Here is a 576716-nt window from a genome sequence, read left to right as displayed (position 1 = left end):
GAGTGCAGTGGCAAGATCTCAGCTCACTGCAACCTCTGCCTCCCAGGTTCAAGCAGTTCTCCTGCCTCAGCCTGTAGAGTATCTGGGACCACAGGCATGCGCCACTACGCCTGGCTACTTTTTGTATTTTTAGTAGAGACAGGGTTTCACCATGTTGGTCAGGCTGGTCTCGAACTCCTGAACTCAAATGATCCACCCACCTCGGCCTCCCAAAATGTTGGGATTACAGGCGTGAGCCACTGTGCCTGGCCCACTTCAACTTCTTGAGGCATCTTCCTCCCTCAGTTTCCCTGATCTAATAGGTTTCCCCAACAATAGTTCCAGGGAGACAATGGAAACGATTCTACCATGAGTCTGGATGAAAATCTTTCTCATGACAGGAAAACAAAATTGTCAGCTAGTGCTTCACAAAATATTGAGTTACAAATAATCTTAGATGAGTTGGTGGCTCCATCCTTGTCACTTACCTCTCATTTATAAGTGAGAACATACAATATTTGGTTTTCCATTTTGGAGTTACTTCCCTTAGAATAATGGCCTCTGGCTCCATCCAAATTACATGATTTCATTCTTTTGTATGGGTGCTTAGTATTCCATGGTGTAGGTATACCACATTTTCTTTACCTGCTCATTGGTCAATGGGCACTTAGGTTGGTTCCATATCTTTGAAATTGTAAATGTGTTGCTATAAACATGCATGTGCGTGTTGACAGACACATTTTATTTATCTCATTTTATTTTTTTGTAGATGATCCTGCCTTCATTTTTCCCTGCAGTTTTACACAATAATCCTGGAACAATTATCCACCCAAAAATCTTTCTGATTTTCCTTGGGATACTTACCTAACAAGAGGATTCATTCACTTAGCCGAGGTCAGCAAATGCCCTGTTAGCTGCTCTTAGTAATTTAAGGGGATGCCATATCTTCCTCATCTTAGGGTTCAACAAATGTTGAATAAATAAGGTATCCCTTTGAATATTGCTTCTCTCATGGGTTACCTTAAATGCTATTGAACTCTGAATCTAGATTTAAATGCTATGATGGAATCACATAGGATATTTGTAGTTTTCTTCCTTGTTTAATGGATCATTACAGAAAGCAGTATTTTATAATTAATGTAAAACTTTTATGTTTTTATCGTTAGTAGGGTATTATTTTAGGTTCTGGATTAATTCCATAGAATTGGGGAAGGCTTAATTGGTGAGTCAGAGATATATAAGTATATTGAGAACATGATTTATCATAGAAGAAATGGAAGAGAATAATAAGGTAATGAGGCAGACACTGTTGTAATTATAAGGAATTTTTTTATGTAAACAAGGAGAACTTTAATTATAGATCATTAGTAGCATGAAAAATATGACTCTACGTTTTCCAAGACTCTAATTTCATAATAAACAGGCTTAGTTAATTTCCCATGGGATTGTTTTCAGTGGAGTCACAAAGCATGCACAAAACAGATGATTTAGAATTGGTGTTTAAAAAACAGGGGAGTTGGGCACCTTAAAAATTATTTTTCATACCTAATTGCCATCCAATTTGATTTCTAAATTATGTATTGAGTTCTACTATAGCCTCAGTACTCTTTGATGTCTTATGGAGTAAACAATAACATTTTGGTCTGCCATTAAAAGGAGTAAAAACTGAGCAGAAACATTACTTAAATAACTGAGCAACACAATGTATGTTTATGTGATAAATGAATGCTGCAAATATATGTATTTGCATGAGGAAGAGATGATCTGGCCTAATGTTTTCAGCAAAGGCCTGAGAATAACACAAGAAAATACATGTGAGCACCAAGTTGAGTTAAAAAGTGAACACAGTGCAGGAAACACTGTGGAAAATAAAGCCTGAAAGTGTCCACGATTAGCTTCTACTGAAGGTTTATGCCCGGGTGAACCTGGGCACATGAAGAAGGATTTTAGGAGAAGTTCTGTGGTGGTCATGGCTTCAATTTAGGAAGGCTGTCCATGTAAGGTTTATGAGTATGAGATGGACATAATTTATATTAGTAAGCTTATATACATGGGTGGAAGAAAGAGAGCGTGGCGAGAGAAAGAGAGGGAGAAAGAAAGAGGGAAGATAGGAGGGTGGGAGGAAGAAAGAGGGAGGAAGATAGGAGAGGGAGAGAGAACAGAGAGGAGAGGAGGGCCGGGGGGAGAGGGAGTGACAGAGGGAAGGAGATGACGACAATGAGAGAGGGAAGAAAGAAAAAAAGAGAGAAGAATGAAGGGAGGGTGGGAGGAAGAGAGGGAGGGAGGGACAAAGGGATAGAGGGAGAGAGAGAAATATATCCACTTGAGAAAGTAAAGGTAGAGAATGGTGTTGATGAGTTATTAAACATGTTAAGGATCAAAGTAATGCAAAGGTAGAAAAACAGCAGCAATACTGCGATTTCTAAGGCAGGGTTTGCTGAGTACCTAGACAATAGAACAGCAGCAAGAGGATGCCCCCAAAATATTATAGCTTTAGAACCATAGGTTCCTGGGATGTTAGACTCAATGTTAGCACTTCTCAATTTAAGAACAGATAAAACAAAGAGACAAAATCAATGGCAAAGAAAAATTAGCATTTACAAAAAATGATTTTATTAAGTGATGGTTGGTTGGGATTCTGTTGAAGGTTTTAAACTTTGCCAGAGCTGACTGCTAAGGCATGGACACATCTCGTTATATGAGCTTTGGTAGATCTATTTAATGCTATAGAAATTCTCAGTTATGATGACAGTGATGAGGATGATGATGGAAATAAAGTGAAGAAATCAAACCTCAACTGTGAGTGTGGTTTCCAAAACAATGAGTCAATACTTATGGATTGGGATCAAGAAGTTTTTTTTTTCCCCAAATTCCTCAGGTAACTAATCCACCTTGCTAGGATGACATAGCTCCCTGTTTTCTTTTTTTTTTTTTTGCAATTGTCTTTTTTTTATTATTATACTTTAAGTTCTAGGGTACATGTGCACAATGTGCAGGTTTGTTACATATATATACATGTGCCATGTTGGTGTGCTGCACCCATTAACTCATCATTTACATTAGGTATATCTCCTAATGCTATCCTTCCCCCCTGCCCCCTCCCCACAATAGGACCCGGCGTGTGATGCTCCCCTTCCATCCCTGTTTTCTTAAAAGTTGTGCTGGTAAGGATAAAATTAATGTAAAGAAGGAAAATATATTTATTACTTTTATTTGCAGTTGCACCAACACCTTTGACTCCTAAATGCCAATGAATTACTTCTATTTTCTTTTACAAGTTGAAGGAGTCAGATTGTTAAATATGGGAGCATGAATGAGCAGTTCTTGCATACTTTCTGGGTTAATAAGAAGTTGTGGGCTTCTACTATTAGGTTTACAAGCCAATGTTTTGGTTAAATTATATCTACATTATATGAACCCCAAAATAATTTTGGGGTTTAGTGACAGGAAAAGGAGGGGTCACTTACCACTTATCCATCTATCCATATGTAGATGATAGATAATGTATAGATATATAAATTATAGATAGATAGGTGATAGATTGATACATAGTAGATTGATGATACTAAAGAAAGATAGATTACTTAGGGTGCCACAAATTTGTGACTGTTGATTCATTCATACCTGACGGTTCAGTCATTTTCTATATCCTCATCATAATATATACTTCTTATTCTTGTCTTTGTTGCAACCCATAATTATGGGAGCCGCCTCCCAAACCATCTGGGCTGCAGCACGCATATGTGTGCTATGTTCAATGAGATTTCTTTCCTGTTCAGAAAAGCCTGGGAGAAAGCACATGAGTGGGAATGGCATAATGAGGGAGAAAACCTGAAGCCCACTTGAATTTATTGAAACAAATTTTTTCACAGATTTTGACATTTTCTGATTAGTAACAAGCTATTTGCAGCCAACCTCAGAAGTGGTCATATCACTTCTCTGCATCTTGACATTCATTTATAATCAGCCAAGTGATGATGTCTGTGACTTGGTGGAACTCATGATGAGAGAATCATTCCCCTTCTCTGAACTACCCTCAAAACTCCTTGATTTACTGACTCATTGAATCCTTGCATTATCTACTGTTAAAATATCACTTACACATACGAGTAAAAAAGGAAAAGTCTACACAAAGTTAAGATAGTATTATGAATGTTGCATTAGTCAGAGTTTTTCAGAGAAACAGAGCCAATAGGAGATGGATAGATAGATAGGTGATAGATAAATAGATAGATGATGAATAAATTCAAAAGATGAATGGATAGGATATGTAATAAATAGAAAAATAATATTCTTTGAAAACCATACTCATGAATGAGGTTTAATTTCTTCAATCCAATTCCATCATCGTCCTCATCACTGTCATCATAACTGACAATATCTATAGCATTAAGTAGGTCTATCAAGGCTCATGTAACTAGGAGATGTGTCCATGCCTAGGAGATAATAGATGATAGATAGATAGATGATAGATGTTAAATAGATAAAAAATGGGTTGTTGACTGGATAGATATGGATAAAAAATGGCTGTTGGCTGGATAGATAGAAAATAGACAATAGATAATAGATGGATACATAATAGATAGATGATAGATACATACATAATGGTTAGATAATAGATAATAGATAGATTGATAGACAACACATGGATGATAGATATTAGATGATAGACAGGGTGAGTGGATGATAGATGGATAGATATCTTCTTTATATATCAAGGAATATCTCTATCTCTGTTATATCCATCTATGTCTCTATTATCTATCTATCTATCTATCTATCTATCTATCTATCTATCTATCTATCATCTGTCTAGTTATCTATCTATTTCTCTACCATGTGTCTGTCTATCTATTTATCTATTGAGGAATAGTATGAGGAATGAGCTCAAGAGATTGTGAAGGCTGGGTAGTTCCATGATCTTTGTCTGAAAGCTGAAGACCCAGAGATAAGATGAACTATCCCAGTTCCAACAGTAAGACCAGAAAAAATGGGGGTAAATTTCTCTTTCTGCTGCCTTTTTGTTCTATTCAGGCACTCGGTGGGTTTAATAATGCCTGCCCACTTTGGGGAGGACAATCAGCTTTGCCAAGCTCACAAATTCAGATGCGTATCACATCTGAAAACACTCTCACAAACACATCCAGAAAAAAATGTTTCATCTCAAAACCACCTAGCCCAGTCAAGTAAACAGATAAAATTCACCAAAACCAATGTGAAGATGTATATATGTATACATGTAGACAGTACAAATATGTGAAGACAATACATTGCTTTATAAAGAAATTCTGCCTTGTTCCTTAGAACATTCCTATAATGAACATAGGAGAGTTGGTTTCATTGCATAGATGGGTAAGCTGAAACAAGAGTCTCATACCTAAAGTCAATGAGTAAGTAGACTTCTAATTCGACATTTGTTGTTGATTAATTTATCTTTCCAGAAATTTGGTGTTTGTTTTAAATGATGATGCATCTGTGTTGATGAATGTTCAGACTTCTACAGTTGCACATCTAAATAAGTGTGGTATATACATGCATCTATCACTGAGTTAAGTATATAATAAATCACTGCCAATGACCACTGCTTATATGGCAGCTCTAGTTATAAAGATTCTGCAAAGGCAATGTGGAAACAGAAAAAAACTAAACTTTGGAACTGGAAAGAACCGTTGTCATTGGTTGGCCCAAGTCTTCCATTTTATAGAGGAAAATGAGGCTTGGATAGATGAAAGGATAGAATATATAATAGATGGATAGATAATATGGCCATGTGGCCATGGTGAAACCAAGCTCACGCTCACAGGGGAGGTTAAGGGGAGAGAAAGTTCTAGTAATCTGGCCTTGATTTTTTCCTTCTTTTTTTTTTTTTGGACACAAGGTCTCACTCTATCACCCAGGCTGGAATGCAGTGGTATGTTCATAGCTCACTGCAGCCTCTATCTCCTGGGCTCAAGCAATCCTCCCACCTCAGCCTCCCAGGTAGCTGGGACCACAGGCCTGCGTGACCATGCCCGGCTAACTTTTTATAGAGATGATATCTCACTATGTTATCCAGGCTGGCCTCAAACTCCTGGACTCAAGTGATTCTCCCACCATGGCCTTCCAAGTTGTTGGGATTGCAGGCATGCACCACTGTGCCCAAGTGGCCTTGATCTTGGTCCACGTAGTTGGTTGAACGATGGCTCCCCAGAATACATCCACATCCTGGAACTTGTAAACAGGACCTTATATTTGGAAAAAGGGTCTTTGTAGATATAATTAAGATAAGGATCTCAAGATGAGATCATCCTGGAGGAGGAGGGCCCTAAATGCAATGACAGGTATCCTTCTAAGAGACAGAAAAGGAGACACAGACACAGAGGAGAAGGCCATGTGGAGACAGTGACAGAGACTGAAATGATACAGCCACAAGCCCAGGGATGCCTGGAGCCACCAGGAGCTGGGAAAGGCAGGAAGGATTCCTCCCTAGAGCCTCCAGAGAGAGCTGGTACAGTCGTAAGAGATTGAATGGTGACCTCCAAAAGATGGGTTCACATCTAAACCTCAGAACCTGTGAGTGGGACCTTATTTGGAAATAGAGTCTTTGCAGATATAATTAGTTAAGGATCTTGAGATGAGATTATCTTGGAGGAAGGAAGGCCCTAAATGCAAGAAGTGTCCTTCTCAAAGACAGAAGAAGATAGGCAGACACAGAGGAGAAGACCAGGTGGAGACAGAGACAGAGACTGGAGTGTTACAGCTACAAGGCCAGGGGTGCCTGGAGCCACCAGGAGCTGGGAGAGGCAGGAAGGATCCTCCCCTAGAGTCACAAGAAGGAAGTGGACACAACTGTAATGGATTGAACTATGGTTCCCAAAGGAACTGTTCATGTCCTCATCCCCAGAACCTGTGAGTTCCGGGATCTTATTTGAAAACAGCATGTTTGCAGATGTAGCTAAGGGAAGGATCTTGAGATGAGATCATCCTGAATTATTCATGTTGGTTGTAAATCCAGTGAAAAATATTCTTATAAGGGACAGAAGAGGAGACACAGATGCAGAGGAGAAGGCCATCTCCATGGAGATGGAGGCAGAGACTGGAGTGATGTGGCCACAAGCCCAGGGATTCCTGGAGCCATCAGGAGCTGGGAGAGGCAAGAAAGGTCCTCCCCTGGAATCCCCAGAGGGAGTGTGGTCCTGCCGACATCTTCATTTCAGACTTCTGGCCTCCAGAATTGGTAGAAAATCCATCTCTTTTGTTATAAGTCCCCTACTTATTTTCAGCAAACCCAGGAAACCAATGCAGGCTATGTTAGATTCTTTTATGTGGTTCCCAGAGTGGTATACAATGCGTCTGCCCAGGTGACTTTCTCCCACCATGTGCCAGGCACCTGTGACACCTGTGACGATGTCTCTGAGTAACAGATTCTTGAGGAAGGACTATGCCCCAAAGCGGTGCCTAACTGTAATCTGTGATTTCTCCACTGTGCCCTTTGCTCATTGGTTGTGTGGTCTTGAGTTCAGACCATGGAACTTCCTGCAGAAGAGAGATGTTTATTTAAACAAGTAAATTCAGGTTGATGTTTCTACATTTTCAGCCATAAGTTTGGCAGTTTGGAATCATCAATGTGATGTTGTGTTTTCTTAAAATGATAACGGAAATGCTACAAGCACTTAGCTTTTGAGATATGATAATGTGCTTTTCGGACCTTTCCAGTAGAGCCTGTTGCACTGCGGCTGGGGCCTTTCATTTATTGCAAACTTGAGATTAAGGCATTAAAAAAAAACTTCTTGGAGGTCGGATATTACAGGGAATCCCCTGTTTGCTGCAAACTGCCTCTTTGAAATATGTTAATGCAATCAAAATATAACTGCTTGAAAAGGTCAGTAAGTCATCATTTTTCATAGGATATAGAAGACATCAAAATTGTGATTTTTTTCTTTTATTATGGAGGTGTCTAAACCATGACAAAGTTGGATAAATTAATTGTATCTTTTTAAATGATGGTTTAAAAATGCTAACTTTAAAATATAGAGGTTCAAGTCTTAACATCTCTACTAGCTTGGATCAGTTAAAAAACAAAGGTATCAAAGACACTTATAGGTATCTCATCGATAAATTTCTGATGTCAGTGTTTTTGAGACTTAAGTAATATAAAGATTCCTTTCCTTAGTCGATAATTTTGGGGCAACTCTAGCAATAGATATTAAATAAGTACGAAAGATAAAACAGGAAAATAAGTTTAGGAATGTTAGATATGGGGACAAAAACCACAAAATGCATGCCTTAAAATGCCACGCATTTGATAATCTGGTCCATACTCCAAAATATGAACTTTTACAAGACACCCAACAAAGGAAATAAGAGGCTATAAATAAGCAATACTTGTTCATGGCCTCCCTTGACCCTGAGGTATTTGAGGGACACTCCTCCTTGGATGTCATGCATCTAAACCTGACTCTAAGGACAGCTAAGCATCATATAGATTAAGAGAAAGGTATAAAAGGGATGTGGGATAGATATTTATTGGGCTTCCATAATGTGTCAAGCATGTTGCACATATTAAGACCTTTTCTCATCCATATGTTATGGCATAAAGCTATTCTTCTGATCTTACAGAACAAGTCTTAGAGGCTAGACCACTGGTCCACAGGTTTTACATATCAAAGTTTAACAGATAATGTCAAGTTTTCATTAAAAATAGTTTAAACTGGTGTTCGAATCACCATTTCTCTAACTCCTGACCAAAACAGACTGTTAGTCTCTTTTCATTTGTTTTCGTCAGATAGGACAAAACAGCAAGTCATTGCTTTGATATAATTTCCTTTCACTATTAAAAAAGGTTGCATATTACCATGGAATACTACACAGCCATAAAAAAGAACGAGATCATGTCCTTTGCATCAACGTGGATGCAGCTGGAGGTCATTATCCTAAGTGAATTAGTGCAGGAACAAAAAACCAAATACTGCACATTCTCATTTATAAGTGGGAGCTAAACATTGAGTACACATGGAAACAAAGATGGGAATATTAGACACCAGGGATTGCAAGAAATGGGACAGAGGGAGAGGGATGAGGGCTGAAAAACCACCTATTTGGTACTATGCTCACTACCTTGGTGACGGGATTAATTGTACTCCACACATTAGTGTCATGCAATATACCTGTATGAAAAACCTGCACTTCTCCCTCCCTGAATCTAAAATAAAAGTTGAAATTATAAAAAGAAGCTGTATATTTCTCAGAAACCTATTTATTAGCAATTTCTTTGCTTATTGCTTTTATCTTTGTGCCTCTGACAAACTGTGACTCCAATCTGCCTTGTCCCTTGCTTCTGAAAGGCAGAGGTACTGAAAGGTTTTCATCTCAGTGTGTTTGTCATTCTACACTGCCACAGGTTCCCAGGAGAGCCTCCTCAGAGTATGTGGGACAGTGTTAAACATGACGGTTGCAGTTCATTCTTGCCCACTGCAGACACCTGCCTCCTTTTGCAGAATGACAGTCAGGTTTTGGACATGTCTGGACTCAATCACACGGCCTTGAGGATGCAGAAATCTTTCAAGCTGATCTAGTTCCACTCAGAGGATAAATGCTTGAAGCTAGACCTGCTGATGGCTTTCTAAAAAGAGATTCTGACCTCTAACTATTAGGTTGATGCAAAAGTAAGCACGACTTTTGTCATTACTTTTGCACCAACCTAATAGACAATTGTGTATGCTTTCTTCTTCATTTCCTTTGAACATCTTAGGAGCCTGCCACGCTATTTTTGCAACTTGATTAAAACTTGCTGAAGACAGGTGTTATCTTTTCAGTCAGAAGAAATCTCCCTCCTTAGTGCCTAGAACGGCAGATGATTTTTCTTTCTTTCCCGTTTGAAGCTGTGTGTCAGGTGGCTGAAATGTGACCAGGTTTATTACCCAGTGCGAATGGGAGGCCTGTTTTTGGAGGGGAGAAAAACAGATCTTTCTACTGGCTTAATTATTTTTGTTTTACAAAAGGTTGTTTGAGTCTGGTTTCAAAAAATGGAGATTAGTGTGTTGCCTTTCATCTTACACTCCCTCAGGATTTGAAATGAACTCCACTTTTATATGTACTTAATTTTTTCTGTCAGCCTTGACTGGCATCAGATGCCCTAAACTATTATTTATGAGGAGGCGTTTGACGTTCTGGTTCATTCATCCATACTTTCTGTCATACTTTACAACGGAAAAATTCTCTCCTGTGTTCCAACTCCCTGAGATCTCCCAAAGCTAAGCATAGACGCAGAAACAACATTCAAGAGGGCATGGCCATAAACCTCTCCTACCCTTGGTAATGGTACAGCGAATCCTAATACCATGTCCGTCTAACAGATGTGAAAACCAAGTCATGACGTGATTTAAAGTCTTTTCAAAACTAATGCAGGATCAGAAACCAAATACTGCCTTGTTCTCACTTATCTGTGGGAGCTAAAAATTGAGTACACATGGACACAAAGAAGGGAACAATAGACACAAGGGACTACTTGAGGGTGGAGGGTGGGAGGAGGCAGAGAATCAAAAAACTGCCTATTGGGTACTATGCTTACTACCTGGGTGATAACATAATTTGTACACCGAACCCTCATGACATGCAAATTACCTATACAACAAACGTGCACTTGTACCCCCGAACCTATAATGAAAGTTTAAAAAACAAAAACTTTCTCAAGTTTGTACACTTGGGATGTATAGAACACATCACTATATACATAGACAGTGAAAAATTACTGGAAATATATAACAGACTAAAATATTAGCAGAAGTTATCTTTGGATAGTCTTTCTCCTTCCTTCCTTCCTTCCTTCCTTCCTTCCTTCCTTCCTTCCTTCCTTCCTTCCTTCCTTCCTTCTTTCCACCTTCCTTCCTTCCTTTCTCTTTTCTTTTCTTTCCTTCCTTCCTTCCTTCCTTCCTTCCTTCCTTCCTTCCTTCCTTCCTTCCTTCCTTCCTTTCTTTCTTTCTTTCTTTCTTTCTTTCTTTCTTTCTTTCTTTCTTTCTTTCTTTCTTCTTTCTTTCTTTCTTTCTCCTTCCTTCCTTCCTTCCTTCCTTCCTTCCTTCCTTCCTTCCTTCCTTCCTTCCTTCTTCCTTCTTTCTCTGTTTTGATTATTTCTTTCCTTCCTTCCTTCTATAATTATTTTTTAATTTTCTCAAGCTGCTTTAAGGCATTTATTAAAAAGCCACAGCTGACATCATAGCTGATGTTGAGACAAAATGCTTTCTGCCTCAGATTAGACAAAACATCATTGCAAAGGATGTGATTCTGAGTGCCAGAGAACATAGCCTATGTTATTTGGCTGTCTGGTTGCAGTTTGTTTCATTTTTTTTCTCAGGACTCTCAGACTGCTGTAGCTCTGAATTGGTTTGATTTGGCTCTGGGCTAGTTTTCTTCTCCTGAGGATAATTGAAGGCAAGGTCAAGACAGCATTCATCTGGCCCCATGAAGGAATGGGAGTGAGTTTAGTCCAGCTGCTACAGGTAATCCAGCAGGAGGGACTTTGGTGTTTGCAGGCTGGGAAGAGGGGCTGGGCATGTGGGGATATGAGAGAAGAATCAGGGATTGTCATTCAGGAAGTGAAATGCATGTTATTATGTATCAATACTGGAAGTGATATCTTTCCTTGGAAGTGTGGATGCATTGGTTTATCTCCACACCCTACTAACTTCTTTCTTGAGTCTAAGTTGAAACAGGTTGTGAACTCCAGTGATGGTCAATTTAGTGTTAATCTTGAGGACTTCATAGCTTTCCCACTTGGGTTTATTCTTTGCTTTGGAATTTATCTCCTTAATTGATCCCTCTCTTTGTAATTCCAGTATCAGTTGCATAATCAAGTCTTGTACTACAAGTTCCTCTCAGGAATCCAAAACTCCCCCTAGGTTCATAGGAATATTCTGCTTTCTTATGGCATAGCTCAAAGCATGCCTAAGATACTCGTGTGCTTCTAAAATTATCCTAAGTGGACTCTCCAGGTTGTTGGGGTGTACACTATTAGGAAATCTTATATAAATGAAAGAAAAACATTTCCAGAAGTGATATGGCTATGGTCTGTGTCTCCACCCAGATCTCATCCTGAATTGTAATCCTCATAATCCCCATGTGTCAAGGGTGGGACCTGGTAGGAGGTAATTGAATCATGAGAGTGGTTTTCCCCATGTTGTCCTCATGATAGTGAGTAAGTTCTCATATGGTCTGATGGTTTTATAAGTGTTTGACAGTTCCTCCTATGCGTGCATTCTCTGTCTCATCTGCTGCCATGTAAGACAAGCCTGTTCATCTTCAGCAATGATTGTAAGCTTCCTGAGGCCTTCCCAGCTATGCAGAACTGTGAACCAATTAAACCTCTTTCCTTTATAAATTATTCAGTCTCGGGTATTTCTTCATAGCAGCGTGAGAACAGACTAATACAAGAAGCCTCTTTTAAAATTATCTATCAGCTAGCACACAACTTATTAATAAAAATAGGCTACAATATGGAATACTATGTAGCCATGAAAAAGAGCAAGATTATGTTTTTTTTGCGGAAACATGGATGGAGATGGAGGCCATTATCCTTAGCAAACTAATACAGGAAAAGAAAACCAAATACCTCATGTTCTCACTTACAAGTGGGAGCTAAGTGATGAGAACTCATGAACAAAAAGAAGGGAACAACAGACAGTGGTATCTACTGGTATCTACTTGAAGGTGGAGGGTGGGAGGACAGAGAGGACCAGAAAAGGTAACTATTGGGTATACCTGGGTGATATAATAATAATCTGTACATTAACCGACCATGACATGAGTTCAGCTATGTAACAAACTTTCACATGTACTCCTGAACCTAAAATAAAAGTTTGAAAAGATAAAAAAAATCTGATGTTTGTCAGGCAGAAAATAGGCTTATCACGGTGACTTTAAACCAGTAGAGAATAAGATGATTTTGAAGGGAAGAAAATACTTCCTGGATACTTTTTCTTTTGATTTTTCTCTTCCAGCTATGTTGAAGTCAAATTCATTTGCAATAAGATTCACCCATTTTAAGTGTGTTGTATAGTGATTTTGGTAATTGCCTGTAATCATTTCAAGACCACCACAGTTAAGATGCTAAGTGGTCTTTATTCCCTAAAATATCTGTTTACTCAAATCCTCTTTGCAGCCAATCCCTACCCCCAATCACCAGTCCCAGGAAACTACATCTGTGATTTCTTTTTTCCTTTTTTTTTTTTTTTTTTTTAAATCAGAACTACATCCTTGCTCTGGTAATACCTTTAACATGAGTGTGCTGGCACTATCCATTTGGCAACAGAGTGAACTCAGACTTGGATCTCATGTCTTCACTTTGGTGTGAAGAATATTGACTCTCAGCCGGGTGTGGTGGCTCATACATGTAACCCCAGCACTTTGGGAGGCCAAGGCGGGTGGATCACCTGAGGTCAGGAGTTCGAGACCAACCCAACCAACATGGTGAAACCCCGTCCTTACTGAAAATACAAAAAAATTAGCCTGGCGTGGTGGCAGGCACCTGTAATTGCAGCTACTCAGGAGACTGAGCCACGAGAACAGCTTGAACCTGGGAGGTGGAGGTTGCAGTGAGCCAACATCGTGCCACTGTACTCCAGCCTGGGCAACAGAATGAGACTCTGTCTCAAAAACAAAACAAAAAACAAACAAAAAAAGAATATTAACTCTCATCATTTCTTACCTCTGTGATTTTTGCCTGTTTGATTTCTTCATTACCAGAATTTTATATAAGTGGAATCTAGATAGCGTACATTCTTTAGTGTTTTATTTCTCTCACTAAGCTTAGTGGATTTGCGGTTTATATTTTTGTGTTTATTTATGTTTTTGTTTCTTTTTTATTGCTGAGTGGTTTATTTTTGTATGGAGATGACACAATTTTCTTATCCACTCACGTGTTGATGGAAGTTTGGCTTGTTTCCAGTTTTTGGCAATTGTGATTAATGCTGGTATCCATATTTGTGTACATGTTTTTGTAGGACTGCAGATTTTCATTTTGCTTGGGTAACCCCGTAGGAGTGGGATTGTTAGGTTGTATGACAAATCTATATTTCACTTTATAAGAAACTGACAAACTGTCTTTCCAAGTGGTTGCACCGTTTTGCAGTGCAAGAGTATTGCAGCTGTTCTATGTGGTGGCAAACACTTTTTAATGAGGAAGGAAGAACGCTATGGGGCCAAAATACAGGCTGCATGCTTTGATAAAAGTGACAACCATGTTAAAAAGAATCATAAGACTATGTGACAAGACCTGCAGCAGCGCACAGGAAGGAGAAGCCTTGGCAATGGGGTAAATGTGGTTGCAGCAGAAGTAATATTTGAACTGATTTTTGTACTCTCTCTGAGTCAATTGTCTAGAAAGAGAGAACGATAAAGGCAAAAGGGTAAAGACATCTGTATTTCCTCCCTAGGGTTGCTGTAATAAGTTATCACAAACTGATCACAAGAGAGACAGGAAAAGGTTTTATGGGAAACCCAAAGCCTTGCCTTCCCTAGAGAAGTGAAAACAACACAAATCAAGATGCAAATAGCTATGCTTTTCGCTCTGTCATCAGTAAAGGAGGGTGGCATCCCCCTGTTCAATGTGATTTTTTAAAAATTTCCTTAAACTTAGCTCACAATGCACTACCCTGCCTGGTGTCATGTGGAATGGTAGTTCCTAGACCACATTCGTTATATGAAGAAACTTCAGACAGAGATAAACTTCAGTAGAGACTCAAGGAAGGTTGGATATGAAATCTTCTATGAGGAGAGTTGGAGTATATTCTTTTCTTTAAAAAGAGACGAGTATAGGATATAGGCTTCCTGAGACTGTGCCCTCTGTTTCTCTTCTTTGTATATAAGGCAGGGAGGAAAGAGATATCCCTGCTCAGTCCAGTGGAACAATATTACATGAAGGTTTTATTCAACTGGTTCCAAAACCTATATCAATGACTGTTCTCAGAGGTATGTGTCTTAGGTCCACATACAAGAAAGGGTTCTTCTAATGTGAAACCAAATACACAGAAAAAATGAGCCAACACAAACACAAACACAAAATGCAAACTCCTAAACACAAGATTCATGCTTCCAAGAAAATATGACAACATTCCGAAATGCAAGAATGCTTTAGAAAATATCGACTTTATGGCCTCAATATCTGAATGGGGACTTGGCTCTATGAGGCTATTACTGGAATAGACAAACCTGAGATGCCATGTGAAACAGGTTGTTCTGATGTCAGAGGGTGCATTCTTACCATGAGGTAACTGCTTCTTACCTAGAGCTCAGCAGAAATAGTGCATGACTAAGGAATTCTATACCCAGCTAGAGTGTCATATGTATGTCAAGGCAACAGGAAGATATTTTAACTTATGCAATGCTGGCATCTCTTTCAAAAGAAGTTTACTCATGAACCCGGCATGGTGACTCACACCTGTAATCTCAGCACTTTTGGAGGCCGAGGAAAGAGAATCACTTGAGGTCAGGAATTTGAGACCAGCATGGTCAACATGTTGAAACTCTGTGTCTACTAAAATTACAAATATTAGCCAGGCATGGTGCACGCAACTGTAAACACAGCTACTCGGGGGGCTGAGGCACAAGAATCACTTGAACCTGGGGGGCAGAGGTTGCACTGAGTTGAGATCACACCACTGCACTCCAGCCTGGGTGACAGAGCAAGACTCTGCCTCAAAAAAAAGAGAAAAGTTTACTCACGGATGGTATTTGGCTCATAGAAAAATTGTTCAAAATGTGACATTCTAAGTATTGAAATCAGTTCATCATGAAAATATGTTGAAATTGTTATATAGGATGAAATTCTAAGTACCAGGAAGGGACAATCATTAATCAAAAATGAAAACGTGAATATGAGATTTTTTAAAAGTACATTTTGAAAACATTTTTTTAACATGAAATATACAGAAGACGTAAGCACATTCTTGTAAACACTTACAAATTACAAATGCTCATAGCCATGTTTATTGATGAGGAAATTGAAGCTAATTAAGTCAAATACTGGTTTATAGCTAGTTACACAGATGGCTGAGCCACAGTCCATTTTCTACTTGGAGTTTTATATTTATGTTTTTGAAAATCTGCAGACATCTTTACCATTGAAAACTTGATATTATCTGCAACAAACTTACGAACTGCAGCTTCACAGCCTATTGATCAGGCAGGAAAAAAAAAAAAAAAAAGGGTACCAGGTGCAGAAATGCTCAGTTTACTGGTCACTGGTCCAAAAAGATTTCAGATGATTAAGGCACTTGGGATGGTGATTAAGATCTTGTGAAGAATGACGCAGCTGTTTGCTAGGAAGAAGTGATACAATTGCAACCATTGCTGGTGCAAAATGTACATGCCACCATGCATGTACTAAAACTGTGGCTTTTACTTGCGTGCTGGAAAATTACTATAAAAATTTAACATTGTAAGTGTTTTGCAACATCTTTAATTGCAACTTCCTGTAGGAATAATTAGATGATTGATAGAGTTGGTAATTATAGCTTCAGGTACAATTGCGACTTTTCAGATGAAGCTCTGAGCACGATCGATTGACCTCTTCTGCATCAAGTGATTTCATTAACTTCCATTATTTCTGTCTCATTTTTATTAGACTGGATTTCTTCTCAATTAGAAAAGAAAAATTTATCATAAGCGCAGTATAAAAATGTAAAGTATGTGATACCATCAAACATAAAACATATATAGACACTGAATGATTGTATAGATTATCTGCAAATTACAATGAGACTGTGGAAATATTTATATGAAATAAGTGGTTCTGCATAATACTCTTTTGGCAACATTTGCAAAAATAAAAATTTCAGTGAGAAGGTAATGGAATGGTTACAAAAGAAACATCATTTTGGACCATACCATGTTATTTAGGGATCATCTTTTTAAACTAAAAACATGTTAGTACCTTCTGAAAAAGTTATAAAACATCATAATTTCATTCATTACTTTTGAAAATATTTTTCAAAATATTTTTTATTTTGGGCGTCTTCCCATCTGGAAAAGAAAATGACTTTATAAATATTGTTTCAAGAAACTTCTCATAACTTATTAGGTTGAAACATAAACTATTTCCTCCTTTTATTTAAAATAAGCCACAACAAAATACCCATGCTGACATTAATAACCTATCTCTCATTCTATGAGATTCGCTTCTCTTTAAAACATTCGGTGAAAATATTGAAGATATCTGGAGCATTCTTCCTCAAAGAGATATACTAACAAAATTAAAACAACCACCATGAACACTGGGATGTGCAACACTGATATTTAACAACTAATATTTTCTCTGTTTCCCCTGTGTGTGTGTGTGTGTGTGTCTGTGTCTGTGTGTGTTGGTGTGAGTGTACGTGTCACTCTTGCTGAACGTTTTGAAATTAAGTTGCATTCAACACAATTTTCCCACATATTAAAATTCAGCATACTTCAGAAATAAGATCTTTCTTCTACGTAGCCACAACCAGGTTAGACACTCAAGTAAATTTGCAATAGCTAATGTGTTTTCTTAATCGGTTATTGAATTGAGTAGAGGGCTGAGTTAGTGGAGAAATAATCATTCTAAACTCTCCAGCTTTGAGGTTCTAGGATTCTACCATATTGTACAGAAAATGGTGCAAGGTTCATGTTTTGATTATTTGTTCTTTTACATAAAATGCTCTTGAGTTTGAGTATGTCAGTGGTATTGAACAGAGAACAGATGGACTTCATTGTCAGGTAGATCTGTGTTCCAGTTCTCCTATGCCAGTTGTAAGTGGCATTAGGCATGATTTTAATTTTGTTAACCTGAGTCTTCTTATAAAATAAGGATCACAGAATAATACCTACACATTCTTATATAATTAGAGAGGATGTGAAAGCATTTAAGGAGATGGCGTTGCATAGCAGAAAGAAAAATACAATTGTGGAACCAAATTGATCTGACTTTAAAATACAGACACATCATATATTGGATTGTGGGCCAGCCCCTTAAAACTCTGTGATTTTTGCTTTTACTCCAATAATAAACATATTATTGGAGTCTAAAGCACTTTTAAAATTTGACCATCTTTAGTGTGCCTGTATGGAGTATACATTCCTTTCTGGAAAAATGTAGTGCATTAGTGCACTTAACGCAGGCATCTGATTCACATACTGTTAAAAATTATTACCAATGTAAGTTTCATCTCCAAGTCAATTTCTTAGTCAATATTATGTATTTTGCTGTTGTTTCTCCTAGTGAGTGAATTGGTAGACTATATATATATATATAAATGAATACATATATATAGAATATACACATATGTGTGTATACACACACATACATACATACACATATATACACACACACACATTAATTGTTTTGCCTGTAAAACTCTGTCTTGAGGTCCATGCAAACAGGATCCTAAGATTTTTCCCAGATATGACCTCTTACTATCTCCTCTCTTTGAGTGTGAATAAAACCTGTGATCATAATGCAATGTCACTTCCATGATTATGTTACTAATAGGTTGACTTTAAGAGGTTATTGGAGCGCGGCTTAGTGGCTTGTACCTATAATCCCAACATATTGGGAGGCTGAGGTGGGAGGATTACTTGAGCCCAGGAGTTTGAGACCAGCCTGAACAACATAGCAAGACCTTGTCTTAAAAAAAAAAATCAACCAGGTGTGATGGTGTGTGCCTGTAGTCCCAGCTAGTTGGGAGGCCAAGGCAGGAGGATTACTTGAGTCCAGGAGGTCAAGGCTGCAGTGAGCTGTGATAATGCCTGTGCATTCCAGCCTGGGCAACAGGGAGAGATCCTGTCTCAAAAAATATATATAAAATACATTTAAAAAAACTAAAAAATATAAAAAGAAGTGATTAGATCATGAGGGCTGTGTCATCATAAATGGATTAATACCATTATTGCAGGAGGGGGTGGTTATTGAGAAAGTGAGTTCCTGATGAATTCAGTTCATTTTTTCTCCCTCTCTTGTGTGTTCACTTCCACCCTTTGCCTTCTGTTTTGAGGTAACCCTTGCCAGATGCTGGCACTATGCTCTTGGACTTCCCAGAATCCAGAATCATGAGCCAAATAACCTCTTTTTAATACATTCCCCAGTCTGTAGTATTCCGTTATAGCAGCAGAAAGTAGACCAAGACACCACCCAAACACAATATGGATTTTGTGATCCCTAACTGCTACACTTCCTTTCTACTCTCTCAGCCTTTGTGCAATAGTTTCCACCTGTCCTTAGAATGAAGGTCAGAGGTATCATGGGAGACTCCACGTCACACAGCCGGAGTGTCTTGAGGGAGTCAATTCTCTCACCTCCCAACTATAAAAGGCACTGTGTTTTATTGGAGCAGATGGTATGTTGTGGTCACGGAGCTTTAAGGGCTGGACGTGTGAAGAAGTAAGGGAGATGCTCTGATATTACAAAGTATGAAGACTTGTTAAAAAACAAAAGATCATCAGAGATCAACAACTTTATCAAGGTTGTGCTTCTTCTTTGCTCACTACAGCAAGAATGACAGACAGCAACAAATGGAGACTTTTAATATTATCATCCTGGGAAGCCTATTAAGTTCTAATGGTATTAAAATAGTAGAAATTGGTTGAATTCCTGTAAGGTGCATCTTTTCGTAAATTAGTTGACTCATTGAGACTCCAAACTTTTAAAATAACTGCAGCACTTTCTAAACTTGGGCTGAAGGAATTGTAAGAGAGGGATTTGGTATTCCTACAATGTCATTTATTATTCACTTTCGACTTGGTGCTTCCATATCTCATTGCTTTTGTTTTTCTTTCTCTTAACTCAACACAATGAAAGCCTTACAAATTTTAAAGGAAGCAAAGGGAATACCAGTGATTAAGAGAAAGCATATCCTTAAATTTGCAAAGCAGTAATACTATTGGCATTTGAGCCAAGGCTGTAAAAATCTGCTTTAAAATGCTTCCTGGTTCAGTATTTGCTCTATCCATCAGTGGTTTTTAAATTGAATTACTGTGATTCAAATAAACACATTTCCTAGAGGAGAAAGAACATAAAGTTTTAAGTAAAAAATAGTTCAATGTAGGGCCTGGTTTTATCTCTTACTGTCTGTGAATTTGGACATGTGTTTAACTGCTCTTGGCTTCCATTCCATCATCTCTGAAATAGCAACACCTGCCCAACAGGATTACAGCAAAGATTCAATGAGATGAGGGAAATAAGATACATTTGTACTCTGCAGAGTGCTTTAAAAGCAGAAGGTTTTGTCTTTATTATAGCACTTGTATGTCTGAAATACAAGTTTTTCAGCATACACTTTTATTTAATGCGTGTTTAATAAACTTCTAACACCAGTCCAATATTTTTAGCATATGTGGTATCATAATGAAAAAAAATCAAAGATATCCAGTTTTTCTAATACTTTGGCAAAACTTTAGACTTGCGGTAAATCTTTGTATATTTATGGACTGGGATATTTATAGCAACCAAATGTCAGCTGTGTAAGTAAGAAAAAGCAAATGTAGCCGCCCACGACAAAGAAACTTCAAGCCTCAAATGTCACTATGACCAAAGGTGAGAATCCCTGCTTTAAATTAGATAATTGGTATATAATATTGAGGGGTTGATTAATTACGCATAGAATAACTACTAATTATCTTTATTGCATAAGTGCTAGAGTGAGGTGTATGGCGCGTCATTAGTTCCAAATAATGTAAGAAATTCAACATGCCTTCAAGGAGCATATGATTCATCAAAAGATCATTTTGTGGGATCAACAGGAGTTTTGTTTTGCTTCTGAGTATGACAGAGGAAGGCAGAAAGAAGATTCAGGGCTGGACTGAGATAGGATCTCCCCATTCACGCATCCGTTTAACAAGCATTCAAAGAGTTTATATTGTACAGAAGTAATAACAGATTAACAAAATCTGGAAAGTCCCACAGTATACAGAAAACCTGAGATGATTTAGTTATTTCTCTACTGTCAGTATCAAAAGCTACTGATCTGAAATATGGCAATGTAAAGCACTTACCATGTGTGTCACAAAATAAAGTGAGGAGTAAAAAGTAAAAAGCTTTTAATCTAGGAAGCACCAACCAATATGGAAAGTTTTCATGCTGATAGTTCATCCCGCAATGCTAGAAGAAGACCAAGATTCTCCTGGCCGTTCTACAGAGTCCAAATTGTTTCTGTCACTCCACATGGATTGTTTTGGGTGGCTGTTTTGCTTTTAACATCCAAACATTGGGTCTATTGCCTTAATAGAATGACTCTGAAATAGCTATTGGACTAATTCATTGAACTCGTGTGTCATACACCATTACCATTAAGGAAGTCTCTCTTCTACTGCTTGATATCCAGGGCCTAAACTCTCTCCCGTTTGGACTTAGAAAGTTATATATTTTCCCAGAGTATGTGACCCTAAGTGTCATCATATTTTCTTGAAAAGTCAATCAGTGAGAATCACAAGGCCATGTTAATACATGTACATATATTAAATCAGGGGTAATGACATTTGGGATTAGAGATTTAAAAGTATGTATATATCATTACAACATAGGTTTAACTCAACACTGTGAGCTCAATGTTTACACTTCTCAATGATTTTTAGTGCTATTTATTTTTTGGCTGCTTTTAATTCTTTCTCCTGCGGTGACACAGAGCAAAATCGTGCTCGATTTAAGAATTCTTTCAAATGTTTGGAAATAGTGACTTGTATCCATGTTTTCTTTTTGAACTAAAAAGCCTAGGCAACCTAGGCTTTTTCCGATGCAATAATCACATGATTATATTTCCTTTCATCGGTTTTTTATTTTTGTTTTTAAGAGTTTTGCCAGAGATGAGTCAAATACCATTTAGCATTCAACTTAGGGAAAGCTCATTACTCCCCATTTGTTAGGACCCCTCACCAAACCACAGACTGTGCCACTGAGCTATCAGTTCTGGTGTATATTAGCCAAGAGAATAAGGGTGCATACAGATAATTGATTTTTTTTGGCATATTGATGGAAGGACTGTTGTGTTACACTCCTCAATCCCCGAGGACCAGGATGAAGTATGTGTTAGGTGCAGGCTGATTTCTGATTCATTGGTTTTTTCTTCTCACGTACTCAGCACTTCGCTTTACCTCTGAATCTGACACCCCACTCTCGCCCATTTGTCCATCTGTCTGTAGAAGGTCTGTGTGGGAGAGGAAGCAAGCCAGCCATCTCATGGCAAGATACATGGTTTTATTGCAGGAAGAAGCGTCTGGCCATGTCTGATAGGTTTTAGACACAGATGGTGGGAGATTCCTTTCCAATAACATAACTGACTTCCAGTGGGAAGAAATAAAGTCGGTTCCAGGTGAGAAAGAAAAGAATTTTTATCTGAGGAATACAAGTCCTTTTAAATGATCAGCCATTAAAATGAGACAGCAGTTGCGTCTTGCTTCTCCCATGAGCAATGTATTTATCTCTTGAAACTACTGTCTATTGCCATGGGAGCTATAAATTAACCTGATAATGCTACACCACACTCTATAACCCACACCCTATAACTTGAAAATGTATAGTCAATCACAAATCCATGTTATTTCTGTAAACAAAGGAGAATTTCTGACAGAAAAACTTTGTATCAGCTCACTCTCTGTTCATCTTTTTGGCCTTTCAAATCCAGTCATAACTGCTAACCATGAGAGAGTGTACATTCAGAGCAATTTGAATTTTTTCTCCTAGGTTGCAATCTTCAAGCTTGGCCCACATACACTCTCTACTTACATTAATTTTACCTACACTTTTTCCTTTTAGGTCAATGCATGGTACCCTTTATCCATAGGGTCTCATTAAGAAATGAACGATAAAAATGCAGCTCAAGTATATTATAATTAATTGTTTCTATATATTATGATGTTTTGATATCTTCAATTGCTTCTCCGGCTAGGGAAGGATGGCCCCTCCTGGGGTGAGCCAACTCTTAGAGATAACAGAGAGACCAGTCAAGGGCATGCCTTTGATGTGCAGAGCAACCAGTCCAGAACCATGCCTCCCCTAGGGAACCCATACACCCCAGAACGCAATATTCCTCTGCCTTAATCATCCTGGGGCCAGGGGCCACACAACTAGAGGCCATCCCTACAGTCCACAGTCTGCAGAATTATCCAAGCAAGTCACTCCTAAACGGTTCACCCTGTCCTGTCCTGCCTTTCCCACAGGAACCCTAAGAAAGGCAGTGCCTTAAACATTCCCTTGGCTTCTATCTTCTGCCTCCTGCTCCATTCTGGTGTCTTTCCCAGGTGGTGCTGTGTAGCACGAATATATTTTATATATAAATGCATATAAAAATATATATTCTTTATAGATAATATATATTCTTTATATTCTTTCTTAATGTTAATATATATTATATATTTGTATATTGTGTATTTTAATATATGTTATAAATTGTATATTTAATATATATGTATATAATATATTTTCATATATATTTATATATTATATATTAATATATATGACATATTTATATACTATATATTAATAGATATATTTGTATATTATATATTTTAATGGCCATTATATATTTATATATTATATATTTTAATAAATATTATATATTTGTACATTGTATATTTTAATATATTGATATATATTTTAATAGCTATTACATATTTGTATTTGGTATATTTTAATAGGTATTATACATTTATAATATATATTTTAATATGTAGTATATATTCTTCCTTAACTTTTAAAGAATATATACCTTAATATATAATATATGTATTCTGTCCTAATTTTTGAAGAAAATATATAATAGACTTCGATACAATATATATTGTTTCTTAATTTTTAAAGAATACATATTATATATTTTAATATATAATTATATTCTTTCTTAATTTTTTAAAAGAAAATATAACCTTGAAAGTTAGAGAAAAATTGCAACAAAAATATTCATGCGTGTGTGCGTGTATGCATATATATATGCATGTATTACATATATGCATATATATGTATGTATTTATTTTGCAGTGTATGCTGATAGCAAAGAATTAAAAAGAACTTGAGGACATTATTCGACTTAGTGTATGAGATAAGTGATATTCAGGGAGTTGCCTGCAAATGGAAATCTAATATGCTTTTACAAATCCCATTATGAAGTCTCCTAGCACATCATCAAATCAAATCTTCTTAACAGCATTTAACGCTCCCAATCAACCCTCTCAACAAAGGGGAACAAGGTGCAGGCTGCATCTGGTACAAGCCTGCACTTCTCCTCCTTAATGCCCTATTGCAATTTTGTTTTGTTGTTTAAAATAATCCCATTGTTCTCATTAATTTAATTACTAGTATATACGTAATATCAGTTTAACTTTACATAGCCATATAAGCCTTTGTTTGAAGTTAAAAAATTTTTTTGGCTGCTAAACTTCGGATAGTGTTGGTGATAGTTGCTCCCTGATTTGTGCAGCTCTCTGTCCTGAGCTTTAAGAGGAGTTGGAAAGCGTTGCAAGTGCCATGGAAACCAGGTTCACATCTTATTCTCCATTGCACACAACACCCTATGCTGAGCCACCCCAAATAAGTTCACCAGGAGAGACCACTGACTTTTTCAAGGTGCACCTTGGAAAAGGTGAGTGGTGCACCACTCAGCATTTCAGTGGTCATTTCTCTGTGCACACATCCTCCCTTTCTGTTTTCCACCTTTCTTCTTTCTTTTTTTCCTCTTTTTTTCCTTTCCTCCTTTATTTATTTTCCCCCATTCTTTCAAGTTAGCCACTTTTTTCACTTTTTTTTTGAGGCAGGGTCTTGCTCTGTTGCTTAGGCTGGAGTGCAATGGTGCGATCATAGCTCACTGCAGCCTCGACTTCCTGGGCTCAAGTGATCCTCCCCTGTCAGCCTCCTGAGTAGCTAGGACTATAGATGAGTGCTACCATGACTGGCTAATTTAATTAAATTATTATTATTATTGAGACAAGATCTCGTTGTTTTGCACAGGCTGTTCTACAGTAAAAGAAAACCAAATCCTGCATGTTCTCTCTTATAAATGGAGCCAAATGATGAGAACACATGGACATATAGAGGGGAACGACACACACTGGGGCCTACTCGATGGTGAGGGGTGGTTACTCGAACTCCTGGGCTCAAGTGATACTCCTGCCTTGCCCTCCCAAAGCACTGGGACTGTAGGCTTGAGCCACCATGCCTGGCCCAAGCTAGTCATATGACATCCAACATTTTATTCATTTATTTATTCACTTACTTACTTATTTTAAATTTTCTTTTAAATTCGGAGGTACACGTGCAGGTTTGTTATATAGGTAAACTCGTGTCATGGGGGTTTGTTGTACAGATTATTTCATCCCCCAGATATCAAGCCTTGTGCCCATTAATTATTTTTCCTGATTCTCTCCCTTCTCCCACCCTCCACCCTCGAGTAGGCCCCAGTGTGTGTTGTTCCCCTCTATATGTCCGTGTGTTCTCATCATTTGACTTCCACTTATAAGAGAGAACATGCGGCATTTGGTTTTCTGTTTCTGCGTTAGTTTGCTAAGGATAATGGCCTCCGGCTCCATCCATGTCCCTGCAAATAACATCATCTTGTTCTTTTTTATGGCTGAGTGGTGATCCATAGTTTATATGTGCCACATTTTCGTTATCAAGTGTACCATTGATAGGCATTCAGGTTCAATCCGTGTCTTTGTTATTGTGAACAGTGCTGCAGTGAACATACGTGTAGACGTGTCTTTATGATGAAATGATTTATATTTCTTTGGATGTATACCCACTAATGAGATTGCTGTGTTGAATGGTAGCTCTGTTTTTAGATCGTTGAGGAATCAGTACGTTGCTTTCCACAATGGCTGGACTAATTCACACTCCCACCAACAGCAAATAAGCATTTCTTTTTCTCTGCAACCTCACCAGCATCTGTTATGTTTTGACTTTTTAGTAATAGCCATTCTGACTGGTGTGAGATGGTGTCTCATTGTGGTTTTGATTTGCATTTCTCTAATGATCAGTGGTATTGAGCTTTTAAAAATACTCTTGTTGGCCCCATATATGTCTTCTTTAAAAAAGTGTCTATTGCTCAGGCGTGGTGGCTCACACCTGTAATCCCAGCTACTTGGGAGGCTGAGGCAGGAGAATTGCTTGAACCCAGGAGGCGGAGGTTGCAGTGAGCTGAGAGCACGCCACTGCACTCTAGCCTGGGCGACAGAGCAAGACTGTGTCTCAAAAAAATAAAAAAAGTGTCTGTTATGTCCTTTGCCCACTTTTTAATGGGGTTGTTGGTTTTTTTTTTTTTTCCAGATAAATTTGTTGAAGTTCCTTATAGATACTGGATATGAGACCATGATCAGATGCATAGTTTGCAAAAATTTTCTCCCTGTCTCTAGGTTGTCTGTTTACTCTGCTGAGTTTCTTTTGCTGTGCAGAAGCTCTTTATTTAATTAGAGTCCATTAAATCCAATGTTTTAAATCACCATTTCCCATGAAAGTTAGTGAGTGTGGGCTCTAACTCCAATGCATTTTTTACACTTTCTACTCTTGTTTTTCCTGGAGTTTTTAGAGTGTTATTTCACAGTTCATGGACTATAACCTTTCCATCTCTTTTTGCATAACTTTCTGTTTCGCTCAAAAGATTAAAAGACCAGTTTACCATTAAGAAAGGAAGCCCTAACACCCTTCTTGGAAAGTTACTTGACATGTTGTGTAATTAAAAAGGACAAACAAACATTGGCTTTCTCACTCTAATTTATTGAGTTGCAAGAAATAGAAATTGGACTCAACAGATTGGTAATAGAAACTACAGTGAGACAAAGTGGGTGAGTCTTTGAATGAATAAGTTTGGAAAACAATGGGCCTGACAAAGTTACAACATTTTCTTTGAAGCCTTTTTTTTTTTTTAATGCTCTAGTCTTAGAATGTTGAATAAATAAAGATATATTGAAAATCCACAAGAAGGGTTATCGTGTTCAAATTAAATTTCAAATTAAACATATTTCAAGTTAAAATGAACATATTTCAAATTAAAATTAAGCAAAAAAATGACATGATAATGGGATAACCTTACAAGTGTCATGTCTGGTTACCAGGGGAAGGGGGAAGAGAAATGGGAAGCGACTGCTGAATGGGTACAGGCTTTTCTTTTGTGGTGGCGAAAATGTTCAAGAACTACGTGGTGTTGGCTGCACAACATTATGAATATCCTGACTTGTCACAATAACCTGACTTGCTGCCTGTATTACTCAGGGCTCCCAAGAGGGACAGAACTCATAGGATAGATGTCTACATGAAAGGGGGTTTATTAAGGAGAATTGACTCACATGATCACAAGGTGAACTCCTGCGATAGGCTGTCTGCAAACTGGGGAGGTAGGAAGCCAGCAGTGGCTCAGTTCAAGTCCAAAAGCCTCAAAAGCAGGGAAGCCAACAGTGCAGGCTTTAGTCTGTGGCTGAAGGCCTGAGAGCCCCCGGGAAACCACTGGTGTGAGTCCAAGAGTCCAAAGGTTGAAGAACTTTGAGTCTGATGTCCAAGGACAGGGAGCATCCAGCACGGGAGAAAGATGAAAGGCAGAAGACTCAGCAAGCCAGCTTATCCCATCTTCTTCCGTCTGCTTTGTTCCAGCTGTGCTGGCAGCCAGTTGGATGATGCACACCCACCCTGAAGGTGGATCTTCCTTCTCCAGTCCACCGACTCCTATGTCAGTCTCCTCTGGCAACACCCTCTCAGACACACCCAGAAGCAATACCAGCTATCTAGGTATCCTTCAATCCAATCAACTTGACACCTAATATTAACCATCACGCTGCCTTAACCTGTTTTTGGCCATTCTTTCTGTAACCACACGATGATATAAAAGAATTGGCTGTTAGGTATTTTTTTTTTTTTTTTTTTGAGTTTTAAAGTATTTTGTATGACTCCTGCGCATATGTGTGCACATAATACATTTTGTAAGGCTTCTTTTTCCTGTTAATCTGTGTACTATCAGGTTGTTTATAGACTGATTATTGAATTCTAGGGACTAAGCAAATCTTCCCTTTGGCCCTCTGAAGGTTTGTTGTAAATCAGCTCACAAAAGGCAGGTTAATCAGAGAAAAGGCACACACATTTATTAACAAGCTTGGGGGAGAATTACAGAGGGATATTTGTACCACGCAAGAGGGTGCAGATGTTTATATGCCCTTCTTCTTAGGGTAAAGGGAGATGGGGAGGTAGGGATGATTTTAGGAGGGTAGTAAATTATTTTTCAGGAAATTCAATGGGCTTGAAGAACATACAGTGGCCTGGGACAAAGTCTGTTGAGCCCACAAAGCAGACAATGGTTTATAAGTCTGTTCGGGCATGTTGACTGACTTCAGTCTTTCTTCCTGAGATATGAGTTCAGTTAATGGAAATTCAGAGAAAGGACAGAGGTCATTGCTTTCTTCTTTGGTGCATCTAGACTCTGAGAACAACTTCATCCTGTGCATCGAGAGAGAGGATTGAAAGACAGGGGCGATGGAACATCACAGAGACCTTGAGGCTTCTTCTGCAGTTCAACATATCAAAGCACCATATTTTGGGGTATTGGATTCATGAGTCCCAAAATAACCTTCAAGAGAAAAATTTAAACTTCTTTACATGGTCATGAGGAGTTGCAGCTTCTGTGATTTAACATGGCATGGGATCCAGGAAGACTCGGGGATGAAATTCTCCATCCACCTCTTCTTCTAGACTTCAATACATCCATTTATTAATCTTTCCAATGAGAACTCAGAGGGAGGCTCACCCCAGAGATGCCATAAACAGTGCCCAGACCTCTGAGGTCACCAATGGATGTCCAGAGCAAATAGCTAATATACGTATAGAGGGAGATGGATATTAATAAACAATTGCACTAATTAGTGTTGGCTTGCAGTTATGGTCAGTGCAATGCATGAAATAATATGTTGGAATTTTAGACAGTGCAGATGGCTTTAGGTAGTATTGTAAATTTTAAACGCAATTGTAGTTGAGATATTATCGTAGGTTAAGACTGTGGTTCAAAGTGAAAGTTGTTCTCTGCATCCAGTCTACTCCCCTAATTAGAGGTCTGAAAATTATTATTATTTTAAATAAACAAACTTTAATGTTTAGAGTAGTTTCAGATTTATAGAAACAGAGAATGAAGAGTATGGAGAGTTCCCATATACTCCCATAGAAGGGAAAGTACACAGTTCCCATATGACATTTTCTTTTTAAAATTATTTTATTTTAAATTTTGATTCTAAGTTTTCTGGATACGTAGTAGGTCATTCATCTGCTTCCCCAGATTCCTCTCTTATTAAATATTTTTTATGTGATAGTCATATTTCATCCAATTTTTAAATCATATTTTACATATACTTTGTTTAGATTGCTTTTTGTTTTGGTTTATTTTTAATCAACTTTTAATTTTTAATTTACTTTTATTTTTATGGGATGCATGTGATATTTTGCTACACACATAGAAAGTATAATGATCAGATCAGCATAACTGGAATAACCATAATGTAGAACAATTTTTACTCATGTGTGCATGTGTTATGATCATTTCAAAGCTTCTTTTCTAGCTATTTTGAAATCTACGATAAGTTACTGTTAACTATAGTTGCCTTACTGTACTATCAAACGATAGAACTTATTCCTTCTGTTTTACTCTGTGTTCGTACCTCTTAGCAAACCTCTTTTGATTTCTCCTCACTTGCCCCTTCCCAGCTCTGGTAAGCACCAGTCAACTCTCTACCTCCACGATATTTATCCCTTTCTTTTTTTTTTTAGCTCCACATATGAGTGAGAACAAGAGTTATTTATTTTTCTGTGCCTGGTTTATTTCTCTTAACATAGTGATCTCCAGTTTCATCAATGTTCCTGCAAAAACCAAGATTTTGTTCTATTTTTATGACTGAATAATATTCCATCATGTATATATGGCAGTTTCTTTTTAAAAATTATTTATTTTATTTTATTTTTAATTTTTTAAACATTTTCATTTTAATTATTTGTGGGTACATAGTAGGTCGTGTACCCCACAAATACACCACATTTTCTTTATCCAGTCATCTGTTGATGGACACTTAGGTTGAAGCCATAGCTTGGCTACTGTGGATAGCGCCGCAATAAACACAGGAGTGCCGCTGTCTCTTTAATATACTGATATTTCTTTTCTTCTGGACGTACATATTTATATTTTTGTATATTTATATGTCTATTTATTTATTATATATATTTTATATATTTATTTCTATTTATATATTTATATATTCACTGGATATATATGTTACATATATATATATGTATTTCTTTTCTTTTGGATATACACCCAGCAGTGGCATTGCTGATCACATGGAAGTTTTACTTTTCATTTTTGTATGAAGCCCCATACTGTTTTTATAGTGCCTGTTTTTTTTTTTTCTTTTTTCATTTTCCATAGTCAGATACTGGGCTTTAAATATTTTAAAATTTAGCCATCAGACATCATGTTTGAAACCCAACTTCAAAATCTGCACTGACATCATTATTTTTTGGCTTCAATTTTACTCATTGCTGTTTCAAACAACATTGATCAAAAACATTGATTTTTTTTCCCTCAAGGAAGATCAAATATGATAATTTTAAGTGCAGAAAGATTCTACAGTGCAAAGGATTTAAGCTTGTATATGGAACATAAGTACAGTCTTTTTTATTTTGGTGACCTTTCCGAAGTTTCTTATGAGTTTTGCAATTTTTTGTGAACATTAACTAAATGTTATTCATTGATAGGAAAACTCGTCGTTTCTCAGTTCATAACTCACCTATGAGAGTTAGTGCCCTTTCTATAAAAGGAATATCCTTTTTTCTAAAGTGGCAACTTTAGCTGAATGTATGCGGTGTATTCTAACATGCTATGGTTTAAATGTCTTCCGCAAAGTTCCTGTGTTGAAACCTTGATCCCCATTGTAGCAGTATTGGGAGGTGGGGCCTAATGGGAATTGCAGGAGTGGGTTTCTTAGAAAAGAAAGAGTTTGGCTCCCACTTGCGCTCTCTCTTGCCATGTGATGCCTTCTGTCATGTCATGGTATAGGAAGAAGATTCTTGCAAGATGCCAATATTTTGATCTAGGTCTTTCCAACCTCTAGAATCACAAGCCAATGAATTTCTACTCATTATAAATTACCCAGTCTGTGGTATTTTGATAGCAGCACAAAATAGACTAAGATATACCGCTAGGCAGATAAAAATCTTAGCCTTCAGAAAACATTCTCTTTTAAGATATTATCATAATAAAACCTTCTGCGGCAAAAATTCCATCAATACTCATTGTCTTTTTCCTTCCCTATCTGGAATTCACAACAAAAGGATACATAAATAAAAGGATATTTTGCTGAGGTTTTGTTTTATTGTCCATATTCTATTTTATTTATTTATTTTTATTTTTTATTTTTTTGAGATGGAGTCTCGCTTTATCGCCCAGGCTGGAGTGCAGTGGCATGATCTCGGCTCACTGTAAACCCCGCCTCCAGGGATCAAGTGATTCTCCTGCCTCAGGCTCTGGAGTAGCTGGGGCTACAGGCCCGTGCCAGCATGCCTGGATAATTTTTGTATTTTTGTAGAGACAGAGTTTGTACAAACTATGTCGGCCAGGCTGGTCTCGAACTTCTGACCTCAGGCGATCTGCCTGCCTCGGCCTCCCAAAGTGCTGGGATTACAGGCATGAGCCACTGTACTCGGCCATATTCTATTTTAAAAGTGTGTATTTGTATAGCTAAACTACTATACTGTTTACACATTCTGTATATGGCAGTTTGGATTTGAGGTGCAGTTCTTAACATTTGAATACTGTGACAGGCACCCTGCAAATCGTTATTTCTAGGTGTCAGTCTCAGTACTGAAGGGGATTCTCAGTAAATAAATCTTTGGAAATTGATGCATGGTAATTAAGTGTGTGAGGGACTAATTATCAGAATGGGCTGGGTCTGGCCAAGGTCATGGGTACATGCAAGAGCGTTTGTAGTTGCAGTGGCATAAAATGGTCTGCTCATTCTCTTCCATGTGTTTTCTTTCCTTACTTTTTTTTTTGTCCAAGGCAGAGTCTCACTTTATCGTCCAGGCTGGAGTGCAGTGGCGCGATCTCGGCTCACTGTAACCTCCGCCTCCCAGGTTCAAGCGATTCTCCCACCTCAGCCTCCCGAGTAGCTGGGACTACAGGTATGCGCCACTATGCCCGGGGAATTTTTGCATGGTTAGTAGAGATGAAGTTTCACCATGTTGGCCAGGCTGGTCTTGAACTTCTGACCCCAACTTGGCCTCCCACAGTGTCTTTCATATATTTTCCTCCTCCTATAAATGAGAATACTTTCTTAAGAATTAGGTTCTTGAATTATATTTTCTGAAGTAGAACTTTGTATTCTTACCCTGATTCTGTGTTTTCAAAGACCCCGGAGAGACCTGTTGAGAATGCATGTGTGTTTCAAGAGTTTGGAAACAGTTCTAGATCCTAAGTGTGAACTCCCGAGAGTGCTTTATTGAAAACAAGTGAGCATATGTTTTTCTGCAAGAAGAGGTTAAACTGAGAAGTTGTTTTGATATAAAATTATGGAACCAAAGTTACGGAAAGATGAGGACACACATTATGTGTTGAAAGCCAGCTGGTGTTTTACCCACTGCCATTGAAAGTCAGGAAACTCCCTGTGACTCAGCAAAAATTCTGCTTTGGCAGAGGAAAGAAAACTTAAGGACAAAGCAAAGGAGAGGCTAAAACGCTGAATCTGTGTTTCTTTACTTCAGAACTGTACTGGGTCAGCATCAGAGACATTAGTAGGTGATTAATGTGATTAATTGATGAAAAAGATTTATTTTAAAAGGTCTTAGCAATTAGTGATGGCCATTATCTAGTTACTTCTCTTTTCTGTCCTTCTTTCCTAGCTTAGACCTTTTTGCCTTTAGGACATAAACACCTTATGTTGGCACTGGAAAATAGACAGGTGTGTGTGTTCATAAAATTGCATCCTTGCTGCCTCTGGTTCTGAATATCTTTTAATTATTTAGTTTTTATAGGACTGAGGGCTCTTGCAAGCTTAATTAAAGCTCTAATTTCTTCTGGGAAATGTAGATGTACTTGTTGGGCAAGGACAGAAAAACTCTGGTGAATATATTTAGGAAAAAAGTATAATGACTCTTCCCAGAGTTGTGGGGATCAGAGTTTAAAACAAATGTGCACAACAGCAGAAGAAAAAGGATGTTTCTCTCCAGGAGTTTAGAGAGAATTTAGATTAATTCCACTTTTATTAATTCTTATAAGTTACATTTGACATCTGCTATTTTCTACTATTATAATACCTAGTTAATTTCATCTTTTTTTCCTACTCCTGCTTCTCCTCTTCTTTCTCTTCCTCCTGTTCTCTTTCTCCTCATCTTCCTTCTTCTCTTTCTCCTCATCTTCCTTCTTCTCTTTCTCCTTTACTTTTCTCTTCTTTTCTGGCTATAAAAAACACAGAATCGTGAAAATACAAGGAAAGCGAGGCAAATTCTAACAGGTAATCCAGGAAGCTTTTAGTATTGGCAATAAAGAACCATATTTGCAGAAACTTTCTCTTCCTAAAACCAGATGGAAACAAAACAAAAATAGAGAAATGCAGTAAAACCTGATGAAGCATTTTGTCTGAAGTATTCGAATACCCACTAGTTTTGTGATTTGCTGGAAGGACTTACACAATTCAACATAAGATTATATATGTAGCTACAACTTACTAAGTGAAGAATACTGTGCAGAAACAGCAGGGGGAAGATTTACATAGGCGGAGCCTAGAGAGGTCAAAGCCATACTTTCTTGTTTTTCCTCTGCAAAGATGACATGGATTTGTGTTTTTTTTTCTGTCTGTGAACTGCAGAGATGTTTCCTTATGCGGGAAAGCCGTCTTGAGACTTAGAGACCAAAGTTCTTAAAGGGAGCTTGCCACATATGCATATACCTGCCCTGTGGCCAACCATGGTTCAGACCCAAAGCAGGTAGCAGGTGCACATGTCATGAATCTCTGTGTCTCATTTCAGCACGCTGGCGGCTGGTTTATCTTATCCACGTCTTCAGGTGTATGGAGTAACATCTTACCCAGTAACCCAGTGAACATTTCATTAGATTCATTTTTAGAATTTCATCAAGAGTCATCACCATGGCTAAAGACATAAGAACTGGGAAAAACTGAACTTCCTCTGTGGTGTTTGTCATGCGCGTCCGTGTGAAGAGACCACCAAACAGGCTTTGTGTGAGCAATAAAACTTTTTAATCACCTGGGTGCAGGTGGGCTGAGTCCGAAAAGAGAGTCAGCAAAGGGAGATAAGGGTGGGGCCATTTTATAGGATTTGGGTAGGTAAAGGAAAATTACAGTCAAAGGGGGGTTGTTCTCTGGCGGGCAGGAGTGGGAGTCACAAGGTGCTCAGTGGGGGAGTTTTTTGAGCCAGGATGAGTCAGGAAAAGGAATTTCACAAGGTAATGTCATCGCTTAAGGCAAGGACCGGCCATTTTCACTTCTTTTGTGGTGGAATGTCATCAGTTAAGGCGGGGCAGGGCATTTTCACTTCTTTAGTGATTCTTCTGTTACTTCAGGCCATCTGGGCGTATACGTGCAAGTCACAGGGAATGCGATGGCTTGGCTTGGGCTCAGAGGCCTGACAGTGTTGTCTCACAAGCAACCATGAAACTTAAGGAAAAGTGTTCTTGTAATAGCTCGATCTGAAGTGGGTTGACCAGAGCCTTAACATGTAGGACTAAACCAAAAAAATATCTGTACTACCTACAATGTGCTGAATGTGTGTGTCTCCCCAAAATTCATATGTTGAAGTCCTGATTCTCAGTGGGGTGGTATCAGGAGGTGGAATTTCTGAGAGGCTATTAGATTATGAGGGTAGAACCCTCCAGATGGAATTAGTACCCTTATAAAGAAAAAGCTTATCACCTGAGGCCAGGAGGTTGAGACAAGCCTGGGCAACGTAGTGAGATCCCATGTTTTAAAAAAATTTTGAAAAATTAACTGGTTATGTTCTTGTATGCTTGTAGTCCTATCTAATTGGGTGGCTAAGGCCAAAGGACTGCTTGAGTCCAGAAGTTCGAGGCTGCAGTGAGCTATGATTGTGCCACTGTGCTCCAGGTTGGGTGACAGAGCAAGACCTTGTCTCTAAAAACAACAACAACAACAACAACAACAACAAAGCTGTGAGGGAGTCTGATTCTTTTTCTCTTCATTGTGTGGAGAAACAACCAGAAGACAGCTGTCTGCAAACCAGGAAGAGAGCCCTAACCAGATGTTGGATCTACTGGTAACTTGATCTCGAACTTGCCAGCCTCAAGAAATGAGAGACATACATTGTTTAAGTCATGCAGTTTATGGTACATTTGTTATGGCAGCCTAAGATGGCTAAGACATTGCTAGAAACAATACTATTAGGAAGAACGTTCTTTAAAAAAAGCAGATGAAGGTGACTATAGACTTTCAAAGAAACACTGAAATATTCCACTACTGCATACCATGGTAGTGGCTTAATTAGTACATATTAAATGGCTCTAGGGACAGTGAAACTCACTATACTAAGGATCTCTAAGGTTTAAGCCATGAAAGAGAGACTTAAAAAATTTTTTTTTCTTTTGGCTTAATGTATTTCTCACAGCTGGAGGAATCATGGAAATTAAGGCGATGGTCTCTGGAAGAATCATGGAAATTAAGGCGATGGTCTCTGCAGTCAGACACAGTCAGATTTGAAACCATGTTCCACCATTATAGCTGTGTGATCCAGACAAGTTAAAGATCCTCATCAAAACTGTTTTCTCCCATGACAAATCACAGTGTGGATCACGCTTCTCTTGCCATGCTGATGGGATGATCCCCTTCTTTACAGCACAAAGGGCAGTCAGTCAGCACATGGTGTGTGTCAACAAAAACAAATGCCAAACCGATGAGTCTTATTCTGCAGTTTTTATCTAAAGCTGCAGAATAAGTAATCTATTCTGGGGAAACGTTATCCCTAAATAAGAAAAGCTGATGGAAAACAAATTTTATAAAGTGTTATTTCCGTAAAAGTGAATGCGAACAAAAGAAAAGAGAGAAGAAATAAAGGACAAGAGGATATAGCCAGAAACTGTGATAAAAACCAAGTTGGAGAAAGTGATGAGGAAGTGGGGATGCCTCAGGCTGGAGGACACTACAGCAGACGTGTCCAAGGGCAGAATCATTCCATGATCAAAGACAGCTGGAGTTAAGCATGTGGAATGCAGTGGCCAACCACAATTACATCACCAATGAAAGATGACAGAAATGCCTTTGTAAAGCAAATGTCATTGGGGAGTTACAGCACAAACAAATGTAATGAAACATATGTAAAAGCACCATAAAAGAAAACCTTCTTAAGATGAAGGAAACTTTGAGTATATATCACAATGCTTTTCTATTTTATATTAAGTGTAAACACATATTCTTATGGTGCTGTTGAATATTAGACAAAAGCCTACAGAGATTCAGACAGAAACAGAAATTCTCCTTCAAGTTAAAAAAAAAAAAAACAACCAAAAACAAAACACTCCTCAAACTTCTGAGTTATGTAATGTGTCAGAAAACAGTGGAGCTGGGATAAGAGGTAAAATACACGTGTTTTATATTTAATCAACAGGCCACTCAAGTATAAAATTGACAAAAATTTCTGAATTGTGCAAATGCTGAGGATACATTGTTCCCATGAACTGTGGCTTAAAAAAAAAATCTAAAATCTATTTAGTAACTTGTTTTGACTAAATTAAAGGTCAATTGAAATGATCATCTCTAGAAGTTATATTTTGGAAGTAGTTTGTCTCGTGATGTTACTCTAAATTTACTCTCTCAATTAATCTTTTCTAACATATTAGTATTACTATTGTTTGAACAATAGTCACTTACTTTTGCAGATTAATTTTCTAATCCGCCTCTTCTTGATTTCTCTGATGTTTAAGTCATAATTTCATTTTTCCTTTTTTTTTTTTTTTTTTTTTTAGACAGGGTCTCACTCTGTCACCGAGGTTAAAGTGCAGTGACCTCTGCCTCCTAAGTTCAAGCTATTCTAGTGCCTCAGCCTCCCTAGCAGGTGGGATTATAGGCATGTACCAACTACACCTAGCTCATTTTTGTATTTTTTAGTAGAGATTGGCTTTTGCTATATTGGCCAGGCTGGTCTTGAACTGCTGGTCTCAAGTGATCCGTCTGCCTCAGCCTCCCTAAGTGCTGGGATTACAGACGTGAGCCACTGCACTTGACCCCTTTTTACTTCTGAATTTTTTAGGCTGACAGCGAGAACATCTTCTAATAATGGTGTCTTCACCCTTTTTCTTTTTTATCACTATTATTTTATTTTCATATGCAAAAAAATTAAACTTGAAATAGTTCTAGATTTTTTTTTTCTTCTGCTGTTGGGATGTGGCTGCTTCATCACACAAGGGGACAAAACTACATTCACATCAGTGAGGACCCAGTGCAGAGTTCAAGTGGCACAGCCCCAGCCTCGCAGATTTAATTTCAAACTTGGCACTCATTTCTAAAATTACCACAGAAAGGAAGAACAAAGAGTCACTGCAAATAAATGAACTATGAAACAATGTTCTTTCGGAAGCTTTCATTTTGCACTGAAACACTTTGCAACTGTAATTATATGACTGCCTGCTTTAGGCCATTTTAGATGTGTGTGTGTGTGTGTGTGTGTGTGTGTGTGTATAATATATACTCAGCACATTTTTCAAATCCAGACAAGGTAACAGCAACAAGGTTGACTCTGTGTGTGTGTGCGCGCGCGCGTGTGTGTGTATATATATAAAGAATACACTAAGTATATATATGTAATATATATACTTTAGTATAACTTATGTTAATACAGTAGTGCAGGCTATTTCTGTTCTACAAATTTTATATTTTATAGCTACAAGGGTGAAAAGTAACCTACATTTTGACGTCACATATCCTTGTATACAAATAGTATTTATTGAATTTGAGCCAAAAACTAGAAGTCTTTAGTTTTAGCACTTGAATGAGCTTCCTTGCTTCTATAGCCTTATATGATACACTACTCACATCTCCAGAGTTTGCCGTTACTCATTACTTTAAACTTGGAGAAACGAGTGAACCCAAACTTTTGATTACAATTTTTATATACAAGTTAGATAACACAGCTCAATAAGACAGAGCTATCTATCCTAAGCCCAACACACACCTTCTATACTATGTTAGACAAGCTTTGAGATTTCTGTTTTTCCTTACAAAATAATGTACAAATTTCAAAGTAACTGGTAAAACTGATATACAGAATGTCAAAGGAAAAGTGACATTTTTCTATTGGTTCCAAAAAGGTTCCAGCAAATTTTGTACTCTGCTTTCTTCTCTAACTATATGTCTGTTACATGCAGAAAGCTCTTTCACAGGAATTGAACTACTTAAATTGTATTTTATATTTTATTTTACAACCAATTGTGTGGTTATGATTGCCAGAATAATGTCAGTAAAAAGCACACATGGTCGGGCCTTGTGTCTCACACCTGTAATCCCAGCACTTTGGGAGGCTGAGGCAGGCAGATCATGAGGTCAGGAGTTCGAGACCAGCCTGACCAACATGGCGAAACCCCCCCTCTCTACTAGAGATAGAAAAGAAATTAGCTGGGCATGGTGGCACCTGCCTGTAATCCCAGCTACTCGTGAGGCTGAGGCAGAAGAATCGCTTGAACCCGGGAGGCAGAGGTTGCAGGGAGCTGAGATGGCGCCGTTGCACTCCGACACGGCGAGATCCCATTTCAAAAAAAAAAAAAAAAAAAAAAAAAAAGCGCACATTTCTTGGAACCATTCTCAATAGTATTACCTTTTCTGTTTTCTTTAATTTGGAAAGTAATACTCTCAAGTTATATTTAATTGTTTTCGCTGTGCATTTTGTAGACAATTCACATAATTGAATGTTTTGAATATATATATTCCCCATTTTTCTTTTATATAATTCATCAGTTTTTACCCTTACATACTTATATCTTTCTGATTAAAAGGACAATTAAAATTCGTAGGCATAATTTGTCAAATCTAGCATTTATACCACTCATCAAAAATAATTTAAATACTAGTTACCACCAAGTAGCAAGAGGAGGCAGTTCCTTATTTTCTCACACTGTAATTGTAAAGGACTCCTAAACAAGTTCTAGAAAAAAAAAAAGACCCTGGAAACTTCTCATTTCATCCTTGGGAAAGTCTTGGATGTGTAGGGAGCAGCACAAATTTGTTGAACCAATAAAATAAGAGCAAATATCAATGAGGCAAGGCAGAATTAAATGTCCATGACCCTTAAATTCAAATTCTATAAACAGTAAATATGGAAGAGAATAAATAAATAAACCGGTAATGGAGTCCAACCGCAGAAAGAATCAATTATGATTAAGTTAGACTCCGAAAATACACATAGAATTTAAAATCGGTGGTTTTTAAGTAAGGATTTCCGGCTTTGGGCTGTTTCTTTTGTGCCCTGAAAATGTGAGTTACCTGCTTTATTGATCATTTATATTTCAACAGATAATGGCCAAATTGTGAAATCTGACCTGTAGAACACTCTAAAATTTCTTTTCTCATTGTTAATCATCCACATAGACACAAATTTCCAAGAAATAAAATACTTTAAAAATATTAAAATAGCTGCGTATACCATGGGAACTCTAGTATGTAAAGTAGAAACCGGTAAAAGTTAAAAACAGCACGTGAAGAGTTAAATGTGCAATGTGGCTAATTACCAAATGTATCCAATTTCTCACAGACTGCAGTGCTGCCCTGTCTACTGCAACAACAACAAAAAATCATGTTTGCATGTCATGAATTGGCACAGGTTATTCAAGGAAATTACGTATGCACCCAGGGAGCTATTCAGGAGAAAGGACAGGGAAAATGTCATGCAAAACAGTTTTGCTGTGTGTAGCAAATTCTCCAAAATGTGAAACTCGGTGCTGAGAGAGTCATCTGGAAGCAGAGTTTCTGCCACCTAGTTAAAAAACAAAAAGAAAACTCCAAACAACACAAGCGCAAAGCAAATGCTAGTATTTTCCTCATGAATACTGCAATTTAGATATCTGCTTACCACCCTTCTCTTTTCATGTGTTTTGTGTGATGGCTGACAGGTGTCCTGATAAACACAGTGTGATAAGACAGACCAGAAACTAGTGCCTATGCTACCTATTTTCAAGTCAGAGGAAAAACTCTAAAAGGAAATAAAAGGAAAAAGGAAAAGAAGTAAAGCAAGAACCTCAGCTAAATCTTTCTTACTTTTTAAAAAAGAAAAAATTAATAGCTTACACACATTTTGTTTTCAAGACTATCTTTTACATGTATACGTTGTTAGGGATGTCTTTTGAAAACGTTATTTAAATAGACTGGATTTTGCTTTTCATGGCTTAATTATTGAGTTTTTAATCCATAATTGCAAAGTTGTGATTTGTTCCCATATCCAGGGGAAGACCCACTCTGGAGTATTGCTGATTCTTGGCATAGAAGGAAAGGATAACATGGGGAACTGGCTTCTAGAAGTTCTGGCAAGATGTGATGCGTAATTTTCATCTGCATGACATTGAACAAAAGATGATACCAATGGGGACCAGAGGTGCCATCTAATCCCAGGGAAGGATGACGATTATACAAAGGTGGACATGAGATATGCACTGATGGCACCTACATAATGCTGAAACTTCTTCTTTAATCTATTTAAAATTTTATTTTGGTTCAGTGTTTGCTGTGGCATCATAAATAAATGCTTATCTTTCTTTGTAAGAACTCGAGCCCATGTGGGATGCAGTGGTTCATAAACCAGTTCTGTCTGCACAGAGAGATTGTAAATTATGGAAAAGTGAATTCACGATGACTTTGCTTGATATAGTTTGGATATTTGTCCCCTCCAATCTCACGTTGAAATTTGATCCCCAATATTGGATATGGCGCCTAAAAAGAAATGTTTGAGCCACGAAGATGGATCACTTATGAAAGGTTTGGTGCCATCCTTGTGATAATGAGTGAATTATTGCTCTATTAGTTCCTGTGAGATCTGATTGTTAAAAAGGGCCTGGTGGCCAGGTGCAGTGGCTCATGCTTGTAATCCTAGCACTTTGGGAGGTCAAGGCAAGTAGATTACTTGGGCCCAGCAGTTTGAGACCAGCCTGGGCAACATGACAAAAACCTGCCTCTACAAAAAATGCAAAACATTAGCTGGGTGTGGTGGTACACATCTGTGGTCCCAGGTACCTGATCACCTGAGCCTGGGAGGTTGAGGCTGCAGTGAACAATGATTGCACCACTGCACTCCAGCACTCCAGGCTGGGTGATGGAGTAAGACTCCGCAAAAAAAAAGAAAAAAAAAAAAAGAAAGAAAGAAAAGAGAGAGAGAGAGAGAGAGAGACAGAGAGAGAGAGAAGGAAAGAAAAAGAAAGAAAGAAAGAGAGAAAGAAAGAAAGAAAAAGAGAAAGAGAGAGAGCCCAGCACCTTTTCACCTCTTTCCTCCTCCCTTGCCAGGTGATGTGATGCCAGTCCCCTCTTCACCTTCCACCATGAGTGAAAGCTTCCTGAGGTCCTTACTGGAAGCAGGTGCTGGTACCATGCTTCTTGTGTAGTCGGCAGGACCATGAGTCAAATAAACCTCTTTTCCTTATACATTACCCAGTGTTAGATACTACTTTATAGCAACATGAAAAGGACTAAGACACCGACTTTCAAAGAAAAGATCGAACTAAATGAGGATTAATTTGGAAGATGCAAGAAAAGGATTTTGAGTCTCTTAAGGTGCAGGAATACCAAAATTGGGGCAGGGGGAACAAGTTCAGAATAAGAAAAGAATCCTCATGACATGTAACTGTGACGTATCTGAGTGGCCATGGTTCAACCTGGCCTTATTGTCCTAGGAGGTGACCAGAGCAGACCTCTTCACTGACTGCATGCAACAGCACCTGGATCCTCTTTCACTGTGCAAAGTCCTGTTTTTTCCCCTAGTGGAGTGTCCAGAAAAATTAGAGAAAAACACATGTGCAATCCTCTGTTTTCACACTCAAAAGTCCAGTTTGTTTTAAGTTCTATACAAATCAAACTTTTCACAGGCTGTACTTCAACTGCTTTAAATTGGGAATTACTGATGCTACTCCACCCAGCATGACATGCTCCATTGACAAACACTGTCTTGAGTCATTCATGCACCAGAATTTCTTGCTTGATTATTTTTTTAATGCATTCATGTTTTATCTATCCAACAATTAATTCTAGAACAAGTACCTTATAGTGCCTTTACATTCCACAAATAAACTTGCAATCACAGCTCAGTGATTGCCAAGAGAGCAACATCTTTATCTTGAAGTGTATGAGTTTCTTATGGTTAGTGTAAAAAATGACTGCAAACTTAGCAGCTTAAAGCAACACTTAATGATCTTGTTATTTAAGAGGTGAGAAGTCCAACATGGATCTCTCTAGGCTAAGAAGGAAAGGTTAATGGGGCTGGTTCTCTTCTGGAAGCTCTAGGGAAACATTCATTTCCTTGCTCTATTTTACCTCCTAGAGGCCACTTCCATTTCTTGGCTCCATGACCTCTTCCTCCACTGTCAAAGCTAGTGATGTTGAACTGTGTTGTCACATCTTTGGAAGTTGGAGGAACATTATCCTGACTACCATATGAAGTGATGAATCAAAATTCCCATGAGGCCCTGGTCTTGATTTCTTCACATTTCTGCCTCGATTTTTTTTTTTTTCTGTGAAGGAAAGTTATTTGGAAGAATTTTTCATAGCATGTACTCTAACTCCCATTCTAGGAGTGGGTTACTGAATTTCTTTACTTGTATCCCAGACATGTTTCCACCAAGGTTTTTTAATCTTGAAACTATTGATATTTGGGGAAAGTTGGCATTTTGGACAGGATCAGTCTTTGCTCTCTCTCTCTCTCTCTGTCTCTCTCTCTGTGTTTGTGTGTGTGTGTATGTGTGTGTGTTTTGGGGGCAGGGTTTGTGCTGCCCTGTGCACTGTAGGGTGTTAAGCAGCATCACTGACTTCTACCAAATGGATGACATTAGCACCTGCCCACCAAGTCATGGTGACAAAAAATGTGTGAAGACATTTGGTGTCTGCTAAGGGGAGAGGTCACCTCAGTTGAGAAACACTGGTTTACACTGACTGAAACAAAGAGACGTGCATCAACCTCTGACCATTGTGAATGAGACTGTCCAAGCTATAGTTATGTGATGGTTAATTTTATGTGTCAACTTGGGATGTCAAGAAAACTAGTGAAACATTATTTCTGGGTGTTTTGTGAGTGTGTTTCCAGAAGACATTAGCATTTGAATCAATAAACCCAGTAAACGAGATTGCCCTCATCAATGTGAGTGAGCAGTATCCAATTAATCAAAGGCCTGGATAGAACAAAAAGGCTGAAGAATGGAGAATCCCTTCTCTCTTCTGGAGCTGGGACATCCATCTTCTCCTGCCCTCAGACATCAGAGCCCCTTTTTCTTAGGCCTTTGGACTCAAACTGGGTCTTACATGATTAGCTCTTCAGGTCCTCAGGGCTTGGGTTTCCATTAAAATAGACTGCTGACTTTTTCTGGATCTCCCTTTTGAAGACAGCAGATTGTGGGACTTCTCAGCCTTCATAATCATGTGAGCCAATTCTCCATAATAAATCTGTATCTATCTATCTATCTATCTATCTATCTATCTATCTATCTATCTATCTTTCTAATCTATTATCTATCCATCTTTTCTATGTATCTATCTGTTATTCTATCTATCTATCTATCTATCTATCTATCTATCTATCTATCTATCTATCTATCTATCCATCCTATCCATTCTATGTATCTATGTATGTATGTATCTATCTATCATATTTCATCTATCTATTTATCGATTATCTATCTACCTACCCATCTATCTCCTCTTGGTTCTGTTTCTCTGAAGAGTACTGACTAATAAAAGATAGTTTACTATGAAGTTGAAAAGCCATTGGTTTAGACATAAACAAAGTTTTCTACACATACTTGGAGAGAGAAAAGAAGAACAGGTCAACAAGAAAGAGGTGTTTGGGAGCTGTATGGATGTCTGTTCTCTGTTGGTGTTCGATGAAAACTTCATTGGGCAATCTCTATCATTGGGAGGTTGTCATGGGTGTTCTGAATCTTTGCTTATCTCATAATTGACATACCTTATGGGCACAAACACTGTCTAAGAGCTGAAAACAATTGATGGGTCACTCATTCCTCAGCTGGCGAAAAGGTAGTAACCAGAGAAATTTCATACCATGCTAGACTGTGTGGAGCAGTCCAACTCTATTTTTTAGATTTTAATTTTTTTAGACTGTACATGTGCAGGCTTGTTATATAGGTAAATTGTATCATAAGGGTTTGGTATACAGATTATTTCATCACCTGAGCAATAAGCATAGCATCTGATAGGTAGTTTTTTGATACTCACCCTCCTCCCACCTTTCATCCTCAAGTAGGCCCTGATGTCTATTGTTTCCTCCTTTGTGGCCATGTGTACCCAATGTTTAGCTCCCACTTATAAATGAAAACATGCAGTATTTGGTTTTCTGTTCCTGCATTAGTTCGCTTAGGATAATAACTTCCATCATCTCCTTCGTGTTGCTGCAAAGGCCATGATCCCATTCTTTTTTATGGCTGTGTAGTGTTCCATGGTGTATATGTACCACATTTCCCTTATCAGTCTAACATCGATGGGCATTTAGGTTGATTCCATGTCTTTGCTATTCTGAATAGTGCTGCAATAAACATATATATGTGCATGTATCTTTATGGTAGAACAATTTATATTCCTTTGGGTATATACCCAGTAATGGCATTGCTGGGTCAAATGGTAGTTTCGTTTTGAGTTCTTTGCAAAATTACCAAATAAACAATTCAACTCCTGATTGCATGAAAGGAGTCCTTTAATACGGGGATATCACCCAGGACAATTTCTCAGGGCCCTTTTCTGTTTTACTATAGCGTTGACCTTTGGACAATGCAGGGGTTAGGGGTACTGACTCCCTGCACAGTCAAAAATATGTATAAACTTTTCGTGTCCTCCATGACTCAACTACTAATAGCCTATTGTTGTCTGGAAGCCTTATCACTAAACACTTGATTAACAAGTATTTTATATATTACGTGTATTATATACTGTATTGTTACAATAAAGCAAGCTGTGGAAAAGAAAATGCTATTAAGAAAATTATAAGGGAGAGAAAATGCATTCACTGTTCGTTAAGTGGAAGTGGACCATCATAAAGATCTTCACTTCATTGTCTTCAGGATGAGTAGGTTAAGGAGGAGGAGAAAAAAGAGGAGTTGGTCTTTCTGTCTCAGGGGTTGCAGAGGTGGAAGAATATCTGTGTGTGAGTACACCTGCATCGTTCATACCCATGTTGTTCAAAGGTCAACTGTGCTAGATAGAGAGCTGGTGATGGGTACCAACCAATTATAGTAGTTTAGATATGTGATGTCTCTCTGAAATGGAGTGAGAAACTCAGAACTTTTTATGAGCTTCAAAAACATGTTGTAGAATATTTGAAATAAGGGGTTTATACCTCATTCCCATTGGCATAATTAGCAGAAAAATCTTGCAACTGGCGAATGGGTTTCTTTGTTATGCATGGGCACTCAGTGACTGGTAAACAGTCAATCTAAAGTGAATGATGAAAAAAGATGAAAAAGAGTTATAAATGCTTAACTGTTTCAGTGATTTTAATTAAAACATTTGTCATGCCTGAAACTAATTAGTAATTACTTAAGCTCTTTATTATGTCGTGCTGAGGAAACATTACTTTGAGTTTCAGAGCAAATTTGAGTTTCAAGTAAATAATTGTTTAAGTCAGAATTAATTAGCTCATAAATTATGTAGCCACAAGATCATTTTAATGAACTTATGTTTGTTAATAAATGCGTCAAGGTCTTCTTTTCTCCAGTACTAAAATGCGTATTGTTTGATGATATTGAATATAAAAATAAAATACACAATGATTTTAGATACATTAAAATGTTTTCTATGCATGGTATCTATGGTGTCTAAGAATGAAGTATATTACTTAAAAGATATTTTAGTATGATGATAGGCACATTAAAAAATTCAAAAATTAAAATAAGCTTACTCTTTTGTATGCTTATATGAGGAGATGAAATTGTAAAATGTTTTGGAAGTTTAGTATGTGATACAGTGTTTCAAAATTGTAAGACTGCAGATACAAAACCTTCTTGGAGTACTTGTTTGTTTGGCCATCTTTCAAAGGAAGCAATACTGAGGAACTGATAAATCGATGATATGAATCCTAGTTGGTTCATAATCCCTACCTGTGAAGCAGGTTGACAGTGTACTGGTTACTTGCTTGGGTTTGGTAAGAAAGAATGCACCCCCTCCTTGCCCAGCACACACAAAATTACATAAAGTGAATTTGTTACTTACAGATAGGTAGAATAAGACAACAGAAACCTAGATTTATAATGAACCAGTTCCCGAAAGCTTGGGAAAGCTGCCTGGGGTGAATGGAATCTCAATGGCATGTACTCCATTTGCATAACGGCTGAGAGATCCCTGAAAATAGCTTACTCTGTGTTTTATACCCCAGGGGAACATGATTTGCTGGGATAAAGTGTTTCAAGACATCCTGTTCTAGGAGGAAGTGGAACAGAGTTCTGGTTGTCTTGGCCAGTTTCTTCCCATCTCAGGATGTTGAATTCTCCACACATTCTACAATTATTTTTAGAACTACAAGTGAGAAAGAGGAGGAGGGGTGAACAGTTGGGTAGCTGAAGCCATCTGGGGACTTGTGCTGCACCACACTTATGTAAAACCCAAATTACTATCATCATAATTTCTCTTTGAGGTTCAAGAGTGTAAATGATTGAATTTTATACATGTCGGAGTATCCATGTCAAAGTATACATTATCAATAGGTCTTTAAACAGATGACTAGTTTGTAGAAAATCTGTACAACATAGTTAAAAATAGAAGCAAGATAAAATTCAAGGAATAAAAGCTACTGAATCATTTGAGAGAAAGCGAGAAGAGTGTATTCTGACATCTATTAATTATACATTTATAGCAGAATAGGATATTCACGGAGACTGCATGCAGGTGCAAAGAGAATGTAACTTCTTTATGATTCCAAAACTATTTTGTCCTCTTCTGTATGACCTCAGCTTATTTAGTTCCAATTAATAAAACAACATTTTAGTGCAGTGCTGTCATCTTGGTCTGATTAAAAAAAAACAACCCATCTGTTCTGCAGGTAAAGACATCCTTTGTTCCAAGTTTTGTGTTTAAAACTCTTTGTATTCTTTTTCATGGTGCTTTTTGTGTGAACGTTAGAGGGCTGGGGCTTAAATAGGGGGAGGACACAAAGGTGTCAGGTGCTCCCTGGTGTTTGCTCTATAGGGAGCTTGTCTGAGCTTTCATTAGTCTGGAGACCTCTGAGGACCTGCTGGTTCCACCCATATGGTCCACATTTCCTTCTGAAGACTATTTTCTCATTCTAGTAGGTGCTCCAAAAAGCCATGGCCATCTCCTCTTGCTGTTTGGGCTCCTTCTTTGCCCTTTCTGGGTCTACACAATCTGTAAGATCTGGCTGGAACGACCTTCGCACACTGAGTTCATTGAGTTTGCCATGCAACCCCCATCTACAGAGCTAAAGATTTAAACTGTGCACTTGTTTATTTTCTATTTTTCTTTTTAAAATCTAGGCCCTTTACAATGAATCATCCATACTAAAAATATGTGTGTTTTTCAATGTCTTTTTTTATCTTTCTTATGGGTTGAATGGTGTTTCTGCAAAAGCTATGTTGAACTTCTAGTATGTGCTACTTCTGAATGTGACCTATTTGGAAATAAGGTCTTTGCAGATGTAGTCAAGTAAAGATGAAGTCGGTAGGGTGGACCCTAATCCAAGAAGACTGATTTCCTTATAAGAAGAGGAGATTAGGACACAGACACACACAGAGGAGAAGGCTATGTGAAGACAGAGGCAGAAGTTGAAGTGATGTGGCCATAAGCTAAGAAAAACATGGAGCCACTACAAGATGGTTACTTTTAGGTGTCAACTTGATGAGGTTAAGAGATGTCTAGATAGCTGACCAAGCATTATATCTGGGGATGTGCTGTTTCTGGAAGAGATTAGCATTTAAATCAGTAGATTGAAGAAGCAGATTGCCATCTTTAATGGGAGTAGACATCATCCAATCAGTTGAAGGCCCAGAGAGAACAAAATTGCAGAGGAAAGGTGACTTTACTCTCTCTGCTGTAGAGGAAAGCTGAGACATCCATCTTCTCCTGCCCTTGGACATCAGAACTCTAGATTCTTGGTCGTTCAGAGTCTAAGACTACACCAGTGGCTTCCTCCAGTTCTTAGGCATTTGGCCTTGGGGTGAAGATTGACATTATTGACTTCCCTGGTTCTCCACATTGCAGAGAGCCTATGGGAGACTTCTTGGTTTCCATAATCATGGGTGCCAATTCTTCCAACAAATCCCCTCTTCTATTTCTATATCGTGTATTGGTTCTGTTATTCTGGAGAACTTGACCATATACACCAGGAGCTGCAGGAGCAAGGAAAGATTCTTCCCCACAGCCTTCAGGGGGAGGACAGCCCTGCAAACACCTTAATTGTGAACTTTTAGACTAAGGAACATTGAGAGAATACATTTTTTGCTGTTATAAGTCACTCAATTTGTGACACTTTGCCGTGTCAGCCCCAGAAAACTAATCCTGTTCTATATAAAAATGAAAAAGAATGAAGGAAGAAGACCGGGATGGTCCCACACTATTTATAGAAGGATTCAGGATGACTGATTTTTCTCTGTCTACTGTGGCTTCCTTTTCTTTCTTTATTTTTCTTTTTTGCTACTTCCCCAGAGCAGGGTGATTTTATAAATAAGAGGGTTATCTTATATCACTCGCCATTGGGATCCCATAGATAGTTTACTTTCCTTTCAGATGGTATTTAGTTCATGGGCAGCAAATTAAGCATTTAAAATACACATCATGAATATAAGCTGAGTTACTGCCTAATGCAAGGGCTTAAAATCTGGGAACATTCACCTTTGGATGCATGCATGAATAAGTGAGTTGGTTTAGTGGCTTTCACACGGTCTTGCTAATAGATACTTGGTAAAACCACTTGATGAGAAGAATAGGTGTCAGTCCTCACCGTACACTTTTTAGTTCTATGGTGTCAATGAAGTTTCTTCATTTCTCTAGACCCCGATTCTGCACCAGGTAGCAGGGGAGAAAGCATCATTTATCTGTCTCCAGTGGAAAGTTGAAAGAGATAAATTTAGAAGGCCACCTTCACAATGGTTATTAAAAAAAAATTAGATACATATAGATGATCATCTAATACCAATGCATATGTGTGAGGAGGAGGAAAATAGGAGAGAGAGGAGGAGATGGGAAGGAGAGGAAAATGGAAGAAGAGAGGAGGGGGGAAATGAATGCAGGAAAAAACATGAGAGAAAGAACAAGAAGGATATGAATATTTTGTTTTACTAAACGAACGGGGGAATGTTTAGAATTTGAAGAGAGCAAAAATATATTTAAAGGACTTTGGTATCTGTTGTTTGGATTTTCACTTCTGAATGTAAAATCTTGTGTAAGAAACCTGAGGAATAAGTCAAATGGAATTGAAAGAGTAACTATAGGAGGAAAGACTAAAGGCAGAGATGTACAGCTTGTTTTCAGCCTCTCTCAGTACACGACCTAGGGAACGTTCCCTATCCTGAGTAATCTTGTTTCCCTGTTTTGTTACTGGTTTGTCTTGTCTATGTAACATGTTCTTTTTTTTACACATTTGTTTGTAAGTCACTTTCCCAACACTCACACACTGACGCTCATAGTACAAACTAAGTTTCTTGAAGCCATGAGCTTGATTAATTCCAGATTTCTTCCCCCAAAAGGGCTTGGAACAAAGTAAATTCTCCGTAATCATTAGTTTGTATTTCAATCAACAAATTAATGTGCGTATCCTTTTTTGGCATTTTAAAGGTTTTCAGACTCAAAGTACCTATTATCCCCTATGGCTTTTGCCAGAAGAGTGAGAATAAATTGTTCTCAATGAGTAGCTTTTCAGCACAAAGAAGGAATAAAAAACTTGTATTTTTCTGTAGTTATTATCTGAACAATCGCTATAATTCAAGATGGGATAGAATCATTTTCACTCAGCCATTTTTTTTTTCTTAACCACAGCCATCAAACAAGAAACAATGTTTCTATTACCTAAGGGTATATTAGAATGTGTAGACTGAAACTATGAAAGCATGTTAGAAATTTATTACTCCTCTTGCTGCTTTTTTTTTTCTTTATAAATACTTATTTATGGCTTTGACAAATTTTCCCCAAAGTTCCCTTCATCTTTTGGTAGTGAGGGAAAAGCATTATCACATTAGGTTTGAGTTGACTTGATTTAGGAGTCCAAGTGTTTGATCTGGCTGAAGGCATTATTGATGCGTCTGAAAGTGTATATTGTAAAACAAATTAAAGTAATTAAATGGAAGTAAAAACCCTTTTAATGGGAAAAACAAAATTATTAAATGACTAGACAGTAATCGAGTGGTGCATCTTAATTAAATGAAGTGAAATGTTTTACTTTCTTTGGAAGGTCTTTAGCTGGAAACCTCTGGTATGGGCAAACCTGCTTTTCAAAAAACAAGTGTAAAATCAATGCTACGATAATGTATTTGGTAGCTATTTTTAAAAAATTAATAAAAATTTTGTGTATTTAAGGTGTACAGCGTGATGTTTTGAAACATATTTCCATAGTAAAATGATTACTATAATCTAGCAAATTAACATATCCATCACCTTACATAATTACCTCTGTGTGTGTCATAAGAGCACACAAATCTACTCTTTTAGCAAATTTCTAGTTTACTATACAGTATAATTAGTTATAGTCACCATGCTGTGCCTTGGATCTCTAGGTTTATTCATTCTACATAATTGCAACTTTGTGTCTTAACCAACACTTCTCCATTTTCCCCACCTCCCCATCCCTGATTACCACCATTCTACTCTCTGTTTCTGTGGATTCAGCTTTTTAAGATTGTACATATGAGTGAGATCATGCAGTATTTTTTCTTTGTGTGCCTGGCAATATCCTCCAGTTTCATCCATGTTACTGCAAATGGAAGAACCTCCTGTTTTAAGGCTGATTAATGCTTTATCATTGGTATAGACCACATTTTACTGAAGTATTCATCCATTAGCGAGTACTTGGGTTGCTTCTACCTTTTGGCTATTGTGTATAATGCTGCTATACACATGGGTGCACAAAGATCATTTCAAGTAGCTGCTTTCAAAGATTTTGGGTATATACCCACAGTGGAATTGCTACGTTGTATGGTAGTTCCATTTTTATTTTTTTGAGAAACTTCCATGCTATTTTTCGTAATGACTGTACCAATTTATATTTCCACCAAGGGCTCACCTTTCTCTACACCCTCACAAACACTTGTTGTGCTTTAACTTTTGATAATCGCTGTCCTAACAGATGTGAGGTGATATCATGTTGTGGTTGTGATTTGCATTTCCTTGATGATTAGTGATGTTAAGCAACATTTTTTATATCGCTTGGCCATTTACATGTCTTCTTTTGAGAATTGTCTATTCAGATTTTTTAGAAAACCTTGATCATGAGCTCCTTCCGGGCTCTGACTGATCACGCAGGTCTGATAAACTCTCAGCATATAATTTTGTGGGAGGTGAGATGGAACAAAAACTCCCTGGGAAGACTTTGTATCAATGAAAAAACCTCTTGAAACTCGACATCTGTAAATGAGAGGGATGGCAGCTGAGTAGCTCAGACCACCTTCTTTTTGAATAAACAGACCAGAGTGAAGTTTGGGTCTGTCTTGCACTTGCTTGTGAACTTGGGGAACTTGATCTAGCCTCGAACTCCTCCTATGACTATCAGAAGATTAGATGAAATGATATATGTCCCAGCACAGCATATAATATGTGGTAAACATTGAATAAATGGCAATTGTACCTGTGATGACTATTTGATCTTGGGGTTGACTATTTGATGTGACAACCATTTGATCTGGTGCTGTAGCGCAGAAAATAATGCCCCCCAGAGATGCCCATGTCCTAATCCCTATGTGGCAGACCAAATAATGGCCCCAAAGATGTCCATGTACTAATTACCGTGTAGTAGACAGAATGGTGTCCCCAAAGATGTCTATATTCTAATCACGTGGTATATAGAATAATGGCCTTCAAAGATGGCCACTTCCTAATCCCCATGTGGTAGAATAATGACCCCAAAGATGCCCACATCTTAATCCCCATGTGGTAGACAAAATAATTGCCCCCCAAAGATGTCCACACCTTAGTATTTATGTCTTAGGCAGAATAAAGGCCCCCTTACATGTCTACATCATAATCCCCAGAACCTGTGAATATGTGACCTTATGTAACAAAGGGGGCTTTGCAGATGTGATTAAATCCCTAAGATGACAAGATGATCCTGAATTTTCTGGTTAATTCCTAATCATAATTTCAAGGGTCCTTACAAATGGAGGTAGAAAAAATCAGGGTGATGCCATATGAGAAGGTCTCAACTAGACATTCCTGACTTTGAAGGTGGGAGAATGTGCTTAGAGCCAGGAATGTGACTGCTTATAGAAGCTGGAAAAGGCAAGAGAATAGATTTTCTGCTGGAGCCTCCAGAAGGAAGCAGCCCTGCTGACACCTTCATTTCAGTCCAACAAGATACATTTATGACTTCTGACCTCCAGAACTAAAAGGCAATAAATGAGTGTTATTTGAAGCCACCAAGTTTATGGTAATTTGTTGTATTAGGTAGGTGCAATTTTTATTTTTGTTAATTTCAATGGCAAAAACTGCAACTGCTTTTGCACCAACCTAATAGCAGCTATAGAAAACTAATACTCATACCATGAAAGAACAAAGAGTTGTATTATTCCAAATAGTAACCTGCACGGCCCCTGTGTCTACCCACAGCTGTAGTGACTCACTTGTTTTTCTCTGCCACACACCTCCATTCTAAGTAATTGTAGTGAGCAATTCAGCAAAGTGTGGCAAAATAATTACATTCAACAATGACTGGCACACATGGAACGCTCAAGAACATTGCTTACTTCAATAATTCTTGAGTGTTTAATATGTGCTGATCCTTGCTCTAAGCACTTTTCATACAGCAGTTAATTTTATCTTCATAAGAACTTTTTAGGTCAATGATATTATCACTTCCATTTTACAGATTGGAAAACTGATGTACAGGGAAGTTAAATAATGAGGCTCCAGAGCCAGCAATGGGCAAAGCCAGAATGTGACCGTACAAAGCCTCATTCCAGAATAGGAATAATAAACTCCTTATTATACTACCCACTCTCAAAATCTGAAGGTGGCATTGACTATGATGTTGACATTGGTCATAAGTATAATTTAATCGACATCTACTATCCCCTTCCTAAAAGTTGTGACAACTTTTATTAGTGCCCCAAAGCAGTGGAAGTGTCTTGCTGGGCTAATAGTTAAAACCAGCATGAGAGGATGTGGATGCAGAGTTGAATGGAGCACCTAAGATGACTTAGTGAGAAAAGGGTGGACTTAGATACAAATCAGTTTTCGGTTTATATGTTCAGTTTTCTTCCCACTCCAATGCTGCTGAATCTGTAAGAAGATTCAGGGGAACATTTTTCTACAACTGTCAATTCATTCATGCAACAAGGATTCCTGGAGGGCTGACTCCTTGGTGTAGAGCAGCTGATTGGAATTCCGTGACACCTGTATAGACTGTTCACACCATTGCAAAAAACTATAATATTTGGATAAATGCTTCGATTGTTTGAATCAGCAGGTGACAAGAGATTCTTACATAAAAAGATGTTTAGACTGCCTCCCAGTTAAGGGAAACTTCTTGCAATGCTCAGGGCTGGACACATTTTCCAAAGCCCAGTGTGAGAATTCTCCCTGAGAATTATAAACAATTCAGATTGTCTTATACAATTTGCAATAAAATTTGGTTGCTTTGCCAGACCGAAGTATTACTGTGTGTGTGTGTGTGTGTGTGTGTGTGTGTGTGAACATTATGTTACTGGAAGTTCCTTGTTTTAAGAGCTTTGTACACATTATCTAACTTGCTGGCACAACTCTGTCAAGTTGGTATTATTTTTTCCACTTTATAACTAAGAAAACCAAAGCCCAGAGAACTCAAGCAAGTAATACAAAGTCACCTACCTATTAAGTGCCTGAATAGGAAAGGAAGCTCAAAATTAAATAATTCCAAACCCTGTATCTCAATTACTATATGAAGAAAAGTACAGAATTCGTGTTGAACTTTGTTTTGCATCAAAATTCAGTATTTAGCATTTCTTTTGCTAATAAAGCCAAAAAGTAATGCTTCATTTTAAAATTTATACAGCAAATGAATGTGTGTGTAATCACTTCAAATAGAATTGATTTTTAAACTCAATGTGCCATGTAGTGTTTTTGCTTTTATTTATAGCGTTTGTGGGGCATACTTCATTTTTCTTGTCTTGTTATTTTGATACATGATTGAATTAAGAGAAAGAAGGTAGTAAATATCTGCTGACCATTCATGTTCTTTTATGTACAGCTAGTAAAATGTAGTGGGGAATTTCAGGCTCTGTAAAAAGAAATTACTGGTGGTTTGGTCTTACCTCTCTTATATAATTTTTTCATTTTATCCACTTCCAATAGACAGCAGTCAACCACATGGCACAATTAGATTTTGAGGTGGTATATTCATCTCATACAAACCTTATGCCTAGATCAACTCAATGTTTCAGTATTGTTCCACTGGAGTGACTTTTGAACCAATTATCTTAATGAAGTTGCATGCTTAGAATATCTTATTTTACACTACACTTTCTAAATCACTTTTCTCTCTGTCTCTGTTTGTTTTTTTGGTCTGTATTTGTCAGTTGTCTTTTTGTTAAAAGTGACAAAAAGCAAACTTAAACCAGCTTGAGCAAAAATGGAAGCAAATTGACTTCAGCTTCTTTAGGTTTGTCCCAGACATATCTAGATATAAGACTTCAAACACCATGGCCAGTACTGACTCTCTCTTCATCCCTCAGCTCTGTGTACTTTCCTAGTTTATTTCATTATGCACAAGGAGTTTCTCATTGTAGTGGCCACATGGAGGCATTGTTCACATCACTGATGGGAAGAAGAAATAAAACATCTTCCATTTTTTCCTCTCCATAACATCCACGGAAGAATTCCAGCCCTAATTTGATTTAGCACAGTGGTTTTCAAAGTGTGGTCCCTGAACCAGCAGCAACAAGATCACCTGGGAACGTGTTTGCAGTATCGCGATTTATAATGTACCCAATCATTCTCTATACTTTTCCCAAGTATTTGACACCATGTTTAAGATTTAGTGGCCATTTTCTGTATAAGACTTGGTGTGGACAACGATTCATTTGACAGTTGTGCAGGAGTCCAGCTCCAGTGGGGAGAATGCATCCTAATTAAAATGTTTGGTAAAAGATGGATTTATGTATGGTGTAAAAAAAAGAAAATTTGGACACTTCAATTCAGAAATGGTTTAGTTTTGTTCTTGCACATTCCTGAATTAATTTCTTTGCTAATTAAATGAGAGATTATGGTTTTCTATCCATGTCACTGTGCAGCAATTTTTAAAGCTATGAACACATCTGCTCTGTTAATATACTTTTAAAGATGGAAATGAAGACAAATGGGCAATTTTGCATAAAAGTTGTTATCTTGGTAGGAGTGGACTTGATGTATGTTAGACAGATAGTCGTCTGCTGCCAATTTTTCTTGACTACATGGGGAAAAGGAAAAGGCAGACGTTTCAGGCCAAATCTGTCCTGAGTAACTGCCTTAGTCCATTTTGTGTTGCTACAAAGGAATACTTGAGGCTGGGTAATCTTATTAAAAAACAAGGTTGTAATTGGCTTGTGATTCTGATGGCTAGAAAGTTCAAGGCTGAGCATCTGCTTAGAGATCACATAGGAGAGAGAGAGAGAGACAGACAGACACACACACACACACACAGATTGAGAGAGAGAGAGAGAGAGAGAGAGAGAGAGAGAGAGAGAGAGAGAGAGATGGGGCACTACCAGGTCCTTTTTAACAACCAGCACTTGCAGGAACTAATAAAGAATTTACTTACCGCCTTGGAGGTATTAATCTATTCACCAGGGATCCACCTCCATGACTCCAACACTTCCCATTCCACCCTACCTCTGACACTAGGGATTACATTTCAACATATTTGGAGAGGACAGACATGCAAACCCCAGCAGCAACCTCATCAAGTAAGTGAGTTTGTTTTGGTATCTTTCCATCTCTTTCACACCTCTTCAGATTCCACAGGTGCAGCCTCTTCCTCATTCTTCCCTTACTATTGTTAGATTCTCAACAATTTCTGGTCATTGGCAGCTGGGGAAAGATTATGGAGCAATAAAAAGGAACAGACTTTGAAGTTATATACATACAGAGGCCAACCCCTGAGTCTAATAGTCCTTAGCTATGTGACCTTGGGCAATGTACTTCAACTGGTGTTTTTAACGTGACTGAGGACAGAAGCAAAGGGAGATGGAGTTGTCTTAATGTGGTTTTAAGGTTCTCCATGTTTAAAATTAGCTGTAGAAAGAGATAGTATTCAGTGCCTCCTCAGGGTGCTCAATTTCTCTTCTCTAATCACTGAGCTTAGATTGTCTCACCCAGGTCTCTCCCAGAGAACTTCATGGATCCCACCTTTGTTTCCCTAATATAAAGAATCATCTCCCTTATTCTGAGCAGTATAGCATCATAGGAGGAAGATGGAGATATGGGGAAATTTGACTGGTTGCTGGCCATGTCCTGAGTTTCACCTTAACCTTTGGGTTTCATTTTCTTTATGCAAACTGCGTGTCCCTCAAGGCTAATAGTGGCATCTTCTTGAAAATACGACTCCATCAGTACTTTGAGAGACCAAGTCAGAAGGTTCACTTGAGGCCAGGAGTTCAAGACCAGCCTGGGCAAAATAGCAAGATGCAATCTCTGCAAAAAGTTAAAAAACTATCAGGTGCAGTAGCACATGCCTGTAGTCCCAGCTACTCAGGAGGCTGAGGTGGGAGGATTGCTTGAGCCCAGGAGTTTAAGGCTTCAGTGTGCTATGATTGCACCATTGCACTCTAGCCTGGGCAACATAGTGAGACCTCGTCTCAAAAAAACCTAAAAAGAAATAAAAAAAGAAAACACTACTCCAAGTGGAGGACAAATCTATTTTCCTTGATTCTTCTTAGTCCAGTTGGAAACGGCAGAAATTTCCCCAAAGGATTTTGACTTTCTAAGGGAACATCAAATGTAAATTTAAATTCTGCAATGTGAAAACATATAAATTTAAATTCTGCAATGTGAAAACTTTTTTTTGCCTTTTTTCTCACCCACTTCTCATACAGTGTGCTGTTAAGTGACATTCAGTTTGACTCAAGGAAGAGCATTAATAATGCTACCTTAAGGAAATAAAAACTTACAAGGAGTTAACGTATTTAAAACATCTTCATGAACAGATTTGGATATTCACCTGCTAAAGAATAATCTTAAATCATTTTGGAAAGAGATGGAGTGCAGAAGATAAATAGATTCTCTAAAAATAAATCAGGTATTTAGTTCCACTTAATTTTAGCTGAAGTATTATTGTAAAGAGGGTTGCTCTGTGATACATGTATATATATTCTAGAACATGTTTATTCAGAATTAAGCCCCATTAAGCCCTAAAAATAATTGTACAGTGGCTGAAAGCCAGATTGTTAAATTATCTCAGATGCAGGTTTATTAAGAACAATTCATCTTCATGCTTCAGTATGTAGGTTGTAACTGTTAAGCAAAGCTTCCTGGAGCTCAAGGAATATGTAAAGGAGTACATCAACTTTGATGAAATCCTTCCTATTCTGCTGAATAAAGAGGAAAGAGAAAAACCTGCCATTGGAGTGAGCTAATCCTACCTTGTTATTTGAACTGCTCTCCAAGGCCTATCCACATCTTCCCTCTTGCATGCCTGCTGACTTGGCCCTACCATTCATTGCCTTGCTTTTAATTTCCAACAGCAGACCATCTTCCAGGTTGGATGTTATTCCTGAGGATGACTCAGGAGGAGAAGATGAGTGCAGGAAAGTTCTCTCAGTGGCCTTGGGTCAACCTGGTTCTTCCCACTTTCTCTCTTGCACTTTTCAACAAGAATAACTGTAAGATGTGTTAGGAATGCAATGGGAACTGGCTAGAACAGCCTGGACTCTGTTCCATTTCCCTGTAGAAACAGGATCTCCTTGACCACTTTAGCCTAGTGGTTCCTGTTACCCCAGGGTATGAAACCCAGGGTGGGCTGCATTCTTGGGTCCCTCACCTGTAGTGCAAATTAGGGCACATGCAGAAGAGACTGCGTCCACCCTGAGCAACCTTCCTGAGCCATGGGGGACCAACCACTCCTGAGCCCTAGGCTTCTGTTGTCCTTTGCTATCTGCAAGTAACAAGCCTGATCCATGTGACTTAGGTGTGTGGGAGTTCTGTCTTCCCGGACTTAAATACCTAAGTTAGTAACCAGTGCACAGTGAGCCTGTGCTTTTGGGTGACTTGGGGAGGCAGACACTCTCAACAGCCTCTTATTCCTTCTCCTCACTGCTCACTCCTGTTCATGAGACTGGCTCTTCTTCATCACCTGAGGAAATTTTACCTTCAGAGAATGACAGAAGAAAAGCTGTCTTATTCCATTTGTGCTGCTATAACGAAATACCAGAGACTAGGTAACTTAGGAAGAATAGACATTTATTTCTCTCAGTTCTGGAGGCTGGAACTCCAAGATCAAGGTGTCAGCAGGTTTGATGTCAGGCAAGGGCTGTTCTAGTTTCTGAGATGGAGACTTGTTGGCACATCTTCTTGGGTGGTGAGTGCTGTGTCTTCATCAGGTGGGAAGTAGCAGGTTAAAAGGGGTGATCTCTCTGAAGCCTCTGTTAGAAGGGAATGATCCCATTTATGAGAGCAGAGTCATCATGACTTAATTGCTTCTCCAAAGACTGTACCTCTTCATACCACCACTATGGGGATTGAGTTTCAACACATACACCCAGGCTCACTGCAACCTCTGCCTCTCAGGTTCCAGCAATTCTTCTGCCTCAGTCTCCCGGGTAACTGGAATTACAGGCACGCACCACCACACCCGGCTAATTTTTGTATTTTTAGTAGAGATGGGGTTTCACCATGTTGGCCAGACTGGTCTGGAACTCCTGACCTCAAGTGAACCACCCACCTTGGCCTCTCAAAGTGCTGGGATTACAGACGTGAGCCACCATACCTGGCCACATTATGCATTTTTGTTGTTCTTTGATTTTCCTTTTTATACAATGAACTTTGAAAAATAATCAAAATGAAATATGTTGAATCCAGAACTGCCAGTATTGCAGGATTAATCAACACAAGAAGCATCTGCATGGTGAGGATAAATGTGGAAAATTCTTGGAGCTTCCATAATTTATTGCAAAATAGTCCTGTACCTGTCTTAGGGGAGACACATTTTCTTTCTTTTTTTTTTTATGAACAATATTTTATTTTATTTTATTTTTTTTTGGCTCAGACTACAGAACTTTATTTTTTCACAGTTCGGGAATCTGAAAGTCCAAAATCAAGGTGTTGGCTGGGTTGATTTCTCCCTCCCTCCCTCCCTTCCTCCCTTTCTCGCTTCCTTTCTCTCTTCCTTTCAGGGAGACACATTTTCAAATGGAAATAAGGATTGTTGGATATCCTGTTTATCTATGGACTTTCAGAAATGGTACTGAGACAGTTTCTCTCTAAGAATACAAGATTTGAGAATTTTAATTTTTTTCCCCTTTAGGACTTTAAATATTGCCTCTTCCCCAGGGACTTCTACCTTTTATTTGAGATATGCCTCCAGTTCAATCGCACATTGTAAAAGAGGCATTTTAACTGTGGCTGTAAAGATAAAGGTCTTTAGTCAGCTGAAATACTGACTTGCAAAGTTATAGAAGATAATTTTGCTAAATCAGCTACAACTTTAATGGTCATTTAAAATATCATTTCACTAGTCCCAAAGAAATCTTTCAGGTTATCTTGTAGCCAACTGACTTTGATATTGGCATAAAATACTCATTAGTCAAGGTTTTATCTCAAATAGGATCTGTTTGCAACCACAGTAGCTTTTATAGGAGGGGGAATTAAGAAAATTACCATAAAGGTCTGTTTGCAAAGCCAGTTATTTTTCCCTCCCTCCCTCCCTTCCTTCCTTCTTTCCTTCCTTCCTTCCTTCCTTCCTTCCTTCCTTCCTTCCTTCCTTCCTTCCTCCCTCCCTCCCTTCCTCCCTCCCTTCCTCCCTCCCTCCCTTCTTTCCTCCCTTTCCCCCTCCCTCCCTCCTTTCCTCCCTTTCTCCCTCCCTTCCTTTCTTTCTCTCTCCTTTCTTCCTTTCTCCCTCCCTCTCTTCCTCCATTCCTTTGTTCCTTCCTTTCTTCCTCCCTCCCCCCTTTCTTCCTCTCTCCTCCCTCCCTCCTTCCCTCCCTCCTTCCCTCCTTCCCTCCTTCCTTCCTTCGTTCTTTCCTTCCTTCCTTCCTTCCTTCCTTCCTTCCTTCCTTCCTCCCTCCCTCCCTCCCTCCCTTCCTTCCTCCCTCCCTCCCTTCTTTCCTTCCTTCCCCCTCCCTCCTTCCCTTCCTCCCTTTCTCCCTCCCTTCCTTTCTTTCTCTCTCCTTTCTTCCTTTCTCCCTCCCTCTCTTCCTCCATTCCTTTGTTCCTTCCTTTCTTCCTCCCTCCCCCCTTTCTTCCTCTCTCCTCCCTCCCTCCTTCCCTCCCTCCTTCCCTCCTTCCTTCCTTCCTTCCTTTGTTCTTTCCTTCCTTCCTTCCTTCCTTCCTTCCTTCCTTCCTCCCTCCCTCCCTCCCTCCCTTCCTCCCTCCCTCCCTTCTTTCCTTCCTTTCCCCCTCCCTCCTTCCCTTCCTCCCTTTCTCCCTCCCTTCCTTTCTTTCTCTCTCCTTTCTTCCTTTCTCCCTCCCTCTCTTCCTCCATTCCTTTGTTCCTTCCTTTCTTCCTCCCTCCCCCCTTTCTTCCTCTCTCCTCCCTCCCTCCTTCCCTCCCTCCTTCCCTCCTTCCCTCATTCCTTCCTTCCTTCCTTCCTTCCTTCCTTCCTTCCTTCCTTCCTTCCATTTTTTACATAAAGTTTTTTTTTTTTTTCTACGTTCAGTCTCTATGGTCTCATGTCCTGCCATGGCTTTCAACAGCATGTTCAATTGATGATTCTCAAATTTACACAGCCAGCTCAGACCTGTTCTCCGAGCTCCTGCCAAATTTACCACCCTGCCTAGCCATGCCACCAAAATTCCTAATATACCATGTTCATGATAATGCTTCAGATTTTCATGTATCATCCCTTCCTGATTAGGACGAATAATACAAGCAGATATATGGGATATATTGATTTTTCCCTATGATATGATATGCTTGTTTTCTATTTCAGTAATTTTTGTTCTGACATTTATTATTTTCTTTAAACTTATTAAAGGATTCCTCTATTATACTTTCACTAATTTCTATAATAGAATATTTTAATTACTTAAAATTTTCGTTTATAGCTACATATTTATATATCCTTTGGGATATCTATCTACCTTTCTATCTATTTATCGACCGATGTATCTATCTCATCTATGTATCTATCTATGTATCTATCTATCATCCATCTCATGTATCTATCTATTCATCTATCTACCATCTATCTACCTGTTTGTGTCATCTATGTATCCATGTACACATGTATGTATGTATGTTTGTTTGTATCTATCACCTATTTTGTCTATCTATTCATCTATCTATCTATCTATCTATCTATCTATCTATCTATCTATCATCTATCTATATAATCTATCTATGCATCTGTCTCTATCTAGTTATCTATGTTTCTATCTGTCTACCTGCCTGCCTGCCTATCTACTCATCTATCTATGTGTCTATCTATCTATCATCTATCATCTCTATCTGTCCATCATCTATGTATCTACCTACCAATCATCATCGTCTATTACCTATTATCTCTCTTTCTTTCTTACTATCTATCTCTACTTATCTATATCTAAGTCTACTCCAAAACTCCATTGTTAGTTGAGCATCTTTGATGTACAAATATGTGATAATTAAACTGTCATTCGATGGAGTAAATTACAAAAAAACTGGCCACAAACTCTTCCCATCCCTGTAGGTCCCCTCCATCTCAGTGGGATTTTGCTGCCCATTCATAGGTACACCCCATCTCAGTGGGATTAAGGGATGTATTCTACTTTTTCATCTTTGAATCTGGGCTTGTCCTGTCATTTCCTTTAACCAAGGGACTATTAGTCACACAGCAAGGTGAGATCCCTGAAGGTGAGATCCCTGGGTTGATGCCTTAGGGGGCTTTGTAGCTCCCTCTCTTGCCTCCTTTGTACATGATACTGATTGGGAAAGAGCCTGATCCAAGCTCCTGGAGGGTGAAAATTATCCTGTTCCTGTGGGACTGCCAGATGATTGCAGGCTCTTGAGAACCCCGGTGGGTGAGACAGCAGAAGAACCATCCCCCGAACCCAATTCAAGCTGCTTATCACTAGAATGATTAACAAAATAATTTTTTTGTTTTCTTGAGACAGGGTCTTGCTCTGTCACTCAGACCAGAGTACAGTTGTGTGATCACAGCTCACTGCAGCCTCAAACTTCTGTGCTCAAGCAATCCTCTCACCTTAGCCCTGAGTAGCTAGAATTACAGGTGTGCACCACCACATCCAGGTAATTTTTGTAGAGAGGGAGGTCTTGCTATGTTGCCCAGGTTGATCTCAAACTCCTGGTTCAAGCGATCCTTCTGCCTTGCCCTCCCAAAGTGCTGGACTTACAGGTGTAAGCTGCCACATCCAGCCTGAACATTGTTTTGAGTAACTTAATTTTTAGGACATTGAACAAAAATATATGACTGATTTCTTTTTAAACTATGAATTAATCAAAATTACATATTTCATTGTTCCAAATATATATTTTAATCTGCTTTTTGAAAAGCTATATTTTTGTTGCTGATGTCTCAGTTGCACTGTGATCAGAGAGAAACTATATATGCTATTGATTCATTCATTGAAATTTCTCCTGTGATCTGGAATAAGGCTGAATTTTATCAACACATTCAAAGAGACTAGTCTGTTTGTTGGGTGTCCTAAAATTCTATACTCACTCACTCTTTTTTTTTTAATTTGGCTTTGTTAGACATTTACAAACCCAATATAGTTTTTCTGGTTTTCTTTTCTGTGAACAGCCTGCTCAAATATTTTGTCCATTTCCTACAGGATTGCTTTTTGGTTCATGGAAGTTGTTCATGGGATCTGAGTGTTGATCCTTTATTAATTATACATGTTGGACAAAACTACTTCCCAGTTAGGATTTTTGCACTCTCTTCATGGTTAGTTCTAAAAGCATATATGAAAGGGCTCTGCGTATTATTCCAATTGTTCATTACTTAATGCTTTCCCAGTATTCTAGTAAAACATATTCCTCCTCTTCTTCTTTTCTTTCTTTCCTTTCCTTTTTTTTTTTTTTTTTTTGGGAGGGTCTTTCTCTGTCGTCCAGGCTAGAGTGTAGTGGTGTAATCATAGCTCACTGCAGCCTCCACCTCCTGGGCTCAAGTGATCCTCCTGCCTCAGTCTCCCAAGTAACTGGTACTACAGGCCCATGCCAGCATGCCCAGCTAATTTTTGTATTTGTTTTTTGTAGAGACGGGTTTTTGCTGTGTTGCCCAGGCTGGTCTTGAACTCCTGGGCTCAAGCAATCCTTCTGCCTCTGCCTCCCAAAGTGCTGGGATTACAGGTGTAAGCTACCACAATCAGTCATAAAACATATTCTTAAGCATTAAAGTTCGAATCAGTTTCTAGTTTTCTTGTCTTTATGTATTTTGGTGCAAGGAAATTTAAAGTTTATTCATTGCTTTTATTCTCAAGTGAATACTAAAGCCCTTTATTTTTTCAGAACTTAGAAGATAAACAAACAACACAAAATTAATTATTTCAGGAACTATGTCAATCTAAACTCAATTATTTTTTTGGGTTGAAAATATGGCTTTTAATTATCTGAAGATGAGGTGAAGATGAATCAACATAGGATAAAACAGACTTATTCTGAACATGAGAATACAGTTTATCTGTGCACCCACCTACCTTAAGGGAAATACGCACTTTATAAGACAGTTTTTTAGTATCACTGTTTTAAATGGAATATGCATTTATCATGAAACTAGTGACTCTTGTTGACTGTGCATCAGTGGTAGTCAGGGTCTTTACGTATTTAAATAATAACCACGAGTCTTCAGTGAGAGCTCATTTACAACTAGAGAAATGATAAAACAGTGATAGAAGGAGGCATTGAGGAAATTAAATTAGAACACAAAATAATTACAAAATGGTGAATTAACTATATACATGAGTGGATTTCTTATGAAACCTTATCAGAGCTTAGAAAACTAAATATGCTTAGGTCAGCACTTGTCAGACTTTAAAGTGTGCACATTGTCTTGAAGGATCGTGTTGAAATGTAGACTCGGATTCATTAGATCTTGAGGGGAGCTTGAGATTTCTGCATTTCTCACCTGTTCCCAGGTGATTTCACTTTGTATAGTAAGGCACTAAGCTTGCATCTCGGTGGGGGAGTCTTATTTTTGTCAGTTTCTTACATAAAAATTTTCAAAATATTATGTTTATTAAAATCTATTTTTGAGGTGGGAGAAGAAAGTAAATTTAATGACTTGGCTGTGGTCACAGTATACCTTCAAGTAACATCTTTGCAGGCATTTAGAGTTGAAATAAATTTCGCCATAGGTTTCTTTTTTCTTTTCTTTCTTTCTTTTTTTTTTTTCTTGCAGAATCTTTTTTTTTTGTTTGCTTTGATTTCTTTTGAGGTAAATCTTATATAACATATAATTAACCATTTGAGAGATGCATTTGTTGGTATTTAGTACATTTGCAATGTTGTGTAACCATCACCTTCGCCTAGTTCCAAAACTTTTCCTTCAACCCCAAAAGAAAATCCTTACCTGTTAAGTAATCACTTCCTCACCCTCCCTTACCTCCTAAATGCTAGCAATCACTGAGTTGCTTGTTGTCTCTATGGATTTGCCTATTCTGGACATTTCACACAGGTAGAATCATGCAATATATGCTCTTGTATGACTGGCTTATTTCACTTAGTATAATGATTTCAAGGTCCATTCATGTTGTATTCTGTAGCAGAATTTCACTTCTCTCTGGCCAATTACGGTGGCTCACACCTGTAATCCCAACATTTTGGAAGGCCGAGGTGGGAAGATCAGTTGAGCCCAGGAGTTTGAGAGTGGCCTGGGCAAGACAGCAAGACCTCACCTCTACTAAAATTAAAAAAAATAATTAGCCAGGTGGAGTGGTGCACACCTGTGGTCCCAGCTACTTGGGAGACTGAGGTGGGAGGATCACTTGAGCCCTGGAGCTGCAGCGAGCTATGATGGCATCAGTGCACTCCAGCCTGGGTGACAGAGTATGACCCTGTAAGAAAAAAAAGAAAAAAAAAAAGAATTTCATCCCTTCCTATTGGTGCAATTTTTCTATTATATGGATAGACCACGTATTGTTTACCCATTTATCCATTGATAGTTAATGGATATTTGGGTGGCTTTCATCTTTTTGTTATTGTGAAAGATGCTGCTATAAACATGCATGTACAGTTATTTGCTTGATGTGGCTATAGACCAATCCATTTCATTTTAAATGAAACCCAATGTGGCACCCTTATATTAGAGGAGAGATATTCAAGGCTTGCATGATAAAATCAACACAGGGTAGGCACCTTCCTTCCTTATGTTTAGTGTCTCCCATTCCATGCAGACATTACACCTAGACAGACACAAAGACACCCTGGTAAACAACCCTACAAGATTGACTCTGGTTCCATCAACCACCCTCCTTACTTTTGCAGAGAACTAGTGAGCTTCCAAAACTTTCCCAACATGCTATTTGGTGCATTTTGCTGGGAAGGATGGAAATCTCCATTTTCCATCTTGCTTTTCTGTGATCTCTTGGGCAGTATTTAAGCCGTTAAGAAATAGAGTAAATATCAACATGCCTTTTTATATTTCATGTACAAAGATTCCTGTAAACCGAGTTGGAAGGATTTGGAAGTCACTTTTTTCTCTATTTTTTTGAAAAATCTGACATTTAAAATTTACAACTGTTTAGTTCACTTATATTTGGTTCCTCTATCCCTTAACTTTCTATTTACTTTAAAGCATTCCAATAGCTATGAGCATCACCCAACATGACATAAAATAGGCAGATCTCTTCTATTTTACATAGGACAGAGGAAGAGGTCAACGCTGAAAGAGGCACCTTGAGGGTTTCTTGAGGAAGAATCAAGAGAACCGGTTGGGGTCTAGCAGAGGTGCCCTGTTTTTATGACAACAGCTCTCGGTGAGTGGGGGCATTTCTGCACCCATTACTCATCCCCCTGTCGCTCTGTACTTTGCTGTGATGTTTGACGTCTACTCATTGCAAGTCCAATTTCTTTGGCTCCATTTCTATTATTTCCTGGATTTCCACTTAACTCTCCCTACAGAAGGGTGCAGGTATTTGTATTTTTAAAACAATTTCTAGGGGATTCTGATGAACAAACATATTTGGAGTCAATTGCCTCTGAAGGCATAACCTCACAAGGTGGCTAAGTCTACTCTTTGCTCTAATGTTCTTTTGCCTACTGGATTGCTATGAAGTATAAATCACATTATTGAATAAATTTTATCTGTCATGGATTAAACACTGTCAACCCCCCAAAATTCACATCCACATAGAACTTGTGAAAGGGACCTAATTTAGAATGAGGGTCTTTGCAGATGTAACTAATGTAAGGGTTGAAATGAGATGGTCCTGCATTAGGGTAGACCCTAAATGTCATGGCAAGTGTTCTCATAAGAGAGAGAGAGTGCAGAGACACGCAGAGAAAAGAGGAGAAAACCACATGGAGATGGAGGCAGAGACTGCAGTGATGTAGCCACAAGCCAAGGAAGGCCTGGAGCCACCAAGAGTTGGAAGAGCCAGGAAGGATCCTCCTTTAGAGACATCAGAGGAAGCATGGCTCTGTGGATACCTTGATTTTAGACTTCCAGTCTCTAGCACTGTAAAAGAACACATTTCTTTTTTTGGTAATTGTTATGGCAGGTGAATGAAACTAATATGCTATGTAATGTGCCAATCCACATATGACCCCTTATGCAACACATGAGCAGCTTCCCCTACTATCAACATCACCCACCAAAATGGTCTATTTGTTACTATCCATGGACCTACATTAACACATCATTGCCTTAAGTCTAGAGCTCACATTAAGGTTCAGTCTTGGTGTTGTACATTTTATGGGTTTGGACAAATGCATAATGTCATTGACTCATCATTATGGCATCATACAGAGTGATTTTACTGCCCTAAAAAGCCTCTGTTATACATTTATTTAATAGTCTCCTTCTGTCCCTAGAGCCTGGCAACCATGATCTATTTACTATCTCCATGTTTTGCCTTTTCTAAAATGTCCAGTGGTTGAAGTCGCATAGTATGTAGCCTTTTCAGATTGGTTTCTTTCACTTAGAAACATGCATTTAAGTGTCGTTGATGTCTTTTCGTGCCTTGACTGTTCATTTCTTTTCATAGCCTGGATATAGCAATGTTTATTTATCTGCTCACCTATGGAAGACTTTGATTACTTTCAAATTTTGGCAATTGTACATAAACCTAGTATACATATTTGCATGTAGGTTTTTGTTGGGATATAAGTTGTCAACTCCTTTGGTTAACTACCAAGCAGTGTGATTGTTTAACTGTATGGTAAAAGTGTGTTTAGTTTTGTAAGAAACCACCAACTGTCTTCCAAAGTGGCTGTACCATTTTGCATTTCCATCATCCAGGAGTGAGAGTTCCTGTTGCTTCACATCCTCACCAGCATGTGGTGTTGTCAGTGCTCTGAATTTTGGCCCTTCTATCTAATAGGTGTATAGTGGTATCTCATTATTTTGATTTCTAAGTTCCTAATGACATATAATGTGGAACGTCTCTTCATATACTTGTTTGCCATCTATACATCTTCTTTGGTGCTGTATCTTAAAGTTTTTGGCCCATTTAAAATTGCTAATTTTCTTACCGTTGAGTCCTGAGTTCTTTGTATATTTTGAATAACAGTCTTTTATCTGCTATGCCTTTTGAAAATATTTTCTCCCAGTCTGTGGCTTGTCTTCTCATTCTCTTGACAGTGTCTTTTGCAGAGTATAAAATTTTTAATTTTCATGAAGTCCAGCTTGCCAATTCTTCCTTTGCTGGATCATGCTTTGGTGATGCAACTAAAAAATCATTGCTAAATTAAAAAGGCATCTAGATTTTCCCCCTGTGTTATTTTCGAGGTGTTTTATAGTTTTGCATCCTGCATTAAGGTCTGCAACTCATTTTGAGTTCACTTTTGTGAAGGATGTAAAGTCTATGTCAAGGTTCTTTTTTTTAAAGATGTAAATGTTCAGTTTTTCCAGCATTATTTGTGGAAAAGTCTTTTTAAAAAATATATTTGTCACATTCCAGTTCAATCAGTTTTTAAAAATTGTTTTAATTTTAAATTCAGAATAATGTTTAAAGTTTTATGTTGGACAAAAGGCATAGCTATTCATATTAGTTTCCTGGGGTTGTCATAACTAATTGTCACAAGCCAGCGTGGCTTAAACAACAGAAATTTATCCTCTTATCATTGTAGAGAATGGAAGTCCAAGATGGAGCTCTTGGCAGGGCCACACTCTCTCAGAAAATCAAGGTGTCACGCTCACTTGGAGAGCTCTAGGGGAGGATCCTTCCTGCCCCTATCAACTCCTGGGGACTCCAGGCATCACTGGGCTTGTGGCCACATCACTCCAGTCTCTGCCTCCATCTCCACGTGGCCTTCTCCTCTTTGTCTGTGACTCCTTTTCTGCCTCTTAGAAGGATGCCTGTCACTGCATTTAGGGCCCACCCAAATCCTAGATGATCTCATCTTCAGATTCTTAACTAAGGACATCTGCGAAGACCCTACTTTCAAATAAGGTTCCATTCATAGTTTCTGGGGGATAGGACATAGACATATTTAGGGGGTCACCATTTAACCTATTATAATTGTATCCAGTTCCTTCTGGAGGCTCTAGGGGAGGATCTTCCCTGCCTCTCCTAGCTCCTGGTGGCTCCAGGTGTCCCTGGGCTTGTGGCCTCATCATTCCACTCTCTGACACCATCTCCACGTGGATTTTCCCACTTTTCTCTCTATATCTCTTGTAAGAACATTTGTCATCAGATTCGGGGCTTGCTACCCCTAATCCAGCATAATCTCATCTTGATTCTCACCTTAAAATTGCCTTTGCAAAGATTATTTTTCCAAATTCACAAGTTCCGGAGGTTAGGACTTAGAGCTGTATTTTTCAGAGACACAAGTCAGTGCATTATATTAATATTTAATGAGTTATCTAGATTCACTAAGAGTGGAGTTTTGAAGAGATTGAGCAATGTTATGAATTGTAAAGCCAGGACGGAGGTGAGTTCTGTTTCCACATATTGGAATGAGAGATACGTTACTGACTGTGAAAGCTGTATACTCTGTGAAATACTACTATTGCACTACTTGGAGCAGAAATACCAACACCATCCTTTACACTTTCCCTGATAGGGCATAACTTAATATATTAGCTAACGTCGTTGTCAAATAGTTGGTCTTGGCTTTAAAAAAAAAAAAAAGAGAGAGACATGGAAGTGCATTATTCTGTTCTCACGCTGCTAATAAAGACATATCCAAGACTGAGAAACTTGTAAAGGAAGGAGGTTTAATGGACTCACAGTTCCACATGGCTGGGGAGGTCCCACATTCATGGCAGAAGGCGAAGGGGAAGCAAAAGGCATGTCTTACGTGGCAGCAGTCAAGAGAGTGTGTGTAGGGAGACTGCCCTTTATAAAACCATCAGATCTCCTGAGACTTATTCACTGTCATGAAAACAGCATAGGAAAATCTGCCCCCTCCCATGATTCAGTTACCTCCCATCAGGCTCCTCCCATGACATGTGGGGATTACGGGAGCTATAATTCAAGGTGATATTTGGGTTGGGACAGAGAAAAACCATGTCATATATAAACATAAAAGGCTGCCAAAATGTTTTGTCTTCCTCTTCCATCCATTATGATTCATTCTCCAAACTACAACTGGAGTCTTCTGCCTAAAACACACAAGTCTATTTGTCATCCTTCTGTTCCCAGCCCTTGTATGGCAGCTCTGTATGGTGATCAGAACAATGTGCATTCCTTTTGGATTTTGCCTCAAAGAGAAGACTCTGTTTACCAGTCTGGTTGCTTTTTGGTTTTGTTTGTGTTTGTTTTTGCTATTTCTGCTTGCTACAGGGACACCAAGTTTACCTCTGGGTCCGTGACCATGTGGCTGTCTCTGCCCAGAAAATGCCTCCCTTCTTCTAGAATGTGCATTTAAAGGTTTCACCAAGCTCCCTCCTGGTTGTCCCCTTTAGTTCCAGCGTAGGCACCACTTCCTTTGGGGAACCTTTGATTCTCCAAGTCCCAGTGAGGTGTGTCTTCTGTGTGCTGCTGTTGCACTTCAAAGGTAACGCTCTTTTTCAATTTTTAATGTGAAAGAAGTACATCGTGGAGAACAGGGTGTATCCATCCCCTCAAACATTTATCGTTTGTGTTACAAATAATCCAATTACTTTCATTAAGTTATTTTATTATAAACTGTACAGTTGAGTTACGACTGACTTAGGTCACCCTGCTGTGCTATCAAAAAGTAGGTCTTATTCATTCTTTTTGTTTGTTTTTTACCCATTAAACATCCCCACCTCCTCTACCAACTTTCAACTATCCTTCCCAGCCTCTGGTAACCATCTAGGCAACCATCTTTAATACCATAATGTCTTCAGTTCTGATTAATCTTCTGTCTTTTCTGATGCATGGCAACTCTCCCAAATAGTGTGTATGGCCTGAGTAATTACGGTGTAATTTGGGGAACACTGGAGTATCATATTTTCTTTGAATTAGTAAGAAATATTTTGGAATTACTTGAAATCATGAGCAAACGTGATCACATTTACAACAATTTTTTCCCTCACCCCAACATATCTTAATATCAGTAACTGAGTACAAAGGCATCATTGTGTAAGTTATTTTGATGCATGGCTGTTATTTTCCAGGTTGGATTCTGGAGTATTGTACTGGACCGTGAGAAAGACTCTTTCCTTGAAAGGTATCAGCGAGACGGCATTGTGTCGGTCTGATATCAGAGACTCCGAACTGGAGTCCCATCGGATGAAAGTAAAAGTCACTTAACTGATGATGCTCTTCAGTGAATAAAAGCTTCCATCTGCTCCTTTCAGATTCACTGTTCAGGATTCTCACTAGAAAACGGCCGTTGGAAATATGATCTTAGAGAAATATTAAATAATAGAGCATTCTTCAGCCTGGAAAGGCCCCTTGCTCCCTGAGGTCTGAATGGCATTTGGACAAAACAGCCCACTGCAAATAGACAAAGGGAGAAGGTGGGAGGAAACATTAACACTTCGCTTCCGGGTTTTGGTGGGAGAGAATTATGGCGTGTTTTCCTCTCTCAGGTTCTTACAGAATGCAATTTTACAATGCCTCAAATTCATCAGAGAATGAATGAATGGGATCAAGAGAGAATAAACTGACAGAAACGATTTGTGATTAGACAGAGGTGATGGTTGTACAACATTGTGAGTGTACTAAGGACACTGAAATGCACACTTCAAAAATGGTTCTTTTTTTAATGAGACTTTAATAAAAACAGAGAATCATTTAGCTTTTGATCCTCAGAAAATAAAAATAGAAGATGTCTTCTCTTAGGTAACGAAAGTGAGCATTTTGAGAGAAATAGTTTCGGCGAGAGTGATTATTAAACACCACTGGAAATGTTTGGAATTCTTTTGAAGTGAGCAAAGAAGAGACAGCTCATTCGGACAATGTTTCCTTTTGTCCTGTGCCTCTTACTTAAAAGCATTTACAGTTTGAACCATCGTAGTCTGTGGAAGAATCCGATGACTACACAGCCTGCATTTCTTCTGAAGCATCTTTTAATGCCTATAAAATATACACATCTTCACACCTTGCCCAGAGGTCAAACCAGAAATGCTGACTTCAGGTCTTTGCAATTCAGAGCTCCTTAAAGGATTCCAAAAGGACAAATCCAATCTTTTAGAAGCAGCTACCGTGGACTTTATCTTCCTCCCTCTTCCATCTCAGTGAGTAAGAAGATTAGGAGTAATGGATCCAGTAATAAACATGTGTGTGTCTGTGTCCTCATCTACTCTTTTTTTTTTTTTTTTTTTGAGATGGAGTCTCGTTCTTGTTGCCCAGGCTGGAGTGCAACGGTGCGATCTCGGCTCGCCGCAGCCTCTGCCTCCTGGGTTCAAGCGATTCTCCTGCCTCAGCCTTCGATGTAGCTGTGATTACAGGCACACGCCACCACATCCAGCTAATTTTGTATTTTTAGTAGAGAGGGGGTTTCTCCATGTTGGTAAGGCTGGTCTTAAACTCCTGACCTCGGGTGATCCACCTGCCTCAGCCTCCCAAAGTGCTGGGATTACAGGCGTGAGCTACCGCGCCTGGCCCTCATCTCTTCTCTCTCTCTCTCTCTCTCTCTTTTTTTTTTTTGAGACAGAGTTTCACTCTGTCGCCCAGCGTGGAGTGCAGGGGTGCGATCTTGGCTCACTGCAAGCTCCGCCTCCCGGGTTCACGCCATTCTCCTGTCTCTGCCTCCCGAGTAGCTGGGAGTACAGGCGCCCACCGCCTCGCCCGGCTAGTTTTTTGTATTTTTAGTAAAGACGGGGTTTCACCATGTTAGCCAGGATGGTCTTGATCTCCTGACCTCGTGATCTGCCCGCCTCGGCCTCCCAAAGTGCTGGGATTACAGGTGTGAGCCACTGTGCCTGGCCCCTCATCTCCTCTTCTTATAATGACCACAGTCCTGTTACATTAGGGCCCACTCTAGTTACCTCATTTTACCTTGATGACCTCTTTAAAGACCCCGTCTCCACATACAGTCCCATACTGAGGTCCTGGGGCTAAGGGCTTTGACATCTGCATATTGGGGGCCACAGTTCAGCCCATAACCTATGGTGAAAATCATAGTAGCCAGTACTATAGTGGAATCGCCTATAAAAAAAATCAGCGGTGGAATTAGTTGCTTGTTAAGCTTCACATTGAAAGATGTGTTTGGCTCTTTTTACAAAACGAGGAAAGACCAGAGGAAAACAAGATAGCAAGAACATTTGCCCTACTACAGTGAGATTTGGATTCCAACAGCCGAGTTGCCTCTGAGGTTGTCTACTTCACCAGTTTTCCAAGGACAGCTCCCATTTCCCTGTTCATGACTCTTATCGTGTTTAGCAGCTTTCAAGTGACCTTCAGGGTAAAGTCCAGACTCCCATTAAGTGACCCTCCAGGAGCTTCACGCACAAATCATAGTTAACTATTTATTTCCTAGAACACGGCAGGTTCTTTGAATTTCCACGATTTGATCATGCTTAATTTTCTGTGTTAACACAGGGGAGGTGCACGCTAATTTCTTAACTGATGATGGATGGATGAAAGAATGAATGAAGCTTAGCATACTGGAATCTCTGGTTCCCTGGAGAGTCTGATGAAAGACATAGACCCTCTTCCAAGGAAAAGGCACTTAAACATATGTTACCAAGCATTGCAAATTACTTCAAGGAATTTATGGATCTCCCAACTTTCAAACATTAATTTCTTAGAGAGAGCCAGTGGACACCAGAATAGCAAAACAGAACTTCATTAGTTCATTCTTTCTTCTCTTGTCTCCTCTTGTTTTATTTATTTTTTAATCATGCAGCCCTTTAACAGGTTAGTTCCATGCTTTATGTCACTGCTCCAGAAATGACTCAACATGAATTGCATTTTGCACTGACCCAGTCAAAATATTGATTAGCAGTAAAGGGGAAAAATCTGGGAATGAGTTAATGAGGCCATGAGGATAACTTACTCTGTTTAGAAAAAAAAAGTAATTGGGATATATACAGACTTGTTTCTTTTTCTGCTTCTTGCAAGGAAGGGAATATTCTGAAAATTAGAGTCAGTAGTAAAGCAAAAATGGATAAGCAAACCAGATGTAGATTGGAAATATTCTTGCTGCCATTCTTTGATTTTCCCTAAATTGCTACGTGACTGTGGCATGTCGGAATCTTCATCTCCATCTTAGTTTCTTCATCTACAAATTGGATGTGCAAAAACCTTTCCTTACCTCTGCCTGGGAGTTTTGCAATGTGCAAATGCAGATAACAAAAGTGATACAGAGACTGCAAAGTGCTGTCCATGGGAAATAGTTATTGAGATTAATATTATTACTATACTATTGATTAATTGTGACTAGGCAGGTGGATAGAGTTCAATTAGAAATAAAATAATGAAAGCAAGAAGTTTTGGACCCAAGTGATCTCAAACCCCAATGTCTTAAAATTGAAAGCATTCTGTAGGAGGTTGAAAGATTCAACATGTTTCCTACTCAGGTTGGTGAGAAATAAAATATCACCTGTTGGGTACAATTTACACTATTTGGGTGAAAGATCTACTAAAAGCCCAGACTTCACCACCATACAATTCATTTATACACCCCAATCTGCTTGTACCATGAAGCTACTGAAATAAATTTACAAAAATAGTCATACTGAATAAACTGTATTATATCTTCTCTTAAGAACTCCCAGAAGCAGTATTATGTAGCTAGATATCTTGATTTAAAATTATAGCCAAATGGAAACAGAATTAGTTTTCCAATCAGCATGTTACCATGTAATACTATCTGATATTAGATCTAACAAAAGTTCACTGTATAATAAATTTTTACTGTATATCATCGAAGTATAAGATGCCAAGGACTTTTTTTTGGGTGGGAATACATTGATGAATTATGTCCATAACTCATAAACCTAGTGTTTTGCTGTTCTCTGAATGACAGTAGGGCTGCTGATGGGTACCAGTGCACACATAGTATTTGGGAAGTTTGACATTTTCTGTGTTTGGGCTATGATCTACCAACTTCCTTGGATATTGATCTGAGAGTGATATAAACTTGAGATCTTCGGATGCATGCCTTTCTTGACTTTCACTGAGCTGTGCTTTCTAAGGCAGATAATTCATGTCCATTCTGGTCATTGCATGAATGTTGTGTTTCTCCCCGTGAAAATTATGCTAGATTTCAGGTGAAATACTTTTCAAACGTTTAAACTGCACTTAAGCATAAACACCCTTAGCATTTAAGCTAAACCTTATTATAAAGTACTGAAATATTGCAACAGATGCTAAAAGGTACGTTTTTTTTTTTTTTTTTGACAGAGTCTTGCTCCGTTGCCCAGGCTGGAGTGCAGTGGCACGATCTTGGCTCACTGCAAGCTCTGCCTCCCGGGTTCACGCCATTCTCCTGCCTCAGCCTCCCGAGTAGCTGGGACTACAGGCGCCCGCCACCTCGCCCGGCTAGTTTTTTGTATTTTTTAGTAGAGACGGGGTTTCACCGTGTTAGCCAGGATGGTCTCAATCTCCTGACCTCATGATCTGCCCGTCTCAGCTTCCCAAAGTGCTGGGATTACAGGCATGAGCCACCGCGCCTGGCCAAAAGTATGATGTTTTGAATCTCCAAGGGTTCCGAGATGTTTAAATCACAATGACCCAATCTTCTCATCTTTTACCTCTATAAATCACTTCAGGGAACTGCAGAAGACTACATAGGAAATCTCATTCTCTGCTTGAAGTCTAGTAAATGTTTATCATGAATAGACATTAGGTGGTAAAATATATTTAATATAACAAAGCTAAAAATTGGGATGTTAGCATTGTCTTTCTGGAGACTTTGGTGGGCTGGAGTCTTTGCTTAGTGATGGCTGCTGAGGTTGCTTCGTTAGGGTTGGGTTAACTTGGTAATGAGCATTCAAAGACCCCAAAATGGCACCCCACTCCCCTGTCAGAGCATGCAGGAACCAAGAGGACTGCAAACTTAATGACATGGGCATGACCTGGCAGAGATTCGAATCCGGGTGGGGAGGGTGACGCAGATGTGAAAACTTGTATACAACTGGGATTGGTCAGAACAGGTTTCTCAATGTCAGCACTATTGACATTTGGGGTGGATGAGGCTTTGTCAAGGTGGGGGCCATCCTGTGCACTGTAGGATGTTGAGCAACATCCTCTGGTTCCACCCACCAGAGGCCGGTAACATTTCCTTCTCCAACTGGTGACACCAAAACTGTCTCCAGACTTTGCCAGATATCCTCCCCTCATTTGGGGATCACTGAGCCAGAATTAAGCCAAGCTGTTATTGGAGTCCAGGGAGTTGCTATGTAGATAACGCAGAGTCATATTGGAGCTGAAAGCAACAGAAAAAAAGTTAATAATACCAATGCTGCTTTTCTTCAAAATTCTGGTCCTGTTTCTATCCTGGAATTTTATATTATTATTTCCATCCATGTTTATTTTTTTAAATGTTGCATTAAATATTATTTATCTTGGATACAAAATTTACTGGTGATCCTTTAAATTTTGGGTCTGAGACCAGTGCTTCTGCCTCCTCCCTAGTTGCTACCCTCATACGCTCCTTGGGGAGCATGACAGGTCTACAGAAAGGGGCATTCCAGATTTTTTGGTGCTGTTCATCTATTTCTCTTGCCCTATTATTTGCTCTTTTTGCTGAATGATACTAGAACTCTGCACACTCTCATTTCTTTATTGAGTTTGCTTCTGCTGTTACACAATGGCAAAGTTGCTGTGCTTTCTGGGACAGAAACTTTATTTTTCAGAAGCGTACAAAGTTAGGAAGAAATGCCGTGGCAAAGAGAAGTGTGTCAGGTCAAGAGAGTGAAGTGGTAACTTTCTTTTGTTTGTTTGTTTTTGTTTTTTCTTTTATTTAATCTTTTACAATCCTTTACATTTCTATGTGTGGTAAAACAAACAAACATGGAACATAAAATTTACCATCTCAATCATTCTTAGGCACTGAGTTCAGTGGAATTAAATACATTCACATTATTGTACAACCACCACCAGTATTCATCTCCAGAAATTTTTATCTTCCCAAACTGAAACTCTGTCCTCATTAAGCAACAACTCCCCATTCTCCCCTCCAATGCACTGTAAGCACTATTCTACTTTCTGTCTCTATAAATTTGGTGACTTTGAGTGTCTCATGTAAGTGGAAGAACAAACTATGGTCCTTTTGTGACTGGTTAATTTCACTGAGCATAATGTTCTCGAGGTTCATCCACATAGTAGCATGTGTCAAAATTTCCTTCCTTTTTAAGGCTGAATAACATTCTATTGTATAGATAAACCATATTCAATTTACCTATTCGTCTGCCAGTGGACACTTGGATTGCTTCTACCTTTTGGTTATTGTGATTAATACTGCAATATACTTTGGGTGTGAAAATATCTCTTAAGACTCTACTTTCAATTCCCTTGGGTATATGCCCAGAAGTAGGATTGCAGGATCATATGCTAATTCTCTTTGTAATTTTTTAAAGGATCACTATACTGATTTCTGTGGTGACTGCTCCACATAATTCCCCCAAAGCAATTAACATGAACTGCAATTTATCCACAAGAAATGGTGCTTTAAAATTAAAAAAAATTTTAAATGGACACATAGTCATGATACTTATTTATGGAGTGCATAGTGATATTGCAATGCATATATTGTAGAGTGATCATATCGGGGTAATTAGCACATCCATCATCTCAAACATTGATCATTACTTTGTGTTGCAAACATTCAATATCCTCTGTTCTAGTTATTTGAAACCATATAAATATATTATTGTTAACTGTAATCATCCTACAGAGCCACAGAACACTATAATTTATTCCTCCTATCTGACTGTAATTTTGTATCCTTTATCAAATTTCTCCTTGTCCCTGCCTTCCCCTTCCCCTACTCAGCCTCTAGTATTCTGAAATCCCCTTTTTGGTTTCCACCTGTGGGTGAGAACACATAATGTTTAACTTTTTATTTCTGACTTATTTCACCTAACACAACGTCGTGAAGTTCTGTCTATGTTGTTGCAAATGGCAAAATTTCATTCCTTTTATGGCTAAATAGTATTCTGTTGTGTATATGTACCACACTTTCTTTATCTATCCATCTGTCATTGGATAACCAGATTGATTCCATATCTTGACTATTGTGAAAAGGTCTATTCTACATTTTTATTTACTCCTAACAAGACATAAACAGTCAGAATAGTGACCATATAGTCACAGTGTAACCAAACAGTGTAGCCTGAAAGTGCACTTTAGAACTATTTTTTGCTTTCCCCCCAGTCTCAAGATGTAACCTTAAAGTGTTCTGCCAAAACCTTTTTGCGCTCCTTAGTTTTTGTTTGTTTGTGTTTTGAGACAGAGTCTTGCTCTGTCACCCAGGCTGGAGTGAAGTGGCACAATCTCAGCTCACTGCAATCTCCGCCTTCCGGGTTCAAGCCGTTCTCCTGCCTCAGCCTCCAGAGTAGCTGGGATGACAGGCACACACCACCACGTCCGGGTAATTTTTGTATTTTAATTGAGATGGCGTTTCACCATGTTGGCCAGGCTGGTCTCAAACTCCCGGCCTCAAGTAATACGGCAGCCTCGGTCTCCCAAAGTGCTAGGATTACAGGCAGGAGCCACCGCACCCGGCCCCTCCTTAGTCTTAAAATATATCATTGAAATGAATTTTCTTTGAAATACAACATCCCTCTTTTTCTCACCATTCACTCCCTTACACCATGCATATTTATTTAACTGTACTCTTGTATGTAATTATGTGCTTATTGGAAGGTCTGGGGGCTAATCTTGAGATCAATCAGACGTGGAGACCCAGATGCGAAATCCTAGCGATTACCTCACTGGGGTTAGTCTACACTCTGGCAATTGTTGAGATGACACCAGCCTGAGCTCCAGGTGGACCACAGCTTGAGATGGCCTTCGGAACAACACTTGCAGACCTCCTATCTGGCACCTCTCCCGCGTGCTTCCCATTCCAAGCTCCCCTTTTAAAGTCCCCTCGTCCAGTTGAAATTTTGAGGTGGTTTCTTTAGGTGTGAACCTGGCCACTTCCCCACTGCATCTCATTCTTCTTCTTGCCTTTGCAAGTGGCAAACAGCCAAGCCGAGCCTGGCTTCAGCGACGACACTAGGTTCCAAATTTTACGACAGGCCATGTTACCAGATATCTGGTGCGCATTGATTGTCTCATTCTAATCTTGTTTTAAAAATAATTCCTTTCCTATGCAAATCAAAACCACAGTGAGATATAATCTCACACCAGTCAGGGTGACTATTCTTAAAAACTCAAAAATAACAGATGCTAGTGAGGATGCGGAGAAAAGGGAACACTTACATGCTGCTGGTGGGAATGTAAGTTAGTTCAGCCACCGGGGAACGTAGTCTGGAGATTTCTCAAAGAATTTACAACAGAGCTACCAATCAACCCAGCAACCTCATTACTGGGTATATATCCAAAGGAAACTAAATCATTCTACCCCAAAACACACTGCACTTGTATGTTCATTGCCATGCTATTCACAATAGCAAATACCGGGAATCAACCCAAGTGCCCATCCATAGATTGGATAAAGAAAATGTGGTGCACATACACCATGAAATACTATGCAGCCATAAAAAAGAATGAAATATTGTCCTTTTCAGTAACACGAATGGAGCTGGTGGCTCTCATCCCAAGTGAATTAATACAGGAACAGAAAAGCAAATACCACATGTTCTCACTTGTAAGTGGGAGACAAACATTGAGTACACATGAATATAAATGTAGGAACAAAAGACACTGTTCTCAATAGACAATAGACACTGGCAGGGAGAAAGGTGGGAAAGAGTGTATCACGGCTTGAAAAACTACCTCTTGAGTACTGTGCTCACTACCTGGGTACAGTGTATCCACATGGCAAACCTGTACATGTACCCTCTTTATGTAAAATTAAACTTGAGAAAAAAACTGATTGCTTTCCTTTAAATTCATACCAAGGGAATTTTCTTTTGTATAGCCTCTCTGAAATGTTTTGTAAAATGCCCACAAATACTTTTTTAATGGAAATGTAGAATAACCATGAAACAAGACTCATAAACCAGTCTTTGAAAAGAATGTCAATTAGTCATAAGGTACAGGAAGTTGTGGAGAAAAAAAAAAAAGAATAAAAGAAAACCTAAATTTCCCTTCAGGACACATTTATGCCTGAGCCTAAACTCCAAGACCAACTGAAAGAAGAAGCAGTTGTACCCCACTCTCTACTTTTCCCCCCACCTTTGTACTCAGGAATCTGTGTTTTCCAGAAACTCAACAACTACCTTGACTCGATGATTCCTGACTCAGCTGTCTGCAATATCTATTTTATGATCATTCAGGAATGATAAATACCGGAAAGTGACTGCTCGTTAAATGGGTGTGTGTGTGCCTCTGCGTACATTTGTGGGAATCTGTGTGTTGTGTGCATGTGTGTGTTTGTGAGTACTTGTATATTTATGTGTATATAGTATGCTTGTGTGTGTGTGTGCATGTGCTTCTGTGTGTACACTTGAGTTTGTGTACATATGTCTGACTCTGTGTCTTCGTGTTTATGTGTGTGGTGTGTGTGTTTCTGTAGATATGTGTGCTGTGTTTGCGCGTGTGTGTGTGAGAGAGAGAAAAAAGAGTAAAAGAGACAGAGAGAACATCATTGTGGGTGTTTGTGCTAGGATAAACATGGAAAAGTAGGGGAATTGCTCAGACAGTGCTTAATTTATCTGTTACTAACTTTCCTTCAATTAAGCCCTTCTTCTTGATTTGTGTGGAGGTTTCAACTCCATACTTGTACAAGTTAGTATTCATCACTGGCATTTCAGAAAATAACATCCAAAATAAGATCATGCCTAGACATATCCTGAAAAATGAAAAAATGAAAGCAATACCCTATAAACATCCAGGTAGAAAACAAAGGAAACCAATCCCAAAAAACCAAAACACAAACTTTAGGGCTAAGAAAACAAAGCTCCTCTCAGATATCCCTGCAACATTAAAACACCAAATGAGAGTGCCACAACACCTACAGGCTTTTAACAGTAGAAAACCATTCGACCCCCAAGACATTCATAACCTTGAAATCTATTAGCTCAAAAAGCATATTCAATGTATATTTTGAAAAAAAAAAAGGTAATGGAAAACTCAAGTGCTTTGCTCATGAGATAAAACAGATAAAAAAGCATCAACATGCGTTTTAAAAATGGATTGGCAGCTTTCTTTCTAGTCACGTTGGTTTCCATTCCCAAGAATCCAGCGAAGCAGTGGGTTGCCAGTTGGTGATTTCTGCCATCCATATAAATGTGTTCTGCACCTTCTCCTGGGTTAATTCTCTTCTGACTGTCCTCCTTTCTGAGAACTAGAGGATGTATGGTTTTTTTTTTTTTAATGCTATATTCATGAGGAATCTCTTTCCAAGTTGTGGATGAGTGTTGGTGCTACCATTTATGAACAATGGCTAAGATATTTTTATGGTAGAGAGACTAACAAGCCATTGCTTCCTTCTTAAATATAGAACTACAAGGAGTAACACAAAATATAGTTCATAGTTAGATGGGTAGAGGGATAGATAGATAGATAGATAGATAGATAGATAGATAAGATGGATGGATGCATGGGTGGATGGATGTATGGATGAATGGATGGATGGATGATGAATGGATGCATGGATGGGTGGATGAAGAGATAGATACATAAATGGATAGATAATCTATACAGTTATGAGCCACACAATGATATTTCAGTCAATGACAGACTACATAGATGCAGGTGATCTTCTAAGACTGTAATACCATATTTTTACTCTGCTTTTTCTATGCTTAGATGTTCAGATACACAGATACTTACAATTGCATTAAATTGTCTGCAGTATTCAGTACAGTAAACCATTATTCAGGTGTGTAGTGAAAGAGCAGTAGGCTATACATCTAGCCCAGGTGTGTAGCAGGCTCTCCCATCTTGGTTTGTGTAAGTCCACTCGATAATGTTCACACAATGATAAAATTGCCTAATGATACACTTCTCAAAATTTATCCCTGTTATTAAGCAACAGGACAGTATATATAACTCATGTTTATAGTTTATATATGTGCATACACATGTATATACATAATGCATATATTACATATATACATACAAAATGTATACAAATATACATGTACCAGGCATAGGACAAACACGGAAGAAAAATACTGCTATCATAAAGCAATGTTTTATTTCTCCTATTCCTTTTGTTGTGTTTTTAAAAGATTTTTTGATGAAAATTAATAAAGTTTGAAGAGCATTTAATAAGACCATACATTTTCTATTAAAATAAGTTTTTGCATGCTTCCTTAATTAGAGAGAAAATGATGAGAATTTACATAGCTGTTGGAAATATTAAATGCAATGTGTATAATTTCCTTTCATCTAAGAGTCGAGACTTTATTAAAAGATTACCTTGTCCTAGAAAATAATTGTATATGTTAATCAACAAGAAGTAATTATTGTGTCTAATTATAGCTGGCAGAGTACCTAAAAACAAAACAAAACAAGTAGGCAGTGGATCAATAAATGTGACATATAAAAGAAAATTGCCTTCTATAAATATCAAAAAATGATACAGTAGAACAGACAAAGAAAAATTAAATAAATTAAACAATTTCACATATTTTTAAATGATGGCTAAGGAAACTCATTTCCTCCATAAAAAAATAAAATTTTAGGTAAGACAAGAAGAATTCAGTATAACTCCTTTCCCCTCAATTATTGTTTTTGTTGCCTTGTTGTGGCTCATTAAATCTTTATGTGTTGTTTGTACAAGTGTAAGGGGTAGAATACAACTACAGTTTCGTTACATGGATAGATTGCACAGTGGTGAAATCTGAGGGTTTAGCGTACCCATCGCCTGAATAGTGTACATTTTACCTGTTAAGTAATTTCTCATGCCTCACCCCCCAGCCCCGCCCACCCTTCTGAGTCTCCAATGTCCATTATTGCATTCTCAGTGTTCGTGTGTACACATTATTTAGCTCCCACTTATAAATGAGAACATAGGACATTCAACTATTTCTGAGTTGTTTCACATATTAAATCCTTATGATGGTTTTCTCTCCTCTCCTCTTCTCTCCTTTTCTGTCTCCTCTTCTTTTACTTCTTCTCTTTTTTCCTCTTCTCTTCTTCTCTTTTCTTCTCTTCCCTTCTTTTGTCTTCCGTGCATTGAAACATCGAGGGTTCATTAAAGTTTTCTGGTTGAAACAAGACATCACAAACTATTTCTTTTTTAACATGAACTAATCGATCCCATGGCATTCATGTAGACCACCAGGCCGTAGGGAAAGGAAAATTTGGAGCTTACATTGGAAGGAGAAAAGTCTGCGGGCACAGTGGGGTATGCTGCCCAGCACTGAATTGAAATAGGAAGTTCAAACTGCTATACAATGTGACCTGGACATGGCACTTTAGAGAAAGAACAGCGACCAAAAGTGGAATTTGGGACGCTGTAGAGACACCAAGACAAAATCCTACTGTTGTCTCTCCATAAAACCTACTCTATAGAACAGATCACTAAGAGTCTCTAAGAGTATAGATAGGCTGGGAATTTTAGATATGACAATATACTATCCTCATAAAACTTTGCATCCAATTAGTTCTTATCTCATCACAAGAGTTTCTGATAAGGATTTTCAGCACTGGCAGTAGTGCCTATTGCTATAATTGTTATAGTACTATGCTTTCAATAAAAATGTTCAACATCCCTGTGCAGCGGAAGACACAGACTGAAATTCTTTCAAAGGATCGGATCTGTTGCAAAACACACAAAAACCTGAAAGAGGAAGAGACAACAATGCAATCTTCATGCAGTGCATGTATAATAGTTTGCCTCATTTTATTCCTAGTATCCAAATAATAGAAAAATACTGTAACTTGCATTTATACTCTTTTTAATCCCTGTGAATCCAGTGCTTATGAATATGTGTGCATGAGTGAGTGTGTGTAGTAGACAAATCAATACTACTTAAGTCTGTAAATGAAAGAAAATGTCCCAATGACTATTTTACTCCTGAATATATTAAATCAAATATACAGATCAGATTAACTCAATTTTTTGACATTAAAGTGTTTTTTTGGCTATTTAGATAAATTACTATGATGTTGTAATTTTGAATCTATTAAGCCTCAAATTATCTTATATCAGTGAGAAAAGATAGTTGGATCAGCTGTTTAGCTTGCATTTTACTGACGTTTTACTATTTTCTAGTAATCCACTATTATATTGGTTCCAAAGCTTTCTCTAGGAAATGTCAGTTTTCATTGTATAGGAAATAATAATTTTTTTCATTCATCTATGTGAACATTCTAGTTGTTAATATTTTCCATTTCGATCAGTAAATATAATTAAATAATTTAATTTATATTGTATTTAACATGCATAGGTTGATTTTACTTATAAAAATTTTTAAATATTTCAGAGATGGGGTCTTACTCTGTTGCCCAGGCTGGGCAACAAGCGGTGCTCCCACCTCAGCCTCCCAAAATGCTGGGATTACAGGTGTGAGCCATCACACTCTCCTCGTTTGATTTTAATCAGGCAGAAATTGGTCTAAAACTGGGAGACATCATATGTTAAGTCGAATTTTGCTTATGGTGCACCCAAGAGGAGTCCATTTAAATCCTTGAAGGACTAGTTATTGCCATCAGTGTGAATATAATGCCCTTTTTAACCCAAATAATTACTTTTATGGGTAAAATCTACTTTAGACTGCTTTTAGCTTCTCTGAATACTCTGAGTTTGCATTTATAATTTTAATGAAAGGATCATGATACCTGCTCAACATGGAGATCTTAAACTTTCAATAAGGTGTGATCTATTCATTCATTTCTTTAGATACCTCGGGAAACTGTCGCTTGATTTGTTTTCTCTTTCAAATGAAGAGTGTGCTCCACAGACTGCTTTCTAGGTGTGAACACGTGTGGTGAGGCGTGTGCTCACAGGAGCCATTGTGGCTAAGGCTTTGCATTTCCAGAAGCTCAGGATAATCTGTAATCTCATTCAAAAAGGACACCTTTTGCTCCTTTCACCTCTTGCTTTCTGGAGCCTCAGACCTGTCCTGGACATAAAATAGTCCCTTGATACGGTTAACAGAAGACCCTGAGATCTGTAGAGGAAAAAGGGAGAGCTTGGTTTTCCATGAAAGACAGTCTGCATTTTGGGAGATGCAGACTCTAGTGTAAAACAAAATGAGCTCCGGAGGACAAAGAGGGGGTCTGGCTTAAATCAGGAAAGTTCCTGTCCCAGTCCTCAATTAGACCTGTATGTCATTACACACACACACACACACACACACACACACACACACACACACAGAGAGAGAGAGAGATGGATAGATAGATAGAATATGTTTACACACACACACACACACACACACACACAGATGGATAGATAGATAGAATATGTATACACACACACACACATATGCTTTTATTTTAAGTTTTTAAGTTCAGGGGTACATGCGCAGGATGTGCAGTTATGTTACATAGGTAAATGTGTGTCATGTGGGTTTGTTGTACAAATTATTTCATCACCCAGGTATTAGCCTGGTATCCATTAGCTATTTTTCCTGATCCTCTCCCTCCTCCCACCCTCTGCCCTCTGGTAGGCCCCAGTCTGTGTTGTTCCCCTCTATGCGTCATGTGTTCTCATCATTTGTAAGTGAGAACACGCAGTATTTGGTTTTCTCTTCCTGCGCTAGTTGGCTAAGGATAATGGCCTCCAGCTCCATCCATGTTCCTGCAAAGGACATGAGCTCATTCTTTTTTTATGGCTGCATAGTATTCCATGGTTTATATGTGCCAACAATCATATGAACAAAAGCTCAACATCACTGATCATTAGAGAAGTGCAAATCAAAACCACAGTGAGATACCATCTCACTCTAGTCAGAATGGTTATTATTAAAAAGTCAAAAAACAACAGATGCTGGTGAGGTGGTGGAGAAAAAGGAACAGTTTTACACTGTTGATGGGAGTGCAAATTAGTTCAACCATTGTGGAAGATTGTGTGGCAATTCCTCAAAGACCTAGAGACAGAAATTCCTTTTGATCCAGCAATCCTATTACTGGATGTATATCCAAAGGAATATAAATCGTTCTATTATAAAGATACATGCATGTGTATGTTCATTGCAGCACTATTCACAATAGCAAAGACATGGAATCAACGTAAATGCCCATTAACAATAGACTAGATAAAGAAAATATGGTACAAATCTGTGTGTTTAAATGATGTATTTAAATTTGTTTGGTCTTTGAGGTTGAAAATAATGAGTACTGATTGGGTAGTTTCTAAGCTCAAACCCAGAGGTCGCTGTTGGGAGGAATTTTCCAGCCAGGGTTTCTCAGCTTCAGTGAGTTAAGAACCATCTCAGCCCAGCACAAGCAGGATATTCAGAACTGCCGTCTCCAGGAACAGAGGACTTTGTGACTCCCTTCTCTCACTCCCCCGGCCACTGGATTCCTTTTGTCTTAATTTGAGGGTCACTCTCAGCCACAGAGAGCCCATTTTGTCTGGATAATTAGGGTTTTATTAACAGTTTCATTTCAGAACAGCAGTAGATAGCTCTGCAGACATTGTCCCCATGGGTTGACTGGAAGTTTCTCGTGGAAACTGTGTCCTGTCCAGAGTGAGATCAATTGTCAGGTAAACAATATCTCTCCGGCATTAGGGCCAGATGGGGTTTCTCTGCCCTTTCTTGGCTGTGGACAGGCCCAAGCCCGGAAGGCCACAGTCTCTGGGCAAGGGGCTCCAAGGCTCTGCAAACATTAAGGAAAGAATGGTTGGCTATATCTCCACTGAACCCTTTCTCTTCTAGAGATTCCCCCATTTTATGTGAATCTCTTGTGCCCTGGTTGTCCTGCTGGAGTCCATGGGTGTCCTGCTGGAGTCCAACGCAGGAACAAGGGAGAAAATTCAGGGGCTCCAATGACTCTGAAATTAGAAGAGAAATTGTGTGCACGCGATGAGCTTTTGTGCATTTTACAGCAGAGGTCTTTCAATACTTCCTCTGAATCTCTTAAAGTTCATGATCAAAACTGGAAATGAGAGATTCCAATAAGCCACATCTGTTGTACATTTGTTTTATTTTATTTTATTTTGATTTTTTATTTCCATAGGTTTTTGGGGAACTGGTGGTAATTGGTTACATGAGTAAGTTCTTTAGAGGTGATTTGTGAGATTTTAGTATTTGTTTTATTTTAAACTCAGGGTCTTGCTGTGTTGCCCAGGCTGGTATTGAACTCCTGGGCTCAAGCGATCCTCCCCACTCAGCCTCCTGAGTAGCTGAGACTACAAGCAAGTGCCACCATGCCTGGCTTCAATCAATTTTAGAATTTGTATGTGCAAGTCTGATGTATCATAGTTTAAGACCTTTTGTAAAAGACGGACATTTTTGTTTCATTTGTGACCACATGGATGACACAAGAGAACATTATGTGAAATGAAACAAACCAGGTTTAGAAAGGCAAATAAGCACGTTCTCACTTATATGTAGAATCTGAAAAAAACAGAACTAATAAAAACAGAGAGTAGAATGATAGTTGCCAGAGGCTGAGTGGAAGGGGTCGTGGATGAGAAGATGTTAGTCAAAGGATAAAGAGGAGGAATAAGTTCAAGAGATCTGTTGTACAACATGGTGACTATATTTAATAATACCATATAGTAAACTTAAAAATTGCTAACAGAGTAGATTTTAAATATTCTCATCACAAAATGATAAGTATGTGAGGTGGTGGATATATTATTTGTAACTTTTTAAAAGAAAATATTTTCAAGACATAGCATCACAAATAATTTAGTGCATTTCTTACTGTGAACATTTCTTTTTGTTTGTTTGTTTGTTTGTTTTTGAGATGGAGTCTCACTCTGTCGTCCAGGCTGGAGTGCAGTGATGAGATCTCAGCTCACTGCAACTTCCACCTCTCGGGTTCAAGTGATTCTTGTGCCTCAGGTTCCCAAGTGGCTGGGATTATAGGCACGTGCCACCAAGCCTGGCTAATTTTTGTATTTTTAGTAAAGATGGGGGTTCACCATATTGGCCAGGCTGGTCTTGATATCCTGACCTCAAGTGACCTGCCTGCCTCAGCCTTCCAAAATGCTGGGATTACAGGCGTGAAACATCACACCCGACCCTTATTGTGAACATTTCTTGACACAACTTGTAACTACTTGCCACGTTCTGAGCACACATTTATTGGTTAATTATGGGAGGTAAATCATTAGCACATTATTTGTTCTTTGTTTTTGCAGCCGGTTCCTGGCATAAAACATTATATTGGCATGCTGCTGTGTTAGCGCTCAAAGCTGATGGTCTGAAGGCATCACCTAGACCTGGCAGAAATATTTGAAAAAGGGAAAAGTATTTCAGTATGTACACATATTTTAAAATATATTCAGAGAAGTATTTGTTAAATATTTTTATTTTAATAGATTTTGGGCTACAAGTGATTTTTGGTTACATGGATTAATCGTAGAGTGGTGAAGTCTGAGATTTTAGTGTGCCTGTCACCCAAGTAGTGTGCATTGTATGCAATATATAGTTTTTTATCCTTTGTCCTGTACCCTCCCCCTTCTGAGTCTCCAATGTCCATTCTACCACTCTGTATGTATTTGCATACCCATAGCTCCCACTTATAAGTGAGAAATACGGTATTTGATTTTCCATTCGTGAGTTATTTCACTTAGAATAATGTCCTCTAGCTCTATCCAAGGTGCTGCAAAAGACATTATCTTTTATATATATAATATATGTAATATTATAAGATATATATTATATTACATATATTATATATATATTGCTGAGTAATATTTCATGGTGCATATATCCTGCATCTTATGGATTCACTCATTGGTCCATGGGCACTTAGGTCGGTTCCATATCTTTGCAATTGTGAATTGTGCTGTGACAAACATATGTGTTGTGGGTGTCTTTTTGATATAATGACTTTTTTCCTTTGGGTAGATACCAAGTAGTGGGATTACTGGATCGAATGGTAGATCTACTTTTAGTTCTTTAAGAAGTCCTTTAAGTTCTTTTAGTTTCAGTTATTTAAGAAGTCTCCAAACTATTTCCATAGAGGTTGTACTAATTTACACTACCACCAGCAGGGCATAAGCGTTCCCCTTTCACCACATCTACATGAACATCTATTATTTTTGACTTTTTGATAATAGTCACACAGAGGAGTCTTAATGAAACAAAGAAGCTTGATGTATTATAGAAGGCAGAATGATATCCTCACATAGACATCCACACTCTAAACTCCAGGACCTGTATTATGTTCATTACATGGTACAGGGACTTTGCAGGTGTAATTGATGTCATTGACCTTACAAGAGAAAAATTATCCTACTTAACCAGGCGGGTCCAACCTAATCACAGGTGCCCTTGAAAGCAGAGAATTTTCTCTTTCTGGAGAAAGAGAGATGGGGAGGCAAAAGGAAAAAGCAGAAAGACTCCAAGGGTGAGAAGAATTTGACCCACCATTGCTGCAATGTTCTGAGATGGAGGAGATATCTGTGAGGACCAGCAAAAGGACTCTAACAACTGAGGGTTGCTCCTTCTTCTCTCCATGGCAGACAGTAAAGAAATGAAGACTTCAGTCCTCCAATAGCAAGATTCTGCCAACAATTCAAGTGGGCTTAGAAACTGACATCCCTGAATCTCCTTATAAAAACTCAGGACAGCTGACACCTTGATTTTAGCTTACGGAGACTCAGAGCACAGTGGCAAGGTGAGCACACAGGACTTTTGATCCACCCAATGGTGAGATAATAAATAGGTGTTTTTAAGAGGCTCTTGACTTTGTGGTGAAATTACCAATTTACAGATGTATACAGAAAATTACCAAAATTAAATCACCAAATTTACAAATGTACACAGCAGCTACAGGGAATCAAGCCACTTAAATATGTGAGTCCATCAACTCCGTGTAAGTTTACTTATGAATTCAATGCCAGTTCAATAAAAATACTAACCAAGAGTCGAGCATGGTGGTTTTTACCTGTAGTCCCAAATACTTCTGAGGCTGAGGCAGGAGGATCACTTGAACCCATGAGTTTGAAGCTGCAGTGACCTGTGGTCATGCCACTGTGCTCCAGTCTGGGTGACAGAGCAGGACCCTATTCCTAAAATTTTATGCACTTAGAAAACATGATTGTAAAGGTGACATCAAGAAATATACATGCAGGAAGGATTAGGACACTAGGATGAAAATAAACAGTACCATGCTGTTTTGGTTATTGCAGGATTTTAGTATAGTTTGAAGTCAGGTAGCATGATGCCTCCAGATTTGTTCTTTTTGCTTAGGATTCTCTTTGCTATATGGGCTCTTTTTTGGTTCCATATGAAATTTAAAGTAGTTTTTTCTAATTCTGTGAAGAAAGTCAATGGTAGCTTGATGGGGATAGCATTGAATCTATAAATTACTTTGGGCAGTATGGCCACTTTCAAGATATTGATTCTTCCTATCCATGAGCATGGAATGTTTTTCCATTTGTTTGTGTCCTCTCTTATTTCCTTGAGCAGTGGTTTGTAGTTCTCTTGAAGAGGTCCTTCACATCCCTTGTAAGTTGGATTCCTAGGTATTTTATTCTCTTTGTAGCAATTGTGAATGGGGGTTCACTCATGATTTGGCTCTCTGTTTGTCTATTATTGGTGTATAGGAATGTTTGTGATTTTTGCACATTGATTTTGTGTGCTGAGACTTTGCTGAAGTTGCTTATCCGCTCAAGGAGATTTTGGGCTGAGATGATGGGTTTTTCTAAATATACAATCATGTCATCTACAAACAGAGACAATTTGACTTCCTCTTTTCCTATGTGAATACCCTTTATCTCTTTCTCTTTCCTGATTGCCCTGGCCAGAACTTCCAATACTATGTTGAATAGGAGTGGTGAGAGAGGGCATCCCTGTCTTGTGCTGGTTTTCAAAGGGAATGCTTTCAGCTTTTGTGCATTCAGTATGATACTGGATGTGGGTTTGTCATAAATAGCTCTTACTATTCTGAGGTACGTTCCATCAATACCTAGTTTATTGAGAGTTTTTTTTTTTTTTTTAGCATGAAGGGGTGTTGAATTTTATTGAAGGCCTTTTCTGCATCTATTGAGATAATCATGTGGTTTTTGTCATTGGTTCTGTTTATGTGATGGATTATGTTTATCGATTTGCATATGTTGAACCAGCTTTGCATCCCAGGGATGAAGCTGACTTGATCGTGGTGGATAAGCTTTTTGACGTGCTGCTGGATTTGGTTTGCCAGTTCTATTGAGAATTTTTGCATCAATGTTCATCAGGGATATTGGCCTGAAATTTTCTTCTTTTGTTGTGTCTCTGCCAGGTTTTGGCATCAGGATGATGGAGGCCTCAGAAATAACACCACACATCTGCAACCATCTGATCTTTGGCAAACCTGATAAAAACAAGCAATGGGGATAGGATTCCCTACCTAATAAATGGTGTTGGGAAAACTGGCTAGCTATAGGTAGAAAACTGAAACTGGACCCCTTCCTTATGCCTTATACAAAAATTAACTGAAGATGAATTAAAGACTTAAACGTAAAACCTAAAACCATAAAAACCCTGGAAGAAAACCTAGGCAATACCATTCAGGACATAGGTGTGGGCAAAGACTTCATGACTAAAACACCAAAAGCCATGGTAACAAAATCCAAACTTGACAAATGGGATCTAATTAAACTAAAGAGCTTCTGCACAGCAAAAGAAACTATTATCGGCATGAACAGGCAACCTACAGAATAGCAGAAAATTTTTGTAATCTATCCATCTGACAAAGAGCTAATATCCAAAATCTACAAGGAACTTAAACAAATTTACAAGAAAAAAGCAAACAACCCCATCAAAAAGTGGGCTAAGCATATGAACAGACAGTTCTCAAAAGAAGGCATTTATGCAGCCAACAAACATATGAGAAAAGCTCATCGTCATTGGTCATTAGAGAAACGCAAATGAAAACCACAATGAGATACCATCTCACACCAGTTAGAATGGCAATCATTAAAAAGTCAGGAAACAACAGATGCTGGAGAGGATGTGGAGAGATAGGAACACTTCTACACTGTTGGAGGTAGTGTAAATTAGTTCAATCATTATGGAAGACAGTGTGGCAATTCTTTAAAGATATAGAACCAGAAATACCATTTGACGCAACCATCCCATTACTGGGTATATACCCAAAGAATTATAAATCACTCTAGTGTAAAGACACATGCACATATGTGTTTATTCCAGCACTGTTCACAATAGCAAAGACTTGGAACCAACCCAAATGCCCATCAATGACAGAATGGATAAAGAAAATGTGGCACATATACACCATGGAATACTATGCAGCCATAGAAATGAATGAGTTCATGTCCTTTGCAGAGACATGGATGAAGCTGGAAACCATCACCACATGTTCTCACTTATAAGTGGGAGTTGAACAATGAGAACACATGGACACAGGGAGGGGAACATCACACACTGGGGCCTATTGGGGGTGGGGAACTAGGGGAGGGAGAGCATTAGGAGAAATACCTAATGTAGATGACGGGTTAATGGGTGCAGCAAACCACCATGGTGCATGTATACCTATGTAACAAACCTGCACGTTCTGCACATGTATCTCAGAACTTAAAGTATAATTTTAAAAAAAAGAATATAAACAATGTCAATGGAAATTCAAACCCATTAGATATTAAAACGTTGTATTGCATCTATAATTAAAATTGCCACATTGGTTCATGAGGGACCCATAGAACACAATAGAAATCCCCAAATCAGATGGAGGATTACATAGCAATACAATATTTGGTAAATGCAGCATTACACATCAACAGGGACAAGTGAATGTTTTAGTAGATTGTATTTGGACAACTGGGCAGACATTTGGAAGTTAAAATAAAAGTTAAAATAAGATGCCTAACAAATGTATACCACAATAACTAAAAAGTCTCAAAAGATAAACATGCGAAAATATGCAACCAGTTATGTCCCAGAAATAAAGAAACTTCCCATTGCTTGAATTTTTAAAGCAATAAATTCACTGCATATAAATTTAATGAATCCACTGCATATAAAACTTTCACATCATAAGACCTTTCAAAAGTAGAGTTTAAAGAAAAATGGCAAGCTGGAAAATATATTTGCAGTGTAAACCACAGACAAAGGACTCTCTCTAACACAATCAAGACAAAAAAACTTCCCAAAACCAAAACCTACTTAAGAAATGTGCAAGATAAATGAACAGATGGCTTTCAACAGAAGACATTGAAAAGGACCTAATATATGAAAATATGTTCAACCATGCACTGTCAATGGCTGAATTGCAAATTGACATCATAAATAGACACCACTTCTCAACAAGCAGATTAGAAAAATGCAGAAGTTTGGTCACAAAATCTGTTGGCCAGGATGTGGGAAAATAGGAACCATGTGTTTCTGGTGGAAATGCAAAATGGTACCACACTGATAGGAGGGAAATTTGGCAAAATGCATATCCAGTTACCCTTTGATCTATGTCTAGAAACCAAAGCCGAAGATAAATAGAGCAAAACAGAGCATCTCTTTTGTACAGTGTTACTCAGTTGATATGGTTTGGCTTTGTGTCCCCTCCCAAATCTCATCTCTAGTTGTAATTCCCACATGTCAAGAGAGGGACCTGGTCGGGGGTGATTGGATGGGGGGGCGGTTTCCCCCAGTTTGCTCTTATGACAGCAAGAGAGTTCTCATGAGATCTGTTGGTTTTAAACGTGGCAGTTTCCCCTGCACTCTCTTTCTTCCTTGCCACCATGTAAGATGTGCCTTGCTTCCCCTTCACCTTGCGCCATGATTGTAAATTTCCTGAGGCCTCCCCAGTCATGGGGAACTATGAGTCAATGAAACCTCTTTTGTTTATAAACTACCCAGTTTCAGGTAGTACCTTTATAGCAGTGTGAGAATGGACTAACAGATCACTCCAGTGTGATCTGTAATCTCAAAGACTGGAAACATTCCAAATGTCCCTCTATAGAAAACTGATTCAACAAACTATGGTATAGAGACAGAAGAAATGTAATAGAGACAAAGTAGAAATCTAGGCATTGGTATAAGTGAGCTACAGATTATATTATTGAGTGAAACAAACAAGCACATGAAAAACAACAACAACAACAACAACAACAACAAAAAGGCAGTCCATAGAATAACTGCAAATTTATGGCAACTGTTTTGGGAGAAAGGGAACTAACTCCAGTTACAACCCATATACTTACATGCATATGCATATTTACTCGTAACAGTAAAATTTTTGGAAGGATAAATCAGCGAATGGCATCAGAAGCACTGGTCTGGGCCATTGACCTGTACCATTCTGCAAAAATTGCAACAGACATCAGAGATTTAGTATTTGAATCTTCCATGATTTTGATATAGTGATTCTTCAAACTATATGGTATAGATGTGTGGATGTAGATCAAGTGTTGCCATATGAGCAAAACAGCTTATATGACTGTTAATCGTTCTTTGTAAATCATATTCAATTGTCAACACACACATTTGTGGAATGGATAACTCCACTGAAGATCAACATGATCCCATCTCACTTCTAGTTTTTTTTGAAAGAGTTATGAACATTGGAAAGGGAGATAGCATAGTCCCTCAAAAACCATCCTCAAGTCTGACACCAATCGCAACTTCAAGGGGTCCTTAAGATCACTCTCAGTTTTGATAATTTGCTAGAACCCATCGAACTCCCTGAAATCTATTCTACTTAGGATTACGTTTATTACAGGGAAAGGACGGATGAAAATTAGCCAAGAGAAACAGCAGGGGACTAAATATGGAGCTTCCAGTATTCTCTTCATTCTGCAGTTATGGATGGTGTTGCTTCCCCTAGACATGACACATGACCTTAGGCACAGTGTATTGCCAAACAGAGAAGCTCACATGAGCTTTTCTGTCCAAAGTCTTTAATGGAGTTCAATCACAAACTTACACGTTGCTGAGCTTTGGTCTCAAGTTCCTCCTGGAGGCAGAGCTCATCTCCAGTCTTCAGCTCTTCTGGAAATGGCATGGCCCAAGGACCCAGCCTCAACCACCTTGTTAGACTGTTGGGTAGCCAAAGATTATAGGCAAAGACACGTCTATTGAACAGGGTATTCCAATGGCCAGGAGATCACCTTTCAGGATGTGAGGGCTAAGGTGAGACCTCTCTCCTTAGGTAAGAAGAAAGCTTCATTACAAATGCAATTATATACTCGGCTAAATACATGAATTCTGAAGCATATTTTGAGATATAGTTGGAGTAATATCTCTTGAGAAAAAGTGTAACAGTTAAAACCATGACGGAACCTAAAACTTGCAAAATACAGATGGTAGCTAAATGACAGTAATGCTTTTAAAAAAAAATGTTAAATACATATGTATTTTTTGAGACAGGGTCTCACTCTGTTGCCTAGGCTGGAGTGCAGTGGTGTGATCACATCCCACTGCAGCCTAAATTTTTAAATATTTAGTTGACAAAAATGTATTCAAGGTCAAGCATGTAATGGTCTAATATATGTACACATCTTATAATGATCACCACAATCAAATTAATGAACATACTCATTGCCACCCATAGTTACCATTTGTGTGCATGTGTGTGTGTGTGTGTGTGCATGTGTGTATGTCTGTGTATGCTGGGAACACTTAAAATCACCTCGTTTATGAAAATTTAAGAAACATTTGTCCCCATGCTGTACATCAGGTCCTCAGAACTTATCCATCTTATAATTTCATTTGTATCCTTTGACCAATATGTCCAGATACCTGCATTCCCATGTACACTCACAAAAGCCAAGAAATGAAAACAACCTAAGTGTCCATCAGCAAATGGATGAATCATAAAAAAGAAGGAAACCTTGTCATTTACAACAACATGGATGAACCTGTAGGACACTATGCTTCATAAAATAAGCCAGGCACAGAAAGATAGATAACACATGATGTCACTCATGTGTGGACTCTGAAAAATTTGAACTCATAAAAGCAGAGCGTAATACTTTTGCAAGTACAAAGCTGTCTCTTAATTTCTTGAGCAATCCTTAGCAGGACATTGGTTAATCCTCTTTCAAATCTAAGTGCTTTGGGTAACAAAGAAAATTGTGCTATTTATATATTAGTAGAATTAATGGGATGTTTGCATGAAAACCAAAGTTTTTGGTTTTTCAGTTACACCCCATATACTTTCACGCATATGCATAATTGCTTCTAATAGTAAAATTATTGGAAGGGTAAATTAGCAAACAGTATCAGAAGCACTGGTTTGGACAGTTGACCTGTACCATTCTGCAAAAATTGCAACAGGCATCAGAGATCTCGTATTTGAATTTTCCATGGGTTTGAAATAGTAGTACTTCAAATTAGATGGTGTAGACCTGTGAATATAGATCAAGTATTGCCCTATGAACAAAACCGCTCCCCTGACTGTTAAAAGCAAAGCTACGTGTCATTGTGAAGAATGTCACTATTCCTTCAAAACTCATTGAAAGTCTGCTTTTGAATCTGCTTGCCTGAGTCTCCATTGATCGTCATCAGATGATACATTTCCAATTGTAAAAGAAACGGGACGGGTTAGATATTTCTGCCTCCCAGCATCACTGCTATGCACCCGGACTCCTGAGCGCATCAGGGCGTGGTTTCAGAAATGTACAAAATGCTCCGTGGAGCGGGACATGCGTCTCAGGTTGGATGCATTTGTTTTCTTCTAATCCAGACATGCATGACTGAGACCTGTATCCCAGTGAAAGCAAAACTCCCAGCGTAACTCTGAGCTTGTTCTTCCCTGCACAGCAATCATGCCACTCACGAATTCGCTGTGTCTTTGTCTTCTGACCTTCAGTATCCTGCGCTTTTTTTTTCCTTAGCACTATTATGTATTTCGCAGATGCAATTTTCTCTCAAATTGCACTTCGAATAAGGTCACTCAGTTCTTAATCCAAAACTTTTGACGCCTCACTCGATGTTGTCGCCGGGGACCTACTTGCTATTCTGAGATGGCTGTGCTTCTGATGGCTGAGAATTAACCTGAAGTGTGGGTTTCTGAATGCTCCATGCTTCTTGGGAGACTGGAGTCGATAGTGCTTTTGGTGGTGCTTCATGCCAAATGCTGATGCAGTCTGAGGCTTGGGGGAGGCAGGTGGTGAGGGAGGGAGGTTTGGAATATAAACAAAGCCTTTTCCGAGACAAAACTGGGGACTCTTTAATCTCAGATTGGTTCACACACTTTTGTGATGTGCTTCTTCTTAAGAGAAGTGTGCTTTATGTATGTAGCACAATGAAGGGATGCTATTATCCTTCCTTGGAATTTGGAATCAAGATAGCAAGTTCCATATTGATTTTGAACACTGTTTCCCATTCATACCTAGAGTCAGAGAAGGGGGGAGAATTTTTTAGCGATACCTAAAGTGGAACTGGCAGAGGTGGCGTTTAATCCAGTGTGAAGAGAAAGGGGGAACAGGTGAGCAAAGTTTTTTGGAGGGTGGGGGGAAGATGTGGTGAGGATCAGAGGGTCAGGGCACCAAGCTCCAATTCAAAGATTTGTTTGCCCTGAATTTTGAGTTCCATGCACATCTCAGGGTGTGCTATGGCACCATTACTGGGCAATGACTCTGTTTCTATTCTCTGTGAGCTGCTGTGTGTGTCCTCCCCTACCAAGTTTGGTCTGCAGTTAAACTTTTGTTGTTCCTTTGAATAACTTCCAGTTATACTATAGAGTGAACTGGAGGAGTTCAGCAAGAGAAAAAACATGCAAATCTTTTTTTCTTTTTTTTTTTTAGAGACGTGGTCTTGCTCTGTTGCGCAGGCTGGAGTGCAGTGGTGCAATCAAAGCTCACTATAGTCTTGACCTCCTGGGCTCAAGCACTCTTCTCACCTCAACCTTCCGAGTAGCTGGGACTACAGTTGTGCACCACCACACCCATCCATCTTTCTTTTCTTTTCTTTTCTTTTTTTCTTTTCTTCTCTTCTCTTCTCTTCTCTTCTCTTCTCTTCTCTTCTCTTCTCTTTTCTTTCTTTCTTTCTTTCTTTCTTTCTTTCTTTCTTTCTTTCTTTCTTTCTTTCTTTCTTTCTTTCTTTCTTTCTTTCTCCTTCCTTCCTCCCTCCCTCCCTCCCTCCCTCCCTCCCTCCCTTCCTTCCTTCCTTCCTTCCTTCCTTCCTTCCTTCCTTCCTTCCTTCCTTCCTTCCTTCCCTTTTTTCAGACAAGGTCTCCCTATGTTTTCTAGACTGGTCTCAAACTCCTGAGCTCAAGCAATCCTCCTACCTCAGGCTCCCAAGGTGCTGGGATTACGAGAGTAAGCCACCGTGCCTGGCCAAAACAAGCAACTTTGTGAGTTAGTTGAGGCAGTAGATGGCTCTGGATAGACTCCGACAAGTATAGTGGATTAAATTGTATCTCCCTCCAAAAAATTATATGTCTGCATCCTAACACCAGCACCTGTGAATGTGATCTTATTTGAAAATAGAGTTTTTGAAAATGTAATCAGGTTACAATGAGATAGGTCATTCTGGGTTAGAGTGAGCTCTAGTGCAACAACTGGTATTCTTATAAGAAGATGGAAATTTCTGGCCAGTCATGGTGGCTTACACCTGTAATCCAAGCACTTTGAAAGGCCAAGATGGGAGGATCTTTTGAAGTCAGGAATTCGAGACCATACTGGGCAACATAGTGAGATCCCATCTCTACAAAAAATTAGAAGAGCTTAACCAGGTGTGGTGGGCACGCCTGTACTCCCAGCTACTTGGGAGGCTGAGATGGGAGGATCACTTGAGCCCATGAGTTGGAGGCTGCAGTGAGCTATGATTGCACCACTGCAGTCCAGTCTGAGTAACAGAGAGGCCCTGTGGTTTTTTGTTTTATTTTGCTTTTTGTTTTTGTTTTGTTTTGTTTTTTAAGACGGAAATTTGGACACAGACACACAGAAAAGAAGGTCACATGATGACAGAGTCAGAGATTAGAGTGACGAATTGATAAGTCAAGAAACACCGGCAAGCTCTAGTACTGGGGCAGAGGCGTGGGACAGATTCTGTCTCAGAGCCTCCAGGAGGAACCAAAACTGCCCACACTGTGGTTTCAGATTTCTGGTCCCAGTAAATTTCTGTGCTTTTAAGCCACCCAGTGTGTGGTACTTTGTTATGGCAGCCTTAAGAAACTAAGCCAAGGAAGGAACCTGAAAAAATGACTTTTTAAGCTTCCTGCTTCTCAGATATCAAACGGTAGAGGGAAGTATTCTCTGTGACCAGGACCAAGAGATATGATATCTGTGCCATTTGGCACCAGAGAGGCTCTCATGGGTTGGAAAAGTGGTGGAGAGGATGCTCAGATGCTGAGAAATAGGGGTGTGCACTACACGACACTAGAGGAAGAGCAGCAATGACCAGCTGATTTGGTGAAGGTAGTTCTTCCTGGTGGATGCAATGATAGCGAAATTGCAAGTGAAGGCAGAAGGTGCTCACTGAGACTTGAAGGCTTGAGCAGATGCCCCTTGATATTAAGAATCCTGTGGGAAAAGCACACTAGGGATTCAGCATATAAGAGCAAAGATATTTCCACATTTAAACCCTTAAATACTGTAAAGAAGACACTAAACACTATCTGTTTTCATAAACAGTGGAGGCAGAGAGTGAGGCTATTTTAGGATGCCAAGGTCTTTGTCAACCTCAAAATCCCTACATTGTCAGTTACATTTTTAAAATGTCAATTTCTACCTATATCTTCTTTATTAAGTTACTGCCTCAAAATTCTGTTGTTTTTCTCATACCTGCCTATCCTTTTTTATACAGTGCTATTCATTAATAATTCTAGGCCTTGCACTGTGGAGAACAGTTTGGGGATTTCTCGGAGGACTTAAAATAGAACTACCATTTGACCTAGCAATCACATTACTGGGTGTCTACCCAAAAGAAAACAAATCATTCTACCAGAAAGTCATATGCACTCATATGTTCATTGCACAATAGCAAAGACATGTAATCAACCTAAGTACCCACCAACAGTGGACTGGATAAAGAAAATGTGGAACATATACACCATGGAATAGCATGCAGCTATAAAAAAGAACAAGATCATGTCATTTGCAGCAACATAGATGGAGCTGAAGGCCATTATTCTAAGAAAATTAATGCAGGAAATGAAAACCAAATACCAAATATTCTCACTTATAAGTAGGAGTTAAATACTGAGTACACATGGACATAAAGATGGGAACAATAGACACTGGGGACTACCAGAGGCAGAAGGGTGGGGAGAGGGGCCAGGGTTGAAAAACTAACTCTTGAGTACTGTGCTCAATACCTGGGTGATGGGTTCCTTCATACCCCAAACCTCAGCATCACACAATTTGCCCAGGTAACAAACCTGCACATGTACACTCTGAGTCTAAAATATAAGTTGAAATTGTTTTTTTAAAAAAGAACCCAGGCTTCGATCACACAAGCCAGCAATTGAATCTCTGCTTTCATGCTTCCTTACTGACTGGTTTTGGAGTTATTACAGTTTTATTGTTCTCTGAGCCTTAATTGATAATATTGATAACATAAGGCTGGTAGTACCTACTTCTTTGTGTTATGAAAATTAAAATTCATAGTTTGTGAAATGCACTGGATATATCCTTGTAATGTGGTGCAGGTTAGATTAATGATTAGGACTGGCTTTAAAAGTCAGTCTATTATTGACAACTCTTGTGTTAAACTGTACGGTCCCTTCTCTTGCTGACTAGAGAGATAAGGGAGGGTATTTTACCAGGTAAATGGGAGTTTGTGGAGAGCTTTCTTCTAAGGCATTGCTAGTGTCTGAATCACCCCTCCTATGACTGAGAGTGATATGGACTCAGGAGGGAGCAACTGGTAGACTAAGCTTCTACCTGCGGCAAATCTAGGTGTGTAAAGACACTTCAACAGGCTTGGGGTAGAAGATAGGGTTATCTCTATGCTGTCCAGCTCCTAAATAAGCATAGACACAATCTTGGGACTGTGAAGGGATTTCGGACTGTGTGCAGGCAATACGCCAGGGGCTTTGTAATACAACAATGTATGTGTGTGTGTGTCTACATGGGTGTGTGTCCGTGTGTGTGTATACAGGCTCTCATGCACACTAACTCTGTGGTCCTAAGTGGGCTGTATACTTTCATGAAGCTCCAGGCTTCTCATACACCAATTCTGTGTAAGAAGTATGGGTGAAAATTGCAAGGTGCTCTTCAAACAGTTTAGACAGAAGAAGAGAAGAAAGATTGCTTCTGACTTATAAAGTATAACACAAGACTTATTGGGTCAGATCAACCATGTACAAATTCACTTAAAAGAGGTTTGTTTTAAGGAAAATATAAATTTAGCTTACATTGTGTTATGTCACTAAAGTCAGAGGAAAATGACCTACCATTGAAGTGTCGTCAATCATGGAATTACAGATACAGGAGAGTCTTGGGAGAAAACTCATAAATATCCATCCAAAATGTTTATCAGGAGAGAAGAATCATTCTAAGAGTGCTAGACACTAAGAATAATGATATATATATATTCCATAAATATCACAGCTTTAAGATGTTAATACCCAGGCTGGGCGCGGTGGCTCAGGCCTGTAATCCCAGCACTTTGGGAGGCCGAGGAGGATGGATCACGAGGTCAGGAGTTCGAGACCAGCCTGACCAGCATGGTGAAACCCCGTCTCTACTAAAAATACAAAAATTAGCTGGGCATGGTGGCGCATGCCTGTAATCCTAGCTACTTGGGAGGTTGAGGCAGGAGAATTGCTTGAACCCGGGAGGCGGAGGTTGCAGTGAGCCGAGATCGCGCCAATGCACTCAAGCCTGGGCTACGGAGAAAGACTCTGTCTCAAAAAAAAAAAAAAAAAAAAAAAAAAAAGAAAAGGTGGTAATACCCTGATGTTGGTAGAAATTGGGATGGACATCATAGATCATAGCTTGGTCTGATTCTATGTTCAGAAAGCAACCTTTATTACTTTTTAGAGACAGAGTCTTGATATGTTGCCCAGGTTGGAGTGTAGTGGCACAACCATAGCTCACTGTAGCCTTGACCTCCTGAGCTCCTGTGATCCTCCTGTCTCAGCTTCCAAGTAGCTATAGGTGCGTGCCACTACATTTGGCTAAATTTTTAGGTTTTATTTTATTTTTTTAAATTTTTCTGTAGAGATGGGGGTCTCACTGTGTTGCCGAGGCTGGTCTCAAACTCCTAGGCTCAAGCAATCTTCCTACCTTAGCCTCTCAAAGTTCTGGGATTACAGGCATTGAGTCACCGTGCCTGGCCAGAATGCAACTTTTAAATTATACTTTAGTTTCCCACATAAATTTGCTTAGATGCATTTTCTGGTCTAATTGTTAAATTTCCCACTTGGAAAAAAAAGAGAGAGAGAGAGAGAGAGAGAGGCTCATGCCTGTAATCCCAGCACTTTGGGAGGCTGAGGCAAATGCATCACTTGAGGTCAGGAATTCGAGACCAGTCTGGCCAACATGGTAAAACCCCATCTCTACTAAAAATAAAAAAATTAGCCAGGCGTGGTGGCGTGCACCTGTAGTCCCAGCTACTTGGGAGGCTGAGGCACAAGAATCACTTGAACCGGGAGGCGGAGGTTGCAGTGAGCCCAGATCACACCACTGCACTCCAGTCTGAATGACAGAGGGAGAATTTGTCTCAAAATAAAAATACAAAACAAAAAAGGAAGCGACACACAAATAAGCATATTTGTGTTGTACAGCAATCCCACTGGTTAATGCTGTTTCATTGCTGAACAGTACATTCAGTTTTAATTTTTGAGGTTTCAGACTGAAGACCAGACCTTGCACCAGGATCCTATTCATCCAGATGAGACATTTGGGGCTCTTTGGTCATCTTTTGATAACCTCCTTCTTAATGTCTCTGCATTAGTTAGCTATGCTGTGCAACAAAATACCACTAACTTAGCAACTTAAAGTAGCATGCATTTATTAGCTCATGATATGAGGCTGAGATATCTCGCATGGCTTACTGGGTTCTGTGTTCTAGGTCTTCCCATGGTACAGTTGAGGAGTTACCCAGACTGTGTTGTTTTCTGGAACTCAGGGTGTTCCTCCAAGCTCGCGCAGTTGTTGCTTGAATTCAGTTGAAGTTGCAGAACTTGAAGCCATATTCACTGGGTGTCTTCCAGGTTCCTGCCACTCAATGAATCTCCTTTTTTTGGGGAAACAGGTTCTTACTGTGTCATTGCTTAGGCTGGAGTGCAGTGGTACGATCATGGCTCACTGCAGCCTTGACCTCTTGAGCTTGAGTGAGCACCCCCGCCTCAGCCTCCCAAGTAGCTGGTACCACAGGTGTGTGCCACTGCATCCAGCTATTTTTTTTTATTTTTTGTAGAGACAGGGGTCTCCCTATGTTGCCCAGGCTGGAGTACAGTGGCATGATCATAGCTCACTGCAGCCTCAAACTCCTAGGCTTATGCGATCATCTCGCCTTGGCCTCCCAAGTTGCTAGGATTATAGGCACATGCCACCATGCCCAGTTAATTTTTGTATCTTTTGTGGGTACAGTCTCTCGCTCTATTGACATGAGTCTGTAATATAGGTAGTTCACAACATAGTAACTTACTTCTTCAAGGTCATTGGGATAATCTCTCACACAGGCTGTTAAGACATAGTCTTTGACGAACATAATCTAATTATGAATACACCATCACTTGTGTCATATTCTTTTGGTTAGAAGCAAGTTACAGGTCTGCTGGCACAAAAAATAAAGGAGAGTATTCAATGGTGGAAGTCATTGGGGTTCATCTTGGTGTGTTCATCACAGACTCCTGATGTATTATTTTTCTCAATGGATTCATGGTCAAATGTCAATTTTTAACCACAAAAAGGTTGTTAAGAGGACAAAATTATATGACATACGCAAAACCACAGGTACATCATAGACTGTTAGTGGGGTTATTGCCCTCAATTTCCATGTGAGTTTCTGCTAAGGATCCTGTATCACCCAGCGAGGGAGAATAGACCACATATTGGTAGGAAATGGCAAACCAATTGGTCACATTCCATTCCCCACATCTGACAAAACTTAGAAGAAGTCCACTCAAGGGAATGTGAATTGCAGTTAAAAAAAATTAAAGTAGTGACACTTTTCTGCTGCTTTTAATATGTAGTCATTGTTAATGAAATGCTAGTCCCTTTTTTTGTGTAAACTATCAAATCTCACGTCCTCATCTCTGATGCGTTAGCATATTGTTTGTGTGATTACACGTGGTGTCACACATCATGAACGAAACCTATTTTTAATGTACTGCTTAAAGAACATGCAGGGATTATAAAGTGAGTTTGTTACTTTTTTTAAAAAAAAATTTTTAGACAGTGTCTCACTCTGTAACCTAGACTGGAGTGCAGTGGTGCAATCATAGCTTACTGCAGCCTCAACCTCCTGAGCTCACATGATCCTCACACTTCAGCCACCCGAGTAGCTGGGACTACAGGCACACACCACAATGCCCAGCTAATTTTTGCGTTTTTTTTTTTTTTTTTTTTTTTTTTTTTTTTTTTTTTGTAGAGAGGGGATTTTGCTATGTTGCCTAGGCTGGTCTTCAACTACTGAGCTCAAGTGATCCACCTACCTCGGCTTCTCAAAGTGCTGGGATTACAGGAGTGCACCACTGCACCTGGCCAGATTGTCACTTTAATTGTACCAATAAATTAATACAGATCACGGAGAGGTTGACATTCATCTATTAATGTATTGCCATGCTTAAAAGACTAGCTGTATTTATTTTGCCTCAAATGCATCTTCTCTAGCCAGTGCATAGGTTTTATTTTCTAAATAGAGCATCTTCTATTAAGAATATTGCAACGATCATTTAAATCTTCACCAGTAGTGACCTTGCTCTCACTCCATGAATTGAGTTATCAGATTTATTCTGTAGTTCAGGCACAAATGGATTACGACTGAGGGCAAATCTTATTATATTGTTAGATAAGGGCAGTGGGACCTGCAGATGCAATTGATGGAATTATAGGAGCATCACATATGCAGACCAGGTTATTTATTAAAGTTGAGATCACTTTGGTTTTCAAGTCTCTCCCACTGTTAGTTTTCCCAAAAGTTTATTCTTAAGGATTTTCTTGATATCAGTGGGTGCAGCATGAATTACGAACACTACCAAAATTATGCAAATGTTTGTGTCTACTGCCTGTTAGCTATGATGTGGTTGAGATGGAAGCTTCAATTTTAACCTGTCTTAAGACCGAGCCATGTCTTTAATTAAAGTAGAACCATTGGAATCCTATGCATGCACAATTACTCAGCATATACTCCAAAACCCTTATTTTATTTTAAAAATATTTTTATTTGTATACATGTAAGAGGTACAAGTGCAGTTTTGTTACACAGATACATTGCATAGTTGTGAAATCTGGGCTTTTAGTGTAACCATCACTTGAATGGTGAACACTGCATCTGATAGGTAATTTTTCATCCCTCACTTCTCCTCCCCACCCCATCCTTCTCAGTCTCTAATGCCCATGATTCTACACTCTGTGTCTTCCTGTACACATTATTTAGGTCCCACTTATAAGTGAGAGTTTATGGTATTTGACTTTCTGTTTTTGTGTTATTTCACTTACAAGAATGGCTTTCAGTTCAAGCCACGTTGCATCAAAAGACATGATTTATTTTGTGTGGGTTTTTTTTTTGTCCCAGAATTTATTCTTGAGGATTTTCTTGATATCAGTGGGTGGAGCCTGAATACTACCAAAATTACGTGTAATAGAACACTACCAAAATTACGTGTAATTTTCTTTATCCAATCATTTTCTTTATCCAATCGCATTTTCTTTCTCCAGTCATCTGTTGGACACTTCGGTTGATTCCATATCTTTGCTATTGTGAATAGTGTTACAATAAACATGAGTGCAGATGTCTTTTTGACAGGGTGGTTTTTTGTCCTTTTAATGCACTCTTTTTGTGTAGGACCAAGAATCAAGCTGTTCCTGTAAGTCAAGAGCATGTTTTCGTGTTCCCCTTCAGTCACCAAGTGAGCTGTGTTGCTCAGGGAAAAAGTACTTCCAATTATTTGCACCGGGGTTTGATCTAAAAATGAGCTAAAAATGGATTTTCATTACCAGGGATAAACTACATTGTTTGCTTACTTTCTACTGCTTGTTTGCAGGAGTTCTATTTGTGCCCAAACTTTCCTTCCTCAGAAGTTTAAAGGCAGTGTCTCAAGATGACTCATGCACGAATCCTATGTGAATAGCCAAGGGCTCCACTACATGCAAGATTGCTCGTGGGTGCTATTGATTTTGGAATCTGCATCCAAGCTGGGTCTTTTGGCGCCCGCCACAATGCAGGGGCACCTCAGCACATGCAGCCTCGGATGAGACCAAATTCTCTCAAGCTCTCAGAAGACCCAATTTGCTAAAGCAATGCTATAGTCTATGCAGAATTGATAAGAAAGGGTCACCCTCCCTTCTAAGCTCTGCTTGTTGATATGAGCAGCTTAGAGGCAAATCTGAGTCTAACGTCTTGCCCAAGTGCACATCAATCGTTTCATTGTAGATAAATAATAATTAGTGACCCCAAAATATGACGCTTGATGGATCATGAGATAGAAACTTAAAGAAAGGAAAAATAGAACAGACATTCTGCTCCATTTATCTAATGAACCTAGTACTATTTCTTAAGAGTAAGTTTAAAATCAGACACTAATAATATGTGAGAAAATGTTACTTTTGTTTGGGGGTAATGCCAGTGGTGACTTGTGAAATCATAGAATTTATCATTAAACTTTCCATTTTCCATTGGTCCTAATGGAAGGGCCTATGCTCCTAATGTGAATTGAAGGTCTCTTTTGCCATGCACACGACATATGGGTAATAGTGGATTAGAGTGAATAAATTAGAAGAATGATATCCACATTCAAGTCCCAGAGGGTTCTGGCTTTTCTTCTATGGACTGACTTCATGGCTCACTTAATTATCTCCTTGGCCTTGGTTAGTTAACTGGGTTAAGAAGTCAGAAGATCTTAAAACCAAGACAGTATTCCTAACTTGATTTTTCTCATCCTCATTAATTTTTAGAAGCATGCTTTAAAGTAGGAATATTACCTTTTTCCTATTTTTGAAATATGGATCAAGAGACTTGCATTTGGACCATACTTCTTGGAAATGGACGGGGCTCCCCAGAGCAGTCCCTTGTATTTCTGCACATTTAATAAATGAGTGTATTCACTGGGCATTTTCTTTACTGGGCATGGCAGATCGGTCTTGACCGTACTCTATTTTTCTTTAGAGTGAAGCCATTTTTCTTGAGTTGCAGAGCAGTTGCTGCAGCATTAAATCAGAGTTGTTGTGGCAGAACCAGGCACATATGGGCAATAAAATGCCCAGATTGGAGCTGATTGGTACATCAAATTATGGGAGGATTACCCATGCTGACAACATGATGGGTTTACCTTGCCTCAAAAATGGAAATGTTGCTTCCTTCCACTGCAGGATGGCTTCTTAATGAGAACATCAGAGGATGAGTGGGCTTGCTGGGGAGGAGGAAGGAGGAAGGAGTTTACCTTCAAGGACAAGTCAGATTTCCTTCTCCTTAAAAAAGGAAGGCAGGTCTGGTACAGTGGCTTATGCCTGTAATCTTAGTACTTTGGGAAGCCGAGGCAGGGGGATTGCTTAAGCCAAGGAGAGGGAGAGCAGCCTGGGCAACATAGTGAGATCCTATCCCTACAAAAAAAATTAAAAGCTGGGTGTGTTGGTGAGCGACTGTGGTCCTAGCTACTTGGGAGGCTGAGGTGGGAGAATCACTTGAGCCCAGGAGTTGGAGGTTGCAGTGAGCTGGGACTGTGCCACTGCACTCCACCCTGAGTGACAGAGTGCAAAAAATTTTAAAAAGTGAGAATTAAAAAAGGAAAGCAGGTAAATTATATGTATACCAGGTAATATGGTGATTTGCTGGACATTTGGTTACAAAGTAAAAGGGAGAGTAAAAGTTAGGGAATAATAGAGAACATTATTAAAAATCAAACTCACCAATCCTCTAGAAATTGCAATAGAGAAAGAAAGGACTGAACTAGGTGTATTAGTCTGTTTTCATGCTGCTGATAAAGACATACCCAAGACTGGGCAATTTACAAAAGAAAGAGGTGTAATGGACTTACAGTTCCATGTGGCTGGGGAAGCCTCACAATTATGGTAGAAGGCAAGGAGGAACAAGTCATGTCTTACATGGATGGCAGCAGGCAAAGAGAAAGAGCTTGTGCAGGGAAACTCCAGTTTTTAAAACCAATCAGATCTCGTGAGACTTATTCACTATCACACGAGCAGTATGGGAAAGATCGGCCCTCATGATTCAATTACCTCCCACTGGGTCCCTCCCACAACACGTGGGAATTCAAGATGAGATTTGGGTGGGGACACAGCCAAACCATATCACTAGGTGATTGTTTTTCTTCTCTTGTTTCACTGGTCTTAGTCTCCTTGGTCTCAGTTGGACCATAAGCAAGAACAAACATGTGTACTTTGTTGTTATTTATTATTATCTGATCCAATCATGATATTTTAGAGCCGGTTTTCTTCTCCTGAAAACCTGGGGCAGTTTACATTATAAAGCACAGCAAGAGAGATCAACAGTGATTAAGTGGCAAGCAGTGCTACTGAGAGCAAGTTTTTCACTACACGCTAAAGTCATATAGTGCAGAGCTTCCCTAAGCACCCAAGAAACACATTCAACACCCTCAGAGCCAAGAGACAAGAGGCTTGGAGTCCTATTGGTTTCATGAATATTCTAGGAGTATGAAGGACCCAGCAGTGGCCTGAGATGGGAAAATAATTATGTAAACTCAGATGGCCAGGGATCTTGTTTGAAGAAATCATAGCTCCACAAATCCCCTCTAAAACTGCAGTCTGGCATGAAAAGCCCTATTAGAATTTCAAAACAAGGTAGTCTCCAATCTTTACAAAGCTGCACCTTGGGGATCAGAGCAGGGATTCCCAGGAGAACACCACAGAACCAGAATCTCTCTACTCTGCTAGAGTAAACGTTTTTTTTTTTTTGGACATTCAGGTTGCTCTCAAGAGCATTTCACAAACTCCTGGGTCATGGTGGTGGGCAGATTTTCAGGTGGCCCTCAGGACCTTCACCTCCCAGAGTTCATGCTCTTGAACAACCCACTCCTCTTGAATGTGGGCAGGAGGTGTGACCAATGAAAAATGGCAATGGTGATGAGTTGTCTGTCACTCCTATGGTTATATGATATCATATAAGACTACATCTTCCTAGGTGACTCTCTATGGTCTTGTTCTCCTTGCTGAATTTGTAGATATGAGCTTCCGTTTGTCCTGAATACAATAGGAAATGAATTCTGCCAATAACCCAAGATAGCTAGGAAGAGAACCCTTTTCCAGTTATGAAGACACAGCTATGGCTGACCTCTGATTGCAGTATTACTTAGCATTACTAAGGCCTTTCAAGGCTGAATAATATTCCATTGTGTATGTATACCCCATTTTATTTATCCATTCATCCATTGATGGACAATTAGCTTGATTCCATATCTTGGTTATTGTGAATAGCGCTGCAGTGCACGTGGAAGTGCAGACATCTCTACAACATACTGATTTCCGTTCTTTTGGGTACATACCCAGAAGTGCGATTGCTGGATCATCTGATAGTTCTATTTTTAATTTTTTTTTTTTGAGGAACCTCCATGCTGTTTTGTATAATGGCTTTTTTACCTAATTTACCTTTCTGGCAACCGTGTGATAGGGTTCCCTTTCTCCACATTCTCAACAACACTTGTTGTATTTTGTCTTTTCTTTTTCTTTTTTTAGCATGAATGTTTACAGTGGCTTTATTTGTAAAGACGAAATCTGGAAAAACATCAGATGTCCTTCATCAGGTTAATGAATAAACTAAAGCAGAGGTCCCCAAGGCCATGGAGGGTCCAGACCATGGAGCAGTAACAAGCCATGGCCTGTTAGGAACTGGGTCATATAGCAAGAGGTGGGTGGTGAGGGAGTGAAGCTTCATCTGTATTTACAGCCACTCCCCATTGCCCACATTACAACCTGAACTTTGCCTCCTGTCAGATCAGCAGCAGCATTAGATTCTCATAGGAGTGTGAACCCTATTATGAAATGTGTGTGAGAAGGATCTAGGTTGTGCATTCCTTATGAGAATCTAATGCCTGATGATCTGTCATGTCTCCCATCACCACCAGGTGGGACTGTTCAGTTGGAGGAAAACAAACTCAGGGCTTCCACTGATTCTACATTATAGCGAGTTGTATAATTATTTCATTATATATTATGATGTAGCAATGATAGAAATAAAGTGCACTATAAATGTAATGCACTTAAATCACCCCAAAACTATACTGGCCCCAGCCCCTCAACCTCCACTCAGTCCATGGAAAAATTGTCTTCCACGAAAACAGTCCCTGGTGCCAAAAAGGTTGGGGATCGCTGAACTAAAGGTAGCAAATCCATCCATAAAATGTATTGCTATTCATTAAAAAAAAGTAATGAACTGCTAATACATGCTACAATGTGGAAGAATCTCAAAATAATTTTGCTAACACAGAAACTAGAGAAAAAGACTACATAGCTTTTATTCCAATTATACAAAATTTCAGAAAATCTAAACTAATTTTTCAGTTTGGCCGGAAGCTTTTTCTCACGAGTCAGCCTAGGGTTACATTTGGCTTTCTTGTCAATCACCATCTTACAAGAATAGAAATAGACTCACTATTCTTGGCATTGCCAATGTGTTCAAGACCTTTAAGACTTATCTAACCACAAAAGTAACTGGCAAGCTGTAATCCATGCCTTTTTGATAATAGCCATCTTAACAGGTGTGGACTGATGTCTCCTTATTGTTTAAATTTGCATTTCCCTGATGATTAACGATGTTGAGCCTTTTTTTTTTTTCCATATGCTTGTTGGCCCTTTGCATGTCTCTTGAGACAAGTGTCTTTTAAAAGTGATTATACCCTTCTGTTTAACAGGTAATTCCAGCACTCTGAGATGCTGCTACTTTCAATATTGTTCTTTTCATGGATTAAATAATGCATAACAATTTCTCTACTGAAATATTCACTCCATATATGTTTAGTTTATAGTATAAATTTTCCAAATTGTACAATCTGGAGTCCCATGTACATGATGGTCTTTTCTCATCCACATCTTCTAAAGAACCCTCTTCAAGAAGGCTTCCACAAATACTGGGGCCATGTCATTCTGCATAAAATTTCTTGCCAACTCCAGCCTTGGCTAAACCCAGCATTATTTTTTCCATTCATCACTGTAGGGAAAATAGGAAAGAAATGTAAATTACAACACTGGGTAGAATGTTTTGCTTTTTATTTCATTAATTTCACCTGGACACTCAAGGATGCTTGGCAACATGTTAATTTGTCTCTAACTGAAACACTTTGTCGGCCGGGCGCAGTGGCTCAAGCCTTTAATCCCAGCACTTTGGGAGGCCGAGGAGGGTGGATCACGAGGTCAGGAGATCGAGACCATCCCGGCTAACATGGTGATACCTGGTCTCTACTGAAAACACAAATAAATTAGCCGGGCGCAGTGGTGGGCGCCTGTAGTCCCAGCTACTCGGGAGGCTGAGGCAGGAGAATGGCGTGAACCCGGGAGGCGGAGCTTGCAGTGAGCCGAGATGGTGCCACTGCACTCCAGCCTGGGCGACAGAGCGAGACTCCATCTCAAAAAAAGAAAAAAAAGAAACACTTTGTCCAATCAGCTTTCATAAGTATTATTTATTCTCATCAAGCCCTCAAGCCTATTTTAACTCTTTCCTTTAAAAAAGCAGCTTCATTATGGTATAATTCGCATACCACAAATTATACCCTTTTAAAATTTGGTGAGTTTTGACAAATGTTTACTCATGGTTAGTCAGTAAAACCACCAAAATATATGATGTTTCCATCAACTTAAATATTCTTTTCAGTATTTTTGCAGTTGGCATCTCTTCCACTCCCCTCGTTCTCTGGAAGCTGCTAATCTGCTTTGGCTATCTAGTTCTGTATGCAGTTTGTCTTTTCTAGATTTAAATAGGAACAAAATTATACGGCTTTCATTTTGTTGTTTCTTAGATTTTTTTTAAACTTAGAGTTATGTTTTGAGATGTATCTTGCGGTTTCCATGCAGACAGCACAATCAACAACTCCCTCCAATGTCAAGTTTGGTTAGGATGTATAGACTGATGACACCACATGCCCCAAGAGATTATGACATTCACGTAGTGAGACTTTATGGGGACTGTGGAGTCGGGGGATGACACGAATTTGTCCAGAATGATTTGAGCAAGGCAGCAAATGCTGACTTTGGTTTTTATTATTGTTAGGCGGCACTAGCTGGGATTTGCATGGTTTGAACTACTCACTGTCACTAGGAGAGGTTGCATGCAGATATTGTCATCAGTTTGCCCAGATGTGGAGGCCAAAGGAGAAGATGTAGATCGGGCTTGAAAACTCTCATTTATCAAATGTGAAGTCAGAAAATACAAAAAACTAAAACAATTCAACAGTAAATAAAACAAATAATCCCATTTAAAAACGGGCAAAGGAAATAAAGAGACGTTTCTCCCAAGAAGATATATAAATGGCCAACAGATGTATGAAAAAATACTCATCATAACTATCATCAAGGAAATGCAAATCAAAACCACTATGAGATATCATCTCAACCAAGGTAGAATGGCTATTACTAAAAAGACAAAAAGTAACAGATAATGTCGAGGATGTGGAGAAAAAGGAATTCTTATACACTGCTGGTGGGAATGTAAATTAGTACAGCCCCTGTAGAGAACAGCATGCAGATTTATCAGAAGACTAAAAATAGAATTACGATAAGATCCAGCATTCCCACTCTTGGGTATTTATTCAAAGGAAAAGAAATCAATATATCACAAAGACACCTACACCTCCATGTTTATTGCAGCACTATTTACAACAGCAAAGATATGGAATCAACCTAAGTGTTCATCAGTGGATGATTGGATAAAGAAAACATGGTACATAAACACAATGGAATCCTATTCAGTCATAAAAAGAGTAAAATCATAAACCAGGCACAGAAAGACAAATATCTCATATTTTCACTTACACATGGGAGATAAAAAAGTGGATCTCATGGAGTTAGAGACAGGTTATATTATGGGAATGGGGGATGAGGGAGGTTAGTTAACCCTTTTCTCATTTGCCAGGACAACTTGCCAGGGGCACTTGGAGCTGCAGTGTTTACCCCGAAACAACTTTGCCATATAATATCTCACTTTCATTATTATTTTCACATTGCTCTAGTATATTGACTTTGGGAACAAAACACAGCATTGTATTTTTAGTAGTGGTAATTCCATTTACAAAATATAGCAATTCTTGATTGCTGAAAATGTTAAATCCTAGAAAACATAGCTTTCCTATGCATGATGTTAACATCGATCTCTAACAGTTGTTGGCTGAAGATTCATTTCATGAATCCAGTTTTTCTGAAATAGACAACTCTGATGACTCAGATGATTCTCATGCTAGTTCTGTTTAGAAATAACACCAATAACAGTTTTTATATCTTATGTTCACATTGAAAATTAGTCAGACTTGCTTTGGCCTCAAAGAGTGTATTTCTGTAAAATTAAATAGGCACTGGCAGCAAGTTGCGCTTTTATTTTCTAAATGGTAAAAGTAGCAGGTACTAACATACATTTAGGTAGAAAAAAGTAGTTATTATGTTCAACAGCAGAGTAGGGTGACTATAGTTAACAACAATGTAGAATTGATAAACTTTTAGCTAGACTTCTCAAGGAAAAAAATAAAATTAAAATTAATTTTTAAAACAGAAGCATCCAAGTTGTATGTGAGCAGTTTCTTCCTACTTATTGCTGAGTAGTAGATGATATTGGAAACAGACCATGAATTATTTATCCAGTCAACTGATAATGAATATTTAGCTTATTTCTAGTTCGAGGCTATTAGAAATAATGCTACCATGAATGTTAGCATCAAAGTCTTTCTGTGGACATGTTCTTATTTCTCTTAGGATTTTCTGTCCTAGGTATTTCACTAGGTCATATGGTAAAGGTAAAGGTAATTTTTATAAGAAATTGGCAAACTGTTTTCGCACGTGGTTGTAACATTTCTACACTCTCACAAGAAAAATCTGACAGTTCCACTTTCTCCCCTTCATCACCTACATATGGTATTTTTAGATCTGTTTGTTTTTTGCTTTCAGACTTTCTAATGATTTAATGATAATCTCATTGTAGTTTTAATTTGCATTTGTACTGATGTGTGTCTTTTCATGTGCTATTGATTATTAATATGACTTCATTTGTGAAATGTCTATTCCAATATTTGCCCATTAAAAATTATATTATTGGACTTGAGTTGTGAGAGTTAATTATATTTAGAATACATAAACTTTGTGAGACATATAATTTCATTTGATTAATTATTCTCTTAATGTCTTTTAACAATGTTTTGTAGTTTTCTGTGCGTAGGTTTTGCACATAATTTGTTAAATATATATCTAAGTATTTCATTTTTGATGTGATTGTAAATGCTTCACAATTGAATTTCCATTAGGGTTTTGCTTGTATAAATCATACACTTGGTTTCATATATTTCCCTTATTTTCAGTTCCTTGGTTAATGCGCTCATTATTTTCATGGACTTTTTTGAAGAGTCTTTAAGGTTTGCTACATCCACAATAATTACATCTTCAAATAAAGACAGGTTCACTACTTTCTTGCTAGAGTATATAAAATTTCTTTTTCTTTATTTAGTTCATGGCTTGAACACCCAGTGCCATGTTAAAAAAAAAATGGGTCTTAGAGGAAGAGCATTCAGTTTTTCATCAATAATTATGAAGTTCGCTTTTTTCTTTGTAGATGCCTTTTTGAGGTTAATTAATTTTCTATTCCTAGTTTGCTGAAGTCTGTTTTTATAACTGTGTTTGTCAAATTTTTTTCTGCATCCTTTGAATTCTTTTTATTCTGTAAATATGGTGACTTGCATTAATTAATTTTTTTAGTACTGAATCATCTTTCCATTCCTGGGATAAAGCTCAATTGGTCCTTAATTATTGTCTATTTTATATACATTACCTGGTTTAATTTTCTAATATTTTTGTCAAGAATTTCTGCATTTATGTTTTTGAGAGATATTGGTAATGTCTTTTCTGGTTTTAACAACAGAATAATGTGTGTTTCATAAGATGAATTGGAAGAGGTTCCTTCCTTCCTTCCTTTTCAATTTTTGGAAGAGTTTATGCAGTATTGGTTTTATTTATTTATTACAAATTTGGTAGAATTTACCAGTGAACCTGACTGGTTTCAGAGTTTTTCTTGTGGTGAGCTATTAATAATTAATTCCATTTTCTTAATAGATTTGGCCTATTCATATTTTCCATTTCATACAGTGTCTGTTTCAGTTATATATTTCAAGAATTTGCCATTTTTCTTCAAGATTTTATATTTGTTTACTCAAAGTCCTTCATAGTATTTCCTTATTATGTTTTTAAAGTTTGTAGAATCTATAATAATTTATATTGCAAAATCCCTGATAGTGTTAAATTCTGTCTTTTTTTTCCTTGAGAAGTCTAGCTAAAAGTTTATCAATTTTACTAATCTTTACAAAAGAATCATCTTTTGGTTTCATTGATTTTCTTGTTTCCTTCTTTTTCTATTTCGATTATTTCTCTTTATATTGTTACCTTCACTGTTTTACTTAGCCTTGTTTAACTTTTAGGTTTTTTTTCTAGCTTATTCAGTGGGAAACTTAGGTCATTGACTTTTATACCTTTCTTATTTTATAGGATCATTTAAAGCTTTAAGTTTCCCTGTAAGCATTAAGCTTCAGCTGAAAACTACCACTTTTATACTGTGTTTTAATTTTCATTCAGTCAACATATTTTTCTACTTCCCATGTGATTTTTTTTTTCTTTTACCTATGGACTATTTAGAAATGTGCTTTAAATTCCAAATAGGGGATTACTAGTTGTGTGTATCTGTGTGTGTGTGCATGTGTGTTTTAATTTTACTCCACCATGCTCAGACTTCAATCATTTTAAATTTATCGAGACTTGTTTCTCAGCTCAGCATGTGGTGAATCTTAATGAATGCCTTCTGGGCACTTAAAAATAATGCATTTTATCATTGTGGAATACAGTGTTCTATAAATGTCAACTATGTTAATATTGCTGTTCACAGATGCTATATTCTTCTTGATTTTCTGCCTACTTGTTCTAGCATTTACTGACTGTGGAGTCTTGGAATCTCTAAATATAATTGTGTGTTTGTCTATTTCTCCTTGCAGTTCTATCAGTGTTTCTTTTTTTTTTTTTTTTAAATGTGTGTGTGCTGAAGTTCTTGTATTATCAAGTGCATACACATTCACAATTGTTATAATAGATTGACTCTTGTTTCCTTTTGAAATTCCCCTCTTTATCTTTGCTAATAGTTCTTGGCCTGAAGTGTACTTTGTCTGAGATTAATATTGTTTCTTTGCTTTCCTACAATTAACACTTAAATCATATGCTTTTTTTCTGTTGTTTTCTTTTAACCCCTTGTGAGATTTTATTTTTAAATTGTATTTCTTGTAGAAAGAATGCAATTAGTAACAAGTCTGCACATGTACCCCTGAAACTAAAATACAAATTTTAAAACAGAATGTAATTACATCTTTCGTGTGTGTGTGTCCTGTCTGATCATCTGTGGTTTTATTGGCATGCTTATTTTCAGTAATAAAATCATGAATATGGTTGGGTGCAACTCTACCGTCTTGCTATTTTTTTAAAAAATTCGTCTTATTTGTTCTCCGTTTCTCCGCAGCTTTTCTGCCTTCTTTTAGATTATTTCGGTGTTTAAATTTACCATTTTATCTCCCTATTGCCTTATGAGTGATTCTTACTGCTTCACTTATTTTTGGGGACTTCTCTGGGGCTGCACTATCCAATTTGGTAGCCTCTGGCCACATATCACTTGGAGCTCTTGCAGTGTGGCTAATGTAACTGAGGAATTCATTTTTAATTTTATTTCATTTTAATTATTTTAAATTTAAATTTAAAAAATGAAAGCAGTATAAAATAGTTTTCTATTAAGCACAATTGTATTGTTTTGTTAGGACTATATTTTATTTTAATTGTTGCCTTGTGTTAAGTGAGAAGACCACCCCTCATATCGTCTTATGCCCAATTTCTGCCTCCAAAGAAAGAAGAAGTAAAAACTAAAAGGCAGAAATGAAATCCACAGGCAGATAGCCCGGCGCCACACCTTGCGCCTGGTAGTTAAAGATCGACCCCTGACCTAATAGGTTATGTTATGTATAGATTACAGACATTGTATAGAAATGTACTGTGAAAATCCCTATCCTGTTTTGTTCTGATCTAATTACCAGTGCATGCAGCCTCCAGTCACGTGCCCCCTGCTTGCTCAATCAATCACGACCCTGTCACGCACCCCCTTAGAGTTGTGAGCCCTTAACAGGAACAGGAATTGCTCACTTGGGGAGCTCGGCTCTTGAGACAGGAGTCTCGCCGATGCCCCTGGCCGAATAAACTCCTTCCTTCTGTAACTCGGTGTCTGAAGAGTTTTGTCTGACGCTTGTCCTGCTACAGTGTAAGATCTTTTAGATATATTGTCCTACTCGTGTTGAATGAGTGCATAGTTTTTAGCATTACACATACGCTAGTCACAGATGTCATCAGTATCAACAGATTGATTCAGTTTGAATAATCTTTTATGGACTGATATAACATTGTCATTAGTTGATTTTTGTGTTTTTTTGGAGTCAGCAACATTTGTGGTGATACCTGTGTAAATAGTAACAAGTAATTACATAAAAATATTTATTATTCTAATCATAACATAATTAAATAATTTTGTAATTTATAAAGTGTCTGCATATCTTAAAATGTACAATGAAGGGGCAGAATTGTGTGGAAATGCTAAAGCAGGAATGAAGACCCGAATTGCAAGGAACAAAGAGATCTGAAGAAGGCACATTGCAAATATCCTGAATGTCACTTGAAATTTTCTGTGACAGCAAAAAGCCGTAAAGTTGTCTGTTTGTTGTAAAACAAAAATTAAATGACAGTAAATAGGACAATATTAAGAGACGCTTTTAGTAAATCCAAAATGAATTTAATTGAAAGTGGATGCTTTCTTCAAAAGTCAAAAAAGATCAATAAAGTTAGTCATCTGAAATCTGAAACAAATGCTTAAACAATGGGTAATGATTTTTCACAAAGTCTGAATAGGTGACAACAGCCAGTTACATAATGGCTTGAATTTATGCACACATCTCGCTCTCTCTTTCTCTCACAGAAGTAGAAAGATGGCAAAATAAATCATTAATTTGGCTGTGAAGATACTTGGTTGGAAAAGTATGAGAAAGAGACTAAAAATTATCTTACAAAATGCAAAAGACAGAGATTTTCAACAAAGTCCCCAGACAACTTTCCATGAGATGCAACACCTTTCTAATGATATTGCAGATCAATTAATTCAAAATTAGAACCATTAAAAGTGTATTTCTCTCCCTGGCATGGTGGCTTATGCCTGTAATCCCAGCACTTTGGGAGGCCCAGGCAGGCGAATCATTTGAGGTCAGGAGTTTGAGACCAGCCTGACCAACATGGTGAAACCCTGTCTCTGCTAAAAATACAAAAATTGTCTGGGCATGATAGTGCATGCTTGTAATCCCAGCTACTTGGGAGGCAGAGGCAGGAGGATCACTTGAACCCAGGAGGCAGAGGCTGCGGTGAGCCAAGATCAGCCACTGCACTCCAGCCTGGGCGACAGAGCGAGACTCCATCTCAAAAAACAAACAAACAAACAAACAAAAAGGAAACAAACATGTATTTCTTTAGCCTTTGGTGATTTGTGTACAGTAATATAAAGGACACTGATTCAGAGTTTGGGAATGTTTTGTTTGAAAAGACTGAAGTTTATGAAAAAAAATGTCACCTGGCAGTCTAATGTCAAATTCATGGTATTACTGGAAAGGGGTCCTGATCTAGACCCCAAGAGAGGGTTCTTGAATCTCACACAAGAAAGAATTCATACGAATCCATAGAGTAAAGTGAAAATAAGTTTATTAAGAAAGTAAAGGAATGAAAAGAATGGCTACTCCACAGGCAGAGCAGTGGCATGGGCTGCTTGACTGAATACACTTACAGTTATGTCTTGATTATAGGCTATACAAGGGGTGAATTATTCATGAGTTTTCCAGGAAAGGGGTGGGCAATTCCTGGAACTGAGAGTTCCTCCCCTTTTAGACCACGTAGAGTAACTTCCGGACATTGCCATGGCATTTGTAAACTCTGCTGATGGAAGTGTCTTTCAGCAGCTAATGCATTATAATTAGCGCATAATGAGCAGTGAGTACGACCAAAGGTCACTTTCCTACCATCTTGGTTTTGGTGGGTTCTGGCCAGCTTCCTTACTGCAACCTGTTTTATCAGCAAGGTCTTTGTGCCCTGTAGCTTGTGCTGACCTCCTATCTCATCCTGTGACTAACAATGCCTAACCTCCTGGGAATGCAGTCCAGCAGTTCTCAGCCTCATTTTACCCAGTCCCCTGTTCAAGATGGAGTCGCTCTGTTTAAAGGCCTCTGACAATGGGGGCAGAGATCAAGGAGAGATCACACCCAGGCAGGGTTGGGTCTACAGCTCTTTGGTATTTTTCCAGTGTCCCAATTGGAGCTCTGGACAAAGAAGGTTTCAAAACACAGATATTGCATCGGGTTTCCTGACATTTTTGGGAATCCTCAGTCACTCGGATGTATGAAACCAACTTAGTATAATATTAAAGCAAAAGCAAACAACAACAGAAACTGAATGAAAACCTTGCAATCTGTCAATGTTCTCTAAGTTTTTACTCCTTAACAGGACACAGAACCTGGAGTCCTCTGGTCATTACTCCCCCTACACCCCCCACAATTAACCCGTGAATGTTGAGCACATTCTCACCTGGTTACTCTGTTTCATTAATTTCCTCCATTGTTTTGTTAAACACTCCTGCAAACAAACAAACAAACTCTCCCTTTCTCTTAAAAATGCCAGAGACATCTACCTGATTTATCATTGGAATTACTTTCTCTGTGAAAATAACAGTTTTCCAGCTCCCTACCTCCACCCCCCCCCCCCAGTTATTCTCTCTGGTCCAGGAACTTGAGTCTGTATTTTCTTTGTAATGGCGTTTGCCAGACCATGACTCTTGTAGCCTCTTCTAAAATCTCCACTATTCTAAAATTGAACATTTGGCCACATAACCATCTACACATCCTTTCCACCATTTTATCCACCAATACTCTTTCAATGGTGTTAATTTTGAATTGGTTAATCTCCAATACCATTAGAAAAGTGTTGCATCTCATGGAAAATTGTCTGGGGATTTCACTGAAAATCTCTCTTTTGCATTTTGTAAAATAATTGTTTAGTTTCTTTCTCATACTTTTCTAACCAAATATTTTCATAGCCAAAATAATGATTTATTTCTTCCATCTGTCTATCTCTGTGTATGTGTGTGACAGAGAAATGTGGACACAAAGTCAAGCCATTATATAAGTGGCTGTTGTCATATGCTCAGATCCTGTGAAAAATCATTACATATTGTTTAAGCATTTGTTTCAGATTTCAGATAACTAATTCTGTTGATCTTCCTTGACTATTGAGAAAAAAAACCAAAAACACTTCTAATTAAATTCATTTTGGATTTACTAAAATCATCTTTTAAGAGATACCATCTAACACCATTCAGAATGGCTATTGATAAAAAGTCAAAAAATAACAGATGCTGGCAAGGTTGTGGAGAAAAAGGAACACTTGTACACTGTTGGTGGGAGTGTAAATTAGTTCAACCATTGTGGAAGACAGTGTGGCAATTCCTCAAAGACCTAAAGCCAGAAATACCATTCAACCCAGATATTCCATTACTGGGTATATACCCAAAGGAATATAAATTATTCTATTATAAAGACACATGCACATGGGTGTTCACTGCAGCACTATTCACAATAACAGAGACATGAAATCAGGCCAAATGTCCATCAGTGACAGACTGGATAAAGAAAACATGGTACATATGCACCATGGAATACTGTGCAGCCATAAAAAAGAATGAGATCAAGTCCTTTGTGGCGACATGGATGGAGCTGGAGGCTATTATCCTAAGCAAACTAACACAGGAACAGAAAGCCAAATACTGCATGTTCTCACTTATAAGTGGAAGCTAAATGATGAGAACACATGGACACATAGAGGGGACCAACATACACTGGGGCCTTTTGGAGGGTAGAGGGTGGGAGGAGGAATAGGATCTGGAAAATAATTAATGAGTATTAGGCTTAATACCTGAGTGATGAAATAATTGTTTCAACAAACTCCCATGACACAAGTTTACCTAGGTAAAAAACCTGCACTTGTACCCTGGAATGCAAAGGTTTAAAAAAAAATTCCAGTTTACAGTAATTTAATTTTTTTACAGCAAAAAAACAACGATTGTTTTTTCCTGTCACAGAAAATTTCAAGTGACATTCAGGAAATTTACAATGTGCTTTCTTTAGCTCTCTTTGTCCCTTGCCATTTTGGTCTTCATTCCAGCTTTTGCTAAACCCTAGCTCCAGGTTTCATGAACAACCATCACAGTAGGTCTTCCATGTTTCTTTCCTGGTGAGCTCACCTTTGTGTCCCTCTGAAGCCACCTAGAAACCTGCAATGACTAAGTCTAGACTTCCTGTTCTTCATAGTACAGAAATTTGACATTTGCAATCCACAAACCCAAGCATTCACATTGTCTAGGAAACTGATGCATATGTCAGAAATAAAGCATGTCAGACTCCACCTCCAAACCTGCTTCTCTGGGATAGCCCCCTAATAGGGGTTGATTTAGTTGGTTGTCAATGATCTCTGGCATTGTTTCTCCTTCCACAACTTTGCACATCATTCCAGTGTGCATCCATAATTGAGAAACCAGAGCCCAAACCACCAAACATACTTGTCCTAGATTCAATTGCTTCTCAGGTAGTCTCCCTACTGGAAAGGCATCTTAGATATATCTTCTCATGAGGTTAAATGTCAGTCCTGAAGTTGGTATAAATGAATCACTAACTTTAAAGTGTCTGGAACTGTTGCAGATCACTGAAGTTTTGTTCAAGCAATCCTGTAACTACCTCTACTAGGCAGATGCCAATTCTCTTCATAAACATAACCAACCTTCACCTTGAATTCAGGCTTGATGAGGGATTTGCACTGAACTCCTCTTCAGTCAGTGGAGTAGTTCTTTGCTGAATACAGTATACCTGTCGACACTGAAAATGTTCTACAAAGAAGGAAACAACAGACACTGGGGTCTACTTGTGGGGGAAGGATGGGAGGAGGGAGAGGAGCAGGAAAGCTAATTATTGGGTACTGGGCTTAATACCAGGGAGATGAAATAATCTGTAAGACAAACCCCTGTGACACGTGTTTACTGATGTAACAAACCTTCCCATGTACCCCCAAACCTAAAATAAAAGTCGAAAAACAGGAAAATGTTCTATTACTTTAAGAAAAAACTCTGATTTCAACTTATGGTTACATTTTAATAGTACTATTAAATTTATTTATAAACAAATCATATTAAAATAATACTATTAAATATTCTCGTACTCACACTCTATTTATTTGTGAGAAAATGTCTTTGTTTAAAGTACTTGGTATTCAAATGCTTACACATAACTAAGCTTTCAATCAGCAGCCCCCAACCTTTTTGGCACCAGGGACTGGTTTAGTGGAAGACAATTTTTCCACAGTGGTGGCGGGGTTGTGGGGGTGGTTTGGGGATGATTCAAGTGCATTACATTTATTGGGCACTGTATTTCTATTATTATTCCATTGCTATATATAATTAAATAATTATACAGCTCACCATCATGTAGAATCAGTGGGAGTCCTGAGCTTGTTTTCATGCAACTAGACAGTGCCATCTGGATGTGATGGGAGACAGTGACAGATCATCAGGCATTAGATTCTCATATGGAGCATGCAATCTAGATCTCTCGCATGCACAGTTCACAATAGAGTTCTCACTCCTACGAGAATCATGCTGCTGCTGATCTGATGGAGGCAGAGCTCAGGCAGTGATGAGAGAGATGGCGAGCGGCTGTAAATACAGATGAAGCTTTGCTTGCTCAACCACGGCTCACAGGCCATGGACGAGTAGTGGTCCATGGCCCAGGGGCAGGGGACACCTGATTTGAAGCATCCCTGTATCTTAAATATTGTGCAAATAGCACAAGTCTAAGGTTTGTTTCTCAAGCAACAGGATCTGGGTTGAGTATTCTTGTTTGGTAAGGTACTGAGCAAATGCTCTCAGGAGAAACCCATAAAAAGCAAAGACAAGCAAGTGGAGAAGACCAGGAGTCCTCAGTTTGATCCTACACGGAGTTGTACAGCCTAAATGGTCCCAGAGGGTATCCCTCACCCAGAGCAAATGAAGCAGAGCTGCACTGGTCAGGCATTGACTAGTAGTAGTTGACTTAGGGTGTGTGCAGGAATATCAACTCCCAGGCATCTCCAGGTGAGGTAGAAGCAAATAAATGGTTCTCTGAAAAAGAGTGCAGGTATGAATTTGTAGCAGCAACAGCACAGCATCTCTATAAAGAGGTTTTGCATGGAGAACCCAGCATGTAATAGCATGAAAACAGTCTATTTTCAGATTCACTTTTCTATGGTCTGTAAAACTCTACCTGTACACAGGCTCTTGACTTACTCTGGAATAAAATGCCATTGACTCCCCGCAGTTTCTCTTCCTCCAGGCTACTCTACTGCCTTCTTCCTATGCCTTCACTTGTTACTTCGAGTTTGTCACAAGCAATTAATTTCTGTGTCTGAAAGTAACCCTGTTTAATTCACCAAGGAACCATGGCTCTTCACAGCATTTTAGCCTTACAATTAACACATCGTTTTTTAATGGGTTTATAATCTGCTTCCTCTCAAGAAGAAGAAAAATCAGGTTGAAAAACTCCTGCAACTATTCATGGTATTTTTAACAGGCTTGGGGAAAGAAAACTACCATAGAAATACAAATTGGCCAATGTGTATCTTTAATTATATATAACACATAATATATATAAATATATAAACATACATATATAATTTACATCCAAAACCTCCAGTGTCCATTTATATCTTCTTTTATCCCCCAAAAAAGAATATAGAAGAAAAGGTTTTGACAATTGATATTTGATTTCGAGATTTTATTTGACCAGGTGTGGTGACTCACGCCTGTAATCCCAGCACTTTGGGAGGCCCAGTCAGGTGGAAGACTTGAGGTCAGGAGTTCAAGACCAGCCTGGCCAACATGGTGAAACCCTATCTCTACTAAAAATACAAAAATTAACCAGGGTGTGGTGGCACACACCTGTAGTCCCAGATAATCAGGAGGCTGAAGCAGGAGAATTGCTTGAACCCAAGAGGTGGAGGTTGCAGTGAACCGAGATGGCATCACTACACTCCAGTCTGGGCGACAGAGCAAGACTCCATCTGAAAAAGAAAAAACAAAAATTTAAATTAATTTATTCACCTTCACTCTGGGCTTTTCTTCCCGTAAGTAATGTCTCTTCATTTTTTTAATTTAAAATCTGCTCTGTCTTCATGTTTAGGAAACCCTCCAATGACATATATTCCTCGTTTTATTTTTATACTCACTTTCCACATAGAGCAACAGATTTGATTTGCAATTCTACCTATTTAAATTGCAGGTTACTATGAAAGTGAGACCAGACTAGAGATTCTCAGACTTCGCAGCATGTAAGAATAAACTGGGTAACAATTTTGCTTGCAGATTCTGTGACCTCATGTTGAGGAAAACTGGTTCTATCAGTTTGGGTAGGAACCAGGATGGGTCTATTTAACTGATAGTCCCAGGTGATTGTGCAGTGAGTTGCCCATGGTGCAAATACTAAGACTTGCTGTGAGGTGATCAGTCCTAGGAAGACAAAGGATCGTCTAACTTGTTTGCATTTTCTTGGTTGCATCAATGGGTGCTAAAATAACATTTATTTTCCCATAAACTGACCATGGATAATCAGTGGTTCCCTCATTCTTATGAAATCATGCAGAGCAAAACAGTAAAAGCCTTTCATTTCCCATTTGAGAATAAAGGTCTGGGTCAGGTTCTCCTGCCCTGATAAATGTGTGGCCTGCCTACCTTTACTACTTTCCACATTTTCTGAATTTTAGGGGATTTGTGCTTTGCATAGTGTTACACTACATGATAATGTGTCCTGTTGCTTTCCAAAGTTTTCATGTTTCAGCCTTATTATCTTCAGTACTGTATTTTGTTTTACTGACAGCCCCCTCATGGATAACTTGCTTGTACACCCCCATCCTGCCCATGTGACCAGGTGAACTCCTATTCATCCCTCAAAAACCTGAATAGCTAGTACCATCTCTGAAAAGTTTTTTTCTTATACATATCTCTTCATCCATCTCTGTGTACCTCTTTTTTTTTTCTTTTTGCCTCTGTACTGTGTCTATACTTTCAGTACTTCCGTGTCTGCACACACTTGTTGAACATGCATATGTTCATCCTCCCTCTCAGACTGCAAGAGATGTTGGAGGGGACATTATTTATTTATTTTTTGTTTATTCATTCATTCATTTATTTATTCCTCTTATTTTCAGTGCTTAGAATATTGCCTGGAACATAGTAGGGACATATATTTTTAGTTGAATTTATCTAAATCATCATGCAGTAAATTGTTTTCAGACATTGCCAAATGTCCCCCCCCCCCACCCAGCGGTAAAATCACTCCCAGTGGGGGACTTTTGACAATGTCTGAAAACAGTTTTGGCTGTCACTATTGGGAGAGTGGACACTACTGGTGTCCAGTGTGCAGAGACCAGGGGGTGATGTTAAAAATCCTACAATGCACAGGACAGTCCCCACAGCAAATATTCACTGGGTCCAAAATGTCACCTGGGCCAAAGGTGAGAAACCCTAATTGTATTGTGTGCTTCCTGATGGAAAGCTCTACACAACTTATAAGTTACATTACAAATCATATAATTTAAGATTTTTGCAAAGTAGTTAATTATACACCCAGAGCAGTGACCAGACAACATGGCAAAGTCAATCTTATCAAATGGGTTGATGCTTGGTGATAGATTGATCAATTGCATAATTGAAGAGTTAATCTTTTTGTAAAAATTTTATGTGAGGTTTTGAAGGCATATGTGGGCTACGTGCTAGAAAAATCTCATCCACTGCGTTCATTCCAAAATAAAAATATGGTGAATTTTGTCTGATATAGTTCATTCCTCCCTCATAGTCTTATGTCATTTTAGAAACAAATCCAAGGATATTTCTTCCATATGCCATATTCTCACCCACTTGAGTGAGAAGAATAGTACAAAATTTTTCCTTGTGTATTTTTTGCTGTTTTTTTGTTTTGTTTTGCTTTTGTTTTTTTGTTTGTTTGTTTGTTTTTTGTTTTTTTTTTGTTTTTTGCTTTGGTTGATTCTAGATCCTTTCTGTCAAAATGAAGAATGGACCAAAAGGGAAAATACAGCAAGTATTTCTGTGGAACAATCTCAGAACTGTATTGGAAATAGGAAAAGTCTGCCATTATGGTCATATAGTTCTACATTCCCCACAGAACAACACGGGCAAAAGTAATTTGTGTTTATTTATCCTGTCATTATTCACAAAATTTGAAACACTTGCAACATGTAAAACTTGAGGCATAACAATTGCCGAGAGATGTATACATCTAGACTTCTAATATGCTTGAAGGTAAGCAGGTGATGTGTGTGACTAAGAGAGGAACCATCTCAGTTCTCACAAATCATACAGATCAGAGAAAGAATGAAAGACTCAATCTTTATATTAAATTCAGTGTACTGATGAGAGAGGATACCTAATCTAGTCTGGTGGGTCAAAGAAGTTTTGCAGAAATGAGGGATGCAGAAACAGCATGCAGAAAAGGTGGGGTGTAGCCTTGAGTAGAAGTTGAATGGTGAGAAAAGAGCCAACTTGTTATTAAACAATAAGAAATGTTCTTCTATGACAGAAAGCTCAACATGTTTTAAGGGCAAAATCAGGCAAAATCATGACCCATATGGCTGGTGCTTAGCATGAGAGAGAGGTGGGAGAGAGCAAGAGGGATAATTATGAGATGGGAGCAGCAGGCAGAGGACTTTGTTGTGGCCCAGCAGATCCAATAAGGTATTTAGAATTCACATGAAAAGCAATGTGGACATTTTTAGCCTGGAGGTGATGAGATTTGTGTTCTTTTTTGGAAGGATAACTCTGGATATATAGCGTTGTCTGGTTTGGAAGGGAAGCAAGATGGCGCCAATGAGAAAAGAGTGGATGCTCTTTTTAGCATCAACCAGGCTTCCTCTGATCTTTGCAGCCTTCTTGCAGTAGTAATGGAGACATGGTAGTGGTTTGGGTGCATGTGTATCATGAGTGGGCATGGTTTGAAATGGATGCATTCAAGTGGTATTTACCAAGTGGAATTGACAGGACATGCTGACACACAGCATCTCAGAGGAGGGAAGAGAGCAGAGTTCAGGATTAATCTTGTGTGCCTGTTGCTTGGAAAGGGATAGTGAAGATATGAATTGAGACAATGGACACTGGAGTGACAATGATCACTAGTGATATGCTGGCAAAGAGATGATGCACTTGGTCATGATGAGTTAAAGGTGATGAAGGCATCCAAGTTAGGATGTCCTCCAGGTGGTGGAAAAGGAGATTTTTAAAATGTTGTGTGGATACAAATGAGATTCTACTCAGCCTTAAAACAGAAGGAAATTTTGTCATTTGCAACAGCATGAATGAAACTGGAGGACAGAATGTTAAGTGAAATAAACCAGACGTAGAGAAACAACTACCACACAATCTTAGTTATATGTGAAATCCAAAAAAGTAAAACTCATAGAAGTAGAGAATGGAATGGCACTTACCAGGAGCTGGGTGGGAGGCTTGGGGAGATGCTGGTCAAAGCATACAAAGTTCCAATTAGATGAGAAGAACAAGTTTGAAAGATCTATTGTACAGCATGCTGACTATAGTCAATCATAACATAATGCATCTGTCAACATTGCTTAACAGTAGATTTGAAATGTTTTTGCCACAAATGATAGGTTTTTACAGTGGTGAATATGTTAATTAGCTTCATTTAATCATGTAATATGTTTTATATATATGTGTGTATATCTATATCTATCTATAGACATTAAGGCCTCAAATTGCACCCTATAAATATATATAATTATTATTTGTCAATTAAAACAAAATAATACCTTAAAAGGCTCTGAAATTGTAACTTGAGGTTTGGGAATGATATCAACTTTCCTTTTCTTCATGTAATTTTAAAAATGTTTTCTCTAGAGATTGTCATTATCTTGGGGGAAGAGACCTGGATTTGCCAGTTTCTCATAAAAGTACTTGAACTTGAGGAAGACAACTGAAAAATTACCTGTTATTTCCTATCACGAAAATAGACTTGAAACAGAACCCTGTCATTCTTGGCCGGGCGTGGCAGTTCATGCCTGTAATCACAGCACTTTAGGAGGCCAAGGAGGGCAAATCGCTTGAGCTCACAAGTTCAAGACCAGCTTGGGCAACATGGTGAAACCCTGTTTCTTACAAAAAATACAAAAAATTAGCTGAGAGTGATGGTGCTCACCTGTAGTCCCAGCTACTTGGAAGGCTGAGGTGGGAGGATGGCTTGAGCCTGGGAAGTGGAGGTTGCAGTGAACTGAGATTGTGCCACTGTACTCCAGCCTGGGTGACAGAGTGAGACCTTGTCTCAAAAACAAAACAAAACAAAACAAAACAAAACAAAACAAAACATCCTACCATTCTTTACATCCTTCTAGAGCAATCAATTGCCCAGCACTAGGATTAGACAAGATTACTTTGTGGTCATACTTGATCAAGATGAGCACTGTTTCTTCAATGTAAGGCATTTCTGCATTATCTGATTGGCCCTAACTATTTAGCAATTATGTCTTTCATCTAGCCTGTATTCATTGCACTGTATGTTCTCAGGAAAATGTGTGTTGTTTGCATATTCTTTCCAAACAAAGTTTGAATATTTTAAGACGGGGCGTTTTCCTTCTATTACTGTTTTAATTCTTACATGAGTAGGCTAATTTTCCAAAAACTGGATACTGTACACAGTTGGACTACAAATAATAATAATCGTTATTGTTATTATTATTATGTTTCTGGAAAGATATTTTGAGTGCTTAGGGGAAAAAATTATGTTGGCATGCAGCTGCATTAGTCTTAGTACCTAAAAAGGAAAAAAGATGCTTCAATTACTCATTTCAAATACTCTTACGGGATGAAGAAGACAGGAGATCTGGGTTCAAACAGCAGCAAGCCTGATGATTTGGGCTTGGATTATTTTTCGTGTGGCATGAGACTGTCCCATGCACTGTGAGATGTTTATCAGCCTTTGGGCCCTCCACCCACTAGAAGCCAATAGCACCCCTCACTCTGAGCCTTGCCAAGAAAAAACGTCTCAACATTAAAAAAGATGATGAAGGCATCCAAATTAGGATGTGCTCTAGGTGGTAGAAAAGGAGATTAGAATGACATATACATACACAATAGGATTTTGTTCAGCCTTAAAATAGAAGGAAATTATGTCGTTTGTAACAGTATGGATAAAGCTGGAGGAGATTATGCTAAGTGAAACAACCCAGGAGTAGAGTGACAAATACTACATAATCTCACTTACACGTGGAATCTAAAAAAGTTGAGCTCATAGAAGTAGAGAGTAGTGACCAGGGGGGATTGGGTTGCCAGATTTAGCAAATAGGGCAAGTTAATTTTGATTTGCAGAAAAAAAATGAGTAATTATTTAGTGTAAGTATGTCCCTTGCAATATTTTGTCTGGAAAGCCCGCCTGGTGTATAAATATCACCTTCAGTGTGCTCTTCTTATTTCTGTCTTCTTACATTTACAAATACCTCAGGGTCTCAGGCCTTGCAGGGAGACATGGCATTTTGCATTAGGAGAGTACTCAATGCTGTTCTGCCTGTATATTTTTAGGTAGAATCACAAATTCCAAACAATCTATCTCAGGGACCCACATTGTCCCCATTTATTGTTAATTGCATGTTTTCCACCTTCCTCCATCTACGAAACTCAGACAGTGTTAAACACTGACATTTGCTAAACGAATCTATTACTTGAGTAGGATGCTGTACTGCAAATTTCTCAATGCCCCTTTAGAATTCCTCTTGTGGGAAAGAACTGAAAGTTCTAATTATACATCATGGGCTTGACGATTCTCTTGTCTGTAGCAGTTTTTCCCCCAGGTTATTTCTGCTCGGAAATCTTCAGTTGGTTAAAAAAAAATAAAGTGTACTCTTCTGCCTGAGGAACTGAGTGGGCTTTATCTTCTGGCCTGCTGGTCCTAATCTAATTACCTAGTGTGAAGAGTCATTTTTGGCAGTGAGACTAGACTGCACTGGCAATGGGTAATGCCTCCTAACGCAACAGCCAGTAGACCCACAAAATTAAAAGGAGGCATTTCACAGGTTATTTCTGGGAAGTTTTAGACCTGATGAAAACCTCAAGCAGCTTTTACTCAGAGATTAATGCATAAAATAGATGCATACAAGTTGCAATGGGTTTATAAACTAAGTACATGGATCTGTGTGTTCCTTTTTTAAAAAATTGGGTCTACCTCTATTCCCTCAGACTCTGAACATGGAAAGAACTCAATAAATGCCAATCACTAAAGGGAGGTTAAAATAGAGTGTCTCCACCTTAACCAGAAGCTTACACTTTTCTACTTGTGAATCACATCACTCTTAGCCTTTTTCCTGTTTTCTTTCTATAAAATAAATTGTCCTAATCTGTGGTAGTGATAATGGTAATGATGGTGATGGTGGGGATGCTGATGATGGTGATGATGATGGTGATGGTGATGATGACAATGATGGTTATGGTAATGATGGTAATAATGATAGCAATGATGGTGATAACAGTGATGATAATGGTGATGATGGTAATGATGTTGATGGTGGTGATGATGGTAATGATGTTGATGATAGTGGTGATGCTGATGATGTTGATGATGGTGGTGATGCTGATGATGGTGATGACGGGTATGGTGATGATGGTGATGGTGGTGATGATGATAATGGTGGTGATGGTGATGGTGATGATGGTGATGATAATGATGGTGTTGGTGATGATGATGGTAATGATGATAAAGATGATGATGATGATTTTATCTCTGTTCTACTTATTTATTTTAAATTTTAACAAGCTTTAAGTAAGTGTTCTTCACTACGATTGTGATCAGCTTAAATCACCCCATGAACAAGTCTAAAATCTTTTTAAGAAAACAAGATGTCACATACACAAAAAGATGAGCAACACTGTGAGTAATGAGTAATTGAGAAGCAGCCTTGAGGCTAAGGGAAATGTACTGTAAGTTTCCTCTATCTGGGCTCTCCCGTATGTATCTGTACTAACTCACGTTATACTCTAGTACTCTAGTTTCAGTATTTTATTTCTCATTTGTAACACATTCTTTTCTTTTTTTTTTCCAGAGGGAATTTTGCTCTATTACCCAGGCAGTGGTATGATCTTGGCTCACTGCAACCTCCACCCAACTCCTGGGTTCAAGTTATTCTCCTGCCTCAGTATCCCAAGTAGCTGGGATTACAGGTGTGCACCACCACACCAAGCTAATTTTTTTTTTTTTTTGTATTTTTGTTAGAGATGGGGTTTCACCCTGTTGGCCAAGCTGTTCTCAAACTTCTGACCTCAAGTGATCCAACAGCCTTGGCCTCTCAAATTGTTGGGATAACAGACGTGAGCCACCATGCCCAGCCTGTAACACGTTCTTTAATGAGGCTTATTCATCCCTGATGGGAAAGCACTCTCCTTTCTCTATCAAATAATGACTACTTGTAATGACTACCCTCTAGCTGTAATGACTTCGCCCCTTCCTCACCTTTATTTAAATCCTGTCTGTCTTTCAAAAATGACTCTTCAACATCTGCGTCCTCTGATTTCTCCAACCCACATTGATCTCCTTTCCCTTAGGACACACTATTATTGGGGTCTAGTTTGTGATGGAATTACAAACTAATTTACCTTGCTACTCAGCAATTCCATGAACATACACATTGCTTTAACCATCTAATATAACACGCACAAATGGGCAACTGGTTTGATTGACCAGAAAAATCAGAAAGAGACAAGACCTATGTGTTTATACTTGTAACTTTTAATCAATAGGTGTAAACAATTTTTAAAAAGTCAGCCTCATAAAGAAATTTAGGGCATAATACAGCAGAATTGAATGAAAAGCAACAACGAAGCAATTCCTCCCCTGCTCCCACCAAATCTGCACCCACCAAATCAAAGCTATTACCAACATATTGATAAATGTCAACACTTTGATCACTCTATATGATCAATTGCCTTTTACAAGGCTTACTTTTCCTTTACTATATTAAAAAATTATTTTTCAGGCTTCAAAAAATTCAATTATACTTAAAAATTCTAATAACCCTTCTAGTGGTAGTGTATTCATATTTTAATTTTTAAAAATATTGTTCTAAGTAAATAATGTAAAAAGAGGAGAAAACAAAAGAAAGGGGAGTGTAATAGCACTAAGTCATCAATCTTTACCTCTCAGTGTTGACTGGGGCACAATTATCTTCATTTTTATTCAGCTAAAAAAAGAAAAAATTGTTAACTATTTTTCTTTTCACTTTTATTGTGTGGTCCACAGCACATAGTCAACACTCATTGGACACCTGCCCACTCTGTTTCCAGCGTTGGGCAAACACTTGAGCCACTAACTTGGAACAGAGGACACCTCTGCCCTGGAATGCAGCAGGCAACCGGATCCCTGCATGGAGAGATGGGCACTGTTTGAAAGTTACTTGGTTTAATAAGTGATTCAGTAGTAAATGCCAGTCAAGTTTTGAAGTTTTGACACCAAGTTTTGAAGAAGAGAGTGAAGTTGCCCCAGTGGACATGAGGCAAAGATATATTCTATTTCTGGGAGGGAGGAGTGAAAGGAGACAGTAGAGAAGGAAACTCGATAAAAGAAGAATCAAAGAAAGATGAACATTGGGTGCTGTTGTGTGTGTGTGTGTGTGGTTTGTATGGAAGAAAACCCCACATGGATGAGATATTGGGATTTTGAGAGGAGACATTTGTAAAATGCAGTGCTATTTACTTATTTAATATTTTCTACTTTTATTTTGGATTCAGGGGAGTACATGTTCAGATTTGTTACATGGGTATATTGCATGATGCTGAGGTTTGAGGTACAATTTATCCTGTCACTCAGCTAGTAAGCATAGTACCCAATAGTTAGTTTGTAACCCTTGTCACCCTTCCTTCTTCCCCTTTCGAGTAGTCACCAGTGTCTATTGTTGCCATCTTTATGTCCGTGAGTATGCAATGTTTAGCTCCTACTTAAAAGTGAGAACATACAGTATTTGGTTTTCTATTCCTGTGTTAATGCTCTTAAGATAGTGGCCTCCAACTGCATTCATTTTGCTGCAAATACTCTGTCTGCATCTCCATCCTTGCCATCGAAAATTACCGAAATGTATTATTTACAAATACCATTTTCTAGGAGGTTTGGACCCATTGATACCAATGAGTAGCAGAGTCCTTTTCAAGGAAAGGAAAGGAAAGGAAAGGAAAGGAAAGGAAAGGAAAGGAAAGGAAAGGAAAGGAAAGGAAAGGAAAGGAAAGGAAAGGAAAGAGAAAAGGAAAATGGCCTGGCAATAGAGTGAAACTTTGTCTCTTAAAAAAAAAAAAAGAAAAGAAAAACAGCAAAACAAAAACAAAACCACTGGGGACTCCAAAAGAGGGAGAGGGTGGGAGAAAGTTAAGCACTGAAAAATCATCTATTGGGTACAATGTTCATTATTTGGGTGATGGGTTCACCAGAAGCCCAAACCCAAGCATTATGCCATATACCCATGTAACAAACCTGCCCATGTACCCCCGAATCTAAAGTAAAAATAATTTTGTTTTAAAAGCATGCCTGCATCTATATCCTGAGATCTCAGGAATGCTCCTTTAATGACGCATTTTAGCTGTCACTTTGGGCCATAGAATGCCAAGATCCCTGATTAGACATTATTTTTTAGTGTGTCTGTAAGGGTGTTTCCAGAAGAGATTAGCATTTGAATCCATAGATTAAAGCAGATGAACCCTCCACAATGTGGGCAGGCATCATTCAATCCCCTGAAAGCCAGGAGAGATAAAAAAGACGGAGGAAAGCTGACTCTCCCTCTTTCTTCCTCACTGCTGAGCTGGGACATTTATCTTCTGCCCTGGGTGCTCCCGGTTCTCAGGTGTTCAGACTTGGACTGGAATCTACACCATTGTCTCTCCAGCTCTCAGACCTTCTTCAACGACACCACTGGTTTTTCTGGGTCTCCAGCTTGCAGACAGCACATTGCGGGACTTCTCAGCTTCCATAATTGCATGAGCCAATACCTAAGCTGAATCTCTTTCTATCCATCTATTGTTCTACTATTCTATTATTATGTCATTCAATCTGTCCATTGTTCTAGCCATCCACAGTTCTATTCATCTGTCCATCTACCTCTCCATTCCTGCACCCCATTGAAGCATTCAGGTCCCTTTTCCTGCAGAATTATATCCCCTTCTGGATGTCTGATAATTTCCTTGTGCCGTTGTTTAGTTTGACTGTTGACTTTTTCAAATTTCTTTTTATTATTATTATTATTATTATTATACTTTAAGTTCTAGGGTACATGTGCACAACGTGCAGGTTTGTTACATATATATATATGTGTCATGTTGGTGTGCTGCACCCATTAACTAGTCATTTACTTTAGGTATATCTCCTAATGCTATCCCTCCCCCCTCCCTCCACCCCATGACAGGCCCCGGTGTGTCATGTTCCCCTTCCTGTGTTCAAGTGTTCTCATTCTTCAATTCCCACCTATGAGTGAGAACGTGCAGTGTTTGGTTTTCTGTCCTTGCAATAGTTTGCTGAGAATGATGGTTTCCAGCTTCATCCATGTCCCTACAAAGGACATGAGCTCATCCTTTTTTATGGCTACATAGTATTCTATGGTGTATATGTGCCACATTTTCTTAATCCAGTCTATCACTGATGGACATTTGGGTTGGTTCCAAGTCTTTGCTACTGTGAATAGTGCCACAATAAACATACTTGTGCATGTATCTTTATAGCAGCATGATTTTTAATCCTTTGGATATATAACCAGTAATGGGATGGCTGGGTCAAATGGTATTTCTAGTTCTAGATCCTTGAGGAATCACCACACTGTCTTCCACAATGGTTGAAATAGTTTACAGTCCCACCAACAGTGTAAAAGTGTTCCTATTTCTCCACATCCTCTCCAGCACCTGTTGTTTCCTAACTTTTTAATGATCGCCGTTCTAACTGGTGTAAGATGGTATCTCATTGTGGTTTTGATTTGTATTTTTCTGATGATCATTGATGATGAGCACTTTTTCATGTGTTTGTTGGCTGCATAAATGTCTTCTTTTAAGAAGTGTCTGTTCATATCCTTTGCCCACTTTTGGTGGGGTTATTTGATTTTTTCTTGTAAATTTGTTTGAGTTCTTTATAGATTCTGGATATTAGCCCTTTGTCAGATGAGTAGATTGCAAAAACTTTCTCCCATTCTGTAGGTTGCCTGTTGACTCTGATGGTAGTTTCTTTTGCTGTGCAGAAGCTCTTTAGTTTAATTAGATCCCATGTGTCAATTTTGGTTTTTGTTGTCATTGCTTTTGGTGTTTTAGACATGAGGTCCTTGCCTGTGCCTATGTCCTGAATGGTATTGCCTAGGTTTTCTTCTAGGGTTTTTATGGTTTTAGGTCTAACATTTAAGTTTTTAATCCATCTTGAATTAATTTTTGTATGTAGTGTAAGGAAGGTATCCAGTTTCAGCTTTCTACATATGGCTAGCCAGTTTTCCCAGCACCATTTATTAAATAGGGAATCCTTTCCCCATTTCTTGTTTTTGTCAGGTTTGTCAAAGATCAGATTATTGTAGATGTGTGGTATTATTTCTGAGGGCTCTGTTCTTTTCCACCGGTCTGTATCTCTGTTTTGGTACCAGTACCATGCTATTTTGGTTAATGTAGCCTTGTTGTATAGTTTGAAGTCAGATAGGGTGATGCCTCCAGCTTTGTTCTTTTGGCTTAGGACTGTCTTGGCAATGTGGGCTCTTTTTTGGTTCCATATGAACTTTAAAGTACTTTTTTCCAAATCTGTGAAGAAAGTCATTGGTAGCTTAATGGGGATGGCATTGAATCTATAAATTACCTTGGGCAGTATGGCCATTTTCACGGTATTGACTCTTCCTATCCAGTGAGCATGGAATGTTCTTCCATTTGTTTGTGCCCTCTTTTATTTCATTGAGCAGTAGTTTGTAGTTCTCCTTGGAGAGGTCCTTCACATCCCTTGCAAGTTGGATTCCTAGGTATTTTATTCTCTTTGAAGCAATTGTGGATGGGAGTTCACTCATGATTTGGCTCTCTGTGTTATTGGTGTATAAGAATGCTTGTGATTTTTGTACATTGATTTTGTATCCTGGGACTTTGCTGAAGTTGCTTACCAGCTTAAGGAGATTTGGGGCTGAGACGATGGGGTTTTCTAAATATACAATCATGTCATCTGCAAACAGGGACAATTTGACTTCCTCTTTTCCTAATTGAATACCCTTGATTTCTTTCTCTTGCCTGATTGCCCTGGTCAGAACTTACAACACTATGTTGAATAGGAGTGGTGAGAGAGGGCGTCCCTGTCTTGTGCCAGTTTTCAAGGGGAATGTTTCCAGTTTTTGTCCATTCAGTATGATATTGGCTGTGGGTTTGTCATAAATAGCTCTTATTATTTTGAGATATGTTCCATCAATACTAAATTTACTGAGAGTTTTTATCATGAAGGGCTGCTGAATTTTGTCAAAGGCCCTGCTTGCAGATGACATGATTGCATACAAACAGCACACCAGGATATTATATCTCACGCCTGGCTGGGAGAGTCCTATGCCCAAGGAGCCCTGCTCTTTGCTAGCACAGCAGTCTGAGATCCAATTGCAAGGCAGCAGCGAGGCTGGGGGAGGGGCGCCCGCCATTGTTGAGGCTTGAGTAGGTAAAGTGGCCAGGAAGCTCGAACTGGGTGGAGCCCACCACAGCTCACGGAGGCCTGCCTGCCTCTGTAGACTCCACCTCTGGGGGCAGGGCATAACCGAACAAAAGGCAGCAGAAACCTCTGCAGATTTAAATGTCCCTGTCTGATTATTCAAGGTCACCGTATTGTCCTCTGATTATATGAAGACTTATTGGCTACAAATGTAATGAAGACCAATGCCACCTGTCTATTGACCCTGTAATTTCTCCTTTCATTGAATTACTGAAATTTATTTATCAATCAATTTGCCTCTTATAGGCTTTTATAATTATAAAGAGCCTTGAAGAGTAAATGGTGTGGTGTCCAAATCACATTAGCTGGTCACTAAGGGAAATACTAATATAAACACAAATTTTTCTTCACAATCCATATCAGTTTGATTAATTGGTAATTCCCCTCAGCTCTATCATGCACTAAGGTCTCTGCATAGCAGAATAATGAGGAAAAAACCTGAATTGCTACATTAGAGATTATGCTTCAGAATTTTTAAAAAATCATTTGTAATTTTACATTATTACATGAGGAGATTAATGGCTTAAGTAGGATAAATTAGTTACCATGTTTGTAGCTGTTTCAGACCTAGATCTTTTTTTCATAAGAATACTTTGCCTTATAATTGATTTACTGAGTTTTAGTGAGATATAGCTCACATATCCTAAAGTTCCCTCTTTTAATGTGTCCAATTCAGTGGTTGTTTGTTCACAAAGTTGTGCAACCATCACCTCTAATTCCAGAACATTTTTATCACCCCAAAAGGGAAATCTTATATTTGTTAAACATTTACTTCCCATTACCTCTGTCTCCAATCCCTGGCAACCACTAATCTATATTCTGTCTATATATTTGCCTAGTCTTGGCATGTCATATAAATGGAATCATACAACATGTGGCTTTGCCTGTCTGGTTTCTTTCATTGAGTATGATGTTTTCAACATATAACTGTGTTGTAGTCTATGTCAGAATTTCATTTCTTTTTATGGCCAAATAATACTCCTCTGTATTGACTGGCCACTCCTTTGAATAGGCAAACACATGAATGTTTATGTATTCATCCATTGATGGACATGTGTGTGGTTTCCAATTGTTTGGCGATTATGAATACTGCTGCTATGCACATTTGTATACCAGTTATTGTGTGGCCCTATATGTTCATTTATTTTGGGTGTGTACATAGGAGTGGAATAGGTGGGGTCAAAGGGTCCCTCTATATTTAACATTTTGAGGAACTGCCAGACTGTTTTCCAAAATGGCTGTGTCTTTTTATAGTAGTGTGGGAAAGTTCCATCAGTAGTGTAGGAAGGCTTCCATAGTAGTGTGGGAAGGTTCCATCAGTAGTGTGGGAAAGTTCTATCAGTAGTATAGGAAGGTTCGCATAATAGTGTAGGAAGGTTCCATCGGTTGTTTAGGAAGGCTCCCATCAGCAGTGCAGGAAGGTTCCATCTTTTTCTGTACCCTTTCCAATACTTGTTATTAAGTCTCTTTTTCATTTTTAATTTTAGCTACATCACACACATTGACCCTGTAAAAATGCTAATGTCAAAAAACAAATTGAAGTTTCTACTTTTAATTGCAAAAGATTATTTCTGCTCAACCTCAATAATCATCAGGGAAATCCAAATTAAAACCACAATGAGATTTTATCTTACCCAATCAGAATGGCTATTATTAAAAAGACCAAAAATAACAGATGTTGATTAGGATACAGAGAAAAGGGAATGCTTAAATACTGTTGGTTAATACATCCTTTATGGAAATCAGTATGAAGATTTCTCAGATAGCTAAAATTAGAGCTACCATTTGATCCAGCAATGTCACTACTGGATATGTACTCAAGGGAAAATAAGTCATCATATTAAAAAGAAACCTATACTCACATGTTTATGGCAATCTTATTCACAATAGCAAAGATAGAGAATCAACCTAAGTGTCCATCAACAGTAGGCTGGAAAAAGAAAATGTGGTACATATACACCACAGAATACTATTAGCCATAAAAAGAATGAAATTATGTCTTTTGCAGCAACATGGATGAAACTGGAGGTAACTGTCTTAAGAAAAACAAACCAGGCACAGAAAGTCAAATACTACATATTCTCACTCACAGTGGGTGCTAAATAATGTGTGCACGTGGATGTAGAGAGTAGAATGACAAACAATAGAGACGCAAATGGGTGAGTGGGTGGGAGGGAGGAGTGAGTGATGAGACATTAGTTAATGGGTACAATGTATGCTGATTAGATGATAAATAACCTAAAAGTCGTGTTTTGACCACTATGCAATCTATGCATGTAACAAAAAGCACCTCTACCTCATAAATTTGTACAAGAAAAGATTGTTTCATTGACAGAAGAATGTACTACCATATTTTTTTAAATTAGATTCTTCTCATACATTTTGAAATGCTGCTTGTTATACTTAGTTTTTAAAAAAATGATCACCTTACATGCAAGCTAGACTCATAACTCAATACACAATATTGTGGGTATGCTGATTTACAAAAGTGAAAACAATTCCAGCAATAACTAACCTTTTTGCAGGTGAGAACATACATCTGGCAGGGTCTCTGGTATCACCACATCTCTGAGCTGCTTCCATTACAACAACACTCACAGAGGGCTTCAGTCATGTCTCAAATACATGCTAGAGTTTCCCTATCAGGATGGCCAACCCTCTGCTGTGGTCATGACCTTGATCATCCTCTATGATCTCAGAATCTTCTATCATAAAGTTGACTCCACCTCAATGATGAAGTATCTCTCCTCTTTCTCGGTTTGTCCCACCACATCTTCATCCCTATTACATTTTTCCTATACTTAAATTGGTGTATTGTTCCCTTCTCATTGGTCTTATGCTATTTTAGTAGTCTGTTAATTAAGTATTCTTTACCCAAAAGGCTGGAGGAAGGAATCATCTCCAGGTTAGGTCAAAGGATATTTAAATTGCAACAGAGGGTCAAATGTAGATTTGCCTTCCCACAGAAAACCAAACGGTGCATGCGATGGAAGTCAGGGACCTTTAATATCTGTTAACCATAGACATGTGGGCGCCTTTGTGAGTGACAGGCTTCCCCATGGATGCAAACAGCCCTGTTTCTGCTTGACTCATAGGTTCTCTCCCCTCATTCAGTATCATTATACTGACTATTATTTGGAGTCTGCTCTCTGGGTCAGGCATCTAACTGCCCACTGGGGAAAGAATGAGAATAAACAGTCTTTCTTCTCCAAATGTTTTAGTTTGTGAAAAGGCAATCCACTGTAATAAAGGTGAGATGTTCTGCAATTCTTCTCGCACAATGCACCTTTCTATGATACAGTGAGCTCCAATGCAATTGAATGCACAGCGACACTCCTAACTCAAACTGGGGTCACAGATATCCTTCCGGGAGATGAGAAGGCTAAGAGGTCCTACGAATATCTAGCAGGAGCCACCTGGGGGAAGAAGTTCACAGGTGACTTCCAAACAGAATACAGCTTGTTGAGAGGAGGGGAAAACCTTGCTGTAGGAAGCAGCATTCAACTTTCAACATATGGTGACCAGTTAAGTCGGTTGGAGCACAATGGTCACCACACTTTCATATCTGCCCCTTTGTAATTTGTGGTGCAAATCTGCTTTCCTTCCGGGAGTCTGGTATTTAGAAAGTTGGTAAGCAGAGGGTGCCTATATGACCAGCCCCTAATAAAATCTCTGGTTGTGGAGTCCCTGATGGGTAGAAACACTCTTTGTGCATGACCGTTTTTGTTACTGTTACTCCTAAAAAGCCTATGCTTGGATTTCTTCAAACTATGCCAGTGTCTTTTTCCCTTAATGATGTGTCTGAGTATCATTACTGTGTTGCTGTAATGAGTCTTAACTCTAACAACTTCTTACAAATTTTTGAGCATGGATTGGTCTTCGGCACACCCCAAGCAGATAGAACACAACTTTCCACAAATAGAATACAACTTTCCACAAATTGAATACAACTTTCCACAAATTGAACACAACTTTCCACAAATTGAATACAACTTTCCACAAATTGAATACAACTTTTGCTTTTCACAACACCCTGTGTTGTGAAACAAGATGCAAAGAGTTTTCTGCATGCACTCACCTGCAATGGAGTGATTTTCGTGTTTGCCCATCCTCCCCAAATAAATATAAAATGTTGTAACGTCTTTATAGGCAGGAAGTATTTCTCACTCATCTTTGTTTTTTATTTTATTTTATTTTTTAACTGACATAATAATTGAATATATTTATGGGATACATAGTGGTGTTGCAACACATATAATGTAAAGTTATCAGATTGGGGTAATTAACATATTCATCATCTTGAATATTTATCATTTCTTGGTGTTGGAAACATTCAATATTCTCCTTCTAGCTGTATAAAAGCATATATTATTGTTAACTGTAGACATCCTACAGTGGTATAGACCACCAGAACGTGTTCCTCCTATCTAGCTATAATTTTGTATCCGTTAACTAATTGGTCCCTATCTCCTCCTTCCCATCACCCTTCCCAGGCTGTAGTATCCTCTGGTCTAGTTTTTAATTATATGAGATCAACATTTCTTTTAGATTTACATTAAATTCAAGAGTACAAGTGCAGGTGATATGGTTAGGCTTTGTGTCCCCACCCAAATCTCATCTTGAATTAAAATTCCCATAATCCCTATGTGTCAAGGGAGAGACCAGGTGGAGGTGATTTGATCATGGGAGTGGTTTCCCCCATGCTGTTCTCATGATAGTGAGTGAGTTCTCATGGGATCTGACGGTTTTATAAGGTGCTTTTCCCTCTTCACTCCTCACACTCTCTCACCTGCCACCAGGTAAGACATGCCTCTTCCTCTTCTGCCATGAGTGTAACTTTTCTGAGGCCTCCCCAGCCATGCAGAACTGTGAGTCAATTAAACATCTTTTCTTTATAAATTACCAAGTCTCGGGTTGTATCTTTATAGCAGTGTGAAAGCAGACTAATACAACACATTTATTACATAGGTAAAATTGTGTCATGGGGATTTGTTGTACAGATTATTTCATTACCCAAGTGTTAACCCTAGTACCCAATTCATATATTTTCTGCTCCTCTCCCTCTTCCCACCCTCCGCCCTTTTGTGGGTCCCAGTGTCTGATGTTTACTTCTTTGGGTCCATGTGTTCTTATAATTTAGCTCCCACTTATAAGTGAGGACATGTGGTATTTGGCTTATTTGGTTTTCTGTTCCTGCATTAGTTCAGCAAAGACAATGGCCTCCAGCTCCATCCATGTCCCTGCAAAGGACATGATCTCCTTTTTTATGGCTGTGTAGTATTCCATGGTCTCACTCAGCTTCGTTTCCTTACTTCCTAGTACAGGATGCAGTGCTTGGCTTATGGAAGGCCCTCCATGAATATTTACCAAACAAATGCAGAATGAAGGGATAGGCAATCATTCAGCAGTTTTCCTTCATCCTTTTAAAATAACTATTATTATTACTATTTTATATATTTAAGGGGTACAAGTGCAGATTTCTGACACGCATATATTGCAGACTGGTGAAGTCTGGGCTGTAAGTGAATCCATCTCCTAAACAGTGAATATTGTACCCACTAGGTAATGTTTCAACCAACCCTCACTCCTCTTCCACTCTTCTCATCTTTGGATTCACCAGTTGTCTATTATTCCATTCTCTATGTCCATGTGGACTCATTGTTTAGCTCCATATATGTGAGAATATGTGGTATTTAACTTTCTGTTTCTGAGTTATTTTACCAAGAAAAGTGGCCTCTAGTTCCATTTGTGTTGCAAAAGACATGATTTCATTCTTTTGTGTGGCCAAGTAGTTTTCCACAGTGTATATGTACTACATTTTCTTTATGCAGCCCTCTGTTGATGGGCACTTAGGTTGATTCCATATCTTTGCATTTGTGAATAGTACTGCGATAAACATGCAAGTGTAGTTGTCTTTTTGATATAGTGATTTATTTTCCTTTGGATACACACCAAGAATTTCACCACTTTGGTTATTGAAGACAGAATTTCTAAGGACAGATCATTAATCTATTGTCATCAATCAGGGGAGACTGTGTCCTATATAATTGCAACTTCAAAGTTAGTAAGGGCCAATTTTTATTTGAGGGAAAAAAATCATCCTTCCAGGAATGTGTTATAAAGTGCCAAGCAGGTTTATCGCAGCTGGGATCACTGCCACTACAGAACTGTCTGGGGAGTTCATGTTCTCTTATAAATCAGCCTGGCTCTTCATATCTGTTTGGGCTGACTTGTCATTTACCTTTCTTGGAAAGAAGCCAGAAAAAGATGAGCCTCATCCCAACTTACTTGTGTCCTCCAATAAATATAGTCCTGGTGAGATTTTGTGGAAAGTTTTCACACAGAAAATGTGAAAATAGTAGATAAGTCAGATATTTTATGATGAAAGAAGGCACATATACTGGTTGACTGGCCAGGGAGTGTGGCTTTTACTACTGAGGAAGTAACAAGGAAAGCCTATGAAATTAAAAAACAAAACACTTTTCTGTCACTGTTTTATTTATAAGAGATCAATTTTATACTGTCTTTTAATATATCTGTTCTTTTTCTCCTTCCTTCCTTCCTTTCTTTCTTTTTTCTTCCTCCCTCCCTCCCTCCCTCCCTCCTTCCTTCCTTCCTTCCTTCCTTCCTTCCTTCCTTCCTTCCTTCCTTCCTTCCTTCCTTCCTTTCTTTCTTTCTTTCTTTCTTTCTTTCTTTCTTTCTTTCTTTCTTTCTTTCTTTCTTTCTTTCTTTCTTTCTTTCTTTCTTTCTTTCTTTCCTTCTTTCTTTCTTTCTTTCTTTCTCTCTCTTTCCCTTTTTTTTTCTTGAGACAGAGTATTGCTTTGTCATCCAGGCTGGAGTGCAATGATGTGATCATAGCTCTCTGCAGCCTCAACTTCCTGGGCTCAAGGGATCTTCCCATCTCAGCCTCCTAAGTAGTTGGAACCAGAGGCACATGCTACCACACCAGGCTATTTTTTGCTATGTTGCCCAGGCTGGTCTCAAACTCCCAGGCTCAAGTAATCCTTCCACCTCAGCCTCCCAAGTTCTTGGAATCACAGGCACACACCACTGTGCCCAGCTATTTTAAAAAATTATTTGTAGGGACAGGGTCTTGCTATATTGCCCAGGCTAGTCTCAAACCCCTTGGCTCAAGCAATCCTCCCACCTCAGCCTCCCAAAGACCTGGGATTAGAGGCATGAGCCACAGCAGCCAACATTTCTAATTTTTCTAATAAAATGCTCTTTGTGCAAAATGTTTTTAGCAATGACAGCTCATATCCTCCAAGAACAGAGCATACAAAGTCTACAGATAAGATCTGAAATATGCCATGTTTTTTGATACCTCCTAGCTCCTGTGTTCACAAACTTCATGAGGCTTTTTAAGACAGTTTTATGAGCCCAACTTATGGGAAGGTTGGTGTGCTAACATATCTCCAAATCCACCTCCAGATTTGATGATCTACTATAACAACTCAAAAGACTGAGCAGATAATCATACTTTAAGCTATGATTTATGTTAGCAAAATATAGCACGAAAACTTAGCCAAAGGAAAAAGCAAATGAGGTGAACTCCATGGGAAACCAGGTGCAAGCTTCCAAGGAAATTCTCTTTCACTGGAGTCACAGAGGATGTGATTCATTCCTCCAGTGATGAATTTTGACATGTTTGAAATGCTCTCTACCAGGGAAGCTCCTTGGAGACTCAGTAACCGGGATTTTTATGGGGGTATCTTCACAAAGACATCTACCAAAATTTCAGTCATCTGTAAGGAAGGCAAGTGTTCCCCCCAAATTACATTTTTGGGGTGTAATTTAGACATCACAAACCATGCTTATCAGTTAGGGTAGCGGGAAGTTCCCTAAGTCCAAGTTCTTAAATGGCAGTCTTGGGCCGATGTGGGGAGACCCCCTGAAACTATTCTTACGGAATAAAAGATGAAATGCCCCTGATTTTTGTAAATACAAAATTGCATGCAGGATTGTGTAAAGACAATGCCAGGTTGGGCTGCCATAACAAGCCAACAGCGCGTGATGTGCTTCCCCCTGCAGAGAGCCTATGAACGGACATGCAGTCAGGGAGGCTTCACGTCACCAAGATTCCTATCCCAGAAAAGCAGATGTTCATAGCTCTGGGAATGGAATGTGACCCTTGTGGAGAGCCTATAAACGGACACATGGCGCCTGTCCATATGGATAAGATAGGGCTATAAACGTCCTCATCTTGCCATGGCTCTTCTAGGCCTCTTTAGGGTTAAGGCATACTCCCTTCTGAGAATTTCTGGTCTAACCGGTTGTGTAGCTTCAAGTCCTGTTTCTATGGATTGTTTGTAACCAGCTTTTGTTGTAACTGTTACTGCTGATTAATATCTTGCTAATCATAGGTTATGGAAACACCGTGTTTCTGTTTTAAGGCTCTGTTAGAAATTACTGATGCACACACTATATTGTAAATTCTTATCTCTGTATACTGTACTTCTGCATACAGATGTTATGTTAACGAATTACTTCATCCCCATGTGACCATCTCACCTCATAATCAAATGACCCTAAATCCCTCACTAACCTACCCCGCCTTCACTAAACTTAATAATAAATGCTGGCATATCCAGTGCATTGTTGGCACTGTGGGACCAGAAGGCAGTGACCCCCCTGGACCCAGCTTTCACTATCTTGTGCGTGTCTATTATTTCTTGACCTGCCAATCCGCCTGGAAACAGAGAGAGCCCTGTTGCATTGTGGGCTGCTGGCCAGATCCCACAATAGGCCAACCTAGTAAGTATGACTTTCTCAGGATAGAATCTCAGGTCTTTAGTTCGACTCTTTTTAGTAGGCTATTTATTTTTTATTTTTTTTTATAGCACAGTATGAAGGAATATCCAGGTTCATAGGAAGTTTTCAACCAATGTCTGCAATGGTGTCTCTATGACAAAAGATGGTTTTCAGAGAAAATCCCTCATATATTGCTAAATAGAACTAATTTCCCCCACTATTGGTTATATTAACCATGGCAGCATATTCTTCTTATTTTTAAGCTGGATATATAAACTTGTTTTTCTTTTGTATTTGTATAAATTTAAGGGGTCCAAGTGCAATTTTTGTTACATCTGTGTATTGCCTAATGGTGAAGTCTTGGCTTTTAGTGTACCCATCATCTGAATAATGTACATCATACCCAATAAGTAATTTCTCATTGCTTTTCCCTCCTTGATCCTCCCACCCTTCTGAGTCTCCAGTGTCTATTATTCCACTCTCTATGTCCATGTGTACACATTATTTACCTCCCACTTAGGAGTAAGAACATGCGGTATTTGACTTTCTGTTTCTGAGCTGTATTCAGGTAATGTCCTTCAGCTCCATCCATGTTGCTGTGTATAGTAGAAAATTCTAATGGCAACCACACCTGATGTGGAATTATCTTTGTGTGTGTGAAATAAAATTATATACCATAATAGTCACACTTTTAAAGAGCACAACTCTGTGGCTTTTAGTATATTCATAATTGTGCAATGTCACCACTATCCAGTTGCAAAATACTTTTATAACTGCACAAAGAAGCCTCATTTCTACTAAAAGTTGCTGAACTGGTTGCAATGGTTTGTGCCTATAATCCTGGCACTTTGAGAGGCCAAGGTGGGCGGATGGTTTGAGTCCAGGAGTTTGAGACCAGCCTGGGTAACATAGTGAGACCCTGTCTCTATAAAAAATATAAAAATTAGCTGCGCGTGGTGGTGTGCACCTGTCTTCCCAGCTACTCAGAAGGCTTAGGTGGGAAGATCACCTGAGCCCAAGGAGGTGGAGGCTGCAATGAGGTGTGATCACGCCACTGCACTCCAGCCTGGGTGATAGAGCAAGTCTCTGTCTCACAACAAAGAAAAAAAAATTCCCTCCTGTTTCTCTCGCCCACCCAAGTCCCTGAAAACCTCGAGTCTACTTTTTGACTCCATGAATTTGCCTCTTCTGGACATTTCTTTAAGTAGAATCATACACCATGTGTCCTTCTTTCATTCAGCATAACTTCTTCAAGGTTTATCCACATATTAGTGTGTGCCGATACTTCATTTTTTTTTTCAAATGAGGGATTGGGTTTTCAAGTAGTGAGTTCAGAGGTCTAACACTGGATAAAATGTTATCAGTAGGCAAGACAAGGACAGGTTTTTTTGTTTGTTTTTGCTTGATCCAATTATTTTTATTCTCTATTATTAATGGGGAAACATTTAACATTTAAGATTATAAATTTGCCTTCTGAGTAAGGCATTGGCTACATCCCACAACTTTAGTAATACCATGTTTTCTAGTAGTTCAGTAATGTACTATTTTCTAACTAATGCTTATTAGAATTCTGATTTCCTCTTACATCCAATATTTATACCAGACAGAGTTTCTTATTAGTTGCAGTTGTCTCATACATTTTTTATTTTGATGTCATTATGAATTGATGCATCAACTATAAATTAGTGATAAAATGCTGCCTGGACCACATTAGCTTTTATGAATTTATTAAGATTCTCTTCCTGGTGTGGTATATTAACAGTACTTGGGAGGATCCTGTGAACAAATGAAAAGGGGATATGGAATCTGTTTGAAAAGGTATGTTCTGAAGCTTAGGGTTGATCTCTGCCACAGGGCTGTTCTTTGTTTAGTGCGAAGTGATTTCTCAAAGAACTTAAAACAGAACTATCATTTGACCCAGCAATCCCATTATTGGGTACATACCCAGAGGAATATAAATTGTTCTACCATAAAAGCACATGCATGCATATGTTTATCTCAGCACTATTCACAATAGCAAAGACATGGAATCAACCTAGGTGTTCATTTGTGGTAGACTGGATAAAGAAAATGTGATACATAGACAACATGGAATACTGTGCAGGCATGAAACAGAACGAGATCATGTTCTTTGCAGTAACGTGGATGGAATTGGAGGCCATTAGCCTAAGTGAACTAACACAGGAGCAGAAAACCAAATACTATATGTTCTCACTGATAAGTGGGAGCTAAACATTAGTACACATGGACACAAAGAGGGGAACAATAGTCACTGGGGACTACTTGAAGGTGGAGGTTGGGATGAGGGTCAAGATAAGAATGCTATCTGTCGGGTACTATGCTTATTACCTGGGTGATGAAATAATCTGTACACCAACCTAAAATAAATTTTTTTTTTTAAAAAAACAAGAAAACAACAACAACAACAGCTGTAGGCAGGTGACCTCTTAGATCTCTGCAGGTGACTGTCCTAGACTTCAGATGAATCCTTTTATGTTTTGTTAATGATTGTTTCAAAGAGATAATTTGTCTTTCATTATGGGTGTGTGATGTGGAGCCTTATGGTGATGAAAAGAATTGTTTGTGGAACATTGTCAAAGTCCAGGTGCCATTGTGAGGGGTTGATTCTCAGCATCCACATGGCCTTCATCAGTGTGTACTGGCTGAAGGTGGCACTTCCTGTATTATAGATATAGTGATGGAGAGCCTCTTCCCAGTGGCATGGGGCCTTGCAAACTGGCAAGTCATCTTATTTCCACTGTGCTTATGGAGTTCCCTGCAACAGCGCCCTGTGATAGACAGCCCAGAGAATCTGAGCTATGTTCCTGCTGTGAACATAGTTGATCATTCTCTACCACTGAGTACTGGGGCTCCTAGCTCCTGGCACTCCATCAGTCAGCATTTGCTAAGCTCTCATGGTGCAGGGAAAAAAAGTGTGTTGCATACACATGAACAGTATCAAGAGAAGAGGAAGATGTGGTATGTGCTCTTTAATTTAATTTGATTACATATATTTTCTGCTGTTACAAAGAAAGCCTGTGGCTGGAATAAAAGTGTGGAGAGTTGCTAAGAACCACCAACAGATGGCATTTAATTGCCCTGGATTTCAATCTTCTCACTTGTAAAATGGGGACTAGATGAGATTATCTGTGTGAAAGACCTCTTTGCTTAATTATTTTTTAATTGGACATGCGATTTCCCTCTGTCACGCAGGCTGGAGGGCAGTGGTGCAATCAAAGATCACTGCAGCCTCCATCTCCTAGCTCAAGTGATCCTCCCACCCCAGCCTCCCAAGTTGCTGGAAGTACAGGTGGGCACCACCACATCCAGCTAATTTATTTTATATTTTTTTGCAGAGAAGGGGTCTACTATGTTGCCCCAGCTGGTCTTGTGCTCCTGGGTTCAAGTGGTCCTCCTGCCTTGGCTTCCCAAAGTACTGGGATTACAGGTGTGAGCCAGCTCACTGGGCCTGCACTTTTAAAATAATACGAGATTTTGAAGGGCTGTAACCTTCTTCTATTCTTCCTCTTCACTGCCTAGTACAGGAATAAGTGTGTATGGTTACGAAATCCTAAGCTGTTTGCCAAGTAAGATACCATAAGAGAAGAGAGAGAAAAAGAGTCAGAGAAAGACAGAGACAGAGAGAGAGAGAGAGGGAGGGAGAATTATTTCTCTACTACTGTTGTCTTTAAAATGTTAAGATATTAGTAGAGAAGGTGACACAAAGAACTAGATGAAATTAAGTATAATGGGCACTAAACATCTATTTGGGGAAAAGGCCAATTCACAGCATCTTACTCATGGTGGTATTTTGGAACATTAACAGCTGAATCACCTTAGTTACCATTCAACCTATACTATGAAGTAGGACTTAAAAAATTAACTGGAATTTACATTTTTTATGAGTATTATGCATGATTCTAAATACAACCATTCTAAACAACAGAAAACATATGATTTTATTTTTTTCAGTCTTGAGGAACTTACCATACAAGTAAATTTATGGCACTTGCTTCTGCAATATCTTCTGGCCATGTGAGCTGAAGTTGTTTTTCAAAATGCATGTATACGATTGTTTTATTAAGGGAGAACATTCTTTTTTTTTTTTTTTTTTTGAGACAGAGTCTCACTTTGTCGCCCAGGCTGGAGTGCAGTGGCGCAATCTCTGCTCACTGCAACCTCCGCCTCCTGGATTCACGCCTTTCTCCTGCCTCAGCCTCCCGAGTAGCTGGGACTACAGGCACCTGCCACCATGCCCGGCTAATTTTTTTGTATTTTCAGTAGAGACAGCGTTTCACCGCGTTAGCCAGGATGGTCTCGATCTCCTAACCTCGTGATCCACCCACCTTGGCCTCCCAAAGTGCTGGGATTACAGGCGTGAGCCACCGCGCCTGGCCCGAGGATATTCTTATTCTTAGATCCAGGCTCAAGATTTGCCAACTTCAAATTTCTATTTGGATTTTCTTTTAGGGGAAGATTTACTGTCAAAATTAACATCTCTGGAGAATGTTCCAGCCTTCCAAATGTGATTCCTTAATCAAATACTCCCATCCCTGAAAAATCTTTTGATATCAAAATTTTTAAAGAATAAAATGTTCACTAAACAATTAAATTTTAATTTAAAAATTATAAGATTGTTGGTTTCTATAATTTAACCACATCATTTTCAGCATCATGTATTTTAACAATTTAATACATTAGAATAACAGATTTAAATTTAAATGTTTAAAGTTTAGAGGCTTTTTAAAGAGTATAACTCATAGACCATAACATTCAACTTTTCAAAGCATACAGTTCAATGACTTTTTCTAGGTTCAGAGTTGTACAACCATCACCACTATCTAACTTCAGAATATTCTCATCATCACACAAAAACTCAGTACCCATTAAGTAGTTACTTCCCATACACTCTCCCTCCTGCCCTGACAACCACCAATCTGTTTTCTAACTCAACAGTCTTTTAGTTACTGTGATAGTCACTGACAAAAATATTTGAGTTCAAAGAAGATATAATCAAAGACTGGTGGCTTGCTCGGAGAACTGTCTTACTGCTCTGCAGGTTTTTTGCCATAAGTATGTCCACTTGATCTTCAATTCATTCCTGTTATGGTTTGGCTCTGTGTCCCCACCCGAATCTCATGTCAAATTGTAATTCCCAGTGTTGAGGGAGGGATCTGGTGGGAGGTGATTGGATCATGGGGGTGCGCTTTCCCTTTGCTCTTCTCATGATAATGGGTGAGTTCTCACGGAAACTGATTGTTTTAAAGTGTGTAGCACTTCCCCCTTTGCGCTCTCTCTCTCCTACCGCCATGTGAAGAGGGTGCTTGCTTCCCCTTAGCTTTCTGCCATGATTGTAAGTTTCCTGAGGTCTTTCAGTCATGCTTTTTGTTAAGCCTGTGGAACTGTGAGTCAATTAAAGTTCTTTTGTTTATAAATTACCCAGTCTCAGGTAGTTCTTTATAGCACTGTGAGAACGAACTAATACAATTCCCTTTGCTGTGCATGCATCCAACATAAAGAACCTCATTCCCCACACTCAGTTGGGGCTTAAAAGCAATTGAATCACTTTTTTCCATAGACATTGTCATTCTTCTCTTGTAAATTCAGAGATTGAGGTCTTGGTTTATGACTACTGTCATCCGTGTATGAGCTGGACACAAGGTTGAAGGAAGTGACTGAAGGTAAATTACAGCCTTACTCACCAACTTAAAAATCCCAGCCTTCCATTGTGGAGCTTGAGGGTCCTGATACAGCATTATTAGTGCCCTGGACATATAACGTGAGTGACCAGGAGCCAGGATGGATGAAAAAATGCCCAGTTGCCCTGTTAATTGCTCAAAATCTATTATTCACACTACACAAAAACACACAGCATATGAGGTCATAAATAAGTTAATTAGCTTGATTTAGCCACCCCACAATGTATACAAATATCAAAACATCATGCTGTACACAATTAATATATACATCTTTGTCAAATGGTAAATACAGTTAAATTTTTAAAATCTATTTATTTTAATTTATTTTTAAAATAGTATATATATATAAAAAATAGTATATATATATATTTAGACAGAGTCTCACACTGTTGCCCAGGCTGGAATGCAATGGTGTGAACTTGGCTCACTGCAACCTCCGCCTCCTGGGTTCAAGCAATTCTCCCGCCTCAGCCTCCCAATATAGGCACCTGCCATCATGCCCGGGTAATTTTTATATTTTTGTAGAGATGGGGTTTCACCATGTTGGCCAGGCTGGTCTTGAAACCCTGACCTCATATGATCCACCCACCTCAGCCTCCCAAAGTGATGGGATTAGAGGCGTGAGCCACCACACTTGGCCATCTGTTTTTATTTTTAAGAGGTGGTGTTTCACTATGTTTCCCAGGCTGGACTTGAATTCTTGGCCTCAAGTGATCTTCCCACCTTGGCCTAAATGCAAGTGTGGTGGTACATGCCTATAGTCTCAGGTGTGATTTATCTCAGATCACTCACTATCTTCATTATCCTGAAGTATGAATCTACAAGGCGTGCTTTTATGATTCTATGGATTAGGATCAAGAGTGTGTTTTTGAATATTTACGTAGAGGGGCTGGAAAATGAATCCCTGTAGAATGTTTTATTGTGAAATTGCATTTGAAATGTGAAGCAAATTGAATATGTGAAGCATATTGAATACCAACAAATACATATAATTATGGTCCATATTGAAATCTCAAAGACCAGTACAATTTAGGGCAAAAATAGAGACACTAAACTTAATAACAAAGAGAGGCTATTTTATCCTTCTAAAATAAGAAGACATCACTGATTAAAGAAGAGCCCTGTGAAGAGAACTCCATTAACCATTGTTCCGCTCATTTATTTAGTGCAGGCAAAGACATTGTTCTCAATGTCCCTGGAGTGGCCTTAGAAAGCCACAGAACACAAAAATATAAGTATTAATAACAACAGATCATTAATGAATACTTGTCAACTTTTACAATACATTTATTATACATAAAATTAATAGTTTGTTACCAATTACATTAATAATATATGAACACATGGATAATTTAACATTAATAACTCAGGTTTGAGTCAACCAGGAAAATAAAAGTGGAATTCTGCAGTCACACATCTTAGTAGAATAAAAGAATCTCTATGACCTACCCACCTTTGCCTCTTTGCTAGCACAATATCTCCTCACTTATCTTGCCTGAAACAGTGCAAACAACAAAGATACTTTTTTAATGGCCCAAAACATTACTTTATCCACCCGGCAATTTTGTTTTCCTGTTGGAATTACTTTTTTAAACGAAATCATGAGGAGCTCCGGTTAAGAAACAAAGTGTGTTATTTTTCTTCCTAGATGGAATGTTTTGTTGTAATTTCACAGGAACATATATGGGCAGTACGATCTTTCTCAAGGTGGCTTCCGAAATGCATCACATCTAAGCAGACACTATATTGTCTCTCCTCTACATAAACAAGCCTTTATCAGCCATGATGCAAAAAATCAGTATTTTGATTATGTGAGTTTTTTATACTATTAAAATAATAATAAAAAAACTTTAGAAGAATTTAGCAGAGTTTATTTGAGCAAAGAGTGATTCACAAGTCGGGCAGCACTTGGAAGCAGAGGAGGTTTGGAAAGCTGTGCCAACCAGTGTGACGAGAGAGGTTTTTCATAGACCAAACACAGAAGCAAAGTAGAAAAGTCATCTGATTGGCCACAGCTGGCCATCTTCTTTATTTGGACATAATATGATGAGGCATTCACCTTATTTGAGAACAATCTGATTGGTTGGATAGCTGTGATTAATTGAAGCTCAACTGTTTGTAATGAGGTGAAACCCAAACTTTTTTTTTTCTACATATTACATTAGATCTCTGTTATGTAGAGACTCCAGGTATGGAAGCCTGACCACTTCATTTAATTTAACAAGACTTATAGTCCACCACTGAAGTCAGAATAGTACCCTTGTAAAAGAAATGTGTGTGAATCTTTCAAGAGCTGTGGCTTCCTTCAGCATCAAAGTTATTTTACACTGACATGTGCTCCATCTTCTGGATTTTTGTTTTTGTTTTTCTGAGACAGGGTCTTGCCCAGTCACCCAGGCTGGAGTGCAGCAGTGTGATCTCAGCTCACTGCAACCTCCACTTCCCAGGTTCAAACGATTATCATGCCTCAGTTTCCCGAGCAGCTGGGTCTACAGGTATGCGCCACCATGCCCAGCTAATTTTTGTATTTTTCATAGAGACAGGGTTTCGCCATGTTGGCCGGGCTGGTCTTGAACTCCTGACCTCAAGTGATCCACCCACCTCGGCCTCCCATAGTGTTGGGATTACAGGCATGAGCCACTGCACCTGGCCTGGATTATTTTGATGAGGTCCTACGAGGGAAGGGGGAAAGCTTTCAAATGCTATGGAAACAGCACTGCAACTCCTGTTAATTGCTAATCCTGCATCCCTGAGAAGCCCAGTGAACTGTGTGGTTGTTACAAGTATGAGCAGTTAGGGTTATTTTGAATATACGACCAAATCTTTTCTAAGTGTGTGACTTCTGTTTTGTGCGTGTGTGTGTGCGTGTGTGTCTGTGTGTGTGTGTCCCAATAACGGACTCTATTAGCTTTTCTCATCATCTAGACAGATGTTAGCTGTGTAGACATGTTAGCCTAATCGGGGGGAAACATGAGACACACGTGTTATAAGTAGAGAGTTTATTTGGTCGAAGTTTGAAGACTGTAACCCAGGACCATAGGTTCAAGTTGTCCTGAATGTATGCTCTGATTAACAGCAGGAGCAAGTGAGTTTTTAAAGGAAAAGAAGAGGCAGTTCCTAAATTGTTTACCAAGAATTTACATGAAAGTAACATAAAATATTGATTGGCTATACATTGTTCTTTGTATCACAAATACCAGGGACATGAAGCTACTAAGTGAGGCAGTTAGTCAGAAATAAAATGCTTTCAAACAATTGCCCCAAGGCATGGGTACGAGGGTGAGTGAGTGTGGCTGAAGTCTCACACACTCTTGTCTCCTTGGGCCTCATAAGTTTTGCATACTTCACATAACTCAGAGTACTCTGAGCTATTTTTTTTCTATCATGTGAGAGAAAAAGATCTATAAATATTATGTTGTTAACATTCTCCTGGAATTTGAGTAAGACTGGCAAAATCTTACAAAAAAATCATAAACTTCTATCTCAGATTTCTTTCAAAATGTCTAAATGACATCTATGCAAATCCAATTTGGAAAATAAATTGTGAACAAAAAAATCACTTTAGAACTTATCAATTTTAATGGAATTTCAAGAAAACCCCCAAACAAACAAAAACATATGGAGAAGAATCTCTCTTGCAGAAATCACTCAACTGTAATATCCCTGAAGTTTAATTTCTTTGCATGGAAAAGAAACTGATTATAACACTTGTTTAAAATGAGTTGAACGAGATAGTTTAAGAGTAACGTTCAATACATTTTGATTTAAATAATAGATTGCTCACAGAATAAGTGCATGTTGATTTAAGCCTTCATTTTCTCATAATAGGAAATTTTACTGCTTTCCACACGGTATGACAGCTTGAGTTATAGCATAGCGGGTCGGAGCAAGATCAACAATTGACAACCATGTGCATACAATTATGCAAATCCCTTATCATCCCCCCCCTCCCCTCCCCTGGGTCTCATTTAATTGTCTTCTTCTATATATGCAGTACTAATATTTCTAGAATCAGGGGAAAAAAGAAATAAAAATGAATAAAGCCTTTTTCAAAGCCACAAGTGAATAAACACAATCATTAAATAGGACAATATGCAGAATAAAAATAGAAGGAAACTCCCATAAGGAACTAAAACACCAAAGAGAGAGAAAATATTTTAAGACTTTGTCTCTTTCTGTTGTAAACAGTATGGATGTTCCAAACCAAAGCAAAAACTTTGGTAAAGTTGGAAGGCAATTCATTTACAAGGAATAAACTTTTTTCTACCTCTGATTTAAATTTTTCACCATTTTAATCCTTTATTCTTTTCCTGATTTAATGCAATTTATTTTTCTTTTGGAGATTTGAGAATCGGGCATATGCTGAACCCTATAAGCAAATGTCATAACTACTTGTTTGAGATTTATATTCTTTAAATTGTATGTGGTATTTTAATGGGGATTGTGTTGAATTTGTAGATTTCTTTTGGCAGCATGGTCATTTTCACAATATTGATTCTACCCATCCACGAGCATGGGATGTGTTTCCATTTGTTTGTGTCGTCTATGATTTCTTTCAGCAGTGATTTGTAGTTTTTCTTCTAGAGGTCTTTTGAATCCTTGGTTAGGTATATTCCTAAATTTTTCTTTTTTTTTTTTACAGCTACTGTAAAAGGGGTCAAGTTCTTGATCTGATTCTCTGCTTCGTTGCCATTGGTGTATATAGAAGAGGTACTGATTTGTGTACATTAATCTTGTATCCGGAAGCTCTACTGAATTCTTTTATCAGTTCTAGGAGCTTTCTGGAGGAGTCCTAAGGATTTTCTAGATAAATGATCATATACTCAGCAAACAGTGGCAGTTTGACTTCCTCTTTACCGATTTGGATGCCCTTTATTTCTTTCTATTGTCTAATTGCTTTGGCTAGGATTTCCAGTACTATGTTGAAGAGGAGTGGCGAGAGTGGGCTACCATTTCATCCAGAAATCCCACTACTTGGTATCTACCCAGAGGAAAACAAGTCATTATTCAAAAAAGATACTTGCACACATATGTTTATCGTGGCAGGATTCACAATAGCAAAATCATGGAACCAACCCAAATGCCCATCAATCAATGAGTGGATAAAGAAACTGTGATTTTATATATATATAGTTTTGCAGTACAGTAAACTAGAGATATTTGTTTTCCTCCATCAAGACTCCTCAAGTTTCCTCTTCTCTCATTGCATGTTTCTAGCCCAGGTTGACGGATGAGGTTTCTAACAAAGACCCATGACCACTTTACCATCAAAAAGGAAATATCTGGGGTCATGGAATATCTTTTTTTTTCCCCTCAGTTTCACAGCTTAGGTGAAGGTTTCCAGGGAGCTATGTCACATAAATCCATAGATGTCATGTTTCCTTGCCATAAAACAATCCTAAACAACTAGGTACATCATGCTAAAACATTCCATAGATAAGGATTTGTCTTGCTAGCAAGAACCACTTGGTTGGCTCACTATGAGGTCTGCTAGGAGGATAATTAGAATGAAATGAGACTGAATCTCTTGTGTTAACGTGGACAGTAAAGGAACTGGATGGGTAGAGAGCCTATTACTTTAATTGTGGGTTTCCCAGTGAAGAAACCTAAAGATTTTTATTGTTATTAACATGCACAGGCACTATCCCAACACAACACATTCTCTCTTTCTCTCTCTACTTAGTTAGCTTTAAGCCTTCTAAGTCTGTGAAAGTATACTTTACCATGTCAGAAAAGAAGTTTGTAATCAATTTTAACATTATTAGAATAGTGATATTTAATATCTAGTATTTAATTGTGCTATATTAATTTTTCAAGCAAGTAGAAAACTAATAAGGTTTTCTAAAAGAGATCTAAAGCTGTCATTAAAGGAAAAATGGACATATTTGTATTATTAATAAAAATTGCTTAGCAACCTATTCCAATAAATAATAGTAATATCAACAATAAGTAATAAAACACCCCCCAGCAATTTTTTATTATTGATTACAAATGAAACTAATGTGTCATTTGTTGGTGAAAATAATTAATATTAAAGTGAGCAATAAGCCATTTTTAAGCAATAATTTTAAAATGTGATTTTTTTATTAGCTTTGTTTTGCTTTCATTTCTTCTGCTACTGAATTATTTGATATTTTATGAATTGGTTGATGTTTGCCATTGGTAGATGTTCAAAAGGAAATAAAAATAGAAGATTATTCGATTTCATAATGTTTGCATTAGCAATGTTGCCTCTATTAAAATAATCTGTAAATCCTACAATATATGAAATTCTCGCTGTGTTAACCAATCTTTGCTTCTTTGGGTTTACTCTGTCAGCAGCCACCCTCCATTTTTGCATGACAGAAGGTGGATTGGACTTCAGTCCATTCTTAATCTTTATGTACAGAAGTGGAAAAACCATTTTAGCTAACTGGGCCCTTCTGGTTTTAGAGCTTTGACTTAACAATTCATTAGTGACCTCTATAGTAGGTTGAGGGTCTAGTTTGTAAGACATTGAAGAGCACCCTATCAACTGCCTATTTGGTAATTTAGTCTAAGCTTTGGATTTCCCACTGGTTGAGATATAATTTTGAGTGGACTTTTAGATGAGAATTTAAAGGATTGATAAAGACATCTCTAAAGATGACCAGGGACTGGGCGCGGTGGCTCACGCCTGTAATCCCAATACTTTGGGAGGCCAAGGCAAGTGGATCACCTGAGGTCAGGAGTTCGAGACCAGCCTGGCCAACATTGTGAACCACCATCTCTACTAAAAATACAAAAATTAACTGGGCATGGTGGTGGGCACCTGTAATCTCAGCTACTCTGGAGGCTAAGGCAGGAGATTCACCTGAACCTGGGAGGCAGAAGTTGCAGTGAGCAGAGATGGCACCATTGCACTCCAGCTTGGGCAACAAGAGTGAAACTCCTTCTCAAAAAAAAAAAAAAAAAAAAAGATGACCAGGAGCAAATTAATCATGTGAATTCCATCTTGCTCAAAAGATACTACAATCAGGAAAAACATGAAAAAAAATCTGAGCAAAAAGACAAAAAAGATAATTACACAGCTTTGCTATTTAGTTCTACTCCTCTTTTCCTTATATCTTTTTGTATATCCACCTCTGCAATCTACTGGTATCTCTATGTTCAGATCCAAAATTATGACCTGCCCTTGGGATTCTCTCACTCTTGATCTTGGTTCCACCTCTATGTTCCAATGTCTAACATAGCTTTACCAAAAACAAGCAAAAAATCCTTAGAGATCCTTGATTTTTTTCTTCGTATTCATGGTTCAGTAAAAGTCTGTAGAATCAAACTCTTCTGCTATATTGATTCAATCATTTATTTTCTCTCATTGATTTGTTCTATAAGAGTCACAGACTTCACCTTCCTGAGTCCTAAGAATTTGAGGATACACGATGGAATGTTTCCCAGTGGTAATTTGTTAGGAGCTGCTACACGTTACATTTATTGTTGTAATTTGAGTGGAACCTTCTGTCAGAGAAGCTCTGTCTAATGCATGAAGGAAGGACTATCTGGGTTGCTATGTTTTATGTGCAATTACAGATGAATTCTCTTGAATTTCCATCTGGGATGTTTTCTGTAGATCCCATGACAAATCATGTTTTCACAGATTTTATTAATTAAGGAAATTCAAGACCATCTCATCCCATGAGGTCTGTAGATTCCCTTATCTGACACAAATTCCCTTATCTCCCAAAGTTCTCAATTTCTGGAAGCTTCCACTTGCCTTGTGGTACTCACAAATTTTTTTAACAAAATTCTTCTTACCTTAAACACTTTTTGAACATTTCCTTTACTTTCTTTTTCTCATTGAAAGCTTGGCCCTTCCCTTGGGGGGAGGGTAACAATTTCTTGGCAGCATCCTTCAATAGAGACAGTCTGGTTTTCAATTTTCTCATCCTCAGGGCTAGAGGTGGCATGGTCTCTTTTTGCCTGCTGACAGCCTCCTCCAGAATCTCCTCTTTTAAAAAGACCAGCTTTGGAGCTCATGACATTGGCTATGTGGCCATGTCACTTTCCCTCTCCCTCCAAGGGACAGCCATTGAAGGAATCTATTGTTCGTTGAAAATTTTAGCATGGGATTCACAAACACTACTTTTGTTTTAGTAATTGAGGATTTTAAAATTCATGGGGTTTCAACCTCAGGTACATATTGACATCTTGGGGGAGATTTACAAAATAATAAAGCCTGATCTCTGTCCCCAGAGAGATTCAGATTCTGTGACTTGGGCTCTGCTTTCAGAAGTTTCCCAACTGAACTACACACATAAATGGTCTTTTCAATATCTTGGTATTTCCATTTCTTGATCTCTTGCATAGATTTCCTTGTTCCTAACTTTGACGTGCATTCCTATATTCTCAACCTTCTCATTACTCACAACCAAAAACATAGACAATCTTTCCAATGCCTTTGTATTTCCATTTCCTTATGTTTTCTCTTGCATGTTTTTCCTTGTTCCTGACTCTGGCATGCATGCCCATACTCTCCACCTTCTCATCACTCGTCACTCTGACACCAGTTTTAATGATTAACATCCTCTAATTACCATTTATCACTTTTTCATTTCTGTTCCTCACACTGACAGTCTTCAGCTCTGCTAAGACTGAAACTTACTGTTTTTTGTTTGATTTTTACCATTGCATTACTATCTGTTGCCCTGTTCCTGTTCTTATGGCCACTCTTACCTATCTTCAGTGACGTGTGCCATCATGATATTCCTTGCTTGCCTTCACCTATGACTCCCTTTACCCTCTGGAAAGAAACCTCACTTGAAAAAAAGAAAAAAAAATACATACAGTGACAGATTGAGATTTTATTATACAAGGTAGACTAGGCGATGTTGCAGTAATGAAAATCATATACTAATTCTCAGTCCCTTAAGCTAGCAGGGTTTATTTCTAACTCTTGACAAATGTTCAGAGAAGCTATTTCCCTGCAGATGGCAGCGCTCCTAATCTGTAGCTCAACAATCTGAAACAGGTGGCCTCCTTAGTGTATACAGGAAAGGAATTAGTGAGAAATAGGTGAATAATCTCACTCAATAGCCAGGAGCCTGAGATATGTGGTCTCTATATGGCTGGAGGGGATGACAATCCTTTATTGATGGATACTAGTAATTGTCAGGGATTTTGGGGGGTTTACAGATCATATTACTAATTTTTTCAATTATCCTACTTTATTCTAGATTTGGGGTAACAGGTAATAACAAAATATTATTAGGTAACACAATGAATTTACTTCTCTACTAATCCGTTACTTTTTTTTTTTTAATTTCAATAGTTTTGAGGGAAAAGGTGGTGTTTTGTTGCGTGGAAAAGTTCTTTAGTAGTGATTTCTGAGGTTTTACTGCACCCATCAACTGAGCAGTGTACACTGTACCCAATATGTGGTCTTTTACCCTCACGCCGCTTCCATCCTTCTCTTCAAGTCCCCAAAGTTTATTATAGCATTCTTATGCCTTTGCATCCTCATCGCTTAGCTCCCACTTATAAGTGAGAACATATAATATTAGGTTTTCCATTCCTCAGTTACTTTACTTAGAATAATGGTCTCCAACCCCTTCTAGGTTGCTGCGAATACCATTATTTTGTTCCTTCTCATGACTGAGTAGTATTCCATTATGTGTGTGTGTGTGTGTGTGTGTGTGTGTGTGTGTGTGTGGTGTGTATATATGTATATCTCATTTTCTTTATCCACTTGTTGGTTGATGGGCATTTAGGCTGGTTCCATATTTCTGCAATTGCAAATTTTGCTACTGTAAATATGCATGCCCAAGTGTCTTTTTTATATAGACACTGACTTATTTTCCTCTGGGTAGATACCCGGTAGTGGGATTGGTGAATGAAATGGTAATTGTGATGATTAATATTGAATTCAACTTGATTGGATTGAAGAATGCGAGGTATTTTTCCTGGGTGTGGCTGTGAGGGTGTTGCCAAAGGAGATTAACATTTGAGTTGGTGGACTGGGAGAGGCAGACCCACCTCATTCTGGGTGGGCACCATCTAGTCAGCTGCCAGTGCAGCTAGGATAGAAGCAGGCAGAGGAACGTGAAAGAACTAGACTGGCTGAGTTTTCTGGCCTCCATCTTTATCCTGTGCTGGATACTTCCTGCCCTTGAACATTGGTTTACAACTTTTTGGACTTTTGGACTTATGCCAGTGGTTTGCCAGGGGTTCTCGGGCCCTCAGTCACAGACTGAAGGCTGCACTGTTGGCTTCCCTACTTTTGAGCTTTTGGGACTCGGACTGGCTTCCTTGCTCCTCAGCTTGCAGATGGCCTATTGTGGGATTTCAGCTTGTGATTGTGTGATTCAATACTTCTTAATAAACTCCCTTTCATATTTGCATCTATCCTATTAGTCGTGTCCCTCTAGGGAACCCTGGCTAATACAGTAGTTCTTTTAGTTTTTTAGGAATCTCAATACTGTTTTCCACAGTGGTTGTACTTGATTACATTCCTGCCAGCAGAGTACAAGTGTCCCCTTTTCACCACTTCCATGCCAAAATCTGTTATTGTTTTATTTTGACCACAGTATAATTGAGCCCATTTTCTTGATCAGCAATTGAAGGTCAGAGTAGTTATCGAATTTATTCATACTTCACTACCATTGAGAATGATGAGATGTGAATAAAGGTTTGCCTTATAACCACCACGAGTTCTACTCCTATAGCAGAGGAATAATTCATCCCACAACAGAATGCCACACCTGGTTTAGAGGTGTGATTTGAAGACCAGTTTTGTGTTCCCTCTTCGTGCATTCATTGGTGATAAGCACTTTAATTTTTAACATCTTCAGAACTGGCTTCGTTTTGGTTCCCAAAGCTCCTGGTTGTTCCATTCTGAACAAATTTGTATATTTGAGTTGTCTTGCTGACCAAGGAATCCATCTGAGTTTGTGGTTCTGCCCTTTAACCTCTATAAAGCACAATCACCTAAGATGCAATAACCCAAGGCAAGCTTATTTTGGTGGAGTATCAGTCCTGTCTGCTAGCTAGCTTTAAAACAAAGACTTCTACAATTAACTTTGTTTAATCTTTTGCCAACCAGCTGAAAAAGTACAATCAAAACTGATGACTTATTTTATTTCTTAATACCTTAATCCTGCAAATATTAGACCAGCCATGGCACACAAGCCTTGAATAAATCAGCTGAAAAAAAATTTTTCGTTTAACTGACCAACGTCCTCTTTGCTTGATCTCCTGATCTTAGTGAACTGATGTTACCCTTTCCGATAAATAATGTTTCAGGATTATGAGTGCTTCATTCTGTTGATCTCTTCCCTCCAAGGAGCAGAGTGGGTGTCAGGGAGCATCTACTTAATGCCTGAACTTCGCTCTATCTGGATTTAGCTTCCGGCTTCAGATACATCTTAGTTTTAATTGTGTTTAGCTTTTAATGACTACAAACAAAGCCAAGCGAAATAAAATTCATCTACCATTGCATCTGAGGGAGAGGTCCTCCAAAAATCAATTGCAGTTAGTTAAAACATTATCAGTCGCATTAAATAGATCACTAACTATGGATGCAATTCTCCTCCTTGTAGTCTTGTCTCAGGAAATTGTTTGGAAATGCATTTTCAGACCTTCAAGGTCATGGTCTGGGACATTCTATAACCCTGGATTGAATGAGTATTTCAAACGTCCATTCTTAGTATCCAAAATATTCTGTTTCATGAAACATTGGCAAAGAACTGAGGTAAGGAAGAGTTTGGGGGGTTAATGCATATTGATTAGGAAACAACAGGCCATCAGACTTCTGTTTCCAGCATTTTGAACATGGTTTTGAATTTTTCTTCCCCTGTTTTTCCCAGAATAAGGAATTCCATGACTTTCCTGATGGGTGGATTATTTTTACCAGCTACATGATCACAGTAAATTCATAATCCCAATTCCTCCCTTTTCTTATCTGTTAATAAGATCACAGTGCATCCATCATAAGGCTACAATTAGGTGATGCAAGCAGAGAGGGTGGCAGAAAGCCTGTGTAGAGAAATCCCCCAAAGACATTGGCTGCTATGATTATTCCATCCTGCCTGCAGCACCATTCTAAGAAGTCGTGTAACAAAATCAGCTACCAGGTTTACAAGTAATTCAATCTGATCATGCACATCCAGTCATTTCAAAAGCATAGAAACGAAAGCTTACCAGTTGATGGAATGTGCTGAATACAGGAAAACATAGTGTTTCACCTGCTGATGTACTGATCTTCCAGGTGAGCAGCAATGGTGAATCCCTGTATAGGATTAAGATACTTTTCACGTAGAAACTTCCATCCATTAAGTGTGGTTGAACCTCAAACAACATGTTGGATATTAATTCCTGAATAGAAACTCTAAATATAATGCTTGATGCTTGTGGGACTTACTGTGAATGTATTTATGTGTCTCATGGGAGTTAAATGTCAGGATTTGAAGGTTTATGCCAATGAGTTGTCTACATGGATTCTAAAATTGATTCTTACTAATCTCTTTCTTCATTTTCCAGTCAGAAAATAAGAATTTAATTCACAAGTATGGCATTGTAATTAAGAACACGTTCTAATCCCAGGTCTAGCTCTTACCCTGTTTGTCACCATGGGCAAACCAAAGATCTCCAAGATCCCTCACCTGAAAGGTGAAAATAAAAAATGTGTTCCACGTAGCTCTTTAGGTTATTATGAATATAAAATGACTGATTGTATATGAGATGGTTTTATAAATTATAAAGTGCTATGAAGTAAGGATCTTGAATTCACTCCAAAAGATATGAGTAGAACATGTCTTCGCTTTTCTCCTAATATATTTGGATTTCCTGATCCATTATCCTTGGACTATTTTGCCCCTCTACTTTTTAGCCTACCAACCAGAAAGTCCTAAAGTTGGAAGAACCAGCTCTTCCTAACTTGCCTCTGAAGGTGCTGGAGAAAAGCAACATACCAGATGGTCTAACTTTAAATTATGACAATGACCAATAAGGTAGACTGTAGTACTGCCCAGAAGTCCTACTATATTATGCCTCTTAATTTGTTCTCCCAATCCCATGCGAGACAACTTTGCATTTTATGCTTTCTCCTTAAACTTCTAAAGCCTGTTTGTGATCTTCAAACTTGGCTAACTACCTTGCTTTGTGTTTCTCTAAGAAAGAAAAAAAAAAGAGGCATATTGGAGGGAAGTTGCTCATTGTATTAGTCAATTCTCACACTGCCATAAAGACATACCTGAGACGGGGTAATTTATAAAGAAAATAGGTTTAATCAGCTTGTCATTCTGTGGACTGTATAGGCTTTGGCTTCTGAGGAGGCCTCAGGAAACCTACAGTCGTGGTGGAAGACAAAGGAGAAGCAAGCATATCTTCACATTGCTGGCAGGAGAGAGAGTGAGAGCGCGAAAAGGAGGCACTACACATTTCAAACAAGCAGATCTTGTGATAACTCACTCATGAGACAACACTAGGAGGATGATTCTAAACTATTAGAAATTACCCCCATAACCAATCACCTCCCACCAGGCCCCACCTCCAACATTGGGAACTACAATTCAACATGAGACTTGGATGGGGACATAGAGACAAACCATATCAACTATGGTATCAAATCTATAGGTATTCACCTTGATGAGATAGTTAATGTGGTGGGTCTGTTTTACTTAATTCTTGCTTATCTCTGCAGCTTTGACAATGACCCTAGATCAAACTGTGAGAACAACACTAGTGGAATGTTCAGATACGTATTTGGTGTATTAGTCAGGGTTCTCCAGAGAAACAAAAACAAATAAGATATATACGGAGATATATAGAAATATATTTATTATGGGGCATTGACTTACTTTGCTATGGAGGCTGAGACATTCCATCGTCTGCCTTCTGCAAGTTGGAAGTCCAAGAAAGCGCACAGTGTAGTTTCAGTCTAAATGAAATGACTGAGAGCAGAAGACAGATGTCCCAGATACAGAAGAGAGAGTAAATTTACCTTGCCTTCACCTTTTATTTTTATTTTTTTTATTCAGGCCTTCAATGGATTGGATGATGCCAACCTACATTGGTGGGAGCAATCTTCTTTATTCAGTCTACTGACTCAAATGTTAATCTCCTCTGGAAACATCCTCACAAACACATCCAGAAATAATGTGTTTCTAGGTATTTGGCATCCCTTAGCTCAGTCAGATTGACTATGATACTAAGAAAAGATGCTATTCTATATGCCCAAGCAGTGGGTCAAGATGAACTGGGCTGTCAACATTATTTGCTGTAAATATGAAGATTTGTGACATGAACCTTGTGTGGGTTTTGGGCTCAGCACCACGGCTAGTCATCTAAGATCATGCACCTATGTGAGTAGCCTTCTTTTATAATTCTGAACCCTGGGACTCGAGTTAGAGTCCCTGGGTGGAGATCCTGCACACATCTCTAAGGTTTACACTGGAGAGTGTGACCATCACAGAAAAGAAGCAGGAAGTGTCAAAAAATTATGTGACTCTCCCAACCTTTGTCTAGAAATGTATTTTTCCTGTTGTTCCTTTCTAAAATACTCACCCTAGTTGGACACTCAGGCTTATCTCCTCTCATCTATGCAAGGATGATGCATCTTTTATATCCTCTCTCTTTTCTCCATGGATAACCTTTTCCATCATCAATATTTGTTTTGTTTTAGAGGCAAAGTCTCACCATGTCACCTAAGCTGGAGTGCAGTGGTGCAATCACAGCTCACTGCAGCCTCAACTTGTAGGCTCAAGCCATTCTCCTGCCTCAGCCTCCTGAGTAGCTGAGACTATCGGTGTGCACCACCATGCCCAGCTAATTTGTTTATTTTTATTTTTGTAGAAATGGGATCTCACTATGTTGTCCAGGCTGGTTTTTGAACTCCTGGCCTTAGGCAATCTTCCTGTCTCAGCTTCTGAAAGTGTTAGGAATACAGGCATGAGCCGTTGTGCCTGGCCATTCCATCATTAATCTTTAAGTTGATTATTCAATCAATTTAAAACACACTGAAATATAAGCTACCTTAAAACACACACACACACACACACACACACACACACACACACACAAACCGTCTAGACCCTGCAAAACTCATAGCCTCACTTCAGTAATGCCAAGTGTCTATCTTCAACTATACTCACCATCTTTAATTTCCTGCTTTTTTTCTGGGAATCTACTCCAATAAGATTTTCCTTCTTTTTATTGTGCAGAGACTGCTATCACCTAGGCCACTAGTGCCTCTTTGGTGATAGATCCAATAGTCATTTGTATAATTTTAACATACTTGTTCTACCAGCTCCAGTTGAAGTAGGTGACGATTTCCTTACTTGTTCCCTGAAATGATGCCATTTCTTGGACTTCCTTTTAGTTCAATGGCAACTCCTTTCTCTGTATTTTGATATTTCTATATTTCCCTTAAACTCTAAAATTTGGAGAGTTTCAGAGCTCAGTTTTAGGGTGAACTCATCTTTTTGTATATTCACTCTATGTTTGATATCATCCTGTTTTACAGGATTAAATAGCTTTTATTCCTTGTGAATGCCTACATTTATATCTAGACCAATGTCTTTTTTGCTTCTCCCAGAATCTTGGCAGAAAACTCCAAAGTTTTATATCCCACCACCAATTTGCCACTCACACTGAGATGCATTGACATCTCCAGATATTTTAAAAATCTGTCTGTCCGTTTATTTATTTATTTATCTATCTATTTATTTATTTATTTACTGATACCTAATAGCTGTGTATATTTTGGGAGTGCATGTGATATTTTGATACAGATATACAATATGTAATGATCTGATCAGGGTAATTGAGGTAACCATTTCCTCAAACATTTATTATTTTGTTTTGTTTAGTACATTTCAAATCTTCTCTTCCAGCTATTTGGAAATATACTGTAAATTCTTTATAACTGTTGTCCCCCTACTGTGCTACTGAACACTAGGACTTCTTATTTTTTTCTAGTAAATTGCATTTTTATTTTTTTTTTAGGCAAGTGGTTTTGCCCTGTTGTCCAGGCTGGAGTGCAGTGGTATGATTGTAGCTCACTGCAACCTCAGACTCCAGGGCTCGAGTAATCCTCTCGCCACATTCATCCTTCAAAGTAGCTGAGACCACACCATGCTCAGCCAAACTTAATTTTTTTTTTTTTTTTTTTTTTTGTAGAGACAGAGTCTTGCTGTGTTGCTTAGTCTGACCTCAAACTCTTGGCCTCAAGGAATCGCCCTGTTTCAGCCTCCTAAAGTGCTGGGTCTATAGGCACAAGCCACCTTACCTGGCTTCTAACCGTATTTTTGTGCTTATTATCTCAAGGTAATGTAAAATTTCTCTAAATGATATAGTTTTGTGGAGAAGATCCTTCATATCTGTCATTATATTAGTTCCTAGGTACACGGTGTTTTTAAGATGTTGGAAGCATCCCCTGATAAAATTTATTTTGCTATTTGTTCCTGACTGTTAATATCAGCAGATGTGCAATGGGCTGAGCTGCTTTGCTGGAGTAGGAGACGTAGTTGCATGATACTGATCCTGATTGAACATCTCTGGATGAACTTGTTAAAAATACACTCTTGAGTCCTACCTCCCTCCTGAATTTGGTCCTCAAATATTTCCCACCTACACAAAAAAGTTACACTATTACTCTAACAGTTGCATAGACTAAAAATCTTTCTTCTTCCCTTTTATGAATAACCCACACTCAAATCTATCAACTTACACTATCTGCTCCCCTTTCAAAATATATCCAGAACAAATACTTTCCAGTGCCATAATGCTGTTTTTCATACCCCATCCTCTTTTCTACTGCCAGTTATGATAGCCTCATATCAGTCTTCTTTCTGTTATCCTTGTCCTCCTTCAGTCTGTAGTTGGAGTGATCTTTTTAAAAACTGAATAAGGGAACACCTCTACTTTTCTCAAAATCCTCCAAGGATTCCCATCTCACCAGAGTAGAATCAAGTCCTTAGAAGGCCTACAGGACCCTCATCCACCTCTCTTCCCATTCTCTCCCATTTCTTTTTGTTAACTCCATTTTCTGTGTTCCAACCACACTTCTGCCCACGTTTCCTCAAACGTCACAATCCCACTGCTATATTAGGAGTTTTGTCTTTGCTATTTCTGTTCCTTTGTTCTTGCATGCTCTTCCCAGCAGCTATCAACATTGTGTGCTGTCTCACTTCCTTCAAAATATAACATTTTCAGAGAGGTATTCCCAAACTACTTTCTACAAAAGTTCTCCTTCACTTGCCACTCTCAGCATTGTGGTTTATCTTTCCAATTATTACCGTTACCTGACTAAAGACATATTCATTTGTTCATTACCATTCTTCCCCTACCACAACGTGAATTTCATAAAAGATGAGCATTATTTGCTTTGTATGGTGTAGTATCTCAAATGCTTAGGAGAGTGCTCCACCTATAGAATAGTATTGTGTTTGGTGCAAAAGTAATTGCGGTTTTTATTGCAAAAATATGGAACCAGCCCAAATGCCCATTGATCAATGAGTGTATAAAGAAACTGTGGTGTATGTTTATACAATGAAATACTACTCAGCCATAAAAAGCAATGAGTTAATGGCATTTTCAGCAACCTGGATGAAATTGGAAACTATTATTCTAAGTAACGCAGTAATGGAAAACCAAACATCATATGTTCTCACTCATAAGCGGGATCTAAGCTATGAGGAGGCAAAGGCGTAAGAATGATAGAATGGACTTTGGGGGCTCGACAGAAAGAGTGGGAGGGGGTGAGGGATTAAAAAACTACAAATTTGGTTCAGCACAGGAGAGAAACAGGAAGTGTTTCCTGCCTAGGGAAGACAGGCGGTGTGTCTCAACACAACGGAGGAACAGGTGTGTGCTGCACAGGGGATAAACAGGAAGTGTGTCATGTACAGGGGAGGAATAGAAAGTGTGTCCTGCACAGAGGAGAAACAGGAAGTATCTTTGTCTCAGGAGAGTAACAGGAAGAGTGTCCTGCACAAGGAAGACACAGGAAGTGTGTCAAGAAGAGGGGCAACAAAGGAAGTGTGTCCTGCAAAGAGGAGGAACAGAAAGTGTGGCCTGCACAAGATAGGAGCAGAAAGTGCATCCTGCACAGGGGGGACACAGGAAATGTATGCTGCACAGAAGAGGAACAGAAAGTGTGTATGTCTCAGGAGGGTAACAAGAAGTGTTTCCTGCATAGGGAAGAAACAGAAAGTGTGTCATGCACATGGCAGTAACAGAAAATGTGTCATGCACAGAGGAGGAATGGAAAGTGTGTGCTACACAGGAAATAAGCAGGAAGTGTGTCCTATACAGGGAAGAACAGGAAGTGTGTCATGAACGGAAGAGACATGGAAAGTGTGTCCTGCACAGCAGAGAAACAGGAAATGTGTCATGTACAGAGGAGAAACAGAAAGCTTGTGCTACAGTGAGAAAAAACAGAAGGAGTGCCATTCACAGAGGAGGCACAGGACATGTGTCTTGCACAGGGGAGAAACAGAAAATGTATCACGTACAGAGGTGGAATGGAAAGTGTGTGCTACACAGGGGAGAAACAGGAAGGATGTCACGCACAGGAGAGACAAAGGAAGTGTGTCCTGCACAGCAGAGAAACAGGAAGTGTGTCATGCACAGAGGAGGAACAGAAAGTGTGTCTTGCACTGGGAAAAAACAGGAAGTGTGTCCTTCACAGGGGAGACACAGGAAATGTGTCCTGCATACCGGGAGAACAGAAAGTGTGTACTGCACAGGGAAGAAACAGGAAGTATGTCCTCCACATGGAAAAAACAGGAAGTGTGTCATGCACATTGGAGTAACAGAAAATGTGTCATGTACAGAAGAGGAATGGAAAATGTGTGCTACACAGAAAAGAAAGAAAAAGTGAGTCACCCACAGGGAAGAAACTGGAAGTGTGTCATGCACAGGAGAGACACAGGAAGTATGTCATGCACAGAGGAGTAACAAAAAGTGCGTGCTACACTGAGAAGAAGAAGGAAGGGTGTCATTCACAGGGGAGGCACAGGAAGTGTGTCTTGCATAGGGGAGGAATAGGTAGTGTGCCCTGCATAGAGGAGAAACCATGCACATGGGAGTAACAGAAAATGAGTCATGAATAGAGGAGGAATGGAAAGTGTCTGCTCTACAGGGAAGAAACTGGAAGTGTGTTATTTACAATAGAAACATGAATAGTGTGTCCTGCACAGTAGAGAAATAAAAATGTGTCTTGCATAGAGGAGAAACAGAAAGTGTGTCCTGAACAGGGAAAAAACATGAAGTCTGTCCTACATGGGGGAGGAACAGAAAATGTGTCCTGTGCAGGGAAGAAAGAAGAAGTGGATCTTCCACAGGGAAAAACAGGAAGTGTGTCATGCACACGGGAGTAACTGAAAATGCGTCATACTCAGAGGAGGAAAGAAAAGTGTGTTCTATATAGGAAAGAAAGAGAAAGTGGATCTCCCACAGGGGAGACATAGGAACTGTGTCCTGCACAGTGAAGAAACAGGAAGGGTGTCATGCACAGAAGAGAAACAGAAAGTGTGTGAAAGTGTGTGCTACATGGAGGAGAAACAGGAAGGGTGTCATTCACAGGGGAGGCACAAGAAGTATGTCTTGCACAGAGAAGAAACAGGAAGTGTGTCATGCACAGAAGTGAAACAGGAAGTGTGTCATGCACAGAGGAGGAAGAGAAAGTGTGTACTAAACAGGGGAGAAAAACTAAGGGTATAATTCACAGGGGAGGCACAGGAAGTGTGTTTTGTCCAGGAAAGAAAAAGGAAGTGTGTCATGCACAGAGGAGAAACAGGAAGTGTGTGTCTTGTACAGGAGGAGCAGGAGGTGTGTCCTTCACAGGAAAGAAACAGGAAGTGTGTCCTGCACAGTGGAGAAACAGGAAGTGTGTCATGCACAAAAGAGAAACAGGAAGTGCATCCTGCTCAGAGAAGAAACAGGAAGTTTTTCCTCCACAGGGAAGAAACAGGAAGTTTGTCATGCACAGGAGAGATCCAGGAATTGTCAAAAGAATGCAACCATTTGTCTCTCACCTACCCAGAAGCCCCCTTCTGTTTTGAGCTGTCCCCACCTTTCTGGACAGAACTAATGTACTTCTTACATTCATTGATTGATGTCTCATGTCTCCCTAAAATGTATAAAACCAAGCTGTACCCTGATCACCTTGCACACATGTTGTCAGGACTTCCTGAGGCTGTGTCACAGGCACGCTTCCTCAACCATGGCAAAATAAACTTTCTAAATTAACTGAGACCTGTCTTAGATTTTCAGGGTTCACATGACCATCTGATTGTTGGGTACAAGTCCAATCTGTGCTATAACCAGAACTGGCAGAAACATCCCCATTGCTAGGGCATGCACTTGGTGTCCAACATTTTAGTTAAGCTTTCAAATATCACTGATTCTGAGCCCTACCACCTCACTAAGTGTCTTTCCCTCCCTGATGTACGTTGGACTTGGTGAGGACATTGCCCTGGCAATCATGGTCATCTAAGACCATTGAGAGGGATTTCCTCAAAGGCAAGAATAAGGTTCCTGAGTCAGCTGAGTCAGACCCATCTTCATAAAGGCAACTCTATTTTCCATCTTCTCTCTTCTCGCCACTCATGCCTTCTTGCTCTCTGCTTTATCCACTGGAGGGTGATCTCTTTTGCTGTTTCTCACTACCAACACTGTTCTTTATCACTTTTTTAGTTACTCTGGCTAAGTCTATTTTTAATAGTCTATGTAAGACCATACATAGTGGCTCATGCCTGTAATATCAGCACGTTGGGAGGCTGAGGTGGGAGGATCGCTTGAACTCAGGTGTTTGATACCAGCTGGAGCAATACAATGAGACCTCATCTCTACAACAAATAAACAAAAGTTGGCCAGGCATTGTGGCACAAGACTGTAGTTCTAGCTTCTCGGGGGGCTAAGGCGCAAGGATCACTTGAGCCTGGGAGGTTGAAACTGCAGTGAGCTGTGATTGCACCACTGCAATCCAGCCTGGGTGACAGAGCAAGACTTTGTCTCTTAAAAAAAGTCTGCATAGATTCCTGATATTATTGCAGTGGCCAAATTGATTGCTTAAGCCAGAAAATTGAACTAGTCACTGAAATTATTGTAAAGTTTGTTTCATATATGAGCACAACAATCTTTAACAGAAAACCAGCAAAATGAAAAGTGTGGGTGTCTTTGTTTAACCTCTTTACTTTCATTGTTAAAATCACCTTTATACATGAAAGAGTCTGATCTTATACTGCAGGGCATTGTTTGTGTGAGTGACAGTGACTAAAAGCTGCTTTATTTTAAAAAGGAAAAACAAAACCTTTATTTACATACACGTTGGAATAAGCTGGCCAAGTATGGTACTATTGATAACATAAATCTTTACCTTCTTCCTTGTTTTGGATAATAGGTTTTACATTATTTTAAGAGCAAAATATGTTTGTTTTGTCTTTACTACAAAACCAATTTGCTTTACAACATTTGATAAATAGTCTGAAGCAAGTACAACTTGCTATGTTAGCTCATTTACTGAGATTGAGCGTTCTTGTGGCATTAGCCAATATTTTGTGCCCATTTTATACCTGACAGGTGATGTGAATTTCAAAATGCTCCTAAGTGGTTCATAATGCAGGGTTTAATAAAAGTAGTATACTGAAATCATTGCTAATTCAAAACTTGCCTAAAATTAAACCATAAAATTTGAATTAACAAGTATCTCGATGAAAGCAATAAAATATATGGATATTTCTTTGAATGTTTATAGCATATTATAAATCATTTCTCTTCACCTTAAGAATATGAAGACAATAAAATAGGAAAAGAATTTGAATGATGTTATCACATCAAAGACGAAGAAGCCAGCAGAGTGTATTTTCAGGGAGTTATTAATACAATGTGTTGCTGTATAGGCTTCCTTTCAAAGAACAATATTCTTTATATGATTTATATGTGTTTGATTATTGTATATTTATCTAGATCAATAGATTATTTTTTCTTGACCAATGTTGACATGAAATGTTAGTGACTGTTATGGGGTGCTAACTGTGAACCAGGTTTTGAAAAATGAGTACTTGTGTGAATGTCACATGTCAGCTTACCAAGGAGCTACTGAGAGCTTCCATTCATGGGAAAACCCAAGATGGGTTTCCAGAAAGTACTACAAGATATTGGGAAGCAAAAAAACACTTCTGCCATTAGGATGTTTGACAAATCCTGCTAAATGTGGCTATCTTAATTTGTATGCCTGTGAATTTTGTGGATTTCTTTCTCGATATCTTATAGACCACTGAACCTTCGAAAACATCACTCAAGTTCGCTGAATCTGTACCACTCTTATCTTATTTTCTTTTATATAGTCTTGCTTTGAGTTTTTGTATGTGCTTGTTTGAGGCAGAGGGGAAAAGAAAATAAAGAAATAATGATTTCTAACCGTTAATATTAATTATTGTACCTATTTCTTAGAAAAAAATCTATCAATCAATCATCTCTTACCTATATGTCATCTATCTATCTATCATCTATGTATCTATGTATCTATCTATCTATCTATCTATGTATATCTAATACAGGCAAAATTTGTATCCTAAATAAAAGAAAATTATAAATAACAAAATTCATTAAAAAGGGTGGCAATAATGCTTACACAAGATAATATATATTTCCCATTTTCTTGAATATTTATAGACGTTTGGTGAATAAAGATTATCACTAGTTTATGTGGAACTTTATTTTACATACATTAAGATGCAAAATAAGAAAAATCCCAAATAGCTTGTCCAAGAAAATCTCTAGTTTATTATTATATCTGATAATCTTTCTTTCCATACCTTTCCAGATACTATGAATAGGAGACCATGGAAAGATAATATCTTAATAGCTCCTGGTGCCATTCCTCAAACAGAAGAAAACAAATATAAAATAAAAATTGGGATGTGGACTTCCACTTTTTCCATGAAAGAGTAATGAGATGAATTTATTCCACCACCACCACCACCTCAAGGTACAACTACATAACTAAACAGATAGGACGGCAACAGTTGCACAAAGACCAGAAGGGAATAACTGGAAACAGTGTTTTGAGCTTCTGATACTAAAAGTGAAGTAGTATGATATCATTTGAAACTAGACTGTGATAAGAAAAAAACAGTGTACCCCTAAACTCTAAAGCAGTCACAATAGTAATACAGCAAATAATTAAAACTAATAAACCAACACAATTAACCGGAATGGAATCATAAAAACACCCAGTCCAAAAGAAGGCAGAAAAAGAGAGAGGAAATAAAACGTGAACAGATGGGACAAATAAAAAATAAATAACAAGATGGCAGTTTTAAACACAACCATATCAATAGTCACATTAAATGTAATGAACCAAATGCCCGAACTGAAATTCAGAGATGGTCATGTCGAATAAAATATACAAGATCCAACTCTATGCTGCCTCCAAGAAACTCACTTGCAAGTAGACATTTGTAGCAAATTTTGCATCTAGCAAAATTGATCCTTAGATTTTAACAAAGAGAAAAACGTCTGCTTTTTCTGTAAGACACTGTTAAGACAATGAAAGCACATGTTACAGGTTGAAAGAAAATACAGGAAAATCACATGTGATGAAAGATTTTTGTACAGAACACATAAATAACTCTAGAAAAATAATAACAAAATAAGCAGCTCAATTAAAAAGTTGGTTAAAGCATTTGAGCAGACACAGGAAAGTTATGCTAATGGAAAATAAGCACAAGAAAAGACTCTGAACATCATACTCATTAGGGAAATTCTGTTGAAACCACATGAAATACTACTATACATATATTTTACTTTTTGAGAAAAACATCTGATTATAGCAAGTTTGTGAAGATGTGGAGGAACTTGAACACTCACACATCCTTGATAAGAATGTAAAACAGTGAAATATCTTTGGAAAACAATTTTAGTTTCTTTAAAAAAGGGTTCCTCAATCCCCCAGCCAGTACCAGTCCTTGGCCTGTTAGAAACTCAGCCACACAGCGGGTGAGCGACCAGTGAATGAGCAAAGCTTCATCTGTATTTACAGCCGCTCCCCATTGCTCACATTACTGCCTGAGCTCCACCTCCTGTCAGATCAGCAGCAGCATTAGATTCTCATAGGAGCATGAGCCCTATTGTGAACTGCACCTGTGAAGGATCTAGGTTGTGCACTCCTTATGAGAATCTAATTCCTGATGATCTGTCACTGTCTCCAATCACCCGCAGATGGGACCATCTAGTTGCAGGAAAACAAGCTTGGGGCTCCCACTGATTCTACGTTATAGTGAGTTGTAGAATTATTTTGTTCTATATTACAACGTAATAATCATAGAACTAAAGTGCACAATCAATGTAATGTGCTTGAATCTTCCTGAAACCATCCCCCTCCTCTCCCCACCCTGGTCCATGGAAAAATTGTCTTCCATAAAACCAGTCCCTGGTGCCAAAAAGGTTGGGGACTGCTACTTTAAAAGTTAATAATATACCTGATTTATAACTCAGACATTCTAATCATGCATATTTATCCAAAATATATAGAAGCACTTACCCAAACAAAGGCACATATACAGATGTAAATAACAGCTTTAATTTTATTAGCAAAAATCTGGAGACAACCTGAACCTCCATCAAGAGTTGAATGGATAAACAAATTTTCATGTATACATACAGTGAAATACAGTCCAGAAATTAAAAAGAATAAACTATTGATACATAAAACACCACCAATGAACTTTGAAATAATTTTATTGAGTAATGCAAGAAAATAAAAAAGATTTCATAACACATCATGGCATTTATGTAAGATTCTAGAAAGTAAAATCTGTAGTGACAGGAAGCACATCAGTGTTGCCTGTGTTTGAAGAAGGAAAAGGGAGAGGGAAAAATTTCAAGGGAACATGAGAAAACTTGGGGAGTTAATGGATATGTTTATTTTATTGATAGTGGTGAAGTGTTAAAATCTATTGAAGTGCAGACTTTAAACACCCATGCAGTCGATTGTGCATCAGTTATATAACTGAAAAATATAGTGGGCTCAGTGTGATTACTTAGATGGTGCTTGGAAAAAAGACATTTACACCCAACCCAACAAGCATAATTACTGTTTGGGACGATAATTGGGATGCATTATCCCTTCTTCATTAGGGAATTTATGTTACCACAAATAAAAATACTTCATCATAAATTATTTAATTAGATACTATAAAGAGACACCATTGGTTTAACAATTCAATTCAACATTAGCTGATGTTCTAGAAATCTTATTTCCTTTCTCCTAGCCAAGGTTACCCCAGTTATAATTCCTGAGGCTGAACTTAAGTGACCATGCAAACATTCAGAAAAATGTCAGGTTGGAGTTTGGGTTTTAATTAACTAAGAACCCTGAATGGAGATGGGAAACTTACTATGAGTATCTGAGAATAGAAACTGAAGGCAGGAATGGAGAAAGCTTTCTTCAGAGTTTAGAAATCTTCTTCCCTGTGTGATTCAGGAAAATGCTACGTTGGTTTGACCCTCAACATGTGTCATCCCACATTGAGTGAAAACTCCATCTAAAAGGTGTCTGAAGTTTCTGGAGTCCAGGATTCCTGACAGAACTTGAAACCTGCGAATCCAACCATCTGGGGCTTTTGGGGAAATCTCATGAAGGTGGAAGGGGTTGCTGACTTTCCGGTGTTGTTGGCAATGGAATCATATGGGCCACCAATATGGATTTCAAGGGCAAAGATCAAAGGGATTTAAATCTTGTGATTGGCTTTTATTTTGGCAAAACATTAGGTTATAAATGTGCTCAGAGAACAAACCTCAGTATATTTGTACACTGAAGATGGATACAGGGAACAAAAGCTACACACTTTTAAACAACATATTTGGTGAGTTTTTAGTTATGTAATTACTATACAAATAAACAGGAGGTGATATATAATTGAAGAGAAGGCTTAATACAATTTTGACAGGTGACTGCATAAGTAACTTGTTTATGGAAGAATATGTTAATAACCAAACTCTCTGAATCTGTTTTTCCATTTTTTTTTCAACTTTTGTTTTAGATTCAGGGGGTACATGTATTACCCCAAGTTTGTTACATAAATATGTTACACGATGCTGAGGTTTTGGGTACAATTGACCCCATCGCCGAGGTTCTGAGCATAGTGGTCAATAGTTAGTTTTTAAGCCCTTGGCCCCCACCCTGCAGTTTCTACTGTCTCCATCTTTATGCCCATGAGTACTTAATGTTTAGCTCTCACTTATAAGTGAGAACATGCAGTATTTGATTTTCCGTTTCTGCATTAATTTGCTTAGGATAATGGCCTCTAGCTCCATCTGTGTTGCTGCAAAGGACACAATTTTATTCTTTTTATGGCTGCATAGTATTCCACGGTGTATATGTGCCACATTTTCTTTATCCAATCCACTGTTGATGGGCACCTAGGTTGATTCCATGTCTTTACTACTGTGAATCAGTTTCTCTAATTTTAAAATAATGCTGGTTGATTAGCTTTCAGTTATATAAAAAACAAGACTGTGCAGCATGCCTTAATCTCTCAGAATCAATGACTTGTTTTACTTGAAGTTGTATTTATTTTCCTAACTCCTAGAGAATTTACAAAGGCTTTTATATTTCTCTTTTTTCTTTCTTTCTTTTCTTCTTCTTCTTCTTCTTCTTCTTCTTCTTCTTCTTCTTCTTCTTCTTCTTCTTCTTCTTCTTCTTCTTCTTCTTCTTCTTCTTCTTCTTCTTCTTCTTTTGTTGTTGTTGAGATGGAGTCTCTTTCTGTCTCCCAGGCTGTAGTGCAGTGGCACGATCTCGGCAACCTCCGCCTCCCAGGTTCAAGAGATTCTCCTGCCTCAGCCTCCTGAGTAGCTGGGGCTACAGGTGTGTGTCACCACGCCCAGGTAATTTTTGTATTTTTAATAGAGACAGGATTTCACCATGTTGGCCAGGATGGTCTTGATCTCTCGACCTTATGAACCGCCTGCTTTGGCCTCCCAAAGTGCTAGGTTTACAGGCATGAGCCACTGCACCTGGCCTTTTATCCTTCTTTGACCAATCATTTTCAGGTCTGTGAGGTCATAGTCAACAGTGAAATATCACAAGGTAAGTGAGCAACTTCCAGCTTCAAGAAACATATGGTTTCCAAATTTAGATGAATAGTGAAAATTTTCTAGAGTGAGCATTCTAGCAAATGAAGCTTTCTAATATAAACATGTATTAAAACAATTTATAGGTAAATAGGCCTTGAAGGATAATGATTTAAACAAACATCTAAGTATTATGGGAAGTTTTTGATCTGTTTTAGTAACACACTTCGAATCTCAACTTTACCATAACAACACATGGCATAAGAGTAATGGCTACTTTTTATGACAACTGCTCTATTGATACCCTCTGGCTGCTTCCTTTTCTTTCTAAGCAAATAAAAAAGAACTAATTCATTTGTTTGCATTTTCAAATCTCTTACTTCAGCCACTTTATGCAAAGTCTCTCAATGAGTACCATTGAATTTTAGGTGCTAAAATATTTTCAAGAGAAAAGAAATCAAGAAAACACGGAGGTAATTAACACAGAAAGAGAAAACCAAATACTGCATGTTCTCACTTATGAGGGAGATGAACATTGGGTACATGGGAACATAAATACAGAAATAACACACACTGGGGCCTGAAAAATTTCCTATTGGAAAGGGGGCAAGGACTGAAAAATTTTCTATGTGGTACCACGTTCATTATTTGTGTGACGGGATCAACAGAAGGTTAAACCTCGGCATTATGCAGTATACTCTTGTGACACACCTGCACAGGTATCCTCTGAATCTAAAATAAAAAAATACATCAATAATAAATAAATAAATAAATAAGAACACGTCAGAAATAACAAAATTAACTATATAATTTTTGTTGAAGATAATGAATTTATGGTGAAGCCATGTAGTTAGTTTTACTTTATAATAAAATGATACTTTTTCTTCCTAAGAGTGGTAGAGATTTCAGTTGCACTAGAGGGCTTATACCATTTGGGAATACTGACTTCCTTTGAAAAGCAGCCTTATGTGTTACTATACGAAATGGATATTTACAGATTCCTTGAGGGACTTCATCTAAGATTTTCCCCTAGGTATACAACAGTGACTAGACTTTTCTGCCTGTATACCACTTCACTTACATGGAATAAGTGGACTATTCGGATTAGTAAAGGTTTTAAATATTCATGGACTGATGAACGTGCCTGGCCACATACCTAAGAAAGGAAGAAGAAAAAGAAAACACAGAAGTTTCTTAATTGAAGACAGTTGGATTGGATTTTCTTTTACTGAGATGAAGGAGGTGATGTTTGGAAGGCATGACATTTCTTCGGAGGGCAAGTGGCAACTGGGTTTTGTAAATGAAATGGCTTATCTGTCAGCTTTGTTGTTTCTCTCTGTATCTACTGTCTAGAGAGCACAAATCCAGGACCTGCTAAAACAGCCTGCAGAGCACAGATGTCTCTGAGCCTAAGTTTTCAGGGGGTCCTCAGAGAGAGCTCATTGAACGGCATTCTTTTTGATGGAAGGTGAGTGCTGGGGTAATACGTGGGCAGGACATTTTGAGATGGAAGGAGAGGAAGAAAAAGTCTCTACCTCCCATGCCTGCATCCACATCTCTAGAGGTGGAGAGGAGTCTGTTTCTTGATTACAAGCAGGTCTGGGTGGGAGGTCAAAAGAAAGTTGAAATTTTGAACAATTTCCAAAGGTAAAAGGAAACAAAGTGAATTAAAGCTCAAGCTAAGGTCTCCAGTGCCAAGGACTTACAGAAGGTGTTATATCTAGAGTACAATGACTTCGGAAGGTGGCTGAGAATGGAATGTAAAGAAATGGTTTCTGCAAACAGTTACCAGCAAGACGGAAGAATAAATGTTTACACAGAGCAAGACACAAAGACTATGAGAACAAAATATTTGACCTAGCTATTATATGTTTTAAAAAAGAAAAAAAGCAACAGCCTCAGGGAAAGCGTCAATCTTTTTCGTGCAACTTTCAGTTGCACTTTTGTTCTTATATCTAGAAGAGTATCGAATATGAAAGATGGTACTTTGTTGTGTTTTGCTTACCTCAAAAATCAACATAAAGGTGTTTGAGAATTCCTTGTATAGCCTCACAACCTTTCTTTGCTTACTCGAGTTTTGCATCTTTGCAGGTGATCAAAGTGCTTGCTCACATGTGGGTGCTCTGTTCCATAGAAAGGTTCATCTCCTGTAATGCTACCCTGGCAACATCAATGTCCAGCCCATAGACACCTGTCACAGAAACTTGAGTCTTGCCTCTGGCCAGTCCTGAGGCATAAACAGCTTTATGAGCAATGACACTCCACAGAGAACTCACCCTTTGACATGACAAAGCGGGATATTTACTACCGCTTGGTAGACACATGTTTCCGCAAGGAAGGTCTATCATTTAAAAAATATCTTGCCACCTTTTCGTTTCCCTCCACCTGCTTTTAGAGTTTAAATCAAGTCCAGGAGCAATATAGTCTCAATACCTGAGGTTAAAAAGGGGCAGGATTTAATCATTGAAAACAATGCCTATTGGCTCATTCCTGGGGTTCACTTCATGGTGTGTCTCCTGCAGCTGGGCATTGTTTTCTGAAACAATCTAAGCTGGAATGCTTCCAGCTTAAACTTTATCCTAAGAAAGAGACCCCCCAGCCTGAATAGAACACAAGAAGCCCCATGATGACTACAAGGATCTTTGTTTCTCTGCAGCTACTTTCCTTTTGCACCTGCTTTCTTTTGGGTTCTCTAATATTCCTTGCATACCCCCTAGGCCTTTGCTACACCCAGTGACTCCCATTCATCCTTTCGGTGACTGCTCAGCCAACCTAGACCAATTCACTCTGTTTGCCCACTCCCTCTTCTTCATCTACAGCATCCTGCATTTCAGATGCCTCTTGCGAATTTTCTTTTAATTCCATCTGCTTGCTCCATTTCAAATCCCTGTCTGCTCCGTCAGCCTCAAAGCTCCTTGAGTCTCATTTTGTTTAGTTATTTGTCATTTTTTGGAGTCAGACTGCCTAGAAGCATCTCTCCCACCATGGACTGTCCATGTGGCTCTGAGCCGTTACTTAATCTTTTGTGCCTCAGTCTTCCATCTGTAAAATGGGGAGAGTATGCCAATTGATTTATTAACTGAGAATTCACTGGAATGATTCTGGAAAATTGCTCAACACCGTGGCCTACCGTGGATATCAACCAATGCAATCCCAGTTCTACAACCTGATATTGAGGGGTAGAGTGAAGAAATTAGTACGTAATTTTCATGGCTGTAATTAATAAACCACAAAAACATAAAAATGGTCTCTTAATTTCATAGGGCTGATATACATCAATAGAACTGATCGAATTCTGAGGCCACCACAGTTCCAAAATAATGTAAGTCCATTTTATGTGTTATATTTATTATGTGATAGTAAATATATTATGTATAATATATTAATAATCTTAATACTTGCTATAAATTATACACATTATATTAAAATGTTAATGAAGAATTAAATTAATAATTTATATTATAAACTATAATGAATTAATGTCCCTCTTTTTCCTTTTTTTCTTTTTATCTTTAAAGAGACAGTGTCTTGCTCTGTTGTCCAGGCTGGAGTGCAGTGGTGCAATCAGCTCACTTGCACCACTGTCTCTCTTTTCAATAGTGAATAAAAATTCAATGAATAATGATAAAACCATTTCATGATTGGCCACATTTCCAATCAGTTGTTTCTATTATCAGCACTATTGCTCCATCTTCCAAACACAGCTCTTGCAAGAAATATTTTCTTTAAGCTTTAATGCTTGATGTGGTTTTTTTAAACAGGTTTTTTGAAAAGTGTGAAACAAAAGGATTATATCTAATGATCATTTTCTACATATCGGGACACAGAGTACATAGGTCATTTCCAGGCGCAGCCTGGAATCACAAACAAAATGATGACTTTCATAATTCAACTTATGAATGTATGAAACTGACCCTGAACTGAATGTTAAAAGGGTGTATAAAGAAGTGATAGCAATCTAGCAGGTTTAGCTGCCAGTAGTAGATCATAGATTTCAAAAAAAGGACATCTTCCCTAAAATAGGGTAAGTGGATACTTAAGTTGTACTTTACAATGTATTTAGATTTTTGGAGTGTTAAATTCACATTGTTCACTTGCATATAATTTCATTGCAACCATTCAGTCAAGAATATTCTGAATATCCATTCAAAAACCCCCTAAATTATTTACTCATATGTGGCTGGACTGTTTTCCTCCACTAAAGAGTATCAAAAAACTATGAGGTTCTCAATACTCTGACAATAAAGATAAATCTATAAGGACCCTGACTTTTAAGGTATGCTGAAATTTACTTTCATCCTCTTGTGAATCAATACCATAAAGATGTAGGTATACAGAAAAAAAAATTCCTACATGGAAACAGGTCCAAAGAATGACTGCATATCTCTTCAGTGATATATAGGAACATTGATTTAATAGGTCCACCAATTTTGTTTTTAATTATTGAAATGAAGGTAATTTTCTTTGACTCACTAATTATGAATTAAGGCTTAGACTATGAGAAGTCACACATTAACTTGTAGAAGTCTAATAAGTTGCAAATGGTTAGTGACAGGTAGGAAAATAAAATGACCTCAAAGTTATAGTTGTATTGCTCCTTGAAGCTTTAACTACTTTTGGATATAATTTACCCAAATGATTTCTGCATGTTTTCCCTCATTTTATGTAAATATCTGTATCTCAAAGGCTCATTTAAGTCAACTGTGTCATTTTGGTATGTGCCTGGTGTGATGGTCAATATTAAGTGTCAACTTGATTGGATCGAAGGATGCAAAATACTGTTCCTGGGTGTGTCTGCAAAGGTGTTGCCAGAGGAGATTAACATTTGAGTCAGTGGACTGGGAGAGGAAAACCCACCCTCAGTGTGAGTGTGCACCATCCAATCGGCTGCCAGTGTAGCTAGAGGAAAGTAGGCAAAAGAAGCTGAGAGAAGCTGGCTTGCTGGGTCTTCTGGCTTTCATCTTTCTCCCATGCTGGATGCTTCCTGCCCTAAAACATCTGACTCCCTACTTTTGAGGCTTTTGGACCTGAACTGAGCCACTACCGGCTTGTCTCTTCCCCAGCTTGCAGACAGCCTATTGTGGAACTTCACCTTGTGATCATATGAGCCAATTCTTCCTAATACATTCCTTTTCATATAGACATAGATCCTATTGGTTCTGTTTCCCTGGAGAACCCTGACTCATACCCCTTGTTAATGTGTTGGGTAAATATCTGGTATAAATTATTCATGTATTTCCACGATAGGTTTTCCTCTGTTTGAACTTGCTTTGGTAGTGGTGCAATGATCTCTAAAAATGAGATGGTACCATATGGTTAAGCATGTTTGTATTGTTCTTCTTACCTGTAGTTGTTGAGTGAACTTGGGTGTGTTGTTTAATTTTTCTAAACCACTCAGCTTCTTAGTTTCCAAAATGAAATTTTGATGGCACATTGCAATCCTGATCACCACTTCTATCAATGCAAGGAGACCAAGATTATAAGTCTAATCCAGTGGGAACATGAAGTCCTTAGGTTCGATATATTGCATGCGAGTATTTTGTCCAACACCTAACATTTGTAATCTGAAAAAGGTCATTTGGCATCTCTCATTGTTTTAGAAATTATAAATATTCTCATAGTGCAAATAAAAGCACTTTGAAAATGATGTGGTGCAATCTGAAGTAAATGAACATAGAAATTACTACCAGTACCTGGCACTGCCGGGAGGAAACCCTCCCATAGAGGGGAATGGTCTAGGACAGCTTGGTTTCATTGGTAAAATGCATAGTGTGGAGTGACATGAAATTTACTGTAGCTTTCTACAAACATGCAAGCTCTCTTCTTTCCTAGATGTCTCGTTCTCCTCTTTTCCTGCAGTCTGAACAACTAAGCAAAGTTTCCCTTTTTTGTTAAACGTTGTTGTGATTTTTGGATAAAACTTCATGAATCATCATTTACCTCTCTTATAGGAAAAGACTTGTACATGATTGTGTATGGATGCTCATGTATATATTATATGTAAAGTTTAAATATGGATATAAATATAAATATGCATATAAATATGTATGTCCGCATCCAGAACAGTACAGCAGATTGAATGATGAAAAACCTTGTCTTTAAATTAATATAAATTAAAAAGTTGTTTGAATCATTTAAAATATTACATGGTTAAGCATTGCTTTTTGTTTTTTTTTAAATGTACTCTTTGCATTTTTAAAATTAATATGCCGTCTGCATTTGAATTATTTTTAACATCATTTAGTAAGGTGAGTGCTTCATAGGGAGTGGACCAGTTGCACATGTTGTAAGAAGCACAAAAATGAAAAAGATAAATCCCTGGCTCAGTAAGCTTACATCATAGAGCCTAAGATTTTACAAGTTTTTGTTCTTCAATTACATTACGCATTACAGTTTTCTTAAAACGTCTAAAGCATTGAAACCGCAACATTTACTTTTAAAAATCAAGTAAGGCTGGGTGTGGTGGCTCACGTCTGTAATCCCAGCACTTTGGGAGGCCAAGGTGAGTGGATCACCTGAGGTCAGGAGTTCAAGACCAGCCTGGCCAAGATGGAGAAACGCCATCTCTACTAAAAATACAAAACAATTAGCCAGGCGTGGTGGTGGACACCTATAATACCAGCTACTCAGGAGGCTGAGGCAGAGAATTGCTTGAACCCAGGAGGTGGAGATTGCAGTGAGCCAAGATCGTGCTACTGCACTCCAGCCTGGGCAACAGAGCGAGATTCCATCTCAAAATAAGTAAGTAAGTAAGTAAGTAAGTAAGTAAATAAATAAATAAATAAATAAATACATACATACATACATACATACATAAAATATAATAAATATTTGCTTTCAGTTTATTCTAAGGGGTCAATAATATAGATTTCTTTGATGTGTTTTTTTCCCTAAGAAGAACAAAATAAAGGCTGTACTTACTAGATTTTAAGGGTCATTCTGTTTAGATGCATTTTACAATTACAGTTTCCATGGACCAAGAAAGATAAGAATATTTTCTATTTTTAATTTTTCTTTTACTATCCTGCAATCAATTTATCTTATAGAATTACTGACTTGTCTATAGTAAAATACAGAAGCAGTGATTACTTTTGGACTTTATTGTTCAGTATTTTATGGTGAGTTTACCGAGTGAATGTAGTTAAATGCTGTTATGGAGACATTATACTTTAACCAAAGTGGTTTAGTTGGTTTCATATATCATGTAGTGCTATTGCTCTAAATTCTGTTTGAATTTGGAGTTTGCTTATGAAGCCAAAAGAAATTCATACTTTATGGAACTCACCCAAGGACATGATAAAAATGAAGAATCGGTCAAGAAAGCAGTATAGCTTTGATGTACTTCATCTCTGAGTCATTCTAATTGGCTTCTGGTTTCTATCAGTGACCAACCGGTGCTTAAATAAGTGGTGAAAACATTGCCTTCACCTCTGAGGCTGGCGAAATGATGGCTCATTGGTTCCATGATAATCTGTTATAGACCTTCTGCCTGAAAGTTTATTACCCTTGTGTTGGCCTTCAGCAGAAACATGATTAGTTTTCAAACCCTTGTTTACTAAACTCAGTCACTCTATGCAGCTTTCTCTAGTGGAGTCGGTAATATACTTTATAAATGGATTTCAGATATCTAAATAGAAATAGCCATTTAACTCCTTGAGAACAAATTCAAAGTAAGAAAAAAGAATAGTCCTTAATTTACTAGTGAATGATCACACATAAGTGTTATTAGAGAAACCACTTAACTGATCTTTATTGAATAAGGCTAGGGTGTGTCCTGCAGAGGGGAGAAACAGGAAGTGTGTCAGGCACATGGGAGAAACAGGAAGTATGTTCATAACAGTGGAAAAACAGGAAGTGTGGCCTCTTCAGGGAAGAAAGAGGAAGTGTTTCCTGCACAACAGACACACAAGAAGTGTGTCCTGCACAGGGGATAAACAGGAAGTGTGTCCAGCACAGGGGAGGAAGAGAAAGTGTGTGCTGCATAGGGGAGAAACCACAAGTGTGTTACCCACAGGGGCTACAAAGAAAGTGTGTTCTGCCTAGGGGAGAAACAAGAAGTATGTCCTTAAAAGGGAAGAAACCCGAAGTGTGTCCTGCGTATAGGAGGAACAAAAATTGTATTCCTCTTAGGGCTCAGGGAAGACAGAGGAAATGAGTTCTTACCAGGGGAGAAACAGGAACTATTCAAAGAATATTTCTATATATTTAATTTATATATCTTTGGGTTTGTTTACATATAGCTGTATATGTGTGTGTTTGTATACACATATATTTATTTAAAATAGGCTTGTCTACAAAGAAAATGAACATGTTATCAATATATTATAAAATCACACATACACACATATACACATCTTTCTGAGAAAAATTGAAGACAGTAATTTCACCACTTTTTAGTAGAACTTACAATAAACTTTCAATGGAGATGCTTTTTTAAGAAAAACATTTAACAATTTTTTAAAAACTTTTTTCCAAGAAGTTTTTTTAAAAAACGTTTTTTTTAACTTTAAAGCATTCGATCCATAAATGTGAAGTTCAAAGGGCTGTCATCACCAGTGTTATTATTGTAAAAATGTGGCCCCCTTTTCTTTTTTTCTCATTTTTCTACCTTTGTTATTGGATTTGAGGTAGGAAACACACTTTTTAATGGGGGTGGACAGAGAATAACATTTGAAGTGTCATACGTGACTTAACACATACAGATTGGTTTCAGGAATATTGATGGCTGTTTGTCCCAACATATGTCTTCAAATGCCTTTTCTCTCCATGCAAATGACAGAGTTTTCCAGTTCTTGTAGTTGAAGCCCATCTGTTGCTGGCTGTGGAATCTAATGTGTCTTGAGTTTCCTAGGGTTTGTCTTATTTAGCTGTGTTAGGACAATGGAGACAAGTCTCCAGGTTGCCCATGAGTCCCTTTATACATTATTCGAAAAGGTTTGATGATAGAATAAATAGCTGTAGTACTAATTCAGGGCTCTCTACAAATCCACTGTAAATCTTTTTCTATTCAAGAAACCAACCGTTTATCGCAATAATTAAGTAAATAAATTCTCCTTTTCTGAGAACTCCCATATATACATGTTGAATAAATTTGCATGCCTTTACTCCTATTAAAAATAAAAATAAATAAAAAATAAATTCTCCTTTTAAGGCGTGTGTGTGTGTGTGAGTCTTTTCTGAAGGAACCTACATTTTTGCCTTCTCAAATGTGTCTGAGTCTTCATTTTCCCCCTTTATTATACACGTATCAATAAAACTTTTTTCTTTCTCGTATGTGAACCATTTTGAAAAGTCGAACCCTCCTTTCCTACAGTATTTCATTAGCCATTTGCAAACTGAGCAGCTGAAAGAATAATGGACACTTAGATGAGGTTCAACATGGCTTCCCCAAGGAGCTCTGACCCTAGACCAAGTGAAGTAGACCTATTTTACCGTTAAGTTAAAAGAGTTAGACACCTAATCAGAACAAATGAAACTACAAAAAAGAAATCTTCTTCTTCTTCTTATTTGTTACCAGAATTGTACATTCCATTTTGTTTTAGTTAGATAGTTCATTGCATCAATGCCTGCTGTGTTGGTTAATTTTCAGATCTGTGTTGATGTGAGCTCTGTGTTACCATGAACCCAAATATCAGAAATCCAAAGGTGTTCTTATGTTAACATTTACTGTTAGACACATGATGAAAGCACTTTTTAAATTACTTACTTATGCCTTACAAAGATCTTTAAGTTTTCTCATGCTAATTTTAAAGACTTGAAAGGGCTTTTTATAAACTGCTTCTAGAAATAACTGAAATAATTCCAAAAGGGCTAGTGGGCTAGCTAACTTTTGAGGATTTTGGGGGAAAGAAGTTATGAAAGGAAGAAATGTAAACACCAGAAGTCTAGAGTGGTAATTTCAAGGAGAGACATACCTAAAGTTGTATATATCACAATCTTCAGAATGTACTAAAACAAGACCTTGTATTTATGTTTGTGTTTTCTGTTTATTCTTAGTAACACTCAGGTTAGGCAGGAGTGTTAGGCTGTCTGTCATTGTATCTATGGAGCCCATATTTATAACTTCTTACCTGCAAGACATTTCAATCCATTTCATTGCTATACTCTGCACCTGAGAAAAAAGGGTTCCATGATTTTCTCTTTAGAATGTTTCATATTTTAAACACACATACATACATCATTGTTTTATTTGTTTCTTTGTTTTGTTTTCTGTGAACAGTGATTTTGAAATAAGAACACTTTATTTTCAGCCATATAAATCTACATTATTAAATATTTGTTTACAGTGTTTCCAGTTAACAGCTATTCATAGCTCACCATCCATGGATGTGAAGGGCATTTACAAACACTAGATGATTTGCTGACTTTGGGAGAACACACTACTAACCAACTTGAATAATTGTTTTAGAACCAGACTGTCCTATATGGCATCCAACAGTCACAGGTGACTATCTACCATGAAATAAAATTAAATCAAATTTAAAACTCTAGTTTCTCAGTCACACTATCTGTATTTCAAGGGATCAGTAGTCACATTTGGACAACGGCTACTATTTTGTAAAGCTAATCCCTGCTCTATTAGTTTCCTGAACCTGTCATAACAAATGACCTCAGTGTGGTTTAAACAAGATTCTTTCTTTCTCTCTCACAGTTCTGTAGGCCAGAAATTAAAGATCAAGGTCACAGCATGATTGGTTCCTTTTGAAAGCTTGAAGGGAGAAACTGTTCTGTGCCTCCCTCTCAATTTATGGTGATGGCTAGTGGTTCTTGGCATTCCTTGGCTTGTGGCCGGATCTCTCCTATATCTGCCTCCTATATACTCGCATGGTGTATAGAGTGTCTCTATATCCAATTTCTTCTTTTCTCATAAAGACACCAGTCATTCAATGCCAGCCCACTTTAATCCAGTATGAACTCACTTTAACTTGACTACATCTGCAAAGCTGCTATGTATTAGTCCATTCTCACATTGCTGTAAAGAAATACTTGAGACTGGGTAATTTAAACAGAAGAGGTGGAATTGTCTCAGGGTTCTGCAGGCTGTACAGGAAGCATGGCATTATCTCCTTCCGGCGAGGCCTCAGGGAGCTTTTATTTATGGAGGAAGGCAAAAGTGAGAGCAGGCGTCTCGCACGGCATGAGCAGGACAAAGAGAGAGAGATAAGGGAGGTGCCACACGCTTCTAAATAACCAGGTCTCATGAGAACTCACTCACTATAGAGTACCGGTGTTGGGGGGATTGGTGCTAAGCCATTCATGAGAAATCTGCCCCCATGATCCAATCACTTCCCACCAGGCCCTATTTCCAACACTGGGGATTACAATTCAACATGAGATATGGGCAGGGACACAGAGTGAAACCATATCACTCTAATTTCAGATAAGGTCACTTTCTGAATTATTGCATGTTAGTGATGGCAGCAGTGGCCCACCTGGAGCGGCCGCTATAAAGATGCTGACTGTAGCAGGGGTGGCACCGCCAGGGCTGTATGCTCCACTGAGCTGGTAGAAGCCAGGAACAAGTGGGAGCCCTGCCTCCCTCCGAGTTGGTGGGGTGGGAGAGCCACCCTCCTGGGCGCAGCTGCAGCCACCTCGTTGCAGCTGTGGACCTGATCATCCTTGCACTCTCAGAGGCCCAGGAAGTCTCCTGTACCCTCGCAGGCTCAGAAGTGCCTGCTCCCACTGCTCGGCCTCTCCCCACTCCTGGAATCCACTCTGATTTTGGAGCAAAGTTGAGGCTGAGCCTGGGCACTGTCACAACCCGGCCAGGTGTGTGCATGCTCAGGGCACTGCTGACATGCCAGCCCCTTGCTGCTTCAGCCACTTCTGAACTTTGGGCACAGATGAGCATGAGAGGGAGGCCAAGGAAGGGGCTGAGGGTGGCTCAGTGTGGGCCTGCAGGTGCCCCTCGGCATGAACTACCTGGGCACCAGGGACAACATGATTGGTAGTGGCCGGACACAGACAGGCTCCTGGGTCGAAAGGGGCGGGTCCTCAGTGAAGCCCCTCCTTCAAGCCAGAGACAACCTGAAGCATGGGGTCCAGGCTGTCAGTTCCAGGTAGAGTCTGTGGACTGGAGCGAGTTCCAGGTGCAGTGCTTTTTCTGGGCCCACCCATGGCCATCCATTGACCAATCAGTATGCACTTTCTCCCTTCTGAGCTCACAAAAACCCCAGACTCAGCCAGACTTGAAGAGACACGGAGACTAGCAGCTGTGGGAAGGAGCTGCCCACCGTTAGTCTCCTCTCCACTGAGAGCTGGACACTCATCAGGACAACGTGCCTGTGGAAAGGAGCTACTCGCTCGGGTCACCTGAGAGCCGTTCTGTCACTCAGTGAGGTTCCTCTCTGCCTTGCTCATGTTCATGTACCTCATTCCTCCTGGATGCAGCACAGGAACTCAGGATGTGCCAAACGGTGGGACTGAAAGAGCTGTAACACAAACAGGGCTCAAACACGCCCCACTGCTTGCCACATTGTGGGTGACGAGAAAGAGAGAACTGCAGCTCTTCAGGGAGCCCAGACCTAGGGGTTCCCCGATCCAGGGCTGTGACACTTTCTTTGGGGCTCTGTGGTTCCTGGCACCTCCAAGCTTCTGGGAACTACCACGTTCCCCATATCCTCATCTAGATGTGGGTGCCCACAGTGGAAGCCTCGTACAGTACATCTGGTCTAGCTGCAGCCTCGCATGGAGCCAGCACCTGTACTGGCACCTGGAACTTCCCACGCTGGCGTGGCTAGCTGTGTGCAGTGGCTGGAACCCGTGCTTGCTCACCCACACACCCCTTGCCACTCTGCTCCTGGCTTGTTCTTGGCAGGTGTGGGATCCAGGCTGGTAGCGCCAACTGAGCACAGCCTGCTGGGCCGAGTGGGCGGAATGAGGCCAGTGGGTGTGAGTATCTCAGGCAGAAGGCATCATTGGCCACAGAGATTTCCGGCTGGTGAAGCAACACCCCAAAGATCCCGTGACATTAGAACTGGAGCATAGATTTCTGGGAAACCCAGTTCAACCCCTAACAACATTTCTGAGTCTTTTCTTTCCTGACTGCTTCTGGGGAATATACAGCTTCATTTGGCCCTATGCTTTCACCCTAGGAAATGAGTCCAACACCCATTGCTTAGCATATGGAGAAAAAAAAGTGTTTTTAAATTGGAGAGTGAGCATAAATTTGTGATGATTGTGGAATTCTAGGAATTGGGACAAGGTGAAGCAGATACTCAGCTTCTCCCTTCAGCTCTCCTTCTCTACATGAAAGCTAGAAGCATTTCACACCTATGCTTATGCCACGAAATAAATATCTGGCCATGTCCTCCGGAGATGCAAGTATTATTGGGTTTTCCATTCAGCAACGTAATTGTGGGCATTAAGGTGACTTTTCCCCCAGCCAAGCCTATGCCTGATTACAATTTGAAAGAGGATGGATTCAGTTGAAACAGACATAAAATTCAAGTAACTGTTCTGAAGTACCATTTGATAGCTTTAGATGGCGATGGGATGCTTTAATCAAAGATGCCACTTTGAATTGTGAGGCTAAGATGCAGGGAATAACTTTTACAACAGTAATTGCAGGCTCTCTAGAGTCTGATTGAGATACCAAAGAGAAAAGTCATGGAAAAGTGGCATTTTTATCAGCATCAACGAAATGCTAAAGAATCTATGGCTGTTTATCAGAGTTCCTGACTTATTTGGTGGAATGCAAGTGGGAAAAAGACACCTTGCTGGACACGTAAGATTTATACAGCGAAGCAAGTCCAGGCTTGACCAAGAAGAAAGATGTTATTCCTAGACTACAGGATGCAGAAAGTCTGGGTGGCCAAATAGGGACCAGATAACAACTTAGGCTTCTGAAATTCAAATTCACAGTCAACTGAATCTGTTGACACAATATCCTTTTCATGTTCATCCTCTGTGTTAGCTTTCTACAGCTGCTATAACACAGTACCATAGACTGGGTGTCTATAAAAAATTATTATTGTATAATAAATTAGACAGTTGATTGCATCAATATCTGCTGTCTTATAATAATTTATTATATGTTTATCATAATTTATTATAATAACATAATAAATGTTATAATAAATATTACATTTATTATATATGTATATAATAAATGTTATGTGTATATAAGAAATGTTATATGTGTATATAATAAATGTTATAATAAGTATTAAAGTAATTATATAATAATAATTACTTATTACTTTAAGTAATTATTTAATAATAATTACTTTAAGTAATTATTAAAGTAATTCTATAAAAATAATTAAGTCTTTAAGTCTTAAAATAATTATATAATAATAAATCAGTTCATTGCATTAATGCCTGCTCTTATAATAATAATTTATTTGTTACTATATGTCCATAGTAATAATTTATTATTAATATAATGTTTATTATAACATTTGTCATAAAATAAATTATTATATAATAATAAGTTATATGATAAATTCATATATTTATGATAGTAAATTATTATATAATAAATTAGTTCATTGCATCAATGGCTGCTTCTTATATTAATAATTTACTTAGTAATATCTGTCTATAATAATCACTTAGTATTAATATAATACATTATTATAATAATAAATATTATATTATAGGTGTCTTAAAATAAATTATTATATAAGTTATTATATATAAATTAGATATTAATAGTTCATTGCATCGAAGCCTGCTGTCCTATAATAATAATAATTACTTATTTATTATTATGTCTATAATAATAATTTATTATTAATATGACATTTATTATATTTGTCTTTAAATAATATATAATAAAACTATCATATAATAAAGATATAAATTTATAATAAATTATATAATAAATCAGTTCATTGCATCAATGCTTGCTTTCTCATAATAATTTCCTTAGTATTATCTGTCTATAATAATAGCTTATTAATGTAATAAATTATTATAATCAATATTATATTTATTATATTTGTCTTAAAATAAATTATTATTATTTAATAATACATTATTACATAATAAATTAGTTCATTCCATCCATGCTTGCTGTCTTATAATATTTATTATCAGGCATATAATAATTTATTAATTTGATAAATTATTAGATGTATTATAAATGTATTATATTTGTGTTAAGTTCTGGTTATGTAATAATAAATTGTTATATAATAAATTAGATAGTTCATTGTATCAGTGCCTGTTAATAATGGACACTTCTATTAATGGAGTGTCTTATAATAATAATATTGTTTGTTTACTATATTTATGACAACAATTTATTAGAAGATACCCAGTCTGTCCCACACTTCTGGACACTAGACATCTGAAATCAGCGTGTCAACCGGGCATATCCTCTCTGTTCAAAACTTTGCAGAGAATCCTTTCTTGCCTCTTCTGGGCAGATACTGGTGGTCATTAGTCTTTGGCATTGCTTGGCTTGTGGCTGTCTCAGTCCCATCTCTGCCTCCATCTTTATATGGACTTCCCCTGGGTCTCTTCTTATAAGGACATCAGGAATAGTGAATTAGAGGCCCACCTGACTCTAGTGTGACCAAATCTGAACTAATTACATTTGCAAAGACCCTATTTCCAAAGGAGGTCACATTCTGAGGTGCTAGGGGATAGGACTTCAACATATCATTTTTGGGACAATAATTTGACACGTAACATTCTCTATATAAAACAGTCTGACACCATTTTTATTAACTGTGAAGCTGTGAACTCCAATGTGACTATTCTGGCATTCCCAAATACTGAAGCCCATGTTTACTACTCTGTTCTCAGACAAGCCCGTATAACTTAATATCCAATTTGTTTGTTCTTTGATATCAAATTCAGATTTCTTTTTTTTTCTTTTTTCTTTTTTTTTTGAGACAGAGTTTCGCTCTTGTTGCCCTGGCTGGAGTGCAATGGCTTGATCTCAGCTCACCACAACCTCCGCCTCCTGCGTTCAAGCGATTCTCCTGCGTCAGCCTCCCAAGTAGTTGGGAATACAGGCATGCGCCACCATGCCCGGCCAATTTTGTATTTTTAGTAGAGATGGGGTTTCTCCATGTTGGTCAGGCTGGTCTCGAACTCCCGACATCAGGTGATCTGCCCACCTCGGCCTCCCAAAGTGCTGGGATTACAGGCGTGAGCCACTGGGCCCAGACCGGATTTCTTTTTTGTTAACTTTTGTTTTAGATTCATGGGTACTTGTGCAGGTTTGATGCATATTTCTTTTAAAACAAAGAAATATTTTATAAGGGTTCTTACTTCCCTAAATTCTGCAAAATTCTTAGTCTTTAACCATATTTTAACAACCACTCATATAAGCCACTCTTCTCTCTGTTGCAGGAAATGCAATAAAATACCCTTTGCTTAGTGATTCGTTGCTCCCTGGAAAGTTTGGGTATTTGCTTTCTCTTTTAATTCACATGCAGTTTTATTTATTAAGGACCAGAGCTGTGCTTTTGAAGTGCAGTGGAAACTCTGCTATGGCCTGAACTTTTCTTTTCCCCCAAGATGCATGTGTGATACCTAATCCCCAATGTATTAGTATTAGGAGGTGGGGTCTTTGGGAGGTGATGGGATCATGAAGGTGGAGCCCTCATTAATGAGATTAGTTCCCGTGAGTGGAAACCGCCCCCGCCCCACCACACAAACACAGATTGTTTTTCCTCTGCTCTCACACCACAACAATCAACACAGAAGATGTCTGTGACCAAATGTGTGGGAGCTTCTCCCCACACCCCAAGCCAGCAACCCAGCAAGCCGTTGTGCAGCACATGCCAGCTGGGGTCTCCCAATTCAGTTCTGATGCTCTCTACATGGCGACAGCGTCAGATCCCACAGACTGAGGGCTCAGGCCCACAAGACTGCACCCTCTTTCCAGGAGTCACAAGTCTAGGCCATCAGAACTTCTGATGGTCAGCTTCAAGTTGGGTTCCCATGACTCCCTATGTAGATTGGTTTGATTTGCTGGAGTATCTCACAGAACTCTAAAAAACAAGTATACCAGTTTATTATAAAGGATATTACCAGCGACACAGGTGAAGAGATGCATAGAGGAAGATATGGGGGAATGAGCACGGAGCTTCCATGCCCTCCTGGGTTGCACCGCCCTCCTGGAAACTCCATGTGTTCAGCCATCCAGAAGCTCTCCAAACTCAGTCTTTTTGGGTTTTTATGGGGACTTCATTGGTTAGGCATGATTGACAACCATGTAGGAATGTGATTGGCCAAAAGGGTTATGATTTGACACTAATAGACTGAGTAGGGGAACCCAGCAACGTCTGTCTGTTCCGGTTCTTCTTGCTGTGTCTCTACAGCATTCCCTCCTCTTGGGTGCGCAGCAGGACCCCTTCTGAAATGAGGGTCTTTTGACCCACAGTCAGAAATCCAGAGAAGGGCCTCATGCTGTGGCTCATGCCCTTCATCCCAGCATTTTGGGAGATGGAAGTGAGCAGATCACTGTAGCCTTGAGTTTGAGACCAGCCTGAGCAAGACGGCAAAACCCTGTCTCTACGAAAATTACAAAAATTAGCTGGGAATGGTGGTGTATGCCTGTAGTCCCAACTACTTGGGAGGCTGAGGTAGGAGGATCGCTTGAGTCCAGGAGGTGGAGGCTGCAGTGAGCCATGATTGTGCCAATGCACTCCAGCCTGGGCTACAGAATGAGACTGTGTCTCAAAAGGAAAAAAAAAAAAAAGAAGAAAGAAAGAAAAGTCAAGAAAAGAAACCCAAGGTAAAAAGAGTGTCCTGCCTTGGGTTGGTGAAAGTAAGGCAGGAGAAGGTCAGGGAGAGAGATTCTGTCTTCTGAGACTTAAAGTGCCCCAACATTATAACATAGGCTATGGGAGCTATGAGTCAAGAACCATAAACAAAAACCTACTGTATATATGAGAGCACAGTGCTCCTTGAGGAGGAAAAGAGAACACAGTTCTTTGTTTTCAGCGTGTGAGGACACAGCCAGAAAATGTCATCTAAATCAAGAAGCAAATCCTCCCCAGACACTGAATGTGCCACGCCTTGATCTTGAACTTCCAGCTTCCAGAACTGCAAGCAATAAATGTCTGTTGTTTAGAAGCAGCTCAATCTGTGCTGTTTTGTGATAGCAGCTGGAATGGACTAAGACATTCTTGGTGGGAAAATTCTCAAATGCAGAAGATGCTAATATCTCTTCCTGCTGCTGTTCTGTTCTGAGTGATGAGTCCAGCTCAACCTGGCTTCTTCAGCAGGCGTGCCGCCTAGACACTGGGTTGCCTTTAGTTGCTTCCTCAAAGCATCTGGTCATAGATCTGTGTAAAGACAAGAATCCTGGTCTTGAATCGGTGCATGATGCAGTCAGCACGAGAGTGAATACATTGCCCCTCTGCAGAACTGCAGAACGTCTGAAGCTGACTCTTACCCTTGATTCTAGTCTGACAAGTATTTATTGTGCAGCTGACAAATACCTAATTCTGTGGTAACTACAATGAAATACACCTACATTTATGTTCTGAACTGTGTTATCAAGGAGTTTACATCTTCGGAGACAGGAGTGGAGAAGAAAGAGCATTGTGTTCCAATAGAATCAGAAGATTTCACATCCAGACGCTGTTATTACCTGGGGAGGGATTGCGGGCAGGTTCTTTAACCCAGAATACTCTTCTATGTATATTATGATTCTGAGGGCTTTCCTAAGCAAAACAATCTATGAATTCACAATGAAATCCATGAATAGTGAGGCCGGGATGTATAAATTGGTCTTCCGTGGAGTATAATCAAGTGTAAAAATATGTCTGCAACAGACAATAGGGATCCCTGCCTGTGCTTGAAGTACCCCCTGCTGATTGGAGGTAGCCGCGTGCTGCCTGTGTTGCAATCTACATTTTCAGGAGAGAATATATCTGCTTTGATATGATGGGTTAGTAAGAACCGTGGGTGAGGCACTGCAAACTGACGATTCTTCTGCCTATGGTTTTGTATATCATCCTGGATTTTTGAGCTCAGTCTATAAAGGAAGTTTGCTACTGATCTCGTCTGAGCCAAGGTAGGGATGGATTTTCCCAGTAGCTCAGTTATGAATTCCTTCTACGTATTTCAGGACATGTCTGTCCTGTGTCAACATGATAAGGCCTTAATTCAAAAGAGCTGCTTATCAAAAGATGAGCCGCAGAGGTGGGCGCATTCCCTTCATCCCATATTTCAGAGTGTATTTGTAGACTGCGGGTGAAAATTGGCTACCAGCATGTGAGTTTATTATTTAGTTCTTGGACCCCAGTGAATTTAAACTTGGCGGGAACACCAGCAGTGTTGAAAGGAGGAACAGTGACAGCCTTCAAACAGCAATTCTTGTGTTCCTTTGATCTCGTCTGCTTCATACCTGCATATTTATTCCAGCTTGATGATTCAAGAAATATAAGTATCTACATTCCAGGAATAGATTTCTTCATAAACTCTGTTGTGTGGGACCCGCAGCCAAGTCGTGGGAGTTTGAACTGGAGCAGTCAGCAAAAAAACACAATGATGTTGGAAATTAAAGGTGAGGAAATTTCTTTACATGAAATGTGAAGACCATGAAAGGTGTTACAAATATGGATTTGATGAGCTTCAAACCTACAAATATAAGAAGAAAGATCAAGGATGATACAGGAAACATATAAAGTGGTAGCTATATGCAATCCAAAACAATCAAAATAATATGAAGGAAAGTAGAATTAAGCATTAGGAATATAAACTAGAGGGTGGATATCGACATGAGATGGCTATAAACCTATCATTAATTAATTATGGAGAAAATGAAGTTGTTCCTTTGATATCTTGTATGCAAAGCTAGTGAACTGCTTCCCGGGAACATTTACATCAGGTTTTCTCGACCTTGGCACTATTGAATTTTGGGAGCCATACTGCTTCGCTGTAGGGGCCGTCCTGTGAAGAGTGTTTTTCAGCATCTCTGGCACTTATCCACTAGATGCCAGTAGCAGCCTCCAAGTTGTAACAACCAAAAGTGTCTTTAAACATTGCCCTGTTCCCCTGTGGCATAATCTCCAATATGAAGGAGAATCACTGCTTTAGCTGTTTTCTGAGGTTCGGCATGTTTGAATATACGGAAAGAAAGTGAATTCAGTGCCCCCAGTGATGAAGTGACCACAGTCAGGGAGACCATGGGGGCAGGAAGTAATTCATCAACTAATTTTTCAGTGTAGACAAAATGGGTTGATTTGGGGAAAAGGGATGCCTGCTTAAAAAACATGCATCCACAATAAAGAGAAAAATATAGTCTATAACTTTTAAAACACTGATTTATACTCCACTTGGGTATCAGAACACTGTAGGGTTAAACCTCTCTTATTCATTTTGGATTTAAAAGCACTTTATTTGTAAACAGACTTCCAGAATTTAATCTGATTTCTATCCACTTCTGCCTACAAATCTGAGGAGTGAGAAGACTTTTTCTGGGGATGATGTTTATTAGACCATGATAAGGAGAGCAAATGGCTGTGATTAACGTAGGGCCAACAGTTAGCTCTGGGAAGAATGGTCTTGGACGTAAATATTCCAAACACAAATAATACTTGCTTCATTGTCATAATATTGGGATATTAATTTTCTCTTCTTTGAGCATGCTTTTTTTTTTTTTTTTTTTTTTTTTTTTTTTTTTTTAAGCAGGCATCCCTTTCCCCCAAATTGACTCATTTTGTCTACACTGGAACATACATTGATGAATTACTTCCTGCCCCCATGAGCTCACAATTCAAATTTCTGCGCTTTGGCTTATGATGAGAAGTAAGAGTTTTCACTTGTCCATCTGAGAAGTCATGTCTCTTCTTGCCATTCTGATTTATGAAAATCCCCAACATGAAGAAGACTAAACTGGCTGGGAGACTTCTTACTATGTGCTGTGTGTAAACTGAGGCTGCAGGCATTTGAGCATAAGGCCACTCTGTTCATTTTATTGTATTTATCAGCCTTCCCGAGCTCCTAATTGTCACGGTGGAAGCCCAGTGGTCATTTCGCAGGAGGAAGGAAAGCATTTTATGGACAGGAATAATGATTTTTAAGATCTGAACCCAGTGACCTGCTCAACTCGAGACTGGAGGAAGGTCAGACACACTTTCTTCTTATTTAGCTTCTCTGATCAGTGAGGCCGACAGGTCACTTGTGAACTGTGGCTCTTACCTGGTTGCTGTGGCCTGGCCATGTCAGCAGGTTATGGGGGCAGTTAAGTATAATCAGCATCACTTGTCTTCCATAACCACTTAAGAGACTTTGAGTTTTACTTTCTGGTACACAGCCAGAAACTTAATTAATCTTTTAACTGAAAGCATTATACTAAAATTAAGCAATAAATATGTCACAAATGACTTTGTAAGTTAAAAACTAAGAGGTTCTTGAAAACTTTATGAAAAGGAAGATGGACAAAAGTGGGAGATGCAGATACATATCTGAACCCTTAAATGTGGGTGATGACGGCAGAGTGATGAAAAATAGGTAGGTTTGAGTAAAATATAAGAGACTGTAATAATATAAGTATATTATAGTCAAATGTAATACAGCGCAATAGCATAATATGACATAATACCATATATAATAATATAGTATAATATAATATAATGTAAATTCAACTATATTATTAAAAGCTGATATCTTGACAGGCAATTATCTACATACTAAAGCTAAAAGAATAAACTAGAAAGACAAAAATCTCATCACACATCATTAGTATAATGCATACTATATACTATATTATTATAATACAGTATATAGTATGTATTTTATAATATATAACATATTATATATTGTAATATATAATAATATAATAATATATAGTATAATATAACATAATATATAGTATATATAACATATACTGTACTATGTTATTATAGCATATGCTATATGTGCCATACTATGGCAAAATCCTGTCTTTACAAAAATGATATGCTATATTATAATATATAGTATTACATATTATGCTATATATGCCATACAGTATATATAGCGTATACTATATAATATATTATTATTTAGTAATAATATGATCATGCTTGTAATCCCAGCACTTTGGGAGGCAGAGGCTAGAGATATATATACACACTATATAATATATATACTATATGTTATGTAGTATATATATAATATGATAGTATATGTAATATATATTATATATACTATACAATATATTATTATTTAGTATATGCTATGTATACCACATTATAATAATATAGTATAATATAGTATAAATTTGACTATATTGTTAAATGTTAATATTTTGACAGGCAATTATACAGGCACTAAAGATAAAAGAATAAAGTAAAAAGACAAAAATCTCATCACTCAACATTAACTTCTGAATTTCATAAGAAAGAATAAAAGTAGATATATTAAATGATTGACTGCCATATGCTAGAAGGTGATAAATGCACAAAAGAGAAAAAACGAAGAAGGATAAAAGGATTTTGGAGTGCAGAAGAGCATAGAATTTTGTAACATGAAATAATGTCCTCTGCAATTATTTATGTCTCTAGGAGATTTTTTGAATTGTTTGCTTGAAATGCGTTTGTTTGTGAGCAGTTCTTGTTGATCTTGTTGATGTTTGCATGTACTAGATCTGCACTATATACAAGAGATGCAGAGATGAATGGACATCCATACTTTTGGCTTTTACAGATAAACAGTGTATTTTAGCTGTTCTATTAGGTGACATCTTGCTACTTTTTCTTTTTTTTTTTTTGAGTCAGGGTCTCTCTCTGTGGCTCAGGCTGGAGTGCAGTGTCATGATAGCTCACTGTACCCTCAAACTTCCAGGCTCAAGCAATCCTCCCACTTCAGCCTCCCAAGTAGCTAGGACTATAGTTTCACACAACCATGCCAGTTAATTTTTTAAATATATATATAATAATTATTATTTTTGTAGCGATGGGATCTCATTTTGTAGTCCAGGCTGGTCTCGAACTCCTGGCTTCAAGCAATTCTCTAGCCTCTGCCTCCTAAAGTGCTGGGATTACAAGCGTGAGCCTCTGCACCTGGCCCTCTGGCTGCTTTTAATGCTAATAATGATATACAAGAGAGTATTCTGGACAAGATGGCACAGCAGTATAAACACTGACTTACTCCCCACCACCACACAAGACACAAAGCAAGACTAATAAAATGTAGAAGATTCCATTAAGAAGACTTAACCAGAATAGAAAAAATATACTCAAAAAAAAAAAAAAAAAAGAAAAGAAAAGAAAAGAAAGGAAGAAAGGCATATTAGAGAGTTGGTTGGATGCCCTGGGCTTTCTTGACTTTGGATCAGAAGACAGGTAGAGGGGGCTGGAGGTCTGTTGATGTTGTGGCTAAGTTCTAAATGTCTTTCAGGACAAATAGGGAAAAAAGCCAGGATGCAGTGTAAAACCAATATCCATGGTGAAAACGGTTCTCACAACCTTGAGAAAGGCGGCAAAAAATCAAAAAAGAGTTTGATGTGAAAATAGCTTGAAAACATTGTTTCATTGTAAGTGAAAGAAGCTAGACAGAAAGGTCAGATATTACGTGATTCCTCTTATAAAAACTCTCCAGAATAGGTCAATTCATACAGTCAGAAAGAGGTTTGGTGGTTGCCTGGATAATTGCCTGTCAAAATATCAGCATTAAACAATATAGTCAAATTTATATTATATTATATTATATTATATTATACTATATTATTATAATATAGTATACAGGGGCTGAGGGAGGGGTTGTTGGGAAGTGGCTACTTAACGGGCTCAGGGTTTTCTTTTGGGGTGACAAAAATATTTTGGAACTAGACAGAGGTGATTGTGCAACATTGTGAATGTTCTAAATGTCACTGAACTATACACTTTAAAATATTTAATTTTATGACAGTGAGTTTCACCTGAAAAACAATAATTTTGAAAAAGGAGGCAAACCCTTTTTTTTTGAGCTGCACAGGTGCTACAGTTTTAAGCATGACGTGATGCTACAGAGAGAGGAAAATAAAAGACCAGCTTCATAATGAGGACTCAAAGAAAAGTGTGCTGTGTGGAAGGCTGAAAGTGAGACATTGCAACTGTGATGTTATTACAAGATGTGGTTTTCACTCTTTTTTATGGCTGTGTAGTATTCCACGGTGTATGTGCACCACATTTTCTTTATCCAATCCACCTTTGATGGGCATCTAGGTTGATTCCATGTCTTTGCTCTCGTGTCCTTTGCAGCACCATGGATGGAGCTGGAAGCCATTATCCTAAGAGAACTAATGCAGGAACAGAAAACCAAATACTATATGTTCCCACTTATAAGTGGGAGCTAAACATTGAGTACATATGGAAAAAAAGAGGGGAACAACAGATGCTGGGGACTACTTGAGGGTGGAGGGAGGGAGGAGGGTAAGGATAAAAAACTGCCTATTGAGTACTATACTTATTACCTGGGTCATGAAATAATCTACACCAAGCCCCTATGACACGCAATTTACCTATCTCAGAAACCTGCACATGAACCCCTGAAACGAAAAGAAAAATTACAAAAAAAGACCTGTTTTTCGACCTGGAGTGGGTGGGCAGGGGCAACCACATTAGGCAAGCATGGAGATGGGGAACACAAAGTCTCAGAGAGACAGAGAGCAAGTCAACCAATTTAAAAAAAGCAATCTCAAACCGCATCCAAACTGTTTGGAGACGCACCTTGGCTCATTCATATTTTAAAACGTTTATTTGAGTTTTTTACGGGGATTCATCACTCTGGCAACTTCACATGGGAAGTAGTTTGGGGCTCAGCTGAAGGAGGATGAAAGAGGCTTTTATAGGATGAAGGCAGGAGCGGAGCATTAACAAAAATGTGATTGGTTAAAGCTGAAGCAGTGACCTTATTTGGACTATCTCTGTAGAAAGTTCGAGACAATATAACCAGTGCTCAGTTGGCCATTTATGACTGACTGAGCTAAAGTTTTGTTTTCCTATAAATTAGCCACTTAGAGGAAATGAACAATTATAACAAATATATAAATCTACATCTGACAAATTATGAAAAGAAATGTCTACATCCACATCTGACCTAGAAAATTTCCAAATGAAGGATGAAAGCTTTTGGTTTGCTTCCAGAGAACTCAGTGCATCAGAACCATTTCAGTTTAATAATCTCTCATTTAGCTGTTTTTATACTCCCCATCAACATAAAACAGTGAATAAAAAATGCAAAATCTATAAATAAATATAATTCTAGGAATGACAGCATCAAAAATCAGTGTTAAGACCTAAAATAACTCAAGGCAAAGGTATCTTCTTATTAAAAATATTGAAGAAGTCCTTAAGTATATTTATGATAGTCAAAATAACAAAGACCAGCACTTTGGGAGGCCGAAGGCAGATCACCTGAGGTCAGGAGTTCGAGGCCAGCCTGGCCAACACAGTGAAACCCCGTCTCTACTAAAAGTACAAAAATTAGTTGGGTGTGGTGGCAGATGCCTGTAATCCCAGGTACTCGGGAGGCTGAGGCACAATAATTGCTTGAACCTGGGAGGTGGAGGTTGCAGTGAGCCGAGATTGCACCACTGCACTCCAGCCTGGGTGACAGAGCGAGACTCCATCTCAAAAAAATAAAGACAAAATAATAATAGTAGAGAAATGATATCCATTAAAAAAATATATATGAAATCAAAACTTGATTAAATTAAGCAGAACTGATGGTTATGGAAACTCTTGTGAAGTAAAAATGCAGTCATTTATGTAAAACCATATATATATTCAAAACAAATTCTACATCAGATATAACTGAAGCAAAAAATAGTGAATTAGAAGATATTCCTAAGAAAGAGAATCAAAGGATACCACAAAAAAGACCCAGAAGTTAAAATATGAAACAGTGATTCAAGAAATGGTGAAGAGATTGAGTTTCCATGATCTATATAAATATTTGAAACTTCCAAAACAATGAAATGAATGTGACAAGGCAATGTTTAGAAAGAGAATTACTGATAATCTTCTAGAATTGAAGAAAGGTCCAAAATCAGATTAAAAGTGAAATGAGTCAGAAACAAAAGTTTAAACACTGCATGTTCGCACTCATATGTGGAAGCTAAAAAGAGTTACTCTCATAGAAGTGGAAAGTAGAAGAGAGGATAGTGAGGCCGGGAAGGTTAGGGGGGCGAAGGGAATTGGGAAAGATTTGTTGAAGAATACAAAACTACAGCCAGATAGGAGGAATAAGGTCTTGTGTTCTATGCCACGGCAGGGTGACTATAGTTAAAAATCATATATTATGTAATTCCAAATAGTTAGAACAATGTTTGCAACACAAAGAACGATCAGTTAAGTTTGAAGTGATGGATTTGCTAATTATCCTAGACTAAGACTCAAAACATCACCGTGTGCCCCAGAAACATGTACAATTATTATATGTCAATTTTTAAAAGTATTCAGCAGTTTTCGAATAGGTAAATTTACATGTAGAGATTATGTGGTGAAACTGTAGATTAAGACAAAATAAAGACCCATTTATGTATATATATAATATATGTATATACAGGAACCTAACATGACCTTCATTAAAAGACTAAATTATTTGAATACATAACTTACAGGAAAGATAAATTTCTGTAATTTCATATAATTGTGGAATTCTCCATATGGAGAGAAGAATAGGAGAAACAACGACAAGTCTGTAAGTTTATAAAATATACTTTAGAATTTAATAAAGTTTCAAATACACAATAGGCCACCTCTCGAGTTGTAAGAACATTTTTTAGTTATCATAAGAGATCCGTAATAGTCAAGAGTATTCTAGAAACAATTTATTTACATGATATTAAAACAATATCCATTCAATATTTACAATAAAATGTGATGGTAACTGCCAAAAGAATAAAAATAAAACACATAGATTCCAAAGAAGCAAGCAAGAAAAAAAGCAACAACAACAAAATTAATCCAAAAGAAAGAAGAGTAGTAGGAAGAAAAGGAGAAGCAAAAAGAGAGTAAAAAACACAAAATAAAAATAATTGTTAGAAATTATTCAAAGTGGCCAGGCGCGGTGGCTCAAGCCTGTAATCCCAGCACTTTGGGAGGCTGAGACGGGCGGATCACGAGGTCAGGAGATTGAGACCATTCTGGCTAACACGGTGAAACCCCGTCTCTACTAAAAAATACAAAAAACTAGCTGGGCGAGGTGGCGGGCGCCTGTAGTCCCAGCTACTTGGGAGGCTGAGGCAGGAGAATGACATAAACCTGGGAAGCGGAGTTTGCAGTGAGCCGAGATCCGGCCACTGCACTCCAGCCTGGGCGACACAGCGAGACTCCGTCTCAAAAAAAAAACAAAAAACAAAAAACAAAAAACAAAAACTAAAAAAAAAAGAAATTATTCAAATAATGAATAATTAGCACATGGCTGTATGTGTGTGTGTCTGTCTGTGTGTTTGCATGTGGTATGTGTTTGCGTGTATGTGTGTGTTCATATGTATTGTATTCACCTATTCAAAAGCAAAGGTTGACAAGTTGAATTCAAATTCCTCAGAAATATGTTGTACGCAGGAGGAGCACACACACAAATGCCACCTAGAAAATATCCAAATGAAGGATGAAAAACCTCTGTGCTGCATGAACTATAAAGTGCTGGTTAAGATTTGAAGAAAATTCTCTCTCTTACATTGCTGAGAGAAGCAAAAATTCGCATGACCCATTGGGGAATAATTGAGCAATATCTAGTGAATTTTCTATGCCTATACCTTAAGGCTTTTGAATGTTTACATAAAGTGCTATATATAAAAGGAAAGTCAGTGTAATCCAAGTGCGGGGTGGCACAACAAAATTCTACCAGTTATATTTACTTTAAAATCTGCTAAATAGTGCTATTGATTACTACCAGATACATGTATAAGTAACAGTATTTTAAAAAAATTCTGTGTTCAAGATGAACAACAAGATTACAGTAAGCTGTACTTTTAAAAATAAAAACAAAGCAGAATTGGATCAGATGATTGTTTACAGAGAACTTTACCTTTTTCCACACACACACACACACACAAATCAACAAGAGGAAAATAAAAAGGATTGAGAAGGAAAGAAAAGCAATACAGTCAGACTAAGAAATGAATAAATATAATCTTGGGTGATGGTCATATGCCTTGGCTGGTTTCCTATGCCTGGTTTGAAAGCAAAGCCAATTCAGAGTGCATGACTCTACTCTAATACAGTCCAATGTAGAACAGAGGTAAGCTCTTTTGGACATTTCTTGGATCTCTGTAAGCCTGGGCATGCACCTTGCTAAGGCAAGCCAGGAATGTGGAATTTTTGGATGAGTTTCCCTTTTCAGTCGTTAAAATCCTAAGGAAACAGAATTAACTGTGAAGTGTAGCTGATTGGTTTTTGTTTGAAGATATTGATTCTAAATATCTTCCTTCATGACCGTAATAAGCCCTGATCTAATTTAATTGGTGAAAGAGAAGAGATTTCTTAAGCTTGTTAGGTAATTATGGCCATAATGTACCTAAAATATACAAAGAAAATAAAATTCAAGAGGAAATTGGTTTGGAAAGGCTATTGGAAAAAATGTGACTGGTAGATATGGGTAATACCTTTATTACAGGAAGACCATCTGGAAAAAACACAAACAAACAAAAATGCAATATGGGCCAGGTGTGGTGACTTATGCCTGTAATCTCAGCATTTTTGGAGGCCGAGGCAGGCAGATCACCTGAAGTCAGGAGTTCGAGACCAGCCTGACCAACATGGTGAAACCCCATCTCTACTAAAAAATACAAAAATTAGCCAGGCATAGTGGTGGGCACCTGTAATCCCAGCTACTCAGGAGGCTGAGGTAGAAGAATCGTTTGAACCTGGGAGGCAGAGGTTGCAGTGAGACAAGATCACACCACCACATTCCAGCCTGAGTGACAAGAGTGAAACTCCATCTCCAAAAAAAAAAAAAAAAAAAAACCCAAGAAAAACCCAGCTCAATGTGACAAGGGAGAAAAAATATTTTACAGTAAAGGAAATAAAATTATTTAAGACTGGAAACACAGCAACTCTATAGAGATCACAAAAACGAAAAGAAAACTTGCCCTCTATGAGCTGGTGAGTAAAGTGAGACATTCCAATCATTGCTGGTAGGAGGGGTAAAATGCTATTATTATTTTTGAAAAAACCGGTGTGGCAAGGAATAAGCATTAATTGCTGTAAAAAGTGTTATAAAATATAGCCTAAAGGAAGCACACAAAATGCAAAATAAATTTCATTATTCACAAATATATTTATTTCCGATTAAAATAATAATAATAATAACCCATATTGGAAATAGTATGAGTGAGAGAACTGTGATCCGTCATTACTGAATGTGATTTTTTTCCAGCTTTATTCAGAGTTTCTGGCCAGGTTGGCTGGAGTGTTTTTTCTGCAAGAAAGAGATAATTTAAATTCTTATTTTTTTTAAATGATAGACTATTGTATATACATGAAATTAGAGATAATAATATGATGAGATCCCATGAATCACCCAGTTTTAGTGATTAGCCATTTCTTGGACATCTTATCATTATCATTGTTTTTACCCTAGACTCTCTCACTTCTGACAATTTCCAGCATTGTAGTATTTGAAACAAAGCCCAGGCATAATATCATTTCATCTGTAAACAGTTCATCTGCTAATATGTCAGTATAGTTTTTTTTCTCTTTTTTTCATTTCAATCATTGTTGGGGTACAGGTGGTGTTTGGTTACATGGATACATTCTTTAGTGGTGACTTCTGGGATTTTCAGTGCACCTGTCACCTGAGCAGTGTACACTGTACCCAACATGTAGTCTTTTATCCCTCACGCCACCCCCACTTTTCCCCGGAGTCCCTGAAGTTCATTTTATCATTCTTATGCCCTTACATCTTCATAGCTTAGCTCCCACTTATAAGTGAGAATGTATCAATATTTGGTTTTCCTATTCCTGAGCTACTTTACTTAGAATAATGGCTTCTAGCTCCATTCAAGTTGCTGCAAAAGACATTATTTCATTCCTTTTTATGGCTGAGTAGTATTCCATGGTGTATAAGTACCACATTTTGTCTATCCACTCATTGGTTGATGGGCACTTAGGTTGGTTCCCTATTGCAAATTTTGCTGCTATAAACACATGTGTCCATGTGTCTTTTGCATATAATGACCTATTTTCCATTGGGTAAATACCCAGGAGTAGGACTGCTGCATCTAATGGTAGATCTACTTTTAGTTCTTTAAGGAATGTTCATCCTATTTTCCATAGTGGTTGTACTAGTTTACGTTCCCATCTGCAGTGTAGAAGTGTTCCCTTTTCCCATCAGTGTTATTTCTAATGAATAGGAGCTCTGTATATAACACAACCTCTGTACCATGGTCCCAGCTGAAATAACTCCTACCCCTCCATAGTTATACTTTTCAGAGAGGATAGAGACTTAGAAGGTGATGAATCTGCTATGAAGACTTGGTCACTCAGGATCTGGGGCCAATGACTCTCCTGGCTTCTTTGCTAAGCTCTATCTGGGATGGAAGCAGCTCTGTTCATTCCCTGTTCCTCTCTCTAAGACCTTAGACTTTCTCAAAGACAATTCCTTTCCAAAGTCTGCTGCCAGAGGTAAAACCATTTGGCAAAGACTGCCCTTCTGGAAATTGCCCTCCTTGAAGCTGGGCATGGTGGTGCACACCTGTGATCCCAGCTACTCAGGAGGCTGAGGTGGGAGAATCACCTGAACCCAGGAGGTCAAGGCTGCAGTGAGCCGTGATCACACCACCACACTCAAGCCTGGGTGACAAAGTGAGATCCTGTCTCAAAAAAAAAAAAAAAAAAAAAAAAAAATGCTTTCCTTGTATTATTGTTCAACACATACCAGTTTAAAAACTTAAATCAAAACACAATGGAATGAGAATAATGTAAGAATGGTGCACATAGCTTAAGAAAGCCATAAATTCCTAGACACGCTGTCCAGGGTTTGGGTTTAATTTGTTAAAACAACAACAACAACAACAACAACAACAACAACCGAAACAAAAAAACCCTCAAGAATGTCTTGTTCTTGATGTTCAGGCTGGCAGAAGACATTCTGCTTGAGGTTTTAAAGAAAATGGGCATCAGTGATGTTGGCCCAAAGCAGCTACCTAAAGAAATATAGAGAGAGATTGGATAAAGGATACAAAACTACAGTTAGATACGATGAAAAAGTTCCAGTGTTCTGTACCAGGAGTCAGGAACAGGCCACACAGTAGCCAGTAAAGCTTTATCTGTCTTTACAGCCACTCCCCATTGCTCACATTACTGCCTGAGATCCGCCTCCTGTCAGATCAGTGACTACATTAGAGTCTCATAGGAATGGGAACCATATTGTGAACTGCACATGCGAGGGATCTAGGTTGCACACTCCTCATGAGAATCTAATGCCTGATGATCTGTCACTGTCTCCCATCACCTCCAGATGGGACCATCTAGTTGCTGGAAAACAAGCTCAGGCTCCCACTGATTCCACATGATGCTGAGTTGTACAATTATTTTATTATATATAGTAGTAATAATAGTAATAATATATATTACTATTACTAATAAAATATATATTATTACTAATACATATTATATAATATATAATAATATATATTATAATAATAGTAGTAATAGTAAAAATAAAGAGCACCACAAATGTAATGTGCTTGAATCCCCAAACTATCAATCCCCAAACTATCTCTCCCATCCCCGCTGTCCACCCCAACCCCTCAACCCCTTGGTCTGTGGAAAAATTGTCTTCCATGAAACCAGTCCCTGTGCCAGAAAGGTTTTGAACTGCTGTTCTATACCACTGTGGGATGACTATGGTTCACAATAATATGTTAAGTAGTTTGAAATAACTAGAAGGAATATTCCCAATACAAAGAAATGATAAATGAGATGATAGATATACCAATTACTTGATATGATCACTGTACAACATAGGAATCAAAACATCACTATTACCCCATAAACAGATCCGATTTTTATATGTCAATTTTAGAAATTTAAAAATTTAAAAAAAGAGAAAAAGATACTACTTTGTTTTTCTTGCAGTTTCATATTTAATTCCCATTTTATTCCAACCAGTTTGGCAGTCTTCTTCTGTCATAGTTTATATAGGGATGTCAGCAGATTATTAGAATACCTACATAAAATTGTTTAATCCTCCCTTTACAATCCAAGCAATTCAATTGCTATTTTTATTTAGATCTGTAATTGCTACAAGGCATTTAGAGTTCTGATGTGTAGATGTAGAGTTATATGTTTTGCCTTCTCCAGCTAGAACACTAGAGGGCATAAGACCAGAAAGATTGACTGGCTCCAGCATGTGAGGGAAATGGCTACTTGGCCTTGGCTGAGAGCTATGAAAGGGAGAGAGACAGAGAAAGTAGGTAAGAAGAAATTATCTGAGGCTTTGAGCTGGGAGGTGATATTGTCAAAGTAGTATTTTAGAATCATACAGGGCAAAGGTCTGCCTGTTTCCTAGTCTCAGGAAAAGTTTATATTCATCAAAGAAAGAAATAGACCATTAACACAATTGCCCTTGGTTTTGTATTTAAAATCTTAGCCTTCTTATTTTAGACTAAAGCAATGATCAGATTTAAACAAATAAATAATGACCATTGTATTGAAAGAGGATCTTCCTTCCTTCCTTCTTCCCTCCCTCCCTCCCTCTCTCCCTGTCTGTGCCTTCCTTCCTTCTTTTCTCTTTCTTTTTTTTCTTTCTTTCTTTCTTTCTTTCTTTCTTTCTTTCTTTCTTTCTTTCTTTCTTTCTTTCTTTCTTTCTTTCTCTTTCTTTCTTTCTTTCTTTCTCTTTCTCTTTCTTTCTTTCTTTCTTTCCTTCCTTCCTTCCTTCCTTCTTTCCTTCCTTTCTTTCCTCTTCCTTTCTTCTTTTTCTTTCTCTCTTTCTTCCTTCCTTCCCTCCTTTTTCCTTCTTTCCTTCCTTCCTTCCCTCCTTTTTCCTTCCTTCCTTCCTTCCTTCCTTCCTTCCTTCCTTCCTTCCTTCCTTCCTTCTTTCCTTCCTTCCTTCCTCCCTTTCCTCCTTTTATCCTCCTTCCTTTCTTTCTCTCTCTCTCTTTCTCTCTTTCTGTTTATTAACAGAGGATAAGGGTTAAAGAGAATAGAGAATTCAAGTAAATCTAAAAATTGCACTGTGAAGAGGTTGAAAGCCCCTTGATACAAAGTTCTCATTACCACCACAGGTACTTCAAAGTTAAAGATAAAAGAAAAGAAATCCAGACCCAATGCCTCCCAGAAGATTCAATTTAGGTGCATTAATATTTCAAGGTATGTCTTTTAAGGAGTAAGATGTGAGCATGAGTATGGTCATGTTGCCTGCTGTTTATTAATACACAATGGATTGCTTATCTTGCATCTTTGAAAAATGCTGACTGTTTTTTCGAAACTCACTGCCCCGTATGGGATTTTAAAATCTTCCTGTAGAATAGCAAAGCATTCATGATCTCATTTCTTTTGTAAAAGTATCATAATGACGAACATTCATATAATACTCTGCATGGCATACTACTTTATTGTAACCATTTTGTGAAATAAGTTGTAAAATGTGAGAATTTTAGATTAGGAAATAAATGTATCTGAAATTTATTCTACTCACTTAAATTTTTACAAATATTAATTGGCCATGTAGAGATCAACAAGCAGGGGTTTTTCATCATACCAGGGAGGGTATTGATAATCCCTTCAAATAAAGGAATTCTTAGTGCTTTTTTGTGGTTTTCTTTTGAATTGTATGAAATTACCCTTCTCAACCCGGAGAAGTGTTGAAAATAACCATCTGGTCTTTGTTTTTCCTCCTCTATCTGTAAAACTCTAATTTAAAAGAACTTAGTTAAAGACTTTCTGCTATTGTGGACAAATTGCAAATTAATTAGCCAAAAGGAGACTTCTAGTATCAAGTGAGATGAGAACACAACAGTTTTTATTACTTGGGAGAGCATTTAGAATGGCTGATAGCAGCCGACATTGGAGGGACCACCATCCCTGGGATGTCCTTGACTTATCGGCAACTGCCAAAACACAGCAGATATTGCATGGACATTGTCCTCACCAAGCTGGGAGTCTCCACTTAATTTTACAGCGTTTGCAGAGAACCATCTGAGTTTACACTCTAAGAAAATTGGAGTTCATTCAGTCCACAGAGTCTTTAACTTGAATGTGCACAAAGCTCACATAGTGGTTTTGTTAAAATGCATATTCTGACTCAGCAGAGGTTGTGAGTTTCTCACAAGGTCTTTGGGCTGCTGATGTTGACTTGTCTGGTGACCACACATGAAGTCACGAGATTCCATGTTAGAGCCTTCTCATTGTACACTGGAAGGATCTCATCTGCAGAGCAGAAGGTCCATGGAAGGCAGTGTTCAGTGCTTGCTTCACTGGGCAGCAGTCGTCCCCATGTCTGACAATTGTCCCTATGTCTCTGACCATTGAACTTGCTACTCTGACTTTCAGATAGGAATGAGCCTACTCACTGTGATCATGGTGAAGATATAGATGGTGAAGACTATACAGGGTAAAGATACACATATACCTATATGCACATATATATGTGCATAAATATCACAATATATTATAAGAAATATATGTATTACTGTTGATCCTTGAACACAACATGGGTTAGAACTGTGTGTATCAACTTAAACTGATTGATTGTCTTCAGCCTCTACCAGCCCTGAAGACAGCAAAACAAACCCCTCCTCTTCTACCTTCTCAATTTGGAGATGATGAAAATGAAGACCTTTATGATAATCCAGTTCCACTTAATGAACAGTAAAGATATTTTCTCTTCCTCATGATTTTCTTAATGACATTTTCTTTTCTCTGGCTTACTTTGGTGTAAGAACACAGTAGACTATACATGTAACACATAAAATATGTGTGAATCCACTGTTTATGTTACTGGTAAGGCTTCCAGTCAACAAAAGACTATCAGTATTTTAGTTTTTTGGAAGTTAAAAGTTATATTCAGGGTCAGGCACAGTAGCTCACACTTGTAATCCCAGCACTTTGGGAGGCCAAAGTGGGTGGATAACCTGAGGCCAGGAGGTCAGTACCAGCCTGGCCAACATGGTGAATCCCTGTCTCTACTAAAAATACAAAGTTAGTCAGGTGTGGTGGCATGCACCTGTAATCCCAGCTACTTGGGAGGCTGAGGCAGGAGAATCGCATGAACCCGGGAGGTGGATGTTGCAGTGAGCTGAGATTGTGCCACTGTACTCCAGCCTGGGCAACAGTAAGACTCAGTCTCAAAAAAAGTTTATTCAGATTTTTGACTACATGAGGGGTTGGTGCCCCTAGCCTACATGTTGAAAGGTCAGCGGTATATCTATTATATGTTATATGCACACATATAAACATGCATTCATATATGTACATATAAATATATCACAATATATTAATAGAAATGGGTATGTAGTATATTGATTATATGTATTATGTATACTCTCTCTCTATCATGCATCTACCTATGCAACAAGAATAGGTGATTACAGCTGCTATCGGAGTTAGTTTTTAACTTCTCTCTTGTCTGCATGGCTTGAGGAATTTTCTTATAAGCTACTTTTCATTCTCCAATTACACTAATTCCCTTTACGGCCCAAAAGAACAAAAAGAAAATAGTTTTTTAAACCCTTTGTTTCATTTTGCTAAAGGTTGTGGCTGCCTTTTATTTTTATAGTGGGATTATCAGTAGTCATTTTCAGTAAACTTCAGCGTAGTCAGTAAGTGAGAAAATAGTAGTTTCCAAACATGTCATTTCATATAATCATACAGAACATGGATATAGAATAATTTTATTTTGGAGAAAGATGCTTCCGGCAAGGTCTGTCTCTTTCAGGTAGCTTCTCTACTGCATGAGAATTGTTACCTTTTTCTTTGTTTTGTTTGTTCATTTGTTTGTTTTTGACATGGAGTCTTGCTCTGTCACCCAGGCTGGAGTGCAGTGGTGTGATCTTGGCTGTCTGCAGCATCCACCTCCCAACTTCAAGTGATTCTCCTGCCTCAGCCTCCTGAGTATCTGGGATTACAGGCGCCTGCCACCACACCCAACTAAATTTTGTATTTTTAGTAGAGACAGGGTTTCACTATGTTGGCCAGGCTGTTCTTGAATTCTTGAACTCAAGTAATCTGCCTGCCTCGGCCTCCCAAAGTGCTGAGATTACAGGTGTGAGCTGCCACGCCCAGCCTATCTTTTTCATATGTCTGTGAACACACTTGGAATACAGATGCCAAACCAACCCTTTTGCATCAAGAAAATGCAGTTTAACCTCGATTGTTTTGAAAACTGGGAAGCTACTGTTAATATCTTTGCTAACCTTATATCCTAGCTTCTTGTTTTGAGAAATTATAAAGATCTATTTTTCTTAAGTATTAAATGTTAGAAATCTAGGAACTGTGCTTTGAAATAAAGTTTACTATAGTGATGGTGATTTTCTCCCCATCTAATGTTTGATCCTACAGGTTGACTTCATGTTACTAATCACTTTCCTCTTAGGTGTTGCTAGTCACACTCTGACACCACTGTCCCCATAAAAGGGGAAAGTGATTTTAATTATGAACAAACTTCCTTACAAGTGGGAAAGATGTGTATTGTCCCCAAACAGACACCAATCTGGTCATCTGAATCATGTGGATCTAACCAGCACATCTGTTCTTAAAAGGATGATGGTATGATTTGATATTCTTTTTTTTCTCCTCATTTTGATCTATGGCCTTGCAGAGCAATTCTGTCCAGGGGAACCTTCCACCACACTGTGGATGCTTTTCACCTGTGCCATCCAATATGGCATTGCCAGCTGTCTGTGGTTATTAAGCATTTAAATGTGACTACTGCAAATGCATAGGTTTTAACTTAATCATTTAATTGTGATTCAATATTCATAACAAAATATACCCTCATAACCATTTAAAAAATTTTACATAAATTTAAAGGTACACGGGGTTGGTCAATTTTCATATTGCTGTGAAGAAATACCCGAAGACTGGGTAATTTATTTAAAAAAAAAAGAGGTTTAATGGACTCACAGTTCCACATTGCAGGGGAGGCCTCACAATCACGGTGAAAAGCAAAGGAGGAGCAAAGGCATGTCCTACATGGTGGCAGGCAAGAGAGCTTGTGCAGGGGAACTCCCCTTTATAAAACCATCAGGTCTTGTGAGACTTATTCACTATCATGCGAACAGCATGAGAAAACCCGTCCACCCAACCAGGTCCCTCCCATGACTCATGGGGGGGAGAATTATTGGAGCTACAGTTCATGAGATTTGGGTGGGGACACAGCCAAACCATGTCAGTACAAGTGCAGCTTTTTTACATGGATATATTGTGTAGGGGTAAAGTTGGGGCTTTTAGTGAATTCATCACCTGAATAGTGTACCTTGTACCCAATAGGTAATTTCTCATCCCTCACCCTTCTCCACCCTCCCACCCTTCCAAGTCTCCAATGTCTACTATTCCACTCTCCACGTCCACATGGATACATTATTTGGCTCCCACTTATAAGGGTATATACAGTATTGGTATATGGCTTTCTGTTTCTGAGTTATTTTCCTTAAGATAATGGCCTCCAGTTCCATCCATGTTGCTGCAAAAGACATGATTTCATTCTTTTTTATGGTTGCATAGTATTCCATGGTGTACATGTACCACAGTTTCTTTATACAGTCATCCACTGATGGACACTTAGGTAGATTACATGTCTTTGCTATTGTGAATAGAGCTGTGATGCACATAAAACTGCAAACATTAAGTGCATTCACATTGTTATGCAACTATCACCACCCTTCATCTCCAGAACTTGTTTTTGTCTTCTCAAACTCAAACTCTGTCCCCATTAAACACTAACTCCCCAAACTTTTCTTTCTTCTGCCCTTGGCAACCACCTTTCTACTTTCTGTCTCTATGAATTTGACTGCTTTATGTGCCTCATATAAGTGAAATCATATGGTACAGTCATCCATTTAACAATGAGAATACCTCCTGAGAGATGTACCATTAGGCAATTTTGTCTTTGTGGGAACATCAGAGAGTGCACTTACACAAACCTAGATGGTGCAGCCTGCTACACACCTACATTATATGGTAAAGCCTATTGCTCCTGGTCTACAAACTTGTATGGAACCTTACTGAACTAGATACAGTAGGCAATGGTAACACAATGGTAAAGTGATTATGTATCAACACATACCTGAGCATAGAAAAGGTACAGTAAAAGTATGACATAATCTTATGAGACCACCATTGTATATGCAATCTGTCATTGACTGAAATGTCTTTATGTGGTGCGTAGTGGTGTCTTTCTTTCATTGTGACTGGTTTCTTGAGCACAATGTTTTCTTTTCTTTTAGACAGGGTCTCACTCTGCTATGCACACTGGAGTGCAGTGGTGCCATCATGGGCCACTGCAGCCTCGATCTCCCAGGCTCAATCAATCCTTTCACCTTAGCCTCCCAAGTAGCTGAGACCACAGGCATGCACCCACATGCCCAGCTAATTTTCATATTTCTTATAGAGACAGAGTTTTGCCATGTTGCTCAGGCTGGTCTAGAACTCCTGAGCTCAAGCAATCCTCCTGCCTTGGCCTTCCAAATTGCTGGGATTATAGGCATGAGCCATCATGCTAGAATGAGCACAATATTTTCAAGGTTAATCCGTGTTGTAACATGTGTTAGAATTTCTTTTTTTTTTTTAAGGCTGAATAATATTCCATTGAATGGATATACCACATTTTGTTTATCCATTCATCTGTCAATGGTTGTTTCTACCCTTTGACTATTATGAACAATGTTACCATGAACATGTTTGAATCCCTGCTTTCAATTCTTTTGGGTATACATCCAGAAGTGAAATTGCTGGGTCATACACTAATTCTATGTTTAATTTTTTGAGGAAAAAATTAATTTTTTCTATTTTACTATTTTCCATAGCAACTGCAAAATTTTATATTCTCAGGAGGAACTGAGTTGTTCATTGCAATTTAAATTTAAATAGCTATGTTGGCTGATGGCCTTGGTATTGGACACCATTGTCATAGATGACCAAAGTAAAACTTAAAAACGTATTTGCCTTGGCCGGGCATGGTGGCTCATGCCTGTAATCCCAGCACTTTGGGAGGCTGAAGTGGGTGGATCACGAGGTCGGGAGATTGAGACCATCCTGGCTAACATGCTGAAACCCCATCTCTACTAAAGATACAAAAAATTAGCCAGGTGTGGTGGTGGGTGCCTGTAATCCCAGCTACTCGGGAGGCTGAGGCAGGAGAATGGCGTGAACCTGGGAGGTGGAGCTTGCAGTGAGCCGAGATCGTGCCACTGTACTCCAGCCTGGGCAACACAGCGAGACTCCGTCTCAAAATAAATAAACAAATAAAAAAATAAAAAAGTATTTGCCCTGATGATTGGTAGATGAAAGGGATTGGAATCTTCAGCAATAGCAGTCATAATCATGGGATATTTTGCTCCAAAAATATTAGAATTCATTGATCAATCTTCTATTTTGCATCTACCAAATATAAAAGCCTTTCTTGAAGTTTAAGGTGTCTAGGCAGAAAAACATTTTAATTTGAGTAAGCTAATACTGAGTGCTTGTCTAAAATTTGCACTCGCATCATATCAAATTGAATGCAGGAATAAATAAGTGTGTTATAAGTCTTTGTGATACCACTATATGTGGGGACTTCATGCAGGGGTACATTTGAAAATTTAAAGGATGCATGTTGTATCAATGACTCAAAGTTCCATAGGCCCTGGGGAAGGTAGGGAGATAACTCCACTGTGTCTTTTGTTTCTGTTTTGTGCTAGGTTGAGCCCATGCTGGTTTCCCTCCCTCTCAGACATTTGAATAAACTCAACATACACAATTATTTCTCTCCATATCAATGAGAAGAAAACACCAGCTATGATTGTAATGAGCTTTAGAGGAACATCCTCCTCAGAACACTAGAGCATTTGAGTTTGATAAACTGAAGAATAACCAACATGGATTAAAGTGTATAGAACTCCAGAGCACAAAAAACTTGCTCATATAGCCAGCACTTGGATCAAGACATGGGCATTTTAATGACTCTAGAACACTCCCTCTTACCCACCCATTTTTGTTCAATAATCCATGCCCAGTATGGTCATAATAATGTCTATTCTGATGCCTGTCATACAGTAACCTTTCCTCTGGTACCCACTACTGTGGATTTGTTCAACATCTTTCTCTGTAGCAGTAACTATTGCTGTGTAACAAAATCCCCCCCTGACCTTGGTGGTTTAAAATAACCATTTGGTTATGCACCCAAATTCTGTGGGTTGGGAATCTGGACAGAGTATGGGGAAGATGACACGTCTCTGCTCCATGAAGTCTGAGTCTGTCGGTTCTCAGCTAGGAAAACTCAAAGACTCGGGTTGACTTTACAAGTAGGAGTAGTGGGATCAGAGAGTTTCATTTACTTCTATTTCTAACCCTTGTTTTGAGATGACTTGTGATTTGGACAACTCATCAGAGAGCTTACACAAGGTCTCTCCTTGAGGGATGGATGCTTCCCAGCAGAATGGACTTAGGATGCTCAGGGCTCCAGGTACAAATATTCCAGGGGCAAGGAGAGCATCACTGTATTCATTTCTTAGGACTGCTGTAATAAATTGCCACCCATTGAATGACTTATAACAACAGATTTTTATTTTCTCAGTGTTCTGGTGGCAAGAAGTCTTAAATCAAGAAGTTTCAAGGCCATACTCCTTCCATGGGTTCCAGGGAAGGATCCTTTCTGTCTCTCCCAGCTCCTGGGGGTTCCAGGAATCCCTAGGCTTGTGGCCGCATCTCTCTAGTCTCTGCCGTCATCTCCACGTGGCCTCTATGTCTGTGTCTCCTTCTCTTTTGTCTCCTAGAAGGACATCTGTCATTGAATGTAGGGTTCCAACAGATAATCCAGGATGATTTCATCTTGAGATTCTTAGTTACATCTGCAAAGAGCCTATTTCCAAATAAGCACACATTTACAGGTTCTTTGCAGATGTTAGGACATGGACATACCTATGTGGAAGACACAGTTCTACTCACTTCCACCATCTTCCCTTGGCTGAATCTGCTACATGCCAGTCCAGATTCTAGGAGAGGGGAATTATATGCCACCCTGTGATGGGGTTGGCGAAGTCACTTTGGAGAAGACATTATAGGACAGAAGAGAATGTGTGGTCCATTTCTAAAACACAACCTGCCATAGCTGTGATCATTTCAACATTTGACCTCGATCAACATCAACTCCTCTAGCACGATGTGCGAATGAATGGCATGGTGCTTGCTATGGCCTCAATGTTTAAATCCCTTAAAATTCCTAAGTTGAAATCCTAACCCCAAAGGTGATTGTGTTCAGAGGTGGGGCTTTTTGGAGGTGACGAGGCCATGAAGGTGGAGCCTTTTATAGTTCCTTTATAAAAGGGACCCCAGAGGGCTCCGTTGCCCCTTCCTCCATGTGAGGACACAGTATGAAGGTGCCATCTATGAATCAGGAAGCGGGTCCCCAGCAGACACTGAATCTGCCATGCCTTGATCTTAGACTCCCAGCCTCTAGGACTGTGAGCAACAAATTTCTCTTGTTCATAAGCCTACCAGTCTACTATATTTTGTTATAGCATCCTGAACAGACTAAGACTGAACTACCTCTGCTTTTTCTTAAGGTTGGCATTTCCTGACTCCTTTTAAAGCAAGCAAAAATTGTGATTGCTTGCATTCCTTGGTCACTTCTTTGTTTGGAGGTACAAATATCCTATTGACTTTTCAACAGGCTGTTTTTCTAATGGAGGTGTTTCATCGTGGCTATTCCTGTATGCTTCTGATTCTTCATTATAATATTGCTTCTTTCACACTGAGATACTCAGCAACTTGAAAGGTGAAATATAATCACACACACACACCCATCCAACCTTTATTTATACAGACAAATATGTTTACATATACACACAGAGAGACAGAGACAGACAGACTTACACAGAGAGACAGAGACAGACAGACTTTTAACCTATTCATAGTTAACAAATATTTTTACATGCACGCACGGAGACAGAGAGAGATCTTCATCTATTTATAGCTACAAATATGTTTATACAGACAGAAACAGAGACAGAAAAAGAGATCTTCATCTATTTATACTTACAAATGTTTACACATACACACACAGAGATTTTTATCTATTGATACTTACAGATATGTTTACACACATACAGAGACAGAGACAGAGAGACAGAGAGGTCGTCATCTATTTACACTCACAAATACGTTTACAAACAGACAGAGACAGAGAGAGAAAGATTTTAATCTATTTATACTTACAGATATGTTACACATAGAGAAAATGAGACAGAGACATTTTCACGTATTCATACTTACAAATATGTTTACCCCCCCCCACACACAGAGAGACAGAGAGAGAGATCTTCGTCTATTTACACTTAAAAGTGTTTGCACACACAGAGAGACACACAGGGAGATTTTCATCTATTTATACTTACAGCTATGTTTACACAGAGAGACAGAGAGAGATTATTATCTATTTATACTCACAAATACATTTACACAGAAAGAGACAGAGAGATTTTCATCTACTCATGTTTACAGATATGTTTACACAGAGAGAGAGAAAAAGAAAAAGAGAGATTCTCATCTATTTATACTGACAAATATGTTTACACAGGGAGAGAGACGGAGAGGGAGAGATCTTCTCGATTTATACTTACAAATGTGTTTATACACAGAGAGAGAGAGAGACAGAGAGATAATCATCTATTTGTACTTACAAATATGTTTGGATACACACACACACATGCACGTGTACACACACACACACACGTATAGAGAGAGAGAGAGAGAAAGAGAGAGAAAAGAGAGACGGAGATTGACAATGCTCTATCCTGAGAAGTTTGCCTTGAGAGTACCTCTTCTGCATTTTTTCAATGTTCATTTCAGTGTTAGTGTGGAGAATTTGACAGAGCATAATTGACTTGAAGACCATTGCCACATTTTAATAATATGGTGAAGAGAACTCATCCAGCCAATCAAATAGTAGGAACACCCATTTAAGTGGCAGAATAATCCCGAGTCAACAAATCCGTATGGAGAAAGCTGCCTCTTGAGAGCCCTCTGCATTGAAATTTTGTGTGAGTGAAGATAAACACAGCCAGCCTTTCACTAGCTTACAGGTTACCCTCTCCAGTGCTTTCCAGTCCTGGCCTTCGTCTTAAATGACCTAACAAATATTGAACCAAAGGAGATGATTTGCTCACCACATGCAAACTTCTCTAGAGGATGTTGGCTCTAAGAGGGCTTTATTTTCATACTTGCTCCTATTTTGTCAGAGAGTGGGAATCTGGGAGTTGCCGTTTCCATTCCACCCCACTCCAATTCAGCAGTTGCCCTTTTGTTCTTTGTATTGCTTATTTTGGAAGGAAGAGAAAATTAAATCTATGGCTGGTGCAGGTGTGTAGAGATCGTCTTTGGCTTGCACAGACTGGGGGAGTGAGGAGAGGAACATCAGCCATGGCTTTCAAGTTAATTCTTGATATGTTGGTGAAGGGTTGGTCATAACTTTAAATTCATTTGTCAGAATTATAAAGTACCACGGACTGGGTGTCAGGAGTACGAAAAATGCATTCTCTCATAATTCTGGGGTCCAGAAGTCTGAAATCAAAGTGCCAGCATTGTTGGCTTCTTCTGTAAACTCCAGGAGAATCCATTTAATACCCCTATCCTATTTTTATGTGGTTGGTGGCAGTTGGTGTTCTTTAGCTGGTAGACACACTAGGCCTATCTCTGCCTCCGTCTTATGATGTTTTTCCTGCGTGCATGCAAGTGTTTACATTTTTATAGGGACACCAGTCATATTGGATCAGGGAGCCACCCTACTCCAGTGGAACCTCATCTTTAATGACATCTGCACAGACCCTATTTCCAAGTAAGTTTACATTCACAGGTATTGGGGGTTAGGACTTGGACATATCTGTTGGAGTTGCACAGTTCAAGCTGCAACACTTTCTTAATAGGTTCTTGCAAACACCGGGGTGGTTATGCATTTATCTAATACATTTTGGCAGTACTTCCAGGGATTCTCAGACATGTAGCAGAGAATGTAGGCTCACGAGCGGCCCTGCCTGAGGAAGTTAAACTTTCAGAGGCTGAGAAAAGCTGGAGGAAGAACTGTCCCTCACTTGGTGGTATGGTTTGGCTCCGTGTCCCCACCCAAATCTCATCTTGAATTGTAATTCCCACGTGTTGAAAAAGGGACCTACAATCCCCACGTGTCGAGGGAGGAAGGTGATTGGATCATGGGGTTGGTTTTCCCCATGCTGTTTTCGTGATAGTGAGTGAGTTCTCATGGGGTCTGATGGTTTTATAAGCATCTGGCATTTCCCCTGCTTGCACTTCTCTCTCCTGCTGCCATGTGAAGAAGATCCTTGCTTCTGCTTCACCTTCCTCCATGATTGTAAATTTCCTGAGGCCTCCCCAGCCAGGCAGATCTGTGAGTCAATTAAACCTCTTTCCTTTATAAATTACACAGTCTCAGGTATTTCTTTATAGCAATGTGAGAACAAACTAATACACACACATCTCAGAATTCAGGGTGCATGTTTAATATTTAAACATTGGTCTATTTTTGTTCTTTCCTCTTTGTCTACCCAGGGCCTTTGTCTCATTGAGCAGATTTCTTCTCTCCAGATGCATTTTGCTTTCTCTGTATTTACGTTTCATCAAAGTTAGCAGATCATTACTCAGTTTCTCTCAAGATCTGCTGTCTGAGCTACCTGTCTCCTGGCAGCATAAATTCTTCTTTAGAGGGCAATCAGCTCTGTTTTCTTTCTATTGATCCTGCACACCCTTGAGTTTCTACCATGAGTCTCCTCTTATGCTAGACACTGCCTTGGATTTGGCATTTTTTTTCATATGAAGAAGAAGAGCATATCCTAAAGCAAATACATTTTGGAAATAATTAGACAGCAAAATTTTCATTGTGGTAAAACCAATTTAATCTTTTTTCTAAAGAATAGAGTACATCACACCAGTGAGTTATCTGTCAAAGGGTCTATTTATTCAACTCTACTCTCAGTGACCTTGAAACACATAGAGAACACACAGGCATGAAATCATAAGTGTCTCCACTGTCAAAAGATTTCTAACAGTTGCTAACTAGGACTGTTAATTGCTTAATTATAGGAACTTGTAGGTGATGTCATTGTCCTAAATTTAAATAATTAGCAACACTGATTCTTCCACGAAGCTGTGATCAAATCCACCTACTCCTAACTTCTCCCTGGAACACTACATTCTTCAACTGTGAAGTGTGTGTGTGTGTGTTGAGTTGAATTGTGTCCTGCAAATAGATGTGTTGAAGTCTTAACCCCTGGTGCCTCCGAATGTGACGTTTTTTGAAAAAAAGGGTCTTTATGGAGGTATTCAAGTTAAGATGAGGTCACCAGGGCTAGACTCTAATTCAACATGACTTATAAGAAGGGGAAAGTTTGGACATAAAGAAAGAAAACAGCCATGTGGAGACGAAGGCAGAGACTGGAGTAATGCGGCCACAAGCCCAGGGATTCCTGAAACCACTGGGAGCTGGGAGACGCAGGAAAAATCCTCTCCTAGAGCCTCTGGAGGGAGCATGGCACTGAGACCTCTTGATCTTAGACTCCTGGTCTCCAGAACTGGAAGAGAATTAATTTCTGTTGTTTTTAGCCACCCTGTATGTGATGTTTTGTTGTGGCAGCCTGAAAACTCACACAGTGTGTGCGTGTGAGTGTGTGTGTGATCTTTGGGGTCTCGTAGATCTTGAATGCTACCTCCAAATTTTGAATTTTTCTCATTTATCTTCTTTTACCTTGAGAATTTGTTTGTGTTTAATGTAAACACTTGGAGTGCAAGAACAGACTGTGTTTTTGTTACTTTTTTGTGCTCTTAGAACCTTAGGCATAGTCCTTTGCACATAAGACAGGAAATCAGATTAATATTTGTGAGAGAAAATTTATTATTATTATTGTAAGTTGGTTAATAGCTCTTACTTCTAGGAGTCCATATTTCTACAAAGAGTATATTCAAGTAACTAAGATGAAACATAGAAAATGAACTAAACCCAAAGCTTTAATGTTCCAAGTAAGTATATTATGGTAAGATGATTATTAAGTCAAACCGCACATTTGTAACTACTACTGCAAGTAATTTTAGAATTTTAATTTGACGTATCTATAAAGTCATTTCTAAATTTTGAGATAGATCTAAAATTTATTATATTTAAATATGTGTTGGAATCATTTATATGCTTAATATGCAACTAGGAGTCAGTGAAGAGAAGAGATTAAGAGTTGCTTCTAAGTTTTAAAATCCAACTCTTGAAGAAAAATATAATACATGTTTTCTACAACATGCTAAAATTATAATTTTAAGAGGTTATAATGGTAACACAGTGAATTTTTTGTTGCTTACATCAGTTGAAGGAGAGGTCATATGGTTAGCTTTTCAGAAAAATAGAAAAAAATAATTTGTAATTAGTATATACAGCACACACATATTTATAATAATCTTATACAAATAGTTTTATTTTTTGAAAAAATTTATTATACTTTAAAAGTAATTAAACACTTTTTGTAATCTTTATAGTGTATTTTATTTTGTAAATATTTTATTAATAGTTGTAGAGCCATGTGCAATTATAAGAAATTATTGTGTTTATCATAGTCTTATGAAAATAATTCCCTATACTTGAAAAGTAATTAAATACTTTTATTTTAGTTATGTTTTCAATGTATGTTTATGCTTATTGCGTTTTATTTTGAGATAGATTCAGAGTCACATATGATTGTAAGAGATTAAAAGAAATTATCTCTCTCTATTTAGAGAACCCCTGTATTCCCTCGACCCAATTCCTAATATCTCTGGCACCTTGGTGTTGGCATCTATGGGTTGTTTTGCTGTTATTATTTTGATACTTTCCTGATTCTTGGTATAACAAGCAATTTTCGATCAAAACCTGAATGTTTTGGGTACAATGCTATGAGACTCAGCGTCTTATTTAACCCTTCAGCTTCAGCTGACTTCTTTTGAGACTACAACAGGGGGCGTGAGGACACTGTCCAGTTACCTGCAGGTGGGTGTAGATATGCATGTTCCCTCCTTAGGCTCCATTGAATGAGGGAGATGGAGCCACTTGTTACTGGTGCTTAGGGCTGGTGGGCCCCACTCCCCACTAGACTTCCACTCACATCAACGATGGGAGTGACATGGTTCCTTCTGCCTGGTGCTGAAGGTCCTGCCTCCCCCTTCAACCTCCCTTGACACCACCCCAGTGGAGAGACAGGAGAACCCCCTTAATTGCTGAGGATGGGTGGGAGTTCTTTCTCTTCATGTGGTCCCCAGTGACATCACCTTTGGGGGGCTACAGCTTAGCAAGTATAGAAGTCTTGACTCTCCAGTGTTCTGAGGTTATGTTTTTATCTGTAGGGTTCGATTACCCTTTTGTCTAGCAGTTAAATGCAATAGCGTATGTGTGTCATGTTTTGCTCAAAGGAAGCCTGGTTAAGACTCAAAGTCCAGGGTTTTTATTGGGAGCTGTTCACTCAGGTTCTCTCTGTCTGGGTTATCAGCTACAATCACCCAAAGTCTGTGTTTTCTGAAAGAAAGCACGTTTTTCTAGAAACAGTCTAGGCAGGCTGATACAACTTTATCACTCAGTAATTTAGGAACTATTCTGAACATCAGTATTCCAGATGCCAGCCTAGAGTCCGTCCCAGAAGCTAAAGATCAGAAGCTAAAGGTCATTCTAAAGATAATAACCTTAAACTTATTTCTTTAATGATTTCTTCAACAAACCTGTGTTTGAGGCACTACTCTACTTTCTCTCATCATCTTGTATTTATTATTCTTAGCGAGCCATGTGAGAGAGTGAATAAAATCATAGACCCTTGAAATATCAATGGGCATGAGGAAGACTTGAGTCCCTTTCAGCTGCCAGGCTCAGAAACTCCAATTCAAATTACCATCAATAATTTAAAATCTGAATGCTCCCATGCATGGAAGCACCTCAGGCTCAACGATGTCTGTAATGTTGGCAGTTCTTTCTGACCCTCCCCTCTGACCTCTTGGATGTTGATTTCCAGATGTGTCTTACCAAGATGGTAGCCACAAATGGGGTAGCACAAACTTTCTCTGTCATACTCCAGACAGAAATGATAAAGGTGTCTCTTCCTTAGGAGTATGGAAATATTTCATAGCATCACTCCAGCAGCCCTTTTGTCTCATATTTTTGGACAGAATTTACTCCCAATCCCATTTTTAAATCAAATAACGGCAGCATTGCCATAACTGGCTTGGACAAATCCGAATCTCTCTTCCCCTCCATCCTGCCTCTGGATAGGAATGGATTCCACTTATATGAAGCACTTGTGCTTAATCAATGTATAAAATTGGGGTTCTGTTAGGAAGGAGAAAAGAGGGGAGGATGCTATGTAAGGCACCAAAATGTCAACAACAGTAAGTCTGTAGGGGAACTCATCTTTGCATTACTCTTGAGACCAACGCTGGAGTAGATTTATTGATCATGCACTCAATAATTTGCTTAAATCAGAAACAGATTCAAGGTTATCTGCATTTTTAAAACAGCTCTCTACTGAGTTCTTGAAGGAATTCCTCACACCTCTTGGATATAACAAGAGACTCAAAGAATTGGGGAACTCCTTTTAAGGCACCAGAATTACACACCTGTGTCTTTTATATGTAATCAATTTCTCTTTCGAGGAGTAGACTTAAGTAATGAAGCCACTTCAGTAATCCCTCAAAACTTTTCTTTAATCAATATCCTCTGTGCCCTAGGAGCAAGCATTCCTTTTCAGAGCTTTTTCTTAGTTTTGAGTCTCACATTATATTGATTTATGTAGGCTTTCAAATTGCATTATTCTATCCTCCAACTGTAAAGAGTTTGTGCTAAAGCCGGTGTTTCTTGGTAAGAATGTTATGGAGGCAAATACATCATTTCAGCTTATTTACTTCATTCCACAGGCTTTAAGAAAATATCATTTCTCCTTACCTTCTCAGTGTCAAGAAAAGAAAGTCAAGCTCTTTCACTGACATGACTTTTGGGGAGTGCAATGAGGGCCAATTAAAATTTTATTTAAGAATTAATATTTTTTATCTAAAAGATTTACACTTATGTATTCATCATTTTTGTAAGTAACATTGTATGTTTCAAAAGGAACTGACTTTTTGCCTAAACATTTTTAAAGGAAAACAGGAGATTATAAAAACCACAAATCACTTATAATTACATCAACATAGAATGAAAGGTGTGAACCATTTGGCATGTGTATTTTCATTGTTTCATTTTTCTCACTTCTCCATTTTTACCCGGTATACAGAAAGAACTCTAGGGAAGTATTAATTTACAGTACAACTCATCAATTATAATGCAATAGATAGATAGACAGATAGTTGACCCTCGAACAACATGAATTTGAATGGCATGCGCTCACTTATGCGTAGATTTCCTTCTACCTCTGCCACCCCTTAGACAGCAAGACCAACGCCTCCTCTTCCTCCTCCTCCTCCTCCTCAGCCTCCTCAACAGAGGTGAAAACCTTTATGAGGATCCACTTCCACTGAATAAATAGTAAATATATTTTGTCTTCCTTATAATTTTCTTTATCATTTTATTTTTGCTAGCTTACTTTATTGTAAGAATATGGTATATATAGTATATAATGCATATTGCATACAAAATATGAGTTAATCTGCTGTATATGTCATTAGTAAGGCTTTGAGTCAAGAGTAGGCTATTAATAGTTAAGCTTTGGGGAGCTGAATGTTGTACATGGATTTTTGAGTGCACAAGAGGTCAATGTTCCTAACAACTATGTTGGCCAACTGTCATTTATTTATATATAATTGTATATATTAATACATATATAACTATGTATATATACACTCAATACACGTGTGTGTGTATATATATACACACACACACACACAACGTATCTCCAGAAATGATATATATTAGTAGAGTGAATGTTTGAGCATAATTCAGAGGGTGGTGATTCTCCACATAGACGCTTCTCTCCAGATTCCAAGTGCACATGAATTTTGGGGTGACATCACACAACCCATAATGCCTCTGAACTGTTTATTGTGTAGAGAACACAGCAACAACATAATCTCATTAATTCCTCAAGCTGCTCACTCTTGGGTTTTTGTTATGTGTTAGACCAAGCTAGTCCTGATACACAGCATATTGTGTTTTTTTTTTAAAAAATCCATTCAATCCTTCTGCCAAAATTTTCTAGTCTGTCTCTCAATGTATCTATCAATCCATCCATACATCTATTCCATCTATCTCTCCATCTATCTAATCTATCATCTATCTATCCATCATTTATCTGTCTGTCTTTCTGCTAATCTACCTACCTATGTATTATCTAGCTATCTACCTATCATCTGTCTGTCATCTGTCTACCTACCTATCATCTAGTTATCTCCCTATCATTTATCTGTCATCTATCTACCTATTATCTATCTATCTATCTATCTATCTATCTATCATCTCTCTATCTCGTCTATCATCTATTATAACTAGCTAGGAACCATTTACTATTCTATCATCTATGTATCTATATTTGTATCTATCTATCATCTATCTATCTATCTATCTATCTATCTACCTACCTATCGTCTGTCTATCATCTATCTACCTATCTATAATATATCTATTTATCTCTCTATTTTGTCTATCATCTAGCTATCTAGCTATCATCTATCTATTCTATCTCTATTGATCTACCTATCACCAATCTATTATCTATTTATCATCTATCAATCAATCAATATATCTATCCATCTATATCTATCATCTATCTATCCATCCATCTACCTATCATCTATCTACCTATCATTCATTTATTATCTATCATCTATCTACCTATCACCTATCAGCCATCTATTATCTATTCATCTATCATCTATCAATCTATCTATATGTGTCTATTTATTATCTATCATGTATTAATCTATATCTATCTACCTATCATCTATTTATCCATCCATCTATCTACCTATCATTTATCTATCTGTTTATCTACCTTCTATCTATCTATCTATCTATCTATCTATCTATCTATCTATGTGGCACCATCCCAGGGGCTTTTCTGACTGTATCTGTGGGGAAACCACAAAACTCAGTGTGATTTTTTTTTTCTCTCTGCCATAAGAAGTCATCATGTGAAAGTAGGCTAGGGTCATAGACTGGACTCGCACGATTTCATTTAGTCGTCTTTTAATTTGTGCTCTAGAGAGCACCCAATGATGCTCTTTACATCAAAAACTTGGCCTTGCCTTTCTCCACGTCTCATTGTATTTGAAGTTCTAAAGATGGTGACTATGACTGACAATGTCCCATCTAACCTGGCTCCCACGGGCAGCTCCCTCCGCCCCTTCCTTGCTCCCTTAGATTTTCTTGGATTCAGACACACCAGTCTTTAAATTTCTGGGCAAAGCCAAGTTTGTTCCCTCCGTAGGATGTTGGTCTAGAGCCCTACACTTCTTTCTTGGGGTTCCCTTGGTGGTGTCTCCCTCTGATGTCTCAGATTCATGTAACTTCTGCAGATAGGTTTCCATTATTCCTGTATTCTCTCACCCAGTATTTTACCTTCAGAGCACTTAGCACAAGGTATAGGTATATAATATATATAATAATTTTGTATGTTTTCTCTACTCTTCTACTGATTCATAGTCTCTATGACAGCAGGGACTCTATTTCTTCATTGATATTATTTTGTACTCAATTCATAGCTCCTAATACAATTAACCATGCATACTTGCTGAAGGAAGGCATGTGCAATCTCTTAACAATCTTCATATGCTTTATGCAAAGAATATGAAGATGCAAAGAATATTCATATTCTTTGACTCATTTCCAATTTTAACAAGATCATGTAGGGAAATAACAAATACACATACAAATAGGATGATGTTTTTGCATCTTAAAGAATAATAAAGGTGGCCTATAAAGGATATTGTACATAATTACTCATTCAACCATTATTTTTATTACTGAAATGAAAATAAATGTATTTATTTATTTTCACTCACACTATCTGTATTTTATATCATAATTTCAGTCATAAACAAGTTATTGTATCTTGGGAGACTCTTGTTTTATAAATTACTAACCATCTCCTCCTGGGAGCCCTAGTGCTAAAGTTAAGTGAAATAATTATTTTTTAAAATGGGGCCAGGTGTGGTGGCGCATGGCTGTAATCCCAGAGTTTTGGGAAGCTGAGGTGGGAGCATCACTTGAAGTCAGGAGTTCCAGACCAGCCTGGGCAACATGGTGAGACTTCGTCTCTATAAAAACTGAAAAAATAGCCAGATGTGGTAGCATACACCTCTAGTCTCATCTACTAAGGAGGTTGAGGTAGGAGGATCACTTGATCCCAGAAGCTTGAGGCTGCAGTGAGCTCCACTGCACTCCAGCCTGGGTGATGGAGTGAGATTGTGTCTTAAAAACAAGCAAAGAAAAAAAGGTTGAATTATCTATCCTTTCTTAAATTAAAAAAAGTAAAGATCTTGATGCTTTTGAAGACATGAATCTTCAGAATTTCCTTTTTAATTGATTGCTAAATTTCCACCTCTCTCAAGTAAAAGGCTTAACATCAGTAACTGACCACTACCGTAACCTAAGAAAGAAAAGCACACCCATGTAAGACACAGGGACTCACTCTAGCCATCTCTGTTACACAGACTGATTTCAGGGTCAGGCCCAGCAAAGCACAACTGCCTTCTGGGGAAGCTCATGTGACCGATCCAGGGGCATGAATCCTGTTTCTCCAACACCAAGCTTGTCCTGTTTATCCAATGCCGATAGTTTTTTGTTTTTTTTTTTTTTTTTTTTTTTTTTTTTTTTTTTTTTTTTTTTTTTTAAACCTCACAGCAGAGCATTCAAACCCCACTGCAGGTTCTTCCACTTAGCAAGACATTGGACAATTTAATGAGTCTCTCTCACCCTCAGTTTCCTTATCAGTGAACTGGGAGTAATAGATTCCTCACACAGCCCTGTCAGTGACTGTTGTGGTGATGTGGATGAAACCAATGTTAAGCCCAACATCTGGGCTATATCAGAGACTCCAGCAGTGCTAGTTTGTCAGTATTATTCTTTTCCTTATCTTTGTCTTTACCTTTTCTTTCTTATCTTGCTTCCCGTGCTTTTTCTTCTCTTATTCCTCTTCCTCTTCAATGCTATTTTACTCACTTGGCTTCTCCCTACCATAGAAAATTTCTAGACAACTGGCAAAGTGATAAAAAGCCCTCAGTGCACTGCAGGACATTTTATCTCTGTTTCATTGAGTCTTTCTCATTTGTACACTGGACTGTTAGTGCCCTGAGGAGCTAGAGAGTCTATTGGATGCTTTCAGTTCTCTTGCCTAGTACAAGCTCCACAGAAATTAAAGAACAGTTAAATAATTGGAGGTTTGAACAGGCTAATAGACGAAGGGAAGTGTGCCTACTTGTCTTTGTTTCAAATAAGAAACCAAGACTGAATAGGCTAGATAGGATAGAAAGACAGGAAGTTAGATCGATAGACAGACAGATACTAGGTAGGTAGGTAGGTAGATAGATAGATAGATAGATAATAGATAGATACGATGGATAGATGAATGATATGATAAAGAGATAAATATTATAGATTAATAGATAGATGATAGATATATATATGATAGATATGTAGAGATGACAGATGATAGATAATAGATATGATGGACATATGATATTTAGATGATAGATATGATAGAAAAATTGATATGCTAGATAAATAGATGATAGATAATAGATGATTGATAGGTGATAGATAGATGATGGATACATATAGAAATAGATGATAGATGAAAGATAGACATGGTGGATATTGAGACAGATACGTAGTAGATGATAGATATATAGTAGATATTGAGATAGACAGATAACAGATAGATGATGGATGGAAAGGTAGGTAGAGAGATGATAGATATATGGATAGTTAAACAGATGATGATCAAGATAGATAGTAAGTAGATAATAGAGGTATATAACAGATAGATAGATTGATAGATAGAATGAATAGATAGATAAATAGAGAGAGATAGATAGATGTGATAGATAGATAAATGGTTCAGGATTATCACTGAGGCCAGGAGTTTGACAGCAACCTGTATGACATAATGAAACTGCATCTCAAAAAACTTGCCATTCAAGATGGCAATGAGTCCCATCATTTCTATTATTTATCATGTTTGTTTTTTATATAATAATTGTCTATCATTTTCAATCCATTTTAGCACTGTGGGCCCAGGAACATAGGGCCTGGCATTTTTTAAATGCCTTATAAATCCTTGTTGAATAAATAAAGTATTTCCCACTCTATTTCCTTGAAGTTTCTTAACATGTTAAATTTTATACTCATACACTTATTTGTGAATTGCCTCGTGAATGAATTCCTGATTAGTCTGAGATATAAATACTACAATTGAATCAAATCCTTGGTACATCTAGGTAGATATTTTCCTGAGATCAAGCACATGGGCCTCTGCTAATGTTACCCTCAATTTTCCCTAATCCTTTTGGCTACCCATTACGAATCTATTTTAAAATGTATTTTTTAAAATCTGGAACTTAATAATCTTTGCATTCTTATCTTCAACCAGCTCTTGGACTAACAACTCCCTGAAGTGTAAATTCCATAGTATTTTTATGAATACCGAGTCATGTCCTTGAAGACTTCAAGGAGCTCTTTGCAGTACTCCTAGCATTTGTTTAGTAAGTTTGCTATTTATGGGCTTTGCTGCTCTTCTCTGGAACCTCAACCATTGAGGGTGAGCAGTCTCTCTACTGGCTTCAAAGGGGATTTTTATTGTTGGACCAAATCTCAGTATAGTTTTCCTAAAGTAGAAAAAGTAACATTTTGAAAACCGATGCATGTACTCAGAACATCAGGAGGAACTTGGGGGTCCATCTGCAATATAATTTATTAATTAGATTAATTAATGAGATCAATCAATTAATCAGTTATGCCCCATTATACATGTATTTGAATTTAAAAATTTCCTATTCCATATGGTAACACACACGTGTGCCTGCATATACATAACACTTGCACACATGTGTTCCCTACATACATGCACAATACACATACATGCACAAGCATGCATGCACTCACACACAACAGGTTTGCTTTCATATTTCCTCAGCAAGGCAGAGACTGTTATTAACGTGCTTCTTGTTTCATCACAAGAAAATGCTCTCTTTTTAGGATGACTGCACTCTCATGTATATTACAACACTGTTCATAATAGTTAAGTTATAGAATAACCTAAGTGTCCATCAGTGGATGATGGATAAAGAAAATGTGCATATCCACAATGGAATATTACTAAGCCATAAAAAAGAATGAGATCCCGTCATGTGTTATTTTGTAGTTGTATGGGACAACTACCCATGTTGCCCCAATTAGAAATAATCACGCGCTCTTTTTCTGTGGCTTCCCTAGAAATGTATCCACAGTTCTAGCACAGGTTTTCAATCTCTCTTACAACATTGGTACATGCTTATGGCTCTATTCCATCAATTAAAGCATTCTCAGTGACACGATTAAGGTTTTACTCATCCTATTAATACCTCTCAAGTGCTCAGCATGGTGCTGTATAGCTGGACTTTTACTTGTGAACTAGATAGTTTTCCAGGAGCTCTAATCCACCTTCAAGGATTATGAACAAAAGTTCATATGCATTGTATTTTTCCAGGAAGAACTTGTGGTTTTTACGAGATTGATAATGTTGCTTGAGATTAAAGGGACAGAGAGAGAGAAAGAGAGACAGAGAGAGAGAGAGAGAGAGACATGGACCTTTTCACATAGTAAACATTCAGTAAACATTTGTTGAATGTAAGTGAATTATGGAGGAAGAAGTGAGGGCATACATGTATTTATGAACAGTTTTAGGTGCTCTCCACAGCCTTTGCCCATTTATTACTGTTGAGATGGTTCATCCATGTAGGTTTTTACTCGTTTTATGCAGCTGTGCCTTACAGTAGCTGACCTTGAACTTCTTACTTCCTTCTAGGAAGAGTTTCCTCTGAGAGGTGACTCCTGATGAATGAGGGCCAGAGACCAAAGGATAAGTGGATACCAGATCCTCCATGTGTTCTGGGAGTAGACAGTTCTGATATATACTTCACAAGGTGCCTCAAAATGCCTCATAGATGCAAACACCATTTGACCACTGAGTGGTGAACTACATCCATAAGGCATCTTTGTGTGTGTGGGTGGGGGAGGGGTTCTTGTTGCTTTTTTATTTGAAATAAATATTTGTTGGGAAGTAAATTTCATGTTTTCAATTGATGCAGAATAGTTGTACATGTTTATGGGATACATATGAGATTTTGATACATACTGATATGATTTGGTTCTGTGTCCCCACCCAAATCTCATCTTGAATTGAAATCCTCGGGTGTTGGGAGAGGGACCTGATAGGAGGTGATTGGATCTGGGGGTGAATTTACCCCTTGCTATTCTCGTGATAGTGAGTGAGTTCTCGTGATACCTGATTGGTGTTTGGCACTTCCTGCTTCTCTCTCTCCCTCCTGCCATCTTGTGAAGAAGGTGCCTGCTTCCACTTTGCTTGCCACCATGATTGTAAGTTTCCTGAGGCCTCCCCAGCCATGCAGAACTGTGAGTCAATTAAATCTCTTCCCTTTATAAATTACCTAGTCTCAGGTAGTATCTTTATAGCAGCGTGAAAATGAACTAATACCCATGCTTTCAATGTTTCATGATTAAATCAGGGTAATTCACATATCTACCATCTCATTTATCTTTTGAGAACCTTCCAATTCTTCTAGTTATTTTGAAATATACGATACATTATTAACTGTAGTCACCGTACTGTGCTATTGAACACTAGAACTTATTCCTTCTATCTAAGTGCATCTTTGTAGACATTAGCTAATCTTTCTTCATCTCCCTACACAAAAACCCTTCTCATCCTCTGGTACCTATTATTCTACTCTCTACCTCCATGAGATCCACCTGTTTAGCTCCTACAGATGAATGAGGTCATGCAGTATTTGTCACTCTGTACCTGGCTTATTTCATGAATGACCTCCAATTCCATCAATGTTGCTGAACATGACAAGATCTCATTTTTCACATGACTGAATAATATTCCATGGTGGATATGCACATTTTCTTTATCTCTTCATCCATCAACAGACACTTAGGTGGTTCTATATCTTGACTATTATGAATAGTGTGATATACATGAGAGTGCAGTCATCCCTCCAATATTGGCTTCATTTCTTTTGTAGGTATACCCAGCTGTGGAATTGCTGGATTGTATAATAGCTCTATTTGTATCTTTTGGAGGAAACTTTATACTAATAGTGTATTAACTTACATTCCCACCAACTGTGTAGGGTGGTTCCCCTTTCTCTTCATCCTTGCATATGGCATCTTTGAATAGACTTTCATTTTCTCTTTCAGTACCTCTTCTTTCATTGTTTCTTGAAACCATGTAATTAAACTACTTGCACTAAAGCCAGAATACCTGGGATGCACAGTTGTAAACATTTCAAAGAACATCTACACAGCCCATAGTTATGTATAATATGCTTATCTGATCTGTTCCTTAGTAAAACATACAATTGTAAACCACATGCCCATTGTAACTGGATGGGTACATTTCTCTGTCCAATACAGTTTCTTAGGATGGACTTGTGCATGGTAAAAAGTCAGTAAATGTGCAGGCAAAGAAAACTCAGAAATCCAATGGATTTGTTTAAAGAGACTCTGTAATCCACAAATTCATTTCCCTGCTGTAATCATCCCAACCTGCCATTTACAAAACAAAACAAGTTAACTTCCTTATTTAAACAGAAGAGATAGTATTGTGCTACAAGTTATCAGTGTTCTTTTCTGGCCCTCCCCCAACATATTTTTTTCTCCAAACAGATATTTTGGGACAAAATATCTAGAAAAATGTTTCAAATTTAAATACTTATTTGTTTAAATTTTAGTGATAAGATAAAGACACTGTCCATAAAATACTCTTGGATATTAGTCCCAACTTTCAAGACAATGCATAATGGAGGTGCCTGGAAAAATTATGTTGTAATTGATCCATCAGTTAAAAATCAGATTAATTCGGTCTACACAAAGGGCTCAGCTCCATGCTTTTGGATAAGTAATAAATCTCTTATATCCCCACAACTTGATAAACAGGTAAGGTCTGCAGTTTAAATATTTGGTGATCTGAGAAACTAAATATATTACAATTCATAGAACAAGGCTTTGCTGTATAAATCATAAGCACTTTAAAGAAAAGAAAAAGAGTGGCAGCCACAGGTATTCCATCCTATTACTGCCTATTTCAGTGAAAAACCATTTCTATGTTTACTCTAAAAAACTGAATACTGGATACAACTGTGTTTCTGGAAATTCAATAGAAACAGGTTGCTACTTAGCAATAATGACATAAGGACATTCATATATCACTGCTCCTATAAGTGTCCATTCAAAACGTTGATTCCTGTTTTTGAGTTGGTCTCTTCATTACCGGTGCTTTCAATGAAAAGTTTTCATATGTGTAAACACAAATATGAAATTATTATTTTTAAAATATTACCTGAATTTATGTATGTAAATAAAAGTGCATATTGGTCCCCTCTACTATTGCTTTGGATGGATAATTATCTGCTCTCTTTGAACTGAAATGGGACTTTTTGTATTTGGACCACATATCCCAACTAACATCCACCTTCCCTGGCACCATATTTACCCTAACTGAGAATACCAGTGGATGAGTCTGGAAACTGTAACATAGAATGTGGTAGTTTCTTCCCCTGTGCAAAACTTATTTATAAAATGCTATCATTCATATATATATAAAATAAACTTTAAAGCAATGTAACATTGACTCAGAGCTTTAAATTAGCTACTACATTAGATAGGACTTTTAAAAAGATACTTGTTTCAGGAATCACACATTTATTAATATCTCTGAACAACAGTTAGAAAAGGCAGCATTTGTGTTAAACATCTTCATGTTAGAAAACACTGGATTTTTTTTTGAGAGTTTCGTATATTGCTAAAACCATGAGTGATGAGTAGTATTTCAAGGAGTCTACACATCCGTAGATATTTCAGGTACCTAACTTCCCTTAAGTATTTTATTTTATTAAAAATATGGAGTCTTGACATTTCTAGTTTTGTGTCCCTTTTTTTTTCTTTGCTTTAAGTGATGGAGGGATAGTGATAACTAGCTTTAGATTTAACATATGCATTATATAGGATGATGTACCTTTCACCATAGCAGATCAATAATCTGTTTATTTTTATTTTTGTTTTCCTTCCTATTTTTTAACATCATTTTAAATATTTAATTTTTGTGGATACATAGTAGGTATATATATTGATGGGGTACATGAGATGTTTGGATACAGGCATGCAATGTGTAATAATCACATCATGGAGAATGGGGTTCCATCCCCTCAAGCATTTATCCTTTGAGTTACAATCCAATTACACTCTTTAAGCTATTTTAAAATGTACAATTAAGCTATTATTGACATAGTCACCCTGTTGTGCTGTCAAATAGTAGGTCTTATTTATTCTTTTTTTGGGTACCCAATGATCATTCCCACCTCCCTACCACCAGTCCCCCATTACCCTTCCCAGCCTCTGGTAACCATCCTTCTACTCTCTATGTCTATGTGTTCAGTTGCTTTGATTTTTAGCTCCCAATGGATAAGTGAGAACATGCGTTGTTTGTCTTTCTGTCTGGCTTATTTCACCTAGGAAATGAGTATATCAGAGAGATACCTGCACTCCTCTGTTTGTCACAGCACTGTTTATAATATTACAGCTAAGATTTGGAAGTAACCTAAGTGTCCATCAACAGATGAATGGATAAAGAAAATGATCTCTGTTTAGATCTTCATGTTGAAATAAAGTTTACGCATAAATGAGTTGCCTTGTTTTAAGTTTAGATTCTAGGAATAATTGAGGCAGGAGAACATGTAGACAATAGTTTTTACTGCTTAGATAATTCCCAGTTACTTCTCTAAGCCATGTATTCTTTCTGTACAAAGGTTAGGCAAATAATCATCAAGTAGTTTCCAGATCTGGGACCAATGTTGCCAAAGTCATTCTGAGAATCCATTCTTGAAATAATCAATGTTCGGTGCATGACTTATTCTAGATTCTTACCTAAGCCTTCCTCACTTAAGTTTGGAAAATAAGTTTTATAAATTGCATTCATCTCAGCATGACTTTACTTGAACATAGAAGCTGATGTTTTGAAAAACAAGTCTCTAATGAGGAGTTCACTACACAACGTTGGGTGAGTGTGCGTGTGTGTGTGTGTGTGTAGACATAATATATTTTCTTTCGTTTTCCATTTCAGATTCTTATTGTTTGATTGTTTTAATTTTTCAGATTCTTATTAAGCAAGGAGCAGGACATCAATTGTCTTATTACTGCAACCTACTGAGAAGGGAATTTTAGGGCAGTAAAATAGAAATCTCTATAAAATAGAAATCTTTATGGATTATATGATAGAAGTCATCTTCTGATAATGACTTAGCCAGCCAAGTAAACTAAAGCTGCCTCCAAATATGTAGAGACAGAATTGTCTCTGAAATGTATGTTTATAACTAATAGAGATAGTTTGAATTATCCACACAAAGGTCTGAATAGTGGCAGATTAAACCATGTTTTTGGCCGGGGACGCTGGCTCACATGTGTAATCATAGCACTTTGGGAGGCCAAGGCAGGAGGATCCCTTGAGCCCACCAGTTCAAAACCAGCCTGGGCAATATAGGGAGAACCCTCTCTTTAAAAAATAAAAATAAAAAAATTAGCTAGACCTGGTGGCGCACCTATAGTCCCAGATACTCGGGAGGCTGAGGTGGGAGAATCGCTTGAGCCCAGGAGGTTGAGGCTGCAGGGAACTATGATCTCATCGGGTCACTGCACTCTAGTCTGGGCCACAGACTAATACCCTGTCTCAAAAGAAAAAAAGTGTTTTTATATCCTTATTGTTCTATCAACCAAAATGTTTACACAGGCATCTATGAAGAAATGTCTCTCTTTGTATCCATAAATATGTATTTATAGCATATATACACACAAAAGGACATATACATGTGAACACATATCAACATACATCCTTCCTATGTTACCTTGAAAACTGTTGATCATCTTTAAGTAAATGGAGTAAACTCTCTTCACCTTCCTACTGCATACAGAAAACTGAGCTGGAGCTTGACTGAAAACAGTGTCAGCATTTGGAATTTTTGTGTTTACGATATTTGACCTAGGATTTGTGCATTTTATTGGAGTAAAATTATATACAGTAAAGTTTGCTGAACTTCAATGTACAGTCCAATGAGTTTATAAATGTAGGTGTTTCTATTCATGTGAAAACATTACTCAACTGAAGTCTTTAGTGAATGTCTTGTTTTTTGCATAAAAGTGTATTGATGGGAATTGTGGATTGTTGGTCGTAAAAGAAACTGCCCAATTTACATAGTTATTGCACAGTTTTACACCCTTACCAGTAAGAACTGCAGTAGTTCATGTCTTCTCCAACTCTTGGTGTTGACAGTTTGCTAATTTCAGCTATTTTATTGGGTGCATGTTGGCATACCATGGTTGTTTTCGTTTTCACTTTGTTAGTAAGTAATGATAATGAGAATCATTTTATGAGGGTGTTGGACAGTCCTATATCTTTGTTCCTATATGTGTCTGTTTAAAACGCTTGTTTTTTTTTGAATTGTTTATGCCTTTATTATTGATATATATTGTTTGTGTAAAATATGACTATGAGTTCATTGTTAGCCATTTATATTACAAATACATTTGCTCACTTTATGCCTTCCCTTTTTATTTATTTAATGTTACTTTGGATGAAAAGTTTTAAATTTTGATGTCTCCAGTTTATATTATTATTATAAGATTAATGTTCTGCTCAGAAAATCTTTGTCTGTTCCCAAGTTGCAAAGACATTCTCCCATGCCATCTTCTAGTTTTATTTACTTTTTATTATCATTTTAGTCTTTTGTATTTCAGTCTACAAATTGTTCTGAGATTATTTTAGGGGACAGTGCAAAATATGGATGAAGAGGCACATTTCCTTTACTAGTGAAGCCAGGCCCAGTCGTTAAAGCCTCTTAGCTTTCCTCAATGATTTGTGTGATGCAATTGTCAAAATTGTTTGTGAGTATGAGTGGGTCTATTTCTGAACTACCGACTCTATTCTATCAGTCTCTGTCTATCCTTATACCAGTAACACACTGTCTTCTTCATAACTGTAGTTTCATAATACATTTAAAATCAAGTCGAATAATTTTTTCATTTATTTTCAAGGGTTTTTTTGGGGGGGGCAACTCCAGATCCCTTACACTTACGTTAAATTTTAGTCTCAGCTTGCCAATATCTGCAAAACAGTACTCTGGGTGTTTCATTTGATTTGTTTGGAATCTATAGATCAATTTAGGAATAACTGGCAATTTCACAATATTGAGTTTTCCAACCCATGAGCAGGGTATATTTCTTTGTCTACTTAGGGATTCTCTTATTCAGCTTGGCACTGTTTTGCAGTTTTCAGAGTAGATGTTTTTGACAACTTTTCTTAAATATATTTTAGATGCATTGTGTCTTTTGATGCTATTGTACACAAAAGTGATTTACAATCAATTGTAAATGGAATTGAATCACATATGGTGATTGTTTATTACTTGTGTATGGAAAATTTGCAGTCTCGGAACTTGTAGAACTCATTTATAGGATCCAGTGGTTTATTTATAGATTTCTTTGAATTGTCTACCTGCAAAATGCCACCTGTGAATAATTTTATTTCTTCTTTCTCAAACTTTGTTCCATCATCTATCTCTATCTATCCATCTGTCTATGTATCTATTATCTAGCATGTCTACCTATCCATCTATTATTTAGCATATCTATTTATCTATATCTATCATATCTATTATCATATCCCTCTATCCATCTACCTATTATTATCTCTTTCTTTTATCTGTCGGTAATATCTGTTGTCTATCTATCCATCCTTCCTATCTGTCCATCCATCTAGTTATCTATAAATTATCATTTGCATGTCTGTTATCAATCTACCCACCCATTATCTATCTACCTATCTTCCTGTTCGTCTGTTTTGTACTATAAGATCAGCTAGAACATCTTCTACAAATTTCACTTGAAGTGTTAACAGGGATATCCTTCCTGGCATTCTCTCCAATTTTAGGATAAAATGTGTTCAATATTTAACCTTAAAGTGTTATGTTAGCTGAAGATTTCTTAAAGGTATTCTTTGTCCAATGGAAGAACTTGCTCTTCTATTTCTACTCTATTATCATTGAATGTGTGTGCTAAATTGTGAATATATGTTGGATATTGTGAGTGACTTTCTCTGCATTTATTGAGATGATCATAGTATTTTTCTCTTTTAATCTGCTAGCGATGTGGTTAATTACACTCTTCTTAAAATGTCAAACCTACTTTGCATTCCTGGTATCAACCTCACAATGTAATGAAGCATTCTTTCTTTTATATTTAGCTAGATTCCATCTGCTAAAATTTTGAGGAGAATTCCTGCATCATCTATTGTCATGAGTGATATTAGTCGATAAACTGCTTCTTTGGGTTTAGTATTGGGATTATGCTGGCTTCATTATTTTAAAAGTCTGTAAGTATTACTTCCTCCTTTTAAATAAATTAATCTAAGATTGTTTTAAAAAAATATATTCAGTAGAATTCACCAGAGAATCCGAGTTAAGACAAAGTGGTTGATTTTGGAGCAGGTTGGGGAGGGGGTCAGTGGCGGCAGCTAGTTGTTAACTATAAATTCAATTCCTTTAACAGATACAGTGCTATTTGGGATGTCTATGTTTTGTGGCAGTGTTGGCAAGTTGTGTTTTTAATAAAATCATCCATTTTACCTATGTTATCAAAATTCTAAGAATAAAGTCATTCATAATATTCCCTTACTATCTCTATGGAATTTATGGCAATATCCTCTCTTTCATTTTTGATTTTGGTAATCCATGTTTTCTCTCTTTTTTCCTTGATCAGTCTAAGAGCTTATCAATTTTATTGACCTTTTCAAATAAATATTCTTAAGTTTTGCTTTTCTAAAGTTTTGGCTTTTTCTATGTTATTTATTTTTCCTCTTTTATTGACCTGTTTTCTTTTTGACTTTAGCCAGTGTTCCTTTCCTACACTCTAAAGTTTAAAGCCTAGATCGCTGATTTTAGATATTTTGTCTTTCTTTTAACTGTATTTAAAGCCATGAATTTCTCTCTTCACGTGATTTTAGCTGTATTGCATAAATCTTGAAATACTGCACACTGAGAGGAATGCGCACTGAGGTGGAGCCTCAGGAAGTTCACACCACTTGCAGGGAGGAGGAGCCTGGCCCCTTCACTTCCTGTGGCAACTAGAGATTTGAATGGCCAGGCAGAAAGTGCTGTAGCAGGGACTCCGGCCTTGTGAGAGTCCCTGCTTCCTCCTTTTCTTCCTTTTCACCCAATAAAACCCTGTCTTACTCACCCTTCAAATAGTCTGCGAGCCTGAATTTTCGTGGTCATGGGATGGACAAGGACCCCGTCTTTAGCTGAACTAAGGAACAGTCCTGCGACACTTGCAAAGTGTATAAGTTGTGGGATATCGTGTTTCATAAATATCTATTAAGTTGACATGATTGATAGTGTGGTTCAAATACTCTGTATTTTCCAACCCGAATCTATGTACTTATGTTTTTTGGGATTTTTTTTTGTCACTTTGTTTTGAAACAGGATTGTCCCCATCTCCAACTTTATGGATTTGTCTGTATGTCCCTTTATTTCTGTTAATTTTTGTTTTATTTTCTTTGAAGATCTGTTTTTCGAGGCATATGTATTTAGGCTTTTTATATCCTCTTGGTGAGTTGACCCTGCTATCTTGCAAAATGTTGCAATTTATATCTGGTTATCCTCTTTCTTTTGAAGACTATTTTATAAGATATTACTTTGACTAATCTGACTTGGCAGGTTCTTTGCTAAAACTGGCCTTTACAAGGAAATGCACCCTTGTAAGGAACTGGACCTAGGAGAAGGATCGGAGGCCTAAACAAAATTTGGTCAAACAGAGAATCTTTGTCGCTACCTCTCCTTGAAAGTGAAAATGACCCAAAAATCCCATAGACTGTTCTTTTGGATAAACGTGCATATGAAAAGGTGTTCAACGTAACTGATCATCAGAGAAATGCAAATCAGAACTACAATGTGATATCACGTCACTCCAGTTAAAATGGCTTCTATCCAAAAGACAAGCAATAACAGATACTGTCAAAGATGTGGAGAAAAGGGAACCCTTGTATACTGTTTGTGGGAATGTAAATTATTACAACCACTATGGAGGACAGTTTGGAGGTTCCTCAAAAAACTAAAAATAGAGCTGCTATGTGATCCAGCAGTCCCACTGCTGGGTATATACTCCTGCCAAAGGAAATTAATATATTGAAGAGATATCTGTACTCTCATGTTTACTGCAGCACTACTCAATATAGCCAAGATTTGGAAGCAATATCTGTTAACAGATGACTGGATAAAGAAAACATGGTACATATACACAAGGGAGTACTAGTCAGCCATAAAAAAGAATGAGATTCTATTATTTGTAACAACCTGGAGGAAACTGCAGATCATGATGTTAAGTGGATTAAGCCAGGCACAGAAGGACAAACATCTTATGTTTTTACTTATTTGTGGGAGCTAAAAATTAAAACAATTGAACTCATGGAGACAGAGAGTAGAAGGATGGTTACCAGAGGCTGGAAAGGTTAGCTGGGAGTGGAGGACATGGTGGGAATGGTTAATGTGTACAAAAAACACAGTTATAAAGAGTGAATAAGACCTAGTATTTGATAGCACTGCAGGGTGACCAAAGTCAACAATACTTTATACATTTAAAAATAACATTTGTACATTTAAAAATAACCTAAGGAGTATATTTAGACTGTTTTTAAGATAAAGAATAAATGCTTGAGGTGATGGATGCCCCATACATCCTGATGTGATTATTATACATTATATGCCTGTATCAAAATGTCTCATGTACCCCATAAATACATACACCTATTATGCACCTATAAAAATTAAAATTAAAATTAAAAAAATTAAAAGCAACATTAACTTGGTCATACCATGTTCATTTGAATGGCAAAGAGAAACTGATAGAATAGTAAGAAAATAAATGCACTTTCAACATTTGTAGCAGTGGTGAACTTGTTCCTGTAATAATAGCACGAAAGTTGCATATACTTTTTAATACTGCATAACAAACAACTGCTGAGTTACAAAGTAAATATTTGACAACCATGTTGATCTTCAGACCAAAACTTCAAACAGGCTGCAAAAAAATCTTGCAGTTCATAGTTATTGTGTATCTATTTAACTGCTGAAAATGCCGCCTGTTTATGCTTCCTGGCTATTTTTCTTTTCTTTCTGTGTGTCAATCGTGTGTCACACATCCTGTGCATTTTCCACTCCAAGCTTAATGTATAAAAAAGAGTGTGCATTTCATCTGAATCATGAAAGCAGACACTTTTGAAGTATGTTACAATTTTTTTGATATCCCATTTTTATATTTGCCATTTACATGTGAGTAAATGTATGATGTGGCAATCATAATCAAGCTTCAATAGGAGCACATTGATAATAACGGAAGACAAATTTAAGTTGGGATTTCTCTACCTTTCATGTCCTTGGAAATGATGCTTTCTAGTTGAGGTCATCTTGATTCATTTCTGTGTTTATCTCTGACCTGCTAATACAATGCATTGCTCATTACCAATCCTATTTTAGTTTGGAAACTTAAATTTTTATCTATTTATACACGCTAGGAATTACACACTTCTTCACTCTTGTTAATTTACTTGGTTTCATTGTCCTCACAATATATAAATTAAAAATGACAAAATCGATGAGCTAGAAAATTTCCATACAGAATGCAAATCATAAGTAACTGTTCACTATGCATTTCTTTTATCTTCAATGGAATGGAGTTTTCACATAAATAAAGAGAAAAATAAATCAGCACCTAAGCATATAATACTCCCAAGCATTCTCTTCACAGAGCAGAGATGAAAATGACTCTGGTCAATTGGTGAAAGAAATACAGATTATGAGAAAAAGCATGGGACTCAAAATCAAGAAAAGGGAGTCTTTAGAGCTGCTCTGTATTTGAAAGACTCACCATTCGATCAACATTTATTGAGCATGTACTATGTGCAATGCACTGTGCTAAGATTTAGAATCCCTATGCCTTACGCCAAGCCTTTGCCTAGAACTTTCAAAAACACCTTTCACCAACTTTTAGGTTGCCGGCTTCCAGAAGACAAATACCTGTAAAACCACAAGTAGAAATTTGAAAGTATTGTTAGTTTTCTTTCCATATGCCTTCTCACCTCCGTCTTTTAGAGTCATCAAATTTCCAACAATTTCAATGTTTAAATTTCTCAGTGTTAATATGCAAACTTCACTGTTTCAATAATCCGTACTTATGAAAACAGCGATGCTTGAAGGAAGCTTCTTTTCGTGTTGCCAAGTGGAAACCTGCCAAGTCTGCTCAAGGACTGGAGAGAGTAGGTGAGGCTGGTGGTTTAGCCTCTACTTCACCAAATTTGCTGTGTCCTAATTTTTTTCTTTTTTTCTGAGACAGGGTCTCACCACACTGCCCAGGCTGGTCTCAAACTCCTGAGCTCAGGTGATGCCCCAACCCCAGCCTCCTGAGTAGGTGGTGTGTCCTACTTTTGAAAGCACCTTCTTCTTTTATTACATACTTTGTATAACTATATTGAAACTATATATACATGTGAGAGAATAAAGCAAAATGTAATGATGACTTCCGTTTCTAAACTAAGCACTGATGCCAGAAAGAGTACCAATGAAAACAAAAAGTAACTCTGTCTCATTATTTGCAACTACTTCTCTCCTACAGGAGCTGCGTCCTATTTATTTTACATCCTCCATATGTAGCATCATATCTGGCAATTCATGCATTTTTAAAGAAAAGAAGAATCCTGAAATATAGTACAATAGGTAGGCACATTGTGGTTGGGTATTTGAAAAAAAAATAAATACCTGGATTTTTATCTCATAATACAATCTATTATGGAAATGTTTTTGAAATATAAAATGCTTACATTTGAAAATGAACTCCTCTGCCTTACGAAGACTTCAGTTTATACTCTATTAGAAGGTGGCTATGGATCTCAGCACTTCCTGTGCAACCAACTTTTCAATTAAAAAGGGAGTTCTGAGTCCCCACAGAACCCTAAACATCGTGTGGTTCCATTTCTCTGCAATTTAGGGAATGCCAAATAGAAACAGCTTGGTCAATACCTTTTTTATTGTGGCTCGTTACTGATGAGAACTTTCGGCACCCTATGTTAGAATTTTCAAGTTTTTGCATTAAAAAATACTGGTGGAACCAGTGTTTAATGTCCCTTCTACCCACACATATGCATCCTGTGTCAGTGAACTTTGAGGAGGTCTATGCGTCCTTTATTGTAGCTGGTGATTAATGAGTACTCTCAGCACCCTATTTTAGAGTTTGTGTGAACTTTATATTTTTTGCATTTAAAAACATGCTGGTGGAACCCAGTGGTCAATATCCCTTCTACCCACACGTAGACATCCTGTGCCAATGAACTTCGAGGTGCTCTACATTCTTTATTGTGGCTGGTTACTGATGAGCACTTTCCGCACCCTATTTTAGAATTCATATTTTCTAGTTTTTGCATTTGAAAAAATGTGGGTAGAACCCAGTGTTCACTGTCCCTTCTACCCACACATAGACATCGTGTGTCAGTGAACTTTGAGGTGCTCTATCCATTCTTCATTTTGGCTGGTAATTAATGAGTACTTTCAGCACCCTATTTTAGCATTTGTGTGTACTTTCCAGTTTTTGCATTTAAAAACATGCCGGTGGAACCCACTGGCCAATATTCCCTTTACCTCTACATAGACATCCTGTGTCGGTGAACTTCAAAGCTGCTGATTAGTTTTTTCCTCTATAATATTTGACCTTCATAACTGCTACCGAAACCCCAATTTTCCATCTTCCTTGACTAATTGAAGAATAAAGTATTGTGAGAATTTTGAAGCTGACGTTTCTATAAGGCTAAATTTATGTTGCTGTGCCCTTTAGGGAATGCTTTGAAAGAAAATTGCAGCATGGGATCATAGGATTCAAGGACTAAGGGTGATAATCATGCCTTCCTCGAACTTTTGATAAACTCAGATCCATCTCTATGCATCACTTACATTAAATCAAGTTTAGCTTAAAGCTGCCTCCTTATGTATTTTAAGTTCATCCTAAAGACTTATCTGTACATCTTAAACTATAACACCTAAAGGAAGTTGTAAGCAGACTGTAACCTACTCTTATGCCAATCACTGAGTTTTGGCCAATCAAAGGCGGCCAACTCTTCAAATTGTGTTCAAATAAGACAGACACCGAGCTGTAACCAATCTGGCTGTTTCTGTACCTCACTTCCATTTCTGTACAACACTTTCCTTTTTTCTGTACATAATTCTTCTACCACGTAGCTGCACTGGAGTCTCCAAGCGTACTCTGGCTCAGAAAGCAGCCAGACTGGCAAATTGTTCTTTGCTCAATTAAACTCTGTTAAATTTAATTCAACTAAGGGTTTTCTTTTAACACTTGATATATACTAATATTGATTACTGAGTAAGCATCCTAGGTGTTTCATCAGAGAATATTCCCAATCATTTCTGTCTAATGGGAGCATACTAGCCATCTCTGTCTCTTCCCTAATATATCTCATTTTTGTAGTGGAGAAACACTTTAGTATTTCTCACAGCAAATGTTGTATTAAACAGGAATTATATCAAGATTATGAACAAATTAGGACAATGATGAGATGTTCTCTTTATCAGCATGACACCCTTTAAAATTCATTGGCAAGACTGACTGTAATAGTTGTAGAGCTTGGTATACCCATTGGTATACAGAGTAGTATAATGGTCATTGGAGACTCATGGTGAAGGGTGGGAGCCACAAGGGATAAAAAACTACATGTTGGGTACAATGCACACTACTTGAGTGACAGGTGCACTAAAATCTCAGACTTCAGTGCTATATAATTCACCCATGTGACCAAAACCCACTTGTACCCCAAAAGCTATTAAAATTTAAAAAAAATTAAAAATACTGACCTTGAGTGTTGTAGTAATCAGTTCAAGCTGCTATAACAGAATACCATAGACCGGTTGACTTAAACAACAGAAATTTATTTTCTCAAGGTTTACAAAGCTGAAATGCCCATAATCAGAGTGTCCATTGATTTGCTTCCTGGTGAGGAATATCTTCCTGACTTGCAGACAGCTGACTTCTTCCTGTATCCTCCCATGGCAAAGGAAGAGAGAGGGTGGGTGGGAGAGACAGAGACAGAGAGAAGAGAGAGGCAGAGACACAGAGAGAAGAGAGAAAGACAGGGAGACAGAGAGGAGAGAGAGACAGAGACACAGAGAGAAGAAAGATAGAGACAAAGAAAACAGAGAGAGAGATGGAGGAGACAGGAGAGAGAAGAGAGAAACAGAGAAAAGAGTGAGAGAAGAGAGAGAAAAGAGGAGAGAAGAGAAAGAGAAGACAGAGAGGTGAGAGACAGAGGAGAGAGAGGAGAGAGAAGAGAGAGAGAAGAGAGGGAATGAAGAGAGAAAGAGAAGGGAGGAGATAGAGGAAATGCTCTTATGTTTATTCCTCTTATAAGGACATATCCCATCATGGGGGCCCCATCCTCGTGACCTCATGTAAACTTAATCACCTTCCAAAGGTCCCACTTCCCAACAGCATCCCATCAAGGGTTAGGGTTTCAACATAGGAATTTGGTGTGGTGGGAGCACAAACATTCAGTCAATAACACGAGTTCAGGTGGGAATCACAGTACCTTTCAAAAGAGAGAAGCAAAGTTAATAGCGATCATTGGATAAAACAAGATCATTAACAGAACAAATGGCTTAGAAAAGAAAGTCCCAAGCTCCGCCCCCCGCTCCTTGATTCAGGACCTACGTGTACTCCCAGTGGAATAACACGCAGCAGAATCTCTGGTCAATTTCTGTTCAGAAAAGGAATAAATTGTGTTTTTTTCCTTACGTTTCTCTGAGAGGAACATAGAATTGTAGACACTCAGGTTGAGGTGAGCATGCAATGGTCACATCCCTCCTGCTATGAATCTCTTCTTGACATCCCCCTTCCCCCCAGCACAAGTTGATGTTCCTACCTCAGAAAATGTTCGCACACAAGACAATGCACACCTTCATTTAGGCAGCCACATGCCCGGGGCAGGAACTTGTCGCTCTATGAGAAGCAAAAAAGGGGTTGGGGCCATAGAATTGTGGACCAAACTATCTGAGACAGGTCTCAATTTAGAAAGTTAATTTTGCCCAGGTTAAGGACGCGCCCGTGACACAGTCGCAGGGGGTCCTGACTACATATGCCCAAGGTGATTGGGGCACTGCTTGGTTTTATGCATTTCAGAGAGACAGGAGACATCAATCAATATGTGTAAGCTATATATTGGTTCAGTACAGAAAGGCGGGACCACTCAGAGTGGGGGCAGGAAATGGGGGGCTTCCAGGTCATGGGTAGATAACAGACAAAAGGTTGCATTCTTTTGAGTCTTTGATCAGCTTTTCACTGAATATAAAATTTACATATGAGAGTGGGACAGAGCAATAGTCACTTATACTATAGTCTGGCTCAGTGAATCTGCATTTTTGCATAAACGATTGGGCAGGGGAAGCAACCAGATATGCATTTTTCTCAGGTGAGCAGAGAGATGACCTTCTGTCCTGCACCTATGAAGATAAGCTATCCACTTACATTGCTAGGGTGGAATTCAAAAGAACTCTGTTTTTAGGGGAAACATCTTGAGGCCCACAAGGAATTTCTTTGTGAGCAAACTGTGAGGGAGGTATGTAACTTTTTTTTTTTTAATCTTTGTAACTATCTTACCTAGGAATAAAATGAGAGACAGGCTTGCCCGATGCAGTTCTCAGACTGACTTTCCCTTTTGGCTTAGTGATTTGGGGATCCTACATCACTATTTTATTCTTATTTATTTATTTATTTTTATATTTTTATAATTTTTATTTTTTAAATTTATTTTTCCTACACAGAAAGGTGCGTTGATTGGTGGAAGAAAGGAATTTTTGAGGCGTCTCTTTGTTTTGCAAAGTGATGACAGGGAAACAAAGATCAATCAAAGCATTTTTGAAAAATTCGGCAACCCCACTTCTAAGAATGAGGCCAGGTTGGACTGAGAACCCTCATTCCAGGGAAACTAGTGGGTGACCGAGTTGAGTGGCCATAATCACTTCAGTCCAGGAAAAGCAGTCAATGAGAGAGATGTTCTGCCATGATCACCTCTATCCAGGGAAACCAGTCCATGGTGGAGATGGTGGTCCTTGATTCCTTCAGTCCTGGAAAAGCAGTCCATAATCATGAAGGCATGCTGTGCTTGCTTCGGCCCAGGGAACACAATGATGAGGGACCTAGAATGTTTATTCTTAGTTCAGAATAAGTGCACATAGTTACTTGAGTTACTCATTTTCACACAGGTTTATGCCTGCTTAGAAAACGTTCTCATGTTTAAGAACACATGTAGGATCAGTAGTATGTGAGTGGGCTTTCTGTTGTTGGAGTTCTATAGTTTTGAACTTTTGCATTTGATCGGGGGGGTTACTATAGCCCAAACCTCATGTGAAGGCTGGTTCTGTTTTTCCATGGTATTGACTGTGATCTTATTTTTCTTGCTATTTAGAAGAATTTATTCTCTGGGGTTAATTGAGGATCTGCTGACGTTCCTGGTTCATTCTTGTCACGAAAACTGTTTGACAACCATAGTTTTTATGATATTTTAAATCAGAGACTTTGTATTTAGCTATATGCAGAGAGAACTTTATTTTTACTTTTTAAGAGAGACTTGTTAATTCCCTGCTTTTATATTTACTGCAATGTCCTTTAAATGGACTACAAGCACAGGTGAGAGTTTTTGTGTGTTTTTTTTTAAGAGATGGGGTCTCACTCTGTTGCCCAGGCTGGAGTGCAGTGGCATGATCATAGTGTCATGTGCATCCATGTGAAGAGACCACAAAACAGGCTTTGTGTGAGCAATAAAGCTTTTTAGTCACCTGGGTGCAGGCGGGCTGCGTCCACAAAGAGAGTCAGTGAAGGGAGATAGGGATGGGGCCATTTTATAGGATTTGGGTAGGTAAAGGAACATTACAGTCAAAGGGGGTTGTTCTCTGGCGGGCAGGGGTGGGGATCACAAGGTGCTCAGTGGGGGAGCTTTTGAGCCAGGATGAGCCTGGAGGAGGAATTTCTCAAGGTAATGTCATCAGTTAAGGCACGAACAGGCCATTTTCACTTCTTTTGTGGTGGAATGTCATCAGTTAAGGCAGGAACCGGTCATCTGGATGTGTACGTGCAGGTCACAGGGGATATGATGGCTTAGCTTGGGCTCAGAGACCTGACACATAGCTCACTGCAGCCCCAGTCTCCTGGGTTCAAGTGAGCTTCCCTTTTTGACCTCCTGAATCACTGAGATTATGGACTTGAGACACTGTGCCTGGCACAGAGGTGTGATTTTTAAGGAATTCTCACCCACTTGCTCAAGACATGTTATCAGGATCTAGGTGTCGTCTGATAATGGTATCCTTCTAGAATCATGGTCGCAGTTGCACAGGCATTCAGAGGGCCTTGCTTCTCTGTTCATAATCAGAGGGACGGGACATAATAGAGGATCCAATTTAGAATGGCTCAGCTTTAAGCAGTCATGGACAAATTTACGGGTGACAGGAAGAGCAACAAAGGGTCAGTTTGCTATTGGAATACTTACTTCCAGCTGAGTAAATGAAAAGGAAAGAAAAACGGAAAAAAAATCGAATCATTTCTGTTGAAAAAAATTGAAGCATTTCTTTGAAAAGAAATGTTAGAAATTTAAATTCTAAGATATCTGTCTCTTATTCGGTTTAGATATGAACCACCCTCTAAACACAGCCCAAAATGAAATAACAAAAACAACAATGGCAACTACACCAGTAACAACATCTACCGGGCTCTGAGCCACCCACCCCAGACCCCATCTCTTACATAAATAGAAAGTTATTTTTGCATATAATTTTCCTCAATTGAACATAATATTTCCTGGAAGTTTCCAAAGAGAGCTTTGGCAGCATAAGCTGGAGAGTGATTAGGAATCCTCCAGTGATCCATGAAAATGTCTTTGAGGACTATGTGTGGTCATGGATTCACCTGCAGGAATAGTTTTGCTTGCATGTCAGAATGTAAATTCTAACTTTCCACCCACTGACAAGCCTGTTTCCTTCTAACACGAGCATGTTGCAGGGTTTTCCTACTACTAAGTACCATCTTGAATAAAAGAAATCCCTTATCATTATCAGAAACCACTAATTTCCATCTGTTGTCTTGTTTACCTGCTGAATAACCCCAAAAGACATGCCTAAAGCACGTACTTGGCACTGAATAAATATTTGTTGGGAGAATGAGATGCATTTCTCTATGAGACAACTAATCCAGAAAATATGTATTTTTCCTGTTGCATAAGTCTTCATTAAATCACCAGGAAAGTTTCTTATTACCTATGTTCATTTTAGCTCAAAAATTTCAAGGTATGTTTTCTTCCTAAATAGGCTTTCCTGTAGGACAGTGCTTCCGAACGTGTGTTTGGTATGTGGAAGCCAGGGTGTCGTGGAGACCCACTCAGGGAAACAGACAGATCAGAAGTATTTTCATAATAATATGAATACATTATTTTCCTTTCTCACTGGGTTGACATTTACCTTATGCTGCAAAAGCTAGTAACTTAGCATGGATGAAGGCAGTGGCACTAAGCCTTATTGGTGTGTTATTTCATTCTTTTCTGTCTGGCACTAATAGTAGAACAAACAAACAAAAAAGAAAGAAAACAAAATTTACCTAAGGAAGTCCTTTATGAAACAAATTCATTCACTTATTGCATATATATCGATCCACCCCCGAGTACACATCTTTTTTACGATGGAACATGGGTTTTACTAGAATAGGGAATGATAAACTATGTTTCTTCTGATTTTCAATCTAGGGCAGACATTTTGTCTAAAATGAGTGAAGTGAGCTCGTCACTTCATGGAAAACAGCTAACAGCATTTGTTGACAGTGATGCATTTGGACTTGCAAGAGAACCATAGAATTCTGGGAAACTTACATCCAATACTCTAAGCTAGATAATTTTCCAATACATAAGGTGTTTCATAAGGAATACATCAGTGGTGACTAACATATGTGATTTTTTTTAATATTGCATAACAAAAATTTGTCAAAATCTGTAAGAGGAGCAAAACTTAGGGAAGCAATATTTTCCAAGTGAATATTGTATGATGCTACACAATCATGCATGGTTAAAGAGCCCCTCAAAAATGCAATAGATAATTAATGTAATTAATTATTGATATTAATCTAACAAAATAAGAAAATTTCACTGATAATGATTTCAGATTCCATATAGCAATCTAAAATTTCTTTAAAAAACTACCATTTATTGGGTTTTGGTGTAGTATCAAACCCCAGCTACCTGCAAAGACTATTAGAATATTTCTCCCTTTTCCAATTACCGTCTGTGAAAGGCCAGATTTTCTACCTATATCAGACAAGACAATATATTGCAGTCCAGGCGCAGTGGCTCATGCCTGCAATCGCAGCACTTTGGGAGGCCAAGGTTGGTGGGTCACTTAAGCTGAGGAGTTTTGAGACCAGTCTGGGTGAAACCTCATCTCTAAAAAAAAATAACCCATCTCAAAAAAAAAAAAAAAAAAAAAAAAATTAGCTGGGAGTGGTGGCATGTGCCTATAGTTCCAGCTACTTGGAAGGCTGAGGTGGGAGGATCACTTGAGCCCAGGAGGTAGAGGCTGCAGTGAGCTATGATGGCATCACTGCACTCCAGCCTGGGTGACAGAGTGAGACCCTGTCCCAAAGCAAACAAACAAAAACAAAAAACAAAAAAAAAAATCATTGCCGCAGATTGGATACAGAAGATAAGAGAGTTCATCTGTCCTTTATTAAATCAGACATTTAAAAAATTTGTGAACATATAAAAGGATGCCATACCTCTCATTAATTTTTTTTGCCTTAGAACACAGAGTTATTTTAGCCAAAATATAGTATTTATTAATTTGTAATGTTTATTATTGCCATTTTAAAATAAGTTAATAAATTTATATATTTTTAATTCTAAGTACACAGTGGTAAATATTGGACAGGTAAAATTCACATCAACAGAGGTTTCTCAAGAAGTTTGAAGAATATAAAGAGATTTTAGGGAGTTTGAGAAATGCTACTCGGCAATATTCTCGGCCTATTAGAATAGCCTTTATAAACTGTATTTTGTTTGCACCATTTCTACTGCTCTGCTTGAGTCTTAGATGTGTCTTGGTAGGGTCAGATTCCTTTTAAAGGTCACTCCAACCTTAAAACTCACATGAGACTCCTACTATCGGGCGGCTTAATCTCCTCTTTCATTCAGTAACTTCCAATTGATACCAACAACTACAGCGAACCAGTTTCTGCTGTTGCTATGATTCCACTGATCCTTCTGCTTGTTTCCATGTTTGATCTTCACAACAGCCTACTGAGGTAAGCGGTATCAAGATTTTGATAAAAATCCGAATCAGGCTAAGAAACTGTGAAAGCTGATCCTACGAAGTGAGTCATTCTTGTCACACCCGATGAAAACAAGAGTCTAGAGACCAGGAGGAAAAAGCACTTAGGGCACAGAGGATTGCTCCAAAAATGGAATTCTCTGCAAGCCCAGCTAAAACTACCTGCTGTGACCTGAAACTGGTTTTATCAGTTGGCTGCTGGCTGCTGAAACAACCAACCGTGGCTGCCTTCCCTGACGGATCAAAACGCCAGCTCCCCAAAACCTTACTAGTGCCAATGAACTTTCACAAAGAGCAATACATAACATTTCTCCCTTTCCTAAAACCTCTTTTTCTTTGTTCTTCAGACACAGTGAAAAGCACCAGGTCTGTGTATATGCCCCGAATTGCAATTCTTTCTTCCCAAATAAATGTTTTCATTTCAGAGATTTGCCTCTGCATTTTATTTGGCTTTGACAAAACCAAGGTTTAGGGGTCTGACAGCCTGTCCGCGGCCACTTACCCCGGAAGAGGTTTGGTTTTTCCAAAGTCAGTATTCAGTTTTCTGAATCTCTGTAGCAGAATCCCTTCTCAGCAAAAGCGTCATTGCTTTCCAATTACTTGCAGGTGTTTTTAGGCTATGTAAATTACACATGTAGATGTACAATTCGTTTATACCCCATGCTGTTCCAAATCAAACTATGTAAATTATTCAAATCCACTGGGAAATTCATTAAAATGTTCTTATATTTAAAAAATCCAAAAGAGTATCTCGCTCTCCAATGTCAAACTTAATTAATTAAACATTTTAAATGTAGTTTTTATAGTTTATAGTGAACATTTCAACTTTAATAGCCTTCAGTATTTCAGATGCATCCAAGTTAGTTTCTGAAAAAGTATTTGTTTTTCCTAAAATTTCGGAAAATTGGTGCATCTCTTCTTTCTTCCAGCTTTTATCTTCATAGTAACACTTTGACATTTCCAAGCTTCTGTAATGTGAGAACGTCTTTTGGGTTTCATTGTTGGTTGAATTCCAAAATAGTTCTAACTCAATAAGAGAAAGTATTCCAATGTTACGTAAATATTCTTCATTTAAAAATTTTAGTTTGATTCAAATGGATGGAAATGTATTTCTGCATTATTTAAACTTCACTGCTAAACAAAGATACTTTCGAGGATCAAAATTTATTGGATCCTGAATTAACTTTCACCTTTCCTTTCGATTTGGTGCTATTTCCTGGTGTTCTATCCTGATATGTGTTCTGTTTCTTCCCATTCAGTTGAAATTTTTCTTTAAGAATAACCATTTAAAAAAAAATTTAAAAAGCATGAATGGGGAGACAAATGTAAAAAATCTGAATTCTTATATTTAATAAAATTTTGTTCTAACCCTTGAATGTTTGGCTTCTTCTCAGATTCCTGGGTTAAAATAATATATATATTTTCCTTCTTCGGCTGTTCAGAGACCTTGATTCATTGTAAGGAAAAGTATGGCATCAAACTTATCATGATACATTCTTGGATTATTTATTTCTGGACTTTTTTCTTTTCACAGCTTTTCATCAGGGAGTAGGACTTTTGTTTTCATTCTACTTTGCATTTGTTGAGCCACTCATTTCTAAATTGCAAATTTTTTTTTAATTTGAAGGAAATTTATTTCATTACATGTAAATAAATGTAATATCTATTTATGCATATGTTTATATATTTATGTAATTGTATATTAGACTCGATGTGTACATGTTACACTACACACACACACATTCACACATACATATGTGTACACACACATGTAAACACATCTTACACTCCTGCTTTTTATAGGACCCTTTTCTTTTTTTCTGCTTGGACCATCCTCTAGAAACACTTTGAGAGTATTAACTTGACACAAAAATTAGAACATTCCCTTCTTGCTGTTGAATTATCTCTTTGTTCTGAAGTTAGGCATCTGTTTTGCCCAGGTGTTTTATTGCTCTAAATGTTGAGTGAGAGTGGAGTGTCTACTCACATTAGGGTATGTAGCACGTGTGGTGTAGCATAGATGGCCGGTGAGTGCTATTAACATGGTTTTGGTGGTTCATTTTGTACCCATGCCCCTCTTCAGTGTCCCAGGACCCTCCCCCAGTCCAGCATCCCTCATCCTCACTGTGGTCCAGGAATACAATGTTGCGATCCAACAGCATTGGAATACTCTTTGGTGCTATAGCTCGTCTCTCCTCGTCTCTCTAGGATTTTTCCACTGCCAGGACATAGCAGGGGTTACTCCTTTTGGTAATCACTCAAATAAATGCAATGAATTGCTGGGCCGGGTGTCAGAGCTCCAGCAGTGGAAAATCACTAGCTCACGGGTAGCAAGAAGAATTTACCGACAACAGCATAGGTTTGAAAAGGAAGGTGTTATCCCATAGAAAGAATGCTGCAGAAGAATGCAGCAGGTGCCTCAGCAAGAGAGGACTGAGCACACCTGGTGGATTTTTCCTTAAGGGTATTTATGAACCTAAAGTGGGAGCTGAAGGGTAACTTGGACCACATTAGCCACATAGGTCATGATAAATGATTACATTTGTAGACATTTTGATGCCTTAATGTCAGCAAGGGTTGCACAGTGAATTTCGAAATGCATGCATTCCAGAGATGTGTAGAAATTCTAGTTACTCACAAATCTGGGGAAAGAAGCCAGGTACTGGATGACAACTTTAGATAATAGAGAAGTCTAATTACTTGTAAATTCCTTAGATAGGGAGTTTTGGTTCTGGATAGTCTGTTTGATAGTCACCAGGTGGTCTTTGCCCTCCTCACAAATGAGAAACATTTAAATAGCTGAGCAATGAAGAAGGTAGATTTATTTTATGTCCGTCCTTCTGATATCATTCTATTTCAAATAATTTCAGACTTATTGAAATTTATGAAGTACCAAGAAAGTCCACAGACATTCACTAAATTCGCTCAAATTTGCTCAATGTTAACGTGTTGCCACATTTGCTTTTATCACTTCTTGTGTGCACCCGTGGGTACATATAAGAAAAATGAATTCTTACTGATTTTTATATTTGCTTGCTATTTTGTTTTATTTTGTCTTTTTGTCTGCCTTTTTCTGTGAGTGTGACTGTGCATCTAATTTTATAACTGTTGCATCATAAGTTGCAAATGTAATTCTCATTTACCCATAACTACTTTAGTGGGTATTTCTTGAAATACATGGACATTCTTTTGTATATTATCAGAACCATGATGAAAGTCAGCAAATCAACAATGCTTTAAGACTATAATCTTTAGACCTGAAGAACTGCTAACTATACCAGTATAAAACAAACCTACCAAGTAGAGTTCTAGACGCTCAAAACATTCTTTTGTTTTTAGCCTGAGATATATAGGCACAATACTTTAGCTGAGTGTTAACTTTTCCCCCACTGTCCTTCAATGTGGTTATGCTATTTATTTAGGTTGATTTGTTTTGGTTTGTACGAACTTTCCGTTTTCTTTTCCCTCCCTGTCTTTTCGATTATATGTCTATTTTTGAGTATGTGAACATATGTAATACTAAAAGTGAAAATAATACAAAAAGTACTCAGAAAAGTGTCACTCCTCATTCCTTATTATTTGTTCTCACCTCCCCGATCTTTCCATCCTATTTGCATTCAGCCCCGCAGGTTTTGAACTTCATTAGCTTCTGTTTTATTTGACCATGCTTCTTTTTACACAAATGAGTCTTCTTGTTTCTCATTTCACCTTTTAGCTTCTTTCTTGCACAAAAGTTTCTTAACATAGGCACTGTTTTGCTTTTTGTTTCACTTAATATTTTTAAAAATCTCTGTATCAGTTTGAAATAATGTTTTTATTTTCTCTTTTCTACAGTTTCAGAATACACCATTGCATGTATGCACCATAGATTATTAGAGCATTCACCTATGGAAGAGCATTTAGTTTTATTCCCAATAGACAAGTTCAGACAGCACTGCAATAAATAATAATGCACACACGTGCATTTTCATATTATTGGATATGCATCCTTTGGATAAATTCTGAGAAGTGGCATTGATGGTTCGAATGGAAAATGAAGTCTTACTGGTTTTCTTTTTGGTTATTTTTATTTATTTATTTTTATTTCTAAGATATCTCCAAATTGTCTTCCAAAAAATAATACAAATTTGTTTTCAACTAAAAAATGATAGTTTTCTCACAAGCACACCAAAGTTTTATAAAATTGGAATTGGAGAACTGGTATCTCATAAAGTTTGCTTTATTTTCATTTTTTCTGAGTTTGGCTTTACATTCTTTTCCTGTGTTTATGAGTTTTATTTTACATGCACTGTTTATTAATGCTTTTTACCTAATTTTAATCTTTTTCTCTATTTAAGGAAAATGTTTTATCTATTAAGTTTATTCAGCATTTAACCTACAATGTATGTTGTGAATATTTTCTCTATTTTTATCAGTTACTTTTTGACTTTGTTTATTGTCCATTTTGGCCATTTAAAAGTTTTTTCACTGTAGCCAAAATATTTTTATATTTGTGTGGCATTTGGATTTTGAGTTATGAATAGGAATTTGCTTATGTCATGTTAATACCCATATAAATTTTTAAAAACATTTAATTTCCTTATTGAGAGTTTATCTTTTCCTTCAGTGTGAAGGACATATCTAATGTTATTTTTTCTAAATGTCTGACAAGTTGTCTCAATACCATTTGGTAAAAAGCTAATCTGTGCCCAGTAATTTGAGATGGCATATTTTTATGCATATTTCCTTATACATTTAAATCTAATTATGAACTTTCTCTTCTGCTCCACTTGCTTGTCTTTTATAAATAAGACTACACTTCTCTTCAAAATAGAGAGACTATTGTGTCTGGAATTGGTGGGTTCTTGGTCTCTCTGACTTCGAGAATGAAGCGGCGGGACTCCCACCACGAGTGTTACAGTTCTTAAAGATGGTGTGTCTGGAGTTTGTTCCTTCTGATATTCGGATGTGTCTGGAGTTTATTCTTTCTGGTGGGTTCGTGGTCTCACTGACTTCAGGAGTGAAGCTGCAGACCTTTGCTGTGAGCGTTACAGCTCTTAAAGATGGTGCAGACCCAAAGAGTGAGCAGCTGCAAGATTTATTGCCCATCGAAAGAACAAAGCTTACACAGCATAGAAGGGGACGCCAGCGGGTGACCACTGGTGGCTCGGGTGGCCTGCTTTTATTCCCTTATTTGGCCCCACCCACATCCTGCTGATTGGTCCATTTTACAGAGAACTGATTGGTCCATTTTACAGAGCCCTGATTGGTCCGTTTTGACAGAGTGCTGATTGGTGTGTTTACAAATCTTTAGCTAGACACAGAGCGCTGATTGGTAAGTTTACAATCCTTCAGCTAGACAGAAAAGTTCTCCAAGTCCCCATCCGACCCAGAAGCCCAGCCGGCTTCACCTCTCACTATGTTGCTTTTTGATGTTTAATAGGACTAGTCACTCAGTCACTCCTCATGGCTATTTTGGATTTCTAGTGTATTTTTGATTATATTTACACATTTGTGACCCAGGCTGGAGTGCAGCGCCACAATCTGCCTCACTGCACCCTTGACCTCTTGGGCTCAAGGATTCCTCCCACCTCAACCTCCTGAAGAGCTAGGACCACAGGCGTGCACTACTAAACCTGGCTACTTTTTTGTATTTTTAGTAGAAATAGGGTTTCACCATGTTGCCCAGGCTGGTCTCGAACTCCTGAGCTCAAGTGATCCGCCTGCCTTGGCCTCTCAAAATGCTGGGATTACAGGTGTGAGCCACTGCGCCCGGTCCATATACTTTGAAAACATCCTTCCGTGTTCCATGAACATCATTTGTGCACCTTTTTGTGGAACTGTGTTAAATGTGTTTATTATCCTAGGGAGAACCTACATCTCAAAATGTCTATTATTCACCTTGTGGCAAATATCTAATTTTTCAAGATCCAGTCCTTTTGCCGTTTTGGGGAACTCTATTCAAATGTTTACATGCTGGTGTCTTTCTCTAGTCCATCATTAATCGTAGTTAAAAATTACCAGTGATGTTGCAGAAAGAGTAATCCTTCAGTATAGCTGGTGATATGAGCAACATATTCATCATAATTCAAGAAACAATTACCATTTTACACATAGTTCACATTAATATCCAAAATACTCTGGATCAACTCAGAGAAATGTGAGAGATATCAAATTTATTTTTTTATTCCATAGACAATATGTCAGAGATTTCTCCTGTCTATCCCTTTTGCCAGAAAAATGAAGTAGTTTTATAATTCGCTCCAGAGAAGCCTTTATTTAATCACCCACGTTAGGTGGACTAATTAGAGTTTTCAATACCTGCTGCTCCCAAACCTCTGAAAAGAATTATCTACAAGTGTTATTGGTGGCGAGGTATTAGTATGCCAAAGCTGTTGTGTAATTTCTGCCAAACTCCTGAGATTTTATAGCTCTAATGTCTTTTATCTGACTTGCACTTTCTTTCAATAATGCAACTGAAGTAGTATTTTCTTTGAGATGTCTAAACCTATCTAAACTGATAATATCTGAATAACAGAGATCTAAGATGAAGAAAATCCAGTAGCTGTGTTATCAAATGCCTGCCAAACATAGTTATCTTCGGAGCCCATTATTTCCCATAAAAACCCAGCAGTGACTTTCATAACTGTTGTGCATATGGGCTGGGCTCATTAAGACAGAAGGTACTGTCTCATTATTATTCATAGATGCTCTTCTGATTCAAAGATAACATGTAATATTATCATTAAGGAGCACAGAAAGAACCTTCATTCTCTAAGAAGTTATTAGACAGTAGGTCTTTTTCTAATTTTTCTTTAGCATCAATTTTGTATATTAATGAAAACCATTATTTTGAAATACTTAACCGGTAAGGAAAAGAAAAATCAAAGAATTGAGATCATTTAGCCTAAAGAAGTAAAGCCTAAGAAATGATTGAGCTTAAAAAAATTGTGCAGACAGCAACTGTTTCCCAATTCTTTAAAGATACCGAAATAGGAAACCAGCCCAAGTTTTGGAGAAAATTATGCATTTTTGAAATTGTAATAGCATATATTGTATTTTTTTTAACAGGATGCACTTGCATAGTGGTTAATGGATTCTTCCATCAAAAACAGGTGTGAGGACTTCAGCTCCTGAATACGTTTTTGCTCACCCAGCTGGCCAATAAACACTTTAATAAGTGACCCTTATGATTGTCAGTTTTTGCAAGCAGAAGTACAAGATGACCAGTTTAATTTAAATTTCATATACACAGAATATTTTTGGTATTAGTATATCCAGGCAGTATCTGGGAAATATTAGGTTGGTGCAAAAGTAAGTGAATATTTATGCAAAAAAGTGAGTTTTATCTAAGATTTAAATTTCACTGAGCAACCTGTATTTTCTTTGGCAACTTCAATTCTATTTCTGTGATGTGCCAGGTAGCTAAACAAACCAATTTGCCATAATCACCATGTTAAATAATGTCCTGATCTTTGATAATGGGTGCAGACACATTTTCATGGATACAACCATGTTTTTTCAAACAAGTAATATTCAAACCCTGAATATACAAAGTAGATAAACAGCAAGCTTTTGTTTGGCCACATTAGAGGGTGAAGGGCTTATAGTGGCTGCGGATTTAACATCATCTAGGTCTTCTCTTTGTCTCTAAGAGGGTAGAGTGTGTGGGGGGTATAGTGTGTGGGGCTGCCCTCAAAATAAGGGGGAACTCTTATTGAGTGGAATAACAATTTGGGGGCCATACCTATTTGTAATAGGCACAACCATTCACATTAGTGATCAGTGATGGGCTGGGCTAATTCAAAATACATTAAAAAACACTAATTCTAATTGAAGCATACTCACATGTATTATTCTTACATGGTATAACAGTGTAAGACTTTTCTGAAGCATGGATATCAAATATATAAGAGAAGAAACATACGTTTTATATGTACTTTAAATACTTTCTCAGATAAGGGGATGTTTGATTTTTTTAAAAAAAGGTTAATTCAGTGCAACATGTATTAAGTACCTACAACCTACTCTGAATTATCTAAAAACTGTGAGAAATAAAATGATGAATAAAAATAGTCATTGTTCTCTGGAATTCATTGTCAGGTAGGGGAAAATGATGTGCCCATAAATAGCTCTATTCTAAGGCATATTGAGATAAATGCCATTTTTCAGTTTGCTAACTTAGAAGACAACAGGTATAATGTGTTAGACAGGAATAATTCTACCAAAATGGATAATAAGGCAGCTTTACCTAGTTCTTCGTATTTATAATGAATAGAGTCTTTCTAGATAGAGTTTAATGTTAAAAGAAAAAAGAGTAAGAAAGGATGACTTTTAGCTGGGGAATGGGGAAAGAAAACAACATACTCCATGAGAGAAATAGTATTTCAGTGTTCACTTGAAGACGGCTAGAATGTTGAAAGCTGTAGATGGAGAAAGATATTCCAGGAAGGTGGAACAATATCAACAATTATTTGCTGTTCACTGAGTTTGAAAATTAAGTGATCAGAGGGCTTAGCAAATGCAATTTCTATGCCTTGACCATATAGGTTAAATTGGGTGAAGGAATGACTTTGGAGTTGGTAAATAGCAACAGAGTAAAGAAAAAGAATAGCCGTAACTAGATAGAGCCATAGGGTTGAGAGATTATTATTGTTATTATGATTTTAGGACAAAACTCAAGGACTTCAACTCCTTCTCATAGCAGTAAAGACTGAAAGCCTGGCCTGATTTTGAATATGCATGATTTAGGGTGTGTCTTTAATATAAGATTCCAGGGATGTAATGACAGGTGGAAAAAATACGTGAACAAAAAAGAAAGATATCTGATGCTTCTGGTTCTTGAAACTATATTTCTTACATACCTTCTTTGACAGGTAAGAAGGGCTAAACATTTTTATTTTCATAAGCCCTCAGAAATATTAAAATCCTGATTTCATTTCAACATGTTAGACTGAAAAGTGGTTTGTAAACATTTTTTGAAGTTATCTGTCATACTTAACAGAAAGAGGAAGTTCACTCCTCTTATCTTGTTTAGACATAAAATCTGGGGGTTGAAACATTGCAAACCAAAGATGATAATGTCTTTGGTATATTTATAATAACTCAATATGGTGTATGTCTCTAATTTCTAATTTCGGACAGACATACACAGATTTTATACATGTATAATATATATGTGTGTAAGTATATATATATGTGCATATCTATGTACACACACCCTTACATATATACAATCTATGTATATATAGATATATGAATGGCTATGGAAATGTATTTGAATAGATACAGATAAATGCATTCTATGTATCTTAGTGAAGTAAACTTGTATTTACATACAGTAAGTCTTCACTTAATGTTGTAGACGGTTTGGAGACTGCAACTTTAAGTGAAATGACATAATGAAACCAATCTTTTTTTTCTCATCACCTTTGTAATGTGACAACTTTGAATGAAAATCATATTCTACAAGAACTTGCTACGTGTTGTTTTTCTTAAAGTTGCAAGTTCCAAGAACCTATTGATAACACTGAGGACTTACTGTGTGTGTATATATGTATGTATATTTGTATGTATATACACATGATGTTACTGAGGACTTACTATGTATATGTGTGTGTGCACATGTATATGCACACATTTTTGTTTTAATAAATCAACTAATTAAGTAAGTTGTGTAGTATATTCCCTGTGGAGTAAAAGTATTCCAGGAGATTGATCTAGAATCCCTATTAAAAAAAAGAGTATAATTAACTACAAAAATACATTTAATGCATCTGTAAATTTACAAAAGTAAATTCTTTACTATTTTTGTATTTTTGAGCAATAAAACGCTTGCCATTAACCACATAAAAAAATGCAAAGCTAGACAGCCTGCAAAGATAGAAGGAAGAAAAGTGAGAGAAATCCACCTATTTTTATGGAAATGACATAATGACCAGGTCTGCTAAATGCTAGTTTTAATGCATGGCACACTTTACAAGCCCCAAAACTGACTTACATTTTGGAGGCACAATTACACTTTAGGGGAAGGGATTACTGAATACAAAATGTTCTTTTCCTCCTGCTGAGTGGAATACAGAGTGCTAACACACTCTCCAGACCTGCTGCATTGGATGTAGTCCATTAACAAAGGACTGGTTTTGAATTCATCAAGTCCTGATTTTTAAACCATTGTGCATTTTCCTGTCAAAAAGATTTGGTCTAAGATATTTATGCTGAAATGTGCACTCTGACAACTTTACATATCATGTTGACTTTTATGTCGTTTGAGTGAATTAATCAATCCTTAAGAACTCAATGACTCATTAAAAGCATTTCATGAAGAAATGCTAATATTATTCCCCTTCCATTTCATAGATCTTACTATAAAATGCTTTTACACAGCATTAGTTGAATAATGCAAAATGCGATGCAAAATGTGCAATGCAGCAACATGGAATGCAGCCCTGGAAAATGTATACGCCGCCCACCAAGATTTACATTAGTAAGGATGGAATGTTAAACATAAACTACCATAAAATGAAAATAAAAACTTCGAACTGATCGTTGCCGTTCTTGTTCATTTAATGCTGACTATATCAAAGAAGGAGGGAAGGAGTTCCTAAGTTTATTTTTGCATGGATTTCCTGATTATTAATCAAAACAATATTTATCAAAGTATATCTTAAGGTGATTGTACAAATATGACAACCTCTAAAAATTAGGTGGTGCATCTGTATTAGGATTCTATTTGGTTATTTTTATGAATATGTGCCATAAATGTAAAATGAGTCAAACCTCAAGCCCTTGAGATCATACCAAAGAATACCGCAGAATTACAGAGATTAGAAAATTTTTAAACCAGAAATTTATTCCTAATTTCTGGACACCAGTTCTCCTTATTGCTTTCAAGTGGCATTTTGTTAGCACGATAAATAGGTGTACTATGTGTGTGTATGTAAATATGCATCCACACACATGCACATATATGTATGTAGAGTGTTAAGTGGAACTCAACAGTCTTATGTTAATTTAACAAAATGCTTATACTCTTTCACACACACACATATAAAAATTGTGCACTTAATTATACTGCCACAATTCAACTTTCTGTTTGCAGACCTAAATGTCCAGTAAACAAAGCATAAAGCCAGCATATTCACATTCTCCAAATCGCTCTGCATTTTTCAATATCTCTTCAACTTCTGTTCTTAATGTTCCTCCTAGAATTTTGCAGGCTAGGTAAGCAACATTATAATTACCATAGAAACCTCTAAAACTGCCTGGGTCCCAGGCCCCATCCCAGTTTCTCTGATTTGAGACATTCTCAAGGCCTCGCTTGCTTATATGAGGTAGACCAGATACCTCACTGAGCTCTGGGGCTCAATCCTATTTTGTCCTTCTGGAATCCTCAGCTGAAAAATGGAATGTCCTACTGGCCAGATTAATATTTTGTATAAGGGATGCCTTGAGACTGGGTTCCTCTCTGAAAAATAAAATGTTACAAAATCCTTAATAATACTTGTCTACCTAAAGTAAATTAAGTGTATTCTATTGTCTGCCAATGAAAAACCGTTGTCTATTAGTTCCTGTAACAGATGCAGGTAAAAAACCATCAAGAAGAATTTTGGGTGGGTCATTATTATTTGTACTGACACTTGGATGCTATGGTAAAAAGTCACTTAAGTTACTAATTTCAATGCAGTGCTTAGTGAAAGGACTGGTTTGGCTGTCCATGTGACTGTTGCAATGAACCGTTTTAATGGGCTTTAGGAATACAAGGATGGTGGGGTATGCTGGCTGCTTCTTACTGTGCACTAGAATCTTAAAGTACAAAAGTCACTCGTGCATAATATTAATTTCTTAGCTCATGGAATAGTGAGAAAATTAAGAACTTTATTATCACCCACTTTAAAGAAAAGATCTAATTTCTGTTGCCCAGGCTGGAGTGCAGTGGCACCATCTGAGCTCACTGCAAGCTCGGCCTCCCAGATTCAAGCAATTCTCCTTCCTCAGCCTCCTGTGTAGCTGGGATTACAGGCAGGTGCCACCACATCCAGCTAATTTTTAATATTTTTAGTAGGTGGGTTTTCACCATCTTGGCCAACCTGGTCTCAAACTCCTGAGCTCAGGTAATCTGCTCTCCTCAGCCTCCCAAAGCACTGGGATTACTGGCATGAGCCACTGTGTCTGGCCAAAAGATCTAACTTCTTATGGGCCCAGGGTTGGTGTATCTGAAATTCCAGTGAGGAGTATTATACTGTGATTTCAACAGAAGATGAATTACGGCTTTTCTAAGTCTCTTGTGAAGCTGATGAGGAAAGTATGCGACTCCAGGAATTGTAATGCAAATCTTTCAGACTACCGTGATGTATCCTTGCTCATGAAAACTCAGGATACTTTGATGAGGCTGTCTCTGCCTTGTTTGAAGACCTTGTAATATCCTTACCTGATATATTACCTTACCTGAAGTATATCACCCGAGATGTTACCTGATAAGGAAGTACAAATTTTCTTCATGCCCCACCCTTGTGACTTCTTGTGGTCTCCAGACCTATAATGAGAGTCAGATCCTAGCAGGCTCTGTGGTTACTTGCATGGATGAATCCAGGAAGAAGAGAAGTCTACACCACAAATGAATCCAGGAGGAAGAGAAGGCTATACCATAGATGAATCCAGAAGGAAGAGAAGCTTACACCATAGATGAATCCAGAAGGAAGAGAAGCTTACACCATAGATGAATCCAGAAGGAAGAGAAGCTTACACCATAGATGAATCCAGAAGGAAGAGAAGCTTACACCATAGATGAATCCAGGAGGAAGAGAAGCTTACACCATAGATGAATCCAGAAGGAAGAGAAGCTTACACCATAGATGAATCCAGAAGGAAGAGAAGCTTACACCATAGATGAATCCAGAAGGAAGAGAAGCCTACACCATAGATGAATCCAGAAGGAAGAGAAGCTTACACCATAGATGAATCCAGGAAGAAGAGAGGTACACCAAAATAGGGCATTATTTTCCAGTTTTGTTTTTTAATCTGAAAACCCAGGGAATATGTTTGGAAATGGGAATAGATTCTAATCATGCTAGTCAAGGAAGAAAGAAAATAGTTATAAATTGGTTAGAATTAATTTTCACAGTTGCATCTATCAGAGTAGCTGAGAGGGCTTTTAACTGTTGGTGATGGAATCTTAAATAAACAGAGAGAGTCCCTGCAGCAATAGGAAAGAAGGAATCGGAAGACTTTTGGTGAAAGTTTGGGTAGATCTAGCACGTGGGATCCACATATCTGCCATCTTTGTTCCCCAAGGAGGCTCGGCACTTTCTCCCTTTATCAAAGCATCAAGAAATTTATGAAGAAGGGAAAATCCTGCTCCTTGCAAATATGTTACCTTATCTGCCTTTCTGAATGCAGGAAATGAAGGTTGTGTTTGTGAGACATTGGAAACAGGCTCACTAAGTCATGGGAAGCAGGAAATGGGCAAGACCAAGGGAGATTGTTTAACTACTAAACATTGTTAGATGTGGTTGCTGAAGAGGCATCAGGCAGTCTGTGGACCAGAATGTTTCATTTGCAGAGATCTTTGTTGCAGGTTAATGTATCATGGCATCTCTAGGGACCCGGTAGAGAAAGAGCCCATGTTGTTGTCCACCATGGAGATATCAAATAGGGTGAGTGGGTGTTTCTCTTGGGACACCATGATCCTGAGTTGTGGACCCATAACCATATCCAGACCTCAGTTATTTCCAGAATAAGAATCTTTTGAATAGTGTCCTTAAAGACCGAGCCCTTGATAACGTCCAAAGCACTATATCCAAGTGATCGGAAGTCATTAACGGAAGTTTACATGAGAAAAAAGAAAACTATTCAGCTCTTTCAGGATTTATAGGTCATTGGCTCGGAGTTAAACACATGTCCCTGGTGACTTGGAATGCTTCCAGGCCAGCCTAGACAGAATGGGGGCTCACTGGGCTGAGTGTAGGGGAGTCACTTAAATAGAATTGTGATGTGACTCTATCTCACAATGAGCAAAATAGGTTCAAGCCATCCTGCCATTGTATCTCATGTCTCTGAATATATATTAGGAGTGTACATACTTATTACCTGCCAGGGACCCCCAATATTGGCTTTCTGATCTTCAAGTGAGGATTATGGCAGAGGACATAACAGGTATCCTCCTCTTACCAAAATGACAAACCCAACCAAGAGGGCATCCCTGAAAAATAAAATATTGGAGCCACCATCAGAGTTCTAACATATAGTAATCTTTGATCTATACCTGTTGTATAGAATTGTATCCTCCTCAAAATTCATATGCTGAAATTCTAACCCATAGTACTTCAGAATTTGACTGTATTTGGAGATAGTTTCTTTAAGCAGGAAATTAAAGTGTGATGAGGTCATCTGGGTGAGCCCTCATTGAATAGGATTGATGTCCTTAGAAATGAGAGAAGTAGGCAGATGTTGGTTAAGGGGTACAAGCTCTTAGTTAGTTATAAGATGAATAAGTTCTGGGGGTCTAATGCATGGCATGGTAACTATAGTTAATAATGCTGTATTATCTAATTGAAATTTGATAAGAGGGCAGATTTTAATATTCTAACCACACACATACACATACACACACGCACAAATGTTACCTATGGTTGGTGATAGATGTGTTCATTAACTTGACTGAGTTAATCATTACCCACTGTATATCTATATCAAATCATCCCATTGCACACTTTGGATATGTGGAATTTTAATTGATTCAGTATTTTAAGATTTATAAAAGCAGATGAGGATGCAGACATGTACAGAGGCATGACCATGTCAGGATACAGGGAGAAGATGGCATCTCCAAGCCAAGAAGAGCGACCTCAGGAGGAACCAGCCCTGCCCACACCTTGATTTCAGACTTCCGGCCTCCAGGACCATGGGAGAATAGATGTCTGTTGTTTATAAGCCCCCCAGTCTATCGTATCCAGTTAAAGTAGCCTGAAATGGACGAAGACACCTCATAAGAAGAGGAGATGAGGACACAGATACACACAGAGGGACGACCCTGTGAGGACACAGAGAGAAGATGGCATCTACAAGCCAAGGAGAGAGTCCTCAGGAAGAACCAACCCTGCGGACACCTTGATCTTGCACTTCCAGCCTCCAGAATTGTAAGAAGTGAATTTATGTTTTTTAAGTCACTCATACTTTGTTATGGCAGCCAGAGCAAACTTATCCAATGACCATTTAATAAACCTCTTGGGATATGCAGAAGATAGATAGATTTTTAAAGGTTTTCTGGCCAGTGGTGAGCTTACTCATGTGCTGATCCCAGTACTGTTGCTATTCCAGATGTAGTTAATAGAGACACTGGGATTTGAGAAGCATCTATGGATCTAAGAAACGCTTTTGATATTTTCTCACTATTCTGATCAATACCGAGAAACTGTTTGAGTGGGCTAGTTCAATAAACATAGCAGCATGCATGCTTATTGATTATCCCTCTGCATGTGTCTGTGTCCTAATCTTTTTTTAAAATTTAAAATACTTAATTGACACATTAAAACTGCATCTGTTCAAGGTGTATGATGTGATGGCTTGATATAGATATACATTGAGTAATGATTAACTCAAATTAATTGACACACTTTCTTACTCCAAAGGCGATTTGATTTATACACTATCTCAGGAAAATCACACTTGCCTTTAGCAGGGTGTGGTGGTGCATGGCTGTAGTCCTAGTTACCTGGGAGGCTGAGGTGGGAAGATCACATGAGCCCAGCAAGGTGGGGGCTGCAGTGAGCCATGATTGCAGCACTGCACTCCAGCTTAGGCAACAGAGACTCTCTCTCTCTCTCTCTCTCTCTCTCTATATATATATATATATATATATATATATATATATATATTTGCTCACATTTAAGATTATGTTGTACTAAGAGGACCTGTTGAGCCAGAAGAAGCAAGTACTTTAAAAGACTTAGAAATGTTTACTAAGAGTAGAAAATGAATACTGCAAAAATTAAGGGATATTCCACTTTGGTCAAATTTTTGTGGAGTCCACTGGCTGTAATTTGTTCACTTCATCTCAAGTAAAAGAAAAGATGCTGCATTTTCACCCTGCAGGATACTTTCCCAAATGACTTTGGCTGACCTAGCTCTTATCCTTTTTGCTTGCAACTTTTGGGCAGAATGTAGCAAGAATACAACATCCTGAGATAAGAATAAACTATCCAGAACAGCCCAGGCTTTTTCCTCATCTCTCCTAGAAAAAGATGTCCTGCAATGCTTGATCTCAATGACCCAGGTGTTGCCTAGTATATAAAACTCAGAATTGAGTTCTCTGGGGATCTCTCAGCTGTGGTGCAAAGTGAAGTATTCACACACTCACAACTACATTAGCCCCGGATGGCTTTCTTGAGTCTTAGGATACCCACTTGCCATGAATCCTAAGGTTCTGTTGATTCTTGCTGCCCATCTGTGAGTAATAAATTGTTTTGCCTGACCTGTGCTAGAAATTAGTGTAGCAAACTTGGGATTGGTAACTAATGTGTGGTGATCTGCCTCTCGCATGCCTGATTTGAATTCTTGAGACATTTATTTCATTTGAGAGTACTGGTGCTATCCGTTTGTCTTAGCCCATTCTCCCTAAATCTACACCTGTGACCTCATGAGGGGCTTCCTATGATTATTTGATTGTGGAGACCAAATTCTTTTCTAGTTAATTGATGTTCCTGCAGGATATGTTGGCATCAGCTGGAAGCAGACAGTTGTAGAATTATTTCTCCTTTGGTGATAGCTTTTGGGTACCCTGGAGAAAGGTAATCTTGCCCGTGGATACAATTTCAAGGAGTACCACTTGGGGCTCTTGCTAAGAAAGAGCGTTGACTATCATGATGGATCTACTAATTTCACTTAATATTTTGCTTTTCATTCTCCCTCTAAGTTTGCATAGGATGTTGGTAGGGTAGCCTCAACATTTAGTCCTTAGCTCATAAGATGTCAATGTGAGAGTATGATTTACCTACCAGAGGAACAAGCAAAATCCAGGGGAACAAGAGTATGCAAAGAAGTAGAGTAGCTAAAGAAAGGTTCTGAGACAGATGTTGATGACCAGCTCATTTTTCACCAGTCTTAATCTCTTTCTAGAGGCCTTTCTTCAACTTCTATATGGTATGGAAATCTTGATTCCCTTGTGGCCAGGTTTTCTTATTTTTCCCATATTGCACCCTATAGATGGACCCACATCACACTTGGAAAGTGGAATTGAGGAACGTGAGATAGAGAAAGCATTGAGGAACATGAGATGTTGGGGTTGAGGTGTTTGTTTCCTCTTGGGAAGTAAAACGGAGGTTCTTTGAGGTTAAAAAATATCTTAGTGTGACTTTTTCAAAGGTCAATTTCCTTGGACTGGTTATTTTCTAGAGGACCTTATAGTTGGTTCTTCTACCACATCAGATATTCAGATGCTTATTTCTGAGTGTCATTCTTGAAATGCAATATAGGGCAAAGAAGAATGTGGATACACTCATTTGTAGTGGCTTGTCCAACATTTTTTATTAGAGTGTAACTCTGATGTTCATGGGTCCATAAGGCTATATTCATGAAACCAATTCACTTAAAATGCTGCTCGTGTGATATGTCAAAGGGAAAAGAGAGTCCGAGACAAATGCATACTCATTTCTACTGATTTTATAAAATGCACTGGAGTGCAAGAAACATCTAAATGAGTAGTCTATCCTTGGCCTTACCTAAGAAATGTCTCCAAGAAAAATAAAGAAGATAAGAGGGAGGGAAGATGTCGAATCAAGGGGGATCATATTGAATAATACTATGAAGAAGTATCAGATAAGGGGAAATCTGCTTGAATCATAAGTACTTCCATTGAGAGTCTCAATTATTAGTATGTAAACATGAGTTCAAAAAGAATTAGTAAAGAAGTGTAAAATAGTACCAAGGTCTGTTGCAGCCTTGAAGGAGGGAAGTTGGACATAATCCCCCTGCAGGAACTCAGACGATATACGTTAAGGTTTAGAGAGAACTAAAGTTAATGCTTCAGAAGACCTGGGTTTGTGCAACAGAAAAGATAAGCAAAATAAACCTCTGTGCACAAAGCAAAGTGTCATAAAGCTTTTTGTAAGAAAGGAGATAAGCGCTTCTTCCTTCTCCATAGATATCAAAGGCCAGAGTTTGCTTATGTGAACAGGAACGAGGCAAGCCAAGTAAACAATCTCTTGTATGAAACGCAGACATTGGAAAAAAGAGTGGGTCCGTGGAAAGAGAACTAAGGTCTAAATGGACCCTCATGTTTACAGAGATGATAAGGGAAGATACTCAAACTAAAAAAGAGCCAACCCTAGAGAAATTATTGAAGTAGAACATATTGATAGAAAAAGGTTTACATTCTATGTATCCGGCTCAGTGAATCGTGGTTGAAAGTCAAAGCTAATCTCTGCAAGGATAGATACTCGGTTTGTGTAGCAGCTTGTGCTGAACTTGAAGGTGACCATGTGACAGGGATAGAAGATGGCAGAGCCAGTGGTCAGGTTTGATTTCCTTGGTCTACTAGCTGGGCACTGAACTTTCTGCTATCCTCCCTTCCTTGAGCCCAAATGTGCCTGGCAGGATCTGAGCACCAAGGGGAATACTTGGCATTCAGAAAGAAATTTGGCCTTTGTGGCCTCCCAAGGGATTGGTTAGAATACCTGTAGCTCAGGTAGTCTGTTCAAATCTAGTTTTGGCCCCAAATTCACGGGCACACTCCTAGTCATTGAGGAGCATATAGAATAGATGTTGTTCTTTCATCGTTGGTTTTTTGCAAGTAGTTTCTGGCACTGGGTAATTTTCATTCTGGTAACTGGTAATTAAAGAATGTCAGTAGCAGGACTGGAATAGACCAAGACATATGCCATGAGATGAACTGGTTACACGATAACCCTTGGGACCAATCACTGATGGCAGAAAAAGCAACAGAACAGTACGACCCTTAAATCCAGATTAGAAGAGCTCCTGTACTGAGCCTTGCTTTCAAGGACTAAATTCTGACCTTCCTCCAGCTACATTCATCTGTGCAAGGACTCCAAGATGTCAAAGCTCTATACCTCAGTTTAGAATCCACTCTGGATATCTAGGACCCTGGACATCCCAGCCCAAATGACCCTACACACACTCCCAGAATTAGCATGGCTTGTTCCCTAAGCCGTGCCTGTAAAGGACACTTCGATTCAGAGGAGTGGCCATGTGGTGGCTACTGGGAGGTTAGAATAAGGACTTGTGTTGTGGGTGGGTAAGCAGAATCTAGATGCCCTTGTAGGAGGAAAAACGGAATATGGACACATATTGGAGAGGCAGATTGAATATGGGGTCATATTGGGGAGGTGGATCAAATATGAATGTGCATGCGGGGATGGATGGAGCACAAATACCCATGAAGAATGAATGGAATATAATGCCCATTGTGGGGAGGGATGGATGAAAAATAGACATGCATTGGGAGAGTGGATGGATACAGATATGCATTAGAGGTTGAATGCATACGGATGTGTTTTAGGAGGCAGATGAAATAATACAGACATACAGGCTGGGGTCTCTACCCAGGAGTGCTGGAGGAGCTTAGAAGATAGCCTGGGCATTGGAAGAGAAAGGGATGGGTCTCAGGCACGGCCAGTTCCTCAGGCCCTCACTCCAGTTCACCTCCCCCATTCCCCACCCAGTTTGTACCTGTCGTTCCAGGTTGTTATAAAGGTGTGTTTTGTTCAAATCAAAATATGAAATATACATTATTTTACCTATTTGCTTGGTTATAACTTTAAAATATGTAGACATAGATTAGACGAATTGCCTTAGGGTTATTGTCCTGGGCTTGCAAAATAAAAAGCCAAGTCTGGTCAGGATCCAAGTCCAGGACCTCCAAATCCAAGTTCTCTGTGTGCCCACTCAACTGCCTCTCAGAAAGAAAGGAGAAGATATTGGACTTAAAAAGGAAGGGGAAAATGTCTTCATTATGTATTGTTATGGGATGGCATGTTACATGTTTTCTGTTATGGTATTGCATGCTGTTATATTTGCTATGTTGTGCTGTATCATGTCAGATTATGTTATATGCTGAGCTGTGCTGTGCTATGGTAGGTTCTGTGTTATTCTGTGCTATGTGATGACTTATGCTATGCTTTTCTATGTTATGCTATGTTAGGTTATACGTTATGCTATGTTATGTTATATTTTATGCTATGCTGTGTTATGTTATGCTGTGTTATATGCTTTTATATTTTACTTTATGCTGTATTATGTTTTGTTTATGCTGTGTTACATGTTATGCTATGCTGTGCTATGTTATGTTGTGTTATATTCTGTATTATATATTATGCTGTTATACTGTGTTACAGGCTATGTTATACTGTTTTATGTCACGTTATGCTATGCTGTGCTACGATTTATGCTATGCTTTTCTATGCTATAACATGTTAGATTATTTGTTATACTATGTTATGCTGTGTTACATGTTATGCTGTGCTGTACTGTGCTTAGTCTATGATATGTTTTACGCTATGATGTTATGTGATATATGTTGGTATATTATACTATTATTTGCTGTTTTATGCTATGGTATGCTATGCTATGCTATGCTATGCTTTATACTCTGATGTATGTGTTAGTGAAATGGGAACGGTTCCCTTGTCCCCCTCGCAAGGTGTGCAATCAGGGTGTGGCTCACTTCTTCAGTGTTCCACTGCTCAAATCTCTAGGGGGGCATGAAGACAGGCAGGCTGTGGAACTCTGACCCTACGGCAGTGTCTATGCCCCAGTGGGCATGTGTTACCGGGTGCTCTTTTAGTTTGCCTATAGGCAACTTGTGTTAACCAGCTTAATTAGACTCTCTACCTTATCACAAGGACAGAGGGCTTTCTGTACCCCGGGTTCCTGTCTTTGTGTACCAGAAGCATCAGATCACACGTGGGCTTGGAGAATGAGTGCAGGGTTTTATTGAGTGGAAGTAGCTCTCAGCAGATGGGGCAGCCAGCAGGGACATGGTTTGCCCCTGGAGTTGGGCCGCTCAGCAGCCCCGGTTCTCCTCGGACTGCCCCAGCCAATCGTCACCGTGTCCCACCGGTCACTGGCCTGCCTGTGTGCTGGTGCCTGTCGGTGTGCTCTTCTGCGGGTATGCTCCTCTCGAGGCCCTCTTGATGAGCAGCCGTTTGCATCTTCTGCTGATGTGCTCCTAGGATCTCGGCTTTTTATAGGCCCAGGATGGGGGTGTGACAGGCCGGGATGGTCTTGGAAAATGCAACATTTGGGTGGGAAAGCCGGAGTGCCTGTCCTCACCTAGGTCCGTGGGGGTGGAGCCCTAGCCAGGGACCTGCCTTTCTATACCCAGCACTTCCCTTCCCCCGTTCTGTGTCATTTAAAGTGACCACACTCTTCCCTTCCCAGCACTCCCATATGATTTGCTTTATGTTTAATGCTATGTTACATGTTATGGTAGGCTATGCTATAATATGTTGTATGTTAGTTATGCTGTGCTATCTATCATTCTGTTTTATGTTTTTCTACACTGTATGTGCTATGCTACATTGTTTTATGCCATGCCAGCGCTCTTATATGTCATGCTGTGCTAGGTTATGTTGTGTTATATATTACGCCAAGCTATGTTATTTTATATGCTATGTAATGTTATGTTATACATTATGTTATGCTATCCTATGCTCTGTTATGTGTTGCGCTAGCTTATGCTATGTCATATTATGTAATGCTTCTTATATATGTTATGTGATGCATGTTAGGTTATGCACATTATGTTTCCATATGCAACATATGTTGTATGATCCACATTATGTAATGCATATTATATAAAGACAATATTTAAAGGACTTTGAGGTAGTCAACGGCAAGTAAAAATGGTTCCAGAGAAGGAACAATAAGACTTACAACCAATACAGATTCAGGGATTCCTATAGATTCTAGTCTGAGAAGTAGAGCAGCTGGAAAATTTCATTTATGATATTACAGGAAAACACAGTTATTTTCTCACAATGGATGAGGAAATCTAAGGCTACACACAAGAAATAACTTTATATCTAACAGGAGACAGGAGACAGGAGACAGAATCAGGGAAAGATGTCAAGGTTATGAAGAATAAAAATGAACAGGTTCAGAACAGACCACAGCAAATTAACAATAATGGAAGAGTTTTTCCCTTCAATGTATTCAGAGAAAAGAGAAAATTGACACTGTAAAGGAAGGCTCAGAAAAACGAAATATGAAGTGACATCTATTAAGTAAAGAGATAACCTTTCCCACAACATTATGTGAAATCATATTGGGATCAGATAAACTGGCAAGGGTAGTCAAGGATGTATTTGGCCAAATTTTTATTCTGCAATAGGAATAGTAATGTATAAAAAAGCGTATAATCCACCGAGATCAATGCGGAGGGAACACAGTGAGTGCAAGACGGTAACGGGAAAGCCCAATTATACTTAAATAGTTTAAAGACTGTGTTAAAATTATGATGCAAAAAAGCAAGTTGTGGCTGGGCACAGTGGCTCCTGCCTGTAATCCCAGCACTTTAGGAGGCTGAGGCAGGAGGATCTCTTGAGGCCAGGAGTTCAAGACCAGCCCGGGCAACATCGTGAGACCTCATCACTAAAAATAAAAATAAAAATAAATTAGCCAGGCATGGTGATGTGCACCTGTAGTCCCAGTTACTTGGAAAGCTGAGGCAGGAGGATCACTTGAAGCCAGGAGTTTGAGACCAGCCTGGGCAGCATGGCGAAAACCTGTTATCTACAAAAAATAAAACTAGCTGGGCATGCTGATGCATGCCTGTGCTCCCAGCTACTTGGCAGGCTGAGGGTGGGAGGATTGCTTGAGCCCTGAGATGTTGAGCCTGCAGTGATCTATGATTGTACCACTGCACCCCAGCTTGGGTGACAGAGTGAGACCCTGTTTTAAGAAAGAAAGAAAGAAAGAAAGAAAGAAAGAAAGAAAGAAAGAAAGAAAGAAAGAAAGAAAGAAAGAAAGAGAGAGAGAGGAAGGAAGGAAGGAAGGAAGGAAGGAAGGAAGGAAAGAAAGAAAGAAAGAAAGAAAGAAAAAGAAAGAAAGAAAGAAAGAAAGAAAGAAAGAAAGAAAGAAAGAAAGAGAGAGAGAGAGAGAAAGAAAGAAAAGAAAAGAAAACAAAGGAAAGTTGTGAATATAACTTCTTTTGCCAGGTTCTTGGGAAAATAAAATACAATGTATACATTCTGATCCAGCAGAGCAGGGATAGCTAAATGAATTACATGATACTCCAAATACAGAAACACATGCACTAGGCTGATTACATTGTTTTTGCTAATTTGATACAATGGATCCCTTTTTATTAGTGAATGACACAATAAATAGCAAGGATCAGTTTTCTTTTGACTTTCATGATATTCCCTGAAATCATTGGCTGTAACTCCTTTAGAAAAAGTAGTCATTAACAGACTCAGAGAAAGTTCTTTTTCAACATCTAATAAAGAATATCAAGCATTGGATACAGAATTATAAAGGTTGGTGATGCTTGTTTAAATCCCAATGCTTGCTGCACTTCTGTTTATCAGAAACTCAAACCTTTCTGGTCTCCTTTGTATATTTTGGAGATAAAGGAATGGAAAACATGAGCACACCAGAGTTGAGACTATATTAAAATCACAGTATTGAATATTATCATTTCTTTCTCAGCCAAAGTAAATGATTATTTGAAGCCATCCAGCCTTATAAACAAATGGCGCTAATGTGCTAGGGTTTAATGGAGAAGGGACATCATTAAATGGTTTGTTATGACCTAAATGAATGTCAAGGAAAGCTCCGACTTCTTTCATGGCTCAGTGATTTCTCATCCAATTTCTTTCTTTTTACCTTGGCAGAATGACAGCTCGGTACATTATTTTCCCTCTCATCACCTTTATCTCTTGATAGGCAAAGGAATTTATTCTTAAACAAAGGTCAAACAAATGACAAGTTTTGGATGTCTGGTCAGGCAGAAAATATATGTAGATAAATAGATGAGTTGCACGACAATTCTTAGGCAAAATATTTCGGGAATCTGAAAATGGCAATGGTAATGGAAAGGGTAACAGGCTTCTAACGCTTGCTGAATAGTCTTTAAATGCTGACAGTCTGTGGTGTCCTAAAACCTAAGTATGCAAATAGGACCAACGACTGAAGTTGTTTTTCCACTAATTAGCATGTCTTCCCTAGTAAGGATGCCTATGTCAGCATGGGTGGCATCTTATTACATCTTGATTCCGGGCAAAGCCTGGCTTTCCAAGGCTCCAACAATCACACATCTTTTCTGGGGAAATTGAGGATGGAGGAAGCTTCAGTCACACATGGCATCCTTGTCTCCCAAGGAAAGAATTGTGTGGTACATTTTTCTTTTATCTACACAGCAACCTGGAAACAAAGGGGTGTCCACAATCAGCTACTCCTCTTCAAATATATAATGGAAAATATCAGCAAACTTGCTTATTAGCCCCTAAAACCTGAACAAGCCAAGCCACCAACTGCACATTGGAAGACCCACCACTGACTTTGCTTTATTTCTTTTTGCTTGCTGTTGACAATTTTGATGCATTTTCAGCTTTCTAAGGAATACTGGGTATTGCATCTTTTTCTTCACCAGCACACAATATTGCTTTTTCCTCTATCTGCATCATTTTGAATGGCACTGTCAAATATATGTTTGTGATCTATTTCTTATTTTTAAAGCTGAGGGGAAGTGGAAATTTAAAAATATATTAAAAACTATTTTCACTGTTTTTAATAATACTTAAATTATTTTTAAAATTAAGTTTTATAAGATAAAGGGAAACATCTTCCCAAATTACTATCTAGGGGGAATTATATGGTGATGATATACAATATGCATTGCAAACTAAATTTAAAATTAAATATATTATGCAATTCATTTTGTTGAATAAATGCACTATGATTTAGTTAATTCTTCTCTGTTGTCATATGTTTAGCATGTTTTTTCTTTCTTTCTGCTTCCCTCCCTCCCTCTCTCTCTTTCTTTCTCTCTCTTTTTTTGGGGGGGGACGGTGGTGGAATTGAGGTCTTATTCTCTCAGGCTAGAGTGCAGGGGTGCAGTCATAGCTCACTGCATCCTCAAACTTGTAGACTCGAGTGATTCCCCCGCCTCAGCCTCTGGAGTAGCTGGGACCACAGGAATTCACCACCACGCCCAGCTAATTTTTTGTAGAAACAGGGTCTTGCTATCTTGCCCAGTCTGGTCAGGAACTCCTGGGCTCAAGCAGTTCTCTCACATCAGTCTCCCAAAGTACTGGGATTACTTTTTTCTTGAAGTCTTGCTATAACAAATAAAAAACATGTATATTTATACGTGAATATTCTAAATGTAGTCCAGTGATATTCTTAAAATAAATTTCAAGGAATACTTTTACTGAATAAAATGCATGATATTTGATTTGTTGTTTTATGACTTATTCAAGTATTTCGCTTTCTAGAATTCTTCCATTTATTAAGACCTGACTTGCTATTATAATTTACTTCAACTGTATCTGCGTGATGGGAGAAAACTCTTCTTTAGAAAATATTTTTCATATGAAGTATGTTTGAAACATATAGTATTATCTAGTGTCTAGTACAATATTTCATATGTTGACACCTTATGAATACTCCACATAGCTCTGGAATGTCTGAATATTTTGAAATGGTTTTGTAATCATCTTCTTCATTAATTTCTTAACTTTAAAATTGTTTTATCTCCATTTTTGAGATGGCTTTTGGCAGGTTAAAGGAATTTTTTTAGTTTGCTAAAAGTTTCTATGTTAATCATGAATTATCATTAACACTTGTAGAACACTTTATTAAATTATGACTTTTGTCATTTATTCTGTGGATGTGACAGTTCATACTCATATATTTTTTAATGATCAACATTCTTGGGTTTCTAGGATAAACCCAAATTGATTGTGATGGATTTTTTTTTTTAACCTAGCTGAATTCACTTTTCTGTTTTCATTTAGGACATTTACAGTCATGTTCATAAGTACGTTGTTACAGGTTTGTTACAGACCCAGGCTTCACTGTATGTATTTTATTTTATTTAAAAAATGTTTTCAGTGCAGGTTATAATGTTCTCACAAACGTAGGTGAGGAAATTTAACACTGGGGACCCTGATGGGAAACAGATGGTGTACTTAAAAAGTAATGGGATGGGGTTGATTGAGAGAAGTGTTTATCAGGGTGTGAGGGACCCAGATTCAAGCATCACCCAGACATTGATATTTTGTTGCTTCTGCCTGAAGCGACATAATGAGGAAGAATTAACCAAAGCCTACTAATGGAGTAGTGTTTCATAGGTCGATGTCCTCATAACCAGGACCTCAGAAGGTGGCTGTATTTGGAGATGAGGTCTCTAAATAGGCAATTAAGGTAAAATGAGGTCAGTAGGGTAGGCTTTGATCCAATAGGACTGGTGTCCTTATAAGAAGAGGAGAAGAGGACATAGACACAGAGGGACAACCCTGTGAGGACACAGGAAGAAGATGGCATTTCTACGCCAGGGAGAGAGGCTTTAAGAGTTTCTTCTTCTAAGGGCACCCGTCTTATTAGATTAGGGCACCACCTTAATCCAGTATAACCTCTATTTAACCTAACTAATTTCCTCTGCAACTGACTTATTTCCAAATTAGGTCACATTCTAAATTACCAGGGCTTAGGATTTCAACATCTCTTTGCCTTTTTGGGTTGAAGGAGACACAATTCAACTCATAATATTGCTGTAGAGAGATGTGGAAAAAGTGGTTTTCCTGTTGGCTAGTCGAAGGTAATTTCGGGTTCCTGAGAGGTGGAGCCGGGGCTGAGGAAGCAGAGAATATAGATGTCTTTGGGAAAGACCTAAATGTTGCTTTCTGTCTCTATCTTGCCTCCAGCTCTCCAGAAATGAGTGTTGAGGTTACACCTAGAGCCAAGTGGGATTCAGGAAGGGTCTCAGCTGGACGGCCCTGTGCCCTGAGAGAACTTTTAAAAGGCAGAAAAAGAAGTGGACAAATGAACACATGGCACTCTCCACCTTGTCCCTCTCCAATAAATGTGGGAAAAAAACAAAACCCCCCAAACTACTTGCTTTTTAAGCTATTTAGTTACAGCTTAGAGCTAGCAACATGGGCCATGTTGAATAAGAGAAGACTACTGTTCTTGTGTTCTTGATAAAGTCAGCAGAATTGTACATACTGTGTGTTCACTTTTGCTCAGTCAGATGGAGAACTTTCCAGAATTTTCCAGAACTTTCCAGAACCTTCCAGAAGCATATGCGAAAAACAATGGTGTGTGTCTCACTTCATTGGCCATTTTTCTCAGAATAAGACCCGCAAAAGCAAAGTAAATGTATGCAGCACACACCCTGGTTTTCTTTGGATTCCAAAGTATTAACTTCATTTGTATAGTATAGCTAAAAAATAGTGTTTGCACTCACAACACAATTATGTTTTGAAAGGGGAATATGAGCCTTAGAATATTTAATGTAAAGTGTTATAGACTGTGTTTTTTTATTAATGACTTTTCTCATTAAAAAAAAAATTTCCAAAGAAAGGGTCATAGTCCTCTCAGAAAGGATGTTGGTAATACATTTATAATTATCTTACCCATACTAATTACTTTGAAATCAATGAGGCAGTTCCTCTTCATTTTATAGTATATTTAAACATTCTAGATCATTATACATTTTATGAAATTTCATATCCCATGCTGAAATTTTTTAATACTAACTTACATTTATACAACACTTTAAAATTTTTACTACTTTGTCTCTTATGCTCATTTGATTGACACAGTCAACCTATTAAATATTGAGACCCTTTATTTCTCATTCTTCTTTAAGAAGCAAGAACCTTGGGGCTGTGTTTTTTTCAAGGTTAAACAGTCACTAAAACAACTAGCTTTGTCTCTTCAATTCCAAAAGGGTGTACATTGTACTGCTGGGTTTTTCCTCTAACCTTTCAAGCGATCTGTGTGTTTCAGAAAACGTACATCCAGATTCCCTTTTGAGAGTGAGAAATATCACCATCTCTCCATCATTGATGATTTTCTTCGTGTTGTCCAAGGTCAAATCCTCAAAGATATTTCTGAGCAGAAAAACCTATATGAGATTCTGGAACACATCCCAGTGGTCAGAGTTTAATTTCTGCTTTGGACTTTGGCTTGGACACTGGGAAAGGGGATGAGTGTGGAATTTTCGGAGCAGCCTCATGTAGGGGCTGAAGATGGTGGAGAGTTCTGGAGGATAAAACCCCACAAGAAAACATGGCATCTCAATGGAATGAACGCATAGAATGAGGCAGCGTGCTGGCTGTCTAGAAGGCAGATGGGCATCTGGCTCAGGAATCCAGATGGAATTATTGATCCGGGGTGCAGAGGTGGCATGTTTGTAAATTTAGCTGGAAGAGGCTCAAAGCAAAATTGAAACAACCAGTCATTGTCCCCGTAAGTAGGAAATAGCAGAATGTGGATGTATCTATGGTGATCTCTATAGAATTAGTGCAAGAAGGTTCTTTGCATACTATGTATAAGAAAATGTGAAAGTGTATGTGTGTGTGTGTGTGTGTTTGTGTGTGTCTGTGTTTGCATGAAATTCCAATTTCAGCACTCATTCTCTGAAATAAACCTCAGCACCCTTCTTGGTTGAGTGATTGGGAATAAAATAGAAAAGTATTAGTAAGCATCAACGAATGTAAAGAAATTGAGTGAGGATGAGGCTGAAGGGTGTGAAGAGTAAGGGAAGCTTTTCAAGATTTATCAAGAAGTTATATCAATGCCTGACTTTTGTATTTAAAATGAAGACCTGCTTGTGAACATGTAGTGTTGTTCCTTCGCCCAAGACATTCTTATTTTTCCTTTTATTTTGAGTTAACGCATAATACCTATACATATTTATGGGATACAGAGTGATTTTTCCATACCTTTGTACAGGTGTAACGATCATTTCAGGGTAATTAGCATATTCATCACCTTCAACATTTATTTTTTGTGTGTGTTGAGAACATTCACAATCCTCTCTTCCAGATTTTTGAAAATATATGATAAATTATTGTTAACTATACTCATCTTCAGTGCTTTAGAGCACTAGAATTTATTCCTCTTATCTAGTTATAATTTTGTATCCATTAACCAACCTCTCCCCGCCTCCCTTCCCTTTCCCTTCCCAGCCTCTAATAACCGAAATTCTCTCTACTTCTATGACATGATTGTTATTATTAGTGCATGTATACATGTTATTATAAAGAATACTCATGTTTTCTTCAGTTTCAAAGTCTTCCCTCATTTCTTCATATTTGTAGGAACTGTTATTGTAATAATAGAATATGATATCACAAGTGCTATGGGCTAAATTGCATGCCCTCAAAATGCATACATTGAAGTCCTAACAAGTCCTAATCCCCAAAACTTCAGAACGTGGCTGTATTTGAATATGGGGTCATTAAGGTAAAATGAGGTCACTAGAGTGGACTTTGATCCAATAGGATTGGTGTCCTTATAAGAAGAGGACGTTAGGATGCAGACACACACAGAGGAATGACTCTGTGAGGACACAGGAAGAAAACAGCATGTACAAGCCAAGAAGAGAGGACTCAGGAGAAACCAGCCCTGCCCACACCTTGATCTCAGACTTCCAGCCTGCAGAACCATGAGAAAATAAAATCATGTTACTTAAGCCTCCTAGTCTCTGGTATTCTGTTGTTGGTGGCCTTGGGACACTAATACAAGACATTTCATAATATACTTAGAGAACATAGACTGCATTTTAACTATTCATTCTAATTTTTAAAGAGCTTATCTGTTGATGCAACTATTAACTATATTCACCAATATATAAAATTTCTGTCATAAATAATCTCATTTGTTTAAGTATTAAATCAATTAAAAATGTATTTCACTACTAGCCTATTCATTTAATAAAAATGAATGTTAACAGAAAAATAAGACATTTTATGCATTACAAATGTATTTTTTTGTGTGTGTTTTTACCAGCTCAGTGTCCAGGAAAGAGTTCAGCTCCATTTCTGAGTCTCATTGCAACTGTGGTGAGCTGTGTGGTTTCTATTTAGCTACAGTTGAACTTTCTGAACTCAACTGGTCTACTTAAAATGTCACATTTTCCATAGATTTGCTGTGATCTTGGACTGATCTCAGGGTTAAAGTCGGCCCTTGGATATATGGAATCCTCATTCTAGAAAGTTACTAATGAAAACAAAGAGCTGGTTAATGAAAACAAAGAGCTAGTATCACAACTGAAATATTGTTTTGTGAGTTTCAGGATTTTAACTGTCCTCCTAAAAGGTTAGGATAACTTAAAAAACACACACACACAAAAAAAACAACAACAAAAAACAAATGACATTCTTTCTATACAGTGGCCATTGGATCATCACTGTCAAAATTCATCTAAGACGATAAGACCTGCTTTAGAGGATATATATACAGCAAAGTTAAACTTTATGTGAAATATTGTGGATCCAAGATTGGCACCCAGGTATTTTGTTTTATTTATTGTAAGTCACTCATTATTTATTCTAGGCATACTCATTATTCTAAGTCACTATAGTAGCATAAATATATACTATAAACTGGATAGTACATACCCAATGTTCTATATATGTTAGTATATATTATGTATACTAGGTACACTATACTTCTATATACATAGTATACACAGTTTATATGTGTACTGTATATATATGTATAGTATATATTATCATTTATGGTATATTCTATATACTATACATAATATATTGTATATACTATATATAATGTGTGTGTACATACACACCCTTCCCCACACACATGCACACACACATGTACACATTACAGTAAGCCCCCATTTAACATTGTTGATACATTCTTGGAAACTGTGACTTTAACTGAAACGTTGTACTCTACTGTATTGAAAAAAATAAATTTGGCCGGGCACCGTGGCTCACGCCTATAATCTCAACACTTTAGGAGGCTGAGGCAGGTGGATCACTTGAGGTCAGGAGCTTGAGACTAGCCTCGCCGACATGGTGAAACCCCGAAGCTACTAAAAATAAGTAAATTAGTCAAGCATGGTGGCGCCTGTAACCTCAGCTTCTTGGGTGGCTGAGACACAAGAATTGCTTGAACCCAGGAGAAGGAGGTTGCAGTGAGCTGAGATTGCACCACTGCACTCCATCCTGGATGGCAGAGCAAGACTCCGTCTCAAAAAAAAAATAATAAAATAAAATAAAAATAGAAAAACAAATTTACCACAGGCTAATTGATATAAATAATAGTTAAGTTCCTATGTCATACAGGATGTCATTTTGCTTCAATGCAATTTCCAAAGACCTAGCAATGATTTTAAGTGAGGATTTACTGTATATATAGTATATACATATAGATAGATATTATAGTATATAGGTAGTAAATATTATTTCATATAACCAGAGTATGTTGTCTTATAGTAACAAAATAGATACTATATTTGTAAGGATATATAGTATTTATAGTACTTGTAGCAGTATATATAATACAATGTATATGTATAGTAGATACATATTATAGTACAGTATAGAAATGGTATATGTGTGTATATATCCATATATGTCTATAGATATATAGATACATACAGTCATGTACCACTTAATGACAGGGATATATTCTGATGAATGTAATATTAGGCAATTTCCCTGTTGAGCAAAAATCATAGTGTACACTTACACAAATCTAGATGGCGTAGCCTACTACCTACCTAGATTGTAAGGTCAAGCCTACTGCTCCTAGGCTATAAACCTGCACAGCATGATACTGTACTGAAGACTGTAGGCAATTGTAACACAATAGTAAGTTTGTTTGTATCTAAACATATCTAAACAAAGAAGAGATACAGTACAGTATAAAAGATAAAAACTGGCACATTTGCATAGGGCACTTACCATGAATGGAGCTTGTAGGACTGGAAGTTGCTCTGGGTGATTCAGTGAGTGAGGAGTGAGTACATGGAAGCGCCTCAGTCATTACTGTGCACCACTGCAGGCTTTATAAACGCTGGACGCTTACCCTACACTAAATTTATTTTAAAAATAGTTTCCTTTCTTCAGTAATGAATTAACCTCAGCTTACTGTAATTTTTGCTTTATAAACTTTTTAATGTTTTTTGACTGTTTCATAACATTTATCTTAAAACACAAATACATTGCAGAGCTACACAAAAATATTTTCTTTCTACTGTCTCAGCCTCCCAAGTAGCTGCGATTACAGGTGCCTGCCACCACCCTGGCTACTTTTTGTATTTTTAATAGAGACAGGGTTTCACTATGTTGGCCAGGCTAGTCTTGAACTCCTGACTGCAAATGAACCACCCCCTTCGGCCTCCCAAAGTGCTGGGATTACAGGCATGAGCCACCGTGCCTGGCTCCTCCATATTTTCTTTCTTTATATCCTTACTCTACAGCTTTGCTTTCTGTTTTTAAATTTATGTATGTATTTATTGATTTACGTTTTACTTTCTAAACTCTTTGGTTAAACACCAAGACATAAGCACGCCCATTAGCCTAGCCTTACACAGGGTCAGGATCATCAATATCACTGTCTTTCACCTCCACATCTTGTCCCACTGGAAGGTCTTCAGGGACAATAATACGCATGGAGCTGTCATCTCCTATGATAACAATGTCTTTTTCTAGAATACCTTCTGAAGGACCTGCCTGCTGCTGTTTTACAGTTAACTGTTTTTCATAAGTAGAAGGAATGGCCAAACATGGTGGCTCACACCTGTAATCCCAGCACTTTGGGAGACCAAGGCCTGTGGATCACTTGGGCTCAGGAGTTTGAGACTAGCCTGGGCAACGTGGCAAAACCCTGTTTCTACAAAGACTACAAAGAAAAATTGGCTTGGTGTGGTGACATGGGCCTGTACTCCCAGCTACTCAATAGGCTGAGGTGGGAGGATCGCTTGAGCCCAGGAAGTTGAGGTTGCAGTGAGCTAGGATTGCATCATTGCACTCCAGCCTGGGCAACAGAGTGAGATTCTGTTTCAAAACAAAACAAAACAAAAAATAGATGTACACTCTAAAATAACAACTAAAATATAGAATAGTAAATGCATAAACCAGTAATGTAGTCATTTATTATTATGTGTTATGTAGTGAACATAACTGTGTATGCTAGACTTTTATATGACTGGCACTGCAGTAGTTCTGCTTACATCAGCATCACCATAAGCGCATGAGTAATGCAAGACTTCAGAGCTATTACAAAGTCACTAAGCAACAGGAATTTTTCAGTTTGATTATAATCTCATGGGACCAGTGTAAGCTATGGCCAAGATGTTGTTATGAGGTATGTGACTGTAGATATGTTTTTATTTTAATTTTATTTATTTATTTATTTTTTGAGGCGGAGTCTTGCTCTATTGCCCAGGCTTGAGTGCAGTGGCATGATCTCGGCTCACTGAAACCTCCGCCTCCCAGGTTTGAGTGATTCTCCCCCCCAGCCTCCCAAGTAGCTGGGATTACAGGTGCCTGCTACCACACCTGGCTAATTCTTGTATTTTTAGTGGAGATGGGGCTTCACCATGTTGGTCAAGCTGGTCTCGATCTCCTGACCTGAGATGATCCATCTGCCTCGGCCTCCCAAAGGGCTGGGATTACAGGTGTGAGCCACCACACCCAGTCTGTAGATATGTTTTTATTTATTTATTTGTTTGTTTGTTTTGCCATGTTGGCCAGGCTGGTCTAGAACTCCTGACTGCAGGCGATCAGCCTGCCTTGGCCTCCCAAAGTGCTGGGATTGCAGGTGTGAGCCACCATGCCTGGCCCTTCTTTTTTTTTAATGATCTGTAGAAATAGGGTCTCTCTCTGTTGCCCAGAATGGTCTTGAACTAGGCTCAAGTAATCCTCCTGCTTCAGCCTCTCAAAGTACTAGGATTACAGGCATGAGCCACTGCGCCCAGCCTATATTCTTCTATTTTAGTTTGTTTTATTGCACATGAGGTTTGTGTACATACCATATATATAAATATAAACATAAAATTATGTATGTATGCATATGTATATATGTAATTATGCATTTTTCATCAATCATTTGAACAAAACCATACAGTGTTACTCAGCCATCCCTCAAAAATAACTTCAATGCCATTCAATATTTTCAATCTTCAATTGTTAGCTGTGTGCTAGAAAATGTGATAAATCGGGTACATAATTGTAAACTGTGGTAGTTTTTTTTTTTCTTCCCCCAGGAAATTTTAAGGGAGGGTTTCTGAATTGCAGAACTGTTGATATTTGCAGTTCCTGCAATAAAGGGGCAGTGAGCTCTGAACCAAGACTCCCTCCCACTTGGTCTTTGGTACCCAGCAGCCTCCTATTTTTCTGTGTCCCTGCCCAAATCTCATGTCAAATTGTAATAGGCAATGTTGGAGTTGCGGCCTGATGGGAGGTGCCTGGATCATAGAGGTGTTTCTTAGGAATGCTTTCATCCCATCCCCTTCGTGCTGTTTTTGTCGTGATGAATGAGTTGCTGTGAGAGCTGGTTTTTTTGAAGTGTATCATCCCCTTGGTGCTGTTTTTGTGATCATGAATGAGCTGCCGTGAGAGCTGGTTGTTTTAAAGTGTGTGGCATCTCCCCCTTCTCTTTCTTGCTCCTGCTCTGGCCATATAAGATCCGCCTGCTTTCCCTTTGCTTTCTGCCGTGATTGGAAGCTTCCTGAGCCCTCCCCAGAAGCATAAGCCACCACGTTTCCTGTGCAGCCTGCAGAACTGTGAGCCAATTAAACCTCCTTTCTTTGTAAAGAAAAAAGTATTTCTACTTAGCAATCAGAGAATGGGCTAATACAGGAGATTTAACCGCATCCCTGATCTCCACAGTGTAGAAGCCAGTAGCATCTTCTCAGTCCTCATTTCACAGCTGTGACAACCAAAAATGTCTCCAAACATTGCCAGATGTCCTGCCCCCAGAGGTAAACTTGCCTCCACTTGAAAACTGCTGTCTTAAAGAGTTAGTAGCCTAGCGACAGCACAGCAAGATGTGATAAGCACTTTAAAAAAAGTTACAAGTGAAACAGTCTTGGCATACACTGAGAGAACCTCCCTGGGCAAGGCTGGTCAGGAAAGGTTTCTGCTGGGAGTATGTCTTTACAATGGACCTGAAGGTTGAATATAGTTAAGCAAGAAAGAGTGAACAGGGTGGAAGGGAATCTGCGAATAAGCCTAAAATGAAAGAATAAGTTGCATGTCAGAGAGTGAAAGAAGTTTGGTGTGGCCAGAATACGTAGAATGAGGAAAAAGGAGTGTGTTGAGGGATACTTCCAGAAAGAGGAGCAGGAGGCAGATTGTAATGTTTCTTGTATACCTTTTATCCTGAAAGCAATGAAAAGCCATTCAAGAATTTATGCAGTGAATTAGTGTATTAATTGTAAATAGAGTTGACTGCAAGTGAAAAGATAACCTCAATAACACAAGAAGGCAGAGTTCTTTCATCTTCTTGATCCACTATCCTCAGTACATAACTTCCACCCATGTAGTCCAAAGTGACTGCTGAAGTTCCAGCCATTAGGTCTGCATCCTACTGGCAGTAAGAAGAATCTCTGTAAGGAACTAGAAATTCCTCCTTTTAAGGATTCTTTCTTGAAGTTCAAATACCACTTCTTGCATCCTATGGGTTGAGAACTTAATCACTAATGCAAGCGAGGTAAGAGAGTAAGGTAAGGATTTTGTTTTGAGTGGCCACAATCTCAGCGAAAAGTAACTGGATCTGAAAATTACTAGAATTGATTGACATATGCAGGCACACAACTGGGAGTTTTATAACTATAAAAGAACTGTTTTATTTGATCCAGTCTTGGAAATTATAACAATCATTCCTGCCTCTAACATATGTTAAATATCTTAACATAACTACCTGATGCATGAAAATATGACTAAGTAGGGATTAGTCTTTCAGTGATATATTAAGAAATATATTTTACCACTAGAGAATATTTTTACTTCCTAATCTGTTCAATACTTTAGAAAGTTGAAAATATTTGGAAAGAAACAAGTAAAATATTAGTAACTGCCATCCTATGTTCATGCTTCTCTGTAATAACTAAACATATTTCTGACCAGTTTTCTTCCTTCCTCCCTCGTTCCTTTTTTTTTCCCTTCTTTGATTCTTTCTTCCTTCCTCTTTTCTTTTTTCTTTTCTTTTCTCTCCTTTCTTTTCTCTCCTTCTTTCTTTTCTTTTCGTTTTTTCTTTCCTTCCTTTGTTGCTTCCTTCCTTTCTTTCCTTCTCTTTTCCTTCCCTCCCTTTCTTCCTTCTTTCCTTCCTTCTTTCCTTCTTTGTCTCCCTTCCCTTTCCTTCCCTTCCCTTCTATCAAAAATCTTCCTCAAGTGTAACTTCCATGCAACATTTATTAATTAGCAAACTGGATCAAAAGGCAGACTTCATGTATAGGTTGGTATTAGTTCATCAAAAGGAGAAGGGTGAAATTGACAATTCAAAAGCTTGAAGAACTAATGAATATTTTGTATCAATTGTTGCATAAGAAATTAGGCCAAAGTTAGGTAAGGAGGAAGGCTTATTAATAGAAAATGTTAGATATTCTACTTTACCTTTAGAGACCTGACAAAATAATAATGGGTTGGAAGACCGGTATTCAGCAAGTTATCATCGCCTTTTTTCTTTTTTGTCTGCATACTTTCCACGCATTAAGGTAAAAGGGTCATCAACATATCCCTAACCACACTCTAAAAAAATAATAATTAAATGTCACTAATCACAATTCTATACAATTACATATTTTCAACATAGGACAAACAATTAAAAATATAAACCCTCTGTATTGAGAATTAAATAACATTCCTCCAGATAAATGCTTAGGCTAATTAAAGCAAAACTTTAATTAGAGTTTTAATCAATTAGAAACAGGCATTAAAGACAAATTCATACAGGAACCTCTAAGGAATGGCTAAAGTAGTATTCTGAGTAAAAGCTCCATACTAGAAACATTTAATAGGCATCAAGAAAGAATACAAATCCAATGAATTATGCATTGAACTTGGGAAACTAGAAATAAGTAAAGCAAAAAGAAAGCCAAAGAAAGTAAAAGGAGGGACTAATAAAAACACAAAAAGAAAATGAGAACATGGTTGTTAAAAGATTTGGCAAAAGAATTTAATTTCTCCCTCAAAGCAACACTAATTAATCCTGCTAGAATTGCATTTCATTCTGCCGTAATAGCTGGATCTGCATGACTTACAGTGAAAATGTTTTTGTTGTTGATGTAGGATGGAAATCAAGATCAAATCCAGGGCTGGAAGTGGTGGCTCGTGCCTGTTATCCTAGCATTTGGGGAGGCTGAGGTGGGAGAGTTGCTTGAGCCCAAGCAGTTGAGGCTGCAGTGAGCTGTGATTACACCACTGCACTCCAGCCTGAGCAGCAGAGCGAGACTGTGTCTCAGAAACAAACAAAAACTCAAATCCTGGAGGGGCCAGTGCTTGGTTAGGGTCAGTGTTAGGAAAGGTTTTTTTGTGCTTCAATTTTGGCTTCACCAATCATGAGATATGGACATTATTTACTATTCCTGGGTCTTTGTTCACAAACAGAAAGTTCAGGTATACTGTGTCCATAGGTCACCTGTTGCATAAAAGAGGTTGATGAAAGTGAAATACTAGTATATCAAGATTAAGAAAATAATATTCTTTAATATCATATATATATGGTATTCTTTAATATATATATGTATACATATATATATGGTGTGTGTATATGTATATATCTCACATTTTTAAGAGGTCCTCAGGGTATTAACTACCCAAATAAAGGTGATTTCCATCAAGGGCTAGAAATCTGTCTGGCTGAATGGCACGTAGTAAATCAAATATCCTGAGTAGGAAAATGGAATTTATACAGCCTGGGGAAGGAACTTAGCAGTCATTTAAAGGGGAACATAAAGTGTGTGGTGAATGCTGCTCTATGTTTTTACTGTGGAAATTCATAAAAGGAAGCAGGCTTAAAATATTACCTCCCAGAGGCTATAACCTCCAGCTCAGATGTAAAGGAAAAGAGCATTTTCTCTCCTCCCGTGAGTCCCGTAGTGGTGCCAATACACATCTCCAGCTTACAGGTGGCCATAATGTGTGAATTAAATGGTCTCTTCTTAATGTTTGCCTTTGGTGTGGTCACATGAACATGGTATCTTGTGAAACAAGTTCCGTAAATAAACCACGTTTGGGTTTGGGTTAGGGTAGGATTTTTGCGCTTAAATTCTGGCTCCACCATTTTGTTCATATACTTCAAATATTTCACTATTTTGTTCGTATACTTCCAAAAAGGATTTGAAGTAACTTATTACAAATTGCAAATTAGAAATGGACTGATATTGTTAAATTTGAATGGAAGAATGAAATACTATCTAAATAGTTAAATAACTCTAACCAATATGTACTATGATGATTAATTGTATGTGTCCACTTGACCAGATTAAGGGCTGCCCAAATAGCTGGGAAAGCATTATTTCTGTGTGTGTCTGTGAGTATGTTTCTGGAAGAGATTAACATTTGAATCAGCAGACCAAGTGAAGACTAAGTGGAGATCTGCCCTCACCAACCTGGGTAGGTGGGTATTGTCCAATCTGACAAAGGCCCAAATAGAACAAAAAGGTTGAGAAAGGAAAACTTTATTCCTTGCTTGAGCTGAGACATACATCTTCTCCTGCCCTTGGACATCAAACCCCTCTGTTTTCAGGTCTTCAGACTTGCACTGTAACTACACCAGCTGCTTTCATGGATCTCTGGCTTACAGACAGCAGACTCTGTGACTTCTCACCTTCTCAAACCACATGAGTCAATCCCTCATAACGAATATCTCTCTTTTTAAAATTATTTATTTGTATGAATTTAAGAGGTACAAGTACAATTTGTTACAGGCATAGATTGCACAGTGATCAAGCCAGGCCTTTTAGGATATTCATCACCCAAATAATGTACATTCTACCCATGAAGTAATTTCTCATCCTCTACTGCCCTCCTACCTTCCCACCCTTCCAAGTCTGCAGTGTCTATTATTCTACTCTCTCTATCCATGCGTACACATTTTTTAGCACCCACTTGTGAGTGAGAACATGTGGTATTTATGTTTCTGTGTGCGGCTTACTGTACTTAAGATAATGGCCTCCAGTTCCCCTGCTGCAAAAGACACGGTTTCATTCTTTTTCATGGCTAAATAGCGTTCCATTGTGTATATGTACCACATTTTCTTTATCCAGTCCTCTATTGATGGATACTGAGGTGGATTCCATTTTTTTTTTGCTATTGTGAATGGTACTGTAATAATCTGTTGAGTGCAGGTATCTTTTTGATGTATTTATCTGTATATATTCTGTTGGTTCTATTGCCCTAGAGAATCCTGATTAATACATGTATCTAAGTCATTTGGGCATATTTCTTATTTTAAAAGAAAAAAGCTGCATTTTTATCAAAAGCAAATTTTACACACCCAGCCTATGCTTAAAAAATAAAAAAAGAAATCATGAACAATGATCACAATTGGAAATCTTTTACTAGGCTTTTCCTGGGATGATAAAGCAGGCATACCATCCACCTCAAGGCAGTTGACCACGGTGGGATCCGTGGCCATTGGAAGACTGTCTTTGCAAAGTGATGCTTATGTTTGCAGATTGAAATTCACTCTGGTTTCTGCTCTCCGGTTCTCAGGCACTCTCAGCTGCACCTTCGTCTGTGGCTCACTGCTGTCTCTGAATCCTACAAAGCTGCTGCGCCAGTTTAACGTCCACAGGGGGTCTAGGAGGCTGCTGGATACCAAAGACCAAGTGGGAGGGAGTCTTGGTTCAGAGCTCAGTGCCCCTTTATTGCAGGAACTGCACTGAAGAATTCAGAAGTGTTAGGGACTGATGCTCCTTGAGGATAATTTTGAAAATACGGGAGCTTCTGACAATAATAACTTATTCTCTGCTTTTCCCCTCGAGAGAGTCTTTAGTAGCCAGGGCTCCATGAAGCCTCTATGAAGAGACTGTGCTCTCAGCTTGTTCTGAAGGTGTGGCCAGCTGTGTAATTTGCCCACTGAGATTCTCTCTCCCCATTGTACTTCATTTGCCCCTACCTTTTCGTCCCTGGAATTGCATTTGCTGAAAATGTGTTCATGCATAAGTTTTATGGCCTCAGATTCTGTTTTCTAAAAGCCTAGGCAAAGATGGAGTTCTTTTGTATTTTTTAATAAAAATGTAAAATTTTAATAATAAACCTATACAACCTAAGTAAATTGAAGAAAAACGCATAATTACATATATACATATGCATACATACATAATTTTATGTTTATATTTATATATATGGTATGTACACAAACCTCATGTGCAATAAAACAAACTAAAATAGAAGAATATAGGCTGGGCGCAGTGGCTCATGCCTGTAATCCTAGTACTTTGAGAGGCTGAAGCAGGAGGATTACTTGAGCCTAGTTCAAGACCATTCTGGGCAACAGAGAGAGACCCTATTTCTACAGATCATTAAAAAAAAAGAAGGGCCAGGCATGGTGGCTCACACCTGCAATCCCAGCACTTTGGGAGGCCAAGGCAGGCTGATCGCCTGCAGTCAGGAGTTCTAGACCAGCCTGGCCAACATGGCAAAACCCCATCTCTACTAAAAATACAAAAATTAGCCAGGTGTGGTGGCAGGCACCTGTAATCCCAGCTACTCAGGAGGCTGAGGCATGAGACTCGTTTGAACCCAGGAGGCAGAGCTTGCAGTGAGCCGAGATCGTGCCACTGCACTCGAGCCTGGGGGATAGAGCGAGACTCTGTCTCCAAAATAATAATAATAATAATAATAATAATAATAATAATAATAATGGTAATAGCCAAGCATGTTGTGCACACCTGTGGTCCCAGCTACTACTCAGGAGGCTGAGGCAGGAGGATTGCCTGAACTCAGGAGGCTGAGGCTACAGCAAGCTGTGATTGCATCACTGCACTCCAGCCTCAGAGAGAGATCCTGTCCCAAAATTAAAAAACAAACAAACAAACAAATAAATAAATAAAACACAAGAATCCTTATGTCCAGATTGCTCAGGAGAAGATACAGTCAATTAAAATAACCTTGCATATTAAAATTTGGGTTCTTCCAAAAGGCAAACATCAAGCTTTAATTTTTTTTCTTTGTATGTAGATGAATCTGAGATCCTGAGTGGGAAAAATTGAGAGTTTCAACATGAAGTGTTTTTATTTTTCCTCTGAAACTTGCTTTTTACTTAGAAAGGAAGAAGTCAAAACGTCATAACCATATGAGGAGAAAAACAAAGGCAACTGCTAACGATTCTTCATCTACTTTCTGTTAAGTCAGCTATTTTCCTAGCCTCGTGAAGGATAATTTTTATTTCTGAATAACATTCCCATGGCTTTGTTTCAAAAGCCCCTAGATTATGCAAGCACTTACGTTTTTGGCCTCATTTTTTGTAAACTATTGGAAAGAGATGGCCACTTCTAAAACTAGTTGGGGCATATCATTTAAGGCTATTTGTTTACTGTGGTTTTAAAAAATAAAACTCAAGAAAAATGTAAAGCTTCTAAATTTGGTATATTAAGACACAACTAGTTTCCTATACTAAAGTTGTTATCAATAGTGAATTTAAAACAGATTTCAATTAAAATATAACTACACTTATTAGAATGACTATAATTGGTGATAGAAAATTAGTATTGACTAGAATGTGTAGAAATTGGAATACTCGTATATGGATGAAATTGTTCAACGGCTATGGAAGACAACATAGAAGTTCCTCAAAAACTTGAACATGACAGGACCATAGGATCAACTCAGATAATCCTGAGCCATCTACAAGTAGCAGAAAAATAAAAAGAAAAGCAAATGCAAGAAAGTCTCAGTGAATAATAAAGTTGCTGTTTTTAAGTTAGCAAGATCTTCCTGATAGAAGTTAGTAGAGTACTGTTTGGGGATAAAATCACATCTAGAAATAGCGTTTCCTAGTTCCTAGTTTCTACTCCCAGGAAGGCGTGGGCTTGGCTGTCAACCATGATGAAAGAAAAGCTAGATTTCACTTTCAGAGCTGGAACGGAAATGAATAGCCAGTGATGGCCGAATAAGTGAGTAAGCAATACTACTTATAAGTATATACCCAGGGACACAGACAGCTCTCTGTGCACATACACTCATGGCATCATTGTTCATAATAGTCAAGAGATGCAATCAACTCAACGTCCTTCAACAGATGAGTGGATAAGCAAAATGTTGCATATGCATAAAATAGAATAGTATTCAGCCCTAAATAGTCATGAAGTACTGATGCATGTCAAATGTGTATGAACCTCAAATACATCATGCCAAGTGAAAGAAGCCAGACACAAAAGGCCTCATAATGTATAATTCTGTTTGTAGAAAGTATTAGAAATAAGTCAATCCATAGAGACAGAAAGTAGATTATAATTGTCAGAGGCTGGGAGGAGAAAGGACTAGGAATTGAATGCTAATGGCTATGAAATTCATTCTGGAGTGCCACAAATGTTGTGGAACTAGAGAGAGGTGATTGTTGTACACCATTGGGAATGTATTAAAAGATAGTTCTAAAATATGTAATGCAAAACTCCTTTCTTCTACTCTGTCTCCCTTTTCCCAGTAGGGCTGTATAAGTAAAGAATATGCAAGGCAGAGAAGTAAACTCAGAAAACATTGAAATATCTACAAGTAGCACGAAAATAAAATAAAAAGCAAATACAAGAAATTGTTGGTGAATAATGAAGTTGCAGCTTTTAAGTTAGCGGGATTTCCCTGATAGAGGTCAGTAAATTATTATTTGGGGAAAAAATCACACACAGCTCAGAAAGAAGTGTTTCCTAGTTCTCCCAGGAAGGGGTAGGCATGGCTGTCAGCTATGATGAAAGAGAATTCCAAGTTTTGCTTTCACATCGGAAACGTAGATAAATAGCCGAGGATGACTGTATAAATAAGAAGCCAATGTCTCCAGAGAAACACGCACCCAGACAGGCCATCACGATTCACCCCATGGTTCTCATCTTGCTGTCTGGACAGAGTCTCTACATGAAAGGCTGTGTAAAAAGCTATTGATGTTGCCACCACGGCAGGGCAGCCCACCAGCCCATCTCGTCTTATGCATTACCACTGTGAGGACTCTGATATGAATTCCAATCAAATTCATGATGGAGAATCACTCAGGGCCGGGGATTTTCCCATGCTTGATATTAACCCAATAACACCATAACGTGTCACTGCAACGAATCATTGACAAATTACCCTACATATACTGTTGGTTTCTTCCAGACTTCTTTTATAAATAGCAGATGGAAATGCTTAGGGAGTTCACACTGGATATGTTGTCTCTGTGCAGCTGACTACGTCTTAAGTCTTTACACAGAGTGTGTGCTCTGGGGAACTGGTAACCCGACGCAGTCCAAGAGGGGAAAATGAAGGTGCAGCAGGCCTAAAATTACAGATACAGTTCAAAGAAAGAGATTTCTTTTCCTTTAGAAAACAGTTGATTTCAGAGCATGCATCCATTTCCAGTCTAACCCAATTCATCAGAAAAAATAGCTCTCTGAATATATTTTTGACTATTTCAATGTGGATTCCTTCTATTGTTAAGAAGATATAATGGTAAGTTTGTTTAATATTCATATATTAAGTTTTTCAAGAAGGAAGAAAAAGATGAATAGGTTGAAACAATAGATATAAAATATCTATTTTGCTCTTCCAGAAATATTCCCTAGGAATCAGAAAAAATGCCTTTTCTTTTATTCACTGTATTTTCTATTCTCACAAATGCAGCATATGTAGAATGTGGTGGTGGTGGTGGTTTGGTTATAATCTCTAGGGAGAGACTTCACAATGTCCCATTAAGCTCCCAGAGGCTAAGGTTACCTGGTTAAGAGGGAAAATGAAAGATGAGAGTAAAATCTCCCTGTAATCCAGTTTTGTAAACAACTTAATTGAGGAAACCATGATAACACGTGAACTTTGCTTTTCTAGATCTGAGTTTCTGTCCACCCGAAGGTTTGAAGGTAGATGTTAACATAGTAAATTAAGCAGAATCGGAAAAAAAAAATTGCCATAGTATGGCATGGGTGGACGCTTTCATGAGATGATAACTTGATTCAAATATGTAAGCATGTTAAATGTCTGTTTTCCACATAATAACTGAATCTTTCATATAACCTGGATGAAGTGAGATATACTAGATATGTCAATCAACATCAACAGCTTATTCACAAAACAGTCAGCTGCACTGCAGCAGCGATTCCCTTCCTTAAGATTCATTTTCTTCCGCTCTGTTTCCAGTCTCCTTTCTTGGTGACTTATCTCTTCCATGGAGTTGCTGAAAAGATTTTTATTTATGTATGTATTTTTTTTTCAACTTTTATTTTAGTTCAGGAAATGCATGTGCAGGTTTGTTACCAGAGTATATTGCATCGTACTGAGGTCTGAGGTATGGATCCAGGTAGTAAACATAGCACCCAATAGGTAGTCTTTGGGTCCTTGTCCCCATCCCTCCCACCACCCTCTAGTATTCCCCAGTATCTATTGTTGCTCTCTTTATGTCCATGAGTACCCAATTTTTAGCTCCTACTTGTAAAAAATAACATTCAGGTTATCTTTTTTTTTTTTTTTTTTCCATAAACGAGAACATTCGGTTTTCTGTTTCTGCATTAATTCACTTGGGATAATGGCCTCCAGCTCTATCCATATTGCTGCAAAAGATGTGATTTTATTCTTTTTCTTGACTGTGCAGTATTCCATGGTGTATACATACCACATTTTCTTTATCCAGTCCACCACTGATGGGCACCTACGCTGATTCCATGTGTTCGCCATTGTGAATAGTGCTGTGATGGCCATGTACTTGCATGTGTCTTTTTGGAAGAAAGATTTGTTTTCTTGAAAAGGTTTTGAATGATGAAAGTGGACCCAGTTACCTCTGGAAATTCAGAGCCTCCTAAACCACTCCATTCATCCCACCTGCCTTATAAAACCTTAGAAGTTGCTCATAGTTAGAAATCAAAAGAGAAACCTTTGCTGCTTCTATTTTAGAATTAGGAATGGAAAAGAAAGTTTGTAAGTATCCCAGGGCACTGGATCTCAGAGTGGCAGCATGTTAATAGGCCAAAAGTTTTGCAGAGAATTAATAAATGTAAAAAATGTTATTGGTCTGCTGCATATATTCTTGCCATTGAAAAAGAAAAAACCTGCAGCCAGATCCTTACAATGTATTATTTGAAAATTTGAAGCCAACATTCGTTGTTACCTGCCTCATGCAGCTGGCTGTGTGGAGAAGTGTTTTAGTTTTCCAGCCACATTCAGCTGTCAGAGGCAGTGTGAGAGGCAGCAGGGAGTTCACTGTAAGCCCTGCAAGGTATTTCCAGGTTAGTGCCACGGAGAGGGAGCAAAGCGAGAGAGATGTTGAAATAAATTACTACGGAGCCTACACCAGGGATGTACAAAGTGAAAAATTGAAGCACGTGGGGGAATTATGAAAAGAAGGAGAAGGCAGTGCAGTGGCCCAGGTTGGGAATATATCATTCAAATCTTGGACTTTTGTTGCTAGAAGGAGGATGAGCAGAAAGAGAAGCAGGTGATGGCCGGAGAACTGGTGGCCATCTAGCCAGGCTAGAGTGCAGTGGTGTGATCTTGGCTCACCTAAACCTCCACCTTCCAAGTTCAAGTGATTCTCCTGCCTCAGCCTCTAGAGTAGCTGGGATTACAAGCGTACGTCACTACATCTGGCGAATTTTTGTATTTTTGGTAGAGACGAAGTTTCATCATGTTGGCCAAGTAGGTCTCGAACTCCTGACTTCAGGTGATTTGCCTGCCTTGGCCTCCCAAAGTGCTGACATTACAGGCATAAGTCAACACACCCAGCTGGAAATGATACTTTTTATTCAACCATCCTCTGCATCTGAGGATCCTAGGTTCACAGTCTAGGTGGTCAAACCTAGGATACCATGTAGCTGCTTATAGAACCGTTTACAATGCAACTACTTGTAAAGAGAAAAGTCATTTTTAGCCAGAGCTTACACTTTAGGATTCTGTTATGCATTTTGACTCTGAGAACAAGTGTTTGACAAATTAACATTTATTTTATTTATTTATGTATTTATTTTTTGCCATTCACCTAAACACTTCTGCAACTCAGATCCTTCCACATACCACAGCAGTAAAGCAATGTCCATCTCAGAAATGTCTAAGCTGTAACTCACAGACCTTAGGGGCATTGAAACAACTCACCTCTGGTTTCAGGAGCATTCATTGGCCAAACTTGGGAAGGTTTTTGCAGACATAAAAGGTGTTAGTCATGAGAACAGATGCTCAGGGAGGCAGTTACAACATGTTTGAGTTGAGTCCTGGATCCCAAGTGACAGGTTCCTTCTGTCCATCCTTAATCCCATATGCATTTAATGGTTGGCTTGTGTTTGCGATGCACAGTGCCTTGTAAAGCATAGGCTCCAGGCTAGGGACATTTTCTGTCCAGGCGTGTGGACTGTATTGCATTATGGGATTTGGGATTTAGAAGCATAATTCACAGTTTAAAATATCCTTTTAACAAATGAATTGATACATAATATTTGTACACATTTATGGGGTAAACGTGATCTTTTGTTACATGCATAGAATTGTGCAATGATCAAGTCAGGGTATTTAAGCTCTGTAATTGGGTCTGATTTTCATAATTACTCATCTAAAAAATAACATCTCAAATAAGGTAGACCTTCCCTCCTAGAATTGCTCTGAGGAATAAGATAAGCACATTTTCCCAGTCTCTGAGGAATAAAAGATGATTTCACGGGAAGATGTGACTTAAACTAAATCCTGGAGATTAAGATTATCAGGGGTTTCAAGCAAATGAAGTAGCACAAATGGAGTAGTGAGAAAAGTAGAACTTTAAGTATAAAATGACATTCAGGGAAATATCCTGAGATGGGGAGAGGTATTTCTTGACTAACTTGAGGGCGGGGAGTCATATGCAATTCCTGACATCTACTAAGCATTCAGTGAATGCTTCCTACAATCAATTATTCAATCAATCCATCATCAGTCAGGTAATCAACGCTTGAATAGATGACAGGCTTCAACTTAATCTCCCCGGTAAACCTGTGGTCATATGAGCAACTCAAGGAGGGAAATAACTGCACATTCATATTTTAGGTGCCAAATTTTGGTGACGTGAACTGGTGTCTGGGAGGAGATTCTGCGTTAATGAAAGCTCTGAATTTTAGCTGTGCTTGGGAGCTGGAGAGAAAGAACAAATTATAAGGAGATTTAGGGAAATCTAATATCCTAAGACTTCCACTACAAAGAACCACAAATTGGGCAGTTTAAAACAACAGAAATGTATTGCGTCACAATTCTGGAAGCCAGAATTCCAAAATTCTAGAGACAGGTGTCTTTCTGGATTTAGCATCCAGCAGTGCAAAGTAATAAAGACGGTAAAGATAAAAATATATTGGGAAGTAATGTTGCTTGTGCAGGCAACAATGGTACAAGCCAGTAGTTCTTTATTTAATGGTCCAAGTTGCCCTGGACAAGCACAGATAAAAGGAAATTACCATGCCCCATTGGGAAGCAGAGATCCCTTGCCTTCCAATTTTACGAAAAAGTGTTGCCAGGGTAGATTCCTTCTGGAGGTTCTGAGGAAGGAATCCTTAGCTTCTCTCCTAGCTTTGGTGGTAGCCAGCAATCCTTGGCATTCCTGCTTTGAGGATGCGTCACTCCAGTCTCTAACTCTTCATCATACGGTGCTCTGTCTGTGCATCTCTGTCTTCACATGGCAGTCTACTCACTGGAACATTAGTCATATTGGATTTAGAATCTACCCCACTCCAATATGACCTCACCCTAAACTAATTGCATCTGCAATGACCCTATTTTCAAATAAGGTCACATAATGAAATACTAGGGGTTAGTACTTAACATATTTTGGGAATAAGGGAGGATACAATTTGATCCTTGAAAAGGAAGGTACAGCTCACATATGTAACATGGCATGAAAAATGTGAATTTAGGGAAGTCATGCCAAAGTCTCTAAGTGGGTATGTAGATGAACTTGATATTAATGGAAACAGATCATCAGAGAAATCATATGTGTGGCGTCAACTGGGTTTATAATGCCTAGAATTCTTTAGGAAACATTGGCAACAGGGAGTTGAACTTAGAAGAATGCCAAAGCTCTTTGTGATCCACTCAATATAGTTGTCTTATTTCTTCCATCAAGTGATTATTATACTGTGCAAGTGCACAAAGAGAAGGTGGTTTTGCCTTATGTACTAATATGAAAAGTCTCCAAGATTTATTGATGTATGACAAATGCATTGTACATAATACACTGTACATAAAGTGCACTGTACATACAAATGCATTGTACAGAATGCATTGTACATAGAAGTGCATTCTACATAAAAATGCATTGTGCATCATGCGTTGTACATACATATAATGATACGTATGATATATTAACACATATGCAAAATAATGATGTAAGTGAATGTGAATATATACTTTTGCTTTTGTATTTATACAGTATCCTGGGATGGGAAAAATAGGTGTTGGAAATTTTGAAAGGGGAAGTGGGAGGAGTACTGAATATGATTTTGAGCCTCAGAACTTGGTACTGTTTTATGGCTCCCATTATGTTTAATTAACAGTTGGCTTGAATATGACTATCGACCCTGTATGCACTTTTGTTGATATACTACTGAATCATCACCCTGAGTCTAGGTGCATATCATTCTAGGGTGATTTGTAGAAAGAAGTTGAGATTGAATAATTCAGTGGGTGCGTGAGTGGAGAACACCTTCTCTATCCTGACATATGCTCTTTAAGCCCATAAAGCTAACTTAAAGTCTAACCTTATAGCGCCATAATGTCTCAAATAAAAGGAGAGGTGACAGGTGCACTTTCTGGATTTAGCATCCAGCAGTGCAAAGCAATGAAGACAGTAAAGATGAAAATATATTGGGAAGTAATGTTGCTTGTGCAGGCAACAACAGGCGAGCTGCCAGTAGTTCTTCCTTAACTTCTTTATTTAATGATCCAAGTTGCCCTGGACATGCAAGAGGGAAAGGAGATTACCATGCCCCGTTGGGAAGCAGAGATCCCTTGCCTTCCAATTTTACAGTACATTGGTTTGCAGCCAGGACTGTCTGTGTAATATTGGACTTTAAACAAATCATTTATCTCTGAAGTTCTTCTCTTGGCACTGGTCCATCGCTGGACAGAGTAAGTTTTATCATGCAACCAAGGCTCTGCCGTCTCGCCTCCCTCTGGAAGGCCACTTTACATTAAATGCAATGGAAGATGTTTGCTAAATTCCCAAGCAAATGCACAGTGAAAATGTGGAGGTGAAACCAGCAAAATAGGACCTTAAAGATGAACTCTGCATCTTCACTCTCATGAGTGGGGAAAGATGGGAGAAATAATTTGAATTCAGTTTAGTGAATTAGTGCTACATCAAATTATAATTCTGTAAAGTGCCTACATTTTAAAACACTGTTATCTTCAACCATGTTCTTCCATCATCAGAGACTTATGCTCCTAAAGTTAGGGTTTCTCATTGTGGTTTTAATATAAACGTGTACTTAAAATATGCAGTCTTACATAGTAGAAAAATAAGGCATATTAAAGATTTATACCACATCAGTAGGAGCATAGCCAATTTCCCCCACTCGTTCATTGATATGAAATACAGCTTCATATGAAGTTTCAGAGGTATACACACTATAAATTAAACTTCTTCAAAATGGTGACTATTACTCCAATCGGAAGGGGAGGGAGTGAGAGGAGATTGCAAATATGTTAAAAAAGGGGGTGCATTTCAAATAAAGGTTAAAATTAATGTTACACATGTTCACAAGATTCCACTGGAATTTAAAGAATACTCCTTGGCTCTCCAAAACACAAATTAGATAATGCCAGTTCTCTTGGCATTCAGATCATGATCTAGTTTGTAAGTCATTATTTTAAATCTATTTTGACTATGTTTTATTGCTTTCATTGGGTAAATCTCAAAATTAATCCAAAGTGCAAACTAATAAAACAAACGCTCACGAACCCACCATTCGGAATGAACAAATGTGAGTAGGTTTATCCTCTTTTCTTCACATTTGTGTGTGTTTTGTAGTTGCTGTGGTCATTGTTAATTCATAAGACTTTGTGAATATCATTGAAGCACCTTTAGTTTTCAGTCCTGGTCTTCCATTCCCTTCATATTCAAAGACAACTACTTTGATGAGACTGGTATTCATCATTCCCACCGTTGTCTATTTATAATTTTTATTTAAAAATGTACATCAATTTGTACACTGTTACAATTAGCTCTATAAGCATCTGTTTATTTAATTTTTTTCAAGCTCTAACCACATTGATGAGTATCGTAAGAGGTCATTAATGGGTAAGATTATCATGTCTGGCTGAGTAGCATTGCTCATATCTGTAGTCCCAGTACTTTTGGAGGCCAAGGTGGGAGAATTGCTTGAGCCCAGGAGTTTGAGACCAGCTAGGGCAGAATAAAAAGACCCTGTCTCTACAAAAAGTCAAAAAAATTATCCAGGCATGGTGGCACAAGCCTGTGGTCCCAGCTACTTGAGAGGCTGAGGTGGGAGGACCACTTGAGTACAGGAGGTTGGGGCTGCAGTGAGCCATAATTGCACCATTGTACTCCAGGCTGGGCAACACAGTGAGACCCCGTTTCCCTCAAAAATAATTTTTAAAATATTAATAAATTAAAAATTTAAAAGATTATTATATCTAAGTCTATTCATTCTTAAATGACTGAATATTATTTAAATAGGTGGAGCATTAAAAAAGATGCTGATAATAGGGTGGTGTTACGGGTTGAATTGTGTCACTCCCAAAAAGACATGTTGATGTCCCAACCTCCGGTACTGCTGAATGTGAGTTTATTTGGAAATAGAGTCTTTGTAGATGGGGTCAAACTAAGACTAGGTCACTAGGATGCACCCTAATCCACATGACTTGTAAAAGAGGGTTTTTGAGACAGAGACACATATGCACACAGAAAGGGGGTTATATGAAGAGACATAGGGAGAACTCTATATATAAGAAAGACTGTGTAATAGGGCCACAAGCCAAGGAACATCTAGGGCTACCAGAATCTAGAAAGGCACAGAAAAAGGCAAAGAAAAATCCTTCCCTAGAGGCTCAGTGGAAAGCGTGGTTCCGGTGACACCTTGATTTTATGCTTCTGGTCTTCAGAACCATGAAAAAATAAAATTTGTATTGTTCTAAATCACCCGGTTTGGACCAGGCACAGTGGCTCATGGCTGCAGTTTCAGTACTTTGGGAGGCTGAGGTGGGAGGATCGCTTGAACCCAGGAGTTCAAGACCAGCCTGGGCAACACAGAAAACCCAATCTCTACAAAATGTTAAAAAATTGGCCAGGTATGATGGTATGCACCTGTAGTCCCAGCTACTTGAGAGGCTGAAGTAGGAGAATAGCTCAAACTTGGGAGGTCAAGGCTGCAGTGAACCATGATTGCACCACTGCGCTTCAGCCTGTGTAACAAAGCAAGATCCTGTCTCTAAAACAACCAAACAAATAAACCAAAAAACCTCACCCAGTTTGTGGTAGTTTGCTGTAGCAGACCTAGCAACTGATACAGGTGGTCTACATGTCTTCTTGTGCATAGGGTAGGAACACTTCTAAGGGTGGAAGCTAGTGGTCCAACTCATTGTTTTTCAATTTTACTAAATAATTGTATATATCTCTCCCTAATGGTTGTAGCAATGTTTATTAAAAAAAAAAAAGAATGGGAATCACTATTCTCTTGTAACCTTACACTTCACAGAGTTAGACTTTACATTTTTTATTCCTTTATACATCTTTAATTGACAAATAATAATAGTATATATTTATGAAAACTTTGTGGTTTTTTTGTTTTTGTTTTTGAGACAGGATCTTGCTCTGTCCCCCAGGTTGGAGTGCAGTGACATGTTCATAGCTTGCTGCAGCCCTGACCTCCAGGGCTCAAGAGATCCGCCCACCTCAGCCACCTGAGTAGCTGGGACTACAGGCACACACCACGACACCTGGCTAATTTTGTTTATTTTTTGTAGAAATGGGGTATTGTTATGTTGCCCAGGCTGCTCTCTAACTTCTGAGCTCAAGCAGTCCTGCCACCTCAGCCTCCTAACAGGCATGAGCTATCATCCCAGCCCAAGAACATTTAAAATCTAGTATCTTAGCAATTCTCCAGTAGACAATACATTGTTGTTAACTGTAGTCACCATGAGTACAATAGAGCTCTTGAAATTATTCCTCCCATTTAACTAAACTTTTGTATGTTTTGACCAACCACTGTTCTACTCTCTGCTTTTATGAGTTCAACTGTTGTAGACTTCACATATAAGTGAGATCATGCAGTATTGATCTCTCTGTGGTTGTCCTATTTCACTTAGCATAACATCCTCCAGGTTCATCCATGTTGTAGTGAATGACAGAATTTCATTTTTTACGACTGAATAGTATTCCATTGTATGTAGGTACCACCTTTTCTTTTCCATTCCTCTATTGATAGATGCTTAGCTTGATTCCCTATCTTATCTGTTGTATACAGTGCTGTGATGCATATGGGAGTGCTGATTTAATTTTCTTTGGCTGTATAGTGAGTAGTGAGATTGCTGAATCATATGGTAATTCTATTTTTATACACTTTACATTTTGTTAATTACATGTGTATAAGTAAATGTGCCTTTCTATCATGAGAGAGATGCATAACATCTTTCTATATGTTTATTGGATGTTTCAATGTCATTGTAAGTAATGTGCTTATTCTCTTTTATGTCCTATTATCATTTTGTCTAATGTTTTAAATTGACTTTTAAGAACTATTTACGTATAATTGATTTTATTCTTTTGCCATTTATATTCCTTGCAAATTCATTTGCAAATTTCTTGTTTTCCAGATGTGTTTAGGTAGTCTTTGACCACAAGATTTTTCTTTTTTTAAGATGGTGTCTCATTCTGTCGCCCAAGCTGGAATGCAGTGGCACCATCTCGGCTCTCTGCAACCTCTGCCTCTCCAGTTCAAGCGATTCTTGTGCCTCCGCCTCCCAAGTAGCTGGGATTACAGACACATGTCATCACACCCGGTTAATTGTTGTATTTTTAGTAGAGACAGGGTTTCACCATGTTGGCCAGGCTGGCCTTGAACTCCTGACTTCAGGTGATCCACCCACCTAGGCCTCCCAAAGTGCTGGAATTACAGGCGTGAGCCACTGTGCTGGCTTGACACAGGATTTTATTTCAAAATCCATTTTATCATTCTTTCCTTTAATATTTGCACTTTTTGCATCTTCTAGTATAAAAATTATTCAATCCATAAATTAAATATGAGTTTTTCAAGTTTTAGTTACTTAATGTATATTTAATTTATTGTGAGTAGCTATTTTGTTTTCTTTTCCATATGAAAACCAATTGCTCTACATTTATGGAAATTGCAAAAGTTCATCTTTTATTTATAATACCATGTGTCTCTATTTATGGCACATGTCTCTCAATGACAATCTGTGCATACATCTCATTCCATGCTCCCAAATGTTTAATTTTCTTTATATTCTTAAAACAATTTGCACTGTATTAATTTGTTAGAGCTTCATAATAAGTCTATTTATGATTACCTAGTCAAGTCCCATGAAAAATGTGCATGGCGAATTCTGCTTCCAAAGATGTCCCATTCTCCCACCCCATAAATTCTTTAGCAATGTTGTCTTGACATTAAATGCTTCAGTCCTTTTTTGAAACTGGGCTGGCCCTAGGCTCTGTTTTCATCCGTAAAATGTGAAAGTGAAACTATGTCATTTCCTGAGATGGGATTCCATACATCTGCAGACCTCACCTTTGCTGCTGTGAACACTCCTTCTTGGAACTCAGCCGCCATGCTGTGAGGAAGCTCAAGCCATCATGAGGAGAGATTCATATGGAGAAGAACCATAGTCTCTGGCCAACAGCCTCAGCTTTGCTCTCCACTAACAATCTCTCAGCTGGACACATGAGTGAAGCCTAGTTAAATCTGGTACCCCAGACAAGTCATCATTTGAAGCAGCTAAATAAATGCCCCAATATAACCACCCAACAGGTTCACCTTGCCCTCTTGCTAGTCAGAGCCAATTTATTAAGACAGAGGAATTGCAATGGAGGGAGAAAGAGTGATTCATTCAGAGCTGGTTGTGTGGAAGACTGGAGTTTTATTATTACTCAAATAAGTCTATGTGAGCATTCAGGGATTGGAGTTTTTAGGGATAATTTGGTGGGTAGCAGTTCAGGAAGTGGGGAGTACTGATTGGTTGGGTAGGAGATATAATCAAAGGGGGTCGAAGTGAGGTTTTCTGGTTGTCTTCTGGTCCTGGGCGGGATCACAGAACTGGTTGAGCCAGATTACTGGTCTGGGTGGTGTAAGCTGGTGCATCCAGTGCAGGGCCTGCAAAATAATGGAAATGCTCACCTTAGATTTTACAATAGTGATGTGATGCCCAGGAGCAATTTGGGGAGGTTCAGACTCTGGCAGCCAGAGACTGCCTGGCCCCTAAACTGTAATTTCTAATTTTGTAGCTAATTTGTAAGTACTGCAAAGGCAGATTGGTTCCCAGGCAAGAAGGGTTTTTTTGGGAGGAGGGGCAGGGGAAGAGCTCTTATCAATTTTGTGTCAGAGTTAAATTATAAACTAAATTCCTTCTCAAAGTTAGTTCAGCCTATGCCCAGAAATGAACAAGGATAGGTGAAACATTAAAAGCAAGATGGAGTCAGTTAGGTCTGATCTCTTTCACTGTCATAATGTCCTCAGTTACAATTTTTGCAAAGGCAGTTTCAGCAACCATCACCGTGAATAGTAGATGAACCTCTTCCCCCATTCTAACTGATCTCAAAGCCCTGATCTATACAGATTTATGAACAAATAGTGTGGTTGTCTTCAGTCACTAACTTTTGGGCTCATGTATTATACAACCATTGATAACTGAAACTATTCTATTTGATTTTGTTTTTACAGTCTCACTTTTTTGCTCATGTTGGAGTGCAGTGGCATGATCTCGGTTCACTGCAACCTCTGCCTCCAAGGTTCAAGCAATTCTCCTGCCTCAGCCTCCAGAGCATCTGGAATTACAGGCACCTGCCACCACACCCGGCTAATTTTTGTATTTTCAGTAGAGACTAGGTTTCACCATGTTGGCCAGGCTGGTCTTGAACTCTTGACTTCAAGTGACCCATGTGCCTCGGCCTCCCAAAGTGCTGGGATTACAGGCGGGAGCCATCGCACCTGGCCTCTATTTGAAATTTAATTGAATATGCATCTTACGAATAGATGTAAGATCAAGAAAGATTTGCCTCTAAAATATTGACTATCTCCATCTGTGCTTATGATACCATTTTCCAGAAAGGAAAATTAGTTTTCTGTGCCTTGTCTTGGTTTACAGACTTATTTACTCATCGACAAATTTCATGGACCCTTTTATTATTCTAATGATAAAATTCTTTATTCTAATTCCTTGTACATTATTTTGTATTATTATCCAGCTATCCCTGTTCGATATAATGACAACATTTTCTTTACCTTTATAAGCAAATAACCGTTCATATTTCTTCTCACATTTTGAATGTTTTGAAGGACTTCTGAAGAGCCAAGGATCCAACACAGATGAAACTTATTAAACAAAAAGATGCACAGGATACCAGGTTCAATAGAGAACCGAGAGTAAGGCTTGGGGTAATGTTGAAAATCATTCATGCTCAAACTTCTCATGGGTCTATCATTCCCACACTTTCTGCTTAAAAATAAAATGCATTGTACTTTAAACCAACAATAACTTTATGGATTAATTAATCCAATTAGAACATTTTTCTCTGCCTAGCATACAATTTTTGCAATTTTCCCTATTACATTACATCAAATAAGTAATAACAAGTGCATCTGTAGTTTGGAAAAGAAAATGAAACAGAAAGAGAAGGGGTAAAAGTAAAAATTCCAACTGTCCCTTTCCCCACAATAATAACCCCATGCCTGATACCTGCATTAGGAACTTGAAGAATTTCTCTGAGTCCTGCTACATCAACACTTTTGGGATTGATCCAGGGGTGTTTGAAAGGAATGCATTGTACGTTTGGAGAAATGTTTCAGATTATATTTGTTAATTGTGTCTTTGAAATCCTGCGTGTTTCAAATATGTTCAAATTAACTTGAATTACCAGTTTCTGAGAAAAGATGATTAATGTCTCCAGCTCCAAATAGGACTTTGACCATTTCCTCTTCAATTTCTACAGTGATTGCCACGTGGCTATTGAAGTTTCTTAAAGAATCATACTACATATAATTATAAAATAATCCTCTTTTCTCAGTTACATTTTCATCCTGGGTTTTCTATTAATTTAATAGTTACACTTGTTTCTTTATTTGCTGCTATTTACCTGGCATTATATTTCTATCGCTTTACTTTCAACTTTTTCTTTGTTATTTATGTTTTAAGTATTTTAAAATTAAACCATATAGCTGGATTGTGCTTTTCTTATGCAACATAAGAATGTTTTAATTTTGGGGGGAGGGATGGCATTGGGAGTTATACCTGATGTAAATGACGAGTTGATGGGTGCTGACGAGTTAATGGGTGCAGCACACCAACATGGCACAAGTATACATATGTAACAAACCTGCACGCTGTGTACATGTACCCTAGAACTTAAAGTATAATAAAAAAATAAAAAACAAACAAACAAAAAAGAATGTTTTAATTTTAATGGGGTATCTTCTTTAATTTGCATTTGTTAATGTATCCATTTGATCTCTTATATACTTTCTCTTATATGCTAAGTGGCATATGAGTTTCTTTTGTTGTTCCTGTTATTATTTTTCCATCCTTTATTTTTGCTGGACTGAGTGTGAGTGATGTGGTGGTCTCTTTGTGTCAGATTGCCATATGCAAAGTCATTTACATTTACATCTGTTGTAGACCTAACATCAATAAAGACATAGATATTTTCTTTTAAAATATTATTAGGGCTTAGGTCAATGTTAGGAGTAAATTATCATGTATTCTTTAACAAGTGGGGTTATTGGAATATGCCAGAATCCACTAACACCTAAAAAAGGATAGCACACTAATGTATTGATAATTAAGACTCAGAGTCAAATTTCTGAGTAATTTTCCGTTTCTGTCAGTATTCATTAGAATTAAATTTTAATATGTGCACAAGCCTTAATCTAATTAGAACATTCAGAAAAAAAAATGCTTCTCTGATCAGTCATGGGAAGAAAAAAATTGGCATCATTACCCAAAAGACAGCAAACTGTATGAAATCTAAGAGATTGTTTACACTAAACTTATTTTCACATTTTCCGGCACTGCATAATTCAAACCCACTCTGTGTTTAATGGGATGTTTTCACCTTTAACGTGAAAAGGAAAAATATAACCTTCTAAAAGCAAATCTTCAGGTGGGAAAGTTAGGTGTTCTCCTGAAAAGCTATTCATTTTTGCTTCAGCAAAGCAATCTGCAGTAGAGAATGATTTCCATCTCAGCTAGAAGATTGGAAAATGAAACTGTAAGTGGGAGTGTTTTACTGGACATTCTAGCCTGGACCCTGGTCGTGGCGGCGGGGGCAGGGGGTGATGATATTTTAGCAGCTTTTGTAATCCTACCCTGATTTTCAGAGGATGTGTTTGGGTTTTCTGTCATTTAGCTCTCTGGTTGGAATCTGAATCAGGATGAATCTTCAGTCAAATTTAAATTTTGGCTTATGAATGGAGGGCAGACATTTTTGTAACGGTTCCCAAATTACGCAAAACTCTTCAAATATAAATGGTAATTGGCTGATTTCAATCTGAAAGGAGTTGGTATTCACAGGCAACCATTCCCTACTTTCTTGGGGAGTCAGTAGAATACAAACATTAGCCAAGCAGTGGCCTCAAAGGCTTGTGTATTTCTACAGTCACAGTGAATTCAATGAAATTGAATTCTGCAAGTTCTTTCTCAAAAGTATCCATTAGCATAGGTGTAAATAGAATAACTACTTTCCCTTGGAGGTGAAAGTAATTTGCTGTCGGAAAAAAATAGTTTCTCTAACTTCATATCAGAAATCTCTTCCCTTTTATTAAAACTATTTGCCTTACTAATTAATAATCTGAAAGATGTGGAGAAGCATCGAGCTTTGAGTAACAATAAAAGAACACTCCAACATCCAAAGAAGATTGCTTTCAGAGTTTGAAGGAGCGACATTCTTTGAACTTGCATACATATATCTGGGAAAATTAAAAGTGACAATCTGTGCGAATGGTTATAACTCAGCTAGCAATGGAGCCCTGGCACGGGGGCGGGAAGAATTTACTCTGAATCTCTGGGTTCTTTTTCCTTTGCTAAATCACTTACATCTTTAAGATTCCACTTTTTTTTCCCTTTTCTTGTGACGGATCGTCACTCTGTCCCCCAGGCTGGTATCCAGCAGCATGATCTCAGCTCACTGCAATCTCCACCTCCCAGGTTCAAGAGATTCTGCTGCCTCAGCCTGAGTAACTGGGATTACAGGCAGCCACCACCAGGCCTGGTTAATTTTTGTAGTTTTAGCAGAGACGGAGTTTCACCATTTTGGCCAGGCTGGTCTCGAACTCCTGACCTCAAGTGATCCACTCGCCTCGGCCTCCCAAAGTGCTGGGATTACAGGCTTGAGCCACCGCGCCTGGCCTCACCTTTCTTTCTTTAAATTTTATTTTATGTTCTGGGGTATATGTGCAGGATGTGCAGGTTTATTACCTAGGCACACATTTACCTAGGTTCAACTTTCTCAGTTGTAAAAAGCAAATAAATTATAGGAGAGTATTTATACACTTTAGATAGTTACCGAATTATTCATTATTTTGAATGTTTTTCTGAATTCGTGGAGGAATTAGATTTGGATTAGTAAAAGTTACTGGTGAGAATTTTTACTCAAGAGTAAAATTTTGGAAACTCATTGCCCACCAAGACTGAAGTGAAGGTTCAAGTGCAGCAACTGCAGAGAGGTAATGAAACCACTTTTGCAAAATTTATAACAGTAAGAATATTACGACTATGAAAGAGATCTGACCTAACTCCATCTTGCCTTTAATCTCCAAACTGCCCTTGGTCATTCTTGGGCATGGGCCAAGCTAACTTTGGGAGAACTTTAGTTTATAGTTTAAATGATAATAGCCCTTCCCAAAATTAAACTGCCTTTGTAAAACTAATGAAAGGCCACCAGGTGAGGAGAATGAGAGCTGCCTGAAGTCTGCTAATGCATAGGTAATATGGCTTGGCTGTGTCCCCACCCAAATCTCATCTTGAATTGTAGCTCCCATAATTCCCATGTGCCATGGGAGGGACCTGGTGGGAGGTAACTGAATCATGGTGGCAGGTTTTTCCCATGCTATTGTCATGACAGTAAATAAGTCTCACAGGTCTGATGGTTTTATAAAGGGGAGTTCCCCTGCACATACTCTCTCTCTTGCCTGCAGCCATGTAAAATGCACCTTTGCTTCTCCTTTGCTTTCTGCCACAATTGTGAGGCCTCCCCTGCCACGTGGAACTGTGAGTCCATTAAACCTCTTTCCTTTATAAATTACCCAGTCTCAGGTATGTCTTTATTAGCAGCATGAAAACAGACTAATACAATAGGTGCAGTTAAACCATTACCAGCCATTATTTTGAAGTTCACAAGATTTGCAAATTCCCCAAATACTCCTGTAAATAACATTGCCAGGCCAGGTGTCAGAGCCCTGGCATCAGGAATTGGTCAACTTGCAGGTTGGTAAGAAGAATTTACCGACGCCAGTGTAGGTTTGAGAAGGAAAGTTCTATTAGATAGAGAGAACACTGTAGCAGAGTGCAAGGGAGGGGCACCTTAGTGAGAGAGGACTGAGAGTGCTGCAGTAGATTTTTCCTTAGAGGTATTTATGAACCTTAAAGGGGGAGCTGAAGGGTCATTTTCATGATAAATGATTACACTTGTAGATATGTTGGTGCCTTAATGTGGGCAAAGGTTGCGCAGTACTTTTTGATATGCATGCATTTGGAGATGTGTAGAAATTCTAGTTACTTATAAAAGTTGAAAGAGGCCTGGCACCAGACGCGGACTAGATACCAGGGAAGTTTAATTACTTCTAAATTATCTAGATGAGTTCGGCTTCTGGATGACCTGTTCGATGGTCACCAAGTGGTGTTTGCTCCCTTCTAAATTCCTCAGAGAGGGAGTTTTTGTCACTAGGACCTGTTCAATGAACCCCAGGTGATTTTTGCTCTCCTAAAACATCACTATTGTAGAACCTAAGACAGCCTTTTGCGATGTCTTTTCAGATTTTTGCATTTCTGATGACCAGATGGCTTCATTCAGACTCAAGATTCATGACTCAGTGGTCCTGTGGCTCCACCCAGAAGGGGACTCGGCACACAAGGACCGTTTTCCACACCTCTCTGATTGCATCCGCAACCAATCAGCAGCATCCATTCTCTAGTACCCTGGCTGCCAAACTATCTCCAAATTTTTGGTGAGGTTGATTTGAATAATAATAAAACCCTGGTCTCCCATTTAGCTGACTCTATGTGAATTAAACTCTTTCTCTATTGCAATTCTCCTGTCTTGATAAATCAGCTCTATCTGGGAAGTAGGCAAAATGAACCCTTTGGGTAGTTATAGGAAGGTAGCAGGAACCTCCAGATTAAGAACTGATGCCAGGGCTACATCACCATGACATCAGGCATGAAACAAAAGCAGTCAGTCTCTTTTGATCCTGCATAATTTGCCAGGGCCAAATGCACTTGAGTCAACAGGCAGTGCATAGGACTGTGGATTCTGAAAAATGGATATGGCTTAGAGAAAAATGGGATGGCTGTGCACTCACCAGCAATTCCTCGATAAGTTTGTAATCATGGTAGATTCATTGTGCAATGCACCCAGCTAGTCAATATGGAGGGACACTGGATTGCGACACAGAAAGACAGCCTCCAGACAAAGAGACAACAGAAAGCCTCAGATTCATCTCTCTGAGGAATTTGATGCTAGGGATTGTCAGGGTTTTAGAGTGGGCTGAAGTGTGGAGATGGTTGATTGGTGGGAGACTGCAGCATAGAGTCATGGGACAGAGAGAGGAAGAAGCTGTGTTCTCATGCTGATCCCGTTCCTCTATGGGCATCTTCAAAAGGTTGCTGGAATTCAGGGCCTGAATAACACTTTAAGCAATTCTTAAACAAAAGCCTTATGATTCTAATGTCAGAGATTCTGTCTACAGGAGCAATGAGGATATAAATCAATTCTTAAACAATCTTATGATGCTAATGTTGGAAATCCCATCTATATGAGCATTGTGGATGCAGATGGTAAGTGTCTAGTGCTACAGGGCTTTTAGCAACAAGGAAGTGGACCAAAGTGCAGCCTAATTCATGCTTAATTATAAGTGTATTTATGTCCAGAACCTGGGATGCAATTCTGGTTAACCCTGTGGGGATGATTTCTGCAGTGCATAGGACCATGTATTCTGCAACATGGATACAGATTAGAGAAAAATGGGATGACTATGCAATGATCAGAGATTTCCTGATACATTTAGAAATTGTTGCATCATAGGCTGGGAGCAAGCTAGCCATGATGAATGAACAGCCCCCAAACACAGTATCAGTGTCTGCTTTATTGCTCCTGCAAAGTTTCACATTTAGATTGTACTCATGTTCCTAGGAGGAACAACAGGTAAATAATGCACCTGGATAGCCCCAGAGCGACATTCCCTGCATCGGTGTCAGCTCATTCTAAGGGCAGTTTCTGACCTTGAGGCTACCTTGCATCCTGGCAGTTGGCTTGCTCTGTAAGCCTGTTTTTGAAACTGCCTTTTGCAAAATGTATGACAGTAAGAGAAATCTAACATAGCTGACTCCGTCTTGCTTTTAACCTTACAAGTGAACTGGCTTCATTAACTTTAAAGAAGATGACAATAATCCCTTCCAAAACTAATCTCTTCCTTGCTTAGGAACAGAAATCACCTTTGCAAGACTAATGGAAGGCCACAGGGTTAGAATTATGGGGATGGGGACCTGAATTCTGCTAAGATGTAGGTATATTTAAATGATAACCAGCCATTGTTCCTTAGTTTGCCTTTCTGTAATCTCTTACTGCCCAAGAGTCATTTAGCTGGAGGTCAAAAGATTTTTTAACTCCCCCAATTGCTTATATAGATAGCATCATTATTGTGAAAACCTAAGATTGGTCTTTGAGATATTTTTCAGACTTTTGCATTCTGGCTAAACTACTGACCTGACATCAGCCAAACCTACCCAGACCCATGATTCATGACTCATGACTCAACTAGTCTTGTGGCCCTCACCCAGAGGTGGAATCGGCAAAAAAGAACTGTTTTCCATACCCCGTGATTTCATCCCCAACCAATCAGCAGCACCTTTTCCCTAGCCCTTTGCCCACCAAATTATCCTTAACCTTTTTCCAGTTTAGAAAAAAAAAAAATGGTAATCTGCCATTTATCACTGCCACCACTCATTGAATTTTACACAAACATGCTCTTTGAGGCTGAAGCAAATCTGACTGATTTTCGATGTGAAAACAAAATATAAAAACTGTTCTTGAAAGAGAAATAACATCAAAGTTGTCTGAATTATCAGAATTGTCTATTTTGGAAAAATCAGATTCGTCAGATGAATCTTTGGCCAATAACCATTGGAGAACGATGTTAACATCACACATAGGAACGCTATGTCTTCTAGGATTCGACATTTTCAGCTATCAAGAATTACTATATTTAGTAAATGCAAATACCATTACTACAAACGAAATGCTAAAAATAGAATGATGTCTTTTGTTTCCGAAGTCGATATACTAGAGCAATGCAAAAATAATAATAATAAAAGCAAAATATTTCATAGCAAAGTTATCTCAGGGTAAATGTTGCAAGCACCGCCAGTGAGTATTCTCAGCGCAAACAGGAAAAGGTCAAAAACCCTAGCTTCTGAGCTCTCAAGGAGGCAGGTTTGAGAAATGTCTCCCATCCTTCCACTGGGCTTCCTTGTAATAATTAAACTCTCTCTACTACAACACCACTGCTTCAGCGAATTGGCTTTATCTGTGCAACAGACAAGAAGAACCCATTGGGTAGTTACATTTTCTTACAGAATCCTTCTCAGCCTGTGAGTGAGAGCCTGGCACATGTCTTGCACTTTTGCAAGAATGGTGTCCTGCTTTTTGATTTCTAATCCAGCCATTGGCTGTTCCTTCTCCTGAGAGTATATGTGACTCAAATCCTTTCTGCATATCATTCACCTTCTGGAATCCCTGGCTACTGACGCCAGCCCACTGTTTAAGCTTGTAGACACTGATGCTTCCCTTACCTGGTGTGAGCTTGGGACACCTGGTTGAACAATCTAGAAATGACAGCTAGCTGGTTTATTCGAGTCTGTGTTCTATATCATAGTGGGGCTTCTTCTCGCTTTGGTTCTGTTTCTCTCTTTTTGCTGGTGTTGCTGTTGGTCTGAGCATATAACTACTACTATTGTAAAAGAAGATAATAAAGGGGAAGCACTGAACCCTAGAGAGATTAATGCACCAAGATGATTTCCACATCACCTGCAACATGCATCTTATTTATTGGCTCCAATAGTAGCATTCTCACTACCTTACAGACTCAAAGTGGAAGTAAGAGATCTGCTCCTTTGATGCCAAAAGGGACTGGACTGAGTTCATATGGTGAGTTTGAGCTCCCTCCATGAAGCTCATATAACTTGTGTTAGAATAATTACCTTGTGTCCATCCCGTAAACTGATTAAAATTTTCAATATGTTTAATGAGGGAGAGCTACCAGTGTACCTGTGAAACATACATTTTGTCATGTGTTTGTCCTTTATCTGAGACAGACAGCAATTGTGATGACTTTCAGTTATATTTTAGGGGAGCTCAGCCAATCACTGGGGGCTACAGATAATTCAGACATAGAATGCATATGTTTGTGAGACACTTACTTTGATCTCACCAGATGCCCTCATTTCCTGTCATAACTCAACTGATTCTGCTCCAGGGAGGTCCAATTTGAATATTGAGAGCATATTTCAGGGAAAAAAAAGAACAATATTGCTACCAGATCATTGGCCAGTGTATACTGCCTTACAAAGAGAAGGGTTGTTAAAAAAGTATTTATTCATTTATTTTTGAAAGAGAGTCTTGCTCTGTTGCCAAGGCTGGAATACACTGGTGCAATCCCAGTTCACTGCAGCTTTGACCTCCCAAGCTCAAGTGATCCTACCACCTCAGCCTCCTCATTAGCTGGGACTGTAGGCCACCATACCCAGCTAATTTTTCTTTTATTTATATCAGAGATGGGGATCTCACTGTGTTGACTACTCTGGTCTTGAACTCCTGGGCTCAAGCGATCCTCCTGCCTCAGCCTCTCAAAGTGTTGGACTTACAGAGGTGAGCCATTGCACCCAATCAGAGATGGTTGTTTATAAATATAAAGGAAGAAGCATTCCTGAGAGAATGCTTAATGAAAACTTGCTTTTTGACTATCTTTCTGTGGATGGTCAAATCTACATAAGCAATGTGGTGTACATCTGAAGGTGTCTTACTATTGATATTATTGATTCTAGAAAAAGCATCAATTTTGTTTATTTCAATAGGTTTTTGGGGAATAGGTGGTGATTGGTCACACGAATAAGTTTGTTAGTGGTGATTTCTGAGATTTTGGTGACCCATCACTCAAGCAGTGCACACTGTACCCAACGTGTAGTCTTTTATCCCTCACCCCATTCCCACCCATTTGCCCAAGTCCCCAAAGTCCATTGTATCATTCTTATGCCTTTGCATCCTCATAACTTAGCCCTCACTTATAAGCGAGAACATATGATGTTTGAGTTTCCTTTCCTGAGTTACTTCATTTAGAATAATGGCCTCCAGTTCCATCCAGATTGCTGCAAATGCTATTATTTCATTCCTTTTTTATCACTGAGTAGTATTCTATGGTGTGTATGTGTGTGTGTTTATCTCTGCCTCTATATATGTGCATGTATATATACATATACATATATCTCACAATTTCTTTATCCACTTGTTGACTGATGGGCATGTTCCATATTTTTACAATTGTGAATTGTGCTGCTATAAACATGGGTGTGTAAGGATCTGAAAAATTTTCTTTTTTTTTTTTTGTTTTTTGAGACGGAGTTTTGCTCTTGTTGCCCAGGCTGGAGTGCAATGGCACGATCTCGGCTCACTGCAACCTCCACCTCCCAGGTTCAAGCCAATCTCCTGCCTCAGCCTCCCTAGTAGCTGGGATTACAGGCATGTGCCACCATGCCCGGCTAATTTTTGTATTTTTAGTAGAGACAGGGTTTCTCCCTGTTGGTCAGGCTGGTCTCGAACTCCGGACCTCAGGAGATCCGCCCGCTTAGGCCTCCCAAAGTGCTGGGATTACAGGCATGAGCCACCATGCCCGGCTGAAAAATTTTCTATTGTGAGAAGAGATGTAAATATTCTTAGGCAATAATAAATTGATTTAAAAATATCAGGCCGTAAATTTCTTATTCTTTGTTATAAACAAAGGGATAAGAAAAATAGCAAATAAAGACTCTATCCTTGTTATTCATATGGCCTCACCAATCTCAACTTATCTTTTAAATTAGATTTTAAAAAATTTCCAGTGTTCCAAAAATGTTTATTTTAATTGATATAAATTGCACACATACTATTCAAAGACCTGCTTTGTTAATTCATTGTGGTAGAAAAAAACCACAGCACAAAATTTACCATCTTAACCATCTTTTTAAGTATATAGTTCATTAGCGTTCAGTACATTTACACTGCTGTTCAACAGCTCTCCAGAACTTCTCATCCTGCAGAACTGAAACTCTGTATCCATTAAACACAACTGCTCTGGGTCCTCTTACCACATCACCTAGTAAATACCATTCGGTTTTCTGTATCTATGACTACTATTTTTTTCTTTCTATACACATATGATTTTAAGATGCTTTCGTATTGCTATGGGGATTTTTCATGCTTTGCAACTTCTCTCAGTTTCTTCACACATGAGGTAAAGCCAATATTAGCTACTTAATGTACTGTTGCTACAAAATTATGGTCTGTGCCACATTAAATAATATACGTGAAAGTACTTTGGATACTGGGGAGTTACCGAGAAATATAATTAGACATTAATTCTATAGAGAAAATGAAATATGTTTTGCCTGTCCCAAATGTGTCAAATTGATTAGAAATTGCCCCATACTGATTTCATTAAATGACTACATGCAGATTTTCTGTTGCATAAGTGTACTCTTGATTCTTCAGAATTTCTGACACTGTAAAACAAGTACATATACTTTGTTTGACAAAAGATATATATATATACACACACACACACACACACATACATACACACAGGCATTTCTCTTTTGTTGTTGTATATGGGTGTATGTGTATCCCGAGCAACAAAAGAGAAATTGCCTTTTTAATATGGTTGCAAATGCTGCTATGTTTAAACATATTTAAATATTTTCAGGTTGAAAAATAGAGTTGAAATCTTTGGTAGAATAATCACCAGATTCTCTCATGCTGTAAAATCGGTTACCGATACGGTTCCAGATGCTACCTGTATCATGAATCCATTCCTCTGTGTCTGTCTTTCACTATTTTACTCATCCTAACATGAAATAACTTATAAAAAGATGCAGTCCCATGCATTCCTGTCACCTTGCTTTGTATGCTTCTGTAATGTTTTTCTAAATTATTTTTCTAACCAGTTTTGTGCTACGATCTGCTACAGAGATGAGGCCTTGGAGCAGGGATGCTGGCCACCTATGGAGACAGATGAGAGCTGTGTTCCAGGCTGTCAGCAGAGTCCTGGAGGCTTTGCCCGTGGCTGTTGTTCAAACTGTGTTCCACAAACACTTGCAATTGTCTGCAGGGCCTCAGAGACATGGGCCAAATGGGTTTCCCTCCAGAACGCCCAGGCATGACACAACTTCAGCTTTCATCTAATTATACACTGGACATCCACACCGTTTTACCTGCAAAGGGTTCTACTGTTAAACAAACAAACAAAATAAACCCTCCCTTTTATAATACACGAACTTTAAAATAAAAAACAGATTAGCAACGCAAAGTGTCCCTTGCACTTTTTGCGGCCACTGATAAATTGAATACACATCAATTCAGGGTACCTCGTATTATCACACTGGGAGAGGGTGAAAATCCCCGACTACGGTAGTCTCAATTTATTCTGCCAGCAAATATGGATTGATGAATTTCTTCTCTTATGGGTATTAGAAATGAAGCAGCAGGTAACTGCACAGGGACTCCTACCCTTATGTTCCCCCATTACCTCATTTCTCTGTTACAATCCAAGTAAGATTTTAATTGCATTCCTTTCCCTTAAAATCAAAACCTCTTCTTAGCAAATAATTAAGAATTGTTGCCTTTTTTTTTTTTTTTTTTGGAAATGGTGTCTCGCTCTGTTGCCCAGGCTGGTGAGCAGTGGTGTGATTTTGGCCCACTGTAACCTCCACCTTCCAGGTTCAAGGGATTCTCCTGCCTCAGCCTCCTGAGTAGCTGGGATTACAGGCGCATGCCACCACGCCTGGCTCATTTTTGTATTTTTAGTAGAGACAGGATTTCACTATATTGGTCAGGCTGGTCTCAGATTCCTGACCTCATGATTCGCCCACCTTGGCCTCCCAAAGTGCTGGGATTACAGGCGTGAGCCACCACGCCCGACTTGAGTTGCTGTCATTTCTTATTCTGTCTTTTACTAAATTTATACAAGAACTTTGTCCTTTGATACTCCTAATTTAAAGAGAGAGAAGACCAGCCTTGTAAGCCCAACACTTTGAGAGCCAAGGTGGGAGGGTCACTTGAGCCCAGGAGTTCAAGACTAGCCTGGACAACATGGTGAAACCCCGTCTGTACAAAACATAAAAATAAAAATATTAGCCAGGCATGGTGGTGCACACCTGTAGTCCCAGCTGCTTGGGAGGCTGAGGTGGGAAAATTGCTTGAGCCTGGGAGGCACAGGTTGCAGTGAGCTGTGATCACGTCACTGCACTCCAGCCTGCATGACAGAGCGAGACCCTGTCTCAAAAAAAAAAAAAAAAAAGAGAGAAAGAGAGAGAGAGATGAATGAAATAACCGGATAAGACCAGTAAAGGCCTGAGACCAGGCATTTTTAAAAGTATGTGTCTATGTCTGCAGTGCCTAGTGCAATGTCTGGCATATTTAAGATATGTAGCACAGACGCTTCTTCACTTACAATGGAGTTACATACCAACAAACTCATCGTAAGCTGAAAATATTGTAAGTCAAAAATGTCATAAGTTAAAAATGCATTGAATACAGCTAACCTACTATATCTGGCCTACTTTAAATGTGCCGAGAAGACTCAGATTACCCTATAGTTTGGCAAAATCACCTAACACAAAGCCTATTTTGCAGTAAAGTGTTGCATATCTCATGTAATTTATTGCATATTACACTGTAGGTAAGAAAAGACTGTGTTGGTATTCAAACTGTGGTTTCTACTGAATGCATATTGCATTTCCACCATCATAAAGTCTAAAAATATATGTCAAACTATCATAAACTGACGACCATCTCTATCTGCATATGAATGATAAATATTTATACAGTTAAGTGGTATTTGAATTGGAAGATATTCCAAAATTTTATACATTTACAAAAAAAATACAGTATTACAGCAGATCCATCCAGCCTGTTTCAACAGAATGTCTGTTCTTTTTGAGATGAAAAATGAAATATTTTGGAACAGGTCACTAAAATGCATCAGAAGATACCAGCCATGGGCTGTCCAACTTGAGTTTCTCATTTGTTGTACTACTTATCTCCTGATCATCATAGACACTATACTTTTTTTGTATTTGAGAAGTTTTAATTATTAGAGAGATTTTTCATACAACATTTATTCTGGAAGCAAATTTTAGGGAGTGGAGAATGAATCAAATTAATGAAACTGATTAGAACTTCCTCTGAAGGTATCTTTGTAAACATTAATTTCTGAAACAGTGTTGTAAGTATTTTGGAACTCAGACACAGATCACATTTTAACTGTACTTTTGTCTCTATTTTAAAAAATGACAAAAAAAAATCCCATTTTGTGCATGTAGCACTTTGAATTTCCACCATCAATGCATGATAGTTCTTGGTTTTCCACACTCATATTGCCATTTATCCTTATGAGAATTGTGTGCTTTAACCATTCTAGTAGGTGAGTAATGGTATCTAATTTTTATTTAAATGCACACGTCCCTAATATAAAATTCGTATTTAACAATTTTTATATAATTTTTGGTGCGATGCCTTTCCTGATATTTGGTTCATTTTAAACTGCATTGTTTTGTTTTGATTAGTTGTAAGTTTACTTGTATATTGTTTATAAAAGTCATTTAACGAATTAAAAGAATTCATTTAACAAATATATGACTTGGAAGTATTTTCTCCAAGTCTGTGGTTGCCTTTTACTCTCCTATCAGTGTGTACTGCAGAAAAATATTTGCGTGTGTGTGTGTGTTTGTGTGTACACATTTTGATTAAAAAACATGTAACATTTTCTTCATCCATAGATCATGTCTTTGGCATTAAACTGAATTCTCATTGTAAAATACACTAATAGTGATCATTTTTCTCCAAGTCTCTAATCTCAGGCCACAATCAACTCATGAGTGTTTAAACTTCACCTACTTGCTTAGAGGACTATCCGCCTGAGATATCTGGAATACTTCTGTAAGGAGATGTGTTCTTCCCATTATTTCTTTATTGCATCATCTGTTAATATTTGTAATGGTTTATGGATATCTATTTCATTCTCTGAAGAAGATCCATGCTACATTATTCATTTTATTGTTCAAATCACCACAACTTTATTAGCTTTATTCAGTGCTTGGACCCCATTTATTTTGGATACTGCATCCTTGCAGCACACCCCATCCTTTTACCTTGGAACACTTCCCTGTTTCCTGATATTACAATAAATTCTAAGCTTTATTATTATTATTATTATATTTTAAGTTCTAGGGTACATGTACACAACGTGCAGGTTTGTTACATAGGTATACATGTGCCATGTTGGTTTGCTGCACCCACCAAGCCATCATTTATATTGGGTATTTCTCCTAATGCTATCCCTCCCCCAGCCCCCCAACCCCTAATAGGCCCCGGTGTGTGATGTTCCCCACCCTGTGTCCAAGGGATCTCATCATTCAATTTCCACCTGTGAGTGAGAATATGCAGTGTTTGGTTTTTTGTCCTTGTGACAGTTTGCTGAGAATGATGGTTTCCAGCTTCATTCATGTTCCTGCAAAGGACATGAACTCATCCCTTTTGTATGGCTGCATAGTATTCCATGGTGTATGTGTGCCACATTTTCTTAATCCAGTCTATCATTGATGGATATTTGGGTTGGTTCCAAGATACTATGCTTTTTATTAGCATTTTTGTAAAGATGTATCCATTAATGCATAAGTTACTTTAAGTCACAAAGAATAACCTAAAGTGGATGACTTAATGCTTGATCATTCTCCTCTGGGATGAGCATTTGATCATGGGTTTTCACAGGCACCTCTGCCTCTTTTAAAACCACATTCTAATTTAGAGCTATCTCCTCCCTGACTGTTGCCTTAGTGCCAAGGACTCAGGCTTTCAATCTAAGTTACTACAAAGTCAGCAGGGACTTCTGATTGATCAGTAAATGTTTATATGCAGCTCCATCCTGGGAAACAATTACACATCCTTGAGCTTAATCAGGTCATCATTCTCCCAAGTTGTGGTTTTAGACTTTTCTCTAAACTCCAAAAATAAAAGTAAAAATGATATTTAATTAGACATTGTATTAGTCTGTTGTCATGCTGCCAATAAAGACATACCCAAGACTGGGTAATTTATGAATGAAAGTGGTTTAATTGAGCCGGTTCTGCATGGCTGAGGAGGCCTCACAATCATGGTAGAAGAGCGAGGGATGTCTTACATGGTGGTAGGAAAGACAGAGCTTGTGCAGGGGAACTCTCCTTCATAAAACCATCAGATCCTGTGAGACTTACTTACTATCATGAGAACAGCACAGAAAAGACCCCTCGCCCCACCCCTATCCATGATTCAATTACCTCCCACGGGGTCCCACCCATGACATGTAGGAATTATGGGAGCTACAATTGACACCTAAGCATTCAATGTAACAGGTAAAAGCCATTCAATTCTTTTAACCAATAACCAGTAACCTCTGTTCAATTCTTTCAAGCAATAACCTTAAATGTTTATTTTCTAATTTTATACTCAAAAATACATGTACTGCAATAATCCAAACACATTTACCAACATGGAATGATACCATAGCTGAATTGACAAACAACAGAGATGCCTCATAATCGCCCTAGAATTGCTATTGGAACTTGGCTCCCAGCCGCATTTATTTTGTCTTTAGAGAGAAGCTCAGTAAAATGGAGGCTGCAAACTGAACCCTAAAATAACACTGGCCTCTCAGACCAGGACTTTCCCCAGTCAACAACATTATGCAAAGGATGTTCCAGATTGCAGCAGCACATCCAAAATTAAATGTCAACTTGTCTGTGAAAATGGCTCAGGCATCTCGACCAAATGCAATGCATATAAAATGAGTGGCCTCTGTGCACTCAGAGACCCTCAAGCAAGGGCTGTGCCCATCAAAGTCACTCTTCAAATTGCATTTGAGAAAGAAGCAACAGCAGAGCATGCAGAGAGTGTCATGTGCCACACACTGCCTGTCTGTATCTCTCTTCTTCAGAAATGGCCAGAGCCCAGTGGGAGTCGGGGCCTGGAACGCTGAGCCCTGTGAGCATTCTCTGTGAGAGAGAAGCCCCAGTCCCAAAAGCCAACAAGAAGCAGAAAAGCACAACTTCCACTTAAGTGGCCAAATGCACAGACAAGTCCAAGGGTTGTACACACCATGAAAGTAAAAATGGCCCATGTGCTTGCATTAGTCTTGCAGTATTGAGAATCTCTTCATTGAAAGAGGCAGTTTTTACACCATTCTCCCATCTGTATTTTGTTTTCTTGCACATAAAATGTACTGTTTTTTATCTATTTACCAGACTCTGAAACTTCCACCTTTGTAGTTAGCGCTTCCTCCATTTTTATTCTCTGATAACTCATACTCATTCTGCAAGATTCACTTAAATGTATGACCTTCTCAGGTAAGCCTTTTGTAAAATTCTCTCCCCTAGAGGCAGTAAAATGGCCTTCCCAAATCATGATTTTGTAGCTTGCTATTTTACTTGCATTATAGACTTTACAACTGTATGATCATTGGGTTGCGTCTTATGTCCTGACAGCTACACAATAGGTTACTATGTGCCTTCATCTTTTCACTCGTGTCTTATCTTTTGGTACTTTTGTTTCAAGGAATGGTTTTGTAAAATGGGACCTGAGAACACTTCTACTTGGAGATTATCCTGGGGTAAATGGTGTCCCCCTGAAAGTTTATATGTTGAAGTCCTAAGCCTAGTCCTTGAGAATGTGATCACATTCGGAAATAGGGTGATTGTAGATGACATTAGTTAAGATGAGGTCTTATAGGAGTAGAGTGGGTCACTATATCCCAATGTGACTGGCATTCTTATAGAAGAGAGAGATTTTGTCACAGACATCACACAAGAATATCATGTGAAGATGAAGGCAAAGATCAGAATGATGCATTTACAAGTCAACAGACCAAAAGACTTGGAGCCAACTATCAAAATCTAAGGGAGAGGCATGGAATAGTTGTGCCTCTAACAGCCTTGAGAAAGAATCAACCCTGCGACACCTTGACCTCAGATTTCTCCACAACAGTGAGGGAAAACATTTCAATTGACCAAACCACCTAGTTTGTAGTTTGTAGTACTTTGTTTCAGCAGCCCCAGGGAGCTAATATGGAGACTTACAGTTATACTGGAACATTGAAGTCAAGGGGAATGTCCATGTTATACTCCTTATCTTTGAAAGAAAATTACTACATTCTTTCTTCTTGTGATATTGCTGGTTTAATATCAGAAGAGCAAACAGTTCCTTAGGGTCTAAATTCGGGAAGCCAAGCACAGGTCTTCAGTCTATCTCTTGTTCTGAAGTGTGAGGAAGTTCTTCTAACCAAGTAGGAGATGACAGCAGGTTAAACGGCCATGCCAAGTCGTGATTTGGGATGAATCACTGAAAAGGAAGAACATCTGATGTGGTTTCCCAGACTGGTGATTCAAGAAACATATGAGATTCCACCCACACCTCCCTTTAAAAGAGGTCACACAATTTTCTTCAGAATATTCAACTTTTAATGCTTTACCTAAGAACAAATCCATTGACAACACACCCCGAACTATATGGTGTTAGACTTGAAGAAAACCTTTTTCTCACCTCACTTGTGAGATTCAAGAAGTAGCAATAAAAGAACGGAGAAAGTTAAATCAGCTAGGATTGTCATTGAAGAGCAAAATCCCAGCTTTTGAGATGTAATCTCCAAAGATTTAATGAAGATCTGAGTGGCTGTGGTTGTTGGATCTTTCAATATGGTAGGAAGGAAATACCAAAAAAGGTGTTTAACTTAACTTTTAACATTTTGGGTTTTTTTTTTTTTTTTGACAGAGTTTTGCTCTGTTGCCCAGGCTAAACTCCCAGGCTCAAGCAGTCCTCCCATTTCAGCCTTCTGAGTAGCTGGAACCACAGGTGTGCACCACCAGGCCAGGTAATTATTGATTGATTGATTATTATTATTTTTTTGCAGAGGTGGGGTCTTGCGATGTTGCCCAGGCTGGTCTTGAACTCCTGGGTTCAAGAAATTCTCCCACTTCAGCCTCCTAATGTGCTGGGATTACAGGAGCATGCCACTGCACCCAGCCTAAAACTTTATTGATCGAGATCTCAACAAACAGCCATGTGTTGACTTTAGAGATCAGAGCAAACATCATTTTAGGAATTCAAATGTTGAAGATCCTCAAATCCATTGACTGACTGGCTGTCTGAGTTAATCCAGGGACACCCACTCTGGGCATGTCTACCATAGGCTTGCTCATCTCACAAGGGCTAAGGCAACCTCCTTGTGTCCTGTAGCGTTGCTCTGTGTTGCGGTTCTCCATGAGATGCAGAGACAAGCACTTCCCAGTTTCACTAGGAGTATCTCTTTCTTCCAAAGTTCAGCTAACCACAGAAGCATCCCTTTCTCTTGCAGCAACTATGGGTCTTTCCAGACTTCAGATCTGTCCTGGAACTTTCTCAGTAAACCAAGAACTTCCATGGGTGCAGGTCTTGGGCATCTTCATCGTGGAGTCATGAGCTTCTAATCTGATCCTTATACAACTGGTTGCTTTAGAACACATGACATGGCAGCATAATTTTTTGTTATTGTAGTAAAATTCACATAACATAAAATTCACTCTTTAAAGTCTGCAACTCAGTGGGTTTTAGTACATTTACAATGGCATGCAACCATCACCTGTATCTAGTGCAAGAATATTTTCATTACTCCAAAAGGAGACCTGGAACCCATGAAGCAGTCACTCCTCATTTCCCCTCTCCAGCTCTTAGCAATTGCTAACCCACTCTCTGCCTCTATGGATTTGCCTATTCTGGATACTTTATATAGATAAAATCTTGGGTGTGTGTTTTGATATAATTCTGAAGCACCAAGAAAATAAAGTCATCATGCCTAGGACTGCATTCCACAGTGAAATTGATGGATAATACAGTTTCTACTATTGCAGATAGAAATAAAATAAATGCCATGAGATAAATGAAAATTCCCTGTGTTTTGAGATTTGTATTCATTAATTGATCATACATCATCACTCAACTGTCCATTTATATCTTTGTCAGTCTAAAGAATCCAAATACTATTATTGTCTGTACTGTCTGACAATTATTAATCTCCCAGTGTCAGGGTAGGAAAACTGACATATCTGACTCTTTCTTTACTTTTCAATTCTCACTTTGCTAGATGCTCGTGTCATTTCTTTTTCCTGTAGACCTGTAATTCTCTCACAGATTGACATCTGCTTCCTTTGGTTTGCTTTAAATCGTAAATACTGAAAAAAGGACGTCGTCTCTAAAGAAAGTAATTTGTTTGAAGGGAAGTTGTATTATGTCTTGTCACACCAGTACTGTTCTGTTGCTCACTGACCTGATCCTCCGGGTGTCTCTTAAGTTCTGCTTGGACTTGACAGGTTTGAAAAGAGGGAATAAACTGCACTGGTGATGTTGAAAATACAAACCACACGAAGTAAAGATTATTTAAATTGACAACTATCACGCTGGCACTATTCTGTAAATGTAAACCTTTCTTTAGAAACAGGGAGTCTAGAATGTGATATTTTATGTGCAGGGGGAAAAAAACCCAATAACTTCAAGTTAGGCTTATTAGTCTTCATTCCCATTTCACCAACCACACCAAGAGAGACAAAAAAAAAGATTAAAGGAAGAAAAAAATCAAACAGAATTGGCTAAGCACCAATCTATGCAATCAAAATAAGCAAGCTCAGTTGAGTTAAACTTCACTAATTGAGATTGTTCTCTCATATGTAATGGTTACCTTAAAATTCTTCTAATGTTTTTGTGGTTTTCTTGCTTTCCAAGTTTGCAAAATATCAACTGCAAGGGGAAAAAGTGTTTAAAATTTTAAAATAAAGCAATGAGTGGAAAGAATTTGATGTTGACACAGATTGTCCAAGTGCCAGGTTGTATTTACAGAGGAAACCAAAGTTACATTTACAAGTGAACTAATTATTTCTTAGCCATGTAAAGGTTTTTAAAGTAATGATTCTCATATCATTTTCATAGATTGACTCCAATACTTTCCACTATATAAGTGAGAAGCTAGATACCTTTAACTCCTTTTTAAACAATAAATGAACTGAGTTTCCATGTGAGAGTGATTTGTCAACAGGCCTGAGCTATGAATATCTGGATCCAAATGTGTTTGTCAGGAGAGGCTTCCTGCTGTAGGAACAACCCCCAAATCCCAGTGGCTTCACCCAACAAAAGTTCATTTCTTGCTAAGACTGAAGTCCACTATAGGTTGTTTCCCTTGGTAGGGAAACATAGGTGTCCAGTCTATTTTATTCTTCAAAGACAGGACTGAAAAAAAAACTTTGCCTGTTCAAAGCACATTGAGGTCACCCTGACCATCAACGTTTAGCTGCCCAACAGGATGATAGAGAGAGTGAAGCTTGGAGGAGTCTAGGTACACATAACAGGCATATGCCATACATCCCTCTTACCTCAATTCCACTGATGAGAACTAGAAATAGTCTCGAAAAGCAAGCCATACGACTCATTGGTCATGTCTCCAACCACATCCTCAGTTTTTGCCATCCTATTGGTTATCTCTACTCAATTTCTCTCTCCCCATATTGTAGCCCCCACACTCATGGTAGTAAATATCAGTATTTCCTTGAGATACAGCCTAAATATTCGTATTTCCTTGAGATACAGATGCATATCTATGAGGCCTTCTTTGTATTCAGAAACTAATGTCTATATAATAGTAAGTGAAAGAGAAGAAGCAGGAGACAAACAAAAGAGGAAATGTTTTTAATAAAGGTGGTTTTCCAAATTGAGCAGTAAAGTACCTTTGAGTGCCTTAAAATATCTGTGTGTGCATGTAGCAATAGAACAAAGCTCTCAAATGATAGCATTGGCCCTGAAAAAAAGAAGCAGCTGGGATACTGGGAACCTGGAGACTGAAAGACGTGGAACTGGAAGTTTACACCTTCAGGGTGCTGTAACCTCAGTCCTGGGGGTCTCTGTCCCCTCCACTCCAGGCCTCTGCTCACCCTACTGATAGTGAAAGGAGCCAGCCAAATGTCTAGGCAGATAGGGGCAGGTCTCTGGTGAAACCCCAGCTTCAAGCCAAAAACAGCTTGAAGCCTGAAAGACCGGACGTTGGTCCCGGATTAAACCCGCGACCCAGAGTGAGAACTTCTGTTCGTATTTGCCCGTCCTTTCCTGATTGATTCTTTCTGAATAATGCCTTTTAATCAATCGAATGTTGCCTTTTCCAATACCACCTACAGCCTGCCCCTCCCCTATTCTGAGCCCATAAAATGCCCCAGACCCAGGCACAAGGGGAGGAGAGAACCACCTGACTGCTGGGATGGGGGGACCATCCCCCACATCCCCTCTCCACTGAGATCTGTTCTGTTGCTCAATAAAATTCTTCTCCACACTCCTCGCCCTTTAACGTCCAGTGTATCCTCATTCTTCTTGGGTATAGTACAGGAGCTTGGGAACCACCAAAGGCAACTATAAGCTGTAACACAGGTGAGCTGGAGCACGCCTTTCCCAGCCATAGGCTGAGCCAGTGCACAAGCCAGATTCTGCTCGAGTGTTTGTATTTAAGATGGTATATGTAAAGGCAGAATTTTTTTCTTTTTTAAGAGACAGGGTCTCACTCTGTCACCCAGGCTAGAGTGCAGTGGTATCGTCATATCTCACTGCAGCCTCAACTCCTGGGCTCAAACAGTCCTCCCACTTCAACCTCCCAAGTTGCAGAGATTACAGGAATGAGCTGCTATGCCTGGATAATTTTTTATTTTTTATTTTTTAGAGACAAGGGTCTCACTGTGTTGCCCAGACTGGTCTCAAACTCCTGGCCTCAAGCAATCCTCCCACTTCAGCTGTCCGAGTAACTCAGATTACAGGCCTGCACCACCACACCCAGCTAATTAAATTTTTAGAGACAGAGTTTTACTAGGTTGCCCTGACTGGTCTCAAACTCCCAGCCTTAAGTGATCCTCCTGCTTCAGGAGAGGTAAAATGCATTTGTGCATAATAAGATATTAATTTGTAGTTAGAAACTTTAGTAGTTTTACTATGTTTGAAAGAAGTTTTTTTTCCCAATAGTTGCATTTTCATTTATGCAATATATATACATATATATACACACATAAAATTATCTATTTGTCCTTTGCTTTCCAATTTTCTATTTCTCATGTTTCTTGTGTCAAATTGCTTTGAGTACAACTTCCGTAATACTCTTCATGGTGTGGTGGGGAGCATCTTTCAAAAAGTTGTGATGTTGCAAGAATTTCTATGTTTTTACCACTATACACAATTATCTTTTCTGTCTCTATAAATGTGCACATATAATATTAAAATATGTTTTTCCAATTTGTTTTCTATTTGAAAATGACAAATCTATAAGTGTCTTTTCAGGTTCTATGGTAACGTTTATAGTTTTTTCTCTATGAATTCTTTATCTGCAAAATGAAATTAATATATTTCTGTTTTATAATGAATTATTCTTTATTTTTGGTGTGAACTCCCACATAATAGGTATACATTTAAAACTGTGCTGCTATATTATACTTTCAAATGTTTTACTTAAACTTAGTCACATTTGTAAGGGGAGTTGTTTTATAGCTTTCTTTTGAAAAAGGTTCTTAAATCTTTGTGCCTGGAAGTATATAAAAATCAATGAATTTTTCTCCTTTCCCCGCATTCTAGAATAATTTTTTTTTGAGACGGAGTTTCGCTCTTGTTGCCCAGGCTGGAGTGCAATGGCGCGATCTCAGCTCACTGCAACCTCCGCTTCCCGGGTTCAAGCGATTCTCCTGCCTCAGCCTCCCGAGTAACTGGGATTACAGGTATGCGCCACCATGACCGGCTAATTTTGTATTTTTAGTAGAGACGGGGTTTCTCCATGTTGGTCAGGCTGGTCTCTAACTCCCGACCTCAGGTGATCCGCCCACCTTGGCCCCCAAAGTGCTGGGATTACAGGCGTGAGCCACTGTGCCGGGCCGGAATTATTTATTTATTTATTTATTTATTTGAGATGGAGTCTTGCTCTGTCACCTGGGCTGGAGTGCAATGGTGTGAATTCGGCTCATTGCAACCTCTGCCTTCTGAGTTCAAGTGATTCTCCTGCCTCAGCCTCCCGAGTAGTTGGGATTACAGGTACATGCCACCACACCCGGCTAAGTTTTATGTTTTTTTGGTAAAGACGGGCTTTCACCATGTTGGCCAGGCTGATCTCAAACTCCTAACCTCAGGTAACCCACCCGCCTCGGCCTCCCAAAGTAATGGGATTGGTTACAGGTGTGAGCCACCATGCCCAGCCCCAGCAAGAATAATTTTTTTAAAACATTGAAATGATCTGTCTTTCAAGGTTTTAATAGAACTTCACTCTCAATGCACTGGGCTTTGCGGGTATTAGGGATCACTCCCTGATAATTTCTTATGCTTTCTGGCAATAATTACACTGGGTTTTCAAAATCCCCTTGGAGTCAGGTTAGTAATTCTTATTTTTGCAGATAATTATTTTGTGGAACACAATCCATAATACACCCCTCCCATCTGTGTAAATTTCATTGAGTTTCTGCATCCACTGTGAGTGAGTAGTGGAGTTGCTCACAAGTTCTTTCAGTGATGAGGTTTCCACTTCCGTTGCTGGATCCCCTTGTTGGTTTGTTTGTGTTCAGGGAAGAGATGCATAAGAGATGACTATGCTCATTCATAAACCACCCATTTAGGCTTTCCTAAAATCTCACTGTCTTTTCCTCTTCAATATTCACAGTCCTTGATTCTTCTACCATAGTGACTATGAGACATGTGTATATAACCTTAGAGGAAGATTCCACGATGGTGCCAGACATTTGTCTCTCAGCACTTTGTAAATATCAGCATTCTCCAAGCTTCCGGATTGGACACCCTTCCATATTTATCCCAAATCCTTCTCTGGAACAATCTTCATCAAAGCACTTGAGAGTTACCTACTACCACATTCATACATTTCTATCCTGAGCTTGTTTTTCTTTTGTTGCTTGAATTTGCTTATATGTCTCACTTAAAACATGACGAAAACATACTTTTACATCTCTTCATACTATGTTTGCTTTTCTATAGTCCCTAAAATGCTACCAACATTCGTCTAGGTCTTCTTTAACCCCTTACTTACTTATTCCCTTGCATTTAAATAATTGCCAAGTAAACAACAATCTGATAACTCTGCAACTGTTTGGGGGCTCATCCAAAATAATTATATGTTTGTTTTATTTCTTTATATCATGACTAGGGAGGAAAATCAAATAAATTTATAAGCACGGTGTGTCTGGGTGAACAAGGCTTTGAGAATTCTGTGATATCTCTGTGGAATGCATGAAAGCTGAGATCCGTGTGATAGTATACTTAGAACGCATCAGGGCTTATCATAGGAACACTCCCCAGAAGTGTGGTTTTATGAATAAATCTTATTTTCCAGGCAGATTTCAAGTTTATTAGGATGCAGTTCAAGGCTCTATATTTCATGTTATCTTTCTCAAAGACTAAGTTTCAAGGAAACTACTATTTAAGAGTTTGAAGGAAGATAGACACACACACATACAGACACACACACACACACACACAGTCCCTGAACAACTCCAGGGTGAGGAGTGCCACCTTCCTCTGCAGTTCTGTAGTTGAAAATGCATATATACATTTTTCTCTTTGAAAACTTAAGTACCAATAGCCTACTATTGGATGAACTCCTTACTGATAACATAAACAGTCAATCAACACATATTTTTATGTTATATGTATCATATACTGTGTTCTTACAGTAAAGTAAGCTAGAGAAAAGAAAATTATTAAGAAAATCATAAGGAAGATAATATACCTACTTTTCATTAAGTGGAAGTGAATCATTGTTATGGTCTTCATCCTTGTCATCTACATGTTGAGTAGGCTGAGGAGGAGGAGGAAGAGGAGGGGCTTATCTTGCTTTCAGGGGTGGTAAAGGAGGAAGGAAATCCACATATAAGTGGACCCATGCAGTTCAAACTTGTGTTGTTCAAGAGCCAATTGTATATGTATGGAGAGAGAGAATGAGAGAGAGAGAGAAAGAGGGAAAAAAACAGAGATAGATAGATAGAGAGATAGATAGGTAGCCTCAAGGATTGAAATCATTTCAGTGACCAGGAAGATCATATATCTTCTAGGATTAAAGAAGGAATATGATGAGTAAGTAATGTCTTGCAACTAAAAAGTTTAGATCACAAGTTAGAACCTTGCCTGTGAGCCAAAACTAATAGGGTGAAATTTAAATGGGATAAACATGACACGCTTGTGTAACATGAATATGCAATAGGTAGAAGATTACCAGTGACATTAGTAGGAATATCCCAGATGTTGTAGTGAGATGCAGAAAAGGTAGACTTTTGAAATATTCAAATGGTCTTTGGACTGGGTATTTATTGCCCTTTTCTGTCTTTTTTGCATTCATATCAATTTTCTAAGTGTTTCCTAATTTCTTTATGAATATTACTGCTTCTCTATTGCATGTAGCCTGGGGTGATGATAATCCACAGATGGTTTTTTGTCCCTCAGCCTAGGGTGAGCACATGGCATACGACAGCTTGGGGAGATACCACTTCCACAAATTTAAATCTTGATGAGAGGAGTGGAAGGCTTGGAGAGTGTTGACCCTCTGAGCCAGTTTTTTTAATTAATTTTTTTTCCTTTTTAGAGATGAGGTCTCACTGTTACCCAGGCTGGTCTTGAACTTCTGGGCTCGAGCAATCCTCCAGTCTCAGCGTCCCAAAGTGCGGGGACTACAGGCGTGAGCCACCACATCCAGCCTTTCCAAAGAATTCTATCAACTGCATCTTGCCTGACTAAACTCTTCCACATTGAGGCTTTCATTGTAGTTTCTGCTTTCTGACTTCTGAGTACCTATTCCAAGCCCAATTCTGTAGCCTCCTACTAATCCTGAGCTGGTCAGAAATCCTTCCAAAAATGTACTCGTCCTTTACTTACTAAACCAAAACTCTTTCCTCCAGCCCAAGAAGCTCTACTCTTACTCATGAAAACCACAGTTCATGTGGGCAATAATGTCCACAGGTTGAAGTTTTCTCCTAACACTGCAGGGATCTTCATTTATTTATCATTCACTAAGAACTTTGAGTGTTTATTCTGTCTCAGGCATTGTTCTAGAAGCTCTAGATACTATAAGATAGCTGTCCCCAACCTTTTTGGCACCAGGGACCAGTTTCATAGAAGATAATTCTTCCATGGACTGGGGGTTGGGGGATGGTTTCAGGATGATTCAAGCACATTACATTGATGGTGCACTTTACCTCTGTTATAATTACTTTGCATTATATAATGAAATAATTATACAACTCACCATAATGTAAAATCAGTGAGAGCCCTGAGCTTGTTTTCCTGCAACTAGACAGTCCCATCTAGGGGTGATGAGAAACAGTGACAGATCATCAGGCACTAGATTCTCATAAGGAGCACACAACCTAGATCCCTCACGTGAACAGTTCACAATAGGGTTCACACTCCTATGAGAATCTAATGTGGCCACTGATCTAACAGGAGGCGGAGCTCAGGTGGTAATGCCAGCGATGAGGAGTGGCTGTAAATACAGATGAAGCTTTGCTTGCTTGCCCACCACTCACCTCTTGCTATATGGCCTGGTTCCTAACAGGCCTCAGACCCACTGGGGACCTCTGGAAGAAGAGACACAGCAGATAAACACAGCTGCTCTTGAGGAAACAAGTCATCTTATTCATTCTTTAAGTTTTGATAACATCAAGGAATAAAAACTAATTTTAAAGAACTATCAACTAAATCCCTTCTATTCTTAAGTGTTCTGCTACAATCATCCTCAGTATCGGCAGATGGGGAGGGGACTTGTTCCAGGACCCCTATGGATACCAAAAGCCATGTGTGGGGGCCAAGGCCCTTGGGTCCCTAAAAGTTTGCTGAAAATCATGGACATGAGGCAGATCGATTAATAGGATAAAAGGCATACAAATGTATTTAATGTGTATACGTGGGAGCCTTCAGAGTGAAGACCCAAAGATACAGGGGAATTGTCCATTTTTATGCCTTGATCCAATGAAATATGGACAGCCATGTAGAAATAGGATTGGATAAAAAGGGCCTCATCTAATGTTAAAAACATTAAAGAATTTTTAAAAATGCTAAATTTGTAGTGTTGCCTACCTTCCATCATCTCCATGGGAAAAATTACTTAAATAAGAAAAAAAGATTGTTTCCCAGTAGGACAATTTTGTCACCAATCACAGAGATTCTCTGACAATAATCTGGTTGTCCCTCAAATTAAAACATGTCAGGACTTGACCTCAACACCACAATTAATCACAGCTTATTTTAATGTAACAAATTAGAAATAGGAACACCACAGTGTTTATTAATGAAACAAAGTCACAATAAACAGAATATGTCAGAAATAGCTTTTAAAAGTCCTTCTATGCTCTTCATAGCTGTTGGGTCATTTTATAGTTGTTTGTTTTTCAACATTTTTTTGGTGTTTTAGAAACATTTTCATTTACTTCAAAAAGTTCCATGTATTCCACATTCATTTTATTCTCAGGATCTTATACTTTGATAGTCATGGTGCAGTAATTTCTTTTTACCAAATTAATTTCAGACAGAATAGTCTTGTTCCTTACGGCAAGCAATAGAAATTGGTTTTTACCTGTGTATTTTAGTAAATGCACTTCAGGTCCTTAAATAGTTTCAAGTATATTATGTGGGATGTTCTAACAGACAATGACATTACCTACATCATGGTTTATTTTTACAATCTCTTGCCAATCATTTTTATTATTGGTCAGATATCACATAAGGTAGTTCATGTAGAATAAAACTGATAAAAATTGGGTACTGTTGATTAAATTATAGCTATTCATAAATATGGAGTAATTCAACTATATTACTTGTATGTTATATTAGATAGTGCTTTCACATACATATATGTAAAATATAAAGAATGATCACATTCCTGGTTTACTAAGAAACAGCAAGTATGTATAAAAACAGCATTTTAATTTATTTTTGTTATTTACTAATAGAGTAATTGAGGATATCGATCTGCTGTGGGTTGAACATGAGCAACATCTCTTTGAACCAGCTTCAACATCTGTGAAAATCTGTATGAGGTTATCTACTGTATAGGGCTGCAATGAGAATGGAATAAAATAATTTAAGATAAGCGCTTTCCCAGTGTCGCGTAAATATTAAGGGGTAAAGAAATGACATTTATAATACTAAGTGCTGTTATACTTAATGAATTTGGAACATTGTTACCTCACGCCTTGACTCCTATCGAGTTAGGCTTGTATACGAAATGGAGATCATTTGCTCATGTGCTTAACTATATTAATGTGCAATCAAATGCTCAACACACTTTTTAACTCAGAGGAGGCTGGGCATGCTGGCCTATGCCTGTAATCCCAGTACTTTGAGGAAGGGGCAGAAGGATCACTTGAGCTCAGGAATTCAAGACCAGCCTGGGAAACAAAGTGAGATCCCAACTCTACAAAGAGTACAAAAGAAAATAGAAAAGAAAAAAGAAAAATTAGCCAGGCATGGTGGCGCAGTCCTGTAGTCCCAGTTACTCGGGAGGTTGAGGCAGGAGGAGCACTTGAGCTTGGAAGTTCAAGACTAGCCTGGGAAACAAAGTGAGTCCCCATCTCTACAAAGAATAAAAAAAGAAAAAACGAAAAGACAAGTAAAGAAAAAGAAAAACAAGTCAAGATTAGCCAGGTGTGGGGCTCAGGCCTGTAGTCCCAGCTACTTAGGAGGCTGAGGTGGTACGATTGCTTGAGCCCTGGGAAGGTCAAGGCTGCAGTGAGCTGTGATCATCCCACTGCACTCCAGCCTGAGCAACAGAGCAAGACTCTCTTTAAAAAACAAAAAAAAAGAAAAAGAAAAGAAAAACTTAGAGCAAATCCCTAAAACCGTGAAGTCACGCATTTTGTATTATCGTTAATATAATGCTAAAATCATTGCCTTTTAACATTTTAGTTCTCATTTTTTATGTACAGTAATAATTTGGATTAACTTGTTTTATTTTGTGCTGGTATACTTGTATATGTAAATTGTATATAATATAAATTGCATTAAAAATTGTATACATGTAAATTGTATTCATTTTTAACATTATAGTTCTCATTTTTTACTCATAATCATAATTTAGATTGATCTGTTTTATTGTGTACTACAATTATATATTATATAGTATAAATTTTATGTGTTTCATATATATGAATTTTATAAATTTTAACATTTCATTTTTAATCTTATATACATTCATGATTTAGATTGATCTAAATTTTATTTTATGCTACACTTTATATATATAAATTATATATAAGCTATGCACATAATTTCATAAAAGTTTGATTATTTTGGCATTTCATTGTATCTTTTATTTCCAGAAGTATTTGATATGTATCAATTTTGACTCATTGAATATGTCTTTTTCATTGTTTGTCCTAAGTTGTTCTTCATTTTTGTCTATTTCTATATATGTTTTACTAATTTTTTTTTTGAGACGGAGTTTCGCTCTTGTTGCCCAGTCTGCAGTGCAATGGCGTGATCACGGCTCACCGCAACCTCTGCCTCCTGGGTTCAAGCGATTCTCCTGCCTCACCATCCCAAGTAGCTGGGATTACAGGCATGCGCCACCACTCCAGCTAATTTTGTATTTTTAGCAGAGACGGGGTTTCTCCATGTTGGTCAGGCTGGTTTTGAACTCCCGGCCTCAGGTGATCCGCCCACCTCGGCCTCCTAAAGTGCTGGGATTACAGGCATGAGTCACCTCGCCCAACCATGTTCTACTAATTTTTTTAAACAATGAATATATCAAAAATGTATTTATCTGTGAAAACTTTTATATCCTAAAGTAGGTGTTTGCCACATTTGCACCTGGAACCCTTACCGGATATAACACATAAGGTCACAGATATTCTTCCTCAATAGCTATCTTAATACTGTGCCATCGTTTTCCTGCATTTTGCATGGTAAAGAGGAAGTTTCAGCTATATTAGGCAACCTGTCCACACCCACACCACTCTTTATACCCTCGTATAATATTTTTCACTACAAATGCAGTTTAAAAGCTATGCCTGAGTGCTTAGGTGAAGGTGACATCTCCCCTCTGTAAAAGGCAATGACACGATGATAGTTGTGATTTTTTTTTTCTTTTTTTTCTGGTGGTAGCTGAACCTTGGCTAGGGCGAATAAAGTTGAAGATACCTATGAAGGATTCTCCTTTGCAGAATATTATAAACGAGTGTGGCTGTGTGTTCCTTCACACACACGCATATACAGAGATGGATGAAAAGAAGGCTGGATGTTCTAATACTGAAAGTTTCAGTGGAAAGACTTTTTGTTTCAGATTTTAAAATCCGTATGTGTCACTTTGGGACTTGTAAAAACTCTCTGATCATTGACATGTTTTAATGGTTTGTATTAGCAAACAGCACCAACATGTTGAACCTGAGCTTCTACCACCACCATTTCAGAGGTAATGGCATTCAAAAGAGACACCAGGAATAAATTTTTCTTGGTCTGATGCATAAGAACTGTGGGTGGAAAAACATTAATAAACCTTAATAAAATGGACTAAAGGTCAGCAGACGTGCAGTAATGATAAATATGTCCTTTGTTGACATGTTGCCTTAGGGTCAAAATCAATCCTGAAAACTGTAAGATCAGGAAAAGCTATTCACAGCACATTTGAATCCAACCTCCTCACAGAGAAAACAAGTGATTATAATTTTTTTGCATTCTTGTTTAGAAGAAGAAAATGGATTATTTCTGTATTTCCCCCTTGTGAATATAAGTTATTCTATTATAAAAACACACGCACGTGTATGTTCATTGCAGCACTATTCACAATAACAAAGACATGGAATCAACCTGGCCATCAATGATTTGGAGTGGATAACGAAAATGTGGTACACATACACCATGTAATACTATGCAGCCATAAAAAAGAACAAGATCATGTGTTTTGCAGGAACATGGACGGAGTTGGAGGCCATTGTCTTTTGCAAATTAACGTAGTAACAGAAAAAAAGTAATACCATATGTTCTCACTTGTAAATGGGAGCTAAATAATGAGAACACATGGACAAACCTATGTAGAGGGGAACAACACACACTGGGGCCTAATGGAGGGTGGAGGGTGGGAGGAGGGAGAGGATCAAGAAAAATAATTAGTGAGTACTAGGCTTAATAACTGGGTGACGAAATAATCTGTACAACAAACCCCCATGACATACGTTTACCTATATAAAAACCTGCACATGTATCTCTAAACTTAAAAGTTAAAAAATATTTCTCTTTTGTTCTAATAACCCAGTAAATAACTCATTTATTGCAATGACTGATGTTAAAAAGCAGCTTCATTCCCTTGAAAGATTCCTTGAAAGATTCAGACAGACTAAAGGGATGGGAGACAGGCCAGTTGCCCAGAAATTGATCCACAGTACTCCATCTTGAGTCTATTTTGATTCTAGAAAAATCCAAACATGGCCAATGTTGCATTATTTCAAACTATTCTCTAATAGCAAAATAAGGTGGTGGGAGAGTATGATGAATGTTATAATTTAGGCAGGAACATTTTATCATCATGAAGTCATTAATTATTATCACCCAAATAGTTTCTGAACATCTGCCTCCAATTCAGTGCCCAATTTATAGCTTAAGCCAAGAATTGTATAACCAGAGTGAGCTGCCTGGCTTGGTTTGTACACAAAAGCCTTCTGGAAAATATTTTTAAAACTCCTGTAAGCTTGGGCAAATTTCGTGGGGAAGAGATAGGGACTACTAAAAACTAAATTTTACGTTATAACCAAAACAAACTTCCTCCACAATGTCATCTGCAGCTGTGGGCCAAGAGCTTTTATATGGTTTGGCTTGTTTGGGGAAGGGTGAGTTAGACTTGTTTATTGCCCAAAAATGAGCATACTGTTTTTGTTTCGTATCCATATTTTTTTTTTGAAAGACAAAGAACTTTTGGCTTACATGTTGTGGAAATCTGATCTCTAACATGTGGTTCATAAAGGAGGACCCCTCAATTGTCTGGTAATGTATGTCACAGTGAACACATATAGGGATTTATTTGATAACACCCCTGTTTATTTTTAGATCCTGTATTTGTGGAGCTCGTTTGTGGTTTTGGATGGAAGCATTGCAAATTGGAGGAGTATTCTATCTGCCAGCATGGTGAAAACACTGATCTTCTAAAACCAGGCCGCCTGAAGGCATGCTTTCTCACATCATCTAAAAAGTACACAGTTTATAGTGTATACTTTTGAACCTTGGCTAGGGAAAATAAAGTTGGAGATATGTATGAAGGATTCTCCTTTGCAGAATACTGTAAATGAGTGTAAAAGTTACACATTTTGTAATACATTATTTGTTTTAATGCTTTCAAATTCTCTCACATACAGCATCTTGCACTATTGTCTCCTGCACATGTTGACACACATTGAAGAATTATGACATCTTAGTAGGAAGGAAAGCAGTGAGCAAAAATAAACACTCACTTAGCTACCCAGAGTTTTATTATCAGTTCTTATGAACAGACCATGTTAAAAGATGTCTTTAACGTCTATATATTAACAATCATTTTCTAAAATGATATAGCTCCATATTTGCAATGGAAAGCTATTGCAAAGGAATAGAGACAATCTGAACTCACTCTAGCGCCCCATGCTTCCTGTTTCTACTTTCTTTTCCACTCTCCCCTTTTAAACATACCAGCTACTGGAAATGTTAATTCTTCATAATCAAAAAATGTTTAAGCACATAGAATAATATATATGCTTATAACATTAGAGATTTTCTAGGTTAGATTTCTAGCTATTGAGCAAAGTATGATTTTCATCATTTTTTTATAAGATAGAGACTGAAATGGTCAACCAGAGTAGAACAAAGTATGTCACAAAGAGATTCTCTTACATCTGTGAGATGGTCCAGCTGCAGATACTCTTCCAAACATCAAGGTTTATGTATTTAGAATGTTCATCATTCCGTGTAAGTCTCAAATCTGTTTTAGGAACATGGACAGGGATCATTTTCAGCTTCAAGACTAAAATGTGTGATAGGATATCAATTAATTTCCATAATTCATCATACTGCAGTGCTACTGTGTTTGCGTAATTGATTATACTGTGAAGCCACAGTAGAATGGTTTCCAGCATTTAATGTGAACTATTGAAAAAACAGAATGCTGTCATTAAGAATGGGTTAAAAATGATCTCCAGGCAACAATAATCTTTAGGTGCTTCACTAATAGTTTTATTTTCTTCATTTCAAAGCCCATGCATTTTTCTCTCCATCTTTAAAAAGACTTACTTTTTACATTTTATTTATTTATTTATTTATTTTGAGATGGAGTCTTACTCTGTCGCCAGGTTGGAGTGTAGCGGCACAATCTCGGCTCACTGCAACCTCCGCTTCCCGGGTTCAAGCGATTCTCCTGCCTCAACCTCCTGAGTAGCTGGGACTACAGGCACCCACCACCACGCCCAGCTTATTTTTGTATTTTTAGTAGAGACGGGGTTTCACCATGTTGGCCAGTCTGGTCTCAAACTCCTGACCTCGTGATCTGCCCACCTCAGCCTCCCGAAGTGTTGGGATTACAAGTGTGAGCCACCATGCCCAGCCAAAAAAAAAAAGATTTGCTTTTAAATTACTTCCTAGAATTCTTTAAATTGTGGCCTGGATACCCCAAGAAAAATAAAGTTTATATATGACGGTATAATTTTCAAGCAGTAAATTGACAAAACCATTTTATCTAACCTCTCTCCCAAGGCAGCAACCTATTTCAAAATCCTAGCAAACTCATGATTCTCAGGACAACCAATTTCATTCAAAACTGATAGACTTTTTTTTGTTGTTTTTATGTTATTATTATTATTATTTTGAAACTTTAAAAGCAGTTTTAGCTTTACAGCAAAATTGAGTGGAAAATACAGAGATTTCCCATATCTGTTTTATGTTGTTTTTGTTTTGAGACAGGATCTCACTATCACCTAGGCTGGAGTGCAGTGGCACGATCATGGTTCACAGCAGTCTCTACCTCCCAGGCTCAGGTAATCCTGCTGCCTCAGCTTCCCAAGTAGTTGGGACTACAGGTGCATGCCACCATGCTTGGCTAATTTTTTTTTTTTTTTTTTTTTTGTATTTTTTTTTGTAGAGACGGGGTTTTGCCTTGTTGCCCATGGCTGGTCTGGAACTCCTGGGCTCAAGCCATCTGCCCCTCTCAACCTCTCAAAGTTCTGGGATTACAGGCATGAGCCACCATGTCTGGCCACCTATACATCTCTTAACCCTACATATGTACAACCTCCCTCACTGTCAACATCCCCCACCAGAGTGGTACATGTTTTGCGATTGATGGACCAACCTGGGAATATCATTATCATCTAAAGTCCATAGTAGTTTATAGTAGGATTCATTATTGGTGTTGCACATTCTGTGGGTTTGGATAGATGTAAAATTGCACGTACCCTTCATTATAGCATCACAAAGAATAGTTTCACCACCCTAAAAATCCTGTTCTCCATCTATTCATCCTTTCCTCTCCCCAATTCCTGGGAACCACTGATCTTTCTACTATCTTCATAGTTCTCCAGAATGTTCCTATACGATATGCAGCCTTTTCAGACTGGCTTCTTCCACTTAGTAATATGCATTTTAGCTTCCTTTGTGTCTCTCAGGGCTTTGTAGCTCATTTCTTTTGGGTGTTGTATTCCATTGCTGGATGCACTGCAGTTTGTGCATTTACCTGTTGAAAGACATTGGGGATGTGAATTCCACTTTAAGATAGATAAAATTTGCACTAGATATATTCCCTGGAGCTTGGGTACACTTGCCTATCCCTTCCTTCATTGCTCAGCTGCTAAGAAAAATTCCAAGCTCATAAGAATCTGGTGGTTTCCTTTCCTGTGTATGAACATATAAATCTGAAGCTTTAAAAAGAGGCTGCTTTCAGCCATCCTAATAATGAGTGTGTAATGATGTGTCAGTCAACTGTGATTCCAACCCTGAGTCATTTCTCAGTTCTTATTAGGAGCCTGCTGTCCAGCACATTGGAATCTCTTCAGATGAGTGAGAATTATAGTTATGTGGCTTTGAAAAGGAAATCGGTTAGGTATTACTGTCGTCATTGAATGTTTTACAGATTATCATCGATGTCCTGAGTTTTGTCCATGCCTCCAAGAGTAAACTCTTAAAGAGAGACAAAACATAATCTGAATCAATGGAAACCTATGATTAGCAATTCTGAATTTTTATGCCAATTTAGGAAATGTCTGCTAGGGAAGAAAATGGAGGTAAGTTAGCGTCGGTAGGATGGAAGTGGCTTTCTCAATTGCCAACCTTTGGCAATAGAGAAATACGTAACACAGAGATGGAAATAACTCTGTATTTTCATAAAATAGTGGATGTGCTGTCATCATTCACAGCCACAGGAAAAGGTTGGCAGCCCAAGCAGAATAAGTAAGAAAAGAGCATTATACCCAGTCCCTGCTTAACGAAGCTGAGAGATGAAAGCTACTCAATCATAGGATTTGACCACTACACCTGGATTCTCTACATTAAAAAGGCATTTATCTAATAACCCATCACAGGCTATTACCAGAAACCGAGAATGGTGTTACTGATGGAAAGAAGATGGAAAAGTATCTAAGAAGCAATATTTCCTTGCTGTAATAAACCTCAATGAAGGATTGATCTTTCAAAGAAAATTGTTGGTTTTGCATTTTGTACCGGGCTATCAAACTCAGTTATAGGCAGGATAATTTAGCCAAATATCCAGCACTCAAAGCTAATGAAGTCGGAACATTTTTCTTTTATCAAGTGATTTTCACACAAAATAATAGTTTGGTGATTGAAAGAAAATTTCATGTTACTAAAAATGTGAGGAAATTAATCCAAGAAAATCCATTACCCAATTTATACCTTACTCTAGAATGTATCAATATGTGTGATTAAAATAACCAGTTGCAATTGTTAAAATAATTTTGTTCTTTTTCTACCACCATGGGGAGGAGAGAACAGATTCTATCAACCAAACTAATTCACAATGTCTATAGCTATTATTGAACTATTAAGTGATTTGGAGGAAAATAAGCCCAGAATGGTTTTGCAGCAGCATTCTTCAAGTAATAGAAAAAAAGAGAGGGAGGTTGTATACAAACAAGGGTGAAAACTAGACATCTGGAATTAGGCTACCAATTTTAAAAAGTATTTTTGTTTGAGTATCTCTTGGTTGATGCCTACATACATGTTAAGCATAGCATTTGGAGGCTGTGTTTGAAACATATGGAAATCTGCAACAATGCACAGAAACAGCTATCCACTGTCAGGTCTAAGTGAGAACGCTTTTAGTGGCATCAGCTCAAAATATGAAATACCTGTTTCCATTATGCCCATGTTCTCTGTGTGAGACTGTGAACCTTATTGGACCTTATGTATGTTCACGCCACACACACACGCATAAATACACAATTACTTAATATGATACATATCATTACACAATACGTTAAATATTATTGAACATAATATTTACATATTATATATGTATTCCTTTATATAAATGAAATATACACATAAAATTTAATTGTATATATATTCTACTTATTTATACATAGTATTTATATATAAGTATACATATATAATTCATATACACATAATGTGTATTTACATTATAAGTACATAATATAAATATATTTATATATTGTGGTAATATATTCTTCATATATTTATATATTCATTTAAATATAATATTTATATATTTATATAAATATATTATATGTATATAAATTAATATCATATTTATATATTATATTTATATTACATTAATTTATATATGTATATTATATTTATACATAATATTTATATATGAGTATACATATATAATATTTCTATATATTACACTTATTTATATATGTATATTTCATTTATGCATATATAGTATTTATATATAAGTATACACATGTACATATACACATTATGTTACATGCAATATTTATATTATTGTATTATATGAGTATTTATAATATTTATATATAAGTATACATATACACATTACATTATCTATATTTGCATTAATATGTGTTACATAATATAATATGCAACATATATAATATTATGTAACACATATTATAATATGTAACACATATTATAACATAATTATGTTATAATATTGTGTATATGTATTATATAACACATATTATAACATATATAATGTCCAGTAAGGTTCACAGTTGTATAACATGATTATGTTATAATATTACATATTATATAATACATATACACATTATAAGTATATAATATATAATATGTATTTATATATAACATAAATATATGACATTTAAATACATATTTTATAATATATTATATATAACTTTATATTGTAAATCTTATAATATATAATATATATTTAATATATTTTTGTAATATAGAAAATATAAATCATTATAGATTATATCAGTTGCATATAGATAGTATATTATATATTATAATTTATGTTACATATTATAACGTTTTATAATACATACATTAACATATATTATATTATAGATTATAACAATCTATATTCATGTAATATGAAGTTATATGTAATTACAATCTCTATTACATATAATTATATTTACATACTACTCTCAAAGTAATACCATCACGTTTTTAATAAAATGGAGTTTTCTTTAAGTGTTACACCAATCACCAAATTATTTTGTAAAGAAATTGTATAATACATAGATTATACATAATCAGTTATATGGAGATTATTTATGAATACTATATATATCATATATCCTATTTTGGCAGTGGTATTTTTCTACCATCTATACTAGAATTATTCATAATATTAAACATTTGAAACATGCAAAGAAAGCTTTATGCTAAGGGAAATTAGCCAATCGCAAAAGACAGTCTGCAAGATTCCATTTACATGAAATTGATATGGAATGCTTAGAATATGAAATTCCATTTATATGAAATGACAATCAGTAGTGACAGGAAGGTGATTATTTTTTGCAATGCTGGTGCAGGGACATGAAGAGCAGCTGCTATTAAGTGTATAGCTTCTTTTGGGGGTGATGAAAATGTTGTGGAACAGATAGTGTTGATGGTTGCACTCCCCTGTGAATATACTAAGAAAACACTGAAGAGTACATGCTAAAGGATCAATTTTATAACACCTAACTATCTCAATTAAAGCTGACAAACAACATAATAGGATTTTATTTTGCCTGGACATGGTACTGGTGTGTTCAAATGGTCCCATTTAGTGGGCAGTCGTTGAACAGCAGAGCCTGGCTCTGACCAAAAAACCTTCCAGAGCCACCCTAGGTCCTTGATACTCAAAGTGTGGCTCTGGCATCAGCAACAGCAGCCATTGCTGGGAGTGGGTTTCATTGTCAAACCTCAGCCTCTCAATCAGAATCTGCATTTTTACATGATCTCAAGGGGCTGGCAAGGCACACTCCTGCTGACATTTGAGAAGCACTGAGAGATACCCCGTGTCATCCAAGAATCATTTTGAATTCCCTGCACTGGTGCTTCCAATGAGAACTCACTTGCTTTAGACAGAAGTTTGACCAAAATTAATTGTCCTATAGAAACAGGACAGCAAAGCCTGTCTTTTGCCTTCAGATCCCAGGCCACTCCTTTGTGTCACATTTCCACAGCTCAGCTCACCAAAAGGTGGTAGCTGGACAATGGACTGTGTAGTAAAATAAGTCTTATTATGCTATAGACACTATTTTCCTATAAAAATGCAATGCTACCTATATAGCACTGTGTGTAGCCATGTTTACTGTTAGAAATGTGTGTCTTAAACAATTGCCTGTCAATCAACAAATGGATAAAGAAACTGTGGTTTATATATCCAATGGAATACTACTCAGTCGTAAAAAGGAATGAGTTAATGGCATTCGCAGCACCCTGGATGGGACTGGAGACTATCGTTCTAAGGGAAGCAACTCAGGAATGGAAAACCAAACATCATATGTTCTCATTTATAAATGGGAGCTAAGCTATGAGGATGCAAAGGCATAAGAATGATACAATGGACTTTGGGAGCTGGGGAGAAAGGGTAGGAGGGGAGTGAGGGATAAAAGACTACAAATTGGGTTTAGTGTATACTGCTTGGATGACGGGTGCACCAAAATCTCACAAATCACCACTAAGGAACTTATATAACCAAATACCATTTGTTCCCCAAAAACCTATGGAAATAAAAAATTTCAAATAAAGAAATACGTGTCTTAAAAAACACAATTTTGGGAAAATTATTAAGAAGAAGGTTACTCAAATGACATTCAAATATATGCCTTAATACATGTTATTAATTGTAGAGGCTGCAGAATATAGACAAACATGTACTTAAATGGGAATAAAATAATAGTGGGACATGTTAGTGGTCTCTATCTTGTGTTCATATGGGAATTTAGCGATGTTCAGTATCAATTCAGCCTCCATTACTCAAGGGTTCAGAACTGAGATAACGCCTGTGGCCTTCCTTCATTCAAAGAGATCTTTGACAAAAAACACACACAAAGAAAACAAAAAACAAAAACAAACTACGATGTGTAAAGACATTCCATAAACTACATCAGGACCTGAAAATGGTGCCTATTGGGTTAACAAGACTACTTCATACTGAAGTTACTGTTTCTTTGTGGAAAACCCTTTACAAGATGATGTTATGTTGAACTTTTAAATTCTCCTGCTTGTCCCACTAAGACTAGACTCTGACACAAAGTCTTATTTTGTATATTTGTTAATTTGGAGCATGAATTGCTGTCTTAAAATGTATTTTCTCAGAAGTATGTGCCCTCGTTTCTCATTTTGTTGTCCTGCTATTTGTTATTTAGCTTTCTCAGATAATCTGTTGACTGGCCTTAACAAATAAGAAAAAAAATTAAACAGAGTGTGAAAAATTCCTAATGCATATAAAGTCACTACTTCTTCAACACCCTTTCTTCAATCTGGAACAATTCACTCAGTTGACTTTACCACCATGCACCCAAATTCCTTCATTCTAAGTGTTTCCTCTGCCACTATTTAATCCACGTTATTCTTAAGACTTGTTTGCAGTTTTCCAAACAGCTTTTTTAAATGAGTCTTACATATATTATTCTTATAAACTCTACTTTTTAACAAGTACCAGCTTACCTCTTCCTAAATGCAGTAAATGTATGTTCATTGTGCATTCAAATATTGAGAGTCCCCAGTTGCTCAGGCTGATAAGGCACTACATGCCATGTTGTCATGTCATTCATTTATGCTTTTAGAAATACAAATTGAGAACATATCAGTAAGATGTCTGTTCCATGCTGAGAATAGAGACATGAATATAAAAGGCATAACTTTCTTTCTTTTTTTTTTTCAGTCAAATCTCACTCCGTCGCCCAGGCTGGAGCGCAGTGGCGCAATCTTGGCTCACTGTAACACCTGCCTCCCAGGTTCAAGTGATTCTCATGCCTCAGTCTTCCAAGTAGCTGAGATTACAGGTATGTGCCAACATGCTCAGCTAATTTTTTGTATTTTTAGTAGAGATGGGGTTTCGCCATGTTGGCCAGGCTGGTCTCAAACTCCTCACCTCAGGTGATCTGCCCCACTTGGCCTCCCAAAGTGCTGGTATTACAGGCATGAGCCATCATGCCCAGCTTATAAAAGGCATAATCTCTTTCACTTTTAAACATGAGTCCAAATCAAAATATCTGGAGGTTTCTTTTGCAACATATATTAACACAATGCTACGATCCGAATGCTTGTGCCCTTCCAAAATTTATCTGTTAGAACTTAATGCCCAAGGTGATGGTATAAAGAAGTGAGATCTCTGGAAGGTGATTATTCTGCCCTCATGAATGGTATTAGTGCCTTCATAAAAAGGCTAATGGGACCTAGCTAGACTTTTTCTGCCTTTTCATCTTCTACCATGTGACGACACAGAATTTCTGCAGCAGGAGGGCACAGCAACAAGGCATCATTTTGGAAGCAGAGAGCAACCCGCCCCAGACACTGAATTTGCCAGCACCTTGATTTTGGACTTCCCAGCCTCCAGAACTGTAAGAAATACATTTCCATTCTTAAAATTTGCTCAGTCTCAGGTATTTCATTATAGCAGCCCAAATGGACTAAGACACACAAGTTTAACCTATTTGTTAAAGAATCCAAATACACAGAATGTATAAAGAAAACTGTGAAAGTCTTCCAGGTATCTTTCTGTGCATCCGTAGATGGTTTTGCAATATGATGACTTCAATTAATAATCTGTCATCAATGATCTTGTATATCAGCACATACAGAGAGATCTTGTTTTCTTTTATGGGCTCATAATCTTAAAGATATATTTTATGCTGTAATTTGAAATATTGTGCAATTTGGTATGGGAATTGAAATTTCTGTATTAATTGACCCTCATATATTTAAATTTAGCTTCTGCATGTTGTGTAAAGATGACACTGGTTTTACTCATGATGATAGAGATGATGGATGGAAGATGGAAATTTCCAAGCACTTAAGGCAGTGAGAGAAACCAGATGTCTGAACAGAAGCCATGTTTCTCGTGTATATATCTCCATGATTTTGTTGTCACTTACCTTGAAAGAATCCTAAAAGGAAGAGAACATAGACAAGAAGGTGTGTGGCTGGGCGCGTTGGCTCACTCCTGTAATCCCAGCAATTTGGGATGCCAAGGAGGGCGGATCATGAGGTCAGGAGTTCAAGACCAGCCTGGCCAACATGGTGAAACTCTATCTCTACTAAAAATACAAAAAAAAAAAAAAAAAGTTGGCCAGGCATATTGATGCGCCCCTGTAATCCCAGCTACTTGGGAGGCTGAGGCAAGAGAATCTCTTGAACCCAGGAGGCAGAGGTTGCAGTGAGCCAAGATCACGCCACGGCACTCCAACATGGGTGACAGAACAAGAATCCATCTTGGAAAATAATAATAATAAAAAAGAGGGTGTGTGTGTTTTCCCCTCCCTGGTTGGGGGGATGGAGAGCATCAGGAAGAACAGCTAATGGATGCTGGGCTTAATGCCTAGGTGATGGGTTGATTTGTGCAGCAAACACCATGGCACATGTTTACCTGTGTCACAAACCTGCACATCCTGCACATGTACCCTGGAACTTAAGATAAAAAGTAAAATTAAAAATAAATAAATAAAAAGGAAAGAGGATGTGGATCAGGAGTCTAATTTTAGACATTCTCTGCAAGAAAAGTCATTAATTGTATGTTCTCAGAAACGAATGAATTATGACCCTTGATTCTCTTTACACCAGGCAGAAATAAAATTTAAGTTAATCATTTGGAGTGGGATAATAAGGGGAAGGTACCAACAAAAGCCAGAAACACCAATAATTCAGGAGGCCAATTGGGGTCTGAAAACCTCTCCTGGTAAGACACCCCCTTTGTGGGGAATCTCTGATTCTCAGGGAACCAGCACTCTCACACACATTTCTGTTATAAGAGGATGATTCTTCTTTCTCTTCCATCTTCCTGGCAGTTTCCTCATTTTCTGGTCTCTAGAAATGTAGGTGTTTATTTATTGGGGTAATATATACAATATAAATTTAATCACTTTTTTTTTTTTTGAGACAGGGTCTCGCTGTGTCGCCCAGGCTGGAGTGCAGTGGCTAAAACTCGGCTCGCTGCAAGCGCTGCCTCCCGGGTTCACGCCATTCTCCTGCCTCAGCCTCCTGAGTAGCTGGGACTACAGGCACCTACCATCAGTCCCAGCTAATTTTTTGTATTTTTAGTAGAGATGGGGTTTCACCGTGTTAGCCAGGATGGTCTCCATCTCCTGACCTTGTGATCCACTCGCCTCAGCCTCCCAAAGTGCTGGGATTACAGGCGCGAGCCACTGCACCCGGCCTAAATGTAATCACTGTAACCATTTTTAAGGGTACAGTTCAGTGGCATGAAGTCCATTCTGGTTCTGGATCCAGAAGGCCACTTTGGCACTAGCAAGGATAAACTTTATTCTCTCAAACTCGCAGGGCTCAACACCTTATGGGGTGGAGCACGCAGGTAAGTAGCTGCCAGGGCCCAGGTGTGCACTTTCTGTCCCCACGGCAGCATCTTGAGCTGTGTTACAATTAATTTTCTTTTAGCTTTGCTTGCCATCTGTGGATGGCTTAAGTGTTAAACAACTCAATAAAGAGTTGGTTTGACTGCTTTTTTGGATTCCTGCACTCAGTGCATCCAGAATTCTTGTCTGGGGTCCAGGAAAAATCAGGTCACATGAATGGTTTGAAAGGTGATGAATGCAGAGGATTTTATTAAGTGGTGGAAGTGGCTCTCAGCAGAAGGGGAGCTGGAAGTGGGATGGTGCAGGAAGAAGGTGATCTTTCCCAGAAGCCCTACCATCTCTGTTCGGGTTCCTCTCTGAAGTCATGCTGTTCTGAAGTTAAGCTGCATCTATCCATAGTCTCTGGTGCTCAGTTGCTTCTTCTTCTCTTGACATTCAGCCACTTGTTCCTTTGCCAGCTGAGATCTGGGGTTTATATGGGCACAACATGCTGGGGTGGTGGGCCACAAAAGTAACATTTTGGTAGGAAAACAGGGATAACTGTTCTCATTTAGGGCGGCAGCTTCCAGGCTTGAGGGTGGGGCCTTTGCCAGGGAGCCACCCTCTTCCACCCAGTATTTCCCTGCTTCTTGTCCATATCACCACCATCACCACTATCCGTCTCCAGAACTCTGTTCATCTCACAAAGCTTTATACCCATTAAATGATAATCTCCTGTTCCCCACTTTGTCCAGCCTCTGGGGACCATCATTCTACTTTCTGTCTCTATGAATTTGAGCATTCTAGGTAGCTCATATTAATGAATATTCCCTTGAACGTATGTACCACAATTTCTCTAGCCATTCATCAGTCAGTAGACACCTAAGTTGAGTGCACCTGCTGGCTATTGTAAATGAACATATGTGTGCAAATAACTTTTAGAAGTCCCGCTTCCAATTATTTTGGGTCTATACCTGGAAGCAGAGTTTCTGAGTCTTATGGTAACTGTATGCTTCTCTTTTGGAAGAACTGTTATACTTTTTGGAATTTAAGGTTTCAAGAGAGCTTCAGGCAGGAAAGGAAAACTTCATCTTTGGAATTTCTGAGTGAGATTTGTTACCAAAACAACAACAATACAAAATCTTCCTTAATTCTGCCTCAGGTTAAAGGGCGTTGTATTAGCCTGTTTTCTCACTGCTATAGAGACATACCCAAGACTGGGTAATTTATAAGTAAAAGAGGTCTAATTGACCTGCAGTTCCACATGGTTAAGGCGGCCTTAGGAAACTTACAATCATGGCAGAAGGGGAAGTAGGCACATCTTACATCACAGCTTGTGAGCAGGTGAGAGAGAGACAGCACATGTGTCAGTGCAGGAAAAACTACCGTTTATAAAAGCATCAGATCTTGTGAGAGTTCACACACTATCATGAGAACAGCATGAGGAAAACTGCCTCCAGAATCCAATCACTTCCCACCAGGTCTCTCCCCAAACACCTGAGGATTACAATTCAAGATGAGATTTGGGTGGGAACACAAAGTCTAACCACATCAGGTGTGTTTTCTGAAAAACACAGTCAAGCAACCCTTGGGTAGAGGGAGAGTGAGAATTTGAAGAAAAACTCAAAGTTTAGGATATTATTATAATAAAGTATTCTGCACTATAAGCTTTCTATAAACATACTAAGGGATTATTATTTGTATACATTAAAAATGCTCTTTCATTTTAGGGATATACATACCCATTAGAATCCATTCATTCCAATCCCAGAATAAAAGCTTGGCATTGTCTCCAAGATTTAAAATAAGAATGTCACTGTAGAAATTCCCAAGGATTTCAAAACCAACATCAGCTCTTTGGTATATGACTGCTCCCAGTACAATCATAATTTGACCTAAATTTTGCTTCTTTCCAAGAATTCTGGTATCACTCATGAGGGTTTGCTTGCTGTCTGGTCTTACCAGTTACATTATCTCTTGGTATAAATGGTAGCTGGCTGTCTATGTCTTTGCTTCCTCTCACGGTACTTTGTTTAACGAGCTCAGATATTCAGGGTGCATGGCCCAATGAACAATGAACAGTGGCTGGGCTGTTTTTGGAGGCAGGATCCCTAAGATTTGACATCTCATTCTTGATGCCATCCACGTCCAACCAGACTTGAACTTCAGGACATTTCTGCAGATGTCTTACAAATTAAGTCACTGGGTCTTTTTTGTTGTTGTTGTTTCTTAATGCATCCTCCTTTGTTCTCATACTTAGAAATTCTATTTGAGATCCTGCTTTTTCTGGTTATCCTACCTTGGCCACATTTCTAATGAGCAAATTCAACAGAGCTATGAGAGCTATGCAAGGAACATTTTTCAATGCCAACTCTAATTCTGAAATGTATTTAATATTCATACTGTGATTTCAGGTCACATCATGTTAAACATGACAAGCTGTCTTGTGGTAGTAGCTTTTACTTATAAATGTGGGTACATTGTTGAATTCTCAAGTATTCTATACAAAAACGGATCAAGCTTCTTCCTTTTCTGTGTTCCCACTCTACTGGAGAATAGAAATCATGGAGCCAGGTGGTATGTAATTCTCCTTTTCCCATCAGCTTTTCACAGTAAACTGTGAACTCCTCAAGGGCAAAGACCCTTTACTGCTCATTTCTGGAATTCCATTTTTAGCAGACAGCCTTGTAAGAGGAATGTAGTTAATATACATTGAAGACACGAAGGAAATAAAACAAGAGAGGGAAACAGGGACAGAGAAGGAGGAAGGAAGAGGTGGGGAGAAGAGATGGAGGACCTGTTTATAGACCGACGTCAAGTCAGTTAAAACACATAGTTCAAGGTTTTCATTTTTCATTTTTTCCAAAGACCTGCAATTGACCTTGTTGAAAGAAGTTTGCCATTTTTTAGTCACTGAAGCCTGAGAACATCTTCATATTGTTTACATCCATTCATCTGATGAATCTCTTCTCTTTGCAAGCTCTTTAAAAGGAGTCACTGATTTTCAGAAAGGGCGGGTGCAGCTTGTGGAGCTGGAGGGAAGTTCCTAAACAGGAGTGGCTCTAGCTCACAGGCTTGTAGAGTCCGTAATTCCCCTCAAGGCTGTGGAATTTGTGATGTATATGCCTGGTGGGAGCTCAGTGAGACCCAGATAACACACATTTTCACCCTTGGCCACACTCTACCTGGCCTTTTTTTTTTTTTTTTTGGCTTTTTATGACTCTGATGTGTTGGGAGACTAAAGTACACCTTGGAATTCTGTCTTACAACTGGTCTATCCATTGTAAGGTGAGGACATGTGACAAGAAGCTTCTCAAGTCTCAGCCAGGATGTCTTCAGCCATCAGCTGCTACTGGGGTCACCAAGAAGTCAGTCAGATAACTTTGGAGAATGATAGGTGGATGCTGAGTGTTTGCATGGCTGGTTAGCTGTGTTTGTTTATTCTTGCTCATCCAAGAAAATGCAGCCTTCCTCTTATTTTTCTTTTCTCCATTGATCCCTAAAGCTGAAATTGATGCTTTTAGTCAAACTGAATTCATAGACCTATCTAACAATGATATCTCATCATTAGGAGACTAGAATTATTATTAGTCAATATTTGCCAGAGAAACAGAACCAGTAGGAAAGGGATGTATAGATAGATAGATAGATAGATAGATAGATAGATAGATAGATAGAACAGATGATAGGTAATTAGATTTGATTGATAGATCACTAGATGAGATAGATGAATGGAGGGATGGTTGGATTGATGGATGGATAAGATAGAAAGACAGATGATAGATGAAAGATTATAGATAGATGATATATAATAGCTAGATAGGTAGCTATGAGAGAGATTTGATAGGTCAGTATCTATCAAATACTGATGGATAGATGGATAAGATAGAAAGAAAGATAATAGATAGGACAGATAATAGATGGCAGACAGATGATAGATAAATGATAGATAGATAGATGAGATAGATAGATAGATAGATAATTGATAGATGAAAAGATATATTTGATGTATCAACAGATAGGATGGGTGGATGTATGGATAAGTCAGCAAGGCAGATGATATATATATGGGACACATGATAGATATATAATAGATTGTAGATACATGATACATCAATGATTGATACATAGAGACATACATACACGTATACATACATTTATTAAAAGGCCTCTGTTCACGTGATTAGGGAAGCTGTTAAGTTCAAAATCTACTTGGTGGTCCAGCACCCTGGAGACTAAGTTGAGCCAATGTTGTAGATAGAGTCCCAGGGCCATTTGTTGGCAAAATTCATTCATGCTCTGGGTAGGTCAGTCTTTTGTTCTATTCAGGCCTTCAACTGAGTTGATGAGGATCACCCACACTATGGAGAGTGTGATGGTTAATACTGAGTGTCAACTTGATTGGATTGAAGGACGCAAAGTATTGTTCCTGGGTGTGTCTGTGAGGCTGTTTCCAAAAGAGATTAACATTTGAGTCAGTAGACTAGGAGAGGCAGACCCACCCTCAATCTGGATGATCACCATCTAATCAGCTTCCAGCATGACTAGGATAAAAGCAGGCAGAGGAATGTGGAAGGACTAGACTTGTTGAGTCTTCTAATCTCCATCTTTCTCCCATGCTGGGTGCTTCCTGTCCTGGAACATTAGCCTCCAAGTTTTTCAGATTTTGGACTCTTGAACCTACACCATTGGTGTGCCAGGGGCTTTTGAGACTTCAGCCACAGATTGAAGGCTGCACTGTCAGTTTCCCTAATTTTGAAGTGTTGGGACTTGGACTAGCTTCTTTGCTCCTCAGCTTGCAGATGGCCTATTGTGGGATTTCACCTTGTGATCATGTTAGTCAATACTTTTTAATGTACTCCCTTTCATATATACATCTTTCCTATTAGTCCTGTCCCGCTACAGAACCCTAACTAATACAGAGGGCAAACTGCTTTACTCAAAATCCAGAAGTAAATTAATAATAAAAGGATATTACCGATAACTTTATGGCAAAAATTTTGACTGCGTAGATGGAATGGAAAAATCTCCTTGAAACACACCAACTACCAAAGCTTAATCGAAGCTCAATCAAAGCTCAAGAAAAAATAGATATTTGAAATAGTACTATGTCTATTAAACAAGTAAGATATAGTACTATATCTATTAAACAACTAAGATATGTGGCTGAAAACCTTCTTAACAAAAATGAGCAAAAATAAGACAAGCCTAAAACCAAACCAAACCTATAAACAGTGTAAGACGGATTCATTGGTAAATTCTACTAAACACTAAAGGAAAATAATGCCTATTGTATGCAAATTCTGACAGAAAACTCAAGACAAGAAAACGCTTCAGGATTCATTTTATGTGTAAAGCACAATGAAGTGCTTTTTAAATTTTTGCTAGTGTCCTGGTGTACAATTCTGTTCTATTTACTGTTTAAGTTTGAATCTTGTCTATTGTACATTCTGAAATGTTAGAGTCATTTTTGAGAAAAGAAAGGCAAAAACAGTATAGTAAAAACACAGAAAGTTAATTTCTTCATGAACACAGATACAAAAGTTATAAACAAAATTTAGTATACATATGTAAAAATGTAATAAATTGTATATTATAAATACATGTAATTTGTCATGTCAATTTTATCTCAGTAAAGCTGTCCAAAATTGAAATCAAATAGAATAAAATAAAAATGCTGTTTTTATTGGCTCTGACATTCAAAATGCAAGTCAGTTTATTTCATTTCTCATTATTCTTTACTTTTCTAATTCTTTTTCATTATGGTAAAATATACACAACATACATTTTACCATCTTAGGTATTTTTAAGTGTATGGTTCAGTAGTATTGAATACATTCATAATATTGTGCAATCATCACCACCATTCATCTCCATAACTCTTTTTATCTTCTAAATCTGAAACTTCATACTCATTAACAATGACTTCCTATTTCCCTCCACACAGCACCTGGAAATCACTCCTCTACTTTCTGTCTCTATAATTTTGACTACTCTAACTATCTCTTATAAGTAGAATCACACAGTATTTGTCTTTTTGTAACTAGCTTATATCACTTAACATAATGTTCTCAAGGTTCATTCATGTTGCAGCGTGTGTCAGAATCTCCTTCCTACTTAAGGCTAAATAATATTCCTTTGTATGTTGTATTAATGCGTTCTCACGCTGCTATGAAGAAACACCTCAGACTGGGTAATTTACACAGAAAAAGAGGTTTAATGGACTCACAGTTCCGCATGACTGGGAGGCCTCAGGAAACTTATGATATGACGGAAAGCATCTTCTTCACAGGGTGGGAGAGAGAATGAGTGCCAAGCGAAGGGGAAATCCCCTTATAAAACCATCAGATCTTGTGAGAAATCACTTACTATCATGAAAACAGCATGGGGGAAACCACCCCCATGATTCAATTATCTCCTCCTGGTCCTGACTTTGACACGCGGGGATTATTACAATTCAAGGTGAGATTTGGGTGGGGACACAGAGCCAAACCATATCATACGTATAGACCACATTTTGCTTATCCATTCATCAGATGATAAACACTTAGATGGTTTCCACAATTTAGCTATTGTGAATGATACTGTTATGAACATAAGTGCATAAATATCTCTTCAAGTCCTTGCTTTCAACTCTATTGGACGTACATCCAGAAGCAGAATTATTGGATCATATGGTAATTCTATTTCTAAATTTTTGAGGAAGCACCATAAGGTTTTCCACAGTCACTGTACTATTTTACATTCCCACCAGCAGTTTACAAGAGTTCCAATTTCTCTGCGTCCTTGCCAACATTTGTTATTTTTTTGCCTTTTCTTTTTACAGTAGTTATTCTAATGGGTGTGAAGTGGTATCTCGTTGTGGTTTTGATTTGCATTTTCCTTTTCATGTGCCTGTTGGCCATTTGCATGTATCTTCTTCAGAGAATACATGTTCAAATCCTTTATCTATTTTTGAATAGGTTTTGCTGTTGAGTTTTAAGAGTTCTCTATATTCTGAATATTAATTTTGTAACATACATAATTTGCAAATATTTTATCCATCCCATGAGTTCAGCTTTTTTACCCTGCTGATATTGTCTTTTGATGCACAGTTTTTTGTTTGTTTGTTTTTGAATGGAGTCTCCCTCTGCTGCCCAGGCTGGAGTTCAGTGGCATGATCTCAGCTCACTGCAAACTCCACCTCCTAGGGTCAAGCAATTCTCCTGCCTCAGCTTTCTGAGAAGGTGGGATTACAGGCACTTGCCACCATTCCCAACTAATTTTTGTATTTTTAGTAGAGATGGGGTTTCACCATGTTGGCCAGGGTGGTCTCAAACTCCTGACCTCAAGTGATTCGACGGCTTTGGCCTCCCAAAGTACTGGGATTACAGGCATGAGCCACCGCACTTGGCCAAAAAAATTGAGGCACAATTTAAAAAAAAAAATTTATGAAGTCCAAATTGTCTATTTTTTTCTATTGTTACCTGTGTCTTTGGTGTCATATGTAAGAAATCCTGATCAAACCGAGTGTTGCAAAGCTTTTTCTCCTATGTTTTCTATTAAGAGTTTTATAGTTTTAGTTCTTACATTTAAGTCTTTGTCTCATTATTCTTCATATGGAAAATGTGCTTAGAACTTGTTTTTATGTTGACAGTGTTGGCACTTTTAACAGAAGGAGCCATTCCACAATCTTATGGATGCCTGACTAGTCTTGTTACTTTAGGCATACCACTTAGGTTTCCAACGTTAGTCAGTTTTCTTAACATATTGAGTGTATATGGATGTTACTTTTTATAAAAGCATTTCCACAGCTCCTTCACATAAATTAGCTCACTCAATCCTAGTATCCACCCAAGCAATTCTTAAATACATTCAAATGAATTAAACAACATTAGAGGTGAGAAATAAAGTCTGAATGGGTCATGGAAGGCTTGTCCCAGGCCACAAATCTAGTAAATATGAAACTGGAGGATAATAAGATGGAATTTGAGAATCTCTACATACCTGCCCAGTGTTTTCCATACAATGATGCTACCCCTTGATGAGTCATTAGCACCTATGCTTTTCTATATTTTATGGATAATTAGATCATAGGCATAAGATTTTTTGGTATAATAAGGGAAGAATCTTCATGGTTCATGTGTTTGAACTTGAAGCAATTCATTACCTAATTTTAAAAGAAGCTTTAAAATTTGAAAAATAGACTCACAAAATATTATAAACTCAAGAAAAGAAAACTAAGGAGAATATGAGAATTTTTGCTCAATCTCTTACAGTGCAAGTTGAAAAAAAGACCTAACACAGTGAAAAAGGGAGCGTGTTTTCAGCACTATTTTACTGATTTCCTATACTGGAAAATGTTTGTTTTGTTTTTCTTATATTCCATCTGTTGAAAGTCTTAAATATTAAGGGTATGAAATTTATTTATTTTTAATTTCTTAAAATTTTTGTAGGTACAAAAATCAAATCAAAATGGATTAAAGGGTAAGGAATTTAGATATTGGAATAAACTGATATACCCAATGCTTGCTATTGTGACATATTTTCTTCCAAAATTATCTTTCATTCCAAGCTCTTGGGATAGTTTATGATCTAGTATGTTTGGTGTGTAAATATTCTCATAATATGTAAATATAATATGTAAATATACTCTAGCATATTTGATGTAAGTTTCTTAGGATGTGGTTCCACATCCTGAAAAATTCCATTGATAGACTTCTGTTTTCCTATTTCGATACAGCCATAAAGTAGTTCCGAAAAACTTTCAATAAATAAAGCTGGACACTGAAAGATTTGACGTGAAAATGTCCTTGTCCATTAACGGTAAATATTGTATTTTCTTAGTGGCCATTTTTAAATTTACAATCAGATGATCATTATTTTCTGATGTAGTATTAACAAGATCAAAATAGCATTATTAGATTTTCCTTCATGTTGTGATTTTCACAATAAAATTCTCAAACACTAACCCAGAGGTCACTCTAAAATATTTTTAGTATGATCTGAAGTCCCAGGTATAAATTACAAACTTCCTAAAAAGTAGAACCATCTCACTCAACTAAACAACATTGCCTTTAAAAAGTTTAAGACAATTTCGATTGAAATTCCTAATGGAAGATTTTCCAGCAGAAGTCAGTTAAATTTTATTGTCTATATTATCATTTTTATAGAAGTTGGAAAACCTCTAGAGAAGTGAATTAAAGTTGATCTTTTTGCTTGTAATAAAATAAAGAACATCCTATTTTACCTAAGGGGATGTCTTCAAAATGACTTTTAAAGTAAAACTCGTAAAAGTTAAAAAAAAAAAAAAGTAAAGAAATCTAGGGAGATTGTCTACATAATTCATTCTCTCTTTCCTCCCTGCCTCTCTCTCTTCCTCATTCTTCTCTCCCTCTCTATTTTTCTTTCCTTCACTCTTTTCCCCTAGAAATTATATAACTAGTATGGCTTAATAAACGTTGGACCTTTTTGTTCACCTGGGCTCTTCTCTCCTGGAAAGAACAGTGTCTCGCACCCCGTTCCATCAGCCCTGGTGAGGTAAACTACAGTTAGCAAGATGTAACTTCACTTCCTAACATGACAATACAAATCATTCTTCAATATCGTTCTTGGCACACGATGGTCTAAACCTCACAACCTTATTCCCAAGTGAGCTCAAGTTCACCATTCACATAGCATTTTTCTAAACAGCTCAAAAACCCCAGTAATTTATGGGCTCTGCTCTGGCAGAGCTAAAATGGAAATGTGGATTATAGCTGTCATTTTCAGGTTCAGAGCTGGCTATGTCAGTACAGATTGATTTGTAAGTGTCCGTTTCCATAGCCATGGCCAATAGGTAGCGTTTCATTTTGAGTTTCCCCAAATGGCTACTCTCACAGCCACAGAAATATATGAGCCCATTAGCGTTGCAATGCTTTACAAAAATTGGCTTATTTGAGTCTTCCTTGAAAATGTTCCCCTGAATAAGATTTTTATCTGCAAGTTATGATTGAATATTTTTTTTTTTTACCAGGTGGGCTATGTTTGGTGATTGTCTAGATTCATTGATATCCATAAGGTAAGGGAATAAATATTAACGTATACTGGGTTATTAATAAAAACATACTGAGTAGTTTATATGATTCATTGTGTTACATTTTTAGTGCTTTGTGAAATTTGTGTTCTTGGCTTAAATGCTTACAGTGTAAAACAGATGCAAATTAACCTACCATTTACCTGAAATTTGCCTGGAATCTACACTGCATCTCTTGCTAGTGAGGAGAGGGTGGAGGCATGTGATATAGATCAATCATACAGATCAATCATACAACTGACCACCATACGTAATATCTTTTCTTCCCAATTTTTCCATCTCCTTACCCTGATGATTATCTTCACGAAGTTTCGTGATGCCCGATGGTTGTGTTTCTGTGTTTGTTGTCTTTTATTTCCTTTTATCAGCTTTTTCCCCGAATATAAACTTTGGATATCTGCCTTTCCATTCGTGTAACCTTTGAGTTAGTACTTGGTGTGCAGTGGGTAAACAATATATGTTGATTGGATTTAAAAAAACTGAAAGTACCAGAGCTTGTTCCCCCTATGTCAGACTAGATAAAATCATTTGAACTAATACCCCAGAAGGGAAAAAATGTCTGTAATGAAAATGGGCCACAGAGAAAAAAATGTGTTTGTGTGTACATATGCATGTGCATGTGTGTAAAAGAGATTTAATATAAATATGTATATATAATATATGTACTTACACATACAAATGCAATGCACATATGTATGCATATATATACCTCTATATAACCATATATATGTAGATTGTATTCATATTGGAGAAAGATATATAGGAAATATATATATTTATAGAGATATATAGATAGATGTAGATAGATAGATGGATAGATAGGATAGATAGCTTTACAGCTGGAAATGTATCTATCTATCTATCTATTTTTGTTTATTTGTTTGTTCATTGTTATTGCAGGGAGTTGTTAGTTGTTGTCAAAACATTGACAAATTTCATGAACACAGAAAGTGACTGGAAGGAATAAAGTAGACTAACCTCAAAGGACCAAGTGTTGCCATATGCACAGACATTATAAGGAGAATATTAATAACATTAAATGACAGCTCACTGATAAATGGAAGTAGTAGAAAACCTTTTTTGTCTTCCAAGGTTTGCAATCAAAGGAGAAGAACATTTTAAACAGCCTGATACAAACTAATTTTTCTATTTCCCTATGAGGTAATTCAGCACAGTTTTAATTTCCATTTTATTTACATTAGTCTTTGGAATGTTGAGAGGCAGGCTTTATCTCAGACAGTTCCTAGAATAAAAGGTAAATTCCCATATGCCTCTCAGTCCTTAACCAGATCCACCTTTATTGGAAGGAATAGAGAATGAAAAGAAAACAGGAAATTTAGTACCAGTTTTCAAAATATTTAACTAACCTTCTTATCTATATTTTTATATTTAAATGATTCTAGAATATCCAAATGACCAAGCCAGAACCTTGATGGACACAGGAACTCTGTTTTCTTGTTACAGCACCTACAGAATGTGACACCATGCAGACTAATAATAAATGCTTCACTGTACTCATACATGTTCTAGTGCATGGGATATATGTAGAAATCACGGATGTGAATTCAAAGTCATTCATCTTTTAAATGAATCCGTATTTTGAAGACATGTGTGCACCACTGATATGGCTTGGCTGTTTCCCCACTTAAATCTCATCTTGAATTGTAGTTCCTGTAATCCCCGTGTGTTGTGGGAGGGACTCAGTGGGAGGCAATTGAATCATGGGGGCAGTCACCCCCACACTGCTGTTCTCGTGATATTGAATGAGTTCTCACCAGATCTGATGGTTTTATAAGGGGCTATTCCCCCTTTTGCTCAGCACTTCTCCTTCCTGCCACCATGTAAGACGTGCCTTTGCTCCTCCTTCACTTTCTGCCATGATTGTGAGGCCTCCTCAGTAATGTGGAACTGTGAGTCCATTAAACCTCATTTTCATTATATATTACCCAGTCTTGGGTATTTCTTCATAGCAGTATGAAAGTGGACTAATACAACCACCATGTTCATGACAGCATTATTCATAACAGCAAAGATTTGGAAACAACCTAGAAGTCCATTGACATACAGATGGATCAAGAAAATGTGTATACGTATTTATATATGTCATGGAATATTATTCAACCTTGGAAAGAAAAGGAAATCTTGTCATTTTTTAACAACATGGATGGACCTGAGGGATGTTACGCTGAATGAGACGGGCCACGTGTAGAAAGACAAATTCTGTGTGATCTTATTTATTCATTTATATGTGGAATCCAAAATAGTCAGACTCATAGAAGCAGAGAGCAAATGCTGGTTACCAGGTGGGTGGGGAAGGAGAAATGGGAGGTAATGGTTAAAGGGTCCAAACTTTCAGTTATGCAAAGTAAATTAATTCTAGAGACCTACTCTCCAGTGTAGTGCCTAGGACAAACAATACTGTATTTTATATATAAAATTTACTAAAAGGGTAAATCTTATGTTAAATGTTCATACCACACACATGCACACACACACACACACACACACAGAGAAAGACATAAGATAATAACAATAAACGGAGTGGGAGGAAACTTTGGGAGATAATTGATTGATTAATATATTTATAACTTTGATAATGGTGATGGTTTCAAGAGTGTATACTTATCCCCATACTTGTCAAGTTGTATTTGTTAAATGTGTATAACTTTCAACATGTCATAGTTCAATAAAATGGTTTTAAAAACCCGCAAAGTTATTCATCTTTTAAAATGTGACTTTTTTCCAGCTAATTCACCCCCTCCATGCAGTAGAATATGAATGTGATAGTGACAAACCATTTTCCAGCAACTAAACAAGGACGCCTCTCCTGGGGATGGGGAAACAGGGTAGAAGATGGGTTTATTCTGGAAAATTCTAAGTGAATCCAGAGAACAGAACTTTCACTCTCTCAAAACACCCATCTGTTCAGACATTTATGTGCAAGAAGTAAAAGTTTCATCTTGGGCAAAGTACTGTTGTTCTGTCCATGGAGACACATGAAAGCTAATAACATTTTTTATTAGTGATAAAGAAAAAAAAAGCAATGTTTGTTAAGAGAACAAGAGGCTCAAAGCATCAGCGACACACACAAGGATAGCTCAGAAGGGACTCGGTGAAGAATTAAGACCACACAGAACCAGAGAACTATTTGAACCATAATAGTTAACTCCGTGTGCGTATATCTAGTCAACAGACACATCATTACTCAGAAATGGAAACTGATTTCAGAAGAGTGTCTTTTATGCTTTTGTTTTCTAAGTGTATATTTAAAGATTTTTAGTAACATCTATAAAAGGCTATAGTGTGGAAGGTCAGGTCTCACTAACAGCTGAACAGGCAGGCCTCCGTAACAACTGTTTCAGCACTGACCGAGTGGTGAAGTTAAATATTAAAAGGTGAAAGAGCCAGCGCCCTTATACAAAGACTGGGATGTAACAAAAGCCCACCAAGAGTTCTGCCCAGGACCCATTTAGGATTAAACAAGTTTTATTGGGGGACTGAAAGAACTCCCCAGACCTCCATAAACAAGTTTTATTGGGGGTCTGAAAGAACTCCTCAAATCTCCATGATTTAGCAGGAGACAAGATGAGGGTAATCACCCTAGCACCTGGACCCATCTAGATGAAGTCAATTTACTGAGGCTCCAGAGGAAGGTCTCCAGGACTCAGACCTTAGTTATAGATTAAAAGAAGTTAATCACTTATATCTTTAGATGAATGCACACTTACACATAGACATACAACTTAGCAGGTATATAAGCTCTGGAAAACTTTGTGATTTGAGTTTGTCTGGCGATATTTTCCAGGTCTTCTCCCTGTACGCGGTTACAGAAGAAAACTCTCTTCTTTTCCCAGATGGTCTACATGCCATTATTGGGCCGCAACAATAAGCAGCCTGACCCGTGGCTCAGTCCGGGAACAATAGCTTCTGTGATTTTTAACACACCAGTTTTTTGTCCTATTTGAAAATCCTTTCAGGCATTGTGACTTTCTTGGCAAACTTTGCATCTGGCAAAGAATTAGTGCAAGAATGTGTGTACTAAGAATACCCTTGTTATCCATAGGAGTTGTCAGCAAAACAATAAAACTCATCAACTTTTTATTTTCTAACAAGAAAAGATCTTTTTACTTCCTGGCACTTTGAAGATGTCCCTTCTATATTGAAATGATCATTTTGATTTAAGGATTTTCCTTAGCAAAATTTCATCACGAGTTTTCTAATGAATTTTGAATTGAAAAAGAGGCATTATGACTCCACGAACTCTTCGACTTAACATTTCCTAGTGGTTGATTGACAGGTTTCCTGGTTGCCTCTTTCCTAAGGTACATACCTCTCTCTCTTTACTCCTCATTAATTTGAGAAAGAATATCAATTTCTGTTCTTGTCCTACCAATTTTAAATCATTTAATTCCTTGGGACAGGTCTGCAAAGTAGTCCAATCATTCTGTGAGAACCTTCACCATCCACTAGAAATGAGGGTGCCGGCGACCTGCAAGAATCTTACTGTAAATGAATATGGTACATTTTGAGATTAGAGGCTTCTGAAATCATACCAATCACTTAAATGTCTCACTGGAAAAAGTAATGCTCTTTCTAAAGTTCCCGATTCCATCTACAGATGATACAATTATTGGGTGTCGGGAAACCTTCACGGCTTCCCTCACAGTGACTAAGGTAGATTTGAAAACCTAAATTTATGTGTGCATTCGCCAACTAAATATGTTAATATAAATCACATCCAATGCTATTTACTTTGCTACATATCTGACGTTAATAATGAAAAAGGGAAAAGAAATTCATTCTAAAACACCATGTGTTAATAATATTTCTGTCTGTGTTAAGTTCACTGAATAGTTTCCTTACATATGCATGCCTTCCTTTTAGAAATGGGTAAGAGATGGCAATTTTGTTTAAAATAAGCGGAAGAAAGGCATCTCTTTAGCTTCACCTTTGTTTGTTAAATTCAGTGAATACATAACTGAATGTATGAGATCAGAACATACACCACACAACGGTTGGGAGTTAATCCTCCATTGCCTTTGAGAGAATTTTATGAGAAGGAAAGATATCTTTGTATTCTGACAATTTGAAGGCCTAGGGAAACAGCACATAGCATTCAAAGGACTTCTTTAATGTGTAGCCTTCATGAAAGCTTATTTTAATATAGTTCTGAGTGATTCTGTGAATATTCAAAATCTCCTCTGCACTCAAAAGTAAATTAAAAAAAGAAAAACCACTGTGTTGATCTTGTGGCCTAGATAATCCTATGTCATACAGAATTAATTTTTTAAAAAAGGCAGAGATTCACTTCCTATAAAAAGAAGAGAATGCCTTAAATTGCATATGTATTCGAATATGACGTTTTGCCTTAATTCATTGCTCAGCTCAGGAGAATCAAATAAAAAGTGTTCATGGTTTATTGTTTTTAAAGCCTAGTGGCTGATAGCATATTAATTTTTGCCAAAGTTGAATATGTTAATTTTTACTTTAGAATATATTAATATTTAGAATACTTACTGAGTTTGTTAAGACAGAAAAAGTTTTGTTCTATATAATCTAAGTTATATTTTAGAAAAGAACTATAAATTGAAATACAAAATTAACCATTTTTTTCTTTGAACATGTTTTGTTTCTTTCTTTCTTTGGCATTTCTATGTTCATAGTTGAGGTTGGCAGTTATCTCCTGGTATTTAGTCAATCAGAGCCCTCCGTCATATGCTTTTGAAGTCTGAGAATTACAAGTAAATACAATAACTGGTCATAAGACCCAATATTTTACAATAAAAATTATTGTAGTAAACTTTGATACAAAATGAAAAAAAATCACAAAACCACCTTAAAGAACACATGAAACATTACAAATATATGCATAATCTATGGAAGTTGTACATAATCATCATCATTATCTTCATCAACTTTGAAGATAAGATACATAAACGTTTTGAAAATTAATCACCTCACTCCTCCTTAATCAGTGGGCCAAAGACAAGGTGATTATTAAAATGAGAAAATACTAGAATTGAATGACAATGAAAATGGTACATCTCAAAACTAAAATCAAGGATATTAACATTAAGATACCTTAAAGAAATAGAAAACAAATCACACACTCAATGAAGTTGCTTGCAAGAATTTTTATAGAGAAAGCACTAGAATTCCCAATATAGAAATTATTCCTATAAATTGATTGGGGAAAGCCAAAACAAATGGAAAATTTTGTGTAGCGTATTAGCCTGTTCTCATGCTGCTAATAAAGACATACCCAAGACTGGGTAATTTATAAAGGAAAGGGATTTAATTGACTCACAGTTCCACATGGCTGTGGAGGCCTCACAATCATGGTGAAAGGCAAAGGAGGAGCAAAGTCACGTCTTAAATGATGGCAGGCAAAACAGAATGAGAGCCAAGTGAAAGGGGAAACCCCTTGTAATACCATCACATCTCATGAGACTTAATCACTACCACAAGAACAGTATGGGGGAAACCTCCTCCATGATTCAGTTATCTCCCATTGTCTCCCTCCCACAACATGGGGATAATGGGAGCTACAATTCAAGATGAGATTTAGGTGGGGACACAGACAAACCATATCATGTAGCATGTCATGGATACTTAAACATGTCATGGAAGAGAAGATTGGGCTGGCCCATGAACATTTTTGTTATGCTAATTTGCTATAAACAAATGCACAAACTTGAGAAAGATGGAATTTCCTATCATCTTGTGTTTATGAACACTTCTCTTACTTTTCAAAGGTCTATGGCCACAAGAATATCTTTATTAAGAGTGGCACACTCGTTTAAAATGAGAAACATTTGTATTTAACATGTTTTCGATAAGTTCTATTTTGCACCATATTCATGTAATTCTTTCTGATTTCTCTCTGCCTGTATTGATGCAACCCAAAACTGATCATTCCTTTACTTTGAACTTTCTGAATGATTTTCTTTATCTATGCTTGTTTAAAGGTTGCATTTAATCAATAGTGTTTTTGATGTAATTATTATCTTTCTGCTTTTATAGGTGAATTCAACATAAATTCATTTACATTGCCATGAATGATAGATGTAGATACACTTTCAAAAATTAAAAATATTAATTTGTGCATAAACATGTTTTATAAACGATAAAATGTGCAGCTTTTCATTACAAAGCATTACATTTATGTATGTTTAATATCCTTAATTGTATATATTTTTATATATATACACATACATATAGATTCATGGAAATACACACACACACTATATATATGTACACATACACATAAATATACAATTTAATTCTTTCTGATGTGATATGCATTTACTTTTGCAAAATGTGAGCATAAACACAATTTTTTCACCCCACCTATCTTCTACTTATTTTTTTATTAGTAAAAGGTAGTGTTTTAGACATTGTAATACTAAATAATTATTTTGTATTATACGTTGTATTAGTCCATTCTCACACTGCTAATAAAGACATACCTGAGACTGGGTAATTTATAAAGGAAAGAAGTTTAATTGACTCACAGTTCCACAGGGCTTGGGAGGCCTCAGAAAACTTACAATCACGGTGGAAGGGGAAGCAAACATGTCCTTCTTCACATGATGGCAGCAAGCAGAAGTGCAGAGTAAATGCAGGGAAAGCACATTACAAAACCATCAGCTCTCATGAGAACTCACTCACTAATATGAGAACAGCATGGAGGTAACTGCCCCCATGATTCAGTTATCTCCACCTGGTCCCTCCCACGACACGTGGGGATTATGGGAACTACAGTTCAAGATGAGATTTGGGTGAGGACACAGTCAAGCCATATCACACACCGTGTCTTTCAAAAGACATTTCTGTAATATCTTGTAACTACATAATTATTACACCACATTTCCATAAGATTTAAATCTTTAGCCCCACACTTTGTATCGATGACATCAGAAATGCTCATCTTGACTTGTGTGTACATTTCTACCTCCCTCACGCTGTTGTCTTGTTATATTATTGTTCATTTCTTCTTTCACAGAATCTTTCCTACCTTCAACTTTATTGAACAGAACAAGTAGCCTCTATCCAGTGTTTATTATCGCTTTTGTATGATGTATTTTTCCAATTATGCTGTCTCTTGGCAGATGGATTTCTAACCATTCGAGTTATTTAACAGCATTATTTCTTTATTTTTATTTCCATAGACTCAGCTGGATCCAAAATATATTTTCATTGTTGTTTTTGTTTCTGGGTGTTAACATTTTGGAGCTTCTAACTGTCTGAGAGAATTTTGTGTTGTCATCAAAGACAAGGTTATTGGTTTATGCTGGGCATGCCAGTGTGTCTTGGTTGTTAGAAGTTGCAAGTAGACAAAGGAAATCAATTCCTAACAAGTCTCTAAATGCAATTCCCTGGAGGGAAATATTTGGATATAATGTTTGACATAGATGACATATGCTGCTGGATATTGCTAATGTTTTGGGTTTTATTTGTTTTTTGTGTTTTTTTTGTTTTGTTTTTTTGAGACAGGGTCTCGCTCTGTAGTCCAGGCTGGAGTGCACATGGTGCAATCATAGCTCAGTTCAGCCTTGACCTCCCAGACTCAAGCAATCCTCCCACCTCAGCCTTCAGAGTAGCTGGGACCAGAGGTGCACAACACCATGCCCAGCTAATTGCTTCTTTCTTTCTTTCTTTCTTTCTTTCTTTCTTTCTTTCTTTCTTTCTTTCTTTCTTTCTTTCTTTCTTTCTTTCTTTCTTTCTTTTTTTGCTAGAGCCAAGATCTCACTATATTGTTTTCTGTATCGTTTTCCACCATTCCCATCTGTTTTGGGGCTTTTCTTCCTACCCTCAGCAGCTTTACAAGGGATCCTACTGCCTTCCTGCCTTGAGTTCATTCAGGTACCCAGTTGTGGAGAGTGTCCCACAGCTGGCCTGGTGCCTGGGGTCTCCTTTTCCCCACCTCCATCAAGCCATGGCCCTCCTGAATTTGACCATTCACAGTACTGCTGGCATCTAGTCAAAACCTGGACATCCTAGATCAATTAGGCAAAACTCGGCCAGATATACTCTTATCTACAAACTATGATGTCTTAGAATAAGAATTTTAAGGCCATGAGTAATGAAATCCTGGAAACTCAAAACCCTACCAATATTATTGGCAAAATATCTGGTTCATAGGAGCAAATGATTTTTCCTAGAGAGACAGTCCTTAGCTATCATCTGACTTGAAAAGTAGTTCATACCCAACACAAAAACAATACAAAATCACCACCTTCAGATACAACAGATGAAGAAGAACTATTAGAACAAGACAGGGAGTTGAGTATGCTTTCACTTTGGGTGGGAATATAATATGGTCTTCACGATGGTGTAGATTTAGGGATGTAAATTAAGTTACACATGGTCTTAGTTGTATTTCAGGGTTTTTTAAATAGTGTTGAAGCTTGTCTTTCTCTGTGTCACTTATGTTCATATTAATTATTATTAAAGAATGTGAGTAGCTAGAAAACATAAAACTATATATGTGCATATTTATGCTCATATATAAACATTATATATGTTCATATATTAATAATTTATACTTATAAACATTATTCGGGTATGATAGTATGCACCTGTAGTCCCAGCTATGTAGAAGGCTGAGGCACTGAGGCAAGAGGATCGCTTGTGCCCAGGAATTCAAGGCTGCAGTAAGCCGTGATCATGCCAGTGCCTTCCAGCCTGGATGCCAGAGTAAGACCATCTCTCTAAAAATAAAAAAATAGATTATAAATAATTTATATTTAAAATTTATTTTTAGTTGCAATATGACTGTAGCCTCAGCAATTTGCAATTGTAACATGATTATAATAAATATAATAAAAATATATTACCAGCCTGGGCAACATAGTGAGATCCCATCTCTTAAAAAAAAGGAAAAATGTACTCAGGCATGGTACCCAGGAATTCAAGGCTGCAGTGAGCTATGATTGCACCACTGCACTCCAACCAGGGAAATAGAGTGAGACCTGTCTCATAAAAGAAGAAAATATTTTATATATATATAAAATATGCATCATTGTATAATATATATTATATAATTTTAATATATATTTAAATATATATTTAAGATATATATTATAAGATACATATTTAAATATATTATATAATTTATAAGATATATTATAATATATTACACATACTATGTATTATATATAATATGTATAACATATATACACACACATACATTTTCAATATAGATACATCTGATATAATTATATGCAAAAATAATTAGGTATATACATAGTATAAACTTTTGCACATATGCTTTACACACACACATATATATATATATAGAGAGAGAGTTACTTTTGCATGTCAGGACCAAATGTATGAGGCATTTTCTATTATGTACTAGGCACTGGACAAAGCTCCTGAAATGAAATTGTTAAAAAGCAGATTTACTCATTCATATTTGCCTAAATAGTTGCAACACAATTTCATTTTGTTATTCATAATACAGGATTATTTTAAAGGAAACTTAAAGATAAAACTATTTTATAGAACTATTTGGTTTTCCATATTATGTAAATTTATAATTTTAATTTTCAATCACAACTATTTGAATACAATCATAACATTAGTTAGTGTAAGGTGTATATATTTTGAACATTCAGAGGACCAGATCTGGTATTAAGTTGATTTCATTCCTAAATAGCTGGGAAACTTTGGGAAAGTCATTTCAGCCTTTGATTCTCCTTCAGTTCAGTGATTGCTCCATAAGTGAAAATAAAAACTCAGATATCATGGAGCTGCAGAAGAATTGAATGTATTAATAAGTGACTATGCAATTAAATTGTGTTCAGCAAGGTCTCTGTCAGTGGCCATTGTTCATTTTAAGACCCTTGTATTATAAAGTACCATTGTGAAATCAAATTAAGGAATAAGTAACAGTTTTGGGGATTGGTGTGATGGCTGCCACCTGTAATCACAGTACTTTGGGGAGGTCATGGCAGAAGAGTCCAGAATTTTGAGACCAGCCTGGGAAACAGTGAGATCCCATTAAAAAAAAAAAAAAAAAAAAAAAAAAAAAAAAAAAAACAGACAAAAAAAACTAACTAAAAAAAATTAGTTGGGCATGGTGGTGCCTACCTATCATCCTAAGTACTCAGGAGGCTGAGACAGGAGGATCTCTTAAGACCAAGAGTTCCAGGCAGTAAGCTATGATCATAGCACTGTACTCCAGCCTGGGTGACAGAGCAAGACCCCATCTCTTAAAAACAAAACAAAACAAAAACAGTTGTTGAAAAAAAAATATGCTATATGCTTTGGGAGTTACAAAGTGATGGAGTTCCAAACATGTGCTCGGCTCTTGACTCAGCCTCTCATATGTTTTACACATATACTCACAGCAACACAGTGAGATAAGAACAAAGACTTTTAAAGCCAAAGGGAATGTGTCTTAATGAGGTTAAAAGCAAAATTATAAATAATTAGATGAGTTACTCAGAAAACAAACAAGAACAGCCAAGAAGCGCATCCATGCCTTTATTAAACATAACTGCCTTGCTGTGTAAAACCTTCTAAGGTTTTTAGGCAGCAAGAATAGGTATCCTCAGAATTGCATAAACAACAATCCATGGGATAATGTAATTTTTTTCAGTGGGAACATTGCTTTACCAGAAAGGGTGGGCATTTCAGTCCACTGTGAGGAACAGTGGATTTCAGTACACAGATATGTTGGGGCCATTCCTGGTAAATAAAAGCCTATAAACCAAAAATGAAATTGTAAGCCCCCCAACTGAATGCATGGACCCCTCCTTTCAGCCAAGGGAATTTTAAAGAAACCTGAAAAACTAGTATGAGCCATAATTGGAAAAAGGGGGATCAGACGTGCCTCACTGTATTCTCCTTTCCTGGGGAGTCAAGCACAACTGATCAGCATTCACTTTAAAACAAAGATCTTAAGACTGATAGAACAGACTCTTGTAGCAATAAGTTACCAAATTCCAACCTGACTCTGGTATACCATCATATGACAAATAGCAGGCCCTGAAAGAAATCAAACTATTTTACCCCAAAATATATTTCTTTGACATATTTTTAAATGGCCTACAAAGCTGCCTCTTGTAGGGGAAATATACATTCTGTGGAGAATCCCATTTTCATTCCAGATTTTCTTCTGATGCTGAAGAGATTAGCTGAGAGTCTGGCATGTTTTAGGTGTCTGAATAAGAAACATTTGGCATCTATTGCCTCTAAGAGTAGCCACCTATGAGACTTCATCTACATAATAAGAACCTTGTTCTCCACAACCCCTTATCTTACCCCAGACACGCCCTTCTGTTGATTCCAGGTCTTGAGATAATAACTTAGCTCTTTCAATTAAATGTCAATCAGAAAATCTTTGAATCCACCTATGACCTGGAAGCCCCTACTTTGCATTGTCTCACATTTCTAGACTGAACAAATGTACAACTCATATGGATTGACTGATGTCTTATGTCTCCATAAAATTTATAAAACCAAGCTGTAACCCAACCACCTTGGGCATGTGTTCTCAGGACCTCTTGAGACTATCCCTTGGACCATGGTAACTCATATTTGACTCAGAGTGAGCCTCCTTAAATATTTTACAGAGTTTGGCTCTTTTCATCGACAGTCCATGCATAGGTCCTACAGATTCTAGGCTTCTTGGCAGCATGCTGAGAATGAAAATTATATAACCAGAAAATGAACCTTAAGTGAAAGGTGTGAATCATGTTTAGATGTAGTTAAATATAATAGAAATGAGATTTTTGTGCCGATAGGAAAGGCCTGAAGTAGCAGAATAAAATATTTTTAGTTTGATCCAGCAGAAAATAGGCAAGTTTCAGAGAAAGTGGGAGACACAATTATAATATAATACATTTCACTTAAGGAGTTTGGATTCCCCAAACAGAGAGAGAGGAAGTACAGCACAAGTACTAACTACTAGATTCAGGGGAGCAAAAGACCACATTTATGAAGAGTGAATTGGGGACATCTGGTGAGATACTCTAAACTGAAAAGCAATGATTAAATTTTTCATTTGCAACCTCAAATGGAATTTTCAAACTCATTAGAGAAACTTAAATAACACGAGAAACGATAAAAAAGGATGACTGTTCTGCAGAATCTAAATTATGCAGCTACTATTATGATCGTGGAGATAAAAACTAACCGTGAAAATGACAACCCATTGCATTGTGAATTGTATTAAGCTAAATAGAGAAGTTAGACTTACACAGTAAGAAATGATAAAATTCACTCTCCCTTGTACTCATTGAACAAATATTTATTAAGAGCCTTTAATATGCTAGAGATCATGAGAAATATTAAAATTTATAGCTTTGGGATGGCCCCCAAAGGGACAAAAAAGTCAGAGGAAAAGATAAAACATATAAAAGACAATAAACATGAGTACTCATCATATGCAAACTTCTACATGAATTAATTGCAAAGAGAAATCACATTTGTTCTGATGGAGGAAAGCACTATCAAGAGGGAAAAATTAAATAGAAGTAAGAAGAGATTAGGTGAACAGAGTGAACAGGGGCTGCTAGTGAAAGTGGAAGGGGAAGCATATCAGAGTACAAGTGAAATACATGTTTTGTTAGCATTGATAGAGTTCAGCTGGGTCAACTGCTGCTGATAAGGAGAATGTAGCCTGGGGAACACAGCCAGACCCCACCTGTACAAAACATACAAAAATTAGCCAGACATGGTGGCACACGCTTATAGTCCCAGCTACCCAGGAGGCTGGGGCAGGAAGATTACTTGAGCCGAGGAATGAGCCAATATGGCACCATGGCACTATAGCCTGGGTAACATAGTGAGACCCTGTCTCATAAGAAAAGAAAAGAAAAGAAAAGAAAAGAGAAAGAAAAAGAAAACAAGATTGTGAGGAAGATTGAGAGATGACAGATGGGTGTGGCCACAATTTGATTGAAATTTTCAAGAATTGCTCAGTAGTATCATGGGAAACAGTCTGATAAAATTGGAGTCAAGAGAAAATAAGGTGAGAGAGGGAGTAGATAAGAAAGAAGAGGACAAAGAGAAGAAGAAAACACAAAAAAATGGGATTAGATTTGCTACGTAATGTGCTGTCTATTTAGATTTTTATGTATTTATTTATTTTGAAACAGGGTCTCACTCTGTCATCCAGGCTGAAGTGTAGTAGTGCAATCACAGCTCACTGCAGCCTCGAACTCCTATGCTTAAGCAATCCTCCTGCCTCAACCTCCTGTGTAGCTGGGAGCACAGGCATGTGCCACCACCCTGAGCTAATTTTTTTTTCTTTTAAGACAGAGTCTCACTCTGTCACCCAGGATAGAATGCAGTGATGTGATCACAGCTCACTGCAGCCTTGATCTCCTGGGGTCAAGCAATCCTCTCACCTCAGCCCCCTAAGTAGCTGGGACCACAGGCGCATGCCACCTTGCCCAGCTAATTTTTTGTAGAGACGGGGTTTCACCATGTTGCCCAGGCTGGTCTTGAACTCGTGATCTCAAGCAATTTGCTCACCTCAGCCTTCCAAAGCAATGAGATTACAGGCCTGAACCAAATAATTGTGAAAATGCCTGTATAAATAATTGTATCAAAAATGAATGAATCAAGAAACAGGAATTCACTTGTAAAATAATTTTTTTGGCATGGCCAAAACATTTTAACTTAGATTAAATTGAAGAAGAGATAGAAAACATTAGTTAGAGATCTGTTGTAGGAATAAAAATACAAGATAATGCTGAGGCACACTTGTGTGAAGAAAAAGAAGGGACTTCACTTTCTCTGTAAGAACATTATTAAGCACATACTCAATGCTAGAAAAAATGCTAGAATACAAGGAAATAAGATTATTGTTTTTTGTTTTTGTTTTTGTTTTTTGAGACGGAGTTTTGCTCCTGTTGCCCAGGCAGGAGTGCAATGGAGAGATCTCAGCTCACTGCAACCTCTGCCTCCTGGATTCTCCTGCCTTAGCCTCCTGAGTAGCTGGGATTACAGGGGCCCTCCACCACACCCAGCTCATTTTTTGTAGTTTTTTTAGTAGAGACGGGGTTTCACCGTGTTGGTCAGGGTGATCTTGAGCTCCTGACCTCAGGTGATCCATCCGCCTCGGTCTTCCAAAGTGCTGGGATTACAGGCGTGAGCCATCATGCCTGGCCAAGACTCTAATTTTTTTAAGGAAATATCACCTGGCAAGAGATGCAATGAGAACAGCATGGAAGACAGGTCAGTTAAAAACGGCTCAACGGATTCAGCGCTGCCTGTGAAAATGATGTGACCATTAAAGGAAGAGGGAAGTTGGTAAGAGGAGTTGGTATCAGAAACAGGATGATTAATTTGTTTTGAGACTTGTTGAAATTTAGATGGTTACAGGGCAGCTGGTTGAAAATATCTGAGAGAACTTTGGAAATGTGAATCTAGAGCAAAGGAAAGAGGCCAAATTGCAAATATGTGATTAGGGAATAACTTGCATGGAGGTGATAATTAACAACTGAGAGGTTGCATTAGCCCATGGTAAGAGAAACCAAATGCAAATAGATTTCATCAGAAGAGGCCATTTATCATCTCGGCTAGCTGAGAAGTCCACTGAGAGACTGTGGCTTCAAGCAGTGTTAAATCCGTAGACTCAGGGACAAAACCTGATAGGTACTGTGGGTCCAAGGTGCCTGCCCTCCCCCTGCAAAGCTTTGATGAAAAATCAGCTCACACACACACACAAAACAGATTAATAGGAGAAAAAGCATAAAGACTTACCTAACCACGCACATCGGGAAAATCCCAGTGATTGCTCAATATCCCAGTGGAGTACAGAAACCTATATGCCATCTTGAGGTCACAGAAGGAGAGGGGGCTTGGATTCTAACAAGACAGGCTATGTGAGGGGGAGAAGAGGGATTCTATTCAAGGTCAATATATGATTACCAGGGAGAATGATTGGATCGGGAAACAGAAATTAACAGAAATTTCTATCACCTCTACAACAAATTACCACAAATCTAGTGGCTTAAACCAACTGCTATTTGTTACTGCACAGCTGCAATGAGTCTGGGCACAGCACGGCTCAACTAGGTCCTCTGCTTGGGTATCACAAAGAAAAATCAATGTGTCTGCAGGGCTGTGTTTTTCACCTGAGGCTCAGAGGAGGTCCTGCTTCCAAGTTCACTGAGGTTATTGGTGGAATTCAGAACCATGCAGCTGTACAACTGAGGCCAACACTTCCTGGCTGGCTGTCAGCTAGGAGCCTGTTTTTTGCTGATAAAGACCACCTATGTTCTTTCTCATGATCTCTCTATGGCTTTATCCAGCAACAGAAAGTTGAGTTCCTCTAATGTTTTCCGTATTGATTTTTCTTCTGCCACAAAATAGTCCCCACTTATCTATGGGAGATATATTTCAAGAACCCTAGTGGATGCCTGAAACCATGGACAGTACCCAACCTATATATATGATATCCTCTCCTGGACATACACACCTGTGGTAAAGTTTAATTTATAAATTGAGCACAGTAAGAAATTGACAATAATAACTGATATGGTTTGGCTGTGTCCTCACTGAAATTTCATCTTGAATTGTAAATCCCGTAATTCCCATGTGTCATGGGAGGGACTTGATGGGAGGTAGTTGAGTCACGGGGCTGGGTTTTTCCTGTGCTGTTCTTGTGATAGTAAATAAGTCTCATGAGATCTGATGGTTTTATAAAGGGCAGTTCCCCTCCACAGGCTCTCTTGCCTGCTGTCTTGTAAGGTGTGCCTTTGCTTCTCCTTCATCTTCTGCCATGATTGTGAGTCCTCCCCAGCTCTGCAGAACTGTGAGTCAATTAAACCTCTTTCCTTTATAAATTACCCAGTCTCAGGTATGTCTTCATTAGCAGCGTGAGAACAGACTAATACAATAACTAATCTTATTATATAACAAATAATAACCAATTCTTCTAATAAAAGAGAAGAATTATAATAATATACTGTAATAAAAGTTAAATGAATATGGTCTCTCTCTCCTTTTCTCTCTCTCTCAAAATATCTTACTGTGCTCTTCCTGTGATGATGTCGGATGTTACAATGCCCACGTGATTAGATGAAGTGAGGTGGATAACAAGCATTGTGAAACAGTGTTAGGCTACTATTGACCTTCTGATGATATGTCAGAAAAAGGATCATCTCGGGGGCAGGGCCAAGATGGCTGATCAGAGGCTTCCATCAAAAAGAAGCATAATCAGCATGTGAATCCTTCACTAGCAAACAAAGTATCCAGGTTCTTTCATCAGAACTGACTGGGTGGCTGATGTGAACCTCAGAGAGCAAGGAAGAGCAGTGTGGTGTGGCCACCCACCTGAGAGTCACACGGGGCAGGGGAGTCCCCAACCCTCAGCCAAGGGAGGTAGTGAGTAAGTGTGTTACGAAGTTAAAGGAATTGTGCTTTTGCCACAGAACTGTGCAACCCACGGATTAGAAGATCCCACTTGCAAACCCATGCCACCAAGGCCTAGGGTCCCAACCCCAAAGCCACACAGATTCTCAACAGCCTCTCAGCTGGAATCTGCCTAAGCCTGCCAAGCTCCCAAGGGGAGGGGTGAGCAGCACCAGAGTTGCAGCTGCCTGCTGTGTAAGCCCTTTGAGCTCCTTAGGGGAGGAGCAGCAGCCAGCACTGGAACTCCTAACTGCCTAACACACTAAGTTCCCTGGGTAGGGGAAGGGCAACATCCATCTCAATAGTTCCAGGCCATACTGTTTCCCTGCTGGAGTGAGTGAGGCTGGATGGCTTGGTCCCCAAGATGTGTCCCCAACAGCTCAACACGTCAGCTGTGGCAGACTGCAGCCAGAGCACCTCTTCAGGCCTGACCCTGACATCCTTCCTCACTGGATGGGGCTCAGGAACTCCAACAACTTTGGCCAGAGACTCAGGGACAGAGCCTGGATCTCCCTGGGCCTGAGCCCCTAGAGAGAGGGATGGCCACAATCTGTGGACCAGCAGACTTAGCTTTTCCTCCTGGTAGTTCTGAGGAATCCAGGCAGCCCAGACAAGTGGGTTTCCCCCAGCGAAGCACACCCCCTCCACAAAGGGACAGTCAAAGTGCTTTGTTAAATGGGTCCTGTTCCCTGTGCCACCCAACTGGGTGAGACCCTCCAACAGGGGTTTTCAGACACCCTGTACAGGAACGCTCCTACTGGCATCAGGTTGGTGCCCCTCGAGGTCAGAGATCCCAGAAGGAGCAGGCACCTATCTTTGTTGTTCTCCAGCCTCCTTGAGTGACATCTCCAGGCATGGGAGTGAACCAGATGAATAAGGCCTGAAGTGAAACCCCAGGAAACTGCAGCAGTCCTACAGAAGAGGAACCTGACCATTGAAAGAAAAAAACAGAAAGCAAGAACAATAGCATCAACAACAAAAAATGTCCCCACAAAAACCCTATCCAAGGGTCAGCAGCCTCAAAGACTGAAACTAGACAAACTCAAGAAGATGAGAAAGAATCAACAAAAAAATGCTGAAAACTCAAAAGGCCAGAGTGCCTCTTCTCCTTCAAAAGATCACAATGCCTCTCTAGCAAGTGTGCAGAACTGGACAGAGGATGAGATGGACAAAGTGACAGAAGTAGGTAGGCTTCAGAAGATGGGTAACAAAAAAATCCACTGAGCTAAAGGAGCATGTTCTAACCCAATGCAAAAAAGTTAAGAACCTTGATAAAAGATTAGAGGAACTGCTAACTAGAATAACCAGTTCAGACAGGAACATAAATGACTTGATGGAGCTAAAAAACACAGCATGAGAACTTCATGAAGCATACACAGATATCAATAGCCTAATCGACCAAGCAGAAGAAAGGATATCAGAGTTTGAAGACCTCCTTGCTGAAAAAAGGCATGCAGACAAGATTAGAGAAAAGATAATGAAAAGGAACAAACAAAGCCTTCAAGAAATATGGGACTTAATAAAAAGACCAAACCTATGACTGATTGAAGTACCTGAAGGAGATGGGGAGAATGGAAACAAGCTGGAAAACACACTTCAGGATATTATCCAGGAGAACTTTCCCAACCTAGCAAGACAAGCCAACATGCGAATTCAGGAAATACAGAAAATGCCACTAAGATACACAAGAAGATCAACCCCAAGACATATAATCATCAGATTCTCCAAGGTCAAAATTAAGGAAACAAATGTTAAGGACAGTCAGAGAGAAAGGCCAGGTTACCTACAAAGGGAAGTCCATCAGACTAACAGTGGACCTCTCAGTAGAAACTCTATAAGCCAGAAGAGATTGGGGGTCAACATTCAAAATTATTAAAGAAAAGAATTTTCAACCCAGAATGTCATATCCAGCCAAACTAAGCTTCATAAGCAAAGGAGAAGTAAAATCCTTTCAAGATAAGCAAATGCTGAGGGATTTCATTACCACCAGGCCTACCTTGCAAGAGCTCCTGAAAGAAGCACTAAATACAGAAAGGAAAAACTGGTACCAGCCACTGCAAAAACATATCAAAATACAAAGACCAATGACACTATGAGGAAACTGCATCAACTAGCATGCAAAATAACCTGACAGTATCATGATAACAGGATCAAATTCACACATAACAATACTACCTTAAATGTAAATGGGCTAAATGCCCCAATTAAAAGACACAGACTGGCAAATTGGATAAAGTGTCAAGACTCATCAGTGTGCTATATTCAGAAGACCCAGCTCATATGCGAAGACATACATAGGCTCAAAATATAGGTATGGAGAATAACTTACCAAGCAAATGGAAAGGAGAAAAAAGCAGGGGTTGCCATTGTAGTCTCTGACAAAACAGACTTTAAACCAGCAAAGATAAAAAAAAGACAAAGAAGATCATTACATAATGGTAAAGGGAACAATTCAACAAGAAGAGCTAACTATTATAAATATGTATATACCCAAGACAGGAGCACCATGATTCATAAAACAAGTTCTTAGAGACCTACAAAGAAACTCAGACTCCCACACAATAGTAGCGGGAGACTTTAACACTCCACTCTCAATATTACACAGATCAATGAGACAGAAAATTAACAACAATATTCAGGTCATGAACTCAGCTCTGGATCAAGTACATGTGCATGTACAGAACTCTCCACCCCAAATAAACAGTATATACATTCTTCTCAGTGCCACATGGCACTCATTCTAAAATTGACCACATAATTGGAAGTAAAACACTCCTCAGCAAATGCAAAAGAACAAAAATCATAACAAATAGTCTCTCAGACCACAGTGCAATCAAATTAGAACTCAGGATTTAGAAGCTCACTGAAAACCACACAATTACATGGAAATTGAACAACCTGCTCCTGAATGACTCCTGGGTAAATAATGAAATTAAGGTAGAAATCAAGAAGTCATTTTAAACCAACAAGAACAAAGAGACAACATACCAGAATATCTGGAACACAGCTAAAGCATGTTAGGAGGGAAATTTGTAGCACTAAATGCCCACATTGGAAAGCTAGAAAGATCTCAAATCGACAACCTAACATTGTCGAGGCAAAAGCAAACTAATCCAAAAACTATCAGAAGACAAGAAATAACCAAGATTAGAGCAGAACTGAAGAAGATAGAGATACAAAACAAAGCAAAACAAAACAAAAAACAAACCCTACAGAAAAATCAATTAATCCAGGAGCTATTGTTCTGAAAACAATTAACAAAATAGATCACTAGATAGACTAATAAAGAAGAAAAGAGAGAAGAATCAAATAGACACAATAAAAAATGTAAAGGGTATATTGCCATTGACCCCACAGAAATACAAACTACCATCAGAGAATATCATAAACACCTCTACGCAAATAAACTAGAAAATCTAGAAGAGATGGATAAATTTCTGGACACATACACCCTCCCAAGACTAAACCAGGAAAAAGTAGAATCCTTGAATAGACCAATAACAAGTTCTGAAATTGAGGCAGTAATTAATAGCCTATCAACCAAAAAAAAGCCCAGGACCAGATGGATTCACAGCTGAATTCTACCAGAGGTACAAAGAGGAGCTGGTACCATTCCTTCTGAAACTATTCCAAACAACTGAAAAGCAGGGACCCCTCCCTAACTCATTTTATGAAGCCAGCATCATCCTGATGCCAAAACTGAACAGAGGCACACAACAACAACAAAAAGTTTCAGGCCAATATCCCCAGTGAACATCAATGTGAAAATCCTCAATAAAATACTGACAAACCAAATGCAGCAACACATCAAAAAACTTATCCACCATGATCAAGTTTGCTTCATCCCTGCGATGCAAGGCTAGTTCAGACTATGCAAATCAATAAACATAATCCATCACACAAACAGAACCAAAGACAAAAGCCACATGATTATCTCAATAGATGAGGAAAAGGCCTTCAATAAAATTCAACATCCCTTCATATTAAAAACTCTCAATAAACTAGGTATTGATAGGCCATATCTCAAAATAGTAAGAGCTATTTATGACAAACCCACAGGCAATATCATAGTGAATCAGTAAAAGCTGGAAGCATTTCCTTTGAAAACTGGTACAAGAGAAAGATGCCCTCTCTCCCACTTTTACTCAACATAGTATTGGAAGTTCTGGCCAGGGCAATCAGGCAAGAGAAGGAAATAAAGCATATTCAAATAACAAGAGAGGAAGTCAAGTTGTATCTGTTTGCAGACAACATGATTTTATATTTAGAAAATCCCATCATCTCAGCCCAAAATCTCCTTAAGCTGATAAGCAACTTCAGCAAAGTCTTAGGAAACAAAATCACTGTGCAAAAATCATAAGCATTCCTATACATTAACAATAGACAAGAAGAGAGCCAAATCATAAATGATCTCCCATTCAAAATTGCTATGAAGAGAATAAAATACCTAGGAACACAGTCAACAAAGGATGTGAGGAACCTCTTCAAGGATAACTACATACCACTGCTCAAGAAACAAGAGAGGACACAAACAAATGGAAAAACATTCCATCCTCATGGATAGGAAGAATCAGTATCAGGAAAATGGCCATACTGTCCAAAGTAATTTATAGACTCAATGCTATTCCTATCAAACTACCATTGAAATTCTTCACAGAATTAGAAAAAACTCCTTTAAATTTCATGTGGAATCAAAGAAGAATTTCATATGGAATCAAACTATACTACAAGTCTACAGTAACCAAAACAGCATGATACTGGTACCATAACAGACATATAGACCAATGGAACAGAACAGAGATCTCAGAAATAACACCACACATCTGCAACCATATGATCTTTGATAAACTTGACAAAAACAAGCAATGGGGAAAGGATCTCCCATTTAGTAAATGGTGCTGGGAAAATTGGCTACCCATATGCAGAAAACTGAAACTGGACCCCTTCCTTACACCTTACAAAAAATTAACTCAAGATGGATTAAAGACTTAAATGTGAAACCCCAAACCATAAAATCCCTAGAAGAAAACCTAGGCAATACCATTTAGGACACAGGCATGGGCAAATACTTCATGATAAAAATGCCAGAAGTAATTGCAACAAAAGTCAAAATTGACAAATGGGATCTAATTAAACTAAAGAGCTTCTGCATAGCAAAAGAAACTACCATCATCAGAGTGAATGTGCAGCCTACAGAATGGGAGAAAATGTTTGCAATCTACCCATCTGACAAAGGTCTAAAATCCAGAATTTACAAAGAATTTAAACAAATTTATAAGAAAAAAACAACTCCTTCAAAAAGTGGGCAAAGGATATCAACAGACACTTCTCAAAAGAAGACATTTACATGGCTGTCAAACATATGAAAAAAAAGCTCAACACTGATCATTAGAGAAATGCAAATCAAAACCACAATAGGATACCATCTCACACCAGTCAGAATGGCGATGAAAAAGTGAAGAAACAATAGATGCTAGCAAGGCTGTGGAAAAATAGAAATGCTTTTACACTGTTGGTGGGAATATAAATTAGTTCAACCACTGTGGAAGACATTATGGCAAGTCCTCAAGGATCTAGAACCAGAAATACTTTGACCCAGCAATCCCATTACTGAGTATATACCCAAAGGAATATAAATCATTCTACTATAATGACACATGCACATGTATGTTTATTGCAGCAGTATTTCCAATAGCAAAGTCATGGAACCAACCCAAATGCCTGTCAATGATAGACTGGATAAAAAAATGTAGTTCACATACACCATGGAATACTATGCAGCCATAAAAAGGAATTAGATCATGTCCTTTGCAGAAACATGGATGAAAGTGGAAGCCATCATCCTCAGCAAACTAACACAGGAACAGAAAAGCAAACACCACATATTCTCACTCATAAGTGGGAGTTGAACAATGAAAACACATGGACACAGGGAGGAGAACAACACACACAACAAGGGGAGGGAACTTAGAAGACGGGTTAATAGGTGCAACAAACCACCACGGCACACGTATACCTATGTAACAAACCTGTACGATCTGCGCATGTATCCTGAACTTAAAGTAAAATAAAATAAGAAAAGAAAGAAAGAAGATCATCGGCATTGAATGACCCTGGACCACAGAATCATGATTAGCCATGATGATTTTCCTAACCACAGTTGACTTTTAGTAGCAGAAACCACAAATAAGGGATTACTACTGTATCTCACTCCATTCTAGCAAGAGATCAGTCTCTACATTTAAGGGCTCATGGAATTAGATTGAGCAGACTCAGATAACACAAGATAATCTCCCTATTTAAATATCACACCTTTAACTATATTATCAAATTCCTGTTGCCATGTAATTAATATAACATAGTCATATGTTACAGAGATTAGCTTGTAGATATTTTTGGGGAGAGCATTCAGCTTATTTGCAGTCATGGAAGGGTTCATTTGGCCATCAGCATCATAATGCATTCATTGTCTATAGCAGAATTTAGCTCACCTAGAAAGTAGGCCCCTAGACTGGTTATGCACCTTCTTACAAAGCAGCCCTTTGAGGATGAAGGAAAAGAGAAACATTGCAGGTGGAGTTATAATGTTTATGCTTAGGGGAGGTCAAGTTTATTCAGATGGTATTGTGCATTCCCAATAAACATGTGTTGGTGGTTTTTTTTCATCATTTCCATATATACTAAAGCTGTCTATTCCTTTTCAAAATATATCTAATTTGCTAAGACTGTGATCACAAAGAACCCAAAGAAGACTGGGTAGGTTAAACAACAGAAATGTATTGCTTCACAGTTTTGGATGCAGGAAGTACCAGATCAACATGTTGGCAGGGCTGGTTCCTCCCGAGGCCTCTCTCTTTGTCTTGTAGATGCAGTGTTCTCCCTGTGTCCTTATGTGATCGTTCCTCTGTCTCTGTGTCTAATCTCCTCGTATGAGGACACCACTCCAGTTGGATTAGGATATGGTTTGGCTGTGTCCCCACCCAAATCTCATCTTTAACTGTAGCTCCCATAATTGCCACATGTTGTGGGAGGGATCCAGTGGGAGGTAATTGAATCATGGGGGTGGTTTTCTCCCATGCTGTACTCATTGTAGTGAATAAATCTTACGAGATCTTATGGTTTTATAAGGGGCAGTTCCCCTGCACAGGCTCTCTTGCCTGCCACCATGTAAGATGTGCCTTTGCTCCTCCTTCACCTTCTACCATGATTGTGAGGCCTTTCCAGCCATGTGGAACTGAGAGTCCATTAAAGATCTTTTTCTTTGTAAATTACCCAGTCTCGGGTATTTCCTCATAGCAGTATGAAATAGGACTAATACACATTAGGGTACACCCTAGTGAATTCATTTTACCTTAATCACCTCTTTAATTAAAGGCCCTGTCTCCAAACACAGTCACATTGTGGGGTCCTGGGGATTAAGACTTCAAGATGTGAATGGAAGCAGGGAACCATTAAGTCCATAATACATTTACTCCAGTTAAAAAAAAACAGGGCAATTTATTGAAAACTTTTAGAGGAATTCTGTGAGCACATATATCTAGCTTTTATGCTTAGTTGGTTTCTATATTATTGTCTTTGGCAAGCTGATGCTAAATGAAACCACTTATATATCCCACTTCCCAATAGTTTATATCACATGTTAGTCAATTTTGTTGTTGACTTCGTAGCTAATGTTTTTTAGGTATTTTGGAACTGTGTCCAGTGAGTGGATCACAAAATTAGGCAAAAGTCTCAAAAAATCTTAACCTTATCCACAAATAAATCTAGAAAAATAAGTAAGATATATCCAGGTTTATGTTTATTTTTCTTATTTATTTTTATGTGTGTGAATTTATAGGGTACGTGTGCAATTTTTAAAAAATATTTTTTGGGACAGGGTCTCTTGCTCTGTCACCTAGGCTGGAGTGCAGTGGCACCATCAAAACTCACTGCAGACTCAACCTCCTGGGCTCAAGAGATCCTCCTGTCTTGGCCTCCCAAAGTGCTGGGATTACAGGAGAGAGCCACTACACCTGCCCATGTGCAGTTTTGTTACATGCATAGATTGCATAGTGGTCAGGTCAGGGATTTTAGTGTAGCCATCATTCAAATAGTGTACATTGTACCCATTAACTAATCTGTCATTATCCACCCTCTCTCACTCCCTCACCCTTCTGAGTCTCCATTGTCTGTAATTCCACTCTCTGCATCCATGCATACACAATTTTTTAGCACCCACTTATGGTGGAGAACATGCTGTATTTGAATTTCTGTCCCTGGTTTGTTTTATTCAAGATGACGACCACCAGTTCCATCCATGATGTTGCAAAAGACGTGATTTCATTCTTTTTTTATGCCTGAATAGTATTTCATTGTATGTGTATACCACCATTTTCTTTATCCATTCATCTGTTGATGAACACATAGCTTGATTCCATGTCTTTGCTATTGTGAATAGTGCTGTGATAAACATACTTTTCATATTCCTGTTATTCTACACAGGATTCCAAAGAGTTGGCATGGAAAAGTGATATGGTTAGGCTTGTGTCCCCACCCAAATCTCATCTGGAATTGTAATCTCATAATCCCCATGTGTCAAGGGAGATACCACATGGAAGTAATGGAATCATGGGGTCGGTTTCCCCAGTGCTGTTTTCATGATAGTGAGTAAGTTCTCACAAGATATGATGGTTTTATAAGGGGCTTCCCCCTTTGCTCAGCACTCACTCCCTGTCCTATTGCCCTGTGAAGAAAGTGCCTCCTGCTATGACTGTAAGTTTCCTGAGGTCTCTGCAGCCATGCTGAACTATGAGTCAAAAAAACCTGTTTCCTTTATAAATTATGCAGTCTCAGGCAGCTCTTTATAGCAGTATGAAAACAGACTAATACAATGGGGGAGTCAGGTAGACCACCTGGAAAACCAACTGAGCCAAGGTGAAGCTGTGTAATCCCAGTCAAGGCATTTTATGTCTCTGAGCTAGAGTTCCTTCATGCAGAATATGGCAAAATTAACACCCACACATAAAGGTAAGGATTCCATGGCAAGTTAGGTATTTAACAATAGTGACCATTAATACAACAGCCTCATGTAAAACACTTCATTAAACACATACTTAAGGACTCTATAAATTTGAAAGCAAGATCCTTTCTGTGTTGTCTCTGATAGAAGTTGAAACACTTAAGAGAACATTGGATAGCCACACCTACAGTTAAATTACTAAAACCAACGCCACTAATTTTTCTAGGGTACTGGGTGACATCTTAACTGCTTCCTTCACTCAAGATGGCTCCATTCTCTGCTGGAACCACTGTCAACCTTCTATATATAATAAAACTTTACTGCCTTAAAGTCTTAAAGTTTTTTTAAGGCAGCTGCTTTCCTTGACATGTCTTTTTAACAAATGATTATGATCAGAGCCCATGTAATTCTGTCACTGTTTTCAAAGAAGAAAGTTTAATCTAATAACTTCCTATTAAATTTTTAGTTCTTGCAGGAGCACGTTTGAAGGATATTCAAGGTAAATCGTTTCACATCAGAATTCCACTGCTGGGTACCATCATCCTTCCTAATGAAAATTTATTTCAGGCTAATAACAAATTCTGTCCTTTGTCATGGTGTTGAGGATTTTTGCCCATGAGTTTTTTGATATGCTAAGTTTATAGCAGATAGTTTATGCGTGCCTAACTTATTTTCCATTTAGAAATGAATGATAAATAGATAAAGCCCTAAAGAAGAAAAATTGGATTTTAAATTACTCAGTTGTTTTATTATCTATATATAAAAATAAAAATCAACCATGGAATAATTTAGAATGGGAGCTCAACTAGACATGCATTAGGTCTATCACAGATGAAAATTAGAAGCCCATTCTTTAATTGGACATCTCCTTGCGGTCTTGCTCTGTCCTCACTGGGTAAATTTAGGCTTACCAAGTCAGTAAATGTGAGAGAGCTCGATCCTTGAAAGGAGTTTGAAATTCACATTCCTTTGGGGTCAGAAATGGGGAGTGGTAGGGGGTGTAGGATACTAATGAGTTTATGTTCGGCTTAGGGTATTTATAGGTTGAACATTTTAAAAAGTCCACACGCGTGACAAACAACATGGATTTGTGAACTTATACAGGTCTATATTTCTTTTTCTTTTGCCCCAGATCCAACCTCTTCCCTGTATTAGTCTTCTTACGTCTCAGTTGAAAGTTCTCCTAAGATGTCAGTGATGGAACACTGAATACCTCGTGCATGGTTTTGCTTGAAAGAGGGGCCGGTCTTATCTTTAGTGACCATGACAAAGGTGAAAGATAGTAGTTATTTGGTACAATCAAGTCAGCAGAGGTGGGGCAGTGCATACAGTAACCAATAAATGACATTTCAGTCCATTTTCCTCCTTGCCACCCTCTGCTTTCCCTTGAGAGTTTCCAGAGCAATATTTGGGAATCTTATGCCTCCCTGTCCTTAAGGATTCTCTCTCTTCTTCCGTTGAATCCCTGTTTGGGTCCCCGCTCAATGGAAATGCTCTCTGGCTCGTTGCATCCTATCTTGTCAACATTTCCATTTTCTTTACATAAAAACAAACATATAAAACAACAAACACCCATTGGTGATAGCAATGATTTAGGAGAGGGGCCATCTTAAACACATTGTGTCAACTACACATGTAAAGACATTGAGCATGATGAATGAAAACTAGGTTTCCCTATGGAGGAGCTAAGGATGCTCTCTCTGGTGTCTCTCTTGGCATTAGGTTTTGCCTGCTGTTGCCTGCCCACGTGCCCTGGTCTCACCTCCATCCCCTGCACCTTCAGGTCTGATGGCATTGATGTGAAGTCAGAGTACGATATGCCTAGCAGAGCAGGAACAGATTCAGAAAAAATTGAATGCAATCATTTTTGCAAACACATGCATAGCTAAGAAGGTCATGGTTGTTCCTACAGGAATTTGCAATTCCTTCTATACTACAGAGGTTAGAATGAGAGGAGGGGACATTGTCCTTTCTTTTCCTGGCATGATCACAGTAGGGCCATGCTTTGGCAATATCTCACTTTTTATGCCAACGAACTGTGCAAGATCCACTGAGCAATGGATGCGCACTTGAACCAGCAACTCTGTGTGGCAACTCTAAGTATCTACTGATGTTCTTTCTCATAGCAGGTAGTCATAGTGCCAACCCATATCTCCATGATATATACAGACTTCGTTCCTTGCTACCACAAGCTTATAGGGGTATGTTTTTTGCTTTTTGTTTTTGTTGCAGCTGTGCTTCTGGTAATATCTTTCTTTAAATTTCCATTGCCATGAATCTTGGCCTGATCAGTACTTACTTCAATGCATTCCTCTCTGCGCCACATTGGGTAGACATTACTAATGTGATACTGCTCGTGATGTTATTATATTTTCCCTCAAATGCTGATAAAGATAGCTTCCTATTTTCATATTTATGTGACTATATTTGAAAGCATTTGGAAGGCAGTGGGATTGAATAAAAATTAAATGATTTTAAAGTTGGTGAACACTCATTATAAAAGAAAAACCACTATATAAATGCGCATTATAACTAGTTTTGCAAACAGTAATTGTTCTGCTAATGGATATATTGAAAATTGTTCATCAGTTGAAGAAAATGATCATTTAATCATGTGATATAATTGGGCACTATTTTTATTTTGAAAAGGTATTTTCCTATGACTCAAGCAGCAGTTTCTATGAGTTCTAAAGTATATTTCTCTGTGATCCAATAAAGCATGGTTTCTGACACATTCTTCAAAGAGAATCTTGAATTTGTGGGCACTGACAAATGGAATTCTGCTTCAATGCTGACCTAGTTTGGGTCAAAATGATTTATTTCTCTGTAGAGTTGTTTAAAGGCTATGAAAAGATAAGGTACTGAAGAAAGGAAGTTTGCCTTTAAGAAGTCATTACAAAATTTATAGATGCATATAATTATAGAACTCGAACTGACCTTAAAGTCAGTGTAGTCTCATTCCATCACTTTTAAAATAAAAATTTTAAAAAGGACTTTTAGTGGTTCTTACTGTTTTGAGGATCACAGAGCATTGGAGCATCTAATTAGAAGTATGAGGCCTTAGAATCACTTGAGCCCAGGAGTTCGAGGCTGCAGTGAGCCAAGATCGTGCCACGGCACTCCAGCCCAAGAAAGAGAGTGAGACCTTTTCTCGAAATAACAACAACAACAACAACAATAATAACAACAGGCCTCTCTCTGGAGCAATACATGTATGCACAACTCTCTATGGGACTTTTGTGTCTTACTATAGAATTTTATCACACTGAACTTTTAGTTGAGAACCTCGGGTATCATCAGATATTCCAGACAAATTTCTTTAATTGGGCTTAAAAGCATGCATTTCAGGATGGAGAACAATGGTTTAGGCCTTCATCCCTAGAATTCCCTTTAAAACAAAACTTTCAGCTGCGTTCAGTGGCCAGAGTAATTTCAGCACTTTGGGAGGCCAAGGCTGACAGATGGCTTGAGCCCAGGAGTTGAGCGCCAGGTTAGGCAACATGAGGATAATCCATCTCTACTGAAAATACAAAAATTAGCCAGACGTGGTGGCACACGCCTATGGTCCCAGCTACTGGGGAGGATGAGGCAGGAGGATCACTTGAGCCTGAGAGGTCGAGGCTGCAGTGACCCATAATTGCACCCATTGTAGTCCAGCCTGGGTGACAAAGGGAGAACGTGTCACAAAATAAATAAATAAATAAATAAATAAATAAATAAAATAGAAATAAAAGCATAAAACAAAGCTACCAGTCTCTATCTCAAAATATTAACACTTGTATCCCAACAGATTGTCCACTTTCAAATAACAGTTTTAAATTTATAATTGGTGTTACATTGGAATTGACCGTAAGTCCTGTTTTCTTCATTTGTTATTTCTTCTTTCTTTCTTTCTTTCTCTTTCTTTCTTTCTTTCCTCTTCTTTCTTTTTCTTCTTTCTCTTTCTTTCTTTTTCTTTCTTTCATTTCCTCCTCCTCCTCTTCCTTCTTCTCCTTCTTCTTCTTCCTCTTCTCCTTGTCCTTCCCCTTCCCCTTCCCCTCTCCTCCTCCTCCTTCTTATTCCTCTTCTCCTTCTCCTTCACCTTCCCCTTCCCCTCTCCTCCTCCTCCTTCTTATTCCTCTTCTCCTTCTCCTTTTTCTTCATTTTCTTTATACTCTTATGTTTCTATTATGGGTACTTGTCAACAAGAATGGGAAAATAAATGAATCCTATTTTATCCACAAGACGAACCCCATCTCCTGCAAAACAGGTTGTATTAATATTTCAGTGTATAAAATCTTTCCTGTTCCAAGCTGCTCTGTGTTCAATTTCCACTTCTTAGATCTGAATACCATTAGTAGGAGTCTCAATATGCTTAAGGATATCCTCATGGTCTTCAATAAAGTGAAAATAAAAATATTGTTAATTGATGCTTAACTTTCATCATTTTGAAATACATGTCTAAGTGTGGACAAAACTCACTGTCTGCCCCTGCTGTCACTTCCCACCAAAAGCAAAGAAGCATTACAATCCAAGTGCTTAAATCCCCATAATAATATTCACATGTTGCCTAATACTATAAGAAAGAGAATATGAAGTGGTAACAGAAAGATACATTGACAGGTTTGTAGGACTTTTGTTGCCTTTAGATGTTATTTATTTATGGATACTTGTATCTTAGAAAATCAAATCTAAGTGAAAACTAGCAAAACAAAGTGAGTTATCTCTAATTTTGGAAAAAAAAATACATTCTCAGAATCTATGGCAATACATAACGAAACATCACATCGTAGTAAATATTATATTAATATCAATAATTTCCTTGCAAAGTTAAAAAACTCCAACATGGTCTTCATTTCTATGAAATCTGTTTTCAAATTTTTGCTGAACAAGTAATATGTGTTGTATGATGGTTTTAAACTTTAATTTTGGGTGCTGAATAAAGCAGTTTCATGGAATTTGTACAAACCACCTGGCAGAAAATAATTACACCCGCTTAAGATAAAACCAGTAGTGCTATTCTTTTTTTATAATAATAACCAAAGAAAGAGCCCTGCCAAGAACTGAAGGTATTTATCCCATAGATGGGCAAACACAAAAATCAAATATTCAGATTCCAAGGTTATGTCGACCGAGAGTTATGGTTGTATTAGGAGTTATGAAATGACTGAAGTCATTGTACAAGGAGAATATCTGTATGCACTGAGATTTCCCACAAGATAAGGCACTTATTGCTCTGTTATCTGTATCAGTAAGGAATACCTGCTGGTGAAACTGGAGACAAGCGCTTAAAAAAAGGCATTTCTACTATTTTTTGGAAGAAGACAATCATAAAACAAAATATGCATGAATGTTTCAAATCCCAGCCCACATATTACCTCTGAAGGGGGCCCTACATGACCTAAGCCTGACTTCCTTGAGTAGAATCACTTTCAAATATGTTGAGTCAGAAACTACTAAGGGAAATGCAAATGATTCCATAAACAGTCTAGCAAGATGTGCGCGACCGCCAAAGGGTGGCTGGTAGGAGAAAACAAGACAAAGATGTGAGAGGAATTGGACTCTCTGATGTTGTTAGTTCCAGTGCATGAGAAATAAATGGAAACAAAACCAATGGAGTCTTCCTAAGTCCAACTTTTTATATGTCAAGTTTTATAAGATCCTGACTCCTTGCATGGCATTATCTTTAAGTTGTCTTGGCACATCAGAAAATAGTTTGAATATCTACAAAAACACTCTGGTCACCACGAAACTTAAGTGAGTACTTTTTAAAGAAATATTTAACTCAGGGCCAGATGCGGTGGCTCAAGCCTGTAATCCCAGCACTTTGGGAGGTTGAGGTGGGCAGATCGCCTGAGGTCAGGAGTTCAAGACCAGTCTGGCTAGCATGGTGAAACCCCATCTCTTCTAAAAAAAAATACAAAAATTAGCTGGGCATGGTGATGCACACTTGTAGTCCCAGCTACTTGAGAGGCTAAGGCACGAGAACCAGTTGAACACGGGAGGCAGAGGTTGTAGTAAGCCAAGACTGCGCCACTGCACTCCAGCCTAGGCAGCAGAGTGAGACTCCATCCCAAAAACAAACAAACAAACAAATTACATCTGACAGTTCATCACTGTCAAAATAAAATTAATTTCCTTTTATGTGTTAACATTTAAGATGATTTTAAACTGTTTTTCTTACTCAATTCTAATCTATTTTATTTAGCTATGATTACAACCATATTAGGTTGTAAAGTTGTCAATCAAAAGTGTTTTGTATCTTATACTTTTTGGTAAGCTTTTTGTGAGCTTGCCTGGAAAACATACCATTCTTAATAATATTGTGTTGCAGAAATAAACATTTTCTTCTACGCAAATGACTCTGAGTTGGACCTCAGGGGCACTGCACATGAACATTCGTAAACTAGGACCCTACAAGGCTCCTGAGTGACGCATCAAGCATGCAGCCAGACTATGAGCTATCTCAGGCTGTACATGACACCAGGGCTACAGATTGACCTATCTATAACTACTTGACACTTTCCCCATGCATATCCACTGTATCACACATTCTTCAATAAATTATCAGAATATACAAATCTTGCATGCAAAGTTTTGAAATCTTTCTCAGAATTCACATGCTTCAGATAATGTCTCCTTTAAACTGTAAATTACTTCAAGCTTAAATTAAAATGATTAAGAAAATGTTTTAAAATCTTTTTTTTTTACAACCAAGAACACTCATTTTCTTTTCAATATTGATTAATGTTCTGAAGTAGGATGCTTTTAACAGACTTCCAATATTATGTTATGACAGATTTTTATGACAACCAGAGGTACCATATTTTAAAAAGATCTTGTCATGTTTTCTGATTTAGGTCTTTAGTTGTTCAGAACTCAAATGAATCAATTTGAGTATGTGTAAAATTAGGGAATTATGGCTCTTCCGCAAATAATTATGGCTAAAATATACTAACACAAGTTGGTCAATTTTATATAAATGAATGAATTTTTGAATGACATGTCCTGTCATTTTTAAAAGCTGTGATGATCTAATTCTAACTAATTTCCCACATGATCACGAAGAGCTCAAAGTATTTTTATCCATAAGTATTTAATTTTGTGTGTGTGCATTTCCACGATATTGTGCATTCTTTAATAAATTATCAGAATACATGAATCTTGCACAAAATGTTTTGAAATAGCCATGTTTTCTTGTAGCACATTGTTATAAATCAGTGCCCTTCTAGGTTATCTGTTTTTCGTGTTCACAACTTTAAATTAAAGATGCTGTTCACTGCTTGCTACTTGGAACTACAGGAAGGAACTGCTATTCAACACCCATTATGTCTGGACAAATTTCTGCTACATTGCTTGTAGTAGATACTCATGGGTGTCTACTGAACAGACATTTCTTTCTTCTCTTTTCATTTTTTGAAGGCTGATATTGTTTAATCAAATGCCCTGTCAAACACAGCTTTTTCTTAGCCCAGGGCATAAGGATAATGAGTCTTAGCCAAAGAAGAGAATCTCATTTCCCTTTCTTAAGTGACCAGTTTAGGAAAAGTCACGAAAGGTTTTTATGGTTAAAGACGTATAATGAAGTCTGAAGGAAGCAGTCTCTGCAAATAATTTTGCTGTCTTTTGAATCGAAAATATATATATATATTTGATGCAAACATGCAATGTGTATGGGTGTCCTACAAAACTAAGATTGAGTACCACACTGAATTTGGTTTGGTTCTTGAGGCTGATAATTTTACATACACACTCAGATGTACACACCAAGAAGGTATGAAAAATTTATTGCTTGCACAATGAGGCTTTCTGGGAAGGGCAGAGTGGGCTTCCTACATATCTAAAAATGGGTAACGCTTCCAGGAAAGACTGACTTGGGGCTTTAATGTGATGAGGGGCTGGTGTTGGTACACTTCCGGCTGTCATACAAGGAGGGAGGACTCACGCTTGTGTACCCAATTGCCCTGATGTGAGGCGGAAGAGAAAAGGGTGGGGCTGAAGCCTGGACACTATCTGCAGTCAAACGTCAGAGAAATGAAACACAGGCCAGGTGCAGTGGCTCACACCTGTAATCCCAGCACTTCGGGAGGCCAAGGCAGAAAGACAGCTTGCAACCATGAGTTCGAGACCAGCCTGGGAAAATTAGCAAGATCCTCTCTCTACAAATAATAAATATAAAAAATTAGCTGGGCATGGTGGTGCAAGCCTGTAGTCCCACCTACTTCAGAGGCTGAGGCAGGGGGATTTTTTGAGTCCAGGGTGCCGAGGCTGCAGGGGGCTATGATTGCAGCACTGTTCTCCAGCCTGGGCAACAGAGTGAGACCCTGTCAGAATTGTCAGAAAGAAATAAAGGAAGAGAGAGAGAGAGAGAGAGAGAGAGAAAGAAAGAAAGAAAGAAAGAAAGAAAGAAAGAAAGAAAGAAAGAAAGAAAGAAAGAAAGAAAGAAAGAAAGAGAGAGAGAAAGAAAGACGAAAAATGAAGGGAGGGAAGGAAAGAAGGAAGGAAGGAAGGAAGGAAGGAAGGAAGGAAGGAAGGAAGGAAGGAAGGAAGGAAGGAAGATTGAAAGAAAGAAAGGAAAGAAAAAGAAGAAAGAAAGAAAGGAAGAAAGAAAAAACAGAAAGAGGAAAGAGAAAGAGAGAGAAGAAACAAAGAAAGAAAGAAGGAAAGAAAGAAAGAAAGAAAGAAAGAAAGAAAGAAAGAAAGAAAGAAAGAAAGAAAGAAAGAAAGAAAGAAAGAAAGAAAGAAAGGGAAAAGTGGATTCCAACCCTTTATTGCAGCCATGTACACAGATGTGTGAAATCATGCTGACTGGTGTTCAGATGCCATCAGGTGAACTGAACACCTAGACACAGAACGCGTAGCCACCACAGACATAGGACAAAACATGCTGAGAAGTGAGATAAAGAACCCAAGATAATGTCTCTGAGGGATTCACCAAATCGGAAACAGTCTACCTCTGTGGATCTATTACATGAGATAAGTAAAAATTACCTCTATTACTGAAGTTGTTAGTCATTGAGTAATCTCTACTTGGATCAAACTGCATCCCAGGTTTATCACTACCATTTCTTTCACCTTGTCTTTTTCCATGCCTTCTTGATTTCAATATAAAGAGTGATCACTCTTAATTGTGAGGGACCTACAGTGATGCTGGCTTAGTTCATCTCTCCCTGCATTCCCCTGCTTGAAGGATGGCCCTTTGGAAGAATAAGTGCAATTAAAATGTCTTGCTTGTGCAAACCATCTTCTCCATTTTTTTTTCATTTTTATTTATTTTGCTCTTTCACACTCACAAGAGTGTGGCTGACATCCTCCAAGTAATATTTTACTTCCCAATGCGTGTTTAACAACACAGTGAGTTATAAAAAGCAGACAAATTCAGGAAAAAGTAAAGAACAGAATTATGCAAGTAAGAAAAAGATATCTACTTATCTGGAGGTAAGATAGGTTTGAGTGTTGAAGAATCAGTCAAAGTTCATGAATTGATGCTGTTGGCGCCTATACACATTGGATATTTGCATCAAGTGCATTGCCAGCTTTATCTCAATATTTCAATTATATAATCTGTGATTTTAATTAAGATATCAGTAATGAGTAATTATACCATATGTTTTCATGATCTAAATATGATTATTTTGAAAGACACATTGTGCAAACTCATTACTAAGGAAATGACAGTTAAAAATAGCAATGGTAATTAATGATAAAAGTAGAATTCGCAACTTACTCCCATTGCTATTACAGATGGGTATAGCTGGTGGTAAGTTTAGTGGATAGACTTTCTACTTAACTCTTAGATGGTGAGTATAACTCACCCTCAAGTGTTTGTCCTCTCACGTCCAACTCTGCACTATGGAATACAGGGAAAGTCTCATGTGCATTTTGAAAACAAGCCAAACCTGTTATGGTTCTGCAATGTACAGACCTGTTGCATGATGCATACCATTTGTATTTAACACCTATGTAGATGGAACCTGTGACTACACGGAAAAATGGAGTGTTTATGAATTTGTGGGCACGAGACCCTTCCATCAACACATGGCTGGACGCATTGGTAAAGTAGCTTCTTTAAAACAGCTGTTCCCTGGCTCTTGGCAGTTTAGAGACTGGCCTGTCTGCCAATTTCATCTTCAGCTGACCACAAATATTGCACATTTTTCAAAGCATTGGAGAGGGTGGGGAGAGATGGTCAACACAGCAGAAACGTAAGTTGCAGCTTGGATTAAATCATAGTTAGTAGATAACGATGACAGGAAGAGGAAGAACGGTTGGTGATGATTTGTCTCTCAGAAGCACAGTTGGGCGCACTGCTGTGCTGGGCAGTGAAATCCCAACTGTACCCCGACAGCAGGTGATTAGATCACTGAGTGCACAATCCACGTTTCCATTTGCATTTTGACTGTGGGAGGAAGAAAACAACTAAAGGCACACTTTGGGGAGTGAGTTTTATTTTCCGATTCCTTAATTCTATTCAGTTATTATCATCATTTTTAACTTTTTTCAATAAAGTAAATCCATGGAGCTGTGAGGCTGTATAATATTATAAGGAAGCAGAGTATTTCTTTGGTAGCCTGTGATGATTAAATGTGAATTTATTTGTGATAAGTTTCCTGAAGGTTTTAATCTGTCTCCAGGCATCTTACAGCAAAGTGCCAGAGAGAATCAGAGCTCTCATCTGAAGAGAAAAATGGAAAAGCTTACAGACACTACCTCTGTGGCAACCTGTCAGAATAGGAGTGTTTCTTGACTTTCAAATACTGTTCTTGTTCCCTTCTTGCTTATTTATCCTGCACACCCAGGAGATAGAGCTTTAAGATAGGAAGAAAACTCTGCCTGGAGTTTTCTATCTGATGGTTTCTCCATTTCTTCCGTTTTTCAATTATATAGCTATAATATTAGCACTGATACAGTTTGTGCAAACAATAAATGAGGCATGCTTTATTCGTGCATGTAAAAATAAGTGAAGGAAATTAGCCAACCTAGACTACTAGAATATTCCAGTCCTCCTCTGGCCACCACTCCCTAAATTAATGTTGGTTAATGTTGTTTTAATTAGAATTGTATCCTTCATCTTGATCTTCTTTCTGATTAAATCCATTTCTAGTGAAATAAATGACAAAGCAAACTTTGTAAAAATATCATTTAAAGTTGTAAAAAATCAAATGAAGCATCCCTAAATGCAAGAGAAGGAAAAGGATATATCTGGATTGGTCCATGTATTTGTGATACCCAGCCTGTTCCTTCATTATTTGCTGCTTCAGTCCATGTGTGCTCACAATGCTATGAAAGCTTGGTAAGGAATTATTGTAAAGTGACAGCCCCAGTTCATACAGCATTTTTTATTAGGCAGATTAGGCTGCCTTCTCACTGAGAATCCACTTTCCCAAATGAAACGGCACATTCATCAAACATGGTACCCATGTTTAGTGTGAGGTTCTGTATGATGGGTTTGTCGTATTATTCCTGGCATTGAATATGAGAGTTGCAATATACCTGGTGTCATGTAAGTATCTGATGAATAAAGGAAGTATTTGGTGAACAGAGAAATTTGCTTGAGCTAGAGGGTAACTCGGTAGAGAGAAGAATCATGGGGACTCTTATAGGCCAAGCTAAGGGGATTGTTCCTGATCCTACAGCAATAGGGAGAGACTAAAGGGTTTTATACCGAGCATGCTACGGATATACAGAGTCATGTTTTAGTAGCATTGCCCTAAGACTTCACCAAAGAGAAACAAATAAGTATTTGTAGCGGTCAAGGCAAGAGAATCTAACATCCGTGTGAGCGAAGATGAACAGAAGAAATATATTTATTTCTATAGCTTAGGGGGTACAAGTTGTTTTTGGTTACATGGATAAATTGTATAGTGGTAAAGTCTGAGATCTTAGTTTTTCTATGTGGTTTAGCTGCTAAAAGGAAGAGAGATCTGGAATCTGTAGAACAGAATGTAAGATCAAGTCGGGTGGTCCATTTTTGTCTTGGTCGCTTTTGACTTGATGGGAAATTCTTTTCTCTTTTAATTAAAAGTTTATAAAGAAAATGGATGGCGTGTTTCTATGCCTCAGAGGATCTGGTTGGCCACATTAAAAGATGTGAATGATACTTTATATACATAAAAGAATAACCAGGGAAAAGTAGGTTACAGAGGACATTTCATGTAATTGTTGTAATATTGCTTCCACAGTTATAAGACGAGAGAAGACAGCATTCACAGGAACACAGACTAGCGTGGTGAAGTTTTACAATATCTTCAAGAAATCCAAACCATTGATTCCCTTTCTTAGTGGCACTCATTTAAAAGCTGAGCCTGTTTTTAAAAATACAGATATAACAACTGCTGAAGATTCAGAATAATCACTTCCTAGGGGCCCTCTCCTTGCCATATTCCATTATAGCAATGGACCCCCACAGACATGTTAGTGCCCACACCTGCCTTGGAGAGAAACTAACTCAGATCAGATAATCCTAGTCAATTTTGCTGAGTAAATTCAGTTCCAGACAGGCAAGTCTCTGCAGAGGCACAGCATGGTCCCTCTTCCTCATCTTCACTCAGGCACCGGGCTCGGAATATTCTCTCCCGATTAACATGCAGAATCATCTGTTTTTCTTTTTTGTGCCCTACAGGTTGCTTCTTGTATTTATAAATGTTGCATCTAAAGACTCTCTTATGCAAAAAATAAAGGCTGTTTACTCCCCTGTAGGCTAAGTCTGCAAAGACAAAGCTATCAAAGGGCTCATCTGAAGACACATTCCACTAGCAATTAAGAGTCGAGGACAGAGTTCAAAGCGGAGGGGTATCAGAGCCCCATAAAAGCACCTTGTATTTTTCTGCTACTTTCTTTGAAAAGTTCTTCAGGATAATGGCTCCATGTCATTTGTAATTTTGATAGGCAATCCTCCTACTCACCGTTCTATCTGACACTTCTCATGTATTAAATATCAAAACAGCAGGCCCTAGAGATAAAGACATTGGAGGACGCCATTTGAAAAACTATAAATTTTATAATATCAAGAGGCTTCAAAAAAAAAAAACCCTCTTAAATCACACATGCACGCAGTCCTTAATAATGCATTTCCAATGCTTAAACAAGGGCTGATATGTACCTAGCAAAACCACAGACAAACTTGTGTAAAATACATCTCTATGTGGAGTCTTTAACCCTGGTGGGTGCCTTTTGAAATTTAATATATGCAGTGAAGAGCTACAAATAAGATATGCTTGCTGATTCTGCAAAATGGAAAGTGGAACTGATTTCTGGAGGTTTGATCCTAATTCTGTTTTTTTTTTGTTGTTGTTTGTTTGTTTGTTTGTTTTCCAGGGCAGTATCAGATGGTTTCTATCAGGGGGCAAGGAAGAAGTCATTTCATAATTCTCAAAACCCATCATTTAAGGATGAGTCAATGATCATTTTTGCAGGGTGAGAATTTGGGAGATTGTTACGGGAGACTGCTCAACTAAGAAAACACCTCAGCCCATTTTCATTCTGTCATACATTTCTTGAGGAGGAAATAGCATGCAATTGAAGTGGAGAGATATATTTTACATCAATCCATTTTTACTGTGAGTTTATAATGTGCTAGACAATTTGTAGCATTATCTCGCTTCATCTTTTGTACAAATCTATTAACATTTTATTTCTTTTTAATTGGTTAGTAAATGGAGGTAGGTATAAAGGCATTCAGCAAATTACTCAAAGGTGCAAAGCTACAGCATGTGAAGACATCAACATAGGCAGCCTAATATCTTACCCACAAAGCCACTGACATTTTGTATCAGATGATTTTTTTTGTGGTAGGGGCTGCTTTTTGCATTGTAGGATGATTTGCAGCATTTCTGGCCTGCACACACTAGATGCCAGGAGCGATACCTCTCCCTCCTTAAAGATGTGACAATTGGCATGTCTTCAGACAGTGCCAGGTGTCGTTGTGGGGGGTGGGGGGCGGGCAGGGGTGTGGAAAATACCCCAGGTTGATAATCATTGCATTGGTTCATTCAAGTAGACTAAAAACTAATATAGTAGTTTCCAAAGTATCCTACCAAGAGAGGAAGCATTGTCATCCCTGGGGAATTTCCTGGTGCCATGAATTCTCTAGCTGCACCTCCGACACACAATATCAGAATCTCTGGGACAGTGCCCAGTGATCTGTGTTTTTTTCAAACTCTCTAGATGCTCCTGATATTCTCTCAAGTTTGTGAACAATTGTGTTAGAATCATGTTCTATATAGCACGGCACACTAGCATTTTCAAGGGAGGAGAGAAGATAAAAAGAAAAAACAAAAGGAAAATGAGCCAGGCATCAGGTCTTAAACCTGTAATCCCAGCAGTCTGTGAGGGCAAAACAGGAGAGCTACTTGAGGCTAGGAGTTTGAAACCAGCCTGGGCAACATAGCAAGACCCCATCTCTTAAAATAAAAATTTAAAAAAGCCAGATGTGGTGATGCATGGCTGCAGTCCCAGCTACTTGGGAGGCTGAGGCAGGAGGATTTCTTGAGCCAAGGAGTTGGAGACCGTGGTGAGCTGTGATCATGCCACTGCACTCCAGCCCAGTGGCAGAGCAAGACCCTGTCTCTAAAAAGCAAAGAAAGAAAGAAGAGAGAGAGAGAGAGAGAAAGAAAGCAAGAGAGAAAGGAAGAAGGAGAGAGAGAAAGAAAGAAAGAAAGAAAGAAAGAAAGAAAGAAAGAAAGAAAGAAAGAAAGAAAGAAAGAAAGAAAGAAAGAAAGGAAGAAAGGGAAAAAGAAAATCAAATCAGTCCTTACAAATCTCCAGAGATTGTTTCAGTTACCTGTAGTACCTGTAGGGAATATGTATTAGGTGAAATAAAGAGTGAAAAAAAGTCTCCAATTTATAACTCAGTGTGTTTTGGGCTCTTTATCTATAAACTGCAGTTCTGAGTTGCATGACTTGAGACATGCAAAGAGGCCTGGCTTACATTTTAGTTGCCTTTGATTGAAACAATTAGGAACTTTCTGAGTCATCTGGTTTTTCAAGGGAGGTACAGTACTCACTGGCTAGAAAAGCCTGTGCAGTTTAATCGTTGCATAGCTCTCCTTTAGATAAATTACTAGACTACTGATAAATGCAAAAAAGAAATCATTTCCAAATTGTTCCACAATGAAGAGGTGACTAAGTTTGCCTGATGGGTGGATATATGAGTTTTATGTTGCTGCTACAAGAAATTGCTGCAAACCAGTGGCTTAAGAAACAACATACATTGATTCTTTCACAGTTCTGGAGGTCAAAAGTCTGAGATGAATCTTAAGGGGCTAAATGCAAGGAGTCAGCATGGCTGGTTCTTTATGAAGATTCCAGGGAGAATCCATTCCTTGACTTTTCCCAATTCTGGAGTCTACCTTGACTCATGGTCTCTTCCTTTATCTTCAGAGCACATCATTCCATCTCTGCTTCTATCATCAAATCTCCTCTCTTCTTTGACATTCTTGTCTATGTCTTATAAGGATCCATGTGATAAAAGTGAGCCCCCTTGGATAATTGAAGATGACTTCTCATCTTGACATCCTTAACTTGGTAAGATCTGCAAAGGCTTTTGTCATGTAGGGGAACATATTCAGATACCAGAAGTCAAGAAGTGGATGGCTTTGAGGGACAAAGGATCCAATCTATCACAGAAGGTCAGTTTTCATCCCTTTCCTAGAAGTCACCATGAGTTCCAGCCCAGCACCTGCAGTTTCCTCTGGAGTTCACTGTTGATCCAAGCTAGGGGTGATGCATTTTGCTCCTAAGTCATGGTGCGTTCTGCTGCGTCTTTCAGGAAAGCTAGATGTGCCATCCTTTGGAATAAGTATATCATGCTCTCTTTCTGGCCACTACAGTCATCAATAAAGGAGAGACGGGGCTAGGAAGAAGAAAGGAAGAGTTGCTTCCTTTTTGGTCATAAGGGTATGTTAGTGATGCATTCCAAGGATGTGGCAATGATCATAATCAAAAGCATGGATGTGAGAGCCTCCACTCTAATCGTAGTTAGGCTATTTACTATCCCAAGCAAAGTGTTGTAATCTTCCTGGACTTTAATTCCCTCACAAGTAAGACAGGGATAAGAGTCACTTCAGGATGCCATTGTAGTGATTTAATGAACTAATGAATGGAAAATCTTTAGCAAGTTGTCTGCAACCTTGTAGGCACTCAAGGAATTATAATAACATAATTTTTAGGGATTTAAATGCCACCACCAGCTGTCATGTCTTTGCTGTTTATTATTCACAATTTATTATTAGCACATTGTTTTCAAGTGCCTTCTAAGTAGTAGGTCTCTGCAATAAAAATAGTAGCAAGACTCAGTGACTGAACGCAACAGCTAAATTCCTAATTTAAAAAATCAGAGTAGATTTAATTAGCAAATATTCATGCACCAGTCATGTTCTATGGGCTTGTAATTGAACTGGGAGTAAAGGAATATATTTAAACTGTCTTCCTGTATCGATTGCATATCTCCAACAGCCGAGCTCACAAAGGGTTTTCTTCTTGGAATTACATTTGCCATAGGAGGATTTAGAGCTCATACTGTGCAGAAGTGTGCAATCAGCCTCCATTTTAATCTACAGACCACACCTACTTCAGGGGCAACATTTTATACACCCTAGGTGGAGAAAGAATTACTTTAAAATAAAACTTACATGTTTCCATTAATAAAGCAATGCAACTTCACATAAAAAATCTGTAAAATTGCCATTATGGGGAAGAAAATATATTTTTCCGTATTCCTATACTATTTTATTTATTTATTTATTTTTAATTAATTTTTTTCTTGAGATGGCGTCTCACTCTGTCGTCCAGGCTGGAGTGCAGTGGCACGATCTTGGCTCACTGCAACCTCCACCTCCTGGGTTCAAGCAATTCTCCTGTCTCAGCCTCCCGAGTAGCTGGGACTACAGGCACTCGCCACCACATCTGGCTAATTTTTGTATTTTTAGTAGAGACAGGGTTTCGCCATATTGGTCAAGCTGGTCTCGAACTCCTGACCTCAGGTGATCCACCCGCCTTGGCCTCTCAAAGTGTTGAGATTACAGGCATGAACCACCATCCCCGGCCTCAGTATTCCTTTACTAAACCAACACTGTTGTATTAGTGTACACTTTTTATTATATTTATCATTAGCATTGTTTATCGCATACTTTGCATAATGCAGATGACGTAAGCCCTCTATGAAAAAAGGCATAAAGAGGAACTTAGTGATGGTAAAAATCTCCCAGTAGTCATTTTATTATTTATCCTCCTCATCAACTTCTCCAATTATGGAGGACACCATTATAACATAAATTATCCAATGAAAAAATTATGACTTCACTTTCTTATGAATAATGACCCATTCCTCATTTTAAGAAATATGAATTAAGCATGTACAAGTGCCCAGACTGTTTTAGATGTCAGGAACAGGAATAAACAACTTGTTAGTTTTAAAGGGTATTTGGAATACCGAAGCATTCAGTCCATTTTTTGGCTTCCTTAGTAAATGTTGATGTATTGTTTCTAATATAAACTCCTTTAGAGACTTGTTACTGTTTCTGCAGAAACAAAGCAAAGCAAAACCAAACCAAACCAAACCAAACAAAAAAGAACTTCAATTTGTTTATTTGTTATTGTCATTATTGCCTTATGTATCTGAAAGGTAAACCATATGATATTTTAAAAAAATCTTTAATTCCTCACACGAATTGCTAACAGGACTCCTTTTGTTTCTACCTACACAAAGACATTTTTGCTTTCTTTTAAACTTGTGGGAAATTTACATTCCTGAGGCAGTACCTCACTGCTAATCCTGGGCTGTCGGAATGTTAGCATATTACTACAACGAAATATACTCTGGTCAAAAAGGAATCAACCAGGGCTCAGCCCAAATTATAGGTGAGACTTTGTAGTAGATTAATGTAACAAAATATTGCATTGCAATCAAAATAAATCAGCCAGGAGATAGCATAAAACATACATGAAGCTTTGCAACATATTAAATAAGTTCAAACATATTACAAACAGCATAATATGCTTTAAGTTTAAAACTTAGATTAAAAAGTATATATTTTTAAATAATATATACATATCCCAGCATCTTGGGAGGCTGAGGCGGGTGCTTGAGCCCAGGAGTTTGAGACCAGCCTGGGGAACATGGCGAACCCCATCTCTACAAAAATATATGAAATTTAGCCAGGGATAGTGATGTGCACCTATAGTCCCAGCAATGCTGGGCGGCTGAGATGGGAAGATCACTTGAGCCTGGCGAGGTTGAGGCTGCGGTGAGCCTTGATCATGCCACTGCACTGCAGCCTGGGAGACAGAGCAAGACCCTGTCTAAAAAAAAGAATATATACACAAACCTTATCAAAATTAAAGCAATAAAATTAAAACAACCACAAATTTAATGGGAGGGGTGGGAGGCCCTTACTTTAAGCCAAGAAGGCAGAGAAATGCAATGAAGGGGAAATCACGACATATTGTCTAGGTGACATTTTTGTGAATGTGGGGTATAAGCAGAAGAAAGTAAAGGAAGATAAAGGAGAGATGAACAAAGAAAGGAGAAAAGAGAAAAGGAGAGAAGGGAGGGAGGGAAGGATAGGGGAAGGAAAGAAGGAGGGAGGGAGGAAGGGTGGGAGGGAGTGAGGGAAGGAGAAAGGGAGGCAGGAAAGAAAAAGAAGAGGGAATGATTTATATCTCACAAATGAGAATATGTCATAAAGCAGGAATTATTATTAAATCATTTCCATATAATGAGTTGAAAGTAAAAGGATGAGGAGTACTACATTGATTAAAACCACTAAGTGATGGAGATTTCGTTCTGAGAGACAAGATCACACCATGTTGTATAATTCTCCAGTTGGCTAGAAATTTGAGAAGCAAGGCTCTATCCAGAAATTCATTACAGTCCATGGATTGGAAATGTCACAGAAAAAGAAAAATTGTCTAAAGAAAGTGTGGGTTTGGATTAAAATATTTTAACCACTTATCTTGTGTGTGTGTGTATGTGTGTCTGTATGTGTGTCTGTGTGTGTGTGTGTATGTGTGTGTGTGCAAGTTTCTCTCATGTGCCCATTTTATTTCTGCTATTGCATATTATTTTATTGCATTGACATCATATTTATACACTGGTAAAAATCAAAGGATGGTATATTTATTATTTTTGTCTGACTTCCAAATTCAATTAATTGTAACTATGCATTTGTTTCATATTTTTGAACTTTTCATATTATAATGGATCTGGTTCAATATATAGAAATATTTAAATTTGTGTCTTAATTTCTGTGCTTATAACCTTTCCCATTAAACCTGAACATTTTCTAAATTTGTGTTATTTGTTGCATCCACTACACATACTGATGAGATATGATTTAAATATAAAGCAGTTTTTAAATGTTTATTTTATGTTATGGTCCTTTCACTGCTAAGACAATATTTGCCATCAATGCCATCATGAAACTTTGGGGAACAAACATTGAAAGTAATGTCTCTTTGGATGCGTGTTTTCAATGTTGATCCCAAATAAGGCAAATCTGAATATTTTAAACAGCCCCATGCGAGTTCTCATGTTCTATTTTGAGAAATCTGATAGACAAGCTGGTAATTACATTGGACACGGACTTTCAATCAACTCGGGCTGCAAGCTGTGCTTCAATGATTCTCCAAGCACCATGATAATTAATCATCGACTTTAATATAAGATAATACCCTCAAAGCCCCCGGAGACAGCTAAGTATGCATCAGCCGCTTCCAGGGACGGGCTTCTCACTTTGAGAGTGTAAACCTGTAATTGTTATCTTCTCGAAGTTTACAACTGTGCCCTGTCAAAGGCCTCCCCCAAAGCAACATTTCGTTTCTCCTTGGAGGAGACTCAGATTAATTACTGTTCATCGCCACCCCAATGAGTCATATCCCTAACCTGTAGGGAGAATCCATCAGTGGAACTGTAGTTACACATTCCATGGAAGCCACACTCAATGTGTGTAGACCAGGTTTAGCCTTTATCTCATCACAAGCTATCTGGCGTAAAGATATTACTTAAAGTTATTCTTAATGTGATGATGATGACAGAGAAAAAAATATACAACTGATAATAGCCCCAAGGTCAATGCTCTGAGGAACAAGGGGATTCTGAGAATGGGGTGTCTGGAACAACTGACATGCATCTTCATTAAACAATCATTATAATCACAGGTTTGAAGGTGTCCATGCCTGAGCTCCAGTTAACTAATTGCTGTCATTTGCTAAGTGCTTTTGTTGTCTGAGTTCAGAGGACAGATGCTCCCCTACTCAGAACAAAAGCAGGCTAATTTGCAAAATCCCTTTTTAATAAGACATTTCTCTGTATGTCTGTAGTTATCTGTTTCTTTATTGGAACCCAAACTTGCGAGTGTAGGTCCCAGACAGCAAGATGAGAGAGAACACCCTGATTAAAAGTATTTTCGAATAAAACAGTCTATCAAATTAGAGGAGAACTGGAAAGTAAACTTCATTATGAATCCTCACATTCTGAAAAGAATCACAAACAGGGAGACACAGGTTTGCAAACCAATATCAAAGTCAGGGCTGTATTCCGCAACTCATCTCTGACAGGTATGAATTTGTAAGCTTGCGCCTCATCCCTCTCCTAGAATGTAATTCTGTCCATTTGTCTGTGTAGCCTTGGGTGTCAGCTACATCTACCTCATCCATCGAATAATAATGTTCTTCCCCAAAACACTTATTATTTGTCAGACTTTGTGGTGAGCAGTTTATATTTGCCACATACCTGGAAATGAAGATTGAAAAAAGTAGTGATGTCATTTTCGCCATCTTGACCTCCACACCACCCGGTGAGGGGGAGATAATACGTATCATGCTTACTCCATAAATGAGCAAGATATGTGTAGCTTCTAGATAGGTATGGAAGGGAGGAAGGGAGGGAAGGAGGAGAAAGAAGAAAGGAGGGAGGAAAAGAAAGAAAGAGAGAGAGAGAAGGAGGGAGGCAGAAAGAGTGAGGGAAGAAGAGGAGACAGATGAATGAAGGGAGGAAGGAGGAAAAAAGAAAGGATGGACAAAAGAAAACAGAAGGAAGGGAAATAGAAAAGGTAGGACGAAAGGAGGAATGAAAGAAAGGAAGGAGGAAGGGGAAAATGAGGAAGGGAGGAAGGAAGGAATGATGGAAGGAAGGAAAGGAGAGGAGGAGGGGGAGAAGAAGAAGAAGGATGAGGAGGAGGAGGATGAAGGGAGGAGGAGGAGGAGAAAGAAAGAAGGAAAGAAAGAAAGAAGAAAAGAAAAGAAAGAAGGAAGGAAGGGAGGGAGGGAGGGAGGAAAGAGGGAAAAAGGAAGGAAATCAAAAGGAAGGACTATCAAAATAAAATGGAAAGAAGGAAGGAAGTTAAGGGGAGGGAAGAGAGAGGATAGGGGGATGAAGGGAGGTCATAGGGAAGAGAGATATTTTTATATTACCAAAGGCTCACCTTGATTGTAAAACTGAGCCAAGATGGGAATTTTGGTTTCTTGTCTGCCATCAGTATGGTGTCCCCAAAGAAACAAAGAAACGGATAACAACAGACATACAGAGAAATGTGCTATTAAAACGGGATTTTGCAAATTGGTCTGGTTTGGTTTGGGGTTGGGGAGCATCTGTTCTCTGAACTCAGGTAACAAAAGCACTCAGCAAATGACAGCAATTAGATAACTGAAGCTCAGGCATGGACACCTTCAAACCTGTGATTTTAATGATTGTTTAATGAAGAGCCAGGAGAGAGCCACTCTGGTGTTCTAGAACGAAAATGAGATACTCAAAATGACAAACCAGAGTGATAATCTATTAACACGTTGACTTTCTCAGGAAGAGGAATCAAGTGATGCAGTGAATGGCACAGACAGACAATCCTCACAGTGGAATGGGCTATAGTTGGCTACACATTTGAAGAACTAATGGAAAAATACAGTAAAACAGAAGGTGGAGAGTTGGATGCTCTACTTCTAACCCCTCTCTGTGACCAAGTAGCTTAGTGTCTTGCAGATTCCAGTACTTCCTTTAACATTTAGTAGGTCAATGCATGCATTTAGGAGATCTTATACAGTTGTGAGATGTGATTAAATAATTATGTCTCATGGTCCATGTAATGTAGTCTTACTCCTAGAATTCCTTATTCCCCACCTTGTCTTTCCTATAGTTTGTTACAGATGACACAGATTCACACACACATACATGCACGGTGACATGGTTTTTTTTTTTTTTTGGAGATAGAGCCTCACTCTGTCGCCCAGGCTTAAGTGCAGTGGCACAATCTCAGCTCACTGCAACCTCGGCCTCCCAGGTTCAAGCAATTCTCCTGTCTCAGCCTCCCGAGTAGCTGGGACTATAGGCACTCGCCACCACACCTGCTTAATTTTTGTATTTTTAGTAAAGACGAGGTTTCACCATGTTGGCCAGGCTGGTCTCGAACTCCTGACCTCAGGTGATCACCTTGGCCTCCCAAAGTGCTGGGATTACAGACGTAAGCCACCACGCCTGGCCACATTGTTACATTTATAAAACAGGTACATTGATTCACTGAATCCCTTGATGTAACATTATTCCAAGCAGGGTATGGTGGCTCACACCTGTACTGTCAGGACTTTGGGAGGCTTATGTGGGAGGATCTTTTGAGCCCAGTAGTTTGAGACCAGCCTGGGTAGCATCGTGAGACCCCATCTGTGCAAAACATTAAAAAGATTAGCCAGGTGTGGTGTCATCTGCTTGTAGTTCCAACTACTCGCGAGGTTGAGACGGGAAAAACACTTGAGCCCAGGAGGTGGAGGCTGTGGTGAGCCGAAATCGTGTCACTGCACTCCAGCCTGGGTGACAGAGTGAGACTCCATCTAAAAAAAAAAAAAGGTTAAACACAGAATTAGCACTTGGCTCAGGAGTTTCAATCCTAGGTATATAACTTCAAAAATGAACAACAGGGATGCAAAGAGATGAAAACATTATTCACAATAGTCAAGAGATAGAAACAATCCAAATGTCCATCAACCAATACATGAACAAACAAAATGGAGTCTAGCCACACAATGGAATATATTATTCAGCCATAAAAATTAATGAAGCTCTGACTCATGCCATGTTCTTCTACAACATGGAAGATCTTTGAAGATATTATGCTCAGTGAAGGGAACCAGACATGAAGGAACACAGATTGTATGATTTGACTGATATGAAATATCTAGAAAAGGCAAATTCACAGGGACAGAAAGGAGACTGGTGATTACTGGGGTCTGAAGGAGGGAGGGAGGAAACGGGAAGTTGTTGCATAATAGTATAGATTTTCTTTTTGGAGTAAGAAAATATTTTGGATATAGATAGAGGTAATATTTGCAAAACATTGTAAATATATTTAATACTACAGAACTGCACACTTTGGTTAAAATGACAAATTTCACATTATGTATGTTTTACCACCATAAAAAATAGTGGAAGAAAGTCCAGCCCTATTCAATTTTAGCAAAGAAGAAAACCCTAGAAGTCCTGCCTTGACCACCACACAACCTATGCATGTAACAAAATTGCACTTCTACCCCAGAAATGTGTATAAATATATCAATAAATATTTTCAAAACAAACTTTATTAGCAAATGTCTGTATCTCCAGCCACCCCCAACATACACATGCTAAAACTGTTTCATGAGAATTCCTGGGAAAATAATGAAAGAGTTTTACTAAAATCTATCGCTCTCACAAAATCTTTAATCTTTGTTGAACTTTTTCTTTTTTTTTTCTTAATTTTTAGCTGAACACGAATAAGTACGTGGAACCATCTGTTGCTTGAATGACCAACTCTTGTCTCCTGTACAATCCTTTGTAAAATTCTCAACTGTGTAATTTAGTGTGGAAGCAAGATATCACTAATCAGGCTTACAATCATTGTGCTAGTTTTTAACTTAATTTCACGCCACACCAAAGGATTTGAGTAATAAGTTCATGCGATAGCCTATGTTTTAGGATGCCTTTTTGCAAATGCCCTACAAAAAGTAAAAACACAAATTTAAAAAAAGGCCAGGCATGGTGGCTCACACCTCTAATCCCAACACTTTGGGAGGCCAAGGCGGGCAGATCACTTGAGGCCAGGAGTTCAAGAGCAGCCTGGACAACAAGGCAAAACCCCGTCTCTACTAAAAATACAAAAATTATCCAGGCATGGTGGTGCACGCCTGTCATCCCAGCTACTTGGGAGGCTGAGGCAGGAGAACTGCTTGAATGCAGCAGGCAGAAGTTGCAGTGAGCCAAGATCGCACCATTGCACTCCAACCTGGGTGACAGAGCAAGACTTTGTCTCCAGATGAATAAAGAAGGAAATAGGGCTTTGGTGTCCTAAGAAAAAGAACAAATGATTAAATAAAGGTGCTAATATGATGAGAAAGGATTACTAATGTAAAACTAAACAGACATCTACAGAAACTATATAAATGTTCCTTTTTTCTCTGTTTCAATGACATACTTTTTTCTATAACAATAATTTCAAGTCATAGAATGAATTCAAGATAACCCGAATTTTTGTGCCTTGTCCAACTCTAAACCTTGGGAGACTTTTACCAAGTTATTTAATGCGTTTCTAGGTTTCAATGACATTACTGAAAAGAGAGTGAATAATTGTTCAACCTATTTCACAGAGAATTGTTGGGAAGGTCAAAAATGAGCGTTTCATTATCGGTATTTTATAAACTATAAACTAGCATGAAATGGAAAACGTTCACGGTTAATGGCATAAAATTCAGCCCAGAGGACAAAGAGTTTAAAAATTGAAGAATGAAATTTCTGGGAGAAACTGTGTCCCTGACATAAAGGTGACATATTCTCTGGACTCAAACATGTCCAGAGGTGGGAAGGACACTTGCTGATGCCGAGCACATTTTACCCTCATGATAAGCTCGGGGCCTCCTCAAAACTATCCACAGCATTGGTCTTACCTGTGTGTGTCAGCTCTGCTAAAAGCAAGAGAGAGTGTGTGTCGGCTCTAGTAAAAACAGAGCTATGGTGTGAGGCTTATGAAACCTCTTGCCTGGAAGCCACTCCACCAGGCGTGTCCAATCTTTGGGCTTCCCTGGGCCACATTGGAAGAAAAATTGTTTTGGGCCACACATAAAATACACGAACACTCATGATAGCTGATGAGTTTTTTTTTAAATGCAAAAATATCTCATAATGTTTTAAGAAAGTTTGCAAATCTGTGTTGGGCCATATTCAAAGCTGTCCTGGACCGCATGCATACCACAGGCCATGGGTTGGCCAAGCTTGACCTACACCATTCCATATTCTTAAGGCAGAAGAAAGCTCAACTGCCTGTGATGTCCAAATATAATGAAGAAGAATGTAGGCTTTTATTTGTTGAATTGTGATCCCCCCAAAAAGATGTGTTGACATCTTAATCCCTTGGACCCCAGAATGTACCCTTTTATAGAGACAGGGTCCTTGCAGACATAAACAGTTAAGATGAAGTCATACTGGAGTAGGGTGAGACCTTAATCCAATAAGAGTGGTATCCTAAGAAAATGTCACACATATACACCATGGGATACTACTCACCCATAAAAAAGACTGAACTAATGGCATTCACAGCCACCTGGAAGGAGTTGGAGACCATTAGTCTAAGAGAAGCAACTCAGGAATAGAAAACCAAACATCCTATGTCCTCACCCATAAGTGGGAACTAAGCTATGAGGATGCAAAGGCATAAGAATGACACAAGGGACTTTGGGGACTCGGGGAAACGGTGGGAAGGAAGTGAGGGATAAAAGACCACACATTGGGTACAGTGTACATTGCTCGGTGATGGATGCACCACAGTCTCACAAATAACCACTAAAGAACTTATTCATGTAACTAAACACCACCTGTTCCCCAAGATGAGTGGTATCGTTATAAGAAGGGAAGAGACAAAGAGACAGACACAAACAAAAAGAAGATCATGTGAAGACGGAGGCAGAGATTGGAGTGACACAACCACAGGCCAAGAAACTCCAAAGATCACTGGCCACCTACAGAAGCTAAGAGAGAGGCAATGAAACAGATCATCCCCTACAGCCTTCAGAGAAAGCATGGCCCTGTCCACACCTTGATTCTGGAATTCTGACCTGAGAACTGTGAGAGAATACATGCCTGCTGTTTTAAGTCACCTGGTATGTGGTATTTCTTAGTTCAGCTCTGAGAACGAATATGAGATATTCATTTTTTATTGTAGGTTATCCAGAGATAGAGTAACTAATTCTCATCTAGAAATCGCAGGTTTGCATTGCGAGAAAGAGAGATTGTACTTTCCGCAAAAGGTAGTCACGACTCCATGAGCACCTGGCAGCAGCACCTGGCCAAGATGAAATTCCCATTTGGTCCTGACTCCTTTGAAGATATTGATGACATTATGCTAAGTGAAGGACACCAGAACACAGCACAATAAATATTATGATTCGACTGCTATGCAATATCTAGAATGGGCAAATTCACACAGACAGAAAGTAGAATGGTGGTTACCAGAAGCTGGTGCAGTGGAGGGTGAGAAATTTGAACTTATTGTTTGCACTCTTATGAGTGCAAAGATTCAGCTTTGCAAGGTGAAAAGAGTTCTAGAGATGGATAGTGGTGATGGTTGCACAATATGAATGTACTGTACTTAATACCACCAAACTCTTAAAAATGGCTATAATGGGCTGGGCGTAGTGGCTCAAGCCTGTAATCCCAGGACTTCAGGAGGCCGAGGGGGGTCAGATCACTGGAGGCTAGGAGTTCGAGACCAGCCTGAGCAACATGGTGAAACTGCATCTCTACTAAAAATAGAAAAATTAGCCAGGCGTGGTGGTGCATGCCTGTAATTCCAGTTACTTGGGAGGCTGAAGAATGAGAATTGCTTGATCCTGGGAGGCGGAGGCTGCAGTGAGCCAAGATTGTGCCACTGCACTCCAGCCTGGGTGAGAGTGAGACTCTGTCTCAAAAAAGAAAAAAAAAGAAAAGAAAAGGAAAAGAAAAGAAAAGAAACGAAACCACCACCACCAACACCACCATCACCAACAACAAAATGCTAAAATGGTAAATTTTATGTTAAGTTTATTTTACCACAATTTAAAAGTACTATGTTGTTTTAAAAATTAAGGCTAACTTGGAAAAGTAAAGATTATAAGTCTCTTGATCTGTAATAACAGTGTCTTGAAAGGCATTCTTGGGGTACTCTGGAGTCAGGCACCCTCCTCTTTTTTTGTTTTTTTGAGACAGGGTCTTACGCCTATCACCCAGCCTCTACCAGAGCTCACTGCAACCTTGACTTCCTAGGCTTAGATGATTCTCCTACCTCAGCAACTCTATCTTGAATAGGGGCTGGGTAAAATGTGGCTGAGACCTGCTGGGCTGCATTCCCTGGAGGTCTGGCATTCTTAATCACAGGATGAGATAGGAGGTCAGCTCAAGATACATGTCACGAAAATCTTATTGATAAAACAGGATGCGGTAAAGAAGCAAGCCAAAACCCCACCAAAACCAAGATGGCCATGAAAGTGACCTCTGGCCATCCTCACTGCTCCTCTAGGCTAATTATCCTGTGTTAGCATGCTAAAAGACACTCCCACCAGCGCTGTGACAGTTTACAAATGCCAGGGTAATGTCAGGAAGTCACCCTCTACTATATGGTGTGAAAAGGGAAGGAACCCTCAGTTCCTGGAATTGCCTATCCCTTTCCTGGAAAACTCATGAATAATCCACTCCTCATTTAGCATATAATCAAGAAATAACCATAAGCATGTCCAGTTAAGCAGCCCACACCACTGTTCTGCCTATGGAGTAGCAATTCTTTATTCCTTTTCTTTCTTAATAAACTTGCTTTCACTTTAGTCTATGGACTCACCTGGAATTCTTTCTTGTGTGAAGTCTAAAACCCCTCTTTTGGGGTCTGAATTGGGACCCCTTTCTCATAAAAAAATCATCTCATCCAAAGCTTATAGGTTAGGGGCTTTTCAAAGGCAGTTTAAGGGAAGGGGTGGGGGTAGTAGGTAACAGGTGCTTGCTGCCGATTGATGAAGGCAGTGATGAAATCTTAGGAGGCTGAAGCTGTCCTCCTGAAGGCTGAATTGCTTCTGGTTGGGGCCACAGGAGGGGTGTTGCTGGGTCCAGGTGGCGCCATGGGTATCAGATGTGCAAAAAAACTGAAAAGTTATCTCAAAAGGCCAATCTTAGGTTCCACAATAGTGATGTTATTTACAAGAATACTTGGGGAAGTTGCACATCTTCTAACCTCTGGAATAACAGCTGGCAATCCTTCATGTCTGCGCCTTAGCAGGAATCAGGCTCCTCTCCCTGCAGCCTGATGGCCTCCCATCAGCTTTACAACTGTGATTGGGTTTCTGGGCAAGGCCTATTATAATTTAAATTGTAGCCTAAGTGTCTTCCCAAGTTCCTGTGGCCCAATAGCACAGGAATAATTAAGGGAAAGGCAAGATCGGGGGTGGGTTAGCTCAGCTTACTGTTATAATTTTTATCATTGATGATTGAATTTTTGCAAACTCGATTTTTCTCACTGATAGAATATTTGCAAACACACACTTGCCAACTCACATATACTCACATGAACACACTGACACACAAACACGCTCACACACACCTGCACACAAACACACCATGCACAGAGTTCTACAACTTATTTTGCTCTTGGACTGATTCGTTTTCTCCTGCTTTAGAGAAAGACTGCGAGAAAGAGAGATTGTACTTTAGCTGACCGTGAAATACAAGGGAATGTGCTCCTCCCTGAATTTCTTTTTTCTTTCTTTATCTTTTTTAAGATTAACTACATGTAAGCTTAATTTTACAATTCTAAAGAGAGAGACACATGTTTGAGAACCTCGTATGAACAAAACATGGTATATAGAAACAAACAAACAAATACAAATCCTAGTATGTATTTCAGCATGTGCTTTGAAATCCTTTGACAAAATTGCAGAATCCTTTTAGGGGCTGAAACATTGATGTAATTCACAAGCCACTGCAGTAGCCCTCTCTAATTCTCTCCACACAATTACTGTTAACACACTGGGTGAATACAAATTAGCAGATGAAAAAGATACCGTGGAAACGTTTAAATTAAACTTGGCCCTGGCGCTTCCTGTAGGGGATGCTCCTGCACTCCCTAGAATTACCAACAAGCTTCAAACAAAAATATGTGAAGAGTTGGGGAAATAGGACAGCATTTTTGCCCTTGGTGATTCAGGTGACAACAATTAGAAGCATAATTAAGGATGCTATCTAGGTTTTTATGGCATATATTTATTCAAGGCTTTGAAGTTAATAGTGTTTTAAAGGATATTTTCGTCTTTTCTGTTTTTGTTCCTGAAGCCTTTTTTTTTTTTTTTTTGGAAACCATAAGTGAAATGGTATCACATTGATAATTATAATGTCAGCTTAATTTTAAATCATCCCCACAGGTGCCTTCTGGTATGCATAGTTTTGTGTGCTAACAAACATTCTAGGCCACTAATAATGAACTAACTAGGTAAAGATTGAATTATTTCTTTAGAATTGGAAATAAAAGAAGGAAACATAAAAATGCAGAATAAATAGGAAGGCTGTAAATTGAAATATAAATTTAGGATATGGAAGGGGAACAGGAACACTCAGTGCATTAATATGCATCTATGAATTTGAAAATTCTTCTTCTCTAATGAGGTAAGCATTCTGTGAACTTACTTGATGGGGAGAATTTTGCATTACTGAAATGATCTCCTTTATACTATTCAGTTCTTGCTTTCCAACTATCTAGAAATTTTTGAAATATTATAAACGTTATGGACCAAGGTATGCTGCCATCGCAATTCAAGCTGAGATGTTTTTGCTTATTGTATTATAAGCATTGCTTAAATTGTATTGTGTATGTATATATACAGACACACATATAAAATACAATAAGCCAAATATATGTGTGTGTGTATATAATATACATATATGATATAAATACATGCATATAGAGGTATACACATATTTATCATATATTTACATATTTACACATGTAAACTGATGAGTATATGCACAAGTAAATGATGCTTATATAATGTTATGTAGTTTTTAGCTATAATAAAGGTAACTAGATGACAACTTTCTTTCTTTTCTTTTTTCTTTTTGTGAGACAGAGTCTCACTCTGTTGTCCAGGCTGGAATGCAGTGGCATGATCTCTGCTCACTGCAACCTCCGCCTCCTGGGTTCAAGTGATTCTCCTGCTTCAGCCTTCCGGGTAGCTGGGACTACAGGCGTGTGCCACCACGCCTGGCTAATTTTTTGTAGTTTTAGTAGAGATGGGGTTTCACCATGTTAGCCAGGATGGTCTTGATCTCCTGACCTCGTGATCCGCCTGCCTCAGCCTCCCAAAGTGCTGGGATTACAGGCGTGAGCCACCTCGCCAGGTCCACCTTTCTTTTTTTTATACTCAAAATGGCTTAGACACTTTCACTACTGACAGACTAGAACCAAAAGATTATTTGCATTTGTACAATTCTTTATATGGAGTACCTGCCCACTCTAGGAAAAAACGGTGGGTTTTTAATCAATAAAGAAACCATGAATATGACAGTACACTTGTTGAGCTGAGGTTGCATGCAGACATGGATATTTGACATTGGATGGAATTTGGATTGAATCAAAATCTCAGTGAGATGTTGGAATACGCTATAGTTTGGAGGGAACCCTACCCAAGATGTAATTGCCTGGCAAGGTGTCAGAGCCCTAACATTGGGAAGTGGTTAGCTCTCAGGTAGTAGGGTAGTAAACAGAATTTACAGAGAACAGTATGGGTTTAACAAAGAAAGTTTTATTGGGTGGAAAGAATTCTGCAGAAGAGTGCAGTGGGTGCCTCGGCAAGAGAGGACTGAGCTCTCCGTGGTGGATTTTCCTTATCAATATTTAAGGACCTTAAAGCAGGAGCTGAATGGTAATTTGCACCATAGTAGCCATGTAGGTCATGATAAATGATGACATTTGTAGACATTTTGGTGCCTTAATGTCAGCAAGGGTTGCACGATGAGTTTTGACATGCATGCATTCTAGAGTAAGTAGAAATTCTAGTTACTTACAATTTTGGGGGAAAAGAAGCCTGATACTCTATACCAGCTTTAGAGAATAGGGGAGTCTAATTACTTCGGAATTCCTCAGATAAGGAGTATGGCCTCTGGATGGTCTGCTTGATGGCCACCAGGTGATCTTTGGGCTCCTCAGTAATAATTAAGCTGGTTGTTTTAGGTAAGGTGCCCTGGGAGACAGAGTGGAGAGGAAACAGGGTGAAGTGAAGGATGTAGCTGGAGGAACACTAGCATAAAGGGAAGATGAAGATCTCAGCAAAGAAGAAATGATAGGTCAGAAAGAGTACAACACAGCAGTCTTACTTGGAGGCAGTAGACAAAAATTCTTCTCTACAAAGTCGTGGTTAGAGGGAAAAAAAGGGAAAAAAAGAGTTGAGTTTAGCAATCTTACTTATATGCTTGCAAATTCAATGATGTTAACAGTTCTTAGGTTATTTTCATTTGAACTAGCATTTCTCTAATTAATACAGAATGTGAACATCATTTTGGTATATTGTTTACTCCAAGCTTTCTAGTATTTCTTTGGCTACCCTATTTCATTTTTATTCCCTTATATTATTTTCTTTTTCCTGCTTATTTTTGGTTTAACTTGTTTTTCCTCTTCTAGTTTCTTAAAGTGAAAGCTAGGGCTCCTTGATTTAAAATCTTCATTCTTTTTTAATATAGTCATTCAGAGCCATAAGTTTCTTAGTACAGGTTTAGTGTTATCCTGCAAATGTCATACATTGTGGTTTCATATTCATTTTGTTCAAATTACTTTCTGATTTCTGATTTTTTTTCTTTGACTCTTCCATTGATAATTTACAATTGTGCTATTCAGTTTCTAATATTTGGACATTTTCTAGACATGTTTTAATTATTGATTGTAATTTAACGCTACTGTGGTCAGAGAACATACATTGTGTTATTTGGACTTTTCTTCTAATTTTTTGAGATGTATGATATGGTTTGCCTCTGTATCCCCACCCAAATCTCACCTGGAATTGTAATCTCCACAGGTCGAGGGAAGGTACTTACAATGGGGTCGGTTTCCCAGATGCTGTTGCCATGATAGCGAGGCAGTTCTCATGAGATCTAATGGCTTAAAAGTGGTAGTTTCCCCTGTGCACACTCTCTCTCTCCTGCCACCTTGTGAAGAAGGAGCCCTGCTTCCCCTTCACCTTCTGCCATGATTGTAAGTTTCCTGAGGCCTCCCCAGCCGTGTGGAACTGTGAGTCAATTAAACCTCTTTCCTTATAAATTACCTAGTCTCAAGTATTCTTCATAGCAGTATGAAAATGGACTAATACAATGTATTTTCAGGTCTAGAATGTAGTCTATCCTGGTAGACATGCTTGTGTTTATTTGATCACATATGTATCTTAGAAGTTAACTCAAGAATACTTACAGGATACAAAACTATTCAATTCCAAATGGGTAAATTTTACAAGGTATGGTATCCAAAGAAAAACTTCTAATTATGGGAAACTGTATAAAAATGTAATCAATAAAATGAAGAAAAATCAATCAATCAAAATGGTCCCAGAAATGACACAGATGTTAGATTATGCAATGACATTAAGCGGTTATTATAACTGTATTTCATGTGTTCATAAAGTTAGATAAAGACATCACAGATACATAAAAGGCCCAAATCAAGCATCTGGATATAAAATCTACAATGTGTGAGATCAAAATTGCATTGAGCAGAATTAACAGGAGATTAGAATTTGCAGGAAAAATATGACTTGTGAATTTAAAGACATAGCAATAAAAACCCTACCGAAAAAAAAAATACAGAGAAGAGAGATTTTAAAAAGTGAATAGAAGATCTATGAGCTGTGGGAAAATTGTAAGTACCTTAATATACATGTAATTGGAATTCCTGAAAAAGAGAAATCACAGAAACCATATCTGAAGACATAATGACAAAACATTTTCAAATTTGATGTAAACTATAATCCCATAGATTCAAGAAGCTCAGCCCACTCAAAGCACCAAAATCACAAATAAAATTCCAACATATAAAATTTGTAGATGATGCCAAAGCAGTATTTAGGAGAAATGCATAGTACTCCATAATCAGAGTGCTGAAAAGTGATGATTCAAAGAAAATCTTACAAGCATCCAGAGAGAAAAGACAGGTTGCATACCATATGTCAAAGTAATGATTACAGCAAATTTCATGTGAAAAATAATGCCCACAAGAAGACAGTGGAATGATGTCTCTAAAGAACTGGAGGGGGTGGGAGTGGAATGTAATCTAGAATCAAACAACTACCAAAAATATTCTTTAAAATCAGAGAAGATGCAGACATGTTCAAAAATACAAAAGCAGAAAGAATTGATTAGCACAGACCACACTGCAAGAAGTGTTAAGGGCATCCTTCAAACAGAAGGAAAATGATATCAGGTGTGGTTATGAAAATGTGGATTTATACAAAGAAATGAAGAACACTAGAATTTGTGACTGCATTAATGTGTAGGATCTTTTGTTTATTTAAATCTCTTTAAAAGATATTGATTGTTTAAACAAATATGACAGCAATGCAGACATCATAAGTAAGTGCATACAAGTTTTTCTTGTTACTAATCTCTATAAAGGATAATTGATCCTTTAAGCAAGTATGATCTGGTCTGGAGTTTATAACATGTGTAAACGTAAAATTAATGACCTTAGCACAAAGCTCAGGAAGAGAGATATGCAAGTGTATTCTGGTAATCTTCTTCTTATTAGATGAGTATACTCCAGTAATGTGAAGTGGGATATCACTTGAAAATAGATAGGCTATGATGAGTTAATGATGTAACTATGAACCCTAAAGCAACCACCACTAAAACAATACAAAGAGTTACAACTAACAAGCTTAAAAAGAGACAAAATAGAACTATAAAATTAATTCAGTTGGTAGAAAAGAACACAAATAGAAAAAAAAAAGATAAAAAATAAGTAGGACAAAGAAATGAAAACCAAATAGGAGATGGTATTTCAAACTTTGCCATATAAATAATAACCTAAAATGTAAATGCTCTGAAAATACCAATAAAAAGCAGAGTTTTTCAAGTTGAATAAAAGGCAGGACCCAATGTATGCTGCCTAAAAGAAACACAGTTTCAATATAAAGGCCCAGGGTGATTAAAGGTAAAATGATAGAAAAAGTTACATCATGCTAGTCCTAATCAAATAAAATTTGGTGTGGCTATATTAATATAGCAAAAAGGATGTTTCACAATGAAGAATATCCTCAGTAATAAGGGTTATTTCTTAACAATAAAAGGGTCAGTTTAACAAGAGAATATAAAATCCTAAACTTTTATGCACCTAATAACAGAGCCTGAAAATGCACAAATCCCAGCACTTTGGGAGGCCGAGGCGGGCGGATCACAAGGTCAGGATATCGAGACCATGGTGAAACCCCGTCTCTACTAAAAATACAAAAAAATTAGCTGGGTGTGGTGGCGGGGGCCTGTAGTCCCAGCTACTCAGGAGGCTGAGGCAGGAGAATGGCGTGAACCCGGGAGGCGGAGCTTGCAGTGAGCCGAGATCGCACCACTGCACTCCAGCCTGGGCGACAGAGCAAGAATCCGTCTCAAAAAAAAAAGAAAAGAAAATGCACAAATCAAAAATTTATAGATGTACTAGGACAACCAGTGAAATTCACAACTTAAGTGGAAATTTTAAATACCCTTTCCTGAATAATTGACAGAAAGCAGATAGAAAAATCAGTAAGGAAAAAAGAGATTAGATTAACACTATCAATCAACTTGACTTTAATTAATATTGAGAGAAGAGTCAACCCAAAAATAGTTCTTTACAAGACAACAGAAAACATTTAGCCTGTTAGACGATAGTCTAGGTCATAAAACTTTTTATAAAAAATTTAAAAGAATTCAGGTCATATCTATAACAATTTATTTTTAATAATGAAGAGGTTTCTGGAAGCTAATAGAATAATAAAATTCATTATATAAATTTTCATAAAAGGTACTTGGCTAGCTGTTATTGTTTTCATACTTAATTTTACATTTCTAATTCTTATCATTGTTTAAAAAAATTAAAACTTAAGAGTTATTTATCAAATAATGTTAGGGTGCTTTATTTTTGTCTTTTATGTAATAAATATAAATTACTACTGCAGAACAAAAATTAGATGAAGTCCGTGGGAACAGATTATTTTACTCTAGAATTCAATTCCTAAAAACATCTAAAGACTTTTTTATTTTTATTTTTTGTTCTTAAGATACAATATCTCGGCCGGGCGCGGTGGCTCACGCCTGTAATCCCAGCACTTTGGGAGGCCGAGACGGGTGGATCCCGAGGTCAGGAGATCGAGACCATCCTGGCTAACACAGTGAAACCCCGTCTCTACTAAAAATACAAAAAAAAAAACTAGCCGGGCGAGGTGGCGGCGCCTGTAGTCCCAGCTACTCGGGAGGCTGAGCCAGGAGAATGGCGTGAACCCGGGGGGCGGAGCTTGCAGTGAGCCGAGATGGCGCCACTGTACTCCAGCCTGGGCGACAGAGCGAGACTCCGTCTCAAAAAAAAAGAGACAATATCTCAAGGGATTTCATTTTTAATTTCAGGCATGACGGCAAGTTCTCTGGGCCTGATAAATGTCAGACTTGATGGTACCCTGAATCGGAGCTGAGCTTGAGTAGTAAAGAAAATGGGTTTGAGCTTGGGGGGTAGAGAATTGTATATTAACAAATCAGAGAAATATCTTACAAATTCTGATATGAAGAAGAAAGTGAATCAGAGCAGGGAAGCAAGGTCTAGAATAGTCTAGGTAGCAGAATAATCCCCCTTTGCCCCAACTTGGCAGGGTGCAAGACGTCAACCATTTTGGGGCTTTTATAATGTGTCATAGATGGAGAAACCTGTAGTCTTCAGAAATGATCTTATAGGAGAAGGCCATTGCTGTATAGCTGTCTTATTAATCTCTTATCACATGAGATTTAGTAGCTAAGACAACATCCACATTTTTGAGCTCGACCAAGATCAAGCTCAAAATGAAAGAACTGAAGACATTAGTAGGAATTAATTGTGTCAGAGACCGAATATTATAGGAAAGTAGACATAATTCATCTTAACAGCTAGTGTTTGGGTTAAAGATGCAAATAAAATTGAACTCAGAAGACATCTTTTTTTTTTTTTTAAACCGTCAATATGAAATAATGGTACTAACTAGATCACTCCCATTGTATGCTACATGGGAAAACTACAAATTTCTACCTAAGACCAATCTAACATTATCTCTAAAATATAATTCTACACTCTTTTTTTTCTACCTGGTCAAACTGTTATTGCCTCCTTAATATAGACATTAGGAAAAGAATGAGCATTCTGTTTACATGCACAGACTTACCACTGATCTATGAGGCTTTTATAGATAACTCCAGATCTCCAGATAGAGATAATAAGTATAATATATAAATATAGATATAATATATAACATATATAAAATAAATTTTATATTTTACATGGATAATGTGAACATGTAATATATATTTTCCTAAATTTTTACATATATAATATATGAATATATTTTAATATATTATTTATGTATTGGTATAAAAATATTTACATATTATATATTTTCTAAAATTCATATATAAACACATGTTCATATATTTAAAAATACATATGTAAATATACATATATTTACATATGTATTTTTTTCTTGCATAGGTTGATGAAAAAATCTTAAAATTATATATGTCAAACAAAGTAGCAATTAAACAGCATTTTGCCTTAGATGATAGCTAAACAACTTCTTTTAATTCCTTTTTTCTTTTTTTAAATTTCAGTTTGACATAGTTGCCAATAAGCTTCCCAAGAACTGCAATCACTTTGCCTGTCAGGCTGTTAGCACTTTGTTGCAACTGATATAAATGATGTGGTCAGACGATTTGCAGAAGTCAGGCAATTAATCAGAGAACTAAAAACATTTTTACCAAAAACGTCAAGGAGTAGAAGCATGTCTAAGAAGCTGTAACTTATCTATTGATTCCTCAGAAAATATCTGTATATTCAATAAGTATGTCACATATATTCCCTCAAGTTTAAAACACCTGAGTCATTTCTATCTGGATATTTTAGTATTGAGTCTTATTCTGGTGATTACACCCCTCAAAATTTTCCTCCTGCCTTTCCTTTTTCCCAAAGGGAAGGTTAAAAATAAGGATGAAGTCAAAATAGAAAGAATTACATTTTCTTTTGAAAACAAAATAAGCTAACATATTTTATGGAGGGTCCATGGCCTTCATTGTAATTTTCCTTGAGGGAGAAACAAAAATCTGAGTTTGCATTTCAAATGATACCAAAATACATGAGTTGTCATATGAAGACTAAATGCATATGGGTTTATTGATTTTTCTTTTACGTTAGAAATAGCACATTTGAGAAAACATTTTAGGAGGCTTTCTTAGAGTAAATAAATAAGTCTGATTGAAGAGAGGCTTTTACAAACTCTTAAATGCCATTGTTCTTCTTAAAAGTTATCCAGAGTTTATGGAAAAGCAGAATGACCCCAAAGGGTGAGTGAGAACATTTTTGAGAGTGTGCTCATAGACACCTGTTGTCAGAAGTAGATGGGATTGGGTACCTTCCTAAGTACAGGGAGCGTATCCAAGTACCACAAAGCACATTGAACTGCACCTGCACCTCCTGGGTTGTTACCTGTTCTGTGATCAAGGAGCAACTAGGGGTCATTTGACTTGACTTGAAGCAGAGAGTCATAGCAGGGCTTCCTTGGTTGCCGCAGTCTTGTCCTGTTTTTTGGATGTCTTTCCCCAGGGTTTAAACCTGATACCTTCTTAAAGGAGGCAGAGAGAAAGCAAAAGTGCTGCCATTAGTGACAGTGCTTAAATCACTGAAACCAAATCTGCAGCATTAAGCGATCTTGAAAAATATTATCTCCATGAAATATTTTAGGAAGTCCAGCTACATGATTAGGTTATTTTACCAGGTCATTTAACACACGTCTGTTTGAGATTTGTATTTGGTGCTTCTGTATTTAATGATGGTCAGGAAAGCAAAGACCAAGGACCCAGAAAATGGAGAGTTTGAGGGCAGAATAGTAAGAAATGTTTTTTGCCTTTAATTTCAGTTACAGAATATATATTTATAAAGTCACTGAAATGTAAATTAGCTTCCCATAAACATGTTCTGACTGACCTGTTAGTGGAATTGGACTTGTCTATTTACCCTTCTGTATGTAAATGGTTTTAAATGTCTCCAAATATCATCACCATTCTTGTTATGTTCAAATCCTATGGCCAGGATGGTACCTTTTTATGAGATTTTTTTTCCTCTGATAATCAAGAAATTGTTATTAAGCAGATTTCCTCTTACTAATTATACAGTTGTCAGTTTCTCTTCATTCATAACATTCTCAATCGTAAAATTAATAGTGTGTCTTCACTTGTTAATAAAACAGAACCCATCAGTAGTGAGTAATTCTGTTTCTTCCTTTTCTGTGTTTGGTTGCATGCCTCCATGAATAGCCACGTCAAATGTTGTGTTTTGCTTTAATAAATAAGCAGCGTTGTGATGTAGGCAATGTGATGTTTTGGCTGTTGGCTGACTGGAACGTTTGCATTTATAGGCTGGGGACAAAGGCCACCATGTTTTGTGCTCATGACTCATAAATGACAGCAGGGTCAGGGAAGGACTTGTCTGCTGTGCTGGGGCAGGCATTGCCCTGGGGTCTGAGCTCTGCTAGCGTGCACAGGGACAGGCTATCCTGGGTGGGCAGCAGAGTAAAGCAGCCAGAATCAAGGACCCGCTGGACATCAAATCCCCATGTAGAGAGCAGGGTCACTGCAGAAATGCATCAGCAGGGTGAGGGGAGGAAAGAGGGATGAGTCAGGTTTGCCGCTTCCCAGAGGAGCAAAAAGAGCCCCTGTCTAGGAGTAAACTTGCACTCATCTAGGGTTCCATCTTCATTGTGAACTTCAGGGAGCCCTGCCTTGTGGTCCATCCATGTCACTGTCACCATGCCTGAATATTTTCGGGGCACGATTGGTTTAGCCTCTACTGCAATACCCTGCAATATGATCCTGTACCTCGACTGTTATGAGCAGCCCAAGGAGAAAAACCCTAGTCTTTACTCTTCTGCGTGTCCTCTCTATCACTTGGCACAATCAAAATAAATGATTAAGGCATGCGTTTTAGAGAAATGGGTTTTGGGAAGGCAGGTGCACATTTGTGGAGGCAATACAAGTATGCAGAGACCGGAGTTGGGATTGAGAGGGTCTTGCACATGAAAATGATGAGGAATATATGTCTATGTCAGAAAAGTGGTGGGAGGGCAGATAATGTCAAATTTAAACAGAAGAGCAACAAAACTAAGCTTCCTTTTAGCTCATGTTGGTGGTACCTCCTTCTAGATTCCATCTGTGATGTTTCACGGTCATGCTGGACACCATATTGGGGAAGATCATGGATTACACCTATGAGAATCTTATATTTGTTCTGCAAGTTTCCAGCAGGAAAACATTAGGTTGGACTCAAGATATAGCTTGGGTGAGGTTGAAGGAACAAATTGAAGATGGATCTTTGTCCTTCCATAATGTGACTGTGTGGCCAAATTGAGAGGATGTGCTAGGACTGTGGGTAGAGCATATGTGTACAAACACATCATAATATCTGGAGGAGGCTTTCATGTCTCTGAAATTTGGCAAGATCAATGGAAGGGGATTTCAAATTCCATGGGGAACTGACATGGCAGAGAACATTCATTTGCATGAGTAGATTTAGGTAAAACTACTTTGAAAAACCCAATCCAACACATTTATATTTTTAAAGCACTATTCTAAGTACAATAAAAATGAAATACAATGAATGATTTCTCCAGTGAAAGAAATGATTTCACTGGGGCCACTCAGTATTTATCTGTTTATTTTTACTTTTTATTTTTTGTTGACATGTGGTCTCCCTATGTTGTCCAGGCTGGTCTCAAACTCTTGAGCTCGAGCAATCCTCTATTATTTATTTTTATTTTTATTATTCTTTTAGAGATAGGAACTTGCTCTGTCACCCAGGCTGGAGTGCAGTAGTGCAGTCATAGGTCACTGCAACCTCAAATTCCTGGGTTCAAGTGATCCTCCTCCTGCCTCACCAGCCAGTATTTTAAACAGAGACCTTGTATCTGGAGATTTTCAACTCTAAAATCACAGGGTGCTGCTGAGAGGTTCAAAGTGCATGCTGGCACAAGCAAGAACCAAAATTCAACTGGAATTTAAAAGAAACTGCTCCTAGTACAAAATCTGGTGTCTGAGTCATTTCCACATCTTATTATTTTTTGTTATAAGTCAAATAATAATGATCTAGTACAGGTTGGAAAATATAATAATTTACACACAGGTTCATATTATACACTAGCAAATAATTATTTGGAATTGATCTAATGGTCACTAATCTTTGCTTCTATTTAATCATAAAAATATTAACAGTAAATGTAGTCATTATTTTTTTTTTTCTTCTGTGGTAATTATCCATTTCTTCACATTACTTGTTTTAAAAGGTTGAAATAATATAAGCTCTTCCTAAGGCCCCCAGCCAATTAGACATGCAGTCCCTGGAAAATAAAAAGGACAAGTCAGCCAGAGGACGTTTGTTTTTGTATGCAAGTCTGTAAAGTGATCACTTTAATTTTTAGGGTTATCCGACCGTGTCTATCCATAACAAATGAACTAAAATGCTTGCAGTGTGTGCATTTTTTCCCCAAAATCACTTCCATAGATTGAGCAATTTGGAGCATTTAGGCATACCTTTTGTTTCTTTTGCCTTGTTTTGTTTCACTTTCTGGGGTTCCTCTCATTGTCATTTCGACATAGATCCTAAATTCTTTAAATATATTTTCTGATGGTGATCTTTAATGGATATTTTATCTATTTTTTTTTGGAGCCACAGTCTCACTCTGTTGCCCAGGATGGAGTGCAGTGATGTGAACTTAGGTCAATGTGGCCTCGACCTCCTGGGCTCAAGTGATCCTTCCACCTTAGCCTCCTAAGTAGCTGGAACTACAGGTGCAAAAATTTTTTTTGTTTGTTTGTTTTTGTGGTTTTTTTTTAGAGATGGGGTATCTCTGTGTCACTCAGGCTGGTCTCCAAATCCTTCCTGGCCTCAAGCCATCCTCCCACCTCAGCCTCCCAAAGTGCCTGGATTACAGACGTGAGCTATCACTTTCGACTGACCTCCTATTGTAGAAGAAAAGGCTATATATGAAAGGATACAATATTCAATGCATATACCAACAGAATGAGCCCAGATACTGCAAGGACAAGGGACTGTTTAACTACCTGGTGAAAAGGGCTTTCTGTTCTACCTGCTAGGGGAACTGTAGCTTATGAGCACTCCAGGGAGATGAATCATGTAAGTGGTGTGCAAAGGCACCGAGCAGAATCGTCCATCAAACAGTGGGTGTTCTAAACAAGGCGCTGGACTGCTTAAGCTGCTGGCTACTTCTCCAATGATCAGTTCTTCAAAACTGGAGAGGACAAGAAGTAAAAACAAAATTGAGTGATGCAGGGCACAACGAATGGGTGTTCATGGGGTGAAGCAGTTGAGGGTGGCTTTATCCTGGGGCAGCCTTGAATGGCTTTACATATTAAGAGATGGCAAGATAACACTTGCTTTTAGTTCTCTCCCACTGTGGCTGTGGTGTGACACAGTGACTCCTCCTTACGCGTCTTCACTCAGATTGGGAGACACAAAATCCAGGTGGCATAGAAGTTTGGAGCTTGAGAGAAGCTGGGAAAAAACAGACACAAATTGATGCACCTCTGACAATTCATTCTTCCACACGCGCAGTGCCCTCCTTAGCCTTGGGAAGTGAGCACACGCAGTGTGTTCAGCAAGTTCTATGCATGCCCATCTGAGGCTTTCTTTCCTTTTCTGGTGGAGTGCCCCTGGAAGGTCACACTCTGCCATTTCGTCTCTTATTGCACATGGCTGGGAAGTTGCATCTCCTTGGTGCTTGCATTCAATGGACACTTTAGTGCAATGGGTGTGGACAGTTAGAAAACAGCCTCTTCCTGGTGCCAGCTGCCAACTGATCCCTTTTAGAGAGGCGATATGATAATCGTCACAGCGTCACCCTATTCCTGCCTGACATTCCTGCTGGGCAGGGGAAGAGCCCTCTCCTGCTCCGCTCGTGCCTAACTACCTGTAACAGGACAGGAAAAGTGGAAGAGCTAAGAAAAGCAATTTTTAGCAAATTTGGTGACTGATGCTTCATCCCATTGAGACTTGGAAACTGACAAATTGTTTCTCACAACTGCACATTTGTGGATGAAAAGGTAAAATGTACAAGCATTGATTTTAAGTCCCCATAATTCATTTGCTAAACTGGCCCCTAAATGTATAAACTTCCTCAACATTTTCTGTTTGTTCCTGAGAGCTTACAGAATTCTGCAACTTCAGAAGGATGCTAATGTACTTGCCTGAACTCAATAAGACCTGCATGGAGTTGATCACCAAAGTAGTATGCATTGTAGGTAGAACTAAAATACCTTGAAGCAATGCACGAAAGTATCTAATAAAAAGGTGTGTGGGTGTAAGATGGACCATGTTAATCGACACTTTATTTCTTAAGCATTTAGAGTATTACAATAATTGATCACCTATTAGGCCATAAAAAACCCTCCACACATATCAAAGAAAAAGTATCGTGGAGACAATACTTTCTGTCTAACTCTTAATTCATATTATTTTGACATTAGCTTACTTTAATTTATACATTAATAATAAGAAAGTGGAAAATGAATCCCCACATACTAAATAAAAATATGAACATGCTTAGGTAAACAATTCATGGGTTAGAGATGAAATTGTTCAAAATTTTAAAGTATTATTAGAAGTAAATAATAATGGATATACTAAATATTGAAATATTATGTTAAGTAAAATTGGTTCATTGAAGGAATTATATCCTTAGAAATTTTAAGCAAAAAGCAAAGCAATTCAAAAGTGATGATCCAAGTGCTCACATGAAAACAATAAAAAGGGCTGGGCATGGTGGCTCACACCTGTAATGCTAGCACTTTGGGAGGCGGAGGCAAGTGGATCAGCAGAGCTCAGGAGTTAGAGACCAGAGTAGGCAACATGGCGAAACTCTGTCTCTACAAAAAGTACAAAAATTAACCAGGTATGATGGCACACTCCTGTAGTCCCAGCTACTCAGAAAGTTGAGGTGGGAAGATCGCTTGAACCTGGAAGGCAGAGGTTGCAGTGAGCGCTGGTCACACCTCTGTACTCCAGCCTGGGCAACAGAACTACACTCTGTCTCAAAAAACAAACAACAACAAACCCCCCCACCCATACACAAAAAATCAGTAAAAAGAGCAACAGCACACATCACAAGAATATGAAGGGAAAGAGACAAATAAGAGAAGAAATAAAAAATATAAATTATGAAAGTTTCCTATAGTGCAGTTGAGAAACTTAACATAACCAATAGTTGTTCTTTGAAAAACAACTAGGAAAAGAGGCACATGTGAGGCAATACTGACTAAGGAGTAAAGAGACAAAAACACATAAACATAAATGTAGAAGGGGCAAAACTAGAGATAAAATACAGATTAAAAAGAACAAAATATCACACTTTAAACACTTTGACATAGGGGCAAAGGTTAAGGGAAGGTTCCAGAATTTTGTGAAGGCTGGCTTACCAAGATGTAAAAAAGGAGTGGCTTGAAGTCTTTCAACAGTTTAGAGCATCAAGCCCAGATGACTTTTATGGGATGTTCAAGAAACAGATCATCCCAGTTTTATGCAACCACAAAAAAAAAAAAAAAAAAAAAGGAAACGAAGAGTCCCAACTCATATTTTAAGGCTGTTGTGTTATCCTTAACACTGAAACTTGATAGGGACTTTGAAAAAGGAAAAGAAAATCAAAAATCCATTTCACCATGCCTGTAATCCCAGCTGCTTGGGAGGATGAGGCAGGAGAATCACTTGAACCCAGGAGGCAGAGGTTGCAGTGAGCCAAGATTGCACCACTGCACTCCGGCCTGGGCAACAAGAGAAGAACTCCGTCTCAAAAGAAAAAAACGTCAATTTCACTTATGAATTTACTTTCAAACATCTAAAGATATTTTTAACAAGTTTTACGCAACAGTGTATAAATAATAATATATCATGACCCATCTGGGTTTGTCTCTGTGCAGCAGAGATTTCTTATTAAAGAGTTTAGAAATGAAATTTATTTCAGGTTCGGATTAGGAGAGAAAATAGGATCCTCTAAATGGAACAAGAAAAATCATTGATAATATTTAATTCTCATATCTCAAAATACGCTGTAAATTAGAAATCAAATGGAACTTACTTAAGAGAGTAAAAGAATATAAAAAAGAGAGTAAACACTGCTTTAAATGGAAGCACATAATCTTTGTCCTTTTTTTTTTTTAACACTTATTTTATTTTCGGAGACAGCGTCTCACTTTGCTTCCCAGGCTGGAGGGCAGTGGCAAGATCTCAGCTCACCACCACAGCTTCCAACTTCTGGTGTTAAGCAATCCTCCCACTTCAGCTCCCCTAGTAGCTGGGAATACAGGTGGCCACCACCATGCCTACCTAATTTTTTATTTTTATTTTTTGTAGAGAAAGGATCTTACAATGTTACCCAGACTGGTCTTGAACTCCTGGGTTCAAGCAACCCTCCCACCTTGGCCTCCCAAAGTGATGAGATTAGAGGTGTTAGCTTCACCACACTCAGCCACATTATCTTTAAATTAGAAATGAGATGAGGATATGTACCAGATAATATTTTACAAGTTTGGCAAATAGAAACGAATCAGCTGATAGTCAAGCCTAAGTTCTGATGTGAATCCATAGTATCCCTGATGAATTCTGAGTGAGAAGAGTGAATCAGTGCAACAACTTTGGAAAACAGCTTAACATGATCTGTAAAGCTAAACATCCCCAGAGCCTGTAGTTAACCACAGCACTCCTAGGTGTATACCCAACAGCAACTGAAACATATACAGTAGCCAATGGAAAAAATGTAGCCCAATGCCTATAGCAGCATGGCTCACAAACACGAACTCCAGAGACCAAGCAGGTCACCTCTGATAATAGCACATGTGTCTTCACATAACAAATCTTCACGTGCCACTCGTTATCACACAGAGCACACCACTGTGGAAAACGCAGCAGTGGCTTTACTCAACTAAAATCATGAGCTCAACAAGATTCCGAACTGAGGTGTGCTCTTTTTTTTTTTGGCAAAATTTAAGGCAATAAAAATAAAAGCATATGCATGTTTAAAAGTATATGCCAGTCAAACAAAGCCTCATTTGAGAAAGAAAGGAAGGAAGAATATCCTAAACATAAGATTCATGATTTTTATGGATCGAATGTTTGTGTCACTCCTAAAACCCATATGCTGAAGTCCTAATCCTCAAGGTGATAATACAGACAATTGGAACTTAGGATGATTTGACTTATGATGGTATGAAAGTGATCACATTTAGTAGAAACTGTACTTCAAGTATCCATACTTGAAGTATGCATCTTTCACTTTTAGCAGAGGATTCAAAAAATTACGTGAGATCTTCAGCTCTTTAATAAATAATAGGCATCGGATTAGATGATTGTGCCCATGTGTAGGCTAATGTAAGTGTTCTGAGCATGTTTAAGATAGGCTGGGCTCAGTTTTGACGTTTGATAGGTGAGGTGTATCAAATGCATTTTTTATTTACAATATTTTCAACTTATGATGGATTTATTTGGATGTAACCTCATGTTAGTCAAGGAGCATCTATATTAGAAGGTGGGGCCTTTGAGAGGTTATAAGCATGAAGGTGGAGCCCTCATGAATGGGATGAATGCCCTTATTAAGGAGGCCCCAGATTACTCATTGGCCCTCTTTCATGCTACAGAAGGATACACTTACAATGAGCAGATGCCAGACTGCAACCAGGAAGAATCCAGGACGATCCTCCCCAGAATCCTACCATGTTGGAAACCTGATCCTAGCCTCCAGCCTCCAGAACTGTGAGCAATAAATGTCTGTTGTTTATAGGCCACCTGTATTAATCTGTTTTCACACACGGCTATAAAGATACAACCTGAGACTGGGTAATTTATAAAGAAAGGAAGTTTAATTGACCCAGTTCCACATGACTGGGGAGGTCTCAGGAAACTCACAGTCATGGTGGAAGGGGAAGCAGACATGTCTTACTTGGTGGCAGGAGAGAGAGGGAGAGAGCGAAAGGGGAAGAGCCTCTTTAAAAACCATCAGATCTCGTGAGAACTTACTCACTACCATGAGAACAGCATGGGAAAAACCAGCCCCATGATCTAATCACCTCCCATCAAGTCCTTCCCTTGACATGTAGGGATTACAATTCAAGAGGAGATTTGGGTGGGGACACAGAGCCAAACCATATCACCACCCACGTCCATGATATTTTATTATAGCAGCTCAAATGAATTAAGACAATCATGATGATTAACTTAGAAGGGAAAGATGGGTTAGTGAGGAGATCATTGAATAAATTAATGTATTGTCATGGTACTGACTTTTGTTTGGTGTGGTGGTTTGCAGATGCTTACTGCATTGTATGCAATATCAAATTAAATAACTAAATAAAACTCAACGAAAGGCACCATCCAAAGGCCAGTAATCAGTGTGCATGACCCGGATATTATGATGCATCAAATTCTGCACATCCATGTGCCAATATAAACCAGATGTAGCAGTCTGCCAGAGACGCTTTGTGAAGAAGTTTATTCTGGGAGAATGAGCAATGGAGACAATGTGTATAGGTACCCAAAGCATTAGCCCCCTCTACAGGGTTTGATAAGCATGCTTGGGAGTGATGCCTCTGTGTGTGTGTGTGTGTGTGTGTGTGTGTGTGTGTGAGTTTGTGTGCACAAGAGGCCAAGAGCTTCTCAGGCCAGAGAGCAGAGTCTTAATGGTGTACTCTGTGAATTTTTACAATAAACAAAGGAAAGGGGAATTAAAGGTAAAAATAGGGAATAGGGTATCGCTTTCCTAAAAACCACTTTCTGGGAACTGTATCAAAAATTCTTTTTTTTCACTTCTTGAGGCAAGGCCTTCCTCTGTCACCCAGGCTGGAGTGCAGTGGTGCAATCACGGATCACTGTAGTCTCCAGCTCCCTGGCTCAAGCGACCACCACACCTGGCTATTTTCTTACATATTTATTTATTTATTTTTATAGAGATGAGGTCTCGCTTTGTTGCTCAGTCTGGTCTTGAACTCCTGGGCTCAAGTGATCCTTCCACCTCAGCCTCCCAAAGTGCTAGCAGTACAGGCATGTGCCACCACACCCAACCCATTTAAAAAATGTTTAATGTAGCAATTTGTTTATTGTGCTGAGAGCAGCATTGACATATGCTTGGATTTTGGGAATACAGAAATGTTTCCTGTCAAGTAAAGAATCATGAAGGAGAGTTTTCACTTCTTAGCCCTAACACACATCCAGCAGCACATAGAAGATACATATGATTTATTTTGGGTGAATAATAAGTCTCTTATTTTTACTCCTATACACATCCATGAGAAAGTTGGTTTCAAAAAGTTAGGTAAAGTTGCCCAGTTAATCATGTATGCATTTGCATGTCTATATTAGTCTTCCCCAAAATATATATATAACATATAATACACATATAATATATACAATATATTATAATATATAATATATGTAATTAATAATAATAATATAATATTATTAATTACATTAATTATATAATAATATAATAATATTATATATAATATAATATATGTAGGTTTTTTTCTAAACGCTTTTCCAGTTGATCACTCTGAAACCACATTTGACTAACATTGTAACTTGGGTTTGGTGAATATTTTCTGAAAGGTATATATTTTTACATGTTTATTGTCTTTATTGAACAGACAAAGAAAATTTCATACATTTACCAAGGACGACATGATGGTTTGAAGTATATATACAATGTGGAATAACTGAATTTAACTCATTAACAAATGTATTACCTCACATAGTTATAATTTTTGTGGTGAGAAAACTTTATATCCACCCTCTTAGCATTTTTCAAGAATACAACATACTATTACATGTAACCACCACATTGTACAACAGATCTCTTTAACTCATTCCCCCTGTCTCATTGAAATTTTGTATCCTTTGGCAAACATCTCCCCAACCCCCTACATCCCCTGCTAACCACCATTCTACTCTCTACTTCTGTGATATAAACGTTTTTAGATTCTACTTATGAATGAGACCATACGCTGTTTGTTTTTCTGTGCCTGGCTTAAAATAATAGGTGCCTTAGGCTTACAAACTAAGAAACGGCAAAGATGTGAATTCTGTGGTTTCCACACGTTTATTTTTGTATAAATTAAGTTAGTCCAAAATGCTGAGATGATTTAATTTAAGTTAAAGTATACCCAGAAATTAGAAATCCCTTTGGTCACTATAGACTACTGAAAGTTACTGAGGTTATGGCATGTTTGTGTGTGAGTCTGTGTACATCAGAGGCCAAGAGCTTCTCAGGCCAGAGCTCTTCTCCACATTTTTCTAACTGAAAGAAACCAGTGTCATTTCCAAACAAACTCATATATTGAGTATTTAACACAAATATCTTAATATGTGGCAGTTTGAGACTAATGAAAATGTGAATCACATATTTATTCAATCAAAGCTGGTCATGAATAGTTTTTTTTTTTTAATCTACAAAAATGTCTGTACCAAATCTTACCTCTCTCAAGGAACACACTTTTTCTTCATGCCTCAGCTTGGACTGAGAGTGATCTAACCTGCCCACTCACAGATACATTGGCTACAAGAGATGAACAATAATTTTAAATAGAAAACTCAAATTAGAAGTACTCTGAATATTGAGGAGGCTATCGTTGACTCCTAAGACACAAGACGAAGGCCATGCCCTCTCCTCCTTATATAGTTTCTACCCAGCAAACCTGAGCACACACATCATCAGGTTGAAGGTAAAAAGTTTATCATTTGCCTTCTGGAAAAGTTTTTCTTAATGTAGTGTTCACTACACCATTTGGGAAGTTTGCTAAAATAAAGATCCCTGCATTCTACACCAAGAGAATTAGTTCTTTGATGATGGGTGAGAAATGCTCCTAAAAACTCTGGTACTTCAACAAGCACTGCAGGTAAACCTCATTCAGATAAAATACATGAAGACACCCCACCTTCACAACAGACACTTTAGAGCCTTCAAATGCTTATGCACCTAGAATGTTCAGCAAGTGACTCTCTTCATTCACTGACTGAGCTTGGCTAATGTCCTAGTGTGTTTTGTGTTGCTATGAAAGAATATCTGAGTCTGGGTAATTGATAAAAAATGTATTTGGCTCATGATACCAGGGGCTGGAAGACTGTGCACTGGTGAGGGCCTAAGACTGTTTCTGTTCATGGCAGAAGGGGAGATGGTTTGTGCAGAGATCATATGGTGAGAAAGGAAGTAATAGAGAGAGTGAGTGAGCTGCCAAGCTCTCCTAAGGAACCAGCTCTTGCAGAAACTAATAGAACTCCCCCATTACTGCAAGGATAGCATGAAGACATGCAAGAGGAATCCACTCCCAGGACCCAAACACCTCCCGTTAGGCTCCACCTTCAACATTAGGGATCCAATGTCAACATGAGGTTTGGGAAGATAAGCATCCAAACTATAGCAACCAACCTTCTAGCTGAGTGGGTAGCAAGAATGGAGGTGCTGAGGAGATCGATGGGGACAGCTGACAAAATAAAGGAGCAATGTAAAAGGATGAGAGGGTTGGGTGGTTCTTGATCCAAGAAAAGGCTTACGTTCTTTCCCCCTATAATTAGGACTAATATTGGAAAGGGCATGGTATGTAAAGAGTACACAGTGATTTGTAAAACCCTGTGCATTCTCCAAGACAAAGATACATTTTCCAGTAATTAGAAAGTCCTCTCTCATGCGTACACTTCCCCATCAGGGATGGTTCCATAGGGATCCCAGTTTTGGCATGCTTTATCAGGCTACATTAGGTCACTGCCATTCAAATTGATGTGTATATCTGATCTGAGGTTTTGACCAGAGGTAACAGTCAGAGACTATGTATTTCTTTTCTATGAGGAAACATTTCATAAGGTCTGAGGTCATTATTTTGCCATTAGCAAATGCCTATTAATGCCCTTGCAAGCATTTTAATTTTTACTTTGTGGTGTATGCCATTCTCTTTGGCAGACACTGAAAGAGGAGAGAATTTTAAATGCTGTTTGGGTCTGATGTGCATGCTATCATTTGCATAGGCTATAATTAAGCTAGTACAGAATTCTCTTGGTTTTGAGCTGCCAGGTTTTATTCTTTCTTTCTTTCTTTTCTTTTCTTTTCTTTTTTTTTTTTTTTTTTTTTTTTTTGAGACAGAGTCTTGTTCTATAGCCCAGGCTGGAGTGCAGTGGCGTGATCTCGGCTCACTGTAAGCTCCGCCTCCCAGGTTCACGCCATTCTCCTGCCTCAGCCTCCCGAGTAGCTGGGACTACAGGCGCCCGCCACCACGTCTAGCTAGTTTTTTTTGTATTTTTAGTAGAAACAGGGTTTCACTGTGTTAGCCAGGGTGGTCTTGATCTCCTGACCTCATGATCTGCCCACCTTGACTTCGTTAAGTGCCAGGATTATAGGCGTGAGCCACCGCGCCCAGCCAGGTTTTATTGTTTCTAAGTTCTACTTTTGTATAAAAATGAATGACACCTATGCCTTTTGAGATGTAACTCCCAGGAAACACACACACACACACACACACACACACACACACGTGCACTCCACCCTCTTTGACAGATGAAAACAGAAATTAAGAAACAATGTGAAAGACTAAGCATTCATTTAAAAAAAAATAATGTGAGATTCTGAGATATCCTTAATTAGAAAATATAAAGAAATCAACTGATCCCCCATTGCCAGTCATGAGAGCAATTAATGTAATAGACTCAATAAGTACAATATCACACAAACATCCCCATCTCGTAGACAACTTGATGTTTTGTCTTTGAGTCTTTAGCAACTAACACATTATCATTGGAATTATTTCATGAATGAATTAATTTATTTCAAGTTGTTATTAGGTTCTTACTATCTTTTTTTAAGTGATTGCATAGTATCTTATATATCATTTATAAGGTATTTTCTTAGATATCTGTTAGGTTCAGAGCGTAATTGAGTGGATGGTCCAGAGAGATCCCATATATCTCCTGCCCTCGCATATGCAGTGTCTCCCCTGTTATCAACATCCCCCACCAGTGTGGCACATTTGGTACAGTTGATGAACCTATATTGACACATCATTGTCACTCAATGTCCGTAGTTTACATGAGGGTTCACCCTTGGTGTTGTACAGAATATGGATTTGAACCAATATATAATGACATGGATCCACCATTACAGTGTCATATTTGTAGGGCCATGAAATTACAGTGTGATTATACTCTTGGGACTGTATAGCACTTTTGTTCATGGGGATTTATTTTTCAGTTGAATTCCTACTACTTTCAAACATAGATTATATTTGTCTTATATTCTAACCGCTTTAGAAATCTCCTGTCTCCATATCAAAAGCTCCCCAAACTGTGCTCTTCTTCTTCATTCTTTCTCTTTAAAAAGCTAGAAAATAGCATCACTCCCTTCAGAAGTGTCTGACAATGGAGATATCTGCCCAGGAAAACTTTTTGTGGCAACTGTCAAATAAAAAATGTAGCAGTTTACTCTGATGCCGTGATAATGTATTAAACTATGGAATTATGAACGTATAATTTGTTATAGGAGGAAATGATACTTCCACTTGTTGTGGGAAGTCAGGGACCCCGAATGGAGGGACCAACTGGAGCCGTGGCAGAGGAACACAAATTATGAAGATTTCATGGAAATTTGTCAGTTCCCAAATAATACTTTTATAATTTCTTATGCCTGTCTTTAATCTCTTAATCCTGTTATCTTCATAAGCTGAGGATGTACATCACCTCACGACCACTGTGATAATTGTGTTAACTGTACAAATCAATTGTAAAACATGTGTGTTTGAACAATATGAAATCTGTGCACCTTGAAAAAGAACAGAATAAGAGCGATTTTTAGGGAACAAGGCAAGACAAGGATAAGGTCTGACCGCGGGCAGGGTCGGGCAAAAAGAGCCATATTTTTCTTCTTGCAGAGAGCCTATAAATGGACATGCAAGTAGGAGAGATATCACTAAATTCTTTTCCTAGCAAGGAATATTAATATTAATACCCTGGGAAAGGAATCCATTCGTAGGGGGAGGTCTATAAATGGCTGCTTTGGGAATGTCTGTCTTATGCAGTTAAGATAAGGACTGAGATATGCCCTGGTCTCCTGCAGTACCCTCAGGCTTACTAGGGTGGGGAAAAAACTCCACCCTGGTAAAGTCGTGGTCAGACCGGTTCTCTGCTCTCAAACTCTGTTTTCTGTTGTTTAAGATGTTTATTAAGACAATATGTGCACCACTGAACATAGACCCTCATCAGTAGTTCTGCTTTTGCCTTTTGCCTTGTGATCTTCATTGGACCCTTATCAGTAGTCCTGCTTTTTGCCTTTTGAAGCGTGTGATCTTTGTACCTACTCCCTGTTTTACACCCCCTCCCCTTTTGAAATCCTTAATAAAAAACTTGCTGGTTTGAGGCTCAGGTGGGCATCATGGTCCTACTGATATGTGATGTCACCCCCGATGGCCCAGCTGTAAAATTCCTCTCTTTGTACTCTTTCTCTTTATTTCTCAGCTAGCTGACACTTAGGAAAAATAGAAAGAACCTACACTGAAATATTGGGAGCAGGTTCCCCTGATATCCACTCTTAAGGCAAAATTTTGACCCAACTAGGCAACATAAAGGCACAATTCCTGTCTCAATTAATTGTCAATCTTAGCAATAGCCTTCTCTGTTTTCACAACTTAACAATTGCTTAGGTTAAAGTAATGTAATCCCCATCGAACAAGAGTCTCTAGAATATTAGGAATTACTAAATGCTAGGCATTACTTTTTCATATGTGAACCTTTTTCGTTGATAATTTCTAGAAAAAATCCTTGAGGTGGTAGAATTTGGAACATGTTTAGAAGATAGAAGAAGAGTTCAGATGCTGTCTGCTTTAAAATTGTCAAGATAACCAACATGAAGATCCTCAAGGGTCTGGTTTGCACTTGTAATCCCAGCACTTTGGGAGACTGACAGGGAGGATCATTTGAATCCAGGAGTTCAAGACCAGCCTGGGCAACATAGTGAGACCCCCCACCTCCACACATACATATACAATCCTCAGAATGTAGACTTTTAGTGTAAATTTCCTCATGCCTCTTAAATCAGCTACATATCAAAATTGTGTGGATAGCAAGAAAAGGAGATTGGCCATGTAACATTTAAAATATGTTATATGTCCGAAATTGCAAATTAAATTTTACAGGCACATCTTACCATATACCCATTTTTATTTGTGATTAAATAGGCATTAGGATACGAAGAAAATAAATTAGTAATTCTGAGCAGAAAATGAGATTTGATTTACAACATGAACATCAATTCTTGGCACAGCCTGCAACTCTTAATGTTTCTTTAAATTGAAATTGATCTGCTTTTCTCAAAGAGTATAATTTGAAACACCTTACAACCAATTATCCTGGAATGAAATTATTTAAAATGTACACAGGACAAGCTACATTTGTTAATATGTACCCAGTTCATTTGCTAATGTAGACCATAACAATTTTTGAAGGTGTTTATAGAATTAGCAATACATATTCAACAGAAATCTATTGGATTTATGGTAAAAGCGAGTACTGTAGTGCTTACTTCAATGCATTTTTTTTTTTGCTTTAAATTATTAAAGAGGCTTAGAGTGTAGCAGATGAATGTTGCCAGATACAACAATAAGACTTGATTAGATACAAAGAAATAATGTTGAAAACTTACTGAAGGCAGAGCAAGGATTTACTCAACACTCTTCTAAGCATAAGTACTTCCAAACATTAACTAATATTCCTGAGTCTTAGGTTTCCATGTCTTTCAGAATAAACTGCTCATCCTCTCAAATGAAGAGTCATTATCTGCAGTGGTTCTGCTGTCATCCTGATTTGAGTTTGAAAACACAGGCTGCTGTTGCAAGTTCATGCCTCACTATGTCCTGAAGAGAGAATGCATTTGTTCTATCTAGGAAAACAGGTGCCCAGGAGGAAATCACCATGGTGGGAACAAATTTCAGAAGACTTGTGTCTTGTGGGCTTCTTGTTCAACAAAGTTCTGATGCTCCCAGTCCAGCAGAATCCAATTTCCAGAAAATAGAGAGGAAGAGGATTTCATTTTCTACATGTTTTTTTTTTTTCTTTTGCAACTTCTATGTTAGATTCAGAGGGTATACGTGCAGGTTTGTTACCTGGGTATATCATGTGATGCTGAAGTGTGGGGTACAATTGATCCCATCACACAGGTACTAAGCATAGTACCCAACAGTTAGTTTTACAGCCTTTGCCCCACTCCCTCTCCCCCCTAGTAGCCCCCAGTGTCTATTGTTCCCATATTTATGTCCATGAGTACACAATGTGTAGCTCCCACTTATAAGTGAGAACATACAGTAATGGGTTTTCTGTTTCTGTCTTAATTCACTTAGGACAATGGTTTCCAGCTCACGGTGGCTCACACCTGTAATCCCAGCACTTTGGGAGGCTGAGGACAAGATTTTGGGCCCATTGTCCACTTTGGAAATCATTTTGAAAATAAAGGACTAGCCATGGTTTCTTCTACCTTTCATCTTCCTTAACCAGTTCTTGATACCTAATTTTTCTCTATCTCTATATATATAGCAGTGTGTGCATGTGTATGCCTGTGTGTGTATGTGGTTTCTTTTTTTTTTTTTCACCTATTCCTCCAAACCCCTCTCAAAAAATTGATGAGTTATTTTCATTTGAGGAATAAATTCATTGCACAAATTTGAGAGACTCAGCTCTATGAATAGGAATCAGAAGTTACCCAGGAAATATATATATATATATCCCAAGAGATTTCTGGAACCAAGTTTGCTACTTTCTCAACAACACTAATATTTCTAGCAAAATATGATTTTGATTTAAAGCGGTCCTTCAGTCATAAAACTGAAATCTATGAACTATTTTGGACACAGCTTTGATAGACTTGATTTCCTGAGCAATTTTGCCATCTGTCATGAAGCTGTAAGCACTGACCTGAACTATTCATCTTCATTCACTTACAGAGTAGTTCTTTTACACAGAAGGCCCTGAGATTGTAGGAGAGTTTTTGATTTACGCAGAATTGTGGGACACATCCTCGCAGATTCCCTCACTACAGCCCTGATAAGTAGCCATAAAAGAAATATGCTCCATTAGGTCTGAAGCTCAGAAAAGTCTGATGCCACATCTAAGGCTGTCTATGCCACTTTGTACCACCTCTGAGGTCTCTGCCCAGCAAGCATTCACGCAGTTTCCCAAAATGGTTTAGTTTCAAAAAAGATGATTGCACAGTTCTGCATAAATTGAAAAGTGTCATACAATCTCAGGGTCCTCCATGGAAAAGAACTACTCTGTTAAGTGAATAAAGATGAACAGCATAAGTCTGTGCTTGTGGCTTCTTGACAGATGGCAAAATGTATCAGAAAACCAAGTCCAGCACGAGTAAGTTAAACAACACTGACATTTGTGAAGTAAACTATCTTTATCTAAAATCCTATAAGGAGGCAAAGAAACATGAACAAGGGAAGTCACAGAAAGAATCTGTATGGCACCAAAGCAGGACGAAGAAAAATGAATGTGTGGGATGATACAGCCACAGAGAGTTGGGCTCAATCTGCCAAGGGGTTCTGTTAGAAATATGTGGGAGAGGCGATTGCATTGTAGTCCTTCTAGGCAGTAACTCTTGGTGTAAATCCATGATAGCATCTTACTGGAATGGGTTATTTTCCCCCTCATAAAATCTGGCAGGGTGTGTGTTTATGTCTGTGATCTGCCATCCTGTCTGGGTAAAGACCTACCCCTTTACACCAATTCAACTGTGGCAATCAGGCTCTAATAAATGCATATAGATGCGTTAGGAAAAAAAAAAGCTCTCAGCATGCTCCATTAATTTAGATGCTCTGTGAAGTACATAATGCTCAAAAGATTTCATCTTCTTGGGAGCACCCAGAGACTTCAGGAAACAAAAGAAACTGCAAATTGTTCATAGCTTAGTTCCCTTGAGTTAAAAGATTTCTTTAAGTTATTTTGTTGAAATGGCCACCATGATTGAGCAATCCACAAAAAAAAAATTGTTTGAAGGACCTCAAAGAATTTTCCACCTGGAAGATGCTACTGGGATTAGCAGAAAACATGATAACTACATTGAAGTATGTGGAAATGGCTATATCTAGGTAGAAACGCATTTGTTCTAATTAATTTACAGAAGGAGAGCAAAGATGAAGAGTGAGTTGATGAAGATAACCTGATAATAAACTAAGTATATGGTGTGTTCTATATCTCTCTGCACTGAACATATAGAAATGATTAAAATTGTATTAAGTTGGTGCAGCCAACCTAATATAAATGTACACATACTTTTGTATATAGCAATGACTGTATTTAGTATGAGGACTTCTCTGGAAGACCAGACATACAGGTAATAGACAGGAAACAGATAGAAAGAAGCCAGACCTTGGAGGAAGCACCAAAGTTCTGTTAAGTGTGAAGAATCAATGCACTGCAAACAGGGAAAGGGAAAAAGGAGAAGGCAGATTACTAGGTATGAGAACCTGGGCTATTACAACAGCAGAATCTGGACTTATGGGTCCTGTAGCAAACTCATGTGAATTAGATTAGCAATGTTGGGGATGGTTGACTCCAGGTGAGAACAGAGAACATGCAAACTTATCTTCGAAATTGGGCACCTATGGACACAAAGAAGAGAAAAACAAACACTGGGACCACTCAAGGATAGAGGGAGGAAGGAGAATGAGGGAAAAAAGCTATCTATTGGGTACTGTGCTTATTATCTGGGTGGTGAAATAATCTGTACACCAAACCCCTGCAACATGCAATTTACCCATGTAACAAACATACACATGTATCCCTGAACCTAAACCAAGAGTTTAAAAAAATGAAGAGTCTGAAGGCTAACATCTATCACCCATCTAAATAGCATAAAATCTGCCAAGAGCTAAATGTGCATCCCACACTAGAAAGTCTAAACAAGGGCTCTATCAGACAGATAAGAGAATATCGACTTAATGATGAACACATACTTAACATCAACAACGAAGCATTATTGATGCATTCAAGAGCTATAAACCAAACCGATGCATGTGTCTTCAAAATCAATGACCATTTGAAAATAATGCCCACCATACAATAGAAATTATACATTTGATAATCCAAAGAATTCTAAGTGAAGAGTTGATCAAGGAAACAGAAAAAGATATTTAATTAAGTGTACTTAACATATTCAAAGATATAGATAAGAGCACCGGTCTTTGCAACAACAGTCCTTTTCATAAAAGGACGAGAGACAGTTTGTAAAAAATAACAGATTGGGCAGGGTGTGGTGACTCAGGCCTGTAATCCCAGCATTTTGGGAGACCGAGGTGGTAGGATTGTCTGAACTAAGGAGTTCAAGAGCAGCCTGGATAACATAGCAAAACCCGATCCCTACCAAAAATAAAATAAAATAAAATAAACCCTGGATATGGTGGTGCATGCCTGTGGTCCCAGCTGCTTGGGAGGCAGAAATAGGAGAATTGCTTGAACCTGGGAGACGGAGGTTGCAGTGAGCCCAGATCGCGCATGCCATCCTACTCCAGCCTGGTGACAGAACGAGACTCCGTCTCAAAAAAAAAAAAAAAAAAAGGCAAAAACCATAATTACTTTTCCACCAACCTAATAACTTTCTGGCCCCTGATTTTGGTTTTTGGTTTTGGTTTTTTCTTTTCTTAATATCATCAGTGTCACTTGGGAGATGATGAAAAGCTTAGGTCCACCAAGACCTATAGTAATAGGAGCCGTCTTGAAGACACCTAAGTGCAACATATTAAAATGCTGTGAATTTTAATATGTTGAACATATAAAAATGTTCATATGTGAACATATAAAAAAACATATGTGAACATATAAAAATGCATAGCATCCATTCTGCTATGCAACATTGCCCTGTACAATTCAGGTAAAGTAAGCTGGGTTATTCACTGTAGCTCTAATGTTTGCTGCATGAGTAAACAGACATGCACACACACACATTCATACACATGCATATGTACACACAAAATAATGTTTGAGAAGTACTGCTCTGGCTGGGCATGGTGGCTCACACCTGTAATCCCAGCACTTTGGGAAGCCAAGGCGGGCAGATCACTTGAGGCCAGGACTTTGAGACCAGCCTGACCAACATGGTGAAACCCCATACCTATTAAAAATACAAAAAATTATCCTGGCATGGTGGCAGGTGCCTGTAATCACAGCTACTCGGGAAGCTGAGGCAGGAGAATTGCTTGAACCCGGGAAGCGGAGGTTGCAGTGAGCCGAGATTGTGTGACTACACTTCAGCCTAGATAACAGAGCAAAACTCTGTTGAAAGAAAGAAAAGAGAGAAAGAAAGAAAGAAAGAAAGAAAGAAAGAAAGAAAGAAAGAAAGAAAGAAGAAGAAAGAAAGAAAGAAAGAAAGAAAGGAAGGAAGGAAGGAAGGAAGGAAGGAGGAAGGAAGGAAGGAAGGAAGGAAGGAAGGAAGGGAAGGGAGGAAGGAAGGAAGGAAGGAAGGAAGGAAGGAAGGAAGGAAGGAAGGAAGGAAGGAAGGGAAGGAAGGAAGAAAGGAAGGAAAGAGAAAGAAAGAAAGAAAGAAGGAAAGAAAGAAAGAAAGAAAGAAAGAAAGAAAGAAAGAAAGAAAGAAAGAAAGAAAGAAAGAAAGAAAGAAAGAAAGAAAGAGAGAGAGAGAGGGAGGGAGGGAGGGAGGAAGGAAGGAAAGAAGGAAAGAAAGAAAGGAAAGGAAAGAAGAAAGAAAAGAAAAGAAAGAAGGAAGGGAAGAAAGGAAAGAAGAAAGGAAAGGAAGGAAGGAAGGAAGAAAGGAAGGAAGGATACTGCTGTAACACAAAGGTAGTAATTTCTTAACATAGGAAATATCTTCATTGCTGACACCGTCTTAATTATTGTTATAAAAGCCTCAAAGTAGGCAAAGAAAAATCAACTCTATAAGGAAAAAATACAGAAAATATTTAAAGTGGAAGAATCTTCTTGTTTTCTTCAATGTGTTTTCAATGGTTTGACCACAAGGTAGGGTCTGGCTTTCAGATCTTCCATGCATCTATTGTCTTCATCAATACAGGAAAAGATTGTGATTGGTATTATTTCTTCTGCTGTGTCCCTACAGATTTTTTATCAGGAGGAAAATGGATACAGTTGCAAAGAGATGTTGGCAGCGGCCAACCAGAAAAGCCCTAAAAGTAGGCCAGTGGGTGGAAGTGGACCCCAGAGTATTCAAGAGAATCTCAGTGGCTCAATGAGGCAAGGAGCCAGTCTTGCTGTTCTACATGAATGAATAACAAAGGAATTGAATAAGGGAGAACACAGAAAAATTCATTTCTAGGAAAGCCTGCACTAGGGAGCTCCAAATGGCGTTATAGTGCAAAGCTTTATCAGAAAACATAGCATGCCCACTGTTCATTTGTGGATGGTTATGGCAAAGACATATGTGATGGAGATAGAGAAGGAGATAGAACTAGAGATAGAGATAGTTATAGACAGATATATGTATTAGTCCATTCTTGCATTGCTATAAAAAAAATTCCTGTGGCTAGGTGATTTTTAAGAAAAAAAGCTACATTGGCTTATGGTTCTGAAGGCTATATAGGAAGCATGGTACTGGCATGTGCTCGGCTTCTGGGCAGGCCTCAGAGAACTCTTACTCATGGTAGAAGGCAAAGCAGGAGCTGGCACGTCTCATGGCAAAAGTAGGAGCAAGAGACAGAGTGGGGTAGGGAGGAAGTGTCACACACTTAAACAAGCAGATCTCATAAGAACTCACACACTATTTCAAGGACAGCACCAAACCATGAGAAATCAGTCCTCATGACCTAAACACCTCCCACCAGGCCCCACTTCCAACATTGAGGACTGCAATTCAACATGAGATTTGGCGGGAACATACATCCAATTGATATCATATAGTTATATAGACTCAGATGTATTCGTATAAATAGATTTAGATACAGAATCATGGGCTGCATAATTACATTTAGGTTAACAATGAGCCACAGATATGAGGGTGGTTCTGTAAGATTATGGGACCATATTTTTACCATACCTTTTCTCTGTTTTACCATACCTTTCTCCGCAACTACCCTGCAATATGTTTTGGTACAGAAATAGTTACCATAGTGTTACAACTGCCTATAGTGTTTAGTATAGGAACATGCTGCTGTACAGTCTGGTAGCCTATGAGCAATAAGCTACACCATACAGCCCAGGTATGCAGTAGGCTGTCCCATCTTGGTTTGTGGAAGTGCACACTAGGATATTCCCATGATGACAAAGTCAGCCTAACAACTCATTTTTCAGAATACACTCCTATTGTTAAGTGACAGATGACTGCTGTTATTTAGATATAGATAGATACAAATATAACTACATAGATATAGGTATAGACATAGATAACAGAGATGTAGAAATATATTGTTACAAGTGTATAAATATATGAATACATGTACAGATATAGGCGTGGGTATGGTTATGAATATACATGTAGATATGTTTATCGATGTAGTTGTAGTTATAGATAGTTATAGATATGTAGATAGATAGAGATAAAGATACAAATGTATAGACACATACGTAGTTGGATAGATATAGGAATATAGATGTAGATCTATAGACAGATAGATATAGGTATGGGCATATATATATAGATACAGATATAATTAAAATATATTTATAGATAGAAATGTAGTTATAGATATAGATGTAGTTATATATTTATAAATATAGATGTAATTATAGATTAGATGTAGTTATAGATACAGATATATTTATAGGTATAGATGTAGTTATAGATATATTTATAGTTATAGATGTAGTTACAGATACAGAAGTAGTTATAGATATATTTCTAGATATAGATATAGTCATAGATATAGATACAGAAGTAGTATAGATAAGATGTAGTTGTAGATATAGATGTACTTACAGATATAGATGTAGTTATAGATATGGTTATAGATATATATGAAGAATAGATATAGTTTAGATATAGTTATAGATGTAGTTATAGATACATTTATAGTTATAGATGTAGTTATAGGTATGGATATAGTTATAGTCATATATGTGATTATATAGATAGAGCTATAGATGTGTAGATACAGATGTGGTTCTAGATGTATAGATATAGATGTCATTGTAGACATATAGGTATAGTTATAGATATGGTTATATATATAGATGTAGTATAAATATAGATGTAGTTATAGTTATAGATGTATGGATATAGTTACTACTTTTACCATGACTTTTAATGGCAAAAACCACTTTTTGCATCAACCTTATATATACCATATGATCTTATTTAAATAAATGTGTCCTTTTTCTTATATTTCAAAATTTTGTTTCTGTGCTTTTGAACATTTTTTTTTCTCTAATCATACTTAGGAACCAATTCTATTTGGAAAGTTACTTCTTAGGAATGAAAACAAAAAGAAACTTTTAAGAAATATCGAGAATAAAAGGTTGACCGTTCTGTTATGCACTGTAGTCTTGTAAATTCAGGAGGAACAGTTGCAAATATTTACTGTGGCTCCAATGTTTTTGTGTGGGCACATGCACACACACACACACACACACACACACACACACACACACACACACAATATCATGATCTCACTCATTCCATATCTCCTTGTCTCCAGAAAGACAGCCAATATATCACTGCAATATAATGAACAAGTAGGTGCCTACCTGCTTTATTCTGCTAGCTGATAAATGAAAATTTTAACATAAGAAACAAAATTTCAGTCCTCTTTCATTGACTCAGTTCTAAAACTGATGATCCTGACTCAATCAATAGAGAAATGAATAAAGTACAAAAATTTGTGAAGCTGATGATATTTTCCCAACAATCTTCCCTTACAATTATACACCAAAATATTTAAGAAAAGATAATTAATGTTTTAAAAGTGAGTGCTTCTGTGTGCAAATAGCCTCAATACTATTGTATTTTAATTCAGCAATATAGTGAAGAGGCAAAAGAAGGAAGAAAAATATTATGGAATACAATTACAAGGGCTGCAATTTCCATTATAATGGTGAATTGGACTCTAAATATGTTCAACTTTCTAAGTCCTCCCAAACCCCTATCCTACACACCCATCATAGTGCCTAATGAATCCCTCTCCTCATCTACAATTCTCTAAAGACATGTGATTATTTCGTGCTCATTTTCTTAAATACCATTTCCTCTCCTGCCTTCTATCAGCAAAACTACTGAAAATACTTTTAATGTTTTCAACAGTGACACTGTTGTTGCTAAGTACTTTGAAAATTTTACAGTATTTTTTTATGAGATTTCACAGCCATGTGACTGCATCCCTGAATTCTCTGGGTGACAGTGTCTCCTTGTCACCTGGAAACCTGTTATGGAGGAAGAGTGAGTGAGAGACAAACCTTGGTTGACTTACACTGTGGAGATGGGGGATTGTTTGTTACTGAAGCATCACCTTGTGTATCTGACAGATATATCACTGTTCTGAGGTTGTACAATGGCACTTTGCAACTTGATATGGTTTGACTGTGTCCCCACAAAAATCTCGTCTTGAATTGTAGGTCCCATAACTCCCAGGTGTTGTGGGAGGGACTCGATGGGAGGTAATTGAATCAGGGGAACAGGTCTTTCCTGTGCTGTTCTCATGATAGTGAATAAGTCTCATGAGAGCTGATGGTTTTATAAAGGGGTATTCCCCTGCACACACTCTCTGACCTGCCTCCATGTAAGATGTGACTATTTTGCTCCTCATTTGCCTTCCACCATGATCATAAGGCCTCCCCAGTCATTTGGAACTGTGAGTCCATTAAACCTCTTTCCTTTATAAATTACCCAGTCTTGGGTACGCACGTCTTTACTAGCAGCATGAGAACAGACTAATACACAATTCATCCAAGAAATCCCTCAAACACCATACTTATGTGACTATTCATAACATGTATTACTGTGTCTTCTGTTTTAAGTTTGCTTCTTCTGGTTTTGGGTTCTCTCAAAGTCTCAGAACTCACTGCCTTTATATTCTGCCCAACATCACTGCTTGAAAGTCTGCCAGTTGTATACTGTATTTAAGTAATTCATGGTAAAGTATTGATGATGTTAATATAAGGGACTGCTCATTCAAGAATTTTTTGCTCATTCAATAATTTATTGACATGACATAATATCTTACTATGGTCTAAATGTTTGTGTTCCCTCAAAATTCATATGCTGAAAACCTAATCATCTATGTGATTGGTTTAGGAGGTGAGGCCTTTGGGAGGTGATGAGGCCATGAGGGTGGGGTTTCATGAATGGGATTAGAGCCCTTCTAAAAGGCGCCCAGAAAGCTCCCTTGCCCTTTTCGCCATATGAGGATCCAGAGAGAAGTCAGCAGTCTGCAACCCAGAAAGTGGCACTTACCAGAACCAGAACCTGACCATGCTGACACGCTGGTCTTGAACTTTTCAGGCAACAGAACTGTCAGAAATAAATGTCTGTTTTTCATGAACTACCCAGTTTATGATATTTTGTAATAGCAGCCTGTACTAGTCAGGGTTCTCCAGAGGGACAGAACTAATAGGATAGATATATATATTAAAGAGATTTTATTAAGGAGTATTGACTCACACGATCACAAGGTGAAGTCCCGTGATAGGCCTTCTGCAAGTTGAGGAGCAAGGAAGCCAGTAGTGGCTCAGTCCAAGCACCAAAAGCAGGGAAGCCGACAGCGCAGTCTTTTAGTCTGTGACTGAAGGCCTGAGAGCCCCTGGGAAACCACTGGTGTAAGTCCAAGAGTCCAAAAGCCAAAGATATATTTAATCTCCTCGAATCCACTTTCTCATATGTAAAAGAGAAATAAGCTAAATTGGATAGATATACATGGTATAGCTCAGTTAAAAGGCTCATACATGGTCAAAGAGGGAGAAGAGCAAGATGGAAAAGATAAATCCTGCATGGAAAATAGGTCCTTGTGAATAATCCAACCTTCCAGGTCGTGACGAGACTCAATTTTTATTTGAAGTCTATCATATGAAGACAGGTTGTAGAAAACACTTAGAAAGCTAATTGGACATACCAAAGAGGTGACTGAGTCTTCTTTTGTAGGGGAGAAGGAGGTTATATAGAAGTTGGAGGCAAGATTACCCCAGTTCTTGACTGCAAACCTGATTTTTTTCATTATAGGGGTAGAGTAGAATCATTCTATGTATCATGGATGACACTTAGGTCAGAGTGAAAAATAGATAGATAGATAGATAGATAGATAGATAGATAGATAGATTAGATAAACTGAAGGTAAATTAGATAGATGGATAGGTGGATGGATAGATGGACAGGTGGATGGATGGATAGATGATTAACAGATAGATAGTAGATAGATAGATGATAGATTAGATAGATGAATAGCTAGATGGATGGATGGATTGATGGATAGACATGATGGATAGATGATTGATGGATAGATATGATGGATAGATGATAGATAGATAAATAGATAGATAGATAGATTATAGATTAGGTAGACAGCTAGATGGATGGATAGATAGATAGATAGATGGATAGATAATGGACAAATGATGAATGAATAGATACATAGATAAATAAATATATGGATGTATGGTAGATAGATAATGGATGAATAGAGAGATAGACACATAGTTATATAAACACATACATACATACATATATAATGAATGCATGACAGATAGATAAATAGATGGCTCATGGGTACATTATAGAATAGATAGATACATAGAGAGATAAAGAGATAGATAGATGATAGACATAGATGAATAGTAAATGGGTGAATGATGGATAGATAGATACACAGATAAATGGATGGATGGTAGATAGATAAATAGATGTTGGATAAATAGATGATGGATAGATGATAGCTAGCTAGATAGTATAAAGAGATAATGGATGAATAGAGAAATAGACACATAGGTACATAAACACATACATAATGAATGGATGGATGATGGATAGATAGATAGTGGATCATGGATGTATGATAGACAGATAATTTAGATAGATAGATGATAGGCTGATAGATACATATATAGATAGATGGACAGGTAAATAGAGAGCTTATAGATAAAGTGGGTAGATGGATAAACAAATAGATAATTAAAATGCACAAAGTTAAACATGAAAGTTTCATGTAAAATATACACTTTTCAGCTTTATAGTACAGTTTCCAGCTTTACTGAGGCACAATTTACATAAAACACCTTTTAAAGTGTAAATTTTATGAGTTCTGTTAATTTTATTATTCTGTGTAACCCCCGCCAAACAAGGCAAACCAGCTGGAGCATCCTACGACGTTGCTTTATTCTCCTTGCCATCAATCCTTTTTCATAACTCCCTGCCCCAGACAAGCCCAGACCCATTTCCCATTCCTCTAGTTTTGCCTTTTCTAGAATTTCATATATATGGCATCTTGCATGTACATGTACTTTTGGGTCTGATTTCTTTCACGTAGCATAGTGTTTTTTTAAAGATTTATCTATGTTGTCGTATTTATTAATTTTTTTTGCTTTTGATATGCTGAAGAGTTTCGTTGCGTGAAATGGATAAATGTTTATTCGTTCATAAGTTGATGAATCTATGGTTTGTTTTTATTGTTTTGTGTTTTTTTAATATTGTGAATAAAGCTGCTTTGAATTCATGTACAAGTTTTTGTAGGCATACGTTTTTATGTTTCTTTGATAGACACTTAGAAGTGGGATTTCAGGATTGTGTGATTAGTGCATGATGCAATCTCACTGCCTTTCGAATAGATTAAACATATTTATAAACAGTTGATTTCTTGCAGATTGTCTTTCTTATATTGCCTCCAAAATGTTAGTACACAGTGATGTTACTATTAAGGATTTGATAGCCTAGGAAGATGTTGTTTTGTTGTTGTTGTTGTTGTTGTTTTTGAGACGGAGTCTCGCTCTGTCACCCAGCCTGGAGTGTGGTGGCACGATCTCGGCTCACTACAACCTCCGCCTCCCGGGTTCAAGCGACTTTATATTAACTCCATATGGTCAAGTATTTATCTAAGAATAAGAGTACACCAGCATTTAATTTCTCCAAGCACTGTAGAAGATTTTAAATTGTTTAAGTTGGCATCAACAGGCTAGTATTACAAACATACATCTCCAGTCAATGGTATGTCCTAAATGTCCACCTATTACCTGTGAAATTTCAACATATATTGAATGTGTATTTTCAAGAAAGCCAGTTCCTTAAAAATATCCTATTTCATTCTAGATCACAGAGTGTATGCAAAAAGGATGCAAACTCAATATGAGCGCCTTTGAAGTTTTTTTCTCTGTTCTATCCCTTTAGGATATATTGTGAATAATTTTGGAGAATGGGTGACTAATTTTTCATGTACTGGTTTCTTTTTCTCCATTTTTTCCTGTGTGACACTGATTCTTTTTCATTCAACATGATAATGAATAATACTTTGAATCCCCATTATAAACCAATGAGCAGATACATAGTTTGTTGATTAGCTGTTTTTTTTTGTTTTTGTTTTTGTTTTTTTTTTGAGAGAAGGTCTTGCTCTATTGTCCAGGCTGGCATGCAGTGGTGCAATCATAGCTCACTCCAGCTTCCACCTCCCAGGCTCAAGCAATCCTCCCACCTCAGCCTCCCAAAGAGCTGAGACTGCAGGTCTATGCCACTAAAACAGCTAATTTTTGTATTTTTTGTAGAGATGAGATTTTGCCATGTTGCCCAGGCTTCTTTCAAACTCCTGGACTCAAGCAATCCTCACATCTTGGCCTCCCAAAGTGAAAATCTATGTTTTAAAGATATCAATCCCTTCTGCAAGCCAATGGAATGAAGAACATTTAAAAATATAAATATGGCTTTGAAATTGACAGAGTTTGTCATTCTTCAAAGTGACTCACTTATTAGGTACATTACCGGCTTCCTAGCATTACATCTTCCCAAATGTTAATTTTATTGTGGGTGTGGTTATTGGTTTACAACTGTCTAATTAGAAACAATGAAAAAATATTGAGTTCAACTTCTCTATGTTGTAAATATTTGTTGATTGTGAATAGATTATCATGTCATTTCTTGAGTTTAGAAGTGGCCAAAAGTATCCATGTGAAAAATTACACTTTTAAGTAAAACAATTATGCTATACTTGCACATTGATCTTTTCACTCAACTGCAATTCAATAGGATGTTTGATAACACCACCAAAAGTCACTATAATGTTGCCTTTCCTTTTGTAAGGCAAATTATAATCTGTTTATCATCTCTGATTCAACAAATTAAATCTAATTGACTCTTCTTTAGTCTGGGAAAGATTATGTTGTACTTTCTATGGGAGAATGATTTTCTTGGAAAAGGAAGGTCAATATAAACAATTAAAAGAATTAGTGGTTGTACTGTTTGAATATGTAATTTCAAGCACTGTTTATAGAATTCGCAATTTAAGGGGTCCCCAGTGGCTAATTGTTGAAGAATATTCATGAGAACATCAAGCTTCAAGGACAGGACTTATTTCTTCATTAAATGGGGGCAAGAGAGAAATAAAGGTTTAGAAAATAATTACCCCTTAAAGTATCCTTAAATGCATAACTCTCTTTTTCATTTTAAAAAATCTCCTGAGCATATGAATACATGAGCGCTTTCAATTTTAAATGAGTTTTTGTTTATCTTTTCAGTGTTTACTAAGGTGTTACAAGATTTGGCATTTAAACCAGAAGTTGGCCTATCATCAGAAAATCACATGCCACTAAAGAAATATAAACTTATTGAATAAATCCACAGACATATATTGTGTAGATTCTAAAAGCTGATCTATTTTTATTTCATTATATTTTCTTTTAAAATCTAGTACTCACGACTTCAGGAGAAAATTTCCAGTTTTTTTTTTTTTTTTTCTAACCTTGTTTTCTTCTACTGAGATTGATAAGTAACTTATTTACCGTGACTAATCTATCATGGCATGGCACATATTGCAAAAGTATTTCACATTTTGAGAATAATATTGATATATGGATACTTTCAGGCCACATGGCTATTAGGAAAACTCAATGGTCTGCTCGAATACTTCAGTAAAAAAAAATGTTGCTTTGTTTTAGAATATACTTACGTTTTAATGTTGAATTTGACTGTATCTTAAGTTCTGGGGATTTACTCAAAATTATTGAAATCAATATAAAAGGACCTAGGACATTACTGCATTTTTCAAACACGTAGAACTGTATGAAGTTGGAGTAAATAGCAGCTGCATTTATTTATATACTGTAAATTTTGAGTGGCTTTGTACAACAAAGGTATGTATTTCACATCATGGTGGCTTCCATCATTTGCCTTGGACAGAACCCAGGTCTCTGGCCCCATCTCTTTCTTCTCTCCCTCTCTCTCTCTCTCTCATATGTATGTGTATTTATATGTATATATGTGCATGTAAGATATACATATGTTATATATCACATGTATGTAGACTATCTCTTTCTATATATCTAGTGTGTGTGTGTGTATATATATATTTCACTCATTTCTATCTATGGCTTTTCTAGGCATTTGGATATATACTTACTTCCAATTGTAAATTATTCTACAGTTCTATGTAAGTCCAAAAACTAAAACATATAATATTTATTATAATCTTATGAAACCATATATGTGTATACACACACACACACACATATTGTTTTTGTTTTGGTTTGTTATTTTTTGACACAGAGTCTCACTCTGTCACCCAGGCTGGAGTGCAGTGGCGTGATCTCAGCTCACTGCAACCTCTGCCTCCCGGGCTCAAATGAATCTCATGCCTCAGCCTCCTAAGTAGCTGGAATTACAGCCCTGTGCCACCACGTCCAGTTAATGTTTTTTGTATTTTTAGTAGAGATGGAGTTTTTCAATGTTGCCTAGGCTGGTTTCAAACTCCTGGCCTCAAGTATATTTTGTTTTTAAATCTTCCGTAAGTTTTATCAACCCATACATATCTTATATAACTTGTTTTTAAAACTTAACATTAGGTTTTTCAGGTATATTCATGTTGAGATGTGAATGTGTGTTTGTGTGTGTGTGTGCTTATACACACACAGAGTTTCTCCAAATTACAGTGTTTTGACTTTATGATGGTGTCAAAATGATTCTATTCAGGGGAAATTGTACTTAAAATTTTCAGTGCTGATCTTTTCTGGGGCTAGCAATACTCGGTAGGACATTCTCTCCGGATGCTGGACAACAGCAGGGAGCCACAGCTCCCAGTCAGCCCTGAGATCATGAGGGTAACTGACCTTCCTCCACAGTAAACTGTGTCGTGAGATGGTTTTGCTCAACTGTAGGCTAATGTGATTGTTCTGAGCACATTTTAAGGTAGGCTGGCCTAAGCCATGATGTTCAGTAGGTTAGATGTATTCAATGCATTTTCAACACAGTTTTTTCAACTTACGATGGGTTTATCAGAACATAGCCCCATCATAAATCAAAGAGCGTCTGTATTTACAGAAAGGCATACATTGCTTAATAAGGGGGATACACTCTGAGAAATGCATCACTAGGCAGTTTCACCATTGTACTGACAGAGAGTACTTACAGAAACCTAAGTGACATGCATATTTTCATTTATTTATGTTTTTATGTGAAAAACTAAATTTCTCAGCACCATTACTTAATTTGACCATTTCCCCTACTTGATATGCAATGCCAGTATCAAGTGTGATATATTAGTTTTCTCTCTATGCTTCATTGTAACCTTTTGGACTATATATATGATATATATCCACATATATTCATATATATCTACATGCATATATATCCACACGTGTACATATATATATGTCAACCATTGCTTGATATGTCTCTATATTATTAAACAATAAGTACTTTATTTATTCCTCCATTTTTTTTTTTTTCTGAGACAGGGTCTTGCTCTGTTGCCCAGGCTGGAGTGCAGTGGCATTGTCATAGCTCGCTGCAGCCTCAACCTCTTGGGGTAGGGTGATCCTCCAGCCTCAGCCTCCCAAGTAGCTGAGACTATAAGTACATATCACCACATCTGGCTAACTGTTTTTTGTGTTTTCTTTGTTTTGTTTTGTTTTGTTTTTAGAGACAGAGTCTCTCTCTGTCCAGGCTGGAGTTCAGTGGTGCAATCTTGGCTCACTGCAAACTCTGCCTCCCAGGTTCAAGTGATTCTCATGCCTCAGCCTCCCAAGTAGCTGGAACTACAGGAACCCACCACTACATCTGGCTAATTTTTTTTTTTTTTTTTTTGTATTTTAGTAGAGATGAGGTTTCACCATATTGCCCAGGATGGTCTCAAACTCCTGAGCTCAGGCAATCCGCCTGCCTCAGCCTCCTAAAGTGCTAGGATCACAGGTGTGACCCACTGCACCCAGCCCTGACTGATTTTCTTAGAGACAGGATCTTTTGGTTGCACAGACTATTGGTTCCTCTACTGATGAATAATAAGATCACTTCCTGTTTACCTCTCAGAATATTCAAACTGTTAAATATAATCTCCAAATGTTTCTCAATGCAGAGATTGTGCTTGAGTTTGACAGCTTTCATTTGACTGGAGCATGTAACATGTCAACGAGAAACAGAACCTAACTTGCTTTTCTTTATGACAATTCTGGAATTCAAACCTGTGGTCCATATATGATCAATGTGTGATACCTGATAACTAAGTACACAAACTCGTGTATGTTATTTCCTGAACTACAAAGGCCAACAAATGTCTGCGGAAGCCCTGTTCCTTGGGAAAACACTGTTGCCTCCACCCTCTGGGATCCTTGCAGAGGAATAAGGATATCCTTCTGCAATTGTGCGTCAGCTTTGGGGTAACTTAGGAAGAGACATATCATGTTTCTTTCTCATCTCTCATTCTATGAGGCTGAATGAGCATGTCTTCTTTGTTTATTTGAGCTGCTACATATCCATTTTCCTCTCTGTACTTGAAAGCACCCAATTTTCATTCTCTAGCACAAACGCCCTTGCTATGTCTGTCTCCACCCAACTCTTTGTACTAAGTGTGTGAATGATTCAACTCTTTGCTTATTATCATTACAACTAGCACGGCCCTCATCTTTATTTTTGGCAGTACCCCTGAGTTCCTATGCTTCTTAGGAAACTTGCTTTCATCCTTCCTCCATCTCTCCCTGCTATGGCCAAACCATGAATCTTCATTACAAAAGTTGTATTGCCTTCTTCTTTTCTGTTCCTAACATGCCAATCTCTAAAAATCACCTTCTGTCATTCAGCAAATATTTTCTAGTATTCCAAGTCCTGTACAACTTCAGTATAATCTACACTGGAATATAAAATCCACTCACCTGACCTTTGTTCATTGTCTCTCCTCTCCCATGTTTGGAGGTGGGAACTGTGTTGGACAGCCCTATATAACAAATGATTTCAGCATTTACTTAGAGCCTTTAGGAAATCTTTTGTGATTAACTATAATCCCTCTTCCACATTGTTTTGGAGTTTTAGATAGCATCTTGGATAATCAGGTAATTTTATTTGATTGATTGACTATTTGATGAATGTTCTATTTCTCTGTAACAGCTCCACTAATAAAACAAAATGAACTCCAAGGGGCTTTAAAATTCCCTCCACCATCACAGAAAATGTTCCTATTTTGCTATTATTTCCTTAAGAGTGCATGAGGTCTATATTGATATATCCATTTTTACTATCTTTATAAGGCAATTATAAATAAATATTGATCAATAAATATATGTTGCTTTGAGTGAGTGAATGGGTATTTTCAGACTAATTTGTAATATGCCTATTCTCAATCTATTTTATATTGTTACCATTTCTTTTTCTGTATTCCTGCTGTAATCTGTGCAAAACAAAGATTGTTTCTTCCCCAAATTGCTAATTCTTGCCAGTTAAACCCACTTGCTGGAATCACAAGCTGATTGCTTTTTTAAAATGCAGTCACTTTTGTACTTTTGATAAAACCTTAATCTTTTTAAATTGCTGTAGATTCTGCTATTGATTTTTTCCCCTTGATGGAATTTATCTTCTCATTGCAAATTAAATAGCAGTAGAATTTTGCAGGACCGATCTTATTTGAAAATGTGCCTTGTCTCATCATGTCTATATAGTTCTTAAAAGCCACAAGGCTATAATGTCCTTCAGTTTTATTTGATAATGTATCTGCAAGAATTATTACACATTCTCATAAATATTTAATACATTTTGCTATGGATGAAGGTTTCTGTTTCTTCAAAATATATGTTGAAGCCCTAATCTCTAATGGCATGGTACTAGGAGGTGGGGTCTTTGGGAGGTAATTATGTTTAGATTAAGTCATGAAAATGGAACATCATATTGGGATTAATGCTGTTATAAGTAGAGGAAGAGACACCAGAACTTCTTTTCACTTCCATGTGAGGGCACAGTAAGAAGGCAGCCATCTGCAAACCAGAAAGTGAGCCCTCACCCAACATTGAATCTACTGGTTCCTTAATCTTGAATTTGCAGCCTCCAGAACTGTGAGAAATATAAGTCTGTTGTTTAAGCTGCCAAGTCTATGGTATCCTGTTATAGCAACCTGAACTGACTAAGACATATATTATTAGGATTTACATGTATTTCTCATAGAACACAGTTGAAATTCATACCCATTGTGATTAATATTTGACAGGTTCTTACTGAAGTTACTGAAATTAACTTTTTTTTTTTCCCCTCTTCTATGGATGTATTGTTGAATTTCTTTATGGGAATGTTTTTATGAAATACTGTGTCTTTCCATGTCACTTCAGCCCTGGGAAGTCTGCATGTATAGTAGAAGGTGATCACTAAAGACTGTATTTTCCCCCATTTTTACTTGAGTTAGGATCTTGATTGTGGTTAAGTGATGTCAGACAGCTACATCAGAGTGAGATCTGAGTGATGATAGCTGTAATTGGCCAGGAGTTCTGTGACTTGAGTCTCTTAGTAGGGGTTTTTATGGGGACAGTTCTGCATTTGGCTTGGATATTTCTCCTGCCTGGGTCACTTTTGGTTTTGAAACATCCATATTAACTTTTAAAGTGCTCACAAATTCCATTAACTAACAACCACAAGGTAATAAATTCATTTCTGCTTAACCTAGTCGGAAGACCTGCTATTATAAAGGCTAATTCATGGAAACATGAGTTTAATCATCCTAGGTTTAATTAGTGGTTCAGTTAATGCTTTTATAGGGGAGCGCTAGGATTCGTACATACCCAAGAATTTCCAGGACACTTCAAGGACACAAGGCTAATCTTTTCCAAATTTCTCATTCTTTTGCAGTTCCAATTTCATTCTCTCTTGTATTGTATCTATTTTTTGCATTATGCATAAACTGGCCCTTGAGTTTTAAGGGACACGTCGTTAAGCAAAATCTTGAAATGTTACAATTAGTTCAAAGAAAGGTATATTCATCTCAAGGACATTAATTCAAGCCAGTATGTTTTCAAAACCTGTTTTGCTATGTATTCCCTGACTTTTAAATTAGATTTTAAACGAGGTTACACCCAATGATTTGAGATCAAACCTCAACCCTCACATGATTCTGATTTTGCAAGCAGTCAGTTGGAATATATAAAGGTATGTCCACATTAAATGTCCTTATGTATTTTTAGGTAGTTTTCATTTTATATTTTTCATTATTGCTCTGGGTTAAGAATCTCTAAGTTATTACTAAAATTTTCTTGAGATGATACTTCCTGATCATACATGTTTCTCCAGAAATAAATATGATCATGTATTTCAGCATGTGTTGCCAAGTTTCAAATAAAATCCTATAGGTTTACCAAGACTTGGGGCATATCTGTACTCTCTGTGAGAGGTGTCAACCGAACGCAGTCTTATTGGATTTGCTTTTCCAGCAGTCAATATTTTTTATCCACAAGGAGCTCCAGTTCAATTCAAACTTCTGTATTCATAACCCGAATAACTACCAAGTCAAGAAAACTTTTTTAACAAAACAAAACATTCATGAACTTAACACCTTAAAATAATCCCTTTTAATGTCTGGAGGCATCGCTCTCTTGTCTAATTTTCTTCTTTCTTTGAACAGAGAGAAATAAGTTACATATTTGGTATCAGACATTATATGCTACCTTACTTGTCTTCTGTTGATTTAACACTTTATCACTCTCACTCCCTGTGTGTGTGTATGTATATACTACTACATACACACATATATACATACATGTGTATGTATGTATCTAATGTATACTATATATTAGATCTATTACTTACTTGTATGTTATATATTTATATTGTATAATTATATTTATACAATTTATATTGTATAAATAGATATTATTTATATATAAAACAGACATAATACAGATATAATTATATATCTTTGTTATATTGCTGAAATTTATTTTAAAAATATTTAAGTGTTTGTGTGTATCCTTGTCTTTCATTGCAATAAAATACACACAACACACAATTTAAAATTTTAACCATTTTAAAGTGTACAATTCAGTGGCATTTAGTACATTCACGATGTCCTGCAACCAGCTCCTCTATCTAGGCCCAAGAACATTTTTATAATCATCAACATTTTCAAAATATATATATTTATTTTTAAAATATATATATATTTAAATATATTTTTATACATATATTTATTTATAAAATGTATATTTAAATATATATTTTTAAAAACATATCTATTATATATTTATTTATAAAATATATATTTAAATATATATTTTAAGATATATTTATTTTAAAATGTATATTTTTAAAATATATGTATTTTAAAAATATATGTATTTTTTAATGTATACACTTATCTTTTAAATGTATAATTATTTTCAAAATATATACCCATTTATTTAAAAAATATATGCATTTATTTTTAAATGTACGTTTTATGCCATGAAATGTCACAAGGGTATATAAGGATAGGTCTTTAAAAACCCGCAGCAAGCATTGCAATAGGCGTGTAGACATTTGAGGAATTCTCATTCAATACAGGAAGAAGAGAAATCAAACTAAGCAGTGATTTGTATTAAAAGTGCGACGGGAAGGAGGGCTTAGCTTCAACAATGAGATAAGAAACATCAGGCCTGGTGCCGTGGCTCATGCCTCTAATCCCAGCACTTTGAGAGGCCAAGGCGGGTGGATCACGAGGTCAAGAGATAGAGATCATTCTGACCAAGAGATCGAGATCATTCTGGCCAACATGGTGAAACCACGTCTCTACTAAAAATACAAAAATTAGCTGGGCGTGCTGGTGGGCGCCTGTAGTCCCAGCTACTCGGGAGGCTGAGGCAGGAGAATCGCTTGCACTCAGGAGGCGGATCTGGCAGTGAGCCGAGATCGCGCCACTGCACTCCTGCCTGGTGACAGAGCGAGACCCGGTCTCAAAAAAGAAAAGAAACATCAGAACATTTTGAAAGTTGTGATGTATGGGGTGAGAATTGCCCTATGACAGCATGACATGGTGTATCTTCTTTTTAGATCTCAATACTCACTGATCAACAAAATGTCTGTTATTTTTTGAATTTTTGCAACCATAGGATGAGCACAGTTGGAAAGTTTTAGCTACACCCTTTGTGGAGAGTTTCTGACAGTTAGCAATGTGATTTTTTTTTTTTTTTTTTGCATAATTCAGTGGGTGCATTGGCGTTGGTGTTTGCTTTGCGTTCCCTAGAAGCATATTCAGAACAGAGGTTCATAGAAAATTTGTTAGAGAGTGTTCCCAGGAAAAACACATAGTAAAATAGGAATGTTTCTGGGGTCATACCGTTATTCTGTGTTTGTCTCGTTGAGGGATCTTCAAGTTGTCTTCCACAGCACCTGTACCATGTCACTTTCCATGCTCATCAGTGATAGATAAGGCTTCCCTGGTCTGAAAGGACCTTGAAAGCATCATGGTCAGTGAAAGAAGAAAGACACAAAGGCCACGTATGACATTATTCCAGTTATATGAAATGCCCAAAATAAGGATAGACGACGGAGGAGAACATAGAGTGTCACTTTGCCGTACCCTCCACCGCACTTTTCTAACCAAGAGCTACTTTGAGTTTCATGCTATTAGGATCAGGGTCAGTCTTTGGCTTATCAATACATTTTAGTCTCTGTTAGTCTTACTGGCTTTAAGAAAATAACTTCTTGTGTGTTCATGGCTGTATTTATTCCCCAGTTTGCAGAACTGTATAAATAAAGGATTTAAGGATTATTTTAATGTTACTGCACTGAAAAATGTGTACGGATTAGTGTGCAAGATTACTTAGCAGAACCTTTACAAGTTTCTGTTGACCTTGCTGATTGAGCATGACTACTAAATATTATGTAATAAAAAGCATTTATCATAAAAAATACAAACATATATATATACACACACACACACGTACATGTTTTTCATTGCCCTCTATGCCTTCGTTTCATTTTCTTTTTTTAGAAGGAGTCTGGCTCTGTTGCCGAGGCTGGAGTGCAGTGGCGCAATCTCCACTGACCTCAACCTCCACCTCCGCCTCCGCCTCCTGGGTTTCAAGCGATTCTCCTGCGTCAGCCTCCTAAGTAGCTGGGATTACAGGCATGCACCACCAGGCCCAGTTAATTTTTTTAATTCTTTTTTTAGTAGAGATGGGGTTTCACCATGTTGGTCAGGCTGGTCTTGAACTCCTGACCTCAAGAGCTCCACCCACCTCAGCATCTCAAAGTGCTGGAATCACAGGTGTGAGACACCACATCCTTATTTTCTTATTTTTCATTGCCCTCTATGCCTATAACTATGTAAAAGAAACTACTTAAGAAGTTCAAAGTCTTGTGAAATAAATTCCTGATTGACTTACACAGAACTCATACTTGGGTTTTGGTTTGTGTCTTGGTTTTCATTTTTTGATGTGAACAGAAAGCTGATTGGAGGTTGCCAGGGGCTGGGAAGGGGAACTGGCGAGTGGCTCCTTTTTGGGTAATGAAAGTGTTCTGGGACTAGATAGAGGTGGTGGTTGAGCGATTTTGTGAATATCCTTAATGCCACTGAACTATATACTTTACAATGGTTAAAATGGTAAGCTGTATATTATATGTGCTTTATTGCAATGAAAGTGAAACTTTTACTGCAATAAATTCATTGGAATAAAAGAGATATATAAAAATATGTGCTTACATTTATATAATAAATATAGACTTATATTTATATAAATATCTAAAATATAAATGCATTCATATTAACATACATTAATATATATTTATATAACACAAATTATATCTAAATATTAATATATCTATACATTTTTATTCATATATAAATATACAAGATTATAATTAATACAGATTATATTATATATTTTTATATTATATTATACATTATTCATATTACAGAAAATATTTATATATTTATAAATATACATGTATTTAATATATATGTGTGTGTATATATATAGGTATAGATACACATTTTAACAGTATTTCCAGCCTACTGCAAGTGCAGCCAGAATAAGTCCCAGGGTATTTGACCTCTGGAGGCTCTAGGGGAGGAAAGTTTGTGGCTCCATCGCTCCAGTCTTCAAGGCCAGCATCTTTAACTCTCTCTGCTCCGTGTTGACATTGCCTTCTCCTGTCCATGTGTGTCCAAACTTCTCTTTATCTCCCTTTCATAAGGATTCTTGTGATTACATTGGGCACAACCAGATAACGCAGGGTGATCTTCCATCTCAAGTCCTTTCTACATCTTATCTGCACAGCGCCTGTCCCCACACAGTCACATACCTCTAGGTTCTGGGGATTCGGATCCGATGACATCTTTGAAGATGCCTCTATTTAGCCTAACTACACCCAAGTTGATTGCTCTCTCTTGTTGAACCAAGTAATAAACCCAACTGTTTCAAGTATCTGTGTGTTCTTGGTGGGCTTTGGCTAGAGGACATTGACACGTTAACTTTGAAAACAAAAGCAGAGACTGCCCTCTGGGTAAATCTCAGAGGTCAGTTAATCAGCAAATAACCTCTCATTGTTCATTGCCCTGTATACCTACAACTATGCAAAAGAAACTACTCAAGAAGCTCAAAGCATTGGGAGATTAGCTCCTGATTTGCTTACTCAGAATATACACACTAGCATTATGGCTTGTGTGTTGGTTTTTAGCTTTTTATGTGAACAACGAATCTGATCTGGCTCCTTTTATAGTGATGTGGATTGAGGCCCATTATTTTCTACCAGAGAGTAACAAAGTGAATGTAAATGATTTCTATCTACTGCACTGTAGTTCACTGGACCAAGCTTATTAATTCAACTGTGAATAGCTGGAAATGTAGAACTTGCATTTTAGATTTTTCCAAAGTCTGTTTTTTGAGCAGACATTTTGGGTTGTTGAAGAGAAAAGAAATGACTGCCTTAAAGGGCTACTTTATCATGACTCTGCTGCCTGTGAAAGGAACTGCACTGAAGTTTTCCCCAATAGTAGAAATAGCCCAAATTCTGTGACAAAGTAATAATCATCTATTTATAGCCAAGGTTAGGTAAGGAAAGAACAATCTTTCTTTTTTGATTTCCCTGGGTAAGCATTGATCAAATTGCGTTTTTCATTCATGAGAATATCTCTGAAATCAGTAGAGATTAAGTGTAGGAATAATTGTTATATAGTGGCGTGGAAAGCAAAAGAACTTTCAACAAATTTGTTTCACTTTTTTCCTCAGGTAGTTTCCTATTCCCTTATTCTTTCCCTCCTCTGTTCATTTATTTATGAAGCAATTTATTGAACATCTATTAAGTGAAAGGCCATGGGGAAATCAAAATATGTGAGGCAGATTCCTACCCTCAGAGGACTACTGGCAAAGAAGAGACAGACTCCTAAAAGAGGCAAAAACCAAACAAGGAGACAGGATAATAATAAATGAATGAATAGGGTGGCAGTTTTCGTCATAGTCAATTTTGGAGAAGACACACCTTTGAAAAGGCTTGCAGCTCAGTCAGCTTTAAATTAGGATGGTGAGTTTTTGAAACCCTTGCAAGAAGACTGGCAAATATAGACTTATGGGTCTTATCCATGGAGTTGGGCAACTTGGAGGCAAATGAGAAACAGTGTCCCTCTCACGTGCCAACATCCTCAAAGATCAGAATATCCTTCAATGTTTTCCCCTCGAATATCAGCGGATAAGTAGAAGCATCTACAATACAGTCGTGCATTGTTTATCTACAGAGCTACATTCTGACACACGCATCGTGGGGCGATTTCGTCACTGTGTGAATATCAAACCTAGATGCTCTAGGTTACTGCACACTTGGGCTACATAGCGTACAGCAGGTGACTGTAGTGAATACTGTAGACAATTGAACACAGTGGTAGGTGTTTCCATACCTAAATATATCTAAACAGAAACACAGTACATTAAAAATAAGGTTATTATAGTCTTCTGGAACCACCACTGTCTATGGGGTTTGTCAAACAGAAGTCTAGTTTGCTGTGATTTACACAACAATATTATACTTTGCAAAAATATTGTAAGAGGTTTGTGAAAACCTGATCATTGGCAAAAAGCTGAAACAGTAAGTTATTTGAAGGGGGGTGAAACATATTTGAAGACCTACAAAATAATTTTGGGATTTTGCCATGAAGACTAATCACACAGGAAAAAAAATACCAAAACCTCACTGCCAGTATATAAAATGTTATAGAGGGGCATATACCAAACTTGAACTTTTTTTTAGTCCACGGTTAATCTAACAAGAATGTTTTTCTGTTTGTCCCATTACCAATCAATAGGAGTGGATAAACTGGTTTTATTCCTGCCATCCTTATAATACATTTGTAGATTTCATCTAGGTAATATACTTTTTAGGGGACTTAACCACTTTGTGTTTAAATATGGCCATCACAGTATGTTGCACACATAATATTCTGAATAAGTACTTGCTTTAAATTGTGTATACATAAATCTTCAGATTCTCCGGTTTACTTGATAGAATACTTCGGTGGGCGTAGCACTTTACATGTCAATGGTACTTTATAACACATTACAGATCTTTTATAAAAACATTTTCTTATACCTTATTTCATCTAATCTGCCAGCAGGTTTCTTTAAAATGATATCACTTTATATATAAAAAATGCAGCATCAGGCAGGATGAGCAAATTATTCACAGTCTCATAACTTACAGGAGGTAGAATTGTCAGAAGCGTTTGAACCAGAGCAACTCCATCTTGAATAGGGGCGGGGTAAAATGAGACTGAGACCTACGGGGCTGCATTCCCAGACAGTTAAGGCATCCTAAGTCACAGGATGAGACAGGAGGTTGGCACAACATACAGGTCGTAAAGACCTCGGTGATAAAACAAGTTGCAGTAAAGAAGCCGGCCAAATCCTACCAAAACCAAGATGGTGATGAGAGTGATCACTGATTGTCCTCACGGCTACACTCCCACCAGGGCCAGGACAGTTTACAAATGCCATGGTAACATCAGGAAGTTACCCTCTATGGTCTAAAAACAGGAGGCATGAATAATCCACCCCTTGTTTAGCACATCATCAAGAAATAACCATAAAAATGGGCAACCAGCAGCCCTCGGGGCTGCTCTGTCTGTGAAGTAGCCATTTGTTGTTTTTTTTTTTTTGGAGACGGAGCCTGGCTCTGTGGCCCAGGCTGGAGTGCAGTGGCGCCATCTCGGCTCACTGCAAGCTCTGCCTCCTGGGTTTGCGTCATTCTCCTGCTTCAGCCTCCCGAGTAGCTGGGACTACAGGCACCCGCCACCATGTCAGGCTCATTTTTTGTTTTTGTATTTTTAGTAGAGATGGGGTTTCACCGTGTTAGCCAGGATGGTCTCGATCTCCTGACCTCATGATCCACCTGTCTCGGTCTCCCAAAGTGCTTGGACTACAGGGGTGAGCCACCGCGTCTGGCCACCATTCTTTTATTCCCTTACTTTCCTAAAAAATTTCCTTTCACTTTCACTTTGCTGTATGGATTCGCCTTGAATTCTTCCTTACGTGAGATCCAAGAACCCTCTCCTGGTCTCTGGATCAGGACCCCTTTCTGGTAACAGAATGAAGCTGAAGAATCTGAAATCTTACATTTTCTGTAAGATTATTTTTATTAGGTCATTTATTATTGAATAAAAGTATTATTTTATTTATGTTTAAATAATAATTGTATCTATTTCTGGAGTACAATGTGATGTTTTGACAGATGCATACATGATGAAATGATTAAATCAAACTAATTAGCACATTTATCACTTCACTTTCTTATTTGTATTTTTGTGTGTGGGGGCCAAACATTTAAACTGGGCTCCCTCAGTAATCTTGAAATATACATTACATTATTAATAACTATAGCCACCATGCTGTGCAATAGATTTGAAGAAATTATTCTTTGTGTCTAACTGGAACTTTCCTCTTCAATCAACATCTCCTCATTCTCTTTCTTCTCTCCTCTGTCCCTGGCCCCCATCATGCTACTCTCTGCTTCTGAGGGTTACCTTTGCAAAAATGATCTCAGTGAGAAAATTCTAACAGCAAGCTAAGCTAACCCAACCTCCATCTTGCCTCTCCCTTAATTATTTTTGGGCTACTGGGGCAAACTAACTTTGGAAGACATTTAGGCTACATTTTAAATAATAATAGGGCTTGCCCCCAAATGCAGTTGCATTTGAAAAGCTGATGGGAGGCCTTCAGGCTGCAGGGAGGAGAGGAGCCTGATTCCTGCTAAGGCACAGACATGAAGGATTGCCAGCTGTTATTCCGGAGGTTAGAAGATGTGCAACTTCCCCAATTACTCCTGCACCACTCTTGAAGATTGGCCTTTTGAGATATCTTGCCAGTGTTTTTACATGTCTAACGCCCGTGACTCCACCTGGACCTACAACCCAGCCCCTGTGGCCACACCCAGAAGCAATCCAGCCCACAGGAGGACAGCTTCAACCCCTATGAGTTCATCTCTGCCCCAACCAATCAGCAGCAAGCACCAGTTACCTGTCCACCTCCACCTCTTCTCCCAAACTGTCCTTGAAAAACGCCTGATCTCCAAGCATTGAACAAGATGATTTGAGTATGAATTCCACCTCCCACGCGGGTTGGCCAGCCCCCTGGCTATGAAACTCTCTCTACTGCAATGCCTTGGTCTTTCCTCATGCAATTGGCAGGAGGAGCCCTTCTGGCGGTTACACTTCTATGAACTTTTCTTTCGTAGATTCTGCATAGAAGTGAGATCATGCAGCACCTGTCTGTCTATGCCTGGCTGATTTCACTGCACACAATCCCTCCAGGTTTATCCATGTTTTCACCATTGTCTATTTTATAATCCCAGAAGACAGCCTGAGAGTTGATTTTTGTAAACTCCTGTACTGGTAAGTGGCTGTTGGATGTTCCACTTAATTTGTTTTCCTCCACTTGTTTTCTTATCTGTTGGATTGAAACCACCTTTGTAAAATGACGACTGAGACAGTGAAAGAGATCTGACTTAACTGACTCCGTCTTGCTTCTAACCTCCAGGCTGTCCTTGTTCATTCCTGGGCACCCGGCTAAACTAACTTTGGGAGAAACTTAGCTTCTAGTTTATAGTTTAAACAAAGATGGTAACAGCCCTTTCCCAAAGCAGACCTCCTCCTTGCCTGGGGCCTAGATTGCCTTTGTAGGGCTAACATGAGCCACAAGATTAGAAATTATGGTTTAGGAGTCATGCAGCTGGAGGCTACAAGATTCTGAGCCTCCCTAAACTGCTCCTAAGATCCGTGCTTGAGAGATTTGCAGACCCTGCACTTGATGGATCAGCCGGCCCCACCCAGATAGTTCAACTGGCTCATCTTGAGGAAAGAGACAGACTGTCTCACACTGTTTTATACTCAGTACCTGTTCTAAAAAAATAAAAAATAAAAAAAAATTGAAAACCAAGGAAGTGAAACCAAAGACAGGCGGCCTGGTGCCAGGCCGAAAACCAGGCCTGGGCCTGCCTGGCCTAAACCTAGTAGTTAAAAATCAACTCACAACTTAGAACCCGATGTTATCCATAGATTCTAGACATTCTATATTGTGTAGAAGAATATTGTGAACCTCCCTGCTCTGTTCTGTTTCTCTCTGACTACCAGTGCATGAAACCCCCGTCACGTAGTCCCTAGATTGCTTAATCAATCACGACCCTTTCATATGAAACCTTTAGTGTTGTGAGCCCTTCAAAGGGACAGAAATTGTGCACTCGGGGAGCTCGGATTTTAAGACGGTAGCTTGCCGATGCCCCCAGCTGAATAAAGCCCTTCCTTCTACAACTCGGTGTCTGAGAGGTTTTGTCTGCGCCCATCCTTCTACAATCTGATCTTGTGGCCCCCACCCAAGAACTGATTGAACGCAAGAAGGTAGCTCTGACTTGCTATGATTGAATCTCTGACCAATCAGGACGCCTGGCTCACTGGCTTCCCCTGACCCACCAAGTTATCCTTAACAACTCTGCTCCCTGAATGCTCGGGGAGACTCATTTGAGTAATAATAAAACTCAGATCTCCCACACAGCCAGCTCTGCCTGAATTACTTTTTGTCTGTTGCAATTCCCGTCTTAATGAATGGGCTCTGTCTAGGCAGCAGGCAAGGTGAACTCCTTGGGTGTTTGCAGGTTAAGCAAATAGGTCAGGTGATTTTATGTTCATTTTAGCTGTAGAACTTTATTCTAGTCTATCTGAAAAGTTTTTAGACAAGAAAGTCAAGGGAGGTTTTCATGATCAGTGGACTCTTCCTGTTTTTCAAAAACCGAGTTGGTTCAAGGAGTATTATTTATTGCGGGCACTCTTTAAAGTACTGAACATTGTTAATGACCTGCTCTGTATGTCCTCATATAACATTATTGCCAACGAAATAGATGCTCTGAAATACACCTGCTAACTCAAACTAACTCTGCAATGTTTCGTCTCTGCTGTGATTCATGTCATAATTATTTTCAAACAAAGAGAGATAAGCAGAACTCTGAGCTGTTAAATCCCTTAAAAAGCACACAGACCAATGCACCCTTAAAGAAAGGGAAATAGGGCCTGGCACAGTGGCTCATGCCTGTAATCCTAGCCCTTTGAAAGGCCGAGGCGGGAGAATCACGAGATAAAGAGATCGAGACCATTCTGGCCAACATGGTGAAACCCCCGTTTCTACTGAAAATACAAAAATTAGCTGGGTGTGGTGGCACATGCCTGTAGTCCCAGCTACTTGGAAGGCTGAGGCAGGAGAATCGCTTGAACCCGGGAGGCGGAGGAGGTAGCAGTGGGCTGAGATCACGCCACTGCCCTCCAGCCTGGCGACAGAGCAAGACTCTATCTCAAAAAAAAAAAAAAGGAAATAGGTTTTGATGAAAGTGTGTATTGGCCCCACATCAAGCAGCTATAATTCACAGAAGTAATGCTAGAAATGTTGCTGCCTGGCTTTTAACCCAATGAGGTTTCCAAACCTGTCTTTAATTACAACAGACCTACCTCGACATCCGGCCATGTAATCTGTAGCTCAAATGCCAACATCATTCTCAGCTAAGTCGTGCAGTAGAGAAAAGCTCAATTATGTTTCTAAGCTTGGCTGCACCTTAGAATCACTTGGAAGCTTTGGAGGAAGAAATGCCTCTGAGTCCCACTATCAGAGACTTACTTAAGTGTTTTGAAATGCACCTGCGGAAATGTGAAAATTTAAAGGTTCCAGGTGATGCTAATATGCAGGTAAGTCCGAGAACAAATACTCTGTATTTCTAGAAATGTGGGATCCGTGGTCACCTATGATGCTTTTCGCACGGGCTATCACTATTTTTATGCGTGCATTGAGCACGATACTTAAACGCGGGACATGTTAATATGCATTGTAAAAAGTTGCCTTGCTACTACTGTTCAATGCACATTTGCAAAACCTCTTCGTGCCATCTTCATGGGGCATGCCATATCAAACAACGGCCAGCAGGTGGCGATGTTGATTTGAGTTGCTGAGACGGGAACTTTTCCTTAAAAATCTGGCATCTTCAAGTGACCCCCTCAAGGGCTTTGCTTTGTTTTAACTACACCTGCAGCTGCCAACGCCTGGAGAGGGTCAATTATGCATAATGAGCGTTCATATCGAGGTGCTGAAACCACAACTTTGTCCTGGTATTTGTTCAAACAGTGCAAATGCTTCAATCATCTGTATTTGTTCAATGTTTAGGGTGCCATGAAAATGTAAATATCTAAATGCAGTCTTTCCAGACAGATATTTGGTGATGGGCATTGATTCCAGAAAAGGGGCATTCTCCAAAAACATGCTGAGGAGGAGAGCAAGTAAAACTTTTATGAAGAAATGTTTACCTGGGTGTGACAAAGAGAAGCACAGCTGAGGCTGGAAGTTGAATCCAGCTGAAAAGAGATGCATTTAGCCTAGTTAAGTTCATGGACCCTCATGGAATTGAACAGAATTTTGAGTTCCTGTGCATTAAAAAAATGGAACACCACCAAAAAAAGTCGAGAGCAAAGAATTAGATTTTCACCCATCAAAGATGAATCTGAAATGCTAATACGACCAGGTTTGAACTAGGAAAAAGACATAACCAGGAATATTTTTGGAGCATTCACTTAGTTTCCAGATTCAGTGAAGTGGTTATAGACAGCATTGTAATTCATAATGGCTGGATTTTTATTCCACACAAAACAGTACAGGCATTAGACTATTAATTAAGTAACTCGGTCATTCGTTAAAGCTAGATCGAACACCTACTTTGTGGCAAAGACTGCATACTGTGTCGCCCTACGGAGACTAAAGGAGATTACTTTCAGTTCTTTCTAGAAGTTGTTCTTCCACCTCTGGTGCTAGATCTAAGGGCACCTACCCATCAGCTTGGTCTCTAGCCCCTTCTCCATGTTAATAAATATTCTTGACAGATAATAAATTTACGGACAGAAACTACAACTTCACCCAGATTAATTGTTTTAAAGGACATGCCTATTTTTTAAAAATGCACTTGAACATTTTACTGAAAGTCAGCAATTTAAACTTAGTGTTTAAACAGATCAACTTGAAGCCCTTCTTTACAAAATAAAAAGTTTAGACTTCTAGCTTAAACTTAGGATGTAGAAAGCTGGTAAGAAGATCATCGCTCCAACAATCACGGCAAAACCAAGGACACATCATAAACTAAATCCAAAGTTTCTTGAATCTGTCAGAAAAGTCCAGTTGTAGGGTGTGATGGGTAATATTAGGTGTCAACTTGGTTGTATCGAGGGACGCCTAGACAGCTGGTAATTTATTGTTTCTGGGTGTGTCTGTGAGGGTGTTGCCAGAGAAGATTGACATTGAGTAGGTGGGCTGGGAGAGGAAGACAAACAGGAGACAAATATGGCACGGTAGATATTCCACAGACTACTTGAGCAGTACTCAAGACTGTCAACGTCATGAAAAAGCAAGGGAAGGCTGAGAAAGGACCACAGACAGGAGATGGGGGAGGGGTGACAAGTAAGTGCAGTGTGATCCCTCAATGGAATCCTGAGACAGAAAAAAAAAAAGTTCATAAAAAGCTGGTGGAATCTGACCAAAGGTCTGAAGTGTACTTAGGGGTGCTGTTTCAATGATGTCAGATTCTGAGTTTTGACAAGTACAGCACAGTCACATTAGATGTTAATAATGAGAGGAACTGCTTGAGAGTTGCACAGGGACTTCCTGTACTCCATGGCAATCATTCAATCAAGCCCATTTTTAAAATTCCATTTTAAGAAATGCACAGTCTGGTACAGCACACCAACAATCCAATTAAAAAATGGGCGAGTTGTTTGAACAGAGACTTTACCAAAGATGACACAGAGTAGAGGCTCATGAAAAGATGCACAGCATCCTTAGTCCATAAGCAAATGCAAATTGCAACCACAGGGAAATGTTACTACACATGAGTGTGAATGTCTAAAATTTAAATCAACATACAAGAACAAAAATACTAAAACAAAACCCTAATGATATGAAGCGTCAGTGAGGAGGGGAAATAGCAGAGAACCCTTGTATGTTGTTGGTGGGAATGCAGAATGGTACAGGCGCAGGAAAACAGAGTGGTGGCTTCTTATGAAACTAAATATGCAAGTATTACTGAAACAGGAGAGTTCCCTGACCTCCCTTGCAGGACGTGTGACAGGAGTGTGGCATGTCTGTCCTGCTGCCTTGGCTCAAACCCCTTATAGAAGGGGAATCACTTAGACAGGCAGGTGCAGGAGCTGGGGTGAGTAATTTTGGGCTCTGACCCCATGGTAGCTTCTAGGGGTGGGTGCCTGCAACTCCTGAAGCCCCAGTGGGTGTGTTACAGTGCTCTTTTAGCTCTGCCATCCCCACACTGCTTAAGTGTTAACCAGCTCAGTACCCTCTTGGTACCCGGGTTCTTGTCTGGCATCCAGGAAAAATCAGGACACACAGACAAATTGAAGAATAGTAAATGCAGGGGATTTTATTGCCAGATGGAGGTGGCTATCAGTGAGATGGATGAGGAGCTGGAAAGGGAATGGAGTGGGAAGATGATCTTCCCCTGGAGTTTGGCTGTCCTGTGACTGATGTCCTCTCTGACCATCCCCAGTCAAACTCCTCTCAATGTTCAGATGTTCCTTCTCTTCTCTTCTTCTCTCCTTCTCTTCTGTGCTGCTCTTCTACTCCTCTACTCTTCTGCTCAGGGAGCCTGGAGTTTGGGGCTTATATGGGTACAAAATAGGGGGGTGTTGTGAGCCAAAAGGTAACATTTGGGTGTGAAAACAGGAATGTCTGTTTCCATTTAGGGCCATGGGTTTCCAGACTTGATGATGTGGCTTTTGCCAGGGAATCATCCTCTTCTACACAGTATTTCCCTACCTCCCGTCCATATCACTGCTGGACCCAGTATGACCCAGAAATCCCCTCCTAAGTGTTACCAAAGAGAAATAAAAAATTAATGTTCATCAAAAAAAACCTGTTATTGGGTATTCATTGTGGCTGTAACTGTAATCATGAAAAAATGGAAACAACACAGATGTCCTTGGATTTGAGGATTAAATAAAACAAAACAAAACTGGAGTATATGTATAGAATGAAATACCATCCAGCAATACAAAAGGAACAAATTGCTGATATATTCAACAATGGGGGAGCCTCAACTGTATTAACCTACGTGAGACAAGCCAGTGGCAATAGGGTGTGTATTGTGTTACCCATTTATAAAATATTCTGGATGATGCACTATATGGAGAGATTAGTGGTTAGATTAGTGGTACCGATTGGCTGAAGTGACAGCAACTTCATTTGTTGTCATTTGTTGATGACAGAAGGTCAAAGCATGATGTGTAGGTGGAGGCACTACTTTATGCATGGGTTACATTGTCAATATGTTTACTACTTGTATCAAAACTTGTCAAACTCTACAATAAAAAGAGTGAGTTTTACTTTAGATACAAAATAACCACAATTATTTTTAAAATTATCATTATGAGAACACCCGTAAACATATGAAACATATAAGAGGTGCCAGGCTAGGGGAAAGAAAATGTAGAAGACTTGATTCTCACAATTCCCTCTGTGCGTTAGAGACCACGATTTATTTTCAGCATAGAAGAGAAAACCAAAGCTCACAATGGGCTGACCACACGTCCTCAGTCACACAACTAAGAATGCTCAAATGCAGGTTGGATTAGCTCCAAAATCCATACCTTTCTGAGTATCTCCCTGCAGTTCTTGCTTTCCAGCACAATCATAAAGCTTTGAGGGAAAATATGGAAAGCAGAGAGCTCGAAGGGTAGTGAGACAGGGGCACATAGAATAAATTTGTTACTAAAAAGAGTAATTAGTCTTATCTCTTTGACATTACATGGGGCTGTAAGACGGTCAGTGCTCTTGATAATAAAAAGTGTATTGACAGACTTGATGAGAATGAAAATGCCTCAGATGAAACATACAGTTTTGTTTTATTGATTTTTTATTGTCGATTTCTGTGGGCACATAGCAGGTGCATCTATTTATGGGTTACATGAGATATTTTGATCCAGGCATGCAATGTGTAATAATGACATCAGGGCAAATGGAGTACCATCCCCTCAAGTATTTATCATTTGTGTGGTTAAGTGGTTAAGACCCCAGTAGAATTCAAATGCAGGATTAAGTCAAACAGCCAAAACATACTCATTTGCAACAACATGGATAGAAGTGGAGGTCATTATGCTAAGTGAACTAAGCCAGACACAGAAGGACAAACTTCGCGTGTTCTCATTTATGTGTGGGAGCTGAAAATCAAAACAATTGAACTATGAATTGAACTATGGAGAGAGAGAGTAGAAAGATGGTTACCAGAGCCTGGGAAGGGTAGTTGGGGGGTTGGTTAATGGGTACAAAAAATAGTTAGAAATAATGAAACCTATAGTTTTGAATGGACTTTTTATGGCCTTTCAGCAAACAGATGCTAAACATATCATTTATACGGCCTTTCAGTGAACTGACCCTAAACTTAACATTTCAGAAGACAATGTGCACCTTGAAGGGTTATGTGAACCTTACTGTCAAGCTCTCCAGTTTTTGGACTGTATCTAATTTATCTGCTTCTCCAAGGATATTAGTTTTTAGATACCTGTTTAAGTATGTTGTTTATAGTGTATTGAAAAAGGACATTTCATGGTAAATGTTTTCCATGGTTTTCGAGCTTTAGTGGCAGAACCTCTTTCCATTTGATTAATATTTTTCTACCTGTTGGGATGACTACGGAATATTTATGGATTGAAGCTAAAAGAAGAACTTGTGACTCAAAAGACAGAAAGATACACAAGCCCTGGTATCTTGGTATTCCAGGAGTAGTAGTTAGGTGAATTTAGATGAACAACGAGAGGTTGTGCATTTTGTAAATTGACATTCCTGAGATGAGTGAGAACTGTCCACTCTAGGGATCCTAGCCTTTATAGATAGTTCTACTTAAAAAAATCAACAATCCTGGCTCTTTAGCTGATGGGGAAAAAAAAAAAAAAAGAGAGAGAGAGAGCTAGTTTTCTGGTATCCAAACTACAGCTCCCAAAATGATAGAGTAGGTTTAGAATATGCTTATAATATTCTTTCAACAATAGAATTAAAGTTACAACAGGACACTCTTCATTTAGAGTCTCATTCCAGAGCTATTTTCTCCATGGTTTTTCATTTACATCGGATTCTAATATTAAACATACTTTCAATCTGTGGTTCAACAGGACTCAGAGGCAAATACAGTTCTCTCAGTAATCAACATTATGGGATTTGGTTTCTTACAAAGAAGCTAATACTTATGTAAAGAAGGCTGAAGAATAACTTAATTTTTTCAAAAACCTCACTGAAAAAAAGTGGTTAAGGCCCCAGTAGAATCCAAATTCAGGATTAAGTCAAACAGCCAAAACACTCTCATATGTGCATAAATTGTTGAATCAGATTCACTCAAACCTGAAAGAATTAAAAAAAGGTCTATCTAACGTTCTAAAGTTAGTGCTCCAAATTAACCCTCCATACATATAATTAGTAAACCTGATGCATCATGCCATTAGTTGACATTTATGCATTTTATTGTTTATGAACTATACTTTAATGAAAAAAGCAAACAAACTGAAATAACATTACAAAGTATGCTGTTTCTTTATAATCAAACCTTTTCCTGCATCTCCGTTGGCATTTCGTGGTATGGCAGTCGTTTTAAAAATACCACTCAATTTGTGACTTCTAATATCACTTTGGTCACTTACCTGTGGTTGTTTAAATTATTCTTGCATGCAATCTGCAGTACTACATTTTTAAATATTATTATGGTTTTTTTGCCCCAGCCTTTTCATAGAATACATTGTTTTGTTTGTTTGTTTGAGACAGAGTCTCATTCTGTCGCCCAGGTTGGAGGGCAGTGGCTCAATCTTGGCTGTTTACCTCCGTAACAAACTTGCAGGTCCTGCACATGTACCCCTGAACTTAAAATAAAAGTTTTTAAAAAAAGGACACAAATCCTAATATCGTAGGGTATACTATGTTTGAGACTAGGTCATCCAATCACATGCCTGGTATTTATTATGTCATCTCTCTTTATTACATCACAACATATTACGTGTTAGCATTACTGCTTGAGTTTTACCCTAAGCTGATCACTTCTCCTTATCTGCTGGAGAAGATATAATACATGGTCCCATAGCGTTGCTCTGAGGAGGCACAGCAAAGTTGCAACAGTTTGTTTCTAATAAATCATTGTTAGTAGTTTTCTCTGAAACCTGAGTCTCCAAAGGGACTCTACAAAGGAGAAATATAATCATGGTGTAAAAACAAAAACAAAAACAAACAACACACAAACAAAAAACCCTGCCGGGCCCGGTGGCTCACACCTGTAATCCCAGCACTTTGGGAGGCCAAGGCGGGTGGATCACAAGGTCAGGAGTTTGAGACCAGCCTGGCCAATACGGTGAAACCCCGTCTCTACTAAAAATACAAAAATTAGCCAAGCATGGTGGTGGGCTCCTATAATCCCACTACTTGGGAGGCTGAGGCAGGAGAATTGCTTGAACCTGGGAGGTGGAGGTTGCAATGATCCAAGATCACACTGCACTCCAGCTTGGGCGACAGAGCGAGACTCCATCTCAAAACAAACAAACAAACAAATAAATAAAATAAATAAGAGAGTATAATTGAATTGTTGGTAACACAAAAGATAAATGCCTGAGGGTTGGATATCCAGTTCTCCATGATGTGATTATTACATATTGCATGCCTGTACCAAAATATCTCATACACACCATAAAATATATACCCCTACTATGTACCCACAAAAATTAAAAATAAAATTTTTAAATGTACATTTACTACTGCAGTTACCAGTTTGTGGCTTAATATTGCTTTTTACATCACAACTAACTTTATGCATCCAATCGTCATGTTTTTGAAGCATATTTTCTAGAAATTATTTCTATTGGAGTCATATTAGCAGCATATGATCTGCATGCTTGGATGTCTAAACATATTTTCTTGGGTCCTGAATCTTGAATGCCATTTAAATTTAAATTTAAATGTGGTTTAAAATTCAACTTTTAGAAATTCTCGGAAATCTTAGCTGCATTTCATTCTTTGATCCTCCATTTCCATCTTCCAATTATCTCTTTGGAAAATGATGTGGCTTTCAAAAAAACCTTCTAAATTGTGGTTTACAATTATTACCATGGAGTAATAAATACTCAGCAGAAATTTCTAGCCAGTACCAATCCCTGATATGTTCTGTCCTGTGAACAAATATCCTGAAATGTCATTGGGAAGGAGAGAATTCACTGTCTCAACCTGATAAGCATATACGTCTTTAGCAATAGGAGTTATTTCATTTTTTTTTTTTTTTTTGAGACAGGATCTTGCTCTGTCACCCTGTCTGGAGTATAGAGGCATGGTCATGGCTCACTGCAGCCTCTATCTTCTGGGCTCAAGAGATCCTCCCATCCCAGCCTCCCAAGTCACTGGGACTACAGGTGCACGCCACCATAATGAATTAATTTTTGTGTTTTTTGTAGAGATGGGGTTTTGCCATGTTTCCCAGGCTGGTCTTGAACTCCTGGGCTCAAGTGATCTGCCTGCCTCAGCCTCCCAAAGTGCTGGGATTACAGGGTGTGAGCTACCGCACCTGGCCAGAGTTATTCTTTTTTTTTTTTTTGAGATGGAGTCTCGCTCTGTCGCCCAGGCTGGAGTGCAGTGGCTCGATCTCGGTTCACTGAAAGCTCCACCTCCCGGGTTCATGCCATTCTCCTGCCTCAGCCTCCCGAGTAGCTGGGACTATAGGCGCCCGCCACCATGCCCGGCTAATTTTTTCGTATTTTTAGTAGAGACGGAGTTTCACCGTGTTAGCCAGGATGGTCTCGATCTCCTGACCTCGTGATCTGCCCGCCTCAGCCTCCCAAAGTGCTGGGATTACAGGCGTGAGCCACTGCACCTGGCCGAGTTATTCTTAAATTGTGAGCCATAGTAAGAAATAGGAAATATTCTTAAAGGCCATTGATTTTCAGTGATATTGCCGGAATTCATGAGCCTTTCTGTTAGAACTACATACTTTATTCTGCCTGAGGCAATAAAGTTCCACAAATCTAAATAGGTTTTCAAACATTGGTGGGAAGTTAGAGATACAATAACCCCTACAAACCCTGCATGGCAAAGATGCACACCATATCAATTTGGAACATAGAACAGAATTGAACCAATCCTATTGGTAGTCAATACAGCAAGGTTGCATTTTTTAGAACTAACTTTTTCATAGTTGCAGGCAGAGTGATGAAAGATTTTGGCAGCCAGTCTCTTCATATAGACACCAGGAACTGAACCGACGAGTGTGAATTGACACGTAAGCTAAGAGAAGATGAAGGACATGGTCAATATGCAACAAAATGCTATAACCAAAAAACATCCTGCACAAGCTTGGAGCAAGAAGGATCACTTTTAACAGCTTCTCAATCTCAGCACTAATAGGTGGATAATCCCAAGGCCTCCTGGTGTTAGTGTTCCTTTTTTTTTCTTTTTTCTTGAGAGAGAGTCTCGCTCTGTCACCCAGGCTAGAGTGCAATGGTGCCATCTCGGCTCACTGCAACCTCTGTCTCCCAGGTTCAAGCAATTCTCCCACTTCAGCCTCCCGAGTAGCTGGGATTACAGGCACCTTCCATCATGCCCAGCTAATTTTTGTATTTTTGTAGAGACAGGGTTTCACCATGTTGGCCAGGCTGGTCTTGAACTCCTGACCTCAGGTGATCCGCCCACCTCAGCCTCCCAAAGTGCTGAGATTACAGGTGTGAGTCACCGCACCCAACCTCGTGATGTTACATTTGCATAACACAGAGTTACATGCTTTCTTGCAAAGTGTTACATGCTTCCTTGCAAAGCTACTCAAGGAGTTATTTTATGTCACTCAAACAAAAGTCCATGGTAGCACACCACTTCTAAACTGTTAAAGAGAGGGCTTTAACCAAATCTTCTAGGTTGATGAATTAAACGGGGTAGGAAGAAGAGAAGAGCTTTTTAACTGTGCTTTAAAAAATGGTTGTAGATACCCTTTAACATTTTATGCAATCTGTATTTTGTCAAGATCTGACAATAATATACTTGATAATGAAAATCTTCATGCACACAGAAGGTAAGCAAAATGAAAAATCCCGTAAACCCAACTCCCTCACTACACCGGTAAACTTGTCTCTTCGTTAGAAATCTCCACTTTGGAAAGCTGAGCTCTGCAATGCTCTAACATGGGGGATTCTTACTGTGGTTATCCAAGTCTCAGAACCTGAGACTTCTTACCATTTACTGTCTGTTTACAGCCCAAGATGAACTCTTCTTCTTCGCTAGAGACGATGTTATGGGCTGAGAGACTACAAGTCAGACAGAGTTCCTAGCAAATCATCTGCTTTGTTTTTCTTTCTATTTTGTTTTCATTTCTTTCTATTTTACAAAGTACACCACTCTGGCAGTATACCTTATGCATGTGCCATCCCCTAAGCTGTGCTGGCTGAATCTAAAGGGTAAAACTGGCTTATTATTTAAAGGAAAAAATGCATGAATTGATGAAATGCATGGAAGAGCAGTTTGCCATCGTTTGGCCTTCTACAGTTTGCAGACTTTGGCATATTACTTGGTAGCTAGTTGGACCCTGAACACTCAACCAGACTTTTTGGAAAACTGAGTTCACAGAATATACACTTGTTCGGCCCCAGTCTATTCTCTTTGGAGGATGGCATCCCTGTAGTTTTTAAATATCACACAACCATTTGCAATTTTTGTAGCTTCCAAAGAAGCAAACAAAGCAACCTCTGGCTGCAGAGGACGCGAGTATAGGCAGTCGATGTGGAAAGAATTTTGGCAGCCGATGGTAATTCTCTACATGTTAATGATTTCCATTGCTGTTGTGGATCTCAGTGTTGCTTAAGGTAATTTTAAAATGCACAGAATTGTGATTACACTATGAGAAACCAAGCACCATCGTGTGTTAGAATTCAACTTTGTGGCAGATGAGTCATTCAATTTATGCCAGAACAAAATTCACATGATCAAGGGAGGGATGGAAGAAGGAAACAAGGGAAGGTGGGAGTGAGGAAGGAAAGAGGGAGAGTGGGAGGCAGGAAGAAAGGAAACAAAGACAAAATTTTTCTTAAATAGATGAAGTAATATCCAGGAAGAGTGAAGTAATCTTAGGTTCTAAACTGAAAATTAAAATTCAAATGGTATGGCAGTATCCTAGCTAGTAGAAATGTTCTGATATCAGAAAGAGTCTGATATTAATAGATTTCTTTGTGCATTCAACCCCACTTATTTAAAGTTTAGGTATGCGATCATGACTGGCTTCTATTGAGGGTGGCTGTATATCCTTATTTTTCAGTATATTTTGGGGGATATACTGAAAAATAAGAATATACAAAAATAAGAAAATCCAAAGTGAAAATAGCACATCCTTGATTTTTGTTTTCTTTTATTTCTTACCTTACTACAGGTCTTCAACATCCTTTGTTTTAGAGCCCAGTCTCTACTTTTTGAAGTCTTCTTCTCTCATTTCTAAATTTGTGTCTCTCATTTCAGCCCTGCAAGTGGTCTCCTGTGATCTCCAACACGCTTTGCTATGAAACTTTAATTCTAAACTTGCTTACATTGGTAAAACAAGCTAATGAATTCTTGTTGAAATGAGTTGGATACTTCTATAGGAATTTTTATTAGGAGGTTTTATAACAAGATCTACAAATCACTTATTATGGGTCATTTACTGAGATCAGAAATGGCCCTAGAATATGGAAATGGATCTTCTAATGATATCCCTTCCAATGATGCTGAGTGTCATATTTCACTTCTAGATAATACCTCTCATTGGGATACATTTTACTTGCTTTATGAATATAAAATGAGGAGGCTCTGGTGCAAGAGCATGAACTTTTAAACTTCGCAGACCAAGTGTAATTCTGATTATGTAGATGGTAACACTATTAACAGTAATTCTCTGAGCTTTGATTGCCCCATCTGTAAGGAAGGTGATGATGCTAGTTATCTCTTAGAAATCATGTGAAAGTTACAAATTTTTTATTACTCTGTAGGGTTTCATTTCCCTGCCACCTCTTGAGAGATAGCTATCATCATTTGGTATACGTATAAATACCTGTAGACAACATATGGACAATCTGATGCATTTCATCAATAACATTATATGGTACTTATATACTATATAATGTAGCTTGGGGTGCATCACAGTACAGGCAGATCAGTATTATAATTCTGTGTGTTATGCTTTATAAATGATCATACCTATAAAATGGTTTGTTTAGCCATCTCCCTACTAATAGACTTGAGGTTGTCTATAATATTTTGTTATTATACATATACACAAAGTGCTAACATAAGGGTAGATTTTTCACTGGTTATTTCCAATAATCAATTGCTTTTTTATGGTGTTAATTAAGTAATCCTTTAATTACTTTTAAATTTCAATTACTAATTGCTGGTGAATAGAAAAGCAATTGACTATTTACGTCGACTTTGTATTCTGTGATTTTGCTGTAATCACTTATTACTTCCAGCAGTTTTTTCTTTGGGATTTTCCACGTACATAATCATATTATCTATAAGGAAAAAGACAATTTTTTATCTTCCTTACCAATTGATATAATTTGTATCTCTTTTTCTTGTCTTATTGCATAACCTAGAACCTCCATCACAATTTGAACTAGGAATAGTGAGAGGAGACATCTGTGTCTTGTTCTTGATCTTAGGGAAAAAATATTCAGTTTCTCCTAATTAAGTAAGTTATTAGCTTTAGGATGTGAGGAGATATTCTTCATAAAATCGAGGAATTAAGGACTCTACTCCTAACTTGCTCAGAGTTTTTTGGGTTTCCTTTTTGTTTTTTTTTTTGTTTTGTTTTTTTACATGAAGTGGTACTGAATTATATCAAATGCTTTTTCTACTTCAATTTATATAATCTGATGACTTTTCTTCTTTAGCTTGTTGATTTTGCAAATGTGAACCAGCCTTGTATAGATAGGATATACCTCAGTTTGTCATTGTGTATATATATTTTTACATATGGTAGTAATCTATTTGATAATACTTATGTTAATAATTTTTGCATCTATGTTTGTAAGAGACATTGGCCTGTAGTTTTAGTTTTGTACATTATCTTTGTCTGGTTTATCATGTAGAATTCTATTTACTATTACTTATGTTAAGAATTTTTGCATTTATGTTTATGAGAGACACTGGCCAGCAGTTTTTCTTTTGTGCAATGTCTTTATCTGGTTTTGGTATTAGGATCATACTTGCCACATAGCATGAGATAAAAAAAGTTCCCTTTGCTCTTATTTCATGGAAAAGATTCAGGAAATTGGGGTTGTTTCTTATACATTGAAGTCCTGACACACAGTATCTCAGAATGTGACCTTACTTGAAGATAAAGCCCTAAAAGAGGCCATAAGCTAAAATGAGATCATTGGGATGGGGCTGTTAGCCATTATGACTGGGGTTTGCACAGAGAAAAAACGATATGAGGACACGGGGGGAAGAGAGCCATCTACAAGAAAGCAGAGAGTTCTCAGAAGAAACCAAACCTGTAGACACTTTAATCTTAGACTTCTAGTGTTCAGAATTGCAAAAAAAGAAAATTGTGTTATATAAGCCACACACATTTTGTAGTATTTCATATGGCAGCCCAAGCAGACTACTACATGTTTAATCTTTAGAGGTTTGATAAAATTCTGTAGTTAAACTAGGTGGTCCTGGTACATTTTTGGAAAAGATATTAATTACCAATTCTATTTCTTTATAGATATAAGCCTATTCAAATTATCTATTTGTCTTTGTATGAGTTCTAGCAATTGGTGTCTTTCAGGAATTCTGTTCTTTTCATTGAAATTATCAAATTTGTGCCCATAGTTTTTAATAATATTCTTTTATTACATTTTCCTGTCCATGAAATCATTGATGATAACCTCTCTTTCTTTTGTGATATTACTAGAGTGTGTCTTTTCTCTTTTTGCTTGGATAGCATACCTAGAAGTCTTTAAATTTTACTGATTTTTTTAAAATAACCTTTTTTTGGTTGCTGCTTTTTTTCTGTAGGCTGTTTTAAAATTTATTGTTATATGCCTTGATTTATTTCTTTCCTTCTACTTGCTTTAAATTTAAATGTATCTTTATTTCTATACTTTGCCAAGGTGGAAGCTTAGATTATTGATTTTAGATCTTTCTTCTCTAATATATGCATTTATTGCTTTAAAATTTCACTTGCACTTTGTATGTTTCAATAAGTTGTATTTTTTTATTTTCATTGAATTCAAAATATTTAAAACATTTTCTTCAGATTTTTTCTTTGGCCCATGTGTTATTCAAGAAAGTATTATTTCATTTCCAGATATTTTGGGAATATCCATCTATCTTTCTGTTATTGATTTCTAGTTTAGTTCTATTGTAGGCTGAGAATATACTTTGTTTTGTTACAGTCTCACTAATGCACCACAAGGTAGCAGTCTCTCATTGTTTGAAGTATCACCTGGAGTTCTTTGTCTAATGACCAAGAAAATTAAGGAATCTGTTCACAAACAGTGAGGTGGGAGCAAAAGTTTAACAACCAAAAGAGGAAAGCCCTCTGCAGTGGAGAGGGGGCCTGAAAGAAGGTTGCCAACTATGAGGCTGAGTCTGGGGTTTTTACGGACTGGGATGGGGAAGAATGTGCTGACTGGGCTGCAGGCTGTTTTGGAGAAAGTACCACTTAGGAAGAGGTATGAGAGTGTAAAGAACCCATTGGAGACAGAAGTGAAGGCTTGGCCCAGGATCTTGGTCCCGGACCAGTCGGCAGCTGATGTGATGACTCACCCTTTGTAAATGAAGACTTAGCCTGCAGCCAATTACAGAAAGGTAGGCATATGTAAAATAGGTGAAAAGCAAGAGCCTAAGGCATGCCGAGGAGAAAGAAATGTGCCAAAAAGGGGTGGAATTTGTTCACCTGGGTTCACAGAGTAAACATTTCCATTCAAGGATTCAGGCTCTTTCTTATCTGGGGCCTGAAGTTTTATTTCAGGATCTTCTTTGTTTGAAGGAGCTTTACCAAGAACCTACCCTAACTGCCTGTGTGACCAGTTTTTTACTTTCTCCTCTCTTAGTATGATTTCTATGCCTATGAATGTGTTAAGTTGTGTTTTATTGCCCGGAATGTTTTCTGTATTGGTGAGTATTCCATGTGAGCCTGAGAAAAATGTGTATTCTGCTATTGTTGTATGACTTATTCTATAAATGTGAGTTAAAAGTTAATTGATAGTGCTGATCAGTTCAACCATACCTTTTCTGATATTTTGCTGTTTCATCTGTCAGTTACTGACAGAGGGAATTTTAAATGTATATAACTAAATTAGTGGATTATTCCATTTCTCCATTCAGTTCTATCAGTTCTTACCTCACGCAATTTTATGCTCCTGTTTTTGGCAAATACATATTTGGCATTGATATGTTTTCTTGAAGAATTGTCCTTTTTGATATTATAGAAAGTGCACTTTAATCCATTATAATTTTCCTTGTTCTGAAGTCTGATTTGTATGAAATTCATTAGGTACTCCAGATTTGTTTTGATTAGTGTTTGCATGGCATATCTCACCATCTCTTTGTTTTTAACATATCTGTGTTTTTAAATTCAAAATGAATTTTCTTTAGAAACGTATATTGGGAGGTTTTTTTTTCTTTAAATCTACCATTATAGTCACATCCTTTTAACTGAAGTACATAAGCTTGAGTGTTTAAAGTGATTAGTGACAGACTTGGATGAATTTCTAACATGTTTGTAATCCTATTTATTGTATCTGTTGTTTGTTTTTTCCCCATTTTTGGCTGTCTGTGCTTTCTTGTTGAATATTTTTTAAAATTATTTTTATTTTTTGTGTGTACATAGTAGATGTATTTATTTTGGGGATACATGGGATATTTTGAGCAGTTTAAACAATATTATTTTTCCCTTCTCTTGGCGTATAAATTACACTTTAAAACAACTTAGTATTTTCCTGAGCATTACTAACATATCTTTTTAGTTAATACAAGTCATATTTTGAATACCATGATATTACTTCCTGGACAATGGAGCTGCCTCTTAAGAGAGTATTCTTAATTCCACCCTCCCATTCCTTATGTAATTACTGCCATGTGTTTATTTTATTTACATATATGCTATTATCTCTTAATACATTGCTATTATGGTTACTTTAAACTTCCATCTGTCCAGTCATATGCAAAAGTTTGAAACTGTACCCCTTCCCTACACCATATATAAAAATCAACTCAAGATGGATTAAAGGCTTAAATGTAAGACCCAAAACTATACAAACTCTGGAAGACAACCTAGGCAATATGGACATAGGAATTGGTAAAGATTTCATGACAAAGATGCCAAAATCAATCTCAACAAAAGCGAAAATTGACAACTGGAATCTAGTTCAACTAAAGAGCTTCTGGACAGCAAAAGAAACTAACAGAGTAAACAGGTAACCTACAGAATGGGAGAAAAATTTTGCAAAATATGCATCATACGAAGGTCTAATATCCAGCATCTGTTAGGAACTTAGACAAATTTACAAGAAAAAAACAAACTACCCATTAAAAAGTAGGCAAGGACATGAACACACACTTTTCAAATGAAGACATACATCCAGTCAACAAGGAAATGAAAAAAAACTCAATCTCACTGATTCTTAGAGAAATGCAAGTCAAAACCACAATGAGATACCATCTCACACCACTCAGAATGGCTATTATCAAAAAGTCAAAAAATAACAGATGCTGGCAATGTTGTGGAGAAAAGAGAACACTTGTACACCGTTGGTGACAGTATAAATTAGTTTGACCATTGTGGAAGGCAGTATGGTGATTCCTCAAAGAGCTAAAAAAGTATCAGAAGAATGTAATATTTGTTCCATTCCCTGATAAGTCTGACCAAGTAGAGGAGTGTGTTGGCGCACACTAAGTACTTATCGAATCAACCTAAAAAAGACAAATTTGATGGTGGTATTAACATAAGGCATGGTGGAGCAGAGAATTCTGCTCCTGGAGTTTCAGTCATGTGGAATAAGAAAGTATTCCAAGATTTTTGTTTGCAGTTGTGGAAGAAAGTATTCTGAGATTTATGTTTGCAGTTGTAAAATAACATTCAACATGTATGCCTGAAGGTCTAAAGGCATCCGTAAGTCTAGTGAATGCATTTAAATTTTATTTTATTGTAATCTTTTGTCTTGGATGAATGCAAAAAGAGAGCTTTTGAATGCTGTAGATTAAAGGGGAATGGGCTTAGCTTTTCTTCTTGCTAGAGCCAAAGGAACAGCTTGCAGCTCCCTGTGGTGGACAAATAATACTCTTGAAAAATGCTGCCTGCAGATTTAAGAACACTAAGACAAAGGTAACTTAGCAATAACACCATTTCCAACGAGGTATCCAGTAAATTGTGCATTCACATTGTCAAAGATTGCTAGTCTTATGTTAAAATATACACGAACATTCACTAAAGAGGAGGGGGGTCATAAATTATTCCTATTATTGCACAGGAGTAAATGTGCAATGGAGGTCTCCTTATCGCTCCTTCACCTGCAGCTTGTTACAACTTTATGCTCATAGCTAAACTCAGTTGCAGAGGACATAAATGAATGACAACATCTGTCAAATAGCATTCCAACAAGAAAAAATTCTCTCCTTGAATGCCAAGAAGGAAAGAAAGGAAGGAAGGTAAAAGGGAATGGAAGAATGGATAATAAAGAAAGAGAAAGAGAAGGAAGGAAAGAGAAAGGAAAGAAGGAAGGGGGGAAGGGAGGGAGGGAAGAAAGAAGAGAGATAGGGAGGAAGGAAAGGACGAAGGGAGGGAGGGAGGAAAATTAAACGGAGATAAGGGGGAGGAGGAGGGGAAAGAATAAAAAAGGGAGAGAGAAAAAGAAAAGAAAAGACAAGAAAGAAAGAAAGAAAGAAAGAAAGCCCAGCCCTTCAAACCCCACAATGATTTCTGAGTGATTTTTAAAGTTTGCAAAATATTGATATAGTAGAAAAAAATGGATCAATTCCAAATTTGTTATAAATGTAAATGTTAGTAACATTTAGAAACAACACCACTTTTGGCCTTAAATTAAATGGATTTATCAAAGATCTACATCAAACTGATTCAAAGAGAAGTATAAAATGTTATCAACAATTGACCTCAACAAATTAAGCCTACAACGAAAGGCTTGCCATTACTAAAAACACCAGGTCAGATATGAGTGGGATAGTTTTTAAAATATTAATAAAGAAATACCTCTGATGAAATAATTTTTAAAGAACAAAATAAAAATGAAATTTTACTCAGAAAATAGACTTAGCTTTAGCTTAGTACCAGAGTCTGATATACCACAGAAATAAAATTCATGTGACAATATTATTTGTAAATAATGATGTGAAAAACCTAGAAAAAATATGACTTAATTTGGATTTTAATAGAATGAGTCATGTGGCCAAAAACATTATCATCCCAGAAGCATAACATTTTAATATGAGGAAATAAAATATTCAAAAAATTACATATTTAGGTCAATGTTTTGAAGCACTTCAAGTGTGTGCAGGAAGTAGTTACAATTAAAATGTTAATTGCAATATCTCTGCCTATTGAATTATGGCTTATTTTAGATTCTCTCTCCTACATCACCACCTTTCCAAAATGTTCTCAAACATTGTTGTTATCATGCTTTAAATATAAACGAAATATTATTTTAAATTGAAGTTTAGAATTTACTACTATTAAGCATGCATTAAAGATAAAACAACCTTTTAGAAAATGAGGCCTAATGAAATCGTTTATTAAATAAGCCAACTATTTCTCCTTAACCCAACATCTAGAGGATCACTTAATGATGTCATCCTTAAAACTGGCAGCAAATGAAAGGATTCCTCTTCCTGCCATTTTCCTGCAAACTTGAATTCACTCATATCTCCTATGTACTGAATTCTTGTGTCCCCTGAAGTTTCCATGCTGAAGCCCTAACCCCCGAAGTAATGGCATTTGGAAGTGGAGTGCCCACAATGGGATGAGTGTCCTTACAAAAAAAGGACGAGAGACCAGAGACCAGAGAGCAGAGCTCTCTCTCTCTTCCATGTGAGGACCTAGTAAGTCAGGAAGTGATCCCTCACCAGAGAAGTCAATCTGCCACGCCTTGATCTTGAACTTCCAGCCTCCAGAGCTGTGAGCAATAAATGTCTGTTGTGTAAGCCACCCAATTTATTTAGTTAGCAGCCTGAACTAAGACAAGACTTCAAAAGGAAAGAGAGTGATAATTTTGGGAAAGCATGAATTATAATTACATTTTTAAAGACAATATAATTGAATACATAGACAATTCAAGACAATCAAATTAACATATGAGAATTAATAAATCCAAAAGCATTTCTATGCATTAGCAATGATAAGATGGAGAAAATGAATCTACTCAATGTGAAATTCTTAAAGAAGCTCATATTGAAACTTTAACAACTTTATAAGGAAAAGTATCAAATCTAGCATAAATGGAGAGGCATACTATATATGTGACGTTTATGACTGGATACTATAGAAAAAGAGGGAACAAGGAAAAGGGGAGAAAAGGGAAATTTTCTACCATGTTGATATAGAGTTTTAATGAAAAACAAACACATTTCCAATTACATTTACTTTGTGACTTGGCACAGTCTATTGTGAAAAATGAAAATATGTACTATATAATCTGTAATATGTATTACAAATGTAATATGCATGTAATATAATACATTTAATGTGTTTATAATGTATTACCAAATGTACCATGTGTTACCTTTCAAAATAGGTAAGATGTATTTTTAAAAGGAAAAAATCTATCAGATAATTAATATATTATAGTGGACCTAGGATTCACATTCACACTCACATGTACTATGCATGTCATGCAATAAATGTAATGTACTTGATAAGTCATTATCAAATGTAGTATGTATTACATTTCAAAATAGGTAATATGTATTTTTAGAAGGAAAAAATGTTTACCAAATAATTAATATATTATAGTGGACCTAGCATTCACATTCAGAGCACAGAAAGGAAGAAATAATCTTGACGCTGCCCATTGTATGTGTAAGAATAAAATATACCATATTAGGACATTACAGATGAATTTACTTTAAATGGATTGCTAAAGTAATGCTGTTTGCGGGGGTTAACTCCTTGTAAAAACCAGAGCTATAGCCATCATTTCCAAATGAGTTATGGGGTGAAATTGAAAGAATGCACTCAGAAGGAAAAAACAAGAGGAGGTTCACAGCCGTGAATGGTGTCCTTAGTGGCCAGACAGATATAAATCCACACGATATTCATGAAGGCCAGACACTGCCAGTAGCAGACAAAGAGAGGCAGGCTGGTATGGTGGAGAGACACTCTGGAATCAGCAGGCTGGGTATAAATTCCAAGCTTCAGGCCTCTGACATGAAATCTGTAAAATCAGGATAATTGTCACCTCATTGTGCCATTTGTGATGAACTTTAAAGAACTCATATTTGCAAGGAAAAGGGGGTCCATGACGTCAAAAGGCTTTCCTCCAGTTGGAGTAACCTTCCTTTGACACAAATATTTCTGATACATCAGACAGAATTCACTAAAAGCGGAGCCAAAATTTGCAGAATGTTCAAAAACAGTTCTTCGAATGTGCAGAACATGGTAAAGTTTTCTCAGATGAACCCCCAATAGAGTTTTTCAGTAGGCTTGCTGGTGTTTTCCTAGCGGGCCCAGCAGGAGTATTTTTGGCAGCTGGGAGTTTTCATGCAGATGGAACGTCAGGGGCTTCACAATGAAAAATGCTGCAATCTCCTACTTTGTAGCATTGTCTGTGGATGCTAAATTGCATCCTTTATCTCCGTTAATAGAGTGTGTATTATTTTTCTACATTTACAGGTATCTTTCCATCAGATGCTCTTGTCCTTGTGCAAACTATATGAAAGTCAGAACATCAAAATGAAATGTAGAATAAGGGAAAATGGATACATGCAATGTTAATTGACCACTCTGGACATGATGGTGCAAGGTGCCATGTTGTTATATTTTCTTTTCTGTCATTTCTTGACTTATTCTTTCCTTCTTTTTTTCTTTTTTAGGAAATATCAATAAGGCCTTATTGATATAGGAGATTAAAAAAATCCAGTCCAGTCTAATCACGAAAATCAAAACTCTTATCCAATTAAAGTTTTTCACTTGTCCTGTGCTATGGTTTGAATATTTGTCGCCTCCAAAACTCATGTTGAAATGTAAACTCCAGTGTAGCAGTATTGAGAGGTGACTGGCTCATGAAGGCTCTGCTATCATGGAATAATGCATGAATGAGTTATTGTATTTATGGTTTGTCAAGAGAGTGGGAGTGGTGGCTTTATGAGAAGAGGAAAGAGAGACCTGAGCCAGCACTACTAGCACTCTTGCCATGGGATGCCCTGTGCCACCTGGGGATTCTACAAAGTCCCCACCAGCAATGAAGCACTCACCAGGCTGGGTGCAGGGGCTCACAGCTGTAATCCCAGCATTGTGAGAGGCTGAGATGGGAAGACTGCTTGAGGTCAGGAGTTCAAGACCAGCCTGAACAACATAAAGAGAAGCTGCCTTTACAAAAAAAAAAAAAAAAAAATTAGCCAGGTGTGGTGGCATGTGCCAGTAATGCCAGTTCCTTGGGAGGCTGAGGTGGAAGGATCCCTTGAAGCCAGGAGTTTGAAGCTGCAGTGAGCTATGATCATGCCACTGCACTCCAGCCTGGGTGACAGAGTGAGATCCTGTCTCTAAAAGTAAAAATTACAAAAAGTAGACTTTCACCAGATGTAGCCCCTTGACCTGAGACTTCTGAGCCTCCAAGTCTGTAAGAAGTAAATTTCTTTTGTTTATAAATTACCAAGTTTCACGCATTCTGTTAGAAGCAACAGAAAACAAACTAAGAAACCCTAGTTCTAGCCAGTCTCGGTTCAGAAATACAACTGGAGTCAAAAGCCGTGGTTAAATTTTTCTAATTTTCCACTTACTCTTAAGCAACTTTTTGTCTGCTTGCTCAGGTACCTTTCAGTGCCCGTTTCTTTCAAGGTAGGAGTGTGAAAAACAACACACCCAGGTAAGGCATAAGAAGGAGGTATTGTAGAAAAGTTGCACAGTTGAGGGTATGGTTGATTCAAAGCCCTGATTTGCTCTTTCCTGGGGTATTGCTGGGGTTTGGAGACATCATTTTCACTAAAAAAGATTTTCGAAGTTTTCTTTTTCCAGGCACTGTCTCCTTCAGCTAGATGTCCTTGGGTTCTCCTATGGCTTTGATGCAGTTTCTTTTTTATTTTATTTTATTTTATATTCTGGGGTACATGTTCAGGATGTGCAGGTTTGTTACATAGATAAAAGTGTCCCATGGTGGTTTGCTGCACCTATCAACCCATCACCTAGGTATGAAGCCTGGCATGCATTAACCATTTTTCCTGATGCTCTCCCTCCCTCGCCATCCCCCAAAAGGCCCCAGTGTGTGATGTTCCCTTCCCTGTGTCCATGTGCTCTCATCGTTCAGCTTCCACTTATAAGTGGGAACGTGCAGTGTTTGGTTTCCTGTTCTTGTGTTAGTTTGTTGACAATAATGGCTTCTAGCTCATGCATGTCCCTCCAAAGGACATGATCTCGTTCCTTTTGGTGGCTGCATAGCATTCCATGGTGTATATGTACCATATTTTCTTTATCCAGTCTACCATTGATGGGCATTTGGGTGGATTCCATGTCTTTGCTATTGTGAATAGTAATGGAATGATTTATATTCCTTTGGGTATCAATAGCCTAATTGACCAAATGATGCAGTTTCAATCATTTGTCTTCTTGGATGCCAATTTGCACAGAAACCCTTCCTGTTCTGTGCTGGGAGTGTATAACCGTGGACAAGAGGTCACTTTCAGAGTTTTCAGCTGTAAGTCTCATATATTTCATCCTCAAGGAGGTGTATATTAAGCTCCCTGATTTGATCTCACGACAGCGGAAATGTTGCCAAAACACCGGGGGTTTGGTTTAGGTCCTGTTGCTCACCAGAGAGAAAGCCAATCACGGGGACAGCTGTTGCCCAGGAAGAAGGCTTTTATGGGTGCAGCAGCCAAGGGGACAGGAGAGAAATGTCAAATCCATCTCTGCAACCAAGTCAAACTGGGGGTTTATACGTTGGGGCAGGAATCTACAGGAATTGAGGGAGGTGGATAAGGAAAAGGAGCTTCAGTTTCTTGATACTACCTGGGAGGCCTGAGGGTCAGTTTCCTGAGAAAGGAAATCAGATTAGACCAATGTGAGTTTCAAGCTTTAAGACTGGGAGGAACCATTTCTATGTTGATTAAAAATAATAAAAACAGGCTGGGCATGGTGGCTCACGCCTGTAATCCCAACACTTTGGAAGGCTGAGGTGGTGGACCACCTGAGGTCAGGAGTTTGAGACCAGCCTTGCCAACATGGTGAAACCTCGTCTCTACTAAAAATACAAAAATTACCTGGGCGTAGTGGTGTGCACCTGTAATCCCAGCTACTCAGGAGGCTGAGGCAGGAGAATTGCTTGAACCCAAGGCGGAAGAGGTCGCAGTGAGCTAAGATTGTGCCACTGCACTCAAGTCTTGGTGACAGAGTGACACTCTGTCTCAAAATAAATAAATAAAAATAAAAAAGTTTATAATTAAAAACAAAATAAAAATTTAAAATATTTAAAAAATTAAACAGTAAAAATAAAAAATTAATTAATAACAAAAATAAAAAATGTAAAAATAAAATAAAAAAACAAAATAAATAAAATTAAAATAAATAAATACAAAGTAACAAAATAATAACCATCAGTTCTATGGTGAAGTTGGGGTGGTTTCAGAAAGAGGAGATACTGAATAAGAAAGATAATAGTAGATAAGTAAGGTGCTGTTCACTTCATTTGTAGTGAGGGACATGCTCTCATTCCTTTTGGTGGCTGCCTTCTTCTCCATCTTTCAACTGTCTTCTCCATCTCTCTCAATTCTTCATGCCAGATGTTTGGGTTCCAACAGAAAATATAAACCTTCCTCCAAGGAATTCCTCATAATTGGCCTTGGGCACTTCTCCGTAGATTCTTGACCTTCTCTCATTTAGCCTGGAGGTTGTCTAATTGGCTAATAGTGGAAGAAGCAGTTTCACAGTCCCACAGCATGTCTACTTAGGCAAAGATAAGGTAGAGTAGTTTTCACTTACTGTGTTGTTCTCAGGGAAAAATATAATGGTACAACATGAATAGTTGTCATTCAAAAAAATGAGACAGTAGAAAAAGTTGTCTTTAATATCATGTCAAAACACATAAATGTTGGTTTTCTTGTTATTCAAACATCTTCTCTAATACTTCAGGAAAAGAATACTGAAAACCCCCACAAAAAATGGACAAAGTCTAGAAATAAGTAATAAGTAGGGAGATCCAATGTGCATGATATATAATAAGTATGTGACATATTTATTACATACTTATGAGTATATATACTTATATACTTACGTACTTATTATATACGTATATATACTTCTAAGTATATATATTACATATACATATCAGTATATATTATATGTATATAAGTATATTATATAAGTATTAAGTACGTGAAATACAAGATAGTGTACTTTAGCCAAATTATTGTTGGTGAGTAGTTCTGGCAAAAAAGGTAATGGGAAAGACTGAACCTATTTAAAGGTACTATTAAGAGTAAACTAGGTGTGTGATTTTATTTCTGGGTTCTCTATTCTGTTTCATTGGTGTATGTGTCTGTTTTTGTACCAGTACCATGCTGTTTTTGTTACTGTAGCCTTGTAGTATAGTTTGAACTCAGGCAGCATGATGCTTCCAGCTTTGTTCTTTTTGATTAGGGTGGCCTTGCCTATTTGGGCTCTTTTTTTGATTCCATATGATTTTTAAAATAGTTTTCTCTAGTTCTGAGGCAAATGTCAATGGTAGTTTCATAGCAATAGCATTGAATCTATAAATTGCTTTGGGCAGTATGGCCATTTTAATGATATTGAATCTTCCCACTTATCTATGAGCATGGAATGTTTTTCCCTTTGTTTGTGTCATCTCCGGTTTCTTTGAGCAGTGGTTTGTAGTTCTCTGTGTAGAGATATTTCACTACCCTAGTTAGCTGTATTTGTAGGTATTTTATTCTTTTTTGTGGCAATTGTGTATGGGAGTTTTTTCCTGATTTGACTCTCGGCTTGACTGTTGTTGGTGTATAGGAATGCTAGTGATTTTTGTACACGAATTTTGTGTCTTGAGACTTTGCTCAAGTTGTTTATCAGCTTAAGAAGCTTTTAGTCTGAGACTATGGGGTTTTCTAGATATAAGATTATGTTGTCTGCAAACAGAGATAGTTTGACTTCCTCTCTTCCTATTTGGATGCCCTCTATTTCTTTCTCTTACCTGATTGCCTGGCCAGGAATTCCAATACTATGTTGAATAGGAATGGTGAAAGATTTCCTATTCAATAAATAGTGCTGAGATAACTGGCTAGCCATATATGCAGAAAATTTTAACGGGACCCCTTCTTTACACCATACACAAAAATTAACTCAAGATGAATTAAAGACTTAACATGTAAAATCCCAAACTATAAAAGCTCTGGAAGACAACCTAGGCAATACCATTTAAGACACAGGCACAGGCAAAGATTTCATGATGTAGACACCAAAAGGAATTGCAACAAAAGCAAAAATTGACAAATGGGATCTAATTAAACTAAAGAGCTTCTGCACACCAAAATAAACTATCAATAGCATAAACAGACAACTTACAGAATGGGAGAAAAATGTTGCAAATGATGCATCTGACAAAGATCTAATATCCAGGATCTCTAAGAAACTTAAGCAAATTTACAAGAAGAAAACAAACAACCCTATAAAAAAGTGAGCAAAGGACATGAACAGACACTTTTTAAGAGAAGACATATATGCGGCCAACAATCATATGAAGAAAAGCTCAGTACCACTGATCATTAGAAAAATGCAAATCAAAATCACAATGAGATACCATCTCACATCAGTCAGAATGGCTATTACTAAAAAGTCAAAAAATAACAGATGCTGGCAAGGTTGTAGAAAAAAAGGGAACACTTACACACTGTTGGTGGGAGAGTAAATAGTTCAGCCATTGTGGAAGACAGTGTGGTGATTCCTCAAAGACCTAAAGACAGAAATACCATTCGATCCAGCAATTCCATTACAGGGTATATACCCCAAGGAACGTAAATCACTCTATTATAAAGACACATGCATATGTATGGACATTGTAGCACTACTCACAATACCAAAGACGTGAAATCAACCTAAATGCCCATCAATGATAGACTAAAGAAAACGTGGTACATATACACCATGGAATACTATACAGCTATAAAAATTAATGAGATCATGTCCTTTGCAGGGATATGGATGGAGCTGAAGGCCATTATCCTTAGTGAACTAACACAGGAACAGAAAACCGAATACCCCATGTTCTCATTTATAAGTGGAAGCTAAATGATGAGAACAGATGGATACGTAGAGGGGAACAACACACACTGGGGACTTTTGGAGGATGGATGGTGGGAGGAGGGAGAGGATCAGGAAAAATAACTAGTGTGTACTAGGCTTAATACTGGGTATTGAAATAATCTGTACAGCAAACCCCCATAACACAAGTTTACCTATGTAACAAATACACACTTGTACCCCTGAACTTAAAATAAAAGATAAAAAACAAATATAAAAAGACTGAACTCAACTAGTTTTAAATCATTAATTTAGAAGACAATCCTAAAATCTTAAGGTTGAAAAGGTGAAACAAAAAGGAATCAGATGAGTCATAATCCATGCTGACTCATTCTTCTTTCAAAGCAAGCTCTCAAAATCTTGTTTTATCCTGTACACACACACACACACTCTTTCTCTTTCTCATAAGAAATATAGAGGAGAAATAAAGGAGAATTTTACGAATAAAATCAGGTGATAAACAGGGGTAAGTTGACAAATAATCATAAATATATCAAGCTAACTGTAATCATCAGTTGTATTAAAGAAACTCTTTAATACAGGAGTGCAAGACTGTCAAGAATGGTGAATGATCTGAGATATCACCCTCCTTGCAAACAGACCATTTAGCCTAGCATGTTTTCAGAAATGCTGATGGAAGACATGAGATTCCTGAAACAGAGACAAAAGATACTATTACTCATGCACAGCAGGCAACATAAGCTTCAACTTCAAGTGTGTGTGAGTTTTCCCTGCGTCCTCCCTGTCATTCAGTAAATTCGTGTTACAGCTGAGGGACTTCAAGCTTAAGAAATTCCCATTTTCCAGCTGCATCCATGTCCCTACAAAGGACATGAACTCATCCTTTTTTATGGCTGCATAGTATTCCATGGTGCATATGTGCCACATTTTCTTAATCCAGTCTGTCACTGATGGACATTTGGGTTGATTCCAAGTCTTTGCTATTGTGAATAGTGCCACAATAAACATACGTGTGCATGTGTCTTTATAGCAGCATGATTTATAATCCTTTGGGTATATAACCAGTAATGGGATGGCTGGGTCATATGGTATTTCTAGTTCTAGATCCTTGAGGAATCGCCATACTGTTTTCCACAATGGTTGAACTAGATACATCATTCTCAGCAAACTATCGCAAGAACAGAAAACCAAACACCACATGTTCTCGCTCATAGGTGAGAATTGAACAATGAGATCACTTGGACACGGGAAAGGGAACATCACACACCGGGGCTTGTTGTGGGGAGGGGGGAGGGGGCAGGGATGGCACTGGGAGTTATACCTGATGTAAATGATGAGTTGATGGGTGCAGCACATCAACCTGACACATGTAAACATATGTAACAAACCTGTACGTTGTGCACATGTACCCTAGAACTTAAAGTATAATAAAAAAATAAAAATAAAAATAAAAATAAAAATAAAGAAATTCCCATCTTTCGTGAGAGTGAGAAACTGCCTACCATTTGCCTCTGGCGGAGATGTTATCTTTATGATACTGGATAGTTCTCCCCACCGGAGATTCTTCCAACTATGTTGTTATGTTTCAAACATCTTTGAAAAACATTCAGAATAAATGTTCTTGGTCCTCCTCAGGAAAGAATTGCATCTCAAGAGAGACAGTGATCACCACTAAAGCCACTTTGACTTGATATTGTTTTAGACAACGTACCTGAGACAAAAGCAATTTTTAAAAATCATACAAAATCAGGAAGAAATAACACATTAGCAATATTCACAGTTAATAAGAATGCAAAACTGATAAAAAATTGAATTTCTTCCTTAAGCAATGATGTTATGCAGTAATTCTGCAGGATAAAGAATGAATACATAAAAATTAATAGCAAATTATATACACACATACAATTTAGAAAATACAGCAAATACAAACTAAAGACGAAATTATAATAGTCCTAGGACTTCAGGCGTAAACGTATGAGAGAACTCACATAAGCTTTATAAAGAATACAGTTGAGAGTTCACTTAGGCACAGTTTTTTTTTTTTTTTTTTTTTTTTTTCAACCAAATGTGGATCGAAAACATAGTATTCACGAGATGGGAAATCTGAGTATACTGAGTTTACTCAGTTTACTGAGGTCCAATTCATGTGAGTTCTGCAGGGCATGCTTTGGGACACGAGTATGTTCAGATTTTGGTGTAAGTAGGAGTCCTGGAGACTATCTGTCTCACATACTGAGGATGATTGTAACCCCAATGTTATAAAAGAGGATACAATCTACGTGGATTAAGGAAAACAAGCACCATCTTTGTGCCCAAGTTATCGATATTAGATATAAATTATCTCCAAATTAAGCCATAAGTGAGTGCAGTTCTACTTTTAAAATATCACTTTTTTTGAAGGAAAAAGAAATCAGATATGGTGACTCTTTTGTAGAAAAATAAACTGGGAAGAATAGAATATTCTGAAACAGATTGATAATGCATGGAGTTTTCCCTACTATCTAATTTATATTAGTGCTTTATTTATACCTGAGACAAGCATGAAGCTCATAGCAGAAATTGAGGTCTCCAAATGCCTGTGTACACCTCTTGCACTACCTCTTACTAGATTCAAGACATACGGCAAGTTCCTCAGCATCGTTGTGTTTGTATTTTCTCATTTTTTCAATTGTGACAATAAATCACTAATATTGTCAGTCTTTTGTATAAATGGAAAGGGATTCGTATACAAGTGCTAGTTAAAATATTGTCCTGTATGTAGTATGCATACAACCCGCAATATGTAGGGGGTACCTAATTTTTAGCTATGGTGTCATTATCATTATTTTTGGCATAACTGGAAATTGAATAATGAGTTGGGATTAGGCTATGAAGAGTTGAATAAATACTTGCAATAAAATAGTGCATCCAGGAACAGATCCCAAAACATGAAACAAGCTAGTGTATGATGTAGGCTTCCATCACATTTGAAAATTTTTAATAGTAAGTGAGTATCCCTTGAGGCGGGAAAAGTGATTCCTGTCATTCATTTATATAGACTAAAATTCATTTCCTCTGGATTAAATATTTCAGAGTAAAAAGGAGTACAATACAGTGCCAGAAAAAAGCTTGAAATGATTTTGCTTAAATGATCTCAAAGTGGTAAATATGGTTTTAGCACTGAACTCACCTATTGTTAAAATGTTGGTATATTGGGCTACATTTTAATAGATTGCAAGTACTATCAATAAAATCAGAGATACATGAAAACATTAAGTATTAAAGTCTTCAATATATAAAATAACTATAATATATATTTTAAAATACAAATACATAAAGAATATAGAAAAAAAGGATAATATACACTATTCACAAAGAAACTATTTAAGACCAGGCATGGTCGCTCACGCCTGTAATCCCAGCACTTTGGGAGGCCGAGGTGGGCAGATCACGAGGTCAGGAGATGGAGACCATCCTGGCTAACATGGTGAAACCCCATCTCCACTAAAAATATATTTAAAAAAATGAGCCAGGCGTGGTGGCGGCGCCTGTAGTCCCAGCTACTCGGGAGGCTGAGGCAGGTGAATGGCGTGAACCCGGGAGGCGGAGCTTGCAGTGAGCTGAGATCCGGCCACTGCACTCCAGCCCGGGCGGCAGAGCGAGACTCCGTCTCAAAAAAACAAAACAAAACAAAACAAAAAAAAACAAAACACGAAAACAAACAAACAAACAAAAAGATTTAATTTACAAATAAGCTATTACTCATCACATTGGGAGAAATGTCAATTAAGATCTAAACATTCACTTCATAGATTGGTAAAGAGGACGTTTCATAACAGCAAATTGATGAGTGGATGGAGAAACTCTCATAAATAGCTGATGAGAATATAGACTACTGTAACATTATTGGAGGAATTTTGCAATACCTATCATGATGAAAAATACACATACATTTTGAGGCAGGAGTTCCAGTTTTAGGAATAGTTTTAATCAGGAGTGTGTAACGAATCAGAAGCATCTTGCTTTTCTCAGGGCAGTTCCTGGAAGCTCCACCCACCACCTTCCACTCGCGTCTCATTGGTTAGGAAGAGCTCCAGATGGGCATGCTGCCTTCTGGGGAATCTGAGCAGGTAAAGATTTTTATCTGGACACATTGCCTTTCTAAGAAAAACTGCTATTACATAGTGGTTTATTTTCCTTTTCAATTGTATCGAGCAGCCTCCAAAACCAGAATAAGTTCAGAGAGAATCCTCATAGTGGTTTCTTATACAGATACGTAGAAAGATTAAAGACCAAGATGGTAGACATTGTACAAATAAGTGTGTGTGTATATGCATTTGTGTAAGTAGGTGGTGTGTGTGTGTGTGCATGTGTATTGTTTAAAAGGGCAAAAAGATTAAAGAGAAAGATAGTGGACATTTTACAAATAAATATACATGCATTTGTGTATGTGTTTGCGTGTGTGTATATGTATATGTATATTTTTGAAGGACAAAAGAAATCTTGGTAATAATATTTTGCCTCTTATGAATAGGAGTGGAAGAAGCATATTTCATTTTATATATTGAATTGTGTTGAAATTTTTACCATATAATTATTACTTTGTAAAAATACATCTTAAGGCTATTACATATGATACATATAACATATTAGTAATACTAATCATACATATTGCATATGTTAATACACATATAATATATATCTACATATTATATGAATATATAGTACCTATTACATACGTGTTAAAATATTCTGTATGTATATGATATACACATGTGTTATATATAATATATTTTAGGTAATGCATATATATATGTATGTATGTATGTATTGTAAACCAAAAATAAACTTCTAAGGCCTGCCCCAACCATCTGAGTGGACCCCTCCTCTCAGACAAGGACATCCTGGGGTTAACCTGAAAATCTCGTTCAGGCCATGACTGAGGAGAAGGGGGTCAGACATGCCTCATTCTACCCTTCCAGCATTAACATTAACACAGACCTTAAGTCTGATAAGAAACTTTTACAGTCTATTGTATCTGAAGCCTGCTATCTGGAGGCTTCATCTGCATGGCAAAACCTTGGTCTCCACAACCCTTTATCTTAATGCAGATATTCCTTTCTACTGATAGTAGGTTGGTGCAAAAGTAATTGCTGTTTTTGCCATGGAAAGTAAACCGCAATTAGTTTTGCACAACCTAATAATAATTCTTTCAAGCAATTGCCAATCAGAAAAAATTTAAAACTACCTATGACCTGCAAGTTCCCCACCTTCCTACTTCCAGTTGTCCCACCCTTCCCGATGAAACCAGTATAAATCTTATACATGAATCCATTGATGTATTATATGTATTACATCTCCCTAAAATGTGTAAAAGTAAACTGCACCCTGAGTACCTTGGGCACATATCATCAGGACCTCCTGAGGCGGTGTCACAGGTGCATCCTTAACTGTGGCAAAATTAACTTTCGAAATTGATTGAGAACTGTCGCAGATATTTTGGGTTCACAGTGTACATTTTAAATATATACATAAATGTACATACATGGCTTAGTACATTTAATTATGCATTATTAAGGTATTATGAAAGACTCGGGGAGTTAATATATGAGAAGACACTTGGTAAAATGAACACAAAGTATACCAACCTAAGTAATTAATTTACTCACTGAAACAATTTATATTTGTTTCACTTCAAAACTTGCTTCAAATACCAATTAAATAAAGTTCAGTATATCTCCAAGTTTAAACTAAAAACAAGGTCAACAAAATTTCCTCACGCATCAACTTTATCCAGACAAAGCCATTAGAATTTGTCTGAGAGGAAAAGCATTTTAATTGGTGTATAATAAACATTAAAAGCTCTCCCAAGTGGAAATGGCTTGATGCAGTCAAGCCGTACTTCTTAATCAGAGTCTGGATTTCAATGTTGATGCCGCCTCACTTCCCTGCTTTTTCATTTTCAGTTTTCACAATATTTTCTGATTTATTTTGTGGGGGGAGTATCTGACTCTCTCTTCAAATCAAAGCAGAAACTAGAAGTAAAACTGGTAGGTTTTTACTTTGGTAGATACAGTAGAAATGTTCACAGAGTGGTTCAGATACGTATACATGGAAATTAGTCCTCAGTGGTGAAATTTAAGGGGTCAAAGATCAATTTGGAAGCAATGTTTGCAACAAGATGCTTTCACTCTGTATGAATTCTCTAAACCATTATTTGAATGTGAACATCAATAAGGTCCTGCACCCGCAGAGAATGCAACAGGCAGAGAGATTATGCATCTATTGTATCCTCATTTTCCATCTGGGAAAGTTCAAGGCACTAATGAACTCTAGGAATACAAAGATAAATAGGATGTTGTTTTGGTGCTAAGGAGCCCATCATAACCACAAATGTAGGGGTGAATTAGGTTGATAGAATGAGTAACAGCCTCAGATTTAGGTTGCAACAATGGCTTCACCAAATTTTAGCCATGCAAACTTGAGTACATTTGTCTACCCGACACTTACTTTTCTTGCCTTTGAGGTGAGGTGAATACTTCTGTACTGAGCTGAGATATCTTCTCAAGAATTAAGCAAGAAATTGATTGAAGAGCATCTATTCTCATGTCTGACACATGGTGCGGAGACTACAAGCAAATTTTCCTTTTCCCTAAAACACAAGTGCTAAAATAAAAGGTGTAGAAAGTACTGCAAGAGGAAGGAAGATAATGTACATAATCTTTTGTGGGGAGGAGGCAGAAGAAGTGATGAGAGATTATTCGAATTATGAGAATCCTAGGAAAAGAATCATAGACAAAAAGTGGCACCGGTGGTGGGGCAGAGGAACAGGGTGTGCCGATCAAGCAAATCTTGAAGACTTGATGTAGCTGGAGAACTGATGAGTAATATGTAGACTAGGCCAGGCATGGTGGCTCACTCCTGTAATCCCAGCACTTTGGGAGGCCGAGGCGTGTGGATCATCTGAGGGGAGCAGTTCGAGACCAGGCTGGCCAACGTGGAGAAACCCCGTCTCTCTTAGCTGGGTGTGGTGGTGCACAGTGCAATCCCAGTCACTCAGGAGGCTGAGGCAGGAGAATTGCTTGAACAATTCTTAAGGGAGGTGGAGGTTGCAGTGAGCCGAGATCGCACCTCTGCAGTCCAGCCTGGGAGACAGAGCAAGACTCTGTCTCAAAAAAAAAAAAAAAAAAAAAAAAAAGACAAAAAAAAAGATGTAGACTAACAAGGTATTCTTCTGCAATTCAATTTTTAAAGAACTTTGTAAGTGAAGAGTAAACAGTGCTATGCTGTGGGAGCTGGTTAAGGAAAACTTAAAGCATGGGTTTCTGCTTTTGAGTCTTTAAAGAAAGAGAACTCTTGGAGACATGTTGAATGTTGAGTGATGCAATTGAATTTGGAGAAAAGTGAGTCAGTGATAGCAATGTATTCATTTGTTAGGAATTGATTTGTCTCCCTCAAAAAGATATGTTGAATTCCTCATCTCCAGTACTTGTGAGTGTGACCTCATTTGAAAATAGGGTCTTTGCAGATGTAACTAAGATGTCAGTTAATACGAGGTCATAGTGCAGTAGGGTGGGACCTTAATGCTGTATGACTAGTGTCTTTATAAGAAGAGGAGGCTGGGCAGGGTGGCTCATCTCCACAATCCCAGTACTTTGGAAGGCCAGGGCAGGAGGATTGCTTAAGCTCACAAGTTTGAGACCAGACTGGGCAACTTAGTGAGACCCTGTCTCTACAAAAAATACAAAAATTAGCCAGGCATGGTGGCAAGCACCTGTAGTCCCAGCTACTCAGGAGGCTGAGGTGAGAAGATCACCTGAGCCCAGGAGGCAGAGGTTGCAGTGAGCTGACATGGCACCGCTGCACTCCAGCCTGGGCAACAGAGAGAGACCCTGTCTCAAAAAAAGAAGAAAAAAAAAAAGGAAAGAAAGAAAGAAAAAAACAGAAGAGAAGAAAAGTAGACACAGAGAACAACACACATAGGGAGGAAAAGACACAGACGCACAGTCACGATCTTGGCAGAGGTTGCAGTGATGTGGCCACAGCCCAAGGACTGACAGAAACCAGCAGAGCTGGGAGAGTCAAGAAAGTGTTCTCTGATAGAGCTCCCAGAGACAGTACAGCCCTGCCAACACCTTGAGTTCTGACTTGTGGTCTCTTGAACTGTGAGAGTTAAATTCATCTTGTCTGAAGCCGCCAAGTTTGTGGAATATTGTTTCTGTAGCTCTAGAAACTAATACAGGTGGAATGGACAGAAGGAACATCATCATGTGGGAACAGAGAACAAGGGATGGCTTTAATAAGTAATCAGACGTTACGGTCTGGCTGGGCACGGTGGCTCACACCTGTAATCCCAGCTCTCTGGGAGGCTGAGACAGGCAGATCGTTTGAGGCCAGGAGTTTGAGGCCAGCCTGGGCAACAGAGTGAGACCCCATCTCTAAAAAAAATAAAAGATAAGCCAGGTGTGGTGGTGTACACCTGTAGTCGCAGCTACTCAGGAGGCTGTTGGGAGGATTGTTTAAGCCTGGAAGGTTGAAGCTACGGTGAACTGTGATTGCCCCACTGCACTCTAGTCTAGGTGACAGAGAAAGACTGTCTCAAAAAAAAAAAAAAGTGAGAATCGGATTCTGAGAAAACCAAAAAGGGCAAGGCTGCTGCTGAAGTCTCTCCCTACAAGGACCGGGTGGGTAATGCTAACTTTAATCAACTGATGAATACTCCAGGAAGAGAACTTTTGGGAAACTAATGACTTCATTGTTGGTCATATATTTGAGCTGTCTGCTGGGAAATGAGGAGGAGAAATCTTGACATGGAGAGAGAGAACTCAAAGAACCCTGAGATGAAGCAGGCGAAATGTTGCCTAGCAGAATGCAAGCTACAAAACCAAGATAGAAGGCACGTTCATGAGAACAGGTGGCCAACACTTCCAAATGCATGCTCCCGTGCTGGAGAGAGCTATGTCTGATAAACAGGCCAGGAGGGGCCCATTCAAAGTCACTATTCTGATAAGAAGCAGAGTCAAGAAGGGAATTGAGATTTCCTCACTCATCATCCACGTTTTGATGTCAACTGAAACCTAAATTGCCTGCCAGAGCAGAATGCTACAAGATTGTAAAATTTCTAACGAGAAGAGCTTTAGAAATTGCTGTGTCTCTTACAGTCCATCATTCCACCATACAAGGTCAAACACATCTGAGGATAGGTACTTCCTCTTATAATAAAAGTTCCTCTTATAATAAAAGTTCCTCTTATAATAAAAGTTTTAGGCCCTCCTCATGCATTCTAAGGGGGTTTCCCTGAAGTCTGCACATTCCTTGACAGACAGAGAGAAGAAGGATGGCCATTTATTACCTGCAATTTCCCCAGTCCTAAGTTAGGTGCCCCATTAAACCATCTATCAATCCTGCTAGGTATGACCGTTTCCCCAGTTTTCCACATGAGGAAGCAGGTGATGGGATTTTTCAAGGTCATGCAAGTAGTGGCTCACCCATGCGGTCTTTGAAACCAAGCCTGAGCCCTTTCTGTTTTCACCGTGCTGCACTCCTGGCTGACATCTAGTGCTTTGGTGCATTTTCTAGATGACTGTCAAGGTAACGTTGTTATAGGGGTATATCAGGGCTTTTTTTGACATCATTATGATAAACCTCCCTGTCCCTTTGGATGTTTTTAAGATGAGCAAAGAACATTATGTCCCTTCCTGCTTCATCTAGCAACGTAGCATAATGAGTATATTTCCTGCCCTTTTTTTTTTTTTTTTTTTTTGACAACCACACAACTCCATCAGACCTCTGCTTATGTTTCGGTGTTTGGCATTGTTCTCTCGGATATCTTAAGTCTGAAGAGTCCTGAGTTATTCTCCAGAGGAGCCATGCTCCTTGTTTTCTCATGAGTGCCAGAAATAATATAAACCAGACACCATGAATAATGCATGAGCGCCGATTTCACATCAGGGTTATTTCTGGCACTGAGTGTCTGTCTGTAGATAGCATATTAAGAGCAGATACTGTTTTTTAAAAATTTTTTTTATGATGGTAGAATGATAAAAACAATGAGCTGGCATTCAGTCTTGGAAATTCTCTCTGGGATGTATTGTTCCTCTATCTAATACTTTTTAAAACATAAACGTGAAGAAGTTCTGTGATTTGGCAGAGAGAATCCTGGCTCTATTTTTGTGTGTTTTGTTGTCTTTATTGAAATAGAAAGGGTGGATGTTTTGTACACAGTTCTGGAGGTGGCAGTCTGGCTGTGTAGCTGACTGAGAATAATAAGTTCCCTCAAAGACCATCATGGCTTCCTCAGCATCTTCTATTCTTGGATAATAACCACAGCTCCTAGAAACCGCCACCACTAACGACCTATTCTTTATGATGGCTTACTTCGCACCACAGTGGGAGGTATTTTTCTCCATTAGAAGTTTATGTGTTTAGCAGTAAAATTGGCAAGAAAACCACTGGCTTGCATACAAAGCCTACAGGTTGCTATTCTAATGACTTTCTGTTCAAATACACATTACAATTACAAGGAGAATGTGGAGACCCAGCACAGGCAAAGACAACAGCCAAGGAGCTGCAAGTCGGCCAATGTTCCACACGTTACACAACATAGCCTTCCCCACATGTGAGAATCTACTCCATTTCTGATGATTCTTCTGACTCTTCATAAAACTCTCATCACCCTGAGTCTGTTGTATTGCTGAGACATTTTATGCGTTTGAAGAGCTTTAATTTTGAGGTCTTCTGTGTTTGAGGTTTGAAGGAAATATTCCTTCCTGCCAGGTCAAAACAATTAAATCATAGTTTATTGCACTGAAAACTGGATTTCAGAGATGTGATCTGACTCCAGCATGAGTCTCTTTTATTCAGAAACATTGAGTATCTGTTCACTCTCTGGCACTAAGCTGAGCACCGAGAGAACACATGTGAATGAGTTTGAACTCTTTTCCTGGAAGAGTTTTTAGATTACGACTGAGTGAAGAGCATGTAGGGACTCTCAATAGAAAAATCAAGGGTAAGGCTAAATGAATAATGAATATTGGGTCCAAAGGGGTAGAAAGAGATCAGATATTTTGTCACAGAGGTTGTGTTGGGAAGACTTTGAAGAAAGAGATGACATTTGAGGTGGGACTTTAAGAATTTTTAAGTTTGGGTCAGAAAAAAGGGAACTTTCTGATAATAATAAAAATTTTAAAAGCTAGAGCAAAGGATTGGGCTCTTTAGGAGCCTGGAAGCAAATTGGAGTGATGGAATATCCCAGCATGAACCTCAAGAAAAGCAAGAAAACTCAAGACCCCAAGATTGGTCAGGCAGCAGAACCTGTTGGCTTTTGTGTATATTACATGGCACAACGTTTCGACTTTTTCCTCTGGGCAGTAAGGGGCAGGCCTGGGGAGGGGTGTGCTGGCAGCAGGCAGGATGATTAAAATGCAGAGGTGATATTTTTTTAGGGGGTGGCACTCTTTTTTTATTCAGACAGAGTCTCTCCCTGTCATCCAGGCTGGAGTGCAATGGCGTGATCTCAGTTCACTGCAACCTCCGCCTCCCGGGTTCAAATCGTTCTCCTGTTTCAGCCTCCCAAGTAACTGGGACTACAGGAGCCTGCCACCACACCCAGCTAATTTTTGGACTTTTAGTAGAAACGGGGTTTCACCATGGTGGCCAAGCTAGTCTCGAACTCCTGACCCCTTGGCCTCCCAAAGTGCTGGGATTACAGGTGTGAGCCACTGTGCCCGGCAGGGGGTGGCACTCTTTAAGTATTGATGTCATCTTGATCAATTGCAATGGTCAATAAAAAGAGGGGATCTAAATGAGGAAAGCTATGAAACAAGAATCCATGGAATTCGGGGTCCAAATAAATACGAGTATGGAATGAAGACAGTCTCTGCTGAGGTTTTAGCTTGGATTCCAAAATGGGTTAAGAAAAGTATTACAAATAGAAAGCTCTGAAGGAACACACAGTTTTTGGGAAGAGGAGGGAGATGCCTCTTGCTTTAGAAATGTTAATCAGACCCAATCCCATTATCGGGTATATATCCAAAGGAATATAAATCCTTCTGCCATAAAGACAATGCATGCATATGTTCACTGCAGCAAGATTCACAATAGCAAAGATGTGGAATCAACCTAGATGCCCATCAACAGTGGACTGGATAAAGAAAATCTGGTATGTATATATATATATACTATACAGCTATAAACAAGAACGAGATCATCCTTTGCAGCAACATGGATGGAGCCGAAGGCCATCACCCTAAGCAAACTAACACAGGAACAGAAAACCAAACACTGTATGCTCTCACTTATAAGTGGGAGCTAAATACTGAGTACACACGAGTTCAAAGAAGGGAACAATAGACACCAGGGCCTACTGGAGGGTGGAAGAAGGGAGATGGAGAGAATGGAAAAACTACCTATCAGATGCTATGCTTATTACCTGGGTGACAAAATTATCTGTACCCTAGACCCTGGTGATGTGCAATTTATCTACATAACAAACCTACACGTGGACCACTGAACCTAAAATAAAAGTTAAAAAAAGTGTTGATTTGAGTTGCTTTTAATCCTTTGAGTAGAGTTCAAATTTTGGTCTGGAGCTCAAGAGAGAAATGGCAGATGGAAATAGAGAAAGTGAATGCTGAGCTAGCTAGAGCGTTAAGTTTCCCAGAGCGCTGGAATAAATTGCAATAAACTGAGGAGCTCAAAATCAAGGTGTCTTTAGGGTCATGCTCCCATGGAAGGCCCTAGGGGAGGCTGCTTCTTGCATCTTCCATTTTCTGGTGGCTGCAGGTGTTCCTCGGCATGTGGATGCATCAGTCCAATCTCTGCCTCTACGTTCCCGTGTTCTTCTTCCTCTTGTCTCTGTGTCATGAAACCAGTCATTGGATTTAGGGCCCACGAGTTTATGTCAACATTTTAATTAATTACATCCACAAAGACCCTATTTCCAAATAAGGTCACATTCTGAGGTTCCCAGAGCACATGAAGTTTAGGAGTGCACTCTTCAACCCAGGATAGCTACAAAGAGGCAAAGCTGAAGTAATGAAGGCTGATAATGTTGACCAGAGACAAAAATAGTGTGAATGCAGGATTGAGTCACGAAAGATGCCCTGGAGAATATAATTGATGGGAAGACCAATGGAAGTAAAGTTCAAAGAAGACAGAAGTCCCTTTCAAGTGCTAAGAGGAAACCAGGAGAGATTTCAAATGCATGGCAAGAGGATGGTTTTGAATCGATGAGGGGGAATTCTCAGAGGTTATTGTCTCAGGTAGGGGAACTAACGGGTGAACTATTCACAGTCCTACAGGGCTGGAAAATAACAGGACAGAAGCTCTGTGGGTCAGTGCTTTTAGAGTTGCCTGGGCAACCTCATCAATATCAGCTGAATCAGCATTTATAAATTCATCAATGTGTCTCTTTAAAACAAGATAGACAGGCGGACAAATGCAGGCAAGGGGTGAATGTTTGTATGTATTTATTTTTGTTATTATTATTTTTTTAGACAGGGTCTCGCTCTGTTGCCTAGGCTGGAGTACAATGGTGTGAAATGGTGTGATCATAGCTGACTGCAGCCATGACCTCCTGGGCTCAAGCAATCCTCCCATCTCAGCCTCCAAAGTAGCTGGGACTACAAGCACACACCATCACACCTAATTTTTAAAAAGTTTTGCAGAGACAGGGTCTTGCTGTGGTATTCGGCTGGTCTTGAACTTCTGGGTTCAAGCAATCCTCCTGCCTCTGCCTTCCCAACTGCTGGGATTATAGGTGTGAGCAACCACACCCAGTCTTGAATGCATTCTTTAACTAAAGATGACTTGGTTGGTGCTAACTGTGCAATTGAAGATGTTTTATAACTAGCAGAAACGACTGCAGAAGAGTTAACTTCTGTTCACTTATAAAATGTCATTTGGCAGCACATTAAATGTAAGTTATGAGACTCTTTATAAAATAGCTGAAGTCAGCCTCCCTCACCACTTGCTTTAGAATTTATTGGAAAATTATATTTGCAGAAAAGAAAAGCAAAACAACAGGGATAATATCGTGCTTGACTTCACTTGTCAACGTGGGAAGACTGAAAAGAACAACCAGTCGACTTTCTTCTTTAATTGAGAAATAGGTTTATAGACCTATAAGGACATGCATACATCTTAGATTACTCAAGTTCTTGACAAGGCCAATTTTAGCAATTGAAATGATATTAAATGTAGCTTTTAGTGTCTTGTTTCTATATTGGATCCATGTGTTTTTGTAATAGGCAGCAATAGCAACGGCTACTATGTTTCTTAAGCGGTGACTACAGTTTCACAATATAAGGTTCAGAATCCAAGTTCCCAAGGTATTTTATAAAGGCATTAGCCCCATTGCCTATCTTTGTATTCAAATATAATTAATTTTACTTCATTATATGAAGCTATTTTTGGACTTTGATATATTGTTTCATTTGGTACTGAGGAGATCCCGTGTTGATGAAACAGGAAACACTTAAACATGCTTAAATACTTTAAATTGATATATTTAATGCAATTTTAATTTACCTCTTTGTTGGCCAGGCACAGTGGCTCACTCCTTTAATCCCAGCACTTTGGGAGGCTGAGGCGGGTGGATCACCTGAGGTCAGGAGTTCGAGACCAGCCTGGCCAACATGGTGAAACTCTATTTCTATCATAAATACAAAAATTATCTGGGCTTGATGGCACACGCCTGTAATCCCAGCTACTTGGAGGCTTGAGGTACAAGGATCACTTAAACCCAAGAGGCAGAGGTTGCAGTGAGCCAAGGTCCCACCACTGCACTCCACCCTGGACAACAGAGGAGACTCTGTCTCAAAAAAAAAAAAAAAAAAATTAATAAATAAATAAAAAGTACCTATTTGTTACAAGAAATCTGTGCAGAAAGTAAAGGTAGTGTAAAAAGTCTAAGATAAATGGCTATTTCAAAACAACTGAACATGAACCAAATTGCACAAAATACCATCTTTCACCATGAGCAGGACTGTGAACTGTGTTTAGTAAGCATTAACACACTCAGTTTATATTATAATCTACTGAGAAGGTATTATTAGGCCAGTGTTAAAGACAGTGGCACTTTAACTTAGAGTGTTTAAATAACTTTTCCAGGACAACATAGCTAGCAAAGGGACACACTAGGTTTTGAAACTTTCCCTTTCTCTCTCTGAACTCCATGTATTTAACCACTAAACTATGTCACATCCCTGGACATCCGGAATGTCTAATTAATTGTTAAACAAACTGCATTAGGAGACTGAAGGCTAAAGAGAGATTCTGTAGAAGCAGAAGCCTGGGCCATGCTCAGAAGACAGCCACAATGAAACTAGATTAGAATATAAATATCTCTGTTGCTGGATTTCATTTGTATTGGGAAGGTCTCATAACTGGGCATAATTTTCCATGTGCTTACCCATGTCTTAAGTGATTTAGAGATTCAGAATGTTTTTCCTGACACTGGCAATTTTGCTGAAATTATATACATCTTCGAAAATTATCTCAGAAAATAGGGAAGGAACACTCAGAGACTTATTTTATGTCAACGTAATTTTAATAGAAACTCCTGACAAAGATATCACAAAGAAGAGTAAATTACAGAATGACAATTTCTTACCAAAATGACACAAAAATATTACAGATAAAATCTCCACATACAGTAAGAATAATACAAATTTCTTTCTTTTTCTTCTTCTTCTTCTTTTCTTTTTTTAAATATAGACAGGATCTTGTTCCATTGCCCAGGCTGCAGTGCAGTGGTGTGATCAAAGCTCAAGGCAACCTCCAACTCCTGGGCTCAAGAAGTTCTCCAGCCTCAACCTCCTGAGTGGCTGGGACTACAGGTGTGTGCCACCATGCTCAGCGAATTTTTAAATTTTTTGTAGAGTCAGGGTCTCACTAGGTTGCCCAAGCTGGTGTTGAACTCCTGGGCTCAAGTGATCCTCCTGCCTCAGCCTCCCAAAGTGTTGGAATTATAGATGTGAGCCCATAATCCAACCTGGAATTTCTTTAATTTGATCAGTGACACCTAATTTAAAAACTTATATGAACATTGTGCTTTCTATTGAAATATGGAACACTGTCTTTTTGAGATTGGGAGCTCAGCATGGACGTGCACTCTCACTTTATTTCTTCAAGATTGTGCTGGAAGTCTCAGCCACTGCAATGACCCAAGAAAGATAGGCACATTTCATAAAGATTAAAAAACAATGAGTGAAATTGTCTATATCCAAAGACAATATGGTTTTCAAATGCAGAAAATCCTAATGAACATGCAAAATCAGTAATAGAACCATTACACGAACTTAGCAAGGTTGCAATTTACAGAGTCAATATAAATAAATCATTTTTTCTACCTACTAGCAGCTAGCAATTGTAAGTAAAACTTCAAAAAAAAAAAAAAAACTTTCACCTTAGCATACAAACAAACAAAATGTTTAGAATATTTTTAAAAAATCACCCAAGATCTCTCTACTGAAATCCACATAGCATGGCTCTAAGAAAATAAGAAGGCTGAGATAAATTGGAATATATACCATGTATATGGATAGATTAGAAGACCTAAGGCTGTTAAATACAAAACCTTCTCAAATTGATTGATATATTTAATGCAATTTTACTTGTTATACTGGCAGGCTTTTGAAGCAGAAGTGGACAAGTGTAATCTAAGCATTATCTGGAAATGTAAGGACTAAGAAGAGGCACGTGATGTTGAAAAAGAACTGCATATGTAAGAGGCTGCATAATTCCAGAATTTACTGTCAACGTCAGGAATTAAGAGGGCTTGTTATTATCGTATATGAAGGCAAATTACCAATGGATAAAAATAAAGAGGGCATAAATTGATCCTCATTTATATAGTATACTGATTTTTGGCAAGAATGCCAAAGAAATTTAATGGGAAAAGAATGTCTAATAAATAGTGATAAAATAACTGAATATCCATATAAAACATGGAGTTTCAAAACTTACAACTACTTTTTAAGAAACCTATAAAAATTAGTAATCCCTGAGTATTGTATTTTAGAGAAATTAATTTCAAATTACATATGTGTTTATTATTCATATACATACATATATATGGCATATGCATATAATTATATATGCAAATGTATAACCATAAATCTCAATATCTTTCTTGGAAAATTCCTTTGAATTAGATTTATAAGGTCTACAGAAATGACATGTAAGCCTTCATAGCCAGTTGTTTATAAGAAATTATTGTAAGTAAAATATGAGTTATGGTTTCACATTTGTATACAATATACACAATGGCTAAAAGAACATAGATGCTATTAGATTTAGTAGATCATTTCAGTGACAAGAGGCCAAATCCAATTTGTTTTTGCACTTTTCAGGTATATTTCTTCCTATAACTAATAAATTGTTTTAGATCATTTCTGAAATTATTGCTTTTTCACATGAGACATCCTATTATTCCATTACTCTGTTTTTCCCCATTTTTTTGGTTTCAAAATTAGAATGATGCTTTCTAAAAATAGCAAGTTTTGTGAGATCGATCATTTTATCTTCCTGATGCTTCTCTCTTCCTCTCATTTTTCATTCTTGACCCTACCCAGGCATTCATAGACTAAGACTCGTTTTCAAAGTAAACAAAGTTCAATGTTTTTCATTGTAGTCCAAAACGGAATGACGTTTAATGTGAAATGCAATGATGACTTTGAAGAGCTATCTTGTAATCCCTTCCTCTCAACATTATGATTATTGATTTACAACTCAGTGATGAAATCCCATGAGACCCAATGAATTAAAAATAATATTTGAAGCATAGAACAGTACCAGCTTTGAAAGCCTATATCATACATACTAGAATGACCTACTCTCGTAAGTCAGCATACTAACATCATCATACAAAAATCAAAAGTTTTATTGCTGTTAATTTTTTTTTTAATTTTGAAGACAGTTCTTACTATGCTGTGTAAGCTGGTCTTGAACTCCTGGGCTCAAGTAATCCTCCAGCCTCAGTCTCCCTCCTGTATAGCTAGGACTACATATGCGTGCTACCAAGCCTGGCAGAAAAGAAAAGAAAAATTTTCTAAGTTTCAAAAATACTTTGAGTTTTTAATGGTCTCCTGTCATACAAGTTTTCACAGCTCAAGGGACTGCTTTGAATTACAGCATCTGTCTCAGTGTGGAGTTACTCCTTCAATCCAATAAAAACGAAGAGAATTTTAATCTCTGTGGCTGCTGTGTATCTTATTAATAGCACTGAATTGTGATAACTTTTAAGTAGCCTATAAAATGATTTTTAAAGAATAATTTTTGAAAAGCAGAGCAAAGAATAAATCAATGGTTTTACAGAGAGAAATGGTAATAGGAACGAATACAAAATTATCCGTGCCATTTTAAAATTAAGCTTTTTCTTCAAGATCCAGCAGGGGAAAAATAAAGGCTAGAAAGTAATGAGCTATATATGAACTTGACAAGAACAATTTTAACTTGTACTCATTTGTCACCTGCCATTAAAGTTTAGCTGATATTTTGCCCTTCATCATTCATCTAAAACCTACCCCCGTCTGGAGGTTTTCATCCCAGACTCCATCTTTGGGATGTCTGTTTTAAACTTCTTTTCAGGATAAAAGTTCATAAAAGCAAGCATGGCAATTCACTCAGAGTTAAATGGACAATTCTGTTTAAAACACAATCAAAATGAAAGTTAAAAATTGTTAAAACCATTTACAATTTAATTATTGCAACATGTTTGCTTTTGATTTCTAATCACCATCTTGTAAATTATGATCAGCAATTGGTCCAGATAGTCTGCATTATATTGTAATTGAACTCCAAGGACCTTACGTATTTATTCAGCCTAAAGGTAGCTCATTCAATGAGACTTGATTTACAGTCAGGGTATACATTATTACTTAGAGAGGACAGACCATTTTTAACAACCTAAAAGGCATACCTCATCAGACAGATATAAAGAAAGAATGATAACGGCTCATTTAAAATATTAGCATATCAATAGGGCCAGGCTCGGTGACTCACACCTCTAATCCCAGCACTTTGGGAGGCTGAGGCGGATGGATTACATGAGGCGAGGAGACCAGCCTGGCAAATGTGGTGCAACCCTGTCTCTACTAAAAATACCAAAATTAACTGGGCATGGTGGCAGACACCTGTAATCCTACATACTCGGGAGGCTGAGGCAGGAGAATCGCTTGAATCTGGGAGGCAGAGGTTGCAGTGAGCTGAGATCGTGCCATTGCACTCCAGCCTGGTCAACAACAGCGAAACTCTGAAAAGATATCAATTAACTACAAGAGTCATATTTTAAATAAAATATCGTCACATTTTTAAAATGTCTATTCAGATACAGAACGAGAAATTTCTAATAAAAATTTAATTTCTAATAAAATTAATTTCTAGAATTTGGAATCAAATTTTAATGATTTATTAAACAATCTTGATGTCCTGATGCTTGAATAATGGGATAAGAAGTGACTCAACTCCAGAGGGAGAAGTTATATGACCACAAAGAAAAGATAAAACGGAAACTTGTTATTGTGTTTTTGTTTTTAACATGTGGAGATTTGGAAATGAATTAATAACTAGAAATGAGTACATAATGTGCATGAATTTAAGGCGGGGCCAAGTTCTCTCTGAACCTATCATGAGTGTTCTTAGTTGTAATACCTAATTAATTATATCGAATTATGTCCGTAACTATTGGTGTTTAAAGGGGTCACTTGTGCATCTCACAGAATTATGAGTTTAATTACCGATCTATCATCACTTTGTGTAAAGCAAATTAAGCATTATCTAATTAAAATATTTAAGCAAAAAAAGAGAATTCATACAACTACTTTAACATATGTATAATGGAATGGGTGTTTGTGTGTGCATGTGTGTGTATGTTTGAGGTTCTATCTATATTTCTGGGAATTTATTTGCTATGTGTTTGGTACCAATGAGACTAATGATTTAGTGAATTAATTCAAGCAATCTCGCTTAATATGGATGCAAATAAAAGCTATGTCACATTCATCACTGATTTATCTGTCTCTAAGCTATAGATGCAAAATATTTGAACATGATAAAAGAGTATTCCTAGAAAATGTAAAATGATCATGTAAGAAACAATTTATTTTTAAATTATAGTCAATGATTTGGATAAAAGAAATATATAGAAATATCAAGTCATGATTATAATTGATATAATCAATTATATAATTATGATTGTATATTTGATATGATCAATATATATCAATATCGATATATGGTCATGATTATAATTGTTTAAGCCTGTAATGAAAAACAAAAAACATTACTCTCATTCTTGAGAGTAATGTTATTATGTATATAGGAACACATGCTTATTTAATAAAAATCTAGATGACATGGACAAATTCGTTTATAATATAACAAAAGGTAACAATTAAAGAGTAGAACCTCAAGGCCGTGCACAGTGGCTCACGCCTGTAATCCCAGCACTTTGGGAGGCCAGGGCAGGTGGATCACCCGGGGTCAGGAGTTTGAGACCAGCCTGGCCAACATGGTGAAACCCCGTCTCTACTAAAAATACAAAAACTTAGCCGGGTGCAGTGGCGCGTGCCTGTAATCCCAGCTACTCAGGAGGCTGAGGGAGGAGAATCGCTTGAACCTGGGAGGCAGAGGTTGCAGTGATCCGAGATCGTGCCATTGCACTCCAGCCTGGGCAAGAAGAGCGAAACTCTGTCTCAAACAAACAAACAAACAAAAACAACAACAAAAAGCAAAGAGTAGAAACTCAATAACCCCTATTAACTTTTAAAAATTATTCACTAGTTTAGATCTTTTACCAAAAAATCTCCAAACACAATGGACACCATAGTGAATTCATCTAAAAACTTTCTGCAGAAACAGCATAAACAAACTCTTGTCGAGAATGAAAAAACAAAGAAAACCTTCCCAATCATTTTATGAGAACAGCATTAACCTAATAACAAATATGGAAATTGAATTGAATACAATTTCTACCATATCCAGACAGGCAAATATAGATAAAATATTAGCAAACTAAATCTATGGTACATAAGATAAATAATGCATCTTGTTTAACTGAGGTTTATTGCAGAAATACAGGGTTGATTTAACATTTGAAAATCCTCAATATAATTCCCCACACAACAGAATAAACAACTATATGATCATCTTAGTGGTTTAAGATAAAGCACTTGATAAGACCCATTACTGATTTCTAATAAAACTCTTCACAATGCTATGAATATGAGAACACCTCTTTCAGCAGACAAACTATATTTCCAATACCTGTAAGCCTAAAATTATTTTAAATAATTTATTAGAGAAAGCTGTTCCATGAATATCTGAAATGAGACAAGGATACTGGCTATTAAATTTTATTCTTTCCATTTATCCTGCCCTGAAGATTCTTTTTGGGGACTTTAAAAAGTTTTATTTTGTTTTTAATTAACAAATAATAGTTGGACATATTAATGGGGTACAGTGTCATGTTTTCACACCTATAGACACTATGTAATGATCAAATCAGGGTAATTAGCATATTCATCACCTCCAATACTTGTCATTCCAAATTTCCTTTTCTAGATTTTTTTTTTTTTTTTGAGACACAGTCTCGCTTTGTCACCCAGACTGGAGTGCAGTGGTGTGATGTCAGCTCACTGCAACTTCCACTTCCCAGGTTCAAGCGATTCTCCTGCCTCAGCCTCCTGAGTAGCTGGGACTATAGGTTTACACCACCATGCCCACCTAATTTTTTTGTTTTTTAGTAGAGACAGGGTTTCACCATGCTGGCCAGGCTGGTCTCGAACTCCTAACCTCAAGTGATGCACCCATTTCAGCCTCCCCAAATGCTAGGATTACCCGCCCAGCCCTTTTCTAGATATATTGAAGTACAGTATGCATTATTGTGGAATATAGTCACCCTGGTGTGCAGAAGAGCACCAGGACTTATTTTTCCTGTCTAATTGTAACTTTGTACGCAATGACAAATCTCTCTCCTTCCCATCTCTCTTGCCTAGTCTCTGGTAACTACTGTTCTATTCTCTGCGTCTATGAATTCAACTATTTTAGTTTTCCCATATAAGTGAGGCCATGCTGTATTTGCCCTTCTGTGCTTGGTTTAGTTCACTTAACATAATATCTTATAGGTTCATCCATGTTGGTGCCAAGGACCACAATCCATTCTTTATTGCAGCTGAATAGTATTTCATGTGTACATACAGCACAGTTTCTTTATCCATTCACTCACTGATGGACACATAGGTTGATTCCGTATCTTCGCGTAATAAGCATGAGAGTGCAGGTATTCCTTTGACATAATTATTTCTCATTATTTTGATAAATGGCCAGTAGTAGGATTGCTGAATCAAATTGTAGCTCTATTCTTAGTTTCTTGAGGAACTGCCATATTGTTGTCCATAGTGGTTGTACTAATTGACATTCCCATAAATAGTGTGTGAGAGTTTTTCTTTCTTACAGAATCTTTCTTTGATAATTTGATGGTTTTAAAGCAGAGGTGAACTTTTTGGGCTGATCTGTGTAATATATGCATATTTCTTTCTTCCTTTCTCTCTCTCTTTTTGCATACACTTTATCCAAAAGGCAAAAACCATCATTAGCTCAAGGAGCAAACAAAAATGGACTATGGGCTTGATTTGATGCCTGTACTGTAATTTTTTTTTGACAACTGTTTAAAAGGTGTGTGTTTCCTGTAGGTCATCACACTTGTCTGATTATTTAGTGTATTTAATGCTTGTAGGATCTGCAAGGATAGCCTGTGTTTCCCTTCTGATATTGCTAATTGATGGTGTGTATATCTTTATCATGACCAATGAAGCCATGATTATATCAAATTTTTTCAGAATAAACTTGGATTTCAAATATTTTCTCTGGTTCTGTCCATTTATTTAATTGATTTCATCTTATTTTCATAACTTGCTTTACTGTACAAGCACATTGGACTGATATTTTAGAGACTTTTTTTTGTACTGTATTAGTGGGTTTAAGCCAAAATTGGGCAAACTATAGGCCTCAGGCCAGCTCCCTGCCTGTTTCTGCAAAAAAAAAAAAAAAAAAAAAAAAGTTTTATTAGAAGAAACCCACACCCTGAGACGGTTTTGACACGCAATTTCAGTGACTGCTTCCGTGCCTCCACGACACATGATCCAGCTGAATAGTTGTAGTACAGAACTTCTGATATGCAGATACACACGTCGTATATATGTGTGTGTGTATATATATGGCATCAGAATGAATATATAATATAAATATTTCTGAATTAATAAATAAAAGAATATTTATTCAGAATTAGTATATTTATATATGTTTCAAAATGAAATCTACTATTCATAGAAGCCATCATTGCCCACATAGAAAATTCAAAGAATCTATAGATATACCATTTAAAAGAATTTAGAAAGGTTTCCAGACACAAAGCAATATAAAAACATCAATTTTTATATGGCAGAAAAGCAAGTCAATATAAATTCAATAAATGAAAAACTTTGTTGCAATATCAAACATATCATATATTTGAAAACAATCTTAATGAGATGTGCTAGTCATTTATACTCTACACTGCAAAATATTATTTTGAGGAACTAAAAATCAAAATCAGAAAAACGTACCATGTTCATGAATAAGGATGTAATTTCTTATCAAATTTATAGATTTACCATGATCACTATAAAAATCTTAGTAGTTTGTTACTAATATATGCAATCTAATATGTACCGACAAAGTGACTGCAAAACTTTTATGGAAATATAAAGGAAAATGCATAGCTACGATATCTTGAAACTGAAGAACAATACTCAAAGATATGCAGTACCAGACATAGCTCTGTAATATAGAATATGGTCTTTACAATAAATGGTGCTAGTCCAATTGGACGTCTGTATGAGGAAATACGCATCTTTACTGACAGTTAACATCATTTACACAAATTCTTTCTAGACATATTGCACACCTAAATGCAAAATATGAAATAGTAATGATTTTAGGAAAAAAACCCAAAATATCTTCATGACACTAACTAAGTAAAAATATTTAAATAGGATAAAATCTTTCTATCTATAGAAGGAAACATTGGAATAAAACAAAATTAAACTTTTCCATCTAACAAAAGATACCATGAAGGAACTAAAAGTAGAATCCACTGAATGAAAAATATAAGTATAGTAAATATATCCAACAAAAGATACATATCTATCATATTTATCTATCATCTATTTATCATGTTTATCATCTCTATCATCTATCTATATAATCTATCAATTACATCTATCTGTCATCTATCTATCTAATTGGTTTATTCATCTATTCAACTATCATTTATCTATGTCCATCTCATCTATTTGTCTGTCTGCCTTCCTGTCTATTCATCCATCCATCTAACTACTGATCCATCACCCTGTATTAAACACTTTATGAAAAAACAGACATTTTAATTTTACTGAGAACATTTAAATGAACAACAAAACTGTAATCAGGTTCTCAACATTACTCATTATTAAGAAAATGGAATTAAAAGCAAAATATAATACCACTGTACTCTTACCAAAGACTAAAAATAGAATGTCAGGAAATATCTAGTGTTGATAAGAATGCCGATCCACTTTTTTACAGAGCTGGAGGAAGTGTTATATGGCGCAGGCACTGTGTAAAACTTTTGTTATGCGTTAGGATCCAGAAATTCCACCCGTAAGTATGTACTCACCAGAAATGCATATATACATTTACCAGAACATATGCATAAGAATCTGCTTAGCAGCACTTGTTCAAAATAGCCATGTAACAGAAAGAAACCAGACACGGGAAACAACAGAAACTCCCATCGATATCAGAATGGAAAACAGTTGTTAATTCATATATTAGAAGATTTTACATTACGCCCAACTGCATAAAAAATGAATGAGTCTCATGCACATAACGAAAGAATCCACTTACAAAAAAAGTATATTCTGCATGGTTTCAATTTTCAAGATTTAGAAACAGGCAAAATGATACTCCAGTGTTACAACTATACCTGGTCTTAAAACTATACTCCATTGTTGAAACTATAGTGTCTACGCTAGGGAGTGAGGCTAGCCAAAAAAATAAAATTAAATAAATAAATAAACAAATAGCCAGACACAGTGACTGACACCTGTAAACCCAGCAATTTGGGAAGCTGAGGCAGGAGGATCTCTTGAGCTCAGGAATTTGACACCAGCCTGGGCAATATGGAGAAACCACATCTCTGGAACAAATACAAAAATTAGTTGGGCTTAATGACTCTCACCTTGTGGTCCCAGCTACTTGGGGCACTGAGGTGGGAAGAACACTTGAGCCCAGGAGGTCAAGGCTGCAGTGAGCCGTGATTTCACCATTGCACTTCCTCCTCGGTGACAAAGTGAGACCCTGTCTCAAAAAAAAAAAAAAAAAAAAAAAAAAAAAAGACACCCAGAAGAGCTCTGCATGCAGAATTATTTACAAGATTTCCTGAAACCCACTTTAAAGAACATTTAAAAAGAAATGCAGTGATGTATTTATAAGGGTAATTCATATAAGAGAACCATGCCCCTTGCTTCAGGGTAGTTAAGAGTAGTGATACCAACCCTAACTTTTAACTCTTGACCTACCATAAGAAGGCAAATGTGCTGATGATATGATGAAATGACTGCTTAAACTAAAGGGCATGATTTCACAGCTGAAAAAAAAAAATAGAGAGAGGAAGAGTGCCTTGTTTCTGTGAGTACAATTCTGCAATGAAGTCGGCACAAAAGATATGAACGTTACTCAATGTTTTCTTCTTTCTGAAACACATCCGTTAGGAATTCCGTATCACTATGTCTTCAGATTCCCATGGAACAGCATCTCATCATTCATGAATACCTAATGATGATGCACCACAATTTGCAGCACATACTTTTATTCTGACACATCCTTCCTTCCCAACAGCACAGGAGACGCAGATATTAGAGTTGTTGGATAGGGCAGGGCAGTAACATTACGGTTAAAGGGAGAGAACTGGGGTCATCGTGGGTCCTGATTCTACGAGGAGCAGAGTCCCCTATGCATGATGGACCAACTGCACCTCTGTGTCCACTAGGGACCTGACAGAGCCTGGAAAAAGACTCAGATGAAGAGTGTACCCTGGCTTCACTCTGACGTTAACAGCTGCTCACCTTGAGTGCTCCCGATGGAGTCCTGTGGAGGAGGTAATTTTGGAAGCTGCATTAACTGGATGAGGCCACCAGACGACCGTTTGGGGCACCGTCGGTCGAAGTCATCTCCCATAAAATACCTTAATGGCCTGAAAAAGTTAATGCATCTCTCAAATTGCCTCCGTTACCAGGACAGAACCGTGCATTGAAAGAATTGGTTCCCTTGCATCTTCCACACAAGCAACAGAAATATCATCATCACCTGCTATTTATTAAAGGCCTTGGGCCAGCAGAGGTGCAGTGCCCAAAGCTAATTAAATGGGCTCAGGTCTGGTTCAGCGACTATGACATGGGAATTTTAAAGCCATGCATAGAAAGAAGCTCCTCAACCTCCCCTATTGCAAAATGAAAATACATCTCTGGCCTCTGCAGCCAGCTTCTTTCTCAAGCTTGTTTTCTCATTCCCCTAATGAAAACGAGGCTGTCATCTATTGCTGTCCTGAAGACACGGTAGAAGTTTAATAAATAGTAGCAACTGTTCTGCAAGTATTTTTGAATACTTACTGATATGGTTTGGCTCTGTGTCCCCATCCAAATCTCAAGTTGACTTGTAATAGACCCAGTATCGGGGAAGGGACATGGTGGGAGGTGATTGGATCATGGGGGAGGATTTTCCCCCATGCTGTTCTCACGATAATCAGTGAACTCTCACGAGACCTGATGGTTTATTTTAAAGTGTGTGGCACATCCCTCTTCATTATCTCCTTCTCTCCTGCTCTGCCATGGTAAGACATGCCTGCTTCCCCTTTGCCTTCCACCATAGTTGTAAGTTTCCTAAGGCTTCCCAGTCATGTCTCCTGTACGCCTGTGGAACTGTGAGTCAATTAAACCTCTTTTCTTCATAAATCACCCAGTCTCAGGTAGTTCTTTATGGCACTGAGAAAATGGACTGATACACTGACGGTCACAGACTCTGTTGTCTAATCATTTTAGAAGAAATAACTGATGTAGCATCCATCATAGTAGCTCAGATTTGGGGGTGATTTGCTCTCCTCCATGGGACATTTGGCAATTCCAGAGACATGTTTGGTTGTCAGAATGGAGCGTGGGATGTTACTGGGATCTACTGGGTAAAAGCAAGGGATGCTGCTAAACCTCCTAGAGTACAAAAGAATAGTCAGTGTGAAATGTTAACGCAGCCACTGTTGAAAATCTCTAGAGTTTACAACTCTTAGTTGTTTTTGAGTCTGTTGAAGGAAAGCAGGGAGGGATAGAAGTAGTCTTGAAGATGCTGGAAAGTGTTCTGAAACTCAGTCTTTGAATCAGAGCTAACCAAATGCAATATTCCCCTACAGCGTTATTTGTACAAGAAACCTGGCGGTTAAGTGGACCAAGGGAAATGGTTGTGATTTTTTGTAATCCCAGGAGTTTGTGCAAAGGACAGGCAAACTGAGAATTTCAACCATTTCCATGAAACCATCCTTAACCTTGTTCATGGAAGGTGGAACAGTAGAAAATATTTGTTTATCATGATTGTGTGTGTGTGAAAAAATGCAACTGATTAATGCTAATGTAACTGGGAAAACTGATGCAGTCATGTGCAAACTTTTAGTGAATGCTTGCTTTGAACTTTTGTAAATTTGTAATAAAATTTGAAGCAGCTGCGCAATGCATCAAAACATTCCTTGCTCTTTATACACTTTGGACTTTATCTTAACAAGTCTGATTTTATATATCTCTATATACAAATATATAATTCTATATGAGCAGTAGATAGCAAATATATAGATATATTTGCAATATGTTCTACCAGTAGATAGCAAATATACAAATGTATTTGCTATTATGTAGCAAATATATGAATATATATATATATAGAGAGAGAGAGCAAGGTAGGCACACAACCATACAAATATATATATTTGCTATATATAGCACACACATAAATACATATATTTGCTATCTACTGGTTATATATATATATACACACACACACACACACACACACACCCCAATACATACTATTACATATAGATATACAGATTTGCTAACTACTGGTATTATATATATATTTGGCAAAAATAATGTTTATACAGTGTTCTAAAGAAGCCCTCATTAAACAGTCACCCAAATGTGGATTTCTAGGCTACACACTTCCATATTCTAAGGCTTCTAACATTTGATTATTTCCTACTCAATGATTAAAAGACTTTTTGACCAAAATGTACAAATTATCAAAAAGTCAGCAGAACAATGCTAAATAGTGATAGAGGAGGTCTCTCTGTTAGCATAATGACCTCCAATTCCATCCAGGCTGTTGCAAATGACAGGATCTCATTTTTTTTCGCACTGAATACTACACCATTATACATATGCACCACATTTTCTTTAGCCATTTATCTGTTGATGGACACTTAGTTTGCTTCCAACTTTTGGCTACTGTGAACAGTGCTGACAAGTTAGAAATGCAGCCACATTTGTCTAAATAGTCTTTAAAAATATTTATTTTCATATTTTATAGTTATTGTAGACTTAATAATAATATTATTATTTATAAATCCACTGCATACATTATGTTAATTTCGGCAAATTTATGATATGTGTTTGTGAGGACTTATTTTACATGCAACTTGACTATTTGGTGAAACACCAGTCTAGATGATCTTGTGAAGGTACTTTTTAGATGAGATTAAGATTTAAATCGGTAGACATTGAGTAAAGCAGGTTGCTCTGCAGAATGTGGGTGGGTCTCATCTAATCAGTTGAAAGTCTTGATAGAAAAGACTGATCCCCTCTTCCCTGGGTCTCAATCCTGCAAGTCTACCCTGCACACCTTGAACTTGCCAGCCCTCCACAATCAAGAGAGCCAATTACAAAAGCCAGAATTGACAAATGGGATCTAATTAAACTAAAGCGCTTCTGCACAGCAAAAGAAACTACCATCAGAATCAACAGGCAACCTACAGAATGGGAGAAAATTTTTGTAATCTACTCATCTGACAAAGGGCTAATATCCAGAACCTACAAAGAACTCAAACAAATTTACAAGAAAAAAACAAACAACCCCATCAAAAAGTGGGCAAAGGATATGAACAGACACTTCTCAAAAGAAGACGTTTATGCAGCCAACAGACACATGAAAAAATGCTCATCATCACTCGCGATCAGAGAAATGCAAATCAAAACCACAATGAGATACCATCTCACACCAGTCAGAATGGCAATCATTAAAAAGTCAGGAAACAACAGATGCTGGAGAGGATGTGGAGAAATAGGAACACTTTTACACTGTTGGTGGGACTGTAAACTAGTTCAACCATTGTGGAAGACAGTGTGGTGATTCCTCAAGGATCTAGAACTAGAAATACCATTTGACCCAGCCATCCCATTACTGGGGATATACCCAAAGGATTATAAATCATGCTGCTATAAAGACACATGCACACGTAGGTTTATTGTGGCACTATTTACAATAGCAAAGACATGGAACCAACCCAAATGTCCATCAATGACAGACTGGATTAAGAAAATGTGGCATATATACACCATGGAATACTATGCAGCCATAAAGAAGGATGAGTTTGTGTCCTTTGTAGGGACATGGATAGAGCTGGAAACCATCATTCTCAGCAAACTATCACAAGAACAGAAAACCAAACACTGTATGTTCTCACTCATAGGTGGGAATTGAACAATGAGAACACTTGGACACAGGAAGGGAAACATCACACACAGGGACCTGTTGTGGGGTGAGGGGAGGGGGAGGGATAGCATTAGGAGATATATCTAATGTAAATGACGAGTTAATGGGTGCAGCACACCAACATGGCACATGTATACATATGTAACAAACCTGCACATTGTGTACATGTACTCTAGAACATAAAGTATAATTAAAAAAAGAGAACCAATTACTTAAATAAATCTTCCTTTCTTTCCTTCCTTTCTTTCTTTTTCTTTCTTTCTCTCTCTCTTTCTTTTCTTTCTCTTTCTTTCTTTCTTTCTTTCTTTCCTTCTTTCTTTCTTTCTTTCTTTCTTTCTTTCTTTCTTTCTTTCTTTCTTTCTTTCTTTCTTTCTTTCTTTCTCTTTCCTTCCTTCCTTCTTTCCTTCCTTCCTTCCTTCCTTCCTTCCTTCCTTCCTTCCTTCCTTCCCTCCCTCCTTCCTTCTTTCTCTCTCTCTCTCTCTCTCTCTCTTTCTCGACTCCCTATTGGTTCTATTTATCTGGACAACTGGGACTAATACAGTGCTTAAAAGTTAAGCCATTAGTATGCAACTTATTAGATCTATGAAAGGGATTCCAGCAAAAGATTTCTAGATTGGCAATGCTATTTTCCATAACTGACACTGAAAATAACAAACACATCCAATATGTCAAGACCTGTATCCCTAATGACAACGTGATATAGTGATATCACAGATTTTGCACTTTTTCATTGCATTTTATTCTCCACATGTCCTTGAGTACAAATTATGAAATATAACTAAGCAATTTTCTTCTCCAAATAACAAAAGTACTACTTACAAGTAAAGAGAATTTCAACTTATTGTGTTTATTCTTCCCATAGGGTGAAGCTGGCCCCAGGCATCTTATAACGTGCATTAAAGAAAAAACTTCTTTATCAGTGGGAGGTTACTAAACTTCACAGTCTCTCAAAGCTTCAAAAGAAAGGAAAAAGAAGGAGGAGGGATGCCCAGGTTATATATGCAAACTCTTGAAAGAAAAGTCTATTTGATAAGAGTTGAAAAAGTCAGTCTTGCATTCAAAGAGGTCACACACTTATCAAACCTACTGTAAGTTTAAATGACAACTGATGTCAATCATTAATTCCATTAGAAACATTTATTTTGAAGCATTACATCCAAAAAGCCCAATACTATCTTAAGATAACTAGTTGTTAATTGCTCAACAATAAGCATTTCAATAACAGCAATAATAATAACTATTAATATTTTCTTTAACATATAACTTACCAAGGCTTGGGTGTAACCAATATTCACCCCTCCCTTTCAAATGTTTGATGTGGTAGATTTAGGTAAATGTATTCAGTTACACAATGCCAACCATGATATAGATAAATAACATCTCTTTTACCCTAAAAAGCTCACTCATGTCCTTTCGTTGAAAGCATGCTTTTCACGCACAGCCTCTGATAACTCTTGACCTGTTTTCTGTCTCTATATCTATATCTAAGAAGACATCTATATCTTCTCCTGTGTGAATTTATAGATGGGTGGATAGATGATAGGTAGATGGATAGATAGATATGGATATGGCTGTAGTAAAGATAAAACATATCTGTATCTATATCTATAATATTTATCTATCCCTATAGATCTATAACTATCTTAAAGTCATATCTGTATCAATACATCTATATCTATATACAGCCGTATCTTTATCTCTCTATGTTATGGATAATCTAGATTGGATAATCTATATCTATATAGATTCACACAGCATATCTATATTTTCTTCTCAAGAAAGTTGCAGAAATAGAATTATTGATAAAGAGACTTGATCAAACCTTCAAATACAATGTTTTCTTTGTATCTAGCTTCTCTCACTGAGCATAATCCTTTTGAAATTCAGCCATATTGTTGTGAAATTCAGCCACCAATAGTTTGCTTTTTGTTATTACAGAGGATTCCTTTGTGGAGACAGACCTTAATGGGTTTAACCCCTAATTGTGTAGACAGACCTTAATGAGTTTAACCCCTAATTGGTGAGGTGTTGGTTTCTTTCTTTCCATTTGGCTGTTTTATATGAAGCTTTTATAAACAGCCATATACAGGCTTTAGTGTGGACTTACTTTCATTTTTCCTTGAGTAACTGTCTAATAGTGAAATTGCAAGGTATAAATAAGGTGTATTTGACTTTTAAATAAATTGTTTTCTACAATGGTCCTTCCAAAAACATCAACCTCTCATCAGTCAGGTCTGAGAGGGTTTTGTAACCCAGATCCTTCAAAACCTTTGTATGTGTCTTTTGAACTTGAAATATGCCATGGAGCTGGTAGTATTCCAGGCTTCCAGGGGTGCAGAGCATATTTTTGTATGCTTTTTGATTACTCTTATTTAATTTGTATGAGTGTGTTTTGATAGGGTTCTGCAATAATTAAACAGAATCAGAATAACAAAAGTCACACAGGACATCAATATCTATATATTATATTTATCTATCTATCTATCTATATTAAGGTCACATCTATGTCTACATATCTATGTTAAAGCTACACATACATAAAGATATAAATATATTTGTGTATATATATGGATACATGTATGTATATGTGTGTGTATATATATACACAACCTGTATGTGTGTGTGTGTGTGTATATATATATCTGTTGATCATATATATGGCTATACAGATTGTGTATATACGTACAGATATAATTTATATATACATGTATGTACACACACACACAGACAATCCTAGCCACACTAGCAGCTGATTAGAAGATGCCCACTTAGGTTGAGGGTGGGTCTTCCTCTCTCGCTTCACTGACTTAAATGTCAATCTCCTTTGGCAACACCCTCACAGACACACTCAAAAGCAATACTTTGCATCCTTCAATCCAATCAAGTTGACACTCAATATTAATCATCACATTTAACAAACTATGGTACACATGACCATGTCTGGTTGATCACCATTTTATTGGTAAATAATATTTTATGAAAACATAGCCACATGTATTCATTTACATATTTCCTATGGTTGCTTTGCACGACTGCAATCAGTTGTGTAGCTGCAACCTAGACAGCATGACTTGTAACATTGAAAATACTTAATACGTGCCCCTTTGCAGGGGAAAAAAGTTGACCCTTGCCACATATTAAAATAGTTTATTGATTTTCATAACACACTGAGAAATTAGATCCAATTTATAAATGTTTGACTTAGAATTCCATATTCTATCATCTAATTTGAATGCTAAGTATAGATCCATTTATTCTATGCACTACTTTTATGTCTCAGCATGTAATCAGAGGCCAAAATTTAAAGTTGACACTGTGGTGAGTAGTATGGTTGAAAATCCAGTTGGTCTAAAGAAAAGGAACGAATATATTCATAGAAGTGAATGTGAAGGTTCTATTTTTAAAATTTTGAAATTTGGGGCTGTTTCCTACTTCCTGGTCTATTTTTGATACCAGTGAAATATCTCTCTAGTTCCCTGTTAGTTATCACACAGAACTTAAGGTAGGTTTTATATAAGAAAAAAAAAAAAATGCTTGTCCTATTATTCAAGGTAAGTCCCACTATTAAGAAAAAGAACATTTGTGTTTATGTACTTTCTCAGGATTAATAATTAGCCATGCTAATAATGATTCCTATACTGTTTATTGGGTTCAATTATTTTAAAAATCCTATTGTACTTTTGACAAGAGTGTTGTATTAATTTTCTATCACTGCAGAACAAATTTCCCCCAAAATTAGCAACTGAGTTGTCAAATAGCTATTGTCTTACAGTGTGAGTGGATCATGTATCTTGGAGTCATTTCATGGGGTGGTTTGTGGCCTTCGGTCCTATTGGGGGAACCTGTCCCCAATATTTCAACATAGATTCTTTCTATTTTCCATAAGGGTCAGCCAGCTGAAAAATAAAGAGAAAGAGTACAAAGAGAGGAATTTTACAGCTGGACCACAGGGAGTGACATCACATATCAGTAGGACCTGATGTCCACCTGAGCCTCAAACCAACAAGTTTTTTCTTAAGGGTTTCAAAAGAGGAGGGGGTGTAAGAACAGAGAGTAGGTACAAAGATCACATAGTTCAAAGGGCAAAAAACAGAACAAAGATCACATGCTTCTGAGGGAACAGGACAAAAGGCAAAAGCAGAACTACCGATAAGGGTGTATGCTCAGTGGTGCACGTATTATCTTGATAAACATCTTAAACAACAGAAAACAGGGTTTGAGAGCAGAGAACCAGTCTGACCACGACTTTACCAGGGTGGAGTTTTTTCCCCACCCTAGTAAGCCTGAGGGTACTGCAGGAGACCAGGGCATATCTCAGTCCTTATCTTAACTGCATAAGACAGACACTCCCAGAGCAGCCATTTATAGACCTCCCCCAAGGAATGCATTCCTTTCCCAGGGTATTAATATTAACATTCCTTGCTAGGAAAAGAATTTAATGATATCTCTCCTACTTGCATGTCTGTTTATAGGCTCTCTGCAAGAAGAAAAATATGGCTCTTTTTGCCCAGGCCCGCCCACAGTCAGACCTTATGCTTGTCTTCCCTTGTTCCCTAAAAATCACTGTTATTCTGTTCTTTTTCAGGGTGCACTGATTTCATATTGTTCAAACACACGTTTTACAATCAATTTGTACAGTTAGCACAGTTACCACAGTGGTCCTGAGGTGACGTACATCCTCAGCTTACGAAGATAACAAGATTAAGAGATTAAAGACAGGCATAAGAAATTATAAAAGTATTATTTGGGAACTGATAAATGTCCATATTAAAATGCAATCTTCACAATTTATGTTCCTCTGCCATGGCTCCAACCAGTCCCTTTGTTAGGGATCCCTGATTTCCTGAAACAGGGTCCCCCATTAAGTAAAAATCAAGCTTTCAGTTATGGCTGCAACTACAGGAAACCTGGACTGGGGTTGAGATTCTGCTGCCATGCTCAGTCACGTGGCTATTCCAACAGAAGAGGCCTCTGTTTCCAATCAAATGGGCTGCTCCACAAGGCTGCTCAAGATATGGTAGCTGGCTTCCCCAGAGGAAGTGCTGATGGGAGGAGATGGGAGGAGAGAAAGGATGGAGAGAGAGAGAGGGACAGAGAGACAGAGAGAGACAAAAAGACAGAAATAGAAGAGGGGAGAGAGGGAGGAAGAAACAGAGTGACAGAGGTAGACCGAGAGAAAAAGGGAGAGAGAGACAGAGGGAGACAGAGAGATTGGGGAGAGAGACCAACAGAGAGAGATAGACAGAGAGAAAGGGAGAGAGAAAAAAGGAGAAAGAGACACAGAGAGAGACAGAGAGAGGAGGGGGGAGAGAGAAGAGATGGGGGAGCAGAGAGAGACAGGGAAACAGAGAGAGCCTAACAAAGAGAGAGAAAGAAAGAGAGATGGCGAGGAAGATACACAAGGAGAGAGAGGGCAAGACAGAGAAAGAGAAAGAGAGGGAGAGTGATAGAGAAAGGGAGAGAGAAAGAGACAGAGAGAGGGGAGGAGACAGAGAGAGGGAGAGAGAGATGAGAGGGAGAAGGAAAGAGAAAGGAGAGACAGACAGAGAAAGAAAGAGAGAAAGACAGAGAGGGAAAGAGACAGACAGACACACAGAGAGAAAAACACAGAGAAAGAGGCACATGTACACATACAGAGAAGAGAACAATTGCAAGGTTTTTTAAAATCCAATTTCAGAAATGCCATTCATCACATCACCTCTATCTTATTCTAGCACAATCAGGGAGGGATGGCTGTACAGAAGGCATGGCAAATGGTACCGGGGGCAGGGGTCCTTGGGAACCCACCTGGAGACATGGGCTCACACAGGTGCAATTTCATTTCCTAAAAGTGTTAGAGGCTAAGAGCATTAGGAAGTAACTTGGTGTTCTTCTCCTTCAATGATGCCAACTGAGACTGCAGTCACAGGATAGCCATTGTACGCTGGTGTTTCCCAATCTCCACATAAGAGATGAGAATGTCTTGCAAACTCAGCTCCCAAAGGGGTGGACACATAATTGATGGTTTTTACCACCATTCAGTAGAATTGATATGAAGATAATTAAACATGTAAATTGGAGAAATTAAAAATAAGGCTGATGGTATAAAGGACTAATTTGACAAGTGAATTCTCGTGGTTGGGAAACCTCATTTTATTACCATTTGTCAGGGTTTTGGATCAATGTGGAAATTAGTGATTTTAATCACTTTTCAGATTCGGGTCTTGCCATAGAGGATTACAACAGAATTGGCCAAGAATCATTCTCTTACTATGAATTAGTATCCTATTTGTTTAATAATAGAAATAAATCAACAAGCAAAACAAAAATAGTGGCAATTGACAATATACCAAGATTTTAAAGTCCATAAGTAATGCTCAATACTGCCCTGTTTTATATACTCACAAACATGCACCTCACAATGAGGGTTGAAGTCATAAAATAACATAATAAATATAAATTTTATATTATTTCTACTATCCATGTTCACTATTTGGGGAGAAAACGACTTTACTGAAGTTAATATTTACTTAACTTTCAAAGTTCTTTTTTTAACATGTTTTCATACATAACACTCTAATTTGCTTTTTTCTGCCAAGAGGTTCAGAGAAAAGACAGGATTACAGCTACTATATTCTGTCTTGACACCAAGGAAATGTCAACAAACTATAATGGACATAATGAAGTGATTTGATAAAACATAGCATGATAGCTATGAGAGAATGTTTTCAAATTATTATTTTTAAAAATTATATTACATAATAAAAGGTATCAAAGACCACTACTGTATGCATATGTACTTGAAAACATTTCATTAATTTACTAATTACAGGTTACATTTTTCTCTTCTGTTATCTGAAAATATTTTATGTAAAATTTATTGAAAACAATCCAATGATTCCAACATTTAGCGCAAAAATAAGGGAATTTTTTAAGTAATGCTTCCTTCATAGTAACTTACATTTGCCAGCCTTGAAAATACATCTGACATATCTAGAAGTTGTTTCTTGATGAAATCTGTGAATATGACACACATTCATACCTTTTATTTTATATCTCGTCAAAATTCAATAGCATTCATCTGTCTCTTATCCTGCCACTTCTTTCTTCTAGTATGACTTCAGTTTTGCTGGGAACTTTTATAACAGGTAAGCAAGTGATAACATCTTCATTCACTTTTTAACATCAATTTCAATTAAGCCACTCAAATAAACAAAGGATTTTATTTGGAAGAATTGCTGTGGAAACATTAAACAATAGTATCCTTTTACCATCTCTTAAAAATGATGAGGTTTTCAATATCAAATAAACTGTTTTAGATGTATTGTACCCATATGAACAAAATGGCCAATGGAGGTTTTTGTTTTGTTTTGTTTTGGTTGGTTTTGGTAGAGAATTGAAATTGGTGGGTGGAATTGTTCAAAGACACAAAGTCAAAGCAAACTTGGCACAAGAGGCATTTAATAAAAGTGGTTGCATGATTTATTTTATCAAGTGCTTAGCTTATTATGAATATTATTCCAGGTATTGTTGGAAAAATGAAAAGGGAAAGACATAAGCTATTCCTTTCTCATAAATATTTGCTATATATTTAGGAATAAGTTAACAATTTTTTTCTTTAAAGAGCCAGAGAGTAAATAGTTTAAAAATTTGAATAGATGCAATGCCCTCAACTTGGCAAGCTATTGTTCTCGCTGAAGGACTACCTAGTAGTTTTGTTTGTTTTATTTGTTTGTTTTACATTTTACATGTTAAAATGTCCAAACCACTCTTAGCTCACAGCCAAATTTGTCTCTCTGGCTGCTAACAACTGCTCTACAAAAAGGAAGAATGCATACACACAAGAAAATTAGAATAAAGCTGAAAGTGCTTACCACCAATGGAAATCCTTCATCCACAGTTTGAGTTGGAATTATCTGTATTCCAATCCCACGACAGGGAAAGGAAAAACAAAGAAGAGGGCAGAAGAAGGGCTTCCTTTCTCTTTTAATTTATAGAAGGTTTCCTGCAAGCTCTTACATGGCATTTTTCCTTTCAGCCCTTTGCAACAACTTAGCCCCATGACCTCAGCTAGCAGCAACGCAGACAGCCTGTCTCATTTTGAACTGCTGTGTTTGAACTGCCCAGCTAAGAAATCTGTTTTTGTTTGTTTGTTTGTTTGTTTGTTTGTTTTAGTTTGCAGAATGAGCATCCGTGTGACACACAAAACCCCGACTCAGAAATCATGATTTGGATGTTTATACTCGATTCTCACATCCAAATTTCTATTTGTTTGCTATTAAGTTTCTTATAATGGAGTATCACATTTCTAATAAGTTCTTGCCACTTTTTCGTTAGAGGGAGACTGTGTTCAGCAGGTGATATTTGATAGTGGACGCTCATTTGATATCCTTCTTTGGTTTGTAGGGTTTATTTTTTATTTTTTGGTCTTAGATTTCCTTTTTCTCTCAGCTGGACAGCATTTTCAAAGAGTCTTTTATTCCTATGACCACCTTTACTTGGTGTTATCTCTTTCTGCTTCTTCACTGGCCTTATCTTTTCTTTGCAAACTTGAACAAGCAAAATGCAATATATTTTTCCTTTCCAATCCTTGCATTCACTGCTATCTACCGTAAGCTATCATTTAAACTATCTTTCTTTGAATGAGATTTGAGCTTTGGCAGGGATGCAGGGGAGAAAGCTTATCTTATTTATTTACTCTGATTTAATTGCAGCAAGTTGAGGTCTCTTAATTTTCATAACCTCTCAAACCATCTTGTCTGCACTTATTTTACAATAAGCAATCTGTTCCAGATAGGAGCAAGATCCTAGAGGATCATTTTTTAATGAATGTTATGTATTCTATACTGCACCCTTTAACCAAATTTCACATAATGACTGAGGTACATTCCATGAATTCAGTTAATGTTAATTTTATTTCTTTAAGTACGAAATGGATGAGGGAAGATAGATGTTACATCTTATCTTTAATTCCAAAAAGGTTCTGAAACCAATTATTATACTTATTATTGACCAAATCTGGTGTCTGCACTTGTGTTGTTCAGTAATGGCAATGAAAATGAAGGCTAGAATTGGAATATAGATGCGGAAAATTCCCTTCTGAATGTAACACCATGTTTCAATTACTAGATTTCTTTAACCCATTTATGTGTTTGCAAAGAATTGCAAAAATCATAACCACTTATAATTTTATGTTTCTATTTCTCATCTTGTTGATCAAATCCAGACTGAAACAATTTTTTGAAACTGCCAATCCTGTTGACATTTTGTTGGAATACTTTCTAATTCCCTTTTTATGTCATTTGCCAATCAGGTTTAATTTCTAAAAGCCATTTAGTTCAACATAAAAAGAACTCTTTCATCTGAACGGCATGCCTATCTAACATTTTCTTCTCTCTCTTTTTTATTTTGTTTCATCTAGAGTTTAAAGAGAAAAATTGAGCATGATTTCTTAATAAAAAAAAAAAAAAAAAAAAACACCCAACACACAGACATTGGCCATGGAGCTGAGGAAAAAAGAAGGAGATGAAAACCGTGGGATCAAAGACGTAATAAGACGGGAGATTTTTTTTTTCTCCTTTATAAAATGGGGTTTTAGCAATGTTCATCTTTCTGATAGAGACCTGAATTTCTACCCAATTTTGTTCTTCATCCACTCAGATGAATTTATCCTTGTTACATCACAGTACAGCCAGAATCCAGGGTATCAGGGAAATTATGATATGTCTTTTCCCATTACAGAGGAAATAAGATTTACCTTCTACACAGTTCATTAAACTGAGAATGTTCATAAAATCCCTTGGTTTCCAAGTCTGCATGGGTTTTCAGATAGCCACTGGACTTTCTAAGAAGCAGGAAACCTGGATGTCCCTCTGGGTTCAGTGTGGACCTGCTTGGAGAAGGTAGATGAGTTGGTATCTCCAAGCATTCTGAGCAAGTTGACTTCTTCATCATCATCATCATCCTTCGGCATACATGAATTCTGAACTGTGGTCTTTAAGAATTAATAATAGTTATTTTCATTTATGAGTAATTCATATATAGTAATATCCATGTTTAAAATTCACATTAAGAAATGTAGAATTTGATAGATTCTGATAAATATATGTATACATGTAAAAATCATCACAGCCAAGGTATAGGCCATTTCCATCACTCAAAAATATGGTATAGGCCCAATGCAGTGGATCACACCTGTAATCCCAGCACCTTGGGAGGCTGAGGCAGGAGGATCACTTGAGCCCGCAAGGTTAACACTAGCCTGGACAACAAATTGAGACTCCAACTCTACAAAAAATAAAAAAATTAGCCATGCATGGTGGCACACACTTATAGTCCCAGCTATTTGGGAGGCTGAAATGGGAGAATTGTTTGAGCCCAGGAGATCAAACTGGGAGTGAGCCATGATCACACCACTGCACTACAGCCTCGGTGACAGAGAAAGACCCTATCTCAAAAACAAATGAATAAATAAATCTATTGTATATGTCCCATGGCTGTCGATTACCACAACTCCCTCCTAGTCTGCAACAATTCCTGAGTCCCAAGTCACTAGTTTCTGTTTGTCAAGGATCTCATATTAATGAAATGAATCATTCTGTTCTGCCTGCCTGGTATCTTTCACTTAGGATAATGTTTTTGGGTGTGATTCATGTTGATGTGGATCTGAGTAGTTCGTCCTTTTTATCATTGAAGAGGATTTCGTCTTATGGATGTAGTCACCAGTTGATGGACATTTGGATTTTTTTCCAATTTCTGCTTAATATGGCTTCAACTGACCTGAACATTGACGTGCTGGCATTTGAGTAGAAGTATCTTTTTATTTATCTTGGATAAATAAATAGAAGAGGCACTGTGGTGTGGTATGTCAAGTGTATATTGAACTTTACTGAAAAATGTCAAATATTTTTCCCAAAGTGGCTTGCTAATATAACATTTACAAATTGCATGTGTGCGTTCTAATTGTTCCACACTATCACCAACACTTAATATGGTCAGTCTTTCTAATTTTAGCCACTCCAATATGTGTGTAGTGGTCACTCATTGTTTTAATTTGCTCTTCTTAATAACTAATGATATTGAATACACATCATGTGTGTATTGGTCATCTGAATATTTTCTTAATGTCTGGTTATATCATTTAGCCATTTCATGTATTTTAATTGTTTTGCTTTTCTTCTTATTGTTTATTTGTAAGAGTTTTTTTTAACATATATATTCTGATTAAAAAAAACAAAAACAAAAACAGAAGTCTTTGTCACTTTATCTGTTAGTTGTATTGTAAGCTTTTTCCTCCAATTTGTGGGTTAACTTACCGTATCCTTAACAGTACCTCTTAAAAAAATGTTTTCTAAATCTTAATGAAATACAATCTATTATTATTTTCCTTTATGGTCCATCTTTTTGTGTCCCACTTAAGAGATATTTTCCTAACCAAAGGTCACAAATAATTTTTCTTACAAGAAATGATAATTTCCTATAGAAGAGTTGTAGTTTTGGCTCTTACATTGAAATGTTTGCATGTGTCTTTTCTGCCTCAATTATCTTTAGCCAGTGATTCTTCCTATTATCATGTAAATATTTCCTCTTATTCTGTTCATATGTAGACTTACAATGGTGGATTACTGAGTGCAACCTTATATTTCAACAATAAAGCCCACTTAACCAAAATAGATGGTCATTATTAAACATTGCTGAATTCCAGTTACTAATATTTTGTTAAGGATTTTTGCACCTATATTGACTAGGGATAAGAAGTTATAGTCTACTCTTATTATAATATTTATTATTATTATACTAGCCTCTTAAAATGAGTTGGAAACCCTTTTTTTAATCTTTTCTTTCCAGATGATTTTGCATGTACTCAGTATTACTTTCTCCATTTTTTTTAAAGTTCCACCCAATAAGCCATTTCTTACTAAAAATTTCTTTAGGGTACAACTTTTACTGCAAATTCCATTTGTTGAGTATACATAAGCTATCTTTTTTTTCTTCCTGTGTGAGTTTTGTCAATGTTCTCTATTTTTTCATGTCTTTTTTCCTTAAATAAAGTGGTTAGAAATTTATCCATTTTATTGAACTTTCAAAAAACCAGCTTTTGGTTTAACTGATTTTCTCTATTGTTTAATTGCTTTTTCTCTCATTGATTTCTGTTCTTACTTTTATTATTTCTTTTCTTCCCTTTATTTTGGATTTAACTTGCTCTCATTTCACTGACTTTTGAAGTAGAAGCTCAGATCCTTTATTTGAGACCTTCTTTCTTTTTTAATATAGTATTTGGTGATGTATTTTTTTCTTTCTATTTCTGCACACCACAAATTGTAACGTTGTGTATTGTGCTCATTTTCTTTTAATTCAAAATAGATCTTAAACTACAAATCCCATCCAAGTGCAATAATCTTTATGAGAACAATGAATAGAAAAAGAAAAACCCAAATAAAATAACTAAAGAATAAAATCTTGAAAGGAAAAAAAGTTAAAACTTTGGTTATTTTCTGCAAACCATTAGTTCCAATTTTTTTATTTTGTATTTTTATGGCTACATATGACCCAGGAATCCCACTGATCGATATACCCCCAAAACAAGCAAATCAGTTAATGAAGAGATAGCTGCACTCCCATGTTTATTGCAGCACTGTTCACAATAGCCAAGATTTGGAAGCAACCTCAGTGTCCATCAACAGATGAATGAATAAAGAACATGTGCTACATATACACAATGGAGTACTATTCTGACATAAAAGAGAATGAAATCCTGTCATTTGCAACAACATGGATGAAACTGGAGGTGATTATGTTAAGTGAAATAAGCCAGGCACAGAAAGACAAGCTTCACATATTTTGCTTATTTGTGAAAGCTAAAATTAAAACAATTGAAGTCATGGACACAGAGAGTACAAGGATGGTTAGTAGAGGCTGGGAAGGGTAATGAGGCAGTGGGGAAGCGGGGATAGTGAATAAATACAAAAATAGAATTAGAAGGAATGAATAAGATCTACTATTTGATAGCACAACAGGGTGACTACAGGAGCTCCAATTCTTGTGTAAGAAAATGGCAACTAATTAGGACTCTGCAGTCATTAGAGGTAGCAGACCCGGATCAGATCGATGTCACATTTCCACCGACTGTTCACTAACCAACTTCCACCAAGTGTCTGGAAATGCCTGCTTATCCCAGATTTTCACCTAGTATTTTTGTTGTTGATCGTCGAGGAACAGTAAAATAAGTTATAAATTGGAGTTTCAAGATAAAAACTCGATTTGAGGTTTGACACAAACAAAAGAAAGATTTCTCCACTGGGTTTCTTTCTGTTTCATTTACTCCCTACAGTTCAGTACAGATTAATGGGCTCAGAGACGGATTGCAGTAATTACTCTACTCTGTCACTCCAGTCTGCTATGCAAACAAATGCATTGGCTGGAACAACAGAGACCTCGGACCAGTTTGACACTACTTACATATTGCCTTGTTTCCTAATGTATATTGTCCTGTGTGCAAGACCTATCTCTAAGGCTGACAACAAAGTGCTTTCTGCAGGTGTTTTTAGGCTATGTTCTTTATCTTCATTTATTCCTAAGGGTTTTTTTTTTTTTTTTAACTTGAACGTGAGATTTTCATTGAAAGGCATAGCTTGATTGTTAACTTTAGTTCAGTGAACACTTTTCCTAAGCATTTACACTAAGTCAGTACCCTTTTATGGGAGGGGGGAAGGTATCCTAAGTTAGAATTGTAGACATTTTAATGAATTTATCAATTACACACAATTTCTGCAATCTAGCAATACTCTCAGTGTGGCAGTAATTATATTTCAGATACAGATTTCTGAAGACATGTACATCATACTTGCTACAGAGATAAGAAAGTGGTCATTGTCATTAATACCATGTTTGCCATGGAATTCACTTTCAAATTGTTTTAAAGTGCCTGTGAATTCTTGGATCATTTCTAATGGACTCTCCTTCATATATTTAAGGGAACTTTAACTTGACTTGGCTCCAACAGCAATATATAATTGGAAGAAATTGATTATATCAGATACATCAAACTATCACTCACATTTTCAAACTTCCTCCTTCTCTATAGAGGGCGTGATATAAAATATTTATTTTAAGGGATACCAGTCATTTGATAGCTAGAAAGAATGTTACTAAAATTGTGTGGTTATATGTCTTTGTTAAAATCATATTTATGTGTGTTGAAATCCTATTATGCATACTGAAATATTTTTCCCATAAGTTTTGGGGAACAGGTGGTATTTGGTTACACGAGTAAGTTCTTCACTGGTGATTTGTGAGATTTTGGTGCACCGATCACTGAAGCAGTATACAATGAAACCAATTTGCAGCCTTTCATTCCTCACCCCTTTCCCACCCTTTCCCTCCACATCCCCAAAGTCCATTGTATCTCTCTTATGCCTTTACATGCTCATAGCTTAGCACCCACTTATGAGTGAGAACATACAATGTTTGGTTTTCCATTCTTGAGTTACTTCACTTAGAGTAATAGTCTCCAATCCCAACCAGGTTGCTGTGAATGCCATTAATTTATTCTTTTTATGGCTTAGTAGCATTCTACTGTGTATGTACACCACAGTTTCTTTATCCACTCATCGACTGATGGACATTTGGGCTGGTTCCACATTTTTGCAATTGCAAATTGTGCTGCTGTAAACATGCATGTGCAAGTATCTTTTTCTTTTCCTCTGGGTGGATACCCAGCAGTGGGATTGGAAGGTCAAACAGTAGTTCTACTTTTAGTTCTTTAAGGAATCTCCACACTGTTTTCCATAGTGGTTATACTAGTTTACATTCCCGCCAGCAGTGTAGAAGTGTTCCCTTTTCACAGTATCAACACCAACATCATATTTTTTGATTTTTTGATTATGGCCATTCTTGCAGGGCATGTTGAAATTTTAAAATGTAACATCTGAAAATTTTGTAGAGAAAAGATCCAGTATTTTCAATCGTAAGTGTATACCCACAGGAAGTACAAACACATTTTTAAACCAATGCATATACGTGATTTTTATAGAATTACTATTCACCATAGTGAAAAGGAGGAACAACCCAAATGCCTATCAACTGATGAATCAATAAACAAAATGTGATCTATCCATATAATGGGATTTTGTTCAACCATGAAAAAGAATGAAGCTCTGACACAGGCTACTGCATGGATAAACCTTAAGCATATCATGCTCTGTGGAAAAAGGTAGACACATATTATAGGATTCCATTTATATGAGGTGTCCAGAGTAAGAAAATCTTTAGAAATCGAAAGCAGATTAGTGGTTGCCAGTATTTTAGGCAATAGGAGAATGGGGAGTCACTGCTTCATAGGTATAAGATTTCCATTTAGGCTGGGAGTGGTGACTCACACCTGTAATCCCAGCACTTTGGGAGGTTGAGGTGAGAGGATCACTTGAGCCCAGGAGGTCAAGACCAGCCTGGGCAACATGGTAAAATCCCATCTCTACAAAAAAATGTAGAAATTAGCCAGGGGTGATGGCTCATTCCTGTAGTCCCAGATACTTGGGAGGCCAAGGTGGAAGAATCACTTGAGCCCAGGAGGTCGAGGCTACAGGCGCCGCCACCTCGCCCGGCTAGTTTTTTTGTATTTTTTAGTAGAGACGGGGTTTCACCATGTTAGCCAGGCTGGTCTCGATCTCCTGACCTCGTGATCCGCCCGTCTCGACCTCCCAAAGTGCTGGGATTACAGGCTTGAGCCACCGCGCCCGGCCTTTTTATTATTTCAATAGTTTTGGGGGGTACAGGTGGTTTTTGGTTACATAGATAAATTCTTTAGTGGTGATTTCTGAGATTTTGGTGTTCCCCTCACCCAAGCAGTGTACACTGTACCCAAGGAGTTGTCTTTTATCTCTCACTTCTTACCTCCCTTCCCGCCGAGCTCCTGAAGTCCATTGTATCATTCTTATGCATTTGTGTCCTCATAGCTTAGCTCCCACTTACAAGTGAGAACATATGATATTTGGTTTTTCATTCCTGAGTTACTTCATTTAGAACAATGGCCTCCAGCTCCAACCAAGTTGCTGGAAAGGCCATTATTTCGTACCTTTTTGTGGTTGAGTAGTATTCCATGGTGTATATATACCACATTTTCTTTATCCACTCCTTGATTGATGGGCATTTAGGTTGGTTCCACATTTTTGGAATTGTGAACTGTGCTGCTATAAACATGCATGTGGGTGTGTCTTTTTGACATAATGACTTTTTTCCTTTGGGTAGTTACTCAGGAGTGGGATTGCAGGATTGATTGGTAGGTCTACTTTTAGTTCTTTAAGGAATCTCTTTACTAAAAACTGTAAAATGATTTAAAATGGCATTCGAATATGACTTCTATCATTTAAGTCAGGCTAAGATAAGCTATGATGGGTTTTTCTTCATCTTGAATGAATGTGGATATACTTTTTCTAATAGTTTGACATTTTTAGTCATGTTTCAGTAAAAGCTTATGAATCCTAGTTTGTTTTCATCAAGGCATTAAATTCCCTGTCTTTGCAGCTGTGAAGATAAAGGCTAGAGGATAATTCAGTAGAATGTTGGACAAGTGGTTGAACTAGGGGACAGAAACATAGATGAAATGATCATTAACTTTCCAATGCCAGAAAGAATCTGTTTTTCTAAGTATTATATCTATATTTTTATTAAAACAGATTACAAATATGGTTCAACAGTTCAAGGACATGATTTTTCCAAACTAGATCCATAAATTTTTTGAAAATCTAGAATAAAAAATGATATGAATAAAGTTGGGGAAAGGATTTGGAGGTTTATAAATGGCTGGATATTAATCTTTCACTTAAAATATTCAAATCTGGAGAACATTCCTTGTGGTTATAATTAGTAGAGTCAAATTTTTCTTTTAAAAAGTAGAAGAGGGTTGATTTTCTCAACTTTTTTTTTTTTTTTTTTTTGGCATTTTATGCAATGAGCTACTTTCCACACCAGATGTTTTCCTGGCTCTGTTTTTATTTGATTTCCATCACCTATGCTTCCTTGAAAGCACCACAGGCTCACAAGCTGGCAATACTCCATCATGAACTAAAATTTGGTCTTGTGCCCGTGCTACCTCAATCCTGACGTCTCACTCAAAGGACAGTGCCTAGTCCAAGGTTTCTGAACTCAGCCAAAATACGTACTGATAAAGAATTGAAAATGTTCCAGCAACTCAGCTCAAAACAGTTGATGTGGAAAATATATTTATGGAGGAAAACTACAAAAAGCTCCCAGAAATGGTATTGGTCTTACTAGACTAAATTCGAATACAGCCACAGTCTTTCACATCATTTGGGGCAGGGGAGGTCAATGGTGCATAAAAATATTGTCACTCTAGTCCATTAAAATAGTTCCATAAAGATACTCTAATAAGTTTTAAAACTGTACATTTCATGACCTCTACTAAGGTCATGCAAACTTTGAACTGTATAGCAGGTGTAAATTTTGCCCTTCAATGTCAGGCATAAGCAATGAAGCATTGTTTTAATGTTCTTGGGCATACTTTGCTATGAATTTAAACAAATTCACCTAAAACGGGGAACGTCTACATTCAGCCACAGACGTTGACAAAGTGAGCCTGAGAAGGAGAAGATTTCAACAGCTTTGTCCCCATTCCTGCAAAATGAAGAAGAGAGAGGATGTATGCTAAATGTAATGGGATGGTCTAAATCAAGCTTGTTCAACCCGCAGCCCACAGGCTGCATGTGGCCCAGGATAGCTTTGAATGCGGCCCAACAGAAATTCATAAACTTTCTTAAAACATTATGAGATTTTTTTGTATTTGTTTTTAGATCATCAGCCATCTTTAGTGTTAGTGTATTTTATGTGTGGCCCAAGACAATGCTGCTTCTCCCGGTGTTGCTCAGGAAGCCAAAAGATTGGGCACCGTGGGTCTAAATGTTGATTTTCCTCGAAATAAGCACATTTCCTCATCATAAGCACATTTGTACTGATTTTCAAAATTTCTTGTACTGTGTTAATTTCATGGAGGCTGTAAGTATTCGGTAAAGTGCAAAGATATGTAATGATTCTTATGGATACTCCTAATGTCAGGTAAAAATCAGGAAGCACCTATACACACACACACACACACACACACACACACACACACACTCACATTTTTTCATTCCCTGGGAGATCATATAGTCTAGATTTAATGTTGGAAAATGAAATTCTCCTCCAATATTCAGTCTAATTCATAGTTTCTCATTTATGAGGGATCAATTCTGCCAGGGAATTATCACCACGGGGTCTAACTACATCATTCCGTGAGTGCTATGTGCTCAGATGGTTCAAGAAAACCCATAAAATCACCACTGACTTTTCAAGTTTGAGATGCCTTCAGATATCCAGTGAGACCTGATAGTGTTTAACCTTTCAGAAAAGCCATGTTTAGAGACGAGGGGAGCTCTGGCTTGATGACAGTAGCAGATGGGCAGTTATTATGAGTGATAGCTGAACGCAGAGGAAAAAATGAGCCATCAGAGGGATAGCAAGAAGAGTTAGAACAGAAGATGAAGATCCGTGGGATGTAAAATAGGTGACACAATTTAAAAAGTCAGAAAATCCCTGTATAGTGGTTTATGCCTGGGAGGGCAAGGTTGGAGGATCTCTTGAGGCAAGGAATTTAAGACCAGCCTCATCAACATAGTGAGACCCTGTTGATACAAATCATTTAAAAAATTATCTGGGCGTGGTGGTGCACACTTGCAATCCCAGCTACTCAGGAGGTTGAAGTGAGAGAATTGCTTTAGCCAAGCCCAGGAGGTTGAGGCTGCACTTTACTCTGATGGTGCCAATGCACTCTGGCCTGGGCAACAGAGTAAGATTCCATTTCTTAAAAAAAAAAAAAAAAAAAAAGTCACAAGAGGTGTCACAGTTATCCCAGCAACATGAGAAGGCCCCACCTCTTAAAAATAGGAAGTGAACAAAGAAGAGGGTTAAACTACAAAAACATTTGTGTAAATACATGCTGAATAGGGGATATGGCATGTGTTAATTGCAGTGAATTGAACCCATAGATAAAGTGAGCACAGACGTTCATCCCTGACGCCACCACGGTGTCTGTCACAGCGTGAAGTCCTAATTCCTCACAAGAAAGCATGTATGATTACCGAGAGAAATCAAGGATAAAGACAGATTGTAGAAAAAAGGGTGAAGGATGAGTGAATGTAGCATGTGATTCAGGTGGATTTAAGAAATTTGTTGGCCGGGCGTGGTGGCTCACGCCTGTAATCCCAGCTCTTTGGGAAGCCGAGGCAGGCAGATCACAATGTCAGGAGTTCGAGACCAGCCTGGCCAACATGGCAAAACCCCGTCTCTACTAAAAGTACAAAAATTAGCCAGGCGTGGTGGCAGGCACCTGTAATCCCAGCTACTCAGGAGGCTGAGGCAGGAGAATCACTTGAACCCAGGAGGTGGAGGTTGCAGTGAGCTGAGATCACGCCACTGCACTCCAGCCTGGGCGACAAGAGTGAGACTCTGTCTCAAAAAAAAAAAAAGAAAGAAAGAAAGAAAGAAAGAAATTTGTTATTGCTATTATTGTATTTTGAGTTGTTAGGACTGTTGATTCTGTTTGTAAATTGAAGATGTTACTTGGGGATATTTATACGTAAAGGAGAGAATAGAAACAGAGGCCCAGCACAGTATCTATCACAGCGTTAATTCCTCCTTCCTAACAAGAAGACCTGTACAATTCAGGAGAGAAGTCAAGGATAAAGACAGGTTGTGGAAAAGAAGGTGAAGGATGACTGAATGTAGCACGTGATTCAGGTGGATTTGAGAAATTTGTTGTTGCTGTTACTGTATTTTGAGTTGTTAGGACTATTGATTCTGTTTATAAAGGGAAGATATTACTTGGGGATATTTATACATAAAAGAGAAGAACAGAAACAAATGATGGAATAAGGGTGAAAATGGAAAGAATGCAGGGAGTAAAAAACCATGCCAAGGGAACGGCAAGCCTAACTTCATCCAACAGCTTTCTTTGTGAGACAGAGTCTCACTGTTGCCCAGGCTGGAGTGGTGCGATCTTGGCTCACTGTAACCTCTGCCTCCCAAACTCAATAGATTCTCTGCCTCAGCCTCCCAAGTAGCTGGAATTACAAGTGCATGCCACCACACCCGGCTAATTTTTGTATTTTTGGTAGAGACAGGGTTTTATTATGTTGGCCAGGCTGCTCTTGAACTCCTGGCCTCAAGTGATCCACTCGCATCAGCCTCCCAAAGTGCTGGAATTACAGGCATGAGCCACCGTGCCTGGTCTCATCCAACAGCTTTTATCAAATGATGTGTCGTAGAGTTTATTCTTTCCTTTTACTCTGACGTCAAATGAAAATTTTTTAGTTTTTGATTTTTTTCAAGATAGAATCTCTCTCTGTCACCCAGGCTAGAGTTCAGTGGAATGATCATAGCTCACTGCTGCCTCAACTTCTTGGGCTCAAGTGATCCTCACACCTCAGCCTCCTGAGTAACTGGAACTGCAGGTGCATGCCACCAGACTGGGCTAATTTTTTCAGTTTTAGTAGAAATGAGGTCTCACTATATTGCCCAGGCTGGTCTCAAACTCCTGGGCTCAAGAGATCCTCACACCTGGGCCTCCCAAGGTGCTGGAATCACAGGCATAAGCCACCACCACGTCCACGTGAAAATTCTTAAATGTCGTGACAGCAGCATTGGATTCTCACTCTCAACCTTTGCCAAATGACCCCATTTGCAGGATAGGGAGGCTGTGTCCAACTACTTGATTGAAATACAATTGACTTAAGAGTATTTTGTTAATTCAATTTATAAGACTCTTTGGAATTTCAGTTCTTGAAATCAATGCAGAAATGCAAATTACATTGTAGAAAATTATCTGCCATTATGCTAAATCATATAGCATTATATTTATGACCAGAGTTTTCTTAATCATGTTTACTTAATCATGTTTACTTAATCCTTCATTCTGAGCAAGAAGTTTCCTGCAATTTAAGTTTCTGTGGGCAAAGAAAACATTTGCTGGTGGATTGAAATAATCTGTCAGTTTAATGTATAGGGGACGTTGTAATTGAGACCAAAATATTAAGGAGTATATATATGTAAGCTGAACCTCTTATATTATACTATATGTTAGTAACAAAGTTTATTTTGTGGAGAAATAATTTATCAGAAAATGTCTTGTTTTATAAACTAAGGTTCATTTATTATTTTAAAAGGTAGATTAAAATGATTAAATTTTGGTGAGAATGACCAAAGATATAAAATAAGTGAAATGATATAGCACAAATAAAAAAAACATAATTTCCTTGATATCTACCTATAAAAATGGGTATACTATGTATCCCTGTTTACATAAATTAAGTTGTTTTTTGTTGGGGTTTTCTTTTTTTTTTTTTTTGTTTTTGTTTTTGTTTTTGTTTTTTTGAGACAGAGTCTCACTCTGTCACCCAGGCTGGAGTTCAATGGCGTAATCTCGGCTCACTGCAACCTCCGCCTTCCAGTTCAAGTGATTATCCTGCCTCAGCCTCCTGAGTAGCTGGGATACAAGTGCGTGCCACCAAGCCTGGCTAATTTTCGTGTTTTTAGTAGAGATGGGGTTTACCATGTTGGCCAGGCTGTTCTCAAACTCCAGACCTCAAGTGATCCGCCCATCTCAGCTTCACAAAGTTCTGGGATTACAGGCGTGAGCCACAAATTAAGTACGATTTGAACTGGCAACATCTACCTTTTTTTTTTTTTAGTTGTATTCATCATTAAATGGATTAATACCAGTTTATTTTATAGATGAAAGCAAACAAAAATAGGAAGTGTTTCGTGAACCTGGTAAACAAATCTTGAATATTTTTCTTTTTAATTCAGGTATTTTCTCTTTCTTCATGTCACTAGGGAAATTCTCAATTCAAACAGAAGAAATCTATTTGTCAAAGGTATTGCAATCATACCTTAAATTCTTTGGGCAACTATTAGTCCGTTTTCATGCTGCTGATAAAGACATACCAGAGACTGGGAAGAGAAAGAGGTTTCAATGGACTTATGGAGTTCCACGTGGATGGGGAGGCCTCAGAATCATGGTGGGAGGTGAAAGGCACTTCTTATATGGCGGCAGCAAGAGAAAATGAGGAAAAAGCAAAAGTGGAATTTCCTGATAAACCCTTCAGATCTCGTGAGACTTATGCATTATCATGAGAATAGCACCGGAAAGACCAGCACCCATAATTCAATGAGCTCCCCCTGGGTCCCTCCTGAAACACGTGAGAATTCTGGGAGATACAGTTTGAGTTGAGATTTCATTGGGGACACAACAAAACCATATCACAGACCAGAAATTCTCCTTAAATTCACCTCCAATTTTAGTTTGGAATTTCAGGAAGACGGCTGGTTTGTGTTTCATTCTCTGATGTTGTAGGCTTAGTAACTTCCTCATTATTACAGCCTGGGATACAGATGCCTCAACCTGCTGTGGCTAGTCGAAGATGTGTTCACCTTTAGAGCAAAATCATTCTTCCTGAAATCAGCCTAATGTTTTCAAAATCAAATCTTCAGGAAAATTATGCTTTCCAGGTTTTATTGCTGGATCATTCTTCACCTAGTTCTCTCATTTATGCATTCAATTAGCAGATTCGTTTTTCTTTAGAGGCAGGGTCTTGCTCTGTTGCCCAGACTGTCATTCAGTGGTGTGATCATGGCTCACTGCAGACTTCACTTCCGGGGCTCAAGTGATTCTCCTGTCTCAACCTCCTGAGTAGTTGAGACTACAGGTGCATGCCACCACTCTTGGCCAATATTTTAATTTTAATTTTTAGTAAAGTAGTTTTATTTTTAGGCAACATAGCAAAACCTAGTTTTTATTTTTAGATTTTGCTGCATTTCTCAGGTTGGAAATTATTTTTCTTAAGCTCTAAATCTGTAACATAGACATGTGGGTCTGAGCCTTAACGTTCTTTAATACAGAGTATATCTATATCTTATCTATCTATCTCTATATCTCCATAGATATAGATTGCTAATTGGTAGATGATAAGTATGTAAATCTAGATAGATACATAATTGATACATAGATGACAGACAGATACATCCTTTAGTCTAATCAAAATAGGTGGTACATACCTGATTTCTAGGTGGAATAGCATTCTTTTCTGGGGTCAGAGAAACAAGTGATTTAAAAGTAAGTATGAACTTTCAATATCTTAGTTTCATGCAGATTATGTTCCTTTTAAACTTCTTGGTTCATCAGAAACATATGCTGTGCGAGGTGGAAGGATGTCTGATTACAGGGCATAAAACCTTCAGGGTGAAACATATTTCAATACCTTATTAATGTTTCAAGCTCCATGTATTTTTCACGGCTGATGCATTTTTGAATGTTACGAAAAGCTTTAATGGAATAGAAGCACGAAAGATGGTAAACAAAATTATCTTGTATTTGAGAGATACATAAATCAAATTTTGTAGATAGAGGTTGAAAACTGTTACTATTTTTAGGGAGATAATGTTATTGGCTTGCAGTCATCTTTACTCCTGTTCCTAATTATATCCTTCTTTGAGTTGGTACTAATCCTATTGCCCAGCTTTATTCAGGAAATTTTGCAGCCAGAAAGCAGTTGGGCATTTATGTTATAATTGATGAAGCTGTCTTTCATTTGTGCTACACTTTGAATTAGACAGAAGAAAGCCTGCAGATGATTTCTGCTAGAGGATAAGTAGATAGCTTTGACATGGTTCTTACCCTGTTTGTTGCATTTAAAAAGGGCAGCCGTGTTTCACTGACCAATGGAAATAATTGTCATGTTGCACTACGCACATGTATCCAATGTAAGAATCATCTTTGTCAATGTATTGAAAAACAACACACACACACACACACACACACACGCACACTGTATTGATCTGTTCTCATGCTGCTAATAAAGACATACTCGAGCCGGGGTAATTTATAAAGACAAGAGGTTTAATAGACTCACAGTTCCACATGTCTGGGGAGGCCTCACAATCATGGCAGAAGGTGAAAAAGGAACAAAGGCATTGCTTACATGGTGGCAGGTAAAGAGAGCGTGTGCTGGGGAACCGCCCTTTATAAAACCATCAGATCTCATGAGACTCATTCACGGTCACAAGAACAGCATAGGAAAAACCTGCGCCCGTGATTCAATTACCTCCCACCGTGTCTCTCCTATGACAGTGGAAATGATAGGAGCTATAATTCAAGATGAGATTTGGGTGGGGACACAGCCAAACCATAACACACACACACGCACATGCGCACACACACGTGCACACACACACACACCCCTCCTTTTCCATTACTCCTTCAAATATCGTCATTCTGCAGGAGCAATCATTTCCATCTGTCCAGGACAATCTCTCCCCAGCCCAGTGGATTATAATTTTCATAAGGGCAAGTGTTGCCATTCCACAAAACATTTGCCAAAAATGTATAAATATATACCCCATAGCATTTTTTAGACACAATACATACTTATTATTATTATTTTTGAGATGGAATTTCACTCTTTTTGCCCAGGCTGGAGTGCAATGGTGTGATCTCAGCTCACTGCAACCTCCGCCCTCTGGGTTCGAGCAATTCTCCTGCCTCTGACTCCCGAGTAGCTGGGATTACAGGTGCCTGCCACCACACCAGGCTATTTTTTTTTCTTTTTTTTGTATTTTTAGTAGAGACAGGATTTTAACATGTTGGCCAGGCTGGTCTCAAACTCCTGACCTCAGGCCTCCCAAAGTGCTAGGATTACAATACATAATTTTATTAAATAGCTCTATGAGATACCTGCCCTACAATATGTAATTTTATAAAATAGCTGTATGAGATGTTTAATAATGGCCGATATTTAGACAAAAACATATTTATAGAGTGAGATTCAGTATCTAATTCATTAAAAGTCAACAAGTGAAATAAGTAGGAAATGAAGGAAAATGCAGATAGCTGTAAACAGAGGAAGAAATATAGTATGATGAAAGCAAGAACACCGGTATTTCAATTAAGTATAGAACAACGAGGCCGGGCGCGACGGGTCACACCTGTAATTCCAGTGCTTTAGAAGGCTAATGTGGGAAGATCCCTTGAGCCCAGGAGTCTGAGATCAGCCTGAGCAACGCAGCAAGACTCCCTCTCCACAAAAAATTAAAGAAAAACAGCTGGATGCAGTGGTATGTACCTGTTGTCCCAGCTACTCAGGAAGCTGCAGCAGGTCTGCTTGAGCCCAGGAGGCTGAGGCTGCAGTAAGCCATGATCATGCCACTGCACCCTAGCCTGGGTGACAGAACAACATCCTGTCTCGAAAAAATAAATAAAGAGCAAGTAGGCAAGTGGTTGGCTCAATGCATACAGAGGAAATAGAAAGAATGTCTTCAAATATTTAGAAGGGAAAATCTTGTATTTGTCAATATTTTATAACAATTAGCCTCCAGTATTGAATTCATATTTAGGACATGATGAATACTACATTGTGTTTTGTTGTAGAATATTACTATTTTTTATTTCTCATGTGCAATTAATTAAAATTATCAAATAATTTATGTCACATACATATACCATTGATCAACAAATATTTATGCAGCTTTAACTGGTGCCGTGTATCGTATTATTCATTAAAGAGATAAGTGTTCTAATTTTAATTGTTCTCTAATTTACGATCAGAAACCATTATTCAGAAAGCAAAATAGAAGTTTGTATTTTCAAATTTGTTCACATAGGGAATGAAAACTTCTCTCAATGGAAACTCACATGATAAAAATTAAAAGAAAACTAGTAGGCAGAAATTCACATGTATCTTTATTTATAATTACAAATTTGACACAAGTATCTGTTTGTCATACTGAAAAATAAGTTACTTACAAGTTTGTGGAAAAGACTTGGAGCCTTGATAATTTAGTTTCAGATACATAACTTTCCAATACAGCTTTCTGTTTCTCCCTCATGTTTCTTAAATAAATATTTAACTGCCGAGTTGGGAACAGAACATCATTTAGTTGATTTTGCTTTTTGTGAAGATAGTACAGCAAAATATTCTTAATGCTATTTTGGAGTAGCTGAATCCCCAAGCTGGTAAAAATTAAGTTCAGTATTTATTATGCATCTGCTCCAGATTCTTAAATTATTTGTAACATTATTTAATTTCAATTCACACCCCCTTTCCATACATACATATATATGAATCAGACATTTATTAATTAGCCAAAAGTCTTAAGGAGTAGCAATCGAAGCAGTTTCTCTGACTTTAGTTTGACAATCTTCTCTGTATTTCATGGTTGCCATTTAATGAAATGTACACTTATTTGAATAAAAAAGTGCAAAAAACTTGAAAAAAGAACTTTGCATACATTTATTAGCAAGCATGAAAAAACATTAATGGTACTTTACTTGCCTCTAGCAGGCCTTTCCAGGGGACAACTTCAGCTTTAAGCAAACGTCATATTACAAGGGAAATGTTTGAAAAATAATAAAATTGTATATTTTCCCATTAAAAATATATAAGAATGAAAATGCCTTCAAATTTATATATTTTTGAATGGCGTGGTTAAATGGGTAGACTTTTCATAAAGAAAAACGTGGAAACACAACTCAAACTGCATTATTTAGCCAAGAGGTTAAGGTGCTGAAATATGAAAGTCTAAAAATGCAAAAGCTCTAAAAGAAAGAATTTGTTTGTCCTCCATTTCTGAGTTGGTGGCTGTCTTGGTTCCACAGAGTCATGCAGAGCCCCAGGCTATGAATAGCTTTGCCATTTTCAAGTATATTTCAACAAAGCCCCACTTGTTTTTGGTTTCAGTCAAGCTGGGGGTTGGGATGGGATATAAAGGAGGTCTCCAGCTGTTTACATACCCAATATAAGACCTTTATATACTCCATGTCGGCAAGCTCCTTTGTCTTTCATAATCTGGGTTGGTGGCTGGCTCAGTTCCACAGAGTGATGCAGGAACCCAGACTGTTTATGGCTTTGTCCGTTTCAACTACATCTTTTCTGAAACCTCACTTGTGCTTGATTCGAGTCAATCTAGGAGGTAGGATGGGCATATGAAGGAGGGACTCCAGCCGTTTATATACCCCATATCAGATCTTTAAATATCCCATGTCTGCAAGCTCCTCTGTCTTCCATGATCTGGGTCTTTGGCTGTCTCGGTTCCACAGAGTCATGCAGGACTCCAAACTCTTAATAGCTTTGTCCATTCCAACTACATCTTTTCCAAAGCCCCACTTGTGGTTGATCTCATTCAGTTTTGGAGGAAGGCACAGGTAGGAGAAACTCCGGCTCTTTCTATACCCCCATGTCAGCAAGAGAAGCATGTCATTTCCACTTGTAATTAATTAGAGAGAACTTAGTCATTCAAATGACTGCAACACAAATTCTGTCAGCTTAGTTTTTGGCCTAACCATATCCAGCTCTCAGCTCATAATTAGAAAAGGGAGAAATAGTTTTGGTTTATTTAGAACAGGCAGTTCTTTGCCATAGAAGGAACAACCTGTGGAATGAAGCACCTGAAAGCAGAAAACTTTCTTCGGCAGTATATTTAATTTTCTTTGGGGTATTCAACTGCAATAGGATTATTATAGAACTTTGACAAGTCAATTTATTTTTAAAAGAATATTATAATTTGATATGATTTGGATTTGTGTCCCTTCCCACATCGCTTGTTGAATTGTAATCCCTAATGTTGAAGATGGGGCCTAGTGGGAGGTGACTGGATCATGGAGGTGGATTTCTTCCTTGGTACTGTGTCATGATAGTGAGTGAGTTCTCATAAGATCTGGTTGTTTAAAAGTGTGTGGCACTTCTTCCCGTCTCTCTCTTCCTCCTGCTCTGGTCGTGTAAGCTTAGCCTGCTCTCCCTTTGCCTTTCACCATGATTATTAGTTTCCTGAGGCCTCCCCAGAAGCAGAAGCCATCATGCTTCCTGTGCAGCCTGCAGAATCATGAGCCAATTAAACCTCCTCCATTTATAAATTACCCAGTCTCAGGAACTTCTTTATAGCAGTGTGAGAACAGACTAATATATAATCATACTATGAAAAAGAAAATCTGTAAGAGTTTATCCTTTATCCATTGGTACATGGTTTGTGTTCTGTGTGAATCTTGATAGCATAAGCTACCTGAAGGTTGAAATAACAACTGACTAAGATCTTCGTGTGTTTCCTTATGACAACATCAGAGCATCATGGTGACATTTTTAAAAAGTAATATTCAGAAAGGGACATGTCTGATTTTAACCTTTTCAGTAGGAATTGGTTACATGAAAGTTTGGTTGCAATTCACAAAGCAAATGAATAAAAAATGATTTCCAATACTGCAATTGTACCCACTGTGTTTATTTTGTTTTCTTTTACTATAGAAAAGAACCTATAGAAGACATTGCATTGAGTCTCTGTCATATCAATTATAGAGTTGAAAGCTCTTTACCAACTTGCTTAGTAATGCAGTCTCTTTCTGTCCAAATATTTTTAAAATGCAATAACTCTAATGGATTACTGACAAGTACTATGGAGTCCTTTAAGCCAATCACAATATGTTTCATGAAAAGGAATAATTCAACTCATTTTTGGCTGTTGTTTCTTCAAAACCTTCTTTTAAAACAATGTATTGTCTTTAAAGGGAAAGTAAAAATAAATGAAGATTCCCTGAAGATGGAGGCATGCTTTCTTTCTTTTTAAATGAAATATTGTTTTCTACTATGTGATTTATAACCAAATTTAGTTCTAAGAAGCTGCATCTATTTATGTCAAAACCGCTCCTCTCGTGCAAGACAGACTGAACACCTGAATAAAAACCAGGAGTTCAGATGTGTTTCTTTGAAGTTATGACCTGTTTTATTTCCCTGTTGTATAACACTAACTCATTGTGACACAATCTTTGAGGGTTTATATCTTTCATAATTTAATTGCCCTGAAGAAAGTTGCCAGTCACAATCTTCATTCTTTTCAAATTTTTCTGCAATGGAGCACAATTAAGAATAAAGAATGCATCATGACACAGTGAAAATGCTAAAATGTCTTAAAGAGGTCAAACTTAAGTTTCAACACTCATATCATTAATCACGCTTTGAAGCACTGTCCTTTCTAAGTGACACTATTTTTATTTTGAACAACATCTAAATTCAGGGAAAATAATCAGTCATTTCTAAAGACTATTTTTAGTTGAGCTTGCTTTCCTGGCCCACTTTCTAACCAGAGGCTCTGCTATAAATTGAATGTTTGTTGACATCCTAACCCTCAAAGTGATAGTCTTAGGAGTGGGGGACTATGGGAGGTGCTGAGGTCATGAGGGCGGAGCCTCATGAATGGGATCAGTGCCCTCATAAAAGGGACCCCAGAGAGCTCCCTCGTCCCTTCCACCATGTGAGGACACAGCAAGAAGGCACCTTCTAAGAACCAGGAAGCCCTCACTAGACACTGAATCTGCCACGCCTTGATCTTGGACTCCCAGCCTCCAGAACTGTGACCAATAAATGTCTGTAGTTTATCAGCCACCCAGGCTATGGTGGTTTATTATAGCACCCCAAACATACTAAGATGGGCTCTCATACAATGTTTTGAAGATTCTTTATCCACAGTAGACTGATGCAAAACTAACCCATCAATAATAGAGAAAAAGGGAGACTGAGGCAAGAGATGAAAGCAATGTTGGTCTGATTCCTGTTAGAATGTTGCTAATTTTTCCCTGTAGTTTTTTTTCAATGCATATATCCTTCGTAATCTCTCCCTCTCTCTCCCTTGCTCTCTGTCTCTTGCTCTCTCTCACTGTCACTCTTTTCTTTTTTCTTTCTTATATATCTGCTGCTGCGACACCTATGTATATATTTACATAATTGGGACCATATTATATTAAATGTTTTGTACCAAACCTTTTCAGTGAAAGTCACACGATAAAACCCTCTTTTAATGTGTTCAGCATTGAGGATTTAAGAGTTTAGATGCTTAACATTTCAGAATGCTGTGAACACCCTCCTGTAATAATCGCAATGTGCTCTTTGACTCATTACTTAGAATATATTCTTAGGAGTGGAATTAGTGAGTTTAAGAATGTGAGCTGGGTGCAGTGGCTCACACCTGTAATCCTAGCACTTTGGGAGGCCAAGGCAGGAGGATCACTTGAGGTCAGGAGTTCAAAACCAGCCTGGCCAACATGGTGAAACCCCATATCTACTAAAAATACAAAAAAAAAAAAAAAAACCCACAAAAATTAGCTGGGCATGGTGTGGTGGCAGGCACCTGTAATCCCAGCTACTTGGGAGGTTGAGGCACTAGAATCAGTTGAACCCAGGAGGTAGAGGTTGCTGTGAGCCGAGATCGCGCCACTGCACTCGAGCCTGGGAGACAGAGTGAGACTCCATCTCAAAAAAGCAAAAGAGTGTGAACGTTTTAAGATATTTGTTACACATTGTGAATTGTTCTAAAAAATGTTTACAGTGGCCAGATGCAGTGGCTCACACCTATGATGCCAGCACTTTGAGAAGATGAGGCAGGAGGATGGCTTGAGGCCAAAAGTTCAAGACTGGCCTGAGCAACACAGCAAGACTCCATCTCTACAATAAACTAAAAATTTTTTAAATCAGCTAGGTGTGGTGGTGCATGCCTCTAGTCCTATTTATTCAGGAAGCTGATGTGCAAGGATTTCCTGATCCCAGGAGTTCAAGGCTGTAGCTATGAATGTGCCACTGTACTCCAGCGTAGTCAACAAAATGAGACCCCATCTCTTAAATAAATATAATGTTTAGAAAAGTTTTCAGCAGTGCAGATTCCCTTGTGTAGTAATGTAGTTGTGTTGATTCACCTTTTTTTTTTTTTGGCAACTATGGTAATTAGCATTTTTAATAAATTCATTTAAAAATAGATTTTAAGCACTCGAACTTAAAAAAAAGAAAAAAAAAAGCAGATTAAGTTGTTGAAAATTGAAGTGTTACCTTAGCTCTTTGGGTTGAGGGTGAATGCGATCAGATTTGGGACCTTTCCCACTTTCCTGTCTTATGTGTGAATGTCTGGGTACACAGACACTTCAGGTTAAGGATTCTGTCTCCAACTTTTATTTCTCGATAAAATATCAAATTTGATTTTTTCATTTGTGTGATTTTTTTAGGCATAGGAAAATTTTATATATATATATGTATATTTACTTCCCATGGGAACACAATACGATTTACTCTTCTTCTTATAGCAATGGCATGATTTCAGAGAAATATCCTTAGTCTCTGATGCGGTTTGGCTCTGTGTCCCCACCCAAATCACATCTTGAATTGTAGTCCCCAAGTGCTGAAGGTGGGACCTGGTGGGAGGTGATTGGATCATGGGTGTGGTTTCTAATGGTTTAGCACCATCCCCCTGGTGCTGTCTTGTGATAGAGTTCTCAAGAGATCTGGTTGGTTTAAAAGTGTGTGGCACCTTCCCCCTTGTCCTCTCTCTCTCCTGTCACCATAAAAGATGTGCCTTGCTTCCCCTTCGCCTTCTGCCGTGATTGTAAGTTTCCTGAGGCCTTCTCAGCCATGAGGAACTGTGAGGCAATGATACCTCTTTTCTTTATAAATTACGCAATCTCAGGTAGTTCTTTATAGCAGCGTGAAAACAGACTAATACAGTTTCACACTTATTTTGTAGAAATCTAGCAACTGTAGTACGTAAAACTGCTATATTGAAGCTAACTGGAATCAAGCTTACTGCTTTCAGCTTATGAAAAGCAAATCTTAGTAAAAAGAACAACAACAACAAAAACACACAACAAAGCTGCAGGTCGTGAGAGCTGCAGGAGGTACTTTTAGAGGGGAAGGGGGATTGTTAAATAATGAGATCTAGAAAAGCTTCTTGAAGTCCATTGCTGTGAGAATATTTGAAATGTACTTTTTGCCAAAATAAATAATTAACTAAATAAATTTATTAATTAAAATGATTTCTAATAAAATAATGAATTTTTTAAAGTCCACTTATTTTGCACAGTAAAAAAGCCTGTCTGGGGAGCAGCTGTCAATGACTTAAAAAAAAAAGGCTGGGTGCGGTGGCTCACGCCTGTAATCCCAGCACTTTGGGAGGCTGAAGTAGGCGGATCATGAGTTGGGAGACCGAGACCATTCTGGCCAACATGGTGAAACCTCGTCTCTACTAAGAATACAAAAGTTAGCTGGGTGTGGTTGTGCGCGCCTGTAGTCCTAGCTACTTGGGAGGCTGAGGCAGGAAAATCACTTGAACCCGGGAGGCAGAGGTTGCAGTGAGCCGAGACAGCACCACTGCACTCCAGCCTGGCCTGGCGACAGAGCGAGACTCTGTCTCAAAAAATTAAACAAACAAACAAAAAAACCACCACCAATACCTATCAGACTAGTCATATTTGCATATACATAATTTGTGTTAATTCAACATCAACATCCCCAATATAGCCTTATGAAAGATCAAGGGACCCAGAATTGCACAACGCTGGACTCTGTTCTGTGGCATCTCCCACGTACCTGTTTTAATTTGCATCCCATTGTCTTTAACATACAGAGGAACTTCTTTTCTCTGTGGAATTTGCAACATCAGGGAGCCTCAGTTTTTCATTCTAACCCTCCCATTTCAAGGAGTGTTGTATTTCCACTAAATTTTACTGATTCTACCATTTAAAAAAAGAAAACACACATTCTATTCTTAGTTCAGAAGGATATTAAAGTGTCATTTTATAGTTTTCATTTCTTTTTCTTATTGTTATCTTTTGCCAGATTGTATTTTAATTCATTTTATTCATAGACAGAATTACATGTTCCTTTACAGTATAACTTTTTGGCTATGTTTTACAGTACTTTCTATTACATATGTAATTTATAATTTTATCCTCACTGTAGAAAGAACTAAATAATACAAAGTAATGTAAAATAGAAGACTTTCCTTTTTCTTATTCCCAACCAATTTCAGAGATGACTCCTTTAATCAATTACAAGTTTAGCTATGTATCATTCTAGCCATTTCCTTTATTTACATACATCTATATATATATACCTACATTTAACTTTTTGAAGGTAAATAGAATTCTGATGCTTAAATTTATATGCCAGTTGGCTGGGCTATGGTGCCCAGCTGTTTGGTCGAACAATAGTCTAGACGTTGATGTGAAGGTATTTTTGTAGATGGGATTAACATTTACAATCAGTAGACTTTAAGAAAGAAAGGTAACCCTTGATAATGTGGTTGAATTTCCTCTGATTGGGAGCAAAAAGTGAGGGTTCTCGAACAAGAAGAAATTCCACCTCAGGAGCACAACGTAATAATTCAGCCTGAGTTTCCAGCTTGTCTTGTAGATTTTGGACGCAAGGTGGCAACTCCTGCCTCAATTCCCAGCCTTCGTGGCTGCCCTATACTGTACAGACTTGCCAGCCCCCACAATCACATAGGCCAACTCCTTAAAATACATCTCTTCCTTAATTCTGTTTCTCTGGAGAACCTGGACTAATACAGGATCATTGCATGCTTACTGCCTGTGAGAGTTTTGTACTTTATATATTGTAGAGCAGGATTCCATGTTACTACAGAATGATGTATGCCTTTTCTCTGTTGTAAAGGATGCATAGAATTCCTCTGTTTAGGTGCACCATACACATACTTATTCATTTATCTCTGGATGGACATGTTTGCTGTGCTCAACTTTTCTTTATTAAACAAGATGCTGAAGTGGTTTATTCATGAGTAGTGTCATCTTCTAAACCGTTTTACATGAGAGACTGCAACAGGAGCTGGTAACGGAAAAGAAGCCTATTGAGAAAGACCCCCATAACCTGTGTAATCTTTCTAAATATGATAACAAATAAACAACAAATGATAACACACATATGCACACACACACACAGGCAAATGTACACACAAAGCCACAATTTCTATGAAGTTGCAACTATTATATTCATCTTTTCTTACATACGAAAATACAGTTAGATAGAATGAATAAGATCTAGTAGCCATTAGCATGCTAGGATTACCATAATTAACAACAATTTTTTATATATTTAAAAATAACTAAAAAATAGAGGTGGAATGCTCCCAGCACAAATCATAAATGCTTGAGGTGATGGAAACCCCAATTACCCTGATTTGATCATTACACACTATCTGCCTGTATCCAAACATCACAAGTACTCCATAAATATGTACAGCTATTATGTCACCATAATAATTAAAAATAAAAACATTAAATGAAAAAGTATACATTTAATATTTAATTTTTAATATTAAAAATTCTTTAAAATTCTATTTCAAGTCTAGATGTTGACTGTTATCTCAATTTTATTATCTATATACATTCAAATTTAACATGCTCCGGAGAAAACTCTTGATTCTCATCCCCCAGAACTACCTTTTTTCCAGTTTCACTATTTGTGCATATGCCACCACTTAGTCATCGAAGCCCACAAGGAAAGGATTATATGAGATTAATATTTTCCCTAACTCTGTGCAACTAATGCATCAGCGAGTTTCACTGGCTCTGCTTCCAAAAGGCAACCCACTTCCTTCACATTTTCAACTTCATTCCCACCTGACGTTAATCCCAAACATGTTCAGCTCCCACCTGGTCTCTCTTCTGCCAGGATAGCAAAATTCAACCCCCACAGAGCAGTCAAGGAGATGTGTGTCAAGCATACATCTGATTACATCCTTCCCTTATGCAAAATGTGTCCATTGGTTTTCCATTTTGTGTAGAATCGAACCCAAAACTGTAGCCAGTCTTGTTTTTGCTGCTGGGCATGCTCCTGTATTAATCTCTCTGTAAAGCGGGTGGTGACCCCCTTCAGTCTTGCCATCATTGCCCTCTGCAATTTGGGATTCTGCACGGAAATACAGCCTTCCCTGACCATGAGATTCTAAACATAACACTTGAGGCAAACATGGAAATCTGTCACAGGCCAATTTAGCACACACATCTTGAGATGATTTCTCTGTACAGTTAACCTAAAATTTTTCTTTCTAGCAGCCAGAGATCAGACTTCAGGATCCCATTTTCTTCCTCTTCTCTATGTAGGAAAGGAAATAAATAGAAATTGTCAAGCACTGACAAGGTGATCATGTCTACACCTCTGCAGAGAAGAAAAATTGCACGACTAAGAGAGCAATTTGGCCTGCAAAGAGTCAGGCTTTATACTCTCCCAAGACTTTATCATCCTGGACATAGAATTCAAGAAAAAGTATCTGAATGGAAGATACACTGGTGGTTGTTTATCCAAAGAAAAAGAGAATGAAATGGACTCTCATCGATGTGAAATGGATCTGTAGGGTAATAATCAGTCTCTTCTGCTCCTAAACTTTGAGTTATGGAGTAAAATAAATGCTGTGTCTCCCTCTGAGATGTGGAAGTTTCTTTCTTTGCTTTTGCATACTATAATAATTAAGATTTATGAGGATTTCACATTACATTTCCATAGTTAGACCTATGCAATATTCTTGTCTCTAGAAACCATCATCTCTCGAAATGACAGCAATGATATATGAAACTTTACATGGCAGAGAGTCCAGGGACTTCTCTGTTCTTTCAAGAGATGTTTTAATTGCTATGTTTAGTCAATTTAGTGTAATAAATATTGATTGAGGACTTACTGTAACCAGGCTGTGCTCCAGTCTTGGGTATATTCAGTGCTAAATAAAATATAGTCCTTACCATCCTGATAGTTGACAGCAGTGGCTCTTAACAAAAGGCGATTTTGCTTCTCTCCAGGAAACATTTGGCAATGTCTGGAGATGTTTTTGGTTCTCACCAGCAAAGGGAAGAAAGTTCTACCAGCATCTACTGCAAAGACGCCAGGGTACTGCCACAGCATCCTGTAATTCCCAGGACAGCCACTCACAGCAAAAAGTATACAGCCTCAAACACCCACAGCACTGAAGTTTGAGAAATAGTATTTTACCACTTAAGGGAAACAAGGCATGTGTTTAATAGACTTATAAATCTTATATGGCTATGGGTATGTGTATTAGTTTATTTTCTTGCTGCTAATAAAGACATACCCAGGACTGGGTAATTTATAAAGAAAAGGGATTTCATTGATTCACAGTTCAGCATGGCTGGGGAGGCCTCAAGAAACTTACAGTCATGTCGGAAGTGGAAGCAAACACGTGTTTCTTCACATAGTGGTAGCAAGGAGAAGTGCCTAGCAGAAGGGGGAAAAGGCTTTTATAAAACCCTCAGATCTTGTGAGAACTCGCTCACTATCATGAGAACAGGATGTGGAAAACTGGAGAAAACCGTCCCCATGATTCAATTATCTCCCACCAAGTCTTCCCACTACACATGCGGATTATGAGAACCACAATTCAAGATGATATTTGGGTGGGGACACAGCTAGACCATATTGATATGTTAGCAGTGGAAGGCATCCAAGTCACATGGCACCAAATTATGTTAGTGGTAGCAAATCCGTATGAGTCTGCAACAACCGCAATTCCTGCCTCCTCAGAAGAAAGAATTCAACAGAGTAGCACAAGGTAGTAGGAGAGACTGAGGCAAGTTTGAGAGCAGGAGTGAAAGTTTATTAAAAAGCTTTAGAGTGAGAATGAAAGGAAGTAAAACATACTTGGGAGAGTGCCAAGAGAGTGACTTGAGAGATTCAAGTGCACAGTTTGACTTTTTGACTTGGGGTTTCATGCATTGGCATGCTTCCATGGTCTTGCATTACTTCTCTCCGGATTCTTCCCTTGGGGTGGGCTGTCTGCATGTGCAGTGGCCTGCTAGTGTTTGGGAGGTGAGCATGTTCATTGTGTTTACTAGAGGCTATAGGCATGCTCACTTGAAGCATTCTTCCTTACCAGCCAAATTTCCCTAGAAGCTCATATATTCATGAAACTCTGCCATTTTGCCTCTTAATGTGCAGGCTTGAGCCCACTAGCCCAACTCCAGAGATCTTGTTGGGAAACTGCTGATCACCTGCTTCAGGTGTTTTCTATGTGGAGACTGCCTTTCGCTGGCACTGGCTGTGACCAATGATTCTTTTAGAGAGATATTTAACTACCACCTGATCGTTACCTGATGGTCGCCTGACATTCTGGTATATTTTTGAAGACTATAAGACTGACTACAGAAAGGAAATGCAATTGTATTTCTATTTTACATTTATGGCCTTGAAAGAGTAGCCTGTATTTTATGAAAAGACTGGTATTTAATGCAAGGAACGAACTCTGGAGTTAGATACCTAGTGTGTCCAGGGACAGGCTGCCCTTAGTTGAGCAAGAAGCTGTGTGTGCAGTTTGAGGCATCTTGGCAGATGGACAGCAGCCCATTTCTAGTACTGACACCAGGCACTGGGTGCTGTGGCTGGTAGGAGGTTACAGGCAAAGGGGACATTGCATGGAATGACCACCTTAGAAACTAACAGCACACTCAGATCATATTCCAGGCTTTCCCTGTGCAAAAATCTCCTCTTTAAGTAGCAAGGTGGAGTTAGGGCCTAGTAATTTTACAAGAGTCTTATAATGCTTTACACAGACTTGAATATGAACTGAGGGGCTGCTAAATTCTTTCAAGCTTTATCCCTTATCATTGCTGGAGAGCAGGCCAAGTAGTTAAAGCTTCAAATAGCTCTGTGTTAATATTTTATGTGTCCCAAACAAAGTGGGTAGAATACCTCTGTTGAACAAACATGTTTGCATTCTTTGGATATATGTGAATTTTTCCTATCTGATGTATACATTCAGTATTGATGATCTATAATAAGGTTGCACCAAATGCCAATACTCTTCAAGGTAATTAGGTACATTCTGAACATCATATAGTGCCCAGATCATAAAAAGAAAAACACAAAAAAGAAAACCAAGTATCTCATATTGTGACTTACAAGTGGGAGCTAAACCTTGAGTACTTAGGGACATAAAGATGGTAACAATAGACACTGGGATCTCTAGACTGGGAAATGAAGGAGGGGTACAAAGGTTGAAAAACTACCTATTGAGTTCTATGTTCAGTACCTGGTGACAGGTTAATGTGTACCCCAAACCTCAGCATCATGCAGTATTCCCATGTAACAAATTTGCACATGAACTTCCAAATCTAAATTCGTCTTTAAACAAATAGAATGCTATATACAAAAATAAATTCGCTAAAGTTTTGTCACCACCATAAGACATCCAAGGTCCAATATACAAAAACCCATCTCCATTTCCAGGTCAATTCTTAGAGAGTGTTTAAGTCTTAAAACGTACCCTGCTTAATTTCAGCTGTACATTTATTTATAAAATATAGAGTATATTCATCCCAGCACTTTGGTAGGCCAAGGGGGGGCGGATTGCAAGGTCAGGAGTTTGAGACCAGCCTGACCAAGATGGTGAAACCCGTCTCTACTAAAACATATAAAAGTTAGCCGGGCGCAGTGGCAGGCGCCTGTAATCCCAGCTACTCTGGAGGCTGAGGCAGGAGAATCGTTTGAACCCAGGAGGCGGAGGTTGCAGTGAGCCAAGTTCGCACCATTGCATTCCAGCCTGGAGCAGTGACAGAACAAGACTTCCTCTCAAAAAAAAAAAAAAAAAAAAAAAAAAAAAAAAAAAAAAATAGAGAGTATATTCTAGAGAATGGGCTTTGTTTAATTAGTTAATGTGTTTGATTCTATGCACAATGTTCTGAAGACCCTTTGGTGAAGATCTACATACAATCATAAGATAATAGCTCTCTTCTACACGTGCCTTACTATTATGACTTGTTCCCAGCTTCTAGTGATTATGCAATCATAGTGTAAGTGAATATTGGTGTGAGAAAGGAGAGAATCTCCACTTAATAACTTAAAATAGGCATTACCCCTCTGTGCTGCTTTTAATTTTAAATCACCAACAGTAAGTAATGAGATGTACAAAATATAAGAGCTCATCTATCTTACCCTTGCTATGTTTGCACAAAAGAATGAATGGACTTGGATTTTCATTATTCCATGAAATAACTGTGAATAAATACAACTCAATATCATAGAATGTAGTTCCCCAACGTTCCCCAACTGAAATTATAACAGTGCATATGCTTGTTTTATACAATATAGAGTATTAAGGGGAAGCAATCCTGCTTTCTTAAAAGAATGATTTTCTTGGGCTCCCTTTTGGGGATACAGATACAGAGTTTTGAAGCTTTTTTTTTTTTTTTTTTTGGATTAATGGATAGAGGTGATCTGCTTTTTCTTTTCTTTTTTTTTTTTTTGAGACAGAGTCTTTCTCTGTTGCCCAGGCTACTGGAGAGCAGTGGTGCAATCATGGCTTATTGCAGCCTCAACCTCCCAGGGTCAAGTAATCCTCCCTCCTCAGCCTCACTAGTAATTGGGCCTGCAGCCATGAACCACCATGTCTGGCTAATGTTTTCTTTAAGATTTTTGTAGAGATGAGGTTTATTGCCCAAGCTGGTCTCAAACTCCTGGGCTCAAGCCATCCCATTCTCCCACCTTGGCCTCCTAAAGCTCTGAGATTCCAGGTATGAGCCACCACACCCAGCCGGATCCTCTTTTAATGATATGTGAGAAAATCTTCCCACTTATCTTTGATTTCTACTCTATCACTAAACAAATCTGTTACGTATGCTAAAACTTACACTACAGATTATAAACCATATACTTGCTTACTATAGTGGAATCTTAACGTGTGAGTAACTAATCAATTCCCTAGACCCCCAACACCACCACCTTGTACACAACCTGTATGTTTATTTTAGTTAGAGCAAAGGAAGAGCTTAATTTCAATTCCTTCATAATTGAGAATTATTGAAATTCATCAGATAATATGCCTAAGGAAAACATTTTTACTATATTTTGGATGCTTTGATACTGTCTTCTTATTGATCATCTCTGCATTAGCTTCAATTTTCTACAGGGTCTGCCTGCCTGTGGTTTTGATGAAAACAACCCCACAGGAATAATAGCAGTGAGCTTTAGTCTGTTGTTCAGACTCATATTTTAAAAGTCTCTGCTGTATACACGGTAATTAAAAATACAAAAGCTGTAAGAAAAAATCAGTCTTCCATGCAAACCCATCACTACATCAAGGAGAAAAGTGTCATCTCAGGCCTTCTGAATGTGTCAAGAGCATCATTTCTGGACTTAGGGAATAGCATTTCATCTATCATTGTTGCTTTAATGTTACTTTCAAAATACTCAAAACTGGGGATTGTCAGCCCACGGATGCTTAGACATCATCCCTTCTTGAAGCAAATAAGTATGTGGTCTTAATGGAGATCAACAATTGTGGGTGTGGTTTGCAGGACAAGATGTGTTTATGTAGAAATTACTTTTTAAAAAACTCTATGTAGGATTTGATGAAGATGAGGTATTTGTTGGAGAATGTCTGGACCCATGTCTAAAAGCATGGAGATATGTAATTACTATACATTATTTAATATAATGCACTCAATGTCTATTCTTTGTCTTCTTGAAAAGACTTCGTTATCCTTTGATCATCTTATGACCATCCTTTAGAATAAAAGCTGCAAGTTTTATTCCAGGACAGACCCTTATGGGAATGTTCTGATCGCATGCAACACTAAAGCATTGTTTCACACTCTTCTTGACAATTCTGGTTTTTTTTTTTTTTTTATTCTAGCATTTAATCTGAGTCTATCCTATACATGCTACTAAATACTTTTTATAAAATTAAATAACACTGTTAGAATAGAGGTCTCTGTGTGTTTCTGAACTTTTCTCCTATGCTTTTGTATAGAGCTACAGTGCTGATTTTAATTCTCCAACTCTTTTTGTTTGGTTGGGTTTTTTCATTATTTTTGTTTTATTTATTTGTTTATTTATTTATTTATCTATTTTTGAGACTGGGTCTCACTCTGTAACCCAGGCTGGAGCACAATGGCAATATCTCAGCTGACTGCAGCCTCAACTTCCTGGGCTCAAGCAATCCTCCCACCTCAGCCTCCCGAGTTGCTGGGACTATAAACATGCGCCACCATGCCCATTTTTGTTGTTGTTGTTGTTGTTTTAAATCTTTGGTAGAGACAAGGTCTCACTATGTTGCCCAGGCTGCTCTTGAACTCCTGGGCTGAAGCCATCCTCCTGCCTTGGCATCCCAAAATGTTGGATGACAGATATGAGCCACTGTGCCCAGCCTTAATTTTCCAACTCTATCTAACCCTAGAGAGCTGAGTCTCCATAGTTGGGTAAATCCATTTTCTTTGAAAATGTGCTTTTAATGTGCTTCTTCATCCCAAGTGATATCACATCCTATGAGGAGTGTATCAGAACGTTTTCCACATAGTACAGAATCACAGTCTCTAAAACAATCCCTGCATCTCTGTATTTGCATACTTTTCCAGAAAGAATATTTATTGGTGATAATGGGAATATGTTTTTGAAACTACTGTAGGCCTAGTGTGTTTAGATTAACTGTTATTGAATTGCATCTTGTATTTATTGATACAAAAAACAAGTGCTTGGCAAGAACATGTAGAAAGCCCGTTTCCCACTGAACAAGACTGTCATGCTGAGGTAGGAAATGCATTGGACATTTAAGAACAGACTTTTTTTTTTTTTTTAGCAATATAAAGAATGGACATTTGAGAATAGTTAAAAAGAGGATAAGACAATGAGATCGCCCATGAAGGCAGGCATTATTTCATAGATCATTAGGGTTCATAGGAGGAAATATAGATTTGTAAAACGAAAGAGATTCACTGGCATTAAACTATGAGTTATCTCCATAGTCAAAAAATGAAATTTGTGTTTCAAAGAAATAAAGATGGTCCTGTATATGTTTTAGGAAACAATTGTCAGTCAATAGAAGTTTCAAAGAAGTAGAGACAGCCGGGATCCTGAATATATTTGTGTGGGGAAGAAATTGAAATATTTGCTGCCGTAAAATGTAGTCACTAGAAAAAAAACAGGGAGGAAATTTCCTAAATCACACATTTTTATCATTGTCACTGAGAAGAATGAGGCCACTTTAATTCCTAGGAGAGTTGACCACTTCCTCGAAGAATCTTTTGCTTAACTTTTTTTTTTTGAGACCGAGTCTTGCTCTGTCTCCGAGGCTGGAGTGCAGTGGCGCAATCTCGGCTCACTGCAAACTCCACCTGCCAGGTTCAAGTGATTCTCCTGCCTCAGCCTCTCAAGTACCTGGGACTACAGGCGTGCATAGAAATGCAGTCTTGTCATGTTGGCCAGACTGGTCTTGGACTCCTGACCTCATGTGATCCACCCACCTTAGCATCCCAAAGTGCTAGGATTACAGGTGTGAGCTACCATGCCCAGCTATGTTTAACATATTTTAAGAGGCTGCTTTGTGTTCAGAGAGCTCTTAGCAGAGGTTTCTGAGAAGGCAGTGAAATGAAGGATGTTCATGGAGTGCTGCAAGATAAATGACTATAGTTTGGTTGTAGAGGAGGGTTAGGGGATGAGAAGAAGCTGGAGACAGAGAGGGAGAGAGAGAGGAAGAAAAAGAAGAGGAAGGATAGAGAGAAAGGGGCCAAATCCATGGACAACAGGAGTAGTATTTGGGAAACACTGGCTGGGGGAGGCAGTTTGTGCAGCAAAAGTAATTGATTAATTGATGGAGTTAGCAGGATAGATATTTCTAACAGTATCAACATCTACTTTGGCCAGGTATTGTGGCTCATACCTGTAATCCGCACTTTGAGAGGCTGAGTTAGGAGCATCAATTGAGTCCAGGAGTTCGAGATCAGCCTGGACAACATAGTGAGATCCTGTGTCCAAAAAAAAAAAAAAAAGATGCATTTATTGGTTTCATTGCATTTTGATGTCACAACCCCACCCCATGCAAACATTCAGTAGAATATACACAAGGAAGTGCATTGTATACAGTGTAGGAGTTTCCTAAGGCTGCCTTAGTACCAAAACCTGGGTACCCTAAAACCAAAGAAATGTATTCTCTCCCAGTTCTGGAGACCAGAAGTCTGAGATGAAGGTGTGGACAGGACCATGCTCCCTCTGGAGGCTCTGGAGGAAGCTCCTTCCTTCCTCTTCCTGCTCCTGTGAGCTCCAGGCATCTGTGAGCTTGTGGCCACATGACTCCAGTCTCTGCCTCCATCTCCACGTGGCCTTCTCTGTGTCTGTGTCTCCTCTTCTGTCTCTTAGAAGGACACGTGTCACTGGATATAAGACCCATTCTAATCCACTATAACCTCATATCAGTGATTACATCTGCAAAGACCCTTTTTCCAAACAGGGCCACATGCACAGGTTCTGGGGGTTAGGATTTGGACATATCTTTTGGAGTGCTGTAATTGAACCCACTCAAGTCCTTGGGGAAATTCAGTAGAAGGTCAGATGTTTCAGAGGTGAGGAGTTGGTGTGAGAATGAGAAGGAGAACAACTCAAGACAATGTGATCCCTTCCATGGATTGAAGTTTTGGTGTAAGTGTGGAGAGAACATGTGGATTTACCTGTCATTTGGACAGAGGACAGAGCATAACGATACCAATAGATTTCTCAGGAACTTCAGATAGCATCACGGTTATACTGTTATGTGAGTGATATGATCTGGCTGTGTCCCTATCCAAATTTCATCATGAATTGTAACTCCCAAATTCCCTCATGTCATGGGAGGGACCTGGTAGGAGGTAATTGAATCATGGGGGCGGGTCTTTCCTGTGCTGTTCTCATGGTAGTGAGTGAGTCTCATGAGATCTGCTGGTTTTATAAAGGGGAGTTCCCCTGCACAAGCTTTCCCTTGCCTGCTGCCATGTAAGATGCTCCTTGCTCTTCCACCATGATCGTGAGGCCTCCCTAGCCATGTAGAACTGTGAGTCCATTAAACCTATTTCCTTTATAAACTGCCCAGTCTAGGGTATGTCTTCATTAGCAGCATGAGAGCAGACTAATACAGTGAGTTTCAAGTTCCTATGTCTTTTACTTTTATTTACAAAGCATGGATTTTGGCATGAAATTTTGCTTTGCAGAATGTGTTATTTACAAACTAATGTTTTTAGAGGGATGCCTGTGTACTGAAGAAAAAACAAGTTAATGACAACCTTACGAGGTAAAGCAGACATGAAAAATAGTAAGAGATGAAAACATACAATAGTAAAGAGGATATATTTGAGGTTAGGAAGCCTGTTAGAAAAGAAAAAGAACATGTAGGGAACAGGGTAGTCATACCTGCTCAGGTTGGCTTCTGAATTTCTACATTGTGTTTCTCCCTGGCCATTATCTTTCAGTGCTCTTTAATTAATGTTAAATTGTTCCCAAAAGAATATGGTTAAGCAAGCTCAAAGAATGCTGGGAACATCATTGGCTGGCCTCCATGTATCTGCAAAGAGATCAGCTGGTGAATGAAAACACTCACTACCTAGAATCCTGGCACTTTGAGAGGCCAAGATGAGCAAACCGCTTGAGCCCAGGAGTTCAAGACCAACCTGGGCAACATACCAAGACCCTGTCTCTACAAAAAACACAGAAAGTAGCCAGGCATGGTGGCGCATGCCTTTGGTCCCAGTGACTCAGGGAGCTGAGGCAGGAGGATCACTTGAGCCCAGAGGCAGTGGTTGCAGTGAACCGAGATCACGCCACTGCACTCCAGCCTAGGTGGCAGAGCAAGACTGAAAAGAAAAGAAAAGAATAGAAAAGAAAAAAAAAGAAAAGAAAAGAAAAGAAAAGAAAAAAGAAAAGGAGAAAAGAAAAGAAGAAAGAATGCTCACTGTCCTGGCTCAAAGATCTAGAAGGTGATAAAATAAAAAGCATTCCTTTTCAAAAAAAAAAAAAAAAAAAAAGCAAAAATTATCCATTTTTGAATAAGTTAAAGAAGAATAGTGTTTTATAAGACAACAAGTGCTTCCAGCTACAATAGGATAACCTACTGACTTTCTTGCTGTGATCCATATTAATAGACGGAGGTGTTGTCATAGATGGAGATGATGTCTCTGTCTCCACCTCAGAACTTTTCTTGAGCCTCCTTCACCATAACCTGCTTATTCTGTGGTTCCCTGAATGTTGACACAGGCAGACTGCCAAAGGTTTATTGATCATTCACTTCCAACAAGCCACATGGGAAGATTGCACATCTTGCAGATATTCTGTGGTCACCACCGTGGGATTTAGTGTTTCTTGAGAGGAAAAAGCTATGGGGAAATCGATCCTTCAGCAGCAGAGGATGCTTATCACTTCCAAACCACCCTCAGCCTCTGATGCCCTCGTAGGAGAATTCATTTGGCAACATCTTCACTTGGGGGGACGCCATATCTGTCATTCATATCCAACATGACTGTTGTTTCATTTATTCATTCATTCATTTTAGGTATCTGATAGAGAATTTTGTTTCTTTTCTCTTTTTCTTAAAGCTTTATCTATCTATCTTCTATCTACTTATCTATCATCTATGTTCCATCTAGCTACTATTATCTATTAATCATCTATTGCCTATTTATCCATCTATCTGTGTAGCTATTTGTCTATCATTAATCACCTATCATCTATTTTCTATCATCTATATATCTATTTATAATCTATCTTCTACCTATCATCTATCAATCATCTATTTATATATTCATTATCTATCTTCTATCTATTCATCATTTATCATCTATCAATCATCTGGCTATTTACTTGTCATCTATGTATGTGTTTATCCATAATCTAACTATTTACTATCTATGCATCAAATAATTTCTATCTATATGTCTATTATCTATTATGTATCTATCAATCACCTATCATCTATTCATTAATCATCTACCTATTTTCTATCTTCTATCATCTATTTATTAATCATCTATCATCTATCTATATATGAACTGTTTAACTTCCATCTATCTGTGAATTATCTATTTATGATCTATCTGTCATCTATTTATCTATCTGTGAATTATCCATTTATCCATCATCTATAAATTCAGCATATTCATCTCCATATCTACTTCACCTTTTCTCTCTTACTGAGTTACATGGGACCATACTTTCT

This window comes from Chlorocebus sabaeus, chromosome X, assembly GCF_047675955.1.
Source record: "Chlorocebus sabaeus isolate Y175 chromosome X, mChlSab1.0.hap1, whole genome shotgun sequence".
Taxonomy (NCBI): domain Eukaryota; kingdom Metazoa; phylum Chordata; class Mammalia; order Primates; family Cercopithecidae; genus Chlorocebus; species Chlorocebus sabaeus.
Note: the sequence above shows the minus strand (reverse complement) of the source record.